Below are 576716 nucleotides of genomic sequence, written 5' to 3' on the forward strand. Positions count from 1 at the left end.
ACTCCTTCCCTAAGTCTGTGTTCCTGTCCAGCACAAGCCTAAGGCTGGCCCAGGGCATTATTTTCAGATGAGTTTCAAATCATGTAAAATTTGAACTTGACTGATATGGGAAGTGGATAAGGAACACTTCTGTTTGGGAGATAACAGAGAAGGCAGAGATGTCCCATTTGACTTTTGCTGTGACTGGAAGATGAAACCATTGCAACTTCTTGCCCTTGGCTCTGATGTGCAGGACAAGCAGAGGGACAGAGGAAGACATCTCCTTTTACAGCTAGATTTGTTATCACTTCTAGATTAATTCATTCAGTAGGATCCTCTTCATCTCCTTCATGTTCCTTCTGCCTTTCTCTCCATTCCTCTGCAACTCTCAAATACCTCGAACATTTAAAAGTCAATTAATATTACCTTGAACAAGTCACTCAAGTTTGAACACTAATTCTTAGACCTAAGAGATATAAATACAGATATACAGATATCTCTATCCCATATAAATGTCTGAAAAGAGTCATGTATTGTGAAGCTATAATTCTATTATTCTGTTTTTTAGCAGCATACAAAATCAATATTAAATGCCTTTCTGCTAGCTTTCCTGACTCACAGGTATCACAGCTCAAGATTTTTTCCCTAGCATCTTAATCCTCCATCCTGCACCATGGATTTAGGAGACAAGATAACCAGGACAGCTGCCTTAAAACTTCATGTGCTTCAGTACAATCACCAAAACAGTACAATCACCAAAACTGTAAAATCAGTGCAAACACACACAGGCAGGCTTGTTCACTTTTTGCCTTCTAAAACTTCATGAGGAAGTTTTGCAAGGTTTCTGCAGAATACACATTATCACACATTCAGTCCAACCTCCCTGCTTTGCTGGTGCTCCTCTAATCAGCTTTGCCAGCTGCATCCATGAAGTAAGAATCCCGATTCCCTTGAACTCACCAACCCCAGTCCCCCAAGCTGGAGATGACAGAGTGGGAGTGTGCCACCTCAGATCGTCTCAGTGGTTAAGATTTGTGGGAAGTAATCGGAATCAAAAGGCACTTGCTTAAATTAGCTTTATTACTATTACATAGAGCCCAAGAAATCTTCACAAGGGAGAAAGTTTTCCTTGAAACTTTGAGCTTTAGGGGTTCAGGCCTTAAAATTTCCAAAATTCTCCTCATAATTGGTTTCAATGTACATATGTCACTAAAAATCATCCCCAGTGTATTTGTCCAAAATTTTATATATACATATATATATATAAATTCCAACTTTTTGCCCTTCCTAACAGAAATCATTATGTTTTGACCACCTGATGGGCCCTTGGCGTTAATTAGAAAATCTCCATCAAGAGCTCAGAGGCCAATATCAGCTGTCAAAATCCCACATTCCCCTCTTTCACCTCTTTCAAGTGCAAAACAACCTGTGTCTGAAGATGTGCCAGAGAATAAAAGGGCACACCACAACCACTGTGGGCTCTGACTTAGACCTATTCATGGCCTCAAGACTATGAATACAGCAAAATCTCAAATGAAAGTTTTAATCTTCCCCACTGCATTCAATCCAAAGAGAAAAGGGCTTCCCTTTTAACAATTTCCCCCCTTAAATCTTTTGTGTTGCCTTGCTCCTGAAAAAGCTGAGATTTTGCTCAGCCCCTGCGAGGGCTTTTGCCACAGAAAGCACTGCACCTAACCCCTTTGTGCTGACATAAGAGTAAAGGTCTACTTAGACCAAAAGTAACTCATGCAAAAGGCCTTCAGAGGGTCTAAATACAAACTGAACAAGATCAGAGTTAAAAGTGCAGGCATCTTATCTCACCCAGTTTGCCTTCCATGCTCCTTTCCCTTGGTCCCAAAGGTATGTAATACAAAGATGAGTGGGGAAAAACAAACATTGGCAAAAATTTTTTTAAAAATAAATTAGATGTTCTAATGCTGGAAGACGAAGACAGAAAAGTCCTGTTATTCCACGTCTTCTGCATCTGTGTCCAGATGAGATGAGATCTCTCTCACATGTTCAGGTGAATACACCACACCAGAAAAGTGCAGGCTTGTTATCCCAGCCATCACCAGCTGCTTTCCTCTCCCTGCAAGCAGACCCGACTTACAGGACATTTTTCACTCAATTTTATGAATGAAGGAAAACAGCAAAGACTATGATTTCATTAATGGCTCAGCCTTGTGCAGGCACATTAATGACCTGAAATGAAAATCACAACAAGCACTGAGGATCTTCAGATGTGCTACTCCATCTTTTGGGATTTGGGGAGCTTTTTTGCCATTTTACCACAAAACACACTTTTCATTCCATTTCACTCAGAGTAGAACACTTCTTGCCCAGTGCCCTCAGCCTCAGAGAGCACCACCCAGCCTCACTGTCTGTGCCCAGCCTCTCTACCCACGCGGGGGCGAGGAGGTTTTCTATCCCTGGAGGGACCGTGCTTGCCCCCCTGCCCAGGACTCCTTCTCCCCCCTTCAAGTGATTCTTGTTTTGTTTTTTTCTCGTCATGAGCAGCAACACCTACATTGTATGGGCAGAGACAGGGAGCATTCATACCCCTCAGAAAGCCATTCACTCCAGGGCAGCTGGAGAGGCTCAGTGCTCGGCTTGCCCTCTTCACTCTTGGATGAGTTTTGTGCAAAGCTCGGGCTTGGGGTCCTTTCCATCCCAGAGCCAAGCAATTAATAAGAGGTGGAAAAAGAAGAGAAATTGTCGCAGGATTTTGTCTTTCTTCACAGTTTGTTCTTTTTATATTTGTTTGTAACTAAATTATGTTATCTGGTTGCACTGGAAGGATATAAAAGCATACTTGGGGAGGAAAAAGGAAATGATGTTTGATTAATTAATATGTACTTGAGCTTTTTGCTTTTATACTAAAGGTTTGAAAATAGCACCTCCTATTCATGGAGCAGTGAGTGGAACTGCTGCTAGAAGAGAGACCATTTGGCCAAGTAAGATTAGGGGTGTTTTAATTTAGTATTGCCCTACTTCAGATAATGGCTCACCTCTTTTCAGAGAATGTTTTTGCAGATCAGAGTTCTAAAGACCCCAACTGGCTGCTAACAACTTTCGTCCCCTGAGATTTTTGCTGTACTGACCAGGATTACATTCTAAAGCAGCACTATGGACCTTTACAGGATAAAACCTATGAAAAAAGTGAGAAGAAAGTTTTTAAAATATTCCCCCCCCCCCTCACAGCTTTACCCATCATCCCATCTCCTTTCTGCTTTATTTGCTGTTGATGCAAAACCCTTGGATTTCCAATTGCATCATGCTTTACATCTATTAGAGATGCACCAAATACCTCCCACTCCCTCAAAATGGGCCACCCTTCACTAGGAAGTTTAAATTTTCATATTCTCTGTAGTGAACGAGATCCTGTAACAATGGAATAAACAGTGTGGTTTGTTTCTGGTGAGCCAAGCACTAAGATCAAAGAATTGGTTTTGTTGGTTTGTTAGTGATATAATTCATCACTTTTTTTTAAGAAAACACTAAAGTAATGTAAAAATATCTATCATTGGTGCAAAATGAAAATGAATACCAGGGATTAATTACATTCTTGGGTTTTCTTTTGGAGTAGCTGACTATGTTAAGCCACTGAATTAGCACAGTGTAATCACATTGTGATGAATCCAATAAGGCAGAATCATTTAATGTGTCATGATGCAGCCATTTCCTACTGGTGCTCAAGGCAATGTGCTTTACACTCAAATACAATCACTGCAAAATAATTTTACTAGAAAATTGATCAATAGAAAATGCTGTTGTGTTCCATATGACAGCAAAATCTTTTTTGTCTTCCTTTTGCCTTTGCTAATACTCAAATAATAAAAATATAATGAAATAATTGTATCTTTAAAACTAAATAAATAATGTGAGAACTAATAGTACAGAAAATAATTTTGTCCGTTGTTTTCCATAGTAACATAGTCTTTTGCTATTCAAACCTAAAAATAAAAGTAAGTAATGGCAGATGTTTCTGGATTATTTAGAAGGCTGTGCAGCCTTGTCCTGGTTGACACTGGACATGAATCAGGAATACCCCTGTCAATTCAGAGTAAGAGTCAAACAGTCAGTAAAATACAAAATTCCAAAGAGTTAAACACTCCCTTCCTTCCCATTGCACAGACAAATGGGGGCAAAGAAGGAAAAAGGAGCCTGGAGGCCTCACTCAGATGGTGGTTCACTGTGTCAGGTGCCAATAAATACAGAGCAAGTGGGAGTCTTTCTTCATAGCTTGTGTAACCAAGCAGTAAGTCTCTCAGTTGAGTTTGAAGGCATGAGTTCATGAGATCATGAGATCCTGAATTTATCAGACACCACTAAAAATCAGCAATTACATTTACAGCTAGCATAAGCAGGCTTTAAGTAGGCTAGATATAAATAAGCCGGTAAATTGTGTTTTGTGATCCTGTTTGTTACATGATTAGAGACCTGATGGTATGGGGCAGCAAATGAAAACAGAGACTCATTGACCTGGATATACAGAAACATCATCAATGTTTATTTTCAAGGGGCATTTTGGGTGCTCATTGGACAATTAAGCTACCAATTAATCGACACGGGCAGCCGCTTGGTGATCCTCCAGCTAGCCCTGACCTCCTGGCCCGTGCCTGGAGTGGCTGCCCCCCTCGGGCCAGTCTGGGTGGCAGTAGAGCAGGGCTGCCCAACTCCCAAAGGCAGCCAAGCTGCTCTGTGTGGCTGCTGATAGGAATCCCGAGTCCAGGAAGCCAGAACAAAGGAGACGAGAGGGGCCACGTGCATAAGTTCTCAAAGGCACTTCATCTCCAACAGAGTCCACAGAAAAGTAACAAAGCTCCAACCGGGTAACAGCAATTTAAGAACAGGGGAGGGTACTAGGGGAGGATACGAATCTTAACCAATAGTAGAACAGCAGGGGAGGAATGTGGGGCACAGATCAGATTCTAGGTCATCAACAGGGGAGAACATGGGAGGGGATCAGGCTGGGCACACCAATGGAACTTCGAGGGAAGGGTGATAGACAAGAAAGGTTCTAGAGAAAGGGGTGGGGTTACATTTGATGAACAAGAATACTTGTTACATGTGATGAACAAGAGTACTTGGGTGGTACTTCCAGGATTGGCAGGGAAGGGTCTGGAAATCAGGGAGGTGCAAGGGAGATTGACATGGGGACTGACAGAAGATTAGTTGGGAACACAGTGGTAAATAGGGCAAAACCATTGGGGAGACCAAACAGGGTACCTGGAATGAACCACTATAAACTCACAATAAGGAACACCTTAAGATTACAACAGAAAAACAATCTACCACAGTTAATGATTTGGGAGATATGACAGAAACACAGTTGTGATCAGTCTCTGGTCACTACAGCAAAGTCAAAATCTATACTTCCATTCAGGTCTTGAGAACCCTGAGAGGAAAGGTATGATGTCAGCAGAGTGGGATTTGTTGGGATAAGCCCTAGCAAAGGAATCACTGTGGCCAAAATTACAACTTGCTTGGCCCTACGGCAGGATTTTAACAGATATCTTACGTTAAAAACAACCCTTTCATCCTGTTCAAGAAAAAAAAACCTCTCAGGACAATTCCAATTTTACCTGATTTCAGTAAATGATTGAGATCTCAGTGAAAGGCACAAACCCATAAAATTTTATTGCACATTTTATCCAATTACTTTTGGCCTGCAAAAAATTTGAATTATTCTTCTAGTATGACACAAAGATTAGATTTGGCAGTAATATTCTAAATATTACTCCTCTAAGTCCTTTTTCCTAAAACTTTTGAGAATCTGTCAGCTCAAAAAAAAAAAAAAAAAAAAAGGTGGATCTCTCAGAGTTGAGTTTGATGAGCTCTGACTATTGTACTGAAGGGAGGCAGAGAATCAAGAGTACCTTTGACTTGGATCCTTTACTGGATCTGTAACTAAGTCATAATCTGTTGCCATGACTTTGGACTTCCATTTAGCCACCATTTGAATATCACTGCCAAAACTTCCTCTCTGGATTTGATCAAAGCAACCCTTCAACTCTTCTGTAGTTTCTACATCCTTGAAGTGGTGAATGGCACGTCGCTATTTTGTGCATGCAAAATGTTTTAGGTAAGGTCATGCCACAGATGTGGCACAAACTCCACTCTCTCCAGGAGAGATTCTCTGTCAAATAAAGACAATTTAGTGAAAGCTCTAAAGCTCTCTGTGTCAGTCACAGGGATGGCCATAGTATAGAAACAATAGATAAGGACAGAGTGAGCAATGCAGCAGAGAATTACCAGGGGATCTGCCTGTTTGCAAAATGTCTCCTGTTTGCACGTGAGCACTGCTGAGCAGCCAGAGCCCTTGCTTAGGGCCGGTTTAATTTATATGCCCTCAGAATGAGGTCATATCCATATCATGCATGATCTTTATTAGCTTTACAGATGCCTTAACCTGAGAAGGTTCAAGCTCTTCAAGAGCTATTCACACTTGGCAGATTGATATACTAACTGACAATTCACTGCCATCCAAGTGTATCTGGGAACACAAAGCTCACATAAATATTGTCGAGAATATCCCATTGTCAGTCATTCACTTCTGCCCTTCAGCTTCCTGCAGCCCTGAGAGGAAGATCATTTTTTCTCTCAGTGTCATATGTCTGACTGACCCAGCCGACACAATGTGGTTTCCTTTTAGCCAGCAATGGACTGTGCTCAGAATGTCAGACACAGGTTTGTTCAACCAATAAACAATGTGAAACATCTGAGGCCAGGTGGACAGAGACTAGTGAGAAAGCCTGGAACAACTCCTAGCGGTGTTCCTACACTAAAAAAGCTCCAGGAGGAAGCATGAAGGTCTAGTTGATGTTTTTTTCTTCTGCAATTTCATAGCTGACCTGCCTGCTTACTCAACCTAAGCCCTTACCAAGGACAACTGTGAGCAGACAACAGGGTTTTCATGCTGTACTCATGGCTTTCCAGCCCAGAAATTCCCACTTGGTCCTTTGCTCTGGATTTACTACTCCCACCTGAGCCCCCATCTCTCTGTGACAGCTTTCAGATAGGAAGGCATAAAAATAATAATAAAGGATGAGAAAAACAGGAGAAATAAGTGTACAGAACTCATGGCTTTCAAACTTAGCCTGGACCAAATTTTCTGACTGATAAGTCTCGTTGAAGAAGGTCAGATGTGCTCCATTCCATATTTGGTGAGTAGTCTTTCTTTTAATTGCCTGACATGCATCTCTCTCACACACTAATTTAGCCTGAAAAGAGTAATCAAATTAAATTGATATATGCTCTTAGCTGCACTAATTCCTTTTATTCAGTCCTAAGCCCCTGTTTTAAAAAAAATTGCTTTCTTTTACCCTTGATGACCTTTCAGTTGAGTTAATGAATGAAACTGGTCCACAAAGAAGGCAAATGAGTGGCAGAACTGCCACAAGTGAAACCACAGACTCATGTGGTCCAAACACGACCTTCCAGCACTGCAAGCTGCTGGCAAAGCTCAGCCTCTTTGTCTAAGCATCACCTTCATCTTCATGTGGGCAACCTGGATGGACTGGTTTATTGGAAGCACACGAAACAACCTGGGCACGCTGGCAGTGCCCATGCAACATTTTATTTTTTCATTCTAATTATTGTCCTATGTACTGTTATTTGACAATTTTGACATGGCAGACAGGAAAAAAAAAAAAAGCCTCTTTTCTGCTGCCCCCCTCTAATGCAATGGGAGTTACTGGAGTTACTGGAAGTAAAATCAGTTAATATCTAAACTGCAAAAATTGTATACTGAGTACAAATGCACAAGGGAGAAACAAGAAATCCAAAACTAAATCTTTCCTTTAAGCTGTAAGCACAAGTAATTTAATGTCTGTTTCTGGTAAAGTATGGAAAAAAGTAAATTCATTACTTCACTGTCAAAAAACCTTCTTGATTTCAGTACTATGAGGACCTATAGCCAGACCTGATAGAAGGAACAAGAGAGGCTGAATGAACTTTATCCATTTGCATCATCTTGTGTTGCAGATGGGACCATGAGAAGAACCCAGGAGCCTTGGTGCCCTGTACTGTCTTCAGTGCATCAGGCACCTCTTCCTTCTATGGCATCAAGGTAGACAGAAGTCCTGGATTTGCCTGAAGTGCCCCTGACTAATCCAGAGGGGTATATTACATCAACCAGGTTGGTTAGACAGGCACAGAGGTTCCATTCCCTTTGCCTTCAACTTCCTACAGATTAAACCATCAGACCCACATCAATCACTGGCTGTAAAAGACATGGGGTAATTGGACAAGGAGGTTGTCAACAGGCTGAGGGCTTCTGTTCAGAAAACAGATTTCTTGGCTTTTCCTTGGTCTTGTTTATTCTTCATAAATACCAAAGCAAGACAGCAGAGTTCTCTCGTAACAGCATTCTGTTAATCAGGCATGTCATTTGCTTGTATGGCCCGACCTTCTGCAGATCCCAGACATTCCCCTTCCACAAGAACTAACCACAAAAATACTGCAGTGTAGCTGCTTTATGACCATGGATAGGATCAATTCGTTTTTGCTTTCAGACACTGATCTTGCAACAGCAAACATACAGACACTGTAGCAGGCTCTTTTTTTGCATAAATAAGGGGTTTTGACCACCACCTTTCCATTTTCAGTGGCACTTTGTCAAGATCTCTTGCCTAATTCCCAGCTTTGTAAAGAGACAGCACTGAACTGAGGAACAGCACATCTTTCCCAAATGGCTCTGAAAAGCAATCAGCAGAGTGAAAGCCAGGTTAAAATAATAATTAAACCAGGAGCATATTATTGGTGGGCTCAAACCAGGAAAGATAATGAAAAAGCAAAAAAGGAGAAAAAATGAGAGAAAGAAAAAAGTCAAAACAAAATTGAGAGTTAAAAGAAGTAACCAAAGAATTCAAGAAATAATTGTGAAGTTACAAACTGCAGCCTGAACTCAAATCATGGCAGAGAGTAACCATGGGCTTATGCAGAAACCAGAAACAAGGACCAAGAAGGGGATGAGGCAGGAAGAACCCCATTTTCCATCTTTGCCCACACTTCCAAGTGATCTACAAATTACAATATTCCTGCCTAGAATGCAAACTCTTCTTACAATGTAATTTGCCTTAGCATAATTATAATCTGTAACACCAACTTGATTCTCCCAAGTGCCTGGATTCAGACGTTTCATCAGGAATAGCCACTGTGAGCTTCCTCAACTCCTAGCTGAAGGGAGTAGTTGACACATCTCCTATCCCCACTGTCTGTGATGGAAATCTTAATATTTTAGCAGGAACAACTGAACTCAAAGTGAAAACCTTGGTATTCTGCAGTGGGGGCAGGTTCACCACAAAACCCTAACATCTTTAATCTCAGTGGATGCTTTAAAACTCAAGTGAATCCAAATAACAGCCCAGCTTTCCTGCAAATACAAAGCTAACTCTGGCAAATACTCAACTACCTCTGGCAAATGTGGACCTGGAGGTTGCCTCCCACTCTTCTTATGGGCTCTGCTCCACTGTAACTCCATCCTGACATCCTTGCTGGAAGTTTTATATTTTGGTTAATTAGGGCATATGTTTTTCTTGCTGACAAAATGTCTACAGACTTCAATAAGAGCAAGATTTGGACTATTTTTTGAAGCTTCTCCCTGGTGTGTCTTGTGAATTTTACACACTTCTGTCCTCAGACGTCACATGATTCAAAACCAGTCTCAGTATCTGTGCAAACATAACATTCTTTGCCAGTCAAGCACTACAGGTGTGTGGATAGTAAAGGAAAACAATAATCAAAACCAAATCTTGCATTGCATTTTATACATGCAATGGAGATACATAGTATTTAGGAAAATTAAGGAAAAGATGGGATGTGATAGAAAAACATTTGTGTGACCACACATGTGTGGGTGCACCTCCCCATACACTGTCCTCTATAGGAGTGTGCCTCAGGTGTCGTCTCCAAAAGTGAAATGGAGAGGTTTGGTAGGAGGGGAAGTAAATAAATTTTAAAAAAAGCTTTTTTTTTTCCTCTTTGGACCTCTGCTTGGTGCCAGCACTGATGTTAGACCCGCTCCTCCCTCAGCACACTGTGAAGTGCATGTGGCCAGCAGGACTGGGATCTTTCATTCCCATGTCTCACAGGATAACCAGGCTTTCACACAAACAGCACTTACATTTCAAGGGCGTTTGTCTCTCCTAGTTTTTTATCTCTCCACAGAGCTCCACACTGCAAGTCCAACATTTACTCCACCTACACATGCTGCAATTTTGTTTAGGCTTCATTTTTATTAAATATCAAGAACTATAAAGGATGCCATTGTTATAATTACAATGAGAGCAACACCAAATACAAAAATGTAAGTGTAGCTAGACATCAGAACACAGGTTTTTTTAGGAGGGTGTCAGACTCCCCAGTGAACAAGTTTAGCTTTCAGTTCTGCACATCAGGGTTGGGGGGAAAATGGCTTGAGGAGCCCTATAGAGGTGCTTTTGCTTCCCTGACTTCTCACACAATATTCTTTCAAATGAATTTAAGGCTTTTCTTGTCCAAATCCCCGCAAAAGTAACCACACTGCAGTTTTTCTACTATTATGCAAATAGATTAATCAGCCAACGCTCCAGTGAGAATTAATTTATATTTGAATCAAATGAGGCCTTAGGTTCTTTATAACGCAGCCCCCAGGCCAAGGCCTGGGCTAGGTAGCAACCTCATATTATTCATTTGACGAAATGTGAACTGACATAAATACCATGGCTAACTTTCAATCCGATTACCCCGTTACCTCACATCAATGCTCTCCCAGCCACCAGCCTCCAGCGTCCCTCCTTTCAGCAGCACAGCCAACAACTGACAACTCCTCCCTGATAAACAAGCACCCACGCTGCCACCTCAGACCCCCACTCTTAACCCATCATTCCTGCTCAATGGCCCTTATTCAACAAGGTACTTTATTTTGTTTGTAGGAATCAGGGCACTAAACACAAAAATACTGTTTTGCTGGGGCTGTGATTCAAAGCTGCCCTTTCAGAGCTGCTGAGCACTTGAGGCACGAACAATAAACATCCAAAAAAAAAAAAAAAAAAAGGGAGCATCGTGTCCAGCCATACATAGATATTTATAACAGTCATGCACACAATTTAATACAGTCACTGACATCTGTTATCTTTCATACTCTTCTTAACCTTAAAAAAAAAAAATTATAACAATGTTTGGGGCTACTATGTCCAGAGGTCAATGGAAAGTGAACCCACATTTTAGACAGCACCCTTATACTAAACTCATGTTGACAACCACTAAATTCTTTCTACTGCCTTGCACAGGAACTTGTTTTTTTTAAAAGGCTTCCCTCCCCCCACACACACTTTAAAACTGTAAGCATTTAAAAAGCTTGGCTAAACAATCCACCAGGTGTGAGAAAAGCCTTTTCTGTGCAAGCAGCTCTGTGTCAGAAACCTACACTTTGTAATTAGATTAGCAAGCAAGGACTGAATAGCTCTGATCAAAACATCCCCCCTCTGCATATTGTTTATAGTGCATAACTGATAATAAAGCTTCTCTAGTCATGGTTAAAATCTACTTAAAAACAGGAGTCCTGTGCACTCTGGAATTTCAATGAAGAGTAAAAGAAAACAAGTGCACATTCTTAAAAAGCTATATGTAATTACTTGCCTTTCTTGCCTAAATGCAGCTTGATTTGAAAATAAACAATAAAACAAACTCTCTGATTTAACAGCAGCTCCTCATGAAAACATTACTTAAAACACAGCTAAGAAAGTTCGAGATGTGGGTTTTTATCTTAAAAACATTCTTCATGGTGAACTCGGGAAGAAAATGAAGAAAAACCTCTTGGCCACATGGCCCCAGCACTGAGGGACATCTCAGATCCATGTCAGCAGAGCCAAAAACTCCTCAGCCCAGGAGAATGACTTGACTTGTCGGTCTTTGTGGATTTTTTCCATGTGGCCAGACAATGTGCTTGTGAACTGGAGTCAGTTTCCCAGTCAGTAAAGAGCAAGTTTGAATGTCCTGACTTCCTGGACACACTAAAAGTGGGATGAAAAAGAGTTGCGGTAGGTTAGAGAGCACATCATCCCTCCTGTTTCTTCAGAGCAGAGGCCTACACTCACCTGGATATGATGCTAAGTGGAAAATAAGATTCTCCCTAAACCTTTCATACCAAGCTTATATATTTTCTTGGAAATAGTGAGACTGTTTAACAGCCCTATTTCATCTGCCCAGAGTGCAAATATCCCAGTTATGAATTTTGAACTCAGCCATTCCAGTCTGACATCAGTCCCCTTTTGCACTGTGGGGCCTGGGACCAGGTGCAAATTCTTGTGTGCACCAGTCTTTCCAAAGAGAGACCTCTGATTACTGATGCTTCCTTCTAAGGTCAGTACACCTCATAAATCCTGCCATTACTTCATTCTTCTTAAAACAATCTTTTAAATATTAGGGCTGGACAACCAGAACTGAGACCAAAAAGCTTCCTTTTCTTTGTCTAGTAGATGCTGTGGAAATAGTAGAAGATAACAAGACCTTCTCTGTTTTTCCTCTCACAGATCTGGAGACAGTTACCGTATACGCAGCAGTGGATGGAAAATTTTCTGTGCTGTCCAGCCTGCTCCTGCTTCTGCTTTAAGTGCAGAAGCAGGGAAGAGGCCCAGATATGAATTGTCCTGGCACAGAAGTCCAGCCTAATTGCTTGAACTGTCCTGTGTGTGAGGGTCTGATCCCCCCTGCTGATGAGGATATAAATTTTTTTGTATAGTACCATTAGGGAAAGTTAGATAAACGTTTATAGGTGAGGGAGTAAATTTCAGTTTAAGACCTAAGACAGAACAATTTAAAAGACACCAGAGAAATTCCCCTTATCTCAGTACATTCATGAATCAGGAAGCTGCAAATGTAGCTTGAAGCTACAATTATTTCCTCTCCCCTGAGCTTTCTGGGTCTGACAAGTTACAGCCAGAGTATGGGTCCTCAAAATGAGCCCTGTCCTGTGCCAGGAAAACACAACCTTACTAGATTTCATCAAGTCAAACTTTAAATCTTCTAAATCTTACCTGATGCCCCTAAAGATCTTACTAGAGACATATAATTCTATGTTCTCCACCCTCTTACGTTTTTAATGGACAAGTTAAAACAGAGAAAAAAAAAAGATAAAAAATCATTACATCATGAGAGCCAAAAATGTGAATGCAACCACTAAAACATAGTTTTTTGTAAAGTAGTTCTCATTGCTACAGGTATGATGAGAAACCTGAGAACAGCTGTTTCATCTTATGAAGATCCCCTTCAAACATCCTGGCTGTCTCATTCTAAACTTCAGTTGTCTTTGATATTTCCCCCTGCAGTACCAAAACACTCCTGACAAAGTCCTGAAAGGAGACAAGTACATTCAAATTCTTCTAGGGCTTAACCCCACAACATTGAAATTACCATGAGTTTTGCCCCTGCCTTCAGCCCTGACAGAACAAGCAACATTCTCAGGCCAAAGGCATGGGGAAAAGCTTTTCTACAACTCTCTTTGCATGCTCACACTCTCCTTAGTCCCAGAGATTTCTATTTGCTTTCAGAGAGCTGAAGGCACAAATGAGCGACACACTTCACTGTGTATCTGTCCAATCTCAGGGCTACTGGAATACAAGTAGGGCGTTTTTCTTCTGTTTGTCAGAAAGAGACATGATTCTCTGAGAACGGATGTACTTTCTGCAGGTTGGGAAAGCTCCCAGGAGAGAGGCCTTGGCTATTTCAAGAAAGATTCTCGAGGTCCAGGACCTCATCATCTTTTCTTGATGATGAAATAGAAGAGCCCTTCATCTCTGGACATCAGGAAGCTGCACTGCTTACAAAGCAAAGCCCAGAAGAAGGGTGGTCCTGTTCTAGTCTCCAGGATGAGCGAAGTGTTTTCTGAAGAGAACAACTCTTTCTCACAAGTGGAGATCCAGTGGAAAATCTCCGGCTCTGCAGGAATCCAGTCATCCTGATTTTAGATACCTACCCTTAAGAATCCTGAAGAGGTGTCCATGATGCCTAAAACTATGAAGCAGTTAATTCCTTGGGCATTACTGCTCCTTGGTTTTCTGTACACGAAGCAGCTCACTCAGTAAAAGCATCCCAAGGGACAACAGAAATACAGCAATTTCATTCATCTCACTTCCCATTTTACACAAAGTAACTGGGAGCAGAGCACATGGACCACATGGACCAGGGCTTGCTAGCTCATTTCTCTGTGGTTCTATGAAGGTGAAACATGAGGGGTAGTTTGTCATTCTTCTGTCAGAGCTGCAAAGGTCAAACACACTCCACATCAACATCTACAAGAGCAGCTTAGTATTTCTGGGCACCAAGCATTCTGTCTTTATTAAAGAGATCCAAACAGTTACTCTCATCATCTATGGATGCAGCACCTTGTAGACATGGACATGGCTGTGGTCAGGGCTTGGTCTGTACTGGAACCATTTAACTGCAAACCCATCACCTTAATGGACAAGTCACAAATGCAATACTTACAAGAAGAAAACACTAAATGCCCAGGGAATATGATGATCAAAAAACCTCAGAAATATTTTTTTTAAAGATATTCCCCCATTTCAGTTGTGAGAGCATTAGAGTATCCCAATGTCCCCCTAAACCAGGACACCCAACAAGGAAATTTTACACTTGTGTTTACTGAATAACTGTTACACAATGTTTGAGTTTCCTTTCCTTCCTTATCCAGCTTTGGGTCCCACCAAATGAATCCCAGGTTAATCCCTGTTAAAGGACCTTTCAGCACCTTCACATAGGACTCAGAGAGAAAAACACTCACCCCACGGCAGCTGTTTTCCCCACTAAATCATGGCGTCTGAAGGTATTTTCACCTAAAAGGAGAAAAGTGGGCCACCCAGCCTATCACCATCCTTCTGGCTACCAGCACATAGCTTGGGGAGGGCTTTCCATGAGGAAGAGTGCTTACAGGTACCTGGGCTCTCATCAGCATCTCTCTTCTGAATCTCCCACTTAAACCTTCCCAAAGAGACTTAAGCCCGAAGGAATTGGAGCATCAGCTGGCTGACAAGGAAGAATTCAAGGGTTTGAGGGTTGATGCTCTTTTAAGAAAAGGTGTACAAACAAGAGAAGGTCCTGGTTTTATCCTATAGGTAGTCAGATAGCAATTCTGATCTTTCTCTGAGAGACAGAGGTCCTTGTGTGATGTTCCATCAGGCAAAGGGGTAGAGAGCAGCCTTTAAATCCATTGTTGTGGCAGACATCAAGGGAGTGTGTGGGCTCAAGGACCCTCAGTTCAAGGTGACAACAAACTCTGAGATTTTGTAAAATACATCCCAGGACATACTCATTCTCCTGCTGAATTGTGCTGGGAGTCCTGTCCTCCAAAGAAAGTTGTCCTTCCTGACATAACCAGGAGAGTGAGGAACAGAGCTGGGTCTTAGAGGAAAGGTTTCAAGTCACAGTACTTTAAAGTGCCCACTGCAAAGAGATTTCAGCTGATCAGTCAGCAGAGAAATTTGCCGGTGCATAAGCAAAATACTTCTGCCTTCTGAGGAGGCAGAAGTACTCTTAAGAAATTATTTGAAAGACAAAAGAATTTTTAATTCTTCTGACCTACTTGAGCAACATAAAAGAAACACGTTTTTGAGAAAATAAATGGGCAGGTTTTTTGTTCTGTCATAGTCCTCCACATTTCATCTGTACAGTTTAATTTGGAAATCCTTGGGGCAGAAACCACAACTGAAACAAGCAGGATCCTGTCCACCAACATCTGAAATCCAAACTGCCTCTGTCCAATTCCCAGAAAGGCTCTACTGGGCCAAGAAGTCATGAAATTGAGGCAGCAAATAAACCATCATGTTGTATTTTGCAAAACTTAGCTCTCCAAAATGTGCCAATCTCAGCTCATGAAAGGAGTTGTTTTTAAGGAAGTTGTGTGGTTGTTTATTAGACAGATCAATGGAGAAGAAAGAAGAGGGATTGTTCAATTCCAGATTATTTTTTAAAAACAAAGGTGGAGGTTGGGGTAAGGATAAAAAGACACAATGGACAAAATTAATCAAATTTGGGAGAAAAGATGCAAATTAAATGGGCTTGGAAGGAGTTAGTAAAGCGCAAGCAAGACACAGAGACTAAACTAAAGTTAATTACTTTTGACATGACCAGATCATCTGGTTGCATTTCAGGCTGTGTGCACTCTGGGCTGGCCAGCATGAATGGCGAGGGAAAAGAAAGTAACTCTCCCCTCGAGGTCCCTTTGCCAAGTCTGGTCTGTGCGCTCTGTCCGAGATCCCTCTTTCTTTGCGCAGAGAGAGAGAGGGGGAGAGGAGAGAGAAACACAGTTAACCACCTGTCAGGGCTGAGGACACAATAAGGCAGACCCCAAAAGAGCTTTTCATGCATGCGTAATATATTTGTTCAGCTATTCACTTAATGAAGCTGATAAATGTGATGCAAAACAATAGTCAAGTTAATCTATTTAGTAAAATGTTTTGAGACTCTCAGGCGATGTTAAGGAGGGTAGTGTGCTCGGGGACATTTTCATTTCAATACACTCATCTATCCCCTCTTAGGGGGGTTTCAAGCAACCTATGTGAATATAATTTCTTATAAATGTGTCTTTAATGGGTTTAATTCACCCTTGCCAGCTGTTTTTTTAGCTATTTTGTAAGAGCAAAACAAACGTGCCAGGCTTGGAAAGCTAGTTAAAATTAGTTTCGGTCACTGGGGCCAAGCTATATTTCCTGCAAACCATCTGCTTGATTGGCACAATAGAAGGATTTTCAAGAAAAGGGGGGATCTAGAAGAGCTTTGAACGAACCATCAGTTACTGTTCCTTGTGCTTGAATTCTAAAGGTGAAGACTTAGGTGTCTTAATACAGCCTCGCCCCCGCAGCCTTCATTCAAGCTGCCGGCGTGGTCGATGAGCATCGATAGCGGGCTGGGACACAGCAGGGAAAGAGCATCCCTCCCCCTCTCCGGCGGAAAAAAAAAAAAAAAAAAAAAAAAAAATTAAAAAAAGAAAAAGGAGTCGGGGAGAAAAATAAGAAAACAACCTAAAAGGCGCACACACACACGTTTGCACTGCAGCTTTCGAGAGGAAGGAGCGGGCACCGTTGGCCCGGGCAGCCCTGGGGGGTGCGGAGTGGGGCTCGGCCGGTCCCTTGTGGAGCGGCTCTCGGCTTGGGGAGGGAGGAGCGGGAAGTTCGGCTTCCACCTGGCTGTGGGAAGCGGCCGGGCAGGGGCAGGGGCTGTCCCGCGGAGGGTGTCCCGCGTGGGGCCGCGCGGTGCCGGTGATTGAGACGTCCGTCTCCCGGGCCTGGGGATGCGGGAGAGCGATGGAGCTCCGAGTGTGTCTCCGAGCCGTCGGGGGGGCGCCGGCCCGGCCCTGCCCAGCCCTTTGGTCTCCGGATTTAAAGTGCTGGCTCTCCCAATTTCATGCGGATTACCGGCCTCGGACCGGGACACACGCAGCTCCAGCCCTTACCTCCCCCTCCCTACCCCACCCGCCGGCAGTTTTGAGTTCGGGCTCTTTTCCTAATTTTTTTTTTTTTTTTCCGTGACAAAGAAAGTGAGTGACTTTTAAGAAATAAATTTGAAGATAACGACATTAAAATGAATGGCAGGAAACACAAAACTGCCCGAGCATAGGTCAAACGGCATTAGTCACAGGTTTTATCCTGAGACATTAGAATTCCCTTTCTCTTAAATGATTACTGCCTTTGAAAAGAAACTTCCAAAGGAGATCTCTTAAAATAAGATCCTTTCGTCTGATTTCTTGGTTTCTTATGGTCTATCTTCCCTTTCAATAGATGTCTAGTCCCTTTTGCCGTGGTGCTTAAGGAATTCTTTATGAGTGTGCTTAGACGCATCACAAGGACCCGGGTCCACGCGTGCCCCAGCATGCGTTTGACCCAACCTTCCAGATAATGTCAGCCCCTCTTTTTTATAACCAGAGAAATTAGCAGCAGTTGGTCTATAGTGAGACAAAATGCCCCCAATGTATATGTAAAGAAAGGAGTAAATCATCTCAAAAGAAATGTATAATGACTGTAAAAAACGAAGTGTTCTCGGAACAGCCCGGGCGGAGCTCATTTGGGAAACGCCGGGATCGGGGAGCGGCTGCGAGAGGGGCAGGGAGCAGGGGACGGAGATGGCACCGGGAGCCCGCGGGGTGCCAGGTAATTATTTTATTGGGAAAGAACCAGCTTGCTTTTTCCATTCACTACCGTCCCGCTCTCTCGCTAAGTAACACCCCGACATCAGTGCTGCGCAAAAACGGGGCTTGTGATAAGCCCGGAGCGCCCTGGCTGGGGGTGAGGGGAGAGCTGAGCCCGGGGCAGGGCGGGGCAGCTCCCGCTCCCCCGGCACCCCCGGCACGGCCGAGCCTGAACGGGACGAGGGGCAGGTGGCGCGACTCGTCCGAGCCCCCTGCGCTCTGCCCACGCCTTCCTTCCCCTTTTTCTTTACCTGCTACGCATCAAGACCAACAAAACTGAGGACCGGGGGGAAAACTCCAGCGAGGTTTTATTTCAAAGTGATGCTTTCAGACGGCGGACCTTCCAAGTCAGGTCTGCAGGTGCTCGTCTGCTAGGGGCCGGCGAACAGCACCGGGAAAGCTTGTCAGGATCATAAGAGTTTCCAGGGCTGATTCCGTCCTCTCTAATAAATAACTTTTTGATTTGAATCAAGGGAGAGGTTTAACAGACTTTTTTTCTTCCCTAATGTGATATAAATCGCAGATGCACTTTTATTGAATGGTTAAAGCATCGACATGGAGATAATCAACACAAAACGTCTGGACAAAAACCATCGAGAGAAATAAAGCTGGTTAATAAGATTTTTGAGAAAGCTTTGTGTTAAAAAGTAAAAAGGGAAAACAGCTGAAGGTGACAGTTAGTTCATGGTTAATAGGATAAAGGCTGCATGGTTGAGCTGCACACTTCTGCTTGCAAAGGTTCAGACACACCAAAGGGCTGAATAGGGTGCTTTTTAAACATAGGACATTTAACACTTCTGTTATAATCTTTAACAGAGAAATCAGGTAAAACCACTCTCAATAGTCACTTTCATCACGCACCTCCAAAGGAAACTAACTACACTTGCGCCTATTTCCGTATTTGCCACCACAAACAAAACCTCTCTGCCAGAAAAATCCCTATTTGCTATTTTCCCGTTAGACGCTGCCATTTGTCCCTCGCACCAAAGTTAGGGGACGCCGGGCTCTGTCGCAGAGACACCTTCCTTCTGAGCAATACACCTTCCAAAATCCCGCACACAGGCGCAAATAAAAAGCGGTATGAGGTGAATTTGGCTGCTTCGTGCCATCGACACCGACACAGCCCAGAGTAGCTCAGACAACTTCAGCCAAATGGATTCAAATGCTACAAAGTTGTCTTCATTTTCACAGCTGGAGGGTAGCGATTCCCGCTATTTTGAACGTAGATAAGCTACAGAGGAGCAATAGACTGAGAACCCCGAAGGGGTTAGTTTGGCCCCACAAAGTGCACAGATCTCTCCTGTGTGCAATACTCAGATTTTGTGGGAGCAGAGTTCTCATCGACCACACCAAGGCTCACATTTCGGTCTGGGCAAACCTCTCGCCTGAGCACAAGTACACAAGACTTTTACGAAGCTCGGATCTTGAAAGGAGAGGTTGACACCTCAAATATGCCTTATTCCGGATCTTTGATGTGCAGATAGAAAATCAACCCATCTACACGCAGTAATTCTGCCTCATACTAATAGCAGCAGCAGAATATGTTCAAACTACGGTGGGATACACTCTCAAAACGTGTTTCTCCCTCAACAGAGCTTAGTTCCACGTTTTCATATTTGTATTTTCAAATCCCCAAAATCCGTGCTTTTCTGAGAGTCCGCAGATAAGTTTCTATGAATATTTATTGATTTATTTCCTAAACTCAGCAGGGGAGCGGCAAATAAATTTAGTGCTTTCTTTAAATAATTCCCTTTCTACGAGGCAAGATGTCATTTGAAACTTTTAAATAGGCATTTAATTAGCCTGTGTGTGTTGCCTCTGAACAAAACCCTGCTGGGAGCCTTTGGAGCGCTGTATTCCAAAGAGGCGGTCAATATGCAAAATTGATGACTACACTTTCTTTGTGGCGGGGCCATTGTGCCCTGGTTGCTTATGAAGTCTAATCCAATCATAAATTGCAGCCCCGGACCAATGGAGAAGCCGGGAGCTCGCCCTGAATGAAGCTCAAGTGGAGAACTTTGTTGAACCCCATTGTTGGGGCTGTCACTTTTGAAAGAGCCTCAGCGGGGCTGACCACTATAAAGCCCATGGTCCATGAGGAAGGGGCAGAGAGAACTCCGCCAGACTCGCTGGCTGGATCTTTACCAACCCAGGTTTGCAAAGCAGAAAACAAAAGCAAACAAACGAACAAGCAGGCGAGCGGCCCCAGCCCGGCTCCGCAGACGGCCCCTGCGATGATGTTCCCCAGCCTCATCGCCCCTCCAGCCGTCTACCCCAGCCTCCTCCGGCCGACCCCCACCCTCACCTTGCCTCAGTCGCTACAGTCGGCTTTTTCTAGCCATTCCAGCTTCCTGGTGGAAGATTTGATCCGGATCAGCAGGCCCACCAGCTACCTGCCCAGGACTGCCCCCCCCCCCAGTATGTCCCCCCCAACCTCGGCGGCCAGAACGGACTCAGGGACGCCGGAGCTCCCCAGCTCCACCACCGCCGGCTCCAGGAGGGTCTGTTCGCCACAGACTTCCAGCAGCGACTCCACTTTCCTGAAGTTTGGAGTCAACGCCATCCTCTCCTCCACGCCCCGAGCCGGTAAGCGGGGACAGCACGAGCCGCCGCCGGCCGCGGCTCCGGGCGCTGGGGACACGCGATCCGCAGAAAGGGGGTGACGGCCGAGGGGCAGCGCAGGGACCCGGGTTAGGAAAGGGAGGCAGGACCCAGTCCCGAGCTGCAGAGCCCTCTGGCATCGCTCGGGTTTCAAGGGCGAGTTTCCCGCTGCCGGCGGCAGGGACGGACGGGAGGAGCAGGCGGAGGGAGGGGTCCCAGAGACGAGGGGTCCCCCGGCCGTGTCTTCTGGCCGACCCTGTCCTCACGGGTGCCTCTTTGATGGCAAAACCAGCAGAAGTGCCTCTGTCCCTCGGCCCTTCCAAGTTCAGTCTGATTCCTTTATTTTTTCTAAAAGTACCACAGCATTGGTCTCCAGACCGAGTGACAGAAACCAGCCTTGCCATCGGTCGAATCCAACTGGCGGTTACCGTCCGATTAATTTGATTTTATTTATTTGCTAGAAACCTCCGCTGCGTTGCTTCAGAGCGTCCCGCCAAAGACTTTCTCCTTTCCGTACTTTGAAGGATCATTCCAGCCCTTTCTCAGATCTTCCTATTTCCCAGGTAGGTGTTTGAAATGTCCCTGTGTGCGGGCGGGTCCCTCTGCCGGGATAGCCTTGTGATTTCTCCCCGTCCCTGCCTTCCCCCCGGCGGGGTTATGCTGCAGTTCAGAGGTTGGAGGGAGTACAACATTCAAGCATCAGTCGCGCCAATTTGCTGCCCGATTTAGCGCGGGCAGTGACTGCCTGACATTCCCTGCCCGCTCCCCACGCTGATCCGCAAATTAGCGGGATTGTCACGGTCCTGAGGCGAGGCGGATCCCCTCTCCCTCCCTCCCTCCCTCCCTCCCTCCCTCCCTCCCTCCCTCCCTCCCTCCCTTCCTCCGTCTCTCCTGCCCGGCCCGGGAATGTTTCAGCACCACGAGGGACGGTCAGCTCCGCCGTCCGCGCTCCGCGCCCGCGCAGGGAAGCCGGGAGGGAGGGCAGAGGAACGGAGCCTGTCGGTGTACCCCAAACCTTTCCGCGTTACGGAAAGGTAACGCTCCCAAGGCTGCGGGAGCGCTGTGACTGCCCTGCTCCACCTCCGCCGCGTCCTTACCCTTTGCTCTATCACCTCCGCCGCCTACTAACCCTTCTGTCCTCCACCTTCCCGGTTACACTGTCAAACAACACGGAAAAGGAGAGAAAGCAGGCCACCAAGCTGTGATTGATACAGCACCGAAATATTATGATGCTGAGAGAACAATTTAAAAAAACCCCACTGAAGTCTAATTACACAAACAAGCTATGAATTTAAAAAGAAAACAGGGTAAGGGAGAGAGAAAAAAAATAACCCAAGCTCTTCTATTCATCCTCTGGATAATGGAATTTGCTTCCTTTCTCCAGCATGTGAATAGCCTAACAAAAACAACTTGAGCTTTATAAATAGCTTTTCATGTCCATTTAATGAAAATGATTTGGGGAAAGAGACGATTGTGCCATCAGTATTCTCCCGAGGAGCCTGGCATGCCGTTGTGTTTAGTTTGAAAGTGTAAATCTCTTTTGTTCCAATAATATATGGCGTTAGCTGCTTGTCCTCAGTCTTTTTCTGTTAGTTCATTACTACACAATTACCATTCACGCTTCATTAGCATCTCTGTCTCTCTTGGGGAGGTTCCCCCTCTCCTTTTTTTTTAAGGCGAAACTCTGCCCTTTTTTATCATACTAATGCCATTGGGAACCAGGCAGTGTGCTAATTAGCTGCAACTTTTCATGTCTTCGAATTGAATTCTCCAACTTTGGAGCAGGGGGCAGGGAGAGAGAAGAGATTATTATAAAAAGATGAATACTGATTGATCAAAACTGCATCTGAAGAGGAGCGGTTTTGTTCGGAATCAGAAAAGTCCTCATTTTCTGATTTTCAGCATAATAAAGCATCTGAAATGATAAAAGCATCTGAAAAAAAAAATCAAATGCTTCTGAGTGGGAGGGAGAGCTTTTTTATTATACCTCTATCTTAGCTGGTACGCCTCGCTTTGCCTTTTCAGGCCGGGGACCTTTGAATCTCCCAACAAAACCGGCCACCATTGACCCATTTTCTACATTTGAGTTGATAGATCTAATCCCGGCGATCACTGCCTGAAAGGGGGACTGTTGGTTAAGCCTAAAGCTCCTTTTCACGGCCCCAGGTCGATAAGTGCCCGCCCGAAGGGCGGGGAGGGATGGCGGGGGCCGGTCCCGCTCCGCTCAGTGCCGTGTGTCCCTCCCACAGCTGCCTCCGCCGTGGTCCCCATCCCTGGCACCTTCTCCTGGCCGCTGGCTGCCCGGGGCAAGCCCCGCCGGGGGATGCTGCGCCGCGCCGTCTTCTCCGACGTGCAGCGCAAGGCGCTGGAGAAGATGTTCCAGAAGCAGAAGTACATCAGCAAACCCGACAGAAAGAAGTTGGCGGCCAAGCTGGGCCTCAAGGACTCACAGGTGAGAGGGGCCCCGGGTGGGGGAGGGCAGAGGGTGTGTGGGGAGCCAAGATCCCCCACTCCCCGGGGGCAGCTTGAGAGAAGCAGAGGAGAAGAGGATGGGAGCAGAGAGAACATCCAAAGCAAGTTACAAGTGGTCAACAGAGCCAAAAATGTCATGATTCCCAGCTGGGTGAATAGAACCAGCCTGATTGCCCCTGAGCTCTCTCCTAGGCTCCTCAAAAGATCAGATTCTGTGACTCCTGTTAGCTTTAGTATGGGAATGTGCAGGGTTTTGAGAGTGCAGCCAAAATCACCTTTTCTGGTCCTGTTTCATTGAACTGTTTCACTTCTTTGTTGCTTTGTCCCCTAGGTGAAGATCTGGTTCCAGAATAGGAGGATGAAATGGAGGAACTCCAAAGAAAGAGAGCTCCTCTCCTCTGGTGGCTGCAGAGAACAGACCCTACCCACCAAGTTCAACCCTCACCCAGACCTCAGTGATGTAGGCAAGAAATGTTCAGGAGAGGAGGAGGAGGAGGAGGAGGAAGTTCCCCCTGTGTGCCCGCCCAGTCCCCAGCATCCCCTAACCTACCACCAGTCCCCAGAACATCTACACCTGAGGGACAGACTGGACTCCCAGATGTCTTCTTCTCCATCCCATTCTAGCAGCCCCAGCAAACCTTCAGACTTCTCAGACTCAGAGGAAGAGGATGATGAAGGGGAAGAAGAAGAGGAGATAACAGTATCTTAGATCACTTGCCTGCTCCTACCATCACATGAGGACACTGCAAAGATGTAAATAAACCAGAGTGCTATAAATTGAAGAGGTGCTGTCCCGCCCCAATGTCCACATGCTTCTTCAGTGCAGGTTCTTTATCACGATAGCTGCAAGACTTCCTTCTCACTGGTATTCCTCATTTGTTGCTCTGTGTAGAGGTTTTCATGTTGATAATACCTGCCCAACTTTTCATAACTCTCTCTGCTTAGCAATCAATAGTTGCTCAATTAGCTACCTTCTTCCAAAAAACAGACAACAGGCAGCTCCTGCCTGTACAGTAGGGACGAAAGGGAAATTTTCCTGTAGGAAAAGAAACTTCTTCCCCCAGATAAAAAAATAATCAAAAATACAATATAGACGGCATGACAATTTCTGTTAGCTTTCAAGTGAATTTCCAGCTACTATATTACTTCAGCTGCTACTGAAGACTTGTCAGATCTAGCAACACTTTCTTCCAAAATAAATAACCTTGAGGGACACAGACCAAGCTCTGCCTCCCTCCTCACCCCAAATGATGCCATGCTTGTGGAACAAATCCATCAAAATCCCTGGAATGATTTTGAAGGTATAATGCAAACATGCCCTGTGTAATGGAGGTCTTATATATTTATGATTTTTGTCTTAATTTATTCATCAATATTGTGTTCAAAGCACTGTCTAGCCCACCTTCTTGCCTACTTTTGTGCTTATTTTCCACTTTGCTTCTCCTATCCATGGTGTGGACAGAGGAAAGTGGATACATCTCTTTGATTTTTAACTGAACTTTGCTGTCTTTGCACAGCTTGTATGAACTGTACACTATTTTGTACACTTACTCTGTATGGGTGTTTTATACCAAGGTTATTGTCAATGATTATAACAATGGCTCAACAATGCTTCTCTCTTTTTTTTTTTAAATTAAATGACAGCTATACTACAGGTGAATGCAGCTGTGTAATTGTGTAACTTATAAAGAAACACTTTTATTTTGTATTTTACCATGTACAGACTCTAAATATGTATATATATTAAAGTGGATGATTGTCAAATAAAAAAGAAAGTAGATTTCCAGATTTGATCATTTGGTAGTACATGGTTCTAGATAACAGGTTGTTGTAGTTTGTGTCTGGGAGAGGAATCTACCTTTTTAGTGATTCAATAAGAATTTATCTGTTTCTAATTAATTGACTTAACAAAAATATCTACCTGCCTTTTAGCCAGGGAGCAGCTCTTCACACATCACTAGGATACTACAGTTTATGGACTGGAAGCAGGTAATTAATTAATTAATTCTTACAGGGTACAGAAACAGAACAAAAGAGATAAACTTACCTCTCCAGCCTCAAGTCCAGCCAAGGATTGTTACTATAACACCAGGCAAATCCATACCCACCCACCTCCTTTTTGTTTTTATATTTCTGCGATACACTACAGAAAATCAATGGGTTTTGCCTTGCATGCAGGTAGCAGAGCTTTTCTGAAACCGAGATTTCATTACAAAATTGCATTTATTTTCTGCTCCATGATCTTAATGTCCACCATTCATAACACACCAAAACAAAAGAAACAAATGCAGCAGAAATCCCCTGTGAGAGGAGAGCTGGCTCCCTCTCCACTTCACTGCCACAGCCACAAGGGAAGGTGTGAAAGAAGAGAGTGATTCCGTTTGGAACGGACCTACAAAAATCATCTAGTCCATCTTCAAGGCTGACCAAAAATGAAAAATGTTATTAAAGGGCATTGTCCAAAAGCCTCCTGAACGCTGCCAGGCACAGGGCATGACTACTCCCTGCTAGAAAGGCTGTTCCAGGTCTTTAACCTCTTTCTAATTGTACACATCAGAGCTGGGACATATTGTCACATTTCTCATCTTCTACCTCTCTGACACCTTGAAGTCATTAGCAATTGATAACACACGCCTGATATAGGTAGAATGGGAAAAGAGATGGAAAAGACACAGACAGTATTCATCCCAAAAAATACAGTGAAACAGCAAAAGGGCTTGTTGGGTTGGGTTTGTTGTGGTGTTGTTTTGTGAAAGCCATGCACAAAAGAAAAGCTAAACAAGGAATTCATTCACTGCTTCCCATAGGCAGGCTGATGTTCAGCCTTCCCCAGAGAGCAGGGTCCCATCATACAGAATGGTTACTTGGGAAGACAAACACCATTACTCCAAACATTCCCCCTCTTCCTTCTTCCCCCCAGTTTATATCCTGAGCCTGATGCCGTGTGGTCTGGAATATTCCTTTGGTCAGTTTGGGTCACCTGTCCTGGATGTGTCTCCTCCCACTCTCCCAGGCACCCCCAACTCCCTCATCAGTGAGACAAAACAGACAGCAGAGGAGGCCTTGGCTCTGTGCAAGCCCGGCTTAGCAATAACAAAAACATCTCTGTGTTATCGACGTTATTATTAATGTCTGTATTATTGTGCATTCAGTACAAATCCAAAGTAGAGCTCCCTACCAGCCACTGAAAGAAAACTTTGCCTCAGCCAAAACCAGCACATCCAGTAAGCATAAGGCTATAGTTAAGCAACCTATAAAGACAGATCTAATTCAAAACACAGTTTGTTTTTAAATCCAGTGGCTACTCCAGAGAGCACAGGTGCCATCACACATACTACAACACTCTAGAAAGGAACAAGTCCAAAATAAGAACAGGTATTGCTTGTACAAAACCCTCCCAATTCATTGCTCAACAGAAACTGCTGATCTTCTTATACCCTCTGTTCTTTGCATTTTCTCTGCAGTAGAAACGCTATCAAAAATAACTTTTTAATACTGCTTCTTTCAGCATGAGGGCTATTGCATCTTAGACTGCTAGACGAATAGCCTTACTAAAGGAAAAATACAATGGAATTGACATTTAACAGGGAAAAATCCTTACCCAAAATGTGACATTTATTAATCCTGTGGGAATCAGAAAAATAGAAACTTCCACAGACACAGATAAGTTTAATTTGGAGCCTTAGGAGAAGCTTAGATTGATATGAAAATACAACACACAGACATTAAGTAGAAAAATCATAAACTTATCTTTCTATAGTTGTAAGTAAGAATATACCTTAAGTAAATAAGAAAATGTTTAAGTAAGATGATGAAAAGTTTATAGTGTAGTAATGTAATAATATGAAATAGGTTAGGAATTTAGAGGTTATAACAAAAGCATATATCTGCATGTGAGACAGAATCCCATTAGGCAAAAGTATCCACAATGCAGCAAAATAAAGTAAAAGTAGTAGGTTAGAAAAGCAGAATAAACCTTGAGGCAACTATATTAATTTAGAAAGTTATGTATTGTCTTATAACAAAGAACTTGTAACTACTCTTGAGCTATAGCTGACAGCTTGCCCCTTTAAAATCTCCCAGCCTCTGAGGCTGATGTTTATCTGAACAATAAATCATTCTTAACCCAAAAATAGTCCCATCCCTTCATTAAAAGCAGCAACAATAATAAATCCTACACTTTATTCTTTTCTCCTTTCAGAGTCTTTTTTTCAATAACAAAAAAACATTGTGTCACTACTAAGCACAAACATTTGAGATTCAGGGATACCTTAATATGAAATTAAAGGGCTTGTTTTTATTTACCAACAGCTATCAGACTGCATGTATGGCTGCAGGAAGGGGACCTCCTTCTCCAACACTTCCCTTGTACACTCTGAATGAAGAATCCAGAGCTGACAGCTACCATGGGATGGCTCACATGGCGCAGCTGCACCAAGGGAAGTACTGCAGAACTAGCTACCCTTTTTCTAATCTAATGTCAAAGGCATAAACTTATTCTCTTTCCTCAAATGTGGAGAGATACTAGTCACATTAGGAGGATCTAGTGGCAGCTGGGTTGTCCTGGTGTGCCTGGCATTGGGAGTTCAGCTTGGGTGTATTTCTGAGAGCAAAATGTTCCATTATTTGATGTTAACAGCCAGAATGTTGGAGGCAACCGCCCTCATTCTCTCTCTCTCTCTCTCTCTCTCTCTCTCTCTCTCTCTCTCTCTCTCTCTATTTTTAACACAGCCATCTGTATGCTTTGGGAGAGGAGGTAAGATGATAAGAAGCCTTTCCTGCCTTGATGGAGATGGAATGGTTTCCATAATGACGAGCAGCATCCAGAGTTTTGGAAACTCTGGTAATCCCATGTGTAATACACTCCCATAACAACCTCTGCTTTAGGATATCAAAGAGCTCTTTTTAGTGACCCAGCAGCCCAGAGGTCTTGTGTGTATTTTCTTCCTTCTCAGAGACAGGAAGGACATCTCCCAGACTGGGGAATGGATAAGGCAGGGAGGGGTGGGTCTTTGATTTGATCAGGGCAGCAAATCCTCAACTATTTTATCCCTTAAGAAACCAGCTGGTCCTACATCAGTGCCTGCCAGCATGGGAGAGTGGCTTTTGGACAGGGGGAGAAAAGGAAATAAATCACTTTCTTGGGGAGTCTGTGCTGTTGCTGCCTGCAGAGCTGTGGGTCACAGACCTGGAGTATGTCCCTCTGGTCCTACACCCTGGTCCAATGGCTTCTTGAGCAATGTCCTGCACAAATGGGGAAGCTGGAAGTGTTTTCACCCAGCCACAGCCAGGCAGACAAGGCTCCTGCACAGCCCTTTACTGGGAGCAGGTTGAGTAAAAAATAAAAATAAAAATTAAAACCAAACCAAACCAAACCAAAACAAAAAACCCCCACCACCATCACAACAACAACAACAACAACAACAACATACCAACAAAAAAGCCCCAAAAAAACCTAATTCGAAGAACACCTGTCATCCAGGAAAGTTTGAACATTACAATAACCTTAAAGAGGTTAAGTAGAGCACATGATCCACGGTCATAGTTTTCAGAAGCAACCAGCAAAGGCTGAGGGTGATGACAGGATAATAACCCCAACCAGTCCTAAACCCCCATCCTACAGGAAACTAGCTTGGTTTGAAGAGACCCAAATTCAGTCCTGGAAAACACTGATGGTATTTAAAACCATTTGCTGGGAAGTTCAAGGTGGGGTTTGACAACAAGCTGTGGGCTCTGTTATTGTGAGGAGCAACTAGGTACTCTCACTGCTGGCTGTGCTCCCTCCCCAGCCCAGCCATGTGCCAGTGCTGGGAGCAGAAGTGATCAGACTGAAGAGCAGAAATGGATCTGTTCCCTGGATTTGCTTTTCTAGCAGCTGGAACTGCCCCACTGCTGTGTCTGAGGAGCACATGGCTCAGCAAGGATGGCAAAGGCCATCCCATCTGCTGGCCCTTATTAAGCGACCGAACTGGACATCTTCAGAGCTCTTGTGTTTTTGAACCAAGATTGAATTGATACAAGTAAATAATGTCCTTCAAGCGCCAAAACCCACATCAGCACCACTTTCCCATATGACAGGTGTGGGGCCTCAGCAGCGTGGGGCCTCACAGGAGTGCCATTACTTGACATGCACAAGTGCCAGGTGTGCTGCTTTACCTGATTTTCCCTCCCATGCAACCAGCGAAGGGCTAAAATACTTCATAAAATCATACAACAGCGAAGGTTGGAAGACATCTGGAAAGATCCTCTGGTCCAGCCTTTTGAGTGAAAGGGAATCTAGGTGAGGAATATTACCCTGATCAACCATATTTTGGAAAACCTCTATCAATGGGGACTCTACCATATCCTTGAGGAGATTGTTCCACAGAATGATTGTTCTTTCTGTAAAAAATATCATTGTGATAGCAAGATAAAACCTCTCCTGGTGCAACTTGTAGCCATTGTTACTTGTCTTCTCCATGTGGTTCCTTGTGAAAAGAGAGCATCCATCCCCTTTTTGGCTGCTCTTGAGGTACTGAAGTCCTGCAATGAGGGCCTCGATTTTCTTCAGGAGGAGACTCAACTGTTTCAGTCTTTCTTCACATGACAGGTTCTCATACCCTTCCTAGGTTTAGCCAAGCTTAGCCTTGCTAAATACAGCTTTGTATACCAAACAAGGTTCTTGTACTCCTTGATGGTATTTGGCCACCTTCCCATGGTCAGTATTTATCTTTTTTTTTTTTTTTTTTTGGTGTGTGTGTGTTTAAACACATCTCAAGGCTCCCTGCTAAGCCAGGGTGGTCTCCTGCTCTGCTTTCTCCCTCTCCCTTTGTAGGGGTTGGACTGTTCCTGAGTAACTCCCAGCCCTTATAAGCTCTCCATGGATGCTTCCCACAGACCCTTACAGCTGGGCTCTGAGTATATGGAAGTTTCAGGAGTGGAAGTTTCAGTGCTTCTGAAATCCAGAGGTTTTGTCCTATCAGCTGTCTTCAGTGTTCTTAGCAGGATCTGAAACTTCACAATGTTATTATCATTATAGCCAAGGCCACCACTGATAGTTATGCAGTAAAGTAAATATAATCAGGTAGGTTGTGAGCACTAAATCCAGCCAGCAATGGGCTGTTCTGAGTCAGCATGTCCAGCATTTGCAGCAGGAAGCATTTCTCAGAATTTTCCAGGATCCTCTTGGATGACGTGGGCACTCCTGTGCAGAAATAGATTAACAGTCAGGACTGATTTGGGACCGGAGGTCAGTGGTCTGGCAGAAAATGTGAAGCTGAAAATTGTGCAATAAGATTGTCAGAAATCCTGTTGTGGATGAGGATTAGCGGCTCACACAGATCTTAGCTCATGAGCTTGTTCCTTCCCCACTGGGCTTGGGCTTTGTGTCCTAACTCCTCTTTTGCACTTGGTGGTGCTGGTTCATCACAATCCAAATAAAAAGGCACTCAGGCCTGGTGAGGGAGGCATCAAATGCTATTTGTTAGAGAGAACACTGCAAGATGGGAGCAGAAACAATCTTCTGTCCCTTAGATGCCGAGAATCCCCAGCAGAACAGCATCCACACACAGCATCCTGGCCACACCCCACCCACCGGTGTGGGCATTCAAGGTATTACAGGAGGGGGTTTTCTCACAGCAAAAGAACTCTATTAACCCTTTCTGCTGTCAAACAGAAAGGATGTACCCATGAGACCTTCTTGCTGCATGGTCAGACAAAGCCAAGGACACACAGATGGCTCAGCCCCATGACCAGCAGGAGCTGCGTGTCTCCCTGTTAGAGTGGCCTGAGCTGGTCCTATGGACAAGGGCTCTGTGCATCACAACCCAGGTCTGGAGGCCAGCCTGTCCTTGAAGCACAGCACAGCCCTGGCCATACTCAGGCTCCCTGACATGCAGATCATCTGATCCTTGATCTACAAAGAGCTTTCAGTCAGGATCTCAGTGGAACCACGACCTCTTCCCATCTGCCTGTGGATCCCATTTCACGTAAGATCCTTCAGACTTCCTAATTGGCTAGCCCCACATGGGTGGAGGAGAAATTACCCATATTTAGCCAGAACATGGTCTGCACTCCCTGTAACATCTCTCAAGCTTCTGAGCAAATCAAAAATACCTGTGACTGAGCAACCTGCTCTCACAGAAAATGTCCCAGGTCATTGAAGGGGGTTGGACTAGATGACCTCTAAAGGTCCTTTCCAGCCCAAACCATCCTATGATTGAGGAAGGAGAGAGGAACATGGATTTCTGTGTGTGGCTAAACCAACCAGATGATGATGGGGAAGGATTTGCCTACAGTCAGCCCCAATGCCAGGGGCGAAGATGGAAGCTGTTCTCAGCTGCTGTGCTCTGCTCTAACCCCCAAAAGCCCAGATTAAACATCCACATTAGAAACCACAGATAACCCTCAGTTACCACAGACCTCAATGTCAGAATCCTGGGCATCAGTTAAGTAGTGAAATGGACAGAAAGTGAGGAATGGAGGATGGGAGCCTGCAGAGTATCAGGAGGAATTTCCTCTCTGGTTCTTGAGAGGAGTATTCCAAAGTACCAGTGGAAAAGATCAGAGGAGTGAGAAAGGTGTAAATACGTCACATGCTGCAGACTGAGTTTATAGAATGACTCCAGAGAATTTCCCATTTCCACTGCAGAAAGGAAGTCAGCACTGATCCTATGGCACTGAGAAATGAGATGGATCCAGGAAGGACATAAAATGAAAGAGGATGTTAGAAACAAAAAAAAAAAAAAAGTGGGAAAATACAGGTTAAAGAGAAGATGAGGTAAAGGAAAGAAAAAGTCAAGACAAATGTAGGTAAGATAAGTAAAGACAGTGTGAATAGAGCAGAGAAAAGAATAATGCAGGAAAGGGACAGGGCAGCCAAAAAAGGAAAGGAAGGGAAGAATTCCTGAGAAATAGTAAGCATTTTGGTAGTCCAGTATGGATTCAAAAGTTGTCCAAGATCATGGCTGAAGCATTTTCCAGGACCAAGTATAGAACATGCAATTCTGTGAATCAAAAGAAGTTTACAGAACACAGAAAAATGTGCTTGAGCATGTCCAAAGCAATTCTGCCTCTGGACAACTGCTGTGGAGGACAGACAATGCCCACATTACAGACCAGCTCTGAGCTACCATTTACACTGCTGTGTCATTAAGAGTATTTTTGGATTGAACAAATGATCATCATTTTTCAGCAGAGCTTCTCTTTCTATTTTCTTTGAAATTTTCTACATGTGAATCTGTCCTACCTACATTATCATTCAAACAGGTGATAAGTGGACAAGGAACTGTCAAAAAAGAAATATGAAGAAGTAAATCTCTAGGAAAAAAACCCCAAACCCCCTTGATTTTAAGTGCAGAGGTCTTTGCATTTATCCTTTTTGAATAAAGAACTTTTACCATTTTTTTTTTAGTCAGAGTATTTATTTGTCATGAAGGATAGTAGTTTCCTACATGTTTTTACTGACTGTGTATTTATTACTGTATAACCACAATGTCTCTATCAAATGGGTGAAGAGAAAATTGGAATACCGTGTGGAATGTGAAGGTTGTCCAGAGGGGTGGAAGATGCCCCTGGACATTCCAGGCTAGATTGGATGGGCAGGTGAGGGCTGTTGGCAGCTCCTCACAAGTACTTAATAAAGCCAACAAAACCAAAGGAGTGAACCCCATGATCTGCAAATGAAAAATCATAAAATGGTGATTAGGAAGGAATAGAAAGTTCTGGGAAGCCACAAATCTGAATAAATAAGCATCAATTTTATTGAATAATGAATAATTTAAGACTGGTACAATCATCAGCTTTATTCTCCATGACACGGGGTGGGGAAGGGGTAGAAAAAGGGAGAGTGAGATAGGGGAGGCATGATCTCAAACAGACCATTCACAAATTCCAATCCTAAATGAGAACTGAAAATTAAATAGGGAGAGGAGCAAATGGAAAACATCATAAACGTACACAAAATACTCAATTCCTAGTTTTCTCTTTAAAAATGGCTAGAAAAAATTCATCAAAATGCAGCACTTTTAATCAAATATTTACATTTCTATGTTACAATGAAAAAATGTACATCTTATAGAACATATTTCATAAACTGTTCCACTGGAAACGACTAGATCAAAACAGCAACCTTCCATTTAATATCAACAAAGATTTTTTTTCTTTGTTTTTGTATATTATTTTTTTCTTGAAAGAAAATTGCCACATTTAGACAAGATTTCATACACATAATATCGAAGTTAAGCATCAACAATGAAGTATCAAGTTTGCTTCTTTCAAAATGTACAAAAAACTAACCAACCCCCTCCCTCCCCTTCCCCAAATAAACCACATGTCATTTATGGCCTGTATATTCTTGGCGATTCTGAAAAAAAGAAAATGGTTTATTCTCTCAATTTATAACTCAACACGAATGTTGCATAGAATCTTGCATTTCTCGTTGATATTTTTTTTTAAACAAGCCAACTTTGTAAGGAGGAGAAAAAAGAAAAAAGAAAAGAAGTGTTTTGAAAAAGCTTTAAATGAGAAGAAAGTCACCTAAAGAAAGACGTAATCTATGAAAAGTCTTGATAAAAACTAAGACGTGTGCACAACAGGTAACCCTGCTTCCCAAAGTTTCAGAAAAGACATGGAATATTGTGATGCTCAGAATGACTAGCCTATTCAAAATTGCCTCTCTCACTTTAAGCCAAGCTAGTGTCAATAAAAAAGAAGAGATAACAGAAATTTCTTCCTGAGCTTAAGCACAGGATTAAACATGAGAAAAAAAAAATACCCCGTTCCCCACAAATAAAGCACTACTTTAAACACGTCTTTTAGTACTCAGTTAAAGGTCAACCAAGACATTTTCTAGGATATCAAGTCCATTTAAAGCCCTAGCACTGCAACTGGATTTTTTTTTTTACAGGCACATGCTCTGTCTGCATGGATTCAGTTGGGTACCAAAATTCACAGTAGTAGCAGGTAAAGTTAGTGCTGGGAAGCAGAATTGTCAAGACTATTGGAAAAATTAACTTCTCTCAAACTCATCATCAGCATGCTAAGGATTTGATTCCATACAGATCTAACCCATTTTTTTACAGTACCAAGAACTGGATTAGGGAAACTGGCTGAGTAACCTCTGTTATTCCATTCAGTGAAATAATGAAATCAGAGTTCATAAGGTGAAAACAGTAACAACACCAAGCTCTTCCCCCCTTCATTAAAATATTTAAATTTTTCCTTTTACAATATTTTTCTTTAAAAAAAAAAAATCATCAGCACTTAAAAGTTGTAACAGGAGCAGATTCAAGACCAGCTTAGTAAGACAAAGTACAGTTATATTACAGAAAGTCATGAGGTATAATAAAACCATCCTCTCAAGCTGAGCCAAAGAAGCATGAACTTGTTTGTTATGTTCCTTTAAACCCACAAGCTCTTTGTAGTAAGATTTCTTTCTGTACATTGAAAACCATCAATTTCTGTAATTTATTAGAGTTGAAAAGCTTCTTTTGTCCCTCCTGCATGGATCAGTGATTTGTTAGCTGGGGATTGATATGAACCTGAAACGTTATCTCATTTCTCTCCTTTTTTTGTCACATTAAACAAATTCTAGTATCTCATACAAACAATATTCACAGCAACTTATGATATTTCAAGAGATGACTTTAGCCCTGTTTCTTTAAATAAAATCCCATAATATACAGCACTAATTTAATCAAACACAATTAGTACAAAATAAGGCATCACTTTTAAAAGTCAGCACCAGAGGAGAGCTGGAAAGGCTCATAAGAATCCCTCCTGAGGAGTGAGGTGTTGGCTGAGGTACAGCTGATGTGCTGGAGGTGATGGTGTCACCAGGAAAGTGCAACTCTTTGGGAGGTATTCTTCTTCCCCAACACAAGTACAAGCCTTAACACTGATCATGTTGGTGTGTGCGTTCACAGAGGAGGAGAAACCAAACCACGTTCACAGCTCTGCCACAACTCCAAAGCATGGCACAGCTAAGCTCAAAAGACACAGTACTCAGTACCTTATCTTTTTTTTATTTCCCAGACCTGAATACTGCTGAAATGCTTTTTTTTTAACTTTGCAATTAAAAAGAAAATTTATGGAAATACTGTCACCAGAGTAGCACTGGAACTGCCACAGAGCTGAATTTTAATTAACCCCATTATGGTTGTGCTGATTGGAATGAAACCTCTGAACAAAACCCAAAGTTTTCTAAAAACAGCTGTCACATTTAATAGCAAGAATCAAAAACTGAAAGTCTGACTCATCCCTTTGCAGGGGTGTAGCTCACTTCTGTGTACAGAGCTCACCATGCCTGTGCACTGCCAAGGGTCCTCTGGAGCTATAGTACTCCATGGGCACAGCCCTGCTACTGACTTCTGTGAAGGAGGGAAGCCCCCTCTCCTCAGAGTGAATTAGTGGGGTGCAAACACCATAGAAGTCAGCCCAGCTGGTGGTGTGGATGTAAGTGGGAAGTGAATTGGGCCCTGACTAGCAAAAGGCTACCTGTTTTTTCATTTGTAGGAGGATTGATTGCTACACAGTGTTTGAAAAAAAACCTGATTTGTTCAGACCATATACATATTTTTATATATTCCTATTTATACATATAATCTTTATAAACACACAATGAAAGAAAACCAAGGTCTCAGACTGGCAAGGAGAGCAGCGCTTTTTGTTTTAGTTTCTTTTTTTCCTTTTCTCTTTTTTTAATATTTATTCAAACTTCCCTGTTTTGCAGCTTTGCCTGCATTGAGTATTATTAGGAGGCAAGCGATATTGTTATAGCACCAGAACTATATGAAGCTGAGTTTAACCCACAAAGCTGATTGGTAAATGTCCAGCCCTCACATAAATGTGTTTGGTCAGAAGCAGCATAGGCAAATACTCCCTCTCCCCTCTCTTTCCAGACAGTACATGGCACAAAGCTGCTCGCTTCACAGCTGTGAAACTGCCCCCACCCCAGTCCCTTCAACTTGGTAATGATGATTATTTTTAACATCTTCAGGATCTTAGGCATGAGAGCTTACAGCAACTAAAAAGAAGGAAATAAAGGGGTAGTGCAGTTCTCATCATTGTCAAAAAAAACCAATAAAAAGGTCACTTGGGTTGCCTGCACCCAGGTTCAAGATTGCTCCAAGTGTCTTGTTCTTGCAGCTCTAAATACTGAGATCCCAGCCCAGGAATGTGTTCTTTTCAGCATTCTGTGATCAGGGCTCTTGCCAAGTGGAAACAACTTCTGTCTGAGGGACATCACAACGTTGACTCCAGAGAGGAATCCAGGATGTCATCGTGATGGCTGTTGCTGTTGGAGTCGCTGTCATAACTCTGGGGACTGGAGTAGTTGGCTGCCTCCTGGAGTCTCATTAGCATGTTCATCTGCAGAGCCAAGGAAGTTCATGATTATTTGTATTTTGAGGTAGGAACAACATTAACTCCACATGACAGCTACAGGGGTATTCACTTTGCCAGTGGGCAAGGAAGGAAAGGGAGAAACAAGCAGGGGCAATAATGTTGAGACTCAGAACAGACATATTGACTGTAAATCAGAGCAGCATTCAAGTTACTGGTAAAACACAGCTTTTCCAGTAAAGGAGAAAATGAGACGACTGAAGGGATTAGTCTACAGCCACAGACCAGTTCCTGTTTCCAATCCCTAGAAACAAGGCAAATGAAAGAGTTCTGCTGTTCAGAAATGAGAGCTTACCAGAGGATCTCCTTCAGCATCACTCACTGGAACTTGTTTGCTGGTGGAGCCTTCCCGGGACACGGAGTAGCCATCAAAGCCCACATCCTCAGGCCGCAGCTGGAGCAGAGGAGGCCACTCGTGGTGCTGGGGACTGGCTGCCCAGGGGTAGGTGTCCATCACCCACTTGGCAGGATCCTCCCAGGGCGCTCTCCTCCCATACAACTGAAAGAGCACAAAACCATGTCAAACATTCCAACCATCTCATCCACTGCCTACCTACTCAAAATGAACGTACCATGGTTCTTGTGCTGCAGGAAACACTTTGCAAGCAGGACTGAATGTGAGAGTTTCCTTACCCTAAACACACACAAAACCCTTTGTCATGGCACTGATTTGGAAGGAGCTGACCACCTTCTCCAAGACTGCAGTGCCCTTCTCTTGTCACCAGCTGAAGGAAGAAATGCCTGAAAATAACATCGCCTAATTAAGTCAACTTAAAAAACATCAGCACACAAAAGAAGCCATCAGTGCTGACATCTGGATTCCACTGGCAGCTGCCTTACAAACTGCCATCCATGGAATGTGGAGGAGGAAATGTGAGATCTGTCATCAGGCAAGAATGATGGATGTCAAGTCATAAAGTTTTCAAGTCAGATTTTTTTCGTGTTCAACCAAGAAAAAGTACCAGCAGCATTTGTCCATGCTCAGGTTCTTAGGAAGCCAAGCTCTGCTTCAAAAGTGTTTTTCTAGATGGAACAGACTACACTACTGAATCCCAATGTATTCTTCTCTATTCTGTTTGTCTTAGCTAGAAAACACATTCATTTGAATGCTTCATTGTCGGGTCTCACCCCCGGAGGGTGACCCCGAAAGATGGAAAAGTCTCTCCTCCAACCCGTGCCTTCGAAGAAAGACTCAGTAGTCTTCTGTTGTCTGGTCTCAAGGTAGTTTATTGTTGGTTATCTAAAAGATTCTCCTCCTGAACTGCTGTGGCCCGTTCAGCAGGTCAGACAAAGGCACACTGCCCTCCCAGGGGGCTGGTGCCATCTTTTATATCATATATTACGTGTTACATGTTTATGCTTTTTCCCCAATGCCTACTATCTATATTGAATGGTGACTTTCTACTCTAAACCAATCTGTGAGTGCCAACATCACCAAAGACATGGAGGCTAGGAAGGAGAAAGAAAGAGGACAGGGCACACCCAAATTCCTCCATCTTAAAACTCCTGACCCCCATGTACAAAACTTGGACCCCTGCGTACAAGGCTTAAAACCCCCCTGTACAGCACTCTAAAATCCTTCCTTTCACTTCGTGACTACTTCTACTACAATACCTAAACTTTTGTGACTTCTTGTTCGTCCTGCAAAGTTGGTAAATTGTTCCATGGGTCGGATTCAAAGCCACAGGGGTTTCTGGCTGCATGCCAGGGTCTCAGATGCTTCTGACCTGGGTCTGGAACATCCGAGAATGTCTGTGGGACATTCTGAGTTCCGACACTTCATGACTTCCAAAAGCATAAATACAACTACAAGTGGCTTTAAAACATTTATTTCCACTTTATGAATATCACCATCAACATCCTTCAGCAACTGGTGCTTGTCTCTGACATTTTGTCACTGTCCCCTTCTTTTATCCCCCTGCACAAGGGTAAAAACAATGGTCTAGCAAAGAAATTCACCAGTTCTCTGATGGATCTAGGACCATCTCACTTTCCTCAATACTATTTCTCCATGGTATGTTTTTTGTGGGTTTAGATTTTGCATGCACAAAGTATTAAAGTGCTATGAACACCAACGCGTGGTGTGCTGTGAAGCAGGAGAGCGCACAGGTGCCAGCAGATGGTGCTAGGCAATCTGAAACAGAGCCTCCTCCACAGCCCGGACCCTTCATCCTTCAGCATACTTTATCTTCCCAGCTTCAAGATGAGGCCAATCAGATTTCCTATTTTAACCTTGTTCTCAAATTTGCAATGATACATGTCATTTGGTAAGCGGTGAGGATTTTCTATTTTTCACATTTTTTCTCCTGCAAAACTCTGAGTGGATCTGAGTTCAGGAGAGATTAAATGACTCACCAACCATGGCAACCAGGTCTGTCCACCCCTCCCTCTGGCACATTTTCCAGGGAGCAAGTCATGGGACAAGGATGGAACAGGTTGCTCCACAAAGCATGAAAGAAAAATCACTGGAGTATGAGTGACAGTGGCAGGAAGTCACAAGGACTCTGGGTCCTCTTTTTGCTGGTGCTTCATTCTGTACTGATAGACCAAGCAGGAAGAACTTGGGTTTTATACAACCTTCTAGTTTTCACATCCCTGTTTTGAAGAACTAAACAAGTCAGCTTCCATTATTGCTTCCAGGGAGCAATTATTGTAAGGATTCATTTGGTTTGTTTGTATTTGACCCAAAATAATTCTCTAAATGAGAAACAGAAATATAAAAATAGATGAGAGCAGATCCACAGAGATCAGAGCGAAATTAGGAGTCCACATTTCCTTTCTGGAAGGCAATTTCAGGAAAGAAGATGTGCTCTCAGATGAGTCTTTGTGGGCATGAGGAAGAGAAAACAGCCCCAGATGAAACCCACCTTTCTAGCATTAGCTTGTTCATTAGCACCACTCGGGCTACTCTTCAAGTACTAAAGTGCATCTTCTTATCCATCAACCAAACAAAAGAGAAATTATTTAAATAGGGATGAATTAATGCAATTTGGGGAAATGGGGCTGAAGGCGATAAAGATTCTAAAGCACAGTGAGAAACTGAAGTCCTTACACCTGCAAAATAAGCCACTCAAATACTCTAAGCAAAGATGGAGATACTGGGCAGAACAAGGAAGCAAAGGGATGGTTTTATCAATTACTCTCTCTCCACTTCCATTACTAATTTTTCAATGCTTTCCACATGTACTGATCAATGATATGAGAGCTCCAAAACCCAGTACAAGGAGCTCATCATTACTGTGAGTATCAGTTTTCTCCATTTTAAGAGCAAGCAAAATCACCCGCTCTCCTTTCTCTTGTTTTAGGTTGGAAAGATTCATGATTCCCATTACCTTGCTTTAAAACAGGTTTCATGTAAAATGATTCTCCTGTTCTATTTCTAGTAAAGTTCCTGAGTGTGTTTTGTACTGCAGGACCTATTGCTTTCCTTACAGCTAAGAGTCTACCACAATTGTCCCAAAAAGAGTAAGGTCTCCAAGTACTGGCAAATTTCAAATGGAGCTGCCCAAATTGTACCCAAAACGTGGAGAATTCATGTATTTCACAATTTTTTAAAAAGCCATTAGTAAAAGATTAGTTCTAAACCATATTTTAAAGGAGATGCTGCTGGGCTTCTTCTGTGAACAAAGAGCTGGTTATTAAAAAAACCTCCTTTCTTCCCCTACCTACATGGCAAGTCCGTAGCAATTCTCTGCTGAACCCCGCTCCTGATTCCAAGAAGCTTCATAGTCATACAGACACCAAAAACTAATCCAAATTGCCAGATTATGAATCAGTTACTAAACACAGACAATCAATGATGATTTCACTTCATCCTCTGAAGGAATCTACTAAAAAGATCATCTTAAATACTGAGAAGTAATCAAAATGTCACTGATACTGCTCCTGTCACTCATGTATATATTCTCTTCATGCAAAGCTTTGTTTCTATGCTGAAAGATTTGATTTCCAAAGGAAAATCCTGTGTAACACAGTTAATGATGACAAGCATATTTCTTTGATGTACAGGATAATTTTAAGGTGTGCTTCTGGAAGTCAGTATTGAAAATTATTTGTACGTCTAACTCCCCCCACTGCAAACATCAGCAGTTTGGCATCTGATCACTTCTTCCACTCTCTACTTCAAAACTGCTTGAAGAGACTAATTCTGCCTGAAATTATTGACAACTCTGGTTACATTTCCACTGACATGCAGATATTCAACAGGCAAGGTTGTATCTACAGAAAATGTTGCCACTACTGAGTTTTGTTGCCTTTTGAACAGATGCCATTCTAGACCTATGATTTTTCCCTTTGCCTGCTCACCTGTAGCCCTTCTCTTACTGCCTCCAGAAGATATGGAATGATGGAGTAGTTCCACAAGTCAGTGAACCAAACTCTAGAACCATCTACATCTATTGGACAGGAAAGGAAGAGCCGTGGACCTGGAGAGGGAAATTCAGATATTACACTCAAATCACAAGCACAATAAGCATCAAAAATAGGGTGATGACATCTAAAAGCAGGGTTTTAAAGAAAACCTTTTTTACGTGACCCAGCACAAGGGAATATACAAAGATACGCCTGATATACAAGGAAATAAAATACATATATTTACATATGCCTGGGCAGAGTACTTACCAATAGTAACATCAGAGGAGCTGTGAGCCTCCAAGAATTTGTTCAGATGTTGCCAGACCTTGGGAATCCAATCAATAATCTTAACCAGCTCTGCATTCCTCATCCTGCCACTGATCTCTGTTTCAATCAGTTTTCTTCTCAGGAAACGGCTGAGGAAGCCTTTGACTGGCTCAGTGTGGTTTGCACATAGCACCCATCTATGGCACAACAGCAGAAATGGACTTTATTTCTCTTCCATGCTACTGAGTGTAACTATTCCTGACTACATTTCTCTTCTTATTTCCAGATTATCAGGATCAAAATGGGCTATTCCAGTCATACATGTTTTTCAGCAAAAGTTACTTGGGAATATTTCACTAGATGAGCCAATTTTTATTGTGCATCGTTTCAGCTCATTTCTCAATAATCTGCTTTGCCTAGATATTGTCTTACTGAAAATCTGGTAGAAAATCAAATATCTTAACAATTCTCTATAAAATAAAAGCTTTATGAACCCAGTTCCTTTAATGACAGCACCATAACCAAGCTGAACATGTCAGGGAGCAACCAGGAGCAAATGGCATTTCTCTCTCCCTTTGCTATTTCAGCTGATAAGAACAATTTCAAATGACTCAGTAGCCTTTACTCCTCTGCCAGCCTACAAGCATAAATGAGAAACATGAATAAACAGTACCTGAAATTATGGTGAAGTTGAAGATTAGGTGTGGAGGAGGTGGCTTGGTTCATTGTTCCAATAATATATGGACTATTGGGAGAAAATGATCAAGCAAATCAAACTTGTGAACTTTGAAAAACAAATTTTAAGAAAATATGAACATTAAAAAAGGTAATTCAAAACTCTTTTGTCAAAGAAGGTTTTGTAGTTATTTATCACCAAATTCTCTACGGAGATTCTGTGAACATTAAATTCTGGAAGCAAACCAGAAGTCCCAAAACAGGACCTTCCACTACAAATGGGGTTTTACTACTAATAATCTACATCATGAAGCAAATACAACTACTTTATGGACAACCCGCTCATTTTCCTCCACATTACTAAATTAATGTAGGCTTTGCTTTTGTGTGATTGGATTTTGCAGGAGCAGTGCTCTGAGTACAGGATTAACATTTGCAATGTTGTGTTATGTGTTGTGTTATGATACTATTTCTTTACCATTTGTGGTACTTGCAGTTTAGGAGTCCATTAAAGATCTCTCCTAGGGAGCTAACATGGTGCAGATTATCCAAAATGATGACAAGAGGCATATCCACGGCATTATTTTCACTGTTGCACTGGTCTGCCAGGTTGGACAGGTACTGGCGGAGCTCCTGCAAAGCAGATATAAAGAAAAGAAACAAAAAAACTTATTTTTCTTCACATTTCTTAAAAAATCAATTAAGATAAATAAGCTTGGTAACAAAATCTAAAGCAAAAGAGTCTGACATCTAAAAAATCACATTTCTCCTTAACAATTTCTCATTTTCTATGAGAAAACACAAGATATGGTTTTCTTTCTCTTTTGTAAGTTATGCTGAAGACTCAGAGACTGTGACAGAAATTCTGTGTGAGATAAGGGCTTAAAGAGGGGTAATATTTTGTAATTTAGTTTGTGTTTTTTATTCATCAGTGTCAGAACTAAGAGGTCTGAAACATACTTCTGTTTCTTTTCAGGAACCGGATCAACTCTCCCCATACCAAACCAAACTGCAATCCAGCTAGATTTGTTGTATCATCTTGCAACTGTGTTTTCATCAAAATACAGATGACAAAATTAACCTGGAACAAACCATCCCTCATCACAGGCCAAATTTGGATGCTTTCAGCAATGCTGGAAAGAAGGATGAGCTTTTGGTGCTGCTGATGTGTGGCTGAAATGCTCTCAGCAGCTTTAAAGCATGTCTGAAATCATACCAGTGGCTTACAACCACAATTTCAACCATCCCTTTCCTCCAGAGGAAAATATGCCTAAGGCCATCAAATACACATTTTTTTTCCTTTCTTTAATCTAGATGATCACTGGAAGTATATTCAGCAAAACCAGCAGCACATAAAAAAGCAAAGACACGCCTTACCTGCCCAGGAATGTGTCTGCACAACAGCCCCTCCAAACCCAGCACATGATTACAACTGCTGATACCTGCAGCTGCAGAAGCTCCTGACAGCCTGGAGATGCATTTGAGGTTTTGGGAAAAGTGCCCACACGCAATAGGGATTGCTTAAATCTCTGGGAATTTTATGCAGGTGTTTAACTTCCTGGGCAATTCTCAGGCTCCTAAACACTTGAAAATCATGACACCTTTAGGTGTTTAAATGCACACCTGGAAACCTGCTGTTCCAGACCCATAAACAAGTGAATCTGAAAACCTTTAAGTATTGTTTCCTTCAGCATAAACATAATGCTTTGAAAATGAAGCTATGTTCAAAATGACAGATTAGGAAAGGTCTCTCATTTTGGACACGTGGCTGTGCGAGGAGGGTTTGTGCATGCTCACCTTGCTGGATTTGTGGTCGACATTGAAGGTGGCGATAATGCCCTCGGCCAGCTCCCTGCCCTCCCTGAGCACCATGTACTCAGACAGGCGGTTGGCCAGGTAGGTTTTGCCCGTGCCACTGGGGCCAGACAGGATGATCCTCCTGTGCTCCATCAGCAAGGACACGTAGCGCTGCAGGATGGGCTTGGGGATCAGCGACTCGAACACCAGCCCGTCCAGGCTGTTCTCGCAGATACCTGCAGCAGGGAAACAGGCCTCTCTTAGGGGGATTTCCAGTTTTTACCCAAATGCACCTGATCAAGCTGCTCTTCACTTCAGAGCTAAACCTCTTGCCCACCCCAGTATCCCTCATGATTGAGAGAGGCACACATAAAGCTGAAAACAAGTGCTGGGATGACCCATGGGCTTAGCCTGGTTGCTCCGTCAGCCTGTTTAAATCCTCAGCTGCATCCCTGAGGCCCTTTGGAAGCTGCCACACCAAAGGATTCCAGGATACACTTTTCATGCACAAGCCGTCCATTTTACAGCATTTCACCACGCATTCACCCTGAATGTACCTGTTTACTTTTGGATCACTAGACAAAAAAACCCTCAGCTATCATCAACTCCCCCTACTTTCCCAAATGCTTGTAATTAAACTCCTCCTCTGTATGCTGATAGTTATCTCCTCTAACAGAAAACTTGTACTGATAAGCATTTATGCCATGTCAGCAATCACTTTAGGCAGAATTGGCTTAGGGAAAATACACAGTGCTTCAAAATAAACAGCAGGAAGGGAAGTTGGCAGAGAAATATTTGCACCTCAGTGGTTACTTGGAATATTAAATATTTATATAGGCAGCTTTATATCTCAAAGGTATATGTAAGTGATTTTCCATAAATTGATTAAATACATTTACATTTTATTGAAAACTGTTATCACTTATGAACCTTCAAGGCACATGTTGAGTCAGTGCAAGTTAAATATAAACTCAAACTGCAGCTTTACAGACACAGTTGGACCTTATGCAATATTTCAGTTAGGATTTATGACTGGACAATGCATTTTATATAAGTAGAATATCCTGGGTTCATGTCAAGCCTCAGTAAGTTGATGTATTTCACAATGAAATATTTATTCACAATAAATTACAATGATGTATTTTATTTTGTCTTCCTGCCCACTGCTTTGCTATACAAGGTAACCTCGTATTTACACCAATATTCAAAAATCTGCTTTCAGTCAAATTTCAAAGATGATCTGAAGAATGTTTGGCACTGCTCCCAAATACCATCTGTCTGCAGATTTCATGCGTGTAACTTTGAGCAAACTGATTTATGTTCAAAATGCAGCAGTTGAGGGTTTTACCCCTGAACTTAGTTTCATAGCATAGTTTTCATTAAAAAGTTCTTCCCTGAGAAACCAAATTCTGAAACAAAATACTGAAATTTTATCAGTCTTACAGAATAAAATCCATGGAAATTCTGAAAACTATACATTTTGAGAAATCCAGATTGTAAGGAGTTTCATGAAATTTGGGCTCCCTCCTTCCTGGTACTTAAGGAGGGACCCTTCAGTAAGACCAATCAAGTAAATGAGTCAAGATCTATTTTTTTTTTAACCCTGCATGAAGGAAATAACAACTATAGCTGTGATAAAGAGCCAATGAAATTTTGAGGCTTGACTCATTTGGAAAGTACTTTGCTGCTCAAACAGCTGTACTGCATCCTTTGTGATGTGAGGTCTCCTCCAGGACAACTGAAGATCTGTGGAGTGTGTATTTTTTCCTAGAGTTATAGGTTGAAAACTTGCTGAAATTACAGACTTAGCACACCCCAAGTGCTGACTTTATCAAATGAAAATAGCAGGAAGTAAACAAATGATAGGAACAGGAAAAAACAGTGCAATAAAAAGGTCTCTACTCCTCTGAGTTTCTTGACACAACAAGCTCTGATAAAACTCAATAGTGAAAACTCCACCAGGCAGGTCAGGTGAAATTACCTTTGATGGTAACTGAGATAGTGTTGTTTTCTCCAACCAGGTACCCACAGGGCAGTAGCTCCGGGGTCTCTGCGCTGTTGGTGCGCCTGATTTCCCCAATGCGGTAGCCCAGAACACTGTCTGAGTTCAGACCCAGCTGGCTTATGGGATCCACGTGGATGATGTACTCCTGGGGTGGGAAAGGGACATGGGAAGTCAGGCAGCCCTGGGGGCTTGTTCTCTGATGTGACAGTGCTTAATGCACCAAGTTAAATACAGCCTGGTTCCATCAGAACCCCCAGGAGAACTTGAGCTCACAGCATTTTGTACCCACTGACCTTAAACAGGCGTCTAACAACCCCATCCAGAACATCCCACTTGGTCTTCCCACTGACTCCAATGCAGCCTATGAGGAAGGTGCGAGGCCTGGAATCCTAAAGGGACAGGAATAACTCAATCAGACAAGTGTGGTTAATGTAATTAAAATGCTGGGTTCCCTGCCCCCTCCCCTTTTACTTCTAAATGATGGTGCATCCTTACTAATCTATATGGTGAACTCTAAATGGCATATGGAATTCTTTTCACATGATAAACATTTTCTACAGTGTTGGAGTCACACATCTAAACAATATTCAGGTGGCTGTGATGTTAAGTTAAAGGTATTTATTAATCAATTCATTAACAATTAAAAAATCTCTGAGAGGATTACAGTTTAGCAAAGAGACAGAAAAACTCTTAGGAATATCCTAGACAGAAAAGTAGATGTCAAGTTCATTCTTCCATGACTTCACAATCAAAGCTGTTACATTTGCTAGGTTTATCCTATTTATATTCAGAAATTCTGCTGTGGGCACAGAAACATATATATATATATATATATATATATATATATGATACATGGCTCTAATGTATACATGGTTCTAGTAATATAGAAAGAGACTTTATATTTATATACTACATTTGATGTATTTTGCATTTTGTAAGTGATTTTTAAGGCAGATAAAAGAAATCAGAATAAATATAATTGTTCTATTTTTCTACAGCTACACTCACTGTGAAACATTAATTGAAGAGAAAACTGATTTCTATCACAAGATTTGAAGTGTTACTAAAACTTGCTGTGATTGCAGTCAATCAGCGGCAGTTTTACTGTTTATTCAGGGTTGCAATAATTAATGCAAAATAGGTATTTAATGGAAAGAGCTGCTGAGTCCATTTTATTTTTGATCATTCAGATTTTTGTCCACCCCTCAGGAAGACATGAAGTTACTTCTTAAACACACCTTTACAGGTGCTCAAAAATGTGAGATAGCAAGGCCATTGCTTGTCAAGGACTGTGTAATACATTCATGCATGTTAAACACACGAGACAGCATGCAACTTTACAGTATTTGCAATTTATTTGGGTATTTAGGATTCTTTCACGTACTTGTGGATGGAGAACATCTGAAAGATGTCATTCTAAACAGGGTACTTGTGCCAGAGAGGACAACTTAAACTGGAATGATATGATAATAGATCTCTCAGTTTGGATTTGTCAGGTTCTTCCATGAGATTGGTGCTTCTGGCATTTCAGTCCCTCTTAGCAGCTCCAAGGAAGCTGGAGGTAGCCAAGTGCCCTCTCTATCACTATCAACACACTAATGAACCGTTTTCCTGAGAAAATCCTTGAAAGTCCTTTGCAAACTTGAGTTGCGTCACACATTCCGAAGTCACCTACATTTCAAAGCTGGAGATGAAACACAACTCACCTCCTTCCATTTCATCTCATCCTGGAAGCTGACGACTATTTTGACGTGCCTGCCTCCTTCTTTCCGGACAGAGCCATCTCCAGTGTCATCCAAGAGCATGTCTGTGGACAGGAAACATCAACAGCTTCACAGCTGGCGCTCAATTACAGTGGAGACTATTCTGGTTTATTGTAGTCAAACACAACACACCTGGGCTTCACATGCCTCGAGGTAAAACACAAGAACCAGGCTGACTGACTTCCCCACCACATATCCCTCTCAAAAAAGGAAGGTGATTGAAAATTATTAGCCAGTTACTCTGTATTTTCCTTCCTATGATATATCCCCTGGCAAATGTGCACCATTAAATGGCTTTAAACAGGACTTTTCAGAGCTGAGGTCATAATTGGACCCCTCTGACAGAGGGTGTAGCAGACCTACAATGATATTTAAAAGAGGGCTCTGTGCCAGCTCGTGACATATTTCCACACCTCAGCTGTTAATAATCCACATGCTTTCATTTTTCCATGGCTAACCAACCAAAGCCTTCCAAGTGCAGGATAAAACCTGCCCCAGCACCCTTCTCATTAAGCTCACCGAGACTGGTCGACTCTGTGAGGTTCAGGCTGTGTTGAGAGAGACCCACTGAGTGTCTGGGAGAGGAGGAGATGGAAACCTGAGACTGAGTCCTGCTACAGCTGCCGTGGTTTTCAGATTTCAGCCGATCGTTCTCTGCTTTTAACTTTTCAATTTCACTCTTGAAGAGACAAGTCAGATGTTAGAAGGCACAGTGAAAACATGATTATAAGACAGCAACATAAGAAACTTAGTAATAAATAGCAGTTTAGCAGAAATGCTGTTTCCATCATGTTTTAATTAAGGATTTTAATTATTAAAATGTCTGTTCTGTGAAACTTTTCAAAGTATCCTAAAATACCTAAATATGTGGGAATTCACTAACATGGAAATGCAACTACCTTAAGGCAGAGAGCATGGAAACATTTTGACAGCCAACAAAAATGCTGTCCCCAAAATGCTGTCCCCCAAAATCCTGTCCTGGGGTTGAAACAGCTGCAGCTGAGGGCAACGATGTCAGGTGTTCAAGCTGACTTTTAATGAAGGTTTAACACTGGCACAAGGCTAAGCACAGCCTTTAGCAAGCACTCAGATATGTACTGTGCGGGTGTGCGGGTGGCTGGCCATACCAGCACAGGCTGCAGGATGTGGGGCAGCTGTTCCTCACCTGCATCCTGTTCATGGCCTCACGCAGCTGGTCCAGCTGGTGGGCAGAGCTGAGGGCCTCCAGGCGGATGTCTGTCAGCTTCATCTCCTTGTCCCGCAGCTCGTTCCGCAGCTGCAGCACCGTCTCAGCCTCGCTGTCTGTGCACTCTGAAATACTGCAGGACACCAACAAACACACACTCCTTCCTCCCCTTCTGCTGCTTCTCCAGGATTTATTAGCAGAAGAGGAATTATTCTTTTTATTCTGCTTGAAGCAGGTAGCAGTTTTGGCTTATTGAATTAGTGATGCCATAAGTCAGATATTAAACAGGCCATGGAAATTTTAGAGTCTGATGAAACAAATATGTCTGAGGGTTAACTTTTTTAATCGGCATCTGAAACAGAATTCTCTGAAATCACCTACTATTAAATAGTCTTCATTTTTTTTACGGTAGTTGCTATAAAGGGAAACTTTAAAGCCAAAATCTAAATAAATTAAAGTGGTGCAGGCATTTAACAGCAGTTGGTTGGAGATTGATGAGTTCACAGACAGATTTAAAGCTCACCAGGTGTGTACAGCTGGGTTTCCCTTAACTGCTCTGGAAGGCTTTGGAACTCTACACCTATTCAAGCATGATAAATTCCTGCTCGCTTTAAAGAACTTAACGCTTCAAAAAAATTTGGTGGCATTTTTCTTCCCTCTGCCCACAAAAAAACAAACAAACAAACAAAAACCCTCAAAAAAAAAAAATCTGAGCAACAACATTTCAGCACATTTATAACTGTATCTGTATAAAGATCAACCACACAGCTGCACGCTTTAAGGGAGATTTACCTAACGTCTTTCCCTAAATCAGTTTCATAAGAGATGTTTTCTCCACCAAAAAGCCAGTAAGCCAAGACACACCAGTTTTACTTGTGCTCTATCCTTTCCCCAGTTCACATATTTACTCTTTGTTCATGTTTATCCTTTTGGCTTCCATAGCAAGGTGAGATGTACCCACACAGCATTTTGGCTGATAATAGATGGGATCATCATCTGACAATTTTCTGGCCTGAGAGTTGTAAAGCGCAACTTGCTGTAGTCACCAGGAACACACTGAGTTAGGCTCGAGACAGAAGAAGCTTTGAAACAAAAATCATGGGGGATTATCTTCTGCTACTGACATTTCATCACTCTTATACAGCTGGAAACTATTGCTATTGTTTTCACTTCTTCATGTGAAAACAAGTGGAGGGGAACTACTCCAATGCATTTGTTCTGAAATGAGGCTGGAAGCTCTGCATGACCTTCCGAGGTCAGGAGGCTGTCTGTCTGCTAATTACAATACTGCCTGTTTCACAATACTGCCTGTTACAACTTTCTGTATTTATTTATCCTGCTCAAGTGACAATGCTACTGATGAAATTAACACAAAAGCTGTTTTACTAAATTTTCCAAGACCATTCTAAAATGTGAGTTCAGACTGAAAACAGCATGGCAAGGGAATTGTTAAACTTGATTTCACAGGTGGCCATGGAAAGGACCAGGCACAGGTGGCTGGGAAGCTACAGAAGGAAAGAGGAGTGGATAATCTCCATCCAGCAGGCACAAGCAGTTAGAGGAGTTCCTCTGTATCACTAAACCACAGTGTTCGATTTCCTTTCCTTTATCTGAATTTGTCAATAGAATTGGGAACTTATCATGGCAGATGAATATAGTATGTCCTGTGTAAGGACAAGATAAACAAAATCCCAGATTTGACCTGGTTTGTTTAATTAACAGCAAGAGATCCAATTAATTTGGCACTTCAAGGTCACCCTGGTTGTAAATATTCTTGATACTCAGTACATTCTGCTGAGAGAGCAACCCAATGAAATATTTACACTTCCGTAGTGACACAATGATTTTTGGCTTCCTAGACACTAATGGAAAGGTACTGGGTTGGGAGTCAGCTCATTTAAATCTCTGAATACATGAATTCAGCATTTCTGTCTTCTGCCTTTCCTCTACCAATGCAGCAAGATGCCTTTCATGCCATTTTCTGTCTAAAAATTACAAAAATCACTTACAGAGAATTGGAATGGGAAGCTCTCAGTAGTGGTGTTGAAACAGTGGTGTTGTGGTGTGGTAGCTTTGGTGAGGAAGGTAAGGAAGAATCAGTCATCTCCTCAATGTCTGAATGAGAAGATGCTGACTTGGGAGATTTCTTTTTCCCAAAAGCTTGCTTGAAGGAGCTGCGTAACTGGAAAAAAAAAAAGACCACAGCAGCAGGTCCATCATTAAGAGTGAAACCAAGCAAAAAAAGCCACCGAGTAAAAAATCTCAACATGCAAATACTCCAGATGCTACAGCCATACTCACATACACAGTAACATAGGTGAAAAATAAAATAGCTTTTTTTTCTTTAACTATTTTATCAGATTAATAAGGTCAATAGAAGTGGCTATGGATGCTTCCTTTTTTTAAGAGCTATATGACAGCAAATTGTTCAGTGCAACAAGCTTTACAGCAGTGTGGTGACATGTTCTAGACAGCTTGCAGCTGTGCTGGCACAGGGCCCAGCCCAGGTTAATGGCGCTGGAAGGGTTAGTGGTGTCAATGGGGGGTTAGCTTTGTACCTCTGAATTTAAGGTAGGTCCTCCTTACCTCATTGACCTGCCGGAAGAAGTGCAAGCAAAAGGAAGTGGGGGAAGGAAAAAAGACATGTTTTAACAGATAAAACCGCTGATAAGGGAAGTTTTGGATTTCTGAGACAAACACGACCAATGATTAACAAACACAAACAGTTACTTTAAAACCAGAACCCTGTATTTTCCAAAACCAGGTGTCTCAAACCATACAGCCTTTGTTTTGCATTACCTGAGGAAGACACCAGATCCAAACTCTTTAACTATTTAAACTACATTTTGTCCTTAGCTCAGGCACAGTGCTTTGGCTAAGAGCCAAGTTAATAATGTATTTTTCCTTGCAGGAACAGGTATTTCACCACATGAAAAGACTGCAACTTCTCTACCTACCTGCAACTAAAATAACCTTTAGTAATGTGACTGCCATTTTCCAACCAAGAATTAATATTCAAGTCATTAAACTGCTGTGACCCCAAAGTTACAATTCAACAGGTAGTGCTCAAGAAGCATTTAGACACTGCTCTTAGATATATAGTTTCACTTTTAGGGAGCTCTAAAAGTTAAACCCCCATGGAATCAAGGTCTGGACTTAATGATCCTCATGGCTCCCCTCCCACTCAGGATACTCCATGTACACCTTTTAATGCCATTGCAAAAATTGCCTATGTACACAGGCTGGCTTAATATGAGCTGAAAACAGTTTTTTTAAGCTAGACAAAGACTCCTACAATGAAAAATGTTGAAACTCTGATGTTTCAGCTCCAAATGGACATCTCCATTGCTTCTACACAGAACACAAAGACCTTGGCTGAGAACTTCCTCAGCACTGGTGGAATAAAGAATGTGTGAATCAGATTCAACTCACATATTCTTCGCTGTAGTGTTTTAATTTCCAATCTTCATTTCACAGCAATGATGCACTCATTTTCAATAACAACATAAAAATACTGTCCTGTTTCTTCTACTTCATGATAACTTTATTTATTTATTTAACTTTATAATAAAAAAAGTGTTCCCTTAATCTTCTTCAAAAATAGTTATCTGATGAATGAGAAATGTGGGCTGATGTAAGACCATATCCACTAGGTTACAGTAACAAAAAATAGAAGCTAAACAAGAATTTTAAAAAGTGTTTATCTTAACCAAGGCTTAATGACTACAAAAGTTTTGTGTCACAAACTAAGGGTTGCTAGAAATTTAAAAGTTACAGCAATTTACTTTGCCTATATACTAACGTACAGTACAAGAAGGATTTGGACAAGATATTGTTTCCATTCCACCAATTATTTAAGGGGCAGAGTGGAAATGCTTCTTTTGTGAAGCAGCTAGCAATACCAAGAGATACCAAAATGACACCTCTGAGATAAGAGAGAAATAAAAACAAGAACTTGTTCAGGAAGCTCTTTCTTACAGTTCAGGAGTTTCATCAACATTTCTGAGAGAATACTGAGCAAATAGCTTTTACCAGCTCTAACCACATTTTGCATCTCTACAGATTTATCTGTACACCCAAGAGATCCAGTGAGATCTAAATTCAGTGGGAAGAAAGGGATGGATTGTTTTACTGACTACAATAAAGGATCTAGGGACTTCAGTCCAAACTACAATCAGACTAGGTCACTAAGGCAGTTATGGTCTAATTGAAAATGGAGTTGAAGATAAAGTACCTTTCCTCCAGTACAGGGTACCTTGTGCATAGTACGGGATGAGCAAAGAGGGAAAAACGGGAAAGGATAGGTAAGTAATGCAAAAACTTCCAAAAGAGATGTCCATCACGAAAAGTTTTTAAAGATCAGTATTTTTTTATATTATTCTTAGCAGTCCAAGTTAATGCTGGACAAAGAGTTCTTAAACTGTTTAATATGTTCACTTATAAGAAAGCCCTACGAGACAAAAACAAAAGAAAACCCACAAGAATGATCTTCTCTTATGAGTTTGTTTTACTTTAATGACAGATGCCACATTTTCCTTAAGGGATTGGACACCCTATTAGCCAGAACTGATCTTTGACAGCTATTTCTAATTTAAGACTGGCCTTTTAGCTGTTAAGCTAAAATTCAATCCTATGCAGAGTCAACACAAGGATATACATCACTTACAACTCAATTAAGCCTTCACAGGAGAGTTTACCCAGGATCTAAGCAGTGCACAGTCCTTGTGCTAACCTGCATGAGGCAGGAAGGAGCAGTGGGGTGGATTTCACTGTACATGTCCTGACAATTTCAAAAAAACCTCACACAGTCTCCTAAAACATACTCACCCAGTTCTTCCTCTTCTTCTTCTTGGAGTCGCTCTCGATGTTGCTGCCCACGCTGGAATGGCTGGTGGCACTGTTAATGCTGGAGACGCTGTCCGAGGAGTGCTGCCTCCGGATCCGCAGGTCCGTGGGCTGAGCAGCTCCAGGACCTGGATATGAATGGAGGCAGTGTCAAAATTATCTAGGAAATTTGATGAACGGCATTAATAATGCAATCCTGAAGATACATTTTGGGAAACCAGCACTCTGACAATCACTTATCCTGATGAATGGATTGCATATTTCAAATCTTTGTTTCTTGTGATGAGATAAAAATCTGAGATGTTTCATACTTTTCCTTCAGCAATTTATCACAGTGTAAATCAGTGGGTTGCTCTGGTCTCTAGGTAACTCTGATGGTTGCATCAGCTTTTACCCAGAGGACTGAGGTCTCACTGGAGAGCCCTGGAGTCTCTGTATGTGGTGCTTGTCTTTTACCTTTGCAGTTGAGCTCAGGGGTGTTGATGACTCCATTGATGGCAGCCTGAGCAGCAGCATTTTGTTTCTTCAGGAGTTCAATTGTCTTCCTTAACTCATTCAGTTCCGAGTCCTTGAATAAGGGAAAAAAACATATAGTACACAGGAGAAGAACACCAAAGAAGCTGCTTTTCCATCTAAGTTTTGATAGTTCATAGTGAATTTATGTAATATATATGTACAAGGAGGTGAAAATGCGGTTTGGGATACCTGGGGAAGCACACCCTCAACAGGGTGCAAAACAGCTTGGGTATTATGATACCAAAAAACCGCATGTATTCTGTAATGCAGAAATAATGTCTATTGAAGTATATTGTCCAAAAACACAATGCTGCCAGTCTTGTAAGTATTCTTCTTGGTGTTTCTTTCAGACATGTCCATGTATGGATGCATCGGGATGACCTATATTACAGAAATACGCAATACTGAAGACCTGTGTCCAAAGCAACAATTGATAGGAATAACCTGATCAGTTGCCACAAAAATCTAGGGCAGAAAATTAGTGTTTTATACAAATTGTTTTTTACATTTTACTCTGTCACCACAAATGAGGGAGCTAAGTCAAACTGACTTATGTTTGTGACTTCTTCCCCCACACAACTACAGAAGGAGCATGGGCAACAATGCTGGAAAGAGAATGAAGACTTCCAATTCCTTTTGAAGCTTGCCTTTTGTTCTGCTGTCATGGTCAGGCTCTGCAGTCGGATTGTCATGTTCCCCAGGCTCTGCTCAAACGCTGCCACCAGGTGAGCCTGAAACCAAACCACACAGGAAGAGTCAGTTCTCTTCCACCGAAAAGGAGTATTTCTGCAGGTATTTAATCAGTCCACCCAGTGCATGGCATTGTTTGTCGTGTAAATGGTGCAGAGAAAACAACACTGCTTAGAAAAGGTCAAATGAGTAGAGCACACATTATGGAGATGCTTGCCAACAATAAAACATAAATCAAGTTTTTGTATAGAGAAAAGTCAGGCAGAAACTTCCCTCCAACTAAATCACTATTTTCCTTTTGTGGATTATTAAGGCAAAAAGATGTTGGCAGTCACAGGGGTGGAGGTTCTCACTGTGTTTATCCCACCAGGAGAACAGATGCTTTGCCAGATGATGCACCTGCATCTAACTCTAAGACTTCTCTAATATTTGAGCACACCTCACTTCCAGCCAAGGTCAGCTTGCTAGATAGCATCCAAAATTCCTGCTGCTTGGCCAATTACCCTTTTCTTTTCCCAAGGAAAGAAAAAAATGTGCTTCCTGGGAAAAAGATTTGACATTCTTCTCCCAAGAAGCACAGAGATCACATTGTTACATGAAAGACATCAGCTAGGAATTGAAAATTACTGAGAAGCAAAAGAAAGGAAAAGTAGATTGGGAAGATGGAAAAGAATGTAAGAAACTGTATTTCTAGAGCCATGATGTGGCACTGTTTTATGGGTATTCATATGTGTACATAACTGATCACTGATATGTATTTGTCTCATTAGCCATAATAATCTACACTAACCATTAAAAAATAGCTTCATTTATCTATTAAAAACAATTCTATATGCACAATGACAAGTAAAATGGTGAGATCTTTCCAAGCAGAAAAAGATATTTTCTCACCTAAAAAATACAGAATAGCAAAACCTTTCACAAAGCTATTCCAGACTCATTCAGCAGCAGCGCACAGTTGACTTATCCTGAATAATGTTCTCACATTCACAATGAAAACAAACATGAGCAGTACAATAACATGGGGATGTGCAGCTCTCATTCCCATCAGCCCCTATGAAAATAAGCAGATCTGAGACTGTGAGAAAATGGCAAAAAGTAATTCAAAACCTAACACTACACACGTAGGAAAATCTAAATATTTGTTTTAAAAACACAGAGTGCACAGGTTCTGTTGGAGAGAATGAACAGGGAACAACAAAGCTGATATTCAGGGATCCTCAGCAATACTTTTCAAAAACAAAAAATAAATGGGCAAGCAGGAGTGCATGGATTAGTAACAGATAGAAACCCTTAATGCTTTGACCTGAGCCTTAAAAACCAGTTGCTCTTTCAAAACCGGATCTTGCAGTTATTCCTATCTTGAAATCATTCAGTGAGCTATGGAAAACAAATGTATCTTCATTTTCTATAGCTGGAGCAAAATGTTTTCAAATTCATGCCCTTGATGGCTTGAGAAGCATCAACAACTGCAGTGTTTATGCAAGGAAATTCAGGAAAAGAACTGTAAATTGAAGAGATTAATTTGAATTGTCGAAGTTTTAATTGCCTTTTTCAAAAGGAATCATGTCTAAAGGAAATGTCCAAGTGTCTTAACTAATAGCATTTATTAGTCTCAATCTTTTTGGGAACAGACCTTGCCTTTTACATGGAAAAAGGATGTTCTCTGGAAAGAGGTGGCTAAAGACTGAAATTTAATACTGGGACAGTTATAGCAACATCTCTGTTGCCAATTTATGGACAGATCACAGGCAGGCTCAAGTCTAAGAAGTTTAAATAGCATGCAGAAAACACTGCAAAATTTTAGCGAAGTGAACTAAGCAAAAATAGAATACTATCAAAATAATAAATTATATGCTTTGGTGTTTTTTTTTTTTTTTTTTTTTTTTTTTTTTAAGAAAAGCCAACAAGAAAAACCCAAATGACCCCAATCGAAACAAAACCATACAGAAGTGTACACTAAAAACCTGTGGTCCACAAAGAGAGTGGTAGTAACCACACAGAAGTTCTTGGGCACATGAAGAGCAGCTGGGCCAGGCAGTGAGCAGCCTGTACTGAGCAGCAGTCCAGTGACCCTGAACTGTGGGAAGGAGAATGCAATAAAGCCAAGGCAGAACCAAATGAGCTGCTCAGCTGACAAGTTCTTTGTTTGAAGGACACAAGCTGAGTTACTTATCAACATCATTAAAAACCTATGCAAGAGAATCTGGTCCTGCTTTCCCCTAAGTAAAAGAATATTCTGGGGGGAAAACCAATTCCTGTACCAGCCCCTTTGTATTTGAAAGGCAAATATAAAATTTAACTTTTGAAAGATGTTTAAACTGTTTTCTTTTCCTCTTGGGACAGTAACTAAGTGGTTTCATTCAGCCAAAGCCCTTTTATTTGACTTTTCCGTAATAACTGTGTTCTTAGTTTTCAGGCCCCATTTTCAAGCTGGATGAAGCACTGTGATGCCTAGAGTGGACAGCACAGATTTCCCCTTGAATCTTTCCTGTGATAGTGGCTCAGGTAAAACCTGTCCTTTCCTGTCCCAAGCTCTGCACTCCCCCGATTCCGAGAGCTGATGGATAAGGGAAGACCCCCTTCAAGCAGCACATGTTCTGATGTTTATTAATTCCCATAAACCAGGATGTCAGTATGATCTGATCTGATCTGCTGACTATTTATCTCCAGCTTATTTACTCTAGAATTGCTTATTTTCCTTGCAAGCTTCTGTGTTGCAGATTCCTGCTATCTGTGACTGCAGCACAGAACACACAAATAAACTTGCTCAGGGTCATACAGTATTGCCTCAACACATCCTGGATTCCAAGTTTTTTTTTTTTCCCCGAGTGTCTTAAATTACTTAGCTCTCAAATTCCTGAAAGGAACAAGCAGAAGTATTGTCTACACTGACAAAAAGTCAGGTATCTCAGTTCTTCAGGCTTAACTTTAAATCAGTTTCCAGAGCCCCTTATGCCAGTATTATTTATCATGCCATTAACCCACATCTTTATGCAACAGAATGCATTTCAGAAAAGTTTCTATTAACTTTTATTCCTACCAATTATAATCTTTATCTGTATCTCATCCCACCCAAATGTCAAAGCAAGACACTGTTTTTAAAAAGAAGGCTCTGTCCTCAATGACCTTCTCAGGACCTTAAGATGGCTTACACAGGTACAAAGCCAAATTAATATTATAACTCAGTTTTTAAAGAAAGGTGTAAGATAATTTAGTAGGGCAGAGGATGCTATTTTTGGACATGTCCCACACATGCATGCAGTTATTTCTTTAAACATATCAGTAATACAAACTGAATGTTATACACATTAAATCTTTTTGTCATTTAAAAAACCTAGGTGGTAACTGTTGCATTAAATGCATCCCAGGTTAATGTTTGCTCTCAGAGTTGTACTCACATTAGCAGTCAGCTGAGTTGTCAGAGCAGACACTTTTTCTTGGGATGCATCCAATTCTCTCCGCAGCTTGCGAATCTGTGGGTTTTAAGAGAGCACTTTAGTGCATCGCAACACGGAGAAATAAAACGGCAAGACATGCAATGCACAGTGGCATTAATGCTTGTCAAAGAGGATGTGCTCTTACCTCTGACTGGCACTTCTCTTCAGGCTGAAAAATTAAAAGGAAGTATGTGAGGATATTACAACATAACCAGCCTGACAAATTTATACAAATTATCTTTTTGTATTTCAAGAACTCTAATATGAATTCCCTATTTTGGATTCCCTCATCCATATTCAGTCTAATTTAATCTCCTAATTTATTTACTCTCAAGGAAAAATAAAATAGGCTGCTGGAGGTACTTCCTTCTGCAGGAAGGAATTTGGGCTCCACCTCAGCCTGCTGAGCAGTGCACCTCTGATCTCAGTCATGGAAGTGTGAAGAAGTCCTGGCTCTGTCCATAAGGGACTGCATGAGGCTCTGAAGAACCAAGACCGCCACAGAACTTGACTGATCCTGGGCAATTCCCTTCATCCCATGCTCAGCTCTCCATGGGAAGGAGGTCACATCTTTGCATTCCAAAGTGATGTGAAAAAAAAAAAAAAAAAATCCTGCCACTTAGGTGCTGCCTAGGCACTGTGGCAATGAAAAAGTGAGGACACACAGCCAGTTGTGAGGATGCCAAGTGGATGTACTGACCATCCACTGTGGTCAGCATGATAGAATTGTGGCTATTATGGCCTGGCTCTAACCACAGTTATCAGCTAATGAGAAGTATGGGGTAGGAAGTCAAACTGTTTCTAAGAAAACATGCCCACACCAGCCACCAGGAAAATTACACCAATCCAAACACACTATTTGGGCCACTTGTGCAGCAAGCACTGGAACCTGAAGCTCTGAGTGCTCCCCTGCTATTTTCAAACTCCAGCAAGCCTTATTTTAGGATCAGATAACCAAAATGAATACATACTTGTGGAGAAAATGTTACTGGCACAGTGACTAAATTACCTTTTTTTAAGAATTATTAATATTTGTGCATTGAAAAGTGAACTTCTTTAGTAGTAAATCATTAATATAAGGATAGGATGAATTTATTCAGCAAATTTTGGGATGCTATAAGTAACAAAGTTCAAATCTCCTTGTATCTACTGAGATGCTTTGTAGCAAAACCTACTTAGCACGGCATAAAATACAGACTCAAAAAATCAATGGCTGCTTTTAGGCCATTGAAGTCTGTGTTTAATGTGTTAAATATCCACAGGCATCTTCAAGAACATAAACATCTTCAAGAACATAAACATTCCTTTCCTAGATAGCATTCAGAACAGAGTCAAATGAAAACTGCTTTTTTCCTGCTCCTTGAATGGCAAAACTAGCAAGACCAGCCAATTCAATAATTTTGATGAATAAATATACACTTCATTTCATTATACTCACTGTGGAATAAATAGATGATGTACTGGACACCAAAGAGAGAGAAGAACCATGCACTAAAAGAAAGAAAATAAACACAATTAATTTAAGTGCACTAACCACAGGATGGAATCATCATAAATCATCCACCGTAAAACATTGATCTGCTGTAGAAATACTTTCACAAATTTCATTATCCATCATAAATTTAATTATATTATTGTAGCAATAATGTATGCTTTGAAGCGCGCATTGCCAGCTGATACAATCCATAACCTTGGATTTGGTAAAGCTGTTTTAAAATTCTCATAATACTTGTTTTTTTGGGAAAATTAGGTGTCGCCAAGAAAGTTTACAGAAGTTTTGATGAACATCTGTTCAGAGGTAAATATTTCTCTGAATAGTTTATATTAAAATTCTTACAAAAGGGCTTACTCAAGACTTAAAAAAAAACCCCAAGAAATGCAGAAGGGATTACAAAATTAAATCTAAGTATTTAATCTTCAGTTTTAGGTGAGACTGAGGTTTTGTTTTTTTTAAGCAACAGACCAAGATGGGAATGTCCTGAGAAAATCACAACACCCAGCTCCAGTGTGTAACCAGATGCTTCAGGAGAAGATGTGGAGGACCCAAGATAAAAAAACATTGTCTAATTTTGCAGCTGTGAATTCTCCTCTAAATGCAGCTGTATCTTCCTTCTGCAGAGGGAGCTGCATCAGTGCATCAATGAGCCAAACGTTCCTTTTCTATGCAGGGTTTCTTGGTCTTTCTTTAAAGCAAGGACATTTTTTTTAACAAGGGAAAGTTTGTTCTCTCATAAAAAAATGAACAGTGAAAACATAGCAACAAAACTTCCTGGAAAAGGATTAGTTTCAAGCAATTTTTGCATTTAAATTCAATAAAGGACATACATATACACTGATGACCTAAATGATCTTCAGAGGTTCCTTCCAACCCTAACTAATCTGGTTGCTACCATACTGATGCCTGTTACTCAGGCATCAGGATTTACATATAAATATAGCATCATCTCATTCTTTATTACACTATTGAAAAAAGTACCTGAAGCTGTTCTTTCTGCTACTGAAACAAGCAAAATTACTTTTCCCTTATTTTTATTTTTAGAAACAAATAGTACTGAACTGAAACTTTCATCCAAAATTCAGGTAACTGAACACAAATCATATGAAATAGCATAAAATCACTTTTTCTTTCTTCTACGTCCTCCAGGGGAAAAAAAAAAAGTTTAGAAAAGCTGCCATTTTGCTTTAATTACCTAGTGCAATTCGACATTCGTAATAAATGGGTTCTGCTTTCCCACTGACATTATATCCTAAGGCAATACTGGAAAGAGAAGTAAACAAGGTCTAAGTTGGCTTCTGAAGGAATTTAGGATAATTTAGAAAACCCACAAGAAAGTAAAAAAAACCTCACACCCAATTGCTTTCTCTAGGTAATCATATTTTCAATTAAAATGATCTTTCTAGTTACACATTAAGGACTATCCTGCACTAAGAACATAAAAAGAAATGGTGTGAGTCAGAGCAAGGCTCTGTCTAATGGTGTGCTCCAACCCTGGCTGCAACCACAGCCCATGTTTACTGAAAAGAATGAAGAGACAGATACACAGTGATTATTCCCCAGGTACATCTCTGCACCTTCTGGGAAAGAGTAGAGATGGAAATTCCAGGGGTGGAAACTGCAATGAGACCATTATTCTGGCTGCTGTGACCTGTCTACCATTAACTCCCTTAACTGCTCCTGAATCCACTGACACATTTTGTCTGTAATGAAAAATTCTCTTGTGTTCAGAAGTGTAATTCTTTGCAGTTGTTCTAGACCTGCTGCTGAATCAGTAAGTTCCTTGTGTGGCTCCATGCCATTGTGCTAAGAGACGGAATGGATGACCAATCTCTTCATAACAAACAAAAATTCAATACACATCCCTTCAGCCATCACTTTCCATGCTGAAGACTTCTATTTGAACTTTATATCACAGATGTTCTGCGCTTAAGATCTCCTTCTCACTTTTCTTTACTTACATTTTCCCCTTTAAGATTTTCAAGATGGAAAGCCCAAGTGAGGCAATATTGCACAAGGCCACAAATGGACTCACACAGGGAATATAATATTATTTTCTGGTCTGCCTCCCTATGTTCTTCCTTGTTTAATTTTTTTCCTAATAGAGATGTAACCAAAAAAGAGCCCTAAAATCTGGCCAGAGAGGAAACAGAAACTTTATCGTAGACTTGATCAGACACAACAAGGAGTTAGCATCAGCTGGAATTTTTAAGATCACATTGGGACTTTAATACAGGAGAGAAGATGCAAAGTAAGGAAAAAAAAAAGGGAAAAACATATAACTCTGGGAATATTACTCTTGCCTTGTGAAACACCACCATCACATAGAATCATAGATTTATTTAGGTTGGAAAAGACTCTTAAGATCTTGCAGTCCAACCATTAACCCAGCACTGCCAAGGCCATCAGTAAATCATGTCCCTAAGTACCACATATACACAGCTCTTCAATTCCTCCATGAATGGTGACTCACGCGCATGATTTGAACGTGTACATAATTTCAGATTTCTCATTTCAAGACAACTAAGGAGTTAATATACTTGTGCAGTTTCTTTTTAAAGGATCTGCAGATGGCTACTTGAAGGCTATTTAATTAGGAGCCTGAATGCAGTTATGCTCTTGATGCAATTCCTGTTTCTTGCAGCCAGCATGCATCTGCATGCAGCCTACAAACCCAAATTGCTCTGGAGCTATTATTTTAAAGCACTGTAAATGCACAGGCAAGCATGTATCATTTTTAATGCTAGAAAAGAAAGGCTCTAGCCATGACCATCTGCTCAGAGAGCAGAAAGAAAAACTGATATTGCAGTCAGCAGCACAAAAAGGAATAACAATTTATCATCCAACGACAAAGAATTTAACATTTTTTCTCTTGGAGACTGAAGTATCAAGATGGAGCCAGTAGCAGCCCAGCTCCTGGGGAAGACTGTTGGCTGGAAGAGTGGGGAAACTGGAGAGCCAAGAGACCACTCCATTTTTATGTTGTGTTTTTTCCTCATGAAGTTCTGGCGAGTTTGGAGGCTGCTCCTGCTGGCACCTCCACAGCCCTGAGCCCTGTCTGTCACTAGAGTTACTGCAAGGCTGACCAACCTCCCCACCTACATGCTGTGCTGTGAAAGAACATGACTGTACTTCACACCCAGAGACAAGAGAAGAAAAGGCTTTAAAGAATAAATCCTGGCCCTGCTTTGAAGTTAATGAGAAACAAATGCCTTGTAATACTATGTGCTAGGAAATAATTAAGAAGTAGGTTGGTAAGCTTTATTTAAGACCTGGATTTATGCTTCATTGACACAGGATGATTGTATAAAATCAATTTGTTCATCACCCACAAATTTAAATTTCTATAATACTTTAAAATCTATTCTCTCAAGGTGAAGGCAAACCTCTGCTATATTCAGAAATGCTTAACCACTTAGACCTTGTGACTCCCTGAGAAATAAGCAGGAGCTAGGAAGCCGGTTAGCTTAGTGGTAAGCCTTCTCTACAGCCAGGGAAGTGATGGAAGACCTTTCTCCTGAAGACAAAAATACAGAGACTACACCTAAACATTCAATCCATATGGTAAAATATTATTATCCTTTTAGGTGTGAAAAATAGAGGAAAATCTGAAATGGATCTTCAGCATGTCCCCTGTAGGGTCAAATTCCTTCCTCAGATACAAAAGTGGTATTTTCCAATCACTTTCAAGTCCATAACTTAGTGGATATTTCTTGGACTTCATTTTTATTACTTTTTTCAAATGAATAAAAAGTGCTTAATAGAACATTTCACCTGAGTCTTTTCAGATTTTCCTTTTCTTCTTTTTTTTAATGGTTTGTCTTCAAACATGCAATACTTATTAAATGTTTATCCAAACCAGGCTCTCTGCTGGACAAGAATTTCTGAACTACAAGAGGGAGTTTAACCTCCAATGTGCCAAAATGGACTTGCTGCAATCTTGAGCACAGTTAAAAGACTAAGGCTACAATTTTCTGGAGGATGTCTTCAATAAAACCCAAGTAAATTTTGCTGCAGTAGTTCTTCTGGTAAATCACTGAAGTGTAACACAGACACAGTGACTCAAATTCCTTCCCAGATTATACTGACTGACTGAGCATCTGGCAGTCTTTGACTGTTTATGATAACTCAGCATTCTGAGAGCAAACAAAGGTTAATGCCTGCAATGTATTACCAGCTGCAATACATGCAATGAATGACCCAGCTTTTAGCCCTACAGCATTATTTGAATAATTTTCAACCCCTAATAAAAATCCTTAGCCACAGACCTCTAAAATACAATAAAATATACTGAAGTTACACTGACTAAATTAAAAAACCAATTAATTAATTAATCTTTCCAGAGACATATCCAATACATATTTTCTACCCTCCCCAATGGCAAAAAACCATGATGGGATAACCAGGATCTCTAGGAAGGCACTTTGTGGCTCTCAAAGGCTTCTGCAAGTACTTCAGTGTGGCTCCCATGCAGGCCTGGTTCTTGGGGAATGGCAACAACCATGGGGCACTGGTATTAACAGTGCTGAGTAAGTGCAGGTCTTCAGAAGCAGAGGAAAGAGCCATCAAAGGCTTGTGTGGCCTGTGAAGTACAATCAAGCTCGTCCCAACCCTTGCCTGAAAGGAGATTTAAGATTCAAAGAGTTAATGCTGAAAATGTTTCCTATGAACCATTCCATGCTTGACTTTTCGAAGTGCAATGCTTGAGGATTTTAATGTGCGCTCACAGCCACCCCTCCTACAACTACAAGGATACCTGATCAGGAACAACCAAACTAAATATTCATTTATAGGTAAATGCTTTTTCTTATTATATTTACATGGGTTCTTTTTATCAGGTGTGGTTACATATTTGAAAAGATGATGAAGCACTAAAAAGACAAGCCTAGATGTTTCAAAGAACTACTCAATTCCCTTTGGAATATCTGTTGTATCAAGCCAAGATATTCAGCTGAAATGAAAAGCAAAGCAAAGACTATTTGAGTACAGTTTTAATGCTGGAAAAATTACTGGGATAGAAATAGTCCAACTGATATCACTTATCTATACTATAAGCAGAAATGTGGAAGTGCAAGTTCAGAATACCCCTATTGAAGAAACTCTGTGCTGACTCTAAGCATGAATTAGTCATTCTGAGAGCACTAAAAAAGAAGCACAGGATATGTTTAAGCTATTTCCTGAACACCCAAGGTCTAGGTACAACACTTATTTCCTGTGTCTGACCAACACAATCACTGAATAAACATCATCATTCTCTCTGGTGACCGGTGACAGGACTTGAGGGAATGTCTTAAAGTTGTGTCAGAGGAGGTTCAGGTTGGATATCAGGAAAAGGCTCTTCACCCAGAGGGTGACTGGGCACTGGAACAGGCTCCACAGGGAAGCAGTCACAGCAGCAAGGCTGGCAGAGTTTAAGGAGCATTTGGACAACGCCCTCGGCACATGGGGTGATTGTTGGGGAACCCTGGGCAGGGCCAAGAGTTGGATTTGATGATCCTTGTGGGTCTCTTCCACCACTCTGATTCTACAATCAGAACAACCATGAATAGGACTACAGTTTTAGCTAACACTGAGAGATCCACACTGAGAAAGCTGTGTTTGAACAGAGAAGTGCCCAGTTCCCATGCAAGGGCCACCCTTTGTGTTGGGAATTCTGGACACTGAGAATTTTAGACTTTATGTGCTGACAGACTCTGACTCCCAGGAGAGCACTGTATTTGACCTGAGGCCATGGAAAAGGCTTCCAAAATTGATTGATAGCACTGGGATTACAGGTGTGTAGTTGATCAGCAGTGTGTAATATCACAGGGTGGGAAAACTTAGAGTTTGGAGTTTTAGAATATAGTAATATATATATATATATATAAAATGAGACGGAAGTTTTAGGGTGGAGGTTGGTCCTTCTTCTTTACCTTCTTACACCTTCCTCTTCCTGGGTTTGGGTGGTATTTTGTAATTGGACAGAAAAGTCCGCATTGCGGACTTCGAGTGATTAGTTATGGGCTTAAAAGTGAAAATAATTTAGGCGTCATTTCTTAATTGGATAGTTTAGCCTTAAAAGACCTTGTATAGAAAGATAGTTAACCATTTTGTACCTTGTTAGTAGAACGCTGTAGAACTCATGACTTGCAACATAGATAAGAAATAATAAACACCTGAGTCTGAACACGAAACACTCTCTCTAGCACTTCAATCCTGACCTTGGCAGAGGCACAAAAAGAAGACAAAAACCAGCACCTTTGAGCACCCCCAGCCCCACGGGATTGTACTGACCCTCCTCGAAGCCGTCGCGGAAGGAGCCGGAGCGGCTCATGGTGCGGCTCTTCTCATCCAGGGACATGGAGCTGTTGCGGAGGCGCGTGTCGCTGTAGGGGTCGTAGGGCCCATCGGCGTTGGACAGGCTGTGCGTGCGCAGCATGCTGGGATTGGACAGGCTCATCTGCGCTGCGCTTGTGGGGCTCGCTGCAAAGCCAGCAACAAACACGCCCTTAGTGCCGCCAACACGGGCTCTCCTGCTCTGCTTTAGTCATCCTCCACCAGCAAAGGTTCTTCCCCCCCCCTCCAATTTAAGACACAAATTTTTGATACCGTCTTCTCCAGGCTTCATTGGTTTTCAAGTAAGGGGTATATAAACTAGGCTACTGAATGTGAAAACTCAAGTCAAATAAGGTCATTTTAAACACTGTCTGTATGTCCCTAATGTCCATGTATCCATAATTCCATAAAACAAGCTCAGTCACCTCACTAACACCTCCCAGGCATGGGAGAATGAAAGAAAATTATATTATCATTAACTAATTCATTAATTAGTTAATTAATAAATGAATTATTTCATTAATTAATTAATTAATTAATCATTTAATTTGGAACTGTTCTTCCACAAAAATTGTAGTATTTTGTCTATACAGAGCAGGGCTTACCTTCTTCAAAGCCTTCAAATTCTAAGAAAATGACATTTTTCTATGTATTTTAGTCACAAATATAAAGAGCTTTAGTTTCCTAATTGCTGTACAGTTCAGAACTTTCTTTCCACTATGAAGTCCTGAGAACTGTAAAATACTAGTTTTGCCTTAAAGGCCAATATTCTTCCAGCCAGTGTGTAGAGTACATAAGTACTGCAATCACATTTCTCAAAAGAACTTTTGTGCTAAAATTATGCCTGCTATTTATTAAGAATTAGTTCATTTGTGGGTAAAAAAAGAGAACAAAATCATTGTTCATCTAGTTCCTCTTGATGTGCTGTCATTGCCTCTTTCTATACCATCAACTGATACAGACTATTGTAGAAGACAGGATAATTCAGTTCACAGGCGCTTGACTTTCGTATCATCATTTGCTCTTAAATTAAATCCAATAACCATTCTTAACTCCAATATCTCTAAGCTCTCATCTGAAGAACATAGGAAAACATACTTTCTATTTTCTTTTTGGTGTTCATTGCAGTTTGTGGCCAAACTGTGCTAAGTGTCAGTTTATTTAAAGCCACTTACAGAATGTGTTTCTTTCCAGAACACTCAAGGAAAGACTCTAGAATGTCATTACTGCAAGTCAAAACTACACTAGAAACAAGTGACTGTGCAATCTGCTCCAAATTCCCACAAGAAGTTCACAAGTGCAAGCTTAACTGTTTTGCACATAATTATTGTATATAAATTAGTTACTATAAACAATGTATTTATTTTAAACAATGATATTATTATGGAGGGGATTTTGAAAGTCATAAACAAGCATCTTCTTTCCAAATGTCCCTTCAAGATGAAATATGCAAACCTGAAGAAACTGCAAAGCAACAAAGTCATATTTAACACACCCAACAGAGACAAGCACCACTGGCACTTTAAATCAGGTTATTTCAACTGCTAATACAGTCAACTAAAACCTGCAATGCTTCATGCATCCTGCCAATCAGCATTTATTGTTACCTTAATTTAAAATATGTTTACCAAAGAAACTAAGTGAAGGAAGGAATGGCAATTTTTCTGACTTGAAACTCCCCTGACTTTTATATATTGCTTAACTGAGCTTTCTGCAATTTTCCAACGAGCCACTTGAAAAAGACAAAGATAAAATACCAAACTGATGAGACTGGCACATACAGTAAGTAAAATGCTTGGATTTTAGAGAATTATACACGTTCCAACATCTGCAGGCAATACCATATGTCCTCTAAGCACCCCAATGTGTGACATCAACTGACAGCTCTTCTGAACATTTTATAAAGCTCACAATTTATGTTAAGGAATCTGATTAGTCCCAGAGTCAGTTTCAAAGTTACTGCAAGAATGGCACCTTTGGGCATACGAGATAATAATGCTAATTAGTCACACTCATTTCAATGAGAGTGTTTCCCCAGGTTCAATGTGGGCCTTGGAGCTGCTGAAAGAAAATTAACTTCTGCAACATGCTGTTTTCAGGACACACAATGCATTGCTGTGATTATTCAAACAGATAATTATTCACCAAGCTGCGAGAAGTTAAATCTAGTTCCAGAGGGTGATGTTATGCTGGATCCAGATGAAAATGGAGAATTGGCAGCAGTATCCTGCAGTCCTCCTGCTGAATGGGACCGGAGCCATTCCTTTGCATCCTCTTGACTACGGAGCTGGGAGGATGGAGTATACCTGCAAAAACAAACAGGTTTTTCACCATGAACTTTGATATTTATTTGACATTTTTGTTTAAAAAAACAAAAAAAACCCCACCAACCATGAAATGTCACAAGCCTTGGGGTGGGAGAGAGAGAGAAAGAAAAAAGGAAGAATCCTCATATGAAATTAAAGGATTAAATAATCTGAACCAAATAGAATTCTGAGTTAAGAGCTGCTCCAAGCTCTTCCAACATGTTCCTAACTCATTTCGCCTCTGTCTGGGGGGAAAAGACGAAACCACAAACTTCTTTCCTATGGCTTCAGGTGTAACCAAACCAGAGTGAACCAGAAGTTACAGGTAGAAATTGTGCTGTGTAGCACTGTAGGATAAAATGTAGTGTGGGCTATATCATATGATTTAAAAATAGAAGTGTAACTTGGAAAACCTTTCCCTAAGTTATGCCAAAATTCTAACACTATTTAAATATACTTTGATACATCAATAACCTTAGCTGACTTTTTGTGATATTATAACCAAATTCAAGTCAACAAAGCCCTTATCAGGACTTTTTTTTTAACAAGCTGTGACCCAATATTTCATATTCCAGAGACATCCATATAAGGCCTGTGGGGGGTGTATCCCATTTAGTTCAAAACGAACAGCATTGAAACATCACAAAGGAGACTATGTTTAGCATTTTCTGAAGGCAATGAAAATAGCAGAAACGTGGTCTATGCCAACATCAGTGGCAAAAAAACCCCCTGGCTTCAGCTTAAGTTTCATTTATTGTGTCTATGTGTGAAAAATAGGTATGTGAGCTACGTGATAGGGTACAGGTACCAACAGCCAGAGCATCACGGAAACATGCGTCTGCTGATTGAATCATTGCCTTTGGACAAATATTTATGAGTTACTAGCTCTCCTTCCAAAAACTTAGAGCCTATTATTTGCTGATATTATCTATTTAATTAATTTGATTCCCTTCAAGTAAATGCCCTACAGTAAGATACCACTTATCAGGACTATTTTAAATCAATGGGAACACTGCAACAATTTAAATAGTCAATCTGCTTTTAAAAAATACATTCATTCTTCTTCCTTATGCCTCAACACTTCAGCAGCAATTCCTGACAATCTGCATCTCTTAAACTTCGTATATAATCAGTTTATTTAGAAAGGGGCTTTAAATAGTCATGTTACCTTAACACACTACAGATTTATTTTTATTGTCAGCATTAATACCTACCTTTTCAAATGTTTTGGTCTTAGAAGAGAGTATTTATTAGAGACATAGTTGAGGACCATAGAAACATTAAAACAAATTGCCATTTTAAGAAAGGCTTTTAGTACTCAGCTTCATGGGACAAGGCTGCTCTGAAGAACAAGATGCACAGCACAGAAAAGACCACAGCTGCAGTTTCAAGGCAGTGATCCCAGATGCTGCATTAAGCAATTCAGAAGCTGAATTTCCCAAATTGTCAGAGATACCTTCTGCAAATTCTCTAACACATAAAGCATTTAATTAACACAGCTAATAGTAATTCTGGCTAGAATTGCTTGTATCAATGGAAAAAAAAGTATGTTATAAAAATCACCACCTCACAGATGTACAAAATATGTGAGAAGACAACAACTGAAAGTTTATTTGATGAATATTTTTATTATTTTCTATGAGAGTAGGGAATAAGTTATAGATTAAATAGATTATAGATTATAAAATATAGATTAAGGTATTATGATGCAATTAAAAAAATTAATATGCCAAATTTCACCCTGAAAGGTTTGGCATGATCTTGTAAATCTTTTCTATTTATATAACAACACCAAGGTTCCCAAGGTTAAAAACCATTTCACGTATTCCATGTAACAGGCACAGAAACAACATTATTGTTTTTAAATCAAGCCCAGGAATGGTTTGAGATGCTTTTCAGCAATTAAGCCAGCAAAAGCCACAGTTCTTGCTCAAGCAGTGAGGCCACTGGATGAAAAAAATTCAGTTGTCAATGGCCTTCTTTGAGGATTGAAAGAAAGGAAGAAAGAAAGGAAGAAAGAAAGGAAGAAAGAAAGGAAGAAAGAAAGGAAGAAAAAGGAAGAAAAAAAAAAAGGAAAGGAAAAAAAGAAAGGAAGAAAAAAAAGGAAGAAAAAAAAAGGAAAAAAAAAAGGAAGAGTACTGTTGCTACCTCTTGCAAACTGCGACCATCACCACCAGCCACAACAGAAACACAAAACAAACTCCAAAGCCACCACAGAAGATGTTAAACCATGTGGAAACACCAATACCTGAGTCCCTTCTTAGGCAAAGTGTTCCTATCAAGATGTGGGTCGCTGCAGAAAAGTTAAAAGAAAAGAACTTCAGAGAAGAACAAAAGGGAAGGAATAAGATCAGGATGAAGGACGTACAAACATCTGCATCACCTTTTCAGAGGAAAAGGTGCTGGGGCCTCCCTACAGAAACATGCACAGACCTCCTCACCCAGGTGGGGTTTGCACAAACATGCAGCAGCTACCATGCCAATGAACCACATCTCTTCACAACCTCACTTCACTGTTTCTCCTACCCACAATGAACAAAAATGGCTCTTAAAACATCATTAAAAATACACTTTTCAGCAGGCTATTGGTAAAATCTGATGGGAATATTCAAGTCCAAACCACCTTCCCATGATTTTTTTCAGCAGACACCCTTTAGGGAATGCACCTAATTACTGTAAAGAGGTATTGATCCCAGACTGTTTAAATTTCCAAATCTTAGCCTAAGTTCCATTAGGAAAGTAAAATGGACTCATCAGTTGCCCAAAACTCAACTATTTCTAGTTTATGTTTTTACAACTGATGAGCAGAACCTGTTAATTTGCTTTTAAAAAAAATACCCCTGTGGTTAAAAAAATTAATTACATGACAACCCTTATAGCTAAGTTACAGTATAAGACTGGGATAAAAATTACATCAGTGGGAAAATGTGAGCTGAAATGTTTAGATTTGTGTCATCTTTTCCTAACTTTAACATTCATTTGTACAAGGATGACTGTAATGTACCTACGTACTTGGAAAACACTCATGAGCCAAGCTGCAGTAAGAGACTGACGACACTGACACAGGGACTTCACAACAAAAGGGACAGGCCAGAAAGGCAGTGGGAAAAGCAGCATGCCAGAGGAATGCTGAAATGCTAGTGAGAGTTTAGATTCATGGGAAGAAAAAAAAAAGGCATGACTTTCTAATTGCCTTTGGCAAAGATATGAAGGGTGGGTTAAAAATAGCTCCCCAAACAAAAGGACATTCCCAGAAATGAGAGCAACACCAAAAACATGCCAACTGTACTGTATGCCACTCTCCAGATTGATTTGGGTGGGCAGATGGGTGTTTGCAGGGACTCTCACTGGCATGTCTTTGTGTCAGTTCACACCTGGATGATGAACACAACAGAGCACTCAACTGAGCACAGTCTGGCACAAAACAATTTGCTTCACTGAGATGGGCAACAAAATCTGCAGCCTTGAGTATACTCCTGTCCTGAGACAGCATTACCTGTCCTGTCTCCTGGGCAAAGTATTTCGGCAGAATTTGGGGCTAGCAGCAGGGGAAGAAAGAGGGCTAGAAAGAGCAGTCCAACAAGACAGAAAACAAGAGAAGGAATATTAGAATGAAAAGATGAGGGAACAAAAAGGAATTATAATAAAACACAAACAGAACCCCAAACTGTCAGAACATGGCATTCAGGTGCAATTTTCTCCATTGAGATGCCGCTACAAAAATCTTGCTACCTGAACTCATCACTACACATCAGGACATAGCTGACTTCCAGTGCTTGGAAGGGTTCTACTTTCATCTACAAGAGGTCCCTCAGAGACCACTGCAAAGTTCACCCCAGTATCATCTCAGTGTGCCACCAATCCAGCTTTGATACTGGAAAAGCCCTGTTCTCTCCCTCCTGCTCAGCCTCCTCCCAGGTCCTACCCTGTGTCCACACAGGTACCAGTGAATCTCATCATATACAGAGCTGGGGAACTGATCAGTCAAATACAATTCAGCTGATTGTTTTTCACTTGGATCCAGCTTCCAATAGGATTCACTAAGCATTCACACAAATGCTTGTACTGAAATATTGTAGTGAACAATTGGAGATAGGACAAGACAGCAGGGAAAGAATGAGAAGGGATAAAGTGACTACAGAGATGGGGACTTGTCTTTTCAGCATCACCTCAAGTTTGAAAGTCATCAAATTCTACAATCAAGAAGTTTAACAGGAAACGGTAGATTTTTCAAATCAAAATTGGAGGGTTTTTAAAAATACCACTATCAGCTCAATTAACAGTAGATCTTTGGAAGGATAACCTACAATGCAAAATTCAAGTATTAGGTACCATCTGGTAGCAAAAAAAAGTTGTCACATTGGCTGCGACAGCAAAATAAAAACCTCTTCTGAACCCATCCTCCTGCTCTGAACTGGGCTCCTTTCCAGGAATAACTTATCTGTATGTTCTAGTCCTGGAGTTATCTGCATTGTCTGGTAAGTGGCATTACTTGATCTATATCTGCAGCATTAGCTACTGCTGCCAGGACTTCATTCCCACTTGAGATACAAACATATGGAAACAAGAGAAAAACCCACTAACCTTTCAGACAATGTAGTCTTAACACTGTTGGTTCGGATGAAGGGAGTCAGAGAATCATCCTTGGAGGCTGGAATCAAGCCACTGGAGGAGTTGTGGCTCAGCCCACCTCCACTGCTCAGGGAGATGTCTATGGATTCACAGCTGGTGTGAAGGCTGCTGACAGACTGGTATCCAATGCCATCCTTGCTAACTGCAGAAGAACTACTGGCGTTGGTACCCCATGTCAAACTGTTGGAAGGAGCCGAGTGTGCAGAACTGGGGCTGGAAGCCAGTGGAGACTGGTTGAGATCTGTGTTTTTACCATAGAGGGGACTGCTGCCCCCACTGCTCAGCACACCACTGCCAGATGGGGAGTCAAGGTTACCCTGCTGGCTCATGGTAGCATGAGGGTTGGAGATGACTACTGAGTTTTTCATATTTTCAGCTGTTGTGATGGGAACTTGTTTACTAGGCTTCCCACCAAAAAGTCTGCAAAAAAGAAGACAGCACGAAAAATACATAAAATGGAACAGTAAACACAAGGATATCTTATATTTCATCTTAGCTTCAGAAAACCAGTATTGAGTACATGATCCTAGATTGTACACATGCAACTATACATTTATTATCTCCTTGTGTTCACTGTCCCTTTCAATAAAGCCCAGAGGCAATTACAACAGCTCCAAATCTATCTCAGGTGTGTGTCACCTTTGAATCATCAACCAATACTTCCACAAAGCTAAAATACAGCTTCACAGGACTAAGATACAACCACATCCTCTTCTGTTCCTGAAGGAAAAAGGACACCAGAGAAACAATCTGATACATGGAATACTAGAGACTGGAAGCTTACTGACCAGGTAAATTCTGCACAAATCGCCAAATGTTCTGCACAGAAGCAGCTTTTGCTGGGATGCAACAATGTACTCATACCAAATGTAGGCTTGTTTCATTCCATGAGCCAAGCTGGCTGGAAAGGGTATTTTTTAGTGGAGAATGTCATGTTACCTGCTTTTTGGCACCTGGAATTGGCTAGTAAAAAAACTAGGTGAGTTCCAGAACTCGGGGAGGGAGGGGATAGAGGATGCTGACCGCAGCATCACTGTTGCCTGTGATGCAGCTCACTGCCAAGGAAGCAAAGACCCCAGCTCCTTCATAAACAGCCAATGGGAAACTTCTCAGAAGTGCCCAAGTGCCTCAGTAGTAAACACGCTTCAGACTAAACTATCAATCATGCCAAAATTGATCTTCAAAATTAGGAAGGAAGGGTTATCTTCCACTCCAGCTTCAAACATCCACCTCAAAACGCTGCTTTTGTTTCTGCCTCTTGGCTCCTGTGACTACTATTGGAACCTTAGTTTTGCTCACACATACCTGTACAGATTTGCTTTTTTATCATTTACTGTGGAGTACTGTGGGTGAAACCTTTCAGAATAGAGAACTACAGCACTTACATACAAGTGTTTCTGAAGACTTAGGGGTACGCATGCACCAGGCAGAACTATCTCTGCTTTGGAGCATGCCCAGGTTTTTGGACACATGGACACTAAGTCACTTTGTCCATCACTTCCCAGAAACACAGTCTGTGTTAGAGCTGGGCACCTGCAGCACCTGGAGCAAGCCCAGTGCTGCGCAGCAGCAGTGTCCAGGCTGCACAGGTGCTTCCTGCAGCTCCAGTGCACGAAACACACCTGAGCTGGGCAGCTGCTGCTACATACTTGCCACAAGGCACCTGGACAACACTTCCAACTGAGAGGGCAGGTTTAGATCAGAAATAAGGAAGCAATTCTTCCCTGTGAGGGTGGTGAGGCCCTAGCATATGCTGCCCAGGAAGCCCCATCCCTGGAAGTGTTCAAGGCCAGGCTGGGTGGGGCTTTGAACAAGCTGGGATAGTGGAAGGTCTCTCTGCCCATGGCAGGGGAATCAGAACAAAATGATTTTCAGGGTCCCTTCTGACCCAAACCAGTCCATGATTCCATGGCACTCAGCAGCTATAGCAGCTTAGTGTATTCCTGAAGGTATTCCTGTGCCAGAGCATACAACCTCTTCAGCTGCACTGGGGAAACCACTCTTAAAGAAAGCATCCCAGAGCTTGAAAAACCCCAAACAGCCACACAACAGTTTTATAAGCTGTTTTTAAGCTACCCCTGTTTATGACAACATGGAAGTTACATATATTCATGAACTTATAGGTAACTCTGTATCATTACAAAGATATGGATTCTAATTCACTGTGTAACACCAAAAAAAAACCTACAGGGCCAAGAGGAAATATGCAAAAAACAAAGTCTGCAACTCAACTACAAAAATTAAGCTCAAAATCTTCTTTACTGTCATCCTAGGAATCAGTAATAAGCACATGAGGCCCAATTCAACTCTGACATGACAACTTTGACAGGCTGGTGAAAATTCAAGTGTGAAATTGTAAATCAAATGAGGGAATAGTTAAATTGAGCCTCAGTGTCTGCTCTTTGAAGTTTCCTGTATTTCTAATGTGCATTTCAATTACACAGCCAGCAACACAGCTTTTTAGTAATAAAAAATTCCCAATCACATTCCTACCAGTGTGCCTGAGGCACACTGAAATCACTGAAAATCTGCATTTCTCATTGTGTATTCTATAGAAGTAAAAGGCCTACTGGAGTTTTTAAGTAGCCATTGATGAAAATTACATGTTCCAAAGTACATGGCTTATCTATTGTTAACCAGGTACAAAATAAAGTATCTTTAATTATCCTCACACATACTCTTCAAATAAAACCACCCATCTAAAAACAGTTTACAGCATCAGCCTAAGCTGCCATCACAGCCATTATGCTTGCACTGGTGCTTCAGATGGAATGTGGCTTTCTCACATCACTGGAAGCAGGATGATGGAGCGTAACTGTATGGGTATTATGGGTGTCACGACAAAATGAAATGCAAAACACTGCAACTTGAAACACACAAACTACTCAAATTCAGTTGAAAAATAATATTAACAGAACTTTTCACCAATATCAAGGCTTTGATATACACTGCATCAACAAATTAGCACCTCACCAACTATTTGTTAATGTTAGTGTGTGGGGTACTCTTGGAGAAACAGAAGACAGATAGGATTTTTGTCCAAAAAATAGTATTAAATAAGAAAATTTAACCCAGCTTAGACAGTAACTTTATTTAGGGTTCTTCTTCACAGGCTAAAATGTTGAGTCTTGCAACATACTGGGCTAATCCACACAAGCTATAATAGTTTGCTTTGGGTGAATCTAAGCCTGGCAGGTCAATGCCACTGTCATCATGAAAATCTGAGATAACCCTCCAGTTGTTGGTTTATTTGATCCATGACTGGAATATTTCCAGGTTTGTTACATATACATCTGTGCAAGAACTCTTCAGTAACCTCCAGGTAAGAAAATTCTTATATCTGTGATATCTGCCTCCAGGTATGATTTCTGCAACAAGCTGACTCAGATTGTAATTGCCAAAGCTTCTGCCAGACAGGTTTGGTTTTTTTTCCTGTATGTTAGACTTCTGCTGCTGTTGCGTGATGTCCTAAGTATCCACAACATTGGCCAAGCTGTTAATGTGAAATTAAATGTAAATACCAAGACCTTGAAGTAGGACACTAAATAGAAAGCGCCACACCAAAGCCAGTCAGGCCTGGCTGGCAGAGTCCTGCTCATTCAGCTCCCACTAACACCACTGCACAACCGAGGAATTTGTTGCCTACCTGCGCAGAGTGGGAGAGGCCACATCAGGATACTTGACTCCTTGCTGGTGGGTACTCTGAGCTCCGCTAGCAGCAGGCTGTGATGCAGGGTTCACTTTAACAGAATTACATGAAGCCACGCTTTCGTTGTCAGACGAAATCCCTTTCTCTTTATCAGTCTGATTGACTAATCCTGGCAGAGAGCTTCCAAGGATTACCTTGGCAGGCTCTCTGATTTTAGGGACAGGCAACCCAGCTGACTTGCTGCTTATGTTGGAGTCTATGCTACTTGTGCTAGATCTATTCCCAGCTCCACTTCTGCTACTGGATTTACTGGGCCGGGGTAAGCTACGGTACTGAAGATTAGTTCGTGCACTAAGTGCTAAGTAGCTATCATCCTGGTTCTGGGAGCCATCAACACTAGTCTTCCGACCAGTGGTCCTACCCATGAGTCCAGATGACTTGGGGATCTTTCCCAAGGTAGCCGATCTACTGGTGAGAGTTGCCCCACTGGCAGTGATTATGGTCATGCCTACGGCTGACCCGCTCTGTTTCTTAAATCCAAATGTATTAGCATTAGCAGCAGTTGTCCTAGAGTTACTTGTGGGAAGCTTTTTGGATTCATCACCACTGCTGCGTCCTGCATCTGATGGGGAACGTTTAACATGTCCAGCTTTAGGAGATAGTCTACCCTTTTCTGATACCTTGGCGTCATCAGTTTTCCCTACAAAAATAGAAAAAGAATTCTAATATTTAATGACTTGAAAACATCAAGCAAATGATGAAACTCAAAGCAGCATGAAAAGCAAAAGCGTGTTAGCCACTGGAGTGCAGTTCAAAGTTATGATCTAGTCTGCACTGAGCTTACATGCCACTCTAGTGAGTTACGCATGCAGACTTGACAAAGATAGTATGTGGTGCCTTTGCCTTTGAGAATATGAAAAACAGAACAGCCTCACATAATAGTGACAGATACGAAAAAAAAGTTTCCCTCTGTAGCTACCACAGATCAATCACTTCTATCATCACGCACTAGTAGCGTTAGGCTGGTAGTATAATTTCCCTAAAAGGCATTGTTAAAGCATTTGTATTGTTCAAAACAGTACATAACTTAAACTTTTTCATATACAATTGTGTACAAGACCTAATAAAAAGAGAGGTATTGAATTATATTGCTTGATTATTCAAATTCAGTCAATTTTCATTCATGCATCTGCAAGTGCTAAAATCATTAATACACTTACAAGAAAAGCCAGAAGTCATGTATAGTATAAACAAACATGCTTGTTTAGTAAGGAGGGAAAAAAAAATCTCCTCACAGCCATATATATTGTATGCTCTTGGTTAACAGTGATCTCAAAAACTAAAATTATATTATTTATTCTTCACACAGCAATACTGTGCCAAATAAATAGTTTGGCTTAAGACCAGAGTTTTTCATGAAAACTGTCAGGGTGCACTAATTCAAAATACACATTTTCAGAGAGAAACGGAAATGTGGATATACAAGATGCTGCTTAGGTTAAAGCAATGCCTAAGAATACAGACAGGATTACCTGAAGTTCAGGTTCTGCCTCTGCAAAGTATTTGAACTGTTTTCACATCGAACACATTTTTGGCTTGTTTACATCTTACGCCTTTTCTCACCTGTTCCAGGTGTCTTTAACGTGCCTGAGGTGGTTGAAGGTTTAGGCCTTGGTGTGGTAATGCCAACCTGAGCTGACATGCCCCGTCGCCAGGAGCCCGTCTGGGAAATAACAGTGTTCTTCCTACCCGAAGTGCTTTTATCAGACTCATCCGACACATCAGAGGGATTCCGCCTCCATTTGGATCCTGGCTCCATTTTTATGCCGCTATCAGATCCACCATCGGATTTCTTGACTTCATCACTGGACCATAAGGAATTCCGCTCCACCTGGGAATGCTTTTCTGCATCGGTCTAGGACAGATAAGGAATTACAAGACAACTTTCACAGCAAGTCTTTCTTTCAAGAAGCTTTGTAAGTAGGAACCATCACCCTGATTAATCAGCTCAGCAGTCATCTCTGAGTACCAACAAACATGACATGCCTTTAATGAAGAAATATCACAGCAAGAAATTAACCCCAGCAATGACATACTTTTTTAATATGCTTTATGAGAGAAATACAAAAAAACACAACAGCCATGCTCCTTGGAATAAATAAAGGGGAAAAAACCCTACTTGATGTATAAAGGAAATATTCAGCTCCATGACATTTATAATCCTCCATCTCAAATTTCTGACAAACCCTTTTACTGCAATGCCAAAAAAGCATTTCAAACCTGTGCAGCCAGCCTTCCTTTGTTCCTGCTGCTTTCTTATCTCTTGTCTGGCAATCTGATCTCCAGAGCATGAGGAGGCAGCTTTTGGAACAGATCTGAATATATGGAATGCTCTTAATTCTAACCTAACATAATAGAAGGACACCCAAGGACTGAAGAAAAACTTTCTAACAATACTCAAGACTGACTTCAATACATAAATTACTTTAGTTTCTCTTGCAGACTGTTTTTTCCCCTACTCTTTGCACAGATTGATTGTGTTACCAGTCTCTTATGGAGAATTTTGCTAAGCTCAATATTAAATAGAAAAATTTCTCATTAGCAAACCTTTGCCAAAAACTCAGAAATGCTTACATTAAATATATTACCCTATATATGTGTATATTTTATACATTCCCCATGCATAAATATTTCCCACTGCTAATGATTACGATTCCAGAATTCTACTCCTGTCAAATGCTGTTGATTAAATTCGGTGAATGTGGTAACACCACAACCAACCATTTTGTGATCAGGCACAAATGACAAATATCCACACATCTGACTCTGATCAGGATAAAAAATTCATAGCTGAAGTGTTCTCCAACCACCACAGCACCATGAAAGAGACTGACAATTCAACACCTGACTACAGTTCCCAAGTACAGGCTGATGGGTTTTGGTGAGGTTTGATGCCACCTTTCTGCCCTGCAGCCTCAGCAGAAGATGAATGTGCTCAGAACTGTGTAGTAGGCAAAAGAAATAATTTATTTAAATGGAAATTATTTTAACTATCCCAAAGCATTATAAAGCTCACAGTCTTTATTCCTTTTGGATAATCAGAAAAACACAGCACAGGAGAAGCTGTAAGATTATTTACCATGTTTTTTAGCTTTAAGTTCCTAAAGAATGTTTTAAGTTTATGACTTTTCTTTACCTACCAGATCACACCATTAATATTAAAGAATTCAGGGGAACTGTAGTTGAATTTCCTTTGCTTTTTACTGTAACTTCTTTTTTTTTTAAAGCCTGAAAAACTAGTTAAGCGATCAGTGTGTGAAAGCTGACACCACATATCACAATGGTCCTTCTTCAGTCAGGAAACAGGGCTTGGGTTATTTATCTACATATTGAGTCATTAGACTAACATGCATTTTGAATTATGGATTTAAGTACTATTATATTCTTGTATTTTCCTTGTGCTATGCAAATGTTGTTTCCCTACCTCTCCATTCGAAGAGAGCAACTCAGTGTAGGCTTGAATGGATCTCTGTTTTCTAACTCCCTTCTTTTCCTGTGCCTGCCAGGTTTGGGGCTGGTGGGTCACCTTGCTATTTCTGATCATCAGTGGGTGTGTAATAAATTCAGTGTGACTGTTCCTATGTCCTGTGCCTCTCCAAAATCAGTATTTCATACAAACAGCTCCTACATTCACAAATCTTGGATGAGCGCACAGGCAAAAAGTACCAAATAATCAACCAACAATGCCACCTCAAAGACACCATTCCTCATGTGGCCACTTCAGTATCTTGCTCCAAGCTCCTTATCTGGAACTGTGTGTAGGCACTGTGAGTGATCAAGAACAAGAAATACACCTACCTGCTAGCAAAGGCCTTATTCTAGTTTTGGTTGACTAGGAAATATTCCTGTACCTTCTATTTCCCCTCCCCTAATCTGTAAGATTAGTACAGTCAGTCTCCACAGAGAGAGAAGTCCTCTACCTTTGCTCTCCTGCCTTTTATTCTACTACTACACCCACGGCCAAAGCTTTCCTGCAGCCTTTGAAATGCTGCACCTCCACCTTTGAAACCCTCTGGCCAGAGATGTTTCTGTTTAATGGTAAACACTGAGAACAGCACAGAAATATGAGTAAGGAATCAAAACCAAAACACAGTGAAACCTGGCTTGGGGATTGCAGCTGAAACTCCACCCACCCAGAAGGGTGAAAGTGGAAATACTCTTGGCTGGAGGTCATGGCAAGACACAGCAAGCACAAGATGAGAGCAAAGCCTGAGGTAGGAGCAAAGCACCATCATTTCTCAACTCACTCATAAAGTTTTTGTAAATCTGAAGCTGTGAACAGATCAAACCCATCTTTCCTGAGAAGATGTCCTAACTGCTTAGGGATGCTGCAGTTTTCTATTTAAAGGAACTTTTCTATTTATCTTCTGATCTTTTTACCGTCACATGATTGAATTTGTTACTTGGTCTCTTTCTCCCATCTTATTTCAGTTAAATAAGTTATTTTCAAATGCCCAGCAGGTTTTAATTTCTCCTAAAAGTATGCATATGATGTGACTTTAAAGGCACACTATATGTAGTACTATGATAAAGGTAACTTACTAATTCTGTGCAATAAAAAGGAAAAATACTAGGGTGCCAAAACTCCTGTAACTACATTAAGTGGTTTGGTACTCGGCATAATCACAGCAGGACATGGGAATGTGGCAAGGCAAATTCTGGCTCCCATCACTAGCTTGTTCAGAAACAACTTGCAAACATCTTCACTGCATTGCTATAAAAAGAGGATACAGCTATGAATGTCTCTAAAGACGGAGTTAATATCATATTTAAGTCCTGTTTCTCAAAGATGGAGAAACTGCAGCTTCTGGAGTACGGGGTACTCATCAGCCCCAAAAATCAGCTCCTCAGCAGAGATTTTTTTCCTACTGCAACTATGCCTTTCTTTGCAGAGATGATTCTGCCCGAGTTACTGATTTTATCAGCAGACACTGACATGTTCAGACTCTCTCCCTTTGATGTTGCTGCATTATTTGCTTGTATTCCCAGCTACACATGCATTAGCTTCAAGCTCCCTCCTTAATTATCTGAAATCCAACTTCTGTATCCTCTCAAAGAGATGTGACAGAATCACAGCAGCTCAAAAACACCTACTGTTTAGGAGAACCAAAGCAAGGGACACCCTCAGAAGAAAAGTCCACATCCTTCTGCAAATGTGTGCTAGTCCTTTGTGACTCACCACCCTGGGGAAGGCAAACCTGGGCACTGGCCATCAGAGAGTCCTTCAGGAAAGACAGAAAAGGTGTCTCTGCAGCATTCACTGCATCATGAGCTCTGAGGTCTACAACTGGCAGCAAAAAATTAACCCTGCAAGCCACGCATTTCAGCACTCCAAGCTCTTTCCATTCCCTTGGCTGACAAAGATTTAGGTAGTTTGTTCCACTGAAAATGAACTATTTTATGGGTCAATAATTTTCAGATAACAGAATACCTGGAATAAGGTATTGCCATTCATGAAAACTGAAGAGAGAAGCAGGTCAGAGACACACATCACACCCAAAAACTGCAAACACCACTTGTACATTCTTAGCTCCCAGCTTCCTCTGCCAATAACTGAGCTCTACTGCCTGAACAAGCTCCAGCTGCTTTTCTTCTGCTGTCTGTCTGCACTCTCTTGGATACCATAATAGCTGTGGAGGAGGAAGAGGAGTTTGTCAACATAGATTTTGATCTCTCAGAGGTGTTTCCAAGAAGCTGATCTATCAGAAGATAGAAGTCACATGAGTTTCTATTTGTTTTCCTTAGGTTAATGTTTAGTCACATCTTCCTAAGTCTCCCTTTCCCCCCCCCCCCAACAGTATTACGATGTTGAGACAGTAACAATTGTCAAAAAATACTTCTAGTTGCCCATCTTACTCTCTGTTAGGTACTGAAAAACATGCTTGACAGATCTTAACTCCTCTCAGCTTGTATGGGACTTGTATTACCAGTTCCAAGTACCTGTGCAGTTGCTGATAGGCAAACAGAGGCTACCTGGAAACCCTTTGTGTAGGCTCAAATTTGCACTGCATGGCAAGGGAACAAAGACTACTCTGTGCTTGCACCACAGCTCTGGAGACAGAGCAATACTTCACAGCAACCACATGTCTCCATCAAAACTGATGTCAAAACCAGATTTAGGACCCACTGATGAAAAGGACTGGGGAAGATTAAAAGAGGGAAGAAACAGAGGAGCAGGTCATAATGACATCCCTCTCCTCTACCTGTGGCGCTGCCAGGTCACCACATCCCAGCACACAGCACCTGATTCCCTCGAGCAGGACCAGAACAAAGCTGAACTTTTCAGTCCTGCACTTTTCCAAACAAAAATCTATGGAATTGGTTAAAAAAATCAGTTTGTATTAGTGCAAATCTCTGTGTTATGCAGTTTGTTTGATCAATGAAAAATTGTTAGATGCCTTCACTTGTTCCACGCTCTTTGGATGTGTGGTGTCTGAGCACAAAATGTACATGTATCCTGCTGACAGAGGCAAAGTTTATCCTCCTACGAAATGCCGGCAAACACAGAAAGCCTTCAATAACACACGGCTCTGGAAATTTAATAAAATCAATTTCATTTGCATAACATGCTTACATTTCTGATAAAAGTGTAAACAACCTTTGAACTTTGATGTTTACTTTATTGTATTCTATTATTTAAGAGAAAAACGTAATACCATTTCAGACCTAAAAAAATATCTATATAAAATCCCATTTACATCTGTTTTCTGTGCCTCTAGGAAGACAAGACCCAATTGTTGTGACATCACCATGGCAGAGATGCCTTGGGTTCCACCCACAAAGGAAATATTTGCAAATGCCATGGATGACAAGGTGGTTATTATTGATACTGTCTATACTGAAGGCTGGCTGTGTGTTCAAGTTCAGCAACCTGAAACAATTACACCTCCTGCACAGAGAAAATAACAAATATCAATGATAGTTGAATAAACCAAAGCTCTTACCTGTGCATCTAAGTTCTTGCGAGAGGAGGCAGGTGTGTTGGCATAGGAGCTGATAGAGGAGCTGGTGTTAATGTCATCAGTACTGAGATTATCTATGGTGTCACTGATCCCACTGCTGACAGAGCTGCTGTCATCCCAGCTGGACAAAAAGCACAACAGAGGGAGAAAGCAAGGGTCAAAAGACAAGACATCAGTCAAAAGGAAAAGTATTATTTCTACAACCCTTAGCCCACTTGTGTTTGCCAGAAAGGCCAGTGCATGCCATCACCAAGCCAAGGGCACCAGTAACACAGCCCTTCCTGACTCAGCTGAAATGTGTGCCTGCAGCCCCAGAGCAGGGGAAAGTAGTGGCATGAAGGAATATTAGCGGGGAATTTTTTCCAGGGGGCGTGGTGAAGCCCTGGCACAGGCTGCCCAGAGAAGCTGTGGCTGCCACATCCCTGGAAAGTGTCCAAGGCCAGGCTGGATGGGGCTCTGAGCAACCTGAGATAGTGGAAGGTGTCCCTGCCCATGGCAGGAGGATGGAACAAGATGATCTTTAAGGTCTCTTCCACCCCAAATCATTCTATGATTGCTTGATCTCCAAGTAGGCACAGCACTGACTTGCTAAGCTGTAACACAGAGATGGAACTTAAATGCAGGGAAAAAAATTCACCCTGAAGCAACCTTTTGTACCTGGGTGTTCCACAGACCTGAGAAACAACCTGGATCTACCATCAACAGTATCACCAGCCTCAAAGAACTTTAGCAACTAAAAGTTCAGTCCTTCAGATGGCAAATAACCCTCCTGAGCTGCACCGCCCTTTTCAAGAAGAGCAACTACTCAGGACCACCTTCTTCCAGCATGTGATAGCTTCAGCATTTTCCAGTAAATGAGAAATGTGTCACTGGAAGTTCAGGACAAACAAAACACCAACAAAACAAAAAAACAAAACAAAACAAAAATACAACCAACCAACCAACCAATTAACCAAAAAAAGACCTTGCCTGAATCAATTTGAGTGCTAGAACAGAAAGAATCAAAATGATCTAAAAATGGAGCCAGATGCTCCAACTTGTAAAACGCCTGTAAAAGTTAGCTGCTCAAGGAAGAGATTTATATACTGCATTACAAGTGCTCCATCTCTTAGAACAATGAAGCTGGGACTGAAATATTATCCTGGAAGGAGCTCTGTGAAGACATTTCAGTTCACTTGATAACTATTGCTGGAAATCTGGAAATGTAAATCTATATCTATATCTATATCTCATAGGTCATTTGCAAAAGGTTAAGAGCTTATCGCCTGGCAGCTCTCTAGCTATTTATAACCTCAGCTTCAGATTTTGGGAGCTCCCGACTCCCCTCCCTGTTGCATTTCTGTTTGCTTTACAAACCTGTAACAAAGAGATTGCAGAGAGATTTCTGACTGGGCAGTGAAAGCTGTATTCACAAATCAATATACTGAGCAGTTAACATTTGCATTTAAACCTGAACTGTCTTAACCTGTGCTAAGAAAACTGTGCAAAGAAAGGCAAACTACCTCTGTTTGCTTTAACTTTATTCATAGCTTCACCACTGATTTACTATAGCCTTTCTACATAAACTTTTTCAGCTTTGAAATGGAAAGCATTTCATTTTTTCCCACTTAGCACTACAAAACACCTTCCTGCATGACTTTTAATGTTGCTTTAATAATTTTAATTGCTTTTTCTTACTTGGGAGTACTATGTTCACCCACACCTGTACAAGGCCTTTTAGGGAACTGAGCACAGGTTGAAGAGCAGCACAACTTGCTGAACCACAAATGAAGTGGCCACGGGGAGATCCTCCTCTGCATGTCATAGGAAGGGTTATAGCTGGCCGCTGCTCCTTGCTGACTGCTCTGTTCCCAGTGAAGGTCCTCATCAATGTGTCAGTACAGTCAGTTGTGCCCATTCTCTGATATCCCTGTGGATAAGCCAGCTGAGAGCCTCAGATCAACAGCTCCAGCAAGCCAGGAAAGGAAATTTGGGGTGCTCAGCCACACTGCTCTGCTGGAACAGGGATGGGGAGGACAGGGACACACCAGAACACACTGCTAACCCCTGCCACAGGCCCTCTTTGATGGAGCCTTGGGGTCACATCTTCATCACCCTTCACATCTTCATCTTTTCTCCAGTTCATGAGAATTCACTACAGCCAGCCCTGACTGACTCTCAGGAGTGTCCCAGTTACACGATTTCCAAGAAGATTTTCCAAAGGCTATTTGATAAACCTGCAGACACTCCAGCTCTTGTGATTGGAAAGGAATGCTGTAGACTACAGTGCTGGTGATGCTACAATCCAAAGGAAAGAGATAATTTTTTCCCAGATTTGCCTTCACCTGGATAAAAAGTGCAATACAAAATAGAAATCCATGTTAAAATAAAATTCACAATGTGAGACCTCCTGAATCTGAGAAAGCCAGGCAGGCAGATCTGACACACCAGTTTTATTTGCTGTTTTGAAAAATCTTTTCCAGTATAACTGAATGAAAGATGTGCTGCCCATGCCAGGAAATGTTAGGGGGGAATTGAAAATCTGGAAAAGGATTGAAAGACTCCTTTGAAGGACTTTTTTATTTAGAGTAGGCAACTAAATATCAGAAGGCAAAATATTGAAAGCCATATTACTTCTAAATTTCAGTTCTGAAAACAGGTCCTATAACTGATATTTATTTCTCTTTCCAAACCTATCACATAAAGGTAAATATACCACATTTACAATTCCTAGGGAAGTCTAGAAATGAGGTACCAAAATAGTTAATAAAATCACTGAATAAAAAAATATGCTTCTTGTTTTCCAAAGTTTTGTGTAGCAACAAACTTATTTTCTATTTCTGAACCTATAATAAAACAACAATCATAACAGTAATAATATCATCAATGCCAATGCCTTCTGTGTTTATTAGTTTCATTTCCTTCTTATGGAGATATGGCACTGGGCAGAAAAAAAAATCAAATACAATAATTTTTCTCTGTGTGACTCCTAGTCCCATCTCCAATGTATAGGAACTGAAACATTTAATTTTTGAGCACTCACAATTCTTAAACTGCCATAGGCCCCAGTTAATCAGCACCTAAAGAATGTGTTTAATGTTAATCATAAGTAGTTTTTCTGGCATCAGCCAGCCCTGTTGGCTTCAGTTGGGCAATCTAAGGCATTATGAAAATATGTGAGTGCCCTTCTGAACTGGGACATGTGCCTGAGGACAAAGGCAGAAACATGCACCTGAATACATTGGTGGTTGTGGCTTCCCCTCCTGTGTATCCTGGGGTTTAGGTCCTTTATGTTCTGGTGGAAACTGAACTATTCCAACTCTGTATTTTCAAGCTTACTAATCTGTTACTAAATTAAAAAAGATTAGCTGTTCTGAGGTCTGAAGACAGATGTCTGGATAGATTTTGGGTGCCACAAGCTAAGCAGCACAGCTCTCGTGGGCATGCTGGTGACACTGGTGCCCAAGCTGTTCTGACAAGGCAGGACATGTAAACCCACATATCTGTCTAAACCCAGATAGGGTTAAAGCTTTAGCTTTATTTATTAAATATCACTTCAGCTCAGTCTCTAGCTAGAAAAAACAACAGCATGTAAGAAAACATGAAAACACCTTAAGAAACTGAAAATAATTTTGTAACCCTACATAAACAATTACTGATGCTGCCCTTTGAAACAGCACTAGAGAGGGCTGGTAGAATTCACTGAACTCTGTAAACTAAATGCCAATGCAAGCCACTTTATGAGCACCCAACATATACAACTACAAAGTAATGCAATGAATTCACACATTCTGGTTAAGGCTGTGGCTCCCCCAGGGACAGGACCAGTCACCAAACTGAGGCATTTGTTTCACACTGCTCTTGAAACCACCCCAATCCCTCCATGTAAATGAGTTCATTTTTACCTGGATCCAGTGCCTTGATGGTTAAAGTCAAAAGTGAGGAAGCAGAATGGGGCATCTAACAGCCCTAATTATGGTGTTCTTGGCTCTCAGAGCCCAGCTTTGTAATTTAGCTGGTGCAATTAAAAATTTCTGATGTCAGCAAAAGTCTACTCAACCATAACCTGAAGCTGAAATGTTTGGGTTTTCCTTTCTTTATTTGATCAATCACCTGAAACTTTACTTTGATTACTGAATATTGCAAATTAAAAAAAAAATCTTAAAAGTGCATTATATATGAAAATTATACAATCACCCACTTGAAACCCACCCCATCACCACTTAAAAACTCCCACAATGCTGCCTCCTGCTCTCCATGAAGCCAAGCACCCCAAGCACCTTCCTCTGCCTTCCCACCTCACTCTGCTCACCCTAACGCAGCACTGCTACTACACATCGCTCACGTGCAGCCCCAGACCAACTGCTCAAAGCTGCTTTTTCAAACAGGTTTGCAAAGCTGTTAGGCTCAGACTTGTATTTTTCCACAGTCTATCAGCACTTTTCCATCTTGCATAATCATCATCCACAGAACTGGCTCTCCTTTGTCAACTTGGAGAGCACGAAAAGGCATTCTGTGATCCTCAGGACAGCCTCTCTCACTGCAGAAATCTTCCCCCTTTGCAAAGGAGTCATCAAAATCCTTCTAAATAAAGCTATTGTTGAAGGCTGAAAATGCACCTTTCTCTATGGATGGGTGTGGATTTTAATTTTGTTGGATCTTCACTCAAAACCAAAATTACAATGAGCTGCTGAAAAATACATTTGTCCAAGAAAGTGCCTTGGGGCTCTACAATATTTCAAATGGAAACATGGCAATTATCCTCTTCTATTTAAAAATTTAACTATTTATGAGTTGATAGGTGAACAACAACAACGAAAAAGATCAAGGTACAAAATGATTGAAACTTCACAGCATCTTCAAAGATTTATAAGGAAAAATTAAATGTGCTATAACATGAGACAGTAAATACCACAGCTTCCACTGTTTTCTCCTGGGATTTCCTACAGTAGTGAGAACGGAGCCAGAAACCCAGAAAGTACACCCAGACCCCTGCACAATTTTCCTTTCAAACTGTTCTGAAACTGAAACATAACCATTTGCAAAAGAATGGATCGAAATCTACCTCAAGTGAAGTTAATTTAATTAATGTGTTTCACACGGCTATTAATCACCCACCTCCCCCATGTCTCCAGTTAGTCTCTTCTTACATCTCACTATAGGTATTTTAACATAAACCACTTTATTTCTTACCAAAAGAGGAGCCCAGGGACAGGACTGTTACCTTGAAACACTTAGTAAAGTCAGACCAAGAAAAGCAAACCAAGAAAAAAGAATACAGAGCCGTTCCAGTTGTTCTTTCTGGAGCAGAATCTAATCCTTTAAAAGACATTCTTTTGGTGCAGAGTTGAAGGGCTGGAAGTGTGCTGTGAGCTACTCAGACATTTTCATGTTTAGTGACTACTGGGGTTACTGCCAGCAAGCTGAACTGCAGCTCTCTGTCAAGCTCTGTTTAGAATTCAACCAAGATAAGGTTTCAGGATTTACATTTAAAATGCCTATTTGTAAAGGGAATAACTCACAGAACATAATTATTCAGTGTTGAAAAATTTGGGTAAGAAAAGATTTGGAGAAGCTAAAAAACTGCAAATGCTCTTTTCCTTTAATCTTCTTAGATCAGTGCTAATAATCTTATAAAAATAACACTGGGTTTTATTTTGTCCCTTAAAATCTAACCAGGAATTTGACCTAGCCATTGACAAGCTTGAACACAGCTGAGCACACACACACACACACACACACACACGCGCGCGCGCGCGCGAAGGACCTCCTAAAAATCCACTTGATCTCAAGGAGTTAGAACACCCTAAATTTTCATGAACTGATTTGACTTTCCACCAAAACTCATCACATCCTGCTCTGAAGCTGAAATTCCAAAGGACCCTTCTTCACCTACACCTTTGCTCCATGCCCCTTCAGCCCAGGGGGGTCACCAGCCAGCACAACTGTATTCAGTTGCAAAATGCCTGACTGGTAGAACTTGTTTTTTTGGCCATTGCTCACAATGGGTTCCTCTGGTACCTCCACAGCCTCGGGGAAGGGGAGAAAAGCATGTGACCCAGGTGCTGGAGGAACTCCCAGCTAAGTCTGCAAAATTCAGTGTACAAAACTACAACCAGCTGCCAGCCTCTTTTTCTTGCATTATCAACCTATAAACAATATTTTCCCAGCTTCTATTCTGTCTGAAGACTTACTGTGTTTATACAGCTGTTTACAGACCAGCTCTACACTGGGTGCAAGAGCACCCCTTGGCCAGCTGCTCTCACCTCCCTGCTTTGGAAGCCATGGGAGTGATGCTCATCCCTGGTCATGTCTGTGTCACTACGATGACTCCAGAGAAAGCTGGAAACAAAATCAGGGTCTTCATATCACAATAAGGCCAGTGTTAAATATCAGTCATCATGTTAAAAAAACGTGCTTTGTTTGTTCTGCCTTTGTTTCCATGACAGTAAGAAGTGCTGAGAAAAGTCTTCTAATCAAAGTCAGAAATCCTTGTTTACGTACAAAGCCTTGGGTGCCTTCCAGAAAAGAAATGCCTGTAAAGTGTCCACGTGACAGCAATGGACTGAACAAATCCAGAGGTCAAGCCCAGACCACTGTGGATTCAGGGACTGACTGCCCCAGCTCCCTGCAGTCCCCCCAGGATGAGGGGATGAGGGAATGGGGAAGAGGCCCGTGGTAAAGATCTAGGTGTAGGTCATCACTGCAACATGCCTCCAGCTCCCTCTCAGCAAGGTCCCAGCCCAAACACCTCACTCCAGGCAGGCAGAGAAGGTGGCCTGCCCAGGGGATAGAGAACTGTGAAAACCAACGACTTGATTGTGCAGGTTTCTTACCCTGCCTTACTGACCAGTACTTTTTTCTTACTACTTACTTACTTCTCCCCCAAACGCTGGATCTGGATCACATCACTTCCTCGGACAAAAACACAATTTAAGACTTAAAAAAGGGGGAAGCATCCACTGAACACAGTGACCTACCTCAACCTCCTCCAACACTGAGCTGAGCTGGTGAGAGCACAGCAGCTCACCAGCAGTTACTGGTGGTGAGGCTCCAAAACATAATAAAAACAGGGTTAAACACCGAGAAGAAAAAGAATAGATTAGCTAAATTATTCTTACAGGAATGATGTAACAAAAATATAGAAGGAAAGGAATGAAGGGCAGTATGGAAACAAAGCCATGCAAGATGCATTTAAATTCCCGGCTGCTGAGTGTGCTTTTGAAAGACTCAAGGGACTGGGCCCACCTGCCCTGTGGCCATCTGCCTCCTGATCAGGGTCTCTCAGCCATCCACAGCCCAAGAACAAGTCGCCAGGTGGGACCACTGGACATCCTCAGCCCGGAAGAGGTGGATACTGAACACCCCAGAGCCAAAGCTGCAGCTGGCAGGTAGAATATGGCTCCTTTTCTTCCTGTCTTCTTCTAATCCATCCTAACACTGTAACTCCCCCACTGACACCAAATCTTTCCGGTCTGCAGACTGTAACCCCAAGCAAGAAACACACAGGCACAAACTGAAGACATACATGCACGAAAACTCAAAGTAATTCTGCTTTTTCCTACCCAGAAGACACTGCAAAGCTTCTACATAAATTGATCAAGGCCAAAACCTGTGCACAGCACAACTGATTTCACACATGAGAACTGCTCCTGTCGCACAGCAGCATCAGCTGTAGCTGAGCACATGCAGACAAAGATCATGCACACGGTTGTCCCATCGGGAATAAAGGAGAAAAACAACAGAAATTGTCTTTTGAATGCATGACAGCCTGCTGAAATACGCCTTAAAATAAAAGTTGAACTTGGCAATAAAAATGTGTTAATTTGATCACAGGGCACAGCACTATCACTCAGGAAGCCAAATCAATGAAAACCAACAGCTGTTATCCCATCAGTGATTTACAGAACAAACAGACATATAATCAAGTAAAATGTTTTATTCTTTGCTGATGGGAAAATGTCAGCTACTAACAACCTTGAAAGCAGTTTTTTGTCCTAGCAGAACTGCATCATTCTAGATAGTAACTCCTGGTTCATGTGAGCCTTTAAAATTAGGCTTATTTGGAAGGAACTACAAAAAGGAAAGGGATCTTACAACCTTACTCAGACAGATCAGGAAGCCACCAGAAATTTTCACAGGAGTGAGAATAAGAACTGGATATTATGTACTAAAAAGCAAGTGCACTCTGGGATGGGATCTGGCCTGAAACAGACTCACACACGCCTTTGTTTCCTAGCAGGGTGAGCTCATTTTCACAGAGGCTCCTCCTTTGCACAGAAACCAGACTTACAGTGCTAAAATATAACAAAGCCCCATAGTTTTCTGAGTCTAAAAGCCTGCAACACTAGTGAAAAGATAGCCGGCTAGATTGCAACCTTTGAATAACAATAAACCTCACAGAATCACAAAATTAAGGCAGAAAAAGCATACACAGCAATAGCTGTCAGTCCTCACATAGGAAATTTTCTACCATGTTTTTCAAATATTTGCAATCTATTAAAAATGTAGATTGATTTCATGCAGCATACAGAGATGGAAAAGAAATAGTGCAGGGAGAAATCTGCTCAGATTTCTCTCTCGTCTAATGTGTTTCTACTGCCACCAGTATTTGCAAAGCTAAACCTCCTTATTCAAAGGTGTAACACAACACACTCCTGTGTTTTCAAAAGTGCAGAAAATCTCTTACCTTGCAATATTCCCCAGCCAAAGCACTTCTCCACCTTGTTGCCCATGAAGAATTCCAGAAAAGGGGCTCAGATTTATTTTGCAGGTTGATACCTTCATTAGGCTACCATCCAATGTCTCCCCCCTTAAACAAACCAGCCTGTAACTTGACTATCTAGGAAGAGACTTGGAAAAAAATGTTGGAGGCAAGGCTGTTTTCCAATAGAGACCTCCACACAGAGTCAGCAGCTCTGAGAGTCACTGGAAAGTGAAATCCAGCTAGAAGGTGATCATCATAAACTTCCCTTGGAAAGAAATCTGATCCCTCAACAAAATTAACCTCTGAAGTGCTGAAAAAGTGAGAGGTCAAGACTTTGTGCTGGGACTAGGTCATCTGTGAAAGCTGTAACCTGATGGCAGTAACCAGGCAGACTGGTGCCTCCAGATCAGGTACCGTATCCCACCAAGTAAAAGCTCATGTCAGCAGCCCCGGACTTGGAGGTACGAAACGGCACTGTTTGATCTCAGCTGAAAGACTACAACCTCTAGAAGCATTTTTCCCCACTCTGCTTCTATAGAGGGGTTCAACAATGTGACTGCTGAAGCAAGTATTGTTTTATGTGAATGTAGCAGGGGACATACCTAAAATGCTTTACTACAAAATATTTTGAATACTGGTAATTTTTGTTTTGTTTTGTTTTGTTTTTGCGATGGGAGTGGTGGTATAGAAAAACATTTTCAATAGGAATGCTAAAGAAAGTAGCAATTTATCCACTGGTATCTCCAGCTAAGAACTTAAGAAACTGAGACAAGATATGTAATATTAATCTGACTCTTCTGTATTTAGCACTGTAGAGCGGGGGAGGGGGGTGGGGGGTGGGCCGGGCTTATTACTTCCCCTTATTTCAAATAGAATAGAGATGGCTATTTAGAAATATAAGGTTGATAAAGAAATCTGGTGGTTAACATTCAAAATCCTTATTTTAGTCTAATATAAATATTTTCAGACAGGATTTTACCAAGACCTCTCCATTCTGATGAACACGTGGGATTTTTTTTTTTCTAATATGGGAAATCACACCAGCTGAGTAGTGCCAGGATACATTTCTGTCGCCAGTGAGATCACCAGCAAGGGACCCTGTTCTGGAAAGGAGGTGGGAAGCCTTTAGGATGGAGAAAATGGACTGGACATGATGCTGTTGTCTTAGCCTCAGCTCAAGAAAATCGTGGATCATTCAGCCCAAAACCAAAAAAGAAAAAGTAGGAAGTGAGAAGTCAACTACACCATTATATATTTATTAACGCAGGATGAGTACCCTTATCTTCAATAAAACATACCTTTTATTGTAGCATTAGTTGAAAGAGTTAAAATGCAAGAATTCAAAGGTTATAAAACAAAGACTTTGTGGAGATATTCCGCTGCCAAAACCTTCAAATAAATGAGTTGCAGTCTGAGCCTGCCTTTTTACACTGAAGCCTGTATTTTAGTGGCTACTGTGTAACTATGGCAACACAGAGGACCAGTAATTTAGAGGCTGGTGGATGTGACAACTTGCAATTTTGAACAATGCTAATAATAAAAGTGGCTTGGGAAAAGCATCATTTAACACAAACATTTGTGGTTCAAAATTAAACAGGCCTGTTCACTTACTTTTAAAAATTTTTAGATTTTTTTTCAGCCGGATGACTACCTGTATTATGTTAGTCTGATGATTAAAAAAAAGGTAGAAACATGACTCTTGTGCTTTTTGGTTCATCTGCACTTTAAAGTGCAGCCAACTCACCCCCTTTGTGATGTACAAATGCAAAGCTGCTGATGTCACTATCTTTGCTGAAGATTAGACAAGAATCACATGGCTTTTTTAAAAGCTAGCCATGTATTATCCATAAAGAGAGAGGAAAAGATTCTCATGGACTGCTACTTCTTCTTTTTTGCCTCTGGTGCATTTTAACCGCTACCCTTTACCAAAGAATCCTGCAAACTGCTTCTCATTCTTTATTTTAATTGCTGAATAGTGAGCAGACATAACACTCAGATATGACAGGTACTTAAAAGAATCACAACTGCAACAGTAAAGCTTTCTTTTAATCCCTAACACCCTTCCTGTCACAAGTGACTTTTCTCAATTATCTGCCCATGCAGTTGTATAGGAAATTAGTGACTGACCCACTGCTAGTGGCAAGTAAGAATAGCCAGAAACACTCGAATTTAAAGAAAATAAAAAAATTTGAAATTGTAATCTAGGAAAAAAACCCCAACGAACCAGGACACTGCATCTGTTGAATCACCAGCTCATCAGCTCCAAATAAAACCATATTCACAATATTAAGGTACAGCACTATACTAACATCCATCTACAGCTTCATTGGCCTTCCCTTCCCTGGCAGTCCTTCCACTGCAAAGGAGGGATTTTGCAATGTAATACCCATAACGCTAAATACAGAGTGATATTTCCAGATGAATTTTACATGGAGTAATAATCACAGTTTTATGGGTCAGGAAGTTCAAAAGATTAATGTGTTATGGCTGCAGTGTACAAAAGTGTTTGTGTTAGAAGTTTCACATAGCAATGGGGTGAGATAAGCTGTGAACAGCTTTATATGAAGTTCTTTTATGGTAGTTAAAGTTGGGGAGAAGTAAAGAGACCCCACAGTATTGATTTACCTAAAGAATAGCTGCTTAGAAAAAGGCTGCAAAGTGTCCTAATACTCAGTGTCATAAAATCACTGCACCTTCAATCCCTTGTTCCTTCCCCCACACCTGTGTGCTATTCCCATTAACCTCAGGCACAACTGTGATCCTGGTCAGAAGTGAACTAAATCTGCTTGCAGCAAAAGAAAAACTTATCAAAGAAATGCCTCATTCCATTTCATTTGTGAAGGCCTAAACCCACAATTATAGGTTTGCATTCTAGGTTAAGGTAGCTCAAATCTTGTTACATTTCAAATACTCCCTTGGAGAGCACCAAAATGCCTGAAAATTGTGGGTTTATTGCAATACATCAAATCCTTTTTATTTTTGTTCTTCAGTAGCTGATATTTGTCAGTTAGAACCTTATAAAATGTCTGCATTTGATAACTGGAATGATTACAAAAATAACACAAGCAGCATAGGCTGTAAAGACATCCCACTTCAGTCTTTGGAACCTGCTAGATAATGTGTGGCATGAGGCATCTGCCACATCTTGCCTGGAAGAGACTCCATTACCACTGGGTAAACCAATGTCTTAATCTCAACAGCAATTTTTTAAGAATTGTTTTTCATTTATTTCCTCCAAAAGGACATTAAGATTATTTAAATAAAAAAACCCCTGACATTTGTAACACCAAAACATATTCTGAACAGACTCAAACATGCTTTCGAACACCTTCTATCCTTTGAAGTAGAGCACATGGAACAAAAAATACACCTTTTTAGAGTATTTCATTGATTGAGTATCTGCATGAGAAAATAAAAGCAGGACTACAGCAGCACTGCTGCACCATTACAACTCTTACACATGATACTACAGGGCTAAAACTCTATGTAACTACCTAAACAAATGACCTTTGCATTAAATTAAATTTTTAAAAAATCAAAAACTACTAAGAAGCCCCAACTTACTGAACTCGTGTGTAATTGCTAATCCTAGGAACGTATTTTTACCTAAAATCAGAGGAACACTGGCAGCAACATAAACTCTCAGGAGGCGGTATAGTAGAAAATAAACCCAAGCTGCTACAACCATGTGCGTTTTAAGTGAGGTTCCAAAGGGAGCTTGGAAGACAGGAAAAGTAGGACTGGAAAATGAAGCTTCATTTTTAATTCCTCTTATTCTTCAGAGGCACTGAGTTTGCAGACTGACCAGGGATATGTGCTCTGAAACATTCCTCACATCCTTAAATCTCAATGGGAAGAACCCTCTGTTGCCTCAGGCTTTCCTGAGAACAGATAATTATATTATGGTGGTGCTGTGGGGATTTATTTATTTTTATAAGTGAACACATGAAGTGTAGTATACTTTGGGGTTTTGTTTAAATCACTCAGATGGTATCACAGAGAAGAAAGTAAGAAGGAACCATCAGTGAGCTACTGCATGGGCATGTATTGTAATGCAGAGGAAAGGGGATTCTGACCCCCAGGAGACTGTGAATTTGACCAGAAAACTCAAATAGAGGGTATATTAATAATCATTGCATAGTATGAGATAGACTTAGCATACTCCTCCAAGGAGCTGCTTTCCACTGAGCAACCATTAAGGAATGCCCCAGATTCCTCCAACAAGGTGAGATGCATGCCTGGTGGAGAAGAAAAGACTATTTGTGTGTGTGTGAGATGTATGATTAAAAATAGCTTTATAACATTTTAACATGTACTTCAAAGATTGTTTAAAAAAATGTCAGTAGCCTCCACAGAGCACTTGTGTTGACACAGTTGTGAGGCACTTTTCACTATGCCCACTTCAAATGAATAAGCACATCAGAGTGAAAAACACAAATGGCCACTTTCTAAAAAGAAAAAAAGGCAGGGAACTGGAGAAAATCCAATAAAAATGGGGGATGCTGAACAGCAATTTAGCTTGCATATTCTTATCTGAGAGGAATTCCAAATGAATGCTGAATCCAGGGCTTATACCTGGATGATCCAAAATGATTCTATATTTAAACACATTACCAACTCTCAAACTCTTGAGTGAGAAATAATATCAATATATTAACTATATACACATTTATTTGTGTATATAGTTTATAAACTATATTTATTTGTATTTGCTTTTGCATCTATGATTTCTATGCTAATATTTCCAAATATAACAAATAAACCCAACTAAAATTATATAAGGCAAATAGCCCATTAGTAAGAACAGTTGATATAAAATGGACAAAAATCTGATCTTAAAGTGCAGTTAATGTGGTGAAACACAAGAATGATGTATCATTACCGTTGTTTTAAAAACAGTTTTCTTCATCTCCTTCTCCAAACTATGAAAATCAGTGCTCTTTCCAAAGAACATAACACTGCCAAGCATGATTTTAACAAACATGCCACTCACTAAGGAAAAAAAAATTCTTCCAATCTAGACTGCTGAATAGAGTAACAGGAAGTGCTACAATGTTCTAACACTTCACTGTCTCCTGCAACCATTAAGATTTTAAGTTCGATCCCTACCAAATGGAATTATAAACATTGAGCAGCTGGCATGAATTCTTTTTCTCAGGACTCTGAAAAAAAATGCTTTCAGGTGAATCTATGACAGATGTCCATATTTCATTTACAGTTTGTTTTCTGAGCTTTCTAACATCACGTCTGTGTAAACAAGCAATAGAGTGGAGAACAGAAACAGATATGAAAGAAGCTATACAAATCATCATCTAGGAGCCGCGAGGTAGAGAACAGCTCAGAAAGAGAGAAATTTTGAATTAAAGGCTCTGCCTTGGCCATCAGGTACAGGGCTCTGCGTCAGAGGATGCATTCAGGCCCAAGAAGGATATGCCAAGTGTGATAGAACAGAATTAGATATTTTTGACAGAACAAGCAGCTCTCCAAGTGGTTGTAGTGTGGTTTTGAGAAGCCCTATAAAACTTGATTTAACCTTCCTACCCACACTCCCCTAATAAAATACTAAAATCATTACTGTTAAATCAATAGCAGTCATTAATCATGTCAGGGCACCCACTGTAAAACCACTGCTGTCATCTGTATGTATCTTGTTCACTTATGATCAATAGAGTTTACCCATCTTAATTGCTTCAGCCTTCCCCTAATTAGAGCTGTCTCTGAATTTACAGTTGTTTATTGTTGCTGTGGATGTTTTTAAGCTTGCACATCCCATCAGAAAAGTAAACTCATTTATTCTAATGAAAATACCACTACTACATCAGGCTAGCATCATTGTAGTGCTTGCAAATCCTCTGTTTCATTGAATCTATAAACATTCAAACCATATAAACACTTCAACTGCATAATCTACAAAGAACAAAGACACAAACTCTGAACTTCAACCAAAAAATATTTTTCTTTAGTTTTGAGAGTCCATTTGTGTTTTTTCTAATAAAACAAAAGCATCTACTCCACCCATCCAACACTAGGATGTTCCAAAGACTGTAACTGAGCCAAAAAGCATCACTCCTTCTCAGGTTACTTTGCAAAGTATTTCCACTCTTTTGGATGAGCTTTTTAATGTGATTTTTAAAAAAATTTTTATTGTTTCTGTCCATCAAATAGACTACCTTGCCATTTCCAAATTCACAGTAGATTCTTAATGAAATACAGAATTTTGGACATTGCTCAAAAATGACTTACATACAGAGAAAACACTCCTCTTACAAACATAAACATAACAATGAAACCTCTTGCACTTACTGATCAGAAGATACACATGTATAGATTGCAATAGGACAGGGGAAAACTGATGGCAGTAATAACTGAATGTTGACATGTCGAGCTACTGCATGCAACAGAAAACAGAGCTGTTTTCTTTTGAAACGGAACTAATTCCAAATGCCTGGGCCTTGTAGGGCCCAAATTATCTGATGGCTGACATCATTATCTGATACCTGAAAAATTAACAAATTAACCGGGTAATGAACTTTTATATTATATTGTTACAGTTTCCTAACAGGTAAGTATTTCTTTCATGTATCTTATGAACAATGTTAAATATTTAGTCTGGAATGCTATATAACCTGATAAGCATTTTTTCCAAGGAGTAACTTTGCCCACATTATCCCACCTCTCTAAAGAGCCAGGTCGTACCTGTTTGACCCGACCCCCCCCCCCCCCCCCCCCAGAATAAAACTACTAAATTCTGTGCTCTAGTAAAAAGTGCAGCAATGTTCACAAGCATGCACCTAGTAATTAACCAACAAGGGGTTAATTATTATCATGCCTCATGGCATTATCAGGCAACCTTTTGATTCATTTTATTTTCTTTACAATCAGGTGCAAGGACAGATGTTATCAGAGCCAGAAGTGACACTAATCCTGGGCTTCTGCTACAATTGCCCCCGGTATTCCTGCTTATCTCAGGCCTGTCTGGCTCTTTATTCTATCAGCTATTTATTTGCACGTGAAAACATTGCAATATTCATTTCCACGCTGCATCATTTTACACATGAAAATGCTGAAGACAAGACCTAAGACGTGCATTACTGGCTATGTGCACAGCGCAATTAACATGCATATGATCTGTAAGCAAATCATGTCATTGGAAATAGTGACTATTAGCATAACAAGCACTTATTATTTACTGAGATGCAACTCGAGCAGGCATCCTGCTGGGGTCTGACTTCCTCCATTGAAACGGCACCATCTTTTCTTTGTTCGTCTACATATTCTTCTCTCCTCCTGCTGATTACCAGCACAGCAAACAGGGAGTCTCCCTCCTGTGCCTTTCTTTAGGGGTGGAAGTCTTGTGTGCTGAATTGCCCTCGAGCATCTGATGCAGTTCAAAGCTCCGCGGAGCGGCGCTCCCCTCCTGCCCCAGCGGCCCAACCGCTGCCCAAACGACCCCTTCACTCACATTATCTAATTCCGAAATGATAACAAGTTTAAAGCAGAACCTAGGCTTCTTTCTCTATCCCTTTTTTCTTTTTTTTTTTTTAAGGAATAAAGTGTGAGAAAACAAAAGCTCAACTGTGCAAAGTCATAAACCTTTCCCAATATCATGCCTACTCCTCCTATCCCACTTCAGAAGAATTTAACTTTTTAATCGTCCCAGCCATGAAATATAACAGGAAAACACAATTTTACTATTTTTCAGCAGCTGAGCAAGGCCTGCTTGCCTGATCATTTCATCAGCCATGCCTGCTGCAAGCTCTAGGTCACTGCTGCTGGCACTGCTTCCCTGCTCCACTCCCTACCCCACTGAAGTCACAGGGTCTCTGCAAGACTCCTTAACATTTCCTAGCATTTCTGTGAGAGCAAAAACTTGCAAACTGTTCCTGGCCCAGTAATCCCTTCCCCAGCCCGGCTGGGCTTCACAGCATATGTTTGTTCTCTCAGAGGCTACACCCACTGCTTCAGAGATGGCTGTGTTACAGAAATGAACTAATTAGCAGGAGGAATGAGTTCAATTATTTATCACTTTGCCAAAACGGAGATGTTTGGCCTGAAATTTTCCAAGCTGCATGCCAACCTAAGGATTAACTTTGGTCTTGGTTAAAAACAGAACAATTCCCGAGAATCATTAGAAAATAAGACATGATTTTCCCATTGAGTTGTACTGGTCTTCCCTGAGAAAACTTGTCCTGCAATACAAAATACTTATTTGGTTCTGGAGGGCCCTGGAGAACAGAGAAGGTAAGGCCTGAAGGGAGGCCAAAAATGTGAAGAGTAACTGGAAAAAAGAAAAGGTAAAGTGAAAACCAATTTTGATGGAAAGTCTGGAGCTGAATGTTGGGCCTGCTGGAGGTGGTGGTTCACTGCTCTACAGTGATAAATGGCTGTAACTCAGGGAACCAGCACAGGATCATACAACACTTTGGGTTCAAAGGGCCCTTAAAGATCATCTTGTTCAAAACACCACTGCCATGGGCAGGGCCACCTTCCAGTAGGCCAGGTTGCTTAGGGCTCCATCCAGCCTGGCCTTGAACACTTTCAGGGATGAACATTCACAGCCTGCGCCAGGGCCTCACCACCTTCACAGTAAAGAATTTCTACCAAATATCCCTTCTAAACCCACTCTGTCAGTGTGAAGCCATTCCCCCTTGTCCTGACACTCCAGGCCCTTCTAAGTCCCTCTCCTGTTGCCCCGTTAGGCACTGAGGGGACTCTCAGTTCTCCCTGGAGCCTCCTTTTCTCCAGGCTGAAAAACCACAACTCTCTCAGTCTGTCTTGATCAGAGACACCTTTACACCACAGTGGTGGCACAATCGCAGCTGAGAAGTGATCAGAAATGTCCAGAAGTGACTGGAATCCTGTCAGAAATTTATTTTGTTAAGAAGAGGCTTTAAGGCACTGTCACACTATCTCTAGTTCGTCAAGCCTTTAGCTAAAACTCTCCAACTGCCAGCTCTGCTACTGCTAGAGCAAACATCTTTGCTTTAGAGAAATTTGGAATTTTTTCATTAAATATCCTGTTGGTTTATGAAAAAAATGTGACTTCACAACACTAAGACAACTCCCTTGGACTCCTGTTAATTTTCATAGTTAAATTAGCTGGGGGAGGTGTGGGAGTTCAAGGACTTCAATCTGAATTCTTTCCATCCCACTTCCTGTTCTGATAGCTCCACAATAGTCAAGAGTCCAATCAACACCTTTCAGTATCTTATGTTGATATTATTTCCAGCAAATAATTTGGCAGGAGAGACAGTGAGAAATATTCTTACAGAAACAACCCTAACACAGGAAGCCAAAACAGAGATCCTTGCTCCAGTCAGGCACAGAAGTGACCTCAACTAAACTTTGTACATTGTGACCTAAATCATTGCATCACTGCTCTGTAAGGAAAAAAACAAGAACAAAACCCAAGCCCTTATTTTCTGTTTTATCCATGTACAATAATGAAATAATTCTAAACCAGCCTCTTGTTTCTCTGTCCTATTTCAACATTGGCAGAGTGCGACCATCTCGTTACGGCTGAGCTGTGAAATGGTGGCTCACTTTGCTATCAGAGACCTAAACTAGGTCTGACAAACACAGCCCTGTTTCAGTGAATTCCTCTAGAATTAAGGAGTGGTCATTGGATATATTTGTTAGAGACTTCAATGAACTGAACCGCACAAGGGAAGACAGGATGAAAGGACAAAAGTCAGTAGGTGTATCCTGCCTTGCCCCCCAGTAAAAAAAACAGATTACTAATTAGATTAATGCACACACTCATATTTAGCATTTTAACAGGCAAACCTAAGAAACTGAAGAAACTCCTTGCATTTGAGATTAATAAAGAAATAAACAAAGACTCATCTGGAAAACCCCTTCTTGGTTATTCCCTCCACTTTCCCTCTAATGTGTGACTGTGCTTGGTTCAAATAGATTTTTAAAGAAACAAGGAACAGAGTTCTCAGAGATTAGTTTATAGAAGTCCACAGAGGCTTTTCTTCTAATCACCCTGCTCTTATTGTCTGCCTTGAATCCATTTTACTAAAGTTATACCTACAGTTCACTACTGTTCCTGAAAATGTCCAAAGAAAGTTTAATTCTCCTCCCATGATCTCACCCAGTCTTGTTTAGCCAAGTCATAAATTACCTTTGGCTCTCATTTTTTAATTTCTAAAATAATGCCTTGTTCCTAAATGATTTGATAACATACACAATGCCGAAATAAAGTCAACCACATCACAATGTATTGCAAACCCCTCATTTTAAGGGTGTTAAAATCAGGAGGTGAAATCAGAGCCCGATGTCAATAAATAAGAGAAGAATGTACCCAAAGTGGGGAGCAACTTAAAGATTCAAACACATTTCATGGGCAAAGCTGGGCTGCAGTAATTTGCTGAGGATAGGGATAGATGTTATGAAAGCCCATCCAACAGCACAAGGCCTTGTTTGGAAAGAGACGGATGGCTGCAAGGGAAAGCAAACTGGTGGCATAGAGAGGATGATGCAGGAAAAGTAAAATAATTCACAGAAAAGTATGACCAGAATTGTGCTGGAGAGAGGGAAACATATGGTATGACTCACAGAAAAGTGATTATTTTATCAGTCACATGTTTAGCTCACTACAGCTGATGTAAAGTCAGCCCATACAACATGGTGTAAGAAATCAGACTGTCACTAAAATCAAGAATTGGTCAGAAGTAAAAGCAGAAAGGGACCAAAACTTTTAAGTCACAGTGTGGAGGACACCTCTGATTTTGCTCTCTGGGTGTTGGTGATCAAGCCACCAGCACACTTAGACCTAAAGGAAAACAAACAACTTCTTGTTGCCATATGGCATTTTGGCTTTTTGTCTCTATTAACAAAGAAACAACTCAATGGTTATAGTTAGAAGCCAACAAAGAATTTCAACAGAAATAAGAGCATGAAACTAACAGACTGACTTCAGTTTGAAATCAGTCTTTTGATTTCAGAAAATTTCTGTCTTTCCTTTGCATGCACATTTAAGACATTATAAATGTGTACGTGCAGATTTCTTTCTACCACCTGATCCCTCCCTCTCATGAATCCTTTGCTTCAGAAATTCTCTCAAAGCAGAAATGAATAAATTCTCTCCCTAGGAGTAGACAGAGGATACACACAGTCCCAAAACACAGGTTAAATGGAATTTAAGGCTTTCCTGGGTGAATGTAACCTCTGTGAACTTGACCTGGTACAGTATACTCATATTTCTTTCCCGTAGGCTCATGTTGGTGATTCTTCCTTCTCCTTTTCCCTGTCATCTTTTTCCATAGAGATACACAGTTGCCTATAAATACATCTCCAGCCATTTCCTGATAATATTCTGTTCATCCCTTCTGCATTCAAAACAGTTTCAGTTCTGCAAATGCAGTATTATGTTTCAGATAGCCCTGAAAACAAAAATTAACTCTTTGCATAAAAATGCAAACGAAACATGAAACTATGCATGTGTATATCAGATGGTATCAAATAACATGAATGGTTTAAAAGAAATGTTTAAGGCATTAAGTCATGTTATGAAGACTATTTCTAACTGCAAGTTTCATAGCAAGAATAAATCAACCTTGACAATGAACATGAAAGAGGGAATGAAACCTTTCTGAATACTCAAGGTGGTTTGCTAATTTCCCCCAAACCAAAACGAATGAATTAGTTGATATATCTGAAAATTAACTTAAACTAACAACATAATCAGGAAAAATAAACTTTAAAGTTGAAATTAGACTAAAAAGATTAAAATATTACTTGGGGCTGATGAGAGCACAGGTAACTCCACAGTAGCTGCTGATCTGAGCCTTTGTACGTTAAGGAACAACAAAAAAATAACATATTGTTAAAAAGAGCTGACTTCAGCCTTTGGACTTTGCTCGTGCACTAATCAGACTTCCAATGTTCAGCATGTATCCCCTGGCTACTTATTGACCATCTATACCTGGACACACATAAACACAGCCTCTAGCAAAGGGGTGGTTACTGAGGCTCCCTGTGCCAACCCTGCACACAGGTTTCATACATTCCAATGCCACTTATGTCCAATTAATAAGCCTCAAACTGCAGCAATCAGTTTTAATAAAATTAGATGTTTTATTTATAATGAGAATATATATTAAAAATCTTTGACTGATTAAAAAAAAATTACACACCTTCTCATAATACTGCTGTAGCAGCACAATGTCACTCCAAGTGTGTCCACAGTGGAGTGTGTAATTATTTATCCTGGCCAAATGTACATTTAACTGCATATACTTAAGCAATATAAGAACATCATGTAGAAGCCTTATTGCCTGTTTATACAATAGCAGAGTGTTTTTAAGCCCCATGGAGCTGTGTAACACTGAGCAGTTTAAGCCTCAGGATGTTGGAACTCAATGCATAAAGATCAGGAGCAAAGTGACTGCTTGTTCTGCAGAGTCTCAACATCACTGTGAATCTTAATAGCTGTCATAAAAAGGTCACAAAGTCACCTTATCATACTGCTGAAAAATCCCTATGTCATGAGGAAGCTGAGGAATTGAGAAAAACAGGACAGGATCTACAGATAAGAAGTGTATGAGCCCCCAGTATGGAATATCTAGTTGGATACCAAGGAAATTATCATGGCACCAAGGAATGATGTGACATAAGCAGCAGCTCCAAGAATCCTGGGGCAGCAAATATATAGTTATAGTCTTTTGTCCCTGTCCCTCCACTCCCCAACTGGTAAAATGCAGCACAGCTGCTCCACAGAGGGGGAATTTCCTTCCATTGGGCACAGACATGCATTCCACATGGTCCATACACTCTGTTGTCTGCAATTCTGTCTGTGGACATACACGGGAAATGAGATATTCCCTGCTCTTTGAAAACCCAGTTATAAGTGACATATAAGGCCTGTAGCAGAAAGGGAAAAGAGAGCACCTCTTTGTGAAGTGCCATGGAAACAGGGAAGGAACCTTAATTTTATCTGAAGACATCTGGCTCCACAAGTGCCAGGTCAGGGATGCTTTTACTTTCTTTGGTATCAATAAACCCAAAAGCACCCCCTGCTTACTTCATTACCTTCTAAAAATATAGGAGTTGCCATTCAGGTCAGCTGAAGGAGATAACTGCAAAATACTGCAAAAAGAATTTCAAATATGAGCAAAGTTGTGGATACCTAAGAGCTTCTTCTACTATGCTGCAGATGTGGATATTTATTGGATATACCAGTGTAGTAGCACCATCCAGCTTCACACATTTAAGTTAACTATCCAATTTAGGAGTCTCATTACCATGTCTATGCAATGGATCAAAGCATCCAGATATTTGAATTCCCTGGAGGGGTCTCACTGATGGAGACCCTTCACCCCACCTGCAGTGTTTGAAGTCTCTTCACTGGAGGGGACAAAAGTGGGAATAAATGACAAAGGAAGGAAGGAAGTGGCAGAAGGAAGTGGCGGAAGGAAGTGGCAGAAGGAAGTGGCGGAAGGAAGTGGCAGAAGGAAGTAAGGAAGTGGCAGAAGGAAGGAAGGAAGGAAGTGGCAGAAGGAAGGAAGTGGCAGAAGGAAGTGGCAGAAGGAAGTGGCAGAAGGAAGGAAGGAAGGAAGGAAGGAAGGAAGGAAGGAAGGAAGGAAGGAAGGAAGGAAGGAAGGAAGGAAGGAAGGAAAGGAAGGAAGGAAGGAAGGAAGGAAGGAAGGAAGGAAGGAAGGAAGGAAGGAAGGAAGGAAGGAAGGAAGGAAGGAAGGAAGGAAGGAAGGAAGGAAGGAAGGAAGGAAGGAAGGAAGGAAGGAAGGAAGGAAGGAAGGAAGGAAGGAAGGAAGGAAGGAAGGAAGGAAGGAGAGAGAAAGAAAGAAAGAAGAAAGAGAGAGAGAGAGAGAGAGAGAGAGAGAGAGAGAGAGAGAAAGAAAAAAGAAAGAAAGAAAGAAAGAAAGAAAGAAAGAAAGAAAGAAAGAAAGAAAGAAAGAAAGAAAGAAAGAAAGAAAGAAAGAAAGAAAGAAAGAAAGAAAGAAAGAAAGAGAAAAGGAAAACTCCAGCAATGCTCAGAAGGAGAATACATACATGCATACAGGAAAACACATGCATCTTCCATTTGGACTCAGAATTCTGATATAATTTTCTAAACAATACCATTACAGGAAACATTAATCTGCTAAAAACAAAGCTTAGATCCTGGCTATTAACATTAATATTTCCATTACCATGGAAGCAAATACTAATAAACTATTGTCACAAAACAATACATAGCTGTATAGCAGGAGGAAAAACAAACAAAATATTGACATTTACAATTATGGACAACAAAGATAGACAAACTAAGATTAAAAGGCAAATGTTTAGGTTTTCCAGTAATGTGATATTTAGTAATAAACACAATATTTGAAAAAAAAATCACCAGTCTAGAAATTTACTTTACAGCCACAATGAGCTTCCAGGCTCTTCAAACAGCCCCAAACTGGGATTCTGCTTTGGGAGGCTGACAGCTGTCTGCTATTAGTTTTGTCTATTCAATCTCCAAATCCCAAAATCAGAGGTTACTGGTGTAGCTCAGCTGTGAGACTCTGTTGACTCTCTTGCCATTTGACATGGAAAACCAAACAACTGCTGCTCTGTGTCAGCAAGCATTTCACATTCTTTGGTTTGTCATGCAAAGCACAAAGACCCTGATACAGTTCAAAATGCTCTTTGTATCTACAATCTAGTTTACCCTTGGAATACAAGCTTAATTTCCCACATGTCCAAAGTGCTTTGAAAGCCACTTCATACAACAAAAAAGACAGTGTTAATCTCTGGCAGTGGAACCAGAAATAGAGGGTTTCAGAAGAGCCTCCAAATCAGCACTGAGATCAACTTTATACTTATATATTTTGAGTGCAGGTGTATGAAAGGAAGCATCTCTTCAGGAAAATCTAGTTCCAGTGGTGTAGGATCGTGGTTTTGCCATCCCTAGATGTAAATTATTCAGCTGCTTAAATCAGGTAGTTTTCCCTGTTTACACAGAAACAGCACCTGGAAAGGCAAGGTTTACAAAAAAATTGTTTACACAGAAGCAATTCTGGAAAAGGCAAGGTCCCTTCACCTGTCCACATGCTCAGTGCAGCCTCCCAGGGAAGAACAACTGGTTTACAAAAAAATTGTTTACACAGAAGCAATTCTGGAAAAGGCAAGGTCCCTTCACCTGTCCACATGCTCAGTGCAGCCTCCCAGGGAAGAACAACTGTTTGTATGGGCAAAAAAGAAAGGCCTCACTTAGTCACCATGAGTTGCTCCCTTGAGGGCACCTCCCACCTTCCTTTAGCTTTGTAGTGAACAGCAGCTGCTGGCCTAAACATTTTACTTAGATGCTACAGGAGACATGTAAATATGCCCTAAAATATAAAGGAACGCAGAATGAGAATCAGAGCTACAAAAGCAAGGGGCATGACGCCAGGGGAAAGGTTTCAACAAGAAATGCAGCTCCTAAAGCCTAGGTCCAGACTATCTCTTACATATGTTTATATCTAATCAAAACAGGCAATTCTGAAGAGGATTGGAACTTGAGTGATAACTAAACGTGACGATTGCCCAATCAAATTACTTTGGAGAGAAGAGCTTGCAGTTGTAGGGTGTTTTGTTTGGTTGGTTTTAGTATTGAGTGGTAGAATTCTGAGAAGTGGCACGTTCTCATTTGAAGAATTCTTGAAAAAGGCAAAGAACTCCTCTCAGTGCCTTGTCAGCCTGTGGAGCTACTAAACAAGGTATTAGAGAATACCTGAATACCTGAGTAAGAGAAGACTAGGATAATTCTTGCCTTCTTGAATGCACAGAGGTCCGTACTGCAGTAAAATCTCCTCCTTTTTTGTGGCCATGACTACACAAAGAAGAAACTGTCCCCAAGGAAAACCAATTCTAATTTTACAAAAAGTCAGTTAACTTACAGGCATAAAACTGCTTCAGCAGCTAGCCCCCACAAGTCAATTATACATCTGCTATTGCTACATGACGAGGTATTTTGGAGCCTGGACAGAATTTTCTACACAAACACAATCTCAGCTGAAAAATTATCTACTTCCTTTTAAGTCATCCCCTCCTCAAAACTCTCTCTAGCCTTCCAACAGCTTCCAACCTCACTAAGTTGGTTGTTGGAATCACACTCTTAGCTGCCATCATGCAATGAGTAAAATTAGACCAAGCCTAAGAAACAAACAAAACTTTCAAACCTATTTCCATTCCATTATGGCTCTCTGAACAGAATTAACACTACCGATTCCTACAGAAGTACTGCCCAGAATACTTCGTCCTGTGTACCACATGTACACTCCTCAAAAAAAAAGTGTAAAAAGAAAAAGGAAAAACATTGTTACTGTGCCTACTGTGTTCACACAAAGCTTGTGTAACGTAATGAAAATATTTGCTTCTGGACCTGAAGAAAATTTTACAAGAAGTTTGTCATCTTTTAGACCACTGAAACAGATCTGTCAAAGACACTGCTTCCCTTGACTAACCTTGGCATGTTTGTATGTAGAATGTCCTTTTCTTCCTTTTGGTAATGCTCATTTCAGCCCCCTGGTACAGCTACTATACTTTTGTTTTGAACTACTATTTTTTGCTTAACTTTGCAATTACTTTATGGAATCTAAAACCACTTTGGATTGCAGCTTGTGAAAAGACTCCTTGGAAAATAAAAGTATATGGTATTTTGATTCTAATCAGCAGATCCCAGGGCCATAAACTTCAAAGAATCTTTGCAATGTGAATTTCACCTGCTTCTGAGAGTCAGTTTTCAAGATAAATGTGGAATCTTCTAAAGACAGAGAGATGGATATCTACAGGTACCAAGGTACGATTTGCATATTTAGAAGCAGTAGCACTTTTTTCTAATTTAGTGATAAAATCCAAACAGATGGTCAAACAGGGCAGATGATCTGCTAGGCATGAATCATTTCACCAGTCCTGTGACTTTGGTGTTAAGCAACTCTAGATGGGCATATATACACAAACTGCAGTGATTCACAGCAGAGACACAGCAAGCAAAAAAACCACTTTTCATCTACATTATCCTAAAAAAAATTAGAGAGTTTAAGTTATTTTTAGAAAATTACGCTTATTTAGTATACAGGATCCTTATACAGGGCTATTTCACTGTCCCAGTAAGGAAAAGAAATGGAAAAAGTGGAGCTTGTAAGTTATCTTAATTGTAGCAACTTAATGCAAGTGCAACTGCCAGGATGTTCTGGAAGTGAAAGAACTGTGAGCTGATGGCATGTAATCTTCCAGGCAGAGTGGAAATAGTGTGGCAGCAACTTCCTCAGCTGAGACCTCCTGAGGTCTGTAGATGACTCCAATGGATGTGGTTACTCGTTCTCCTGACCGAAGGGACATCCTCCCTCTGCAAACTCATTCACACAGAACACCAGAGGAATCTCCCGGCAATTCTTTTACAGGGAAACTCCACAAACACGTCAACACTCCTGAGAGAGCACTGCAGGGCAGGGAGATGCAGCAGGGGAAGGACATGATGGGAATTCCACTGCCATTACAAGTCAGGAATATCTTTTTCTACATATTATAGCAATTGGGTCCACCTGAAGCTTAAGATATAACCCAGTCAAGTTCTAACAATTTAAGATGAAGACTATCCAGGCTACGTGTCTATAGATAACTATTCCAGAACCATTTTCTCTGGTTTGCCCCCTTTCTTATGTATTGTGGTACCACTGCTAGAGCAGTAGAACTCCAGCAATGATGTGATGGGGAGTGATGGAGTAGTTCTGCTACACCTTCACTGTCTCAATTAAGAAGAAAAACTGAAACCACAGTCAGGACTTTGAGCTGTCTTATCCTACCATAAAACTACATAGAGGATATCTTAACAAAAATTTTCTTTTCCTTATATTATAAAATTTCCATTGTCTACAATAAATCAGCACGTGCCAAAAAAAAAAAAAAAAAAAAAAGAAGAAGAAATTTGGTGCGGCTTAAAGGAAATTTGATGCAATTTCTTAAGCAATATCCATCAGCACCATGACTGTAATTCCGCAATCTGCCTTCTCCCAAAAGCAGTGACATCTTCTCTCCCCACTTCTCAAAAAAGGTCCATATTTCCCCCAACCTGATGACTTGCTTCAGCTTGCTTTTCAGCCCTTCTGATGTGTGATCCAAATCCCCTTGGTTATGAAGGCAATTCAACAATCTCCCTCCGCCACCAAGAACTAGCCCATCTTTTAGTAATCTCATCACTATAGCAAGATTCAAGAAATTAAATTGCAATTAGTGAATTTAAACATCCACCAGACAAAGGGGTTTACTCCACAAATGTGAAATACTGTCTACTATACCAACATATATAAATACCAACATATATAAATAACTTTAATCTGCTTTTATAAAATGCAAAATAGCAGCAAAATACTACTCTTCAGCTACTTTTGAAAACCATCATTTTTATCATTTGTACTGCACTTAATGACATTCTTATTAATAGCAAAGTATGTGTGCTCTGCATGGAATGTCCTCTGGCTTTCTGCTTGGTTTCTGCTTCACTTCCACTTCAATTCTTCTTTCCTGTCCATCTCCTGTCCAGGGTCCACAGTCTCCCCTGGGATTATTCAAAGATCTTTCCAAAAGCAGGAAATACTTCTAAAATGCTGACTGCCAGGAAGCAGCTTCAGTCACAAATCTGCCCAAGAGTTAATCTGAATGTGGACTTGTTTTTAACCAAGCTGTATGCATCAGATGTGATCAGGATACAGACACACTCTTGAAGAGCCAGCTCAGCACTGTTTTTACTGTTTTACCTACAGTCCATCAATGCTGTAGCTGCTGGAAGCACCAAGACAACACAATCCACTCTTGACAAGTCATTACAATCAGGAGCTGGGAAGACCCTTCTATGCCTTTATGCAAGGCCAGGTAATGCATGCAACCTCAAATAGAACTGTAAAAGGGAAACAGTCGAAGTTAATCGTGCTTAGCAGCAGGTTTTTAAGCACTTCATCACTGATGATTTTTAAAACATCATATAGACACTTCCCTAATAGCATTAAAGTTACTCTTGACAAGCTCACATTCAGAGTCTCCTGTCCCAGCCACAAATTTGTGACAAATCAGATCTGAATTACCTCCTCTAAATAACAGCTTACACAGGTAAGCAACTACAGATAGATTAATTCAGATCTAATTTACCTACACATATTACAAATGCAAATTATATATATGAAGGCAAGGGCCAGATTTAGTCTCAGATGGAGCAGCTGTGTCTGACAATGTGAAATCCACCTAAATAACCAGATGGTATACACCATGTCCATATATACAGAACAGACAAAACAACAGGATATTTATTTCCATCCTTGAAAAAAAATATCCCATACTAAATTAAAAAGCAATCACAAACTAAATAAAAAGCTATTTTAATGCCTTTTTTGATTTAAAATGCCTTTGTTCTAGGCAAACTGAAATTATCTTGATGTCAGAAAGTAAGCTCAGCTGTCTTATGCAATGATTCCATTAACCTTGCAATCAAGTATTAAATTCAATGCCCTTGTTAGGATTTCCCTGCTGCAGGGGAAAATGTAAGGTCTGTGCTTTATCTTACCAGAGCCAATGAGTAAAAGCCTCATAACTGAACTTCTACAACTAATAGCATAAGAAACTAAAGTAGCTAGCATATTGCAAAAATTTCTCTGATAACTTTTTAATGATTAACCTCATGATCACAGGTTCACAGTCTTTCACACTTGTTCTCCCACACATTCAATTAACATCTGCTTTGAACAAGTTCAATAGAATCTTAATATGTTTTCTGCATGTACCAATAAAGCAACTCAGCAGCCTTGCTCACTGCCTCACAGAATGAAGAAAACAATTAGATACTGCATAGTTTTATCCAAGTCCTTTTCCTTATGCCCATTTTCACCCCAGAAAATACCTCGAACTAAGATTAATTTTTTTGTTTGAACTGCACATCATGGTCACCCAGCAAGCAAAGAGAAGCTATTTTTAAATCACTGCCCTACTGTCAGAAACCCCTCATCTCTGCATAAGGTATTATATTCTAAATAGAAAAGACTAAATCAAAGCAACACATCATAGTATCACCAGCTCTGGGACCAAGGGTAATTTTTCTGGCTTGCAGAGTCTTTATTGTGTGTAAAGTCTGTTCCCCTCCAAGTGAACTGAACGGATGGTTTTTGAAGCTGAAAGAAATGACAACCTAGGGATTGCATTTTAGTGGATCACAGCCCCATTCTAGGTGTAATACATTTAAACACACAAATAATCCCTCTTGTCAAATGTTCCTAATTGGTGCCTGATATATGGCGTCTTCAGAAAAGGAGTTGAGCAAACAAGAAGCATTGCAACCACAGAAAATATTGGATGGAGGAAGGAACCAACGACAGGAATCTATCACTGGCTCTCCAGAAAAGCTGTTACTTAAACAACAATGTACTTAATCTTAGAAAAATGCTGAATTTTAAACAGATGCTTTTGCTACTGTGGCAATATTGGTTCAGAAGCCACAGCAGCAGAAGAGGATGACACTTGATTCGTCTCCAGCTGCATCACAAGGTGGCAACACCATCACCCACAGGACCAGCAGTGAGTGCTGGTTGGGTTTCAAGCTGCAAATTTCAGAAAGAGATATAAGCTCCTGGAAAAATCCAGGCATATTTTACAACCAGCAAGCTTATGTTGATCTGTAATTCAAACTGAGCTGGGTTCTCTGAAACCTCTGGGATTCTCTCTAAAAACCTCTGAGAGGTTTTAGTTCTTTTGTTTACATTTGACATCCTGCTCTTTGCTAATATCACAAGGATGCCAAAGCAGATTTAGTTCTAAATCTTGGCAGATTTAGATTTAGTTTGCTTAGAAAACAAGGCTAGATTCTCCATCACTTGTGTTTCCTTAGTAATATATGCATCACAATGAATAAAGTATCAGTAATATCAAGCTCAGTCATGTCCTGGGAATGACTTATAGAGAGCAAAAAGAAAAAAAACCCTTAATTCAAAAATTGGTTTGAACGCGCACCTCAAAAGTAATTTTTTATACTTAGAGGCCCCTCATGGAAGAAAAAGGATATGGGTCACTTACTGCATCAGCAGTAACACTCATCAGGCTTTGGAAGGGAAAGAAGCAGCCATGTGCTGATCTCATTAAAAGCAACAGTATTTAACCCATTTATATCAACATTAATAGCATATTTCACTGGATTCCTTTGTGACTGCACTTCCATGAATTATGGATTTCCAGTCCAGTAATTCTTGACATTTGGCCTGGACTCTTCACATTGAATCACTGAAATTGGAGGAGAATCAACGGACATGAGAAGAGAACTTGGTCCTTTCTATTTCAAACACTACTAAAGCAGGAGTTCAACACTTTCTTGTGCTGCCTTCCACCCACGAAAACACTGGGGAGATTCCAGCAAAGCACTCAGGAGACACAAAACCAGCATTTCTCCCGACACTTCCATGAACACAAAACCTAAAATACTCTGGTGTAAGAGCCTGAGATGAGAGATGCTTGACTGCAGGCTGCTCTTCAAAATGCTGTTTACAGCATTTTGTACATTGTTTACAAGCATTTTGTACATGTACAAAATGTACATGTACATTTGTACATGTACAAAATGGTTGTAAACAAATGTTTACAGCATTTTGTACATGTACAAAATGCTGTTTACAGCATTCTGTACACAGCAGTCAAGGAATGTGGGTGACAGAGCCACGCCTACAGCTGTCAGCTCCAGCTATAGACAAGCCTGAAGACGCGTTAGTTCTGGTTACAATACATTATATATTTTTCTTTGCTGAGCATCTTAATACATAACAACCAATCAGTATCATATATAACACCTCTGCTATTACCTATAGTCTATCATAACCACATCATTACCATATTATGGTCAATACTATCCAATCACATGAGTTAGTATGTTACAGTTTAAGCTTAAAGTCGTTTTTCAGTTTTCTTGCAGTAGAAAATTCTTAGACCTTTTTTCTGCTTGCCACATCAGCATATCTGTTTGCCTATGGTATCTTTCTGCTTTTCCTAAGACCTATTTCTGCTTGGTAAAAGCATCTTTTTTGTTTGTGGTCAACATATCCTTTGCTCTAGGCATAAAACCTCCTTCCAACTCGACTTAGCCTTTGCTTTCTTAGTTGTCCAGCAACTGTCAATTTAGACACCTATTGTTCTTCTATATCAAAACTTGCTTCCATCTCTATTCCGTTCTCAGGTTCTACATTTAGAGATCTTTCTATCAAGCATACATATCTGTGAATCTTGTCAAACTTTCATCTTTTCTAACACTCTGGAGAAATTTACATCCAGGGCTTGAGTGCCTGGATTGCCAAGGGTTTAGCCCCCTACCTGTCGGCGTCGCCGAGCCTCAGGGCCGTGCTGCGCTGCAGCGTCTCCCGTACCGTGGCCATGCCGTCGGGCAGCCGGTTCAGCCGTCGCGTGTACAGCCCCAGCCCGCCATCAGTCAGGTACCTGACAACAAAATGCCGTGTTCAGTATCACAACAGAAATTCACATATCATAATAGCACCTATATTGCAGTTTCTCCGTTTTTATATTAAGGATGTTACATGAAATGACAAGCAAGCAAAAGGTCATTCTTCATTACATCGGAGGTATCCTCCATTGTATTCTCCATTACACCTTGCACGCTCTCTCATCACCAAGACTTGAATTTCAACATAAATGTGATAAAGGATACTTAAAGAAAACCTAGCTTTCATTAAGGATACCTATATGGAAATAATTTAATATTTGTGAGTGCTATCGTTAATGATCCCTTCTTGCCCAAAATATACATGGTTTGTACCACCCTGAATTCTTATGCATGGGCTAAAACACAATCAAAATTTCAAAACTTTTACAAGTTATGCACAAAAATCACATTGACTTAATCCCTAGATTTTGTCTATGAACAATAAACCTAAAGTATTCCACAACTTATAGAAATCATCATGGATGAAAAGTTTTTCGCAGCCTTCTTAGGCATTAGTATGTGCCAGGTGTACATATGACACTTCAGAAATTGCTAAGATAGCACATTTCTTACCTTCTGGTTTAAACAAATGAAAAATTAATGTTAACTTGAACAGAGATGGCGGGCAATGGCACGGAGTGAGCCCTGTGTTACCACCATCAGTTCATCAGCTTGTGTGAGGTGTACGCAAGCAGCACTGGCAGCTGAGTGAACGCACCATGAAGATTTTCACACACCTGAGGCTGAAACAGCTCCAACAACCCTGGCACTACAGTCGCCATTTCCAGCAGACTGCTGGACAAGCACCATACCCCACAGACACAGGAGCTGACAGGACTCCAATCCCTTAGTCTCAATCCCTTAGCCACTCTAAGCAAATCGACAGCAGACCACAGAATAATATCCAGATACTCAGGACACCTTCCTCTGACTTAAGAAAGCACACAGCTTTCTCTCTGATAGGGAGACAACCCTCACCCACAGCCAGAAAGAAGAGATGCTCCGATGTTCCGAGCTGCAGGCAGCCGTTTCTCTGCTGGCAAGATCTCACTGTGCACACGTGCTTTACCCAACCCAAATTTGATTCCTACATTTATAAAAATGGGATGGTGAGCCATTGGGAAGCCTTACCCAATCTGCTGATCAGCACTGCAGTTCAGTGTATAAATCTGTACAGAGCCATCCCAGAAGCAACCCAGGAGTCTCTGTAGAGTCTAACAAACAGGTTGCCAAGCCCATCAAGTCAGACACAGGACTATCCCCCATTCAGCAAATCTGTGGAGATTCTCCCTACCCGTAAACAAAGACTGTAAAAACCACAAAGAGCAGTTGCACTGTAGCAGGTAGAATTTGCCTTAGGTTTGGCATTCTAACTTGTGTTTGACAGTTTAGAAATATTTTATCATGGAAGAATATGTTTTTTCCTTAAGCTACTGAAATAAGGGGGAAGAGAAAAATGGCTTCAGACCATAGTGCTATACAAACATGCAAAGAGTATTTTGCAAAAACATCTAATGTACACGCACTAATTGGCTTACTGCAGCTACTTGTCTGCACACGAAACACGTTTCTGTATGAATACTCTTTGCACGTGTGCTGGAAAACGCAGCTTCTGGCTTTGTTGTCAGATTCCTGGCATATTGGTCCTTTGATAAAAAAGATCTGTGACAGCTGAAATAGATTGTTCTTCATACCTATCACTCAGAACATGTGGCAATTAATGTAGCACTCTTAAGAGTTAGCCATGCTGAAATCAATGCCTTTTCACCAGAATCAGCGTATTTCATCTTCTACACAGAAGCCCAGCAAGCTTAAATATTAAGAGTAACACTGCAGCAGCTCAAATTGAAACTGGTTTCAAGCACTGATAAATCTCACCTAAGCCAATGGAAGCTAGGCGGCTTTAGCACCTCTGACAACTAGATCATGACACTTTTCTAAACAAGTCCATGTGGAAAAGCACAGCCATAAACAATGACTTTTACCCCCATAGCAATAAGACAAGTTTCTTACATGCCAGAACAACACAGGATAGACTTCTGTTTATTGAAACAGGCTTGTGTAATCCCACTTTGAAAGCTTTATATCTTATTTTTATTTCACACAATATCCTCTACCCAGGAATGTTTAATTCGGAAAAGATGCCAAAACCAATGATGCCTGAAGTCCTGCATGCAACAGCAAGGTGAAGGAAGAAGGAAAGGCACTAGCCTCTGAAGTCTGTGGAGAAAAGCACATTTAAAATAAATACACCTTAAAATAAATGAAAAAAACCCTCGTAATTATCCATTGGTTAGTACAGAGGAGATTCAAAGCTCCTGGTGCCACAAACCTCCAGCGATTACTTTTATTTCCTTCCTCTCCATCCCTGCAAACTTCACCTGTTTTGGCTTTAAGAAACTATCTTGCCCTTATGAATACATTATTATTGCTGCAGATTTTTGCTTTATGGGAAAGAAGAATATAATGAAGACACATTTTCCTTAAAAATCTTCCAATGTTTTACTCAGGGGGAAACAAGACCAAGGAAATATTATCCTGTATATAACTGTAACAGTACTCAAAGTTATTGGAATTTATTGTCCTATTACATCCACACAATGTGGAACCCAAGAATATTGGCCTCTCCTCTACAATGACACATTGCAGTTCAAACAACTGTACTAGGCCAAAGTGTAATTTATCTAACTTTTCATATTAAAAATCATTACAAAATTTACACTAAAAGCCTTGCTAGCTTCATGACTGCTAAGAATTCTGCAAGCTCATTCAGTGAAAAACAAACAGGACTTAGAAGTATTCCTTTACCTGCCCCAAAATAAGAAAAATTTTAAATATATTATCTAGGGAACAGCACAGTATCCAGATTCTGACTTTTACAGAGATAGGTAAATTGTACAAAAAAATTAATCTCACAGATGCTTTATGAATGGTACCGAAAGCCAGGGAGGAATGATTGCCTTTAATGCAGCTCAATATAATAATATTTAATAAATGGACAGTCAAAGAGTGATGACATTTGTTAAGAGATTCCTAATCTTTCCAGGAATTAATATACAAATACCCATCACTATAGCTTCGCTCTTCATCAGCAAGGGAAAAAAACCCAACCAAATTTCTGTCAATATGAAAAGACTCAGGTTAAACAAGAGCAGTACTATGCTTTTCTAACATACAATTAGGACTTCTAACCCATTTTCTAGGTGACAATTTTTTCCTATTAGAAAGTGGCTCCCTGCCCTGCATTACAGGCATAAAGTAATTTACTTTGGACAACCTGGACCTTAAAGCTTCTCTTTTCTTTCGCCAAATACACTGTTTCTGTGCCTCTCAAATTTTGAGTGCCTTAACAAGCCCTTCCAAGTGTAATATTTTTAGGGTATTTCTGACGCTGAAGTGATTTATTCCCCTTTCCTGAAAGGCACACTGAAGAAACAGGAATGGGTCATGCCAAGGATCAGCTAAAACCAGTGGTCTGAATCACTTGACTCCTGTCTGCCCTCCCTACTTACTGACAGATGCAGGCAGCCAACAGCACACTTACTTTTATGGTCCGACAACTCTACCACTTCATATATATTCATTTCACACCTTAATGCATGAATATGAATTTTCCAAGCTTGAAAATAAATAGCCAAGGGAAAAGCATTCTTTATTTAAGGATTAGGAAGAGAAGGAGCAGCAGGCAAATCAGCAACACATAACAGACCAGGCAAGTCTACCCTGACCTGCTCTGGATCCTGTAGCTCCGTAATCCCAATCCCACAAGCAGGAGAACAGCAACATGCCTCAAATGGGACCTGACTCTGGCAGCTCAGGTGCTCCTGCCTTCATCTTGGTGCTTCGGATTATAGGCTGGTGTGGAAAAAGCTGCCCAGGTGTCTGCTGGGCACAGGACTTGCCCAGAAACCCAAGAGCTTGAAAGTTTAGGAAACAAAAAGCTTGAGGGAATTATTTCATATATCAACATCAACTTTGACACGAGGAAATGTTCTCTTATTGATGTAGCAGTAACACTGTTATCCTTAATGCTTTCCTTTAAGTCTCCATTTTCACTAGGCTTCATCTGTCTTGTCATTACAGTCAGTTAAACAAGATCAAGAGGCTTTACAAGCTTTGAGTATCAAAGAACAACTCTGACTTTGCTAGTGCTAAAAATCCACAGCAGAGAATTCCCCAGTGCTGTTTCTGAAATACACTGAATGGGATCAAAACCATCCTGTTATTGCAACTACAAATATGTCCTAAATCTGACTTAAAAAGAAATGCTACCCTAACAGATGGATGATGACAGCTGCAAATTTCTCAGTTTAGTATCAATTTGATCTGCATTTTTCATCGTAACACTGGCATTAAATCATATGGGCTTTCCCCATGCTTATATCCCCCAAACTCCTTCCAATCACTATTCTTGCCTGACTTGGATCAGTACTTGGTAAGTACTTGGTCTCTCTAGCCAAAGGGTTGGACACAGACACTGTCTACAAACCTGTGGTTGGTTTAAATTCCACTATTGATCCCTGTGAATTTCAACAAGAACATTCAAGAACAGGATTAGGTCCTGAGCTTGCAGGTAGGGACTCCAATACAACACCTAAATCCCTAATATTAGACCAAATATTACAGTTCAGATTTGTAGAAAGGCAAACCTATTGCTCATTTAATAAAATTAAATTTTTATTTAAGGTAGCCTACAATTCATAAACTAATAGACTTTTACCCATAATCAGTAACTATTTATAATTAACAAACTAATGAATGAACTATGAATTGTTTTGCAGATGCTTAACCCAAACATGGAGTAAGACCTGAAGAAATTACTTGCAGACTCAAAAATCCTAATCACTGCTGGAAAGGAAAAGATACCTGTTCCACCAACAGGTAAAACAGGGAAAATGAGAATATGCAAAACTTAATAAGTATATATTAGTTTCATAGTTTATTTAGAGAAATCTCTGATGTGTAAATCACTAACAGCATAAATGGTGCTGCTTATTCAGTCTAGAAGCAAAACAAATTCATTTCATTAACTACTTAATGCTCAGACCTTTTTCCATGTGAAAAAAAAAAGAAAAGAGAAATCCGCAGAAATAAGTGGTTTCTGTGAAATCAATACTCTTCTGTCTGATGTACTAAAGCTGCCTGGCACATAAGTCCTTCAGCAGCCATCAGATAACAATTTTTGGGCACCACTGTCCAAGGCTAATTTTTTTTCTATGTCTTCTTAGCTTCACGAAATCTTCAGGCAAGGAATTCCAAGGTCAGTGGAGCCCATAAGGGAGTTGGGTGGCTGCTGCTCCTCCACATCCATCCCCACATCCAGAATAACAGCTTCTGACAGAGAAGAAACCAGTTTCCTGTGGAATGAGCAGTCTTAGATACACATAGCCAAAGAGAAGCTGTCAATACTTAAAAGAATATTAGACTGAAAGGAAGTGTCTCTCATATGGCTGCAGCCATTCCTGTTCCAGAGGAGAGTCTCCAGTGCATGATCCTCTTTCCTACACTCACTCCATCTGTCAGTCAAGGGCACCTTCACCATAAATTCACCTTCACCTCAAGGAGGAGGCCTGCTCCACCATGGCTTTTAAAACTCCTTTTAAAATCTAGTCAGCCCAAACAGACTGGGTTGGAGTATGACTGGAAAACAAGACAAGAGGTCAAATCCTTTCAGGTGTGCAAATACCACTCTGGACCCCAGGGAAACATGGGTAGAAACTCACACCCACCGAGCACCACCACCACCAGGCTGCAAGCAGCTGAAGGCCCCCCAGAATCAGGCAGTTGTTCAATGGGGCTTTGCACCTGCCAATTTTGATTTCAATGCCTAAATTCTTTCTCAGAGTCCATTTCAATGAAAATTATAGAACTAAGTTATAGAATAAGTCGTCCATTTTTCACCACTCTCTTCAATTCTGTTCAGGAGAGGAATGACCTGTGACCGAACAGGATTAATGAGGGGGTGCAGTTTCTCTAGATGTTCTCAGCAGCGTCAACAGCAGAGCAAGAGTAACTCCATGGCAATTTTGGATTATGCCCTCCTGCCCAATCTTTCCCTGCAGATGATCCACATCAACACAGTATGAATGACTGCATCCCCCTCTACTGGCTAGCCCCAGACTGGGTCCCTATTTTGTCCCTTAGAAGCGGTCCTTTCACTCATATTACAACAACCTGCTGGCACTGATGCAGCAGTTCAAACACTGCTGAGGTGTTTCTTACAGAAAAAAGCCCAAAATGAGATAACTGCTATTAAATGGTATTTTGGTAATTGTTAACAGTAGGTCAGTGTGTAGAAGTAAACTAAAATACAAAACACCACAACTATCGCATTCATTTTATTGATTAGCGCTATATATGACCTAACATGGGTATTTTACCATTATACTGAAAAAAAAGCGCTGATGTGTAAGGTTATAACTCATAGGCCTACATTGTCTTCTTATGCTGAATCACACTGCAAGAAAGGTTCTATGAGAGTCTGTCATCTGAAATATAACTTGAGATAAATGATAAACACTGTCTTATTGATGAAGCTGACACAGGAACTACTCCTGAAGTGAGTGCAATATTTAGGAATACTTAAAACACTGTACAAAATTATTAATATTGGATATGCTTGTGCAATATCATACTCATGTCTCCTGCAAAGAACTGCCAAGTACCATTCTTGGAATAAGAATACTATCTTTATTTAAACATCTGCCATAATTTTTTCTTTTCATTTTTACAGCACCAAGTCATCTCTGACTTTAAATCCAAACTCAGTTGCAACCTTGTTTGCTATAAAGTCAGAAGTTAGTGTTTCCTTATTCCTTTTCATGAAAGTCAAACTTTTGAGTTTGCTTGCCCATCCCCTTCATTATTGGTGTTAATTATCCATTTACCATATATAGATACTATTCTGCAATGTTGAAAAGATCACAATGTAGAAGTAGTCAGCCCTAGGAAGATGAAAGGCAGTTTAAATAAACACTCTGCTCAAACACAGACAAAAAAATAACATAAACCTCCTAATGAGCCTTAGTCATGTTGAAGTGCTAGAGCCATAAAAGGAATGCAGTTTCACTCATCCACTGCATTTAGATGAAAGCTTATCACTAAAACTGTATCACTTAAAGAGCAGCGTCTAGTAAATGACTAATACACTGTAACCCAAAGTGTACAGAAAAAATACAGTGGTAATAACTATGGAAAGAAATAGGTCAGAAAAGCCTAGAGACAGAGAATTGAACCAATGCACAGGGGCACCCAAATTCTTACTCACACCAAGATTAGATCAGGCACCCCTGATTTCCAGCCAGCCACGAGTTACCTGGAGCAGGAACCACTCTTGCTGCAGACAGCTTAGAAGGAAAGGGTTTCTCTCACTTGCTGTTACCAACAACAAATTCTCATTAGCAGCAAACTGCAGAGTCCTCCTCCTCCTGTGAAACCTCACCCCTACGGGAGGTCTGTTATACCACCTGTGACTCTGACAGCTAAAGAAAATGCATCACTGTCTGACTTTTAAATACGAAAAAACTACAGAACAGCTGCAAGAATCCTACAAATACCAGCTACACTTCAACATTCAGGGAAATCAGTCCTCAACTTCAGCTCTTTTTTGCCTCCCAACGGATGTAACTCCTAAATGTAAGCCTACTTCAGAACTCTACTTCAATGATCGTTGTGGTCTGTGAAGGGCACAGTGCTTCTGGGTGAGTTTGAGACCTGAGCAGAAGCAGGGGCAAAGTCTGAGTCCTCAGCCCAAAGTGGCCTGTTCTCCCTTTTAGCATCCTGCATCCATGTTCCAAATTCAACTGCTACCAGTGCTTGTAAAACAATCCCCAGAGAGCACAAAGGTTTGAATAAACAAGAAGCAATCATAACCCTATGAGGAATGTGCATGCAAACATATTAAGAGGTTATGGAAACAGAGATGTGGAATGGGAATACATCACCATCAAATCATCAAATATGGGGAGATTAATAAAACAGTAAAATGTATCCCCCCAGCAATAACCACTGCACACACAGAAGGTGGCTGCAAGGAGAATTTTAGCACTGTGGCCTGACCATTGTTAGAATACAGGTGGAACAGCCATGCTTCTGCAAAAAATGATTTTGACAAAGGTGTGTTTGCAGACCCAAAGCCATTTCCTGAGAAAACTTGTGACCAGCACTAATCAGTATATCCACGCTGTTAATTCTGTGTAGAAAGCTGAACATTTCAGGTAATGAAAACAGGGACAGAGGATTAATCAAATGAAAAGAAAATAATTATAAAAGGCTTTTTTTTTTGGATCCAAAGCCCTGTTGTTGCATTCCAATAAGAGATATAAAGGAAATTACCTCTACTTTTCATTAGAGAAAACTGGGGCTAAGGAGACAAAAAAAAAGGTAGGAATATATATGTTAGTAGCCAGAGGGAGACTGAAGTGGACAAAAACCTTCTGAACAAATGCAAAAAATCATGAGAATTAACATCCCCACCTGGGACAATCTTTGGGGTAGAGAGGGGAGGCAATTCTGGGCTCTGAGGTGCCACCTTCCAATGAGGCTCTGAGCCTCCAGCTCAGCCAGCCACCAAAAGGAGTGGGTTGGGGGCTCACTCCCCAGCTCACACAAATCCTGCTCCTGTTGCTTCATCACTGGGTTATGTTTCAGACCCTGCAAAAAGGCAACTTCTCACCTTTGATCCACCCCCTGGAGAACTGCTTAGTTAAGAGTTGTTCTCTGTCTCTTTGGCAAAGATTCTCTTCCTTAACCCTAAGAAAGCAATCCCAGTGTCTGCCAGAGCTCTGCTTAAGCAGACTCATTAAGGGAGGCCAAACGAAGCTTCCCATGACCCAGTACATTTCAGAGAAAGCACCAGGATCACAGGGCTAAAATAGTTTTTCTTGGCTATTGGATTTATTTTGGCTGCAACAAGTATTTTGGCTTCCTTCCCTATCAGGTTGCCAATGAAAACATAGATCCAAGGTTTTCAGACTCCGGGATTGTAGCAATTCTGAAAAATGACAAAGTGAAACACATACCAGCTAATAAAGAGCCATTCATGCTCTAAATACTCTCTTGTGCTGCTCTGCACAGAGTGTAGCTCCGCTTCTGGAAATGTTGAGCCTGTTTGCCCTACCATTGATCCTGGTGATTTGTTCTGCAGCAAGTCACACGGATGCTTTCTTTACAAGCAACCTCTCTGATCTCTAAGCAGTTTATTATTCCTCTCCCACAAAAACACAATGCCATCCTATTTTTTCTTACTATTTGAATTAAATAGACATTGGTGAACATACAGAAAAGGCTACCAAACGTCTGCTCATGCTGGAGATGGCAACCCAGTGTCATTAGGGGTCACCAAAGGTAACAACCTCATTTTTTTATCCTTCTCCATTAATATTGGAATGCTGTTATTGCAATTTCATACTGCAATATTCCCTTCTCAAGGAATCCACTCACATGATTACCCACCACAGACTGCAACCCCAGGCTTGTGGGGCTGCGTGTAGCAACACTCCCTCCAAACGCCCTCGAATGCAGCAGGTAGAGGAACCCCAAACTGCCCATCTCCAAACCCTGTCCACAACCTGGAAATGAAGCTGCATCTTTCCAACAATGGATTTACCCACAATACCAATTGGAAATTAGTATTAGCACTCTAACAGTGCTATATGAATTGACAAATCCAACTCACACTATTTATCAAAACAGACTCCTATAGCTAAAGGCAAAAGATGTGGAAAAGAAAAACTTACTTGTATGCACTTCTTGTACTAAGAACCTTAAATTGAGATCTCATTTATCAGTATGTGGCTACTACATGAGTAAAAAGTGAAAAAGTATCTCACTCCTTTAAAAACTAGTGGGGAAAAAAGACTCAGATACTCAGAGATATCCCAGCACTCAAAGCCAGGAGTGAGTTAGGGCAGAGTATGACTCTTCTGCTATGTTAATCATTCTGGGTATATAACTCACTGCTTTGGTGACAGAGGTACCAACTGGCAAAATAATTTTCTTGCCCAGAATCTAAACACCACTCCTGTACTTTCAGACTATGGAGACTCCCAGTTTTTACCCTTCAGGATGACCAGACACAGAAAAGGAAACAATACACAGAGATGAGCAAAGGTACAGATTTCTCTGGCTAAATCATTTATAAATTTGACAGCTTTTCTATTCCTTCCTTTTCCTCAACCTGGAATCTGATCTTTATACACTAAGTAAAGGTCTGCAAAGACTGGGGCTCCTCTATGAGCAGAAGACAGCTGAGCTGACACAGTTCTGCTAGGGGTAATTCTCAACTACTAATCAAGGTGTTTTATGGAAACCACAGTGCTACTTGGAATTTATTTTTCCTCACTTGCAGACCAAAACCATAGCCGCAAGTTTAAATAAAATTCATAGTCCAGAGGAAAAGCAGTAACTATTCCTACAAAAAACATTGCACAATCCCAGTGTAACTTGATGTATATGAGGAAAACACAAGGAGCTTTATTAATGTAGTAACAGCTACTGGTGTTTTATCTGAAACAGAATTTCACACTGATTTTTGCATCAGCTATTTTACTATATGCTTCCCTAATGAAGCATATAAAGAAGGTGTTTGACTTCTCAAAAAGTGTGAAAATATCCAAATATTCATAATGGGCAGAATTAATGGAGGCTTCCAGATGGTGTAACTGAACTGGATAAGTTAATGACAAATCAGCAGCTGGATTCAAGTAAGAGACATTATGTCTTTCAAAAAAGCCAACAGCAGTAGAAATGCCACTAATAAATAAAAAACTACAAAAAAGCAAAACATGCAAGATGGTCAGACAGGACTGTCACAAAAAAAACCTAAACCAAACCAAAAAACAAACAAATGAAACAAAAACCAAACCCACAGAAACAAAAAACAAACAAAAATCCCCCCACCAAACCAAACAAGAAAAAAAACCCAAAACACCAAACCATTTAAATCTCAAAGATAATTTTTAACATCAATCCAATGCTAATGTACTTAAGCTAAGAAAAAATTACTTTTATAGTAGGAACTCAAAGTAGATTAATTGAAAACTGACTTTGGAGCAAAGAACAAATGTTTTTTCCATTCAAGGCATAGATAAAATGCTGATGTAAGACCTTGTTAATAATTGTCTATCACTTCATTTTTCTGCACTCTGACTTGTTCTTTAAACGTTTTCTTGCACAAACTACTATTTTACCTAACATAGAGATGCAAACTCATTTCCTTCCAGCAAACTAGCCTGTCAAAGTTAAGGCAGTGAAAGAATTCAGCTAAGTACAAAACGTGCCTCACTCCCTCCATCTCGTGGGCACGAATGAATGTTGCAACCACTGCGAGTCTTGACTCTGGAAAACGTTTAATCACATGCCTGAATATCTTCACACCTAGGCATGCTTTCTTAATGTGCACTTAAAAATGTGAATTTTGTTTAAATCCCTCTGTGATAATGGGCTGTCTCTCCTAAGGCCTATTAAAATGAGTAGAATATCTTTGGCGTTGGCTTTTATTTCTCGAAATAATCACGGAAATATGGGGCTATAAACAGAACAGAAGAGTCACACGAAGCGAGGCATTAACTCACCCGCTGGTGATGTCGTCAGCCCTGATGTTCTTGCCCAGCACGTCGCCGTCGCTCATGTAGCCAGTGGCGTCCATGGTGATGCCCTCGAGGTCGATGTCATCGCCGGCCTTGTCAGCGATGTCCACGTGGCAGACGCTGCTGCCGCGCGTGGCCAGCTGCCGCCGCAGCGGCGCAGAGTACAGGTAGCGCGCAGCACCCGGCTCGGTGCTGACGAAGCGGCTGGCGTTGCCCCGCGGCGGGTAGCCGTTGCCTGTGGACGGCGCGTCTCCGGCCTGCAGCCGTGGGCTGGACTGGCCCAGCCGCCAGGACAGTGGTGTCGGCCGCCCCGTCAGGCTGAGGATGGTGCGGCCGCTGATCTCGGTGGTGACGTTGGTGTCAAATGTGGTCTCCAATGTGCTTGAAGGGAGAGATGTGGATAAAATTCCTTAGGGTTTTAGCTTTTATATGTTTCAAATCCTGTACTGCTTTAGTGTATTACTCTAAACTCCATATAAAGTGTTTGTTGACTGTCTTCACATTTGGTCAGACAAAATCCCTCTAGAAATTCAAAGACACCTCAGTGCCTCAGGCCCCAAAAAGTATAAACAAAAGTGAATTGAGGGGGAGCATACTGATGGTATATGACTTCATTACCTGAAGCTGAAATTGGAGAATTAACCACCAATATGTAAATGGACCAAACTTATAACTGTCTGAAAAAGTCGTGGCCATTGTCCCTCTTGGATGTAGGCTCTGGAAGGCTTCTGACTGCCCAAGGGGTGCCTGTTTGAAGGCATTTAATAAATACCCACTTTATTCCCTTAATCTTGTCTAGCCTTTGTTCCAGGTAGCCACCCCAAGGCATCAGGCGCACCGGATCACATGTGGCTCTTACATGGAACGCTGTGTGAGACTTCAGGTGCTTCCAAGGCCCTGAACACTCACCAAGTCACTGACTGTACGTAACAGCACTAAAAACTGACTGCTGCAGCACTTGGGGAGATCCTTTCTTTTCACTTTTCAGGTCCTTCCTCAATGTTCCTAAAGAGACTCTTGTACCCAGGCAACCAGGTGCTCTACATACATGTGAAAAGACCTAAGCAGGACTTTCTAATGGATTATCCATGGTATCAAAGTGTAACTTTTTCATCTTCAAGCACACATAACTCCATTACACTATGGTTTTGCCAGTCTAGGCAAGGCAGTGGGATAATAAGCTGACTACAGGAAAACCTGCTGAAGGTCTATTTTTCTGATATATTTCCTTTTATTGTCTGCATTCATGATAATTTTGACTCTGGAGATGTGTCCAGCACCAAATGGAAGCTATTTCTCCAAGATGAAGAGTAGTAAATGAGAAAAGCAAGGAGAGAGGCTAATTTTCTTTTTTCTTCGGGACATATTTTGTATAGTAACAAATCAATAGTGAACTATGACCTGTTTTGAAGATGTTCAAACCAAACCCAGAGAAAACAATAAATAACTCATATATTCATGAGTTATGTATATTTTTAAAATATTGGTAATATTTATATGTAACCCTAAAAATGGGACTACACCATGAGTTTTCAGGTGATGTGTACAGATTGCAAGACTACACCATAAATACTCATAGCTGAAGTGTAGTGAATTTATTTGAGGCTAATCCATACCTGCAACTTCTCTTACCTACATGAGCTCCTCTTTTCCTTTCCCGCTCAACTAAGTGCTACTTTTTTTTACTTATTGTGGATATTAGTAAAAATAAACAGCATTGTACCATTCCCAGTGTTACATATAAGAAAAAACCTCTGTATTCGCTGGTTAAAGTAATTAAACCATGAAGAGCTGTCACATTAATTGAAATTTGTGAAGAAAAACAGCTTTGGGAGTTCATCTTTGCAAGCTCTACTTCAGTTTCAGATACAAAGCCAAACACAAAGCATTCCCCCAATAAACTTGTGTAGGGCTGGGGTACATAAGGCACCAAGCGTTAGTTAGGACCCCGACCTCATTATGGGCCAAACAGCTTATTCTGCAAAACTTCCTGTTTAACACTGCAAAGATCTAAGTCACATAATGTTTAAATGTAATAGCAATCTTTGTTTATTTACAGCATATTTTAAATATTGCTGAAGATTTCCAAATGCTGCTTTCACAAAAAAAAAAAAAAAATAAAAGCAGTTACATTCAGGGCATGACTAACAATTTTAGAAGAAGTTGTTCATCCAAAGTTTGGTCAGGAATTTAAGTTATGCACTGGATAACATGGGTCAAGCACAGTTCACATCTTTTTTAAATAAAATATTACACATATAGGGGAAGAGAGGTGTAACGCACTGAAGTTTTACTCCACAGAAAAAAAACATTTTAAACTGTAACTTACATTCAAACATCATCTCACACATTTAACAAGAAGTGATTATTCTTGACCTTTGAGTCAATACACATCCCATCCCATCACATCAATTCCTCTTCATACATCTCAATAACCAGCAAACATTATTCAAATTCTGTGCATTAAAGACAAAAATTACAAAATCAGTATCTCCCACTGTCAGTGGTAATAATTTTTCTAATGATGCAGCCCAGGTGTAAGAGATATAAAGCAGGAGCAGAATTCACAGAATGACTAGGCTGGAAAAGACCTCCAAGATCATCAAGTCCAACCCATGCCCTAACACCTCAACTAAACCCTGGCACTAAGTGCCACATCCAGTCTCTCTTTTTAAACACAGCCAGGGATGGTGACTCCACCACCTCCCTGGGCAGACCATTCCTGTACTTTATCTCCCTTTCTGTAAAGCAGTTTTTCCTAATATACAATCTGTATTTCCCTTGATGCATCTTGAGACTGTGTCCTCCAGTTCTGTCAGTTGCTGCTTGGTGAAAGAGACTGACCCTTCATCTGACTACAACTATCCTTCAGGAAGCTGTAGAGAGTGGTTTCCATTCAGTTACGAACCCAGAGGTGCCCTTACCTGTGGGTGATCTGGGTTCCCCGCAAACTGGACATGGTTTCCTCCAGGTTCTGCCGAAGATCAGCGATGTTCTTCACAGTTCGCAGCCGCCGTGTCTCTGGATCCTCTCCTGCAGGGAAAGGAAGCCATGAATAAGGACCAGGCAGGGAACAGCACAGAACTGAGCTGCTGCCTATGCCTGACTCAAATGCACTTTTTTCTGACTTTCTAAGCTGGTTAGGATTGAGATTCCATTCCCCATGGCAGGCACCTGCCATCATCACATCCTGACTGAAATGAGCTCTGCAGGGTTACCTTCATTGCTGCCTTTGAGATGTTGCTGACCCAGTTTAAATTCTGGTTAACCTTCAACCAATTAATTTTCAATTCACTTGCAATTTCAATTCATTAAAATATACACTCCATATATTGACACAATTAACATTAACCTGACACAGGCAATTTCTCCAACACTGTGTTTTCACTAGATCTTCTTTGTCTCACAGTAACAGCTTTCCACAAACTAAACTCTGCTGACTGGGTGGCTGCTCCATGCTGAGTGATGTTTCAGGTAAAAGAACAGAAGTTTTTGCTTGTCAAAATAACACAGTTACAGTTTCTAAAATGTGCTACATGACACAAAGCTGGGAGATGACTTAGTTTTCACAGCATTTAGAAATCCTGTTCTTTAAATACTTTGTTCTAAAACACATTCATGTCCTGCTCCTTAAAAGTAGAGTTATGTACACAAAAAATAAAGTCTTCCTACTGTTTCAGCATAATTTCATTTTATCAAATAAATAATTTAATTAGTGCTTCAGCATAATTTATCTATGTGCTCTCAGCTGTCAATTCAGAAATGCTTTGGTCGCTACCTGAGCTGAGCTTTATAGAGTTAAATCCTCTAAGAGGCTAAAGAGAAGTGAATTTCTAGTAGCACCAGCCTATTCTTTTGAAGCTGAAAGCTGGAACAGTAAACCTCCAAAAAACTGTCACCTCCAAAAAAACCAGTAAACCTCCAAAAAAGCTTCTGTTGGGCACAGAAGGAAATTATTTCGTTCTAAAGGGTTTACAACTCATGACTAAAGAAAATACTATAGTAAATGTAAAACGTATCACATTTTGTATCAGCCTTCTCTGTACGTGTGATGCATTTTTGAGCCGCCAGGATGCTGGGCACCCACTCAATTGCTAGTTTAGATGGATCTCTATATACTACACACATCAGAAGTGTGAAGAACCAATTATAAAAAGCTATTGTTGGAACTTTCTACGTTCTCTGCTTTAAATTTCATGTTTCTAAAAGATGCCACATTGGTGGCACAGAAAAACCCACTCACACACTCTTGCCTACACAGCAGCAGTGCCACAAACTACTGACCAAAGTGCTTAGTGCCCATGTGAGCATTTTTCTTCTAATCAGTCTCTACTCTCTGGGAAATCATCTCCTTGAGTTACAATTCACTTAAGCCAGAGGGTCAAACAATTATTGTCTGGCTGGACTGAAAACATCCACCTAACAAGACTGATTACTTTAGCCAGTGGGTCTCTGGGACAGAAAACATTTTCTATACTCATGGATCTACAAATTTTTGTAGTAAAAAACATAAAATATTTATAGGCCTTTAGCTTAACAAATGTCTCAGTGCTCTTTTACAGATCATATCTCTCACATATGTGAAGGCAAATGGTAGGTAACTTCTTAGGAAAACACACAGGAGACAAACTAAAGCAATTTCTACTGAGATCACTCTTATGCCTAAATTGATACCAAATTTTCACTTAAATGACAATCCACTGCTTAAATTGAAAGTATACTTTAGAGACAGATATTGGACAGTTGGCCCCTAGAGCTTAATTCTGAAATCACTTAGCTCCTCATGAGCAGGCAGCATCCTTAAACAATTCTGCTTCCATTTTTCCCTACCAATGTTCTCTTTTGTTTTATATGTGCTTTTAAATCAACATCATCAATAGCTGCTATGCAGGAAGAGAAGATATCTGTGCCTTATTTCTTTTAATTCATTTGGGCTGAGGGACTGTTTTGTTTCGTTTGCTCTGTTTCCCCCAAGGCCCCTCCAAGGATGCTGCCGTCTGGTCTGGCTGCGCACAGCTGGCGTTTGCATCTCCCTTGTTTGAGTTTTTCAGGAGTCTTCTGCCTCTGGATCCCAAAACTTACATAGTCTAGTTGAGTAATAGTTTGTACTTACAAAACATCTGTCATTAAAGACTGAATACCTTTTGTGATCTAGAAACACTTCTCTGTTTGCAGGCTGCAATATATCCAGCCCAGCCAATATGATGATTAAGAGGTAATGCTGAAAAAGTTTGGGCAGCTGGACATTGTGTTTCTTACTTGCAACTCTAAAATTTAAATATGAACCCAAAAATGTTCTCAAGGATTTTATGCCTTGTGTCTTTTATCTGCCTTTTAAGTACTTAATCCACCTATGTATAAATTGTACACATAGATATGTTCACTTAGGCATTCCTGCAGCCCTTTTCCACACCAGTGACTCTGCCTCTCACCTCTGCCGTCAGCACACAGGTAGTATTGATAAAATATGCGATGCAGTATGAAATGAATCTCATTGTGAAACTTTTACCCACATCACTTTTCCAAGGAGGGCATTTGGTTTCAAACCCCACATTAAACTGGGGGACACCAAGACTAAGTAGATGGAAAAAAACCTGAGAGATTCTACAGATAAGATATCCTGCAATAGCACACAGTAAGCAAAGTCATAGATATTGCTGAAATGGGGATAAGAGGAGATCAGACCGTGACTTTAAAAACACATTTTAGATCACAGTAGAATCTAGTACATTCTAACTAGCATATACTTCTTACAGTAGCAGAAATTCTAGATAAATATACCAGGTACTTTCTAATTTAGACTACTCATATTCTAGCCACAACCAGTTTCAGCTTCTGTATGCAGGACACGATAGAGTGTAGTAGTTGGATTTTGGTGCCCTATTGCTGCAAAGGCTGTTTCTCAAATTGATCAGATTCATATAAGTGATAGTAACACTCCTCCAAACCAAAACATCAAGGAAATGAACACAGTCTGTTCTGTAAGCTCAGAATGAAGTTCTTAAAACTAAACAATGCATACCAAATGCTTGAGAATGCTTAGGATCCTTATAGTAGTTAATCCTACAAAATGCTGCACATCTCATTAAGCAGGCAGAATTCCTGGTGATTTCAATAAATTTGGGGAGCACACTTGTGCTGAACTTAAGCATCTAGAGTTCAAATTATTGACACCTGGTTTACTGCTGAAGAGCTGACAGAAATAGAGTTATTAAGAACAAAAGCAGTAGGAATAAAATCAACTTATTCTAGCCCATTCTTGTTTAACCAGACCACAGTCAGTAATGGGTCATGCTGCAAGACTTACCTGAGAGGTCCTCAAGGGCAGGCTGGACAGTTTTGACATAAAGAGCAGAATCCATGCTGACCCTTCCTGTGCTGGCCTCGGCTGTTACGTTCCCTTCATTGTCTGTCTGAGATCTGGAAAGCATAACAAAACAGGGATGTGCAGCCACTCTCCATCCGAAGCATCACAAGTATAACAACGAGACGAGTGCACCTGCCATCAGCCACTCTGTCCCACTCTCCAGAACACACCAGCACATTGGTTTTACATAATTCATTAGTCCCATGTTGAATTAGGTCCTAGAAATGGAAACAAGCACTCAACTGTAAAAAATAAAAAATTCATAGTCAAAGATAGGCTTCACAGCTCATCAGATGGGGTCTTAAAACACTTGGATTTCCAGATGTATCTTAATTATCAATAACATCAGTTGTTGTGGCTCATCTGATCCTCTCCAATAAAGTCTGTATTGCATGAAGATAAAGCAGGGAGCATGTGATGTCATGTTACACTCCTGCTAGGTTCTCTTCAACATCACTTCCATTTTAAGAGAAATGACTGGGCAAAACTTACTTCAAACTCCAATTTATTGTCTGATATTATGGCTGCCAGGTAATGAAAGGTGATGTAAGGATCAATGGTCAGATTTGAGTAAGATATTGTAACTCACTTCGCTTTACTAATTGTGCTGTGTTTTGCTCATAGAGCCACACCAACAGGCAGCTGGATGTTCTCCTGCCCCAAGGGTAAGTGCTGCTGTAAAAAAGTAAAGACAGTGGGGAATACTATTACAATGCTCTTAATTTCACCTGACTCTTGTAGCAGGATGCTCTGCCTGGAGTGGGGCTAAAACAACTGAACAATGCCCTATTTACAGAGTTGTCTGTGGCAGAAAAAGGGGCCTCTTGCTGCTTTTGGTGTTGAATAACACTGAAACCAGCCAGATTCATCAAACCCAGAGTTCATCCTCCCAACAGGGAGGTGAAGATGTGGCCAGAAGACCTGGTAAAGTACCTGATAAAGGAACCAACAATGACACCACTGATAACTCTAGATGCTGGGCTGACACAGCTGGCCAGGACACACATGACTGACGGTCATTTTGTACTTTGAAAGCTCAATCCCACTCTTTAATGCCAAGGTCTTCTAACATATCCCTCCTTGAAGTGTGTGCAGAGTCCTCTTGGAGTGGGCATATTCTGCAGGGTGAGTAAAAGAGATGTGCCCACAGCCATTGGTATGGGTGAATAAAATCAATCTCTAATGAATAATTGCTTTTAAGATAACTTCAACATAATTCCTTTGATATTGTTTCAAAAATAGTGAATTATACTATAGTAGTAATCATGGCTGCCTGTACTGTGTAGTAAATAATTCTGATTGAGAACTATTAGTCTAATCATCATCAAATCATTTATTCTCATATATCTGGGTTGCCATCCTTAATCCTACAGGACAGTTGAATTATATGAAGTTCAGTTACATCTATATAATCCTTCAGGCATGAACAAAGTTGTCAAAGTCTGGTGCTAAGCCTGGATACAGCTGCATCAAGAACTCCTCTCTGAGAAGGTGTTTAGAAGCAAGGGAGTCCTTTCTGCACCTCCTGACTCAATGGGAGAGCTTCTCTAATAAACTTTGTCTGAAGCTCCCTTTCTGCCAGTGACAGCCCTATACAAAATGCAGGACAATTTCTTTCTTAACTGCATCAAACCCAAACAAAAAGTCTACAGGCAGCTGAAAAGTACAGATTAAAGTAACATAACTGATGTCAGAAAACACCTGAGCCTTCTACTGCAATGCATTAACAAGCGCATTTTGCAGACTGAAATAATGTCTGGATAGTAAATATAATAATGTGTTATGTTTGCCTTGCAAACCAAAATGATCTGGCTTTTCTCTTTCCTTTTAAAGCTAACATGATTACAGAATTTGGCCTTTTTTCCTCCAGTGCTGAAAAGTAAACAGTGTTTTTCAATTTTCCAGCTGCCAAACAGGTAGTTTCATTCCTGGTTTTCGTAAAAGGTCAAATAAATACTGTGTGGAGTTTATCAGTATGTTTAGATTATAGAAAATGTATGGACTGCATCTGCTTTTACACGTTAGATGATGGTATCTGTATTCAGACTAAGATCAATACCAACAATGAGGGGACACTGTGGTGATAAACTTAACAACACATCTCCAAAAATTTCTGCTTCCCAGTTTCCCTGGCATTTAATTTCATACACAAGGAGAATTCTCAAAGGAGCCAGAAAACTAAAGGGTTGCTCTTCCTGTTCTGCATTCCTACACAGGCCTTTGGCATCCCTCTCTTTCAGGTTCATTCCACTGACATTCACTTTTATTCAAAAAATGTGACTGACCTTTTTTTATGCTACATTGGCCAAGAGATCCAAGGCAAAAATATGCACAGTAGAACTGAAAAAACCATGGTAGAGGGCAACAAAAATGACCAAAGATCATGAACAGAATCTCTACAAGTGAGAACAAAAGAAGCTAGGACACCTTAGCCTAGAAAGGACATATCTTAATGAGGGGAAGAGGTGAGAAAGCTCTTTCAGATCATGAGCAGCAAGATGAAGATAGAGCAAACACTTGCATCCTCTTCCTGTGAAAGAGTTAAGCAGTGTCATAAAACCCCAATGAGATGGCTGTCCAAACCAAAAATCCCATCCTCTGACTGAGAAATTTTTTGTGTCCCAGTCATGCTGCGTCCTCAAGAATCCCTGCTACTGATTTCCCTCTTGCTAGTTCCCTACTATCTCTAGGATACTTCCCCATGTATCCTCTACTGCCACTGTCACACAGAAGGTGCTTCAAATAGAAAATGGTCTAGACAGAGCTTAGCTGTGACCTCCTTTGGCTGCTCTTTTCCTTATCTCAGGGTTAACACATACAACAGCACAGACTTCTCATCTGGCCTTACTTAAATGAAAGTATTTTTATTTTAATTTTTTTGGTTTAGTTTCTAAGTCCTGCTTATAGTGAGGCAGCTTCACCACCATCAGCCACAATGAAGACCTCGAGAGTGTCCTGGCATTGTAACAACTTTCAAAGCTATGGTGCACAAAACAAACCTCATACATGTTCTTGTACCCTTCAGAAGAGCAGCACCTGGTCAAGGAGGTGTCCAGATTGCCATCTTTCCTGCTAGTAAGGTTGGACACAACCATTATTCCCCCTTATGTCTATCACAACTTCTCATACAGCCTTCACCATCAGTTTTTGTGAAAATGCATAAATTGCCTACACTCTTGAAGCAAGAGACTTCTCCATGATGTAGCATTTACCTTACTGCTTCACCCCCCTGGAAGTGTCCAGAACGACCCTTCTGGGCACCCCATTCCCACAGCCCCCAGGGGCGTGTCCCATACCTGTACATGAAGGGCGCAACGGTGGCAGTGTTAGGGTGGCTATATTGCTGCTGGGGATGAGGTAGCTGCACGCTCACGGTGTTGCTGCCTGTGGTGTGCGCGGGCCCGTTCACGGCCTGGCTGCTGCTGCTGCTGTGCAGGCCCCCGACACCCTTCCCCTCGGAGGAAGCCAGGCTGGAGGAGGAGCTGGAATGAAGGCTGTCCAGCTGGGACTTCTGATGCGAGAGCCCCGAGCTGGCTTTCCCCCCACGGCTCCTCTCGCCTTCCTTTGCAGGAACAGGGGCACTTGAGGATTTCCCTGTGGTGTTTTTCATTCCTGGTTTTGGTATTCCGCTGTGCGAAGGGGCAGAGGCCTCCTTCTTGGCACTGTTCAGCTTCCCTCCTTTAGGGATAAAACTTGCAATCTTGGAGGACTTTTTTGGCATCTCTGTTGTTGTTGTTAGAGCTGTCTGTTCTTCTTTAGGTTCCTCCTTCAGCTCCAGCTTCTCGGTGATGGATGTTCTCTTTGTAATGTCTTTACTTTTATCTTTTTCCTTCTCTTTTTGTTTCTCTTTCTCCTTCTCATTACCCTTTGGAGAACTTTTCTTATTAGTCAGTGCGCGACTGAAAGTCCTTTGTGCAATTCCCTTGAGTGCAATTTTGGGGCTGCTGGACAACGATCCTAGGTTGTTCACATTCTGGTTGGTGGCATCGATTTCTTCACTCTCCTCAAAGCTGAGAAGTGCCTCCAACTTTTCACAGCTGCTGTCCCAAGAGCCCGGACACTCTGGCGTTGTCCCGGCCACTCCTGCTTTGGAACCCCCTTTGCTGTTGAAGAGTTTTAGTTTTTCCAGCATGGATTTCTGACCGTTGGGAGCTGTTTTGGCGATTTCCGAGGGAGGCTTTGGAGGCTCTGCTGCTGGCTGCTTCACAGATAGCATGGAAGACGTCGCTGTGTGCTTGGCACTGAGGGACTTGCTGCGCCAAGGTTTAATAGCAGAGCTGGGCTGAGGGATGGCTGAGGAGTTATTGCAAGGAACAGCACTGCCACAGATTTGAACTGAGGATGAGACATTTTCATTCATTCCTGTGGGCTGGGAGACCGTGCTGTCTGCAGGCTCTGGGAAAAAAACACGGAAAACAACCCAATAAATCAACACAGTAGTACCTGGTATTAGAGTTACTATGACATTCTTTCTGTAATGAAACATCAAGGATTTCACACTGATAACATTAAAAAAAAAAATCAGTATTTTAAATATGAGTGAAATTCAGAGAAAATAAAAGCCAGCTTTCTTTTCCTACCCAGCAGAGCAGCAATGATGTCCTACTGTATAATTTACATTTACTTGCTGTTTTGAGAAAAAGAAGGAAGAAAAATAATCTCTTCCAATTCCAACCAAAATGTGTTCTGCAATGTGCTCTCCCTTATTAAGTCCATAATACTTTTTCATTAGCGAAAACACAGCACTATTTTGTAACTAAGGGTTCCCTCTGTTTTTGGCAAAATACTTGCTGTCTAAGTTCGATTCTTAGAAAAACCTCAAACATAAAAAAATGCAGGAGTAAGGAAAAAAGTAAAACTAAAGTCCTTTTAGTTATTAGGGGTGGGGATGGTAATATCTTCACAATGTAAAGGTAGAAGAAAACTCCACGTACAAAAATAAAATCAATTGTACCCTTTTGTAAAGAACCTAAATTAAGTACTACCACATATCCTAATACAGCTGTAAGAGAAACTTGTGGCAGAGTAACTGTACAGTCCTCCCCCACAGAGAAAACAAATCTATTATTTAGTTAGTTCCTCCTAATGTTATTTGTTCTTATTAAGAAATTAGTTCTGAGCCTAAAGAGAGCTTGAAAAATCACACTCACCTACCAGTGGCCACTTCTCTCAATCAGTTCCTCTTCGCAGAGTTTCCCTTTTGGAGATGTTACTCTCTCAATTATCACAAATATGTTTTCTGTTAAACTGCTCATGTTTCCAATTAAATTTTGTCATCTGCGTCTGTTTGCCTGCCCAGCAGCCTGCTGGGGATTAACGGCTCTTACCTATATTTCTCTGCCCTCTAGCACGAAAGTAAACTGTGTACAGAGCTGCATTTTTTTAATTCAAAAATCAACAGCAGTGGAGAGCGTGTGTTCTCGGCAGCAGGAGCAACCCTGTAAATCACGAGCTGCTGCAGCCACACAGGGACTGTTTTACTTCACTTTCAGTTGCTCAGTGAAGATATGGCTTGGTTAACTTCCCTCTGATCCAAACCAGATCTACCAAAGATTTAAGTCACATACATCTTCCTGACTTAGCACAGAATTGAGTTTCTAAGAGTATTAGAGACTCCTTAATAATAGACTCAGCCATTTCACATGGTTATGGACAAAGTGGAATAGCAGGAACTAATGATACTTTTAAAACTATTACTGAAGTCAGAAGGTTTCCAGGACTATTAATCAGTAACTATTATACTAGCTGGTTTTGCTAGTCCTTTTCCTATGGCCAAGCACCCACATGGAGCTGGAAGGAATCAGGAGCTGGAATACAGACACAGACAGAAATCACGCTGCTTTTAAACTTGCGCCAGCCCACTGACTTCCAGGGTATTGCTCCTGTTTGACATAGAAGGAAAATCAAGCCACCAAATATCTCAAACAGTGATACCATCTGGCCTCTTGCTGCTCTGCTCAAGCCTGCTGAATTCAATCCAATGTGTTAAGGAGGACCAAAAAGATAATGGCACAGGAATCAGAGAACCATTAAGGCTGGAAAACACAACCAAGATTGAGTCCAACCATTAACACCGGACTGCGAAGCCCACCACCTAGCCACATCCCTAAGCACCACACCTACACTCTTCTTTGAGCTCTTCCAGGGATTCCCCCACTGTGGGAGGAGTCCCAGTGACCTCTAGCATGAGCAGCAGCAGTGACCTGACACATTGCCCTGGCAGACACAGAGAGGAAGGAAGGTGACAACCTCTTCACAAGCTGCCAGCAAAGTTCTTTACTCTGCTTTCAGAAGCTGTACTACTGCTCTTTCCTTCATGCCTCTTACCGTACACTGCTTCTTTGTTTTTGTTTTCATTTCCTGAAGTCCTCCTGCTCATCACAGTCTACTTCCCATCCCCACACTGCACCAGGCTCCTTCTGCATGCTCAGAACAAGCAAGCCTTTGTCTCAGCCTGCCTTCCACAGAAGATGTCCAGCAATGAAGGGAAAGCTTCAAGAAAATCCCAATTGTGCATATTGTACAGTTAATTTGTATAGAATATTTTTAAAATAGTAATAGCCCATCTCAATATTGAGATATTGCTATAGGAACTGGAAATTGACCGTACTTTCAACACTAAGTTCCTAATCCACGTCTTCTGGCCTCATCATGCTAAACAAATCTCAGCACAAAGAACAGCCGTGCCCAGAAATCATCATAGCTGTCTGGGATTCATGAACATGCCTAGGATAGATTTACAGCCAGGTCCCCGGAGGGACCCAATGTACTGATCAATATGGGCAGGGAAGCCCACTTGCTCAGAAAAACAGGACTGGGGCAATAGAAGGGTGACAAAATAAAAATTACCAGTAAGGGTTGTATTTATAAAGTAGAAGAGCTGGTTGTACACCCTGCTAGTACAACATATGCAGGCACAAAAACTCAGCTGGTGGTCTCAGCACACAGACAACTGAGCAGATTTCTTAGGAAAGAAATGTGCCTTCTCAAACAGGTACTCCACAACAGTTTTGAGAACAATACAGGAAACGTGTATATGGGATGGACAAAGCCAGCCTGCATTCCCCAGCACTCAGAGCCTACACAAAGTCACTCACCTGAGACAAGATGGACCAAAGAGCCAGGTCCATAACCTGGCTGAGAAGTCAGACCCTGTCTCAGACACTGAGCTGGCTGTTAGGTCACTGCACAGCAGCAGAGGCCACCACATCAAAACAGGGCTCTGACCAGCTCCACAGCTTTCTTCTGGAAGTGAATGGAAGGGGTTGCTTGATTTGGGACCTCAACTACATTCTAACAGCACAGATGAATGCTCCAGTTCACAGACCTCTGGGAAAAGATGCTTGGCTTGGATAAAGTGAAATGGCTTGTTTTCCAAATCTCAAAGCATTGTTAAAAATTTATTTCCCAGCAAAATCCAGAACTTTTCGATTTATCTTTTTTTTTTTTTATTTTTTAATGTTTTCAGGAAACCTAATTATTTATTTATATTTGGTCACTGACTAAAATATGTTTTTCTCAGTTGATTTGTTTATAAACACAATGCTCTCTTTGTCCCAACGCCTCCACATACTGCCTCCTGTCTGGAAGTGAACTTTGCTTCCATTGCCAGTGGCGTATGAGGAGCACAGTGCAGCTCCATTTACAGACATATCAGAGAAACCAGAATTAGGACAATACTATGACTTTAACATTAAAAAATAGAATATATTGCAACAGCAATGTAATTTTCAGAGTGTCTACTTAACATTTTCCACAAAGTGAATGCTGGGAACACTGGATGCTATGCACCCCAAATGAATAAAAAATATTCACAAAGTCTACAGTTAAGCAGTAACACTTTGGGAAAGGAAAGAAGGTACATTCTTACACAGCTGCGGTGGATTTTGATTTTTACTTCGGTCAAATACAGTGAAACTATAAATTGAACATCCTCAAGTGATTTATTACATTGCACCACACACAGTTACTGCAAGAAATTAAAAGTTCACCCTAAAACACATGAAAAATTGCTCCAGCTTAACAAAACTTCAGTTTTTCAGACTCTCTGTTTCTTCCTTACAAACAAGTGCTGGGTCTTTTACTCCTCTGGCCAAGTTTGGTAAGCAAAACGAGTTCTGCTGCCAGAATGCAGTTTCAAATGCAGGGCTTCCTAATGAAGCAGAAACATCAATTCGTGGAGCACAAATCAGCATGCAAAGGGGAAAGTTTTATTCAGCATAGAATAGACCCTTCTTTCATGAGAAGGGGAGCAGGTTTCATGCATTCAGTTAATAAGCTTATTATTTCCCATGTGTTCCTTTGTGAGGGAGGTATTTTCTTTCTTCAGCAACCTGCATTAACTAAAACTGACTATAAAAGAAATGTTTTCAAACTCAAGCTACAGTCTACAATAAATAATGATCACTTTCCTCTTTTCAAAGTCAAATCTTGGCCTGAAATCTATTTTGTACCTAGTGTTCCTGTTAAAAAAAGATGTTGGTGGTCCAGTTCCAATGCCAATACACACTGTAGCATGGGTAAATCTGATTTCAGCTTCTCCTGCAAAGACTGAACTGCATCTGCAAACCCACCCATGTGTGAAGAAGAAAAAGAAATAATCTGAAAGCTTATGATTTAATTCTTCCACAGAAGTCTTTGAGAAGAAGTCTTTATTATGTTATAATAAGGTCAGGAGAAAATATATGCAATTTCCCATCACTTGTCATGTTCACTTTAAGTAAATGGACTTTGATTTGCTATAACTGAAAACTTTCAAAATCCATCATTGTAAGCATGAAAGGCAGCACACAGACAAAGGATGTTCTCATAGTTACTCTCCTTAGGAGGGTCAAGAACTTAAAAGCATTTTTACCCATTTCTGAATGAACAAATTTTTTTTTTTAATTTCACAACTATGGGAAAAGTTTTTAAGAAGAGAAATATCTTTTAGTCCAGCCTACAGATTAGATAACAGATGTGAAAGCAAATCCACAACCAGATTCTAATTTAGGAAATAAAAGCAGCTCTGCTCTATGATATTATAGTGTCAGAACTGCAGAAACCACTGTGGCAGTTTCATCATTTCCCATCTGGAAGAATAAATGGTGAATCTTGACCCTTCCCATCCATCCACCAGAAGACTCTCCTTTAAAGCACTATACATAAAGTCCTACAGAGAAGATCTTTTTAGCTGAGTTGCTCTTTTCTCCAATGATCATTTATCAAACTTTGTAAGTATGGAAATGTCTGCATTCCTGCCAGGAGCCAACTATAAAAATTCCAATCTTTCCATAACCCAAACCACAAGCAGGTAGAGCAGAGCATTCCCAACAAGAGCAACCTGGCACTCAGTCCCTCCTCAAAATAAGCACAACTCTTGTGGCCCACAGAAATTTCCACTTCAATTTCCATTGTAACACTGGGAGAACTGCAGCTGGCAGGAAGACACTGGCTGAGCTACCATTGAGGGGTGAGCACAGCCTCCACCCACAGGATGGCTGAAGCTTTCTGTTCTCTCTTCTATTCTGGACTACAAAAATCCCAACATAAATGATTTTTTTAAGCAGAGATTGCCAGATAGAGAAATTCTGTATAACCTGAGAAAAGCCTGAATAGGGAACATTTTTGCTTTGCTGAGGATGAAACCTTAGAATCATAGCTGGAACCACAGCTGGAAGAGACCTGAAAGATCATCTCCCTGCCATGTGCAGGAGCACCTTCCACTAGACCAGGTTGCTCAGGACCCTTTCTAACTGAGCAGAGTTGTTTCCTTCAACTTCTGCCCACTGATTTTCCCTTTAATGGTGATTAAATTCACTGTAACACTATAGAAAAATTACCTTTACTCCACGACATTTTCCTTCCCTTCCATCATATTTACTTTTTCAATCCCAGTGCTGTAAACTGTGTAACTTCAACAGCAGTTCCACGCATTCACAGAAATGTGTTCTGTCTCTGAAAACCCTCACCAAAGCCCAGGGATATGTCAGAAACTCAACTTCCATGTTTCTGTCAAGCTGCCTCCATTCACACAGAGCTCCAGCACATGGAACAATGGTTCTGCTGTTGGCTAGCTCACTTAGCCAAGACTCAGCATTTTTGCTGAGGTGAGGGGAAATAAAACTGGAGCACAGGCAGCCCCTTTTCTCATTGTCTCGCCATAACCAACTAAGACATTTGAATTCCTTGTTGTTTTTGTTTAGCTACTGTAAAATTCAAAATGCTGTTGACATGAATGCCTAAGGACCTCTGTTGACCACATACCAGTTAGATGATCATAAAAATAATGAAACCAATTTTTCTGTGCCATTCAAAACAAGTTGCACTCTCCATTTTTATACTACACAAATACCATTCTTTTTCATTCTTCTCATTTCCTTCTGACTATTTGTATAATTTAATCCTCCAAGACTTCTTGTAACAGCCTTATTCAAAAGCATTCATGAATTCCAGGCAGGAAGCTGTTAAGGAGTGTTTCATTAGACTTTATACTTAGCTGGAGTGGACAATATGTACAGTTAGCAGCCTTGCTCTGACACAACTCTCCTGCAGGTTGTATGAAATAGGGACTATGAAAATCAGTAGCCTGAGAATCGCAGTCAGGAAATATTGCCTATTTGTATCAAAACCAAATGACAGACACATACCACAATTTGTGGTGGGGTCTTCTTCCTTTCAGTTCTCTGCTGCCAGTCAGAGATTCTTCAGGAATATTTGGTTATGGATGAGGAATAGGCAAAAGGCTCAGCAGAGAAGCCACAAATGGAAGGGCCCAGGGAGGCTGAAAGTGCTCCTACTCAAGAAGAAGGGGCTTCTACAGATGTGGTAGAAATATGCTGGCATTTGGGGAAGTCTGGGATGTAGCACCACTGGTCTTTGCTTGCCCACGATTTAATAGTGAACCTTTGTTTCCACAGCTGTTTTTCTGGCACGCTGCACCCAACAATAAATTTATGAGAAATTGTAAATATTTATTTTAAAAGGAAACATGTAGGGACTGCAAAGGCCATGAAATGCTGAACCAGCTCTTCAGCTGGTATAAATTAATGTGGTTCCACCACCTCCAATGCAGCTATGCAGATATACACTGGGCAAGAAGCTGCTTCTCAAGGTTAAATTTTACTTCAAAGCTCAGGATCTTTATCCTCATGAACTGTACTGTTAAGAACTGTCACTGGCTAATATTTTTAGGGTATTTTTCCCCTGAAACTTTGTTTAAATACATTTTTGCCTCATTTCATGTATTTCTAAAGCTTATACCAACTATGTTCTAAGTCCTGTGGTCTTATAAAGCTCCACTTCAGCCATGATTAAGCCTTCAGCTAGGCTTTGTCTAGGTAGAGGACATATTTTTAAATGCCAGACTCAGCCAGCTGAACAGTTGAAAAATTAAGCACAAATATGATTCAATGCAGACTCATATCTTGCCCTATAAACATGCCATGCTGCTTGGTATTTCCTGGCTGTCTTTAAGCTGTTTGATGGGCATACACCCAACATAAATATGTCACTGAGGATTTGCTAAGATGAGCCAATCTTCCAAAAGCATATTTGATTAGAAAAGTGAAAGAGTGCAAACAATACCCCAGGATACACATATATCTCAGCTGGCCAAAGATGAGTATTTTGTTTGACACTAATGACTCTTATAAGGGTCACCTTCTGACACAAGGCAGGAGCCTTATGTCTGGGGAATTCCTCAGCATTAATACATTTGGTACATTGGAGAAACAAACTTGAGTCAGTAAGACTTCATTCACCGAGGCTGACTGAAGACATGTGTGCTGAGAAAGAAGAAAATGAATGCCTAAATTTAAAAGGTCAAACTATCAGCTGTGCAACTTCACTGCAGCAAAAGGAGTCCCAGCAGAATGCAGCTGCACACTTCATAATGTGGCACTAAAGGAATACAAATGTCACTCAGAAATGCTTTAGGAGTATCACATATGGAATTAGAGGTTTGGAGAATCATAGAAGACAAATAACTTAACTACACCATGCTGTTCAGCAGAAAAAAGAGGCATCAGGTGGAGGAGTGCTGTGTCCAGCTCCAGCACCCCTCTAAAAGAGACTAACAGATTGGAAAGGGGCCAGTAGAGACCATCAAGACATAAAAGAGATTTATCACATGAAAGGGATTTATCACAAGGAACCCATAAGAAAAAGGATGGAGTAGTAAAGATTGCTTAGTCCAGAAGAGAAAAGGCTTAAGGAGACATTTTAAGCCTTCAAATACATGAAGATTCTTATAAACAGGACAGAGATCAAGGAAGAGCAAAAATATGCCTTATTTTTAGCCACACAGAATGGTTTTATGTGTATGTTTTTAATAGCTACTTTTAAGACCAAATGGACACTGGAAGGGATACAGTTTAAGAGATGGTCACGTCCCTGTCATGAGACATTTCAGAACAGACTTGTGAACACCTGTCAGCTGGCTGAATCTGGCATTTAGAAATATGTCCTCTTCTACCTAAACAAAGCCTAGCTGAATGCTTAATCATGGCTGAAGTGGAGCTTTACAAGACCATAGGACTTTGAACATAGTTGGTATAAGGTTTAGAAATTCACAAAACAATGTAGAAATTTTTTCTGCATGGATACAGTTGATTTTCCTTCAGAGCTGGAGCACAGACTCCCCATGTTCTTAACAGATGCAATTCTGCAAATATTTAGTGTGAGCTGCAAACTTATGAAAATTATAAGCAGAGCTCTTTAAACAGAGTTAAAGCCAGGAGCTATATCTGTACTTCAAAGTTATAACTCAACAAAAGAAAGTACCAGGTTCCTCAGCATATTGTTCAGATAACCTCATAGTCCTTCCCTTCTCTCTGTTTTTGATTTTACTCTTGCATCATCAAATTCATGATCACTGTACTATATTCAAGGCAAAATAAATCACCCTGAGCATTTGGTAAATACCTTCAATGTATATTGTATTTATAAAACTGGATAGAGTTACTGCAGCATCTGCTTTCGGTAATGCACACAGCAGAACAACAGCAATCACCCACTACTCTGGTAATGGATTTATTAAGACAAATCCTGTAAATTTATTTTACATGTCAGACTTACAGGGAAAACCCTTGGTCAATAAAACCAGAGCATCTCTTGAATGCCAGCACAGAGGAGCACAGAGGCAGCACCCTAAACACTAAGCAGAATATGATGTTTGTTTCATGTCTGACCTAAATGAAGCACTGGGACATTTTTACAGGGTGGGATCACTGAAATTTAAGTAATTATCACATTTGCACAGTGTTGAGACAATCACACTTACTGTTATTTGTGACAAGCCAACTGTTTCATTCTGTAAAATCACTTCCCATCTTTCTGATATCCATATACTATTCATTCATAAGCACAGGGATCTTTCAATCTCAGGAACTCTATCTCTTTTTGCTAGTCTCAAGTGAATTGTTAAGATTTTTCTGCTGCTCCTGGTTTCCAAAGCTTTCCTCACTCCACCTGTTCCCAAGCCTTCCCAGCAGCCTCACAGAGCTGGGCCCAGTACCAATCCAGTGGCACAGCTAAAACCAGGTTCAGTGATGAGTTGGCAGTTGGTACCGAAAGGGTCAATGCCTTTTCAGTATCCACTTTAGTGCAAGAGAGTCCTCAGCTGGAAATCCTCAGCCTACAGACGACATGGGTTGAAACACCTGGCTTAAAATGTCACATTTATTTCCTATCTGTGTGGCATTGGATCCTGCAGTGACTCACTCATCAGGGAGCACTGGATAAACTAACTTTGGGGGTGTGTATGGACTCTCCCTTCTATAAGATACCAAGCACCTGAACACTTCAGGACTAGCCAGTCATTGATTAGTAAAAGATGTAATTCAAAATATTATTGTAACAATGGTTATGTAATAACAGAATCACAGGACAGTGGCTGGGTTGGAAGGGACCTGAACGATCATCCAGGTCCACCTCCTGCCATGGGCAGGGACACCTTCCACTATCCCATTTTGCTCCAGACCCCATTCAGCCTGGCCTTGAACACTTCCAGGGATGTGGCAGCCACAGCAAAACCCATGCCAGTGCCTCACCACCGTCGCAGTAAAACATTTCTTCCTAGTACCTAATCTAAACCCACCCTCTGTCAGTTCCAAGTCACTCCCCCATGTCCTGTCACAAGCTGCCCTTGTCAAACAGACCATTGTAAAAACAGTCTGTTCAGCCATCCCAGTGACCTTTTCGAAGCACTAAGTCAGCTGGCTCTGTGCCACAGGAATTGCATCCAACATCCCAGCTTCCTGCACCAACTATCCTGATAACTATCCCTGCACCTGAAGTCATAAAAAGCCTTCTCTTTCCCATTCAGGCTGAATGCTTCTATAAATGGGTAGAAAAAAATTTAACATGCCCTAAGACAAATTTCTATCGTGCTCAGAGCACTTTTTTTCATCACTTCTGGGTTTTGTAGTTCTTATACTGTTACTGGGCACAAAGGCAAAAGCCTGGGTTTTGTCTCTCTTTATAATTATTAATATATTTGGAGTGGAAAAACTGCATGAGGTTAAACAGAGCATTTCCAGCAAAGAAGTTTGTGCAATGTCACTTGATTATCCTTTACTTGGTATAGAAGCCAAATCAAATCATTCAGAACATCAAATATTTCATCTCATTTTACATAAAGCTACAAAAGAAGACTTGTCCTCCATTTTAATGTGCTTGAATGAAAGATCTTTCTTTCAGGTAAACTTTCCAGATCATCTATGTTGATCCTAAAGACAAAAGGGCTCAGTAATTTCTGAGCCAAAATTGGAACCTCTGTCTGAACACCAGCTCTGGGCAAATATTAAATTTTGACTCATTATGTCTGATTTAATCTCTTCCAATGGCTAAACATCCTCACTCTTAAAATTTCTATCCAATTTGTGATCTTAATTGGGCTAATATCAAATTCCTGAGAAATGGATACCCACACACTATCTGCTGAGATAAGGAAGAATTGTTATTACTATAAATGTCACCGCAGGTATCTTGTAGGTAGTAAGGGAACCTTGTAACCTTTCTTTTAGACAAAGAACATAAATTAACCCTCTAAGTACCAAACAGCAAAAGAGATTTTCCAAAGCTCTATTTACGCAGAACTCTTTCTGTTTTATCAGCATCCCTCTGTTTCAAAGCCCATTTCGATACTACTGAATATCTCAGCCTTCAAGACATTTCCCACAAGAACTCTGAGTTTTGATCTCCTTATACACATTTCTTGCCTTGCTTTACATAAAGATGAGAGTTTATCCTCTCAGTTGCTAAAGTAGCCTTTTAAATTGAATCTGAGGGTTTGACATAATCCAAATCTGCTATTTTAAATGACCTTAAGCAAGGCTGAGTTCAGGACAAGCTTAGTACCTCACAGAACCAAGTCATGGGAGTGTATTGTCATGCATTTTTATATCAATACAGGATTGAATATGAAACATTATCATCAGGAGTAGAAATTCCAATGTCTCATTTCCAGATTTAGGACTTTCTATTCTTTCACAAGAGGGCATTTAGAGAAATAAATATGGATTTCCTAGTACGGTTGACATGAAGATACTGATTTAACTCTGAAGAGCCTTTTCTGCTAAAGCTCTGACAAGATCTGCCATGGCCTTGAACCTGGTGCCCTGCCCTCTTGAACCTGATAAATATAACTACCTACATACAGAGTGCACACATTTTTAGCACACATGTGGCATGTGTAACCATACACCAGTTTGCTCACTGGAGTGGGGGTGACATTTCCTTGCTAACATTTTACTGATGGTAGTCAGTCCTATTTTGATAACACAAAGTTAAAAAGAAAAAAATAAATTTATTAACTGTCCTTCAAAATGCCTTAGTAACTCTTCCTATTTAAGTAGTTTACACTTAAGAAAACATTTAAAAGGAAATAATATTCATAGGTATCAAAATGTGGTAACCAGTCTAGGTCACAAGAACTCTCTGGAGATATTCCTTCCAACTTTCGTCTGAAAGCAGGAGATGGGGATGGCCTGGGTAACCTGAGATGAGGTTATCCAGGGCCCTGTCAAGACAAGTCCTAAATACTTCCAAACAAGTGAAATCCGACCCCTTCTCTGGACAAACTTCTCCAATGTTTTATTCTTCTCATAGTAAAGAATTTTATTCCTATTTCCAGACTTTGTGATTTCCCCTAAAGGAATGTGTGCCCCTTGAACTGTCATCACGCATCCTTGTGAACATAGTGACTACCCTTTACATATTAAAAGACAGTTATTAAATATACACAGTGTTCCAAGTTAAAAAGGTTTACGCAAAATATGAAATAAAATAAAATAAAATAAAACAAAACAAAATAAAATAAAATAATAAAATAAAATAAAATAAAATAAAATAAAATAAAATAAAATAAAATAAAATAAAATAAAATAAAATGAGAGCAACACACACTTTTCTTATCTCCTGCCCATATGGACACTGCTATGAAAACACTGCTATGGACACTGCTATGGAAGTTATTTATTTCACCTCACTGTCTGAATCTGTAGGCATGTATTCTTGGGTTTTTTCATTTTTCTGATACTATCTAAGAGAAACCTGACATCAACCTACCTTCTTTATAAACCTGAGTAATAAACATTTCCTTTGATCTCAAGCAGAAATGGGCAAAGTCTGGTAATATGTTTTTTTTTTCCTACTGATATTTTACTTAACATTCAATCCACAGGAATACTGTAATTTTTCCCACAGATGTCTACTGCCCTCTGTAGGATTATTTTAAATAAAATATTAGGAACAAAGTAGAAGAAAAAAATAAAAAGAAGGCACATAAGCCTGTCACAGTACTGTATCACATCATCAGCATAGTGGAAGTGGCTTATTAAGTTGATGTCTCTCACAGCTTCATAATTTCATTGATTTTATAGACTTGACACAAGTAATGCGGAGCCTCAAAGTAACTACTAACTGCACACAGGCATGGAAATGCAGTGTTCATTTGCTTCTCTACATTCATCAGAAAAGTTTTTGATGACTTGGATGAGTTCAGTAGTGACAGGGGAAGTGTCTGATGCCTTCCATGCCATAGGAGACCTGTGGTATTCAAGGACAAGGAAGTAAACCAAAGCTATTCCTACATAAGCGTGGGCTAAGTAATTCAGACAATTCAGAAGAGAATTGGCTCCAGTTGTATGAAGGGATTAGGATGACATAAACAACTCCAAAACCCAAAAGCCTAAGTGCTCAATTCCCCACAAAACAAAAATGCAATCAAGACTTCAATGGCATTTTTCTTTAAAAAAAAAGCCTGCAACACCAATTACACATATAAAAATACCCTGTCTGGAATGTAACTGCAATTATAAATGGGTAATCACTGTGACAATAAATAAAAAACCATACTACAGCACATTATCATTTTATGATGTGAGGAATGAGGGTCCTGAAATTCAGGTAAATTCCCTACAAAGAGGAATTCTGCCTATAAACTGAGGCTCTAACTCCAAAAAGCAAGTTAAAGCTATCAGATCCTAATCTCAAAAAAGATGCCCATAGGACTGAACTAGGTGTCTGAGTGATCCTTACTAGAGAACACTTTTCTCTATATATTGAAAGTGGTGTCAGACAGCATGTTGGGACTGAGGAAAAAAAATACAGAGGACACAAGGTCAGCTGTGGGGAAGATTTGTGGAGAAGATTTGCATCTCTTTACACGTTCCTTTGCTAAGAGCACGTGTGCACCTCATGTCAAACACGTGCATCTATCCAAGAACCTCATATCTTTCTGCAGTGTTGCAATAATTTTTGATATTAGACAAATCCCTTCCCCAAGTTTTCTAGAAAATCAGTGGTCTCATCAGTAACTCATTTACAGACTCTTTTGAAAAATCTGGGTTATTTATTTCCCAGTAGTTGACTGTTCTTCCATGCTCCATTGGCTTTTCTTTTCTGATGCATTCTGTTTCAATTAATGCACTTTAATCGCCACAAGACACAGATCATTGACTAACAAGACAATTTGCATTCAGAGGGAAAGGCCACAGATTAATAAAAGCTAAAAATTACAGCCTACTTTTTATAAGAAATGATTCAAACATTCAAACACTGAAGGCCACCTTCTATCACAAAGTGACCAATCATGCCAAAAGAGGCTGATTTTTATTTCTCCCATTTCCTTCCTCAAAAACACAACGGAGCAGGTACTGGGTAAAGAGATGAAAACTTACCAAGCCTGGCACACAGCACAGTCGTGTAAGTCTCATTTTCTTAGGCAAAACACAGGATATGGGTCAGAAAACCTGAATTGTCTTAGCACTTTGACAATAAACTTTGCCTGGCAATGTTACAATTAACTTTATAATAAGCCAAAAATTTGTCAAACCAATTGCTTTTGTTTCTCATGGATGCAGACCAACTTTGTGTCATGATTATACTTTAAAGAAAAGTTCAAGTTCAACTTTACATAAGCCTTTTTTTTTTTTTTTTAAGACCATAATTTATGACTGGAAATTTTGACCAGACCAAAATTCTGAGTAGTTAATGCAACTTACATAGCTTGTCAGCCTAAAAGCCAGCCTTGCTTCCTTTAGTCATTTGCAATATTTGTAGGAAGCAGATCATCACATGTGCTTCTTCAGCAACCAGTTTATCTTTCTCAGGAGAATAATTACAGTGAGGAATGAGGGTTCCCAGAACTGACTGTCTAAAAGCAGTTGACATTTAAGTTAGTTGACAAATTATCGTTATTTCTCTGTATGCATGAAGAATTCTTTCTTTCTTTTTCTTTTCTGAAGACTAAAACCAGTACTTTACCTTCCTTATTTAGTAATCTTGGTTAACTGAGAAAACAGCTAAAATAGATGGAAGTCCTCTCTTCCATGCAGCATAACATCACACATCCCATGTGGAGTAGGGATCATCTAGCCAACCAACCCATGTTGCAGGACAAAACAAATCCCACTCCCCTCTTCCCAGCCCAGTGCTGATGGGACATGAGCAGAAGAATATTCACAAGAAGGACAAAGAAAGAGACTGGGAAGATATTACACAAGAAAACAAGATTTCTACTGCTCACACTAAAACCTGTTAGCTTGTTCTTTGAACTGAAAGCCAGAGCTTATTCAGATTTAGAGACTATTACATGCTGATGTTACAGTTTAATCATTACTGTTTACACTGTACCACTCTAAAAGAGTACACATTGATTTACCAAGGTAGAATATTGCCAAATTACTAGCTTATTATGCTAATACATTAATCTGTAATATAATTATATTAGACAGAGGTGAATTTTTCTGTGGTAGAAAATTTGGTCAGGGTGTTTCAGAATGTCCCTGGAGAATGCTGAGGGTCCTCCATTGCCACCATAGCTTTTTTTGGGTAACATTCCAAAACCTACTGAAACACAGTCCTTGGATAACAATTTCCAGAGAAGGAAGAGCAGAGTTTCCTGGAAAGAACCAAGCATGAGAACTACAGAGAAGCTGACCCAGACCAGTGTTTTTCCCTGGAGCAAAATGCTCATTACAGTCATCAGAACCTCTGCACAGCCAGCAAGGAGACTCGAGCCTGAAGGCTGCCACTGTCAAGTGAGTGCAAGGAGCCTGTGCTGAGGCCCAGTACTGGCCCCTCTTTGTCAGCAGAATTACTTTGGGAATGTGGGATTTGCTGCTAGCCCATGCCGACAATCTGACCGTGCCAGGCTGGAGAGATGCACTCAGTTCTCACCAGCCACAGCCCCCCAAGCCCCACTCTGAGCTACAAGCTGAGGCTAATGAATGCTGGCAGATCGCTAAATTAGTGAATGGACACAAAGTCAGTAAATGTCATTCAAAAAAGCTCTGCTTCACACACAGCATGGCTCTGAGTGTTCCTGATGTGCTGCCACAGACATCACTTCACTGCAATGTTTATAAAACATAACATGTTCCTGCCTTCACACACAGCACTAGATGATTCCTGAAACTAGATTGAAATTGTGTAATTTTGTCTCCTACAGGATAGTCCACAATAGTGATGGAAATGAAAGCAAATTGTGCTATTTACATATAAAAACTTTGCAGAAATCTTTAGTGGTCATTTTTCATTCTTGTCAAACTACTCATGAGAATGCCTTGTTTTATGATTAATTCGTTCCCCCTCATCTGTGCTTGAAGCAAAATGAAAAAAAAACATGGTTCACCAGTGCCAGGACATTTTAAAGTTATTTTTTGGATGTACCTTCAGGCCAGCAAGTCACAACTTCAGATATATTAAAGGAGGACTATACTTTTTTCAAGAAGAGACAGCTGGCTTTTCTTTTGTAGATGTCATGTTTACAACACACAATTTCAAGACAGTCTTACAACTTCTGGAGATTAACAGAAAATCCAATTTCCTCTGAATTGAAGCATTATTAAGAAAAATCCAAATTATTAATTGCTTACCTTTGTCATTGCTGTTTGTTGGGGTTGGAGGGAGAAGCCCAGGCTTAGATTTGTCATAGTTGTTAAAGCTCTGGCTGCGTCGGTTGTTGGCACTGATGGAACCACGAGCTTTGGCCTCACTGCCTGCAGCAGACACCCTCATGGTGGGACCTGGAAGTCTGGTGGAAGAATTTACAGCATATTTAAACATAGGTAAAAAGCACTCTGGGCAAGAAACTATGGGACACCATGCATAAGCTGAAAATAAAAGTATCAACAGCACAAGTATAGGCTCATAAGGGCCTTTCTACTTCCATAAGAACAAATCAAAGGATCATGTTAGATGAAAAGTGTATGTCAAACAAGCTGCAGTCTGAATTGTTTTACACCAGAAAAAAAGCCCTGAGACAAAATTAACAGTCACCTGCCATAAGTCTGGTGAATCAGAAATAGTTGCAGGTGAATTCAGGGGAGCAATACCACTGGCAAAAGGTTAAGACTAAGTGAGGCATTACTGTTCTTAAACCAGATTGCCGGACACTTCATCACATGCTGGCCACATAAAGGCTACCCTTATTTCAGAAATAACAATGAGATGGAACTTGGCAGCCTTTTCCCTTCTAGAGAAGCACATCGCATCTCTGCCCTGACAGCTACAAAGCTCAGCAGCCAAGCCCAGCTAGACTATAACCTGATTTAATTATTTGAGCATATATAAATCACACATAGCTTCAGTACCCTCTCCTAGAGTAACCACATTATCAGTGAGCTGGTATTAGCCTCTGGTTTAAACTGGGCGTCTGTCTCTTCCAGCATTTTCTTACCATAGCCTGTACTGACCAGATTAAGCTGATTAACTAGGAAAAAATGTAGCTATTCTGGAGTAAGTAAACAAACTTTTATGCTTTTCAGGCAAAAAGGAAAGTGGAAGACTTCTCTAAAAAGCCCAACAGAATCAGGAAAGCCACTGGCATCACATCTCAGAACACTTCAAAGCCAACATTCACACACAGAATCTTTTTACAACTTCTTCATATGAAATACAAAAATCTGTTCAAATAACTTGTGTCAACAATAAAAGTAAAAGGAAGAACTCCCAGTTGTCAGAGAGAGTGGGGATGCAACTGGCCAAATCACCACTGTACCTCTGAGAGAAGGAAGAGAAGCCAGGAAGGAACCTGGCAGGGCTTCCTAAAAAACTGATTTATCCAGGACCAGTGAAGAAATAGAAAATATGAAAAGAAACACGGAGAAAAAGCCAAAATGTCAGCAGCTGCATGCACATGCTTTCAAAGCTCAAAAGAGTCTAAGACATGAGGGCATCATTCAAATACAAACCCAAAAATTAATTTACAAGCTCAAACCACCACAGATACAGCACAGCACATCATGGTTCTGAGGTTGACTTTTAGACCAATCTCTCAAATTATCCAGCTTTTTCCAGCACTGGGGGGTGCTACAAAGTTGTTCATACTCATCATTGCAGCAAAGGGTCCATGAAAAAACCCCAGAGGGGCTTCATTCACTGCAGAGGAGATTGCACGGGAAAAAGCTGAGGGCAACCAGTGACAAAACTTTTTGAGAAAGTCACCAAGACAAGGAAGTTCATGAAAAGTTCATTTTGTTTGACAGGAAACTAGCTAGGTTTTCTACAAGGTACCTTAGCCAAAAGCTGCCACCCAGTTCTGAAACACTGAGTATGGGGCACCTACCCCAGGATGGCTACAAGGGCCCCAGTATGGGAGGGGAGCTTTCCAGCAGCAGGGAAGGGACAATCTTCCTGTAGTGATGGATAAGAAAAGGCTCCCCACATATATCCATACAGGTTTTGAAAAGCTGTCACATTTTAAAGAAACAAAACTCCTCAAACCATGTGACCACTTAAGAAGTGACAAGTTTTCCATTTGAGTCAGTATTGTCACTGCCAATAAAAACACATCAAGAATAAAAAACCTACATGCCAAAAGCACTCTTGAAGATATTCCTTTCTCTTAGACTTTTTTTTTTCCCCACTATAGTTTAACTAACTGGTTTTAAGCCCCTGCTTTTGGTATTAGGTCTAGATACTTCACAGCAGTGTCTGTGAAATCTAAGGAAAAAATCAGGTTCAGGGAGACACTTCTGAGAGAAGGTACTGAGCTTGGAGAACACACTCTTTTACTACTCTTCAGCACCTCTGTTAAGCAAATATGAGCTGTCAAGCCATAATTAAGATCAAAGAAGAACATGAAAAGGAAATGCATAACTTTTTAACAGGGATTATTCTGCAGAGATTCACTGTTAGCATATAAGAAATAAGATGTAGGAAATAAATCTAAATTTTACAGCAGAAAAAACAATCTATACAAACCAAATAAATATCATAAGCTATAGCTCACAAGCTTAGCAAAAATGGTATGGTATAATTTACCAATGTAAAACTATATTCTAGTCAAACATTTACATATAATAGTAAAATAACAAGATTATTACCCAGATTAATAACCACAGCAACCCTTAGGATCACTGAGATGAGATGGGGAGATGAACTAGCATGCAAATCATGCTGGGATCCACGGAGAAAAGGGAAGTGCCTCTGATTCACTTCCAGGGAGGTCACAGGTGCTGGGTGTGAGAGCACTGGGGACAGCAGGGTCTCTGATCACCAAGAGCCACACAGTGCTGTTTGGGCTCACAGCATGCAGGTGACAGTGTCCTCACTAGCTGAGCCACTGGCCTGATGCAGCTCAGATGGGGGATGGAACTGGATGATCTTTAAGGTCATTTCCAATCCAAAACATTCTATGATTCTATGATTTCAATAATGCAGGTCAAAATACAATTGATACAGTGGGGCGAGAACTCCCAGAACCATGTTTTGTTCTCAAAAGCAAAGCTCCTAAGAACAAAAAATCAAATTACTTCCTTGAGAGCCAAAATGCATTCCACACCTCAAAAAAAAAAAAAAAAAAAATTACATCCATCTAAAACTTTCCCATTTCAGCCGTTTGTAAAAGCCTAGTTACAAACTGGTTTTGACAGGAACCCTAAACATGCACCCAGAAATATTGCAAAAGGATTGTTCATGCTTTGCAGAAGATGAAGAAATGCTAACCTAGAAGACCTTTTCTGACCAAGAGTGAATCGGATGATTTTGCTTTGAGATGAGTCCCTGGGAGATGCACTGTGACAGGAAAGAAAAAGCGGAAGAGAACATTGAACAAAGAAACTTTTTTTTTTTTTTTTTTTTTAAAGCCACTGAACTTAGTAACTGGTTTTAGGGAAAAAAATGGGGTTTTTTTATGAATTTCACAAGAATATAAAGCTTCTTGCCCAAGTATGACTTCAGGTCAAAACCACTACAGTCTGAAATTAATTTTTACAGAGCAATGAACATGCAAATCTGCATGCAACCCCCAACTCTGTTCCTCTTTTCTTTCTCATTCCTTTATTATATATATTTTCTGTAGAATCTGAGCAATTCGACTTTAGTACATATTAAGAAAACACGACATTGAAGATCTTCAGGATATACATATTTTTCAATTATTTGAAACCGAGCCCAGTCTACACAATGGCCTGAAAACAGCTAAACAGTGTTCAGTATCTCTGCATGCTTGACAGAAAACTTGCAGAGATCTCTTCAAACACATATTTATTTTACACTAATTATTTCCTGTCTATACATGCTGTAGGAACACTATGTTTTTCAACTATAAAAAACTATTGTTTACACCCAAATGAGCATAATTTGTGAAGAAAGACATAAAAGCCAAACCCAAATAACCTCTGAGCGGTCCCACTTGGAAGGCTTCAGTTAAACTGTTTATATCCCTCATAAGGCAGCACTTCAGCCAGTGTTCACCTCAAGGTGTGTTAACACAAGCAAGCCTCAATGTGAGATTTGTAAGAACAAGAACCTTCATACTTTAGTAATTGTGCAAATATGATTTCTGCTTTTAATTCTCCTTCTTATCCCCACTAAACCCTTCCTGTTTTAGCAGTGCAAGCGTCAGACCAGTAGAAGGCTGCACATGCATTTACTGTGGTACTGCCTCAGAAGACTGCTTTTATTCCAACCTGGGCAGAGCATTCCTAGTATTAAAGACATTCAAGGAACAAAACCCCTTTCTATTCATCTGTACTCTGATCTAGAAGTGCAAACATACACCAACGATGGAAATTATTTTTCATGTAAAGCCAACAGCATATTATTTTTGACCAAAAAGTCTAGATTTGATTTTGATTGCCACCAGGTGTTATGAGCTCTGTTTCTTTTAGCACTGTCAGAGTAACCCTTCCCCACAGTGGAAGGTAACCCTTCCATTTCTTAGTGAGAACTGAAACTCTTGTAATCGGAGAACTGAAGTTGGTTTTCACACGCCTAAAATGTATCTTTTCTAAAGGAAACAATGTGCATGCTTTGTGAGTAGAAAGAAGCAAAAGGAATAGTGAGAAAAATATCCTTCTACAATCCTGTGGTTACTTGGTCCAGTAGGGATGTTCCAACCATTGGGCTGCAGATTTCCAGCACTGAGAACATATTTAAACACACGTGTTTTGATTTCCAAAGGCTTAAAGTAAATTGTTACCCAGCATTCCATTCCCAACACACTTTATTCTAGAGCAGAACTAAAGAAAGGAGTTTTTGGCTTTTTAAGACCTGCAATAAGAAGAAGAAAAAAAAAAGAGATAAATAATGAAAAAAACCCAAATTGAAGGAGATTTCCCCACCTGGACTGCATTTCTGGTTGTGCTTTTAACTGATGCTGCACAGCTTGTGGGGGCTGTTGGCATGGAGTGTGGAGCAGAGCTGGCACCTGCTGCTGAGGGACCCCCACCTGGCACTGGGATGGAGGCCCTGCTTGCTGGGATGGATGGTGCTGGGGCTGCTGCTGCTGCTGCTGCTTGTACCGAGACAGGCTGAAGAACAGGCCCAGGATGGCCTTTAGATTCCCATTCCTGATTTCTGTAAGGCAAAGTGGAGAAGTCACTCGTCAGCCATCAATGGGTGTTTTCTCTCTGACAGCACAGCGGGCCAGCCATTGCATCCCCAGAATACTGTCTGAACTCAGCTCCTTTGGGATATCCTTTAGGATAGGTTTCTTTCAGCACGTTTAATTGGCATTACAGTTGACTGCCAGTGAGCACCAATGACAAATAAATAACTAATCTCTCCCCGCGGTGACTGAGCAATAGCTCACATTTCCACTGCAGTCTGTGTTAATGCCAGTGTCCTTAAAAAGCAAGTCCCTTTAAATCTTTCCTTTGAACTAACAGTACCCAAAACAGAACCCCCACAACAACAATTGTATTAAGGACAGCATGCTGTAAATTATTTCTCAGTCCTAAACTTGCACAAGGAGGAAACTACTCCGTTCTCACATGTATTTCTGGAATATCAGAATAAGCGTTTCCACTAAGAAAATTTGATGCAAGTTCTGCACTAGAAAATATGGCTATTGGGTGACATAGCTGTATTCAAACATAATTACCAGCTTTGATACTACCACAAGCTGATAAGGGGTGGGCACCCAATGTACCTAAAGACAGCTTGATAGTCAAGGTATAAACTTCTCAATCCCTGAATATCATCCTGCTCTTCTATGCAATATCAAATGCAAAAATGTAAAAGCAAACAGAAATACAAAGATGAAGAGGTGTATCAGACCAAGCACTTAACCACTGTATCATAATTAATACACCAGAGGGCAAATTCTTCCTTGCAGACAACCTTAATGTGCTGTGACTTAATTATTTATCATGTTTAATTTCCTAAATTAAAAAAGTGAATTAAAAAAGCTACATCAAACCGCTGAACTTCTGCCTGTGTTGTACAGATCACTTGAACTAAAAGCTGACTGTTGCCCTGTGAGAAAGAAGAAAAGGACATGTGTTAAGACAGTGGCCAAGCACAAAGGTAAGAACCAGAATTTTCATTTGTTTCCAGTTCCGGCTGAAAGGTTGCTCTGAGTTTGTGATGGGCCCCACTCCATCCTTTACTCCCTCTCCTAGCCACATTTCTGCTCACATTGCTCATCTTTGCTGTATAAACAAGCTTCTGCTCCTAATCCTAAGCACTTTACCCAGCAGATCTAAGGCTCAAGGTTTAAAACTGTTCTTTACTTGTTCTGTACCAGCTTCCAGCTTTGGTCTCCTTGTCTACCTGCACCTCAGTCTACTTTCCCATCCCAGCCACTAATATAATTTACTTTCTTTCTGAAATTTGTCTCAACCCATGCCCACATCTTCAGAGAGTATTAGCCCTTCTCTAAGTGGCCCTGGTCATCACCCAGACCCAGGATATTCCTTTCCTCTCATACTTGCTGACTCAGTTTCCCTAGCAATTTTTTCTTCCCTGCAGCCTTGTCGCTCCATCAATGCTCCGTCCCACCACTGACCCCCCCCCCCCCCCCCAGTCCCTTGTTTAAAGGATTAACATTCCCAGGGCCCTTCAGCAGCCATTTTCAATCTTCCTTTGTTTTCTTGGCTAATTTTAGTCTCTTCCTGAACAGTGGGGTCCCAGTTAATCCTGCCTGTTTCCCCTTTTCCCAGCCCACTCCTGCTCCAATGCAGTGCCATGCACAAACCCAACCTTCTCTCATTGCACCAGGCAGGTTCCTTCTCTAATCTGCAGGTTCCCTTCAATAATCTGTGTTTAGCTTAGGAGGACAGGGATGGAAGTAGAACAGACACAAAATACAGCAGAACACAGTAAAAAGGATTTCCTTATCTCCCACAAAGAACTCAAATTACTCATGGGAATTGTAAGGAAAGTAGCATCCAATCACAGGTCGAAGCATAACTAAACTGATCCAGAGGCACTGGGAAGCTTAACTGCACAAATACAGGTCAGATATAAAAGAAATTACCAGGGACCTGCTTATTTAAATTTAGCAAAGCTATACGCAACTGTAAACTGATTTCTATGTGAAGTGAAAGGCAATTATAACAATAACCCACCTATGACGTGTCGCTACCTGTTTTCTACTGCATTTATCAGAAGGGCAGCCTGCTTTTGACCAAATAATCAAAAGAAGAACACTTTTAATGAGTTAAAGCAGTCTCTTCCCCTCTGGATTTGAAAAAAAAAAAAAACATTTTAAGTTGGGCTTTCAGTGGTACCTCTGTTTCTTTTATCTTAAAAACTGAGGTAATTCTGGCAGTTCCACCTCGTATTGCGTACAGAAGGAGTATTTCAAAGACTACTTCATCCTCACTGCACTCTGCACATCAGTAGAGTCAAATGTTTCCTGCTTCAAGTCCTCTCCAGCCCATGGTCAGCTCCAGTATCATATTGACTTAGATAAGGACAAGGATGTCACCCAGCCATTCTAAATGGGGAGCCAAAAATTACTGTCCTGGATACTGGAAACAAACACTCCAGACACTTGAAACTTTCATAGGAAGCCCCACAAATCCACTCTTCAGAGATTTCCATCCTGAAATATCCCTGCTGGTGCTTGCTTCCCCTACATCACTGCTCCAGGATGTATTCAGCTGATCATTATCCAGCTCATCTGTAATCCAAAAGATGTGCAGCTGCTTATCTGTGATTTCAGTTTGAGTTTCTAATGCACATTTATGTCCTCCAATATCCTCAATATCTTGAGAGCAAGGAGATATTGTGTGAAGGAGAGCAAGCTTCTCTGGGCGGTTGCAATTCCAGCAGTCTAAAATAGGGTATAAGGGCAAGTGTATAGAGAGACAGTTCAAAGAATGAACAATAAAAATTTGCAGCAAGAAGTGAAAAGAGATCTCCAGCTCTTGATAGTTTTCTTCAGTAACTAGAAATGGAGATTTTAGATTTTTAAGAATCTTTGATAAGGGGATGGCTTTTTGCCTTCACGTTTCTGGGGAAGGGGAGCCTCTAGCACAGCATGGTCATCATCAGTGATTGCAGATCCTCAGCATCTCCACTGCATAAATCCATCAAAATAGACTCTGTGTCAGTGGCATGCACATATCAAAGCAAGATTTTTCAACGCTGGAAGGATATACATGTGCAGTCCCAAATTCTTTCAACATTTAGGAATCATCCAAATTCCAGTTTTGAGTCATTAACTTCCCTCCATACTGAAGCTGCACTGTTGAAAAATACGTGCTCTTAACAAACCCAAGGGACTTCAGTGATTATTCCCATTTGGAAGCAATCACAAACTTTTCCTTCCTCCTAGATGAAGATCTGCCAGTGAAGTAAATAAAGCTATTTGCAGTTGACCTAGCAGGTCTTGGCAACTTGCACAGAAACACTGGCTTGTTTGGTAACAACATTCCTCACTTTAAATGGTTCTGTGTTCCTAAACACAGTGCCAGAGAAACTTGAAAGAGAAATTCACTTTACTGTTGCATTCCAGTCTTTGAACTTATTTTATATAAAAATATTTTAAATCCCTCCCCTTCTCTAGTTGTCACTTTCTTCCTTCAATGTTAGCGGTGGAGCCAGTAAATGCTCTCATTTATACATTGGCAGCAAACATTACTGGTCCCGTCCTAGCTTCCATGTGATTTAATACACTAATTCCTAGATAGCGTAAAAGAAAGGCAGAAATCCCGAATCAGCAAAGCCATGGGATAACATGTGTTATCCCGCTGGGCCTGACTTGTGACTTGGCAGGAGAGCCATGAGCATTAATCATGCTGTCCCTTCCCCAGCGTGAGCAACACCACGCTGCCAGCTCTGTACACTTAGACAGTTTTCTCAACACTGATCTGCCATTTCACTTAGATTTTACCTTCTAGTGAGACAGGTAAATAATGTGAATGTATTTTACATGCTAAGGTCAAAATTGGCCTTTACAACTGACTCAGCCGCATTTTCTTTTTAATCATTTCCTGGCAAACAAATTTTCTGCTGTTTGAAGTTTTAGCTCATGCTTTCTTTTCTTGACATGAGAATCCTTCTGATTATAACTGAGCAACTGAGGCATGTAATGCTGGCAGTACTCAGATGGACCATAGTAAAGCTTCACTTTGGAGGAAAATTTCTGTTATTGCTGTTCTTATCAGCCTAAGAATACACCTAACATTCAGCCTCATCTTCTGCTACCTGTGGTGCACTCAGGTTAGAACACTAAATATCTGCTATTTTGCTGCAGCCTCTTCCTCCAAACTAAGTTTATGAAGAGACTCAGACATGAAATGTAACTTTGAAGTCTCACCTGATGCCACACATTCAATTATGTGTTCTGCAAAGCACTGATGGAGATGTCATATCATATATTCAGCTACTGAACCCAACAGCTTCTCCAGCGTATTTAAATGGAAATACAAGTGAAAGTTGGTGCTGAGGATGACAGAAATTTGTTTGATCTCTTAATAAGATAATAGCTAAACAGCTTCTGAGCCAACAGGTACCACACATCCTGGCATAAAGGAACAGAGTTAACCTAGTTTGGTTTCAGAAAATTCTGATGCTCTTCAAAAGCAGAGTGATTAATTAGAGGTCAAAATGTCTTGTTTTGTTTTGGCTCAAAACATTTGGATTTGATTGTTTTGTGCACTTGGAAACAGGAAGCAGGATGGTTGTTCAGATAAGAGAATAATTGAAGAATAAGGAAATAAATTTTTTCTCTGAAAAGACAAACAACTGACAGCAGTTCACTTGTATCTGTAAAATATACACTGATCAATGTGCAAATTATAGGACTGAGATAAGAAATTTTCTGGTTTTAAACAGAAAGTAGTAAAGAAGTGACTGAATTCTGATTTGGTCTCGATCACTTTTACAAGTCAGCTGGGCAGAAACGAGATACATATTTTATCTACCTTTCACACGGAGATGGGGAAAAAAAGAAATAAAGATTGTCAGAAGTTTAAATTGACCTTATTAATCTTCCACTACATTCCATGTTCTAGTTGCATTCACAGGTAGTAATTCAGGTTCCTCATTTAACATGAAATCTTAAACAACCAATGGACTCACCTTCTGCTGACAGCCCCTGGATGTTAATCCCCTTAGCAGCCAAGAAACTCAGGCATGCATCTATGTTTTCAATCTGTTCAAGAACAAACAAAACAAACAGAAGAAAAGGAGACACAAAAAGAAAATGCATTGTAATAATTATTTACTTCCATCTACTGCCACCCTTGACTGCACTCAGTCTTTGCATCTCATAGTAGGAAACCCTCTCAGTTACTGAGGTCCGAAATGGATTATTCCATTGATAATAAACTGACTGTTCCATGGGTCAGGGCTTTCTGTTATTTGCATTTGCACGAAGCAGGTTAGCTCAAGCCCCAGTCACAACAGGTGATCACTGCATTTCTTACTAGAGGGTCAAGGATACTCTGCACCAGGATTCATAACTTACAACAAGTGTAACGAACATGAAACTGAAAATAAACATGGAAGCCATTTGCTTTAGAAAGCAGATTGCCACTTGCTCTAAAGCTGACAGCTGGCAGAAGTTTCCAGCGACACCAGGAGCTGAATAGAAAAGTTGCAACTGGAAACCCCAGCCAGAATCCAGAACGCGTTCCCTGGTGGCATTCCCCGCAAGTCAGAAAGACCAGGCTACTCTGGGCACTTGCTGAGCGGCAAGTCCTGCCCCTCACAGAGATGGGACAATGGGAACAACCTTCATGGGATAAAATCAGCTTTCACCAGGGAAGGACTTGTGCACAACAGGTCTGGCTGTCAGTTGCTCTACACAACTCTGTTGCTATACACAGCTAAGAAAGTGAACTCCAGAGGGGCTGAATGAGTCGGGAATGTTTTCCACTCTATCTCAACATTACAGTAAGAATCTTGCAGTAGCCTCACACCTCATTTCCCACCAAGCTTCCACTGAAGCTCTGCTGTCATAACCAGAAGATGCAGGGAGATGCCAGCCCCCACTCCAGAACAAAGAACTTCCATGCAAAAGCCTAAGCTTGGACACCTCGAGGGGCTGCAAGGAACATTTGAGGAAATACCATGTTTTGTGTGTGGTTACACAAAAAACTCTTGGATGATACTGTTGAGCAATTCTTTTATTTAACCATGTTAATCAGCAAGTGATAAAATAGTCTTTGTGTTTGAACATCTCTCAAACATTAATTTATTAATTCCTGACACATTGCAATCAAACACTGCATCCACCATATGGATAAGGAAGGAGACAGACACCAAGCCCCACACTTGGTCTCACATAACTACCTTTAATCTGTGAAGCATGGAAACATCAAAAGGAAACATGAAAAATCCAGCTGCCCTGGCAGCTCCTGCCTGCCCTCAAAAAAATACACAACTGAGGGCTAAGGCAGCAGTTTAGAACTTGAGCTTCCAGCACCTGACCTGAGCTACTTGTCCTTCTCAAAGTAATAAAAAAGTATCAGGGAAGCTGCCAGGGAACCTCCCACATGGACTTCTTTCAGGGTACATTAATTTATCGTCTATAACTATAACAATAAAAACATTTTCTTCTATCGGGGGTGGAGGTTAAGTTATTGGCATTGCTGAACTGTGATTTCAACAATTAGAAACATTTGTATCAACCTCATTATACTTTGAGATATAATATAAAGTACACCAAGTATATAGTACCCTTTGAGTAAATTATATACTCCAAAACCCAGAGAGGTATCAAAGAATACATTTCCTGTACGGCTCAGACTTTAAGGCTTGGAGCAGGGTGAAGTTCAAAGGTTCATTTATCCACAGTTCAGTATGATCCAACAGTCAATTGACCCATTTCCTTCTTCAGTACTCAACAACCCTTTCAAGTTTCCAACACAGCTCTTTTATTGAGGTGATTGGGGATTTGGCTGGAAAACCAAAGCTCACCTTTCAAGAATAAACACCACATAAAAGGATCAATCCACTCCTTCTACCTGCACTTAACAAGGTGCATCATTCCAAGAACACTTCCAGACTTCCACAACTGTGGGTAGATGCCTCCTCTCCAAATAAGCAGGTTAATTACTAAAGATAAGCAATATCTCACCCTCACTCCAGATCTGATGTAGCTCTCTCAGTCCTGCTCTGCTTGCTTCTCTTCCCAGGCCCCTCAGCTATGCATAAACTTTTTTTAGGACAGAGTGAGCACAAGATGAAGATTTACATCTGAGTAGTGAGTTCCTCATCCACATCCTCATTCTTGGTGCTATATAGTAATCTTTGGTGACGTCCTAATCTCATCCTCTTCAGATTCAGGGAGTCCCCTTTAAAGTAATTCCATTTCTCCTATGGCATAACCCCCCAGTTTTTCTGAGCATTGTAGCCATTGCATTAAAATAAATCATTCCCATCCTCAGACTGATGGATGACTCTCCATCACAGGTCTGTACCTGAACCACAGGTTGAGCAACCTGGAACCTCACTGCCATACAAAAGGTCAGATGGACTGCCTTGCCACACCAGTGGTAATGTCTGGCTAAAAGCTGTGAGAAACAGGGGCTCTTGGTGCTCTACTGGTATGGAAAACACCCTAATTTCATCATGCATGACATAACAAAGTGGGAGTAACAGGGATGTTCTACGGTACACCCTTTACATTCAGAAACTAAATAACTAGGATAAGGTCCTGTGGAGATGTACAGCACTGTACATATGAGAAATTCACTAAAACTGAAAAATACAAAGGTGTCAGTGACTAAGATTTACACAGTATCTGTGATATTAACAACATTATATGGCAGCATGGCAAGAATGAGAGGAACTGGTTGATTTTGAAGGAAAAATGGAGCTCGAAAATGAAAACAGAAGGAAATTAGAGAAAATCCAAGAAGAAAGTGCAACACTGAATGCAGGACTGTAGCTGAAATTATTAACATTTACTGCTGTAAAAATTCAAGGTCCTTCCCACACAACAATGGCTGGCCTGAGTCAAGAACCCTGACTTGGCTGAATCAGTCTAATGCATCAGAAAGCATGTTGCTGTTTGAAGAGATGACTTCCCAGCAATGCAACACGTAATGAATTTCACTCATAAAAGCTCCAAGGAAGAATTCCTGCCCTGGCCCCTGCTGTATTAACTACTAATAATACAAAAATACTGTTTTATGGAGAAAGATTACCCCAGTGCAGACAGGGCTGGAGATAACAAGCAATGATAATTAGACCATTTAGATGTGTGTAGGACAGAAGTGAAGTTTCTAGATAGATCTCAGCTAGATGGGAGGAAAAAATTCCTCCCTGAGAGGGTGGTGAGGCCTTGGCACAGAACTGTGGCTGCTCCATCCCTGGAATTCTTCAAGGCCAGACTGGACAGGGCTTGGAGCAACCTGGGATAGTAAAAGGTGTCCTTGCCCATGACAGGGAATTGGAACAAGATGGTCTTTAAAGTCCCTTCCAACCCAAACAATTTTATGATTCTAAGCAAAGACTTAGACTTTGTGTCATCAATGTCCCCAGCGACTCTGTGTCCTGGTGACTTCCAACACGAAGTACCATTGCCTCCTTGTAATTACAGCATTCAGCAGCAAATCATCACCCAGACTGTATAGGCCCCTTTTCTGCCAAGTTCACATATTGCTTAAACCCTTTAATCAGATGTGAAAGGACCGAATTTGCCAAAGGGGAGTGGATATTTTCTGTTTAACTGTGAGCTACAATTGGTTTTTTGGCTGACAATTCTGATTTCTCATTTGCTTTGTCAGCAACATTTAACACAGCAGAAGCAAAGCAGGAAAGATGGCAGCTGGATGCTTTCATTTCTGACCTACCCAAAACAGGGGAAAGCTGTGCAAAAAGAAGGAAAACCAAGCCACCCACAGTGATTATCTCACTCAGAAACATTACTGGGGTATCCAAAACTGAGCCTTATTAAACATCCCAGACAAAATATTCAAATGAACTTGCAATTTTAGACCACCACATTTAAACTAGTTCAGGTGTAATCTACTATCAACATGTGCTATCAGTCCCACATCCTTTTATGATGGGTATTTATTCTGAAATGTCCCTAAATGCCAACCAAGGACAGCTGAGCCCACACCAGAGGGGCTAGCAGCCTCTGGGGCTTCTCCACCTGCTTTCTTTTAATTATGAGATTATGAGAAAAAAACTCCAACAACAACGCTGTAAAATTAAATTTCTGCTCAGACATAACGTATCAAGTGTCATCATTCCCATTCTCATACTCAGGGAAGTAAAAGCTACCTGAAAACTTTCTCTTAATATGAATAACCTGACAAGGTGGGAACAGAAGGCATCATGGCTAAGTGTTGCCCAAGGAGAACTGTCCAAGACCAGATAACCACACAAGACTTTGTGCTTGTCATATAGCACCAATTTCAATTTCTATTCTTGCCAGTGCTAGAGAGAAAACATGCCCTAGTCTCTATGAGCAGAACAGGATATGCCAGAAACAAAAAAAAAAAAAAAAAAGACCCAAGCCAAAATATCCCCATCCAGTAGCCTCTAAATGGAGACCCACAGGTGGGCACTGACATGTTGAGTATTGACTATATCACACAAAAAGCTGAGTATGGACACAGCCTCCAGCCAAAGCTGTCTGTCCAACTCTGCCAAGTCAAATACACAAGGTAAAGGATAACTAGTGCTGCCCCTGGCACAGACACAGATGTTTTTCTAAACAAAAAACAGAATTAAACTTGTTGTAGGTTCCTTCACTCACAAACCAGGGGAAGTTTCTCACATTGTGATGCAAGACTTCCGCTCCCAACTTTTACAGTGATAAATGGGGAGTTTTGATGAGCTTATCCAGAAAACCCACTTCTTATACTGAAACCAGAGCTTATGTTGCCTGTGGCTCAATTTTATGTGTAGTACATTAATTTTCAAAAGAAAAAAGAATGAATTCATATCGAAGTTTTTATGGCCTCACAAACCTTTATGCAATATTCCAGCAGACTTCACATACAGTGCAGAAACAAGGGAATAGCCTAAGAAACACAAGTTGTTCCTTAGGACAAAATTTATTCCTTGTCTGTATTTTTGAATAAGGTGTTTACCCTCATATTTTTATACCCTAAAGTTCAGAAAGAGCCTTAAAATCTCAAGCCATTACATTGACAATCCTCAGAATCCTGGAGTTTCGGGGGAGGAGAGGCTCTCCATTCCAATAATATCTCATTTGTTCTATTTCCTAAACATAATTATATATTAAAAATACCAAAGCAGAACTGAAAATTCCATTTGTCCCAGAAGGATAAAAATACTAACTCTTATTGCTCTGTTTAAAATAAATCTTTATTAGCAGTTATCCCATTCAAAATATACCTTTTTAAAAAGAAAATAGTACATTGCTCCCAGTGTTCATCTGCTGCTCCTGACTACCTGGATAAAAATGTCTCCCAAAAGTAAGTTTCAGGATTTTGACAGAACTTGGTGGGCACCTTAGAAATAAAATAAAAGACCTAATGGAAGGGCAAATGAAGCTAATCAGTATTCTGAAGCCAGGTTGTGTCAGATATACCCACAGAAACAAAAATTGCTCAAATATACATGAAGAGTTAAGTCTTCTCTTAAAATTGCCTTACTTTGCATTTTTTAAGACAAGGAGAGTTTGGGCAGTAGTCTAAGGCTGGAGAACCAGCCTAAGCCTCATCTCATGCATCCTCTTCTCTTTGACCCTGGTAAAAACTTTGCTATCCTGTGTTTGCAGTTCTTCTACAGAAATAATGGGACAAATAGTCAACATTCACTCCCCAACATGCCCAGTGTGAATAGAAATGAATGCAGTTAACCCCACAGAGAAAACTGTGCTTCATATTGGCCAAAATTCCTAATGACAACAAAGAGCATCCAAGGGGCACCCTTGTATTGTGAATGGATTCAGGCCATTTAGGGCAACTCCCAATGTTTGCCAAAGCTGATCTGCTCAGGGAGAGACACATAGAAGGTTGTAGAAATGTTCCTGCTTTATTCAGCTTTCTTTCAGGTTTGTTTTTTCAGGTTTATTTATTGAAAACTGAAATTTTCCCATGGGGAAAAACAAAAGTAAAGAGTATTTTCTTTGAAAAATATTCCTGGAAATACTATTTTTTGATTAGCTCTTCAGAATCAGACCTTTGAAAAGTTAAAGTGGATAATTTGTGAATAATGTAAAATCTTGAGATGCTCTAAATTATGATTAAGCAACAACAAGCTCAACTTTGCAAAACAAGTATCAACAAAGAATCCTGCCTCTGGAGAATCATTAACTTAAGACATATACGAAACTCTCTTGACAATATTTTAGCACATACCACAATAACTGTATTTCTTGGCACTGAGGAAAAGGTGGGGAGAAGCCATGGCTGTGCTCAATAAACCCATAATTAGGACAGCAGTGACTCTCATGGACGCATCATTTCCACCTTCCCTGGCTGCTCATGGAAGACCCTTTTCTATCTAGGGCTCCCAGGCTACAAGTTATGTTCTGTGCAACTGGGAAAAAGAGCAATGGCTTTAAACTGAGAGAGAGCAGGTTTAGATTGAACATTAGGAAGAAATCCTTCCCTGTGAGGGTGGTGAGGCCCTGGCACAGGTTGCCCAGAGAAGCTGTGGATGCCCCATCCCTCGGAGCGTCCAAGGCCAGGTTGGATGGGGTTTGGAGCCACGTGGGACAATGGAAGGTGTCCGTGCCCATGGCAGGGGGGGTTGGAACCAGGTGGTCTTCACAATCCCTTCCAACCCAAATAATTTCATCATTCTATGATTCCATCTAAAATGACACCAATATCCAGCAAAGGTGGACTTCTTCCTAAAACATCCTTGAAATTTACATAAACCAATATTTTCCAGAGTGCACAAATGCTCAAAAGGAAGGACTGACACCAACACCACTCAGTGCACCAAGCGCTGGCTGCTCTCTGTCCTCAAATACCAGCTCAGATGTTGAAGGCTCTGTGTATCAGTAACTTGAACTTGCAGCAGGAATCCAGAATTTAATGAAACATGTTTAGAAAGAACCTCCTGCAATGCAGTCACTGACAGTTGTTCATTTCTAAAAAAGGTCCCTGGGCAGGGAGCTGTGGCCAGAGCCCGTTCCCAGGCACTGCACTCCCTCCCCACTGGCAATTCCTGTGTCTGCAGGCCTGGGGCTCTCAGCCTCACCTGTTCCCAAGGGATTTGTTCAGTGCTACCAACACATGTGCCCCCTCTTTCCTTGCACCTGGATAACATCTCCTACTGAAATTCCCCTGAATAAATGCTCAGAACAAGTGCAATAATACCACTTGAGTATGTAAAAATAGCTCTGCACAAAACCGAGAAGAATAAAATGCTCTAGATATGCGCTACCATCAAGGAATAGCTAATTAAAATAACTATTATCACCCAGTTACAGTGTATAAGCAATGGCTGCAAATGAAAGATCTGTGACACAACACAGAGACAAAAAGTTTATTTCTCTGCACTGTTTAATTCTTTTAACAGCTATGGTCTGTTTACACAGATATTCCACAGTGAAGAGCTTATCACTGCATCTCTTGGAAAAGAAACACCCAGGCATGAGAAGTACTTTCTATACAAACAATCTTAATCCTTATAGCACCAAGCTCAAGGAGAATAATAAATTATTTATATAATAAATTACCTGTCCTCAAATCAACCAAACTTTTTCTTCTTAGTTAGAAAAAGTTCTCATCCATGATTTCACAGTTTTCCCCATTCATGCCAAGCATAATAAGAAGCTGTGTGTTTGCAAAGTATTTCATAAAAGGTATATTAATGTAATAATTTTATATCAGCAATGGTCATGGCAGAAAATTATGTTAGTGGTGCTTCTAGACTTTGGTGTAGGTGTAAATACCTAAGTGGAAGCTACAGACACCTCCATATACACATGTGGAATGACCCTGGCCCCTCAATCCATTTGCTGTTTCATGAATCACAGGGTGGGCAAAACCATAGGTCTTCAAAATGCAGTAACTCCATTTAACTGTGACATAAATGATCAAATAGAATCTAATTCTGTCTTTATACTGAAGCTCATATATTGAATTTTTTCGATAAAAATTACTTTATTGCTCTTTATTGAACCTCACACTGTTTCAGAGACAGATGATGAACAAATTCTTGCATCACTGTAAAGGGTGAAGAATTGAGAGCAGCCCACTGGGGCCCACGAAGGTGATCCTTTATGGGACTGAAATGAGAGTGTCAGCAGCAATGTCTCCAAAGGCACCCCACACACCCATCCAGTGCAGGAGGCACACACTGCCTTATCATCCATTGCCACAAGCAGAAAGAGCTCTGGAAGCCATCCCTTCCAGAAATGAAACAAATCTCTGGAGACACTGCCATGCCTCATGGCAGGGAGATGTACATAATGGTCTTTCCTGATCTGGTCCAGCTCCATTTATCCTGTTATTTTCTATGTAGGATGATGGGGGCCCCAGTGGGGGCTTGTGGTTTTATTTGGACTGCAAGCTCTGCAGCACAGAAACCTTTGATCCAACCATGCCTGTCTCACTGACTACCATGCACAAATGGGAAGCATGGCAGCATAAGAACAGTCTGGGTATCTGGGAAAAAAAAAGACAGTAAAATCAATCTTATCTTGGAGAAAGAGTCATATAAACTGAAGCTGAAGGACAGCTAAGTACAAGCAACCTGGCAGATCTTCTCTGTAGTAAATCATTCTTGTCTACATCACAACATGGGTTCATACATGACCAACAGAAACCCTGAGAGCTTAAAGAAAATTCTTTTAACATTCCGGGACTTGCTGTTTGGCCATGTCCCTGCACAGGCAGTCACAGCAGGTAAGCTGGTGTCTGTCACTGGCCAGGCTGGCACAGCACTGGGGATGTCTTCCTCAGATGACCTTCAGCTGTGTGGAACTGCACCACAGGTTAGGGCCAGAAGACACCAATCTGTTACCATGGTAGCATCAAACTAAATTAAATTTCCAAACATATTATCCTGGTAAGTTACAAGCTCCCCAGGCAAAGTGGGGGAAGGCTCAGATGATGGGAAAGTTCCCTTTACCACATTTGCTCAGCCTTGGAGTTGGATTACTTGAAAATACACAGCTATATTTAACCCCTGGGATACAGTTCCAAAAATCCTATGCTAGGAATTCACAGAGAAAAAACATGCTTGTGATGCTTTTGATCTTCCAGCAGGGCTGCTCCCCTGAATTAGCAGCACATGCCCCAGCAGCAGAGCCCTCCTTGGCTTTGGGCCTCAGGCTGGAGCAACAGCCTGGCAGATTTATTGCATCTTCCTATGGCAATGTTTGGACAACATTGGCTGTATAAAACTGCTCAAAACTTTTAGAGGAGCACATTAAAGTGGGTGCCTGCTCTCGAAGAGCAGAGACAGAATTATTTTCCATGAGAAAACAAGCAACAAAAAAAATATATTTTTTAAATACAGCAGCCATTTTTAGTTATTTGTACATAACACAATAGCTCCCTTCCTTAGTGGATATTACACACACACAGAGAGCTGCTTGGGTCATGCAGATGGCTTCAGCTCGTATTATTCCTTCTAACCATGAATGTGTGAGCCCAGCTATCTCTGTAAGTATGAACCACATCATGGCACCCATTACATCAATTCATTAAAGTGCTCTTGAGAAAAAGAACACAGAAATATGGATGACACATGCCATACAAACAAATTAGTAATGGGGATTTCAACATCTATGCTCTTTCAACAATGAAAAAAATAATGTATGGAGCTGGCAAGGATCACACTGAGGAGGGGAGTGGATACCTTTCTCCAACAGCTGGATTAATGTTCTCAGTACTGTTGAAGTCAAAACCAAGGTCCTCACCATGTTGGAAGATTTCCATACAAACTGCTCTTTAGATGTCACACACATTACAAAACAGCTCATTATCAGAGCACAAGAAATCAGTCAAATATTAAAATAATAGTCAAATTCCCATCAGTGGAAGTAAGGTTTCCTTGAAAATGCAGTTATTGTACTAAAAACACGACCGTCATCCCAACTTTGGTACAGTTCTTGGGAAGAAATGCTGGCTCTGATCCACACTGCAGTCAGTATAAGATCCTTTGTTTGCAAGACAAACAGCAGTAGGAAGACTGAGTGACATCAGTTTACCACTACAGCTTGGTACCTGCACCAGAAAGAGATGATTTCTAAAAACTTCCTGTCAACGCATTAAAAAAATAAATACCTCCTTTTTGCTGTTTGAGAACACATACTTATAGACACAAAGTGATCCTGAAAAATATTAAAGCCCAAGCACCAACCCACCGGCAAACCACAGTAATTTCCTCCCCTATTTATAGGAGGTGCTGTGGTGTTTGTTAAGCCTATGTGCCTTTCTGTTGCTCCAAATTCTTGTCCTGGGTGTCCCACAACTTCCCCAGACATGGGAAGATGAAAGTCTGGTGTATCCACCCACAGGTTCCCAACTCTCTTCCTTTCAGCACATTTCAGCTTTGCTATATTCATACATATATAATGTAGCATAGACAACCCATACACTTTGGGTTTTGTTTATTATTTTACTAATGTAAGTGGTATGAGCCCTTTTACAAGAGGTAACATTCAGCACTTGCAAAGGCCCACATGAATAAAAATAGTCTGTAATACCTAGGAGGGCAGGTACTAACTTCCCATAATCTGCAAGATGCTACATGTTGAAGTCTAAAATCATGCCCAAAACAAGAAGCAAATAAGAAACAAAAAAAAGGAAAAATATCTCTGTTTTTCTATAAATATAGCCCTACTCAGGTTTATTTACCTAAGTCTTCTTTTCAGAAGTGTGCAGGAGAGGAAACTAGCCTTAATTTATTGACCTTTACCCAGTTATCAAGGACTATGCCAACATTTTCTGTTTGGTTTTTTTTTGTTTTTTTTTTTAAACCCAAATGCTGTGATGCTCTCCAAATGATCTTGGTCCCAGAGCCTGTGCTCCATATAAGCACGTCCTCTCTCACCCACAGTATTTTCTGCATGCAGCTGGAACTAATCACCAGAATTACAGGCTTTTGTTTAGACAAATATCTACAGTACAAAAATATAGAGGTTTAGGGGGAAAAAAATCCCCGAAACAGATTTTATGCAGAGGACGAGCTATAGAATAGTGTATAATAGATTATATAAAAGCCAGCCAACTCTTATCTGAGCAAAGGAAGACAGAGCTACTCCCCTCAGCAGAACAACCCGGACAGGATGATGATGGGAGGACAGATTGTCACCTAAGTAATTTTTCACGGAGCCAGTGGGGTCCTTGTCATGTCATTTTTGGTGCTGGGACAAGGATGATAAGCACTGATGGTCCCACATGGTTCTGCAGTACTAAACTTCACTTGACAAGGCTTATTAGCACTGGCTTGGAGCCTGACAGACCCAAGCTGTCTCTAATGTTCAGTTTGGGCCAATTTGCCTGATGCTCTCCAACATAGGGAACAAGGCAGAGAGGCCAGATCTGGCTCTGCAGAGAGCTCCCTCAAGTTTGGCACCACCAGCTTGGGACTGTGCCACATGGAAGCGAAGACACTTCCCCATGTCCTTTGATGGATTTGGGAAGACACAGATTTCTAAGCTGATACACCTGGCTGGGAGTGAGCTGATTCTTCACAGCTCAGCTTGCATGTGTGTGCTCACGGCATTGGGACTCTGCAAAGGGAAAAGAGGATGGTAGAAGGATTCCTTCCCTCTGAGATCTGCTGTATTTCTATACAATGAGCAAAGTTAAATCTCCATTTATTGGTGCTATTTTTTTTTTACATCCCCCCAAATCTCCTCATCTATGCTGCTCACCTTTCAAGCACTCTAATATGGATATGGACACTTTGAACTGAAAGATTCATTTGAAAAAAAGAGTGGATATTACCTAAGTGTCTGGATGGCCTTGCCTCTGCCACCTCTCTGAGCCAGTTACCAGACACAAACACCAGCTTCCACATTCTGCAGGACCCTGTGAGCTGTATTAATAGAGTGTACTGAAATGCTGTATTAATAGAGTGTACTGAAAGGGTGAAGACTGCTGTACCTATAACAAGCACTGCAGCATGTCTGTCCTGTCTCCCTAAACACAGCAAGTGACTCCTGGACAAACACCACCCCTACGAAGATTCCTGTGTTCTGCCTTAGAAGAATCATGGAATGATTTGGGTTGGAAGCATCCTTAAAGATCTTCTGGTTACATCTTTCACTACCCTAGGTTGCTCCAAGCTCCCTCCAACCTGGCCTTGAACACTTCCAGGGATGGGGCAGCCACAGCTTCTCTTGGAAACAACACTATGTTTATAGTCAGACAACAAAGAGCTCTGTAACCATGGGCACTTCATACAAGCAAGCCATAAGCATAATTCTCATTTTTCTCACATGAGGAAAACTGCTGGGGATGCCCAGCTGTGACTGCAGGTCTGATGAGTGGGGGGGGGTCAGTCCCACCCACTGCAGCCTCCTGAATAAGCAAGTGGAGTAACATCAGAGGAGGCAGCACAGACCAAATGTGTCCTTCCAACCCTGCCCAGCATTCCTGATACAGCACATGCCCCCTGCATGCCTCTGGTTATAACTTGATCCAGCTTTCATAAGCAACATGCATCCCACTACCCAAGAGAGCAAAACTTTCTCTTCATTGAGAATAATGACTTGAAGTGACTTTTTTAAGCTGCAACATCCTGGAACTGGTTACAGACTCTGGTCCTGAATGAAATTCAGTTCTTAAGACACACTTGTGGAACATTAAGTTATAGTAATTGTCAAAATTTCCTCATTATTTATACTCCAGACAGCTGCTGTGGCTACAGCAAGGAGAGCAACCACCCTCTTCAAAGCAGCAAAAAGGAGCAATGATAAATCTTCCGGATGGCTTGCTTCTTACAGAGCGCTTGCTCCATGGTTTCAACAACATTGAGAACTTCCAAGACATAACAATAAGCCAAGAGAGAAGAGCAGAACAGAGAGTGAGTTTTGACTTAAGATGTCAAGCTCTCCTTGAATCTTTATTTCATTTTACTACACGAGTAGCTGTGCTCGTGTTGAAGTCATGAAGGTAGGGGCAGACAGGAATACTCATAAAAATAAAAAGCATTAAAAAAGCTTCCCACAGAGAACAGATACCCAGGTGTCCCAAAGCAAGCATTTGCAATGACGAAAGAAGACAACAGAATTTATGTTGCAAAATGACTTTTGCTCAAGATATGGAAGGAAGTAACCTTGTTTGAAGTGTCATAGATTTTAAAAGCTCTTAATGTAAATGCATTTTAAAAACAAGTTTTTTATTATTTGTGTTCTTCATAAAATTCTGCTACACCTTTAGCTTTAGCAATACTCACAGCAAATATACTCCTGAGGTATTATTACACTTTTAATTATCCTGGGCTGATTTTTGGTTCTCCAGGTATGACTATTAAATACAAGCAAGATACAAACCAACTTCTTATCTGTTAACAAATTGCATCTTGAATTTTATGACATTTTTTCATTTCATTCAAACTGCTCATTTACTTTGTTTCATTTCAAAAGATATAGAAACTCTTAATCATACTTCCAAGTATCTAATTCTTTATTTCTATATATTTCTGTTTAATTATGTGATATTTCAGAAATATAAAGTAGCAATGTAAAAATAATCTCAATTGTAAATATGTGATATATTATAAGGCCTGATCCAACTACTGTGGAGTGCAACAGGGCAAGAACTGTAATATTAATGTTCTGAACATTATACTTCCAGTCCACTACTGTGAAAACTTAATTAAAAATTGTTACTAAAAGTCTCAGACATTGAAGTCTGAGACTGTCACTCAGCCACTCACACACAAACAACAGACCACTTTACTACTTACCATTTGAGATCTATTTTTTGGGCAGCCATTGATGTCTTCAATCTTTTCATTTGCTGAAAGGCAAAAAACAAAGAGGTAATAAAGCAAAAAATCTAAACCAAGGGCATTTATTCCAATGATTTCTTGAGCACCTGCTGACAGCTCAGTAAAGGGGTTTTGGATTGTAGCTGTCCAGTCCAAGTGAATGTGTGAAACACTGAGAGCCACAAAAAGAAAAAAAGCAGCTGGAGTTCTCTACTGTGTCGTGCCTCCAGAGACAGCTGGGGCAGAAGCCAACTGCTCTGACAACTTCTTGTACAGTGACAGGGAATTCCTTTAAACTACAAGAAAGATGTGAGCTCTGGAAGCTGAATCACTGCTGGGTGGAAAAGTGAGCACAGCATATATAGAGATGTTAGCATGGCAGGTGGTTTGCTTGCAGAGTGAATACAGGTTTTAAATCCAAATGGCAAATTTATGATCAATACTAATAATTTTTTCTTTTTTAAAGCACAAATCATGAAAAAGCTTTTCAAGATTCTTGACCATGGCTCACACACTACCCCAACCTGCAGAAGAACAGTTTCCACCTTTAAGGTCAGAGGTAAAACCATTAAATCCCTGAGGTGGATAACGTTTGCCTCAGAATCTGAGTTTGCTCTGTTTCACCTTTCAGCCTCGGATGCTGAAATGACTTTGTGTTTGAGTCTGAAGAACCAGTTACAACAAGTTCAATTTTCCCACAGCTTTTTTACTATAAGAATTGCAGGCACTCACATCCCATCTAATTCATGCATTAAAAGCTGTATTTTGTAGCAGGTCCATGTATTCTCAGGACACCAGCAAGAACTCCATCCACTTCACGGATTCCCTCTGTTAGGAGGATCACGTTTGGCATGATATTCCAGTAGCAGTCATAGCCATGAGAAAGAGAGCAGTAACACAGCTTCACTCATGCCTGATAGATCCCATTTTACATACCCACGACACAGTACACAATGCAATGAGAAATTGATGCTAATCTGAAAGAGACTGCAGCTGAATTCACAGTGTGCTCCCCAGAGTGATCCATCAGCCTCTACATATGAAAAGCACACTGCTTCCAGGAATGCCATCTCAGATTTGGCCATACAGAAACAAAGATTAATTCGTTAAATCCCATTTTCCAAGTCCTGCGCACCCATCTCATAATATTAAATTTATAACACTTTAAAAAATTGATAGCTGTATTCCTATAAATTGGCACCATTCATAACTACTTGAAAGCAGACTAATGAACTTGTGAAGGAGGTGTCTCTTGTTTGGGACACATGTACAGAGATACCTCCAAGAACCCAGGTCACACCCAGTGTGTCTGCATTCATAGATTTAAACACAGCTACTATGTTTATATGGCATTACCAAGGCATATAGGACTAACATATTCTTTTACAGGCTCCTTCATTTTGAACTGCAATGAACCAGAATGATGTGAATGCATTTTAATTGACTTGCAAATAGCTGCTGTTGCACATAGCACACCACAACATAAAAAAACCCTCTCTTGCACTACATATCAAAGCTTTCTTACTATGTAGTTAGGAAAAAAGTTGGATTTTGCAGGCTACAGAAAAAGCTGCTTCTTCGTGTGAAAGCCCTCCTCATCTTTGTGACAATGAGATGCAGCTGCCTAAAGCCATACACAGCAGAAACAAATTACTGTTCTGCACTATTAATTTGCTGGATTAAACTCAGAATGTTTAAATATGACCTTTCTTTCACATGAAAAAGGTTCCTTGAAAAAGAAATCCTTCCCCTCATACTTCAACTTTTGAAACCTTGCAGACCTTATCTTAAATATTAGCCAGAAGGCAGCTATAAAAATGACCAAAAAAAACCCCTGCAAAGGTGATCAAAGCAATAACTGGTTATGTATTTTAGAAGGAATAATTTGAATTTCATAAGGGTTTTCACAAGTCAATACTCAAAGAGCTAGATTTAAATATTTGGTAGAAGGAACCATGTCCACATTTTGATGGTGGTATTCTTGCACACATGTTGTCATGCAGAAGTTTCCTACAACTGTGATAAGGCAGGGTAGCCAGACCGGCATGAAAGGAACCAACACCTAACTGCTCCTGGGTTTCCAAAACCCCTTCCAATTAAAGGAAAGGGATATAGGAAGGAGCATTATTCAAAGTGAATACCTGTCAACACACAGTCATCAATTAATTCATGGCCTCTGTAACTACACGGGCAGGTCTACAACACTAGTGACATATAGTGTTGCTCTACAGCAGAGAGACAAAATCTTTTTTAACATACCCCAGTAGAATCACTGGAAGATGTTTCACAGTGTCATCCCAGAACAGGGCTTGCAGATCCCTACCTCAAAACCCAGAAGTAGCTCCCTTACAGCATCTCAAACACACATAATAAATATGCGTGCACTGATGTCCTGTTCCTTCATTGCCAGCTTCTTAATTTGCATCTCAAATCTGTCAGCTTGCTCCTAACAATGGTTGTCCTAATTCCCATTAGCAGGCTTTCCCATTCCATCCATCTTCATTGGCCCATGCATGTGTTTTGTGGCATCCCCAGCACCAGATGGATGAGCCTCTGAAGGAACTAATGAAGGATCCAGGCCCAAGGGAAGAGGGACAATATGCAGCCCTACATGGAGAAAAGTGTTCAGAATTTTCATTATCCACGAGCATTAATGCATTAATTTAAGAGAACTAAAGGCTTTGGATAAAATAACTGAGCCTGCACTTGAGATTTGTCCTAATGGTAAGTGATTTTCCTCATCTGAAAACTCATTATGAAACATTTCTTTTTCTGCCACACAAAAATTACACCCTTTCTCCTTTCCCAGCTGTATATATGGATCTCCTAAATCCATCTGGAGGCAGGAGGTTCAACACATGAGGGAATATCACCGTGAATTATATTCAGACCAGTACCCAAGAGGTATTAGAAATAGTGAGGGCTAACAGCATCCTAGCAGAAAAAAAAATTCTCATGAGTTGTTTTTTCTAACATTCAGCCATGTGGACTAATACTGTTGTATCAGGAGATCTTATCAGCAACATCCAATATTTTTTCACTATAAGACAAGGCTTTTTCAAATTAATTACCAAAGCATCTGAAGGAAAATGATCTACATAATTCCATGCAGTTTGACGGATAGCCTCCCATGCACTCTGTGTTAGTGTAGAAGATAAAAACAGGGATTGTCTGACTGACCTGGTGGATACTTGGCACAAACACAGAAAGTCACTCACCTACAACTTGGATTATCTCAGCTAGCAGGACTCCATCAGTCACATCCTGCTGTAGATCTTTTATCAATCTCTTGTGACCAGATTTTGCTAGATAGTGATTAGCCCAATCCGTATAAATCTGTTAGGAGACAGATGAACAAAAACAAACAGTTACTCAACCTGAAAAATGAGAAGCCTTTGTTTCTCCCAGTATCCAAAAGACTGGTTTCAGATCACTGTATTTTTCTTTCCCCTCTTCGAAACAAGTCAACAGCATTACAATTCAAGGCTTTGTGCATATCAAGTGTTCAGCTTACTGCAGTATGGATTTTTCTATTCAACAGCCTGACATCAAAGCCCAAGGCAGATGACAGCGAGCTCCTGGACATGTTACAGCTTGAATGGACCATCAGGAGGTCAATGGAATATTCTACAGCAGCAGTGAGTGTGCACAAGAGATTTCAATTTCCACCCAAGCTTTTTTTTTTTTTTGCATTTTCCCTTTGACTTTTTTTTTCATAGCTGTTATTGAGAAAGTTTTAAAGGTTCTTTTCCCAAAAATGCTTCTGGTAGATATTAGCCATACAGCAGTTTCACTGTGAGGAAACTCCTTCATTGTATTGCCAAAGAAACCTTTAAAGGTCCTAAATATCCACCAATTTTAATAAATTCCATCTCACAGGTTAAACAGGCCCATTAAATCACTTTTAATCTATTAAGCAAACTTCCAGCTGTTGGAATTTATTTCAAAATGTATTACCTGAAAACTAAGCCCACCAAGCAGCCAAAATCTCTCTTTAATTTGCATTAGGTACTGCTCATCATACGCCAGCACAACTTATTCAACATCTCCAGAAAACCTATAAAAACTTTTCACGCCAGGTTATGAAAAAGAAGCTAAATTACTTCATTATGAATTTCTGCTTATGCTTATGAATTTAATAACACTATTCTTTGCATAGGACAATATTCTGAATTAAGATTTTGTAAAATTACCTATTATGTTCCCAAAAAATAGGGTCAAAACAATTAAATATAAGGATTTTACCTTTTAAATATATAAATATTAATGTTCATCCCTACTCTGAAGAGTGTCTAGAATATTGGAAATACATTCATCCCAACCCAGTCTATCAGTAAGCAGATGTAGATTCCATGTCCTTCCTGGAGCAGGAGCTATCCCAACCCTCACAGACCCAACAAAGCCCTGTGGGGATGACAAATGCCTCAACACCAGGCTGTGAGTCACTGACCCAGAGGGAACAACATTATTGAGTCCCCAAAAACCCAGGGAAAGCCCTCTCTGTGCACTGCCCGAGAAATGCTGGTTTCCTTCACAGCTACTGATAGATGCAAAGAAAAGAGCACAAGGAGAGGTGTGGCTCTCCAGGCTGAGCAACTCCAGCTTCAGGAGAGGTGCTGCAGCCCTCTGATCATCTCCATGGACCTCCTTTGTACTCCATAGCTCCACACCCTTCTTATCCCATGGGCTCCAGGGCTGAGCAGTGCAGATCCTCTCAGTTACTGACCCACAGCTCCTCATTTCAGAAGCATCTCCAGTCTTGCATTTCCAGTGTGGTGATGATGTCCTCCCTCACAGGAATCAAAAGCTAGCTACCAAGTCTAGGTGGCAAGTATTTGCCACAAGACAGAGCAACCTGGATGTAATACAAGGATTGTAATTTCATACTCCTCTTGCACTTGCTGATTCAATGTCAATGTGATAAAATGAAGAACAGATGTTTTTGTTATAGTATTCATAGACAATAGTCTAGTTTTTGTTATAAAGTCTTCATTTGTGTTTTTTTTAAACCCGTAAAACACAACTGGTAGCAGCCATGAACAAATCACTAAATATCTGAAAGATATGCCCCTATATTCCACCATTTATCCTTTAGTTTCCCCTTCAGAGCAGCAGGATGTGCATTCCCTGTGCCAAAAGCATCATGGCTTGAACAGAAAAAAACACTGGAACACCCCTATGAAAAAAAAAGCTCCAGAGCTGAAAAACATCTTAATGAAATAAAGGCTGAGTACACATGAGTGATTTCCCCAGCTGAACAAGAAAAGGGGCAAAAAACCCACACAGCACAAACGAGACATTGTGTTCCTTAGCTCTTTTTACAAGAAAACATTTTCCATAACAGGAAAATATTTAAAAAGATTCAACAACTTCAAGGAACTGGGGTTGACTTAACCTACTTTCCTGCCACACGGTTTTAGCTTTCTTATCTAGGAGCGAAGACATATGAGGAAACAGGTTATAAACCATTTACTTTGCAAGTGCAAGGGTCCACATCCCCCCCCCCCCCCCCCTTCAATTCAGCTGACAAGGAACTTATCAAACACAATAACCATGTTACCTTTAATGGGAGGGCTGCAATGAATGTCCTAATTTATCACTGAAGGACTTTCAGAAAAGTTAAGATTATACTTCAATGCATCAGTTCCTTCCTGGATCATTTCCATGATGCAGATCATCATGCAGTCAGACAAATCCTTGGATAAGCCCTACAGTCAAAACAGGAGCAGACCCCTCATGGCAGAGGCTAAAATCACAGCAAGACCTTGAGAGCTAGCTAGGATTGATTTTTAAGTCAAATAACAGGATAAGAATGCTTGGCTGGCATTGCAAAACTGCTATCCTGTACCTGCTTCCTACTGCCCTAATTCCTGTTGCACCCAGGAACACGAGATCTTGTATTCATTATATTCTTATATTCATATATTCAAACAGAACTGCATCAAAGAAATCCCTGAACTCCCTGAATTCCTCCTGGTAAAGGAGACAACTTGAAAAACCTTGAATACCTGCTGCCTGATTCACTGCCTATGATAACACATAAAGAAATTCCCTCTGATAGCAAATTATTCTTGTAAACCCCACTTCGGGTACTTAAGTTATCCTACTATAAGCAGAGCTTTTATACTTATTATGAAATGCACACCAGTATGGAGGAAGTATTTGTTTCTGGGGTATTTAAGGGTGTGGAATATTATTTCATTCCACTAGTTGACTAGGAGAGCATTTCACAGGAAAATACAGATATAATAAACCTGTGTTTCTCTTAAAAATGTTACCACACAACATTATTTTGCAATGTGTGTAACATGCAAATTATTATTTTTTAACTGCCTGGACTATATATTTACAATCTCTGAAGCATTCCTAGGCATACAGTATTACCCAGGCTTATTGTAGTAGCTCTTTGTGGTCACCACTGATTTTTATGGCATATATTATGCTAATAATTGAAACTTTCCAGGATGTTTTTGAAACCTGTTTGTTACAAGTCTTTGTAACATACTACACAAATAGATTTCTAATGTTTCTTTTCCTTTTCCATACAAACAAGTGAAAAAAAACCACAACAACCTGCACAATGGCTGCTATTTCTAGACACATGAAATACATTTCAAAGCACACAGTGTTTTCAAATGTTCCAAACCAGGCAAATAATTGGAAAAACAACAATAAAAGAAGTAAGAAAACACTGCTGAGAAACTCTCTATTTCCCTATCTCTGCACATCATTTATGAGTGTTCCTTAAGTATTTTCAGCAAATAGTTATGAAGTCACATGTTTGAATATTCATGTGAAAATTACCTGAACAGCTGTCTAATTAAACATATACAAATCTTGTGATATGAAATATTCAACCCACTACAACCCAGGAGATATTGCTTTATTATACACACCAGTATGGGCTTTTAAAACTTTTCAGTGATTTCACACAGTATGAAAATCACTGGAGGCAGCTTCTTTACTTTGGTTACAAAAATCAAGTGAACATGGTGATTTGGGCATTATCACCATTAGCAGGTGTTTGTGTCCAAGGCAGGTTAATGTTCAACTTGGGTCTAAGTCCTAGCTTTTGTTGAAGGTGGACTCAGCTGTTTGGTAGCTTTCTGTAGTGTATGATCTTAGGAATCCAATTTTCTGGGAACAAATTAAAAACTTATGTGAAAGATCTTTTTCTTATCGCTTTTTCTCTGCCCCTTTGATCCACTGGTTTGAAATAAGAGCATTATAGTTAAGTATCAATTTTGGAAATATTCAGTACATAATGAGTCATAAAACACTAAAATCAAGGCTTGGGAGAAAAAATAATCAAAATTCCAAAGATTTTGAAATCTATCTGTAAAGAAAAAGGCCTGAACACTTCCATCAACAGGATTGAAGAATTTTGAAATTTAGTGGGGTTTCTCCTCACTGCCCTTTCCTTAGCCTCGCACCTGCTTCCTTGAAGTACATTTCAGATGAGAGAAGAATCTTGCCTTCCAGCCAGGAGACCCGTGAAATTCTCTGGCACTCCGAGGCTCCTGCAGCATTTTTGACTGTGCTGAGAGAGCACACCTGAGCCCGCCTGCCCTGTATCTGAACACTGAATCAGTACAAAAGGCACCTTCTGCGGAAGTGCTTGGTTGTTCAAACCCACACAGCCACCCCCCAGCACCTGAAGAAGGCTGGGGAGCAGAAGTGACCAGCAAAGCCAGGATACAAAGCATGAATAAAGTCAAGGGAGCAATAAATCCAGGAAGATCCTTTAGGATCCAGTATATCCCTGGGACTGCAATTAGGTTAACGTGCCAGGTATTATCAGTACTCCAGGGTCTCCTTTAAATGGAAACTACCTGATGTTTTTGCCTGTGAATCAGTATGCTGAAATACACTCATGAAAAGCAAAGGACTCACACAAAACTGCTTGAAAAGAAGGTCTCTCTTCCAAGTAAGTAGAAAACATGCCGGTATCTCTTCCTTGTTTCTCATTTCCACACACATACACAAATCTAATTATAATGAATGCCCAAGTAAATTTTCAAATCTTTCTCTCCTTCCCTTACCATGTCAGTTCTGAACTAATCAGATTTTGATTGTTTTCTCCCAATAATTATCATGAATCAGGCTCTCATGAATCTGGTAACAGCTGAAGAATATCTTTTTGACATCATGCAGCATAATTACAGCAGAGCATGATTTTTTTCATGATTGAATAGCAGGATTAGTCACACCAATGAGCTCCCATTCCAGAAGAGCCATCACAATGCAGTGCCTGTGCTGCTGCTAACCAAACCACACTGCCTGTTGACCTTCACAGAGAAAACAAAAACCCCTCCAAAACCTAAAAATAGCCACAACACATTGAGATGACATGAAGGGGAATGCCTGCAGTCCTTACAACACTGTGGCATTTTGGAAAAGCCCATGAGATACTGCTGCCCAGTGTCATGGGGCTTGCACGTGTGGAGTCATAAAATCCCAGTTTTTGACTGGCAACACTAATTGCAGTCTCATGCTGATCCATGCTAAAGTCCAACAGAGTGATCTCCTAAACAGATATCAAACTGCAAAGCCCAGAGCTGAACAGCTAAAGCCAAAGGTTTAGCTGAAAAATTCATCTCTCTGAAGCACCTCTGGCTCCAAGGAAGTACAGGAAGGATAACGGCTATTTTGAAAATGCTTAGAGATTATGGCCCTGACAGTATTTTGCTGAGTTCTTGGCAAAAGGACAATAAGGAAGCAAATGGTAAAAAAAAAAAAATTAAAAAAAAAAAAATCAAGTTTAACAGCATTTGTCACAGATCTTTTTTCAAAGTTTTCTTACAATTTGTTGTGTTAGTTGCCCCTAAATGGTTCTTAAACCCTGTAGAAGTCTCTATCTGTACATCTGTACAAAGACACAAATCCCACTAAAAGGGTAATGCTGACTCCTTCAGAATGAATTAAACTTTGCACTGCCATCCCAAAATACTGTGTCGTGTTTTTTTCCCCAATACAAGTTCTTGCAAAACAAAACAAAACAAATGCTTAAAAAGCCAGACACAGGATAAATAACATGTGACCCCAATTCTCTGCGATAACTTTAAGGTGTTAGTGGGCTTTGACAGAGTTCTGTCAGCTCCTTTTCTTTTAGGATGCAGCTGAGGGTACAAGGACAGCGGGACTCAAAGCAAACGCACATTGTCCTTAGGGGTGCCCCTGAGTCTCCAGTGACTCCAAACCCAGAAGGAAAGGACACAAGCGGCAAGGACTGAATGACTTCTCCTCCCTGGTCCAAGATACTGGAAACTTCTGGAAAGCCAGGATGGAGGGCTGGAGCTTTGTTTACTCAATCCTACCAAGCACCTTGGCACCAAAGCCAGCTAATAAAGGGAGGAAACCATCAGAAACTCCAAGTCTGAGCCAGTGATGGGCTGAATTGCAGGTGGATTCCTTTCAGCAGGCAGGTGAGACAGCAGAATTACCTTCCTGGAATGTCACCTATGGAAAACAGGCTGGATGGGGCTTTGAGTGACCTGGTCTAGTGGAAAGTGTCCTGGCCCACGGCAGAGGGGTGGAATGAGATAATCTTAAACGTCCCTTCCAACCCAAACCACTCTCTGGTTCTATGATTTGCAATCCCCTAAACATAGCTGTCACACATATATGCACATACATAATTAGTATCTAACATGATGCCAGTACTCTCAATTACCTAAAGTGCTGGAATTTTGGAGTTATCATCAACTATTGAGAATTGAGCTAAAACCATCTGCAATTCCCACTCGATTCCCACATTTCTGAGGAAACAGAGATAACGCTACTTCTTTTTTTTTTAAATTTCTTAAGGCAACCCAACTAAATTATTCATTCCACTCAGATGTGCAAGTGTTTGTGGCAACTGCTTTGAATTATTACCCAGTTGGTGGGGATAGTCTTCTGAATATTATATCTTACTGGACACTTGTGTACATTAATTAGCCTTTGGAAGTTAAATAGATAAGTAGATAATTTAAACACCACTGGGACTACTTATTTCTCTCTCTTTAAAGTCTTATTCCCAACTGAGGAGGGCTTTTCTCATGCATATGACTACTATTCAAAAGCAATGAGCTGACTCACAGCACACAGAGCCAAGCATATGTGTCAATTTTAGTAGGCCTGCAACCTTTCCAGGAATAGAGCCTTGGATGGTCCACACTTCAGAGCAGGCACTGAGTGTGTTTAGAGCAAATCTTTGGTGGATACTTAACAAGCATCGTGCTTTCAATTGCCCAGTGGGCACCTTTCCTACTCTTTCCCCACTGAATATTTTATTACATTTAATATAAAACAGGAGCAAAGAGAGAATTCCTTTTTTTCACCCCAGTTGTAAAGTTTCTGAACCCTGTCACTGACAGGTGTTGCCTACATAGAGGGCTCGATATTTCTCACCAGTGCAGCATATTCCTCTGGAGCAGTCTCCAAAGTGAAGCAAGGACAGTGATTATGCTGGCATCCAGCATGCTGCACCCTCAATGCTCCCATTATCCATCCACCTTTGCCACACACAAATCCCTGTCAAGATGGAGCCACACACACCACTCCAAGCAGGTGGCCACTCTCTGATCCCCCCTTGCAAAAAGCCCCATGAAGTCCCGAATAAAATGAGATTGCATTCACACCTGCAGCGATTCCTTCGCAGATCCCAAAGCGAAATAGAGTTCAGTTTGCTGAGCTGATCGGCAAAACCCACTCCAAGTCACATTTGGCCACAGTGAAACAACTGAACTGATCTCACACCAACAAATTATCATCTACCTCAGAGAACAAAAGTAGAAAATGCACTATTTTTTTTCAGTGTTTTCTAAAAAGTCACCTGAAGCGCACAGCAAGTTATTTTCAAATATCACAGTTCTCATACACAAAATATACCCATTTACATCTACTACCACACACAAACAGCAACAAAAGAGGGCTTATCTGGAATGGTGATACATATCTACTCTGAAGAGAAACCACAGAAAATCCTAAGAAGCTGCAGAAGAAAAGGAAAAAAATCCAACAAAATAACACTTCTAAGGCTGAAGTTAGTTACTGTTCAGCAGCACCACTGCCATGATCCAGGAGTCAAGAGCTGCTTACTGTTTTATAATGGTCACAGGAAAATTTACTTCTCCCACGAACAGGGACCTGGAAGGTCATACTACTTATTGGCATATTTAACGTGAATATATCTGCTGGAGTCCAGCTTGCTCTTCCTTCTCAAGGGGTCCACAGTTAAATGATTATATATATGCTGGCATGTGAAGCTTCGGTGGTTAATTTTAGCCGAAGACACACATGCACAGTGCTCAGATTTCTGACACAGTCAAACTTTACCAATCCCACCCCTCCTGCAGCTCTTCCCTTACACCCCCACTGCTCTCTTCTCTCTGTGTCTAACACAGAGTTCTAATGTTTGGCATCAATTTCAAACAGGATCAGTATATTTTATCATATCAAAGCTATTTACAGCAAGAATAAAGTTTGGCAGGTCTTCTGTGTTGGACACTGCAGGCATTAAAAGAATGATAAAGAAATTGTTGGGGTTTTGTTTTGACTATCTTGTTTTGTTGTTGTTTTGGGTTGTTCGGGGTTTTTTACACCATCAGGAGGCTTTCTACCTACTATAGAGACAACCCCCTTTCTGTAAATGCTCCAAAAATCTATGGATATTTATACTCTGAAAGGAAACCCGAGATTTTGCATGACAAAAACAGCCAGGTACACCTCTTTTTAGAATTTCAGAGCATATTTGAAGGTTTTATCCATCACAAATGCAAGCTAAAAAGCATCAGGCTGAATGAGATCTGGAGTGGACACACACGACCTGGTGCAGTAAGGGCTGCCTGCCCTTTGGCAAGACCCCACCATGTGCAAGTCAGCCCTAATTCCATGGTCTGACCACTGTTGCTGGCATTCCTTAAAAATACAGAGAATTGGCACTTGTAAGATGCTTGGCTGGAATTCTTTATATTAAAAAAAATAACACAGCCGATGTTGCCAAGGTGAGAAGTGACGGCTGCTTCACCTCCCCTCCTGCCAAGCTGAAGGACAGATGTCTGACATTTCCACAGCTGATTTTTCAAAAGGTACACTCCTGTACCTGCCAGAGTCAGATCCATCAACTGCTCCATGAAAAGCAAACAGCCTGGGAGCCACATTGTCTCCACATCAGCTCTCCCCCCAGCAAAGCCCCCTCACCGTGGCAGAGGTGGGTGTTTGTTTTGGGGAGGTGGGGGACGAGAGGGGCTTTGATGGAGTTTGAGGAGAACATGATGTACTGTGACATGAAGTAGCTGCTTTACCCAAACAGCGCTGAGGGCTGAGGCTCTGACGTGCTCAGGACTGTGCTGTGAGCAACAGCTCTGCTAATGCAGACAGGCTGAGTGGGAGAAGGGGGGAAGTTTGCACTTGTTACTCTCAAAACCCTGACCACTGAAGGTGGGAGAAGGATCTAACTCCAGCATGCTTCAGCCTTACAGCTTCTGCTGTAAGCACCCAACACTCCATGTGATCAGTTCCCAAAAAACCATGTTCTCTTGGCTTGTGACGCTAAATAAGTCTTCTAAACTTTTCTAATAATGACATACTCATTTTCTCTATTTGGAAAAGATATGAGAGACTGTTCCAAGCAGCTGCTGTAATTTCATAGTTTTTTTTCACCTGGGGTCACAAATCTGTGTGTTTGCAGTATCATCTCCTCTGGGCAGAAAGCCATGGCCGCACGAGGGATCGGAACAGGTGAACCATCAATGCTGGATTGGACTCTGAGAAACAAATGGCAAGGACAAGATTCCAGGAGATAATAATCTGAAGAGGGCTGGAAATGGAACCTGATTTGCCATGCAGCATTTGAAGAACAAACTCACTCCTCTATTCCATTTTCTCTTGATTGCTTAGAGGATTAATTCGTCAAAACAACTTTCACAGATGTGAAGCCACTCCAAGTAAAAGTAAAATTGGTTTCTAAGGCACGTGATACTAAACCCTTTCAACTCCTTCATCAGCTTATGAAGATGAAAGCTATCTGATCCAAACACTGAGGCCAGGAAACATTGCAAAAGCTTTTCTTAAATTTTAACAAAATCAGTTTGCTGAGGGGATTAGGGAATTACAGAAATTGGCCTTGGTCTTGCAGCAAATCCTAGCCCTCTTTTATTCAAGAAGGACCAGCCAACATTCCCTTTTGGGTCTGCTTAGTGCTTGATGGACAAAAATGAGACTTCAAAACCAGGGCCTGGGTAGGCTCAGTTCTTATCAACACTGCAGTCACCAGCCAAATATTCTCCTCTCCCACACGCAGAGCGTCTAATGCCACTCAAAAAAAAGTAAGTCAGCTGCACTTCCTTCCTCACTCCGTAAAATGTAATTTAGTTCAGCATCCAAGGTTTTTCACAAGAGGCAATGCCTCTGGGGCTGCCAGAAGCTGGCAAGAGGCAATGCCTTCTGACACCTGGAACGACATAAAGCAACAGGCACCCAACACATGGACGAAAAATCACTGCAGCTGAGTTAGGAAGGCCAACAACCTATTCATCACTTTATCTGCCAAGCAAGATCAATGCAAAATCTGGAGATGGAAAAGGAGGAAACAAGACCCAAACTTGAGCAAGGACTTGGCCACATGATTGCTTCAAGCATTTACTCAGGTCTCAGTTACTGAGTGCACATTTAACTCTTCTGAACAGGACTGCTGAAGCACTGAACAGTACTGAAGTTGGTAGTTAAAGAATTACATAATAATTCCATTATTTCTAAAGCTTATTGATGGTAAGAGTAAGAACAAGAAGGAGCAAATTACCTTTCCAAATACTTTTTTTATATTCTGCCCATATTTCTAACATACCTCCAGCTTCTGGGCACTGTCAGAAATGGGACAGTTGGCTAGACAAGTCCTAGGTGCGACCTACTTTTGACCTACTTTAAGCTGCATTTTTAAGATAGTGAAAAATATTTTGTGACAGCTGAGCATTAATTTGCGTGGCAGAGACTTCACCCCAAAGAAACACAAAAAGACCAAGAATCTCAGAAGGACCCAGCCTTTCCCATTAGAGCCACATTATTCCAAAAGCTCATCTTCCTCCTAGCCATCAAAATAAACAACCAATCTCTCAGAAAACTTCAGATAGTTTTAGAAAAACTAAACAAGTGCCAGATCTCCAGCATTCTTAAAATCTGGCAATCACTTTTCAGTAGAGAAAAAGGAAATATTCATAAATATTTGTATCAACATACAGATGAGAGGATGCAGCCCACACAGGTGTCTGGCCCTAAAAGTTTTGTTAATGAGATCTTGAGGTAAAATTCTTGCATTTGAATATACTAACAACCATCTATACACAGGTGGAAGCATTTTTGGTTTTGTTATGTCATTCACTATATTGCCACACACCCCAAAAATCGGGCTACAGAAAAAAGCTGCCTGCATACCTGGGATCACAAAGGGTTCGCCATATTTTACAGGAAATCAAGTCATCTTTATAAATTGTTCCTGCTTAGCACTTACATGTTGTTTCTTTTTTCCTTCCCCAAAGAAAAAAATAAAGTGCTGAATTAATTTCCACAAACATAACAAACCTAATCTAATGGTCTTGCAGTTGGCCATCTGTTTCACGGATACAAATCTAACTGAATCTCCCACAGGCTGATAACTTTCTAAATTACATTAAATTGTCAATGCTGACCCTGCTTCCAGCTTAGTTCCTCCTGCTTCCATTTAGGAGGCTGGGAGTCATTTCTGTATCATGATCTATATGCCAATTAGACAGAAGAAAATTGGCAATAGATAAAGCGACACATTTGGCACTAGATCAGATTTAAAGGGGCAGAGAAAGGCAATGTCCCCAGCTATGATGCAGACTAAGGGAATATAGGAAAAAAGCTCTAGAGTGCAGATGTTACAGAAAAAAATTTAGTTCCCCCTTCTCCACTACAGTCTGTGTCACAAAGACTTTTTCAATCAAATGTACTTCTTTATTTATAAATAATTAAGAAATACCCCTCCTAATGGGAAGGAGCAAACCTCTGTACCTAAGTTTAGCTGAGCACTGTATAAACAATTAGTAATTTTAACCCTGAATGCCACTTACAGGCAGTATGGCCAAGACCCCGGTTACCAATTCACTGTCTTTGGGATGAAGAATGATTCCCTTCACAATACGAGAGAAAAATTCTGCTTTTTCATTTCCCACTGACCATACCTCTTGTTGGGGAAGGAGGGAGGGGGGATGCTACTTCCATCAGAGCCAGCTGGTGGGCACTGCTGCAGGCAGGATGCTCATAGACTCAGAAAACCACTGGCCTGATCTGTGATGGCAAATCCTATGCTCCTAATTAGAGAGGTTCACTAAAGTGACACCAGCCTGTGCTTTCATTGATCTGGCAATTAAAATCAATGCTGTAGAGTTTTGTTAAAAATTCTGACACTGAACTTTTAACACCTCATTTTACATTTAAAAAAAAAAATCCGGTAAAATAAAACTTACAGCAGGCCAGAATTAATAATTTAAAAATATACTTTATGGTTGATGAGGAAGTGACAGTACAGGCACAATTCCCACAGGTACAGGAGATTCAGGCATCTCTGTCTGGGAGTCTCCTCACACAGCTACCAGTCACTTAAAGGCCTCCTGTACCTTCCTGAAAAAAATCATTCAACCAAACGGAATAATTCTTGCACTGCTCCTGAAGCTTTCTACAGAAATATATATTTATAGCACAGTCCTTTAATAGAACTGTCATGAGGCAGATCAACTGTAGGCTTCCATTTCCAGCAGAAAGAGTTTTAACATAAAGATATTTAATGGGAATTTCCATTAAACAGCATGACCCACACCAGGCTAAGACTATTATCAGTTCCTTATGATTTTTCTTCATACATCCCCTTTTAAAATGCTGATGGTTGAAATACTTCTATTATTATTAATAGTCCTTCAAGAATTATATGGCAGCAAGGAGGCTAATCAAAAGACCTGCAAGCTCTGGAAAATTTAGAAAGCACAAGGCAATGACAGCAGCCTATCCTCACTGGGGCCTCCATCACTCAAATTCAAATGTAGTTTTACACACACCTACACAGTCCCTTTCTCTGTTTGATATCCTGCATTTAGTGCTGCTTTTGCCTGAACACCTGCATCTAGGAAAGTGTTACTCCAGCAAACTTAGGTTGCTAAAATTAGCTGAGTAAAAGGTTTAGTGAGAAGAAAAATTATAAGGAATTTACAGGTAATAAACTCCTGCAACTAATCCTTGTGGTCATTTTACTGGGATCCATAGAAAACAAACATTTGACCTTTAAAAAAAACAAACCAACAACTTGATAAATGTTCAGTTTTCCTTCGGATGAGAACATTCATTTTGATCCATGCTATAGATGTGGTCAAATGTTCCCACAGGATACAGATGAAAGCCTACCTATGTATGAAAGTAAGCATGGTTTAAAGTAACATCAGATAAGAGTAGTGGCTTAGCTGCAGATAAAACTAGAGCAATTTACTGGCAATCATTCAAAGCACAGATCCTACACACAAGGCTTAGGGGCATCAGCTATTCTTTTCTGCCTGGAGCAAGGGTTGGTGGAATGCAGAACAAGGGCCATGCTGCCAGTTTGAAAGAGAAGAAGAAAAAAAAAGTGAATTATGCACTCATATAAAATGTTGATTCAGAAGTTAACCACAGAGATACTAATACTAGGAGGGGGAAAAAAGAGCTATCAGGACTGGCTGCCTGTTATTCTGATTGAACAACTATTATTTACAGTAATACAGTTACTTACCTGGTTCTTTGTTTAACTACAGTTTAAGCTCTGTAATCTTAAAACTTCAGAAATAAGCCAAAAAAAAAATTAAAAAGAAAAAAAAGAAAGCTGCAGCAGCTATTGTAGCACTACACTGAGATTTTAGGTTACATGTCACTTTTTGCAAAAGGCAAGCTAAGAGCATCATCTAAAAGCTAAATTGCAACAAATTAATTAAGCTGTGGGCAAATGGTTGAGTTGTGAATGAAAATTAGAACTACTATTGAAACAACCTGAAAAAGCAGCTCACCACTTGGATTTGAGGTTTGTTGTTTGTTTGAGGTTTTTCTGGTTTTGCGAGTGGGATTTTTGTCTAGTTTTGTTGATGTTTTTTGAACAAAACAATTCTATTGCTGAATTTCCTAGAGTTGTCATTTTGCAGTGTTTGTTTTATACCTTTGGCAACACTTCTGTTGAAAATTTTGTTTATGCAATCCCACAACAATTATGAGGTTACAAACTCATTTTTATCTCCACAAATAACCTTCCCAGATACCTCTTGCAGGTTTTCTCCTGAGCCATGACTGCTGGACTCTCAAGGAGCAAGACTGCTAGGCATCAGCCTTTCACCTGTGGCTGCATCTGGAACTAGAACACACACAGCAGCCTCAGCAAAATGACAAATCCTTCCATGGAATACAGGCTGTGACACCCTGGGAACATCAGGAGGACAGAGCCAGGCAGATGACAATTAGTGGTTCTGGGCCATCAAACATGGACATCATTTTAAGGAGGTCAGTGACACTTCCAGGCACAAATCAAGTGAATGCAGGCTTGTCCCCATCAGAGTGACTCTGACACAAAGGCCAATAAAGAGAAAACATCTTACTGAACTATATTGGAGCTGACAAAGGCAGCAGCTGCTCTGCTCCACAGAGCAAATAAATTTATATCTACAGGACGTGTTGGGAAGAATGGATCCTTAGGGGAATTACTGTCAGCTCATCCTTTCTCGCCACAATGCTATCTAAGAGATCCCAAAGAAGAAACCAAGCAAATCCGAGAACAATTTAGTTTTCAAAACATGAGAAGTTCACAGATTCAGTCAGTCACACACAGAGGTACTTCAGAAGAGCATACAGAAACACCAGGAAATAACATTTCCCAGCACACACTGTAAAGAATATTAGTAAGTTGGAACAGTAGTGCTTTCAAAAGATACAGATCTCTTTATTATGATTCAGAAGCTCTGAGAGGATTTGGATGATGCATGTTTTGGCATGAGGTCCTCAACATTGTTTTATTAGTGCATATGGGAAAAATTTACTACTACTACTACTACTACAACAACACAGTTGGACAAAGAAATAATTATTGAGTATGAAGTAGCTTAAGCAATAACTGGTAAAAATCAGGATTACTTGAAAAATGGGCAATCTTACATACTGAGATATTGAGATTGCACAAAATCAAACAAGTGAAAAAAGCCCCAATAGTCCATGTGGTATAAAACACGGCATGGAATACTGCTGCTGTTTGGTACACTAAATCAGGCTTCTCCATGGACTAAGGGACTAAGTCTGTGCAGTTTTGTATGCTGACATTTGTCCAGTGTTTTGCAAATCAATAATGCAGAAAGTAAGCTCTCAGCAACACATTCTGAACATTTACAGACAATATAACTGTATTTAGTACATCTGTTCCTGTATTTCTACACTATCCATTTTTCCTTTTTTTAGTATAGCTAGTAGTAAATAGCACATTCAAGTATTCTGATGGTCTAAATGAGTTTTTGTAGTGCTTTAAACACTTGTGTCTATTTAGTGTGACTCTTTATATAAACTTGGATGTGACAAAGCTTGGATAAGGGATAAAGGGTTAGGGGAGGGCTTTGGACATTCTTAATGGACACCTGCTTTGCACTGACAACATTTTGTTCTCCCAGCTCTCTGCAGATAATTGTATCAAAAAGCAAATAACCCAAAGATCACATTAGCAGCTTAATATTTCCATGAGGGCAGCTAAGACTGGCAGACCTGTACAAGTACTGAGTAGCCCTGAGACCAGCCTCCACCCCCAAGTAGGATTAAATACAATTAGCATCAGGAAAGCAGATGTCTAACAAACCATAACTTTTACACAAGGTTAAAAATTTCCCTCTCCTTTCCTCTGTTCAGCATAAGATCCATGGCTCCCAAATGTATCCCTTTACTGCTTTACCCCACCTCGAGACTCCCTTTTTCTCCCATCACTCAATTCGTTGGCAATCACTTGTCAGCGAAAAAGAAAAAAAGCATAACAACAAAAAAGCTTGTTGAGCTAATGTCAGGGAACATTAAATTAACCAGTCAAAGATCAGCAATGAACAGCTGACACCAAATTGAACCCAACACATGGCCCCATTCACATTATTGTTAAACACACATAGCCAGTTGCTCTGCCTTCAAAATTACATTAAAGGATCTTTATTTTATCAAACAAAAATATTTGCTTGTGGATGAATAGTCAGCCTAACATTAAGTACATCATAAAAAGTAAGCTATTGCTTCCACGCAGTTTGGATTAAAGGTACTGTTTTACCTTGAGTACACACTAAATTATTAAGCATTATTATTAAGCATTTTCTCTTTAGCTCAAAGAGACCTGAAGTATATTTCTGTGTACTTCTATTTGTGTACAAAGTGTATAATCTTAGAGGAAGGCCTAACAAGCACCCACTCAAGACAGTATGAAATTTGTTGCCTGCTTGGTGGAATCACCTTACACCCTCAGTACATCAAGGGAGGATGCGATCTCCAGTGCAGGGCAGCAAAGTCTCCCAAGGCTCACAGCTCATCACCTGGCCTTAGCAGAACAGGTCCCAAAATGACCCAACAATCAGCAGCACCTTTATGCTTGTTTCTCCCAAAACAATGATTTCAGCTTCTCCCATCAACACCCATCACACACCTTCCCCCAAGAGCACACACATCTTCTTCAGCCTTGCTGAGTAGAAATGGCATTTGGCACGGTTATTGCCGACTCCAGAATGGAAAAACCAAGTACCACACAATACAGATGCATTAAAGGAAGTGAGAAACCTGATGGCTTTCTCCCCTGTGAACAAGGGCCATTCTGTGCTGGAACTGTTAATCAGTTAAGGACAGGTTATATGGGGACAGAGATAGAACTGCATGTGGATGTGAGGGCAAGGAACCTAATTAAATACACCCATTCTCTCTCAACATAGGAAAAAGCCAACCAGGCAATATTTGCAATATTTTAAACACAGGGTGTATCTGTATTTAGTCATAAAAATGTTTCCAAAGAAGGCCAGAACAGATTACTTGCTCCCCACAGACATCTCATCCTCATCAATCCCAGTATTCTGTATTGTCGACCCTCTCCTACTGTAGATGTTCCACTGCAATGCCTTAAACCAAAATCAAACAACAAATATTTCTACCTTCTGAATACTAGGGCATGTGTCACAAGAGAGCAAAGTAGCATCTGCGTGGACTTGGAAGTCTCTGCCAAAACCAAGCCACAGTCAGGTAAGCCTTTGGAAGTGCTAGCCTTTTCACATGCCCTGTACTGAATCAACTGGTGTAGAATTCTGATCTCAAATTATTTACCTGCATTGTGGTCATTAAAAAAACAAACAAACAAAAAACACCAAACAAACAAAACAAAACAACCTCCAAAGATTTCTTAAAAAAATGAAACAGCCCGTAAGGCAAATCTCTGAATGCAGAGCACAGAGGAGAAAATCCACTGCCCTACAATGCCCAACTGTTTCACAGGTGACCATTATCACATTCCAGTGTGGGCACAAGGGTGAGATGCCAGAACACTGACACCACTTCACCACTTGAAACCAGATACTCAGGAGTGCTCTAAAAGCTCTCCAGTGCTTCATTGTAAAAGATATTGATAAAAAAGAGATATACAACTATTGCTTAGTTCAGAGGCCTCGTTAAACCCTTCCCCACCAACATCATCCTCTCTCCTTCACTTTAACAGTACTCACCCTGATAAAAGTTCTGTAGGGTCGTGATTCTTAGACAAGAAGGTTAGGATGGCTATAATAAAATTAGCAGCTGCACAGATAATCTATAAGGAATTTATGTTTGTCATTTCAAAATAAAAAAGCAAATCCACTATGACAATAAACAAGTGTATTTTAAGTAAGACTTTTCAGACAGAAAGGTAACAGAAAACATCTGAGCAGTCACAGCCTCACCATGATGGCCCTAATCATGAACTATCTGCTTATAAAAGAAGAAAAGTACTGGTCACATGAGAGACTTAATCCTTACTCACATACACAATTTTTCAATTAAAGATATATTAAAACCCTTATGCAATGTGTAATGCCCTGGGAAGACTTCACCTGAAACATCTCATCTCATTCTTGCCACCTGTATTCAAGAAGGAAGAATTCAGACCAGAGATGGTACAGAAAATGACCTTGGAAATTAGGAGAAAGTCTTGTGAAAGAAAACTCTTAGAATTATGTTTATTTGAACTTCATAGTTAGAGGTTCTTTGCCCAGAAAACTGAGGAGGAGGAACAGAGCAGCCAGCAGACGTGCTGGCAACATCCCCCTGAAAGCATACAAACAGGCTGTGAGAGTCAGAGCACATGAGGCTGGAGGAGAATCAGGGGCATCTTTCCACCAAGAATGAGCACCATTGCAAGCCAAGTGGTTTTCAGATTTTATAGCCATGCAAACAATGAAATTGTTACACTAATCAGAACATTGTAACAGTAAAGTCTGACATTGATTAAAACAATAAACCCTCATTCTCACATGCTATTAAATACCATTTGCATCTATCCCTACGTGGGATGACTGCAGAGCAAGACTTTGCACAAAACCACATACAACAGGGAGTAAAAGAAATAGTAAGGCTTTTAGAAAAGTGTAGGGAATTTTTAATCATTACTCAGTGTCCTATGAGGGAAAGAAGTAAACAAACCAAAATCAAGCTGCAATCCCAAAATGCATCCTATACCAGAACAGGGATGCTTTTCTGAAGGATCACCTACCTCAAATCCCTTTCCAGTCTGTTTACTGCCATAATCCCAGAACAGAATTAAATGAGGCTCAAACCTCTACACCTGAATTCTAAATTAAGACAAACATATTAATCTGGAATATTTCAGAAAGCTTAAACCAAGCAACATACAGCATCTACGTATATTTTTAGATTGCATTTCTGAAACTCCTTAGTTAAGGATTTTTTAAATTGAAATGTGACATGCATAGGTTGTAACAAAGCGGTTATAATACGACATTTACTTATCTTGAGATATAAACATCTGAATATGCACATTAAGTCATTTTCATGTGTTTGTTTTCAACTTACTTTGATTTCTGTAATGACACCAACTCCTTAAATAACTAATACAATTTAGGATATTTAGATTTTTATAATATTTAAATATCTATGTATTGTACAGAAAAAAAATACACACTGTGCTGGGTTGTTCCTGGCATGTGTATGCACACACACAGTACTTGTATCTGGGAATTTAATTGTGTGATACAAGTGCTGTCATAAATGATCCAAGTCACTCCTAGAAGGTGTGTGGAGGCTTCCCTCTTTGAAAGAAAGCCTGTTTCAGTCCCTGCTGTGGTGATTAGAAGCACCCTGCTGTATTTTGATGTCTTTACAGAGAATACTCATATGCCCACATTGTCCTTTATTTTTTTTTCTGGTTAGGAGTGCCAAGAAAACAGATTTTTCTCTATCATGGTCAACCCAACAGCCCTTTTTTCTTTTCCGCTGATCTTTTGTAAATGATACCACAACTGTGTATAAGATTCTGGGTGAGGTTTCACCTGCCTCCTGATAGTTTCACTGCTTTCACACCTCCTTATCTCTACTGACACATGACAGGAACAGGTCTGCCTTTTGCACAGCCTTATGATGCTGCAGGTCATAGTTCTGTTGTCCTCTCCTGACTCTTTCCTGACTGATCCTCGGAAAAAGAGGTGTGCGCTCTTGCAACAACACACTATCTGCTAACGGGCTTCTGTGTCAAAAGAACATTTCCTTAGCTGTGCAATTAAACACAAGTGCAGGGAATGTATGATTACATGCAACAGCCTTTTTCAGACATATCCTAACCTATGAAACACTGATTATACTTTATTTATTTTAATCTCTGTAGAGTGCCAGCAACTAAGCCTTCGATCTAGACATCTAACAACTGGCTGAAGTTCCACACTTTCTGGCTTGGATAAGTTGGGTAACAGGCTATGATCCGATTCTGACACCAAGTCAATAGTCAGCTGCAAGATAATGCTATGGTCATTCCAATAAACTGCTTATAAGCACTAACAGAGATGGCAAAAGCTTAGGGAAGTGCAGATATTTTTTTCCTTACTTAATGAAAAGTATTGCTAAGTCAGCTAGCAAAAATAGGTCTATCAAATCATAACTTTGCAAATCTCTTTATCAGCCCAGTCAATTCTTCTCTCAGTTAAGCACTTGAAAATCTCTTCCAGAATGAAGTGTTTCTTCCAAATAAGTACGTCCCCTTTGCTGTATGCTCCACATCAGCCCAGAAGGCATATAGAGATAAGAGAATTAAAGGGAAATGTTAAATAGAAGGAGAAGTCATATATAAACAGGACTGAAATTCTACACATAAACTTTTTAACATTCTCTTCACAGAGAAAATTTTGACTTAGTTCATATTTTACAAGAATAACTTTTTCCCTCCATTTTTTTTTGCATGAACATGTTTTAAAAATCCAGAGGTTTACCCAGCTTAGGGCCTATTAACTTGTGCAAACCTCAGGTGCTGACCCAGCTGGCACCACTCACCCTGGCACATGTTCGGGGTGGTGCAGAGCAGGATTCATTACTTTTTCCCCAGCCCATATGGACATGGTCCATATCCTCCTGTACCTCCCGACCTTCAGCAGGAGCGATTTTCCCGCTCCTTGGATCTCAGGGCCTCCTATGGAGCAAGGGCAAGAATAGGAACACTAAGGGGCATCCACACCCAGAGCCTGTCTGCTGCTGTGAAAAGGAGAATTTGGTCCTGCTCAAAGGTTACAGCACAAATATAAAGTGCTCATGCAAACACACGCATCTTTCTTTTTCTCTCATGTTATTCAACATTTTCTAATCGAAGCAGAAAGTAACTATGGGGAAAGATAAGTCATGAAAAAATTATATCTGCTTAATAGTAAGTACCATTCAAATTTTTTAAACTGAAAACAGAAACAAAGCCTTCAGTTTACTCCAGCTCTGTATAATCCATAAGTTTGATCTCAAATGAGAAAAGACAAAAGCTGCAAAAGTTACAAATAAAAACCTAAAAAACCCAAAATTTTGTGCATCCATCTAAAACCTGGTTTTGAAACACTATTTTCAAAATAAAATGCTACAGTGTCTGTTGACATTACTGTGGCTCTTCAGTCAAGTTTCTTTTACTCCATTCAAAGAAACAAATCTTTTAATACAGGCTTATCCCAGGGTCATTTATTACACCATGTCAGACACAGAATGTTTCATCTTGAGAACACATACATAGGGTTTTCATTCATTAGTTTCTTACGAGCTCAAAAAAACAAATGAACAAACACACACACACATAAAAAACAAAACAAAAAACAACACAAAAACCCAACAACAAAATAAAACAAAAAACCCAAACACCAAAAAAAACCCCAATCTAACACAAACCAACCAAACCACAAAGGAAAATCCACCCTGGAAAGGTTATCTACTGCCAGTAACATAATGACAGGTTAGTTAATATGTTTTTACTGATACAACAGCAGGAAAAACCTCCCAAAAGGCTGCAACATTCTCATATTTCTATACGTTGTATACACACATTACAAGGCTGGGGGCTTGCAGGATAGGTACAGGACAATTTGAACTTGGCAGAAAGAAACAGCATCACATGCTTTTTACAACCCCTTGTGAATTCTCAAAGCCATAAAACAGTGAGTGGGAACGATCCTTGTTTTGCTTACATTAGAAAAAGGTGCTTGCATTAAGGTGTGAAGCTGACTCAGAACAGTTAAACAAAAAGGAGTGAGTCTACCCTGATATATTGTTAGTCTCAAATGTAAAATGGAAATAAAATCAAAATTAAACATTTGTTTTTAGAAACCCAGGAATAAGGAACTCTGAGGTCAAAATAATTTTGTTTATCAGCTGTGCACAAGTCACTCGGCACAAACAGGAGCAAGCTACACAATTCATTCTTTTCTCCCATAAGTTGGCAATACCTTAGCAAGTGGACATAATCTATTCAGCAAGAAAATTCTCTTGGTTACTGTCTGGCCACTCCTCTGAATGTCCAGTAATAACATCAATATGCTCCAGAGAGACTGGCAAGAAACCTGACATGATTGCCTAGGAAACATACCAACAACGAAAGCAACCTTGTATTTTGCAGCTAATTCAAGATGACAAGATGGCAGCTGAATGGATTGTATAGTGTGTGACAAAAATTAGGCCACCACCCCCCAAAATTATTCAAGGATAATGTCATGAAAAAGGAGTTACCAACACAAAGTTTCAGCAGAGTTAAGTACTTATTCCACATTGCACCCTTATGGCAACATCACAATTTTTATTTATTACAGAACTTATCTGAGTAAGTCTTGCAGGATCTGGTATTTGGAGATTCTGTGATAACAGCAGGCAGATAGATTTATCCCTGGCTGCCTGAAAAGCCCTTTATTACAAATCTGAAAAAACACTCTAAGTTCCCCTACTCTGAATCTTACAACCACCAAGTGATTTCTGCCATCACCACCCAAACCTCTCAGCAGAACGTATCTGACTTTTGTCGGCATAGTAGCCATAATCAGCTCACCCTAAGCAATGACTGACAAGCATTTTCTCATTCTTTTTTCCACAGAAACCTCAGTGGACCAAAGGAATGAGAAGGAGGAGAAGAGAAAGCAGAAAGGCAAGGTCTGAGGTATTCACTTTGACACTCACTTAGCTGAGGATTTTTTATATATATATATATATATATATATGAGAGATATATTATTACATAATTAATATTTAATAACCCTTAAATACCTAATATATATTATTTATATCTATATAATATATATATATAAATAATCCTAAGTTAAATGAGTGTCAAAGTATACCAATATCTATAATAAATATAAATGTAATATATAAATAAACTATACATATACACACACAGATATATATTAAAGCTATCTTTCCTTGATCCACTTTGTCAAGACAGATCAACCAAGGCCTCTGGAACAGTTCTGCACAAAGCTGAGCCAGAACCATACCAGGCCCCCCAAGACAGCATCCAGCAAACCACGCCAGGCAGGAGGCGGTCCCACAAGGCAAACCTCTGTAATTCCCGAATTACAGGGGCAACAAATATCAGCTGCTTGACAGGGAATGTGGGTCCAGCAGGGGTATGGGATGAAGGATTGTATCTTTTCTCTTCCTGCCCATGGAGCGGTAAATCCAACACTTTTCTTCCACTCTGAGCATCAGTTGGATTTTGTTGGACACCACCAAGTATTTGATTTCTCACATCTTCTTTTCTCTGCTTAAATTCATAGTTCAGTTCTCACAGGTGCCGGTGCTGCTTGCACAGCCCACTGGGGGCGGGTCTAAAGGCCAATGTATATGCAAAGACTTTACAATACACCTGTGGACATAAGCTCTTTCTGCTTCCTAAAGGGCTCTTTGCATATGAAAAGCGAGAGAAAGGACTCACTTTAACCTTCCTCCCAAAATACTTGGCTTCAGCTGGAACCAGGCTTGGGCAACCCCCACACAAATCTGCCAACTTCCACCGCCAGCTCACAAATTCTTTATTCCAGGGACTACTCATGCGTGAAATATCCGAAACTATCTGATCCCACGTGAAGGGCTGCTGCTGTATCCAGAGCTGAATACTCCTTCACTAACACGTGTTTATCACCTAATTCCTTGCAAGGAAAGCATGTAAAAACAGAGATTGTTACCTTACCAGTCGCGCTATAAATTTCTTTGATTGCAGAGCCTGATAGAAGAGGTGCTGGGAACCTTTAACTCCCACATGGACTTCAAAAGAGTTTTCACACATAAAGGCTAAAGGATTAGACCTGTAGCAAATCCTGCGGCTTTATTATAAATTTCTCAGGAAAATAAATCTTTCCTCTAAAAACTGTATAGAAATGTAGTTTTCTTAGTTTAAATAATCTGCCAGAGAAACAGAGAAAACACATTTAAAGCTACCATAGACAGCAACTGTCTTGAGATTCTTTACATCATATAGTTAAAAAAAAAAAAAAGCTGCTGATGAGAAGTCTAAGTTTTGATCAGAATTTATATCTTGGTATGGACAGTAATTCAAGCAGACAGGTAGATATGTGGGTTTTCTAAGCTGATTTATGCTGCAGGAATGAAGCAGCCACACACTTAAAATGTGCAGTGGGTTTTTTTACTTTTCGGGAAAGGAGAAGAAAGAAAAGGGGATGGGGGAAAGGGGAGGGGGAATTTAAAAACAAAAACTATTGAGCAAACAAAACTCCAAATGCTCCCAGGTGACAAAATTATTCCAGCAAAACTGAAAGAGAGAAAATTGCTTCCAGGAAGAAGAAAACAAGAAGAAAAACAGTAAATAAATGAAGATGAGAGGAGAGGGCTACACACATAACTGATGCTTCGGTTCTTAGTTTTAAACGAGTTTAACTACAGAGATGAAACAACAAGCAGACCTAAACAAGGCCAAGATATGACTTAATAAATAACAAAGCCGGCTGCGACTCCATAGCAAAAGAGCATCCACTTGGAGAGCACATCGGTCCAAGCACCAGCCCTGCCACCCTAGGTAGCCCTGCTCGCTAATGAGAACCGTGCAAGGGTAATTTTCCGTCCATCAGCGGCAGTCCCGGCACGTTCCCGAGGTCCTTACCAGCTTCATGGTGCTGTTGTTCTGCTCCCAGCGCCACAGCATCAAGCTCATGGTCCGGCCGGCACCTGCCGCGCCCGGGGGCTGCCCGCGAGTGTCCCCGGACGCGGCTGGCGGGGTCGGGCCCGGCCATGCCGGGGACACGCGGGGCCGGGCGGTCCCTCCGCGCCGGGGGAGGATCCTCACACCCCTCGGGGCGGGGGTGACCCCCGGCCGGCCCGGCCCGGGGAGGGGTTTAGCACAGAGGCGGGGAACTCGGGGGAATCTGAGCCCAGAAACGTTGGAAAACAGATTAAGCGAGCGCCAAGAGGCGTTTTAGCGAGATGCTTAAGGGTACCGGGCGCATTTTAAAGTAAAACTGAGTATTATAGGGGTTTCTTCCCATTTGAACAGCCTGGCTCTGTTAAAAGCACAGGTTCTGGAGCTGTCGTGTTTTATCCTCATTTGGCCCGAGCTGCTTCCACTCAAAACTGGGTTTACACTTAAGTCTGCTAGGGTGGGAAAGGACCAAGCTTGCCCTGAGTGAAAGGAAGAATATTCTGCCTTAAAAATTATTTAACAGGTGGAGCATCGCAGATCGGCTTCAGGAACATAAATAAGAGAATAGGGAGCGTGTTGAGAATAATTAGTATATCAGAGTTTGCCACATCGTATTTGAGATACAGCTCTTAAAGATCTTGGTAAATGCCAGGCTATTCCATAGGTGCTGTCTTGCACCCCTCTGAAACAGCTCCCCTGTTCTCCTGAATTACCTTGCCCGGCAAGCAGCCCAGAAAAGATACTCAGCAGTGGGAGGATTCATGCCTGCTCTTGCCCAAGATCCTGTGAAATCACCATGAAATCAGTGGGAACCACACTCCTCACCCTTCTGCTCTGCACAAGGAGCTACACCTGATAAAGGCCAGGGAAATATGGGGAATTAAAACACCTTTGAAGTAATTCCCCAGGCCACCCTCTTCGCACTCTCTCTCCAAATACAAGTTTCGATTCGCATAAAGAGAACTTTGCTGGCTGCAGGAGAGGAGGCAAGAAATTAGCACAGGCATAACCCATAGCCAATGGAACCAGAGCCCACAATATAGTTTTCTAATTGTTAAATCATTTAATAATCCAGTAAAAAGATATTAAAACTTTAAAAAAAATTAAATGGTAATTAAATGGTAATTACAATTTGGTAATTGTACTCAAAGTGATCACATTCCTATCTGAAAATTCCCCTTTTGTATGATTTTACTGGCAAGGCTGCTTCATGTATCCACTCAGTATGTTGCTGAAGAAATACAATAAATCAGTAAATTGGCATTTGAAATTCTGTAAATACCCTTCTCCATAAGAAAAAAACACACATGTCCTCTTACTGAAGTAGTTTCCCTAACAGTTATGCTTCCACAACTTGAAGATTTAATTTTTTCAGTCTGTAATTGTTCTCTTGTTCTAGTTCATTATTTTAAGTGATAACAAAGAAGGAATAATTATTGAAACAAACAATTATATATTCCTGCACTGTAAAAATAATTGCCCTACCAAGTCTGGTAGCTTGAATAGCTATGTACAGAGAAAGAGCTGCATGTTGAAAGCACTCAAAGACTTTATGCATACAGGTTACCTTTGAACCATAGAAGTAAAATCTGAATCCTCTTCTGAGTATAAAGAACACTTGTTCTTTTCCTTCAGGCCAACGTGGACCAAAGCCCTAGCACAGCCAAATCTTCCCAGCCAGCCCTCTACGTAAGCAAGTACCCTGCTGAAAGGTCATTCCTACAACACTCAGAAGAGGGGAAGGTCACAGCCCATTCCAGGGCTTGAACATAAGATGTATAGTCTTCAGGAGGGTCACAGGCTGAGACAAAAACCTGCTGACAGACTCATGAATGAGGGAATGAATGTGTGCAGTGGGAGGGAGAAGCCTGGGTGTGATGCCAGAAGGATTTTCTAAGAGCATCTCACAGCACCTTGGAGGAGCTGCCAGTGCCTCTGGCACGCTCCTTGCGGAGCTTCAGTTTGTCCCCTCCCTGCTGCTGGCCCAGAGGGAGCATTGCCAGGGCTCCCCATCGACCTGCTGGCATCTGCCTGAATATCATGACATGATGGTGTTCTGCTTCCAAAAAACACACCAGCTTCAGGCAAAAAAACCAAGGGAACTGAGACAAGCAAAGCTTTACACTTGCAGGATTACAGCCTGTACAAAGGGCCAAGACAACCCACAGAACAAGTCAGCGTTGCCTCAGACATTTCCTAAGCCTCTTAAAAGGTTGTTGATGATCTGCTCTGCTAGTTTGAACGGCCACATACTTTCATTCAACACTCAGCCTGGTGCCAAAATCAGGAATTGTAAGAAACAAAGGAGAGGCCTCAGAAAATGGCAGGTTTTTGTCTACCATCACAGGGAAAAATTCCATTTCTGGGACCCAGGGAACAGAGATAAGAGCCAAACTACCCCAGCTGCAAAAAGCAGATTAAAAGACCAGATATGGATGGAAGGACTCTCCAGCCAGCTAGTCTTGTTTCTTTGAACAGAGTTTGCTGTCTGTTTTTACATTAACTGAAGCGCGGCTCATGCTTGCGTATTTTCTCATTTTATCCCTGTTTGAGCCAGCTGAGCACACTGAATGTGGACAAAGACACATGTAATCAGCCTAAAATACTAATAAAGCAAAGCTCCTGAGGTTAAAGCGTAAGCTCTGTGCCTCCCAATCACTTTTTAAGCTAATTAATATCCTTAACTAAAATCTGTGTTGCTTTCGGATACTTTTATTCAATGGATTTTCCCAAGCCAGCCTTGATTTGGGATGAAGATCCCTTGCTGATAGTGTTGCCAGGTGTAACCAGAATTTATTTCTTCCATTAAACAGTAAGACTCTGGAGCTGCCTTTCATCTTCCTATCTCCCTTTCAGGCTCCCACAACACAGTGAAAGAGATAAGGTTAGGACTGAAGCTGGTAAAATCCATGCATGACCTCTTGCCCCCTGGCAGAATCACGGCAGGAGTTCCTCCCCCGTTGCAGTGCCCAGCTTTGCTAATGGATCCTGGAGGTGCCTTTCCCATACAATGCCCAATTTCAAAAGAGAACAAGGACCAGATATTTGCTTGTATTTGAATCCTTTAAAACCATAAAGCATTCAAGCTCTCCAAGCCTTTAATATGATCTTCAGCAACACATACATGATGACATGGGGTCAATATTAAGTTGAACCTTCAGGAAAGGACATTATTTATGGCGCTAATAGGCATCTAAACTTCCCTATTAAAGTGCTGAACAACACACTTGTTATTCACCAGCAAGGCTTCAATGACACAGAAACACGTGTCCGTAGCAAACCCCCTGCTCTAATGAGACATGATTCCAGATTCCAATGCTTTCCAAATAAAACTGCTGGAAAAACAGGAGGAAACAGGTGTTGGAAACATTATGAATGAACCCAGTGCACACAGTCCTTGTCCGTGCAACGTTTACTATTAAGAAAGCTTGGGTAAATCTGTTCAGTAATAATTCATTGTTTGCCTATGAAAAATATGTGTGCTAACAACTTGCTCTGCCGTCATTAAACAAAGCCACACTCCTGTGCTTACCCATTACTTTTGCTTTTTAAACACATCAACATTTTGCTGGGTTTTTTTTTTGTTTGGTTTTATTTGGTTTTTTGGTTGTGGTTTGTTTTGTTTTGTTTTGTTTTAATCTGGAAAAAAAGCATATTAGAGAGTTTTATTACTGCATTTCAATTCATTTTGGTCAAAAAGACTACAATCTTCTGTTCACTGAAAGCTGGAGTTTGTTGGGGTTTTTTTTTACTATATAACATATGTCTTCCTTTCATGCATTACAGAATGGAAATATCTACAAATTATAATCTTGAAAGCATCCTAGAAATCTTGAAGCTGTCAATAATGGTATTTTTGCTAAGCATGACGTGGGAGAGAACAGGAGCCTAGCTCATGGAATCATAACAGATGCTCAACCATTTTCATTCCAAAAAAGCCCTCAAAATGGTGTTGAGCAGGAGCCTCTGAATTCAACATTTTCTAAACCAGCAGAAGAGATGCCTTGCACTGAGTAACACCATTAGAGGACCCAATGAAGGAGCTGCCCACATGGTCGCTCTTGATTTTCAGCAGTTGTTGGGAGGTTCTGGAGGACACAGAGACAGCTGGTGCTGGATACCAGATCAAAGAGAATGAGATGGCCTTGATAGTCACAACCTCCCACCAGTCCCAGACAGAAGTACAAAAAGAGACAGAAACTCAATTAATCAACAGCTGAAGCAGACAGTATTATTACTGGCAAATGAGCATCCTTTCTCTGGAAAACATGTCTTGTTAAACTGGTATTTTCTGCTGAGTTCACAGGAGCTTATGAAAGTGATATCACAGATGTGATTCTGTGAGGAGGCTCTTGCCTCATTTTCACCTGGCATGAAATAATAATAACAGAATAATAACAAATCAACCCAGCAAACATCTGGTGGACTGAAAAGGAGTTAACAGGTTTAAAAATATGATATGTGAGAGATTATCCTTACAAAAATAAGCAGCTTGACTGTGTTTCACAGGAATAATTTTCAGCCCTGCTTTTCAGAGCAAGCCCTAGAAGGGGCTACAAAATTTGTTGTTGGAACATCAGTAATGGGAGACGTACATGGTAAAAAAAAGAGGAAGAAAAGAACAAGAGAAGCTCATCTATAATGACTAGAACCATGAAAAGGTGTTAACACAGCAAATGCAATCTTGTAAGAAGGAGAACCTAAGAATGTCATAGAGCAAATGACTCTCCATGGGTTCAGTGCACCAGGAGAGAGCACCACAGCCGTGATGTGCCATCAGGATGACAGGTCTGTGCTCTGGTGTAGGGGTGATGCAATACTTGCACATAAGAACGGGGGGGTTATCAAACAAGAACAGGCTTTATCACATGCTGGGTTTAATGCTGGTGGTGTAAAACAGTTCCATAGGTTGAACCTTTGGAGAGGCTCCAGAGAGGAGCTGTGAGAATGACTTAAGGACTGAAAAATGCAGATCACAAGATCCAAACAGCTCCTTTTCATTTGTCAGAGAAGAGTGAGGGCAAATATTATATCATAACATGAACTAATTAAAAAAGAATGAAAGCAAGTCAGCAGAAGTCATGTGGACTGTTTTATGGAGGAAGTCAGAGTGAATTATCACATTTATTGCTGTCTTATTTATCATCAAAAGTTATTTTTAAGTTCCCCATTAAAGTGTATCAGTCTGCCACAGATGTGTTCCGGATGACCTCGAATCTTTACTACCACCTGACTCCTGCCAGCAACCCAATGTAACATACAGCAGCTGTCAAGGATTCTAAGAAATATACAAGTAAAGGAAACATTCCTGTGTTCTATCCCAAATCCCAGTCTGCTGGTACTCAACAGCTCACCATTGCACCAAGAAATAGCTGGGTGGCCTAGGGTGACTTCATGATGCTTGTATCCCCAATCGTGTGTTCTGTTAATGCTGGATATTATATTCTCTGCCTTCAAGACTGGTTCTGAGAGCAAAGGCAGGGAGAAGAAGAAGCACAGAGTTTGTTATCAGAGACTGCACTCCTCTAAAAGCAACACTCCTCCACATTCTGCGCTGGACAGTGTTGTCTGGGCACTGACGGAGCAGAACAGAGCCTTCCTTTGCTTTTTACTTAGTTTAGCTACCTGAGGCAGAGTTTTCCCTGGACTGTTTTTTCTTCTTTCCCTTTTCTTGGAACCATTTGAACCTGCTCTGGACTGGGACCTGGGGAGCACCGAGAGCTTGCACTTTGTGGCCTACCAGGGCCTACTCTGGGCAGCAGCCTTTCCCAGCGCCGGAGGGACTGATAACAGAGCGACCACCCACAGGAGAGACCTTCTGAATTTGTCATCTCTTCAGAGTGGCCAATGAGTTTTGTCATCTGGTATTGTTCATTTTTTGTGCTGGGGAGTGCTTTGCCTGTTAAATAAACAGGTTTTTTCCACTTCTCCCCCAGGAAATTTTTCCCAAACCGGCTGGGGAGAGGGGGTGGTTGTGGGTTGGCTGGGTGTGGGTTGGCTTTCTGGGGGGGCCCCTTCTGGAGGTTTTCTCGCACATTTGCCCTAAACCAGGTCTGAGGGATTTAAAAAGAAAAATAAAAAATTCTTGATTCAGAACACAATGTGTTGGGGAAAAAAGCTGCTAAATAAAGTAACAAAATACCAGTACACTGAATATGGACTGGTTAAGCAATGCTGACAATATTAACAAGGCCACCCAGATGACGGAGAGCACTAAATTCTCACTGTGGTCCGAGGGACACAAGTGCTCAAATCGTCACTTCCACCCACCCTGGCCCCACAGTCAAAAGGTCTGAAAAGAACAGTAATCCAGGGATTATCCTTGCCGAGGAAACCTATGGGTCCTCCTCCAAAAGTCGTAGGGCAGCGTTGTCTTTGGATTGGAGCATAATCCCAGCCCACACTTCCAGCTCTATGACCTGACATGCCCTTCCCCAGTTTCCCAATATGTAAAAAATAATAGTATTGATATCAAACAAAAATAGATTGACTTATTATATTTGAGACTAATTTTTGAGTCATATTATTTTAATAGGCAGACTAAAATACAAACAGAAAAATGTTATTTGCTGTTTCTGCTGATTCTTTGCCAACTACCCTGAACAGCAAGAATTTAAAATGAACTAAGTAATTCTACTTAAGCAGATGCAGAATAGTATGAAAAAAGTGATTCAATTAGTTTGTAGACAAAGCTGCTCAGTGCTAACAAAGGGTTTCTCATTGTAACTTCTGAAACCTGTCCCACAAAAGAATTCAAAAATTAAAATTAATTAAAATTTAATTATTAATTAAAAACCAGCTGTTACTCATAGCCTTGATCAGCCACCTGGAACACTTGATAACAACTGGTATCCACCAGGTCCATTTGCCAAACTCTTTATACTTCACTTTTAATTGAAGTGGTTGCTAATTCAATAGCACAAAATTCTGTGACCCAAAGAGCCTATGTGGCAGTTTTGAGTTGAAATTTATATTATGAAATTACTTATGCATACAAATACAGAAGTACTGAAATATATAGGGACTTTATTAGGGGTGCATTTATTGGGGTGGCTTTCCAGTACCTGAAGTGAGGCTAAAAGACTGATGGAAAGAGACTTTTTGACATGGGGAAATGACTTCAAACTGAGAGTAGGTTTAGAATGGATATTAAGGAAGAAATTATTTACTGTGAGGGTGGTGAGACCCTAGCAGAGGTTGCCCAGACAAGCTGTGGCTGCCCCATCCCTGGAGGTATCCAAGGCCAGGTTGGATGGGGCCCTGAGCAATCTGGTCAGGTGAAAGGTGTCCCTGTCTGTGAGACTCTGTCCAAAATTTCTCTCATCTGCCTCATGATTCTCAGACCACAAAAAAGGATCCTTTTCGACATCCTAGTTTGGTGGGAGCTTGCCAGGGCCCCAAGACTGGAACTTGAGTTATTGTTCGCAGGTGTGTTCGTCCACCCCATGGTACACTGAACCCAGTGAAAGGAGAAAGGGCACTTTGCCCTCCTTCGCTTGCATCACTTTGCTGCAATGGCCCTGGGATTTCTCCACCTCCTAACCTGGCTGAACTCTTTCTGGAATGACCTTTTGGTGGTCTCCACAGAAGACCCTTCATCTACTGTACAACCACGGGGACAGATGGACTGAGATGGGAGAAGTTTTTTCTCCGAGGACTGAGACATGAGACCCCCTATATAGAAAAACTCCCTTTCCTCCCAAAGACTGAGACTGAAACCTCTAACCCAGGGCAGGGGTGTGTGGGGGAGGCAAGTTGCTGCAGGCGTGACCACTAGACGAAGAAGACAATGGCTCTTGCCCACTGCTGATTGTATTTGTCTCCTCCCCTTCACAATTTCCAATAGAGTTATCATAATAAAAACCCCCAGGTTAGCTTGATTTCGAGATCTCCCCAACGTGAAAGCGACTCCTCGACTGGACCTCGACTGGACCCCAAAGAACTTTGTTGTCTCTCCGTTTGGTAGCTATAACCTCCCTTTTTCTTTACCCTTTTCTTTCCATAGGCTTTCCCTCTCTTTTTCCCCAATTCCCTCCAACGCATTTTGCTGTGATTATTCAATAAAGTACACCGATTTTGATTATTATTGCAAACCCCTTGCCGCGTTGGTGTTTTGTACCCTGAGATCGATTACCGAACCATCACAAGTCCTGTTCGTAAGGACGGATTGTGACACTGTCCAGGGCAGAGGGGTTGGAAGAATCTGATCTTTAAGGTCCCTTCCAACCCAGGCCATCCTACGGCTCTCTTTTGTTGCCTTTCTGATTGCAAAGGAGTGCAACCTGGTTCCGATGAAACAGCACGGCGACCTAATCCTCACGGTCGCTCGGGCCAGTAACAAGACGCTGACACCAATGTGGTGGACGGTTAAAGGCATTTATTGCTTCATCTCGTGGGGTTATATACTCTAGGGTACTTCACTACATCAGGAGGGGGTCTTGCAACACTTCCTGGGTTAGTAGAGTGGAAAGTTACTAGCCATGTTAGTGGGGGCTACACATTCCAAGGGTGATGGCTTATCTTAGGGGATTAGGGAAGAGACATTCCTGTAACTTTCCGTAACAGCCCGAAATCTTCCGAGCGCCTTTCCCTACCTACTACACTCTTTAGAGTTGAATCCATTGAGCAGTTTGCCTGTAAAAGCTGCAGTTATTAACCTATTACTGGTGGAAGTGCCATAATCAGGTCTTCCCAAGTAATTTGATTTCAAAGATGTATTTCCAGTGTCCACAGAAGGTTCTGGATGCTGCTGTTCTCCTCACACTTAGGTTTCCAGCACTGCCTTCTGAACCTGCATCTTCATTTCTAAACAAGTAAATAAAATGCCCAGGCTTATTTTGAGTTTGTTGACTGTTGTGGTGTGTTTTGTCCTATTAGTATGATAATTGTTTGATTTGTAATGTTCTTGTGTTCTTTGGTCTCTGCCCTTTTCCCAGAACTTCCTTTACTCCCCCTTTCAGGAAATGCCAATCTCTCCCTAAAAACTGCCTTCGCTCAAGAAACTTCCTTGTCAGTTTTGTACTTCTTTAAACTTCCTAAGTTCACTGAAACTGTTCTTTTCCCTAGGGATTCTTCATTGGTTGATATTTGAATGCCTGCCTTGTTTGTTATCTCAAGTCCTCCGGATTAGTTGAATTCTGTATCCTCCCCTGTGACCCTCCCTCAGTATATAAGCTATTGTCTGCCCCGAGATCCGGGTCCTGGAGAAGCCAAAAGGAGAACTATAACATCAAATAAACTTATCCCAGGATCCGTGACTGCTGGCTTTTGTTTTTGCGCTGTGCCTTCCCTGGCAGCTGGGGATCAGCGGAGCAGAGAGAGGACTGTAGCCTGTTACCATCTAGCCAGGACAACCTACAGCTGACAATGGCATGGAACATGCTAATGGATTATTAAGGGTCATGCCATTAGTTTTTTGTTGTTTATTAGAACACCAGCTTTGAAAGCTTCCATGCTTTGCTCATGGCATGGCTCTGGGTCAGAGGCTGATTTCACGAACATGGGCAGCCCTGCACAGCTCCCCTTGCTGTTCCTCCTGAACCCAGAGGTGGGAGGGAGCTGCTGCCAGCCCCACAGAACCACCTTCTGTGTGCCCCCCTGAAGGCACAGATGACTTCAGGGATGGACCATTTCCCCTTCCGTCATCAGCCATAATCAGCTCCCTGAAGGCAGCAATCTGGAGATATAAACATAGGTTATGAAATGCAGTCCAGTATTTTCATGATAAATGCTTCTTACTCTGGAAGAGCTGGTCAAAGACCAACACCACTGGGGACAGCAGAGCTGAGGTAGATCTCACCTCTTACCCAAAATGGCTGGGGACATGGAGAAGAAAAGCTCTTAGAGCAGGCTTGTAACTAGAGCAAGGCACATTGCCAGAGGCTGCACAGGAAGAGCTGGTTTTGAAAGCCCACACATTATAAATTAATGCACACGTGAAAACAGAGGAAAATCCCTGCTAGGGATGCCTAAGTACCCAAGTTGGATGACCAACAAGACTCTCCTCTCTCTCCTCAATAAATTCACATTTCATTCAGCAGCCCAACCAAAATTGATTTTTAGTCTCCATAAGAGTTCCGTTGCCTCAGTGAGCTTTCTACTTGAGCTGAGAAATTAAACTATAGTGAGAAACTGAGAAACACTTGTTTGTTGTCTTTTGACATTTCCTAAATGACATTCTTTTGACATTTTCCTAAAATTTGCCTCCTTTTTTTTTTTTTTTAGTTATTATTTCAAATATTATCCTTTCTGCTTGCTTTCAATTTTTCTTTCAGTTTTCATCCTGCCACATCATCAACGTTGTCAGTTAGGGGGAAAAAAAATCGAGATGCATTCAAGCTCAAAAGAGTTTGCAGCAGTCTAAAAGTCAACTAAAGATATTACTTAGCTAGTTTTTATCTACTCTTTCCCTGTACTCTGAAATTAAGGACAGAAACAGAAATAGTAATAACAAAAAATAAATGAAGATGCTGATATTCATCATGAAAGACTGCTCTAGGCTGTATTAAATATAAATGCAAATTCTTATTCACAATGCTGGATACAGACAGCCAAAACTTAACATATTTGTGCTATTTTAAAAGAAAGAGCTTCCACTAAAGGGTAAACAAATTATGAGCTGCCTCAGATGGGGGTTCTGAAAACAGGTTTATCTAAGAAAAGCTTTTCTAGTCCCTGGAGTTGATATCCAATTAATGCCTCTGGTATTCTAAAAGCATTATCACTCTCTTAAAAATAAACATAAAAATTCTGCTAACAAAACTTGGTTTGTGTTTTTGATGGATTAGTAAAATAGCACAGAGCTATGAATATAGGTTTTTACTTTAATATTATTTTCCCACATATTATCTTCATCAAGGATTACTCCCATGGCTTACTGGCACTGTTATTCTTCTGTACCTCAAAATATGAGACAAACAGAAAAATATATATCAATAAAAAGAAACTACAGCATGCCCCACTGTAAACAACCAGAAGCATTTTGCTGAGTTCACCTTATATTGCACTAATGAACAGAGCACATCCTCACCCCATAAATGTCAAAAAGAGTTTTATTACCATTCAAATCACTCTAAGAATTGGACTGTATTCCCATGATGGGGCAAAAGATTGGCCCAATCTAGACTATGACCTACAGCCCAATCTGACTTGAACTAAATAATTAGCATTTACTAAGATAACTCAGTTATCAGCCTCAGTTTGAGATGCCTGCCTAAGAGTATACCATCAGCATTTTGACTGGGATTCACTTAAACTGTTAATAGGTTTTCAGCTACAAAGTTATATTAGAATACCAGGCATATTTCCCCCTACTTGGACTATTTCCTATCACTTTTGTGTCTAGCTTATATCTCAGTACTAAAAATTATTGCTGGCCTGTTCTCAATGTACCTTAATATCATAACTAAAGGAAAAAAAAAGAAAAATCCAATTAAGATTTATGGGATCTGACTCTTCTTTGCCTTTTAATCTTTAATACTCAACTAGTGTAACTAGCAATTACATAAGCTGCAAGGTATAAAAGAATCAGACCTGTTTGATTACATGAAATTAAATATTTCTCATTTTTATTAAGCATTCTTTCACGGGTGTCAGGCCATGCCCCAAAGAGGAGATTCTAATACTGCTTTAAAGCTATTTAGAGATTTTAAAATAGTGTCAAACTATGCTCTGAATGTCCTAAAATGTGGTAGTTGTGAGCCCAAAGTTATTTTCAGAGGCAAGGAGCCTCTGAAAACAAGGTTGGTTTCTAACCTCTAGTCTGGTTACACAGAGTTCAAATCACAGACCAAGGGAAATAAAAAAAAAAAAAAAAAAAGAAGACTCACTGCTACTGTTACAGCACTTCACTAGGTACTAGGGTGAATAGGAAAAATAAAATTAACTTGAGAACAAGCTATTATTAGTTTTCTTCTGCAGATAAATATTATTAATGCTGCTTGGTTTACTCTCCAAGCACTTGGCCCCAAAGAAGCAGCACTGCACTGATCTGTGCCTTGGAAACTTTGAAGTTTGGTTCATCCAAGTCCCAAGAACAAGAAAGAGAAGAAGGAGGGAAGAGAGCGATGTAAAAAGAGACATCTGCCTGAGGATGTTTTCCAAAAACTGCATGTCCTGTTCATATGGTTTGGGAATACATTGTCCTTTTGTCACAGACACAGAGCATTCCTGGACAATAAAAAGTTGGGGACCTCTTTGTGTGAATTGAACAGGGCAGGTCAGACTGTCTGAGCTGGGGATGGCAGGCTTTGTCTCCACCCAAAACATTCAGTCAGATATTGTTCCCTTATGTTAAGTGTGTTTAAATCTAAAGGGCGAGCCCAACAAAAGTGTCCTTAAGTTCATTTCAGTCCACTTTTACCTGTCACTAAGAGCCAACTCAGCTAAACCCCTCACCTTGTAGCATCCTCTGAGCACAGCCCAACAGCACCAGGGTGACTCTTATTTGTGCCAGGGGGTGCCTGCACTCTACTTACTGCCTACCTGAGAAGCTCCACACTCACCAGGGCAGTAAAACACACCTAAAACCCATCCTGAACCAGCTCCAGCAACCACCTTCATGTCACCACCTTTTACCTGCTGCTTCCGGGGGAGCAGAACCTTGGATGAAGGACACCAAGGAGTCCACCAGAGGACTGGGAAGAACAATGATCTTTAAAGACCTTTTGGTGTGCTGGCAGAACCACAGAAAAGACTGAAAATGTTCAATTACAAAGTCCTTGCAAAAAAAAAAAAAAAATCCAAAAAACTACACCTCAAATTCAATATATTTCCTTTCATCCCTTTTCACTGCACATTACAACTAGGGATCAGTGTAAGCAATATTTGTGCCACTGTGATCCAATTCATTTTCCAAATACTGTGAGGATTAAGCACATATGAACCAGAAAGAAAGAAAAAACAAACCAACCATCACACATGAGAAATAAGGTCTGGATTCCATTTAAAGGAATATTAATAACTGAAATTCTTAACAAGTGACTGACAAAAATTGTTCCGCTTCCTGCTGGTTTAACTGCTTCTAGGCAAAATTATGATTACTGCTAATAAGCCTAGAAATCTAATAAGCCTTAATAACAATACAGAACAGCAAGTCACAAAACAACTATACTTTGCAGTCAGAATGGTTCTGCTGCAGCCAAAAATACAATGTGAATGTGGCTTGAAAGAGCCAAGTGAAATTAGCGCTTGATATTCATGGGGGAAGGGACTTCACACACAAGGGCACCATTTAGTCATATTTCAGATCCTGTTCAATTGGCTCACACTACCATATTAACTGGAAATCCAAAGATGATAGCTATTAGGACAGTGTAGCTGCTCTGGAAATATTTTTCCTCCATTAAAATTATTTTTCTTTCATTATGAAGGATCGTGGTTTGGATTGGAAGGGACCTTAAAGACCATCAAGTTCCAACACCTCTGCCATGGGTAGTGACAATTTCCACTAGGCCAGCTTGCTTAAAGCCTCACCAACCTGGCCTTCAACACTTCCAGGGAAAACTTCCAGACCTGACAACACAATGGAGATTTTTTTCAGCCATAATTCCAAGAAAATGCTTGTGAATTTAATGGATTTACATCTTCCCCCCAAAATTAGAGAGAGTTTTGTGGCACAGTTCATGGCAGCTACAAGAGAGGGAAAGAGACTTTTAGGTCAGACCCCTACCACAGGTCAGATCAAATTTCCATGTGTGACAAAGCTGATCTTAGCTCCAAAGTGCTGCCTGCAAGGTTCACAGCAAATAACCTACGCCAGTTCTCCTCTGAAAAACATTATAAAGCTCTGAAATGCTGCAGCAGATGCATATGCTTTCTAGAGACAGAGAATCTACAGATTAAGCTACAGAATGTGGCTTTGTCACTGAACAGGAGGGGCTGAACAGTGATCTGCTTTTTTACTTGGTAACTACAACTTAATCTGTAGTCCCCTGCTAAAGGGATTGCAATAAAACTCTTTGTAATGAAAGGACAATTAAGTCATACTATGTACAAAAAGTCATCATTTGATAATGATCCATTAATTTCAGCAAGATAGGACACTAATCACTTATGGTAATCAAATTTGCCCTGGTAATGCAGTGACTGAACTCTGCTGCAGCAATTCAGAGATGTTCATTAGTTGTGCACCCAGATGCCACCAGATCACAGCCTGTCCCTGACGAAAACACTCTTGAGGCTGGGAGGACATCACATTACCTCCTGTTCCATTTTTGGACCAGAAAAGGCAGATTCTGGATTCATCAGTCATTGCATGAGTTTCCAGCCACACAAGTACTGATGTCTGGCAATTCAGAATATGATGATGCTCAAAGAAAGGCTCAATTACATATTTTTTTACAACATCATCTATTCCTGAAATAAATGACAGTCATAAAATACTGCGGGTTTTTCCGACATTGAAGGAATTATCTTTAATAAAAGCATATCCATAATAAATCTAATCCATATCCAGTGGCTACTTAATCCCATGCAACTCATCCGGGAAAGCAAAGGAAAATTAGGTGTACTTTGGTTCTGTCCAGCACCACCAGGTGGCAATAGCAGCCCAGCTAACCCATCCCACAGCACATCAGCAGCACCAAATGCTCTATTCCCCTTTTCCCTTTCACTCAGCCCTACTCTGAGCTTTTTATAACTTAAACTCAGCGTCAGACTAAACATTTATAATAAAAAGGACACCTACTCCTGTTTCATGAGCTAGTCCAAAGACTGGGTCCAACCTAAGCAGCTCCCAGGAACCCATGACTGACACTTCCAATCTGGCAAATCCTGCTGTCCTTGAGCTAAAGGCGCAGCTGTCTCATTCAGATATCCATCACATTCACTTGATTTCTGCAAAATGACGCCCCTCCGATGTATTTCGGCTCAAAGAGGGAACAGCATGCAAGACTCCACTCATTCCCTATGGAAACACTGCATATATGCCCCAAACCACATGATATACGGAAAAGCAGGAGAAAGAAAAACACTTTTTAATAACCTGGAAATGACAGAAGTACATCAGGCCTGGATTTGAACAGAAAGTTAGATCCAAAAAGTGGTTTATATTTTTCAGACTTCAGCAAGTTCTTCATATAAGTGAGTTAGGACTGTATGGTCTTGCTTTACCAGTCATCTTAAGTTCAAGCAAGAGGCAGAGGTGGCTTGGTGCATGGAAATCAATTGCCATTGTAAACACAAGTTGCAGACATCAACCACACTGAATGATGATGCTGTAATTCAAAGAGCAATCTGGCTTAATCCAGTATTCCAGGACTACAGTTTCTAAACTTCTCAACAGTCTAGTACTAAACAGATTAGTGGGGTTTTTTTGTTTGTTTGTTTTTTTAATGGAGCTGTATGAAAAACATAATCCTAGGTAAATTCATATATAAAGTTACATCTCTGATCTGACCTCACCAGTATCCTTTCTGGAATTACAATATGGTAAGCAAAAATGAGTAACTGATCTATACCTCCTTTTCAGACTTACAGTTTTAAGTGCTCAATTACCTCAGACCACCAGGAACTTCCAGCTCTAGCCCTAGAGATCAGCATTCCCTCCCTAACTGCCATACTTCTGGCCTGCAAGGATTCACCCACTGACCTAAGTCAAAAACTATTTTATATGACCCTAAAGGAAAACCTGGAATAATTTCCATTGTAACCACTGTTCTCTACTACAATTTTCTGTTAAAAGAGCTTTTTAATCAAAAGGCTCATCCCTGCACTGGAAAAGGAAATGTGACTGAAGGTGGTAGAAAAAAAAAGAGGAAGGGGAATTACGTTCTCTTGGCTTCCACCCATCACTGTAGACTTCTAAAACTGAGTGTGTTCATGCTTAGGATGGATTTGTATTCTGATAGTCAAAACCCACAGCATCTTCTTCTCAGAGGAACACCTGCTCAAATGTAAGTTACACACTAAGACTTTTTGTCCCAAATTGCTTTGATCTTTAATTGCAGTTCCAGTATTGTCTGTATGTCTATTCATAAAGCTAAATTATGACTTGAACTGCAAAATTCATTCTAGCTCCTTCAGAATTTGAAACACTAAATCAGAATGTGAAATTGGCTCCTGCCTCCAGCTGCAGTATATTTCTTATTTCTCATTTTCACCCATACTCATTGGAAACATAGTTCAAATGACAACCTGAAAATTGGTTTTAATCTCAACTAGTACATGGAGGTTCCTCCTCCCTGCCTTTTCGTTCTTTACATCCCATAAGCACCCAAAACAATGACACGTAGAGTGGCAGGAGATGAGACAAATACCCCTCCAAAGTACCACATATCTGAGCAACAGGTGTCAAGCACTGCACCACTCCAGAGAGCATGGCAAGAGCTTCCCAAGGGAGAGTTCTGCTCATCAAACCTGACTTCCTTTTATGACAGGGTAACCCACCTGGTTGATCAAGGGAAGCCAGTTGAAGTAATCTTTTGGGATTTCAGTAAAGCTTTCAATAGGTCCTCTCAGAGTGACCTTCTGGACAAAAGCATCATGAGGTGGGTGAGCAACTGGCTCACAGGTTAGCTGCAAAGGGTGGCAACAAATGGGGTGGCATCAGACTTTCGCTAATCTTAGGCCCTGTGCTCCTCAACATCTTCACTAATGACTTGGATGTAGGACTCAAAGGAATACTAAGCAAGTTTGCAATGATACAAAACTGGAAGGAGCCTGCAGGGAGGCCCTGTAGAGAGATCTGGACAGATGAGAGGACTGGGCGATCACCAACCACATGGAGCTCAGCAAAGTAAAGCGCCAGATTCTGCACTTGGGATGGGGCAGCCCTGAATGTACAGAGAGACTGGGGAATGAGACACTGGAAAGCAGTGCCACAGAAAGGGACCTGGAGGTCCTGGTTAATGGCAAGCTGAGTATGGGTCAGCAGTGCCCTGCAGCCTGGAGGGCCAGCCCTGTCCTGGGGTACATCAGGCACAGCCTCGCCAGCCAGGCAAGGAAGGGATTGTTCCCCTCTGCTCTGAGCTGGAGGAGTCTCCCCTCGAGTGCTGGGGCAGTTTTGGGCACCACAATGCAAAAAAGACATGAAGCTGTTAGTGAGTGTCCAGAGGAGGCCACGAGGATTGTGAAAGGCCTTGAGGGGAAGCCATATGAGCAGTGGCTGAGGGCACTGGGTCTGTTCAACCTGGAGAAGAGGAGACTGAGGGGAAACCTCATCACAGTCTTCAACTTCCCTCTGAGGGGAAGAGGAGGGGCAGGCATTGATCTCTGCTCTGCCACAGGTGACAGGACCTGAGGGAATGGCCTGAAGTTGTGTCAGGGCAGGTTTAGGTTAGGTGTTAGAAAAGGCTCTTCACCCAGAGGGTGGTTGGGCACTGGAACAGGCTCCCCAGAGAAGTGGTCAGAGCACCAAGCCTGGCACAGCTCAAGAAGCACTCTCAGGAACCTGGTGTGATTCTTGGGGTCCTGTGCAGGGTTGGGAGTTGGAACTTGATGATCCTTTTGGGTCCCTTCCAACTCAGCATATTCTGTTATTCTGTGAAACAGGCTGACCAGAGAGGTCATGGACTGTTCCCCTCCAGAAGTATTCAAAACCCACCTGGACACGTTCAGGTGTAATCTGCTCTCTGCCTTGGCAGAGAAGGTGGACTGGATGATCTTCCTTCCAATCTTAACTATTCTGTGATTCTGTGATAAAAAGACCACATAAGTCAGGCTTTGTTCTGTGTTCAAATTTACAGAGCTAAATGCAAAGCCAACCTGCAGTAGCTCTAGATCTCTGGAAAAGAAGCTATTTTTAAAGAGCAGTAGCAATGCAGACTGCATAAATTAGCATAATCTCAGCCTTCACAGATAGTTCTCAGCTGTTTTACATACTACAAATCAACACCCTGCAGATTCTTCACTTTATACTAACATGGTCAGTCATGCATTTCACGAGGCTTAAAATCTCCTTTTTTCATCCTACAAAATCTCAACGGCCTTTTTTTTACATTCTTCTTTTCCTTTTCAGAGCAGTACTATCAAAGCCTCAGGTTCCATTACAAATCTCACAAGGTTTCATGTATAACTGGTGGTTCTGTGGATGCCTAAATGCAGGACATCCTCTTATTTTCTCAGCTGATGATTTTTTCCTCATGGGCAGATGGCATAGAAGTGGAGTGCAGATGGAAACCCACAGTCCACAAATTCCTCATTATAATTTGAAATAGTGCTAGCAGCTCTTCGATTCTCATCTTCTCTTCAAATTATTTTCAGCAATAAAGGACGAACTGCTGTTTTCAGAAGGCACAGCCAAAAGTAATGATATCTATTTATAGCTGAGAACCTTCTAACAATGTGACTTCTCTTCTCACGGGTTTTATTAAAATCTATAAATCGTCACTGAAAAGGACTTCAAATCGAGTTTCTCTTGCTTTGATTCAAGTATTACCTTAAGAAGAAAGGTCAATAAGAAAATAACAGATCATACATGCACGAAGGTTTAGAAGTCCCCACAGTTAGCTATTTAAGGTAATCCACGACTCCAGGTATCACTTTACCTGAGCTGCTTGGAATTATAATGGATTTATCTCTGCAGAACAGCTGTGAGATAAGGGAGCTGCCGGTGATAAACTGCAGCAGGCAGCAAGGAGGCGACAACGATGCTGATGGCCTGTGGCTCACAGACTGACCCTGCATCCTCCATGCCCTTTAGGACTGAATCCCCTCCTGGCAGAAAGGCGGCTCAAAATGAGAGTGCAATAGAAACTAGTCTTATCATTTCTTCAAGCTGTTTCACAGCATGTCCTGTCTGCTGGAAATGACCTTCCTAACATTCCGATCAGTTGGAAAAGTCCTAAGAACAGCAAAATAAAAATATCTATGGTGGAAAATAGCAAGGAATGAAAAATAATAAGAATTAGAGGTCAAGCTTGGATCTCTGAAAAGTTTGTATTGACCAATGGAAAAGCATTAAAATAACTAAACTTATCCCTTAGCTATAAAAAGAAAACAAACAATACTTGAGACTCCCAAGTGACATGGTTGGTGAGGATTTACAAACTCACAGACAGCTCTCTCACACAGCATAAATGAAAAGCTAGCTAATTTGTTCCTGTTCCAGAAACCTGGAGTCAGACTTGATAAACACAAATAGCCTCTTTTGTTCCAAGTTTTGACCTGATGCCTGACAACCAATTATTAAACCACACTGCTCTACCTCAGCTAGAAAGAAACCTTCTAAGCTGTCTCACAAAATAGTTTCTGTCTATTTAAAAGATGGAAACATGTTGCTTAACTGTATTTCTCAGATGGCTGAATTTATTTGCATGTTATATATCAAAAACATTCAGATGTTCAACCTAGGTGAGATATACATACTCTACAACCTAAATAATTTGCCTGTATAATGCAGGGCTACAATCTTCCTCAGCATGCAGGCATGCTAATGATCTTACACAGGGACAACAGAAGATGAAAAAATAAAATATTTCATCACCAAAGACAATTTATCTTTCCTGCATTCATGGAAGAACATTATGGGAGGTCATCTTCTTAGAGGTTTCCCTTTCACAACAAAAAAAGGCAATAATCAGTTTTCGTTAGGGAAGTCTTGTCCTTTCTCCTGCACCCCATGACTTTCCTGTCCTATCCACCAAACATAGCACTGATATCAACCAAATTATTGTCTACCACAAAGGTTTATAAAGGGTAATAGAAACGCTCAAATTTGAGATGCAGCCCTTAAGGACTTACTAGTGTCAAAAGAACCAGCTTAATGGCTTGCACTTGAAACTGATCAGGGTCTTCAAAAGTGACCATTTGAAACTGTTGTTTCAATAGAAAACTCAGCTCAAGTTCGACAGAATAAAGAATTTCCAGAAAAGGAGAACGCTCCACTGTAAGTGCCTTGAGGAAGCCCTGATTCTGTGAAATCCATCAATATCTCACAACTCATCCAAAGGCACGTTTAGAATCTTTGGCATAAGAGGCTGATCACCCAGGGAAAGGCAAAGAGAATTTTGGCAGAGGATGAGATACTGTGCCAGCATCTCTGATGCAGTAAAAGTGATTCTACTACACATCTGTCTCTCTGTGAGAGGCTGAATGCCTGTGACAAGGTCAATTTTGAGAAAGGTTGGTATTAAAAGATTATGCTCCCTCCATCCTCTCATTGCAGTTATGCTAATTATTTCAGGGGAGCAAAGGAATTCTTTGATCCTCCAAGTCCTCCTTCCCTCACAAGTTGACTCTGGCTGCTGGCACAGCACCCAGAGGAACAGCACAGCATATCCTAATTCAATAATTGTGGAATTAGCCATTTCCAACCTTGAAACTTAACCCTAAGAAATTGAGGATGCAGTAATCCACATAATCCAGGCCTCCACACCTGTCCCTCTTCCAACTAATCTCACCACCCTTCACCATGACACATCTTAATTTAGAGTCCTGCCTGCTAAGGTCAGTGTGTAAGCGGATGCTCAGGAGTTGCAACAAGTATTTGTCATACGGTGAGACCAATTGCTTTGAGAACTCTGAGAGACACAGAAATATCAGCAGTGAGCAGAGCCTTCTGCCAGCCATGCACAAACGATCTTTACAAAGGTTCTAGGAGGCAGCAAGGAGAAGGGATAGGTAAAGAAATAAATGTGTGTAGCATAGCCCAGGATAATGCGATCTGCTGGTATTACGTTTTCTCCTGAAAGAGTCAGGTATATACCAGCTGCTCGACATTAAACCGAGCTGGCATATTAAATAATGCAAATTAGCTGAGCTCCCATCCATTTTAGCCCAGCATTTAGCAGCATTGCTGCAAATGATGCGAAGTGCAGGCCAAAGCAAGCCCAGCCATTTCAGCTGCTGCCAGGAAGGAGAGGAGGACGCAGGGCAGGCAGTGGCTCTGAGTGATGCTGGAGCTATTCACAAAATGGTTTGCAAGAGCCTCCTTCCACCACAGGTATTGTCTGTGTGACCAAAATGTGCCCATGTCCACGGAAAGCCTAGGGCTTTTAGTTGTTGAAAATTCATTTATATACACTACTAAGAACCACTGAAAAATTATTTAAAATTCAACTATTTGCCAGTGGAACACTGAAATTTCAAATTTCTCTTTGCCTAATGCTGCACAATAAACACTGAGTGGATCTAACAGGTCATTGGCTCAGAAATGCTGACACAGCAGCCAAGGGTGGCATCAGTCCCCTCCATCATGTCCAACACCAGTGGATGTTTCTCAGACTGTGAAGGGAAGAGATGAAAATCTGTGTTTATCCAACACAAACCCCTCTTCTGCTGAATCTGAGAGCACTCAGGAGGCAGTAAAGAGGGCTAAATCCTCCTTAGTTCACACTATTGCGGCCAAGAGATTAGGTTTCAGCACAAAGCTGAAACGGTGAAAGGAGAGTGAAGAATCCGCTATTAAGAAGTTTAGGAGCTCCACAGACTTTTTAAAAACTATTATTTCAGGTTCCTTGTCTACCTGCTCAACAAGGGAAAGGTAGAATTAATTTTTGTGTTAAAAATAAGGTAAACTGCCTTGCTATGCAACGTGATAAACCAACCCACCAGTGGTGGTGACCCACAGGCATGACATCCCACCACACCATACTGCATCTTGGTGGTTGTACCACCCACCAGTCCACATGGTCCAAACCCTACCAAGGGAAGGCCAAAAGGCATCTTACAGGCAGGAAAGGAAAATCTACATTGCTGCAGTGTGGAAAGTTGCTATCTGACTGCTTGGAAACAGGATCCTAGGCAACCACTGCTCTTCCTCGTGAAAAGCAGAAAGAGGTTTGGTTCAGTGAAATAAAGCAAATTCATTACAATTCCCTTGGAGATGCTCCATAGGGATGAACAGGATGCTGCTGCCTTCCCTTTCCAGCTCCACATTAGAGGACCTGGCCCCTTTTTTGCCAGCTTTCTTTGGCAGTGCCCATCTGACATGTTATCGTGGAGGACCAGACCTCTGTGTGCTCCAGAGCCCATCCCAGAGGAGTAAGACTCAGTGATGCCAAAAATACTCCTTCCCAAAATAATCCATCCCAGTTAAGCCTCAGACAAGTCTGGAATACATGTGGCTGTCCTGAGAAGCAGACTGACCTCTGGTCATTGAGCGAGAAAAGCTTAATTTCTAAGCTATTGCATCAAATGGTCAATGCACATTAGATCTTGACACAATGTGTGACATGTTTCAATTAGTTTTGAAGACTTAAATATCCATACATCTCTGGCAAATGGAGAATAATTTAAAACTGAATCAAATTTGTCTTGCCAGACTGATCCATTAATTATTGTCTCCACCAGTTGCAATCAAAGTTGCACATTGATCACTGTGGATCAAAATGCCAGTACTATAACTACCTGTAGTTTCCAACAACGGACACAGCTCAAGTGGTGATGGCTAAATAAAAAGTAATCTGCTTCTAAATATTTGTATCAAGATATGCAAGTATAACAAAGTCTTAGCACCCATATTCACCATAAAATATCACACAAGCTAGATCAGCAACATGAAATCCCACCAGGGTATTCATTTTGTTTTACCAATAGGCAAGTATATAGAACTAACAGATGGCAGAAAAAGACAATACAATAATTTTTGGTCAGCATTTCCAGAAGATAAGCAATCCTCTCAGGGAAGATCCCCTCATTGTGTGAAACAAAAAGGTATTACTACAATAGCCGTCACGACTGAGAATGTCACTCCATGAGACAAAAAATACATAAAATTACAATTCCAGCCTGTCACACACCTCTCCCACTTCTCCCAAGAGCAAAGCATGGATGTCCTCAGAAAGCTGTTCCAGAAGACGTTCTTCCTAAACAACTCAGAGAACTCTAGTTCCTTTGGCTAGAAGGCCTTGTCAGACCCTACAAGGTTATTTGGGAGATGAAGGAGAACATGCAAATAATCAGGGAAGTTGAGTGAGTCCTTTTCTTTGGAGAAAGTGTAACCAAGCCAACAAGACCCCAGCACTGAGAAGAGCTACTGCTGCAGCCAGAGAGCAAGTCAGCCTGTCAAGGGCTGGTTTAGGGTTTCTATTTATTTATGGATTATATACTTCATGAGAAAGCCTGGATATGCATGACTAGCTTGCTTTCTTCAGCAGGTGAGACAAACATCTCCGGGTTTCTCCAAGAGGGCTTCACAGCCTTCACAGTAAAGCCAAGGCACTTTTAGATTATACCACGGCTGTCATTACACAAACAACAAGACAGAAGAAATGGACCAAGATTAGTGACAGGACAGGTACAATAAAGACACTTAGGGAGACTCCTTCCCACTGTGAGAGAGGATATGGCAGCTTATAGCCACTGCTGTAGTGACAAAAACATCCATGCAAGGAAAAGGACTTAAGGAAACATCCAAGACAAGGGATGAACACAAGCTGAAAAATGCAAGTAAACAAGACACTGTCAAAATATGATGACAGTCCAAAACTCAACATGCACAGGGGAAAACGTCCTGGTCATAGGGCATTTTCAAATACAGAAGTTGAACACTTTTCCCTTTCAGGCATTGTTTTCCCACACATTGCTTCAAATTCTGAAATAACCCAAAATTAAAATGAAAAATAATCCAAGGATAACACAAATAAAAATACTTTCAACAGGCAAAAAAAAAAAAGGTGGAATCAGAATAAAACTTCAGATCTCAGCCTGTTTTAAAATAAGAAGTGACCTGTTTTCTCATTTATTTTACTAGGTGGTTTATTTAAGTTTTAGCAGTTATTTCCATGCCTTTGCAAAACTGAAGAAACTGAGACTTTCCACAAACTATTTCAGAAAAAACAATTTACAGATAAAATTAGAGGCATACAACTAAGTGCCAAGTGTTTGACTGAATTCCAGTTCTTGGTGAATGGAAAACCAGCAGCTTCCTGTTACAAAATGTACCAACAGTTCATGTCTAATAATACACATAATAGCTAATCATTTATATATTTCAAATATAGATGTTTCTAAAAATAATATAAAAGCAGGGTATTTTTAGCCAGGTGAATTTCTCAGGAGAATGAGATTCTACAGTTTGCTGCAAAGAAAAAAATAGATTAATGGGTTAAAATTTTCAGAGCATCTCTTGATTTATACCAAAATAAAAAGTAGAAGATCTAGCTCCAAAGCTTCCAGAAGCAAAAAAATAAATGGGAAAAGAGATCAAGAGCAGAACACACACCTTTTCATTAAGGGCCCAGCTATTGCTTAATTCAAAATGTATCTTCTTAAACAGCACTTACAGTATTTATCCTGTTGCAAACTTGGAAAGTTCAAGCAAAATAATTGTTGATTTAAGCACCTGCTTAATTTCTTCCACTTTTGTAAGAAGAGGGAACTTGTAGGCTAGAAGCATTAAAATACACTACAGATTGTTCAGAGATTTAAATCTAGTGGTGAGACAATCTGGAAAGTAAAATTACAGAGTAGATAATGTTTCTTAAATCACTCTTAAAAGCAAATTAAAACCGGCCAATACCAATCCTAATTTCCAAAACCCAGAACTTAATCCACACTATCTTAGTAAATAAAGGCTTTCTTTTCTGATACCCTCTGGACAGGCAAAAAGAGCACAAGTAGTGTTGGTTTGGGGTTTTTTGGTTGTTTTGTTTTTGGTTGTTTTGTTTTTGTTTCTTGTTTTTTGGTTTTGTTGTTGTTGTTGGTTTTGTTGTAATTGGGGTTTTTTGCCTTTTTTTTTTTCCTTTACTTCCTAGATACTTGAAACTTGGGAAAGGTTAATTATTTGTTTATCAGACTTCTTCATAATGAGATTTTTTTTTTCTTTTTGAGAACTAAAGCTCAGGTTCAGCACCAGCAGATTTCAAAAGCAGTATCTGTTCTCCACTAATATGCTTGTACCTCTTTTTGCTTGGGGTCACTGTACATCAAGTGTCACAGCAGAAGGTGATAAAAATCACTTGCTAAAGCAGGGACAAAAAACTGAGAGTGTTCACTTAAGAAATTCAACTTAAAGGAGTAAACTAACATTTTCAAGGACAGAAGGAGAACACATGGACACCACATGCATGAGCATTTTGAGCTGTTAACAAGTAGCAGCAAAGGAGAAAGATAATCTAGTATCAAGGGACTGGCTAGTAATTTTCTATAGAGCTGCAGACTTTCTGACCTTGGCTACATTTCTTTGTGCCTTAGCCATCCACTTCACAAATGTTCTCCAAAAAATAAGAACAATATCCCTACCTCTAAGGTGCTTTAGGTTAAGCATATTCAAATTTTCAAGCCAGATAGACAGACTGTCACAAGTAAGAGGGGAAAAAACCATTTTGCAATATGATAAAAAACCAAATGGAACTTTGAACAAAGTTACTTTATGCAAAGTAACCCTTTGCATATTCTAAATGAAAACTCAATGATTAAAGAACCTCCTGAACTTATAGTGCAATGTTACACCTGTTGTTCAAATGCAAGACTTCAGAAAAGGTAGCTCTTTATATGAAAAGATAAATCACTGAAAAATCCATGTTAATAACCACAGTAAAACAACTTTGGAATTGTTATCTTGTTTTCTATCTGAGAACATTTCATCTAGAGCACACCCTCCCCCACCCCCCAACAATTAAATATTTTTCAGTATGTATCTACAAAAATATCAAACCCACAGCAGTCATAAATAGAAGAAGAATTTGGCTGCTTAGTAGCCTCAAATTGCTTACAATGTGTAAAAAAAAAATCCATCATAAAGATCCAGCACAGGCTTTTTTTGTAAGAATGTATTTAGGTACATAACTGTAATCATATCAACAAGCTCATTAGCACCAATTTAAAATTTATTTTGTGCTTATGTATTTTGATAGTCTGAATCTATAGCTTTCCCTAGCTTCTCCCAACTTCAGTAAAATCATAAAATCTTTGTTCATATCCTAAATGTGACTCCATTTGGTGTCTTCCAGCTGCAAAAAGTAATCTTTTGTGTGAAAATTATCACTATGATTTACCATATTTCTCATAATTTTATTTATAATTAGCTCAGCAGTCATACTGAGACCAAATTTCACATGACTGAGGCAGCTCATGCAATGGCACTGAAACCAGCTGATGTGCATGTGACTTTAAATTGGATCCAGACAAAGATTTGCTTGATCCCTATCCCTCCTGCAAGCTGATTCAGTATGAGAACTGTGAAACCCAGTATCACACACAAAAATGGCTAATGCACGTGAGAAGGGAAGGCATCATTTCTCTGCAATATGCGCCATTAATCTTTCTGTCTATGAAGCTTCACGTTGGCAAGACAGTGATACGGAGGTTTAAACAGCTCCAGTTAAAGTTAACTAAAATATAAAATAATTTAATGAAAATGAAATGAAAAATGAAAAATAATTACTAATATCTGAACTATGTGGCTTCATTTGGATTGCTAACGGCATGGGCACAAGGGGAGTGAGGGCAGAGAAAAGAAACCAAGAGCGCACAGATCATGGGTCATGTGTAGCTCATCAAACATATGATGTGAGCCTAAATTTGAAGCGTGGAAAAATACTGGAGGAACCTGTTAAGTTAATCAGTTTGAGAGCAGTGCACAGTTGACTGAACTCCCTGGAATGTGCCAGCAGTGTGCCACCAACCTTGGAAGGGCTGTCCACTCCACTTGTATCAGGGAGTTGTAACGCAGCTTCCATACCCTTGTCATTGCTTGGACTACAGAATGGGCAATGAGGCAAAAAAACAGAGATGTTTTTAACTTCAATAGGTGTGGCAAATGCTTTTGGAGCACACCCCAGGCATAGATGGTCTTGAAAAACTAGGAAAGAATCACTAGGTAAAAAATCTAGTGTAAGACTAGAAAATAGGGACATCTGGAACACTCCAGAACTAAACCACCTCAGATCCAGGCTGCCAAACTCAACAAGATCTTCGCAAACTGGGAAAGCAATATGAAGAAAAATCTAGCTGAGCAAGGTAGCTTGATTTCAGACAATATCTAACAATATCTAATATCTAACAATATCAATTGTCTTGTTTTCAGACAATATCTAACAATATCAGTTTTAAACTGAATTATTTTTAAAAAGGGTCTAGGGAAACTAAAAAGAGTTCTGTAGACAGTACAAGGAGTTGCAAGAGTTGTAGAAATCCTAGGCTATGCCTAGTGTAGTAAAAGAGAAAAGTGAGGGAGAAAATCACACTCTGTGAGCACCTGCTTGCCATATCCACCAGGAGAGTTTTCAGCAAATGAATATTGCAAAGAAATTTACAAAGAAATACCAATTCCTAGCTCCTCCCCTCCCAGCCAAACAAAGCACAATTACAGGTAATTGCTGAACATACATACTTTAAATCCAGGTTAAACAGATGTCTCTTAACTTGGAAGTGTTTTAGTGGAAGGGTGGGACCAACCATTTGGCAAGGTCCTGGTGCCTCTAGTGCTGCTTCAGTTACTGAAGGTACAAACAGTGATTATTTTTAGGTTCTCTGGAGAAAGAAAATCAAGAATTTGGAGACTACAACATAGCAGCGATAAACACAGTAATTAAATCTGTGATCTCCTTCAGTGACATTCACAATGACATGGCAGCAGACTGCCTGCAATGGCATCTTCCTTCTTGCAACTGCATGAACAATTACACCACAACCACGGACTCCTAATTGGCAATGATTTCTTTCTTAAATAACTAATGCAAATTTAGTAGCTAAATGCATACGACTTTTTCAGAATCACTGAGAAATACCATTTTGTAGATGAGAGATGAGAATTTTGCTGTGACAGAAGTTTCTCTGGTAACAAAGTTAAATATTTCCAAAACAATTCCCTCTAAATATGGGTAGTACAATTTATTGGCGGTGTTTTCAAATTAGACAAAATAAGCACCAGTGCAACAGTCAGATACTATTGTGCACAGCACAGGGAATTTAATATGGAAAAATAGAGTGTGTATATCAGTAACAGTAAAATAGGAATGATACTGCCATGATTCATCAACCTAAGATTTCTGACTAGCATTTACAATGGGCTTGATGCTAAAATTCTCAGACCTTTCTTTGGAAAGTGCCCCTGAAATACTCTGAAGTGTGCTTTTTATAAATTGCACAGCATTTTAAAAAACATACTGCCCTTATAAAGCCTTAAGGCACAAAACTTCCAGTTATATAAAATCCAGGTAACACATAAAACCATATCAAGAGGAACAAAATCAGCAAAACATTTAAAAGTTTTCACTGATACCACATTCGTGAGTGGGACATCTTTAATTTCAGCAGGTTTTTTTTTTAGTTGGTGCTTTAATGAATACCACCTGCAGTGCTCATGTTCTCTGAAGAATCAGGTTCTAGAAAGGTGCCACCTGGCACCAAAAAAGCTCATGAAGCTTTGCAATGGTGTGTAAGTGGCTTGAAACATGCTAACCCAGCTTGAGAACATGGTATCTTCACATGCTGGCTTCTGGACTATGCTCTAGACACAGCCTCTTTTACAGAATAATAAGTCAAATAAGCCACTAAATTTTGTATTATGTAGTGCAAAAAGGACCCACTTCAATGGGAATAAGAACAACTCCCTGAAATACTCCCAGAACCAAGAGAATTAGTCCAAGTGACACAATCTCTCTCTCATTTTCCCTCCACCCACACAGAAGGATGTCCTTTCTTGTGGGCTGAAAATTCTGCAGAGCGACCAAGATCTACAGAGGATAGGAACCAAAACACTGGGCAATGGTCCAGCTTGTGGATCTAAACTAAAAATTCTACTGTAAGAATATAATTTGCATTCCTCACAGGTGATGCCAGGTGCCTGCCCAATAAAATGGTGAGGGTCACATTGGTGCTTCAGATAAACCACCCTGAGAAGCAAAGTGATCACCCTCAGATTCTCAAGCTATTCAGACCTGGTGCAGTGTTCAAGTCTAAACCTTACAAGGGTCATTATCAGAAAGCACTTTTGTACCTGAATGTAGCCGAAGGTCTTCCAAGATAAAAGCTTCAGCTGCTGACCTAGCAGCTGGCAGCTCTCCATCCATCCTGTTCCTCCTCCCTTGGCAGGGAGGAACAGTAGGAAAAGGAACAAACAGTGTCCTTGATACAAAACATCTGGAAAAATTTCCCTCTAGATATAGACCACCATTCCAAATGACCACCTTGAATGGCAAAACCCCGCATGCTTTTGTGGGCAGAAGGATCAAAGCTCAAAGGATCAACAAAACTGCTGAACAGCAAAAAAATGACTGTTTATTCAACATAATAGATAGTGAAAAAAGCCTCACTGGTTCACACCTTAAAAAGTGCTGGTCATCTGCTCAGACTGCCAGCCAGAGGAGATTGCTGAGAATGCAAAGCTTAACATTTCTCCTGGTGCTAAAGAAATTTAAAATGTAAAATTACCTGACATTTGCTTAGCCAAAATCTTTCCCTGTTCAAACATAACAAGTTAGCATCAAGACCCTTTCGTTATCAGGCTACAAAAAATGGGGTTTGTTCCGCATCCTTGTAAGGGTTAAAACCACCACAGTGTTGCCCTTAGTGCTGCAAACGGCTCCCACGGGCAGATCTCTGTTAGCATAATCTGTTACAAGATGAGAAAGTATTTCTGAATAACAACCATTTTTTTCAGCAATGTAGATTTCCATGCAGAAACCACGGCACATGTGAGAGAAAGGGCAGCAGATAATGAGATTTTGCTGACGTTTCATAATCACAAGGGCAGACTCAGGCACAAGTGAGAGAGAGCACTTGATTATCTTGTAAGGGCAAGACGTGATGCACAGGTTGGTCTGTCTGCTGCCACCATCCTGCATCCATGCTTGGCTGTCTCCTTTTCCTGCTCTCAGTCCCTCAGGAACTGCTCCAGTCATATCTGTCTGGTCTGAGCAGCCCAATATGTCACCCTGTCTACCAGCAAGGAAAGTGCAGCACATCCTGAAATCAGGACATGCGGTCAAACATGCCCAATCAGTAGGCACACTTGTCTGAAGGGAATAGGGTTACCAGGCCACAGATTTCAGAATCTAGGTGGTAGGGATGATCCATTATTCCTCAAAGAAGGGGAAAAAACAGGTGAGTCTCTGTCATCATTTCCCTCTCAGCATAATGGTATCACCAGGCTCAGATATTGGCAGAAGCAGTGTGTAACGTATATGGCTGTTACCAAAATACATCCCAGGGCTGTACAGCCATCTCTGGAGCACAGCAATCAATTGTGCTTGCTGCAGCAGCCCATCTGCTCTGCACCCTCTGTAGCACAGTTACACACATGCTGTGCCCATGCTGCTACGAAGCTCACCAGGGCATGGCAGCACAGGGCAGCCCCAGCCACACTGACAACCTCACCCTGCCCACAGAAATTAAACCAGTTGAGCAACGGGCATCTCTCCTCCCTATACAGCAAGCAGCACATATAAAAATACATTAGAAGGCTGACACAGATTAAAGGAAACCTAAAATGTGTATATTGATGATGTGCTGCATCTATGATGTCATGCATGTATAGCATTATACAGGCAATTCCACTCAAGTGTTCATTTCCTACATAATCTGTTTAATTTAGCTGCACTGAATGACACGCATACTGTAATCTAGCATCAAGCACTGCCTCCCATTTACTCCCCACACAGCTACAAACACGGAATGTTCACAGAACTAGTGCTCTGGTACAGAACATGACTGAACACAAAACACATTCATGACGACCAGCAGGCACAGGAGCCAGCCCTTACACTTAGCACCTACAGAAAGCACACAAAGAACACATCCCACAAACAACATCTCTACCATCTCCCTCCTGTAAATCCCCCCCACCAGTTCAAGCAGAGGTGATGGAGAAGGCAGCAGCACAGGCAAGCAGCACACACAGCCCCATCCCTCAGCACCCCACCATCAGCTCCATCATGCTGACAGAATTACACATGCCACTGTGTGGAATATAAAACATCCCAGCACTGCAGATAGATGTTGGCACACACACACACACACACCCATATCCCTTCCCTGCAATTCCATGCTATTTACCCCAGAAAACCTGCTGCACACTCAACACAGAAATAAATTCTTGCATACACCTCCCCAGCATTTGGTGCCTGCTAACCTGTGTGTCAAATCCATTTTCTACCGAGCTACTCTTCCTTGCTGGGAGGCCATCTCCTGCGCTTTCTTGTCCGTTGGAAGATTTCAGAGGAATCTGGCTGGAGTACAATGGCTTCGTCACCTCCACCTTGTTCCCAAACTTCAGGTAACAGGGCTGTGGGATGGTCCTGGCTGTTGGGACATGCAGGATTGGAGCAGCGCTGTGTACGGGTTTAGGTAGTCCCGATTTCATTTTGGAGGCTACCAGGATGGCTGGCATTTTCTCCTTCTGCTTTCCTAACACGTTTCTGTCAGCAGCAGCAGCAGCAACAGCAGAGACAACAGGCAGGGAGAGAGAAAATGACACGTTGGGGAAGCTGTTCTGCTCTAAAGCAGCCTGGTTACTGGAGAGATCTCCAAAATCAGCTTAGAATTTAAAATCAGCAATAAAACCAATTTTAAAAAAACTTTAAAAAAAGAGAAAAGAAAAAAGGAAAAAAAAAAAAAGAAGCAAAACCTCACCACTTTCAGTCTAAAATATCTCCCAGCTTTATGCCAGCCTTCCACCTGTTTCCTCTAATTTTATTTTCAGTTCCTTACCACTGTCCTCTTTCCTATTTCTGCTATGTAACTTGCTTCTTCCTTTCTCTATCTGACTCCTGCAATTCCTTGCCTGGAAATGAGAGACTTTCACTCCATTATCTTGTCACTGCATCTCCAAAGTCAGGCAGCCTTTGGCAAAAAAAAAAAAAAAAAAAAAAAAAAAAAAAAAAAAGGAACCTGCTGCTGCATATGCTTCCCCTTCCGTAAGCACTAGAGAGTGAGCGAGCAGGATTTCTAGCTTAAGATGTCCTTCTTCAGTCTTAGCCAAGAAGCAGATGTAGCTCAGTGTGTTAATGACTGATGCCCTTGGATACAAGCCTTAGAGAATCAAGCTTCTTAAGCCTAAAAAAAAAAATAGCTGTGAACAGGACAACGACGCCGGAGCAGGAGAAACGTCCACTGACAGCGATTTTTAAATCAAAATATGTCAGTGGCCACAAAATTTCCCGGCTCTCCCAGTGCTGAGCATAAAAACCTGGAGGAGGGGAATGGGGGAAAAAATGAGATTAAAAATGAAAGCGATTCAGCAGCGAGAGGGAAGGGAAAGCAGCCGGCAGCTCATGTTCCCTCCCGGAGTGGAGCGGGCTCCCGCCCGGCGCTGCTCGGTGCATCCCGGGGGGGCCAGGACCAGCCGGGCCGGAGGCGGCGGCTGCCCCGCACCGAGCGGGCAGGGCCAATGCGGGGCCCGCCCTGCCCGCGCCGAGCAGGAGCGGGGAAAAAAAAAAAAAAAAAAAAAAAAAAAAAAATCGCACCCTCTCTCCGCAGGGGGAGAGGGGGAGGAGCGGCCTCGGCTCTCGCGGGGGGCAGGGAGACCTGCGGGGCGGAGGGGCCTGAAGGGATGAATGGATGGATGTTCCGGGGGCGCGGCACGGAGCGAGCCGAGGACCGGTTTCTTTTTGAAATTAGAAAAAAAAAAAAAAAATTCAAATCAAAGCACCTGGAGGTGACTTATTGTTTGTGGCTCTTCGGGAAAAACTCCCGCTGCCAGCATCAACAGGAATTTGAATAAGTACAGTGAGTAATCGGGCCCTCTTATAGCAACTCTTGGCTTTGGGGAGGCTTTCAGTGTCGCAGGTTCCTGCTCACGCCGCTCGCTGGATGCCAGAATCCGTTACCAGCCCCGGGTCCCGCCTTCCTGCTCATCCTGACACATTTCAGAGCTGCACATTCCCCTTCCTGTTTCATTCCCCTTCCTGCGCACACCTGCACCATCCCGGACAGTGGGATATTGATTATACCTGTCCACCAAGCGATGCCTTTCCTCCAAGGGGGTCTCAGCACCAGGACATACAGTGCCACAGGGTTAAGTTAAGGCTTTGACTTATCCCTCACTACAAGAAAGACATTGAGGGGCTAGAGTGAGTAAAGAGAAGGGAATGAAGCTGGGAATGGAGCACAAGAAGCGGCTGAGGGAGCTGGGAGGGCTCAGCCTGGAGAAAAGGACACTCAGGTGGGACCCTCTGGCTCTCTACAACTCAATGGGAGGAGATTGTAGTCAGGTGGGAGTCGGACTCTGCTCCCAAGCCACAAGTGACAGGAAGAGAGGAAATGGCCTCAAATTGTGCCAGGGTAGGTTCAGATTGGATGTTAGCAAAAATTTCTTCACTGAAAGGATTGTCAGGCACTGGTACGGGCTGTTCATGGAAACATTCACAAAACTCATGGAGATGGCACTTGGGGACATGGTTTAGTGGTAATATGGCAGTGCTGGGTTAACAGTTGGATTAGATGATCTTGGAGGTCTTTTCCAACCTTAACAATTCTATGATTATAGGAGGGTGTCTCAGAATAATATTCACAAAACCAACATGAGACATGGAAGCAAAAGGTGCATTTCAATCAAATCTTCTTCACAGTTCCAGTTAATTGCTTTATTTCCCTAGTAGGGCTTGTTCCTTCAGTTCCTAATTCCCACCTCATCCACTCCCCAAGTACTGAACTCCTAAGCCACTGCCTGGGTGGCAAGGACAAGAGTGATCCCAGCAAGAAAAGAGTGGTTTGGGTTGGAAGGGATCTTAAAGATTAGAAATTCCAACCCCCTGTCATGGGCAAGGTCACCATCCACTAGTCCAGGTTGCTCAAAGCCCCTTCCAACCCAGCCTCAAACACTTCCAGGGATGGGGCATCCAGAGAAGCAATGAACCTACACTAGAAATGTTTGAAATACACACTGGGTGAAGCGACTCAGCAGGACAGAGGAAGCCCAGCCCCACTGCCCCTGCCCCATCCATGCTGCGAGCAGTGTTTGGGAAAGGAAGGCTCAATCATGCTCAGTCATTCATGGCAAGGGGAGCTGGGACCTGTCTATTTAACACTATCTTTTCAGGAAGATTTAAATGTGGAAATCTCAGGTTTTTAGATCTGAGACTCTTTCAAACAGAAAAGAGAGACATTTCTTGGATTGTATTGTAGGTGTCTCCAGGATGAAAGACAGCATTGCTGGATCCTTCTGCAGATGTCATCTTCAATGACTTACCCAAGGTTACACAGTGACCAAGTGGCAGAATTAAAAACTAAAGTCAGAAATTGTGTTCTACTTCCTATCAAGTACTATTCTTCTCAACATCGCAATGTAAAATGTAATTCAAGTTTCCACATAAAGCTCACATGTACAGTCTTGGCTGTTGTTGTGATTTTTCAGCACATCTGCTTTCACGTGTACCACTTCTGCAGGCTGTTTTGTAGTAACTACAAAAGGGTAAATTTTATGGTAGCTGTTTTTTTTTTTTAAGTAACTGCTTCCACCTCAATCTCTTTATCCACCAATTTCAGATGGGAAAGCACACATCCCTCATCATCCGTCTCACTGAGATCCCACCAAGACAAATCTTCTAATGTGCTGCCATAACTGTCCACAATGTCAACTTAAACACAGCTATATAGAACAGTTCAAAACCCTACAATTCAATAAAGAATGTAAATTTACCATCTGAGAAGACTGGTAGTCCTTGGAGCAGAAATGTGTCGTGTCAAATGCTCCAACACCATTTCCATCATTCCATGCTGAGAACTCAGCCCTGCTGCCTTAGAGAAGGTTGGACTCCAGTATGAACACCTTGAAAAAGATCCAGGCCTGAAAACCAGGCTAATTTTATATCTGTAATAAAATACAGTAAGGTTTAAAAGCTATTAGAAGATCTAACTGACAGCTTTATGTTCTGTTCTTCACTTTCACATTTTATGAGGTTCAGGCCACCAATCCCTGCTGCACCAACTTGCCAGTTTTTGTTGTTCTGTTTTTATCTTGGAAAACTGGCTAGGGTACGGGATACCAAACCAGCCACAAAGTTAATTTGACCAAAAGAAAAGGATTCATTTCATTGCTCCCTTAACAATTATGGAATTTGATCACCATTTGATGATGGTGGATTAAATACTCCACAGTTCCTTTGGACACTCAAAAGAGTTTTACTGATTTTTCAACCTGCAGTCCAACCTACTGAATATGATTTCTTCTGAATACACTCGGTCTATGATCCTGACAGATATTTTGCCAAATCAGTGGACATATTCTTCATCAAAGCTTAATGTGAATTCCTGATAACACATTTGAAGAGTGACCTAGAATTACTGCTTCTCTCATGGATTCAGTTTGCATCTAATAATCCTTTGTCATCTTAAACTGGGGGAGTTTTTATGTTATACATATTTGGCTTTATATACCTAAACATCACAGCATAATAGCACTGAAATGCAAGCTGCTGCATCCAGTGGCAATGTAGTCACATGAGATCATAAATTATATCACATTACAGGCTCTGTCTGCAAAGACTGGCAACATCAATTTTGGTCTTTGTCTTTGGGTTGTCTGCGTTTTTGGTTTTGCTTTGGTTTGGGGTTGTTTTTGTTGTTGTTATTGCTTAATCAATTAATTTTTATCTAGTTTTAAGGCTAGGATTTTTAAAAGAAACTACTTCTCTTAGACAGTCAAAGGGATGTGGGAACCTGTCTCTTATCTTCTTTGAAAAGCCCAGTCAGTTTTCCCTTCCCTGTTTTGAATCACCCGAATTTCTGTATCTAAGGTAGGAGCAAGTAACCTTAAAAAAAGGACGCAAATTATCTAAACAAAAAGCAAGAGCCTCATTCCTTCCCAGAAATGTTGGATAAGCCTCTGACTAGGAGAAATTCCCTTGCAGCTTTAAGTCTTTGCCTGAATAACCACAACATCCCCTCCTTATCTGCCTGCAGTTGAGGGAACACCCACCCACTCCCCAAATGGGGAAATATGGAAGGAAAAATGCTAGAAACAAGCACTTTATTTCCCTGTTAGAAAAAAAAAAAAAAAAAACCAAACAAAAAAACAACCAATACAATGAAACCACAACAAACCCTACTGATTTGGCTTACACAGCTGATTTTGAAGCTCAGAAAGTATCACTGCTTTGGACTCAAGCTGCAACTGCTCAGCACCATGGAGTGAGTCAGTTCCAGTGCCAAGACTCTGGTGTTGAGAACTGGCTTAATACTCTCAAAATTTCAGTGAGCAGGCTCATGCAAACTCAAGAACTTAACACACCAGAGGAAACTATTTGAACGCCCTGTAGTTCAAGAGCTTGTAGGCAAGTCAGCATATTGCCCAAAATGAAGCCAGTAAGGAGAACAAAAGCCCAGAGTTGACTGCTCTTGAACAGATGATCTTCATGAATGAGATGAACGTTTCTGGAACAGTAAAACCATTGAAGCTGCCTCCACAGCTCACACATTATCAATTAACAACAAAACAGGGTCTCTATACCCAAGTGGAAAGAAAATGTCTGTATGAATTGCATGTGGGTATTGCAAACAAAATTAAAAGCTTGATGAAATATTGCAAAAGACCAGAGAATCAGACCTTCCTTTCAACTTGGGGTTAATATTCGTCCTCAACAAAGCCAAATGTTACATTAGCCTAAATGGAAAAACCATGTACAATTATGCTATCAATTAGAACACCACATTAGCTGGTCTGGTGATTCAGAACTGCTGATGGAACTGAACTCAAGGCTTGAAAATACCTTGATCAACTCTATCCTCAGGTTTTAGGCATTAAGGATGGATCTGCAATGTCCCAGAAAAATAATTTCAAGCCAAGGTGAATATCCCTAAAATATCACCACACCACCACACAACGTCAGAATCAGAGGGTTTAATTGTTCCCTTAAACCCATTCTCATCAAGCTTTACTGCTGCCAGGTGGCTGTCATATAGACTGTGGGCATGTTCAGCCTTGGCACAGCTCCATCAACTTAAGTGAAGTTATGACAGGAATAAATACGCATCTATTTTTGGTACTGCAGGCATTTTGCACATTCACATCCATCTTTTGTTCCTGATCAGTATCAAATATGGAAAAGGCTAGTCCCATCTGTACATTCACATTACCATTCTAGCAAAGAACCCATAAGGGTGTAGAGGAGTAAAGGTGTAAACCCCCTAATTTTTTGTTGTGTTTCCCAATGCAGAACAATATAGATTAGAAAGAGGAATGTAGATAGAAGCATTATATAATTTGGCATCCTCTCACCACAGTAATTATAATCTGTACATGTGAGTCCTTTATATAGAGCAGTGAAAAGAGGAGGAAACCTTGGTTCTGTTCCCAGTTCTTTTGACAGAAATCTTGTCTGCATTACACTAATTCTGATCTAAAATTCCATTTGTAATCCCCTGACATGCTTCTAATTCACACCGGGTTTAATTCCACTTCATTTTATAATGGTGTAAAATTTTAAAAAATATACAAGCCAAATTCCACCTGGACAAGAACATCTGTTCCACTGATTTTCAGAAAATACACAGGAAATTTCACTGGCCAGACTAGTGATACAAGCTAATGCTCTTGCATGGTGACAGAAAATGGCACCATTTAAAAGTAGCATCTTCTGAACAATGCTCACATTTAATACCATTTCTGTACCAGAGTGCTGCATGGTTTCGTAACGTAAGCCTGTAGTCCCACTGCACTCAATAGCTTCCTAAGTTTCTATTGTCACAGCAAATGCAAACTCACAGCTTTGAATTCATTATGCTCCCATTGCTTTTGGATTTGTAGCCATATCAGTTTCCCACTATCAAATAAAAACTGGGCCCTGCTGTCTTAAGACACTCACTGATAGGGGTTCTGTGATGGGCTTTGAAAAGGTCCATCTCTCTGACTTTGCCTGTAAAGTTCTTTCTTTAGACTTAAACTCATCAGGAACAGGATTGAAAGGGATGAGGAATGCAAGAGCTTATTTGAATTAATGCTTTCTGTGGTGGTGTAAGATGTAGATGCTTACTGTTTGTCTGTGCCATGGTCACAGCAGTGACCACAGTCTAAAGCATATACACATGAATAATCTTTATGATCCTAACAGAGGAGCTCTGTCAGGCCAGCCCATAGTTCACTTTGACTTGCACATCTCTGTGTCTGTGACTGTAACAATGGGCATTATCTCTCCACACCACTAACAGCACCTGGAATAAATATTGCAGTACTATTTTGGAAAGAGACTTGCAGATCACGTCTTCCCAACAGAGATGTGCATCTGGGTATTCTTAATCTATTCATGTGTCCTTTGTTTCCACAAGGTTAATGGTACTAGCTCCTATATTATTTTATGCCTGACTTGACATTGCCAATCGCTTGGTGTGTTTGGAAAAGCAAAGAAAATATCTGTGACTAATGAGCATATCACAGAAGAAAGGTGATGACGATGATGATGATGTAAATACCACAAGCTACTCCTGACTTTAAGAACCATCACGTTAAGATGAAATATGAAGGAGAGAACCTAAAAAAATGCTCTCTTCCCTCTGCTACTGTTCTCTCTTACCCTCTTGAGAAATGTTAAAAATGAATGTTAAAAATAGCCACCACTTACAAGCTAACAACCTCACATCATCAGGTAGTCACCTTCTGTAACCTTGCTGGCACATTTCAAATGAACCTGCTCCATCATCTGGAAGAGTTGTCAGAGCCTAAAGGCAGAAACCATCTGAGAAGCAGATTGGAAGAAAAGGCTGTATTTCAAAGCTGTTTTACAACTGGATCTGCTTAAGCATTCCAACCCACCCTCAGCTGTCATAGTCTCTCCCACATCAGCAGCTCTGAACAAACACAAATTGGCCAGATTATCCTTAAGCAACTTCAGCTATTTTATAAAGAGCAAAGTTTCACTACTCAAATTAAGTGGCTAGGACCAGATTTTCATTTGCCCTAAATCAATGTAGTTTCTCTACAGCCAACATCAGAATTTGCCTTCCAAATTCGAAGTATTTATCAAAATCTTCTTTACAGAGCGACCCAATCCTATCATATGCTCACATTATCTCCATTCCCCTCAGTATGCATTTCCTATCAATTTCTATTAAAAAAATCCTCTTGCCTACTTAGCTCAAGCATCCAGTTCAGCTGGTGCTGCACCGTGCAGCTCTGGAGCCATGGAATAAGTGCTTGTGGTGCTCACCTACTACCAGCTGATATCAGGGAATGATGATTATCATCCTACACTTCCAGCTTTTGCTAAGTACACTTCACAACCCAAGCCTGCAGGCAGCCACTCTTCCCTAGAATCCAAAAAAAAAGGGAACATTTCCACAGGGTAACCGTTCAGCAGCAGTTCTGCACTGGAAGTCACCTGCAATGCACCACAGAATGGCACTAATTGCAATAATATGAACACCAGCTATTTCTGAACATGTCACCAGAAAAAAATAATATACAAACCTAGATTATTCACAGTGGTATCAAAGGAAACACAGAAAGTGCCTAACATAATGCCCTGAAATGAACACTGCCTACCTCCACAGCTCCTTTAAAGAAAGATTTATCCTGAGTTGATGTTTATGGAAAATAAAAGCACACCCTAGTCAGCTAAATTTTGGGGTATTGGTTCTACTAAATTCTTAAATCCAAAAGTTCAGGGAAATTTCTTCAGATTTACACAGACATAAGTCAACCATCAACTCAACAGCCATGACCATTCTTGAGAGTCAACATCCCCAAAAACAACCTCCATTCCCACTGTGATGATCTAGCAAGGGAATTTGATGAGGATTATCCAACCCATAAACTGGGAAGTTGGGGGCGGGGGGGGGGGGGGGGGGGGGGGGGGGGGGGGGGCAGGGGGGGAGGAAGAAAGCAAAAAGTAATATTTCATTTTACTTTTGAAAACCACATGTCCATTTGAGGGAGAAGTTTACTTGCATCTGCTGAATATCACACTCAGTTTTAAACCAGAATGTTTAAATAATCACTTTGCAAGGAAATGTGCAGGAAACAGTTATTCTTTAATCTCTCTATTAACCTAGCACAAAATAATCAAATTTAAAGTGCTGCAGGGCCACTGTGCAGCCTCATGCATGGCAGGATCAAGCTTCCCTTCTCAAATTTCCTTGTATTTCCTTTGTTCTCCCCTTAGCAAACTGATAACTAACCATCCTGTGCTGTTCTAACACTGATTTTTTTCAAGCATTTTTAATATCCATCACCCAAAACTGACATAAAAACCTACTCACGAATGCTGTCCTAATATTTTGTTTCCTACCAAATCAAGAGAGGTTCCTGCTGTAATGATTAGTGACACATTTGTTGCCTTAAACAGCTTTGATATTTCAACATTTAATCAATTTTAATTTTTTTTTAAGGTGACAGGCTTCCTGCCACCCTGAGTTTTACCCATGATGCTGTACTGAACTCAATGGTTTACAGCTACAGTATGAAGACCTGACAGCCTTGCATTTATTTTGCACACCTCATCAATAAGATTTTTAATAACACTGCTCTCACTGTCAGGAATATTTTGGGAAGGCATCAGTGTCAAAACAACCCATGGCCATCTTGGAGATCTGGCTGATGTTTATCACTTGACAACAAACAACACACTGAAAACATAACACTGAGAGAAAAAAATTCTGAATTTCACATTTCCTCTTGAAATTTTAGTAGCAAGGACACTGTAACACACAACCTTTTTCCAAATAAATGGCACGCAGATGATGGAATGATTTTCTGTGTTTTGAGACATAATCACTTCCTGTATGAGAATTAACATGAGCTTCATTTATTCCAGCTGTAGAACAACCTGTATTCAAGCTTGCCCAGCTGTCTAGAAACTCAACTGATTCCACAGTAAAAGCAGGTGTAGTCAATCATTCCTGTCTCAACATTAGTACATTACTGGCTGTTGGCAAGTGGGCGAAGCACTTCTCAGCTGCTGTTTCCTTCCATCCTGGTTGGCACATGAAACAACGCTGCTACAGCTGCTGATTTCAAAAAGGCATCCATCTGTTTAACTTCCTAAAATGACTTTAAAGAGTGGGATATAACAAACACATCTGCTACCCTCAGCATGTTAAAAAAGATCATCTGGAAATTAACTGGGAAATTATAAATCCTTTTAGATGGCGATTCACAGTGAAGTTCCAATACACGTGTAACATCTGTTCTACCTTCAATTATACCTCAAAGCTTTGCATCTCTGAAGAATCAAGGCAAACTTTAGTTGTAACCAGCTCTGTATCTCCTTATCTCACTGCTGGAGTTTGTTCAGGGCAACTGGGTATCCATCTATTCAATTTTGTCACTCCTGAAAGGCTCAACTGGATAAAGCCTTGAGCGCTGTGGTCTGATCTCATAGTTGACCCTGCTATGAATAGGTTAGACTGAAGACCTCCTGAAGGCCCTTTCAATCTGAATTAACCCAACTATTTCCAAATACAATAAAAGAGAAAAAAAATTAAAATTCCATTAGGACCTACTGGAAGAACTCAAAGTAGAAACCAGCTATGAACAGTAACCCGGTCCATCACAAGAAAATGCTTAGGCAGGAAGGCCAGCAGAAGACACCAGCAGATCAGATTTCAGCAGGAAAATGTTAGCACATGTTAAAGTGTGATCTTCCTTTCGGTTCTTCTCTGACATCTCTCGCAAACACAAATGTGTAATCACTGAATTATGCGAACAGATACTTACATCTAGGATTTGCAATTTACATTAATCTAGCCTGCATTAACAGCCATTTTGACACCAAATGCAAACCACAGTGCATGTTTTCACCCTAAGGTACAACATATGTGTACCCTGCAGCACCAGGACATCTCAGTAAGTTCCTTGGCTACCTGCTGCATTCTCAGCAGACTCTTCAGGCATCCCAATTTCATCTACAAAGCGCAGGCAGAGCTGCTGGAACACACGCCAGGATAGACATGCATCTTCCAGAAGTCTGTGGGCACCAGAAAGGATGGCAGGAACATAGTAAGCCACGAGAGACCCTTCACGAGGAGCTGCCACATCCATTGAGGAGGTGAGAGGAATTTACAAGGACACAGAAGAAAAGCAGCCCTGGGGAATATGTTACCACCAAACTGGGAACCAGGTGAGGTATGCTGGCTAAGAGCTTGTGAACTACAGGCCAAGGCAGACCTTCAGTAACAACAATTAATATTTGATACGCAGTTTTAGAGCAAAACCTCTGAAGTGCAGCACTTAGCAGCAGTGCCAACACTGTTGTGCATGTATACAAATGAGAAACAATTTTTTCTGTACTGTAAATAGCTTGTGCAATTAACAGCAGTTAGATTTTCCTGTCTTTTTCCAATTACAGACTCAGAAAAAAAGGGCACATTAAGTTACCTCATGCAATCCTGGACCACCTACTGTTAGAAGTCCAATTTGAGAATGAGCTGCTACTGATAATTATCAAAATTAAAACCTGAAATAGCAATGTTCAGTTTTAAAAGTGAGATGATTTCCTATTGCAGGCATAATTTTCCACTGCTCTCCCCTGCCAACAGTTATCACTTTTGTATGAGATTTCTGGACTGAAACTTTGAACACAGAAATGCCATCATCCAGAAAACCTTTCAAAACATTTCAGGTCATCATTTTGGGTCTTTAAAAATAAAGCCATTTATTTACCCTTGGCTAATTACCTTTTAGTCTCTCTGCACAGACACAAAATATTTGTGTTTCTATTTTGTCTTTTCTTTTACATTTTCAGACAGCTGCAGCCATTTCCAAAATCATCATAATGTTTCCAGCATGATGTTGGGAAAAAAATTTCTCCTGGACAGTACCACTGTTAGTACAACAATAAAAAAATTACAGCTGTGTATGCATATGCATGTACACACACACACATGTAGTGTGAGCTGAATAAAAATGTGGTGATGTCTAATTTGACCTGAGAAAATCAGAACAACACAGTGACATAAACAGGAAAAGTTTGACAATATTTGCAGCGCAGCATCACCAATTCCAATCTCTCTTATCCTGTGCTGAACAAGTATTTCCAATTCAAAGGAATAATTAGCATGCTGAAAAAAAATCAGAGCACTAGCAAATACCAAAGCTTTAACTTAGCATTAGCAAAGATCAATGAGAATTCATCACTGTAAGCCCATCACAAGCACTTGCTACCCAAACACGCTGGGACAGGCAGGACTGTGCCTATACCACCCATATGTTGATCACAGGAAGTCAAAAATTCATTAGGAAATAATTAAATAGCACATATCATTCTTCTAAACATCGTTATCAACTTTTTAAAACCCACTGAGAGACTCCTCACTCCAATACCTCATTTTCAGCTGCTGACCATTTTATCCAATCTTAACACTCTCTTATGAGCACACAGTGCCAGTGCCCACCCCAGGCTGAAAATTTTGGAATGCTTTAGCCAAAATGCCAGAACCAAGGTAGAACCATATGTCATCACTCAGCCACATCCAAAAAAGCACCAGTGACCTTTGCTTCAACAGCTCAGGCACTCCAGAGCTTTGAACAAGGAACTCGTGGTTGGGCAAGGTAGCTATGTTTGTGCCAGAATAAAGTTTAATGTGTTTTTTTTCTGAAAACACACACAACACAGCTGATTTTAAAATCACTTCACTTTACACATGCTCCATAAGAATGCTTAAATTCAGCAGTTGAGGTCTGCTGAGTCTGTGCTCCTGAGCACTACACTGCTCCCACGAGTGAGGGACCAGGCCCACAGCTGAACTGAGCACTCCTCAATCCAGGGGGACCAGAAGAAACAAAAGGAGGATTCTAAGCAGCAGGGAGCATAACAAGGCTCAAAGAGAAAACCTGTATGTGGGGCTGAGAGCATGGATTATGGAAGGTCATGGAGATGGAAACTGGTTCTAAAGAGGAAGGTGTGAAGAGCAGAGCCAATGATGGGAACAGGACTGCGATGAACACCCAGCTATAAAGAGAGAGACCACTAGGACATGGAAGCTCTGAACCTGTAAAACACCACACAGTGTATGCTCCAAAATCAGGTTTACATTTCATGAGTGAAGCTAGTAAAATACTAATTTTAACTTTCCCAGTGTTTTGGGCCCATATTTATGTAACAGAGATTACAGCATTCCTATAACCCACCAAACCTCATCCACAGATCAGGTGAAGGCACATTACTGCCAGTACAGCATTTAGATATTAAACTGATCAGCACTATGCACTGGGAAGCACACACCAGGAAAAATCCATGAGGGTGTCAGGAGGGAAGAAAAATACGAATTTTGCCATTAGGGAGGAATTTAGTTAAGTACAGTAAATAAAGCTGAGAGTCTCACATACCACATACTGTTCTTTCTTAATTAAACATACCATTAAATAACTAGTTGCTAACTCACTGCTCTTTAAGGCCAGCATTGGAAAAAAACAGTGTATGATCATGCCCTTAAAATTGAATCATCATGACAAATAAGTTTTATGTCACAAAATGTAAAAAGTAAGTATCTGGGATTTTGTATTTGGCAGTTCCTCAACTTTGGGTTCTTAACCTTCGTATTTCAGCAACCCTAATATTCTGTTAACACTTCATCTGTTCAACAAGTTTGATATTGTTTCCCAGTGTATATTGGATGGTATATCAAAGAATTTCAGACTCTTGCACAGAAGATTTACAGTGACTATTTGCATCCTGGAAAATCAGCAGATCTGCACACAGCCCACACACCCCATCCCAGTGCTCCACACAAACACCCCTGTATCCTGTCCCAACCCCTTCCACACAGATGGGATCACAAAATATCCTGAGTTGGAATGGACCCACAGGGACCACAGAAGTCCAGATCCCACTACAGGCACAGCAGCAACTGCAAGGTCATCTCTGCACAGCAATGCTGGGATGAGTCCCACACAGCTCTCTCTCCAGGGAAGGAGCAGGCACAAGGCCAGCTCTGCCTGCCATCATCTGAAGAGAGTGAGAGCACATTACCAGCACAGCCAGGATCACTCAGCCCTCGGAGCTGTGGAGGCAGCAGCTGCGCCAGGCGCCCTTCTGCGCAGCTTCTGTCCCTCCACCACAGCCTGGCATGCAATGACACCTGCAAATGGGTCACCAAGCCTCTGACCCAGTCCCCATGACAGCCAGGCCAGTTCCGCGAGACAGCCTGGCACCCCATCAGCCAGGTTTGGCTGGCACAGGCTCCCTGGACAGTGAGCAGGCGGGGGGACAAACAGCAGATGGCTTTTCCTATCTGCACAACAATTTAATCACAGTGGTCGTGACGCCACTGACGTGCTGCACGCCACCTCCAGTGCCCTCCTGCAAGGTGAGCAAGCTGCTGTCTCCCAAGGGCAGCCCTTGTGACTGGCCAGGAAGTGTTTGAAGTGTAGCCAGAACACAAGCCACGCTCACTCAACTCAAACTTTGTAACAGGAACAGAGCACAACAGATCTGACCAGCTCAGGCAAAAAGGAAAAGGGCTTGTACTGCAGGACAGTTGTGACCCTGGAAGTCAAGGATATGGGATGAGCCCAGTGCCACTGTCGAGCTCCCCTGTAAATGCAGGCGAGCTGGCCTGACAGCATGACAAATGCCTCAAATCAGGCTGCCCAAAACAGAAACAAGCAAAATTAGTTGCTGCTTTGAAAATGTATTTCTTTGTTTTCTCTTTATGAACTGTAAAACCAGATTAAAATGTCTGCACACTGTCCAGGGCAATGTGACAGCTCTGTTAACAGAAGCACCTCAGATATTGAGATGTCACCAGATACAGATTTCATTTAAGCATGGGAGCATTCTCCACCTATGTAATTAATGCTGATCTACATTTGTGTGACCCAAAGCCAGGTTCCTCTGCACTAAAGTGGATGTGGGGATGCCATAGCTGATATGCGGGCAAATCCAAAAGGAAGGCAAAGGCAGCAACTATACTCCTAGTAAAGAACAAAGTGTGTTGTCTTTTCCCAGCCTTGACTGGAATTAGGAAACAAAAAAAGTTTAAATTGGTTGTGTTTTGCTAAGTTGGTCAGAGCATGGTGTTGATAACACCAAGGTTGTGGCTTCAATCCCTGTATGGGCCATTCACTTAAGAATTGGACTCAATGATCCTTGTGCGTCCCTTCCAACTCAGAACATTCTGAGAATCTGTGTTTTCAGCTCCTTAGCAAGACAAAACTAAAAACCCCAATGCACAATAGTTGATTTTATATTTCCTAAAGGGTATAGCTAACATCAGTTCCCAGGCTAGTCTACAAACTTGGGCTCTTTGACATATCCTGGGGACTTACACACATGGATGCAGCAGCAGCAGCTAAAGAAAACAGCTGTAATTATTCCCAAACCTCTATAAATCACAACAGGGAAGTGGTTGGAAGCATAGATAGAGAGCCAAAGTTTGACAAATGGAAAAGACAAAACCACTGGAAAAAAACCTTTTGGGATGTGTAAGCAAGCTAATGAAGAGTAGAAATAAATAAAATACAATAGATAGGTTATATATAAAAATATCTGTAAAGCAATCTAAAATAACAGCTTTCCCTTTTGATGTTACTATCTGTTTTGGGTTCATGTTTATGACACTACCAAGCCCCAAACAAATGAGATATAAAGTGGGGAAGGTTATGCAGATAACATTGTTAGGGAAGGAAGAAATAAAGGAAGGTTCTGTTTATCTTTCCTTTTACTCTCAATATTTTGATTCCCTGTCCCATAAACAGGAGGGGGGGAACAGGAGGGAACTCAAAAGCTGTTAGTGAGTTCAAAAACTTAGTTCTGTTCCCTTGATCCAAAAATTCCACAAAATGTTCCTCTTCTTCTCCATATTATGCTTTACCACCTAGAGCCAGAGCACAAAGGGCAGCAGTTCCCAACGTGTGTGTGCACAGGCACAAACCTTTGTGTGGCAGAGCTGTGCTGGGGGCAGATACTTACAACAAATAAAAGGCAGCTCTGCATATAACAATGTGGAAGGAAATCAAATTGCTAAGGACCTTGGCTGAAAACAGCCCTCAGAAACAAAGAACCAGTCACATTAGAGCAATCTTTCGTACTTGTATAAAATAAGTAATTGAGTCATGGACAGGGTAAATCCTGGGAGCACAAAGAAAGATCACAAGTTGAAGCTGGAAACTGTCCCAAAGGTCCCATATTTCAGCTCCCTCTCTGTTTGCTATTCTTCCCACTCCGGGTTTAAGCACAGCATCAAAGCTCATTATTAGTCTGTAATCAAGGCCATTAGAGCTCTCAAATTCAACCTGAAGACTCACTGGGCAAAATCTGGCAAGGCAGCAATAACGATCCCCTCTGAGGAATCAGAGTATTGCTCCACACCATGCTGATAAAAAACGGTCCCTTTGTGCCCAGGGGTCTGCCAGAGGGCTCACTTGAGAGAAAAAAATGTTATCTTACACACTATAAATACGTGAAAATAAGATTAGAGGCAGCTGTTGTGACAGCAATTTGCCCTGTCAATATACCACTCACACTCAGCTCAGGTTTTTAGCTCATTAGTGACTCAGAAGCAAGAGTGACATTGCCAAACCCCACCATGTCCCCGAATTTCCCATCCACTTGTAGTATCCAAGGACTGCCCTCAACCTAACCTGACTTCACTTTGGCTATCAGAGAGGGAGTCAAGCATCCCACAACTATTTAGGAACTATGCAGAACAGGACAGCTTCTTTATTGTCCTAGTTTGGCCCTGTAACATCACAGCAAATGTTAATCAGAAGCAATGTTAACATTACAAAAGTCTCTTACAAAAGTAGACATTTGAAGTATTTCCACTTAAAACTAAGTACAGTCACTTATCAATTTTAACTCCTGCCATATTATTATATATTACTAAAAATCCTCCGCATTCTCTCAGATAATTGTCTGCATTCATTATTTCCAGTAAGAAAGAACTTACTGAGTGGGAGAAAAAAACCCATTTTGTTCTTACATTACTGCAGATCGCATGCTTAATAGAGTTTTTTCCCAGAAAACCCAGTGGTTATTTCTATTTATACTGTGTGTAGTTGTCTTTGCTATAAATGAAGATCCAAAACAGGTGGCAACTATCATGTAGCTGCTACAGCATGCAAGAGGTGCATAAGGACACACTGCAAAATGTGACTACTGGCCATAAAGCTACTATTGATGGGTAAGTATGGCCTACTGATTTCCTAAAGAAAACCAGAAAACATTGACACATTAGCTCACCTCACAGTCAAAATTTCACTGGACACTCTCAAGAGCTATGGGTAACGTATTTCCCCCGGGATACAGTATTTTAAAAAACAGGTAATGGGAGACAATTTCCTTCAGTAGTAAGTTCCAGATTTGAATAATGATGCACAGAAAACCTAAATTAAGATTTTTAAGCTTTTTTAAGTTTTCAGTTTCTGGAAGCAACTTCCCAAGGATGACTCAATATCTTTAAAGTAATTATTCTTCCCTGAGATAACCTTCGGGAGATACAGCAAGCACTGAGTTATGGTGTGACAGAAGGTTTACCTCCTTTGTACCTGCTATGGAAGGGTTGACTTCTGCTGCAATTCCTGAATTACAGGGTCTAGAGAGGTCTGGCTGCTGCCAGCCTGAAGCAGCACCAATCAGCCAGAGGTGATGGTAGGAGGGAAGGAGGCAGCAATGCCTCAAGCAGACTGCAGTGCCTGTGTCCCTGCCACCTGTGCAGAGCAGGGGGGAAGCCTGCACCCTTCCAGGGAACAGCCCTGGCACTATGCAGTACACTCCCACGCATACTCCCACTCCCAGATGGCCTTCACGAAACCCTTCCAATAAAAATGACTTTAGGATTTTAGCAATTCAGCCACTGAGCCCAGATTTTTGTCTCGCAGTCAGGAGTACAGCTCTCTTTTTAAAAAAAAACAGGGAAAAAACCTTGAACAGACAAACGTCCCTGCCAAACCAAAAATAATCATAGTAAAATATTCCTATTTCTACAGCAAGTCACCTAAAGCATTCAAAATACCGCCAATGAATTTGTTCTGCCGACAGCTCTGTCTTTACACCTGCTGTTTTTCTTTGTCCTGAGTCTGGCAGGAAACAAAAGCAGGAAAGGAAATCATCTCTGTGCAGGCAAGTAGGGGAAATTAAGAGAAACAAGAGAAGGAATAGTGTAACAAAAGGCACATGCGATGTCACCCCAATTTTTATTGTTGCTTACGATGTAGAAGATGGCACTGGCACTCCAGTAATTCAGTGGAGTGGAAAAGGCAGCTACAGACCTTCAGCCCAGTTTAGTGATGAGTTCCCTTAAGCTCAAGAACCTATAATTCAGGAAACTTTTTTTTCAAGACATTGATATTAGAGCATATCACCACATTTACCCTGCAAATCTATGTATTGAGGAGCTGGTTTTGCTTTAAACCTACTGAAGTGAGGCAAGAAACACAGTGAGCTGCAGGAGAGAATTTTCTCAATTTCCGTCCTTCCTGGAAAGAGCAGACTGGGCTAAAAGATTATTCAGATAAATTGAACTGCGTTAGAGACAGGGATCAGACCTTAGTGAGCCCTCAGGTAACCACTTGCATTTAAATGCCCGCAGCAGTAAGCTCCTGGCAACATAAACACTAAACAGACATTTCTGAAGCCTAGAACAGAAAGACAAGGGCTTTTATGCTTGCCTGCTTGCTTTTAATAGTGGATATACAATCCTTATATTATATAATTTGCAATTTTCTCATTGAAGTCTTGAAAACTGTGCTTGAAACTTCAGTACCAATCCACACTGTCCATCCCATCCCATGACACTGACTCAGAGACAGGACTGAAAAAGTCACCAGGATCAGATGTGTGCCCCATTCCCAATGCACACCTGATTCCAGCTTCCCGTAAGCCAGGCCTTGAGCTGCTGCAGTTCAGAGAGAGCCATGCACAGGCAAAGGAAACATCTGTGCTGCCCTAAACCAAAACAGCCCCTCTGAACTGCAGTGGCCCGGCCTCTCCCCATTCACCTCAACCACCCCACCCCAAATCAGGCCTGGAATCATGACCCTGTACTATCCCAGCATCAGTCACCCTGTGACTCACAGCTCTCTGTGAGCTGATGCATCCTTCCATCTGCCCAAATGTGCCCTGCTGTCTGACAAGGCTGCCGGCTTCAGTGAGCAGTCACTGAACAGCTGAATCACCCTTTCCCAGCACTGGCTGCTGTCATTGTCCCAGCTCTGACTCTGTCCTTGCCCTGGTGTCTCACCACATTGGCCTGTGTGGAGCTGCTGTCGAAGCTCCTGGAACCCATTAAGGCTGCATTACTAAGGGAAGGCTGTGGGAGAAAGGATGTGAGCAGAGCTTTATGGGCAAAGGCTCTGCCTGCAAAACAAACAGTCCACCAGAACAGTCAACAAAAAGCCATACTTTACCATGAGCACAGATGCCCCTCCAAGCATGTTAAAAGCAAATCCTTTCTACTGGCTCTGTTAACTTTAATAATTAAACCCCTAGGTCAGGCTTTTGAGAAGGAGGCAGGTCCCAGTTCTCATGCTATCCCAGCAGACCCATGGTGGAGAGACAAGGAGCAAAAATAAATGTGAGTGAGTGACAGATTCACATCTGAGGCTGACATCTAGCTATAACATCAGGTAAGTGCAGGATCAACATGACTGAGAGGCATCAAAGGAAAGGAGATTCTGTGCAGGACCAATTCTTCTCTCCCTCAAAGGCAAAAAGTATTTTTAAAAAGGCTCAAGAACCAAAGGACAGAAAATGCCAGGATATAACCCTTTTTCAGAAAAAGACTATGCTCTTACACTGGATGTTATGATAAGGAGTAGCCTTGTGACACTGAAAGGACTAAAAATGGCACAACTGATAAAACACAGAACTCTTTTCTATACTCAGCTCAGCCCCACAGTTCTGTATACCAGATCACTCAGGTTTTTGTTCTCCTACCTCCAGGCCCTTTGCTCTTGCTCCTTAAACTCCAGATAAATCTCTGATCCTCATGCCATGCTGTCAGGAACAAGTGGCACAAGGCTGGGCTAACATTTCTTTTCCTTTCTGGCCTTCAATTACACAAATCACACCTTCACAGCTTTTCCATCACTGCTTGCCCATTTATTTTTCAACGCACTTTACCCAGGCTTGCCCGAATTTTCACTTCCTGGCAGACATGAATAGTGAAGTAAATCAAGTATCAGGCTGAGAATATCACAAAGAAATCTTTCAATACCAGTAATTTTTGTGAATAGTGAAGTAAATCAAACATTCGGCTGTGAATACAGCAAGGAAATCTTTCAATACCAGTAATTTTTGCATGCGAGCTGAAAAAAAACAGATGGAAAACACTTATTGCCCGAGTTTTGCAAAAAAGTGCGGCTTCTCTCTACCACTCTCAGTGTAAACCATGTATTTTGAGAACAGTCAGCTATTCCAATTGCTCTCAGCTGGCATGTTCCATGCCATAACTCAGCCTCTGCTGAGAAGTTTGCTGACCTGGCATCCTGTTTAAAGCTGTTGCTCTGTCAGTCAGTTACTGTCACCAACATGGTGACAGTAAAAAACCATCACTTTCTGCAAGCCTTCTCCTTACTCCCTGACAGCCACGAGAGCCAAGCCCAGAGCACTCCCACCCCTTCCAGGGGAAGAACAATGTGCTGGCTCCTGAAACTCAGCACAGGACGATTTCCGAACTTTAAAAAAAAATACTATGCCATTACAAATGGCCATTTTGGGGCATAAGTTGGAGTTGGGCACATCTTATCTTAACATGAGCAACACAGACATTCTGGAGAATATCCATAAGAGAGATGGGAGTCTGGCCAAACACAGGCAGGGCCTTTGCTAAGATGACAAGATGAGGCGCTTAAGCGTATGTATTTGAAGATGAGAAGGCTACAGGGGGGATCTTCTTGTGCTCGGTAAGTACCTTAAGGGGGATCACAAGGATCTGGTGGATGGATAAATTTGAACTAAGCAGCAACAGAACAACATGTGGACAATCCCAGGCTTTAAAATAGAAGCAATTTATATTAAACAAAACCGTGGTGGTTTAGCTAAAGTGAACTGCTATCTAGCCATGTAGGATTTTTTTTTTTTTTTTTTTTTTGTCCAGGAGACTTCTGCAGCATAAAAATAATGCAGTAGTCAAGAAAATAAAAACAGATTGCTTGAATAGCAGTGATATCTATGGATATGTATGGGATTAGATGCTCAAACACCATAGTTTTACTCATGCGTACAGGGTTTATGTTTAGCATAAGTAAGGAATCTCCTTTTCTCAGGTTGCTACATGGAGTTGGAAAGATAGCAGCTTGTGGTAGGAAAAAATGAATATAGCCTTAAGAAACAGATTATGTGGAATATTTTTTAGCACCCAATTGCACAGAATAATTTCTAACATACAGACAGAAGTACCAAAGACACACTAATTGTATCATCCTGAAATGACAGAAGAGCAAGAAGTGTCTCTCCCCTGCCTGTCAAAGTCTAAACCTCAATACCCTGATCTTTCTTTGCCTGCACCTCGCAGATGCTCTTAACACACTTTTACTGAATGCTCAATGTCCAGCCTGTGTTGTGAAGTAAAAGCAGAAAAAAAATCTTTAAGCCCATCGTAAGGGATAACAGTTTTAAACTAAAAGGGGCCTGGTTTAGATTAGATATGAAGAAGATTTTTGTGATTAAATACTGGTACAGGCTTCCCAGAGAGATGGTGGATGCCCCATCCCAGGAATTATTCAAGGCCAAGTTGGATGAGGTTATGTCACCCCAGGACAGGCTCTGAGCAACCTGGTCTAGTTGAAGATGTCCCTTCTCATTGCAGGTGTTGGACTAGATTACCTCTAAAAGTCCCTTCCAACCCAAACCTGTTATTTTTCCCTCTCAAAAAACAAAACAGTGCCATGTGCCAAATGACTTACTGGAATCCCTTCCGAGGAGAAAGTCTTGCCAGTGGCCAAAAGCTGGTGTTTTATTTATATTGGACTGGGAGTTTTATGTCAGCTCCCTGCACCCATTGAGATGAAATTTGAATCTGCTGCTGCCGTTTCACCTCAGGTGCCTTGACTTTCTTGTACTAAACAGGAAGCCCTTGTCAATACAAAACTATTTGCACTGGCCTCCCTAGCTTGTGCTGTGTATAGATAATTCATCCTAATGAGGGATTATTTTCCGTGTTCGTGGCTGACAACACCCAAAGACATTCTGGGATTGTGTGGTGATAAAAACTGAACTATATTAAGCTGATAGCACGGAGCTATTAATTTAAAGTAGAGAATAGAAGAGGGAATGGATACTGCTCCATGCCATCTAAAAGTCACTGAGATTTGTGCTTGAGCTAAGAAATTAAAACAAAAACATGCTTTCTGTTTTAGGACTGACATCTCCACTAAACCCACTGAGCTCCATAAGCTTACCTATGTGCTAAAATGCAGAGGGGTAGCAGAAGCAATATGTGTGTGTGATTACAGACTAATGAGAGCATGAGTTTTGTCCTCACTGGATGCAGCTGGACTAAAACTAACTCTATTCCTAATACGCAACAGTAAAGGTCAGTCCAAACAAAAGGTAAGGGTCAGATCTCCAGCAAAACTAACCATAGCTTCTTGGCAGTTTCACCCCAGGGAGCTGCTGGAAGAAGCAGGTATGTCACAGGAGTGACACAGCCTCTCTCACAGGCACCTGGTGAGTGTGAAGTAATGCCCAGCCTTTCCTTGCTCCACCAAAGGCAGTCGAGTCCAGACCTAAGCCAGAGGGTTTAATAACAATTATCACATATTATATACATAATACACATATATTATACATAATACATATACATATTAATATCATAATTTAATTTCTTTCTCCTTTTCAGAATATGGGCCAGTTTTCCAGAGTCTCATGTGGATATTATGGATGACTAACTTGCTCACCAGCAACTAAATCAGGGTTTGAGCCAATATGCTGCAGAGTGTAACATATTTATAGCCTTTGGGATGTAACAGTGAGCCATCCCTCCATGGAGCAGAAATATCCACTGTACTTGAAGAAGAAAGATGGCCCTGTATAAACAAATCTATGCATGTTCCAGATGAAGGAAATGAAGAGTGGCAATACAGCACCTCCCATAATTTGAGCCAGCTGTCAGTCCAGCTAGGAAAACAACAGGATCAAAAGCAAGCCATTTTTTCCTTGTGCATTCCTGCACAGAAGATATTTTCTTATCATAATTAGTTCCATTGTACAGCATCATCATTAAGATATGCAGATTATTAAAGCCAAAACAAATACTTTGGTTATTCTTCATCCACATATCCTCTTCACTGGTCTTTATAGGGCAGATTTTGAAGGCTACCTAGCATTTCTAGCTGCACTGTTGTTCACTCCTACAAAAAAAAAACAAAACAGAGAGCTGCATGAGACACGGATTAAAAAAACCCCAAACCCTAAATTTTGTAATAGATTTGTTGGGCCACCTTCTTGGACCAAGTACAGAGCTTCAGACTCTCTTAGGAGCATCTTCAGGGCTATTTAGAAAAGAATGGGAGAATGATGGCCCAGCCTCCAGGCAAGCAGCTGGGCAGCTCTATTAAAAATACACCGATACCTTGAGGAGAAGCTGACAGGTTAATGAAACAGGAAAAGTGCAACAGGCCGGGGAACACAGGACTTCATCCCACCTCCCATCAGCTGTTACTATGCAAAACTGGCACTAAAGCTAAAAAAGCAGCACATAAGCTTAATTACTTCCCATATTTTTGATCGATGGGACTATTTCTTTCAGCCACACAAGACATTTTCTCTACTTTTCTTCTGCAGTTTCTACACATCAATTCTGTAGTTGCTGTCTCCAAGGCAATCCCACACTAGAATTTCAATGGTTTGAAGGAACTCACAGGGTTCAGTCATACAAGGCAGGCTGAGTTGGTCTCTAATCACACTGCTGAAGGAATTATGAGTGTGAAAGTAGAAAAGTGAAAGTATCAAATAAAAAAATAGCATGAGTCTTATTGTACCTTCAAAGCACAAAACCAGATGCTGAGGATGCTTGTAGGGTGTATTAGTTGAGAAGTTAGCTTGAGAAAAGATCGCCTTGGATGTAACACAAATCTATCTAGGACACAGAGTGGACACAGAAGGAATGATTACTTGAAGAACATATGATTATACTGAAAGCCAGGACCAGCTAAAACTCCCTTTGCCATCAAGGCAAGAAACAGCACTGCTACAGCACACTGAGATCATCCAGTGGTGTGTACCTAAAATAGTTCAGGTGAATCACATCCTAAAAATGCTTATTCCTGTTCTTTAACTGTAAAAGGAGCCCTAAGGCAGTCAGTTCAACTGCATATGTCTATGCTGCAAAGGTTTAAAGAAAGATGAATTCATTTCTCACTAAAAGCAGTTCCATCCACAATCACAGAAAGCTCCCTAAGTTATGCAGCATTGAGATATCTGAGGAAATTACTACTCTGAAACTGGAAATGGGGGTCTGCTTTCTTAATAATAAAAGTAGCTATCAGACCTCTTTGACCATGTTTAAAAAAATTAAATTATCACAGTGTTGCTATACCAAAAAGGCAATTACCAATATATAAGTGCCCTAGGTAACAATATAAAGGTGTATTCCATCCCCATCTTCAAGAGCTGCTGAAACCAGAAGGGACATTGTTTTTTTCCTTACCTCCTGTTAATGGGCCCATCAATGTCTTACCTCATGACACAGAGATAACTCCCTCCAGGAGCCATTTCTGTTTAATGGACCCACCACATGACTCAGAGAATGATAACAGCCTGTGGTGAGATGCTCCGCCCAGGAGGGAGGAGCTAAGCATCCCCACCTGGATATTGTCTGGGTTTTGGGACAGAGCTGTCAGTCTTTCCACTGCATTCCTAGAGGAACAGCCACCTTTACCCACTGGTTTTCCAGAGGACAAGAGCTACCAGATAATTTCTACATGATCACCACTTCAACAAGAACATATCATACAGACTGCTACCACCACCCTAACTAGCAGGGTGTCAAGTTGTATTCTGACTCTGTCAGTGGTTTTTCTTTTGTATTATTGCATGTATTTTGGGGTTTTTTTCCTTTCTTTTTTTTTCCTTCCCTTTTCTTAATAAATTGTATTTCTGACTTGGAGTCTCTCGCTAGTTTTGCTTTCAAACCAGAACAGTAAGAAACAAGATGACTTGATTCTACTGAAGAAAAATACCCACAGTGAAGTTACAACTTCCACTCTCACCAAATAAATGGCAGGAGTTTTAAAGGAGAAAACAGAACAATATTCTATACAGCTAGTGACCATTTATTCAAGATAAACTCACTTCTTAATGCAAAACTGTGCACTTCACAATAAACACAGATAAAAGGGTAAGAAGTGAAGAGCACCCAGCTATAATTCCTAGGCTCTACAGCAAGGTCAGTGAATGTGAAGAGAACACTGCTGCTGATAACGCCGCATGTTTCGATCCAGTCTCCAGATTCCAAGCCTGGTAGCTCTCACAAGCATTAAATTTCCCAAGTAATAGCATAATTAAAAAATGCTACTAGGAAGGAAAATACACTTGACTGCACATGCTTGGTTAATTCCCAGAAACACTGTTTCTTTCTATTACTTTTTTGGATGCTGGAGCCTGTTCCTGTAATTCAAAAGTAAACACTTACTCAAGGAAGGCTATTCAGGCAGAAAGAAACTGGAACCCTGCGAGGAGCACGCACTGGCCCGTGGGTTCCCCAGCAAGCCCCGTGACTCATCGGGGCAGCCTGTGGGCCAGCAAGGCAGTGCACGCTTTCGTTTTTGCACAATGCACAGACCCTGCAGGCTGCTCCTGGGAAAAGCATCCAGCCCCTGCATAACAAAGCAAGAACCCTGGAATCATGAACAGCCACCAGCAGCCTGCTGACAGGGCAGTCAGCCTACAGATACCAAGTCAAGCTTACTATGCCAGCTCAGCTCAACCCAGGGATCTGCTCAAACCCCTGCCATCAGCAAGGACCTTTGCCTTCTAAGGACCTGGCTCACCTCAAGCAGTTTCTTTGATGCTTTTCCTAACTCGCAGGAGGAAGGAAAGGGTGGAAGAGGCTTTCATCCCCTCAAAACAATAGACTGTGACCCAACCATAATATCTTTTATTTTACCAGAGTTAAAAATGATGTTCCACACAGACAAACAGAAAGTGCAGCATTCTCGTTTCAGAGTCTGACACAGCAGAGAAAGGACAGTGAGGATTTGAGGAGCCTATGCCAAGTTCAGTTCCATCACACAAAGTCCTTACTCCCAGGAATTGCTAGGCAGCTGGCAAGAGAGCACACTGACATTAGGCAAGGAAACAGAGGTGAGATTTCCCTGACATTGCCTGCATAGGTTAAAAGCAATCAGCTCCAATTTCTATTTTGAGCTCTTCCAATCCCAGCTTGTTGTGGGCTGCTTGTAGAATCACTGCCAACAGCCCAAAACTGTGTGAGCCTGTCATGATAGATCACAATTTGGGACAAGCTGTGATAATGGTCGCTCTGCAAAGGGCCACAGGGGAAGCCCCGACTGCAACCCAGGATTGAGGGGCAGCACCCAGCACCTGCGACGTTGCATTTTTAAGTACCAATGAACTTCCATCTCGAGGTGGACCTGCCCATTCACTTAAAGCTGCTTTCTGTTTCCCTGGGTACAAGGAAAAACCAGACCTTGCCAGCTTTATCTCTGCTCATGAATCTCATCCCAGTCTTTCCAGTCTCCTTGACTACAGCTAAATAAAACAGGGGCAGGAATCGTTTGCTGGCCGTTAAGTGCCTGACATAAGGCAACGACTGCATTGCGACTGGAAAGTTTTATGGCAGGAAATATTGGGATGTGTGTTTTGTGCCCTGGGTTGTGGCATAAAGAGCATCAAGGGGTGCCCAAGGCTTCAGGACATGTTGAGGTAGTGCTAAAGGATAGAGCAGGATAAAGGGAGCCAAGGAAAACTGGTCCTTGGTGGATGCTGCTGCAGCACAGCAGAGGGATGAACTGCCCGAAGACCTAGTGAACGGGGGGGGGGGGGATGGACAATTGGCTAGGTTCACTTATTTATCAGCACAAACATTGCCTGCACCAGCACAAATCAATGATTCTTGTAGGTCCCTTCCAACTCAGAATATTCTGTGAGTCTGTCACCAAAATACCAAGACCATGTCACAGAAGCTGGACTCGATCTTTATGCGTCCCTTCCAATCAGGATACTCCACGTTTCTAAATCTGGAGATTAGACTGATGGACATGGGGACCTGAACTCCCACAAGTGATGATGAGCAAGGAAAACCTGGCTTCTGAATTAACATCTCATCCCCTAAATCCCAAAGTAATTTTTGCTTAGTGGATTAAGTAGCTCCCATTGCAGACACTGCCCCATGCAATGCTTCAGTTTCGTTTCAGGTGCAGGGTCTCATCAGCCACTTCAACACACATCAAGAACAGCCTACAAAGTCTGAGGTGACAACCACCCCTTCTCCCAAGTAACAATCATCTGAATAAGTTTTCATACTATTGAAGGGGCAAAATACTGGCTATGTTTCCTCTTGTTCTGAAGCTGAGTAGTTTATTCCTATTTTAAATAAATCCAAAAGGGCAAACCATGTTTTTCCTGAACTCCTAGGTCTCAATGAACTGAAAGAAAGATAAAACCTACTGATGTATTCTCTTAACCATCCACATCAATAAGTCTTTGTACACAAACTAAATGGAGTATGTAAAGCCTCAGAGCAGGAAAACAGGATTATAAAGGGATTTTGGAGGAAAACTAATTCCTAAGAGCAAGTTGCACACCAACTTTCCTACACTGCCCTTGCATAATTAAATCTGTATCCACGGAAAACTAGCACTGCATGAATGAAGCAACCTCTTGAGAAACAACCATATGAAGACTAATAAAAGAGGACATGTCAAAATTATTGCCAGGAGACCTCTAAATCTTTGCCATATATTTTACAACATTTACCTATGGTTGACCCCAGTGTAATATTTATAAAATACAACTGCCAGAGAGCTACAGCATTTCCTTTCAGCAATCCCAAGGTGGTATGCAAGCTGGGGTTTTTCAGATCAGTGTTGAATCCTGGAACTTTGGAGGATGGAGTTGACCCACACGCAGTAGAGATATATCAAAAAAAGCCTTCAGCAATAACAATTTCTTCCCCAGGAACATTTGCAAGTTTTCAAACTCAGACCTATGGCTATCAAGGCTGTGCTTTCATCTTCTAAATCTGGAAGTAAACAGTAAACAGACTGATACAACAATTTTGAATATTAACTGATTCCTGTAATTTCTCAATATAGTTTAAATCCACATGCTCTAAAAGAAACAGATCCCCAAGGCAGCATATTTAGTTATTTGCTCTCAGCCTAGAATCTAACTATAAAGGACAACAATCCTGCTTTAAAGTCAAAGGGAGCTATTTGTCACTAGAGCTCATTGCGAATGCACAGAAACATGGAAGTTAATTTTATCCTGAAAACTATCCTGGAATGTGTGGAGCCTGACAGCCACTTTTGGCACCTGAGATGCTCAAAGGAAATGCCCTGCCTTTATAAACCAAGTGTTGCTCCTGGATCATGGTGCTTTTTTTTTTTTTTTTTTTTTTTTTTTTTTTTTTTTTTTTTTGGCAAGTGAAAGCATTATGCATTTAGCAGAAGCAGCTCACTTTTATAGCTGCTGTGAACTAAATTAACAAAGATCTCTCATGTAAACATAGGCACCATCAAATAAATACTCCCAAACTGTTGCAGTACAAGTATTATCTTCAATGAAAGTTAAAGTCTTTTCTTGAAATAGTAAAAGATAAAATGTTCTGGGATGTCATCCAGAGGGTTTGGAGGGATTGTGTATCCAGGTTACATGGATCTAAGTAAGGTTATTTTGGTTTAAAAAAAATAAAGATGATCCAAAAGAAATACAAATTATATTAGGTTGGAACTCCCATGTTCCTGCAAAAAATGTTGAAAACTAGATACTGCCTCAGCCATGCATAATTCTTATACTTCTTGAAGTATAGCACTGACTCTTGCAGATGCACAGGGTTTTTTCTAGAGAAGTGAGCATAATTTTGCCAACTGTAAAAGACCAGCCACATAACCCAGCTCAAGACTCTGTACTGCACTAAGAGCTCTGTCACTGAGCAGCTTGCATCTACTGTTCAGCTGTTTAAGCACTGTGACAGTGAGAGTGCCTCCCACAGTAATTCTCTCCAATGTTGGTTCATTCCTGACCAGGTAAGCAACTTTTAATTTCTCAGGCAAGCCATCCAGTGTCAACACTTTACCTGCAAACTATCTTCAAGTCTTATTCCAAAGATCAAAATATTTGGAATCAAAATCTGATTAAAATGATATTTTTTAAAATCCATTTTATGTTCTAAACTCATTTTCCACATTGTACTGCGTGTTTCTGGTGTTTTTTTAGAGAACATAAATGCAACAGCTATAGCTGTAATAACAGCCATGTAGTAGCTATATAGACCTAGTTAAAAAGACACAGTCTGAGGGACTGCATTCTCTCCAAAGCACCCTAACCAAGTCCACAGTGCTGAATTTTTTCAGAAATAATTATCTGAGTTATCAGACTTTTTCTTTTCCTCGTGGATTTGATTATCAGTGTCACAGTATATGAAGAAATCATCATCCATCCTGTAAGTGAGAGAAATACCCGGCAAACAGACACTAATCCCCTTCTCCTTTGGGGGTTCACAATACCATCCCTTCCTCTCCTCCTGTGCAGCTCACATATGCAGGTTGAAGTGTCCTCCTGCACCTTTTAGCCAGCACATGCAACAGCTGAATTCAGTATCTTCACCAAGTCCTTCAGATTGCCTGAATGGCAGTAGTTGTATTACACTGAGCCAGTTTTGACCAGCACCAAGTGTGAAATTTTGTCACCCGATAAATACGTTCCTTTGCCACAGGAATGAACAGTAGAGCTATTGGAAATGTTTCCTCGAGAGCAGAGATGTTGTGTCAGCTGCAAACTTCCCTCTCTCCATTCCCAGAGTCAGAGGCTGGAAGTGTTATCACATGGAGCAACAGGGACTCCTAAACACATGGTGAGCCAGGTCATCCGAGGGCAAGTCTGTTTCAATTACTTTTTCTTTTAAAACCCCAAAGCCTTTTGCTGTGCAGTGCTGTACTTTCTGACTTTGTCACAGGAGAGCTGCTGCAATTTCTAGGTCAGTAGGACTCCAGCACTGCCCTTGGGCTGTATTTTCACAAGGCTCAATGCAGTTAAGTGTCAGACCACCACAGTAAATAGCTCCTATTGTCTGCTGCTTTAGGGAGCCATCGGTTTCACATAAAAAAATCACTACTTTCACTAACAGATATTGATAGAGGTCTAGAAATGGTCATTCACAATCTGAAATGCATCTGCCTTGCTCAGATAATGAGAAAGTAAGGAATTAGTGACCCATGCTATGGCATCTGCTTGACACAGTCCTCACACACACGAGCCAGACTGACAGACTACTGCAGGAGCAGAGCTGGGGTGTAACAAGGTGGGAGCTCCAGTTCCTCAGCACTGCCTCCAACACACACTGCATTCAGCCTCAGGGCTAAGTTTACAGCAGGAGATATGAAAAATACTGCATTTATGACACTGACTTCTTTTTTTCCCCCCCTTCCCTTTAAATCAGATTAAACTAATGGGCAAAAGCCCTCATTATAGGTGTCATGTCTAATACAATTCCCAGAGTAGCACTGCACTCTGCCTCCCTAAAGAGGAGAAAAACACACATTGTGCAGCTCTTAGGGATGATTCCTTTGTTCACTCTTAGTACATTTCCAAAACTGGACTTCCCCTTTAGCTGCTTTGGGAATTTATCACTACCAATTCAGTCATTTTAGATTATCTATCAAAATCCTCACAAAGCGCAAATTCCCAAATCCCAGAGAAGAAAATTAACATTCCATGTCTGTTGCTGAGACACCTGGAAATATTAAGAGATTGTTTCTCAAAAGCTGGGACAATTTTCAAGCATTTCCCCTTAATTTATTTATGTCCCTTGTTACTTCCCATCTGTAAAAATCCAAAGATTTGAAAATGCTGAAGAACATCTTCCTTAAAAATATGGAAATACTTGGAGATTAGGATCATTATGATCATCCAAATCATCAGGGACAACCTTGTCAGAGCTAGGTTTCAAGGACAGCTCATCTCTTGATAGGCAGAGTCCAGGCAATAATTTGTGTCAGGGCTGATTTTAGTCAGGCTTCTGTTCGAAAACATCCAAATTATTAATTAGCTCATGTACAAAGAGTGACAAAAAAACTCACTAATACATTAGCTGTGTCAGAGACCTTTCAGTAGGAGACTAAGTTACATCCCACCAGGGAGGAAATTATCATGTTTTTAACATTTATTTTACCTTCTGATTAGAAAGAATAGGCAAAGACATTCTACTGGTACCTTAGTCCTATAGAACTGATACATCAGATTTTGGAGAAGGAATTCTAGCAATTGTTTGGTTTCCTTTCCCTTTTCTTAGATCTCCCTTTCCTATTGAAAATTCCCAGAGTGATACAGGACTATTTCCAGAATGAAGTTCAACAGCTGTGTAACAATCCATGTCTTTCTTGAGGATTTCGCGACATGGAACACAAAGTAGTAGAAATCAAACCTGATGCTGCAGGAAGGCAAAATATCACCATCCCTATTCCAAGCTGTGATACTGTTCCTCCTTTTAGATCTTAGGGAGAACAGGTAACAACTTGCTCCACTTTCAGCAGCCTCTGAAATCTCTGGGCTTTCATCCTGTTCAGCTTGCTGAAGGCAACACATTGAAAAGCCAGAGTGACATCTTTTCAGGTATGAAGCTGAGTAATTAAACAGCTAAAATTCTTTAGCTCATTTTAAGTTAGTCCCTTCAGAGAATGTAATTTTTACTTTGAAACTGAAGAGCACTGTATACTGTGTAATTTACTAAATCACCTCTGGTTCAGATGTAGGAGGCTTTCTGGTTCATAAAGTCATAGTTTTAAATCATAATACCACCCTGATGTGCTGAACTGCTGATCTGTGATGCACAGTTAGGTGGGAAGATCTGCCATCGGTGGAAATCCCCAGCTGACAGCCTTCCACACATACTGGAGCAGAAGGGATAAATTCCTGATGCAAACCCATCAAATATGTATGTGTTTTGCTAGGGGAGAAATGGAGCAGAGAGTCTGGAGATGCAAAATGAGCCATAAGGAGCCACCACCACCACTGCTACCCCTGCACCGACAGCAGGCTGTGTGTGGTGGGTTTGCTTTTTATAAGACATCTCCACCTATGTTTCAGGGAAATGTCTACAGATTGGTAAAATAAAAGACAATGAAGAAATAATCTGGTTTGTTACAGCAGCTATACATAAAAGAGTCAGACTGTGTCAGCAGTCTGCACACACACACACCCCACATATTCTTCCTCCACTCACATAATGTATATGACATTTATAATTACTTACGGAAAGACAGATTTATTATATATATTTTAAAAGGGGGAAATGTGCCTCTCATGCTGTGTCAGTTGACTTGGCTAAACCTGTTGAAGGCTGCAGTTGCTATTTAATGATTGAAGGAGATTTTGGTAGTGAAGTCTTTGGATGAGGAAGCAGTGGTATTCATGAGACTAAAAAATACTTGGGCTTATCCAGCTTTGAAATTACTATAATAGGACAAAATAGAGGAGTCAAATGGGCAACTGACAGCAACAACAAGCAGAAGCTTTCACAATTCAAGCCTTAATTATGTGGAATGCACTGACTAGAGAAGATGACCCACAATTTCACTTAATATTCTACCACATGGAATATTTGCACTGCCTACTCCATATCAAAAAGGTTATTTCTGCTCCTCAAAATATAGTAACAGTAGTTATTTTCTGATTACTTCAAGAAAGAAATTTCCTGAATCTAATTTGATATTCAGCTTTTCAGGTTTTTTTCCCCCTCCAGGATGTTTCTTGTTTACTTTACTTATTCATTAGTAGTTTCCTTACAAACTGCCTAGATTATAAAGCAGAGAATGGCAAAGCAAATAAATAGAGATTAAATAAAGTTGCAGCAAAGTTAGGTCTTTAAGAATTAAATCCAACCTCTAAACTGCAGAGGCAACTCTTCAAAAGTCACGCTAAGCAGAGTATGTACATTTGCAGTCCAACTTCCATTTAAAGTGGATGACAAGTTTAGCAAGGATAATACCTTTCAAATACTGGCTGACTGGAGAGGCAAGGACATTTGCTCAATTTGCCCATAGTATTATCTTCCTGGCTTGCTGGGAGTTGATGTCCCACTGTGAGCTTACAGTAAGTTTTCCTTCTGAAGTCCCTGATGTGGGAGCATTTTTCTTTAAGATCATGGGAAAGTTTGGAGATTTTTATTTTAAATCACTGCAGCAAAAAAGTAAAGAAGATTAATTGGGTTAGCTACACAATTCATCTCACTGCTTTTGGCTAATTCACATCAGTCAGTGTATCCTAGAAGACAGTCTTTAAATCTCACATACGTCCTTGTTAATTACTATACCACATGATAAAAGGCAAATATTTCTGAGTGCTGAGAAAAAACGGTACAGCATTTTAACCCATACACATTTTTTTCCCCAAATTATTAATCTGGTGTTAATCTACCTTCAAATTTATACCTAAAGATAAAATATCCTGCTACTTTTCCTTCTGATTTCCAAGAACTTAACAATCAGGATGCACAGCAATGTATTGATCTGATCTTGCACTGTTTCCAGTGCTTTGCAGCAGCAGGTTCCAAGCAGATGGTGCCTGGATAGAGCCAACTGATGCCCAAGTAAACCAGGGCATCCTGATGGCTCCAGACAACAGGCTGCACAATAACTCCCAGAGAGCTTAGGAGGCAAAGCCCTGTCTTAGGGAAAGGCTAACGCTTTCCAGGGAACTTGCTAGGACTGCTAGGATTGACATGCTCATGGTAATCAAAGCCCACTTGCACTGTGACTTGGAAAAATACCAAAGAATTTTTGAATGTGGCCCATCACACAATATTCCTATTAATAATAATTAGGCAGCTTATTACTTGGCAGTGAGAGAGATCAGATATTTGATTTTCCTGACTGGTCATAAAACAGGTTAATAATTAAAGAAAATTCCTAGTGCTACACAGGAATACATTATTACTAATACATCTATTTTTTCTATGCATAGTATTTACTCTTTTATAACTCTACATCTCATATTACAAAGATTATTTTCTCCCTTTTATAGATTAACTAACTACATGCTGGTTTGCAGCAGAACATGATTCTTTGCTATAAAAGCAGACGGTAAGAGACAGCCAGGGACAGCTCCAGGCAGGGTGACCCCCGGAGCATTCCGACCATGCCAGCTCCGCCCTGGGAAAGCTATATTAACCCCTTCTGTCAGGCTGCTCTTCCTCCCACACCTCCCCAGCAAGGCCATGCAGCCCCTGTGCTGCAGCTCCAGGCAGGGCAGGTCACCAGGGGCCACTGCCCCGCAGGGATGGGAATGACATTTATTGCTCTGAGCTGCTTTTTCTGCTGGGAAAAGGAAAAGAGCATTACTGGAACCAGGATGGGAGCAGGGATTGCTCTTTACACACAGGAGCAAGGAGATGGCCCACAGTCAGAGCCCAGCTTGGATTCCTGCCCCACAGATGCCAGGACAGGACCAGCCTGGCACCCGGCTCCTCCCGACGTCCTCAGCAGGCAGGTAAACCAAAAAATGGGCAGCAGGTTCACTGCATTCATCTGAACAATCTGCACTCCACAGCACACTTGCTAAATATTTTATCACTTCTGATTAATTGATGGATTTTAAATTTTTAAATATACTCATGTTTAGTTCTAAATTCTTGGCAAGAAACAAAGGACTGACATAGTTTAGTAACCTGCACTCCGTGAACGCTGTACCCACCTCTCCTTATAATCAAGGCCATGACCTTCCAAACCACAGGAGCAGTTTCAATTAGTTGAATTTTTTGTTGAAATATTCTAAGATAATTGGCATTTCCGAGCCACAATTTGCCCAAGATTTCTATGTGTGTTACTAACATGAAGGAATGTCTGCAATATCTACTATATATATATAGCTGCAATATAGACATATATATATGTCTGCAATATCTACTATATAAAGTTTGGGGCTCCTTCACAGCACAGGGAAGGTAAGATACAAAAAAACACTGCTTGTACATGCTTAGCCTGCACAATTAATGAGCTGAGACTAAAGCTCCTCTTAATCCCCGGTCTCGTATCTGATCGAAGTACACTGAGGATAACTATTTTTTTCTTTTTTACACTTGTTGGTACATACAGCTAGAATGTATCTTTTTTTGTATAAAAGAACAAAACCAGCCAAACAAAATCCCATAAAGTAGCAAATGGGATACAGTTTCCTTCTGTTCACCACCTTATTGTGTTGCAGAAGGACTGAAAGAGACCTAATTTATTCTATGGTTTGGGGGGAATTGGAGTTGGCTGTTGGTCAATGACCATATTTATGTCGACAGCTTTTGGGAACTCAATTCATTCTTGAACATCATCTTTTTGCAGGGGTTTGTCTGCCTGTCTTTGCTAAGACAGTTTCTTCATAGAAAACCGACTCTCACAGTATAATCCACGTGATCACAGCCTCATCTGTATATACAGAGATGGCTTTGATTCGTCCTTTTTTCCGTATTCCTGGAGATCAGGTAGGATTTGTACACCTGGTAAGAGATACCATCAGCCACAATCAGCATACAATATGGGCAGACACAAGCAAAAAGGGATGGAAAAGCAAGGCACATGTCCCTGTTTTATAGACAAGGAATGGAGACATTGAGGAACAGTGACTCAGGATGTGCAGAACAGCCCCATGAAACACCTTGGAACCAACCACTGCTGCTGGTGTTTGCCACAAAGCAAGCATGACCCAAAGCATCATCCACAAGAACTCACATTTTCTATATCCTGCATTGTAACTTTCAGGTATTTACACATTTTTCCTGCGTCTTTAATGAGAGGTTCCCCCACGAGAGTGGGGGAGTGGCTGGCACCATACCACATTGGCTGCTGAGCCAGTGCATTCCTGCACAGCCCTCCCTCCCACTGCCATGAATAGCCAGGCTAGTGTGGAGTGGCCCCCCGGGTGGCAGCCACTCTGATCCACATTACATGAATAGAGAAACATCCTTTGACTGAGAAATTAAAGCTGACAGTCAGTCGGATTCCTCCTGTACTCATCTGCACAAGCTTTCACATCCAATACTACTTCAAATGCAGAAATTTAACTACAGGGCTCTTCACTTTCATTTGGAAAACAAAGCTGCAGCTCTGTATCCCTGCTCTGTATTTTGAGGCTGGGTTTGGCAGAGGGGTTTCTGTTGTTGTTCTGCCTTACTCAGGACCTCAGCAGCGCACTCCTGATTAACTGCTCCAGATCCAGCAGCACAGTCTAGGCAGGTGATTTCCTTACTGCAGAACATGATGCAGGGAATGGAGAACAGTGATTCAATCTCTCTGAGTTTAGGGCTGAAGCATTTTGGAGACAATTCCTCATGTCGCTGAGGGCAGATGAAAATTAAACCCCCTTCATTGGGTGAAGGTGCTGTTTTCCCACTACTACCACCATGCTTGTATTTCACTACTAATTGATGCTTGGAGCAGTGATAATGAACTTGGAAATTAGCTGTTCACCTATCCCTTGGCCATGACAAGCTGGAGAAAGGTCACTAAATGGGAAGATGCATGAGGGGCACAAGGACCAAGGAACAAGCAATGTATCCAAGGAAAAACATCTCTGCAGTCTCCTCCCCTGATGTAGGAACACTCAGATACTCAGAAGAGTGCTCACACCAAAGTAAACCACACAGAGCTAACAAGTTCCCATCAAGTGATATAATGATCCCTGGGCAGGCTGCCCTGCTGAGATACCAAGGATAGAGATCCAGCTGCTAGGAAACCAGCTTGATTTGCTGCACACTTCAGCTAAAGGAAATAGGAAGCAGAAGCATATGCTCCATCAAAACCAGAGTCACAGAAGGACTCAGAAGTAACCATATGGTAACTGCTTTTAAATATAAAGTGAAGGGCATTCTATTAATGGTGATGTAATGCTATAATCTCTAGTTTATACCCTTGTTGATCTCAGATGTGTGCAAAAATAATTGAAGCAACACTGAATATATTTCCAGTTTTATTGCTCATACAGTTCTGTTTCATGGTTCTTTGTAGGCAGCTACAATTTCTATGCATATATTTCTTATTAGATGTATGCTATTCCCACTTGCTCATCAATTACGTGCATTAACTCCTTAATGACTTGCCGTTTGAAATCTTCAAGCCCTGTTTGCCCTATTTTAGTTTTGACTGGCACAGTCAGAGAAAGAAGTTGCAAAGTAATAGTGTTAATAAAGATTTATGAAACCTGCACATTACATTATTTAAGTCTTCACCAAATAAAGCTTTTTTTACTGCACCGTGAAACATATGTAAAGTTTTAGCACATTCTAGAAATACATACAGCAGCACAATTATTCTGTAGATATTAATTGACTGAGCAGAGCCACCTTGACTTTGATCACAGAATTACAGAATGGTTTGGGTTGGAAGGCACCTTAATACAGATTCTCTGGCAGCTCATATTTATATCAAAATGATTGAATCAATATTTAGCAGCTAAACAGCCACTGTCACGAAAACATGTAAAAATGGATTTGTACAACCTGCAAGGATGATGTAGTACCTGAAATAATTCCAGGGGGGAAAAAAATCTTATATCCTAACACCAGCTTAGGGCAACAACTTTTTTCCTCTGTGGCAGCAAAGAGGGAGAAGTGATTTCTTGATTTGCCAACATAATGTTCCTGTAGGACTGAAGCTGCAAGCTGACCTAAAGGGAAAAGTCAGCACAAGTTCATGCACCATTGTTTGAAGAGCAGACGGACTTGCACAGCAAAACTGCTGCTTTGAATCCACAAATGGCAGCCAGACACATGCTAACACAGCAGTTTTATGACACAGGAATACATTAACATTTATCAAACCAAACCACAATTAACTGGGTGCCATCAAAAAAAAAAAAAGTTTTCCTTCCTGCAGTGGAACAAAAAAAGATCTCCTGAGGATTTGTGCCCTACATCCATACACACACACCTCCATCCATCATTATCAGTCCTTCTCAGGGACATTCCCAGTAATCACTCCCACCACCTCAGTCCCCATTTCCCACAAACCCCTGAAGACTTAAACCACTTCTCTACTACCTTACTACTCCTGCTGAGACCCCTCTCCTTGGCTGTATCTTCATTTCCCTTAAACTATCCAGCATTTCTTACACATGTTCTTGAACAGCCTCCAGGGTGCTCATCACAGCCTGAGGTTGCATTTCCCTCATGGAGAAGATAATTTTGAACACCTTCCCTCTAGACAGCCAGCAACCTTCATTAGCCTCACTGAGCCATTTCTAGAGATTGGATACATCTGCTCCGCCTTCACGTGGATTTAAAACTGGTAAACGGGTTCTAAAGGTACTGGAAGAAGGTAGAGGAGAAAAGATGAACTAGCAGAAAAAAGGAGAAACAGAATTACCCTAAACAAATCTAAGTTCCTTATGAAAGTAGCTTAAATACACAAAAGAAGGTGAGGTGCAGGTGAATCAGTAACACAGCACTTCCCGGTAAAACAAAAGCACATCAGGAAAAGGGAGTCTCCCTGAGCACAAGGCTCGAAAGAACTGAGAAGGTCCCAGAAACAAGATTTACAGACATTTCACATCCATTGCCCTAAAGCGTATGACTCCTACCCAGTTCCACTGGATTTAGCTATGTGTTGCAGTACCTCATGCATGCGAGAGCCAGAGTATTTGCAATGACTAACCTTGCAGGTTTTGTCTGCTTTTATTCTAAAATATTCAGCTTGTTCAGCAACTTTTTTTGTCATTCAGGCTTATCTGCTCTGAAGCAATGTGCCTATCTTGAAGATTTTTATCATCTTTCAGTTCAGCTCCTCATCAGGAGGATTTTTACTGGAGGAGATAGCTTATGACATCCCACAAACTGGCAATCCCATACATATATCTGTCAACGTGCAGCTTGACAAAGTCCAGCTCTTGATCCTGTTTCATCTCACAAAATGGAATGATGATAAGAGAAGGGCAAGAGGAGGTTTCTACATTTTGGCTACTGGCAACTAAAATCCAAAGGCTTATCTGGGACTTACTAGTCTCTGTGACTCTGCACTGGCCACTGCTTCTGTGCACAATCCAAAGGCACTGCTGGAGTCACCCCCAGAAACAATTCAGCCTCTGCTGGCACTGAAAACCCAAACCCAGGACAACAATGGGGACAGTTTTGGGTGTTCACAGCAGTACAGGAAAGGGAAGTGAAATCCAAAAATTAAATGGAGTTTCTACTGGAGTGAAACCACTTTCCCTGACCATTTGACAGCAGAGCACAGACCTTCATGCTTTGAACTCCAACACAGAAAACCACAGCAGGAATTCTTCCCTGTAAATGGCAGAAAGCCATTGCTGGTGGTTGTCTGGGATTAGAGGTGGGGTCTTGCATATCTCTCTTAAAACTACCTACTTATGGTCTAGAGATTTACATCTAACAGTCTTCAGCAGCAAACTTTTCTATAAGGTTCAAAAACCATGCATTAAAACACAATAAACTTACTACTTTAAATGTATTCCAAATTGCATCAACCGACTGTTTAGTTTTCCCTGTCTTAGTTCCCCAGAATGGGCTTAAAATAAGAAGGATCTACCCAGGTTAAAAAGTTTCCACCTTATTGATATGGGGCCCCCAGCATAAGAAGCCACAGACCTCTTGGAGCGAGTCCAGAGGAGGCCACTAAGATGATCAGAGGGCTGGAGCCCCTCTGCTGCAGAGACAGGCTGAGAGAGCTGGGGCTGTTTAATTTGAGGAAGGGTCTGGGGAGACTTTAGAGACCTTTCCAGTACTTAGAGGGATTACCAGAGAGCCAGAGAGGGGCTTTGGACAAGGGCATGCACAGAACAAGGGGGAATGGCTTTAAACTAACAGAAGGCCAGTTTAGACTAGATATTAAGAAGAAATTCTTCCCTACGAGGTAGGTGAGGCCCTGGCAGTCCCTTGCCCAGACAGCTGAAAGTGTTCAAGGCCAGGCTGGACATGACTTGGAGCAACCTGGTCTAAGGAAGGAGTCCCTGCTCATGGCAGGGAGCGTGGAACCAGATGATCTTTAAGGTACCTTTCAACCCAAACCATTCTGGGATTCTGGGATTCCATGTAATTCAAGAATTTGCGTGACATGCTCTACCTGTAGGATGCACTGAACTTGGCTGTGAGCCTGTAGACCACGTGCACCCCTTCTGCATCACCCTGAATTCTGCAGCAGCAGCAGCAGCAGATTTTATAGGCTGACTGTATTAAGCTGTGTTTTCTCTGATCACTGAGCAGTCATCAGCCAGAAGAGATGGGAGACTCCTGTGAGCTCCTGGGTATCACGAGCTGTGAGACTTCTGGCTTCAACTGGGAGTTACCACCAGCTTAACATGACAGCCTAAAGGAAAGAATATATTTTTTTTCTGTAGGAAGAGTTTCTAAAACACTCATTTATGAAAATCCAGAAGGCTACTGATGTGTTTGAGGTTGTGGGAGAGAGAGAAGTGTCAACAGCAACTGTCCAAGCTGTACCTGCATTCCATGTGGATGCACCCTTCACACGCTGTCCGTGGAGGTGGCTTCCTCTGCTCCACTGGCAGCTGCTCAGAACAGCCCTGGAAGCAGCCACAGGATGAAACACTTCCCTGGAAACACATTTCTGTCAGCCTGGGGCTCAGCCTCAGCAGAAACACCCCAGCTATCACTTCTTGTTCTCGCTACTGCAGCACTGTTAAATTGATTCTTAGTGCTATTAGCTCAATACTTCCATAGGTTCATATGATAGGGGGGGAGGGCAAGATAGGAATTATGGAGAAAGAAGAGAAAGGCTTTCCATTTATTGGATTGTTAACTTACTGTGAAGATAAAATATGCACATTCTGTATTAGGCCTTTGTTGGCCATGCATGGAGCACAAAGAACTAAAAAAGCACTCATTACTAGGAGCTAAGATTAGTCTCTCCTGGCCTGTGGTAAATACGAAGATGAGTTTTAATAGCAGAGCAAGGAGATTAAGCAACATGAATTCTGACATCTTGCTTCTAAAAACTGCCATGGATGACAAAGTTCAGCAGTTTTGAAGAGTCTGAGCTGTGCTAACCTACAAACAGATGGAAGCAGAACTGGAAGCAGGCTCAGCAGGGTAGGAGAGAGGAAGAAGCAATGAGGCAGGTTGCAGAAGGAGAATATTCTAATTTTCAAGCAGCAGAAACATTTTTTAGCATCTTCACAGATGCTGGCCAATTTACACAGCTCAGGAGAAATACTAGAAAACAATGTGGAGCATTTGGAACAATATTCAGCTCTTGCATATGGTGCTCATTTCCCTTTGAGTCTGTTCAGTAAACTTAACTAAGCACTAACAAAGCTGGTTTCCTTTGGCTTTTTGTTTATTGTAGGAATTGCTGGAGTTCAGTAAAATGTGAGCTCCTTTAACTTATATTTTGCTTGTTTTATGTGGTAGATGCACGGGCAGGTTTAAGAGAGAATGGGCTCCTACAGCAAAATTTTTTTTTGGCAAAAATAACTAATCATAGAGCTCACCAGGGACATAATGTCCAAAGTAGGCAAAAATATTTAATAAAATAAAATAGATTCAGAACATGTGAGGAGGACCTGGGCAAGGATGCCGGACAGGGCAGGCAGGCAGGAGAAAAGACCAAGTCCCACTTCCCTAGATTAGAATGGATGACTTTGGAAGGGATGCAACGTTATAATGAGGAAAGCTAAAGGAGATACACCTAACCCACACATAACTGATGACTACAACTCAAGGTGAGTACAGACAAATATGTTCTAATTCATGTTTATTAATAGGCTAAAGTAATTTGTCTCAAAAAATTTTGTCAACTGGACAGCTGTTATTTTAACATAGGCCATCATTAACAGAGAAGCATATTCAGTATTATTCTCCAAGCTTTCAGTGCTCAAGATTTCTTTCATGTGGCTACAAGAAATGAAGGGGATTCAAAATTTTTTCAATCTTTCTGTGGCTTTGCTACCAACTTATAGTATAAGGCAACAGAAGTTAAATCTTTTCACTTCAGAGCTCCCAAAGCACTTTTCTTGTCTAAGTCAAATCAACCTCATTTAAAAATCCTGCTGGCTTTGCTTCATTTTCATTCCCACCAACATGATGTTCCTTCAAGACAGAAAAGCAAAATGCAGCTATTCAAGGCAGAACATTGAGCAACAAGGGAAGATTCAGGCTGAACCTCACCAAAATGTCCATGCCCTCACTAACATTTAAAGCATACATAGAAGGCAGTAAACACCAAGTTCAAAAATACCAAATAACCCAAAATATCAGTCAGCTTAACACAGCCAGCCGGCCAAAACACAAACTGGCATGGAATGGAAGAAAATCAGTTTGGGATAAAACTGTGTCTTTATCATAGGAAATATAATTTTTTTAAAAAATTAATCAACCAAAACAACTTTTCTTTTTTTCAAATATATACTAATGATGCTTTCCTACATTTTTCCTCCTTAAATGGCATGTCCTTTGCATGCACTCACTTTATTGATTTCCTGTAAGCAACCTCCTTTTACAGTACATTCCTGCTTTCACTTCTCTCCCCCACATGAAATCTCTGTAAAAACTCATCACCTGGATGATTCTGAACCTCACAGACTAGAAACAAAACTACTTCAGCACAGTTGTCCACTCTGCCTACCAGACAAGAAGATGCCAATCAGGAATTTGCCACGTTCACCCCTTTCTTCAGCTGCCTTGCAGGTATTTCCAATTAGAATAAAATCATTGAGTTCAAAGCCCTGTTAAGTGGCTTTCTTGGTTCACTGAGATGCTTTTGACATTCACAGGTAACAGTGTGACCTGATTCAATTTCTGCAGCTCTTCCCAGCCACAACTTTCCAAAGCACATGAAGTGCAGTCATTTCCATACATTAACCAGCATCCTCTGGCCAGTATTCTGCCTCCATGAAATTGATTTATTGAAGCTCACTACCAGCCCTTTAGTAAAAGGAAGATGTATTTGGGGCACAAAGAGGAGAAGCAAATAAGAGCAGAATAATTGTTCTGCCTCTTCATCACACCTTTCAAAAAAACCCCAGAGCATTCATCATACAAAGGACGTGTCCTCCCAGTAACAGCATATTCTTCATACTTATGCACACTTATCCCAGTAAAATTATTTCTGTGCAAATTTAAATAACGTTCATAGCTTAGTGAAATGAAACGCATGCATGAATAACTGTACTCCCAGACAACCAGACCAGATGCTAATATTTCTCATTTGTTATAAGAAAAATGGAAAGTATATTGCAAAAAAAATAGAGAAAAATGACAGCATTTCTAGATCTCCAAGCCTGAGTTCAGGAAGCCCTGAAACACACAACTGGGGGGTATCAGACCACTTTCTTATGACGTATTGAAGGTGATGCCTACATTGCAGTTCATAAAAACAAATTAAACCCAACCCATAAACATAAACTCCTCACTCCTGGAAGTCCCACTGCAAATGTAAATCTGGACAAAGTAGAAAGGAAGCACTTTGTGTGAATCTCAAATTATGTTAAACATTTTTTTTTACAAGTCTCCTTTATACAGGTGCTCACCATTTCACTGCAGTAAGCACAGCCCACACTAGAAAGCAGTGATGATGGTTGCTTAAATACATGTTCTTCCAGCAACTGCAATAAGGGGATTAATCACAGAATTCTTTAAGTGATTTGTGATTCATTTCTGCGTCTCAATCTAAGTACTGAAAAGCTTCAGCCCTCATTTTTCTCAACAAATGTGCAATTTGATGCATAAATGAATATTCAGCTGATGAAGTGAACAAAAGCATCTTAGATAACACCAGACTGCAAATAGAGCTCCGTTTTGGGAGCCAGGGAGTGGCAGATAATTACTTTCTCATTCTGTCATCACTGGGGAACATGGGCAAGGGTGGAGATGACACAACACCCACGCCAGGGCCAGCCCAGGGCATAGATAACACCCCACAGACTCAAATTCCACTGCATTAAAAATTGCATTAAATCCCCCTGCATGAGGCACACACAGACTGTGATTAACCTAGGACTTCTGATGAAAATGTGCATTTTTAGTTAAGATCCCAGTGACCTGGCAGAAGTAACAACCATCCTGATTTACCCCTGCAAAGCAGGGAGCACTAATGCCACCTCACACATGCTGATGGCAAAATTACAACTTTAAGCAGGAAAATCTGGACAAGTATGTCCAAATACAACTCCATATATACCTTCCAATTACTCCTGGGTGCACAAAATGGTTTTTAAACAAAAGCCTGACCAGAGACACTGAAATTCTGCACAATGCACAGTTCTACATAATATTTACACCCAAGAAGCACATGGCAGACATGCAGTGTAGTGAAGGAAAAGGTAGGAAGTGATCTTTAACTAAAAGGTTTGAGATAAAATGACTCCAGCTGTTGAAACAAGGTTTAATTTTATTTCTGTCATGCTGCACTGGATTAAATAGCTTGGAAGTGTTCACATGACAAGGTTAAAATGCAAACAGCTTGGTCAGGACAGTTTGAGTCTTTGAAGGTGTCAGCTACAAAACTGGGAACAATTTTGTCCCATCAACTCTTCTCAATGTTGTGTCCTGGAGGAATCCCCCAGAACAACACACACCAATGAGCAAAGCAGGATCACTTTGCTTCATGTTGAAAACCAACAGACTTTTGAATTCTAAGAGCATCACATGTACCTTAGGAGACAACATAATTAATGGGGTTTGCCTGCCCTTCAACTTGAAAAACCTTGAGAATGCAGGTCCAGGTCACACAAAGGGCACACTTTCTATCATTAGAACTTTTAAAAGCACCACAGATTAGACACAGATAAAAAATCACCCAATACTATTAGACATTGCAGGAATGTTTATAGATATGTGTGCATGTACTGCATCCTTAAACATCTCCCATTGGCCAAAATGGAGAGTTTGAGATTGAGAAAACAGGATTAGATTTTATTAGGCTGGTCCAATACACGGGGGCTGGTATGACAACCTGTATCACTGTAATGTGGATCTTGATCTTTTAACAGTTTTGGAATGACCCAGGAATTATTAACAACATTCTTTAATTCGTTATTAACATTCTCCAGATGGCCTAAAAGCCTATTTTTAGAAGCATGAAGGCAGATTTTTTTAATTTGAATTCACTGCTTCTAGATCTACCTTATTCATTCACCACAAATGAAGAAATCTTTGCTAAGTGATGATATGGGCATTTAAAAAAAAAAAGGAAATAAATCAAGCTTGCTCTAAATCCTTGTAGTTATTTAGCTGCCTCACTCACCATGAGTTTCTTAAATGCTGTAATTGCCATTGACCTTCCCTGTCATTTAAGGCTCTTAAACATGCAGAGAAGGTCAGAGCCAGTAAATTGCAGCACCCTTGACTGAAGCACATCGATCAAGGCCAGTTTAGTGCTTGCTTAGTTTAGCAGATAAAGTGTGGCAGTCAGCATTTCTAAATAATTTATACGATTTCCAGATAGTTATGTATGATTTTCATAAACATGATGACTCAGCATCTGAAAGAGAGGAAAACAAAAGAAAATCTCAGGAGCTTTATGGAGTATTATGCCAAAGCATAATTTAGCCTGTCTTTTTATTAGATTAAAAATTCCCTAAAGAATTGGGTAAAAAACGCCTTGAAGCAGCACCAGTAACAATCAGAATGGTTTCGCACAGAACAAAGATACAAGTTGCATGAAAACACAAGAGACTGAAGTTTGAAGCACTGCTGTGGAAACACAAATGCTCTGTTCAAGTATTTGACGTGATGCTATGTTTAGAAACTATTAAAATATGAAGATCTGAAAAAGACATTTGAAGACTCACGTTATTTATAAGTAGCAATTTGATTTTCTTTTGAATAGATGAGCTTTAAGATCAGGTAAATTATGAAAAAAAATATTGTGGTTTGCAGTTTTATTAGGTATGTTTTTGTTAGTGTTTTCAGTAAATGTATCTCCTGTTACGTGTCACTGTGTGATAGCACACTCTGTTCTTTGTTATGACAGCCTAACCCCAAGGGATGTCTACCTAAAATTCAACCTTTTAAAAAAAATTACAGTAAAAAAACAAAACTTGCTGTAACTTTTGAAAACAGCCATGATAGCACTGACAACCATTCCTGGCTGGGACCAATTTTCCCTACACAGTTTAACAGCTCCTGCCGGGACCAATTTTTCCTACACAGTTTAACAGCTCCTGCCTGGAATTTTTGCTTGAACCAAAGACAACAAGAGAAGGTTTACCGGTCAGGTTTAGCTGCTGTGTTAGCAAAGCCCCAAATATCCAAGTCCAGCAGGGTTCATAAACGGGATTAAATTCCCACCAAAGACATGGCTGTAGTTAAAGCCACCCATACCAGGCACCAGAATTTAGTTGTGAAGGCTTCAAAAACAGCCAAGAAGAAACCGTTGCCTCATTTGGCACCAGAAAATCCAAAGATGAGGTGAATCCAGAGAGAACTGGGCTTGTATTGCTCTGCTGCTCACATGAGGGCTTGTTTTAATGGGTATTCCCACTATTCCTGTATCCCCTCAGAACTTCCTATCTCACCAGCCACAAATCAGAGGATGTTGGGGACACGACGTCCCAGCATCCCTTCATTGAGGGAAGATGCTGTGGTTGGCATGGCACACTCATAAGATTTGACTGATTGCCCCATCAGAGGCACCAATTATAGCATTAGGCACCACAGTCTAACAGGAAGAACAGAAATCAGCTAAGGAAATTAGATGAGAATTTATTTGTTGAGAATTTAATCTGATAAAAGTCAAAATACTTTACTTCTTTGTGTCAAACTGCCAAAGTTATAGATGAGAAATGTTACTTAAGAACATGGTATACACAGGTGCCTAGCCGTGACTGTATGCTACTCATACATAGATAAATTTAACAGAAATTGTTTCTTGATTGCTCCTTAAAACCTTAATATCTCTTGATTTTTGTGGCAACTACTGCCATTCACTCTGCAAATTCCTGTCCCTTTCTGCTTGTTTGACTTGATAATACAAAAGAAACTGCAACTTTTATACTCAGTATAGGGGCAATAATGCAGATAGAGAATTTAATTATTTAATGTGTTTCATATCGAACTGGGGACATTCACACTGATCCTCCTATGCCTAGTGCTGTATTTATTCCTTCCCACCTGTAAACCATTTATCAAAATTTCCAAAGCTTACTGCACTTGCAGTAATACATGACCAATAACAGAAGGTTAACTTCAGGAAAAGAATAAGAAAAAGTACATCTCGCCTAGGGCCAGATGAATTTTGCACCAACACTTTGCAACGCCACCAAGTCTGAAGAAGAGCGTGTCCCACTGATGGCTCAGGTTTTAGCTTTTATATTTTTCAGATTCTGTGCTGCTTTAGTGTGTGGGTCTGGGCTTCATATAAGGGGGTGGTAAGCTCTCTTCACAGAGTAGGGAGACAAAACAATTCCTTCTCTAGCTGGAAACCAAGGACAACTGATCCAGATCTCAGGCCCAAGAGCATAAACAACAGCAAAATGAAGAGAGAAAAAAAAAAAGAAGGATGGGAACTCATGGGCTGGAGCTGTAATTGGACAATTAGCTCCAATATGTAAATGGACCAGAACTTATAAAAGTGAGAGACCCCATGACCAGTGGTCCATTTTTCTGTGACCATTTTGGGTTCACCTAGGGTGGACTCTTGCGCTGCCCAAGGTAGACATATTGAGCCTCCTAATAAATCCCAACTTTATTCTTTAGCTCTGTCTAGCCTCTGTTCTAGGTTAGCCTTCACAAGGCATCACCATGGTCTCTGGTCCTCACTTCATCCACTCTTCTCAAAAACAGACGCTTCAAAAAATACTGTCAGGATTTACCGGTGTGCCAGACAGGAGGGCAAACACTGCCCCTGCAGAGTCAGGTGGGGCATTCCTGTGATGGTCAGAAAGGTCCATAGGGAAGAAGGGAGCACTGTCCTCTTTCTGAGGAAGAGAGGAGACCACAATTCAGGAACACACTTGAGCACAGGCTCACTTTTAAATAAATCCTCAAATACCAATTCAGTCAAGAGGAAGCAAAAGGTGCAGACGCTTCACCAAGCCTGGGTAATATTTCCTTTCCAAAGGTCAAGTCTGGACCTTTTCATGCTTTTTAGCTCCACTGATACCAAATGTTTTTTCAGGCAATTGCACTTAATAATTTCGTACAGTGAAGGGCTGGAATACAAACTTGGCATATCTGCTAACTTCTGCAAGGTGCCCTTGCTCTTGTAACTGCAGATACCACATTTCAGATACAGCAAAGAAGAAAAAATAGTGTTAATAATTAAGAATAATATCATTAAACCATTACATTTGAAGATTCACTATCATTTGACAGGACATTCTTCAGCAGATTATTAAAATCTAAGGGATTCACCAGACACTTGAGGTGAAGACTTTTTCTCACACCAAGTCTTGGGAATGGGAACAAACCTAAAAATCACATCCAGAAATTTACAAAACTGGGAATTTTTGGTTGAAGTATTTGATGGAGAGGTTTGCTCTTATAAAAATCCATTTAATTCAAATCTAGAGGCCTGGGGTTTTTTAGATACAAGTTTTGATCACTGTCTTTTGTCAGACATGGAACTTACACTCTGAAAGATGACATTTTTCAAGAAAATCTGACCACATATTAAGCACTCTAAGTGAATTTTGCCTACAAGTCAACAAGTCATAATTTAGAAAAAATAGATCAAATATTACAAACAGTAAAAACTGGGTTTTAAACTATTCAGATTTCTTCAACTCATAGAGAGAAACACAATGTAGTTTTCCACTTGGAGAGGTCAAAGCTTCACTTATCCTAATGACTGTCACTGTTCTGCCTCCTGTTCTGAAGAATATAAGAACTGCTACAGCTTTCCACCTAGCAAGTGATAGGCTTCAGATAATCTCAACCCCTTAAAAAAAAGTTATGATTTACCAAAAAACAGAAAACAGTCTCATTCAGAGACAAAAATGCTCAACACCCACATGAGACCCTCAAATCTGCAGCAGCCTATCCCTTCATACAGATGACTAAGCATCAAGGAGTCAGCAGTGCAGACCTGGTGGAGCTGCCAGCTCTCTCCTTATCAACACCCAGTATATGGATGCCCCAGGATTCCAGATAAGCCTCAGGGAAAATCAAGATAAGAAAACAGCACTCTTCCTCCCTAGAAAACCTTCTGTCATCTTGACCACAGAAAGCACAATGTTCTCCATGGACGCCTGAATATAAAACTTTAAACCGGGTAGAGAACTGAAAACTCAACAAACAATTCTGAGTATTTACATCGGTATATATACACTGAGTGTATATGTATCTTGGAACAGATTTGTAAATGTCTCCACTGTGTACTGCTTGTAAAATTTCAGGGTTTGGAAAAGTGCCCCGGCTCCTACATCACTGCCTCTGCTGCCAGGGTAAGAAGGGGGCTAATAAAATAAGCATTAGCAGGAGAGCACAGTGTGAAAAGCAAGCTTGGTAGAAAGAGGCTACCCTCAGGTTTAATGCTTTTCAGTATCAACCTCAAAAGGAAACAAGTGGGGAGGAGGAGAGAAGAGAAAAGGAACAGCAGGTGGCTCGGAAAATGATGCATTCAGACTGATGACAACTTTTCACAATGAAGACATCACAACTAGAAACAGATGCTGAAAGACCAACTTACATTTTACTCAACAACTGCTGTGAAAGATGTTCTTCCAGCACAATTAAGACAAAATTTTAGAAGTCAATTTTTAATTAAAAGACCATAAAACTCACAAGGTCTAAAACTTGAGTAAGGCTTATTCCATGTTTGGATTTTTGTTGTATTTATCCTCGTGTTTTCAAAAATGTACTGTGTAAGTAGCTGTGCAGATGCAGGAGGCAGCACTGGAGGTTACCTCCATTTCAGGGAGGATTATGGCTGTGAAGAGGCCATCAGCCATCAGCATCTCCTTAGCACCCCCCCCCCCCCCCCCCCCCCCCCCCAACGGCATTATCTTTTCCCAAAAACATTAGAAACCACAGTTTCTAAGCTTCCAAACTCTCCAAGTTTCCACATTGTGTGGAGCACTGCAAAGTGCTCTGCTTGTGCTGGGTGTAAGTTATAGCAGCCCCTGATTCTCACCTGGGCAATGAAGTTTAAAAAGGCTTTAAGAAATGACTGGCAGTGACTTATTCCTGCAAATAAGAGAAAACTCCAGTTCCTGTCATAAGGACAGAAAAGCTTCATCTTCCATTCATCCCAAATGTGATAAAAAACATTTTTTGTACTCAGCTACACAAGCAAACTGCGACACAGTGTATTGAAGACCAGACAGTTATTATGAAAAGTATCCTTAATTTAAATGGACAACAGATAGAAAAGAGTCTTTAAAGCTTCTAAATTGTTTATGATAAATAACTATGTGCCTGTACAAGCTCATTTCATTTTAAAAAAATATTGGATGAATGAGTAGAGTTGCACAAGGAAGCAAACATCATCCAACACACATACAGAGGCCTACCAGAAAATTTTCCTTTGCTTTTCTACACCCATTCTTGTGCAATTAACTTTGTTTTCTTTTTAAGCGAGGAGAAAACAGCTACAGAGATAGCATTAATCTTTGCTTGACTAATTCCAGATCCACAGATGACCTCTGTACACACCTGCAGTAATAACTACTATACCAATTCCACTGGAGAAGCATTAACACAGTAATTTTACAGAGATTTATACACCAAAATAAAACCAGAGGAAAACCATTGGAAAAAGGACTCCTGTAAAACAAAGCTTCTTCACTGTGTCTGCAGTATGAGCGGATGTGCACCACCAACACAGAAATGGGACATTAAAAGCCTATTTCATCCAGTGATAATGTGCATTTGTGGACCATTATAAAGTCAGAGAGCTGATGGCTCAAATCTGAAAAAACAGTAATACTTGCACCACAGCAGTTTGCACATGGGTCACTACCAGCCTTCACTGTCCTGCAGGACATGAGACTTCAAAGGTCCCATGTTAAACCAGCAACTACACCTTTAATTCTTTATTCTCCCATCACCTGGGCCAGCACAAGCATCACCTACAGAACAGATCCTGCTTTCTCAGCCCCTTGCTCCTGCCCTGTGTCATTCCCCCCTTCACACCAGCACATAGAGAGCCAGGTAGCAAATGAGAGTGGCTAACTCAGCTGAGGAAAAGACCAAAACACAAAAACCCAGCAATTTCTCTTGGATTACTGTTACCTTGTGTCAGTTCCTCATCCCATGTCAATGCTCAGCTGCAGATACCCTCATGCTGGCAAAGTGGAGGAGGCAACAGGAATGTAAACAGGCTGCCAGGGAAGGTGGGACTGTTTCTCTTGGCAATACCAGCTTAAGCCAGTTAAGAGCAACTATTATTTAAGGCCATAATAATTGCAAGATAAAGTATCTTTTGAGATGTGTTTGTTTGGTTTCCTACTTTCATTTTAGCCAAAAAGAATAGAAAAGTCAAATTTTAGTAAAAAAAATAACCCACTGGAATCGTTCGAGTTACTTTAAAATCAAATGTTGTTCTTTCAGTCATCACCATCAGTGTCCCATGCAGATTCCTTGGTAGGATACCTTCAGGAAGAACAGCCAATCTTCCCAGCTGCTTTTCAAGCTGCAGAAGTTACTCCAATACTGAAAGGGACCCTTCATATCACAGGAAGCACGAAAGCCACGTCTCAGGGCTGTTAACTGTTACTGGAGGAAAGGATTCTTCTGGCATCAGAGCAGTGGCAGGAACCAATGCCAGCCTTATCCTGGATGGTATTACAAAACAGATTAACAAGGTTCTTTATGTTCTCTTCATAAAGAGAACATAAAGTGTCTCATGCACTTTTATTCTGGGTGTTGCAATACCACATCCCTGCAACCACTGACAGCTACCTACCTCCAGCTGAAGCAGTTCCCTTTGGAAATAAAGAAATTAATGTTTTCACAGGCCAAAAATTCCTACAATTCTCCTCAGGAACACAATTCTTTACAGAGTCACTTTTAAAGGCATGTATCAGTCTGAGAAAGGATTTACTCAGCTTTCTGACACTAATATTTCCTATGCAGGCATGTATGCAAGAGCCATTCCCCTGCAGCCACACAGGCACCAGGACCTAAGGTTGTCATGATGTAACCAGCTGCCCACAGAAACAGGCACGTGGGCTGACCTGCCACAGCAGTGAACAAACCTTGTGCTGAGCAGCAAAGACAGGTATTTTGCTTCCTCACATTGATGGAGGCTTTTTGAGATGGCAGTAACTGGGAGGTGAAGTCATCATCTAGTCTCAATCACAATCAAGAGTGACATTAGTGACTTCAAAAAAAAACCCAAATTCCAGTGGACATGTATCAAATACAGGGCGCACCCGATGCAGGGAATGATTGGCATCTGACTCCATTGATTCAGAAGGCTGAACAGACATGAACAAGAACAGTATCCACCAAACTTTTCCCACTTCCAGTTGCTTTTCTTGCCAAAGTTTTCCAAGGATTCTAGTTATCAGAGGTGACAAGTTATTTGTGCAGAGTAACAAACGTTTCTCACTAATAAAGACGCAAATACTCATCTCTCGCAGTGACAATATTGCATACCAGTGAGCCATAGTCACAAAAAACAAAGAAGCATTTAAGTTTGGCAGACCTTGGATCTTCTGTGACCTAATCAAACTCTACCATCAGCAAATCTTTGAGAAGAACAAGGGTCTGCCACAAGTGTACCAGTCTAAGGCAAAGAATTCAGTGGGTTTTTAGCCTGAGTAAAAGACTTGTGAATAACAAGGCATCTGCTCTCACATGAAATACACACCCCTGTCCCTCTCAGAAGGACAGTGGGGACTCCAATAACCTGAAAAATATAGAAGCAAAAAGAATGATAAAAAATCCGGGAAGAAATTACTGAATCCTTCAAGAAATTGTCTGCCTTCACAAATGCTACTTCCTGCAGAGCAAACATATTTTCCATGTTTTTGTGATCCCAGTGCCTCACTCTAACATTCTGCGACTAATGGGCATCTGGAAAATCATGTTCTGTGTATCCACAATACACAGATACAACACAGCATGTGGAGAGGTCCAATAACTGCAGCAACTGCAGTGTTCACCTTTTAGCTTGCTTTTAAAAACCATTTCAGTCTTCCACTAGATAATTACAGGTTTCATATTCTCACTTTCAAGGTTTATTTTCAAAACACTTCTGTCACTAAAGCAATTTCTAAGTTATCTACTTGCCAAAAGCAATTTAGGGACTTTCACATGACAGCAGTGAAAGATAGGAAGTATTCCCTTCTTGCATACAAAATAGTGGTATTTAACTACTTTTTCTTCTCAATATTGTAAAAATAAGCATGTAAATCAATCTGCTATTTTAGAACTAGTGAGAAAGTGCCTTACTACTGTAATGATGTTCACCTAAAGTACACTCAAGGTAAATGAGAGATTTTGAACATTCACTACAAGGGTTCATGAAAACATGTCTGATGCTGACAAAAGTAGATAACAAGACACAGAGCTATTAGAAACAATGTTTATATTGAAAAAATGCATCAGAGACACAGGACAAATGCTGCAATTTTATTCTTTTTGTCAAGATGTTTAAGGAGCAACACTGAGATACTTGGTTAGTTTTTTTCCCCCCTCTCATCCTTTATCATAAAATACCAGAAATTTTAAGTCAATATACTCTTTTTTTCCTAGAAACCTTCTTAAAAGAAACCTTCCCCAAAAAGCCTTGAGAGAATTGATTGCATTCAAACTGAGCTGCCTCTATACTCATCCAACCTTTCAGTAAATTGTTCTTCAGATGCTAATATTAAATAGGAGAAAATCCCTCAATTAAAACAAATATGCAAATAAAGACCCTATCAACTCTTAGATAACATTTTGGTTTTTTTTTAAATAGAAGATGAATGTTACCTTAGGATTCAGGTATTAAAAACCAGAAAACTTGTTAAAACCCATTTGCAGATAAGGATAAGGCTGATCGTTTCTTGTTAAAAGGACAGGAATATTCCAGATCAACAACTGGTTTTAAAAATAAACCCCAGGGTATTTCTAAAGACATGTTTAGGTTGATCAGTTCTGTCTAACCCACGATAAATCAAATGCAGACCCATTGGGGTTTGTGTGTTCACAGTAGGTGCATATATGAGTTCAGAATCATCAGGCTGACATCTGCTTCATCAGGGAAACACAAAAATGGCCAGCTCATGGCCTTGATGGGGGACTCAGAGCCAGGGGGCTTGTATGAATGTCTGAGAGGTCACCCCAAGAGGATCACGTTAGACAAGTTCAACAACCATCAGTTAAAATCCCCAGTCTGGCAGAGCAGGACAGCTCTACCTTGGAACTATTATACTTCAAAAATTGCACTTTTTTGACCTCATTTGCATTTCTAATCTGGAAAGCAATTCTTCTACCAAGTTTAATCCAGGTACTGACTGTCTCTTGGGTGGGATGAAGACCAAGTACTTAGGAAGAGTGTCTGATAGACAACTGAGAAGTCATCCCCTGCTCCACCTCCAAATCTGAAGGAAAAGCTACTTCTGGGGAGACAATGGCAGCATGAGCCAAGAGGCAGTGGCAGTGGAGGAGGGATGGAAGCTGCTCCCAACACAGACATGACCAGGAAAGGAGCAGAAAGCCTGAGCAGGGTCTTCTTGAGCTCTGGTTGATCGCACTCCAGACAGGCTCTCTGTGCACAAGTCACAGGGCAGCTGAGCATCCCGTGAAAAGCAGGGAAGGTGGGAAAGCTGCGGGAACTTCTATCAGCTGGGATGCCCTGGCAGCCCCCTCTCACAGCCCAGCTTGGGTAGCAATGGCAACAGTGCAAACCCTACCTAAACCTGAGCACCACAGGGATGGGGGTGGCACAGATCTCGGAGGAAGATGGAAGGAAACCTTTAGTCAGTACAGTGGTGAGGACCAAGGACCACAGATGTAGGTGAACACTGCCATTTCCCCCCCCCCCAAAGCCCAAGGTATCAACTGCACCTGCAGCAGGAACCTGGTCTGCAACAAACAACTCCAGCTGAGAGGAAATGGTGAACCACATTTTCTGTATTTTTAGCTGATATTTGTTTCTTTTTGTTCAATTATTTATTTGCAGCTGTTCTTCAGTCTAAACTTTTCCACATACTACACTAAAAACAAAATCCCGATTGTTGTTCTTTTTATAATGGGCATCAAACTTCTTTTTGCTGTCTTGGTTTTAAAAAGTCATGAAGTTATTAGTTTTTGAGGTGATGCAAAACTAAACATGCTGAAAAAGCCTGTAATTAAGCAAGCTGTAATAATTTTTCACTATCTGGCTCCTTTTCAAAACGCACGTCATTCTTTTGTTCTTCCTGCAGTACATTCTCATGGCAGCAGCAGCCATGCTGATCCTAGGCATTGATTACTGTTTAGGAGAATGGAAAGGAGGAGGGCAAAGAGAATGGAGAGAGCAAAGAAAACAACACTACACATTTCCACAAAAAACGTCATGGTGATATTTGAAAAAGCAGCTTACAAATACCTACCTACACAGTGCTTGCTGGAGCTATTTTTAGTTACCAAAAAAAAAAATCACAGCTAAATCAATATACAAATATACATATATTTACAGAACCCATTTGCCTGGGTTATTTTTAAAATGCCCCAGAGAGGTCTGCTATTAATCTAAATTAAGATCTATTTCCACACGAGAGAGAAGAACTAGAATTAGCCTGGGTATTAAAGAGCTTCCAATGTGGCCTCTCCAGGTGCAAGTGGCAATTTTCACACATGTAATGACAAGGTACTTAATTCACACGACAAGGGGAGCCACAGACTCCTACCATGATCTTGTAACCATGAGCTACATGCTAGACGTTTTCACATGAAGAAGCTGGAATCAGTGGAGCTGTCTTTTTTAAAGTGTATTAATAGTTCAGTAATTATTAGTGCAGAACAGTAATTACGCAATCACTCACTAAGTCCGTTTCAAAAGATCCCCACAGCAGCCAATGTTTCCTACTCTATTCCACTCTCAGAAATGCTGTTTAACTTGTATTGAACAATATTCCCTTTGAGGTGAAGTTTGGAATCAGGCCTGGGAAAAAATCATTATTTGAAGAACATAAAAATTTGATGTGTTTGGCACTCAAAAGAGTACAGAATGATCCTAGGCCCCACAGGGTGGGATTTATGCTATCACTGTTTGTGTTCCATATTCAGCTGATGCTCAGAGCCACAGCTGCCTGAGCCAGCGGAAGTTCAAAGCTGAGAGCCTTGGATTACAATCTCAGGTACAATAATGTGCTAATACCTCTATATATGTGTTCCAAATTGGATCTGCCTCACGCTTAACCGGCTCAGAGAAGGTGCAAAACAAGCCAAAGGTTATCTCTGAAAAATCAATACAGAACTAAGTTATTTATACAGATGGTTATAAAGAAGATTTGGTGACCCTTTTCAGTGGAGGAGAACTGAAATTTTAGTGACCATATTTAATTACCACAGGCTGTTTGAGCACAGCCTTTAGGTTTCCAAACTATACAAAAGTATACATGCAGTTACTTTATATATGTCTCCATGCTATGGTTATGTAACTTGACTGTAATGAGAGAAACCACTGGCACAAGAAGAAACTGAGGAATCCAGAGTATCCAGGAGAAAAATCTGAAGGAAATATCATCCAAAATTCTTTCACATCTCCAACTACTTTTCAAGGGACACTGTAGCCCAGAATCTGGATTGGAAAAGAAACACAGATGTTTCATAATGTCTGTGTATAAATACTTCAGAATTTGTTCCTGCATGTAGTATCCTAAATAGCATCCCAAGTCCCAGATACTATATGCACATATGTATAAAAGCATATATGTGCATATATGTATAAAAGCACATCATATGTGTATGATCACAGGCAGCCTTTAAATTGAGTCAAATAGAAGCTTTGTACTCCGTTGTACAGCCTGGCTTGTTCCTGTCTCGACTTTCACCCATCCTGGGGTTTAGCAGAAGGTTGTGTGAGCTGTTGGTCACTCTTGAACTCTGACACGCCTTGATCTTGCCAGACTTCTTCATTTCATCTTCAGGAAATTTAATCAAGGTTATGGATAACACCAGAGTAACACAGCTTGCAAGGCAGATGACAAGGGCTGTGAATTTACACCACAAGACAGCAGTAGGATATTCTGCATTTCCCTAGGGTTTTTACATCTATATATCGCAGTACTTTTCATCTAAAATAGATTCTAACACAACATCACCACAGCATAAAGCAGCACTTGAAGCTGTATTCCTGTGATGTGACACCCATCAAGGAAAAAAAAAAAGACATATTTTCTAGGATCAACAGAACAGTTAATAAGAGCATAAATTATAAAAACATTCATCTAAGCAAGCTAATCTATCATGCTAATCTTGAAGCATTAAGTGTAAAATACAACACTTAAGAGGCCAAGAATGTCAAACATGCACACTGATAATAGTTTGAACCAGTCTTGCTATGCCAGATCCAACTCTGCCAGTTTTCATCAACCATAAAACACAAATAGAAACTTAAATAATTATGGCATGCAGCAAATATCATATTATTTGTGTGTTGATAGATTATATATTAGCATAGGAATAGGTTTGAGGGATAAAAATTTTTGATGAAAAGAATTCAAATTCAGAACAATTTGCATCTGCTCCAGACTTCTAAATCACTTGCAGCTGGTAAACACTATTTCCAGCAGTACAAAGATACCATAAGGCTTTGTGCTGAGGTACTAAAACCTACTATTGTGAGAGAACACATAACCAAGTTGATCCAAGCAAACGGACTTTGGAAAACAAAGAAAAAGTCAGCATTTTCCTTCACAAGGTACAAAACCCTAGAAAAGATATGATGTAGCCCAATACTGTGAAAGAAACCGATTTTTTGTAAATGGTATATGCTTTCCCGTCTTCCTCTACAAAGGATACAACTTATCAAACAACTTGTATTTCTCTTCCCCCTTGATTGGGATGGAAAATTCTCTTCTTGCTTGAGGAAACTCTAGGCCAGGGTAGTGCTTCTCAGTCAGTCACAGCTCCCAGCAGTTTGCTGGCCATTTATTCTGTGAATCATACCCAGACTCTTAACAAATATGGGTATGAATCAGCAGCTTAAAGAAAGACAGAAGGAACATAATTTTAATGATTATTTACTGAAAATTAGACTTTCTTATAGATAAAACGGCATGACAAAAGCCAAACAACCTCCAACAAAATGCTATTACTGGAATATCTCTGAAGTCACTGTTGATGAGAAAAAGGTTGCTATTCCCCTAAAAGTGGAGTCACTGTCTTAGTCACCAACCTTGGGCCAGACCCAAGGGGCCAGATAACTGCATTCAGGTTAAAGACCAATCCAAACCCCCCCCTTTGTTAAGATTAGATCCTGTGAGTCAACATTTCATTTGCATTTCTTGCAGTGCAAGTTATTAACACTGGAACAGCTTATCATAAACCTGGTAATTACTCCTCAATGCAGCTGAAAGAAGCCTCCAAGGGCTCAGTGTGATGATTTTTTTTTTTCATGCAGAAGGAACAATGAAAGAAGGGCAAGGCTGCTATACTGGGGGAGCTACAAGCAAGAAAGCTCCGTGTTTCAGTGATTGACTGGGTTTTTCCATTTTTTGAGGAAGAAAATATAGAGGGGAATGAAAGTTCATAAGATGCAATAACTTATTTTTAACGACATTTCTACCTAAAACAATACTGGAGACTTGTGAAACAGCACTGGAGTATCCAACTCATCTGTGGTCCTGTGCCTCTACATCCCTTTTCACATACATGGTATATCAGAATGCTGCCCCTTAACATTTTAGCCATATACTCTGTTAAAACAGTCAAACGCACACACACACACACACCCTCCCCAGATAAGCAACAACCACATGATATTAATTCTTGTTTCTGTGATTGCTTCCTTGGTAGAATAGGTTCAACTCCAAGAGATGTCCAGAAGCTACACACATTTAAAGCACCACAGCTCCTCTCAGTGAAGCGGTGAACAGACTGAAGGTGTCCTTTACAATTTAGAATCACAGAATGGTTTGGATTGAAAGGCACCCCCAAAGATCATCCCCTTCCGACCCCCCTGCTATGGGCAGGGACACCTTCCACTATTCCAAGCTGCCCAGAGCCCCATCCAAACTGGCCTTGAATACTTCCAGGGATGGGGCATCCACAGTTTCTCTGGGCAACCTGTGCCAGGACCTCACCACCCTCATAGGGAGGAATTTCTTCCAAATCTCTAGTCTAACACTGCCCTCTGTCAGTTTGAAGCCATTCCCCCTTGTCCTGTCACTCCATGCCCTTGTCCCAAGCCCCTCTCCAGCTCTCTTGTAGCTCCTTTAGGTACTGAAAGGCTGCTTGATATTGTTCCTCTAGGTGAGTTTTATGGGTACATTTCAGACAAGAATAGGTCAAACACCTCTTGGTTGCTCACCAAAGGAAATGATATAAAGAGGGAAGCACAGTTTCCAGGGATTATTTCAAAGGACTCTGTGAGCTGAAGTTCCTCACAGAGCTCCTAAGTACAAGCCACTCAGACAGACATAAAACTTTCACCAACAGAGCCACCCTTCCATTCCAGATAAATTGAGTCAAAGGATTGTGTGTGCATTAGAAGTGGCTGCTGAATCACAGCATCAGGAGGGTAATTGCTCCATCAGGAAAAGTCATAATACAGACTTAATAAAATGAGATCTACTACCAGTCAATAGTTTGGAAATTATTCAAATTGTTGGTGCAGAGGAAATTTAAAGCCTTTGTGGTCTTCTGATTGAAACATTTTACTACTTTGGGTACATGCAAGTATAACACAAAGAGGAATGAGAATGAAAATGGAAGCTTCATTTTATAACTCCAGCCATTACAATAGCAAATTGAACTGTATTCCCCTCAGGTTTATTTCACCATAATTTGATTTTTAAGGGGAAGACACTAAGTATTGCTCATGGATAGAAACACTCCTATCACAACTGAATGTTTACTCTGAATGTACTATGCAAATAAAACACTTTCTTGGCAGACTTTGTTCTTCAACTCTTATACATCACTACTAACCTTCACCAGTAAACAAAAAATAATTAAATATTACAATATTTATATTATAATTATTTTCAGAGAGCAAAATTAACTTCACCTCCAAGTTTCCAGAAGACCTTGCATTTTGTATATTGCGTACAGAGAAAGCCAAATGAAATTGAATCACCTTTGCACATTCTTTGAAGATGACTTAAATTGAAAGGATCATAACACAAGTGTTATTTTACAACTTTAAGTATTACAGATACTCTTGATTCAAAAAAAATATAAAATTTGGTTTTATTTGGGCTTTTTCCCTCCTTAAATATACACAAGAATATACGTACCTGCCTAGTCAAACAGGAATACTTCATACAACAAGGACTGCTGGAGGATGGATGTGGTTTTAGTGGTAGACCTATTACTGCTGGGTTCATGGGTGGACATTCCGACCTGAGTGACTCTATGACCCATGAATTTACTTGTCTGTAAGGAATGCTTACATATTTATATTTAGATTCATAAAGAAATAGTGATGGATAGCTACAGCTATGCTAATTGAAGTTTAATTCCCTCTTTCTGTCATTTCTGACTTTAAAAGCAGAGAGTAGAAGATTCTTTATAAAATCCCTTATGTGTTATCATAAAACACATTTTTTAAGGTCTTGAAAAGCTCAGAAATTCATGCATTTTCATGTCTGAAGAAAAAACAAGGGGAAAGTGTAGTAAGGAATCAAGACATGTAAGTGAATTATCTCAAAGGTCACTGTATTTATGGTGCTCATTAAACATTAATAAAATATGCTTAATGAACATCCTTCCAATTATGACTGCATCATGTCCCACAGCAAAAGCAGCAATCACAAATGTGTGAACAGGATTAGGCCGCCCCATAACTTCCTAAATTAAGCTTGAGTGTGAATATTGTATCAGAGCCAGATCAGGGCATTTAATACTGCACAAGTACACTTAATTCAACATTACAAAATACTAAATGAGTTGATAGTATCTATGGGCCTTAACTTAGACTTATCCTTTCTGAAATCATTAGTAAAATGTGGCATTAATAAATGTCTCAGTGCCTTTGCAAACAATAAATGACTCATGATGCTTGCTATCAATTATAACAATGAAGAATACTCTGAATGTGTAATTTTCTTTTAACTTAACATCTGCAAAATTGATTTAGAAATCTATGTGGCCCATTAGGCAAGACAAATAAATAAAACTGGAAAAAAGATGTTTTTATCCTTTCTTCCCTCGCTCCACCACCAGGAAGCACGGAAAAGCCGAATCTAAGAATTTGCTAATTCAGATTGTGCAGGATTTCCTCAGTCTTTAACAGGTATTTATCACGTGTGATATTTCTATTCAAGTCATTCATGCATAGATTAAGGGAGGTTCATGCTAAAACAATGCAAGTGAAACAAGCACAAGTGCTTGCTTAATGGGAAAGGATCTAAAGTCCAGAGGAAGTTTCAGCTTAACACAAATACAAAAGAACTGCACAGGAAATCTTTCCCTTACTTGAGACTGGAGTTAAATAATTTAACTAAGAAAAGACTTTTATTCCTCAGGTCACTTGACTTAATTATTAAAATTTCACAGTGAAGAGAAATAAATTAATAAATTTTTACCTCATTTAAATAGAAAATAGCTGTTTCTTTATAGAAAACCCACTATACTTGCTATAACTTTTTAAAATTGGATGTCATATAGTAAAAATATCTGGTCTAATCCCATAGTTTTCTTCCCCAAGACAAGTATTAGATACAACAACTCCAGAAAAAAGTCTTCAATACACACGAAATTTGTTCAGCATCACATTTTCTTGAACAAAAAAAAAGTTAGCTTCAAATAATTTTAAAAATAGTCATACTCTTTATCACTAGGTCTGTTACCTCTTTGAAAGAATACTTAATAAAACAAAACACTTGGTCATAAATAAAATTACACAGACTTGTTTGAATGCTGCACTAACAATTGCAAAAAAAAGAGACAACATTCACTGCCTGAACACCAACTCATTCTTCTTTTGTTCCCCAACAAAGCTGAGCAACCAACTATAACTTAGGTTAAGAAAACTGCACACAAGCTTTGTCAGGGATGTCCATTAATGAATCAAATCTAAAGGAAACAGGCTGAACTCTGAGAGAGCTAAAAGGCAATTTAATTGCATATACAAATCCTCTAATCCCAAGGACATGTAATTAGCTACTTCCAAGCCTGCACCTCGATGCTGTCAAAGAAACTCTGGAATGCCTGCTAATTCAAACCATATCTAAGGCAGTCTCTCAGCTGAAAGAAAATAGCAGATAATTACATGTCTGGAAAAATAACCCACTGTATGCAAGACATCACAGCACTTGCACAAGCCCCTCTGCACGGGGCTGGTTCTCTACCACAGCTCTCTGTCATGGCCCAGGGCTGGGATGTCCAGAGGAGGCCACCAGGATGGTAAAGGGGCACGACGGGAAGCTGTATAAGTAGTGTCTGAGGGCACTGGGTTTGTTCAGACTGGAGAACAGGGGACTGAGGGGAAACCTCATCACAGTCAACAACTTCCCTCTGAGGGGAAGAGGAGGGGCAGGCATTGATCTCTGCTCTGCCACAGGTGACAGGACCTGAGGGAATGGCCTGAAGTTGTGTCAGGTTTAGGTTGGATATCAAGAAAATGTTCTTCACCTAGAGGGTGGTTGGGCACTGCAACAGGCTCCCCAGAGAAGTGCACCAAGCACTGGCACAGCTCAAGAAATGTTTGGACAATACTCTCAAGCACACGGTGTTACTCTTGGGAATATCCTTTGCAAGGGCCAGGAGCTGGACTCGGTGGTTCCTGTGGGTCCTTTCCAGCTTGTTCTGTGATTCTGACATGCACTCATCATCCTGCTGAGCTCTAAGCAAGCCCATCCCATCTTCTGGCCTCCATGTGTCATGCTTGGCACAGTAAAGCATGTGCCAAGCATCTATGGTTGACTCATACTTTTTTTCTTTTTACTTTTTAAGAGTAGAATGACACATTTATCTATTATTTAGCTCAACCCATCAGCCCTTTACTCCATCAACAAGGAAGCAGACTAGGGCAGACAGCCACATACAATGGGCTTGTGATGCAGCTGCTGCAGAGGTGGTGGCTATATCAGTGCCCCTGTCATCTACCCACAACCCACATCCCAGAGTAACACAAGAAAAGCACAACTGTCACGGCTACTCATCTGAAACTCTCCAGCTAAGCTGAGACAGCCTCAGAAGTTGAAAGACCAAGCAAGTAAAAAATCTGACAGATAAGGTTCCTTCAGCCTTGAGCATCACTTACAGACAGACACTGCTCTGCTAGTCTGTGTGCCACAGCCTTTCAACAATGACAGATCCACATAACTATCAGGTAGCATTACCAGCTACTTACAGATCTCCTTACATTTTAATTAGAGATATGCAAATACACCAGACCTGACCACTGCTACATGAAAAGCAGAAAGTGCTGTTTGAACTATGGAGTGCTGCAGAAAACCTCCAGGTGGGATGTGCTGAAAACGTGGATATGGTATCAATACAATGATCAATAAATGAAACAAGATAGAATGCTTTTTAAATTACTTACTCTTTTATCTTCTTCCCATCCATATATATTGTAAGTAGTACCCACTTCCATTATCTGGCAAAACACTCAACTGGAAAACAAGTGTACATTTTATGACCCTCTAACCTGGCTCTACCCCAAAAGGCAACCAGACTAATCCAAGATGAGACCTGCCTGGGATATTACCAAGCAGCAAATACCCCAAAGCACTTCCTCCTGTTCCATGTGCTGCCTTCACATGCACAGTCCTGCCCTCCTCGCACACTCAGTGCTCCCATTAATGGTAAAAGCATTTGTTATTTGGTGTTGATTGATTAACTCTAATGGAAATACTTATACATTTTGTGAGAAAAACACATACCAAAGCTTTAAAAAAAAGATAGAGCAAGGTCCTCTCAGGACACTATGATGGGAAACAGACTGAGACCTAGTTTGGAAACAAATACACTGATGGCAACCAGGAACTTTTAACAAGTTGTTTGCCCAGACTCTCTAGTTGACATCTTTCTTGTTAAAATGCACGTGGGATTAAACACTGCTAAATATATTGCCAAATCAAATCAATTAAAAGTGCTGAAAACATAATTTGTAATTTTGTATTACAGTACATTAGTATTAGTCCTCTGTTGCTCACTTTGGTCTGGTGAGAAACCTTAGGAATCTCTACCTCATAACTTTAATGCTTCCTTTACATGGATTTTGCTTGGAATTCACAAGGCGAGTTGAAGTAATTCATAACAACTTGACCCAAGTTACTATTCTATACCTATTTACTTCTACTTGCTTCAAAATTAACATACTATCCAGAAGCAGAATTGTTGCTAATTTGATTTTCCACAACTCACTGCTAATAAACAAAGGCAAAGAATCCTGTCAGCATTCATGCTGTAGCTTAATAACAAAATCACTGTCTGGTAGAAAGGCAGCAAACAGGATGCACAGACAACTTTTGCTTACAAATCAGAAATTTGGTCTTGAACTACAAAACTTTGGGTCTTAGCAATGTTAAATAGTAAATCTACCATTTTAGTTACTGGTAGACATTTTTCTACTAAACACTGATATTATTTTCTGTAGTGTTTCCTACAGTGCTAAAAAGTCAATAACACCTGATGTACCCTTTACAAAAGGATTTTCTATTTATCCATGACAAGTTTTAAATAGCGAGAGACAAGTTGCAAAGCTCATCCACAGAGCTGCTCTTTCACCCCACTGCTGTGACATGCACTGATTTTCTAATAACTGATAAAACTCAGTGCCAGAAAGACAAACTGGATCATTCAGTAACTGCACAGACCTTCCTATTGACACAAACATGTTACCTAATGATCACTGGAAAACTCCAATTATCAAAGCAGCACAATCTCTTCAGCAAATACATTATCCATTCCAACTTAATTTTGGTTAAACTATCCCTGGTGATGACTTTGAATTGAACATACTAACACAGCATAAATTTAAGAACATGCTTTTTCACAGGCAAATCCAGAAAACAAAAAATATGGCAGTGGTGGTTTTGGACTCCCCAGTAGCACCATGGCTCAAACTCTCTGCTGGCCCCATCCCAAGCTGGTACTGGAATTAATCCTTGCACAAGCTTGCCGAGTGTTGCAATCCCTGGATCTCAGGGCAAGCCAAAGTAGCTCTTCTCCTGTTGTCAGGTTTTCATTTGACTCCAGTGTCTGCTGGCTGTAGCACTAACCTGGAAGCAAGGCAGGAAGTTCTCACACCAGGTAAAACCCCAGATTTTGGTTTTTTTCCAAGGCTTGGAAAAGAAGAGGCTAATGAAACTCTATCCTGAATACTGCATCCAAATGCTCTTGGACCACGCAAGCAGGTGTGTGTTCACACCTCACCTTTTGAGGATGGGAGTCCAAAAGAGGTACTCTGGCACTGAGAATAAACATCTAAACCACTAGAATAGTGACTGGAAATCTCCAAACTCTCATTTTTCATGGGAAACGGTGATTGCACCATCATTTGTTCAGATTTCCAAACGGCAATTAAGGCAATTTATTTATTAAAGAGAAAGATAAATCTTGCTTTCTCTTTCTTTCACCCCTTGCCCTTCCCGACTTGACAGAGCAGATTTTTAAAAGCCTCCTTTAATGGACAACCCATGGCAGAAATTATGTCAGCTTTCTTCCAAACAAGTATCATTTGTTTTTCATTCTCTAGATGAGAGATACATGCTAGTGCAAAATGGTGATAAAGCTGGTAAGTCAGCCTCCATAAGTTACAAGTACTGGCACAGACCTTTAGAGTGAGATTAATGCTGAAATAGAAAGAAATGCTCAGATTCCCCACGGTTTCATTAATTAATTTGATTCTTACCACCTTTTAGCTGGCCTAAAGTTTCATGATATGACAAGGGGAGCAACCACTGTGAATCGTAGGATGCATGTGGGAAGTAGATTTGTAAGTTTAATAGCTCCCCTTAGTAACACTTTCAGGTCAAATATTAGATACAGAGAATCCTTTGTGGTATGAAACACACACTAGTCTAGATGACAAAGCACCCGGTTATCAGTAAAAAGATAAAAACACAAGCAAAGCTTTTAGTTGCTTGACAACTGAAATCCCACTGATATCCCAAGGTTAGTCAAACTGAACAAGGGGCAGATCTTCAGCTGCAGCTTAAACAACAGCACTACAAAATCAGCCTTGATTTCTCCCTCGGGTAGGATGTAGGTGCAATTTGGTGTTCAATGCAATGAGAAGACCCAAAATTCTTGGTACAGACAGAAGCTCACTCAGGGGCTGGTCCAAGTTTCTCTGAAACTGCTGTGTCCTGCTTAGAAGAGAGAACTTTCCCCTGACACTCACATAAATTATAGCAAATGCCAATTACAGGAGTGTTAATTTTACAAGTATTAATCCTTCAAAGCCATAATCCTATTGCAATCAAAAATATCCAAGGACAATGTCAACGCCTTGTTTTCTTACACATTAATGCCATGTAACAAAAAAAAAAAAAAAAAAAAAAGCACCAAATGCTACTGACCCCAAAGATAGAAAATGATACCTTGACATTTCCAGTGAAGAGTTACTTTCAGGTAACCATCTTTAGTTCATTAAATCAAGTCAGATACTGTAAACTATTATATCTAGAAGAATAGAAGATAAAATTAGTAAGTGAAACCCATTGTTAGAGATTACATTTTTAAAAAGGCACAAAATGCCTATGACAATGCTGTGATCCAAGATAAAGGTGAGTAGTAAGAGCATGGCATAACTCAAAGACGTTAATCTAGCAGAAGAAATGAAAACCAGCGACAGAATTCTTTGTAGGAATAGATCAGGCTGAACACTGAGAACAGAGGAACTACAGTAACATCACACCAGCTCCTTTGGTTAATGATGTTATATTTCCGAAGTTAACATTCAGTTATAAATTAAGGTAGCAATGTAATGGAAGTTGCAATTTAACTTTGGTTTTAGAGAGATTATCCTCACAGCATCATCACTACACTACCAATTGAACAACGTTTTGCTGAATAATAAGATTCTCAGTAAGGTTAACATATTTTAGACATCTAATTTGTAATTTTCCTCAAGAACAAATTAATCTGGATCCAAATTATTTCAAATGACCTTCAAATACAACCACAGTCAAATTAACTTCTGTCAGATTCCCAACTCCAACTCCATTCCCAGCTCCTGTGATCTTCCTTGGACTCATGCCTTCAAGTTTGGAAATCCATTTTTCACAGTTAGCCGAAATACCAAATACGATGCATCTTACAGTTTCAAGGAAGTTATCCGGAAAGTTCTGACAAGCATTGGCCTCAAAACCAAGACTAGCTAAAAACATAACAGAAGTTGGGTTTTTAACTCAACAATTTTAGGACTTAAATTACATACACTTCTTTATTCACTCCAAGGCAATCTTTTTCGACAACAGAGCGCCCAAAAAATTTGCTTCTGTCTTAAGAAAGCTTATCAGTTAGCATTTCCTTGGGTCGACTTCTATGTGTTTAAGGAAGTCAGGATATTTTTAATATGTTACATTTAATTTTTTAATACAATGTGTAAAACAAATGACCCAGTAACAGAGATAAAGAGTAAAACATCCTTACTCCAATTTAATGCTAAGAAGTCCTACAGCCAATGCATGTCAATGTTGTGCATGTCAATGTTGAGCCCTAACAGAGTGTTTAAGAGATTAAAAAGTGCTTATATATTTTTCTTCCCTTTACAAAATAGTTTGACATAAGATAAACATTCTTTTAAATCAGTATCTGCTCTGCTACTACTTAATGTATTGAGTTTACGTAAAATCTGGGGAAAAGGATGGCATTTTCTGGAAAAAGCTTTCAAGATTCAGACAAGTGCTCACTGCAGCAATATGCAGACACCTGTGTAACTTCCTCCTCCATATCCCTATTAAATTTCTAGCTATTATGAATTCAGAAAACCTCAGTAAAAAAAGAACAAAAGCTCCCTGGGAATCTTGACCAAAAAAAACCCAAAAAGGTATGAAGCAAAAAAATCACCTTTGTAATTGATGGAGCAGCATGCAAAACCCTGCAAAATGATTGAAAATATTAAGCTATATATAATAGACCATAACAAAGTGCATATAAAGAAGCACGTATTGCCTCAGAGCATGGTGCTGGTAACACCAAGGTCATGGACTTGATGCCAGTATGGATCATCAACTGAAGAGCTGGACTTGATGACCCTTGGGGGTCCTTTCTATCCTGGAATATCCTGTGATACCAGGATCACATGTTTGCTAGAACAACAGGAACCCTGGTTTCCATGCTCCTGTGTAGACTGGAGATTTTTCAGCCCCCACTTGTTTACAGAGATTTTTTTTTTTTTTTTTTTACAAAATATCCAAATCTTTAAACACAGTAATGACAGGTCCCATGCCACACCTTCCACTCTTGCGCTGCAACCTTCTCCACCAGGTATTTAGTAAGTGGCACTGTCACTCTAAAACAACTAGGGGGGAATATATCTGAAAATCAACAATGAGCATACAGGTGATTGCACAGCCAGCCAAACTGGGAAAAAACAAAACAAAACAGTGCCTCTGCTTTTTGACTCCTGGAATATATTTTACATTCATAAAATTTAATGGTTTTTCTGGGGTGGTTTATTTTTTCCTTTTCTCCCCCCCCCACCCCCCCTCCCCGCCTTTTTCCTTCCACGACCCTGCTGACATGGGAGCTGTTTAATTGGAAGCAGGCGAGAATAGAAAAGGTTTCTGCAGCCCTGCCTCTCACCTCTCACGCAGCCCGCACGTACCGCACCCCAGCACGCTTTCCAACTCCCAGCAGCGCGCTCCGCCAGCAGCGCCACCAGAACTATTTAGCCAAGGAAATAGCTGTGATAAGGGGACAAAAATAGCCCGAAATGATGGAAAGCATTTTGTTGATAGACGCGCTGAAAAGAGAGGAAATGAAGCTGTTAGGAAGACGGAGCGCGGAGCGGGCGGCTACAGCGGGAGGCGCGGCGCGTTCCTTCCTCCGCCACAGCCACACCACCGGCTGGGCCGGCTCCAAGGCAGGAAAGCTGCCCTCCACACACACAAGGGCGGCTGCGAGGACATTGCCTTACATAGCTCTCCCATCCCTTCCACTCCCAGAACTCGGAGGTCAAAATCAGCTGCACCTACAGCTACCTCTGGGATGCAGGTAAAGCCCCTGTCCACACCCCGGCCTCCGGGGCAGCCCAAGAGGTTCATTAGGGAGCCCTGTGCATTTCAAATAAAACATATTTGTGGATCTGACAGCTTATGAGGAAGGACATTAATGCCGTTTTAAACTGTTTTTGTTGGCATTCACGGCTTCTGTGCAGGGGAAGGGACAAAACAAAAACAAAGCCATCCAAGTCCCCACAGTACACAAAGAAAGAAACAGGTGCTTGCCCCATCTGAAACTAAATCCCTTATTTTGCCTATTAAATAGTATCCATGCCCATATCGGGCAATCAAAACATGATTTTTGTCTTTTGTTTCTTTGAATATTGACTTTTTCAAGGTTCAGTACCTTCAGGAGCAACAGCAAGTACCATTTATTGCTGCAGAACAGAAATAGCAGAGTGCCTTCATATTCCAAGGGAAAACAGCACAAAATATAGCAACTACTGACTGTAAAAGAGGGCAGGTTTAGATTGGGTATTAGGAAGGAATTCTTCCCTGTCAGGGTGGTGGGGCCCCGGCACAGGTTGCCCAGAGAAGCTGTGGCTGCCCCTGGATCCCTGGAAGCGTCCAAGGCCAAGCTGGACGTTGGGGTTTGGAGCAACCTGGGATAGTGGAAGATGTCCCTGTCCATGGCCGGGGGGTTGGACTGGATGATCTTTGGGGTGCCTTCCAATCCAAACCATTCCATGATAAGATATGGAGATATCGCTGCTCCATAATTAACTTTTATTGTTTGGGAAAAGTGTTTCTGTTTGAGGGAAAGCCTTAAGCAGATACCAATTCCAGTCAAAGGCAGTGATACTTTGGCACTTATTCATTTCAAATAACTTCACTGTGGTTTTTTCATCCATACCTGAGCTGCAGGAGCTGGTCCAACTGCTCAAGTCAATGTACACTGCACTGAATTGATGAAGGCTTGCATGATATCTGTAGTAGCTGGGTCCATCAGTGATATGAAGTGCAGAAAGGCAGTGACTAGGAAATGGAGAGCTGGATACTTGACATTTTAATAAAGAGAAGCCACATTTAGACAGTGCATGTGGTAGGTAAGAGGATATGCTGCTACCATTTCTCCTTCAAAGTTAGAAGAAAATATTAGAATATAATCTAAATTATTTACATCACAATTTTAAGTATGACAGAAAGAGGATTCTGTTGTGCTGCCGTTGCCTTCCTTTAATCCTTAAAAGCAACTGTACAACAGATAGTTTTAGAATAGATTTTTTAAGCACACATGTGTAAGTACAAACAGCAAAAATGTTTGCAATTTTTATTTGCAGTCATTTGAAGTAGTAAAAATTATTTTGGGAAACACTGTGTCTCTTCTGCTACACAGAGACCATGCAAAAGTTTAGACATTAGATGAATATCATCTTCAGGAATTTATGAATAGTAGCTGTATTTTAAACAGCTACTACACATGCTATTATAATTTCAAAGTGACTTCCCAATAATTTTTGCAAGATGTGGCATAATTTTAATTACAACTTCGAAGAGATTGATTTGTCAATCACAACATGTAGGTAATTTGTCTCCCTCCCATTTCAGAAAAATGAGCTCTGAGGCATTCAAGTATGGGAGCTCCACATCCTACTGAGGGTAGATAGCTCTGTCATACAATCTCCCCTTAAAAGGCAGGAAATGAAAGGACATTTCACAGGCGGTTAAATATATATAAATATATCTTTTTAATATGTATATACATACACACACACACTGTTTACCACCATTAAAACACTTCATCTATTGTCTGGCATGATGCATTGTATGGAGAGACTGTCCAGATGAAAAAGAGTTGCTTTCCTAAGCAGAAGTTTATATTGTATAAACATTTCCATATAAAGAACGTACATGGAATTTCCAATGTCTTATTCTAAATGAAGACTGCCTTTAGCCATTGCCTTAACAATGCCCTAATAATTCTGCTGGGCTCAGCTTAAAACAAAGAAGTCCATGTTCTGACTGTATATCAGATGTGCTGGGAAATTCAAGTCCAGCATAAAGAGAGAGAAAATCCAAGATTCTGGACAATGGAGCACTATGTTACCTGTAAGCTGTCACAGCTCTGATACCTGCCAATATCTTCCACAGGTGATTGTTCATACATATATGAATATGAAACTCAGGCCAGGAGCACTGGATCCACAGCAAAGAACTGATAATTCTAGAAAAAGCCTTCAACACGTGCAGTTAGTCTGTCACAGAAGCAACGTGTTACCTTTTCAGATAATTATGAATATTTGAGAAATATTACGAGTACACCCTCAAATCTATGCTTTACCCCTTCAAATAAACTAAAGCAAAAATTACAAAGACCATTTCAGATGCTTTAATACATTTCTTTAAGTGCAATAGAAACCAGGCTGCCACTTCATCAGCATCAAAGTCCAAACTAGATCAAGGAGTGTGGAGGTAATAACAGCAGCAACAGATGCCCTTCCTACTCCTTTCATGGTTAAGTGAAGTTTGTTCCTTTTTTATTTTCTAAGTATGGTTAGGCGCCTCAAGCATGCCTGTTAGGATGGAAAAAGCGTGCAAATCCCAGACCTAGGACCCTGCCAAAAGTCTCTTTAGACAGTCAAGGCAGCCAGAAGTATGCTGAGAGCTTGCCAGAGCCATATTGGGTGGCTAAAATTAAATAAACAGTTAATAAAAAGATTTTGAATCAACCTAAATAAATACAAACTTAAAGCTTAACTGCCTTATCTGCCTTATAAAAAAGGGTCCAAGACAGCAACCAAGCCTTTGAAATGCTTTGACAGCCACAAGTTCTGGACAGCAGATTTAAACAGAGGAGTACTTGCTATTATCTCTTTCAGAAAACAAGGCTTACATTTGGAATAAAAAAAATAACCACTGACTGCTCTGACAGGGATTTCTCTTCTTTAAAACACATACTCGCTCTGCCCCCTGTTGTCAGCAAATTACAACCTCAGTCCTAGCAGCAAGAGATCAACAGCAGGTCCTCTGTGCCAGAAACACTCAGAATTAGCTAAAACAAAAGCAGCATGCCCCAGAAGTGTTTTAGGAATATATTTCTGCATAGTGAAAAATGTCCCTAAATCATTATTTGCGTGCTTGAGGCAGCTTGTTTTCTCTGCTCAGTATTTTATTATTTTTGGAAAAATATTACCATGAACACCAAGTGTACACAACTGGCTGGTGTTTTTTGGATATTAAAAAATATTAGCTCTAGGAAGGAAAAAATATGCTCTAGGAAGAAAAAAAATGTTTAAGGAAATAAAAGGTGAGTTTTATGAAGGTTCAGAAACCTTTTTTTTTACTTTACCTCTGAGTCCTTATACTGAATAAAGATCAGTGCTCTGAGTTCAGCCATTTAGCTGCAATTGCTCTTCTTGGCTGCAATGTGAGTTTACAGACCAGTTTTCATAGGCAAAATGAGAGCACTGATTGGTCACTGATGTTTTTCTATATCACAAAATCATGCAAACTCACTGTGGCCAACCGGCAGTGAGGAAATCAAAACCAGATCTGCACCCACCAGGATCACTCTGGGAGCTCCCCAGACTTCTCTTGCCTGGAGAGCTTCTGAGCTACTTAGACATTCCCTGGTACCTGGGAAAATGAGGATAAGTAAGGGGGAAAGAACTTTTGGGTGACCAAACATGATCCAACAGAAAAGGAATAACCAAAATTTTAGATTATGGCATTCCTAATGAACATGTTGCTATCCCTTCAAAAATAAAAGGCTGATAAAACAAACTCACCAGCAACAGAAATACACATTTCCTACCTCCAAGTACAGTTAACAATAATATTTGCACTCCTGTGTCCTTCTTGGAATATAATTGTTTAAATAGGCAGAAGGAATGGCTTAGTGGGCTAATCTCAAGTGAAATACTCCTTAAATCCACAGGTTTAAATGCCAGTGGGGTCACTCACTTTTCTCCTTTCCAGGACATAACAGATGAATGTAGCTCAGGGATAGCTGCGGCTTCCAGGTGGTGGAAATGGAAAGAGAGACTTTTCATAGCCCACCAGAGCAACTAGAAATCAGTTACATCTATCCTAAAAGTCAACATTTGTCTGTTGACCCAGAATTTATTTTCCGGTTGTGGTCCTTTTTCCCCTCACGTACCATTTAGAAAGCAAGTTATTTACCTTCAGTACTCAGATTTCATTTTCTACAAACACTTCTAAATTTTTGCTGACCTATTATTTTAACTTGAGTTGCTCACTTGAAATCCAGACCAAGACTAGTATCTTCATATATTTATTTACAAGCACCCTCACTAGCTGCACTTTGGCAGTGATTTTGATCAACCCTATTTTGTGAAACTGTACCTAGCAAAAAAGAATAAATAACACAATATAGAAATAATGGAAAAAGCCAAAAATGAAATCACATTGGAGAAGTTAGTGATACCTGCTTTCTATTCATTTACAGTTATCTGCTTTTAAACACCTTTTCGTGCATCTCAATGTTTCCTCATGGGAAAACAGGAGAATTCTAAAGTATCATCAAGATACAACAGGCAAAAGCATGATGTAAAGTGTCCATAAATATCAAAACTATAGATCCAATAGCAGTTTTGGTATTTATTTCTCCATCCCTCAGGAGACTGTGGCCATTGGCACCTTCTAGTTCCCTGACCAGAAAGCAGAGTGGAGATGGATATATAAATTAATGTGTGAGTTTGAATAAAAGCTAAGGATTTTCTGTCCTTTTTACATTTTTAGCTAATACACTCTTTCGAAGTGCATATTTATAAAACATCCACAGCATAACAGGCAAGAGCTCTTCTATAATCCTGCTCTGTCATGCAGTCAATTTGTCTGGTTTAAAGCAAACGTAGAGCAAACTCTGCTTAATAAATCAGTCTTCCTATATAAACCTAATTTTTGGAAGCTACTGCAGAAAATGAGGAGGGTTCATGCAGGAGGATGATTTAGCAGATATTCCTGATTACATGCAATCCTTTACTTTCATTTCAAAATGTCTGAATTAACTTAAAGTCTGCATTATGGATCTGGCAAAAAAAGCATTGCATGGGTCTTTGTCTGGCTTTTCCTCGTTTGGACACTTGGACTACAAACTCAAATTACACCCCCAAGCAGGGAATCAGAAAGGGACACCTCTAATTCTGTTGCTGTAAACCAATTAGTTGGCCACATTTGTAGAAGAAAAATTAAGTTTTAAAACTAGGTGGCTGGTTGCTATATGGCTTCTCATACTTTTGTCTCATACACACTTGTATTGAGACTACCACTACCACTTCTTTAACTTAGTTTAACACAACACTGCTAAAATACACAAATCAGGACTTTAACTTCTGCAGCAGCTAAGGCCAAAAGAAAATGTGTTTTTTTAACACCTGAGAAGCACTTTTCCAACGTAACTAAGTCCATTTAACAGTTTCTAGAAGCAGGACTGGCACAGTAGCTGCTCCCACAGTACTTCACAGTTCCTTTTCTGCGGTTTTAACCTATTGTGCAGGCTTGGACAACAAAACCATCACAACATGGAGCGTCCAGAGCTCCTGTTTCCTTCAAGGGAAGCAATGAGGGTGGCTCCATTCCCCTCAAAAGGGAAACTCTAGAGCTGTAATGGATGCATACACCTGGTTTTATTAGCAGTTCACCAGCTCACCACACAATCCTAGAATGGTCTGGATGGAAGGAACCTCAAAGTTCATCTCATTCTGACCCCCTGCCATGGGCAGAGACACCTTTCACAATTCCTTTCACAAGGTTACTCAGAGCCTTGTCCAGCCTGATCTTGGACACTTCCAGTGATCCAGGGGCAGCCACAGCTTCTCTGGGCACCCTGGGCCAGGACCTCAGCACCCTGACAGGGAAGAATTTCTTCCTAATATCTGACACAAACCTGCCCTCTAGGGAGAGGGCTTCACTCCAATTCACCAGAGGAAAGCAAAGCACACCTTCCGGCTTGCAGGACAGGGAACACACAGGAACCATAATGCAAAATATTGGAAAAGTTTTTGAGAAAGAAATAAACTAAACTAAAATAAAAACTGACTTTAATGCTGGTTCAAAACTACCTGCTATCACATTTTGTGACTTAAGGGTACCACAAGTCCAGGACACATTACAATAATTTCAGAAGCCTAAAATTCATGTATTTCCTGTCTCAAACTTTTTTTTTATGATTAGAAGCATTTTAACCCAATATATGTATGCATTTACTTGTTTAAAATCTTTCCTCAATGTTTCATCTATATTTTGATACTCTTATTTAAATTTTCTAGCATTAGCTAGCCTGGTGGGCCCTTCAACCTCATTTCTGATCCACTTCAATATGTGAAACTGGGCTCAGGGTGTGTTTTTGTTCCAGTAGCTGCCAAAGGCAGAGTCAGAGTCAAACCCAGCTCGCCATTGTTGCAGAGCCTTTCAGCACACTGTAATTTCCCAACTGCAATTTTCTAAAGTATTTACCAAATTAACTCAACAGAATAGCTTTATATGGGATTCCCAACAGATATACACAGCCAGGACTTCTACATTCCCTTTCCCCTGCCATGCTATTTGCTTGTCATTAACTCCTGTCCTGGGAATAACACAGAAGGCAGAGGAGGAAATGATGCCTCGTTATTATGCCTCCCCACAGTGAGGGGCCAGAAACATTTGTGCTGCTCTTAGCAAATGCTGTCTCAGTCCTGCAGAGACAAGGGTTCATCCCAAAGAGGCATCACCAGCCCACGTCTGCATGGACAACTGCAAAGACTGAGACAACCCTACAGACATGGGGCCAGATGTACAAAAACAGTACACAGCAGTTTGGAGAAATTATCATGGTGTTCTAAAGAGACACTGATTTAATGAGCTGGTTAAAAGATCCTCTTCAGAGACCAACTAAAACTAAACACAAACAACACCCTTCAGAGAGCAGAAAAAAAAAAGTTCAATGCAGGAAAGTCCTGAATCCTTCCATTCTTCTACGTAAAACCAAGTTTTAAGATGTAACACCATAAATCAGCTGGCTAGCCACAGGCATCAGTTTTGTACTGCTTGCTAGGCTGCTTTCCCTCCAGTAATTTAGGAGGGGGGGAAAGAAAAAATAACCAAAACCAAACCCAAAGTTCAATAGCAATCCTTAAATATCAAACCAGGCTTGGATTTAGCTACCAAGATCTGTTCGTTGGGTTTGACTTTGAAAGGTGATTTTGGGTTACAAGTCAAGTGAGCAATGTGATTCAGCCACCTCTGGAAAAGAGGCACCCGCAAGAGATGAGGGCACCATCCACCACAGGTTTTCCTGAAGGAAAAACCTCTTTCCCCATGAAGAACAGCTGTTCTTCAAGCCTTTGGCTATTCTTCCCCCTTTAACTTCTTTTCAGCTTTAAATGGCCTCTGTTGCCCCCGGCAATGAGTTTAACCCAACTTTTCACATTAAAAAACCCGAAGTCTGCTCACACAAAGGACTTACCAGACAGGTAAGACCTCAGGATGGGACAGTCACAGAATTACAGGATGGTTTGGGTTGGAAGAAATTTTAGAGGTCATCCCAGCAGCAGTGATGTCTTCAGCTAGATCAGGTTGCTCAGTGTTTCCAAGGATGGGGAATCCACCACCACTCTGAGCAACCTGTGCCAGTGCTTTACCACCCCCAGTGTATGACCATGACCACTGTAAGATAATGGCAGCCCAGAGCCATTTCCAACCAGCTTTTTGCTCCTAACACTTAATTGGCAAGTCAGGCTCTGCACAGCCACTCCTCTGAGCTGGTTTGGGTATGTATAAATTTTTACAAGACTTTTAACTCCAGCATTACACAACACCTTTCAATCCAAAGCCACATTGAAAACTCACCTCTGATTGCTGTTCCAAGTCAACATCTACACATTCTAGTCAAAACGCAAATATCCAGGTTTAACCTGCAATTTTTAACTTGGAAGTCATCTCTAAGACACCAACAGTGCTCTTTTCTGCCTGCTCCTTTTCAGCGAGTTAGTTTAATGTATTTTTAAAAAATCAGCATACTTAAATACAGAAGAATAACTTGGCTAATTTGGGACAGACTAGTAAAAGTGGATTATAGCAAAACACACGTTTTATTAGTGTTAATGTGAAGTTCTGCAAATTATCAGTGTCTCAGTACTTGCAGAACCCAGCAGAGGGCAGGTTCTGCCCTTCTAAACAGCAACAAAAGCCTATCGAGGATGTCTGCTGCCATTCAGATGGAAAATTCCCTCACCTGGCAGACCCACCTCAACAGGCACTGGGGAAAGAATTACAATATAAGATTTCCTTGTACAGCTGGATTTCCTCCCCACCTGGAGCTACATTGCAGCTGATTTACAGGACAAACTGCTTAACTCAGACCAGCTTCAATGGGCTTGTGAGTCAAACCAAGCAGAGTTTGCTATTTGCACAAACAAAGTTACCTGATTCAGCTCTGATCTACAGGCAAATTATACATCCAAATGTTAATCATAAGTACATTCACCACATATCCTTTCCACTGAGAATTCTGGGGCCAGGATGAAGGATAAACATAACGTCGCTGCTCTGTAACCTTTAGCAAGAAAGGATCATTTTTGCCCAGTGCCATCACAGTTAAAGCATTTTTATTAGGTAACTGATGTATTTTATAAGGAAAGGCATTCTCCAATTAGAGACTCATAAGATGTGCATGGGTGAGGGCAAAGAGCATTAACACTTGAAGAGTATCCACCTCTCCTCACAGTCATCTTTAAGGGTCTCTCTAAGGAGGTATTTTCAATATTTAGCAATGCTTTGTAGTGCTATTACTTATACCACAACATGAGGAAAGCATCTACACCAACAAGGCAACTCTATCCAGATTGTTCAAGTCACCTGTGTCACACCTTCCCTGTGAAACACAGAGTTCATCAGGCTTTGCCTTTATCAACCAATTTGCAAATTGAACATCCCAAGAACAGTGCTATTGAGAAAAAGTATCCTGTTGAAAATGCAAAGATGTTTTACAAATCCACTGGATGAAAACTGCCAGTCTAGATGTTTCTTCTTTGGGTTCCTGGGTTAGCATTTCTTCTATAATTCAAAACAGATTCATAATTACTTGGGGAAAAAAAAATTTGTTAACATGCTTTAGTATTAGGACACAAATTCCATAAGTAAATTCCATTTGAAATAAATTAAAAGTGTTAAGTGTCTGCAAATACCTGCAGAATTACTGAAACACAGCCATGACCAGGGCCAGGGGAGAAAGTAACAGACTGTGCTCCAGCAGACAAGTCAGAACAGCCTGAGTTCTGCATGGAGAAGCCTTGTGAAGCACGCCAGGACAGTCACAAGAATTATTTTGAGCTAAGAAACCTCTTAGTTTCAATACTGAGAATATAAACCTATGGAGGTGGGATAGCCTCTGGGGTATGCTGCATTGGAAGAAGAAAGAGGTGAGTCAACCTTCCTGGGCACATTTTCTCCTGAATCAGAGTATTTTGGAAAAAGCAGCATCTCTAATCTGAGATTATGCCTTTTAGCTGGGATGCACTGCTGACTCCTTTACTCCCCTACCCTTGTCTCAGCCAAAGTGACAGAGATTCTGTGTGAGCACCTACAAGAGTGACAAGGGAGGGGAAAAAAGCCTCCCTCCCCTTTCTTAGAGATTAACCAGTAAACTATGATACTTTTAAACTAAAACCAGCCTTCATATGCATTATCAAGTGTTAACAGCTACCAAGAAAGTCTATAAATTTTTAAGAACCCAACAGCATGAAATAATTCAGTTAGCACTGTCACGGTTTCCCTGTAAAAAAAGAAAATGTATATACGCAGTGAACGCTGCTGTTGGCTGCAGCTGTGTCTCATACACATGAGAGATTTCTCAAGGGTTTTATGGCAAATGGGCAGGCTGAGGATTCTGCCAAAGGTTGTATTTATCACTTTTGGGTGGCTGGAGAGAGACCTGTCTCCAGATTACCTCATCGTTCCTCATGAATCACAGAGAGCATTGTGTGTCAGTAAAAGCATCTAAACTAGCCAGCAAGTGTTAAACAGTAAGTGTCCTTCCCCCACTGCACTTCTGTTAATTTTGAAAGGGGAGACGCCAGACAACATTTCAATCAATTTTCAGAGGTTTAAGTAAGAACAAAAAGATTAAGAATGCTAAGCTATCAACAGCTATAAAGTACTAATTCTCACTGCCACAAGCTCTTCTCACACATTCCATCCATCTGTTTGCTTTCCAGCGTTGCTGCTGGAAAGCACCCTTTTGTCCTGCCCTCTGGCAAAAAAAAAACCGAACCAACAACATGGGGAAACCTGGCGGTCACTGATCTATGCCTCTGCCATCTGCACCCCCTTCAGCTGCCCAGGGTTCTCCAAGTTCCCCCTGTCCTGCTCCCCTCCCAGCATCCCCATCCCGCTCCCCTTCAGCAGCGTCATTAATAATTTATCAGCTGCAATAGACAAAGAAAACACTCTGGTGACACCACCTTGGGGCTGCTAAGATTTCACCAGGATTGTGAAGCTGAAGGAAATACCCTAAACACAGAGCTTATGAATTTGGTACACAGCAAAGAGTGGAAATTCAAAATTAGGCATAGACACAACCTTTTAATCGGCAGTATGGATCAGAAGAAAAGAAATGAGCAGCCAGACCTGAAACAAATACACACTTAGGAGTGCAGCCTGCCACAGCTGTCAGGATAAAATAAATTTACAGGTTATACTTCTTTGAAGCAAATTGCTGTAATATAATTTACTACTTTGAACCGCCTTAGTGCTGGGAATTTAAAATAATTTCAACAATCACATTGCCTTGTGGTTGTTATTTTGACAGAAAGTCTGTTATATTATTATTTATAACCAATTAGAGCACTAATTACTGTTTTTACTGCTTTGCTAAGTTCTGGAAAATACTGGGTAAAGGAAAGAGAACAAGCTATGGAGATTGAAGCAGTAGTTTTGATAATTTAATTAGGCTGGCTATGAGGGTCTTGGAAACTACCAGAGATGACAGACCTGGGAAAGGGAAAATGTGATAATGCAACTGGAAACTACAGACAACACAAATGTTTAGTTTTTAATTACACAGGTTTGGGAGATTGCTACAGGCTACAACCTGTAGATTCCATTAGATCTGCTGTACTAAGTAGAGTTGGACTCAACTACTTGTGTGCACGAGAGGCCGTCAAGAAAACCTGGAGGAACTGGTTTTGCTTCAGCAGATGGCCCCATTTCCCTCAGAGCAGTGAGCAGATGTCCACACATGGTGTTAGCATGTCTGGCATCCTTGAGCCTGGTACCTTTAAGACACAATTATGAAGAACTCTAAGGAACCTCTTACATCTCTATACTCACTTAGACATATCAGCAAGTCCTACAAGAAAATTAAATTATCCTCTAGCCTTTCAAGCAGTCAGACCATCCAGCTCTTGCAGATGAAAAGTATTTTGTCAATAAGCAGTTTTCCATGGATTGCTGCAAAAGAGCAGTGTTGTGTGAAACTGGCAGACAACCAAGTTATAGATTCAGCATGATTTTATTTGGTAACACCAAAATCAGTCCCCAGCATGTGAGAATGTAATACCCTGTAAATTGCCTGTTCATTGGTGGCATGAATGGAAACAGATATCCCTTCAGACTCCTTCCTGACAAGGTCTTGCAAGAGGTTAGTCAGCTTTCTGAAACAGCCCATTGTGGGAGACAGAGTCAGTACAGGACTGCATTGAGATCTTCCTCAGAACATTCTCAAAGCAGTAAATACCTGCCCTTTAGGATTTTAATGGATTTAGTACTTAAAAACTGTCCTGCAATAAAACATTCAGTGGAGTGCTTAAATCGGAACTGTCCTCGGTAGAAACACCAAACTCTTCTCCAGCCAAGTGACTCCTGCCAGACACACATCATGCTCAGTCCTTGGTCACTCAGCTTCTTATACAAGGGTTGGTGTTGGAAGGGGCCTTTAAAGATCATCTTGTCCAACCCCTAAGGAGTTAAGGGACTAAGATCAGGCTGCTCAGGGCCCTGACCAGCCTAACCTTGAATGTTTCCAGGGGTGGAGCATCTACCACCTCTTTGGCTGATTTCACCATCTTCAATGCAAAAGAACATTCTTTTATCTTGTCTGACCTACCCTCTTTCAGTTTAAAACAATATTACCTCTTGTTCTATCCCCCATTCAAAAGTCTGTCCTCATCTTTCTTATAAGCCCCCTTAAAGTACTCAAAGGCTGCAATAAGTTCTCCTGGAGCCTCTCCTGCAGGTGATCAACCCCAATTTCTCAATCTGTCCTCATACAAGAGATCATCCCTCTGATCATTTTTTGTTCCTGAAGAGTGGCTGTAAGGAACCAGATAAGGATCTCTCTAGGAGGTTTTAAACAGGTTATTCCTCTCCTGGCTAGCAGAGCACTGGGCCAAAAGAATGGTCTTGGCATTGAATATTTGAGGTCATTAAACTGTAATTTTTAAAATGATGCACTGTACTTTTAATTGAGTCTGTCTTCAACAGTTTCCAGGTAACTTGAAAAATTGATGCTACCAATATAAATTAGTCTGGCAGCATCAGCAGCCTGGTTTTGTTCTTTATACACAATGGATCTATGTATATTGTTCTACAGGTAATTACTATCAGAATGGTTATTAATAGACAGGTAACCTCTACAAAATTAGTCAGTGATTGTTTCTGTGTGCATCTGTTCTTCCACAAGATGTATTGGTTTTGCATTAAACTAGCTCAAGAGAAGTTAAATGGAATAAAAACTGCACAGGGAACTCCTTGGCAGGAGCCAAGCACAGGAGCTAATATTGATTGCATCAGTTTTCCAAAGCACATTAGCATCAAATTAATGCAGCTGACCTTGAGAGCCTGCAGGAGTCACAGGAAGGAGTCACTTTAGGCATGAGACTGGGAAGTGCTGTGTTTCAGCTCAGCAAAAGGTGTGGACAATTTTACAATTATATTTCTTTTACCCTGTAGCACACCGTAAGTGGCAAAGCTTTTGGTCTGTGCTAACAGTTTGACTCTGTGACCTTAGAGGTATTTTCAAGCCTAAAGGACTCTGTGATTCTATGATTTAAGACAAAAGCAATAATTCCTCTTAGTTTTACTCACAGGGGTTTCTATTTCAATGGCTGAATGCTGCTTCATGCTATTAAGAGTACATTAAGAGAGAATACCTGTAAAGGGATATATTCCTGTTTACTGCCTTTTGAAGGTTATTTCTTTGCATTTCCTGAAATTATTGCAAGAGGGGAAATAATAATAATTTTAAAAAGTCTTCTAATCCCAGTGCACATTTAGATCATCTCCTCTCACCTCCATCTTTTACACCCCTAAATAAGGACATAAAACACAAAGAGAAAGAGGTGTTTGCTGCTGCATGGAATGAAGGCAAGGAAACTGGTTTAGCTCATTTCTGGAAGTTCATTTCACAGCTGAATTCCTTTTTATTATTAACTTTTCATTTGGCCATATCTAAAATTACTTAGATCCACATAAATCTGGGGACTTGATTGCCACTGCAGCTCTCTAACTACCTAGCTGCGTGAGAGACCAGTGGCTGGCTGTAACTTCAGCCTACAGACAGTAATGGTATTCTCCATCTACTAAAGAGATGTTAAAAAAAAAAAAGAAATGTATCTTGCTGTTTTTCATCAGAAGCAGCATGAAGCCAATCTTTTGGTGACATACTGCGTCTTTCTGTGATTAATAAGTATTATGGCTTGTTAATTAGTTGGCTAATCACTTTCCACATCTATTGTCATCATTTCAAAGAACAAGTCATTTACTGGACTACAGACAAAATCAAGTAAGAAAATGTTCATTTGATGTCAAAACAAGGTCCACTGATTTCAGCATTTTTTAAAACATTGATTTCTGCCCTTTTTCAAAAAAATGAATACTTTGCAAGGACAAACTAAAGAGGTTTGAAGTCAGTATTCAATCAAGGTAACATATTTTACATGGAGCTTCAACATTAGGATAAAGTTTATAGTTTTAAAATTATATTAGAGCAAGAGTAGCATTTCTATATAGAGGGACATTTTGCAAATTACTAATGCCATAAAATTTATATAAAGACAATTTTCTTAGAAGAACACTATGTTGCACAGGCATTTTATATAAAGCAGTGCTTTCTCCTCTAAGCCCCCCAGATGAATTTCAGGAGTCAGCCCAAATGGGAAAAATTGTGTCATCTTAGACAGTAAACATCGGCCTTAAGTAAGATACCAGGTGTCATGGAGCTCAAATCCATGATAGCATCCTATTATTACAAAATAAAATGACCCTCTGAAGAAAATGGCTCCCATGGGCACCACAAATCAGAGGGACATGTTTTCTTCCAGCATGTTCTGCATTTTAAGTCCCTACAAATGTTACTAATAACCTGTCATCGTGCATGAAAATAGATGATACCTGCTGAAGGCACCCACTGAATTCATGACTAAGCATATTATGTGTATTCTCTGTGATATCTCTTCGCCATCTCCAAACAGATGACCAAATGGCAGCTTTAATAAATTACTTTCAGTATTACAGCACATCTGCTTTTTTGTTTCAATTGACAAACATGAGAAAGGCTGACAATTTCCCCACATTTCTTTGTACCAATTGAAGTTCTCGGAGTTACAATCTATACATTGTGTGCTTAAATTGTCAGGGTACCTGAATGGTACAGGCACGTTTTAGTTTGTCTCTAGTTTCCAGGAAAGCAGATGATCCTTTAATAATGTGGTTCTCTCCTCCTTCTGTGGCTGTGAAATCCCTCTTTGCTGTTGCAGTTTTGTAAGTCTGTGCTCTACAAAGTTGCTCAAATAGCCTGTAAAGTTTCATGCTTATCTACAAGTACATGAAATCATGCCAAGGTACAACACAAATTAAATGGAGAGGGCCTTAAAACTTTGGCAGGAATTTTAAGGTTTGACAGAGGCTGACTGTGAATCAGGCAAGTTAAAAAAATACCACAGGCCACAATTTGAGTTTGTTGCAATATCCACAGCTAAGGATTGGGATATCACATCTGTTCTGTGAGTCAACTCAGCTTGCCACTGGTGTAGCTAACAGCTGGCTGGCACTAGGAGGATTTTCCTGATTCAGACTGGAAAGAACAGGTTTAGAATGTAATATGAAGAGGAGGGGAAAAAAAGAGTTCACCACTCCTCAAGTTAGTACAATTATTAGAACAGTACAGGAGGAGGTTACTCTTGCCACATAGTACAGCAGCAAAGTCTGGTTTGTAACAAATTTCAGCATCTTAGCTTTACCAATTCTATTCTTACTGTGTCCAAAGGGGAAAATTAATTCCTTAAGGAGTCCCACTGGCTGAGCAAAGAGACAACCTGAATTGACTGCTATTAAAAAGATATTTCTTTTAAAAATATTATTTAGAGATTACTCATGCTTGTTAGTACCTTAATACTTTTATTCCTTGACAATAAATGAATCCATTAAATGGCTAACAGAAGTTCTGTGAACCAGCTCCTGTTTAGAAAGCAATGTTGCAATTACACTGATATACTGTCTCAGTATGCAAAATCAAGCTAATCTTTTTTGACTCAAGAAAACATCAGCTCTTACTGCACTTTATGGCAACAAACACCAGCAGTTCAATGATACAAACAAGTCTTATCTCAGCACCATTGCCACTGCCACTGGGAATGAATTAATTGCAAGAGCAAATTAAACTTTAACCGCTTAAGTGACTTGAGTTGTGAATACTGTTCCATTGCTCATTTTAGCACTAACACATGAAGCTGCTCAAAGCATTAAAATACATGCAGTAATAAGACAGAGGAAGATTAAAACAAGGCTGGGCTCTTCCTGCTCAGATACAAGGACTGGTTTGGGTCTGTTTCTTTTACCAAGCCACTAATGTACAAAACTTGCATACACTTCCCTGAATTTTTAATTTCCTCCTGCCCATCCAGTTACAGCAATGGTTGGGTAATGGGGATGCAGAGGTTAAGATGGACAGGAAGCACAACTGCCTACATTTTACTACAGAACTCCCTGTCCAACTGTATGGGAGACATCACAGACCATTCTCCTGGCTTTCAAGTTATTCAATTTGCACACATATCAGGCATCAGAGATGCAGGATAAGGAAGTCTGGCTTCATGACTGTTTACTGCCATAATCTCCTGATAAACCTTCACTCAAAATGTGAAATGTACCCCCTGCATTATAAGAATATTTGAACCCAGAGTTTCAGGAACCCAGATACAGTCACTGTGTTTGTAGCCTTGTATGCAGGAAATAGGTGTAACAAAGAGCATGTAGGGAGAAAGGCATGACCCTTGTGTCCATACATCCCTCCCTTGTTTCAGCTCTTTTCTTTGATCTCTTTCTCTAAATAATTGTCTCTTTCAGAATTATTATTATTATTATTTCAAACTCTATCCAAAAAATATCTACTTCCAACTCATTTTTACACCATTGAATCATAATGAGCCCACACATTCTTGTTCAGCTATTATATTTAGACTCAACCTTTTGGATATAGTATATCATAATACAATGTATATGCAACTTTCCTCCTACTTCATGTATGCAATATATAAGTGACTAGCAGCTTGCAGTTCTGCTGTTTTCCCTCCAGGGATCCAAAATGTTTTATAATGGGGAATTTAACTTCAAAGTGCTTCTGTGAATGAGATGCAGGTCTTGATATTTTCCCCCATTCCATATACAATGAAGCTATAGCAGAGAAGCATTACATCAAAGGTCAGGCAGAAGTTCATTGATGTAGATGAAAGAGTCCTTCCTACGTGTCCCTCTTGCCTCAAGTGCAGAAGTTTATGAAGCAATTCTTATTAAGCATGGAGTATATTCAGGTAAATGAACCTGATCCCTGAAGGATTTACAGGCCTTAAACTATTTCAAGCTGCAGAGACCTTTTGGCTGGACTGATTTCTTGCACTCAAAGCAGTGGTATTTGAATTTATGGAAAAGAGCAGAATTCATTTCTACTTCTGTTGTCATGGAACACGTGCAGAGAAGATGAGCCCCTCAGCCTACAGCAAAAGGGAGGATGTTTCAACCATGTACCCTGGCAGCTCTGCAGCACCAAAAGCGACAGAAAAGAAACTGCAGCAGCAGTATAAAGCACCCTATTTCCACTGCAAACAATTTTCTTCAGATGAGGCTTCAGGCTTAAGTACTGCAGGAGATGAGAAGGAAGCCCCTTAGGTCAGCTAGCCTTAGGGAAAAGAGTTGGGTCCAAAAGAAGAGCCTGAAATTTCAGCTCTCTTATACACAGCTACCTCGAACAAGTCAAAGCATATGTCAAAGTATTCCACAACCATCATTATTTCTCATTAAGTTCTTTGATTCCCATGAATTCCCTGTTTATTTGTTGGTGGTTTTTTCCCTGTCATTATCCCTCTTTAGAGGAATATTTCCCAAACTGCAGTTTCCTAGAAGCAAAATTTTTGCTCGCTTTTCCCTCGGTTGAAACACATTTTCTGGACTTTAGTAAATAAATAAATAAATGAATGAATAAAAATTGATGGTAACAGTGCCATAAAGCACTGATATCCCACTGCCAGAGTTCCAGCACCAGGTCATGCCCCCAGGGATTCACCCACAGATGACCTCACCTCACTTGCTTAATGAACAAACCACATACGAACAGGAGAGTCATTCATGAGGATGTTACCATGTCACAAATTCCTCCAGCTGTGCCCAGGCATGTTTCCCTGCACTGCCACAGCACTGCATTTCAAATGCCAACAGGAAACAAAACTCTCTGTGTATCACCAGACCCTGTGATCAAAGCAGTCGGCTCAATCTGAACCATGATTTATTAATGAGGAATAAAGAGAATGCAAATAAACTAATTATAAAGTGGGGTTTACAAGAGCCAAATTCCCAAAGTAAAATTTTAAGCAATGTTCAAGCGATTATCCATCTAATTAGGAACATATAGTCAACACCAGCAGCCTGATAGCCAACTTCAGTGCAGTCAACATTTTAAATACAGACCCCCTGCACATGTGGTATGGCAGCAGTGCAGGAGTCAGGTGCCATGTGCTCAACCTAAAAATAAAAAGCATCTGAACCAATTTACACAATTCCATCCTATCCACAGAGAACACTAACACAGCCCAGGACACTCTGGACACTCTGCCCTTGCACTCTCCAGTGTGCCCTCCATGGATCCCACAGGATGGGGCATAAAGTCCATTTTCAGTTCATATCCTTTTGGATGGATCGGATGACATACTCTGTACTCACATATTTTACTTGCACTCAAAAATTCATAAAGTAATGAAAGAATCTGCTTCCAAAAACAGCAAAGTCATTTAAAATAATTATGTTTTATCGTTACAGACAATGGAAACACGACTCAGAAGCTGATGCAGCTGTACTCAGAGGAGATGCCAGCTGTACTATATGGTCAGAAGACCATCTAGCTGTGCTGTCCATGTGCAGAACAAAGTTTTAGCTACAAGAGCAATACAGAGGTGATTTACATTAGAGATTTCAACAACTCTTAATTTTTCCATCTGTAAGTTGAAAGGTTCACTAAGCCAGCTCTTTAAATGCTGCAAACCTGCTAAGACTTCAGAAGTCTTTTCTTAATTTTGATGGCATCCAGAGTGCTCATTCAGTAAACAGGATTTATTAATAATATTTAATAAACAATAATAATTCAGTACCTAATAATAAAATATTTAGTAAGCAACAACATTTCAGTAAATAACAATTTTTTAAAATAAAAAGTGTCAATCCCTCCAATTTCAACAGCATTCATCAGCAGTTAGCCAGGCATGACATGCATTTAGAACGTCAGTAGATCACTCTCAATATTCACCAAAGCACAGTATTCTGAGGGAAAATAAGTCCAACTATTTGGCTGCCTAATTGATTTGAACTCCACCAACCAGCTGTTGACCAAATGAGATATTAATGCCTGCATTTTCATTTTAAATTCTGCTATTTCAGAAAGACAATGGTTCATCCAGTCAGGCTTAGGAACATCTACAGGAACATACATTGAAAACCCTACAGCTTAGATAAATTATACTGTTTCATAGTTTAGAGGCACAGAATCATTTGCCAGATTGCAAATGTTATAAAATATACCAAGGATACATGCAAAAAAAAAAAATCTTTAAACAGATTAATTTAAGGGAAAACACAAACAGTATTTATCATCTTTTAAAACTGTTCGCTGAATTCTTATTTACTAAGACACGATGGGAATCTTCAGGGTTACAGCACACAACAGCTGTCTCTATAGAAAGTGCCAGCCTTGATGTTAACAAGATGATAAATTGACTGATCAGTGTTTAAGTAGTATTAAAATTGAACTGAATTATACTAAGATCCAGACTTAGAGAATAGATAAAAGCTCCGACAATTGAGTACAGCTATTGGGCTGGAGGGAGAGGAAAGGACAAACAGTAGTGAGGATGTGCAGGACACAGGCCAGCAAAGGCACCCTACTGAGAGCCAAAATAAAGGACATCCAATGCTTCATAGATGGCAAATGTTCTTGTACATACTTGATATAGATCCAACTGGCTACTGGGAAATAGAGTTGAGACTATGAGCTTCCTGTGAAATGCAGCTGAAAAAGACCTGCACTCTGATCCCTGCTGATGGCCAAGATCTCATGGCAGCTGAAGGTTCTGAAGCAATGGAAATCAAGACATTTTTTAAAGCAGGAAAAAGCCCAGACTGGAGATCCCGTACCCAGTTACTATTTACAACTGCATTGATGCCACATCCCATGTCCATGTCTACAAGTTCTGCCTTGCAGAGAAAAGCTACTCTGAGGCAGGACCACACATTCCCTTCCACAGGCACCAGCATCCCTCTGGACTCCACCACAACTGCAGACATCAAAAAGTGATCAGTGGAAACAACCTGCTTTATTAAAATTGGACAAGCTATAGAACATTAACATTTATGCTTCACTTTCTAAATGCCTGCAATATCATCATTGGCATTATATTTGACATTTGTGACTGACTACAGTCACATTTACATTAACGGCAATGCTGTTGAGCCTGTAGCAGAGGTAAACACAGATTTTTGTACCTATTTAATGCTTCAATGACACAGAAATAATAAGGGCACCAACACATGATAAAATGGTTCAGCTGCCTTATTTTTAATTAAAATACAGTGCAGCTGACTTCTGTGGAACAATATCCATCTTCCACAACTGCACAAACTTTCTTATTTTACTAGCAAAACGTCACATTAATTTAAGGCCCCTTACTCAAACAGATTCATCTCAGGTAGTGTAATTGCAATAGATTCCTTCTGCAGCACCCTTCAGCACCATTCTCTTTCTTTCTAAAAAGACAGCACATAAAACTACACTCCATCAAGTAAATCATTAAAACAAGGAGCATAAACTGAGATTAGAAAAAATGCTGTATGTAAAATTCTGCTGTGCCCTAACATTTGCAGCTTCCTACAGCAGAGGCATAACTCCTGCACAAACAGCTAAACTGGGCTTCCAAACCTTGACTAAAATCTTTAGCCTTGCTGAGAAGTGACGGAACGAAAAGTATTTGCATAAGCTTGTAACTTGAGCAAGCATAATGCAGATGAAGCATGGGAATACAAAGTAGTTTTCACCAAGACATAGCTATTCTGAAACACAAAGCTACTTATTAATTTTAAAAAGAAGACACATGACCTGAGAAGTCATTTAAGACAATAGAGTTTAGAAAAAATACAAACACCTCCTACATGTTTCAGAATAATTGTCCTTGCCTTCCAAAAGCAACAGTCCCACAAGGCAATCCTAGTACAGTTTGTGTGAGAATGGAATGCTAATCCTGAAAGCACAGCATCTGCATATGCATGAGGCCCTCTTTGGGTCCCTAACATTTAATAATTTTTGATAAATGCCATAAACAGGAGCATTTTATCCAACACTGCTGAAACATTTCCTCCCATCTTGGCAGTTTATACAAAGGAATATTATTTGTCTCCCTCTTTACAGGGTGGAAATTTGAAAGTGTGTTTTAAGCTAATGGTGGGTCCTAGTATTTTCTGTATCAAAGAAAGAAATCCATTTTGCAACTCTTCACATCACCAGTTTGTGCAAGAATTAGGTTGCTTCTGTCTGACCACAAAGTAAAATCAATCAGCAACACCGAAGTTCCTTCCTATATATTTCAGATCATCACCAAAAAAAACCCCAAATCCTGCAGTATCTTTTGCCTACTTTCCACTGCAATCCACTCCATCATCCAGGCTGCTCATATGTAGTAATCTGTTCTTGAGAACGGTAATTGCACAGTGGGAAACTCAATAAGCCTGTATCTTATCTGAAAGAGAGGCTGGTAATTTCCAGAAAGAAATGGATCTTTTTGTGGAAGGATATAAGACAGTGTCAGATGTACTGTTAGCCACTATGTTTAAAAAAAAAAAAAAATTAAGAAAAAGAAAGAAAGAAAGAAAGAAAGAAAGAAAGAAAGAAAGAAAGAAAGAAAGAAAGAAAGAAAGAAAGAAAGAAAGAAAGAAAGAAAGAAAGAAAGAAAGAAAGAAAGAAAGAAAGAAAGAAAGAAAGAAAGAAAGAAAGAAAGAAAGAAAGAGCATGTTACTTTTGTGGGGTTTGGGGAGCCGTTGGGTGGACTGGTTGGTTTAGGGGTTTTTTTAGATTAACATTTAGCAAAGACTGACAAAAAGCCTGTAACTTTTCTAAAAAAATGCCAGCCAACTCATTTTTTGGTCAAAATAGAAACCTGTTTTTAAAGTTATTACGTATTTTGGAAGCTCAACACTGCAAAAAGAATGCTGGCAGATCAATACATACTCTCACTATCAAACTAATCTTCACTGGCTTCTGAATAATTCAGGCTCATTAGACTTTCAAGCTGTCTGGCCTAAAGGTTACATGAGACATGCATCAATCTTTTAGAAAGGTAGCAAACATAATTTCATCCCTCTTCCATCCACACACTCATATTTGTATAGTAATAATGATAATTTCAAAGCCTTTAGTTAAATCATAATTAGCCTGCAATCCTCTGTCTGAAATGTACTGAATATATTTGCTAAAACAAAAAAACAAAACATAAAACAATTAAAATCCCACAACACACATATGGGGAGCAAGGGGAATACAAGCAAAAGACTCTTAAATGTTATTTTGTACAGGGCTACAGTGGGGGGTTTTAATTAGGAGAAGTAATGATATGTTTAAAGAAACATTAAGAGAACAGAAACTCTGAAGTAACCATATTTGATTTACCAACTGTATTACTTAAATCTTGCATTTATCAGTGGGCTCTAGATATTCCTGCCTTTTGTTTCATTGCCATTCTACCAACACTGGCAAAGACTCCATTGTCACCTGACAAGCACAGGACAACACTGTTTTGGCTCCTCAGACTAATAGCAATGATGACTGTTGCCACAATTCTGTTCACAGAGAAATGCAAGGCACAACTTCCCAAGGATATTCTGGGATTCATATTCTCTGAACCTCACAGAGAGGAAAAACAATTCTTATCTCATTTGCTGTGCCTGTGTTGTTCACAAGTGGAATGCATTGTGGAAGATTGTTTACCTGAAGGGAGTTGATAATTGGATTCTGGTGTGAGTGTTTTGATTGAATCCAGGTGTGTGTGTGTGTGTCGGGACTGTCAACTGACAGTCACAAGCTGTTGTGCAGTGGAGTGCAGTGGAGTGCTTGTCAGGTTCAGTTTAGATGTAATGTAATATAATATAATATAGAATAATATAGTGTAATAAAGTAGTTAATTAGCCTTCGGATAAGATGGAGTCCTCCTCATCATTCCTTCTTTTGTCGGAAGGAATGTTGTCCTGCATTTCCGATAGATGACTCTCAGGTACACACCCCTCTGCTATCGTTAGGAAGTCCTAAATCACATCCCCATAACCTTTTCTTCTGCAGTATAAAGACACATCACTAAATTAATAATGGATGTGGTCCAGGTATTTTTATTTTTGGAAACATTGCCACACCACAGCCAAAAAATAATTCACAGATGATGTTTGAGCTATGGCTGTGGCTCAGTGGCAGGAGTTGCAGTCTTGATTGCCCCCAAAGCCTGGTTATACACTATATTCAGGTGCCCACTCCTGATAAGAAATTGTCTCTAACTTCTCATTGCATATGTAAATGCAATTTTCCAGTAAGTATTTCCCAAAGAATGAGCTTCCCCATGCAAAACACAAAACAAAGCAGAGAATGGTGAGAACACTGCAGCAGCTGGTGTCCAACGGACAGTGCCACTGCTCATTCTCTCATAAAATACTCTCTAAGGGACATTTATAAAAGTTCAAAGATTGTAAAATGGTAAACTGACCTGAAATTTTAAACAACAAATCCCACCTATAGTACTGGTCTCCATAGCGGGTCACAGAAATGAAGGACTTGATATGCAGTGCTAAATTTTATCACCCCGCAGGCTAGATTCAGTTGATTTACCTCTTGAAGGAAAAAAAAAGGAAGAAAACAGATAAGCATTTATGGTCAATAAGCAATTGGCTGGCTTGAGCCAGCAGAAGTTATATGACAAAATTCCTTGAACTATGCTTAGCTGGACATTTATCACTGAATATTAGGAATGTCAATTATTTTGGATTATCAAAAGTTCTGGAAACATGGATATAAGGAAGCACCTAAGTAAGAGAAACACAAGTTTTCAGAGACTGGTCCTGCAGTAATCTCTGTGCCTGTTCATCAGTTTCTTTGCAGGGGGTTAACGTGGTTACCACCGTCTCCAAATAAAAAAGAAGATGAGCACCTTACCTATTCTAGTGTGAAGTCCTATTTGATATAAAAAAATTTAAAAAAAGAAGAAAAAAATCTGGAACAATTTGTAAAAGAGCAGCACTAACCTTGGAAAGCGGAGATCTTGTCTCCAGTGGACAAATCACGCATCATTTCAAGCTATGATTCTAGCTGAATGCAATAAATGACTTGAAAAATTGACCCTCACTTTGTTGGTTGCCAAAAAGTGAACTGACAGTGACAGTTTCCTTCAAAATCAAGCATGCACTTCCCTGAATGAGGATACCTGTGGTGTTTTGGTATCTATTAAGCTCACAGTGCAGACCAGCAAGGATACTAGCCAATTACAAACTTAGTTGATCCAGGATAAATGCTGGTCTGAGGAAGAAAACAGAAAGGAAAGAGCAAAGTTAACAGCTGTTAAGGGCAATAAGGCTTGTACCACATATCTGCTAAATGTTGACATTTTCAATAGACTCTGTGGCCTCAAACAGCTAAAAGTATTCAAATATTTTCCCTCCTACTGGCCATAAAACTGAGCACAGGCCAGAAGACATCAATTTCCATTTGTAAGGTCTCTCCCACACTGTAGCTTCACATCTTTCTTCTGGTCAACAAGTCTCACCTTACACATATTTGAACCATGTAACTGATGCTGCTAAGTTCCAGGCACAATTAAACTGCCTAAATCCAGGCAATCAAAAAATCCATCCCTTCTTCCACATCCCACCATTTGGGCCATGTTTGGAAAGCATGAACTCTTAAATTTCTTAAGGTGCTTGAGAACCTACTCCTACAACACTTTCTTCCTCTTCTCTTAAAACCCTATCTTGTCAAACACATTTGGAATTACTGCAAGTACAGGGGAAGATTAAAGGGTCTAACCTCCAAGTTTCAAGGATATTTCTGCTCCACACAAACATTTTCAAAGAGCACATTGTACACATGTATATTCCAGTGGTTAATTATTTTTCTGTTAACTGCTTTTAGTTATGGTCTAGGGGTAGGAACAAGTTTTATTACTCCTTTTATTACTACAAGTCTTTGACAATGATATAGGTGAAAGTGGGGTAACATCTCACTAAAACAAATCTTCTTCAACATGCTACTGTAGGACATTTAACATTTTCGCCCTTGATCAGAAAGCAAAATTTCATGGGGCAGACTTTTTTTTTTTTTGTAGGCATTTATATCAGTTTCTGTTAAAGTCTCCATAACTCCCTGGATGAAGGGCTCAGGCTCTGCATTTCTACTTCTCAGGCTTTCCAAGCATTGAGCTTCCTGCCTTTATCCAGCCCCCAAACTCTGGGCAAGGCTATGACCCCAAGGCTGAACTGACTCAACCCTATAAACCTTTCTTTCAAAATCCTCTACAGCTGTCTCTTCATTCAAGAAGTACTTTTCAATCCCATTACTACTTAAACCCTTCATAATCCAATCAACCTCGGCAGCATCATGTCCGATCCCTCTGTCAACACGGTAACCCTGTAACATTTCATGTGGGGAAAGCTTGGCACTACTTTCCATTTCCAGAAAAACCGTAACTGACCCAGCTTTGTTCTGAATTCATCTTCATTTAGCACAACCCCATTAGAAACACTGACTGGATCTTCCAGATATCTTTATTTTACATAGGGCAAAAAGCAAAAATTAAACTTCTTCAGCTATTTCTAAGGAAACAAAACATAATTCAGATGAGTAGATTGGCTTGCTTTACACACTATTTTTGTAGTAGTGTTTAGAAGCCAGTGTAAGATATATAAAGGAAGTAAACCAAAGCTTTACAATATTTTTATCAAGATTCCATCATTTCTTCTATTGATTTTTTTTCTTATTTTGACTTAACTGCAAACTAAAGAGAATCATAGAGTCATTTAGGCTGGAAAAGAGTTTTAAGATTGAGTACAATTGTAAAATTGCCTCTACTTCTTTAATTTAGTCACTAGAAATACGACCCTTTAAGAAAGAATACATTTGTTAGCTTTTATTATTTATGAGCTTTTTCCTTAGGTATTAATATTTGGTATGGCAAGGTCCTACTTTAGGGTAGTCCAAGATTAGCAGAGAGGTCTAAAGGTGCTCCCAGGTCCAAGACACCAAGGATTTTGGAAACCTGTGACATGTTCCTGCTTCCCCTTAGGTTTAGTACAGGATGATCGTATCCATTTATCATCCTTACAGTCCAAAAGAGAACACAATCCTGTAACCATAGAAACATGGATGATCCTGTGGACATTTTCTGCCTATTGTATTTTAAAAAAAGAGAACAGAGCCTTATTTGCTCTCTCCACAACCCTGTCACAACCCCAGCTGAAATGAAAAATCCCGTGTTCATTTTAAACCAGTGCAGCAGCTCACAGCCCCTTTCCTTCCCTCTCTTCAGAGATAGATACAACATGGCTTGGCCTGTGATCTATAAAATTGTCATTTGCCACAATTAATAGCTAAGCAATCAAACAGAAACTTGACAGCCACTGCCATGTCAGCCACCCACCCCTGTGCAGAGCAGCCCAACAGTCCATGATGGACCAGGAACAGTTCCCATCCAGGGCAATTTTTTTCACCCTCTTAAAGAATTGCCTTATTAAAATAAGCAGAGTGCAGCTGCATAATATTAGTCTTGGTAGAACTAAACCCTATGAGAAACAATAGGCATGCTTACAATATATTACAAATCTTAAAAAAATTAAATCATTATTTACTATTTGAAGATATGTGTTTCTCATTTAACGATGAAAAAAATAGCACATTTTCAAAAAAATATTTTCATACTATCCATGGCCAAGCAGTGAAAGCCAAAGCATGCTGACAGAGCCTTCAGTTAGGAGTGATGTGGAAGGAGGTTTAGGGGCTATTAAAAGAAAAATAACACATCAAATTAGATCTGAGGACATTAGCAGCAACAGCTGTTTTGTGTGTTGCCAGAAAATGCTTTCACTCACATCCTGAAATATTCAACAACCTAAATACTACACAGTCCCTTTAAATGTCTAAAAAGTCAAGGTATTGCCTGGGAAAAGAAAGTGCTTTGCTCCCTACACAATTATGCATTTACTAAAGTCAGATGCTTGGAAGAATAATAATCTACCCATCCCCCCACCACCACCCTCTGGCAATATAATTTAATAACTGTAAATCAGTAAAGCATTATAAATAACCCCAAGATATACAACACAGGCTTTACTGAGCACAATACTTCATGGTAATTAAAGACAACAATTGATACAAACCTACAGTCACAGACAATTATCAAAAATGGACACTAGTCAATATTAACATGGAAAAATTAGGGAAATTAGGTACAGAAAAGTTAAAATATTAGAATTATGCAGCTCCTGAGGACCTTTAATGATGTCTATTTTCATAAAAGTCCTAGCCCTGTCTCATGCAATACATCTCACAACATAGAATATTTCCATAAGTTCCTGAATGCGTGTGCAACATTGCAATGATAAAGTTGCTACCCTTGGATCTCCATAGATCTGCAGTTCTTCATATTTTCTTGTTAAGCTTTTTCACTACTGCACATTATAAAACATACAAACCCTGTTTTTCTTTTTTCACTGAGAAACCATTTAGTCCTTAGAACAAAAGCTGTTCTCTGTAATTTAGGCTTTTTCAACACTGCAAGAAAATTATGTACATATTCATTCCCAAAGTGCCTAATCAGTCAGTATTAAAAATAAAAAATCACAAAGGCTTTTTGAAATTAAAATATGAACTATTTATCCACACTCTGTGAAAGAAACTTTCTTATGTTTCCACTGACCAGTTCCGGACATTGATAAAAGGACGAAATTTTATTTTTATTTTATATTTTCGCTCTGCCCATTAGATGCAAACCCTTTGGGACAAAACCAAACCAAATTTTATGTAGTTAGTCTAAATTGCTCAATAAAGTTGAATTGTTTTGTGAGCATTTTATGCTCTATATGAAATTGCCACCTACAGACTTCAGGGGAGCTACTCACAGGCAGCCAACGCTTAACAAGCAAAATTTACATGTTTAAAAAGGTTTTTGGCTGCCTGTGAAAACCATCTCCCAGCAGAGAAACAGGTGTCCTTGGTTAACTGAAAAGCAACAGGAACAACATCTAATTACAATCACAGTGGAGCTGCAAATGCTGCGAAGGGACAAATATTCTTCCAAGTCAAATGGCAATAATTCATGGAACCAAACCTTAACACACACAGGGACCCAAAGAGAAGCAGTTCTGCTTAAGAACTATTATGTCCATATTTTATTTCTTTCAACAGGCCAAATAATTGAATTTTTACTGTTTGGTTTGATACCGGTCATAGTTCTTTTTAGTACCATGAATAAACTGTTTTACAGAGGTGCTGGTAAATAGCTAAGCAGTACATTTGGCAACTTCTTGTTGAGAAATTAATAATAATTAATTTAATAATTAATTATTAATAATAATTGTTAATAATTTAATATTGTTTAATTTTAATATTTAATATTAGATTTAATATTAATATTAATATTAGCATTTAATATTAGAACTTGTTGAGCAGTCCCAACAAATATCAATTAAACTAACAGCAATAAACCCCAACCCTATCATTTCAGCTTCTCATCACCTTACCAAAATCAAGTTCTGCATTACAGCATGTGTCTCAAACATGCTTCTTGAACAGCTGTGTTACCTCAAAATTCCTTTATTGCCATAACAGATATCAAGAAGCTACAACCAAACAAATGTACTTGAAGGCAAAAACTCTCTCCAGCCTAATAAACACAAGTCAGGATGCAAATATATCATCAAGAGCTTCACTAACTGCAAGCAGTTTCACCCCATGAGACAGCAGTAACTTCTCCCATTGGATTTTGGCCTAAGTGTTTGTAGCATGATTATTTTGACAGGCTTAAATACAGGGTCTGGGGGTTTGGTTTTTCATTTGCTTGCCTGTTTTTAAATAACAGAAAGTAATTCTGTTTCATAGGGACACAGTGAAGGCACTCTTCACATTTCATTTGAGCAACAGCCTCCCCTGAGTAGCTCCTCCCCTTTCTGAATGGAGCCAATTTCAGCACAGAGGTTCTCTCCATTGTTTGGAAACTGGATGCCAGAGGATGTAGAAAACACTAATTTCTTACAGAAAGCACGTACACAGCACTGAGCTCAAAAACACACCATGACTCTTAGGATGGAGCACAAAATCCAAGTCAGGAGTGGAAGCTGCACAGAGAAGGGCAGAAGGGATGCCTGTCCCATCAGTTTTCCCTCACAAACTCTGGCCATTAAGTTTCAAGCTGAGCCAAATAACTTGTTATGGATTAAATCTAATGCTCTCACCACCATGCAAGTATTGAATTAAAAGCACCCTGGGAGGTACTCCAATTTGTGATAAGACTTTTTCAATGTTAACACCTACCCTTCTGAAAATATCCTTGATTTCATACTTAGATTATCTGACTTAATTTTCCAGGGGTTGATTTCTGTTATAGCTTTTCTGCCATTCAGTATTGTCTCACACTGAAGTTAGTAATACACTATAATCAAGCCACCTTCATTTATTCCTTTTGATAGGCAGAACACAAAATATCTATGTCAAAACAATCCACAACCATCACTTCATTGCCAGCATTGACTGAAAACTAGATAGGTTAGATAAAGAAGAACAGACTTTTATCTCTTTATGTCACCCAATAGAGATAACCCCCATGTCAGATGCACACCTCAAATCTGAAGGTCTACATGTTTTGCCTAAAATGAGCATTTCTTTCTTCCTTTTTCTTTTTTTCTTTTTTTTTGTGATCACAGAGAAGCTTTTTACCACCTCCTTTGTAAACCTTGACATTTATATAAAATATTTAACAACACTCATAATTGGGTAAACTGATTATGACCATATAAGTGTACATTCACATCTTGAAACACAAAGGAATACAAGCTGTGTGTGACAAGTACTAGAAACAGCAATATATTATTACACTTGTAAGCTTCCCAGCTCCAATTAGGATACATATAAATCTAGAACTTGGCCTTTTTATTGCCCATTTATACAGGGTGACATAAAAATGTCTCAGACTCCAAGGAATAAGATGGAGCTATGAGGACCACCTTTGTGGAAACACTGCTGAGTCCCAGGTGAGGCACAACTGGGAGAGCTCTGGAAATGCTGGTGGTGGGATCACAGCAATACAGGAAATACTTTCATTCACACAACAGGGTGGGAGACTAAAATTGCACCAAGTCTCCTATCATCAGGAAGAGGAGCAAAGGCAATGAGATCAGCACAAGACAGATAAAGACTTGCTGGACTGAGTCCAGAGCAGGCCGCAGAACTGACCACAGGACTGGAGCACCTCTGCTGTGGGGACAGGCTGAGAGAGATGGGGCTGTTCAGAACAGAAGGCTCCAGGGAGAAAGCATACCAGAGAGCCAGGGAAGGACTCTGGTCAGGAGTATGCAGTGGTAAGACAAGGGATAATGGCTTTAAACTGAAAGAAGGGAGGTACAGATTAGATATTAGAAAGAAATCCTTCCCTGTGAGGGTGCTGAGGCCCTGGCACAGGTTGCCCAGAGAAGTTGTGGCTGCCCCATGCCTGGAAGTGTTCAAGGCCAGGTTGGATGGGGCTTGGAGCAACCTGGGATAGAGGAAAGTGTCCCTGCCCATGGCAGGGAGCATGGAACTAGATGATCTTTAAAGTCCCTTCCACCACAAATCACTCTGTGGCTCGATGAAAGTGTATTTTCAGCTTCTACACAACTTTCCCCTACATCCCCTCCCTGAGCAAAACAGTGACCACCACCAGGGTAGCATCCAGGAGTACCTTCTGCTAGAGAAGTGAAGAAGGGACAACCTCTCTTGTCAGGACCACGCAGCAAGAAAGAAGTTAAAATCTGCAGGGAAGGCTGTAGCTGGATACAGCCCTAGAATGAAGGCAGAGCCAACAAACCAGGCACTTCTGTGTGTTTGGGCTACCTGGGGGCTGCAGCAGTAGGACAAGGCAGGACAACTCTGTGTTTTTCACCATCCACCTGGTGATATTTGGGGGTTTCTACAGTTAAACACCAGTTTTGGCAATATTCAAAGAGTAAGGAAAGTTTGCAAGTGTGTGTATGTGCATTTATGGGTCAAAAATGGTAGGTCTATATTTTATTTTATTTATAAATCTTTCTATCAACTTCATGTGAAAGCAGGACAGTGGGGTTTTCTGAATGCCTCAGGATTCGGCCCAAGGAGAAACATTTCCTAGGCTGGGACTGGGCAGTGAAGTGTAAGCAGAAAACTACCATAATGAAACATGAAGGGTTTTGCATCCTCCTTGCAGGAAACACAATGCCCCTTTACATTCATGCAGCACAAGATATTTCCATCTAAAATTGGCTTTTTCCCCCATTAGAATCCTACAGGGCTTGATTAATTACTGCTAATGAGAATGAATTTCTTTTCTTAATTTACATGCTACCTGTTCATTTACTTTCAGATTTATTTTTGATATCAAACCATTCCCCTCAAGAAAATGACCATCATTATCACAGAGTCCTCCCAGGAGCACAAAATAACAGCTGTCACTTTGGGTCACCATAGCAACACTACTGTAACTACATCAGACTTGGTTCAACAGGAGAGGAAAAATAAATATATATACACACATGTACATGCAGAGTGATGATAACAAGACATTCATAACAAAGTTCGGAAAATTCTCATTTCAATGACCATGTGCTTCTCCCACCTTTGGCCAAAATAACTCATTGAAGGCCAGTTCATCCCTTGCCACCAGGAATGCAGTTGTCCTGTGGTGCATTCATTTAAAAAAAAAGAACCCTGCCAAATACTGTCAGAAATGCCATCATATCACAGGAGAGCAAATAGGTGATCTAGTCACACACTGGAACCTGGGGTTCCCAAGAGATTCGCCCATTTAAGTCCCATTAATGTTAATGGGGAATTATGTGCAGAGTATGAAGACATTTGAGTGAGAAAAAAATCTCGTAAGAGCAAATCTACCATTATAAGCAAAAATTAAAAGTTTGACATTATTTTCAGTGGGAGAAAGTTTGGATCACAACTCAGATAAGGCAGTTAATCAATATTTATAGAAACAAAAGCCCAAAAGGTGAATTCTAAAAATCAAATATCTGGCTTTTTTAGTCTTTACTTTTCAACACAAAACACTGCCTTTATTTCTTCTCACTTTTTTCTCCTAGGATATATTTTTCATCTGGAAGAGGGCAAAGTGTTTTACGAATACTGCATAATGGTTCATGGTTTTCTTACATTTCTTCCTGACAGTTTCTGGCCTGATGCCTTGTCTTTGGTTAAGAAGAGAATAGAACAGCTTTGGGAGCGGAAGTCTCTGCAAAGATGAAGATGGCTATGAAAAGCTGTCTTTCCTCAGTCCCAGCTGGATGAAGATGAATTCTCCAAAGGCTGCAGGGTGTGCTGGCAGCACCAGGAACCAAACAGCTCTCAAATGACAGATTTCTCTTACTCTCTTTCTAAGAGAGAAACCCAAACATCCACAGTCATGTGGACCAGACCTGGGGTTTGATACACCGTAGCTTTGCCCTGGGATCAGAGGTTCTATGTCCTGTCCAGCCACATACATAGGGAAAGATGTACATGAATTGCTTAAAAAATCCAAATCCCACAACTGTTTTCAGTTCACACTCAGCAGACAGCAACAGATCAGAGTGAAACATCACCAGGATTTGGTGTTGGGACTGCAAAGTCTTCACTATCAATTCTCTGTACCACTATGTACAAGACACAGCTGGATAAGCTTCAGAGTCAATTAAGAAAGCCCCAATTAGAGTTTATTAGCCAAATCACAGCCAGGAACTAAGTTTATATGTACTTATTTAAGACAGAGTTACAACAAAAGTTGCATTGATGAACCTTCAGCCAGGGTGAGAAATTTCAGTCGTCTCCGTGCTTTCATTGACATGCAATAATTATGGTTAATAGTTGCTAAAAGGCTTCTAACAAACCCCTCACAGTAATTTATCATAATTAACATAACCTTAGGCATGTTTCAAGCTTTTGGTCCTCAGCTCATTATTTATGGGTCTTTCAAAATTGTTCTAGTACATTAATTTTTCTATTTTTAAGCAAATCTATACGCAAAGCCTATCAAGTGCTGAAAGAATTACAGTTCCCAGTTTATAAGTGTGGGTAATATACGTGTACATTCACAGCTTAGACTTCTTTTTGAAGCAGTATTAAGTCATTAATTCATTATCTACTCAAGTTATTAGTCAGGTAGGGCCTGCTTTGCATGAAGGGTGTAACAATGCATACCTAAAATGGAGTAGAATTGGTAGAGAGTGAAAAAACTGAAAAAATGTAATAAACATTTTAAATTATTTTGCATATAGGTTCATGTTAATAGTACTTTCACATTATTACAGAGAAGAATAACTATGAATGTTGCTCTGTAATACTTCTGAATACTTCTCCAACACCTTCATCCCCCTTTAAGCTCAAAAATCAGCTACAACACAGAAAAATACATGTAAAGTAGGGTCAATTTCATTTGGAAAAACAGAAATCAATGTAAGGATGTTCAAATAAAAATTAGCAAGATACAGAGATGACAAATTCAGAGGACTGTAAGTATGAATTTCTGTGGGATTTTCCACCCCTTTCTTCAATTTAACCAGGTTTATCATTCTAGCATACAGTACTACATGAAGACACCCAAACTAGGAATGACCAAAAATTATGAGTCCAAGAATACCCAGAAACTACCAAATCAGCAAATGATTCTGTGATTAATCTGAACAAAGACAATCCTGAAAATACATTTTAACTGAGTACCTAAAAACCCTGGGTAAACCTTCAGCTGTATTTAAAAGTTATGAATTAGGTTTGTTCACTCAGGACAACGAAGTCTCTGTAAGGAGGCAGCCAACTTAGAGGAAAGCTGCTCCCCATTACAGCAGTACCCAAATACTCACTGGAGTCAGTCCAGAATAGATCAGATCCATCCCAAAGCCTGCAGCCTAGGTGACCTCTTAGTTCCTTTTCAAATTAAAAATATCTAGAAATACTTTGATACTAGCAGATGAAGATAAATTAGTGCCCAAAAAGAAGAGCAGTCAGTCATAACCTTTGTTAACAGGACTGGAATTGGAGGTCCTGTCTCAGTGAGACTTCCTGCAGCTCCTATTCCAGCAGCCACATGGCCCCTGGAGGCATCTGAGCCCCAGAGCGGTAAATCAGACAATCCAGTTTATCAGCACATAACAAAACAGAATTAAACTCTCTGTTTTTTCCCGATTACAAAGCACAGTTCTGTGAAGGAAAGGCCTTAACTGCTTTGTAAGGCAGACATTTCACCAGGAGATGGCTATTAGCCAGCATATATCTCTGTCACTTTTTAAAGACAATCTGGTTAAACAGCTACATCCTCTTATGTTTTTGTTTCCACTATATACATGAAAATTAGCTTAGAGACTAAGCGGGCTAATTTACATTTTTAGGGATATGTTTTATCATTGTGTGCAGATAGGATTTGCAGTCTCTGTGCTGAATGCATTGCGTCACTAACCCACTCGCTGTTCTCTGCCCAAAGAAAGAAAAGGACATTTGCATCATGAGAGCAGAGAATATAGCCCTGCTTTTTGCTGAAAAAAGAAAAGCCTTGAATTATCACCCACCCACCTAGTAAAGCCCGGGAAAACTGAGGAATAATAGATGCTGAAAACAAAATTTCCCCAACACTAATAAAATGGCAGGAGAAAGTAGAACCTTTCATTTTTTGGTCACTGCCTTTGAGACTGCACTCTTGTGAAAGTGACATGAGTCCCACAAGAAATACAGCATAATTTTTTCCCCACAATGGCAGGTAGTTGTAGGTGAAAATAAAAAGGAGTGATTTGCTGAAGGCTTGTTGCCAATCTTGTCACTAGCAGTAAGAAGAATATGAGAATTGTACTTGGTGCTTACCTTCAGGCCAAGCTTTGAAAAGTGGATTTGAGATCTGAAACAGCAAAGCACCAATGTACATTTATCACAACTGAAGAAAAAAAAAACAAACTTAAGGAAGGGGATAAAATACAAAAACCCTGTCTCAGTTTTATTCCATTCTCTTAATTTTAAAAAAGGGAAGAATAAGGAAATTACCTCCAATTTACTTAATACCTATGACCAAGGAATGTGAAAAGGTTCAAATAGAACATACAAATGGATGCAGGTGCCCTCACCAGTTCTCCAGCACTGTTCATCAGAGGTTCACCTTCTTTGACCTTCCTTTTCTGATTAACAAACCTGTAGAAGCCCTTTCTGTTATTCTTGGCATCATTTGCCAGGTTCAGTTCAAGCTCCACCTTGGCCATCTCACCCCCTCCTTACCCAAATATACTTTTTCTCTGTGCTCTCCCCTTGTCACCTGTCCTGGTTTCCACTGTGATTTTGCTTCTTTCCCTTTAGTTTGACCAGCAGGCCCCTACTCAGCCATGCACATACACACATGTGTAAAGGATCAAGCAAAATGCCTATGCATTCCCACACATCAGAAACAGCACAGTCAGTAGCCTGATTTATACTGAATTTACACAACAAAAAACAAGTACTGGGAGAGCTGCATCTTTTGCAGAGGAAAGAAACTGAAAGAATAAGCAGTTTTAGCCATGATTATACATGTGTATTAGACTGGCATAAAATTACAATTCTATTTCATAGACATTTTGTAGCACAACTGCTCGATCTTGTTTAACTTGCAAAAGTGGAAAACTCCTGAAGGAGTCAAGCCAGCAACCAAGAAGACATGAGTATTGGGAAGAAGAGAAGCCAGCTGGTTCAGGTGCTGACTGGAAGCTGAAACCTTTCCAGCCTTCAGCTGGGTGTCACCAGATCACAGAATCACAGACTGGTTTGGCTTGGAAGGGACCTTAAAGACCATCTAGTTTCAACTACCTCGTGCCACGAGACCAGGTTTAGCCAAGTCCCATTTAACCTGGCTTTGAACACTTCCAGGGATGGAGCTTCTCTGGGCAACCTGTGTCAGGGCCTCACCACCTTTGCAGTAAAGAATTTCTTCCTAATTTCCAATCTAAACCTGCTCTCCTTCATTTTGTAGATCTTTGCTGCAAACAAACAGCATCAACGAGAACACTGCAATGCCAAGAAATCAATAATTTGTGCCACGGAGTTATGGATGCATATTTTTTAATCCGCCTTTCCACATATCTGCTACAAACCCCAGCAGTTTGCCTTTTTCTGCAAACTTTGCATTCATTGGAGGATCTTGGGCTGACATCCACCCCATAACTCACGACACAAGCCATTAGGGCTATTTATTAAGTTTCACATCTCAATTAGTCACACTTCATGGGATCTTACTGTAGGATTAATAAAATAATATTGGAAGGCAAGAGTTCCATCATCATAATGATTTAGCACGCACACCAGAGATGGAAGTATAAATAGTTATATCTACCAATCTAGAAGACAAATCTGACAAATCACTTCAATTGCCACCAAAAAGACAATTTTGAGTTAATTTAACATCTAATACCAAAAACACTGACAACAATATAACACTGTATCAAAATACAAGAAAAAATATTTTTTCATGGAGTCTGATCTTGCACATTTTAAATATCATTGAGCTTTCTCAAACTGGCTCCCCCTGCATTGCTTTTTTCCATTTTTGCAGTGAAATGGCACAACTTATCCGCAAAACTTGTAAGTAAAAAGAAATTCCCACATGTAGCATTTAACTGACCAATTTTGTCTACTAGCCCTTCTACACAATCCCGTTCCTAACTCAATTTGCTTTCCTGCTGTGAAAATTCAAATAGACTAATAGGCTTCTCTGTCTCTGCTAACAAGAGAATGTTGTATTCAAGATCTTATTTAAATACAATTACTGTATCAGATTCAGTGCTTTTCACTGGGTTATTCAATGTGTCCTTTGCACAAAAGGACACATTGTAGGCATTTCAAGTTTAAATAAAGGTTAGGGGCCAAGGCTGAAACAAGAAAATATTTTTTAAACATAATCACAATGAAATATTTACTGATAGAGGGGGGAAAGGCTTTGTTTAGATTCAAAAAATATGATACAGTTTGATATAGTTCACATTAAAGTCAAGAAAGAACATCAACAAACAACTTTTCTAACAGAGCTTATGCTCCTGGAAATGTTTTGCCAATTAAATTGGCAACACAGCATTAAACACAAATACATGAGGACACACACAAAAAGATAGCTGACCTAATTCTAGAAGGTGCAATAGTGAAAACACCTGTCAATAAAATTTCAATTACTCAAGAATGTCAGCCACAATTCCTGTGACTGCGGGTGCAAGACTGTTTAATACTATTTCCAGCTATTTGTGTCTTGCTTCTCACAGTGCCAAAAATGAATTTAAACCATATATTTCAGGCAGCATCCAAAACACAGTTGTCTAATTAGAGGGAAGTACTTCCAGTCCAGGGAAATAAACCCACTATCAATAGGAGCACTAGCAAAGGGAGGCAGGACCTGCAGAGGGGGGCTGGAGGAGGACCTCAGAAGAGTGATGAATACTGGGACACAGCTACTATTTGTGGTAACATTTAAGCCTCTGCCCTCAATTTAGGCTCTCTAAGACATTAAATGAATAGCAATATGTCAATAAAGCAGGACAAACACAAGCCCAGAGAGAACAACAAAACCCCTGCCCCTAACAGCATCTATCCCTCTTTGTCTTCCAGATTACAGAAGTCACAGAATCAGAAGTTTTTAATCCACCAGCGAGAGCTGCTGGGGAAGAGTGAAAGCAGCAGAGCCACCTGCACCTGCGGCAGCAGCAGCTCATCTGCTCTCCCCATGCAACAGCCCTGCAGGTCACTGCACTTCCAGAAAAATCAAAAAAACTAAAAAGAAAAATCTGTCTGCTAGCCAGTATCTGTCACCACTGCAGCTGTATTACACAGCAGTTGGCACAGAGAAAATAACTCCTTGTTAAGGAAGGATTCATAAAATATGCAGGACATTAACTGAACATACACAGCTACTACTTGAGATTATAAATTCATTAACCTAGTCACAATCTCTGTGTAGAAGGCAGGCAAGAGAACCAGTCTGGTTTCCCTTCACTTTGTGCAGAATTTGCACTATTTGAGACAAGTACAGAGACCGTGGTATCTGTATGAATGAAATTCTCAGGTTAATGCAAACTGGGGGGTGCAGTATCAATACAGAACAGAGTCCAACACAGTAAAAAACTTCAGTTAAGTGTTGAACTGCCTTAACATCCCCAAGAGTACAATTGCTAACACCTCCAACATCCATTACTGCTACCATTTGGCCTGCAAAACTCCCTAAGGAAGAGACAGTGCCAAATCCCATCTTCCAAACATGACTATTTGAAGCTGCTTAAACATCTATCATGCCTCTGCCCAAATGCTGCTGTAAGATGTCCAGGTCTTCTCAAGAGGTTCTTTCATGCTGCCATAATCAAGTCTTAGTTTGATTTGTGATGCCGTGGCAGGCCATGTCTTAGCATCTACTGCATGGGTGGATAAGAAATGAGGGAGCACCAGCAGCTGGCCACTGGGCTTCAGGGACAGGGAGGAAAGCCACCTTTGTTTGATCCAGGGACCAGCTGAGAAGAGCCCAGCTAGAAAAAAATCCCTCTCTTCCAACCTGCCTTGGACACTTGGACTACGACAGGACAGCCCTTCTCAGTCAGGCTGAATGTGGCTCCTGCTTGCAGTCACCAGTCCTGCAGATACCTCTTATCACTCCTTAATTAACAGCAGCAAATTGCTCACTTCACTCCCAGACCTGTGCTGGCTTGGTTTTATTTTTCGTCAGTTTGGGGATTTTTTTCCTTATTTTTTCTTAAGAGCTGACTTGCCGTGACATTGAAGGGCTACATTTTATTCTTCAGCTCCAATTAAAGGCTGCCGTAATTCGTCATGGTCTCGCCTCCCTGCATGAGGAGTCAGCTCTTATCTCTCAGTAGGGGAAAGTGAAAATAGGCTCAGTTGCCTAGAAACCTGAATGAGCATCTTCTAAGTGAAAAGCAACTTCTGGACTGTTAATTCAGGAATGGAGATTCCAGGCAAGAGCAAGGTGCCAGTCAGTTAGCTTTCAACACCCACAGGGTGACCCTTTCCTGAGAAGAATGAAGGGGAAATAAACACTGATCTAAGACTGACAACAGTCCAGGTTTTTTTAAACCAAATGGTTGCAGATGCTGCAAGCAGGGCATCCATCAGTCTCTCCAGGTCAAGGCCACTCCTTGCTGCTGGGCCACGGGGGTTTTTGCACAGCCCACACCCACAAAGATTTGCTCATTCATTCAGTCTGGGTGTGGCACCACATGTACCTATTTGCTGGGAGAGAATCCAAAAATGAGCCAAATGAGTCATTTATCTGAAAGTGGATACACAATAATAACCCATTACATACAGTATTATCCATTTTGAAACATGCTTGTGTTTGTCTGCCTTCAGTGAGAATTAATTATGTTATACTTTATGCAGAGATCCAACTTATTTTTAATACAAGAAAAAATATTCTCCTCTTATCTGTATTACAGCTTTTATAATGCAGGTACTGAATATGTTTTCTCTTAACATAGAAAGCCATGATTAAGAGCCTTTCAGGAAAACTTTCTACGAAATTTACTATTAGATCTCAAATGTGTTCCCATCTGAAAAGTTTTCATTTGTGAAATCAAAATCTTCAAGAAACTCCTTTAAAGTTAATCCAAACTTATATACTGGCCATGCTGACAGCTATGCAATAGAAGTGAATAATGTCAAAAATATTGTTTTGAATTTTAGCTGAATGTTGAGGTTACAAATATTAAGGGCTAAAAACAAGTAATGCAAGACAGTGAAGTAACAAGGCAGGGACTGTGTTGATGAAGAGCATTCAAGGTCAGGCTCTAATTAATCAAGTAGCTATTGCCAAAATTTGTGGCATGAGGCACCAGCAGAGTAAGTACCACGTCTGGCTGCAGTCCCCCCATCAAATTTGAGCCAGTGCACTGCCACAGTAATCCCAGTTCACCTGGGAAGCAGAAGGAGAGACACAAGAAGGGAAGCAAAGGCCTACTTCCAGCTCCTGCACCTAGCAACTGCAGGTGAAGTGGATTATTAAATAAATATATGTAAGTCTAGAATCACTACAGACCTACAATATTTGAATTTCTTTTAGAGAAAAGCAAATAATTGGCCTCAGTTCACATAACTCTTGTGCCCCTCTACTGTTTGGGACTTTTTTAAAATATCTTTCCCTATCTTGTGGAAGGACTAAAGATAAATACACAAAGGGTTCTGCAGTATTCAGATATTAGAGAACAAAACACAGCTAAGGCAAAAATCTCCCATCAGCACAAGAAATTCCATCCTGCCTGCTCAAATACTTGTTGGGGATTTTTTTCTTTAAAAATTTCTTTTTTTCCCTCCTTCTTTCTTCAAGTTATTTCATTCTAACATTTTTCTTGATACAACAGACTCAATAACATGCATGTAACTAAAGAAACCCACCTGGTTTTGCTCCCTTCCCTGACCTCTAGCACTGGAAACAAGATCTAATATCACATGCCACTAAATCACTGACCTCTGGCTTTTGGAGCTGATGAAAGCTCTGATCATGGCAAACTCAGTCTGTGGTGATAACTGCTGCCAGGCCAAATATTTTATCTATTTATCCTCAAAACCAGCAGGCACAATGCAAAACCCCTCATATTAACTACTGCCATCAGCACTCTGAAAAAGCAGACAAAATACAATAAAGCTTGAAGGCACAGACCCCATTCTGATACTTATTCTGCATTCTGCTATCCCTGTCCTAAATTGGACTCAGAGTGGTTCGGGTTGGAAGGGACCTTGGAGATCCTCCCGTTCCAACCCCCTGCTATGGGCAGGGACACCTTCCACCAGACCAGGCTGCTCCAAGCCCCTGGAGTGGCCTTGAACAGTTCCAGGGATGGAGCATCCACAACTACAATTTATATCTGATTTAAAACAACCCTCTTGCCATGCCAGGTCATACAGGGAAGACAGCAAGCTCTTCCCCATGCCGTCACGGGGGAGAGACATTGGGCAGAGACAAAACAAAACCCACTGCTCACTGCCTGCACTGCATATCTTCTACACACACCTGCAGAGGGAAAAAATTCATATTTCCCCTTCCCTTCTTCCCTCAAACTTCTGAGGGCCATGAGGAAGATCTGCTTGAAAAGAGCGGCAGATCCCAGGCTCGCTCCTAGGCTGCAGTCCCAGCTGCAGGCAAGCAATTCCCAGCCTGCTCCCCGGAGACGGCATTATCAGCCTCGGCAGCCAAGGTGGGAGCACAAGGCACGGGGACTGGGAAGGCAAGGAAGGAGAAATCAAATGAAAAATATCGCAGCAGCTGGTCAGTGAGACTCGATTTTCAAGTCTAATCTGTTTGTGCAGTCAATGGGGGAGAAATGGCACAATTTGCATAACAACAGCCAGGGGAACTGAATAGTGGCAAATCAATTCTGTGAAAGCAGATAAAACAGAATATAGCTAATATATTAGCAGCAATGTAGAATTCAATTCCCATCATGTCTGACGATATTGATTAAAACTGACACTTTTTTATTATTATTATTCCTCTTTCACTTAGGACATGAAAACAACTGAGCCATATAACAATGCAGTTGTTTTACACAAATGAAAACACACTTGGCCACTGAAGAAAATAATGTGAAGTCCACATCCATTAGGAGTAACAGCCCTAAAAAATATTAGGGCTGGCTATTTTAGCACGTTACAAAGACACAATCTCGCGTAGGTTCAAGGAGGGATTTGGTGACTTTAATTTATACCCCACAGGAGAGATGGAAATAGCATGAATAGCTGAAAGGAAGTATTAAGTTTTATTTATGGATGAGTTTAAAATAATCAGCAAGCACAATATCTCTGACTTCCTTCCAACTTATTTAGATATTTGACTATCAGTGCTGACTTGCTTTTGAATTTAAAATAACATTCATGATCACTACTGGGTTGAGTACAAAAATTTCCTGACAGTGTATATTTGTCTATAGTTAAAGCAAATTATTTTGAACTCAAACAAAATCCTCCTTCTCCCTTTCTCTGTCACCAGTGTTATTATCTCAGTTAATAATCTCATTTTTAAAGATACTATTACAGCTGAATGAGAATTGCTGGTCTGACAAGAGAAGCACATTCAGTATGTGAAAAAAAAAAAAAAGGAAGTAGCTCCTAGTGATGCTGCTGCTAGCATCTAAGCCAAAGGAAAAAAAAAAAAAACACAAGCTTGGATGCTGAAAAGTCCACATTACTTTTGACTGAAGAATCTGCTACAAAATTTATTTTCAGATTTAGAAAAATGAAGTACTCTGTGTGTGTGTGTGTGTGTGTGTAGTTTTGACAGCAGTGCATGTCATCATAGAGCATAGACACAAAGACTGATGAAAATCTCAGCCAGTACTGCTGAAGTCACTGATCTGTTCTGCATAGCACTTGAAAAGGACAGTAAACACAGCTGAATCTCGTCAATACCAAAACTTTTGACTTTATTACCATCGAAAAGAGATACCCACTCAGTCCCACTTTCCCCACTGCAGATGGGGAAGAAGCGTTTCTCTGAATTACAGAAAAGAGACAGAAGCTTCACTTAGTGCCTCCTTGAATACTAAACACTTCATTGGTCTACACCAGATCTTGTCCTTGGACTCCAAGAGAGTGATCAGCCACAGAGATGTCCCAGAAAAGGCAGATTGCTGCAGCTCCTGGGACTGAGGTGTCCTAAGGGGGTGCTGCAAGGAAACTGGAGAAGATGGGGGGCTCTCGGGTGTGTTTGCAGAGGAGCAGGGTCCCACCCTTGCCCTACAGTCACCAGTGGAACAGACAGGCACCAGCCTGCCCTTGCACATCCTTTTGTGTGCACTAAGGATTCCAGACACATACATGTTCAAACCTGCCCTATAATAACATTTCTTTCAACAAGCAGCAGACTTATATTAATATATATTAGTTTCTGTAACTAACTCCAGTAGAGATGTAAGTGACATTTGCTCCCTGAAGTGAAATTACACATTTATATACATCCTATCTGTTCTTCAATCTCATTTTTTCACAACAGTTCAGCTGTCACATTCTCTCTTTCACTCCAGAATGAAAGAAACTAGATCTTCTGGGTTTAACAATGAGAAGGCTAAAATAAAAAATACCCAAGAACAAGCCAATGTCAGTAGCAGGGCACTGAGCTCAGTTTATGGATCAAAAAGTCCAGGCACAAGATTGTTTTGCACAAAATGGATTGTGCTTTTCCAGTTTGCTTTTGATAGCTCCTCAATCCTTCACTAAGTTACCCTGCAGGAAAGTGGCTGGTAGTATACAAAGATCTTACCTTTTTTGTTTGTTTTACATTGAAAAATAGAAGGCCTATATTTTGGGCAATATTCTAATGTAATTCCGTCACCTCATACCTACACAGATTCAAAAGCAGCTTGGAATCTAGACTTCATAAAGTCTGGTATTTCTGCTCTTTTGGTCTTGGTTGTTGACGTTTTCTTTTTTAAATAAAAGTCCAGCACTATGCTGTACAGGACAGAAGCATCCCACTGTATCTCCACTGAACAACTACAAATCCATAAGAGGAAACACAAAATACTCCCAATTTTCTTTGCACTTATATCAGTTATAATAAATGAAAACCATGAAAAAAACAACACTTCTAATGTCATTAAAATATGGCGATGAGTAAACCAACCTGAACAAAGGGAATTAATTATCTAGATGACTTTTTGTGTTCACACAATCTAGGTGAATAATTTATAGGGAAAATTTCTAAGTTACCAAGAATAGATTTTAGTTCATCCACAGTTTGGAGATAACACCAACACAGTTACTCTCAGAACTATTAGGAGTTCCTAAATTAAAAGTGTTGATTATTATGAGAGAAAAAAATGTAACCAAATTTCTTAATTCAATTGGAACACCACATGGGGTTCTTTCCCCACTACGATGGATGACCTCAACTTTTAGAGAATCACAGAATATTTGGAGTTGGATGGGACCCAGCAGGATCATGGAGTCCAACTCTTGAACGAGTGACACATCCAAGGGTCAAACTCACATCCCTGGTGTTACTTAGTACCATGCTCTGACCAACTGAGGCAATCTCAGAATCTCTTCATCATCTGCAGAATTCAACCACACTTCCCTCTCACACCCATCCTAAATCCCACCTAGTCAGTCCCTTTACAAAATCTGCAGCTTGTGCCCACCAACAGAGAGAATAACACCAGTTATTTTCTCTTCCTTTTCTTCACTGGGGCAGCAAGGAAGGGGATTTAACTTGCAGAAGTTGCGAAGAGTATAAGACAACATAATACTGTGCTAACACCACTTTTGCCTTTACTTTTGCCTTTCCTCAAAGTTGTCTACATCACGACCACTCCCTCTGTAAGGATCACATGCACCCCAGTCCCTGAGTCAAATCACCTTTCTCACCCAACTAATGAAAAACTGGAAATTAAGTGGAGAAAACTATATAATACAGTAACATAATCAATCTGACTTACTTTAAAGTCACTAAAGATCAAAGATGGAAAGGTAAAACTCTGATCAGGTTTGCAAAAGGGGCGGGACTGTGCTGGCAGACAGCAAGGCATGGCTTTAGAAACTCACTCTGGCGAGGAAACCGCACAGCTAGGTCTTATCAGAGCTTTGCTTTCCTCTGATCCCCCTGCAGCTTTTTTTACTCTGCATCTAGCATGGTATGAACACAGTGTAAAATAACCTCAAGCAATATGTACAATTTCATATGGTACAGATCCAAACAGGAGTGATGAAATTTCCTCAAACCCTACTCCTGAAAAATATTCATGCCCTTAAAATCCTTCATTCTTACCAAAGGCATAAGCATGTGATTGATTAAAATACAATGATTTCTGGATGAGTAATTAAGAAGGCACATAACAAAGGTGCAAATAAAGGAAAATTTCTAATAAAGATCCAATTTTTAAAAATCTATATTATTTTAATGGTTGTTCAAATATATGCTTCCATTCTTGACATTTGAACTGGTGACTCAAGACTGGCTATGAAGGTACATTCCAGGTTATTTCTGCAGCACCCTACCTACTCTGAATTAGCAGGACTTTAAATTATTTTAGGTTTAAATAAGTGGAGGCACCGCAACACAAATCCCATGGCTTGCAGGATGCTTTGTTTTGTCTCGACTCATTTTATTACTGGTCTGTTAGCAGCAAACTATACTTTCAAGAAATCAACTTTGTGATTTCAAAAAGTGGTACTATATGTAGGAACTCGATTAAATGAGAATAATTCCTTTCTATTGTGATCAACCAACCAAGATACTAATAGCAAGAACCATAAGGGACTGGAAAATTTCTTCACGTATAGAATTTCAAAATATATGCATATAACATATTAACACACACGTGTCAACCTCTCATGAAGTATATCAAAAAGAATAGTTCAGATGAACATGAAGCTACAGTTTCAAGTAATATATTACAGCTCATTTTAAAAAGTGTTTGTTGAAAATTTGAGATAATTTTCAACAATAATTTTGTTTGTTGAAGATTGGAGATTTTGTTGAAAATTTGGAGATAATTAACTAGTTCAATCAGTTCTGCTTTTGGGTCTTAAATATAACAGTGGTAGTAATATATTGCCCCAAAGAGTTAAATTCTCACCAGATTAAAAACAGTGCAGTTAAATCTCTTTCTGACTGAAGAGGGAAGAAAGAGTCAATTCTCTTTTAGCTAATGGAGTAGCTAACTGGGGTAAATGAAAAAAAAATGAAGCCCATTTTCTTGTGTTTGTGCAGGTATAACAAAGTCTTCATCACCTTAACACTAGCAGAAAATGTTCAAGTGCCTTGATCCTGGGAAAATTAGATGGTTTCAGGAAAGTCAGGGAAATTTCCTTTAAATCAGTCTCCAAAGATGAAGATTACAGCCATTAAATGGATGGAGAAACAAGGAAAGAAAACCAATGCCGAATAATTCCAGACCACCATGACTCCTTTCACACCTTTGATTTGTAAAATTAAAATATTTTTAGCAGGCAGGTGGGAAGGAGGGACCAAAACCTGACTGACAGTTAGTCTCCTCACACCATGGTGCACTGAGAGGCAGGGGCTGTGATGGCTTAGGGCATTTAAAGAGGGCCCAGGACCCTACTCTCATCCACGGCTCAGCACATTAAGGAGAACATCATCTTGTTCAACAACTCCAGAGTGCTTCAAATAGCATAATCAATGATAGTACAGCAAAGGTTGGACTTTGGAGAATATGGAGTTATGCACCTGCTTCTTCTACTGCCTAGGTGACTTCATCAGATTTTCATAAAAACCTGCTCCAGATTCCTTCCACTCTAGCCAGGGGAAATGCAACATATTCTGGAGAAATTATTCTGACCTGGTTAAAAAATCCATTTACATCATTTAGTGACACTGGAATAGCTGACAAAGGGAGGTGGACAAGTGGATGTTTTACTGCAGCTGCAGTGAGCAGCAGGCTGGGGCTGTCTGCAAGGAAGAAAATACTGAGAAACAACATGGCAAATCAGAGCAATAGACAGGAAGGAAAAAATAATAGCTAACCTTTATAGCTATCCTTCAGCATCAGTCAGGGACTTACCTAGAAATTCTCCTGCCAGATTAGTTACGGCAACACCTTCAGCCACCAACTTCCAAAATGGTTGGTTCACTGAATACATTTACAATGAATAATAATCAACTTTTCAGCTTCTTATGACTTGATTTTTCATTCCTAAATCATGTACCACATTAATTCAAACACATTTTTACTGTTAAAGTGGCTTAAAAGTGAGGATCAGATGCAAACACAAAACAATGCAGATATAAGAAGTGATCCTGATGGTCGGTTTAAGTAGGTGAAATATTAGTAAGCAATACTACTGACAAGCGCAAAAGTATTCTGTTCTATTACTGGGCTCCTTCTTTCCCACTGGAAACTCTAATGAAAACTGATTTTTTGGCTTTGTTTTAGTTTTAAGACTCACAATACAAGAAAACACACTTCCAAAGTCTTCACTCAATTCAGATGCATTATACTAGTTCCTCTTTTAAATTCTAAGTGTCTTTATGGTTCTGGCTGAGCTTATTTTACTGAAGGATTTTTGAGCAACAAACCATCCAGACAAGTAAAAGCAGAAAGTTAAAAGAATCAAAGCTTTAGAGGAGTCAAAGAGCAGTCCTGGTGAATCTGCAATTTTCTGGTGCATCATTCTGCATCAGATGAGTAATCCGTCGTTTGGGATGGCTTCCAAGAATGGACCATCTGCTCCCAGCATGACCACGCTCCTGGAAGCTGCACAGAATCTTTAACCTTCTCCTCGACAGCTCTGGAGAGATATAATAATAAGGTTTCTAGAAAGAACAAAGCAAATAAATTGTAAGCTGCTTTGCCTGAAATACCATCTCTTCACAGGTTCAGTGCATCTAACTTGCATTAGTAGCCTTCTGCCACACATAAGTGGCATTTGGCACAGAGAAAACAAATTATACTGACTGGAGAGAATGGGATTTTTAGCCATGAGATCACAAGGCTAAAACAATAAAATCACACATAAGTGATGGAGGGAATTTGCATATGTACAGTTTCTGAATTCTTCCCAATTTCATGCACATACCCTGTCACAAATGCCTCAAAGAACAGCAAGGCAACCTCAGAATGAAAAATCGCCACATCTATCCCCCTGCCCTGAGTGCAAGGAAGGCTACAGGACAAAAGCCCCTAACCTTAATGCTTCTGCAAGGCATCTCCATGGAAGGGGCCAGATCTCAAAGAGGAAAACAAACAATCCAGTCACTTCTTATAAGCTGTCCTGCACTGTCAAATTCAGGCAGCTGGCTAAAGACACAGGAAATAAAATTCCCATATCAACAAACAGAGGAGGTGATGCTGTTCCCATAACCCTGGCCACAGCTCCACATCCTCCCCTCTGCCAGCATGGGCATTCCCTTGACATCAAAGTAGCCAAGCTTAAGAAACTAAACGAGGATTCAGGTTTTCACTCAAGAGGAAAAAAATCCTCATGGAGGAGTTTCTAGCCAGGGGAAAAAAGATCAATTTCAACATTTTTGTTAGCAGCTGCCAGCAGGTCACCTCAGCTGTATTTTAAAAATACACCTAAGAGTTGACTCTTAGACAGCTGAACATTGCACACAAGGATTTTAACAGCCTGTGGCTTCTAGCTGCAGGGCAAGGAAAACCATGGGACCAAGTAGCTGAAAAAGAGAAGGCTCAAATGCCCTCTTTGGTATTAAGAGTATACCTAGTATCTTTACTCCCCCTGCATAGGTGGATCTCACATCACCAGAGCAGCACACTCCATACAAAGCTCACAAAGCCAAGTGGAAGTGGGATACAAGAAAGCATCTAACTAAGCTACTCATAGAGGGTTTTTTAGAAGAGGCCAAACTATTTTCTGAACTAGAAGAAATGGCTTTGGGCGTCAGCATTCCAATCCATATCTGTTAAGTGTGCCCTTAAGCATGCAGTTAGAAAGCCAAAGGCAATGCCCATGTTTTGCTCACATTTTGCAATTTCCAAGTGGAACACAAGATTACTGGAACAAAACATGCAAGATCAGTAGCCTTTCATCAAGTCAGACAAAGCACATACAAGGTGTCCTTAACTATTTCGGCTACAACTGTAAAGACTGAGGTTGAAAGAAGCAATTGCAGCATCACACTTCTCTTGCTAAAGATAACAGTACTCACACTTCAGGGCTGGAGGACCCAAGACAGGTGATGTTGCCAGACAGGGCTCCATCTAGCCTCTGGTCTGCTCCTGGCCATGGACACAAACCTTCCACCATGCAGCTCCAGGCAAAACAATTGGAAATGGTTTCTTCCATAGCTGAAATGGATGTTTGCATCCTCTTGACTACAATACAATTAGGACAAAATTTCCAGAACAGCCTTCTCATAATTTTCCTGAAGTTACAGGGGTAGGAGATGCCACTTCTGCCAAAGGGAGAAGGGAAACAGGAGAGCACAACCCAGGGGGTGTAAGGACATGTGTGGGAAAAAGAGCTCTAACTGCAGGAATCTGGGGTGTAAGGATGAGAAGACAAGGGCAGTGATGGAGTAAGGGCAAGATGTGCTCAGGACACACATCAAGCTACTGTATAAATGGAGTGGAAGAGAAGAGAGAAAGCACCAAATTATCCATGTATGAAATCAGGTGCTGAAGCAGCAGGAATATGTGCACAGGTGGCATTTAGAGATGGAGTTAGAGAGAAGATGGAGAAAAAACATAGCCATTATTTTTAGGGTGTTTAATAGAATCCTAGAGAGTATTTCTTCTTTAGCTCTTGTGTCACAAACAGAAAAGAGGAGCTGGTCCCCCTTGTGCCTTCACAGTGTTTCAGTCAGGGCAGCACTTCTCCTGACCAGCCACAGTAGCGTCACTCAGAGTCCAGCTCCAAGGATCCTAAAGTCTCAGCCCTTGCTACCAGTCCTTGTTCCAAATCATCAGTTATTGTACATCTCAAGTATGGCTCAGTACTCTTGCAAAATCCAGTATTTCAGGTGTTAAAGGAAAAAAAAAGGAATTATTTGATATGAGAGAGAAAAAATTCAACATAGACTTTCGAAAACATACCTAGCCTGCTCATCACTTTCCTTTCCCTCTTTCACAGTCATTTCTAACAAGTAGCTTTGGAGCTGCCAGATAAATTTCTCCTCTGGCAGGAGAAAGGCTACCAGACTCCCCGAGATCCCAGCTGCTCCTCCCTTATTGCTATCAGGGCTCCCATTAGAGGCAACACATCCTGCTCTGATTAAAACGTTGCCTACACAAGTCTTATACCAGCCTCAGACTGCCAAATGCAAAAGACCTGCTCTTGATTTGTAGCAAAGAAAATGAGAGGAGGAGGGAGTTAAGAGCTGAAGAAAAAAAAGCAAAATAATGAGGGGATGGAGAAATAACAGAACTACTCAGTTCTTGAGCTGCAGGACTATCTTTCATACCTATAAGCATTGATCCTAAAAGATAATTCATTACCTTAGGAATCTAAAAGCCTATTTTCCATTTTAAAAAATGCTTTGGTGTCTTAAAAACAAACGTTCTCCATTCTTAGATTAATCTCAAGGTACAAGGATTAGCTTATCACAGAGCTGCATCCTTTCCAAAGCTCAGCAGAAGGCAAAAAGGACACGATGAATATGCAGAAACCCTGTTTACTGTTATGAGCAATCATCTTATTTGCCCTTTGTTTTGTTATATGTAATATTAACACTCATTCTTTGTGCTCTTCTACACTGCTGAGTCTTGTAAAAATCAATCTTGTAAAAACTTGTCTTCAGTGACCCATCATCTGCTTCTACCTTTTGAACTCTACTGAAAGCATCCTGATCACAAAACAAAACAATTCAGTACAGAATATATTCTGCCTCCAAACTGGGAGATAAAAACCCAAAACAAACCCATTTTGCATCACTGCAGCTCCAAGGTCTACATCATTCATATGTGGCAGTGAGCAACTACCCCCTCACAGGCAAGGGCTGAAAATTGTTAGTGTAAGTACCAGCAGTAATTGTTAAATGGGATGCTTTGGATTATTGCACAGCAGCTTTACAGGACATTAGTTACTACTGCTACACAGTTGGTGGTTTATTTCCTTTACTCTTTTCCTCTTAATAGATAAACCATCAGAAAGTAATAATAAATTGCATTTTACCAGCGTAAGTTGTCAGGTAATAAATTCCCTACAAATATTAATGGAAACTACCAGCCTTAAAACAACGCTCATACTGAAAGCAACACTGAAATACAACAGATTACTGGGGTTTTGAAGGTTTTTTTCAAGACCCCAAATATTTTGCATCTGTTTGTCTTCAAGTGCTACAGACTCTACTGCATCCAAGGATATCCCTACCAAAGGTAACACCTCCTAATCAATACATTCTCTCACTCCCTTCTCCTTGCAGCTGAACGACAGCATACAGTACACGAGGATATTGATATTCTGCTCCCAACACCACTTCTGCTCCAGCCCTTGTAGCTGCCCTCAACTGGTAAATTGGCTTTTGCCAGCCACAGTAGCGCTGCTCTCCTGGCAGCATTTCCTGTGGCAGGGGAACAAACGTGCTCCTGCTCCATGTGATCCCAAGCCAGGATGCCAATCTTTGGACACCAGCCTTTGGCACCAGGGCAGATGGATGGTTTTTGCTGTTCCTCAGCTTTATGGGCTTGAATAGCAAGACTATGAACTGCAAAACCACAATGCTGTTATTGACTGAAGTAAAAAACACTGTTCCACCTCACAGCAGTGAAATAACCTCAGTTTTAGAAAAGACCTTAGAGAGAAGAACATGAGAGGGAGGAAAAAGGAAATCAGAATATAAAACTAGAGAAATAAATGTAACTTAGCACCCAAATCACACACTTGAAGTAAATGGAGACACACACTGCTGCACCATCTTAAAGAATACATAACTTACATCCCACATTTGTGGAACAGAGTGAGGGCCTTGCAAGTTTAGCATCTCTTCAGAGCTGGGAAATAACTACCCAAAACCCCCTAAAAGAGCTCTGACATCTGTCTTCTCAGCAGTTCCTAAGGAGATCCCCACAAGCAGGTGTTATTTTCTGAACAGAAAAGTCTCCCACTTCTTCCCACGATCCAGTATTTATGCCCACACTCCAAGCTTAAACAATTCCCCCAGATCTACTTCACCCATCTACAGCTACAGTTTGTCACCTGAATTTAAAGGATATTAATTTACAGAAATGCACATAATTCAGGCTGGATTTGTTACCCTTCCTAGTGCATCCAGGCACATACACAAAGGGAAGAGTAACCTTTCTTGGGCAAGCAGCACATCAGCAGTCACGGAGCCTGCTACACCCTGATACGATCCTGTGCACAAATAACAACAGTCTGTGCCTGTCTGGCACATTTACCCACAGAAATCTGGCATATGTTTTACTGTGAATAATTAGGAGAAACAGAACTCTCTTATTGCAAGGTAGCTTTTGTTACAGCTCCATTCCTGCAGACTTTTAAATGAGGGTAAGATGACAAGATATGAGACTATCAAAATGTAATTGAGCGAGAGACTGAAACAGATGAGTGGATAGGAATTGGAGTAAATATAGCCTCCACACAAGCTAAAGAAAATCAAACAAAGCAGATACCAAACTGTACTTTGGAAATCTCTTCAGCTGTACAGGCATGGATGGCTATTTCACAGTTTCTCCCTGCTTTCTTCCTGAAGTGGTTTAGATCCTGAAGCTTTATAACATAACCTGAATCTGGATTAGGTATTATATATGTAAATCTTGATATAAATAAAGAGGAGCTGGTCCCCCTGCCAGTTTTTGAAACATATATTGGTTTTCCTTTTTATCAAAGGATTTTTAGGCAAAGAAACTTTTCCAAGGTCAGGAAAAGAATCCACTCAAAACCTTAAGGAATATGCCTGATTTCCTATTTGGTTACTTTAGTGTTGAGTCTCTTCATTATAGATGCAGCTTCTGCCATATTTAGAATCTTGACAATTTTTAATTTATTTTTTTTAATAAACCTTGAGAACACACCAGATTTCACCCCAGGGTAGAACTAGGAGCCTGCTGTTACCAAGCTCATACCCTGAATATGCACACAGGACTGCTGTGATTCACAATTTTGAAATGCTAATAGAAAGACCTCCAGATGCTCCATTGGTGCGCGAGTTGAGGTCTTTTTGTTTGGTTGTTGTTGGCTTTGTTGCCTTTTTTAAAAAATAATATTACAGTCTCATGTGGTAGCCTTGGAAATAGTGAAATACTGAGATGCACACATGGTATGAAACATTGTTTTCAAAACCTGGCATCAGCAACGCTTTTTCTGGCACAAAGTAACTAAGGGTGCTGGAAAAACCCTCAGCTGTTCATTCCTGCTCCTCCCATCCTTTGAACATCAGCGTTCAGGCAGACAGTCTGAGAACAAAGACCAGCTCTCTGTATGTCCCCAAAGGGTGGCTTGTGCCCACACCAAGGGGTGGCAGCCAGCTGCAGAGCAGCAGTCCTGCACCAGTGCCAGTAACAAGAGCAGCACGTGCCCTGCCATGCTTTGGACACTTCACCTTGGAAATTCAGGGATTTGTTTTCAAGACTCTTCACTTACACTGAAAAAGACTTCCATGCATAGGCTGGGGGAAAAAAAAAATTAAAGTCTTGTTTGCCCAAATGGGCTTGTGTGTGTCATTCTTGCAGAGGGATTCAAAACTAGCACAGAGACAGAAACATCAACATCTGACCAGGACCAACCACCATAACCACAGCCCAGTAGGAAGAAAGCAATTTGATTAGGCTGGTTTAACTGAGAGAAGTTGTGATAGGAGATACACAACTTGGACAAGAAATACATGAGGCTTATGCATATCACACTTTTTGTCACCGTATTTTTTATTCCAGGCAATTTTTAACAGGATAGCCACTGGTGCTGCAAGATCTGAATTTGGAAAGGGTTTAATCATCCCATTCTGAATATCTGTGATGGTAGTGATGAGTTACATGAATCAGGGTTGGTGTCTAATCAGCATAATTAATCTCATTCAGTGATTAACTCAAAGAGGAAAGAGCTCCTCAGGTAAAACAGCACATGAGTCATTACTTGGCAGTGACAGTAGAGAGTTTAAAAATGCAAGCTGTGCTTTGTTGGAAGGTTCACACTCAGTCTAAAGAGGAAACACACAGATTATTAAGTGCTAGGACAGAAACTAGAAGCAGTCTTTCCCCAACCACCAGAAACCAAGACACCACTGCCACTAAAAGCTCTGCTAATTTGTGAAATACTAGAAAGTGTTCTGGGGACACAACAACCAAACACTGCACTGACACAAGCCAGTTCTGTTCCAAGTACTACAGGCAAGGACTCTGCAGGTGGTTTTACACATCATGCTACAGTTCAAGCCTTTTTTGTCACTGGTCCCTCACCTGGAATTACTATAAAAATCTCTCATTATTATCCACACAAAAAATTATGTCTTTCACAGTGCCAGGACCCATTTCAGAAGTGTCTGAATTATCCTAAGCAGTGCTCCTGGTTTCTTCATACAGAAATTTCAGGAATCCCTCATGCAACGTCAAAGCTGTATGTCCTAGAATACAGTCCAGTTTCAGCACAACACCACCAACAACACTGCCATCTATTGCTATAAATTTAAGGTAGCAAAAGCTGGCACAGCTACCAGAGGAAGCAGACTGCCCTTACAAACACAGCAGTGTATTTGTTGCTACCCTCACATCTTTCTGTTTTCTGCATCATGTGGCTGAAAAATCAAATTGGATGAATTGACCCAGGGAAAAAAAACATTTTGAGGGTAAGGAAGGTTACCTTAAAGTTTATGTGCACTTAGAGTATATATGAAATTTCACAGTTCGTTCCAGAAAAATGAGAAATTGTTGGAAGGAAAAAAAAAAAAGGTAAGACAGGTCACATCTGACACCTGAGAGTTGTCCAGCCCCAGATTTCAAGTGGCTGCTTGCCAAGTGAGGCAATAGCTGTGGCATTTGGAAACACACATTAGCAGGGAAAGCTTCCCAGTGCTTCCTCACAGCATCACATCCACAGCCTTAGCAGTCTGCCTGTACACCTAACAGCCATAGAAATAATTGACTCAGAAGTAGCGATTTATCCCCTTTGACCTGATAAGGAGTCAATGGAGCTCAGCAGCAGCAACCAGCAAACTTTGGATAAAAGTATTTACACCTATCACTGGCTCATTGCTTTCATGGTGGCAATAAGACATCTTCTGTTTCGTCTTCAGAGTGCTAATATCCATCACATCTCAATTTTATTTCTTAACTTCCTTTAGGACAGACACAAACATTGAAACTCTTACATAAGCCACTATTACACAGCATGCAGCTGAAGAGAGAACTCTCCCCATTTTATTCAGATCAATACCAATTACTACTCCTGTTACAATTAAATCACATCTTGATCAACCCTTCATTCAGGAATGTGCTCACCACATTCCTCAGACTTCTCTGCTGAGGAGCATAAACACTACCAGACAAAGCAGTTAAAGAGGGAAGGGAGGAACAAAATCTGTTGAAAGTTCATGCTGGCCATTATCAGGGGGCACGGCAGCTGCAGAGACCCCCATTAGGTAACACCCCATGTGTTGTTGGATGTTGCACATGAAAATGTGAAGAGAAAATGTCCAGATTTCCTACATAACTCCAAATGAGAGATGTTCAAGTTTTTAACATGCACCTGAAGTCTCAGCCCTCAATTTCTTTTTTTCCTCACAGCTGTGAAATTACTATTGAAAACTTTAAATGTTTTGGGAAATAGCACAAAAACATTAAAAAGGACAGTTCAGGGAAGGTAAAGGGTCTGTAATAGCTAAAAGTTCTGAGTGTGTATGACTCAGAGGCGCCCACATTGAGAGCACCTCTGCTCTATGGGGTGTTTTGGAAGCATTTTCCTTATAACAGAGCATGCAGCTCCGTCTGCCCCTTCCAGGGAAACAGCCAGAGCTGGACCAGAACTGATCTGGGCACTTTATGAATAAACACAAGAGTATAGGGCCTTGTACTCACACAAAAGAAGGAGGGGAGTGTGAACAGGAGCCCATGGCAGGCATGAGGATAAAGCCAGGGCATCAGGACTGCCACTGATAAACAGCAACCCAAAGGGCTCACAGCAAGACAGGCTGCAGTCAGGGTGCAGAGACCACAGCACGTACCCCAAAAAAACTGTGTAGTACCTCTAAACATGATCCTCTGTCCCTGAAGATAATCCTGATCGGCAGTTTCACTACAGCTGGTGCAGTATCGCTGGAAAATCTCTAGATAAAGACATGAACAAACCCATTCTGGACACCCCCACCCCCTGCAGCTCTCATGTTTCTCATTTAGGTATTTGACATTTTACAGCTCTCCAGACAGGGATTTTTAAAATCATTATTTATGTTTTGCATTTTCTTGTTTTATTGATGGGAGATGAGGGGAAAGATGATAGCAGTAATGAAAGTTTAAAAATCCCCACACCAGTTCCTGAGAATCCAGGAAAATTGGAGCCTCTGCATTTTTATCATCGTTATCCTCTCAGTAGGTGAGAGAATTCACTCTTCAAGGAGGACTGTGAAAAGATACAGCTCCCAACTGGTTGTACAGTCTTGAAACCCTAAAGAGGATTTTAAAAACAACAGCCAAGGGACATGGAGAAGCAAAGCAGCAGGACCTGCTGCAGGGGACAAGTATGAAGAAAGATGAAGATCACTGATCTGATCTTGCCTGCACAAGGTTGTAATTTGTGCTGTTTGTCTTCTGGGTATTACCTACTCTCAGCACAGAACAACTTCCGGTTTAAAATTACTAGCCTCATTTAGTCTCTAGGCTGTGAATGTAGACAGGCTAGTTATATCACAGTACAACAGCAGTAATAATAGTTGTAATGGCTATCATGCATTTAATTTTAGATTAAAGCAAGACATGACAAATATAAGTGAAAAAATTCCTGCCCTACTGAGAGCATTTGCACACCAGCATTGCTTGTGGTTGTTATTGTACATGCACAGTTTTGTCTCAAATACAACTAGAGATGAAGGTGTTGGGTTTCTGCCACTGACTGTTTCCAAGTCAAGTAATTTACCTTTTGTAGTGGAGCACATTAATTAATCAATCACGGATTATGCACACACCTTCCTTTTAGAACCAAATTGCTGCAATCCTTAAACAATTTTTTCTTTGTCATATGGCTCCCTATCCCTATATAAATCCCCCCCAAGTTGTGAGTCCCACTAATTACTGTTACCTTATGGATTTGTGTAGAACATTAATGAATCCTGTCATCAAAACCACAACCAAACAGCTGGGGCAATGACAACAATAGCTTAAATCCCTTATTGTCAATTTTCCACTTCATTGGATTTGATAGCACAAGGCAGTGGCAACCCTCTGAAACCAAGCAGGGTCATGCAGGTGCAAGTCCACACTGAATACAACATATGCAGAGGTCATACAACTTAGCTTATCCCATTCCTTCCCAATTTGACACAAGCTGTTGTACTGTTTTGTTACCCTCATTTTAAAAAAGAAATTATGACCTTCAATTTCTGCAGCACCTTGAATAATTGTGACTCAACAGACATTGTGTATCTAAATAGATGTTTTTAAGTGTGCATTCAGAGGTATTAAAACAGAACAATATGAGTTTAGAGATAGCATATGCATCACAGGTTATTCATAGACCTAAGGATAGCATGCACTATTTTTCACATGTACTTCACAAAAAAGTTAATTGTGCAATATATTTTCAACATCCAACTCCATGGTTCAGCCTATTTGCTACCTCCACCAAATCAAGTAAAACAAAGTAACACATAGGAAAATTACCATTCATTCCCTTTCAAGTTGCATTGAGTTCATTACCCTTAAGGTGAAACAGGTGTATCTAGTTCAGGATGTTTTTTTTGCTGAATGTGTTCAAAGTTCAACCAACCTTTGCAACTCTGCAACATAAAATTCTTCAGATATCCACATGGGTTTTTTTTTAAAAGCCATTTTATAAAGAAAAAAATCCCTACTCACACTTACTGCAGAATATCACAGGTTCAGCAGTTCAACTAATTTCTTCCGCGTCTACTTGTCTTTAAGATTTTAACACACACATGCACATCATGTAATTGTAGGTACAATACTTCCCCTTATTATTTAATCCCCTGAAGGTATAACTGAAAAATGCTAATATTACCTTGCATGCTTGAAGCAGCTTGTTAAAGAAAGGCAATTTTCTCATGTGTCAAAAGATTCCAGTCCCATGAGATCCTCTGGTTAATTCATAAAGTAATTTAATCATAATTAAAGCAAAATTGCATCTTACCCAACCATCACGTTTTGCAAGACAGATTTAGAAAAAAAAAAAAAAAAAGTTTACACTGCCAGCAGGAATAAGGAAAAGGCACATTACAGGAGATGGGGGGGGTATTAAAGGTGAGAGGCTGTCAGCTCTTCTAGAAGAGATACAGAACCTCAGAGGGTCCAGGCTCTCCCAGCAAGCTCATGGCTAGATGGGCCACTCTCATCTGTACAAGACAGATGACTTATCTGGCATGAAATGAAAATTAAAAATTATTTACTTGGGAAACTCGCTCACCCTCAATTAATCACAGCGAGACCAAAGCACAGCTTCTGCTGTTCACCCCCACAGAGCAGCCAGAAACAAGGTGGGGGTTTTGTTTTCTGATGGGTTATATTCAGCCACAGAAGTAACCACATCCCCAAGGATGACATTAAAATCTAGATAACCGTATTTGGTCCCAGTACCTAATGCCAGTTTCCTGGATGGGGTGAATTAAAAATAAATACAGCATGCAAGCCTCTGCATTAAACCACAACATCTCATGAAGGAAAACAGAATAAGCTTTTTGTGATTAAATGTTGTGTTCTCTTGTTGTCATTTTGGGATTTTTTTAAATTACTGAAAACTGACATGTATTTCAAATAAAATAACTAGCTACAATCTTGTTTATAGAAAGTATTAGGAGTCAGAAAATCTATATTTAAACCACCACATTACTGAAAATTATGGTATTTCCCTGACTAGTAGCTAAAGAAGACTGAAACCTCAAGACTACATTAGAATCCAATGAAAGCAGATTCAAATAGAGCACCCAGAAAGACACAGGCGAGATAGGGAAATTCTGCCCAATTGTAATGCACATACTGCAGGTGGGTGGGGGGAAAAAAAACCACAAAAAGCCCCAAATAAATACAGAAAAAAATAAGAACCAATAGAAAACTGCTGTCTTACCTCACTTACACAAAAGAACAGCAGCTACGCCCAAACCAAACTTTATACTCACTAATAGCAGGTCCTTTCCAGAGAAGCAGCAGCACAGGCGAAACTATATTATATTCCAAGATTCAACATTTGTTAAAGCTCAATTTTACCAATTTTTTTTTTGCAAGAACCCAAGCCTCAAACCACAAAGCTCCCCCTGGGAAAAGTCAAAGCCATGCTTTCCCTATGGCTGCACCCGAGTCAGATGAACAAAGCTTTCAGAGAGCACTGATGAGACAAAAAATCTGAACGAGAAACCCATCAGCCTCTTGGGACCATCTCCTCAGGGATGCTCATGACAGAGGTCTCCCACAATTTAATATTTTTAAAGCCCTCCCACAGACTTAGTTTATGCACCCAAACCTCCTATTTAGAGATACTCATTTTCCTAAACCCACAGCCCTCACCTTGCTAGAAACACCTACAGCACTACAACAAAGACTTAAATTCACTAATAAGACTCACATCCAGTTTTGGATATCCATTTTTTTAGTTCATCTGCCCCTTGCTCCTCACTCATACAAGATGCAGGAGTGGTGGAGGCTTAGAAGGGGTTGTGTTCTTTCCAAACAGGTGCTTTTAGATTCCCAAGCCACTCTCTACAGAAGGAACACCAATTCAAGATACTAGGGCTTCAAATTCAGAAGGGCCTTCCAGATATCAAGAAAAGCTTGTGATTTGGATATCTCACTGTTTCATCAAGAATAGGATGTATTTCTGACTTTCCTTCTGACAACTCAATGCTGCATTCCATGAACACCGAGAACTTGAAAGGTGTAGTCCTCAAAGAACTAACAACCATGGAAAAATAATACAAGATATTCTCACACTGCACAGACTGTGACACTTATGTAATGGACCAACATGAAAACACCTTTCACATCTTCCATTATTTTTAAATAGAAAATATCCATATAAATTTATTTTTGAGAATCATTCTTATGATTCAGAAACATTATTTACTCAGAGGTCTTGTTCTTCTTGAAGATTTCAATGTAAATCATTACTTTCAACTGTAACTCTATTCAGCTATTTCAACTGTAATTTTAAAAGTCTTGAATAGAAAACCAGTGAGCATTAAAATAACTGGGTTTAATGCTGAGTTATTCAAGTCACACCTAATTTTTATTGCAAGGTTCAGAGAGCCTGTTTCAGAGATACTTTAGATGTCTTTTCAAGAAACCAACTAAGTACTGTAGATACCTTAGATACCTGATACCTGTGCTATCTTCTACTTCCAGGTTGATGACAACATTTATGAAAAAATATTTTAAATATGTATTATATATTATTGTTATTACCCTGTTTAGAGTGGAGATGATATTTAGAGTTCAGGAATGGTGGCAAGCAGACAAAAGGGACACGAGGTCTCCAACACATTTGCTGACACTGTCACTGACCCACCTGTAAATGTTCTAGAGGGGGATCACTCCACCATCCCCTGGGAGATTATTAGCAGTCCACTACACTGAAGGCCTAATAAATCACTGTCAGGGTATGCCTACAGTTATTCATCTTGGTTTTGTTGGCGTTTGTTCCATATTACCTAATAATCTGAATCCATCTTGAGTAACTGCTCTAATCAGTCTTTATGCTCAGCTGCTGCTAGCAAGTTAAACACTGCATTCATCCCAGGTCCTTTGAAGACATTTCAGCCTGACATGTACATTTTCTGTATCACTGAATGAGGGCAGGAACAAGCTCTGTCTACCTTAAGAAAGGAAAAGCACAGCCTCCATCTAGCTGAGACACGAGTGATTTGTTCTATTTTAACCCAAATGTTCCCTTTCAGATCAAGGTCACTAATCAAAAGTTAAAGATCCTGATTTGCCTGACTGGTAGATTTATTAAATCAATTGGTAATTAATTAACATTGATTTTTGGACCCAGGGCACTGAGCCTCTCTTACTTCTCACAATGCATCTAAAATATGCCAGGAATGAAGCTGACATACACAACAGCCCTACCATGCCAAGTGCTTGCACAAGGGAAATTTGACACAGAAACTATGGAATATAGAAGAATTATCTTAGCAACTTAAAGCCTGAAAAGGCAAGGGGCCAGTCCTGTCTTTGACATATTGTTTAGTCAACACATATAGGATTGTTATTTCCAAGTCTTAAAAGGCAAGCCTAATTAATCTACATTGGGAAGGAGTTACAAGTTTTCACATCCTTCCAGACTACAGCACAGTTGCCCCCTTCCTCTCAGGAGAGAACATTTTAAGCCCAAGCCTAACTTTGTAACACTGTGTTAATATGGCAGTCCTCTTCACATAAAGAACTAATCCCACAATGTTCAGCGGCAAAACCACCAGGATATTTTTGCTGCAATAACAGGCTGCAGTAATAAGCTGATGTACCCTAGCTATCATCAGGTACAGTAAGTGAACTCTGTAAATAAAATTATGGCTCAGCAGTAGCCTTGTCACCAACTTGGGCACTGGGAGGGCTGAGCTACTAAGGAACAAAGCCACGTTCAGTAACTTCATTCTTCCATCTGCAGGTGCACTGTTTCAAAAGCTGAGAAATTGTTCTGCCTTTACATAAGATGAACTTTAATTTCAAGCTTCTGTTTCCCTAGCAGGGAGACTCTTCCACACCTGACTGAACCCACCTGAAGTTATTTCTCTTGGGTGGCATGACGAAACGCCAAAACCTTTAGACCATTATGCTTCAGCAGTAGATGACAGATGACCTAGATGGGCTTTCAAATGAAGGGCTGTTCAATGTGTTCATCTGGAAATGTACCAGCAAATGATTACCACATCTTTATTACCAACAAGATACTGTGAAAAAGAGATATTTAACAGACTGGTTTACACAGTGAACCAGAATTGTGTCCAAACACAACAAAAGGGTGCATCAGCAACATCACAAAAAGAAAAAAAGCAACGTACTTAGCCAAGAATATGGCACGTAAGCATCGGGAATAGCCAATGTCCACCTAGACTGTCCTAAATGCAAGTGAAGATTCCAAGCTTGTGTTGTTCATGCTTGTTTCCTACTGCTGGCTGTACTGAAATCCAAGGGAGTCTCAGATTGGGGCCAGAAGGGATCAGGCTCTGATAATCAAACAGCCAAACATCTCACGGCATATACAAGCATGGCGTTACAGGATGTCATTTGCTAACTGGGAACCAATGTGCAGAAGGATAAAGCAGTTTACTCATCACACAAGAAATCTGTGACAGAAACAAGAAATTAACCCAGTTTACTGGCCTAAACCTAACCCTGAGAAAGCATGTTGGGACAGATGCAGGGATTTCCAGGTTCTTATACTAAACTGAAACAACAGGCAATGAAAGCTTTGAGAAGGAAAAATTAGATATTTTCATTTAAAGCAAACACCCATACCGTCTAGGTAACTAAAGTGGATTCAGCAATTGAGGGATTAATCAAAGGATTTATTGACCAAAAGATTAATTAATGGAACGGTCCAAATGTTTATATAAACTAGTTTAGAGAGCATGACTAATGTCCATTTTTCATCCTTATGGAATATCATTAATACAGCTGTCATCCAGAGTTTGAGGCTACATAATGTTTCCAAACCAAGTTTATTTTTAGGTGTAATACCTGCTCCAGGTTTTGGTCCCAAACTAAGTGCCCAAAGCACTTGACACCAGACAGGGGGATCATGAGTGTTTACAGAAACCAGTTCAGCCAAACTGAAAACAAAGGCTCAGAAAACAGTAAAAACCCGCATCACTTCATGTTCTGTAATTTACTCTCACATGAAAGTACCATTACATCCTAAACCCATATTTTTCCTATGCAAAAAACAAATTGACAAAGTACACCTAAAAAGAAACTAAGAAACCCGAAAAACAAATCCACAAGTGCCTGAGACTTTGTAATGGTCCCTTATGCACCAGGGTCAGCCAGTGGGGACTCAAGAGACAACCTTTATAATTTGCAAACCCATCCTTTCTCATTAAAAAAAAATACAGAGAAAGGACGGTGTCCAAATACATCATGCAAGCCCGGGTGGCAGCAACCTGGCCATCATCTCTCAACTCAAACCCAGCACCACAGGCTGCTTCAGCTGAACTGGGAGAACCCACACCGCTATAACCCTCACTGCAAACACATCTGGCACCACACAAAACTTTTAAGATGTATGTAATAACATGCCTTGTTTGTCAGCATAAATGCTGGGCTGAACTGGATGATGAGCAACAGCTGCCAAATCTGCGCCAAAATAGTGGCACAAAATAAATATTTAGTGATTAGCCCTGTTCCCCATAAGAAAAAAAAAAACAAAAAACGTATTTGTGTGAGCAGGAAGCTTTCCAGGGCTGACTTCTATCTTAAAAATACCAACCATTTCTATAAAACAACATTTTGAGTCTTTAAAGGTCTTGCCTTTACTGCTAGCAGTGTAGTACAAAACAGTTTGTAAGAGAATAAAATTATCTCTAAGAAATGTTGCTGTACCAGCTGGGACTTTCCCAAGTTGTTCTGCAATTATCCCTGTACTGAACCTTGTTGAAATCTTATTTTCTGTAGGTTGGTTTGCACTGGGGCTGCTGCTGACAATAGAAATTGAGGTTTCAGAGTAAAACAGTATCTAATTTAGGCCCAAAGACTTTACTACTTATTGTGATGTGCAAAAATGAGAAAACACAGCTTGACTTTAAGAACATATTGCAGCTTTGCTCAGTTGGCAGTATCTGATACATTTTTCTTTTTTCATACTTTGAAACCACAAATGTCTTCTTTAACAGAATTGCAGTGGTTATTTAAACTAAAATAATTTCCAACTATCACTCAAAAAACTGTCCTCTCCAATGAATGTTCTTAAAAAATACTCTGATGATCAGTCTTTCCCTGGTCTCCATGCAAGATGAAGACACAAGTTACACAGAACAGAGGTTACTGAAATCAGTTCCAAATTTTCCAAGGTCTCCACATGATAAAAATCACTAAACAATGCTAGAGTAAGTAGATCGTGAAAAACACTTTTTTTTTTTTTTCTTCTCTTTTGATCAAAAGATAAAGTTTGGTTTGAGCTTTTAAAAATAAAAATAAGCTGGACTTCTACAACTTTTCCATACAATTAGTCTTGTACACACAGCCTAGATAGCTCATCAAAGGACATCTACATTCCTGCTGGGATACAAGACAAAGCACAGCCACCCTCCTTTGCTCTCAGGGCTTTGAAGGAATTTGGGAAGGCCTGATCCTCCTCAGTTACTGATTTCCTTACACAGCAGTGCTCTGAGCATCTCCTGCCACTGGGCTAACTGCATCCAGAAGCAATGCTGACAGCTGGTGAAGAACTCCCCATTCCCAAGAAAAGATTCTTAAGCAAATGCAGGAGCTGGCTCTTTTTCCAGCTGACATTTTCCAGCCTTGCCCAATGTAGATGCCCACCAGGGTGAGTGGCTGCAGCCTGAGTTCCAGCAGAGCCACTGCAGACATGTACCTGCCAGTGCTCAGGTAATGCTTTCCCCTTGGAAAGGCTTGTGTGAGGATGCTGAATATTAGAAGCCTTTCCTTGCTGTCTGGATGAAAGCCCTTTGCAGGGGATAGGTGCTGAAATGATCCTTTTTAGTATGCTGTTGAGTATTTTGTTACGGATCACACCATCTGTCCAAGCTAGTGAATGCAAATTACTCCATCAATTTTTCAAGTATAAGCTTAAAAAAAAAAAGCATGTGATAGTAAAAAATCCCATACAAGCACTTTCCACTGCACAGCTATTATTTGAAATCTACCACTGATTATTTCAATAGCATGTTCCAAATTCCTAAAAAAAGATCCCCATTATTTCTAACCTCATCAGTCTTTGTATGAAAACAATACTCTTGGCTTTTTCATCTAAATATTAGCAGATACAGTACAAAGTACTTTGTTGATATTAATGTGCTTACAGCTTATTACACTGAGTTAATTAAAACCTGAATAAAATAAAATCTGGAAATGCCGCATGTCTAATTTGTCCACTAAAGCAGCTTGGGTAATAACACTCAGCTCTAAGAGCATTAGGCTATCACAATGCAGCATATGATTCTGTTCCAGCTCTATTCGTTTCCCAAGTAAATGGGAAAAGCTGCATGGCTTTATGGACACACCATTAGCTCATGATCTCTAGGGAAATAGTTCATCAAAGCATTTTGGCTCCAGGCAGATTAGATCTCAGTCTGCTTCTCCTTCAGCAGAATGCAGCAGCACAGAGACCACAGAAGGGATGTCCCATTTGGGGCCGCCAGAGCCTGAATTTTTTGGGAGTCAAAAGCCAGCAGCAGCTTATAACAGCCACAAGTAAAAAGGTGCTGTCAGAGGGCTGGCATATCCAGCAATTCAGTTCCTGTAGCATTGAGCCCAAAATGTGGGCTTCAGGTAGCACTACAGCACCAGACTATCCTTCCAAAGGGAAAGACAGGGAAGGGAAGTGTACCAGCCATACTGGAACTTCAAATAGGCATGCAGAAGTACCAAACACGTCAGCCTGGAAGGGATTCCAACTGGATGTAGCATCTTTTCTGCTCTGTCTTAATGCCCCACTCAGAGAAATCCTTGGAATGCCCTTCTGTGGTGACACAGTCGTGTCAAGTCTGAAATTCCTGTGTTTAATGCATTAAATACATTTTAATACATTAAACAATTGTGTGCACACATGAACAGGCAGATAAACACTGAACCATGCTGTCCACCCAAGGTTTTACAGCCACAAGGCTGGAGCATCAGCTGGGTCCAGCCTGACATCACTCACTTGCATTGATGAAGCTGTGATAATTCACACCAGCTGAGGATTGATCCCTGGAGAACCTTGATTGCCATAAGTTATGTTAGCTGCCTGCACCCTCTCCTACACTGCTCTTATCCAGCATGATCTCTCACTACTGCCATGCCAGCCCCACCTTGCTCCTAAGACAGAATTTTGCTCCAAAAAACTATAAATACTCAAAAAAAAGGTTCAAATTAGCATCTGGATGATATTCAATTGCACCTGTATTGTAACCACCTAAAAATGACTTCATGAAATTTAGTCCACATAGAACCCCCCAAAATTCCACTTTTGTTTAAGAAAGCATTTGTCTTTTCTCCGAAAATCCCTGTCTCAAAGCTCTTGTGACTATAAGAGGAATTAAATATTTCCCTTAGAGTGGAACAAAGCAAAATAAGGAAGATTCTCCTGCTGACTGTATCACAATCAGAAGAAAAAAATATTTAACCAAAGTTCAAATACCTAAAATTTAATAAGCCCAAGTCTAAAAGCCTTGGACCATTTAATGAGTTATACTCCTGACTAACTGAACTTTACTCCTTCAAATTTTCAGAAATTAGAAGGAGAAAAAGGCAAGAGCAACTGTGATTAAACAACATTTAAACTGATGCACACTTAGTGCTTTTAATGAATTTTATTTCTCCCTAAATTCCATTCCCAAGTACTCCTTCAGCACGCACTGTGGAGATAAAGTGAAAATCCTGATGTGTTGCTTTGGAAAAGCTTGGTTAGAACATTTCAGGGATATGAGGGTTCAAATAGTGTGCACACCAACAGAAGATCTCTGCAGTCAGAAAGGAGCTGAAAACCCAACTCTGATCTCCACCAACAGCTAACAATTCCTGCCAACACTACTTCCTACTCTCCAGAACATAAAAAACCCCACACTGTTTGTAAGCAATGATTAATTCCAAAAGATAGAAAAGGAATACTTGCGGTAAGGATCTACAAGACATGAGCAGATATACTCTCATACCTAGTTCCCTACCTCTCATACTTCCTGCATCAGCTTACCCAGGACACCAAGGTCATGTGGCAGCTTCTACAGAGTTAAAGTCCCTGTGTTTTTTCAAATTCATATCCCACTAACCACAAAAATGATCAGAAAAAGCTAAAAGTGTGTACATCACAGCAAGACAAGAACTTCAGGCATTGCTCCTCTATACAGGGTAGTACAAAGAACTCTGACAAGCTGATGATTATAAATATTCTCTGCAGCTACATCTCTCTTCTTCCCCAGAGATGCAGGAAGAGCACCCAAAGAGAAACAGAGACAGACACTGCAAGTTGCCAAGATCCTTTCAAAAGTTGCCAGTTGCCATCAGCTTCTCAGCCTCAGGCCTTGCTCTTGCTGTTGGCAATTAAGTTTCAACCCAGAATAAAAAGACGCAAACTTGGATTTTTGAATTGCTTTTGATATAAATGCTGCAGTGAAATCCATAAGAGCCTCCTACTGGTCTGCTGAGATCATTCTGCTGCTCTGAATCAGGTTGTCTCTTCTTTATAGCCTTCAGATTAAGTTTTCTGACAGGTAATTTATTCTTTAATTTCTCCTCTAAGAGAATCAAAACTTGCCACAGTCTTTCCAATGTAACCTCACGGGAAGGCCTTCAGCACACAGAGATTCAGCCATGAGAACTGGAATACTTGGGAAGCTGTGGTTCAACAATGGCCTCTCCCACCAGCTGGAGATCAGCACCAGCCCAGCAAGTTCTCCCTACAGGAAGGGACTGGATGAAGATAGGGGAAGACAGGACCACAAGAAGGAGTGAAACTGAAATTGGACCACAGAACTGAGCGAAACTGAAGCAAGGACAGAAAGCCGTGAAGAGAGCTAAATCCTGGGCATACCAAGGTTTACAAAGCAAAATGTCACCTGATGGCAAATAAAGAAACATCCACAACTTTCACCTTGTGGAAGAAGACTCAAGACAGTATGTTCCATCCCCAAATTCTGAGCTCTTCAGCTGCAACTACAGTTCACTTGCATTTTGGAGCCAATCGCTTTGCACTTCTACAGTAGATAAGGTACTACTTAGCTACTGTAGAAGCATCTGCATATCTGATCGACCAAGAGAACGTTAGCTATTGATTACATGTAGATTATTATTTTACCACTTATCATTATAATGTTCTATTACATTATCATCATGATCATCCTCTCTCTCCCTCCTCCCACTCAATAAAATATTGTAACCTAATCATGCCATAGAGTAAAAACTGTGCAGGGAAAGGAACAAAACACCCTGCTCCCTCTGAGTGCAGTCTGCCATGTCTATCCTGAGCATTGATAAAGGTGCTGATCCCTGATTATTAGAAGATAATGTCTGGTCCTAGTGACTTTTTTTTTTTCAAGTCAGCAGAATAATGGCTCATGATGTGAGCAAAGAGTCCCCTGTGGCACCCTGGGGACCTGCTGGCTGTCCCAAACAAGTCCCTTTCTCCAGCACAAAGTAACACCAGCCTAGGTTTTCTAGACTATTCCAAAGCCAGACTTGAACAGGAATGAGCTGGACCTCAAACTGCTTGGCTCAACAAACACTATTTAAAAGAAGGCCAAAAAATGTCAGTCTCAATTTTTTGGGGTTAATGCCCATTTTTTAGCTCAAGCCATTTCAACCAGCCAGTAGAGAGGAAGCTTTCCAGGGGTCTAGGAGAGGTAGGGATTAATGTGCAGTGATAGTGAGCTCACTGGTAAAATTAGAAGCTATGAGCAGGACTCTGGAGGGACAAGCAGAGCTGTCTGGGTGGCACATAGCACCAAAAAGATCCTCAGTCACAGCCTTCTCCACCACTGATGTAAGGACAGCTCGTGTAGGACAAGGACCAGCTACAAGCTCTCTGTCACAGCACACAGGAGGGATACTTGCTCTTGCTGCAGATAAGTCTCCACACATGTGTCTTAGTGCCTCTGTCTCACTTTGCTTCAGAGCAACCAAGACAAACCTGATTTCCGTATTTTTTAATTTGGAGTGGGGGGTTGGGGACATATAAATTATGTCCAAGATGCATTACAGGTTTATTTCACAACCAAGCAGCTCATGGCATCTCTCTATTCAGTTAAGAATATCTGAATTTTATTTTTTTTTAATCCAAGACATAAAAATTACACAATTAAAGATCCTGCAGTTCATTATTGCCTACTAACTCTTTGTATGCACATCTTTTTTTCTCCCCTACTGGTACTATAGCAGTTCTTATGTTTTGTGGTCAAGGTGACTTTTAAAATTGAATAAACTGTATTACTTATCTTAACATCAAATCCACAGGATAGGAAAAAAAAAAGGCAACATATTACAAATGCATAGGTGCAAACAACAAAACCAAGGCAGAACCATCTCACATACATTTTCCAGAATTAGCTTTGTTTGCCATTAGCATGGTTGATTTATAGTCAATGTCTTCTCTGTGCTGTTTTGATTTAAGCATCATTGTAACTTAACTACTTTTTTTTTTCTGTGGGGATTTCTTGTTAAAATTCCATTCACAACACAGCAATTTCTCTAAATTACACTGATGTAGGGATGAACTGATCTTATCAGCATCATTGAACTGGCAGAGTTCTTAATACAGGGGATTTCATTATTTTTCTGTGACATGACTTGCATCAAGCCTATTTACAAACACTAAACTGGTCTGAAGAAGATCAGCAGCCATACAGATTGGCAGACAGACTTGACAGCAGAGGCTCAAGATAATGTCTCTGCATTAGAAAACACAAGGAACACAGAAGAAGCAAAATACACAGCATTACCAAGAAACGCTCAAGCAGTAAACCAGAAACTACAGAATGGGGGATGTGCAGTTACCCAGATAAACCAAACAGTTTACAAATAAAAACATTCAATAAGACAAACATAAGCCTTTTGCATAGACCCTCCTAAAAGAACAGAGGATTTTCTCAGCAGAAATAAGAACTAAGGCCTCCACCAAGTGTTATTTAATATTCCCTTACAAATTCAGATAGACAAACCACAGCAACAGCCAGGAAGGAAGGGACCTCCTTTGATATCATAAAATGGGAAAACAGGGGAATTTATATCTTGCAACTTGTACAAACTTATCTTGGACATCAGCAGAACAGACTGCAGTGCTTACTCCTGTGCTCCAAATATGATGCTTTCTCTGCTCGTCAGTCAGGAATGAGATAACACAGAAAAAAAGACATTTGATAGGGGCTTTGTTCAATCCACTGCTGTTTCACACATACAGGTTTTTCTTCTACTTTTTTTTTTCTTTCTACACTAAGAGAGTCAATCATCTTTTTTTTTTTTCTTTCAAAGCAAAAGGAAAGCCAAATCTTAGGTAGATAAGCAGAATACTCACTCAACCTCTCTCCTCCAATATTTCATGGTTCACAGTTGTCCTAGGGTGACGTTATGATGCTTGTATCCCCAATCGTGTGTTCTGTTAATGCTGGATATTATATTCTCTGCCTTCAAGACTGGTTCTGAGAGCAAAGGCAGGGAGAAGAAGAAGCACAGAGTTTGTTATCAGAGACTGCACTCCTCTAAAAGCAACACTCCTCCACATTCTGCGCTGGACAGTGTTGTCTGGGCACTGACGGAGCAGAACAGAGCCTTCCTTTGCTTTTTACTTAGTTTAGCTACCTGAGGCAGAGTTTTCCCTGGACTGTTTTTTCTTCTTTCCCTTTTCTTGGAACCATTTGAACCTGCTCTGGACTGGGACCTGGGGAGCACCGAGAGCTTGCACTTTGTGGCCTACCAGGGCCTACTCTGGGCAGCAGCCTTTCCCAGCGCCGGAGGGACTGATAACAGAGCGACCACCCACAGGAGAGACCTTCTGAATTTGTCATCTCTTCAGAGTGGCCAATGAGTTTTGTCATCTGGTATTGTTCATTTTTTGTGCTGGGGAGTGCTTTGCCTGTTAAATAAACAGGTTTTTTCCACTTCTCCCCCAGGAAATTTTTCCCAAACCGGCTGGGGAGAGGGGGTGGTTGTGGGTTGGCTGGGTGTGGGTTGGCTTTCTGGGGGGGCCCCTTCTGGAGGTTTTCTCGCACATTCGCCCTAAACCAGGACAACAGTTTATAGTCATAAGAGGATTTTGAATCTCAACAGCAGCCAGCATCATGCTGGTACTATTTAAAACCTCCCTAATGGCACGGCCAGCAGGAGGGAGCTAACAAGAACTCAGGTGTTTACAACCCAGAGCAGCAAGGGAAGCACTGGAGCGGAGAGCTATTCAGCTGCCAGACTCACCACCTTTACTGCCTTATAAAGAGGAGAGAGGAAAGATTAAACAAAAATTGACAGGTGGCCTAAAGTTTCCTAGAAACAGCTCTTCAGAAGCAATTGCAATGATGTTTCAAAAACTTGCCCTTGGAAGATAGATAGAACAGCAATGTTTTAAAACCATGCCCTTGGAAGATGGACAGGACAGTCTCTCAGCCTCTCTCTCCTCCCATAAGTGCAATTCAAGATAAATAATACCACACAATTGCTTAAGAGGAAAGAAAAGGCAAAGCTTAAAAGGTCTATCAGTTTCCAATACAAATCTGCCACTAGAAAAAAAAAAAAGTCTTTCATCTTGTATGCAGGTGACATTTGAGAGACAGGTACACACTAGGTATGCAGGTTAAAGCTCGCCTCATTAAATTTCAATTTTTGGCCGCTACTGACTGACAGTATCCAACTGTTTCTATGCTTAAACTCAAGACACCCAAATCAGCAGCAATTTCATAACATATGCTTCAAGTAAAGGTCTACAAGTACTCCCACAGTCAAGCCAAGTGTGGCAGGAATTGTGAAATTGTGAATTTTCTTTTTTTTTTTTTTTTTTTGCACCCCCAGTTTCACCTTGAAAGCAGCTGAATATCAATGAAATAAAAATATCATAAACCCTTCTACTTTCTGTACACATCATGAAGATTGAGAGGCCATTAAATAAAAATTGCCAATATGACTAAAATAGCTGTGTTAAGTAATGCAGAAAACTGACCAGATATAAACAGCTTGCAATTTTGATCAATAGCAATTTCCCCTTGTATGTTTATCCATCAATGTTTTTATTGAAAAAGACCTTTCTTTAAAATGTTCAGTCTCCAGTAGAGAAAATTGTGTATTTAATTTTAGTAAAGTGTAAACAAATCTCATTCACTAGACATAGGAGGCTAAAAGGGAATTTGAAGGTTGGTTGCAGCAAGACCTAAGATGAGCAGTCGTGTTAACTCTGAAAGACAATTAGGCTGAGACTCATTCTTATCTTCCAAATTCCACTACAAATTACCATTCCTCTTGAAATGCTTGATAGCTACAACAGATTATTAATTCTGAGTTGCTGTGGGATTTTAGAAGTGCACCCTGAGATCTATCAACCTGCACCCTACTCAGCACTTCTCTTCCTACTTTGTTTGCGGTGCCTGAACCAGTTATAGGCATTAACCACACACCTTAATTATGCCCCCAGATTAAACAGAATTGGGCTGAACAGATATTTACTATTTACTTAGAGGAAAGCATGTTAAAGGATTTCTCTTGTCTGAGAAATATTCTGAAATTTCAAATACGAGGATCGCAGAAAAAATGATGTTTTTTAAGAGTACCTTGCCATCCTGCAGTAAAACAAGTCTGTCAGCAAATCAAACTCAACACTGAACTTCAAAGTAACTGTGTACTTCAACAGAATAGAAATAGCATTTACTTACATTGATACATAAAACAAGCATCTCAGGCTTGTTGGAGGCATTTTAACATCATTTAATAGAGAGATGCACTTTGCAATCATAGCCTTTTGCAATGTGTTAACAGTGCTTAGTAGATTCTTAAAAAGACAAATATAAACTATTAATATTTCATGTGCCAAGATCTTTAGAAGTCTTTGGGACTATTGATTACTTAAACCCATTTAGTGCTATTTTGATCTTAAATAGCTGGAGATATCTCAAAGAGATTCAAGCTAAGTGGTAATGGCTATTTTGAGAACAGGCAGTTTTTTGGCAGTTATCATTACTTATAATGAAATTTTCACTTTAGAAGCCACTAATCAGTAAACAATAACTGTTAGGACAGTTTTGTCCAGTTTTGTCTTTTTTTTTTTTCTCCTGATTCAAACATGTGTGAGTCTAGTTCTTAACCAGGAGCACAGATCAAAAGACAACCATAAAATTTATGGCATGAGTTTTCTAACTGTGTCATTTCTGCTTACACTTCTAGAAATGGCTGAAGAAAAGAGTTTAAGTTTGCTTTCAACAGCAAAAACAGATTACACCACAACAGGGATGAAGAAAGAGGGAGTGAGGGAGTAGCTTACTTAACTTATATTATATATATATAAGTTATATATATACTTTTACATATATGTATAGTTATATTTTGTCTACCAATTCTTCAATATTTACTTTTAAAAGAAAAAAAAAACCAATGAATGCATTTCCACCGGGTGACCAAAGAATCATCATCTAAAAAATTGAAATAGCATTAATTCAAAGAATACACTGAATATCTGTAATTTACATCTTCACTTTCATATTCATGCCAATGGTCATTTCAGAAGGAAATACGGTACATGCAGGGAACTGAATGAAAAATACTCCTATTCCTTTGAGAAAATGAAGGCAGCAATTGCTGCCCATGCTTTGACTTGATAAATATTTAGTCCTGCAGTTAATATATGAAAAAAAATTCTTTTCACATTCGCAAAATGAAGTGCCTAAAGATTTAAGAGAGAATTGCACAGATTTGGTGTTTTGTGCTTGTGGGTTTCTGATTGTTGGGGGGTTATGTGGTTTGTTTCTTTTTAAAAAACCAGGAGTGCAAACCAAATTTCATTGGAAGAACAGAAAGTTTGCCACCTGCCTTATTGGGAGCCATATGAAATCACTAGTTAATCTCCCTCCAGCCTTCAGTGAAGTCAAGGTAAGCACTTGAATCTCAGGAGCCGGATTTTTTCTATATACATCTTTTTCTGTTATCCACAGAAGATTGTATATTGTACATGGAATTATTTCACCAAAATTGTCTTTTGAAAGGAAAAAAACAATCTGAGTGAAAATATATTGAAGCTAAAAAACTACACAACAAACAAACCCAGACCTTTCTTCTATAGACAAGAATTATTCTGACAGTAAAGGATCACTACAAAGAAACTAGGAAAAAAATGAAAACTTACATTATTTTGAGCAGTACAGCCTTATTTTTCTGTATCTGATCCACAACTGATTCCTGGTTGCTACACAAGACAATCTGAAATCTCACATATAATTTTACCAGCACAAGAAATGGAAATAAGTAATTTCCCTACCAAAAAAAACCAAAAAAAACCAAAAAAAAACACCAAACCATCGCCTAAAAAAATACATTAATAGTAGAGATCAGCTTAGGAAAAACTGTGTTATAGAAACTTTAATGTAAAGTATCTCCTCTGAAGTTGGCTCAATTTGTCCCACTGAAATGCAGAGGAGAACACTCTGCAATGTGGTACAAGGAGAGGCAGTAACCCCACACCACCTTAAAAAAAAACCAACAATCTAAAAAACCAAACCAAAACGAGAGAGAAAGTTGCTTACTCCTGATTATTGATTCTGCCACAACTGGATTTGTTTTGTTTTATGCAACACAGTGAACTGATGTAGTAGGCACTATATATCTTAGTAAGATATATCAGTATTCAAAAGGTACAAAAAAAGGTCACTTCATAGTCACCATTTATCAGAGTAAAGCAAAAAAGCAGTGTATTACTACAGCAAAATAACACCACCTATTTCTATACCAGGTTACAAAAAGATCTTGATTTTCTGTAGGTGATGTATTTTAGTAGCAATGCTGAGGATTGTGTCTTTCTTCCAGTAGAGGATTGGTTTAATCACAGCACAACATGTATTTCAAACACCTTCAGAAAGTGACTGATGATATGAAATTCAAAACCTTAACCCTCAAAAAACAGATAATATGCTTACTTGGCTTAAAAAAAACCACAGCAGCCCAGAAGCTGCCTCCATGACAAGGAGCAACTGCTTTTTCTTTTTTCCTCACCCAGCTCTGAGGTGCCTCAGATTCTTCTGGGAATATTAACAAAGCAGTATTTACAGGTGCTCCACCTGTACACACAAAAGTATCTCAATTTTTGTTTTACGATTACCTTTCAGAACAACTGTTTGCCTGTGTCCTGCTCACAGCTGATTCATCTCATTGGTCACACCGCACTGTGACACTGACAATGACTCAGTCCCATTTTGCTTCAGACTTCTCATTAAAAAATTGAGTTAATTAATGCAAAACAAGCTACTCAGGAAGCCTCTGGTTCATAAGGTTAGAAACAAGGACTTGAAAAGGCTTTTCTTCTGGATGGGCTCAAGGTGGAATAAAGGTGTAGTGTTGACACCAACTATGTTTACTGAAGTCTTAAACACAGAACATGTTGAAAATGTTACCCCACTACATCTTAACTGCAGGCACTCAACACACAAGATTTGTATTTGGTGTTCTCCTATGATGTACAATCCTTTCTGCAAGTCCCTGAAGGCATTTGACTTCAGCGCCTAGTACCAATCTCTTTTAGAGTTCTGACTAATAAGAAAATCTTCACCTGAGAAAAAGGCAGCCCTGATTTCCCAGCCCTCGTCTCCCTTTCCCAGGTTTCCCTCCCTCAGTGCCCTTAACAGGACCAGCTGGCTCAGAAGAAATCACAACACAAGCCAATCTGCTCCAAGTTAGGAGCGTTTGACAGCAAAACAAAAAAGAATAAATTGAGCTATTAGTCTCTATAAAAATCCTGAAAAAAAGCCATCACTTGAAATCACTTGTAAACAGTGATTTTAAAGGGCATTTCATGGATGCCAAGTAACAAACTCAAAGCACTGTTTCTTGCAAGGTGTTTCTCCGCGGAGATTGTGTCCCCACCTCGTGCCACAGTACAGACACCCAACCATCAGAGCACACTTCCATCTGCAGGAAGATCTCAGAGCAGGACTGAGCTTCACCGCAAGCAGTGCCAGGGCTTAAAAATCACAGGTCTGTTGTTGCAACCTTTACTGCTCAAACCAAGAAGTTCACATGCCCTCCCAAGGAGCTCACTGAGTTATCCAAGCTGGCAGCAGAACACAAAAGGAGGGTGCGGACAGATGCTCCAGCAAAGCTGCTCAGGTCAGGTTTTTCTTCCATGCAGGAACAGTGCGGAGAGGGGGGATAGCACAAAACAGGGCAGGAAAGGTCAGGGACAAGAGAGCTCTGAGACAAATTGGCTTCAGGCTCCTTGAAAAGAGAGAAGCCACCTACAAGCACTCCTGCGAAGAAAGAGGAGGCTGGTTTTTAAAAGCACTTTTAATCCTTGTTAATGATAATTGAGTTATTATATGCATATATAAAATTAAACAAATCAGGGTTCACAAAGCAAAGACAAACTGGTCTAACCTCCATCCCCACGTAACCTTAGGTATAATTAGTACCATGGGACTTTCCTAGCTCTCAATCAATTTCTTTCCCCCAGAAGGGCAGGGTGCTGCTCTTTTTAAAATAGTGTATAACCAGAACATTTGAAATATGTTCTGACTAAAGACATGACCAAAGAAAACACCTTTAAGTGCTCTGAAAGTGCTAAGCATTATTTTCTAAAATAAATTCCTAAAGGAGGGGAAAAAAACGCAAATTTTCATCAAAAAAGATTAGGAAGACCCACACAATTTCCACCAAATCAGTAAGCACTGAGACAGCAATAAGAGAAAGGAAATTGAGAGTAATTTCTTTTACAGGATTGCTGTTTTGCTTGACACACAGGAAGCAAGGAAATGCTATTTATGACACCAACAGGAAAGCAGAGAGTCATTTTTGATGCCAGGTACTATTGCTATTTTCATTTCTATTAATATAATGGACATAAATTTGAGACATTTAATGATTCACTAAATCCTACAAAAGGAGACAGCCTACTGCTCCCAGCAGCAGTGCTTCCCTAGAGCTTGTGCCAAGTTGTTAAGAGAGGAACAAATTCAAGTGCTTTATAAACATTTCTGCAGGACCGTAAATACCCAGTTCCAGTGGGGAATACCTGTGTTCACACAGGAAATACCAAAGCTAATGCAACATAAATAGGAGAAAAAAAAACAAACCTGTGCTACCCAGAACTGCTCTGTCTCAAATGCTCTCTCAGGTGTCCACTGTGCATCTACTCTGCACAACTCCATGTTAGATCCAGGTAACTTAATTTGGAGTATCCCCAATGCTGAGTCCAGCTTCTGACCACATATCCTCATCATCTCAGCTCCAGCCTCCAAACACCTGAGGTTTTTTCATGCTGAGATGTTCTAAGATTCCTCTTGTGTCAAGAATTGAGGGCCAGGACTATGGTAAAGGCCAAGGGGAAGCACCAGCATTTGGAGAACTTGCAGCCATTCATTTGCCTGCCTCATCACAGCCCAGGCAGAAACAAAGTATGAAATAGCTTTGAGAAATGTGTTTCCCAAAACAATGCTAATTTACATTGACTGCTTGAAGATTATTTGGGAATCGTGGTGAGGGTGTAGAAAAAAGAGTCAGAGAAGCTGTTCTGTGTTGGGAAAGGGGTCCCTTCATTCAGATTTTTGCAGTATCAACACCATGGCCCCTTGACCATCATCTCACAGCAGGGACTACACAACAGAATGCAGCAGGACTGTGTATTTCCACTATTACAGCCCTTGTTTCCAGATCCTTCTTACCTTAATCTCTAGCTCCAAAACCACTAATTATTTACAGTCCTTCCCTGACACCTATAGTGTTAACATTTTTATTCACAAGCTACTGCTAACATTTTCCAACTTATCTTCTCTTTATCAGTCATTCTATATTTTAGATGTAATTCACTACATGGAAATAGCTGTTCCAAGTGGTATAATTTTATCTATTTGTGTTTACACAAAGGACAGTTCATTTCACATTCAGGATCTAAGACACAGATAAGACTCACTGCAGAGGCATAGCTGGGAAAACTCACCAAATAAAGGACCTTGGGATGCCTGTGCTGGTTTTCTCTGGAGTAGAGTTAATTTTCTTCACAGCAGCTGATACAGAGGTATGGTTTGGATTTGTGCTGAGAACAGTACTGATAATACAGGGATGTTTGAGTCGCTGCTGAGCAGTACTTGCACAGAGTCAAGTTCTTCCTGCTCTTCCTGCTACTCCACCAGCAAAGCAGGCTGGGGGTACACAAAAAGTTGGGATGGGAAACAGGTGGGACAGCTGACCCAACAGACCATATGATGTAATGCTCAGCATATTAAGCTGGAGGGCACATCTGGAGTGACACCAGACAGAAGCAAAACTTTTCTTAAGAAGGAAAACACTAAAGTAGAACACCTACCCCACTTTAAATCATTGCTGTACAAAGAGAAATGCTAAACGTTTCCCAAAGTCATCATTCAGCCCATACCGGCAAGAATATTAAGCACGCAACAGATGCACCAGCCTAGTTCAGACTTGGACGTTCACTCACAGAAGATACACTGTAGAAAAAACTTGGACTTTTCCATTACCTACAAGGTTAATCCCTGTTCCACAACCCCATTTATAGGGTTAGCTATCTGAAAAGTAGCAGTCTCATCTAAAAGAGACATCCAGGAAGGAATTGGTTTCTTATTTTCCCCTGAAAACAGGAAATTCTTCACAGAAGGGCAAGACAAAGTGTTAGTCCTTGCTGGGGGCCGAAGTAAGTGCAGAGCTACTAGAGGTACTGTAAGTAAGGAACACTGCAAACACATGCACCCAAAACTGCAGTGGTAATCAAATAAATGACTCATGCACACAAAACAAAATTTAAAAAAAAAATCAGAACAGCCTCTGGACCTCCACTTAAACACCAGACAGATCCCCGCATAAGCAGTGAGTCCATATTATAGACACAAGCTTCACAAGAAAATGTGTGCCAGAACAAGTCACCCTTACTGTGATTGTTGCCATTTCCTTCCAGGTTTCCCCATCTTTTCAAATGGGAATCTACATCTTTTTTTTTTTTATTTACAAGAAGAGCAAACACACCCCATTAGCAAAACTATCAATGACAACATTAGTTTGTTTCTACAGCCCGTAATTATGCGTACAACAGACCACAGGCTAGCACCAAAAGCAGGAGGCCATGGATTCCAGCTTTTATGCTTTTGGCACCACAAGCAAGGAAAATACTGCAGAAAAGACCTATCCAGCAAACCCTGAACAACCTCAACACAAAAAAACTCAAACCAGTATCAGCAGGGAGAGACAAGTAACTGCCTGAAAATAGGAAAAAAGTTACTGAAATAATATTCTTAACTTTGTCTATAGCAAGAAAGACCCACTCCAAAGACACTACTCCACCTTAGTCACAGTAAGTGCATTTATATAAATAAACTCAACAATTTGATTGGTCATCTGTGACCACTATAATAAGACTTGTTTTAACCTTTTAAACTTTGGGTTTACTCTTCATCACTGAGAACATGTCTGAGCTTAATCTGAAGTGAATATTAACCCTAAGCCTCCAATTACACTGTCACGCTTTCAGTAAACACTAATACAGCTGGTGTTAAAAAATAAGAGGCTAATTTTGTATGGAAGGAAGTTTCAAAAAGGCACAAACCTTTGGAAGTCACAACCCAAATAGCCCACAGTACTATCTAAATTATGAGTACAACTCAATAAGTTGCACATCACCCACTGTGATTCTTCACAAAGGTGGGCTCTATTCCACAGAACCAATCCTTATATCTTACACAAAATTAATGGAAAAATAGAGCCTCATGAAACCATCTGCACAGAAGAAATATGAAAACTATCATTAAGGATACTAGAGTTTCTTAAATTTTGGACAGGAGTGGGAGCAAATTTAGCACTTTTCTATTTTTAAGACATAGCACTTGTCACTTCATTGTACTTGTGTCCTACATGACTATAAATGACTGTCTTCCCTCAAAAAAGATTTTCAAATACAAATTTAATGGCAAAAAATGTTACTTTCATTGCAACCACAACCTTTAAAATAAGTAGATACTTAACGACAGAGCAACTGTCCGAATCTTCTAGCAACACTGGAATGAGGAAGCAGCAAGCTACAATTTGTTGGGTTTTTTTTTAAAGCTCATTATTTTTTCCAGTATTTGGAACAGCTGGTAAAAGTAATCATTTGGCAAGGTCTGTCAAGGGATTTTTTTTAAAGTGTATTTGGTATGCTAGATTACATACTTTAAACCAAAATGAAAGGCTGAAACTTACAAATATTTATGAAAGAACAGGGGGTTTCAGACTTTCAAATTGTGCAATAAATATGCATGCACACACGTTAGTTCAGATGAACACATGCCTTCCATTTTATACTCCACTATTTAACTCTTTTTACAGATCCATCTTCACAACCTTGGAGAATCACTGAAATGCTGGAGACATGCAACACAGTATATCAGAATAATAATAATGTGTTAGTTTATTATTAATACTTATTATAAATAATAATATCAATACTATTAATAATGATATAAATACTATTAATAATATTAATAATCAGTAAACCACTCACCACCCACTGCCCTGAAGATCTCAGGAACAAACATGCTGGTGGCTCTACACTGATGTGAGAAAGCCCTGACGTCCATATCACACATACCACCCAAGGTGACTGCTATGTTCCCATGTCCACACGGATAAGGACAGCTTTCAAGACTTGCTGGCATTGTTTGAAATGCTTTCTTAAGTCATGTCGTGAAAACTCAGCATTTTCTTTTTTTTCTGGAGAGCTACTATTTCATCTGGGATATCGATTTGCACAGACCAAACAATTTTTGGCACATAGAGATTATGCACCTCCTTGTGATAAGAGGGAAAGGAAGACACTAGATTCACCAGAAGTCATTAACCACTTTAGAAGACATACAGGAGGAAAAACTGCAACCCCTGGATGAGCTTGGAATCCAACTGCAATAGGAGACACAGACAACATGGGATAAGTGGAGCTGTGTATCATTAACCTCATTGACAGAGACTCAGTTTAAAAACAAACACCAAGGCTGGTAAGCAGCTGCTTGGCAAGACAGTGTTTGAGTCCCAGCCCAAAAGATGCAGACCCATTTCTACTGAGCTTTTCTTTTTTTTGCACTACTGCAAATTTATCAAAATTTTCAAAAACCAAAATTTTAAGCTTCTACTTGTACTTAAGAGAATATCACTACAGAGTTTGCACCAACTTCCTCTCCAGCAGAAGGCTACAAATAAGATGTTTTCCTGCTCTCCGAAATCCATTGAAACAAAATACTTCTACAGCAACATCCTAGTCACACCATTTGAGGAAAACACATCCTTCCTAAGGACACAATGACACTCACAGTCTTATCCCATCAGTTCAGACAAGCATTTTGACTAACTTGGATGCACCACTGAACAAAATCTAATCTTAAATAAAGAGATAAAGAAAGAGGAGTGCTAAATAAGTTCTCACTCTGGTTCATTCCTTGCCATTACAGAGCCATGGAATTACAGATATCAGCTGACCCGCGGAATTCAGAGGTACCTCAAAAAGCCTTTTTTCAGACTACTTAAACATTCAAACATTGCAGTAATGGCTACACTGGGAACTTGAGTGGCAATAACCACAGATTAAGTGCTTCTAGATATGGACCTCTTATCTTTCCATACATCACCCTTGTATTTTCAATGCTACTTAGCAAAATATTCATAATCTTTCAAAGGCCTAGAATGACAATCCAATAAAACCAGAATACAATTCGGAAAGAAACAAAAGTGCAAAGGCTTTAGTCTAATGTCAATATATTCAGTATTTACTTGAACCAGTGTAATAGATGGGCCAGAAAATACTTTTTATGGCTTTCTCCTAGTAGCCCACAACTCCTGGATCTGTGCCTTCACCAGACCTCACCACTAAACAAAGGACTGTATGTTAAAGCAGGAGAGAAGAGCTACAAGAATCTGATGGGGAATCTGCTGACAGTACATGATCAAAATTGCACAAATTGATAAAACTTCTGGGCTAACTTTCAAAATGCATGTTCAAGGACAAGTCATACACGTTGTTCTTGCCTAAGAGAGGTATTTCAGCTACCAAACACACAGGTTAAGCAAGAAGGAAACACTTCTTTATCTACTGGCTTTTTTATTACTCACTCACTTGTGTATATTTTAAATCAACTCATATTACTAAAATGGACTCCTTTATGTGGTGAAATAATATGAACAATAACACACAGGTTTCTCTCTGCTAGAATAGCTGCCTCTAGTGCAGCCATTAGAGTGCTCAAATTGGCAATAGACACAGTGCTTATTTTCCAGTGGCATCCCACTCACGCCTTGAATTCACTAAGAAAAAATGTATTTCTTTAGGGAAAAAAAAGACCCTGTCAGAATCAATATCACAAGTTAGCAATTCCCTATCCAATGGGGAATCTTTTCAACTGAATATGAGGATTTCAGACTAAGCCATTAACTTGCGACGGCTCAGAACAGAGAGCTTCCCAGTCCAACATTCTAAGCGATGTGACCATCATGCAATTTATAAATGCAGGGCAATAGGCCAGTTCTGCTTTCCAAACCACTGCCAGACTTGTTCCCATGCACAGCAGCACTCATCCCCAAGCATTTTAATGAAAAATCAACTATTTCCGATGGAAAAGATATGCACTGTTTTGTGGCTGACATTCATAGGACTTCTCATGTTATTCTGTGCTTCACTCCTTGCCTCTAAGCCATTAATTGCAAATGACTCTGCTGCTGGGAAAAGTGTACTTTGGAAATGCAAGACTGGAAAACCCTGGAGTTTCATGGAAAGTATTTTTCTATTTGCATAGTAGCAGGGCTCCAGCAAGCATGACCACTGGGCATCACCTTTCTTAGGCCTCTCTAGATGTATTTTAGCTTATCCTGGTCAAAAATGGCCAGGATACTTCAAGGACAAGTTCAAAAAGAACAAGAGCAAAATAAAGCCCCTTATGCAAGGGCTCAAATGAGAAAATCCATTTTTCACTGGAGCATATTAGCATAATCACAAGACCTTACTTTTGTTAGACAGAAAATTCTTCTGTTGATCACAGAGTGAAACTCATGGCAGACTCAGAAGACTCTAACTCAGACTTATAAATTCCAAGACCCTGGGAAATAACACAGACTTTAATATCACCACTGCCTGTCTCCAGCAAAATGCAAATTAGGTTGTGAAAAAGAATACAAACTGTCACCGACATATTTTATGAAAAATTCTTTTGGAAGAATTTTTTCTCCTGAGAAGGATTTTTTCTCCTGAGAAGCTGAGAGGCCTCAGGAAAGAAAGAAAAACAATTATTATCTGCTGCTGTGGAATGCAACAGGTGCATCTTTGATTGGTCCATGTTAAGTGTTTCTACTTAATAACCAATCAAATATGCAGCTAGTCTCAGACTCTCTGGGAGTCACAAGATTTTGTTATTCATTCCATTCTATTCTTGTCTAGCCTTTGGATGATTCCTTTCTCTCTATTCTTTTAGTATAATTTTAGTTTAGCATTTTTAATATAATATATTATGATAATATAATAAATCAGCCTTCTGAAAAATGGAGTGAAGATTCTTGTCTCTTCCCTCGTCCTGGCTGTCCTGCAAAAACCACATACAAACCCCTTCCCTCCTCTGAAAACCAACAAGATGGACAATTTCTCAGCTTTTTTGTGTCTCTTTCTCTAATTTACTGTGATCTGTTGTTGAGGCTTGGATGAACCACTGGGGTCATGGAGTAGAAACACAACTGATGTATGTCAGCCAAAAACTGCAAAGATTATACCTAAAACACCTAGTAGAATATATGCTGAAACACAGTAAGCCATCACAAAGCTGTTCTGTGCCAAGCTTCTTGGTTCTCCATTTTCCTTGCTTCAAGTGGACAAGGAAGGAACTGAGGCAATTATTGTTCCAAAAACATTAGTGCATCTTTATAGACAGAAAGACCCAGGCAAAACAAGCACCTTTTATTTCTGGTTTCAGTTTGGTGTGCACCTTTCCACAAAGAAACAATGGAGTCCCTATCCCAGAGCTCTCATCATGTATTTAGACAAACGTAAAGGTGGAGTTTGCAAAGACACAAACTTCCCACAATTTAACACGGTTTTTCATTTGCCTTGTGTGTATACTTTTGAAATGCAGGTCACAGCCAAATAGTAAAGGTAAAGGGGAATAACAATTTGAGCTTTTTTAGTGAGAGCACTGTATTGTTTCTCTGCTGTTCTTGTATATCTGCAAAACTCGTTCCAACTGTGTTTTTCCTCCATGGAGCACAAGATTTGCTACTCAACAACCTTCCCCTTCCAAGACTGCAGAGAGAAAGGAGTAAATTTGTATCATTCTTCCTTTGTATGAGGATTTCCACAGCGGTATGAATTTTGTTTAAATTCATTTTCAAAAATATTTTTCCCTGTTCCTGTAGCCCTGTGTAAGCTCATATCCCAGCACCCAGCAGGTTTAGAAAAAACTTCTAGAATATATCACCTTTCATACAATATTCATAGAAGGCTCAAAATACTTAAGAGGAAGGAACAAATTAAAGGCTTTTACATAGTCACAATACTGTTCCATTGAACTTGCATCCCTCCCATCATCATCTCATAGCTCAGTTTTACTGAAAGATTCCTGTCTTCTCTGTTGGCCTCTGCTTTTATCCAGAGCTTTTCTGGATAAAAATCTTCTCTGTTTCTGGGGGAAGAGATATCCCCGTCCTGCCTAAACATTTACATCACTGAGGAAATCATCCCCTTGACTGCCTTAACAGTAAACTGCTTTTAACAGTAGTTAAATATATATATATATTCTACTACTTAGGTGAGTGCCTGAAAGAGCAGATGATGCCCACTTAAGCAGCTTTCCTACACTCAGATTCCCCCATTAATTTCAATGCAAATTCCCCACTGAGAATGACTACAAAGACTGGGCTCCTGCAAATATTTATAGCGTAATTCAACACGGTTAATGAAGTAACCATGACACAAACCAGAAAGAATACCAGTTTAATATGCCAGTCCTTAGCCATATGAATAGAAATTAATATATACACATAGGTATCATCTAAATCATGAAACAACTACAGGCTCTGCATTGCTAAACAGTGCAGCTGTAACAACACAAAAAAACCCCCTTGAATCTTGAAAGGTAAAGATGTTCAACAGTAGAAAAACAGCTTAAAAAAACAGCAGAATTTCACTTTGGGAAAAAAAAATGTGGAAAATCAGCATAGGTGACCTAATCTATGGTTCAGTTTTTCTTGAGTAGATAGAGTGATACGCAAACTACTTCAATACTAGCAGAAATGAAAAAAAAAAGTGCTTCATGTTAAATGCCATTGACCAAAAAAAAAAATAAATACAGCAATTGAAGGACGTATACTCACATGAAGGGTATCCAAGTATGATAATAGTACCCACCTCTTAATTTCCAATAATCAGTTTTACACTTTTTACACACTGCCTGAGAGATAAGTGCCTAGTACTGAGTGCTTATCAGTGCACACATTAGCAATTTCAAGCAGTTTTGCTCAGAAAAAACAAGATTTCTAAGCTGCAGTCATTTCATTTTTACAAGCATCACCTATCTTTATTGCTTTAGGAGTTAACATTCAAAGGGGTATATACAGCATCTAGTGATTTAAAAGATTTTCTTCCTCACAGGAAAATCCTTAAAAAAATATGCTTCTGTGCTCATATGCTTGCATTTCAGTTGTATTATGGAAACTGACAGAAATTAACCTAAAACCTTATATTCTACTCTCATGACTTCATAAAAGTCATACTTCAATCTACTACTCCTACCCCTGATTTTCAAGAAAAAAAAAAACAACAACAAAAGAAAAAAAAAACACCAAAAAACAAAACAAACAACAAAAAAACCAAAACAAAAAAAAGAAAAAAAAACCAAAAAAACCCTTGAATTATATACAATGTGTGAAGTCAATGATATTAATTCCCTAATTAAATATTCTTTTCCCATTACCCAAAAAATTACTACTTGATGCAATGGAAGTGTGCACAACACATTATTAATCGCTGTCAACAATGTGAAAGGTTGCAAAGACAACTACTCATCAGTATAGAATGTGGGCACAAAGCCAAAAAGAAAAAACAAACCCACACACATGGATATTAAGTTATCATCAATGGTTACAAATGGCTTCCAAAGTTCAGCACTCAAACATGACAGGCTGCCTGGATCTGCCTCACAAAAGGCCTTGATTTCAGAGGGGTTTAACTGCATGATGTTCTCTGGGAACATGCAGTGGACTGCCATATATGCTGACTGACAACGTGCTCGGACTGCAGACACTCAAGATATTAGAGCCTAAGACTCAATTTTGAACCATTTGCTGAAGTGCACAGTCACATTTTCCACTCAGACATTAAGGATGAAATGAAGCTATTAAACAGTCACCACATTGTTTTATGGTATTTTTGACATTATCTGCAAAGGAGACAACACTACATTACAAATAAAAACAAACAATCCTTATCCAGCCATTAAACACAAATTAAGACTGAACGCTTTCATTATTTAGAGGCTGTAAAAAAATTCTAAATTGAAATCCACTTTCTAGTTTAATAGGAATGGATATAGGAATGGAAAATAACTCATAAGATTAGTAATCTAGAGTACATTTTAATTGGCAACAAAAGATTATCACTGAAGTTCATCATAGCAATTGACTTGCAGTAGAATCATTTCAGAAGAAAATTAGCCATTCCAAACTCCCAGATGCATTTGGTCACAATAACTGGACACCCCTTAAGTCGGCTAAAAACACGTGCAAGCTTTAAGGAAACAATTAGCGCCCGTTGTATCCTCCGAGGACCACACTAACAGACTTTACATCACCTCTCTTCAAAATGCCCAATCCCAGCTGGGGCAGCAGCTACAACACACTCTGGGGCACTTCTGGCAGTGTGGGGTTATTGGTGTCCATGTGGGGTTTGTCAGGGATGGGAGTTGTCCTGTCCCCAGGAACAGTTGCACCTGAGAAACTGCCGTGTGAATGAAGCACATCTACCAGCACAGACTGTGGGGCACACAGCACCTGCCAGGGCTGAGACAGGACAGACTCTGTCCTCCTCTCTCCATTCCCTGGCTTAGACTCCCACACCCCAGACAAGATTTACTGAAAAATAAGAAAACCCACTTTTCTCTTCCTGAATATTTGAAATACACCTGCTGAAAAGGCTTACTGTAGAAGTTGCTATCAGAACCACTACTGTAACCCAAAGAAGCAGGATATGAGAGACCTTTATACTATGCTCTCATCCAAAATCATGAGATCTATTAAATAAATTAGTGGTTTACTTGGAAGATACCTAGCAAGATAAACTAATCAGCATGTATGATTTGTTTGTATACACACCCCTCTTAAGACATTCAAAGCATCCTGGAACAATCTTAATCCTAAATCTTTCTGCATTTGATAGTGACCAGCTTTTACTGCAGAAGAAGTGTTATCAATCATGATCCATCACCCTTTGGCAGAGGAAATGACAAGGAGGAGACGACAGCAGTTACTGCTACATCATCTTCAAAAACATATACACTTGATGTAGATTAGACAAAGTTCTTGAGCTGTCCTTGCTCTCCAGGAGGACAAGGCAGCACCAGAGAGGGATCACCTCCATTTCCACACACACCTCTGGCTCTGTGGGACATTTCTCTCAGCCCAGTTTCTCTTTTCAGAGCACACCAAAACTCTGTACAGACAGGAGTTGTCTGCACCTCAATGCAAACATGAAAAGCACTATGGAACAGTAAAAAAAAAAGAAGCTACTATGTATGGAGCAGTACAGTCATTTACAGGCAGCAGAGTATTGGGGTTTTGTTGTGGTTTGTACGAAGTATTTTTTGTTTGTTTAGGGGGTTTTTGCTATTGTTTAGAAATAAGGACATTTCAATTTTGAAGAAAATTTCCTCATATGAGGTGAATGCTTGCATCATACTTGCTTTCCATGTGTCTTCTGTTCTTTCCTGCAAGACTCAAAGAAGTATTTCTCATAATTCATCAAGATTATCCATTTCCAACTTCTGTTTTATTAACAGCATCAAAAACCCCAAATAAAGAACAAAACCAGCACTGCAATCAAAAGCTAGTTCTCCTCCAGCTCCCCATTCTTCATCACTCTTCTATTCTCCCAAAGATCAGCCAAAGACCTTGGAGCTACACTACCTAAAAACCACACAAACCCATGCTGACAGCTGGATTAATTTGAAAATTATGCCCAACTCCAAAAGGAAAAAAAAAAAAAAAAAAAGAACAACAACAAAAAAAAACCTTAATCCAAGAGGAATCCAATAGTGGGAGCTGTGTGTCTCAGATATTCTCATCTATGTAGGGCAGCACTGAAGGGGTCACCCAAACAAGTTAGACCGTGAAATGTGAAGCTGCAGCAGCAGGACAGTGGCAGACAGTCCAACCCATGTGACACACTCATAGATTGTGAAGGGTTCTTTTGGCTGAACTTTTTAGTACAGCTCCAGAGATGCTTCTTGCTATTGGAACATACCCAGGCTGGGCCAATTATCACCACCCAGCTGCAGCACTTCCCAACCCAGATTACGCCAAAACAACCTAGAGAACCAGAGGGAGGATTTTCTTTCATACCTCAGCACTTCACACGCTCCCCTCCTGAACGACGGAGCTCCACCTTTCTGACTATTATTTACAATTGGCAATTGGAAACTAACATTCTCCTCTGTACGACTGAGGGCCTTTTTGGGGTCCGTTTGGCTAGCTCTGGACCCCCAGCTCCAATCGACAAGGACAAAAGCAAAAGACGGAAGGCGCTCTCCTTCTTGGGATGATCATCCCACAGCTTTATTGTGGAACACCTCCAGCGAAAAGAGAGAGTCTGGGAGGGAGGTAATGGCGTCCAGAAGGAAAAGAGACCATCGGCCTCGTGGCGGGAGATTTTAAAGCCAGGGAGGGGGGTGGAGGAGAGGGGCCACAGCCAATGGGATACAACTGATAGAAGGGGCAAGGGGAGGGAGTAACCCAGGGCAAGACCACCGCCACCACGGGGACTTTGGGGGGGTGAGGGGAGAATGGAACAAACCATGTGATATAAACAAACTATTCACTGCAATATAAAAACTACTCAGTGCAAAAATCTCAATCACCCAGTGCAAAGCAATAGCTAAAGAAACAACTTGGTGCAATACAACACTCCGCTATAAAGAGATATGCTTATATGCATGGAAAAACCCAACAGCTACATCTACAAGCCAAAAATATACTACCTACAGATAAAGACAGGTGAATACAGAAGACTTAAAACATTGTGTTTATGCCATTATTGATCACAATGTATGTTACAAAATCTGGATTTCCTGCTAATGCCACTTGGTACGTGTCTTCTTTCTCATTGTGATTCTGTCAATGCATTAGACACACTGACTTCACATTCAGCCACTGTAAATACAATGCATGACATTAGACCACCCACCATCAATTCCAAGTTCCAGGCTCTTAGGAAAGCAACCACCTGCCTATCTATCCAGAAAGGCCCTTGCCTGTACATGCTTCTATCTATTTTGGCACTTCGATGTGCTGCGCTGCACTTCAGGTTACTCCACAGTTTACACAAGGTGAAAAATCACCCCCACACTCACCTTTCATCCTCTACCAGCTGGTCTATTATGCCATGTCATCTGAGTTTTAAAAGGATGCACCCATGTATTTTCCCCACCTGATAAATATTTATGAATATTTTATTCCAGCCCTGACACATACACACTATAACTAATCTTCCTTTTATTTAGTCAAGCATCTTAAAGGAAAAGGAGTTTGAAGACAGGCTACTCCTATTGCCAAGCCTGAGCTCCAGCATTCAGCATATTAATCAAAATTATGCTAGTTTGGAAGGCAAATTAAGGAGACAACAATAACAACAACAACCCAGCATGTAAAATTAATATGAGTTTCACATCAATAGAGTGCAGTATTTAAAACCTGCAAAAATTAAATGTTTGAAATAAAGATCTCTTCTGGTGTTTTGTGGTGGTCTTTTAATTCACAGAATGTGAGCTATCAGCCTAAATAACATTAAAGCTCAAACATTATGCAATTAAGAGATAGCTGATGCAACTTTCATTCATTTCTAATATCTTATGTTGATTTTGATCAAGGCTGATATGGGAAGGGCAAATTAGCACCATCTAGTTTTAGTTTGATCAGTTTAACATTCATGTTATGAACCAATGGAGCAATAATAAAACAACTGAGGTCCAGTTCATGCTCCCATCACAAAAAAATTTTACCACAATCCAGCTTTCCTTACCCTAAGCCTTACAATTCTGTGATTCCTCCAGTTTCTAACCACTATCATTCCTACTGTGTTCACAGGTTTTACTTTAAAAATTTGAGTATCATAGTACTAAATTGACGCCCTTTTAAAAATTCATTACCTTGTTTGACACGATGCAGCAAACATCAATGAAGAAAACAAGGCATCTGAATTAGGAGACTTCAGAGAGAGACAGTGAAATAATAACACAGGCAATTCCATCTGCCTTGTTACATTTTTGGAGTAGTCATATCGGATGGTGCTTATCCAAAACAAATCCTCCAAGTTACTGAGGATCTGATAGTCACTGCTGTCATCACAATGAAGAATTGAAAGACTTTAAAAAATAAACTGCAAGCTAAATGCTTGCAGCACATAGAATTCTCATTTTCCACCTATAAGTGATGTTTTTCATAACAAGCCTACCTTGTCTCTATCGATTTCTCAACTGTTATCAGATGTCAGAAGCTACTCTCTTGCCCCTCAGCTCCCTTGAATACAACTCCTTTTTTTAGTGCAGAATACTTGAAAAATAGCTATGCAAGTCTGAGTACATATTTATTACCATCAAAGTGCAATAGCCTCAAGAGACATCCACACATCATTATCTGTTAGCAAGAAAAGGAATCAGAGTCTTCAATACCATGCTATTTTTTCCTTAATGCTGCAAGGACAAGCTAATTTGTAAGCCAGATCATTTCTTTCTAAAGGATGAATTACAGTCTTCTGCAAAGAAGGGATTTTTATAATTCTACCACAAAAAAGGCAAGATTTTTTTCTCACTCTACCACAAAATCATGTCCACCTTTTTGTTGCCCTTTACTTCCATGGGAATGTTGCAGGAGTCTCTCAGTCTCCCAGAAATGGGTCTGGTTCCCATGAGAAGCTGCAGTAGACACTTGAGCAGTTGGAGAAAGGTTGAGGTATCTGCACTGGCTCCATCTCCCCATAATGCTGTGCACAGAGACCATGAGTCACTGTCACATCCTTCCTCTGAGTTACCCTGCCCTGCCAGATAAAGGGCAAAAACAGAGTGCACTGACTGGCAAAAGGGTTTGTGCAAGAAGAGGAAAGAAACTCAGATGTATTATCCCTTCCAGTCTTCCTCTGCACAGGAAAATTGCAACTAGATCTAGAAAACAATAATAAGGTTCTGCATTACAAAGGGAATTCAGCTTGGAGAATAAGTTCACTTAGTCCAGCAGCCTCCTACCAGTTATTTTAGAGTTAAACCAATATGACCTTAAACAATTTTAGAAGAAAATATCCATTTTCATCCATAACATACCCATTTTCCTGACAGGTTCTGTTACATTTTAAGTATTCCTCTTAACAATCCTTTGAAACAATGGAGTCCCTACATGAACATGAATAGAAAGACAGACATATGATGCTTTTCAAGCAGGAATACCTAAGAAATACACATTTGCAACACTCACCAAGAATTTCTTCATCTGCACTGCACCAGTAAATATGCTTATAAAGTTATATGCTTAATGTTGTCTGTTGTACTGGATCTTACACCTTAACAGAGAAACCTAATGTCTTTGTCAAAGAATATACAAGAGCTTTGCTGCTACTGGAAGATGTCACTAATATTTGCTTCTTAAAGTTATGAATTGCTGCAGTGTGCAAGCATAAATAATGCTATACTACATCTGTCAAACTAGACTATAATCAACCAGAAAAACCCCCAACACTAAGTGCCTAAAAATAAATACTGACAAATGCATGTCTATCTCTCCCTAATGCCCCCCTTTCTGGAAGATCCTTGAGTTTGTAAGACTTCAAGATTTGTAATATACCCTAAAATTAGTAAAGAAGTCTGAATTATTACAGAGACTATTTCCTGTACACTCCTTCCTCCTTTCCCCCATTCCCTTTCCTACCACTCCCTTCACCAGGAATATCACAAAAGATAGCAGACCTCAGGGATATCAAATTTGCTTCCAGGCACAGACATAACGAGAGGCAATGTCTGACTGTTCAATCTGAACTTCTCAGCTATTTAGGTTTTGAAGTATTTTATACCATGGCCCACACATTATTCCAAGTGACAATTACTTCAAAGCCAGAGGGTAGCTATTTGCATAATAAAACATTTTTCTAAGGAGGTGTGCAGGAAACTACACGCTAATGAGTTAGAATGTATATTATCTGAAAGTCACACTTGCTTTACAAAAATAATCAAAAACCCAACCTCTAATGTTTACCTTCTTGTACCTTTTATGTAACAGACAGAGACACCTGTCCTATTAAATGCACAGGACATAGAACTAATTTTTCCAACACTTATTGCCAGACAGGGGTCTATGTACAAATCACGAATGGGACAGGACTACTGAGGAATGCATCTTGGTTTCCTAAAACCCTCTAATTTTAATGATTCCTACAACAGTAAGTCATGTGACACAACAGTAATTTCCATTGGACTTTTCCCATGTGTAAGGGCTGGCAAGTGGGCTGGCTCCTGAAGCAGTGCATCAGGTGAAATGCATCCTATGGCACAGAAAACTTGGTTTGCTACATCTTAATCACAGAAAGAATGATGGAAATGCAGCAACTTCTGCTAAACCACTGTAAAAGAAGGGAATGAGAGACAAAGTGCATTTCACAGCTGCAGAAGCATCTCCAGGAACACACTTTTATTCCGGATAAATTTTCTTACAATCCAACTAGTAGCCTAATAATTTTTTTACTAAGCAGAGAGTTCTCTTTAGCATCATACAACCCTTTTTAATATCAGAAGTTAAATTTATTTTGAAACAAGTTATGCTCCAAAGAATACAGCCTATACTACATAGCACTTATCTGTATTTACTGCTTAAGCCTTTTGTTTTCATTATCTTTGAAATTAGATTGATGAAGCCATTAGGATCTTAGCTACAAAAATCTTCCTTCATACCACAGGATGTGGAAAACTGGAGTAAGAGACTCATTAATGCACTGAGCCACAGCTACAGCACCATGTCCAGCTTCCACTCTTTAGCCCCCACTCACAAGGGCCCCAGACAAGGCACCCCAAAGCCAGCTAGAGGAGACAGATTATATAATCCAGCCCAGACTGGAGATTTTCCACAGAATCAAGACATCTGGCTAAATTTTGAAATATCCCAGCTAATTTATGACCATTAATACTCATAGTCATCGAAGGTAAGAACAATAATCATACACCATGCCTTAGGGTTTTAAAGCCTGTTGTCAGCAGCAGCAGCTGGAATAAGGGCTGGATTTCTTCCCTACACAAAAGGTAAGCAGCTGATGCATCATCATATTGCTGAGTTTCTGTCCAGCTCTGAAAGATCAGCTATTGATCAGTGCCACTGGCAGTACAGCAGTGCTGTAGGATTTGAATGAGCAGATCACACCAGCATAGTCTTAATCTACCATCAGAGTAGAGGGGGAAAAAAACCAGTTTAAAACTACATGCTGTGTGGATACACACAAATGCAAGCAGGGAAGTTCTTCCAGGCATGAGCAGAGTCAGGGGTGCCATTTAAACTCCCTATCAGCACTGATCTTCACTTCTTTCAGACTGGAAATAACCAACTGTTCCATATTGTTCATGACAATTTCAGCTAACAGAAATAATTTGTCTGATTTTGTACTGTTCTGTTAACAGTATCTGCACTTATCTGCTGTGTAATCTGTCTACCATGCAAGCATTTTCAGAGGCATGCATGCCAGAACTTTGGAATAAACCCTCAAGAATAATTGTTCTGCTTTTTGTTCATGTGGGGGAAGGTGGATATCAGGCTCCCCCAAGCATATTGTAAATCACTCCCATCCTCTATTTTTGGTTAAGACAGAGATCCAAAACTCTGCGTCCTGCTCAAAGAGTGCCATCAGCAAATTTGCAAAAGGTGTCACATATGTTTTCCACAGAGATTTTCAGAGTCCTATCCTTGTAGAATAATGCTTCATTCACATTTCTCCCATCACTTCAGAGCCACAGCATCAGCAGGAGTTGTTTAGGCATCTCATCAGCTCCTTGGTTTCACCTCCTGATCAACTTCATTCCCTCCCTCACAAAGAGGCTTTAAGCCACAGTTCACGTGGAAAGCCATGATTGTCCTGCATGCCCTAAGCCACCTGCTTGCCCATGGGTAATTCTTCCACATTCTTGGAACTTCAGCTGAAACTCCTCAGTCAGGTTATTTTCAAGATAATGAACTTCACTTGGTCTGAGGAAGAGAAATAGCATATGTACCTGTGCCACATATAGTTTACTCACTTTACAAAACAGAGGTAAAGCTCAAATATGTGGCCAAGCCTAAGACCCCAAGAAATCACACAGGAGCTTTTTTCACTGTACAGTAACACACACATGGGGACAGGTCAGGGCAAAGAGATGAAAGACTGACAGAATTACACAAGTCCATTCTAGTGGAGACCATGCCAGAGTCCTCAGGCACATGAAATCCAACATTTGCAGTCTAATCTTTGATTGGTTGACATCACCACAGATCCTTTGTATCACATCCTAACATAAACTTATACAAGTTGGAGAAAAATCACCCTTGAATCTTAAAAAGTTCACGAATTCTTTTAACTAGACAAACATTACAAGAGACATCAGCTGAATAAGCAAGATCCTTTGTTTATATTATACAAACATTTTTGACAATATGGAAAAATTCTTCATGACCAGGGTCTGACTGGGAGAGGGCTGACAATACCAAATCACACTCCTATGACTCTCTCATTAAAACCATTGTAGAAAGAAGTTCCAGATAAAACAGAATAACAAAATATCTTGTAGCAACCACTAAGGTGAAAATCTGCCTCACTAAAACAAACACAACTACCTGTTTCTTTGAGCCAATTTCTCAGTGAAGAATGGTTTAAAATTGTCACAGACAACACACCTACAAAAAGGGCTACAGAAGCATCTTTAAGAGCAGGAAACTCATGACCTAAAAGCAGAAGCCAAGCCCTGGACACACCACCAAGGCACATCCATGTAACTAAAATCTCCCAAATCTGATTCTATGATTATAAGGTTTAAAGTAAATTTATTAACCATCTTAATTACTGTAATAAAAATATAAAATCCTGTCACAACTAAAATTCTACAGAGATTGTTATGTTTACAGAATCTGAAAAATGAAGGAGAAGCTGACATTTTCTCAGTTCTCCCGCTCAGTGGATTTTAATTGCATGTGTATTTCCATAAAAACCCAGTTAGTTAAATTATCAAAACACCACAACACAGCTTGCTGTAATTTCATAAGCTAAGTCCTCCTGCAATTTATAAGTGGTTACACTTGAGTGCTTCCACACTGGCTCAGCAGCACAGCACCCAACTGCATTAATGTTTCCGCACAAAATTCTGCTAATAAACACAGTACTCAGCCACCAATACACTGCTTTAAAGAACACAAGCCCTCAGTATAAGCAGGTCAATACATGTGAGACTACTTATGTCTTTAAACCAACTTTGATGTAAAGGTAGCAGCAGAGCATCCTCAAACAAATGGGAAGTTTATCAATAATAAGGCATGAAAAACACAAACCTAGGAGAAAGCTAAAGCATATGGCTTCAGTCACGGGTATCACAAGGAGTGCTCCAACAAAAACAAATCAAGAGAAAAAGATGCCCCCTGGAAACAGTGTTAGTCTACTTGTAACACTGTAAAACTGCAGCTCACACATTCTTCATTCAAAATAAAAGCGCTGAGGATATTTACTATCAAGTAGCAAAAGGGGAAAAAATACTAGAAGTTTGGCTTTACAAGTCCAGCACCAGATGCACTCTGCCTCTGTGGCAGCATGCCCAGAGAGCTTGAACTGATATTTCGAAGTGCAGGGCGACAATTTTTTTTACAGTCAAAACCAAAAATGCCCCTTAGCCCACACACAAAAGCAATCATATAAACCTGTGAGGTGCACTAATCTATAAGCCTGAGAGGTGCGCTACCACCATGCTACTTTCTGTGCTGCTGACAACAAAACACAGTCCTTCCTGCAACAGACCAGCCCAGTACACCAGGTAAGAGCAAATAAATCTCTAATAAAAAATTTAAATTACAAGTCAAGCAGAGAGAATTGTTTAGTTAGACAAGAGAGCATATCTAAGCATAAAATACACATTTACAGAGATCCTTCCAGAGTCTGAATGCATTTCACAATTCCATTTTACTCATCATTCAGTCAAAGAGGGTTCAGACAGGCAGAGCAGAAGACACTTCTGTCAATATTGCACATACACATTTCTTTAGGATGTCCCACTAATTTAGAGCTATGGACCTGAATGAAAAGTCACAAAGAAGGAGGAATGAAGGATGGAAATCAACTGAAGAAATATTTCATTTCAATCATCAGTAGAAAATGCATTTAATCAGAATACAGGGCAGTACCAAATTTTTCATAACACAGGACATGAAAATGTACCTAACTAGATTATTTTAGTAGCAGTTTTTACCTTAAATCTCTTCTTCAAAGAAAAAAAAAGTAAATATCTGAATTCACTGCTCATGAGCGATCATCCATTTTATACCAAAACAATACTCTCCATACAAAGTTTACTGACAAAAGGTCTGTAGCATCACCTGTATTACTCTTGTATTTAAAGACTCTGTTGCCAAGGTCATATCCTGGCATAAAGCCTGCTCACTATTCACATTAGTATTCATATTGGTAATCCTGCTACCTTCAGATGGTCAGCTTACACGGTTGTTAAACCTGATCAAATTCTCCACTTGTACATTACCAGTTACATGGAATTTAGCTATGTAATTCCCACCAGAGCCAACTTAAGATATGTAGATGGCTGAATTGCTTTCCCAAAGATTAATACGAGTCCTCCTAAAGTCAGCCTGGGAAGCTGTGATGACTGAAAAGAACCTGCTTTGGCTGATTTCAGCAAAGTCAGAGGCAGCCCAGTTTTGAGTTCTTGAAGATCAGCCAACACACAAAAAGAAAAACCCCATCCCTCTAAAAAACAAGCACAAATACTAAATCTTGTCTTTGTTTAATCAATATAGCTACTAAGTTGATACTTAAAAATACACTTTAAAAAACCCCAAACAAACAGGAAACTAAGCTGTATTTCTACACCACAAACGCAGGCATAGCATTCTACTTGGGAAAGACAAGCCAGATCCATCATCGAGGGGTGTACATACACAGACAGATTCTTACTGCTTCAGAAACACTAAACAATGGTTGACTTTATGTCCATAAAATATATTGTGATAAAAAGGATAATGCACTCACCTGATTAAAAATGAGCTTGGTCTTTTTTCTTCCAGCAAAAGCCTCATTTTCAATAACAAAAAAGTGTCTATTGATAATTAATTTTAAAGGCCTTTGATCACACATACACCTTTCCCTATCAGAAATCTAAGAAGTTTAAGCTTAGTAACACTAAGGTTTACATCACTATTAAACTCCATAGTAACAACAACTAAGTTGCATCAACATTATCATTATTCCAAACTGATTTTTCCCAGTAAGCAGAAGTCTAAGCAAAGCTCTCATCAGTAACCTTTCCCTGAAAAATCCTATAGGAAATGAAATGTAATACTCTATTAAGACTTGTTTTGCAAACAAATGAGAGAGATCACCCAAGCATGCAGAGTCATTAAAATGGATCTTACATATATCATTATAAATTTAACAATTTCCATGACGGCTAGAGTTCAAGTTAAAATGAATGTCAGCAAAGCATGACCAATTGATGTTATCCCAGCTGCCACTGAGCCTCACTTGGGGTTATATTATATATTCAGAGGCCCTGTGTTACATGTGCACCAAACACTCAGAGCCAAGAGCAGATGGGAGATGTAGGCTCGCATACCTATCAGCAAGGCGAGACAGACATCATTGCATATTAATTTTGGTGCATCAAAACAATTACAGCATACTTCGGTGTCACAGGTCACAAATGTTTTCCCCATCACACCCCAAATGCAGGATAATGTACACTTCAGAAGGAGGAGGAAAAGTGTTCTAGCAGCCTCCAGAAATTAAGTCAATAGACAGATTTTGTTTCAACCTTTATTGATTTACTTCAGTCACAAAATGCTTCCTTGAAAAAAGTAGAAGGAAGACCTTGGCAGCTTGTCAGTTAATAGATCATGCTTGGTGCAATTAAGATACATTCAGGAGTATTATTTTGTTCCCCAAATGCCATTTCTCTCCAAGCAAGCAGCTGTATTTTATCCAATTTCTGAAAGTTTTCCAGGCTGCTTAGATTTCTAATGGGGTGACAGAGAAACCACTTTTATTCTTCAGCAGACCTGATGAAACTGTGACACAAACCTGCCTCTCCCTGAAATTAGACAGTGCTGTTGAACAGCAAAATAACAGCTGATGGGGTTTTTTCTAATTCAGTTTTCAGCTGAAATAAAAATCATACAGGGGAAAGGAGCTTTCCACACAGAGCTGAACACAGCATTTTCTATTCCACATCAACTCTGTGTGGAGGATGACATCAATGATTTATACAGCAGAAACATGTCAAGTTGTAGTGTGCTTGACTGGTGCCAACAAAACAACTTTGGAGTCCCAGCTGTTCACCAGCTACAGTTTTGTCTGAGACAAAGACTTCTCTTAGGTCAATTCACTGCACCAACCCATTAGGATGGGATAACTCAACACCACCCTGACACACAGAGCTGCCACAAAGCACTTGTGCAAAATAAGGGCCGACATCTGACATTCAGCACGTTCCACTGTACATTTTGATTAAAGCCAAAATTACATCTGGCAACTACAGCAAAATGCAAACAGTTCCACCAGGACAATGAGGACACTGACAAGTGCACAACATTCTCAGCAAATGAAAACACCAAACACCAAGAAAGCACTTTTCTAACCACTCCACTAATGATATCAACAGGAAAAAAGCTAAACTCACAACAAATCAATAATCTGACTAGACTCAGTAAGAGTCAGTATACTTCATTTGCACTGTATGGCTCTTCATCAACAAACAGCCAGAATTCTAGAGATTTTTCCCTTCTTTCACTCATATCACAATTTCCCCTTCCCTCAGCTCTTTGCTCCATACATTGGAAGATGAGAAAGATAAACGTTTTCTATAACATATAATCAAGAGATCTACAGCTGGCTGAGCATAGCGAGCAGCAAGTGCAAGTGATAAAAGCATTATGTAGAGCTATTCTGCCACTTGCAACTCCTTCAGTAATTTAAGCAGAAAGTGTTCCCACCTTTTGTCACTTACCCTTTTTTGATCTTCCAGTCCATGTGTCACAATCTTTCTTTTCTGATGTTGGCTGGATTCAGAGCCAGATTCCATTTCCCTGCTACAAAGACTCTTCCAGCCTCTTTAAGCCTTCTCTAAAAATCCACAGTACAAACAATAAAAATCTAAAAATAATTTTTAAAAAGGCGAGACAATTCCTTCAAACCTCGTCCATTGTCTTTTATCATTCTTCTAAATTCCCGTTTGCCGTCACTGCTCATTATTCCAACAAGCAGCCATTCTGTGAGCCTCTATATCCTATAGTAGCTCAGATGAAGGTTTCCATGTAAGTGCCTTACAGAAGGATGACAGAGCTGAATCCAAACCCACTAGTTTGTGCCACATTACTGCTCCATCAGCAGCCTTTTCAGGGCATTCCTGGCACTGATAATTTATATGTCAATAAAGGTGTAAATGTGCATTTAATCCACTGTGTTGATATTATCAGCATCCCTCTCATGGGCCGCCTTCCTCCCATAAATCAATATAAACACTTTGCAGTGATAATTGCCTTTTGCAAATCTAGCAGGTGTTAATTACGTAAAATCATCCATGCACACTTGTCATCTTCTTCTATGTACTCAAACAAATACCTAGAAGAGGGGGGGAAAAAAAAGCAGTTTTTACCAGCTTGAAAGAAAACATAGCTATTGATGTTCTCTGTCCACCACCAGGAGCCACAATTCAGAACTGATACAATAATTACATGTTTTGAACATACTACACTCCTCATCCAAGCTACTCAAAATGCTTTGATGCCTGTTTAGAGTGTTACCTTGCCTTTGGGGCTTCTCACATAAAACCAGCCCAGAATCACAATACTGTACATCAGAGCTGAACCTACTACAATAACACTGATTGAAGCCTGCAAGGATCAACTCAAAACTCAGCTTTCCAGGGTTCAGAGTCCCCTGAATTATTATTCTGGGGTCCCCTACCCAAGGATCTTTCTCCACAGTCTGTAAAGTTAATGAGTGCCACCTCCCAAAATCCTGAGCACAATAATGCAGGAACAAACAGGTTCTATTATTACTTGGGAAGGAAAGCTGAGCAGAGCCTGAAATCACATCTTAACAGGTCAACCAGCTTAAAATGCTGTTCTTTTTGTACTGAGAAGCACAAGTTTACTACAAGAGACAAAAAGTCTCCTGCATTAATTTATAAGGTGGGATCAATATCAGCAGGCTTCAATATGTAGGCACCAGGAAAAACACATTTACTACACTGAATTCCATACTAAAAAGGCTAAACACTAAATCAATTTCAGCCACCTTAGCTGAGCATGGTATAAGAGCACATATTCAGCGGCATGTTGTTATAAGCCCGGTGAGCACCAAAAAATCCAAATCTATGTCCTATGTAACAAAGGAACTAATAAATAAGAACATCATCAGACACTCTCCCACCATTGAAGGATAAACAGCATAAAAAATAGATTTCTCACAACACAGTGGAAATGCTTGTTCTACATGCTGACATCCCTTGTTATGCCAAGGCAAAGATCTTGACAAGACAACAGGTAGAAATACTGCTTTTGCCTCTCACTTCAAATGCTCTCTCACTGCTCCTCACCATAAAGCCAGTTCTCTTTCTTCTAAAGAGCACAGAAAAGAACACAGCTGATTGCAGCAATGCTTTGCCATTTGAAAGTAATCTAAAAACACATCTAACCCATTTTACATAGAAACATGAGGTTTCCAATTCTATTTTGAACCAGAATCTCCTCGTGATCTGTGGTTTCAAACCTGCCAATAGCCACAGAAATCAGACAGATACCTTGAAGGCAATTCATGGCCTCCGACCTTAGCACCAAATATCACAAGCAAAAAAAACACCCAAATTTTATAAATATCCTTAAGCCCCACCGAGGAAAACTTTTCCCCTCCAGTAAATTCACTGTGATGTGACACATGAGACTGCATCAGTCACATCGTGTAATGCCATGCTGGAATAGCATGACATAACCAGTGCAACTGAGGACAACATGAAAGTCCCCTCAACTAGGGAAAAAAAGAAAAAAAAAAAAAATAAAAAGTAAAAAATAAAAAAAGTGCAGTCTCTGGAAGTTCCTGTGCATTCAATGTTCCAGCTTTAACCATCATGGAAACAGCCTCTCTAGGGAAACACATGAGGATCTATTTGTATGAAGTAACTACTTAGTACATGCCTGCAACCTAAGACCATGTGTTATAGATATTTAGTGTCACTGCCTAAGTTAGCTACATTAAGCTTCATATATTAAAAATATATATATTAACAGGAGGAAAAAATGCATCCTGAGGCTTAAAGAACTATTTCAAGTCAGCCACAAACCAAAACATTTTTGTATATCTAAATTTAATTTTATTTTTACTACCTCCAGTAAAAATAAGTTTCACTTTTTAATCTCTGTTTGTATCTGACCGTGGAAATTGATTTATTAACAAATTTAATTTAATCCAAATTAATTGGCATAAAATGCAAAACAAAAACTTCAATAAGAAAAAAATGTAAGGTTTGCTGGGGCAATCACTGCATAACCAGAGACACTGAAACCAACAAAAAACCCAAGTGACCCAAAGTCGGTGTTAACCCATTCTCCCATCACAGCAACATCCAAAGCCCCCAGTCAGGCTCTAGACCTGGCTGGGCTGCAACTGAACATCCTCCCTCAATAAACAGCTCTAAGAGCTCAGAGCCTACACCTGGCCATGGCTTAAACACATTTACAGTCTCAATGAACCACAGATGAGTTGATATTCTTAAATTTAAGCCATAAGGGCTCCACCTGGGTATGTCCTACCTACGTCCTCAACACACAGTCCCAAAAAGATCCCCACCTGCACAGAACGTCGTTCAGATTTACCTCGCTGGATACCCAGATCCTCAAGGACGCCGCCTGGCCGCCAATCTTCCGTTCCAAGTAACGCAAATTAACACAACATTAGGGGGTTTTCTCGTTAAAATGTAAGTAATCTCGCAATACCAGGAATTTTTAATTCCCGCAACTGCCCGTGTTTCGGGAACAAGAAAGCAAGCAAATCCACAAGTTCTTTTTTTCACACGGGAAACAGAAGCCTGGCAGTCTGTGAGTCCCGTGGCTGTGTGAGGGGCCAGACAAAACCCCGCGGGTATGGGGACACGACAGCCGCGTCCGCCCGGGGTGGGCTGCGGGGCGGGCGCAACTCTGCCCGGCACACAGCGACAGATAAAATAGTAGCAGTGCTGTGCAAATAATCACAGAGAGCAGCAGCAGCACAACCCGCCCGGTAGCCAGCCCTGCCCGCGCCCACCCCGCCAGACCGCGCCGAGGGAGCGACCCCGACGCCGAGCCCGCACCGCCGAACCCCGCACAAGTTGCGGCCCACCCCGCCGCAGGGAGCGCGGAGGAGCCGCTCCCGCGCAGCGCGGTGAGGCGGCCGGTGCCGGCCCCGCCGTGGATGGGGTAGAGCCCCCCGAGAACCCCTCCCGCCCCGAGCCGCTCCCCGGTGGGCAGGGCTCGCTGCCGGCGGGGCACGGGGATCCGCCCGCCCGGGGCCGCGTCCCTCCCGCCGCCGGAGCAGGCGCGCCGGGACAAACTTTCGCATCCCTTCTGCGCGCTGGGCCGGGCTCCCCGCGCCCGCCGCGTCCCGCCGGTACCTGCCGGGGCTGCCGCGGCGTGGGAGGCGGCTCTGGGCGCTGCTCCCGCGGGCCGGCGGCCCATGCGCCCGGGCCAGGGGAAGGGGCCGCCCGGCGCACCCGGCTCCGGCTCCAACGCCGCCGCTCCGCGCCGCCGCCACAACTCACTCTGGCGTCGCCAGGACAACAAGCTCCCGCCCATCGCCGAGCCCCCTCCCTCCTTCCCTCCCATCCTCCCCGCGGCGCCGCCCAGCGCGGGGGCTCCCACGTGGGGCCGCCACGCCAATGGAAGGCGCGTTGCGGCCGGCGGAGGCGGTGGAGTGTTGCTCTCCAGGCGGAAAGCAGCGGACACCGCCCCCCGCCACCCTTCGGCCGCCTGCCCCTTCGGCTCTTCCGCCTCACCTGCCCAAAGAAACCCCTCGAGGCCGCAGTGTCGTCAGCAGAGCGCTGCGGGCAGGCTTTTGGACAGAGCGTGTCGTGTCCCTCGTCTGCCCAGCCAGCCCAGCCCGCTGTCCTGTATCCCGTCCCCGTGCCTTGGGATCCTGCATTGCTGCAGGACTGCGGGTACACAGGTCCGGGGAATGCCGCCCGAGAGATACCACATGGCTGCGTTGGTCGCACAGCACTATTAATGCAATATATTGGTGGTATCAAATGTGTCTCGATGAGGTGTGTATTCAAAAAACTAATGTAAACATAGTATCACCCTCTCGTTAGTGCAGATCCTTGCATAGCTTGGAGCTGGGCCAGCTGCTCCGGAGCCTCCCAGGCTTTAACAAGCTAGTGCTAATAAGCCAGTCTGGGTTTAAGTTCACTCCTCGCAGAGCCACATAGGAAGCTCAACACCAGTTCTGGAAATTACAAGTAGCTGCACTCCAGAAGGTTCAACAGAAGCTGTCTTTGGTCCAACTTGATTCTCTGGCCCAGCAGCCTTGGTCACCCTGCCTGGCCCACACATCTTCTGTGGGGGAGCAAGAGGAGTGCTAGCAAATATTATCACTGATGCAAAATAAAGGGGGGTTTATATTGAAAGATTTGGCCCCAAAATGAAATGCACTTTTTGCAGTGGGAGTGCTGTAACACACTGTGTTCTGAGCAGAATGTTACTGTCCAAGTCTGGGCTGGCTGGAGGCCACAGAAGTAGGATAATGTTGAGGGACTGTTGATTTCTGAGGGCAATGAGCTGGTCATGCTTCATCACCTGCTCTGACTACAGCCCAAGGAACCAAGAGTGGCTTCTGCCATCCACCTTCCACCAGAGACCAACAAGAAGAGGAGTGATTCCTGTTCCATGGGAGTATAGATTCAGAATCAGCTTTCACCCTTCCTATCCCAGATAGGAATATCACCAGTGCAGCTTTTCAAGGCATTTTCCTCATTTTCTGTCTACACTTGCTAGTTCATCCTGTGTGTGACTCCTTCTGTAGCACCTCATTCCTGAGCAGAGAAAATTCAATTCAACCCCAAATAAAATTATGGCTACAGTCTTGCGCTGCTTTTAGCTTTATCCTCAAAGCTTGATTCATCAAAGCTTTCAGGCCAGTATTTGGTACATCTACCAGTAAATAAAATTTACATCTTATTTAGACCATTTCTTTAGTTCTGTACTTTAAATGTCAAAGTATGTGGCCTCTGTAAAAAGTAACCTATGAACTTAGGTTGCCTGAGGTTTTCTTTAAGCTTACCTGGAAAAACAAGATGTCACAAATGCCTGGGCTGCTGTGGCTCTTGGGACCTTTGGGGACAATGTGTCTTGCAGAAAGCTTCTTTACTGTGACTCTCTGTCTGGCCCATGTTCCAAGGCCTTTTCTAGTCCCTTTTAAGGGACTTGCTGACTGCCAGCTCCCGTGGAAGATGAAGTTTCTGTCAATGTGTGACACAACTGTCATTTTTTATGGTTTATACTACATTACTAAGAACCTCTGCCTCTACTGTAGCATTTATAAGTTTAGAAAAATTATCTTTTAAAATATGTGAGTAGAGGTAGAAAAGAAGATTAGAACAGTCTTGTCTGTGATAAAGGAAAATTTCAATTCAATGGGACTGCTGTAAAGGCCCTTATTTCTTTTTCTCAGCAGTTGCATTCACTCGCTTGCCTGCAGTTTTAGTTGATGTGGAGGTTTTCTTCTGTAAATTCTTCAAAGTGATGGGTTTTCTGTTTGAAAGAATGCTTGACTGTAGAAAACTACAGAAGTGTAACCTTTTTTTTTTTCTCCTGTGCACACATGATGCTTTGAACTTTGAAAAGACATGTGTACTGCCACCTCTTTTGTTAATTTGCATGCCAGGAGCCTCAAAATTTGCATTACTGGCTTCATGCTCCGCAACTGAAAGCAAGGACAGTGATCTCCCACTCTTTCCAGTTAAAGGTCATCTGAAATATATGTTCCTCTCTGGCTCAGATTACTGAGACATTCAGCATTTTATTAATCGAAGAAGCACAAGGCTTATTTTTATTGATTAAATGTTATGGTTGTAACAAGAAGCACTAGTGTACAAGGTGTTGCACATATGCACCCTCCCCAGTGCTTACAATTTAGACAAAAAGGCAAGAGAAAAAAAGCAGGATTTAATCTCTGTTTTAGAAGCAGAAAGCTATGGCACAGAGCTGATGAGGAGAATTTGCCAAGATCACATCTCCCAACTGAATCAGCATCTTAACCACACCTGCTCTTGTTGGTTCTTATCCTTTTGATGTATTCCAGGTTCTTAGATAGCTAAAAGTAATCATGTGTAAGGTTACAGCCTTGGACTCTAAAAAGATAATTATCAAAGTCCAAGTTCTCATTAGATATTAGCACAGAAATAATTCTCTTATTTAAGAGTCCATACATAACCAAAGGGAACAGTCATTGTCCTGTAAAAATCAGCAACAAAGCACTTTAAATGCACACCTTTAGTCCAGGGATAATGTCTATCAAATCCCAGTGCAATTCCTATGAAAAAGCCATTTGGTATTTTCACAGAAAGGAAAAGATCATGGGGTGGGAGCAGCAGCCTGGGACCCATGACTCCTGAATTTGCCAGCTTTGTGTCATCTAAGCTCACCCTGGGTTCTGTGGAAGCACACCAGGTTCCCAAAGGATAAAGTCTAAATGCCAGCCATGCATTGTAAACGTGTTAAATCAAAGATTGCCTTTTACCACCAATTCTCTAGAAGTTGTGCTAAACAAGCCCTTCTTGGCTGGAGCTCAGAGGCAGCAAGTCTTCAGTGCCTGAGTGCACACTGACACTGGCCATGCTTTGGAGCTGTGATCTCAGCTTGGACAGCAAGATCTGGCCTGATGCATTTTAAACACCATTGTATTACAAGGTTTCTTCAGTGCTGTGGAAGTCGTGATGCCATAAACCCATGCTTTGCCATGAGCATTTAGAAATATGAGGCTTCCTCTGCAAGGGCCTTTTTCCCGATGCTGCTAAATGTCAGAGAAAGTTCAGTTCTAACACATTAAAAGATGCCTTAAAATACTGAATATTATTCATACTCTCAAAGAACTAGTTTTTATTTCAAGTGAAAAATGTTTCATAATTAGAAAACAAAACATTCATTAAGAGCTACATGCAATTCATCATCTGAAGAATTTAAATAATTTAGCTTCAGATAATTCAGCTTTGATCCATAGACTGTAAGAGCCAACATTTCCTGAGGTGTTTTCACAGACTTTTGAGGACAGCGTTGAGTTCATTTGTCTGTGTGTCGGCTGCAGGGTTTGGTAAAATATTCTGTTAAAAAACTGATGGCTGCAGTGGTAGGAGTGTTTAGATAGCAAAAAAACAGGGATGTTAAACTAAAATACCAACGCCCTTACTAATTTTTTCAGGGTCCGTTATGTACTTTTGGCTGTAGCTAATAAATTTGAATGTTCATATAAGTTCTGACTTTAGGCAATGGATTCTTGAAAATGTCTTATTTTGCATTTTTAAGATGTTATTGTGTAATGCATGTACATTAAGAAAAGTTTTTGCTTTTGCAGATAGAATGCATCTTTAGAATCTATTTTGCCTCTCTGAAACCCAATATAACCTTTGAAAGATTAACTCTTGAGATAGCTAATAGATTTCCTTTAGGCAGCCAGATCCTGTCACTCTTCATTGTATTCTTTGGCATGAGGAGGATTGGTTTTCCTTTTTAAATATGAAAGATTTCTTTGAATAACATTTAGGTTTGGAAGATGAAATCAAGTGCTGATCAATTGAATGCAACAGGTATATCCCAGAAGCTGTTTCACCCATTTACCTCTCCTGCGATCTGGAAACCATTTAGACTAAAGAGAAAATTCAAACACTAAATTTAAATGACAGCTTTGAAAGAAAAAAAAAGCTGCTCTTTATGAATTATGGCTCCTATACTTGTTAAAAGGTGGGCATCTGGACCTCTTTGGTAAGAAATATTTGGTAAGAAATATTTCTTTGGTAAGAAATATCCTCACTCATGGCTCATAAACACTAAGAATTTGTTTCACCGTGCCTTATATTTCAGTGTAAATATTCTAGGACAACCCTCTGTCCGCTGTTCTTATTGTTAGCTCACATCTCTGTCATCCTCAGAGTTGTCAATGTGTATTTTCGTGGTTAGAATGTTTATTTCTTTAAAGTAACTGGCTCCCTCCATGGCCTGTGTTCATGGTCAGCCAGCACCTTCCATGGTCACTCATGATTGTAATGAAACACCTTTGCAAACATTAAGTTAGGATTGTGCTGAGCTGTATTTTGGATTTTGCTGAACACGCAATAATATAGATATTAATAGTAATATTGATAATATAGAGATATTTTTGTTATGCCTGAGCAGGGCTTACACAGAGACAAGGCCTTTTCTGCTTTTTTGTATGGCCATGCTGGTGAGGAAGTTGGGGAGTTGGGAAGAGACACAGCCAGAACAGGTGACCCCAACTGACCAAAGGGATATTCCAGACCATGTGAAATTGAGCTCAGGATATAAAGTGGGGAGAAGAAGGAGGAAGGGAGATGTTTGGGGTGATGGGGTTTGTCTTCCCAAGTAACCGTTGCACATGATGAGGCCCTGCTCTCCTGGAGATGACTGAACACCTGCCTGCCCATGGGAAGCAGGGAATTAATTCTTGTTTTGCTTTGCTTGTGTGCATAGTTTTGCTTTCCCTGAAAAACTGTCTTTATCTCAACCCATGAGTTTTTACTCTTCTGATTCTCTCCCTGATCCCACAGCTGGGGCAGTGAGCGAGTGGCTGTGAGGGGCTTGGCTGCTGATTGATGTTAAACCACAACAGTCCTTTTTCTCCTCACAGTTTTCAATATTTGAGCTCTCTGTTTTGCTTGAACAGGACACCTCCAGAGTGCCTTGGGAGAGCCGCACTCAAACGAGTTCTCCAGAACACATTTTCTGTGTTTTCTTTTATCTGAATGAAATGTGCCTCACAAGGTAGTCATGTATGCTGCAAAAGGCCGTGGACTGTGTACAAACGTGTTTAATGAAGCTGAGTACTGCAAGCATAAGCAGCAAAAATATTTTGTTTACTTAACATTTATACATACTCAAGTAAAATCTTGTTACGTTTGGTTGGCTAAGCTTTTTTTCAAAAGGGACCTAGAAGGCTGAAAAAGTTAAATAAATCAACATATGCATAACAACACATTCATATTAACATTCTAGTTAAGTCAATGATTAATTCTTCTTTGAGGACAAAGTGGTGGTAAAACAACCCTAGCCTAATATCTAGTAGCAATATTACAGTCAACTCAAAATTCCAGATTATATCAACATATGCCTATGTAATACAGGAGAAACTTTTGGACCTGAAGTTTAAAGAGAAATCTTAATAACCATATGCTTATTTGAGTATTTAAATATAGGTTGAAACCCCCTGCTCTCCAACACTGGCTTGTAGATATCTGCTCTGTCTGCAATTAAAGAGGTCACTAAACTTTCCTACTGACTTTAAATGGCTGAACAGGAAGAGCAGGATAATGTCACAGCAGCAGCAGAAAGGGGAATTTCTGAAATACATTGGCTCTTGTCAGAAATTAATATGAACTCCAATGGGAAGACGAGAGACACTACAACGGTATCTTTTTGAAAGCATGACTAGTTGCTCTGTCTTGGACAATCTGGGTATCTGAAATGTCGTAACTGAACATTGAATGGTGAGGTTTTTCCCTGCTGATGAAGAGTTCTCCATCCTATTTGTCAGTAAAGACTGCAATACCATGGAGCATTGCCCAGCTGGGGACTGTAAGATCAGCACTGGAGAGAAAACTGAAACCTTCTGCAGCAGGTCAGTCTTTTCATGCTGACACAGAAAACAGGAAACTGAGCCTTTCCTCTTGGAGACAGTAAAAGATGGTATGGGATACCTCATGTGGATCAAGAGGGTAATCACAAATGCCTGGAAAAAGCAGCTTTCCACAGATTTTAGTTAGTGATTACAGCCAAGAGGGATTTTCTTCTTTTAGCAGGCCTGGAGAATGGGACTTCCAATATCCAAACCAATAAGTCGAGGTGGCAACCCTTATTTCCTTGCTCTGACTCTGTCCTTAAATATGTGTACTCCAAGGTTTCCAAAAGGCTTACTTTACACTTCCCTGAGGCTTATTAACAGTTCTTACTCTGCTCTCCCCTCTGTCCAATCTTCTTTCTAGGGAAAAAGTTACTGAGAATGACCATGGACAGTCTTACAGCTTCAGAGATGGAAACAGAGGCAGCCGAGTTAATGGATAACCTAGTGGCTCCATATAGAAGGTGGTAGCAAATGTATTCTTTGCCTGGATAAATCACTGAGAAACCTGATCTAATGTCGTTGCTTGGAGCAAAAACTTGGACTAGAGATCTTCTGAGGGAATTCTAACCTGAATTATCTGATCATTCTATGAAAATGAGGAATCTGCTTTACAGAAATCAGTGCAGCTCTTAGGACAGAGAAGATGGTTCCTATTTAGAAAAAAAATTATGCATTTTGAAAAGATCATATTAGGCCAATTGTTTTACGGTCTGAAGTGATATAAACCTGATGGAGGAACTTCTGTTTAGGAAAACAGAATGTGAGCCTATAGAGAGAGCAGTGTAAATCTTTCAGCATTGATGCAGTCCTACAAAATTCAGTTGGATATAACCAGGACCACATTTTTAATTGGGGAAGCACAGAATAGAAGATTAAAAACATTGCTAAGAAGTTTTTACATTAACTTTGTTAATATGAAAAATATTCTTTAAAAAATTTGCAACCTCATGTTATCTGTACATCAAAGGAAAATATATTTGCCTTGATTATAAGGTAAGTTGATATGATTATAAAGATCGTCATGAACAGGTGAGGTAAAAAAGGGAGAGGTTGTGAGTTCACATTTTTGCTTTAATATTTTCCACTTCTATACTCTCTTTTATCTAAGGATTTCAAAGCACTCTATGGACATTAATGAATTAAGCCTCACAGCAGCCCTGAGAGAAAAGGTAATGATTTAAAGATTGAAATTCAAAGAGATGAATGGATATAAATGGGAAATAGCCTTCTTAAAATATCATATACTATTCAGACCATATGGAAAATCCCCTGTTTTCCTCTTTCTGTCTATCTCATGTCCCTTCATGGTAATTCACAGTACTGGAAAAATTGGTAAGAAGTGTTTACAACTGTTTATATATGGACAGATTGGATGCAATGACAATATGATAGCAGAAATAAACAGGGAATAGATCAGACTGAAAAAAAATGTTGTTTTGAACATGTTAAACTTAATTTTGGCCTTTAGAGAGAACAGATTTTACAGAACACTTTTGTACTGAAATGGATTTGCTTTACAAATTACCACATTTAGTACTGTATGAAGTCACTTAGCCAAGGCAGTAGAGTTGGAGAAATGCTCTCCTGCTCAGAATCAAATTCAGTCTCTGAACACAGAGGGCACAGCAAGGAAAGGAGTCCTGGTTCTCACTGGAATGCACAATATACAGTATATTTAAATGCACTTACCTCTTTAATGACCAACTGCATTCCTGTGCCTTTGCTAACCTGACAAGTTTTGTATATAAATAATTCTATTGATAGCTGGCAGAATTCTTCCCAAAGGGTGTGGTATCACGTGCAGTGATAAAAACAGCATCTTTCAGAAAGGAGGCAAAGCCTTTGAAGCACTGGGACATGGAATTTCAGGAGGTCTGTGAAGTCTTGCAACTTTTCTTCCCTTTTTATGTTTCCATTGGTCACAGATACACTTTACTCTCAAGCCCATTTGCAGTTCTCCAAGCTGTAAAAATTCATAAGCAGGACCCAAAGGGGTAGTGCCTTGTATCTTTCAAGGAGAATATGTGCTGTAATCATGTAATGAGAGATCCCTCTCGATGTACATCTTTCATTCAATGCAAGAGTCAACAGTCATGTTATGGGCATGTAATTTTCCAGCTCAGAACTTCTTGCTATCCTGAGGCACAAGGAAGGAAATTACCTCTTCGCAATTCGATTTTTTTCCATATTGTTTTTTTTTTTTTAATTCATACTTTGAACAAAGCTAGAAACTGAGAAATATCTGCTTACAGAGAAAACAGCTTCACATCAATCAAGAAAACTTGCAATTACCAATGAAAGCTCATTTCACACTCTATAAAAAGCAAACAAGACCTAAGTTATAATACATGCATATTTGCCTTTATTTACAATTATAATAATCAAGCTTCAAGATAAACATCTAGAAACAATTTTTCTTTCCTGTAGGAGGGCATCTATCCCTCTGAAACTTCTCTGAAGTCTTAGAAAATAAAAGCAGATGTACCATGCCAAAATGAAGTTTTGTTCAAAGTCATATCCCTAGCAGAACTCAGTAACCAAAGTCTGTGAGGAGATATAGGAGCAAACCAAGCACAGTTATATTTATGTACTGTGTAGTGCCAGTTTCCAGCAATTTGTGGCTCATAGCCTGAGCCAGGCAATGCCTCTTGTTCTTGTATCAGGAAAGAGAGTAAATGAATACTCCCAAGGCTTCTTCTGGAAGTAAACAGCTGGGCATCACAGGCACCCAGGCATCCCACAGCATTTCCTCATCTCTTTCCATTGAAATAGGTAAAACAGTGTTTGAATTCCCATAGGGATGCAGGGACAACACAAAGCAAAACTCTTCTCATTGCTGCCCAGGGACAGGACAAGAAGAAAAGGGCCTGAGCTGAAATACAGGAAATTCTGTTTCAATCTTTTTAAAGTCTTGGTTTGGTTTTCTGGGGGTTTTTTTTTGGTGTGTTTGTTGGGTTAGTTTTGCCTTTTTTTTTTTTTTTTGGTTGTTTGTTTTGGTTTTTTTTTTTTTTTTTTTACTTTAAGTGTGATCAAATGCAGGAACAGGTTGCTGATGTGGCTGACTCTGTCTGAGCAGGGGGCTAAACTAGATGAACTCCAGAGATGCCTTCCACCCTCAGCTACTCTGAGTTATATATACTCAGTGAAATACCCTTGGAGAGTAAATAGTTGTGGGTTGCAAAAGGTCCAGACACAAAGAATTTATATTCTTTCTGGCTTGAACCAGAACTTGAAACTTCAACTTCTGCAGCCCAAGCTCTTGTACCCCTACAGGGTTGACTGCTGTTAGGCCAGAAAGTCACATAACCTGAATCATTCTCCACAGCTTCACAATTAAGACATTCCCCCAATATGTGGATAAGACAGTTCAATTAGCTGATATGTTTATCTTTGGTTGTCTTGTATGAGCAAGACAACCATCTTTGAAATAGGAGCTGTTCCAGCAAAAACGTCTCTTTTTTTTCCCAAAACCTTTTGTGTAGCAGATGCTTGTACACCAGCAGTTTGTCATCAACAGAACCTGAAATTTTCAGCTACAAAAGTACAAGCAAAAACTTGAACTAGAAGTTTTAAGGACTGGTAATGAATATAAGATCAAAACAATCTCTTTGCTCCTGCAGTATATAGATTATAAGTAGGCAAAATAATACATAGAGAATAAAAGGAAACTTTTGAGAGACCTGCAAAATTCAAGCACCCAAACTGGGCTTCACCACAAAAATCTTGGCTGCTGGATAACTCTGAGAGCCTACAGTAGCACACACAGATAACAACTAAAATGCGCATCAAAGACAATTTTAATCAGATTTTGAAGAATAAAGGAATAAAGGTAACATGTTTGGTCCCTAGACAGGTTAGCTGGATATTGAGTTGTCTTCTTCACTCCTGCTGCTGTCAAATCCACCTGCTATGGTCTTCGCTTTTTTTTGTAAACTGTAAAACTATCAATGGTTGCTAGTTATCACACCTTGTCCTACTTAAACACCATATAATCAAATTTTCATTTTAGTTAACAGGACCTGTCTTTCTTTGTTTGTGAGTACCTGCTCCCATGCTGGTTGAATCAGTTCAAGCAGTTACAGAAAATTCAAGCCCCTCTGAATATTAACCAGAATTTACTGGAGTGCCAAACAAACCTAACACATTTATTTTATACTGGCAGTCCTAATCTGTGACACCTTTAAATGCAGAAGATATGCAGGGGGGAGGGAAGAACAGTTGCAGGTGAACCCCAGCTGGGAAATGTGCACTGTGTATGAACCAGTTGTTACCACAAGAGCTGAATGAACCAGGAGCGTGAGAAAGAGCAGGAGCTGGGCCTGCCCTCTGCAGTGCTCATCATCCTGTGCCTCAGGGGAACATCTTTCTGCCCTTTTACACACTGTTAAAGCTGAAGAAGAGTAGGAAAAAAACCTAGAGAACCTCAAGGTCCAAGGTAACCACAACTGGATGATGTTTATTTTGGCTAAGTTCTTCTTCACAGTCAATGTTTCCTAGGCTTTTTGAAGGAAGGAATCTTTTTTTTTTTTTCTTGAAGATTGAAATAAAATTAATACAAATAAAAAGTCCCTATATTTCTTTGGTAATTTCACTTGAAATCTAACTGCTACTGCATATGCCTTGTAGGAGAAATTTCTCTATGGGAATTGCATGCAGAGACCAGGTTCTTGAACACAAAAAGAATCCATACCCTAAATTGCTGGATCAATCCCGTAAATACAAACATGCTTGCCTTTCCCACTTCCCAACTTAATTTGTTAATTTATTCTTGTTTAATTTTATTATTTTTCTGTCTGGGTGGGGGAGAGGGGGAGTGGAGCAAAGAATGTTATGACTATTGACCTGTGACAGTCTCCTGGAAATAATCTAACAGCAGGGAACAGTGAGTCCTTTTCAAAACCAATGAAGCAAAAAAATGGTGTTGACCAAGCTATTGTGAGAGATTTGAGGAAGGGGAGGGGGGGAAAATTATGAATAAGAAGGAAGAGAAGGAATAAAACTGTGCCTTAGACTCATACTTACTATTTCCTTTAGGAGAAGCCCACATATTTTTGAGGCCATCACTTTTATGGTATCTCTGTCGTAACTACCCCTTGTTCCAAAGAGATGCTGTTTTTAGCAGCAGTCAGATGTCATGCTTAAGTTTTTAAGTGCAGGAGTTTTGCTCACAGCATGCAGTGCTCCACAGCCTTGGATTTTCCTTGATCTGTCTCTCCTCACAATGCCCCATGGTGAGCTTGGAAAGACAAGACAGTATTTCTGTAGAGCTAAATATCTGTTTATGTCCTTCTTCAGGGAAGGTCCATGGATTCTCACTGCCTGAGACATGACAATTCTGAAGTCTTCACATGTTTATTTAAATGCATTTCAATTGAGCATAGCTAATAGGAACAAACAAGCAAGCAAACAACAAACCATATTCCCAGTCCTAATGAGATCAGCAGCATTGCCAGGACCATGTTCCCTGTGAAATTATGGCCTTGGAGAAGCCCTGAGGGTGAGGAGGACCTTGCTCAATATGTTTTGTTACTTTAAGATGCTACTGCCAGTCCCAGCTGGGTCAAGCACTACAGCAAAGTTGGTCCTAGGAACACACGTAGTACAGATATTAACAATTTACTTTCTACAGATGCTTTTTTCTCTACAAAAACACTTTTGTTTTAGAATTATAATGGACAATACTTGAATATTGTTGAATCTGTACCTAACAGTAGTTAAAAACATAACAAAGTACCTATAAAAGTTCTCAAATAAACAACACTCACATTCTTAAAGAACTTTAGAAAGACTGTAAATGATGGTTGTATGAGAGAAACTTCCCACTCAGACTGGGGTTTTGTTTGTGTTTAATGATCTTTGGTTCTTTTTGCTGATCCTTCATTCTTTTTGTGCATGTGCACAGGCACATGGAATGTCTTCTCACTCAAATACAAAACCCTTGATGTTAATTCATCTTTTGAGTTAATCCATTTCCACTGAAAGCCAAGAGACTGAAATTATTATTGTTGGGGATGACAGTTGGGGCCTTCTTCAGGAATCCATAGCAGTGGGTTTGACTTTCCTGATTCTTCATCATTTTCCCCAGATCAGGCCCACTCATCTAAACTGTACATAAACAAAGGGAGGTTATTGTTTGTGAGCATTAGAAAATTCAAAAATGAAGCTGTGTATGAAGTCTGGCTTTTATTTATGGTATTTGTTGGTGAAACAGATGCTGTTTTACCACCAGTTCATGAAGGAGAGTGAAGTCCTGCTCTAAACCGTCAGAAGTCATCTATTCTTTTTACTCAGATACCTGTAGCCACTACTCACACAGAGAAACTTTGTGAATAAGTTAGCACATATTTACATTTTTAACTATGATATCACACTTCAGGATTCTTTTTCTAAGGACAAATTCCGTGCTTATTTCAAGAAGTAAAAACCAAAACAGAAGAGGTAGGTTTTAAAAACTTTATATAATTATCTATAAACTATCTATAGTTATCTATATTAATTTCCTCTACTGTATCAAAGGCAGATGTTCTGCAGAAACACCAGCATCAATGTGCGGGGAAAAAAACCTGAACTATTGATGAAATAGTGAGGATACTTTTCCCCATGTTTAGATATCAAATAAATAGCCAAGAAAATGTAATAAAAAAAGAAAGAAAAGAAAAAGACTAAACATAAAAAGCCACAAACCGCCTTTTGGAAGGAAAGCAAGCATGTGTCATGGAAGCCCAAAGGGTAATATATTCAGAAGCTGTAAGTGCTGAAAATGAAGGCTTCATCAGTCATAACTCTACTGTCACTAACATAAAGCTATAATCTTTTTTTCCTATGTTCTCATTATTATCCAAGCACTAAGTGTCAGTCAAGAAGATGTAAGAGAGCAGAAATTTTCAGTGGGGTGGAAATCTTTCGTCACCTGTTTTCTTATGTATAGGAATGTTACAATTTTGTCATGGCTTTTAACTAATCTTGAGTTTACTGCAGCTGTGACAACCTTTTAAGGAGGTAGAATGTGAAATGAAATGATACTGTTACACTCTAATAGACTGGAAGGACTTTTTAAACCCAAAATAGCAGTTTCAATATTAACACTGGAAGGGTTGAAGCCCATATCTGTGATGAAATTGTGAAAGCAGAAGAAGCAAATATGCTAGCAACCAGGAAGAGACACCACTTCAAGATTCTGATACCTTTTTATTTAATTTTGAGAGTGGGCAGGTAAAATGCAACTGCCTGGAGTCAAATAATTAATTTATTTACAGATTTTCTCATTAGTACCAGAATGAATATTATATTTTTACCTATTTTACAGAAGATAAAATAGAAGCATTGCAAAGGGAAATGATTTATGAAAAAAGTTCTCCTCATCCACCATCTGTCATTCTTTCCTAATTCAGCTCCTGTAACAATAGTCTCAGAGGTGTTCAAAACACTGTTTGGGAATAAAATATTAATCAGAGCAAGAAAGGAAACAAAATTTATCCATGAGTTAGCAGTCAATTTCAACCTATTGTTTCTTTCACTTCATAACCAGAAGTTTACAAGGTTTCAGAGTTAAGGCGGATTATGGATTTTCGTAGGATATCTGAAATTTTGAACTGACCAGAGAAGAAATTTGGATTCACTGTTTGGGTTAATTTACTTCCTCTTGGAGTGAAAAGACTGTTTGGCTGCAATTTCTATGATGTGTGCAACATTTTATTCTTTTTCAAAAGGATGCAGGAAATGATAAATATGTATATTGAGGTACTTTAATTTAAATAGCATTTGTTCACTGTTTCCATGAGACATAAATGTACTTGACCAGAAGGGAATAAAATGGCTTTCCCTGTCCTAGAAGAATACAAAGTTGAGTTCACACAAAAATTTGTAGCTCAAAATAAACCATGTCCTGCTTGCTGAAACAGACGAAAATAGAAATTGTCTTTGGGGGTAACTTCTTACCAAGTTTCTATATTCAGGGTCTTCTACCTTGATTAGTTAGACCTAACACAGAACAATCTATTATATGTTACTGCAGGTACTAGATTTTTCATCCACTATTTAGGACCCTAGCACACAAGAACTAATACCTCATTGACAAAAACTCTGTTTACTGAGCAAACTTATTTGGTGCTCTTTTACATGGATTTTAAAGAGACAAGGGCCTCTTTCTTCTCCATCCCTCTCCCTGCAACTGGAGAATTCATGAATACAGCAGAAAATCTTCAAAAAAAAGTTCTTCTGTATGGGGAGAGCTCTTTGCAAAGCATGAGCGGGAGAATGAAACAACCCAGTCCTTATTTAACCACAAACATTTTCTTAAGAAATAGCCCAGATCATCGTGTTCAAGTTTTCAATCCATGTACGTCATCACTCACACAAGAAAAATTACATTACACCTCTTTGAGAGAAAGTGATTTAAAAGTATCAACAGTAGAGTCTCAACTATGTTAAGAGCAAGACTTAACTGCTTATTATACATTAATCAGTCTTACACAGGGCTTTGGGTTGGGTTTTTTTTTTTTAGTTAACAGTAAAATTAAGAAGTAAAATTTAGCACTCAAAGTATTCTCATGCCTAAGATCTTTGCACTGTCCTCTGCAGGTAACCAGGCAATAAAATCCTTCAGTCATTCACAAGGAAAGCACTCAAGGCTGCAGTCATGCATCCGTGCGTTTGGGTATTGTGAGTTCCATATATTGCTCCTCGATTTCACACTTTTGCTAGAAGCACGCAGTGACAGCAAGTTTCAATTACTCACATCTGAATCAATATTAATGAGCTTGAACTGCAGCATTGGGATCTGCACTTCTGATACGGAGACAGTATCCTTTTGAATGTTCTAATGCTGTCTGGTTATCCTTATTTTGAACACAGCTTTTTGCATCCTACAGAGACACATTAAAGCAGAAACACGGCAACGGACACATTGCTTACTACAAATCATGTAAGTGTGGTAGCTTTTCTTAGCAAAGAAAAAGCATTTCTTCCCTTAACCTTAAGAGAAATTAAATGCATCCCCTGCTGCCATAAGTAATGACAGAAAGCAATGTTTTAAGATACTAAGTGGTTGCTCTATTTATTCACAACCATGGAAATTACATGTTAGCTTGCTATGTGCACAAATGGATTCACATCCATAAATTACAAGTAATTCAGTAAAGTTTACTGCAGTACAGTTAACTCATTTTGGGGGCTTGCCAGTTCTGCTAGCATCATCCCCATTGCCTCATGAGAATATGGGAATCAGTCCAAAGGATCATCCAAGGAAGCACAGTCATGTAGCATATTACTACAGCAGCTCTTCAGTTGATACAGCAGCAGCTAACTAGCATAGACTTCCAGCCTGGAGCCATTTCTACGTGAATACGGGTCTGAGTTAATACAGCCTGAGCTAAACTCACTCTTATCTCACCCAGAAATAGCTGAGTGGCCAGGAAGTCCTAGGTCCAGGACTAGCTTTTTTGTTACGTTAAGATCAGGAAAAGTAACAGCCATAGTCAGTATTTAATGGTCATCTATTCTCTCCCATATTCCCCTTGCTCTAGGAAAACAAAGAAACATTGAAACATGTCTGCTGCTGGAGTTCACTCAGCATTTCTAAAATTATCCCTGCTGAGAAACTCATTTTAGAGAGGGTTGGGGTTTTTTTCCACAGAGAAGGGAAAACAGATTAATTCCTTAGCAACGAAATTATAATTAATCAAAAATGTGGCTCTATTCATATTTAGCTTTTTCAGTACAATAAAATATCAGATGTTTACTGCTGAAATTATAGTCTTGATTCAATGCAGAATCAGGTGGCTCTCAAGATTTAATTATAAAAATAAAAATTAGGTTTATTGATTCCGTACGAGTGTTTATCTTGATCTGTGATTCACTGATTACAGAGAGAAATTATTCAACATGAGGCAGGACTGTCTGCAAACAACTGGAGAAACATGCTTATCTCCAACCCAACAGCCTGTCACTCACTCTGGCAAACCATCCCCATGGACTGGCTTTTGACCCGCTCAGCCTCATTCCAGCAATTAAGTGAAGGAAAACAAAATTTGGAAGAGCAATCTGGCCTGAGTGTAAAGGCCACTTAAGGCACTACTAGCACTGCCACCAAGGTTATTGGTGTGATTTTTTGTACACAAAACTTCCATCGTGCCTTTTCCAATACAGAAATAGCTTTCCATGCCAATACCAGTCCATAGTCAGACTGTTTTTCCTTTGGGAGCACATCTCTGGTCTCTGAAGCTCACAGAACTGGGATCTTTTGTCTTTTCGTAACTGAATGAACCTGATCCTGCGTCCACCCAAATCTCCTGCTCTAATCAGGACATTGATTCAAGTATTTAATTGCTTGAAACTTATCTGTCAATGCTTGTTTGTGCATACTGTAAATTCTAAAGGAAAAATATTGCGCTTTGCTTACCTGATAGTGTCTCTCTTTGACCATGTGCTCAGATGAAATCCAGCTGTTGAGATGTAAACTAAAAACCAGCAGTGGTGCTGACTTCCACAGATTTGTTGAATCTGTTCTTCCACAGATTTATTGAATGTGGGGAAACAGAGAACAGAGAGATGTGTCTGAACCTTGCAATTTCCTCCCACTCCCCAAGATAAAAAGCACTTCAAAATTTACCTTTTCTTAATGTAAAGATAGTAATTTAAATAGATTAAGAAAGCAATGGGTATCTAGGCTATCTAGGCTAAATGAATAAAGAGGACATGTTCTTGCTACTACAAGCTCAAGAGATGGTAAAAAGCTGAGCTCTTAACATACTCGGTAAACTGAACCCTCACCCTCCCAGGCCTCTGTAATTCTGATAAGCAGCACCTTCTTTCCCTCAGGATTTTTTAGTCTACGCCATCTTCTAGAATAAAGTACCACCATCCCCATTCTTCTAGAATAAAGTACCACCATCCCACAAAATTCATCTAGAGAAGTCCTCCCTAGTAAGACAGTTGAAGTTCTTCTCTACACAGGGACATTTGAACTTCTCTGTCCTGTTTCCTTACGACAGCCTTAAGCACAGGAGGACATTCTTCTGTTGAAGCTCTGTCACTTGTAGAGCATAACTGACTTTTTATTGGATAGACAAAGAAAAACATTTCAGTAAAAAAATGAGGGAATCCACATGCCATTCTTCTCTATGCTAAACAGGTGTTTTGTGTGAAGTAATCACTGAAAGCACCAGGAGTACTTTCTCACAGATTAAGGTGCTGTGACACGTTCTAATTATTTTTCACTCTTTGGCCCAATAAATATTTGCTTATCTATAATGCAGAAAGTTTAAAATAATCCCAGGCACAGCCAGAGGCAGCTGTTTGGGGAGGCTGGAATGGGCTTGGCTAGGGGGAAGGGATTCAGTACCTAAAGTCCACAATCAACTGAAGAGAGCAAGGATTCTAGAAGATCTAAGGCCATCTTTCCAATAAGCACCTGATTGCTGGAAAATCCATCCTTGTGTATTTTGTGGTCATGAGCATCATATGAAAACAGACTTTTTATTTCAGCTGATGCTCCTGGATGCTGCTGTAACTCGGACAAGAAACAGTAGGAGGAAATAAGTGTAAAACTAGCTGGTTGCTGTCCCAGCCTGGTGACAAACCACACATTGCAGAGCATCATTTCATGCCACAAAGTTCTTTCAAGAGGAGCTTCCCTTCATTAAACTAACACGAAGGCATTCCTGGCTGGTGAGGATGCTCAGCAAGCTTCCCTCAGGATAGATAGTCCTTGGAAAAGGTAACTGCTTGCCTCATAACAGCCCATTGTGCATCATCTTAGAGCTCAGCCTGCTGAGTCGATTTCCAGGCCCCTGTCGTTTTAATGGACAACTCTCCATTGTGGCTAAACACTGTACCAGTCCCTTCAGGGGGAAAAAGAGCCAACGCTGCACACCGCCCCTACCTGTCTGACGGGCCACATTCTGGAGTAGAGCCAGCAGGGAATTCGCAGTGAAAACCCCAGTTCATCATAATCGTCACTGGCTGCAGATTTTCCCCGTGTCAGATTATTCAGAAGGAAAAAAAAGGCTCTTTGTTAGAGTACCACACATTTTCCTGCGTTCTCTGAGGGAGAAGAAACAAAACAGAACAAGATAGCTAAAAATTAATATTCAAATGCATTTGCATTTGCATTTGAAATGCAAAGGCTCTTGTTTTTTCCTTTTTTTCCTTTATGTCTTCCCAAGAAAATATCCTCAGATATTTATCATTTCTGTGAAGAACCGGAGAGGCTGCTAAGCAGAGCAAACAGGATTTTATTTTGATGGGCACACCACAATGTGTATTTGTCATCCTCTATGCCTTCCTGGAGCACAAGTATTTTACTGCATTGTACTGCCTATGCCAAAAAGCTTATCTGGAATATTGTAATGCCCAGAGAGAACTCTAAATATATTTGTCTAGTTATTAGCTTTAATTCCTAGCCTTTCAGCAGGAATATAGTGCAAACATAATAAACACAAGTTTCCTTTAATGACAGAGGTCTGTAGTTATCTTTTCATGCAGTTTTAGGTTAATGTATATTTGATGATGCACTTTTTTTCCAGTACAAGTATTTCAAAAGAGTGAAACACGGCCTTTATATTAAAAAAGCACCACTCTTTAAAACTTGATATTAACAAAATTTTTTATTTTGCTTTGCTTCTGTGATATTTTTTTATAAAAACCTTTATTTCAAGGTGTTGGTAAATGATATTTTACAGTCATTTTACATAATTAAACTTGTTAATTAATCATGACATAAAGTTAAACTGATTTTAACAGCAAGAATTGCTAATAGGTTTTGAAAAATAGCACTTGAAATATTTGGTCTACAAAATATTATTCAGTCATTGTATAAACTGAAGCCCTCAGGGACCCACTGCTTGGGGGTCATGTACCTTTAAAAAATCCATGAAATTTAAGTATCAAGTTAGTAATTCTTCTTGCTTGCTCTCTTGTCCTCACTCACCTCTGCCAGTTCTTCTAGTTAAAAGTAAAGCTTAACTGACATTAGAATTTAAAGCACTAAGTATTTAATATTAATAACACAAAGCTCTGCAAAAATTCTCAGTCCTCTCGTAGGTTAGAATCGCTTTCCAGCAGCCTAACAGACTTCCAAGCAGAGTGTAAGCTCCACTGGGATTTTAACTAGAACAACACAGACTAGATTTATGAGTAAAACCCTCCTGACCATCTTCTGTTTGCAAGAGTGGATGCATGTGTCAGCACTTGCTATGCCAGCAAGTGATACCTTGGTTGATTTATGCAGCAAGAGATTCAGTGAGAAAGTTATAATGAACTTCTGAGTATATTTAAGGAAAGCAACTGCCAGAGATTAAGGCAAAGATAATTACTGTTGACATGTTTAATCCCTTCATGGCAGACGAAATAATTCAGCTTGGTTGAGCTGCTACATACAGAATATAGAGGAGTGTTTCAATAGAGATGGCATTTGGAATAGAAGATAGCAGGTGCAAGTAAAGTTTATTTCGGGTATTATGGACTTTGTGTTGGATTTATTGCACTCAAGCAACATTCTCATAGGGGAAAAAAAGAAAAAGGTTATGTGTGCAGTGCTGAACAACTCTCTTTACATGCAAAAGACATGGAAAACTAGCTAATGGAGAGAAAAGTCTATGTTCAACTCATAACAGAATTTTGCTCTTAATTGCACACAGAAGAAGCTTGGAATCCCCTATTCCCTTTATGCCATTGCAATGCATGCCATTTCCAAGAAGCCAGGAATTTTTATTACCCATTCCACAACGTGGAATCCCCAGCACAGACAAGCTAAGAATCTGCCTTTCATATCTACTTTTACAAGGAAGTCTGGGTACAGGGCATATGGTGCTGAATAACTTTGGAAAAGCAGAAGGTCATTATGTAGGCAGTCCTCTCAGCTGGGAAGATGCCAGAAGGAAGGAATAAGGAATGCTGAGTCCTTGTCCAGTGTGTTCAGCCATACATCACAAACTTAGAGATGATTACTATGCACACTCATGTCCCTGGGTGGTTGCCTGCCGTGTACTTGTTGTAGGCAGCCTGAAAGAACACACCCCTTGTGGGTGGGACTACCCAAGAGCAGGCCTAAAAGAGGGTCAGCGTGGAACTATGAGCCATCAGAAGTTAGAGCAAGAGAACCTTCAGAGCAAGAAGATGAAAAGGCGGCCCAAGTTAGAAAGGCAGAGCTGGACAGAAGGTTTAAGTGAGACATGTAAAGAGCAAACTCAAAGAAACAGCTTTCAAATGTGATATGGTACAAAAACTCAGGAAAAGGAAAATTACACTGACATGGAGAAAAGTCTTCAAATAAAAAATACTATTAACATTCTCAAATGAAATTCCTTCCTGATGCAAATCCTCTGAAACCAGTCATTTTGCAGTAGAGGAAAATGTCTTGATGTGAATGTAACATTATTCCGACTCAATGAGTTATGGCAAACAATTCAGCATGAGAATATTGAGAACCTATTCAGTTGAACCAGAGGAGTGAAGAGTGTCTGTGCAATGTCAGTGTAGTCTGTTTTGTTAATCCCACAGTACAAAGTATTCTGCTACTGACGTGCCATTGAAAATTACATGTGTCATTTCTCAGCTAAAGAACTGAGCGGGGAAGGAATTTGTGTAAGAATTTGCATTTTAAACAAACATTAACTTTTGGATGTGTCTGTGCAGTAGGAATCCTCTTAAATAAGAACTTAGATGCTGCTTGTTGACAAGAACAAATTGAGATCCGGTCTTAAGAAAAATGCTTCATAGGCTGCTTTAAGAATCCATGATGGATTCCACTGCAAATACATGACAGAACAAATACAAAATAAATGAAGCATTTTTAGTAGCACATAAGCTCTTCCAAAGGCTCCCATAAATAAAAATATAATAGCAACCTTCTTTTTTTTCCTACACATAAAAGACATAGGTGTATAATAATTTTTTTAAATGTAATCTTCTACTTCAAGGACATGAAGCAAGCAGACCTTTGCTCCAACTTACCCTTTCTGGAAATAACTCTTATGAAAGACTTGTGTGTATATTTCCCTTTGGTAAGCAGAATTCTTCTAAATTTCTCAAAAAATATTGACTCATTTAAATGGCCATTTAAAGTCTCAACTCCTAGTGGAGATAACTTACCTCTAAAATGTTGAAACAACAAAATCTAAAGTACACTAAAATAATTTAGATGGTGTCGGGTCTCCTGCCCACGCAGGGACGCCAGATGTGGGGTTTCACCCCCGGATTGGGGTGACCCCAAAAGATAGAAAAGTCCTTCCTCCAACCCGTGCCTTCGAAGAAAGACTCAGTAGTCTTCTGTTGTCTGTTCTCAAGGTTGTTTATTGTTGTTTATCTAAAAGATTCTTCTCCTGAACTGCTGTGGCCCGTTCAGCAGCTCAGACAAAGGCACACTGCCCTCCCAGGGGGCTGGTGCCATCTTTTATATCATATATTACGTGTTACATGTTTATACCTTTTCCCCAATACCTACTATCTATATTGAATGGTGACTTTCTACTCTAAACCAATCTGTGAGTGCCAACATCACCAAAGACATGGAGGCTAGGAAGGAGAAAGAAAGAGGACAGGGCACACCCAAATTCCTCCATCTTAAAACTCCTGACCCCCATGTACAAAACTTGGACCCCTGCGTACAAGGCTTAAAACCCCCCTGTACAGCACTCAGAAATCCTTCCTTTCACTTTGTGACTACTTCTACTATGCTATCTAAACTTTTGTGTGTGGCTTGTAATTCTTCATACAGAGTTAGTAATTTGTTCCATGGGCTAAGATCAAAACCCCACGTGTGTCTTTGGCTGCATGCCAGGGTCTCAGAGCCCCCTGCCAGCAGCTCTGGCCATCCAGGGCACCCAGAGGGATGTTCTGGATTCCAACAAGATGGTATTACCTGTGAAATGTTTGACTACAAAAAGTAAAATGCATTTGAAGTACAAACATGCTCTTTACTGAGTACTTTAAACTCTTAGTTCTTGATGTTCCAGAGCTAAGAAAGTGCCCTGTGTTTGATCTTAAATAAACACACATTTCTGAGCTGTTATCTTCCTTTCGTAAGAATTCATGCAGGAAAAATATACCTACAGAAGTGAAACACTAAAACACTGTATCTCTATTTTTCTTCATACCATGCTATTAATATTCTTGCAGTGTAGTTTCTGGTGCATGCATTAAGTTTTAATTAGCATTCTCTGAAATCAGCATGACTGAAAAATGCATTTGTTTGTTTAGGAATCCAGGTTTTCATAATGTTTTGGGTTTGTTTCCTTCTCAGCCTTCACCTCAGAGTTTGACCAGCTGATTTAATTTGCCTGATTTTAAAAGATAATGTAACAACTGAAAGCAAATAAACTCCAGTTAAATTCAATCAGCTTGTTCAATAATATGCCTTAATATGATTTAATTTTATGCAGACTAATGAATACAGAATTAGGTAGGGCTGGTGTAGAGCGCTCCATAGGGACCTGTGGGGCAGGCACTGCCACCTCCTGACCTGGTGCTGTGCCCTGCACTGAGAGTTGCTCCCGCACCCAGATTTGGGGCTGCCAATTATTCCTCCCCCGTCACTTTTCCCTGCCACCACACCAGTTCCCAGGCTGGCACGTGGCAGCAGTGATTCCTCTGGGTGCCTGCATGCAGCTACAGCTGTGTCTGTCTTCTGTGGGGCTAATCTTACAGACCGCCTGGGATATGCAGTTGCCTGGAGAAGCTCTCCACGAAACTGCTCCAGGCCAAGTTGGATGGGGCATTGAGAAACTGGAAAGTGTCCCTGCCCATGGCAGGAGTGTGGAACTGGATGAGCTTTAAGGTCTTTTCCAAACCAGGGACTGTGGAGATACTGTCTGACAAAAATCCAGATTGCTTTTAGACATTGTATTTTCAGTCTGCCACATGTCATTTATTTGCCATAATTTCTCAGTTTAATCTTTAAAAGGTTTGGGGTTTTTTTTGTTTGTTTGATTGTTTTGTTATTGTTGTTGTTGGTTGTTGTTTGGGTTTTTTAAAATCATTTTAAAGCCACTTAGTGCTGCTATACCCTCTACAGAATTACAAATGTCATTTTGCTGGGTAAATAACATGATGGGAGCACAGCCCACCAGCATACCTCTGTGAGGAGCAGCAGTCTCTTGCGGACAGGGAGGAGTAAAAGAAGTGTGACGTGTAGTGAACCCAAGTGCTTATACCACTCCTGCAAGAAGCACAGCTTGAAGTTATCTGCACGCTCTGCAAAACTTAATTCATAGCTCAGAAATGAAGACATTTTTTTTTTTACATCACACTCCAGAATGAAGACAAGGAGAAGAAAAGGATAAATGTTATAATCCAGATTTCATCACAATTTTGAAGTGAGAGATTAACATTACAGCAGCATGTGAATAAGGAAACACTATGGCTTCTGACTACTACCTTGTACTCCTGAAGATACTCTGCCTTCTTTTCATTTTTATTGAAGGCAATAATTTCATTATTTATACTTAAAATATATCAAATATTTAACCCAATCTACTGAGAGATTTATGAGGTGTTTGGGGGTCTGCTTACATAAGTGACTTCTTGCCCAGAAGTACATACCTACAGAAGGCTGCAGTTTCTCCTTGAAACCCATCAGACATTAAAATTAAAGTATAATAAAGGAAAGGTATCAACTGCCTTTTAAAATTAACTTGAATAAAAGAAACATTACCAGAAAACATGACATTTGAAAGAGACATATGCAACGAACAGCATCACTTGCCAGGGTTCCCACAAGCAGTGTTTCAACAGTGGAACTGCATGCTGAACTCGCGACACTTCCCTGCAAATTTCCTGCTGGCAGCTACAATGTTCAAATTCACAATTCCAGCCCTAGAAAGAGAAATAACAAAGTAGCTCCTTGAGGAAAGCAGCCTAAAATAGCCTGATTACTCTGACGGCAGTGCATAAAGCCACAGAAAGTTCAGCTTTCTGAAGGTTGTAGAGATCACAAAATATTTTCAAGTCACATTACTATCAGTAATTTTTTTTTAAATTATTATTAACTGGAACTTTACAACAGAGTATTCTTAGAAATGTGGTCACTAAAGCCACTTGCTCAGGACCATATCCAGAGAGCTTTTGAGCAGCCCCAAGGATGAAGATTCCACCTGGGCATTCTGTAAGTGGTCTTATAAATGGAATTACCTAATAATAATGACTCCAGTAAAATTCAGTGTGTATTTACTCTTTATATGAGCCATGAATTACAACTCCTCTTGACAGAGGTGCAGCATTACATCTAGGAAGCACACCAGCACAAGATGCTGAACTTTGCTGCCTTGTGATCACACTGAAACAAATCCATTATTGACAACATGTGTTCATACAAGAAATACAACTTGAGCATTGCGTGCAGAGCAAACCAGATTAGTGCTTTCTTTAGCACAATGCATTGCTAAAGCTCTTTCTGGGAGAGGAAAATTTCTACAGGCAGATGAGGAGGGATGCTTAACTAGAAGAGAAGCTCTGGAAGCACTTAATTTCACAAATTCCTTGCTTATTTAACACTTTATCAGTGATTTGATTTGGCCAAACCACTAGGATATGTCAAACATTCTCTTTAATCCACATGGCAATGTTACCACTAGCTCTTTAGCTGAACCAGCATAGATAAAATCACCTATCACTCTCCAACTCTGATTTCTGGCATCAGGTGGTGTCTTGATTCAGCACAATACCTGAAAACAGCAAACATCCCTGACAAAGATCATCACACAAAAGGCTTCAAGGTTATACATTAAAGGGCCCATTATTAACTAGCTACGGGTGCTTTTGGTTGCCATGTCAGGGACACTAAAATTTTTAATCTTTGTTCTTTTTGCTTTAAGCGGTATCTGGCAGAGACTGTAATTGCAGTTTCTTATGCAAGTCAAGCAAGAGCAGAGGGAAATACGAACAGTTTCAATTGATGTCTGCAAGTGAGAATGCCCTTTATTGCTCCATGTAATTCCATAATCTCAGAAATGCAAAGGCACTTTCATGGTAAGGAGCATGGTAAAAGAGGCACAGAAGTTACTAACAGAATAATTATTTCAGTAGATGTAATATCCTTGGAAATTCCTTAAACCATTACTTTAAAATGTCTGATACTGTTTTAATGGGCAGCTTGTAAAGCTAACTTGAAGGAAAGAAGTCCCCTGAGCAAAGGTCACAAGAGTGTGTTGTTTGAACAGAGATAATAGCTTCTTGATTAGGTGATAAAGGTAATTTTCAAAGCTCAACAGAAATTAAATAAATATTCAAATGACAGCTTGGATGTTAAAGCCTGATTCCCCCCCCCCCCCCAGCTTGATTTTCGAAACACATTAGTGCTCCTCATTTAGGTAACTCAAATTCCATACCCTCAGGTCTGGCGTTCTGAGGATAAAGAAAAAATATACCATACTTTTTTAGTATTTACTTTTGTACTTCTTGTGAGTCAGACAGCAGCTCTGGGTTACAACAATCACACATTCTAGTGCACATTTGATAGAAAGAAACCAATACACAGTAATTGCATAAATAAATGTCCACCCAAATCTCACTTTTTAAGGTGTGGCACATGGGTACTGCAAGAGAATAACCCTTGGCTGCTACATGGCTGGTGACACCAAGGAGTGAAGGTCCCTTTGGGGTCAATTTTTTCATTTGAGTTTACAAGCTTTCAGACTTCCCTTTCAGAAGAAATTGCAGAGTTACATCGAAAGGTTTGGAAATCCTGGCTCTAGTATAAAAACCAGCCAAGACAAGGTGGGTTTAAATCCCAGACTCCTGCCTAGTGTAGCCTCTGCAATAAGGTCAGGGGCACCCTTACCACTCTCGACAACCTGCTGACAGGAGGGTGCAGCCTCGTGGGTGTTGGGCTCTGCTCCCAGGGAACAAGGGACAGGACAAGATGTCTTATGATGCGACAGAGATTTTTGGTTGGGCATTAGGAGGAATTTCTTCACAGGAAGGGTGATCAGACACTAGAATGGGATGCCCAGGGAGGTGCTGGAGTCACTCACTGTCCCTGAAGGTGTTTGAAGAAAGAGTGGATGTGGCACTAACTGCCATAGCCACGGTCACTGCCTTATGCTGGTCATAAATTGGACTTGCTGATCTCAGAGGTCTTTTTCAGCCTAGTTGGTTCTGAGATTTTGCGATAAGCGGCACCAGACGGCTAGGACCTTATCTGGGAGGCAATAACACCCCTTGGCCAGGGGCGATCGAAGCGCTCCCACGCAGCTGCGAGCCCCTCGCCGGCTCAGCCATTCACCTTTATCCCCTCTTTTTGCTGAGCGGGGGAGTCTCTCCAGCCAGTGTCCAGCCCCGGCCCCGGCTGCGGACTCAGCCTGGAGCTCCCGGTCCAAGGCACGGACACGAAGTGCGGTATGTTTTAAATACAACGTGCGCAGTGGGTTCCGAGGAGCGCGGCAGCCGCGGGGACCTCGCAAAAGGGTGCCGGAGCGACGGACGGGACCCCGTGAGGAGCGCGAGGGGCGCGCGGAGCCCGCGCGGCCCCTGACGGACGGGACGGGACGAGGCCGGCGGCAGCGGCGGGTAAATGGGCTCCGCTAAACCGCCCGGCGCCCCCCGCCCGCTCCGCCCCGCGACCCCGCGGCCGTTGGGGCGGGAGGGAGGCCGGGAGGGAACCCGCCAAAGCCCCGGCCCGAGCCCCGCCGGCGCTCGCCCGGCAGCGGGAGGCGGGAGGAGGAGGGAGAGGCCGCGCAGAGCCGCGCTCCCATTGGCCGCGGGGGGAGCGGCGCCGGGAGCTGATTGGCTGCCCGCGTCGGCTCCGCGCGTTGAATTCAAATCGGCACAGGGAGCGGCCCCGCGCTTCGGCCGGGCCGGTGCGGGCGGCGGCGACAGCGCTGCTCCGGGGGGCAGCCGGCGCTTCCGGACCGTAGGGTGCACAGCGAGAGCAGGAGGGCGCAGGGGTAGCGTCTTCCCTGTGTTTAAACGCGCCGCCGGCAGTGCCAATGGGCGGTGCTAGGCCGCGGCGGGCGGGGCGGGGCGGGGCCGGGCCGGGCTGGGGCCGAGGCCGTTGGGCGCGCGCGGGCTGGGCCGGGCGGCGGCGGCGGGACGAGCCCGGCGGCCGCGAAGGGCAGCGGGAACCGGCCCGTCACGGGGCCACCATCCAGTGCTTCCCTCCCTCCTCCCGCCCTGCAGAGCCGGCCGGACCTGCGATGCGGATTGGTGCGGCGGGTGTCGCCTCCTGAGGCGGCGGGAGAATGCGGCCGGCGGGCGGGGAGATGGGGGCCGGCGACAAGGTAATTCCTCCGGTGAGCGAGAGCAGCCGACCTCCGGGGCTTCTGCTTCCCGCGGGGCGGTGACAGTGCCCAGCGCTCAGCCCGGCTGGGGGTGAAACCGCTTCGGTCGGAACGATCGCGCGTAGAAACCGCGGGATGGCAGAAACCGAGCGTGTTTTACCTTCGCTTTAAGTTCTGTCCTCAAGAAGAGTTCCTGAAACTTCATCTCTCACGACCTTTATCCGCGGTGTCCGTGAAGAAGGCTTCTTCCTCCTGGCTCTCCTCTCCTCTTTGTTTTTCCCTTAACGGAAGGAGTGTGGAGGAGCAGGGATAATGATGTTCAGAGCGTGGTTATCTCGGACATTCTGTGGTGCCGTGACAGAGAGGTTGCGATTGGAAGAGGGTCCCGCGGAGGTGGGGCGGCGCTGTGCCGAGCCCACTTCCCTCACAATTCCAGGCTGGCCAGCCTGCCCGGAGCCCCGGGCACCTCCCCGAAAGAGGCTCCGGGACCACCACAGACCCCAGACCCATTTCTTTAAGGGCTTTGCGCGGCCGGCCGCGCATGCGCGGAGACACGGCGCGAAAAGTAAAGGAGGCATTACGTGGGAAACTACAGGGAAGTGGATCGGTCCCTGATCCAGCCGCCCGGGCACCCCTTTCCTTCGCTTTCCCATCTTTATCCTCTCCTTTCATGTTCTATCTCGGCAAGCCCCGCGATCACATTCCACCTCTTACTCCGCTCCGAAGTTTGTTGAGAGAGCTGGGAGCTTGTTAAAGTTCGCTGTAAGAGTTAAGAGCTTGTTAGCCAGCACTTCCATGACTATTAAATACCAGGCTGGTCGCCGGAGTTGAGGCGATTGTATTATAAAGGATAAGAGTTCCCTGACATGCAGGGTGGTGTCTTTTTAGCTCAACAAGAACTTATAAGCAACATCACACCTGCTCCCAGGTAATTACATGTTTCAGCTATTATTTATAGCTCTCTGCTATGTATTAACGTGTGTTCTGATTGTATTTGCCTCAGAGGAAGGAAAAGGAAAATTATCCGAGGAATAAATGCCAGGGGACCTGAGCCTTAGGTTACAGGCACAGAAATGGTTTCAGGGAAGGGACTCGTTGGTTCAGAGTAGTACTGGAGCCCTTGACTCGGAGCTACCCAAAAAATGCGATGGATCTCTATCCCTCTTTGACTATTATTGATAAATGGATCATTGTGCACCTAGGTTTTAATATCACCGTTGTTCTTTTCATTGATATGTAGGAAAATGAGCATTCTGAGCCATGCAAAAATGTACTGAAAACCCCTTTGAAACAAGCGTCTACCTCACAGTTGGTACTTACAGAGAGACAGCCTGACTGTCAGCCTCTAACCACACCCCCAAAACCGAAGGAAACCCCTCCAGCAGATCCATGGACACCTACTTCCAACCTGAAAATGCTGATTAGTGCAGCCAGTCCTGAGATTAGGAGCAGAGAACAGAGAAGGCAACTGTCAGACAGTTCAAGTGAGGTCCTACAGACAAAACACTGTTTGCAGGTATGTTGTAAAGTTGTCTGTATTTATTTTCTCTCTCTCTTTTTTTTTTTTTTTTTGTTAAGTTAACTGAAGGCTGTTTATTCACTATAAAAATTATACATTGACACAGCACATCTTTTTTTATATTTTTGGTTTTGGAGCATTTACCAAATATAAGTAATGATATTGACTAGCTGCATTCAACAGGTAATGTTCTGGTTTTATTTCACAGCTGCTGAGGACAAAGGGAGAACACTGGCCCTTTGACAGTGCTCACTGTGAAGCTGTTAAATATCTGTGCTTACATATTGTCAAAAACTTCACAATCTCTTTTCCTCATTCCAATGTAGGAGCACTTATTGGGGGATGAATATGAAAAATCTCAGCCAAGTCGCAAAGAGAAAAGTCTCGGTTTACTGTGTCATAAATTCTTAGCTCGGTATCCTGATTACCCCAGCCCTTCACAGAAAAGTTACATTTGCCTTGATGAAGTCACTGAAGAGCTACGTAAGTTGGTGTTCATCCTATTAAATATTTCTTCATGCAAATTTGCCAATAACCTGCCATTTTTGTTAGTATATTTTTGCTCCATACAATTTTGGATGCTTACTCTGTTCTCAAATTTATTTAAACCCAGTTTTAAACTGCTAATTCCCAGAGCAATTCTTTTAGAATACTAATGTTTCTTCAGTGAATTGAACTGAGAAACTCTGAATTCTGTTTCATATTGAACATCTAAATTATTGCTTATACCACAAATAACCAGTTGCAGTTTTTTAAATTCAGAGATGATATCTAAGATTAGTGGTAAGATTTTTGCAGGAGGAACTAGCATTTCTCAAACTGAGCCCACAGCTTCCTATCCGATCATGACATCAAAGCAAGAATCTTCTTTCTGTTCTTGATGGTATATTAGCTTTCTCATTCTATATCACTATTTCTTATGTTGCACCAATAATTTCTGCAGAGTCCACATTTCTAACATCAAGCTGAAGCTTTTTTAAATTAAAAAAAATTATGGAGTTACAGTATTCTACAGCTTATATATGGATAATAGTTTTAAAATTTTAAAGCTGTATGATTTATATTTTTGTATACTTTTTACAAAAGGACATGTATTTTAGGAAATGTCTGGTCAAAACCCAGAGTTTATCAGAAACCAAGAGTTTATCAGATAAATGAGAAGAGTGTGCTAATAAAATTACATGTAAAAAGAAGTTATAAAACAGTTTCCTACCATGAGTTTCTAAGGTTATTTAAGGACACAAACTAGAATCAATGCAGTGAATAATTAAAAATGCTCTGTTTTTTTCTAAAGCTGGATTGAAACCTATGTAATGGCTCTTCTGGCAACAATAAGTTTTATTTCTTAAGGAATGCTAAAAGCCAAGTAAAACTCTGGAACAGCAAGTCCTTGCATATACAAAGCAAGATTTGTTTTCCTTGCTGGCAAGACCTGGGAGGGCTATTTTCAGTTTGTGCTGTGGAATTGGCAAAAATTATTTGGAAGTATACTAAGAGGAAGGACAGGACTCTGCCTTTGCAGGTAATGCATGAGTGCACATGTGTTACATAGCAGAGCTGTCAGGTTCACCTTTCCCTCTGCAGATGTGGAGCGCAGGCGCATCTATGACATTGTGAACGTGCTGGAGAGCCTGCACATGGTGAGCCGCCTTGCCAGGAACAGATACGTCTGGCACGGGCGCCACAACCTCCCCCAGACCCTGCAGGCCCTGAAAAAGGTCGGGGAAGAGAACAAATACATACAGCAAATCCAGATGATCAAGAGAAGAGAGTATGAGCATGAATTTGATCCTGATGGTGAAAGGAATGAAGAAATGGCAAGTTCTTTTGGCTCAAGTGAGCAGTCAGAAATGTCTTTTGTCGAGCTCCCAGGAGTGGAATTTCGTGCTGGTAATAATTCTCTATAGTGACAAGAATAATATGTATTTAAAATGATACATTTCTATGAACATGGAAAAAAAATATTAGCCTTCCTTTTTTTTTCTGAGGTGGTGCTGCCCCAAAGGCACCACAACTGTTTGTAGTGAGAAAAAGTGCTCTTCACTCTTTCACTTGTCTTATTCATTCAGTTCTTGTAATTTGTTTCTACATCAGGTGAAACTATCAAATACACCAACATATAATTCAATTGCCATTACCACTGAATTGTTATAGAAATCAGAAGTTCCTACTGAATGTTACAGAAACTTGAAGCATAAATTACTCAATTTGTTAATTTAGCTTTGATTCATGAAAGAAATTTTAATTAAGGGTTAACCATCTTTAAGAGTACAAGTTGTCAGACAATGGGAAATTGTGGGATTCATCACTGTCTCTTCTTTGTAGTTAGACTTGGTATCCACCCAATCATCTGTTTCTTGTCATGTGATTCTGGTGTTAGCATTGACCCTAGTCTCTGTGTAATTCTTACAATTATTATTACTGACAAATTTCTTCAGTGTTTTATGTTTGTAGCTGGTGTGTCGCTGAATACTTTAATCCCTTTTCCTGTCTGCTGTAGCATCAGTGAATGGCAGGAAATACAAGTCCTTACGGGTGATGAGTCAGAAATTTGTGATGCTGTTTCTTGTATCAACACCTCAAATAGTGAGCCTTGAAGTTGCTGCTAAAATCCTGATTGGAGAAGATCAGTTAGAAGACTTAGATAAAAGCAAGTTTAAAAGTAAGTACAACAAGTGTAAGCTAAATAAATTATCCCAGTACTACTTCATATAAGGAAAAATACTGTCTTATTTTTCCTGCCATAAATGTTTATTTGAGCCTCCAAAAACTCACTAAACACCTTCTGCAGTTTATAATTTTTGTATGGCTATTGATGCATAATGCCCACCTGAGAGGAAAAGTCCATTAAATCTTCCTTCCTGAAGTATTGTCACAAGGCTCCATATTAGTAACAATTTCTCTTTCCTCAAGCAGCCTGTCAAAGTTTTCAGCATAATTTCGCCAAAGATGCCCCAGAATCATGCAAAGTCTGTATTCTGGTCCCATAATCAACTTGGTAGAAATCTAAAGAAATTCTGTAAAAGTCTTGTGACCAACTTGCATGTCAGAGGAAGTGAAACCCTTTGCTCTAACTGCCAATTATTTCTTCATTCTTTTACCCTTCTCTCAGTTCCCTGCACACTTCCTCCCCTTCCTCTCCATTCAAATAAAATGGTATTTCTAGGTCTAGGTCAGTAGACATATAATAATTAAAAATGTGCTGCTTTTGAGGGATAGTTGTGGGTTTGATTGAAAATTAGACTCTTCCTTAATTCTCAGATTCCTTTTCTTGTTTGGGTTATTTTTTATTTTGGTTTTGAGGTTTTTTTGGTGGAATTGCGTCTATGCAAATACTGATCCTTGCTGGCTTCAGTTCATTATTTCCTTTCCACTGCCTCACAGCAACATATAGAGAGGGTGGGTGGCTGCTCAGTAGGGTTTTTTGCTTGCCTTTATTCTTCCATAGGAAGAGCCTGTCTCACAATAAGAGCATTTTCAGGGTGCTCCATCTGTCTACCTGTGTTTCAAGTATCAATCCCATGTTTTACCACGTTCTTGGTTATGAAGCCAAAAATTCCATGGCCCAAGCACATTCACTTTGCTCTAGAACTCATTTGTAGTTTGACTTCTACCTGAAACGTTTCCCTAATAGCTTAACCTAGGGACAGGGAAGATATGCAGGATGATTATCCTGTTGAATTTTAGTGTGTCTCTTCCCTCCAGTTCCCACGTTTGCCATTGCATATGTGTACCTGCCTTTTAATCTACTTATATTTACTACAGGATTTGTGTAGGTTTGATCATTGCACAGAAATTAAATTGTTTTGAAAACATTCTTTTTTCCATATTTAGCATAATAAACTTTGCAGTGTCTTCTAGATCTGTATCTGTGTCTTCTATTTTACACGCAGACTTTGTATCACAATTTTATTTCATTGTATAAATACCTGTTCCACAAAAATGTTCTTTTGATTTTTTTAAAAGCTTTTTCCTTTCAGGTGCTTAAAGGATGTTACAACATTTCTTTATCTGATACATGCTACTTGTTAATGGCAGTTGCTATACTTTCCATTTATTTCTTTCATTTCAGCCAAAATTAGAAGACTTTATGACATAGCAAATGTTCTCAGCAGCCTTAAGCTTATCAAAAAAGTTCATGTTACAGAGGAGAGAGGTAGAAAACCAGCATTCAAGTGGACAGGACCTGAGGTCTTGCCAAATACTCAGGGTAGGTGTATGTGTCATTTCCTTTTGTTCTGTTGATGATATTGATTGTTTTTTTCATTTTCTCTACTAGAAATTTTTGACCAAAAGACAGAATAACTAAGCAGAAAATCTTTTACTAGTCATATCACTGTCCTTATCAGCACAGCAACCAGTATCTATTTGCACACAGTGGATGTTCAGCTATTTGAGATTCTTGAATTTCCATGTTTGCTGCTGTTGTTACTTCAAGAATTATAAGCCAGGCTCAAATAATTGCTTTTAGTTACTGAATCTGCATATGATACATATTTTCTTCTTTTTTTCTGTTTTTCAGATATAAAACTTGAAGTAATTTCTACAACCTGTTCCCCACCTATTTCAGAATCCATCACTTCCAAAGAGCAGTGCTCAAAAGCCCTTTTTTCTTCAAAAGGAAAGCAAAACTTCACTCGGCATTCATCTCTAATAAAATTAGTTAAGAGTATAGAGAATGACAGGAGGAAGATCCAGTCTGCTCCAACCAGCCCAGTTAAAATAAGTGCAAGTACGTATCTTTTCATAATTTTTCTTTTAGAAACTTCTTTTTCTTTGTTTTTAAGTCAGATGTAGTCTTGCATTAAATATTTGGGCTTGCCCTCTTCTCACAGGACTAGTAGATGTGTGCCTCCTTTCAAAAAATACATCTTAAGAGCTGTCAAAAAAGCAGAAATGGCTACAAACCTTCTGTTTGTCTAGAATCACTGAATATTGGATCTTCTCTGAACCTGCTTTGTTGTAGAAACTCTGCTTTGAGTCATACCATCTAAGCAGTTCTGTGTTCCAAAACATGGCCAGAAAACTACCTGGCTGTGTTCATGTTCTTGCTAGGGATCCTCTCTGGGGCCTTTAAAATTTGTTTGATGTAAGCTGATGTCCAGTTGATCAAATCAAATCTGGGCTGAGTTTGAGTATAAGTTATCTCATTAAATGTTACATTACATAATGCAGTCTCCTCAAGTTAATTTTTTACTTTGAATTGATGAAGTCACTGTTTTGATTTGTTGTTGTTTTCCTCCAACCAGGTACTTATCAAAGTTTACCAGTTTTCCCAAATACAATAGCTCAGTTTCCAGCAATCACTAAACATCAGCTGGAAGGACAATCCAAGTAAGTTTGCATAAGTTTAAAGGTGAGAACAAGTTAAAGTTATGCTCAGTTTGAGTGGGGCAATAGCCTGCAAAAACTAGTAACCTTGACTACTGCAGGCTAGTTTTTCATTTATTTTCTTTTTAGTGGATTGAGAAGTACAGGTTCATGTTAAGTCTTTGTATTACAGAAGATAATATCATATATTACAGAAGATAATTTGTCAGAACATTCATTTCTGCATGAAGGAATTAAAACACATCTGGGATTTTTTTTGTTTGTTTTTTGCTGAAGGACAGCAGAAGAGATGCAAATGAAATGTGCCCTGTCCTCGCCTGAGGCTGTCCCCAAGCCTGAGCCCTCTCAGCAGCCAGCTCTAAGCCAGCCCCTCGGAGTGTGTCCTGTGAGCCACAGCTCCGTGTCACCAGTCATCCCACCTCATCCTCAGTCTGGGATTTCATATGCAATCTATGTGCACCCTTCCCAAGCCCACACGGTGACAACCTACAGCCCAGGCTTCATGTTGCAGCCTCTGCCATGTGCTAACGTAACTGGAATTAAGAGTAATAATTCAAAAATATTAAATAAAATAACCATTGAGGAAGGGGACACTCAGAGAGGTCTGGATGAGCCTACAAAATCCTTGGCAGCTGAAGAAAGACCTGAAACAAAATCAGAAACTTCATCTCAGCGGTTCCTTAAAAGATCACAAGCACTACCGGAGAGTAATTTAATTAAAAGGCGTAAAAGTGATGAGGAAAGCCTTGATACTTTGGTAAGTTAAATTAGTTTTAAAATGCCATTTTATGGCTTAGTGATGTTGCCACCTACTCATTTTCAAAGTGATGTAGGAATCTGCCAGTGAGTGCGGTGTTTTAAATAACATAAGGCTTGAAGAGATGGTGTTTCATTTGCTATGCCTGCTGATGTTTAAGGGTTGGGGTTTGTATCTAAGACAAAGTGTACAGGTGTAGTGAAAATAAAGCAGCTCACAAAACACTATGTCAAAACTTACCTATTTATACATGATTTTGGAGTAAGTCAGGTTGAGAGCAAGGCTGGAAGCAAGAGATCTTCAAGGTCCCTTGAATTCTAGGATTCTGTAAACTTACTGGCATCCATTCTTGGCTTTAGAGGTGTTGGAAGGAAAGTGGATGTATAAAAGTTACTGGACAGGGAATGTCCCAAAGTCCTGATGCCTTCTAAATATTTCTACCCAGTGTTGATTTGTTGTAGGCATAATAGAACAGCACATGAAAAGATTAAGAGGTTCAGATAAACTTGATGTATATGGAGAGATTGGGGCTGGATTGCTTTCTACTCCTCAGTTGCTGATTGTTTTAGCATCTCTGTAAATTATAAATATGCTGTAAATTTGGCTTGCTGAAACAGTCATCCTATGTTATGGGTGTGTTAGGACAGCACATGCTATCCAACATCCACTAGCTGGGAAGAAACAAGATGTGATAACATGGACCTGGCTGTCCTAGTGACCAGAAATTTTAATAGTACAAACTTGGGAATGAGGAGGAAGTAAAAATCTTTCTTTCCAGTTTTTAAGAATGTATAACTATCATTGTAGGGCTCTAATTGAGATTGTTAAGCCTTACAACACCTGCCTTTCTTTTTGTATGTGTTTTTTTCAAAGGGAGAATCCACTAAGAATGAAAAACCACTTTCCAATAGCTCACAAACGAATCATGAAATGGACAATGTCCAGAAAGAGAGACAGAATGAAACCAACACAGTAGAGCAAAACATGGCAAGTTGCTGTGACCAATGTAAAAAAGAAAATATTCCAGAAGATGAAGATAAAATCAAAACAAAACAAGACATACCTGTGGCATTTGCCATTCCTGCTCCTGAGGTAAGATTTGTCTTGCCATTCCCTGGGTAAACACTACTTGGAGTCTGCAAAAGAAACAAAACTACAGTGAACTATACCTACATAGGTTATCTTTGGCTGAATTCATTTTAGTGTGCTTTTAAGACCATATTTTGTAGGAATGTAGGATTTCTGTTTCTGCATTGAGTACACAAAAAAGAGGATATAAAGAGGCTTTCAGGCTTCCATTGGAATGAAGGTCACACTAAGGAGCTGAGGGCAATATTGAGATCCCTTACTTCCCCCATCCTTTCTTTGCATATACTTACTCTCAAATGCTTTGAAACAGAATCACATGAAAATCTTTTCATCAGTAAAGTTCAGTATTCTGCAGTTAAGACTGATTGCTGTAGAGAACCTGAATAAAGAACAGTTCTTCTGTTGACAAAAACAGAATATGTAAATGCAAAAGTTTTGTCATTCAATATTTGCTTTATGAAAAATACAATCCAAGAATGAGGTGATGTGATGATTTACTGGGTCCAGAATGTTTCTTCTGGAAAAATAGTATTTAGTGTCAGGGTTTCTTTTCCATCTGGTCAAATTGCACTGTGTTAATCCCAGGTGGATTTCTAGTTCCCCACCAAGAGTATCAGCTGGAAATGGAGCCAGCTGACTTCTGTGTGGTTTTAATTGAAAGAGCATGTCCTTGAGTCTGTTGTGTCTCATTTCAGACAGAAAGTAGTGCAGGCATGGGATATGGCATCCTGGGGACATGGAGGATAAAGAATAAGAACAAGGCAAGGGAGGGTTGCAGTTTTGGAGAAAACTTTTGGGGTTTGTTTATTACATGTTTGGGCTAAAGGTGTGCTGTCTCTTTCTTTCTCAGACTTTTTTTCCCTCTGGTTATCTTATTCCTCTGACTCACTGCACCCCTGGCAACAAGGTGGAGTGCTCCACTAATGAGAAGGCTGGGGTGTGTTCTCTGCAGCACACAGCCTACAGCTCTCCCATCACTGGTGAGTGTCCAGGGAAACAGCCATGGGGGGCCAGCTCAAATGGCCAGGGCCAGCTTGTCCTAATTCCTTTCAACACTTGATGTTTCTGTTCCAGGTGTCATTCCAATGCCAGCCTCAGAACTGAAGACATTCAATATTCCTGCTTTTCATATAACACCCTTGAACATAATGCTGTCACCAAATTCCATAGCTGCTGCACCTGTACTGAGCAACTCCTGCCTCAGTTCGAGCAGTACCAGTTCTGCCCCAAATCCAAGCTCTTCAGCTCTGAACTTTATGCTGCAACACATAGGACTAATACCTGCTGGTGTGCAAGTTCCTGCAAATCCCATTCTACAGCACGTGCCAGTCTCTTCCCAATCAGAAAATATCAGCCATAGCTCAGGGAGCACAAACGTGCAAGAAGGGAAGGTGAGTTAAAAAATATTGCAACTCCACCATGGTGGGTTGAATGGGAAGTGCAGTGCAGTAATTCCCTTACAGCAGGTAAAATTTATAAATAAACATTTCTTTTTGATCTTTAGAAACCAGCACTGCCCAAAAAGAGCTAGCAGTGAAGGCCAGCCTAAGTACAGTAGAAATGAGAGGTTAGCAAGGAAGATAAGTGACTTATTTGTGGTGGAAGTGGAGCCAGCTGGAAGATGACAAGATGTGGAGAAACAACTGTTTTAGAGGGAGGATTTTACATATCTGAGAGATATTTTAATAATCATAAACTAAGATTGTGCTTACTAAAAAATTGCTCCTTTTTATTTTCTTTCCTTCTTGTTACTTCCCTAATCTACCCTCAAGTTCTTGTGTTTAATAATGACTGTTCTTTTAATAGGATAGGACTGTACGGGACTTTAAATAATTTTCCCCCCACAGGAAGTTTCTCTGTATATTTTATGTAATCCTGTATTGCCTAATATCTGTTTGTGTTAAAAAAGAAGGGGATTAGAAAAACCATATTTTTATATGTGTGTGTATATATATATATATATATATATATATATATATATAGGAATGCAGATATATCCTTCTCAGTAAAAAGTTCAGTTTTTAAATCTCAGGGGGAAAAAATGCTTGCTAACATCCTGCAGAAACTCAGAGGTAGAATTTACTTTTTATTTCCCCATAAATGAAAGTAACTTTCTCTTTTCTCTTTAGTTCCTTCAGCCAAAGGAACCTCAGGAGCCTCAGGCAGTTACAGAGAACTTTTTCCGCACACCAGGAGGGCCAAACACAGAACCTGCACTATTTGCAAACTCAGATGGTACCCAGAGAACCTCTCAAGGAATTCTATATATTCCTCAACGAAAACTTGAAGTTTCAGAAGACTAATTTTGGGATAGGGAATTTCTGATTGTGTTAGCAGGCAAAGTTGCTGGTAACACACTGCACACATCTGGCATTGTATGACGGGCGATGGTTTGGACATGTATTGCCAAGACCTCAATGCTGGAATAGCCTTAATTGATGCTTTAGAAAATAAAACTGACTCTTAAGGAGAAAGTTAACGCCTAATGAATTTTTCCAAAAGGCTTACCTGAAGTATTTTAACAGCAACGTTATGTATCTAGTGGGTTTTTTGTGAGTGTGTGTTGATTTCTTCTATGCAAAGTAAGCTGAAATTGTCTTTGTACAGAAAGGTACAGTCTATCAGTCAGTACATATTTTGCACCAAAAAAAAAAAAGTACTGTGAGTGTGTAAATATTTTATGTCTTAGCAAAAAGGCCACAGGTAAAGTGTTTTGCTTCTGTGTTTAATAATGCTCTTTTGTGAAGTTAATAAGAAGCACAAAAAAACCTCCCAAATTTTATTAATCAATTTTTATATAAGTTAAGAATTATTTATACTGTATTTTTAATTGATTTGTTCAGATTAAACTTACATAAAACTCTACAGTGACTTTTTCTGTTTAATCAGATTAGATTACCTAAGTTACACATTGCATATGCATATATTGCATCTTCACTGGCATCTCTTTAACTCTTTTTTTGTCAGGCAGGGGTTGCTGTGTTCTGAAAGAAGGGGGAAAAATGGTGTTTTGTGAAAAAGTGAATTACGTAACTCAATGTAACTTCTGAACTCTTATCAGTAGATATTACAACTCCTAAAAACAAGTCAGAACAAGAAAGGTAATAAGGTATCACTCTGAAGCATTCAGGAACGTGTGTCCAAATGTCACAGAAGTTTCAAACAGGTTCAATCAAACCACTTGAATTTAAATATGGGCAGCAGTGTCTCATATACACTTGAAGGAAGAAAGATGAAGATTCTTCATACAGTTCACACTCAGATAACAAGAAATAGCTGACAAATTGAATAAAAATACATTGTATCTGCCTTCCCAGGTGAAATGTGCCTGGTAGTCCAACCTGGGATAGATGAAATGGTAGCAAAGCCCAAGATTCAGGCTTGGACTGCACAAAAAAGATAATTAAAACAGCTATCACAGTAGAGCAAACTCATCTGCTCTTTAATAGTGCAAAATTCTAATACAGAATATTTTGCTATTGAAATACTCCTAAATGAGGGGAAAAAAAGAATAAAAGCTGGAAGAGGGAATATTTCTCACTAGAGCACTGAGTAGATTTTTCTTTTCCAACGAGATAACTGATCTTTCTTACACCTGCTATCAACTTCATTCTGGAAATATAAAGGCAAAGGTTTTAGAAACTTGCATTACTCAGTGGAAACAAATTTCACCCCATTCATTTTTGAGCACCACAGCTGACAGACTAAGAAACTACAGTAATTAGGCTTGGTGAAATGGTCTTGTCACACATGGTGCTGAGAAAGCTGAGCATATTTTGGAAAGCTGAGCATGTTTTCTGACTTTCTGTCCAGTGTGCCTTGGCTCCTGATACACTGCAGTTGCTTTTTCAGGAGCACTTTTCATCCTGTGTGCTGGTTTTACAGGCTGAAAAGCTGCTGCTTTCACAGCTCCAAGGGTCTCCTCCCCCAGCAGCCCTGCATTTGTCTCTGGCAGCCCAGCTCACTGTTCTTCCCACCTTGCCTCACCTCCCCTGGAACGTGCCCTGAGTGCCTGATGTGCTCTGATTCCCAGGCTGGCTTTGCTTTGGAGTTGCTGTGTCCCAGCTCTCGGGGCAGGGCTTTTTAATCCCTTTCACTGATTTATCCAAAACTACTTTCTCACTCCAGTTTATGCATATGCAATTCCAGTTGCATATCTTGAGTCTTTTTTTCCAATCCCCGGTCCTGCCAACCACAGTTGACCTGGAATGATAGGTAATTCCAAGTAACCTGTATAGATCCAGCTGTTCCTTGGAGCCTTTCAACAACCCTTACACGGGCACACAGCAGCCCAGAAAGTAGGCAGCACCCAGCTCCAGAAAAACTAAAAGTTCATCACCTGCATTTTTCCCTTAACCCTTTCCCTCTACCAAAACCAAAGGGAAAATACTTAGATTTTGGGGCAAATGCTTTCTTCACAGAGTTCCCTGCAGTTGGTTATGGTGCAAATCCATCCAAGTACATGATCCATAAAATATGAACATTACAGGAGGTTCATCCCTCTCAAATGTCATGGGTCCTAATGTAAGTCACCAAGGGCGCAAACACAAAGATTTAAAAAGCTTCTCAGTGCTTCCCATGTATTCCAAAAGGGAGTTCAGGCCTGCCCCAACCCCCCCTTGCTGCCCTCTTACAAGGTACCCTCATACCACACACTACACTGTCCCCTCTGCATTTGGCTTTATCTGATATAGAATAGTTCCATTAACTATCAGGAGACAACAACCCAGAAGAGATGGAGTCCAGCTCCTCTGCTCAGGAAAGAGACAGTCCTTCAATTCTCCACCAAGGACCTGTCTCTGCATTATAAAATCTGTGCCAGACTCAACAGCAAACAGATTTATAGGTTTCCTGAGTTTTCTTAGCAGCCTCAGCTAACAGACTCCTAAATCCTGAAGTCTGACCTGGATTTGGCATCTTATTTTCTTATGCTTCCATGAAAGTCCCCAGGTTGAGACTTAAAGCTTGAGAGTTCTGCTGTTTAACCCCTGGGATGGGCCCTTTCATACACATGATCCTGAACAAAGTTGCCAATTTCAGGCATCTGCTCAGACAAATGAGAATTAGCTTCTAAACCTTTAAAGCCCTTAAAATAAAGCCCTGTAAATAAGTTCATACTTTACTGCCCACGTCTCTAACACATCTGCAGCCTCATCCCTTTCCAAGGGTCTCAGTCAGGTATGGCAAAGATAACTGCAATAATAACACAGGCTAAATATTGTACATATTATCTACCCACCTTAATGCTTAAAAACAGTAAAAAATGAAAGATTTGAGGTAAAAGCATAATCCTTTGTATCCTAGAAGCCAAACCATTTGTATCTCTCAAATCGTGAACTGCCGAATGAAATGCTATTTAGTTTAAAACTGTTGTTTTCTTGGAGGTGCTACAAACAAGTTTTGATTATTATTTTTATTATTTTATTATTATTTTTAACAATTATTTCAGTAAACTACTTTTGGCAATGTGACCATTAACAACAAGATCGTCATTTCAAGAACTGTTATTTTATGATTCACATTTAAGCAATGCAGTAGAGCAACTATAAAATTTTAATCTTTATTTCTGATTTGTTGGGCTGCAGTCAGGAATATCCTTTAGATGTAATCCGAGGGGCTGCATTGTTGTCCACAAGCAGACATAAGGGAACAAAATGCCAGGCTTTTGTCAGAGGTTATTTTCAGCTTGGTGATAGCAACGGCATTGCTCAGATCCCTGAAACTCTCACTCCCCTCCCCTCCCAGTTTATAGGGCTGGCAGAAGTGGTCACTGAATTTAAAGAGAGCAGGAATCCCTACTGTTCAAACCCTTTGAGACTTGAGAAAAGAAGGAGAAAATTCAAGCAACACTGGTGAGTAGAGTCCCATGGGTTCTGCCAAAAGGAGTTTGGGTTTTTTTTTATTCCTAACAGATGACAGAAGCAATTTGTTACCTGACAAAGGAAACCATGTAGGTATAGTACAGAAATATGAGTCTTACAGAGAAGTGTTTTAGGTCTGGAGTAGCCAGTAGAAAGAGAGATTCTTCTGGCTCAGCCAGGTAAGCAGCTATGGGTGTTGCAAGAGCAGGGCTGGGTGGGGGATCCTCATCAGAGACACTCGTTTGGACTAGGCAAGACTGGATAACAGAAGTTTCAGAATGTTTAAAAATTTTGTTACAAAGCTACAGAATTATTTGCCTACAAACAGTCAGTCTTTAGAAAGTGCGCATACACAGCATACAAATTTATGTGCTGTCATAATGGTATCCTAGAAGTAAGAAACCAAAACAAATCCCCCAAAATCTTCAAAATATTTAATGTTGGTGATCAATTGGTTTCATATCAAATAAGAAGAAAACTTCTGTGCAGACTTGACAAGAAATGGATAGCTAAGAATGCAGGATGAAAGAAATATTCCCAACTCCATCATTCAAGCATTCTAAGAGAGCATGATTGGTCAATTATTCAAAAAAAAAAAAATTCAAATAAATAAATAAATACATAAATACATATATGTTTTTACTATGAAAAGTGTTCTGCCTAAAGGTAAAAGTATTTCAGAGAAAAAGCCATGCATGTAGATAAAATAATTCTGTGTCTTATCTCAGTCATCACAGCGCTGTTTCAACGTCTGTAACAGTTTTGCATTAGAGAAGCATTAGAGAAGAATCTTGTGGAAGGAATAGTGAAAGCTGATAGCCCAGGATTAGGCCTGGAAAAATGAGCGGGTCATTTGTACAGCAGGATGCAACTTTCCACAGCCACATGGATCAGACTGAACCATGAATGTGAAGGTACAAGCATGTGAATGTGGGGTGTGGTTGGTTTCTAAGTCAGAATGAAGTACCCTGTTCTAGTGTCAGATACTGTATTTTTTGGAGATGCAATCCTAAATTTGTGCAAAAGCGTGCATCAAGGAAGTTTCAAAGGAAATGTGGCATCACTAAGCTAGAAAATAATAGAAAAAGTAGAAAAACAGAGATGAAAGCAAGGGAATGGGGCACTATCAGCTCTCAGCAATGCACATGTGCTTCACATCAAGTCAGTTAAAATCTTTGTGTTTCAAAGTGCCACGTGTAACCTAGTGTGACCAGTGTCAATGAAAAATCAATATTTACTTTCCAATGTTGGAATTCCCATACCTTGACCTGTGTTGCTTCACTGCAGATGTAAGGGGAAAATGCTGGCTATTATGAGATCATGGTGGAAGCTCAATGTATGACACGGACTAATAAAATCTACCTGTAGCCACAGCCCGCTGAATGCACTGGAATATCAGAAATAAGATTACAAATACATAATAAAATCACATCTCCATGAATGAGCTCAGTCTTCAAACACAAGCCTTCCCTCTGTTGTGAATCTCTCCTGCTGAGGGAGAAGCATGTTCCACAAAGGGCTTGATTTTTGACAGAAACACCTCCAGGCTGTTCGAGATGCAGTGGCATCTCAAATACTCATCAAAAGAAAACCTCATCATGAATGTCAGTTGCAGAGAAAAACGACACCAGCATTTTATTGCTATTATATAAAGGAAGACATATCTTCTTATCCCCATGGTGCTGGTGGTGTGAGTATCACTAGGGACAGTCAAATGAGTCATGATGGTCACAGGACAGGTCACAGCAGAGTTGTGATTAGATACTAGAGTGAAGTTCTGGCTGCACTGGCATTCCCACAGACTTCAACTGGGAAATTAATTTCAAATGTGGCCTTGATATTTTGCATTTCAATGTAGACAGCGATGTGTGAGTTTTGTATTATTATTGCTTGTGTGTTAGGTAAGGAATCAAGGAATCAGTTTTCTCTGAGTCTAAACCAAGTAGCTTAGCTGGGACTAAAATGCAGAGAGATACAAGCACACCCTGCCCACCACTCCCCACTCAGCACTTCTATGGCCAGTAATCACAAAGACCAATATTCCCCATTCTGTTTATCCCCTTCAAAGCCATCCTGCAGCACATGTGGCAAAGAGATAACCCTAAGCCAGCCACACAATACACAACTCTGCAGTCCATTCAGATAAGACATGAGCTCTAGACTGTCAAACGTATGAGCACATAGAAGGGTGTTTAGCAAGGAAGCACCAGAATTAATTCCAATTAATCCATTAATTAATTACATTTTTCACCTGCAGTACAGTCAGGCATTAGCACTGCCTTTTACTCCTCCACATTTCATCAGGCCCGCACTGCGTCCAACACCCATTTAGATCAATGGATAAAATACATTTTGGGATTCTATCCTTATCAAAGGCACTTTGATTAGAGAGACACCCTGCAGCAGTGATGTGACACCAAGATTTGGACAGTATGACTAACAGCCCAAAAGAAGACAGCTCACAACTGTGCAGAGCACACCAACACTTCAAAGGCTTCCTTGCTACAAGCTCAACCTATAAAGTAGTGATAAAATCTCTAAATAATTGGAGGCATGAATCCTTGGCTGCTCATCTGATGTACAAATTCTGCTCCATGCAGAAGTTACATTCTGAAGAATGACACAAGCTGCTGAACAGCATTTGAGCAAGCCCAAGAACACTCCTCCAGCTTAACAGCACCCTGAGTGCCCACACATTGCAACTAACACTCAGAAGTTTCTGTGTCACACATTTCTTACCTTTAGGATCAGTCTGCTCTACTTCCCACCTGAACAGCAGAATATAACAAGAACCATGTGATGAGCAGATATGAAAAGTTAACCAGATTAAAACAACAAAGTTCAGGGAATTTCATGGGGATCTAGACACTGACAACCAAAGAAATTATGGGAAGTGGAGACTTTGGATCTATTTTTTTTCTGTTGACAAATGGAGACCAAGTTCTATTTCTATTGAAAGGATGGCACTTTATCCACTGTATAATTTAGATGAGTACAAAACTATGAGTGCCACACCCCCTATGGAGATTACCTTTTCATGGTAACCCTGCTGCGCAGGCAGCATCCCCAGGGATGGCCAGTCAGCTCCAGAGGGATGAACAAAGCCCAGACAGGAAGAGCACAGATGTGCCCTGGTACCTCACCCAGCTGTTCCTCTAGCCAGCACAGACATCATGGCATGCACTGCTGTTCTTACACGAGTATCCTTACAGAAATCTTTCTGCCATGCCTTTCTTCTTTCTCCTACAGCTTACCATCAGGTGATGCCAAAAAACATGGAAAATGTGTATGCATGCCCAGTCATGTTACTATAATTAGCCTCAGTAACAATGATCCTTCTAAGAGCTTTAACCAAAGCCCTTGGCAGCACAAGGTTCACTATCACACTTTATCAGACTTTTTCAGAGATTATTTTTTCCCCTTCAGCTGATGATGTAATTGTAGTTACTTTCCAACAACCATCCTTGCTGCCACAGTTTTGGAGGCTTGGTGTGCCTTTGAGGAGACCTAAGAGAGAGGAAGCAGCTTTACAGAGACCAGAGGTACAAACCACTCTCCTCCCAATCAGCTGTCAGTGCTGCCTCAGCTAGGAAGGGATTCCACAGGAAACCTGATTTGAAAGGGAACACTGTAAACAAAAAAATCTCATTTTCAAGGAAGTGTCACAAAATTGATTTTTATCCACAGTTGCCCTTCCTTCTTTTAAAATGTTTGAAGTGTCACTTGAATTGTTTTCATAAGAGAAAGAAAAAAATGGCACCAATACAAAAGTACTTTAAAAATAGAAGAAAATACAGAATGGCAGAGTGAGAATAAGATTTTACCTACATGAAAGATTTCTTTCTGTTCCTTTATCTCACATTTAAAAGAAATTGAAAAACCAATTCAACAGTGCTGTTCAGTGAAGGCTTCGCTACATGAGATATCAAATTCATCACCTGTTCATTGTGCCCAGTTAGTTTTGTTTCTTATTTCAGCTACATCAGTTTTTTGGTTTTTGGTTGTTTTTTTTTTTTTTTTTGCTTCTCACACGTTACATTACAGATAAACAGAGTTAGAAGAAAGCTGAGTTTTCATTTCCTTTCTGCACCATTATGGTTTTGGAACTGCTAGAGCAGTTCTGCACCTGAGCAGCCTCCCAAGAGAGCTGGGAGGGTCTGGAAGAGATTAATGATGCTGCTGCTGTGTGACAGCAGAAGGCTAAGGCTGGGCTGGCTGAGCTGGGGAGGGTGTTCAGCTGAGCAGAAATCAGCCTCTCAAAGAGGAGGAGAGATTGGACCTTGCATGAGGATGACAGGTACGCTGTCTAGTGAAGGTAGCACTGTTGTGACTATTTAATTACACAGGGTTAAGGATATGCTAATAACTGCTGTGATAAGGCAGAGATGTTTGGATATGCTGGTATCTGCACAGTTATCAAACACAGTCTGCAAAACCTGCCCCCGTTGCCATGTCTCCAGTGCTATTGTCTCAGCGTGTGTCCCTTCCTTTTGCTGGACAGACAACTCTTTCATACCACTGCAGGATTTTTGGTCTTAGCTGTCAGAAAGGATTCCCCTCAGGGTGCAGAGCTGGCATAGAAACATTGTTCATTTTATTCTGAAATTCAGAAGATTAAAGTGCAGAAGTCACTGAGATGATAATAAGCACAGGACATTAGTCAAATGTAAACATATAGTAAAATGTTAGTCTAAAATGCAACTAATTGAAAATACCAGCTCTGTTACATTACTGCTGTGATAAATTCCTCTCTCTCTATCACCTGACCTGAGAAGAAATTCTCAGGTAGCAGGCCTGATTCAGCCTTCAAAATCCTTCTCTTAGTTAAAAGTACCTTTTGGTGAATTTAATCAAACACAAATAGCACAAGCAGGCTTCAAAATAACTATAATAAGAAGGTGACTGGTTTTCCAAGAAGGAGGAGGAAGGCCGGTGCCAGGAGCTTGGAATAACCTGATAATTTGGTGTGCAGATGACAAGATGACGTCCCAGTCTTTCCAGAAACGATGACTCAAACAAGAAAACATAAGGGCAGACTGGGGGCTGGGGTTGTTCCAGCTGTGTGACAGCACAGTCACAGGGAAAAGCACTCAGCCTGACATCAGGAGACCTGGGCTGGGCTCCGGTCCTCCTGTGTGACCTTGAGCAAGGCACTCCAGTGCTGACTGGAATAGCAAGAACTGGAACAGAAACCATGGCTAGCTTTTTTTCTCTGATGTTTAGATTTTAAATGCAATTGACAAAGAAAAAAACCTACACCTTAAGTACCTCAGGAACCTGTCCGTTATTACTTTACAATGGCTGTGCAGCTCAGAGATCTTGTGGCTGTTTCATGAGGAACTCATAAAAGGTTATTTTGGAGTACAGGAAAGGGCAGTGTTGAAAGAAAATGACAATTTGATGGAAAACAAACCCTAGATCCTCTTTTCCAGAAGAGGGAGTTAAGTGATCCTAGTACTTTTTCACTGAAACAACTCTCAATCATTTCACATATTTATCATCACAATATACCAAGCTAAGGAATATCCTTTTTTTATGAGAGAATCACAGGGATTTAGACTGTCCCTGTCCCCAAGGTAGCACCCTCACTTCTGCTACCACACAGGTATGAAGTATGTTGCAAGTATGCAGTAGCAGTTGAGTGGACAGGGAGGAAAATTTTTTTTAAGTTAAGCTGTTCCATTTAAAAGAATTCACATTTGCTGTTGAATTTTTTATGTAATTTGATTTCCTAGGTTAACCCTTCAGATAAGGATGCCGAACTGGGGAGGAGGAGCCAAGTGTGGGGCCTGTGAAAAGACGGTGTACCATGCTGAGGAAATCCAGTGCAATGGAAGGAGTTTCCACAAGTCATGCTTCCTCTGCAGTAAGCTGGGCTGAATGGTTTAACATCACAGCACCCCCATAGTTCTGTAGAACTCTTCCATTAAAGCCAGAACATTTATTTTTGTTTTACTTAGCAGGCAGTTTTGCTGCCTTTTACCTGGAGCAATCTGCCTCTTGGGCTCCTGGCTTTTCTTTGTCCAAACATGAGATGGATTTTGTCAGAGACATGAGGGTGTTGCAGAATCACAGTATCTAAATCCATCTCCAGGACACCCTCCTTCTCACAATGTGGCACACCACAGGTTTGCTTCAGGTTAAAAAGCCCAGCAGAATCAAACAAACAGCACTCATAAGACAGAAGGATGATTACTTATAGGAGATGATTACTTTCACTGTGAATCCTGACATTAATTTGTTTCACACCGAAAAGCTGAAAGACCCTGATGTCATCAAAACCTCCCACTAACACTCTGCACGTACCTCAGCCTCCTTCGCATATTTCACATAGTCCCATTTCACTTACTCTTTCCCTTCACACTCCTCTGTGATGTTTGGCTTCCAGCAATTTTTCTTTCTCTGCAGAAGAGGCAGAAATTTGTAAAAAAAAAATCATTTCAGAGAGAAGGTACCAATTCAGCTCTGTTTGCCCTTTGTGGAGAGGGAGAGAGCAAACAATTTACCAAGAACTAAAGATAGCTGAAGAGTTTATCTTGCAGACAATACTTGGGACTGGTACCTTTGCAGTACGACTTCCAGCATGACAGTTTAGGAGCCACTGAATCCAATTTTGTCCCTCCCTTTCTGGAGGAATAGAGACTTCTTATTGGAGGCACCAGACTAATTTTACATGCTTATCTGATACAGAGCAGCTCTTTGCAGAATGAGACCAAATGACACACCTGAGCTGTCTTTGCCTTTCTCCAGGTGCCCTAAAAGTGATGCTTAAAAGTCCAAATGATGCCTTTAGGGATGCCTAAAAGGCCAAGTAAGAAAGGACTCCCTCAAAAAAATTTCAACTAACTGACAACCTTCAACCAATTTTCACAGAATGGTAAAAGGAATATCTCAGTCTCAACTAAAACTTTCTTAATGCTTCCATGTTCTGCCTATAACAATAAATAGTAAATAAAAAATAAAGATCTGCCCTAATAGAGCATAGTTATGAATATTTCTCAAGTATAGTCTTTGTTCTTAGCACAACTGAATTATTTTCTTTTAGTGATTCATGATAAACAACTTACATTCATTAGCTCTATCAAATATTTGGTTTGTTGTGAGGCTTTTCTTGGTTGCTTGGTGGTGTATTTTGTTGTGGGGTTTTTTTGGTTGGTTGGTTGTTTTTTTCTAATATTCCTTTATTTGCCCCTTGTTTTAAGTCTGAATGAATTATTAATAGGTTAGATACTAAAAATAATATTCCCATCAGAAATACGTTTAAGGTCAAAACATAAAGATGCATCTAAGTTGCCCAGCTGGCATATGAAAGGTATGTTAACTGGCTTTACTTTTCCCCATGACTCACATATGCTATTCAGCAGCTCTGGATACCTCAGGATCATGTATCACATTCATGGGCTTTTCTATGAACCATTTATAGGATTTCATCTCTCAACAGAAGGAAACCAATTTTCCCCAGCCTAAACTCAGGCATGGAAACAGTTAGTTTAGATGCACTTTTGTATATTCCTAAATAAAACTATTTCAAATATACCCTCTAATTCATATTATCTTTGACCACATACACAAAGCACATCAGTATTTTCTGACCAAAGAGTTCAATTTCAGCAGAATTATAAGCAAGTCAAAGCAACCTGTTAACACAGGAAGAATCAGACAAGCTAAATTATTTATAACACTCTCTCCCCGCTCCATAGTTTTTCTCTACAAGTATTGCAAGAGAGAAATTTGTTTCCAGCAATCCCTCCTTCGCATGCAGATTCCTGTTTACCTGCAGACTGATGTTTCACTGACAGCTTTTACCCAAAGTGCAGCTGTGATGGACATTTGGCAGGATCTCATGCCATAAACCTGGATCTCCTCAGTGCCGGCAGGAGAACAGGATCTGTTGGCAGATGACAGGTCTCAAAGTTATTTCAACAATAGCACTTCAAGGGCTTTTGCTCCATCTGTTGTGGTGAATTGATACCCTATCCCTAAGGTACCAGAAATAGAAACATTATCTACTGTTAGAGTTTCCATCATCCCTTAACTCCCTTAGCAAATACAATTATCATCTCAAAGCAAGCGTGTAGTACAGAAGTGCCTCATTTTACTTCTGTTAACTATAAAGGTCTTTGCAAATTATTTCTCCCTCCATGCAATACAGGGAGGAGGAAAGCCACAAAGATAACCACAGAGCTGGGGATGTTTAACTAGTTATACTGCCCCTTAACAGCAACCTGGTCTGGGGGTTGGAACTGAGTGATCTTTTAAGTCTCTTCCAACCCAAACCATTCTAGGAGTCTATAATTAAAGCTGCAGAGATTCCAGGGTGTAAATTGCCTGTGGTGGATAAATTGAATTCAGAGGAGGACATTTAAAGTAAACATGGGGGAAAGGGCTAATCAAACCCTCCGGCCACTTTCAATACTTCTGTATTTCACAGCTTTCTGTTGCATATGTAAACTCAGCAACTTTGTTTTCCAAGCTATCAATAGCTCATGAGTGGAATGCCCTCTGCAGGGTAAGCATTTGTTCTAAGGATCCTGGAGAGAAAGTTTTTGCCTATTTTTTCCCCCCTTCTAATCAACCACTGTTGAACAGTGAACAGTTTGTAAGAAGTACTGAAATAGTAATTTTTTAGCATACTGAAAAATCCTGGTCTTCAAGAGAGACTCTGAATTGAAACATTTTCCTCTCTATCTCTGTGGGCTGAAGGCTGTCTCACACTGAGTTCCCCAAGAGATGCAGCACACAAAGGCATACACTACCCCTCACTAAGTAGTGAGGAGTGTAGCTACTATATTTTTCCCCATTCATTATTAGTAGTGCTGTAGAGGACATAATTTGTAATTTGTATTTGTATTCCCTGATGAAAGCTGGGCATTCCTATTGCACCTTCTGTCCAAAAGTCTGCCAGACCTTTCTTAGTGAGCTAAGCTAAGCTGCTGTTCTCTGTACCACAGATGATTTGTAAGAGCACTGTTTGGGAATGGCTACAGCCACACTCCTGTCATCCTGGAGGAAGTCTGACAGAGCTGACACTTGCTTTGCCTTGGTGCCACAGCTCCAACAAACAAATAATGATAAAAAAAACCCCAACATGTCTGACTCCAGAGAGGAGTCGATGTTAAACCCTCTCACAGAAACATACCACGTCAAAACCTGGGCTGGGCTGAGAAAGCCACCACAGACTCAGAGCAACTATTCTGTAAAGTCCAGATCAATGTCCCTGCAACCTTCTTTTCCACTTTTTTAAGGTCGGGGAGTTCAGGATGCCCAATTTCAATCTCAAGCCCATTTTAAGCTTCACAGATCTAGATTTCCCTGGGGTTACAGGATAACTTCAGAGCAGCAATAGAAGAACAGGTTATGTGCACACACATATACCTCCCCCTTATTTAAGCAACAGCTCTGTCAAGTTTTATACTGACAAGTTTTATACTGATTGGCTCCTTTCCCCACATTTTTAAAGCTAAACAAAAAGAAATACTAATTGCAATTATTTTAAACCACATAAATTCAAATTTGAAAAGGCAAATGCTGATATGTGCCTTTCTCTCCCTGTTTTAAGTGGCTTGCAGGAAGGCTCTGGACAGCACCACAATAGCAGCTCATGAATCTGAAATCTACTGCAAAACCTGTTATGGGAGAAAATATGGCCCCAAAGGGGTTGGCTTTGGACAAGGGGCTGGATGCCTCAGCACTGACACCGGAGACCACCTGGGCTTGAACCTGCAGCAGTGAGTCAAACCCCAGTGACAGATCCTTTTTCTTATCCTACTCGTCTCTTACCAGGGTGTTTTATATATTTCATTCTGTTTCCATAACAACATTTAGCATAAGGAGCAGAGCAGACTTTCCTACACCCTTTCCTACCATAGACGTTCTAATTAACAGTCTTTAATGATGCTCAGTCTCTTTAAACCTCCTTTGCAAATTATACTCTCCTTCAATAGTAATTATTCTGCAGAAGCAGCCTTTATATGCCAGCACACATGTAAATATTGACTGCAATTGTAATCTGCCATTTGTAGCACAGTGGTAAAGTCACACTGACCATAGAAAAAAGATTTTTTTTTTCTTGTTAGGGGCTAAAATACAGTTAATATTTTACTCTTACAGAAATAATCACACTACCCCATGCTGTTAGTGCTCCTCTCAATGGGGGAAATAACATTTCTAAATCCTCCCTGTGGTTCTAATAACACTTACAAACACACTGAGAATGTGTTTGAACAAAAAGAATTCTAATGGGATACCATCTTCCAAAAGCACATAATTAGATCTGACAGTTCATTTTTATAGGATTTTCCTGCAATTCTCAAAGTTGCACATTGCTAAATCAACGATGCTTCTTCTTCCCTCTGGTGGTCTACTATAAAGAAACCAATTAACCAATATGCTGTGCAGGAAATAAAAGCTTAAACAATGTATTTAACTGTAGCTCCTTGTACCATACAAATCCATTATGGGCAGAGTTCTGCACCCAAAACTGTTGCATCCTGTGGATAAAATGACCTGTTTCAGTCCAACTATCTGATAATTCAGAAATCATTCTGTAAAAGGCTTTATGCACAAAGAATAAAAGCACAAAGTCAAGAAATAAAAAAAACAAAGCTACTTTTCTGATGTCCTTTTGACCCTAGGCCAGGTAAGAACCCCAATTCCCTGTCCAAATGTTTCACTGCCTAATGAAACTACGGCATGCAAAACCTGAATTTTTATTTTCAGTTTGATGAGTACCAGCAGATAACCAGTTACAAAGACTAGAGGCATCTTTTCCTTGTATTTTCCCTGTTGCCTCTCAATGAGAGAAAATTGGTTTTTACTTCAATTTTCATTAAATATAATCTTTTGTGCATGTGGCTGCTGCCAGCTCCATGTATTTAGCCCAGAACAGGTAATATCAGAGCTTACAGTACCAGCTTCTCAATCATACAACACAGAATTCAATAGAATACTTCAATTTTCTTATTTTTTATCCCCTTTTGCATGTCAGAGATGAGCAATTTAGTATTTTATGCCTTACCAAAAAATAACTAAATCCTTTTTCTAAAGAAGATAACATTTTTAAGCAGCTTTAAAAACTTCTGTTTTAGGGGGTCACCAAAGCCTGCTTGCCCCTCAACACCAACTAATGCTTCAAAGTTTGCCAAAAAGATGATAGATGTGGATAAATGTCCCCGTTGTGGCAAATCAGTGTATGCTGCAGAAAAGATCATGGGAGGAGGAAAAGTAAGTAGTGACTTCAGCACTAGGAAAAAAACCCCACCATTTTATAATGGTGAGAAACTATAGCTAAAGGTCCTCAATAATTTAAATTTTCATTCATAAAGAAAACACAAGGATGAATTTGCAAATTGCTACAACAGGTTTAAAATCTTGTACTTTACGTAAATATTTTTCCATGTTTTCTTATTACTGATGTCTGAGGACCAAGCACACATTACTGTATAAGCTGGCTCTTCTTCCATCTCTGGGTATATTTATAAACATTTATGTGTAGTGGCAATTGAAGATATATTAGACAACGTAACTGAAAAAAGGCCAACCCAGAATGACTAAAAATGGAAGCCACAAGATTTACAAATGAATTTTAACCTTTCCATACCACAAAAAGCAGTACTTCTTTGTTTCTTGTACCTGCTTGGCTGTGCACTTTCTGTGCCACACAATGAATTGTCTCCCCTTGCCCAGCCTTGGCACAAGACCTGCTTCCGCTGCGCCATTTGTGGGAAGAGTTTAGAATCCACGAACGTTACCGACAAGGATGGAGAGCTCTACTGTAAAGGTGAGAGTTGCAGGGAGCTGAACTGGGCTACAGAGTCAATCTGAAGTTAGTCTCTTTACACCTAGGATTTCCATTGTGATTTACCTTGCTGTACGGTTAACACCCCCAGGAAGTTTCATTTTTGTCTTTTTTAACAACCTTCTGAAAGCAAAGAGCTATGGTAACATTGCAGTTGCAGCTTCTACTATTAACATTTAAATTTTAATGCTACAATTTTTCTACAGATGGGACAACCTCTCAAATCTGTCCGACCTTCTAACAGAGCACTGGCCATATCTGCTGGGCAGGCTCTTGTATCTGCACAGTCTCATTCACTAAAACAAAAAAATCCACAAAGATACAGATTTTTGGTCCTCCAAATAATAATTCTTGCCAGTAAAGTTTTAAAGATATTTCCACTGCATTGGTAGCACAGAAGATAATGCAAAAAATGGTAAATACACATCTAGATGTTCTTCTCAGATTCACAAAGTTCACAGAATTCACTTGACTCCTAGAAATAGCTTAAGGGGAAAAAAAGTACGTGAAGCTTTTATATAAAAAGCTAAACTTTATAGAGAACCCTAAAGAAGAATATTGGAGTATTCGAGTTCTGTGACTGGCAACAGTCTGTCAACTACAAATGGATCAAATTGGCATATTTGGTGAAATATGCTCACTATTACCCCTTTGCAGAGTTGTGATAAACAACTATGCACACACTAACCAATGCAGAATTCAAATGGAATTACTTAAATGCTCATCAACAGTTTCTGGATGATGCTCCAGTTCTTAAAAATCTCTGGCTTACTCTGTATTACTCATCAGACCAAGTTTTACTGAGCATTTTCAGATAGGAAAGTAGCTTTAATGAAGGTATTACTTAGATCTAAAAAAATAGGTAATTTCTTAACTTTCTTTGAGATCACCAGATGCAACTTCTGTGTAATTTAAATATGTAATACCAGTTTCACTATTAAGACCTGGATAAACTAATGGGAAATACACGATTTCAGATTTCTTTTCTTTTTATCAACTTAAATTTGATAGTAATTTAAAAATGAAAACCAAAAGACATTTACCTCTGAGAGCCTTCAGAGTACCATTTACCTCCCACTCCTCCTTTTGCAGTTTGCTATGCAAAAAACTTCGGTCCCAAAGGAATTGGGTTTGGTGGCCTCACTCAAGTGGAGAAGAAAGAGTGTGAATGAGAAAAAATGGATGCAACAGACTCAAACTGCTGTTGATGACACCAAGTGATAGCTGTCAAGTAAAACATTAAACAACACATATTGCTAAGTACCTAGGGCATTTGATTAAGATTTTCCTCCTTGCAGGAAAAAATCGTGAGTTGTATCTTAAGAAATTCTTAGAGGAGATTAAAAAGGTACTATGATAACATTAGACTCATGTTTTTGTTTAGTATATAAAGACAAGGAACCTCATGGAACATTATTGCTTCTTAAACTACTACTTGTCACATTTTAGACTGGAATGTTAGACTCATAGTGCCCCATTATGATAGGGATCCCTTCTGGAAGGAAGGGTCCAGGTGTTCCCAGTTACACTGTATTCTCTTTTTTTCACAATGTTAACATGTCTGTATTTCTACCAGTTTCCTAGTTGAGTTTTGATTATGCTGGCAATTGTGTTAGAATAAGTAGATGTTATTTGCTTTGACACAATTAAAAAGGATTTGAAATTCTTTCTCTGAGGGAGATATTTCTAAAAAAAAAAAAACCAAAATGTTCTCAGGATACAATGTTATAAGTTTTATCTGTTTTCAAGCTACAATAAAGTACTTACTGCTTCTCATTATTTTTATCTGTATTTGCTTGTGCTTACACATTCTACAATGTTTCAGATAAATGGATTTCACCAAGATGAATGAAACCCCTCACAAGAATTGCATTTCACTACAGTACTTCTGATGTCCATTCTAGATGGTATCTGGCTTTAATTTCCTGATCTTGAACTTTTTCCCTGCTGGTTTTCATTGTTATCTACTTTGACTTACATTCATATCACACTGTACAGCTGGCCCCTCCTTTTCTTGGGAATGTGGCTGACATTAGCTTTTACAGATGCAGTGGGGAACAATTCCTTCTTTTTATGTGCTTTGCTATCTTCCATCATAAACTTACCCATCTTCACACCCTAACAGGGCATATATAAGTGAAAACCATAAGGCAAAGAGTCAGGCTCCTTCTTATGGTTTTGTACCCACCCTAAATACCTCACTGGTCACATATCCCTAGACTCTATTTCAATCTGCAAAAATACACTTACAAGTATGAAAGATCTATTTTATTACATGTAAACTCTTCAAATACAAAGACTTAATAGAGATTTTCACAGCATAAGCAAGAAAATTACAATGTAATTGTAATATTGTTTTTAAACATGAGCATTCACCTTAATTTTCAAATTTAATTGTCTTTTGTTACCAGAAAAGTAAAGCAAATGTTACCAACGTAATTTTGAAATTCTGCCCCAAAAACTTACCTTTAAAAAAATATATATTTGTATCATCTCCTCACATAAAATTTTAAATAGTTTCAGCTCAAACTATACATACACAGACACACAGTGACTGTTCCATATACAAATCTGCTGTATTTTATGTAAGGTAAGTTTAATATTTGAAACAGTAATAAAAAATAAAAACTAGCAACTTCAGAAAAATTTGTAGAAATTAACAAAATATCTAGTTTTATTTAGCTTTCAGCTCAATTGTCTTAGAAATTAAGCTATATTTTACACAGAATGAACATTTTTCTCCTTTGCCAGATGAAAAAGTTTGTATTGCTTGGTCCAGTCAATTAAGTTGGGTTTGAACATACCAAAGCAACTGCACTGAAAAAAGTCTGAAAGATTCTGGAAGCATCCAAGGCTGAAAAAAAGAGAAGAATATTCATAAACCTAAGAAAAGAAATACTGCAAGCATGAAAAATACTACTTCACCATGAGACAGTACTTAAGATATTAGCCTTAAGATATTAAAGCAGACAGCTCAGGGAGAAGAAACAGAAGAGCTCTCAATTGAGCATTATTCCTTTGCTGAACTTTTACAACATGATTTACATTAGCACATAAGAGTAGATTAGGTTGAACACAAATAATGCCCCACAGTTACTAAGATCTCATCTGTTAATATACCTGAGGAAACAGGGAAACCTTGGTACCAATTTCTCTATTAATAGAGCTAAATACTGCATGAGAAGTCAGAAAGAGAACAGTTCATACCTTAATTCTCTTTCTGATCCCACACAACAGACACAGAGGTTGATGAACAAGTTTTTGGACAGCACTCCCTCACCCCAAAAACAGTGGTTGTGCATTTATGAAGCAGTGAAGCAAATCAGCACTGAAGAGATAACACGTTTTAATCACTCTATTCATTAATACCCACTTGTATGGAGTCCTCCTGAGTGAAACAGGATGCTTAGAGGATTTTCTCTGTACCAGGAGATTCATTCTTTCATGTGAGGTCAACCCCAGGAACACAACCTGATTGGAAAAAAAACCATAAGTAATGGTTACAACATGAACATCACAAATTAAAATCCTAGTGAGCAAAAGATACTAATGAGAAGGAAGTAGGGGGGAAGAGCCTGGACATATCTAACAAATAAGTAACACTGCTATAACTGATGACTGAAAAGTGTCTTTAAATGTCACTTGGACTAAAACAGAACCTGGCAAGAACCAGCTTCCAGAGAAGGCAAACTTAATTGGGATGCCTGTGAAGACTGTACTTTCACAGATGTCTGCAGAAGTATAAGATCTATCACAGTTAAGCACCAATCTCCTCAGATTTTGGTCTATGTTCTACCACACAAAATGGTAGAAAAAGATACCTTGATCCACAGTGACACTAAATGCCATAAAGCAGTACGTTTTCAAATCACTGTGTAGGAAACACAGTAGTTAAACTGTAAATATCCTCCCTATCTTTTTCCAGCATGATATCCCACTGTCTTGGACATTGCAAAAATCTAGCAGTACACGTCTAAGATTGTGGGGCTTTTTGCTTTTGGGGTTTTTTTTACTGAACAAGATGTGCTTAGCTTAGCTGTCCTTAGCTCAGTGTGCTTAATACATATTTCCTAAGAGCTGCTAAACAAGCTGCTTCACAGATGTTTTAAGACAGCTCTTCTCAATTTTGTTTGCATAGCCAAGCTTTTCTCTGAGAAAAACATAAACAAGAAATTTGACAGTCCTCAACAAGATAAAATCCAGGTCATATATTTTTACAGTAGCAGTGGGATTTAATACAGTCTGATGACACATGGCTGAGCTCTGCCACAGAATTTTCAACTCAGGAATAATTGTGTTACTGAGCTTTCATGCAGTTTTGGGGGCATTAATATCAGTTCTATTAGTCAAATAAATTTCTTGTCTTAAAATACAATTTTTTATAGGCTTGGAATTTTGAGTAGTAAACCCAGAGGTCAGTTACAGGAATGATTTGCAGACTGCGATTCTACTTCCAACAGAAAAATGCTGACTGCACAAGCTGAACCTGTGAAACTTCAAGGTCTGCCCTGAGATTTAAGAGAAGCACCTTGCTGTGACAGTTATCAGGAAGAGCAGGAACAGAGTTTTTATGGGAGCAAATCACCCAGGGAAGAGCTTTAACTTGACAAGAAGCATAAACTGAAGGATAATATTACCTGATAAAGCTGAACAGTGAGCCACCCAGAGGCCCACAGGGTGTGGAAACAAGCTGCTGAGGAGATGTAGGAAACCCAGGGAGAGCAGGACACTGTCTGGGTGAAGTAAATCCATGCTCCATCTTGATGGAAACTTGCTGCACAGTGGTTGGACCAATCTGACAAGACACACAATCAGTTAATTGTGGTTTTAAGCCCTTAAGAGCTGAGAAAAGATTATTTGCATGAAATTAAAACTACATAGCAACACCCTCTAGAAATACCATGTTTCATCTACCCCATTGCCACCTAAAAGCACCCACACAGATGTGTGAGTGCTTGCTATTCTGTCTGCATAATCTTTACATTCTGTGTTCATGATCCACAGAAAAACATCCTTGTTTTCAAAGATTAGTGCTATAGTAATTAATCCTCAGCAACTAAATTATAATGGTTTTCCTCTCCTTTCCAATATTTTTTTAAATTTTACAAAGTAACAGTCCAGGTTCATTGACAAGATACTATACTTCTTTTTCTCTTCAGAATTAAACTACTTCAAAACAAAAAAGAAATGTCTGCATTTAGTATGAATATTTCCAAATTTAAAAAAAAAAAATCAATCAAGCTTTTGCAATAATGTATTTACAAACTTATTTTCTCTTACAGCAAAGGGGATCCAGATTAGAACCTGTCACCTGACCTTCTGCCACATGGCTTCCCTATTTCCTCTCTAACAAAAATGCTTCCTGCTATTTCGTTTTCCAATGGGTATCCCACTACAGCAGCATCTTTGTTCTTGCTCAACAGAAATGGAATCAGGTGTTTGACCAAGGACTCAGATAGGATGCATTTTCACTTAAGCTACACAGTAACATCACTGCTGAAGTAAGGTATCACTTGCGCAGGTTACACTTGCTGAAAATGAAATGCTGAAAAATAAAGACCACACAGAGATGGATTTGAAAGCTAAATAAAACTAAATTCATGGATACATACACTGAAGAGTTCCATAAAGCAGCCAGACACCAGTCATTGTCAGGAAAAACAGGAACAACAGGTAGTAATAATGGTTCCCAATGCCTGAAATTGAGGGGAAAAAAATGAAAAAAATAATTTAAAGTTGGATGTTTTAAAATTCAGCAGTACTTGCATTTCTACTACAGTTAGCAGGAATAAAGAGTCAAAACCATTTCTTATTTTAACCTCTGCCATCCACAAGAGAGTTTGGCAAGGCTGATCGCTCTCTCAACTTTGTCCTGTAAGCCATCCCAATTTATATAATAGAATTAGCTCTGATAAAGTCAACCAGGATTTGTCTCTCCTTCAGAGCACGCCTTCAGCTGTTTTAGTCTGATGAGACCTAATTAAACAACTACAACTCCCTCCCATGCACAATAAAATTGTCTCATATACTGAGAAGTCTAAGGTATTCAATTTGATGGACCTTGTGTGCTTCAGAACTGCAAACATACATGTAGAAACCCTAGACCTCTGTCAGAAAAATTGTTACATGAAGATATTTTTTTTAATTACAATGATACTGCTCAAAGCTTCAAGACAACACATCAGAAGGATGTCTCAGCACCTTGTAAATAGCAAACATTGCAAAAATAGCATTTAACACTAGGGAAAAAGCTGTTGGCAAAAAAAAGGTGAAAAATATATTGTTACAAATGTGAAGCTCTCACCTTCCTATCTTGAGCATCACCAGTAATAAGCCAGAAAGGAAGAGAGAGGGTGAGAGGGAAGAACACAAGAAGATGGAAATGCCCTGCAGGGTTATCTCAGTGGTACAGTTGCTCCACTCAGAACTGTCCCTAACAGTGACAAGGGGCAATGGAAGTTCAGGAGGACACATGAGTCCAGCCACTTCCTGCAGTTCATTCTCCTCATCCACAGCTACTGCATTAAAATGTCAAAATGTGCACACTTGTCTGGTTCTTTTGGTATCTACTCCTGGACAGATTGTCCAAAAAAAGTTTGCGTAATCCCTTCTTGAACCTGCTGACGTTGCCTGTGTCTGCAAATCCTTACAGCAGCAAGCTCCAAAATTTCCCTGCCTGCCATGTGGAGACATTTTTCCTTTTACCAATTTTAGATCCCAAGTTCTGCTATGACATGCTTGGCTAATAATTCTGCATTCACTTTAGCCACCATCTTATTAATTTTTTTCTTCCCTTTTTTAAAGTCTCAATCATATCCCTTTTGCTTCTCTCTCCAAAGAAAGAGTTACAGAGTGTGTGGTATGTGTTCTTAGGGTGACCACTAACAACCCCTAAATAATCTTATTTGCTTTTCTCTCTTCCATCTAATTTCCCTCTGGCACCTATCAGAGTCCTTCACTATCAACAGGATATTCTTGCATCATGTGTGCTCTCTCTTTAAGGGGATAAATGTTATCTCTGCAATTTTTAAAATATGTGGCATTTTCAAATTTGATAAAACAACACATACACACCTATGCACTGTCCAGTCCACAGAGAATGCTGATCATATCTGGCTACACATGCTTGGCAAGCAAGGCAATGCACAGATCTCAAAGGCTTCCTTACCTAGGTGAGGATGAACGGAAAGAACACACTCATATAGCAGAAGCATCTACTTTGCTCAAAATTTAAGGCATCACCTTACAGTTACCACCACATTTTGCATAATTACTGTGTCATAGACCTCACAACACAGAACACAGATGTGAACCATACACGTTAATTAAAAAAAATAAATTAATATTTAAAAATTAAGATTAGAGTCCAAGGATCTCAAAGCATCTCTTATCACCATAAAAGAAATAAAGAAATCTGAACAATATATAACAAACTACTTGTGTAACACTTTAATGACAAGCAGTGAGGAAAAAGGATTTTTATGGCAGTATTGAGTAAAAGGTAGGTTCACAAAAAAATAAGTACAAAAGCCCTACTTACAAGACATAAAGTGCAAAATGTCCTGAAGTCCAAGCAACCAGCTTCTGCAAGAGCTATAATGTTCTGAAAGACAAAGTATTTTGTGCTTGCATTTGGATAACATTCACATAGGTGCTATGAAGATTTCTACATTAGGACTTTTGCAGTTTGTAAGTATTTTAAGTGCCAAGCATGAACAGGAATAGAACTCGCTATTTAATGAGGTGCACAAGAAAAAACAAACCAGTAATGACTAATGCAGCTTCACTCACACAAGGTTACTCAGAAAAGTATTTCTGTGTTGCCAAAATTATTCAATGATGTGAATTAAATATTCCTTAAAATGAGATGGCACCTCTCAGTCTCAGTCAGACTTCAGGGAGATGAAGCCTGATCCTTTACAAGGACACAAAGTGTATGAGTCCTGTGGCAATATGTTAAAACTGCAGTTTATTCTCCCTGGCAATTGGAAGAAACATAACCTCAACGAGAGCCATGAGACCACAAAGAAAATGCTTTCCTTAACCCACAGGCTGGAGAGACCAGACACTAAATTCTCTACTGACTGGCTGCCCATGATTTCTTTTGGCTACTATAAAACAGTAAGGAAATAGCATGTGAGTTGCACGATGTTCAAGCACAAAAACCAAACCATTATATACATCCTCAAAGCACATGATAAAATTTAAATCATTACTAGCATATGATATATAGGAAAGCACTGTGACTATTTCTTTCTAACCATAGACAACTGAAGCAGAAACTATGCAAAACTTGTATTTTTTGTAAGTGATGTTCTATGTGAATTCATATCACAGATAAGACCAGTGGGTCTGTACAACCTCTGGCCAAAGCTCACATTTCAATGAGAAGATAGAGGCAAGGAAATTACAGCAGGACAAGGAAGATATGGAAACAAGCAGTAGAAGAAGAAATTCTCCAAGATCTGTGTTGCAAAACAACATTGCTAAAACCTCTTTGAGGAAGACTATTTCACTGCTTTCCAGTTTAACAAATCTGCACATGATGACAAGCAACCATCAGAAGTGGCTGACACATGTTGCACTGCACCAGCCCTTCCATTTGATTTTACAAAATCACCTACCTCTTTTCTTTCTTCTTCTGAAGTCTTTATATATCCAGGATCAGTACTCCAGGTTTTATAGAAATAATAGAGAAGACCCATCATGCTGAACACAACAGTGATTTTAAGAATTATATTTGTGGTATGTGATAGTCAGGTTAAGGACTATATTCTTATAACTCATAACACCACTATTTGTCAAACAAGCAAAATATTCTAAAATTAGTTAATACTACTTTACAAGCAAGATACAAGAAGGAAAAAATTACTTTCACTTTTACAGTGGGATCCTCTCTGTCCTTCCAAGGCCATCTGATCAGAAAAAATGGAATATTCTGTCCAGTTTGAGTGCTGAAGAAGATTTTTACAACAGTATAAACCTGCATGACAATATGGCTGCATGTCATCCTCCTTAAAAGTCCTCCAGACTTCTGCCTTTGAATATTTCAGAGGTATGAAACAAATTTGATTTCTTTTTTCCCCTCTGAATATTTTGTACTTTATTTAAACAGTATCAATCAGACATGCAGAGCTATAAAGCTTCTGGCAGCTGTGAGATTCATTTGGCTGCTGCACCTACCCCTAACTCAAACAGGCTCTTACTCAGTCTTACCTTGTCCCACTCATTTCAGCCAAAAGCAACTAAATATATTCATTCATAAAAATGTAACTGAAAGTCATCCTGAAATTATTTTTGTCACAAAAAAAAAATAAAAATAAAAAGCCCAAGCACACACTGCTAAACACTTCTGAAGTAATGGGACATTAGGAACATAATTTTTACAGTATGAACTAAAACCATCTGTGTATCAGATGACTGGGGAAGAAAAACATGTCAAGATTAACTGTCTCTACACAGCAACAGAGGAATATGGAGTGGGACTAGTTTCATATAAATTTAAGTCATGCATCAAACTTGAGAGCTCAGGCTGCTAAAGAACAGTCCCTGCTGCCACCAAGGACCAGACAGAGAGCTCAAGTCTGGACTGCATCTCCAGTGACTCCTCAGTCACTTCATGAACTCCAGTGAAAATAATTTCTAAAAATCCAGGATGGCAACCTCAAAGTTGTTTTGGCTTATGAAATAACAACACTGCACACAGTTTTAATTAAAATCAAGGGGACAACTTATGAAATACTGGCACAAACACCAGTTGTGTTAGTTACAATGCAGTTGCAGGGTGCAACTATAGAAGTCAAAATGATGGTGTGTTTCTTGTGGATGCTTCTGGTCTATTTGCACAGGTATTGGTTTTTCGGAGCTCAGAGAAATCTTTAGTTAGAATGGCTGGATTTTCATTCAGTCCAGAGGAAGTCTGACAGACAAATACAGCCAACTAAAATCCTGAAAACTTTTAAAACACCCAGATCTGTGACCAGCTCCAGAAGGAAAACACACTCATGAGAAAAAGGGTGGGACAGTGAAATGGAAACCTATCCACTGGCCCATCTCATCAAGCTATGGTTAGTACTTCAAGAATATTGCTATGCTCACTATCTTCAGCAAAGTGTTCAACTCAAATCCCTACCAGTGGAATTTTTTTTCCTTTTAACTTAGATGACACCAATAAAACAAAACTTAAACCTTCACAACAATTGAATAACACCATTTACATTTATACAAGTATGTGTGTGAATCCCCAGCAGGAATACACTTGATCAGTTCAAAGTTAATCCTGATATTTCCATTGAGGACATCTTAATTGGGAACAGTACAAGAGAAAATGTAATTTAAAGGCTGAATTAAAAATTAATTAAAACTGTGTAGCAATACATTATAGCTGCTTTAGTACAAAATTATTTGCAGTTCTAAATATCTTCCTAAAGGCTTTTTCACCCAACTTTATTGATAAACAAATGCCCACTGTGTAACAAAAGAGCAGGACACTGTAAAGAGAGCAGAAACTACTAAAATGTTTTTGTACTTGTCACTGAGAAGCCTCTTCAAAGCAAGTAAATGTCAGATAGAAATTAATTCACTGTATACTAAAGATTCAATGTCACCTGTGAATAAAGACAGGAGACTGAACAGTCTACTTTGGCAGGAACACAAAGAAATTTCTTCCTTTTTTTTACAGAGGTGGTGGTAAAGGATGCAGTTTTTAAAGGCAGGAGCATGAATACCACCAACTGTCAAATGTTTATCATTTTAGAAAGAAGAGATGCTTTTGGTATTATTATTAAGATATGTGTTACCCAGTTATACCACATGACAAAATACATCACTGTACAAAAGTCTCAGTGAGGAAGATTAAAGAGTGACGTGTAGATGCTAACAGAAATAATTAGTTTTATAACACCTTCATTCTGATACTCCAGTAACATATGAAATAGGTCAGGTTATAAAGAAGACAAAAATCTATAGACAAGAGAAGGTACAGGATTTTAGTCTGTGTATAACTTTAAAGTCACTTTGCCCCTTCCCAATGGGATTAAACCAATGTTACCAGACATTAACAGTCACATGGAATTATCTGGAACTTCTCATCACAGTTGCACAACCAGGTTTAGATTTACAAGAAACTCCAAGCAGAATTTCATTTCTTGTGTATAAAGGATATCAGGCAGGAACCAGAAAAACCAGGTTATGGACATCAAAAAAATCGAACTTAGCAGAAATGCTGTGGGAAGATATCTTAGATTCTTGAGCCCCACGAGTTGCCTGAAAGAACATTAAAAGAAATAAATATTTTTCAAAATATATTTGAAACATAAATCCATAGAATATGAATAATCTGGTTTGTAACTGTAAAAACTTCATATACACGGTTTATTTCAAGTTGCTCAAAGCAATTAAGAACTGTCACTCAAAAGCATTCTTTATCCATCCATATAGGGGGTTAACAATGCAAAAATAGAACTGAAGAGTGCTCTGCTCCAGCACAATATTCTATATCTGAGAAGTGCTGTAGGACTGGTTGAAAAGTCCCATCTCTGTCTATTGCACACAGATAGCATTGCTATATCAGCAACCACTGACCTTGGCAGGAGAAGTGAGAAACAGCTCAGTATGACACTGGGAGGTCTGGGGAGCAGGAGAGGGGCTGGCTCATTAAAACTCATTTTGTGACAGAATATAGCAGGAAAAAGTTGTGATAAAGGACATTTTTGAGCAGATATCTCAATGTGTACCAGATACAGACCATCAGTAACACTCTGACAATAAAATTAGCTAACAGACTGGGTTTGGGGTTTTTTTTCAAATCCTTCAGTGACAAGAAACTATTATTGTGTGCACCTAAATACATTCAATTATTATGGTCATTCATTCTAAAAAGTACATGCATTTAAATTCTTCACACACCATGTAACCATTTCTCAGGAGGTATCTTTTATATTAACTGAAACTAAACTCTGAAAAGAATTACGCAACAGATGCTTTTTAAAGTGTCTTTGACTAGTAAGTACATAAACAGAGAGAAAAAGCCACAAACCTCACAAACAGAGACATCACAAATAACAGGCTGAGAAGCAAACCTCCTTTTAAAAGCCAAGAATCAGAATTTAAGTCCATGACGTATCCAATGGCCGACATGAATGTCAAGGAAGACACTAACATCAGGAAGAGCTGTCAAAATTATTATTGTTAAAATATGACAAAGTACTCGAGCAGGTCTTACTTAGAAGTATTCAGTTCATATAATGACAAATGCTGAAAGACTCACAATAAGATAGGACAAGGTGACACACCAATACATCAAAAGCAGCGGTGAGGTATGACATAAAACTCTCACCCAAACCACTGTGCTTTTAAAGAATTCTATTTTGTGCACCCAATTTCAGATATTACTCTTGTTAGAGTTAATCTGAATGTCACTCAAAACACAGCATGCTCTGATTTTATTTCTATTAGTTATTACTCAGGAAATTACCTGATATTTCTCTACTATTTTCAGTAACCTGTTATTTCTCCTGTTTCTCATTTTTTCTTCCTCTTGTATCATGTAAACCATGAAGTGATTCTGATTTTGATAAGCAATGTCAAGCGGTCTCTCTCCCTTTAACAACAAATAGGGTTATTTATTTATTTATTACTTTACACATAAATACTCTCACTTTTAACAAAAGCAAGAAATTGATACAGTTAAAACAAGACTAACCGGGCAGTTACTTCCCAGCCCCACCTCCCCCTCCACTATTTTTTTAAGGTAAAGGTAAGCTAAATTCAGAGTGTTAACGTGCTTAAATCAGAGCTTTGTAGCTCTGAAAACTGATACTTGCAGATAGATTGCATCTGTTGGACTGCTTCCAATAACTTATCTATATAGTCATGGGAATCTATACTTTCAACATTTATGCTATTAATTTCTACAAATATTAAGTTGAAGCCTTTCGTATATGATAACCTTTTGAATGTACAAACAAGCATTGCCAAACACCAGCTTTCACAGGAGGACATTCACTTAATTTGAAGTCTTTACGAGTCTGACTGGACACCAACAAACGTATTTTTTAAAATCTTTCCAAGTCCTCATAAGAACATCTTTAAGTAGAAAACAGCCAAATGAAGAAATGAAAAAGAAATTAAACAAGGCTCCAAGAAAATTAAACTAATTAAATACCCAAGAAAATGAAACAAAAAAGGGTGAGGGAGCAGAATCTGCCAAGGACACAATTACTGTTCAGTGAACACAAGGTTTGGCTGTTCATTACACAAAGGTTGCAAAGAACCCCTGCATTCATACTTTGAGCCACACCTCAAGAAAGGTACTAACTCCCTTTTGGGAAAGACTAAGAACACCTACTCTTAGCCAAACCCTGCTGCAATTTACATCCAACATGGAGAAGGTTGAGATTTTTCTTTACATTCATTTTATACATTCATGCTACATGAGATAAAATATCCCAAAGGAAATCCTACCTTAACATTTTTTATATCCAGGCTGGCACCAGCTTCCAGCAACAGATCCACTGCACTAGTATTTCCTGAGGCTACTGCCCAGTGCAGTGCAGTATTCTTTTGAACATTGTCTACAGCATTGAGAGAAGGGTTAAACTTTAAGAGAAACTTCATGGGTTCTGGTCTAGATGAAAATAAAGTATAAGAGTTAGCAAACAGAAGATAATCTATACTGGAAACGAAACTTTTGAACACTTCACAAAACAACAGTTCTAATTGTGAAAAAACAGCAGATATATAATGCCTTCTCACAACCAGCTCATCAATGGTAGATCCATGTTTAGAATTCCCCTACCTGCCCTAGAAGTTTTTCTCCAGATGATGTTACCTTACCATTTTAACAAATATGATGTACATAACACAGATTATATCTTCTATAACACCGTAGCTTGTATCTCCCCATTTTATTAGTTCTAAATGCACTTCACTGCATCCACACCCATTTGCTTTCATTTTGCAGAAAATACAATAAGGCTGCAGATGATTCAGCCACAAACCTAAACTTATTTTAGAAATTCTTTTCACTTTCTTTGCTATATCCAATGAGCTATTCCCAACTCTGGATCTCTGAAACACCTCATATTTTTGTACAAATGGAAGGGAAAGGAATGTCACTTAAAAAAAAAAAAGAAGAGTAAGGAAAAATTCACCTCACTGCTTCTTGAGTACAATACAATAGACTCTTCCTCAGTTATTCTCTACTCACCCAATGGCTTTTTGTGCTGTTAACATTAAAGGTGTTTGTCCATTGAAGTCTGTTGTGTCTATATTCTAAGGATAAGAAAAATGTAACAAGTGATTACCAGTGATTTCAGGAAACAGTGGAATTTGGGGCTTACCTTCACTAATGAACAGAAAAAAGACAAATCAGCCAAGAAGCCAACACTCATTTAAAAATTTTTCCTCCTTCTATAAGTCTTGCATGTCATTCCTCCCAGAATATTCTGAGTTTCCATTTAAGGAAATTTTTAAGGGAGAGACTCCACTAAGGATATTTTTAAGTGAATCATGTCACATGACAACTGTATTTCCTGTCCTCTTTGCAAAGAAGTACTATCAATATGAAGGACCTTGTAAAGCAATGCTAACCATATTCCTTGTGTAAATAGATGTACATAAAAGATGTACAAAAATACATAAAACAGGTTTATTAAAACAACAAAGAAGGATTACCTAGCTCAAGACATAGGTAAATATCTAACCTAAATTTTCTTCCTTCTTCACAACAAAGGTTTCCTTGCTTTCTGCCTCCATCCATCATTACATTAGCACAGATTTACTTAAAAGAATTATTCACGTGGCTATTTTTAGTAGAAGATAGGTGGGCCAACAACTTTATTAAGCCTGTTTATTAAGTATATACGCCACTACACCCATATTCCTGAAGTCAGTTACTCTCCCTAAAGAGAACTTCATGAGAAAGAAAATAAACTTGGCAAACTTTTAAATCCTAATGCTAGATTGTTTCTCAGAATCAGTCTAGATCATATAAGAACCCTCTTGTCATTTTTATTAGCATGTTGTTACACTTGGCATCAATTCTGCTCATTTTGCATAAAAGCTAAGAGACATTAACTACCATGGATACAACACAGAAATTTCTAATGAAAATTCAGACCTAGTCTGACCCTTTTTTCTGCATTCTTCAATTTATGGAAAATTGCATGGATTATTAGCTACAAAGCTGTAATCAAATAATAAATACTTCATGATGTCTACACATCATATACTGCTTTTTGTTCCGATGTTTAAAAGCAATTGGTTACTTCACAGCACCACAAGTCCACACAGCCTTAACAATGCTCCTAAACACGCTGAAATATAGGTGAATCTGGATGTGGGGGATGACAGGAATAGGGAAGAGCATTAAAAAAAAATTATATATACAAATATAAAAAATATCTAAGTTTGTCTGTGCTTCAAGCACCTAAAAATAGGTGTAAAATCACTGTTTTTCATCTAGGGAAAAAAACCCAGTTAATTCTGAAATGTCTCCTATACACAGGCAGCTACTAATAAGCAGAAAAGAACATTTGGGGCATCAACAACATACCTGGCCTTTTGCTATGAGGTAGGCTATGATGGACATGTGTTGGAACAGCACTGCTAAATGAATGCTACTGAATCCTTCCCCATCAATAAGACTGGGATCCGCTCCACATTTCAACAATAACATGACCATCGGAAGGTGTCCTTGTCTACAACAATATGTAAAATGAAACTATAGAGATGATTTTAAAAATGGCTATTTTAATGAAAGCATTGCCTTAATAATTCTCACAGGCAACCCACAAAATATTTCAGCTTCTCATGGCTTTATTCAGGAAATCATATTAAATACATACAGCCTAATAAATGAGCCTAATTTATTAGGGTGAAGCATTAATTTAGACTACAGTGGTCATTCTACAGTAACTTCTCCGTGAGCAGTCATCCAAGCCTCTGACTCTCTGACTCTGGCAAAAGACTGACAGTCCAGAAGACAGCACTCATCTTCCAATGGCAGACTTCACACTCGGAGAAGTTTTCTCAGAATAATTATTTCAGGTTATGTTTTCTCCAGACAAGCAGTGCTTTGTTCTTTGGATCTCAGAAAACGCTACCACAGCTTTACACACCGACAGATTTGCAGTTCTGGGTTGCAAACAGCACTACCTGGTGGCCCAGTGCAGGGGTGTAGAATTCAAATCTCCACCAAGCTGATCCACTACCGCACCTTTGGAAATGTAATATCTGTGTAATAACAGCACAATAAGGTCAGGAACAGACACAATAAAATAGCAAAACATCATACTAAAGATAACACAGCTAAAGGAGTAAATGACTTATAATAAAAAATTCACTGGAGAAGCAAATGGACAAAAGTGGTTTAGCAGTAAATAATGCTGTTTTGAGAAAATGTTGAAGAAAAAATAGAGTCATTAGCAAGGAACTTCTAAAATCAGCTTTCATCTTTGTTACAGAAACAAACCTAGGAAAATCTAATGATTTCATGTACTACATAATTTCACATATAAAGAAACGGGCTACCTTTGCATTTCAGTGACATTTTCACTAAGGTAAGTGCATTAAAATTTGAATTCTACCCTTCTCTTCTCAAAGTGATCATAGGTAACAGTGGCAGAATGCACTGTGTTACTGCCACAGGGACTCCCAGCTTACTTTACCAACTCCTGTCTGTTGTTTATTGCTGCCCAGTGAAGAAGAGTCACATTTTCTTTGTCTGGTTGTCGAACATCATATCCTGCTTCTACCAGTTCTTTGCATCGCTCTAGCATTCCATACCTTAAATGAGAAAGAAAAAAATAAATTTATGTATCATTTTTCAGTATTCTCCAATCTGGAGACAGCTGCATCCTAAAGAAAAAAATACATCTCAGTAAGCATCACCCAGCAGATCCTACTGGAGCAAATTCCACATTGCATTTAATGGAAGTCTTGTAAAAAGAGTGGGGCTGTGGCTTGATGAGTAGAATTTTCCATTTAAACAAAGCTACCCGAAATGTTTTTATTTACAATAGCAACAGTAAGTTATTTTTCTTCTTCCACTACAGGGAGAAAATGAAACTGAAAATGTTTCCTTTGTAAAAATATCCAGCCTGGCTCACATTTGAGGACACTCCTGTATATTTCAACACTCTGCACACTCAGAACATGTACTTACTGCGTAGCCTTGACAATATCACAGGTGCTGGGGTCTTCAGCAATGGGATATGGGCCTGGGAGACCTTTATCTTCATGGACACTGTGGCTTCTGTGCATATGAGGTCGATGAGGCCCATGGCAATGGCTTTTACACTGATGGTTAACAAAACAATTATTAACCATTGTTATTCATCGGCTGCACACCACACACACCACCCCTTTTACCAGAAGCACTCACTGTGGTAGGTTCTGTTAAGACAAACGAAGATGTTAATTCAAAGCACAGTTAAAGCGTCCTGGCAAGAGACCAATCCTTTCATTTGCGGAGGACAGCAGGGATAGGGTTAAGGTGCATCAGGACAAATTACAGAGGCGTTCAGCACCCTGCAGAGCTGGTTCCCGACACAGCAGCCTCATCCACAACAGCGCTACACCCCAGAAACCACAACCTGCGGCCTTCGGGAGGGTTTGAAACGCACTTGGCAGCCACGGTGCCACCCGTGCAGCCAGCAACCCGACGCGAGGGAACAGATAAGGCACACACAGGGCACGACACGGACGGCTCTTGCCCGGGAGCCCCCGCCAGACCCCAGCCCCGCCTCGCCACCTGCCAGGGGCCCGCGGCCGCGCTCCGCACCCCCGGCCCAGGCAACGCCGGCTCCCAGCCCTGCTCCCGCTCCAGCCCCAGCTCCAGCTCCAGCTCCAGCTCCAGCCCCAGCCCCAGCTCCAGCTCCAGCCCCAGCCCCAGCCCCAGCTCCAGCTCCAGCTCCAGCTCCAGCTCCAGCCCCAGCCCCAGCCCCAGCCCCAGCCCCAGCCCCAGCCCCAGCGCTGCCCGCGGACTCCCCGCTCACCACCGGGCCGCTCCCCGCCATGCCCGCAGCCCCGCAGCTTCCGGCTCCCGCTTCCCGGGCGCGGCTGAGGGGCGGAGCCGGACAAACACGGTCCGGGCGGGGCGGCTCCGGGGCGAGAGCGTGGGGAGGCTCTGGGGAGCCTTCCATGAGAGCCTTCCCGGCGGCTGTCCCTGCAGATGCAGAGCCGCTTGGGCGAGCAGATCGGCGGCTCCCAGGTTTGTTCAGGTGCCTGAAATGGCTCCTTCCCTTTTACCCAGCCAACCACACCGAAAAACTCTTTCTTTTCGCACAGGATCCCCCCGGGTGGCGGACAAGGCGAACTTTCTGCTGGCGAATTTTACGGGGCTTGTGCCTCAGCACCTGGAAGTGATCCTTTGGTGAAGGCTCTAGAGCACGTCTGATGAGGAGAAGCTGAAGGAGCTGGGGGAACTCAGTCTAGAGAAAAGGAGGCTCAGCGGGGACCTTCTGACTCTCCACAATTCCCTGAAAGAAGTAATGTCACCTCCTTGTTGGCTCGGTTCCCACAGGAGTTCAAGGCCATTTGGGACCACTTCCACCCCCAGCTGAGCCCCAATGTCCCCTCATAATGACCACCAGGGTGAGGGAAGACCCGCTATTTTAGGGCAATCTGTGAGGGGCAAGTGGTCACCCCGTGAAGAAATGGGGATAAACTGTGAAAACACCCAAGCGTGTCAAACATCCACAAGCTTCCCAGGTGAGGTGGGAAGCTGGCAGCCCTCAGAGTGATGCCATGTCCTCTGGCCTGAGGAGAAACACCACACCAGTAGTTTATGTCCAAAAAGGAGACAGAGAAGTCCTTTTTGGCTTTATTCGAATAAAGGGAGAGGCCATGGGGCATTCCCCTGGGATCTCTCAAATTTTTGGAGGATGCAGCTTCTTTTTTATTCTAATTTCCTGGCTGCATTTCCCTTCTCTCTTTCCCCATTGGCTGAGGTACTTGAGAGGTACAGATTCCCCAATACCCCTGACACCGAAGATTTCCCTCTAATGTATAACCCTCCCTTTTAATTTTTAATTCTTACGGAATTTAGGGGTTTTTCTTCCCCATTGTTTCTTTCATCTTTCAATGTCTAATTTCGTTTATCAGCAAACCTAAAGTTTATTTGTAAAAGCAAATATCTTTTTCCATTCATCAATCAGTGGAATCCTTCCCATCATTTCTTTTATCTCCCAGTGCTAGTTTTATCTACCAGCAGACCCACAGCTTGTTTGTAAAGACAAATCCGCTATCCCTCTTAGGAGAAACCCCAGCATGGGGTGACTGGAGACCTCCAGCTCTCAAACATTCTGGGGCTGTGGGGACATGGGAACCTCCTGCTCCTGGAGGAAATGTGTCTTGACCCTTGGACAAATGGAAGTCACCACTCACAGGTCATCGGAAAATGGATAATTATCACTCCCAGCTCAGCCTCCAGACCAGGGCTGACACTCAGAGCTCTTGCCATCCTGTCACAGTGGGGTCCTGGCTGGAAGGATCACAGCTCAGGTCAGGTCTTCAGGGAGAGCCATTCAGGGCACAAGAGCATCAGCAGCCCTCACAAAAGGGAAGAAAACTGAAAGAGCAGGCACATTAATGAAAAAAAACCCCACAATTATTTCCAAAACCCTGCTTTGGTAAGTCAGAGCAGTAGGTGTTATAAATAAAAAGCTTGACTAGGCCAATATTCAAGCAGCAATCAATTTATTAATTAATATGGGAAAGTATGAGCAAAACAGCACTGGGCACAGTGGGGGAAGTTTTCCCTCCAGCTGCACAATGATCGTTGAGGCTTACAGGTATTTATAGGTATTTATATATAAGCTTTCTCAGCAGTTTCTATTCCAAATTTTTACGTCACAATTCTATACACTATTGTGAGTTAGTTTTTCTCAGGATGTACCCCAGAAAGGAGTATCCCCAGATGGTGGGGTCTGGCTTCCGAAAGAAGAAAGAAGTCTCCCAGCTGGTGCGGTTCAGACTCCAGATGTGGGTCCACCTTTTAATTGCAAAGACTCATAACAGTGATGTCCAGCTTCCCTTGGTCGAAGCTATCAATCGTTGAGTTGATGTTCACCTTCCTTTCTCAAGCTGCTTTTTACTGTTTTGCTAAGGTGTTGTGATAAGCAACACTGGTTACTGGTTACTGCACTTTCCATCACCATCGGTTGTTTTTAAGGCAGAGGAAGATATTTTGTGGGGGGTACAGTGATCCTAGCACCATGGGAGTGACTCCAGCATCTCAACATGTCCCGTGGGCTCCATGCGCATGACTTAGGATGCTGCGGACCCAGTTGGTCAAAGGCTCAACCCTGCCTCCCATTACAGGGGAAGAAACAGAAAGAGTTCATCATGGCTCAACCTGAAAGGACATTTTGTCGCTTCCGGTTCTTCTCACAGCTTTGGTAAGAGAGCAACGTCTCTGTCCCTGACCCACACAAGCCATTCCAATGCACAAACGGACCCATGTGTCACTTCAGGAGACACACCAAGAAGCCCTTGTCACTTTGAAAGGGCAACTGTTGTTCCACGGTTGCATTTCTTGGCTCAGTAAAGCCCCTCCTACCTGCACTACAGCCTGTGCTTGAAGACACAAAAGTACTATCCGGGAGGAAAAGCATGGAAAGTTTGCAAAGGCTGCAGGGAGCACTCTGATTTCCCCTTTTCCCAACAGGTTTCTTTAGCTGAAGTTGCTGACAAGGACCAGACTTGACACACCACAATGGGTTTGTGGCTGTTTTATTTTTCATGTCCTCAGTCCTGCGTGGGATCCGGTAAGTGGGTGCTGCAGAGGTTCCGGCAAGGCATCAAAAATGCCTGCCCCACACCCAAGGGTGGTGCAAGATCTCCTCCAGCTCTGGTCTGTCCACGGGGTGTTTGGCCAAACACCATCAGATCAGATGCTGGCATTCTGGGGAGAGAAGCCAGAAAGGGCTGGTCACTGGCAGAAGGCTCCTGCCCAGCTGCACCCAGCGCCCATGGTGCCTGGGCCACGTTGCGTGTGCTCAGGGCTGTGCCGGCCTCCCAGCCAACTCTGCCCCGCACGGGATAGTGGCATGGCAGGACACGGCCGCCTCCTTCGGCCATGCTTGCCATGCTGACCCTGTCGGCATGGGCCACCTCCTGTGGCCGGCCCTTGGGGGCAGATCGACGTCTGCGGAGCCGCGTGAGGGCCATATCGGGCTGCGCACCACCATTTGCCAAAGCCCACCTTCTTGAGGCCAACCTGAAGAGACCTGCTGCCAGCAGAAGAGCTGCCCCAGCACAGTGTCATGGTTGTCCCAAGACCATGATGTACAGCAGCACGCCCAGGGACAAGATGGTCACCACATGGCTATGGTAGCAGCCAAGACATATCAACTTGGGCGGGCTGTACACGTGCATTCCTAGGGAACACAGGCGGCATTGTCCAGATGAAGGCAAACTAAGGCCTGCACTCTGCTGCCAGAGGATTGGAGAAAAATGCCTTTGTGATACCAATAGTGTCATACCACTTCACTGCCTTGGACTCCAGCTCCTACTGGAGCTCCAGAATGTCCAGCACAGCACTGTTCAAGTGTGGAGTCACTTTGATCAAGGCACAGTAGTCCACAGTCAATCTCCATTCCCCTTCAGATTTGCTCCCAGGCCAGATCGGGCTGTTGAAGGATGAGTGGGCCTTGCTGACCAACCCTTGGCTCTCCAGCTCCTGGATCATGTTATGGATTCCTGGATCATCTTATGGATGGGAATCACAGCATTTCCATTTGTTCAGTACTGCCAGTGGTGCACTGTCGAGGTTGTAATTGGCACTTGTTGCTCTTCCCCCTTCAGAAGTCCTACTGCAGATGGGTTCTCTGATAGTCCAGGCAAGATGTTCAATTGCTTAATGCCCTCTGTCTCTACAGCAGCTATCCAAATGCCCTCCTGAGTTCCTCTGGGTCTTTGAAATACCCACTTGGGAGGAAGTCTATGCCTAGCACGGGTCCTCTGGGCCAGTCACAATGGGATGTTTCTTCTACTCTTTTCCAGTCAGGCTCACCTCAGCTTCCAAGAGGGTCAACTGCTGTGATCCTGCTGTCACCCCACCAACAGAAACAGGTTCTGCCCCCACATGTCTTGATGGGATTAGCACTGCACACCAGTTTTGACCAAAGCCTCATATTTTTGTGGTTCTGATGTGCCAGGCCAATGAATCCACAGTGTCCAAAATATGTGATTTTCCATGGCCTCTACCTAGGCAGAAGCAGGTCCCCCCTAGTCCTGGTTTTCCTTACCTCCCTGGGCATACATTCTAGAGGTTTCTTCAAGGGGATTGGACATGTCATCTTATTTTCCTATGAGAAATGGATTTGTAAAGGATTCTCAAAACCTGACAGAAAGCTCACACAGTCTTGTACATCTGTATGCAAGCACTGAGATAAAGTGTGCTGACTTAGAAAGGCTATGGTGTTGGGAAGGATGAAAGTTTCATAAGAAAATCTCACAGATATGTATGCTTAGCAGAAAGATTTTTGAATGCAGATTCTGAAGAGGGAATAAAGATGGAAGCAAGTTTTGATATAGAAGAAAAGAATTGCTGAGCCAGTCTTACTGGATAACCAAGAAGGCAAAGAGTATGTTAGTTAGATGGGGTTTTTATGACTTAGAGCAAAGGATAAACCCACCTCAAACAAGAAGATGTTTTTACCAAGCAGAAAGATAGCACAGGCAAACAAGTCAGCAAATGTTTTAAGTAGAAAAAAGGTCTCAAGAAAACTGAAAAACAACTTCTAGCTTAAACTTTAATGTACTAACTTTTAGTGGTTGGAGAATAGTAACATGAATATGGTAATTATAGTAGTTATGATAGGCTATAGATAAAAGTTAAGGTATAGATTGGTTCTACTGTTTTAGGATGCTCAGCAAAGTATATAATGCATTGTAACCAAAACCAAAGGGTCTCCAGGCCTGCCTGCAGCTGAAGCTGACAGCTGTAGGCACAGGCTCTGGCCCATGACCCTGGACTGCAGTAACGTCTTGCGTACAATAAACTGCATTTGAAGAGCCGCCTGGAGTCCCACATCTCTCATTCAGACTCTTACACTATGGAATAGAGATGACATTGTTGAGAGAGAGATTGAACCAGAAACAAGTTCCAAACTATGGCCTTGCAAAAAGACCAGATATTTTTAAGAATTAGAACTGCAAAAGATGCATTGTAGCAAAACCACATGTGGTTAAATAATAGGTGATTTGTGTTAGAAGTATAAGTAGCATATATATGCTACTTATATAGCATATATAAAAAAAAGCTAATAGGCTGAAAAACATTTATAAGGTATTGCAACCAGGAAATGGGTTGGCTTCTGATAGAATGGTGTTGAGTATTACATCTTTCATGTCTCACCCTTCTATGAGACTGATAATGGAATAAAATCTTTTAAAATGCCTCTCAGTTGCCCTGTCTCTGTAAAAGCTGGGAATAATCCAACATTTTCCATTATGTCTGGCAGCTTGGCTATAGGCAACAGGAGATGCTTCCTTTCTGGTGGAACTTCCTCTCTGAGTCTTGGCCTCTTTCACTTCATGCACCCATGCTACCAGAGCAGCATGTTTTTCCCACTGTCACACTGTCATACCCAAAATAGTCACAAAATGGACAACCAGTCACATGGTCACTCACTTTTATAAGTTCTGGTCTATTAGCGTATTGGAGTTAATTGTCCAATTACAACTTTAGGTTATGAAGTCTCATCCTTTTTGTTTTTCCCTCTTCAGTTAGGAAAGGAACTTTTTTGTCTAGCTGCTCTGCGAAGAGAGCTTACCATCCCTTAATAAGAAGCTCAGAACTACACATTAAAGCAGTACAGAATCTGAAAAATATAAAATATTTTTATAATTTAAATTTTTATAAAATATAAAAATATAAAAACTAAAACGTAAGGCATCAGTGTCCATGTTATTGTAGATTGGCAGGAGAAAAGTGCACTCAATATAAGTGATCAGCAAGTCCCAAACTTTATTGATTGGCACACATATTTATATTGGTGTTAATGAGACTAATACATATTGCAAAAAGCGAGCTCATTATTGGTTAGTTGCTTATCAGCCAGCTACACCTACTTTTGCATTCTTGTGGGTATACTGTTACAGCTTTTCTGTGTTTCTTCATATTTCTAACCAATGATCATTCTCATTATCCTGCTGTTGTACCAAGGGCACAGCATCCCTGCCTTACACTAATTGCTAATTCCCATGCTTATCTCCTTCTTGTTTAACCAACGGTATTATGTCACCGTGACCTTTCTCAGCTAGCCAGCTGTCCACAAAATCCTCCACATGTCCTCAATCCTATCTTCCATCTTCTGTATGCACTCTGACAGACTTGATATTACTGCTGAGATTCTTCCATGTGTTGGGCCATGCACCCAGCCATCTGCATATACCCGGAGCTTTTTCACTATAGCAATCACAGTCTCATCCCCCTCATTCTACTTCATCATTGCTAAGGCAGAGGCATATTCTTGTGACCCAAGTCGTACGAGTTCTAGCCATATCACTGGTGTACATCTTACCATGTCTGGACTTTAATTTTTTGGTCATCTGAAAAAATGATCTCTACCACCTCCAGTTCTCTCAAGCATTGAACCCTTCGTTCTATGGTCTTCCACAGGGTTTGCTGCACCTAGAGATCTTCTGGGCAAAGATAACTTTCCTTCACACTTCTAAAGAGCCGTGTCCAGACACTAAGAGCTTTGGGCCTCCTTGCTATCCCTTGGTCAATACCTGCATCACATGACAGGGATCCCAAATGCCTCACTTCATTACCGTCCAGAATTGTATTATTGCCTGTGATGTCCCAGATGTGGAACAACCAACTCTATATGGATTTGTCAGACCATCAGGTGTAATCCTTTAGGATTACACTTAGACTGCAAAGGTTTTCTAGGGACAGAGACTCAATAATGATTTCTGGTTCTGAGTTCTCTGCTGGTTGTGAGGATCATGGCTCCCCATCATTACCTACTGGGGGAACGGATTTTACTTTGTGTTTCCTTCTCTGGACAGCAGCAATTGCCATTGCCTTAGGCTCCCTGTCTAGTTTAGCTGCAGCCCAAGTGACTGGTGTGTTTGCTGATTTATCTTCCTACTCCTCTGGCTGTATCTTTTGCCCTACATTATCTAGCAGCATCTGATAAGCATATGCCAAGACCCAGCATATTTCAATGAGCTTTTTCTTCTCATTGGAGTTGTCACTGCACTTCTCTTTCAGATGTTTCCCCATCTCAGCTGGGTTCTGAATTTATTCAGGGGGGAAGTTTCAAGTTATTGGGGCAGACAATTCCTTCAGGGTTTGGCCTATGTCCTCCCATACCCCACACTACTCAGGATTTTCCACACCTGGGGCAGGTGTCTGGTCAGCCCCTCTGGAAATCTCAGCCCTCATTCTAGAGACAGTATAGAGGAAACGTACCAGATAAAACACCAGGAAGGTGGTATCTTAAACATCCAGGGGAAATTAAACTTTCTCAAAAGGTGACATACCACATTTGAAGGGGAAGAAGGAGATGAAGGGCTGGGAAACATCATCCTCCATGTTTCCCCTAACAGACTGGGTGTAATTATTAATAAACCTCCAAAGCTGGCTACCGAGACTAGGATGGAGAAACAACAGACTATACACATTTTCAACAGCTCCCAGTACCTCTGTTAACCTTCTATAAATTATTACCACCAAGCACATCAATTTGGCAATCCAGACTTGTATCCTTGCTCTGTAAAAGTTACATGCGAAGGACAAAATTGCCCCTAGCTGCGGAAAGGCAAACAGGCTTAGAGACCAGAGAGACATTATCACATCAAACAGCATGATGACTACTGCCTGCTATACCCCGATACAAAGTATTTGAAACCAGAATGTAATTATTACTGTGGTTTTCACTTTCTCCAGGCCCACACTGGGTGCCAGATTTTGTCTTGGTTTGAGACAAATTGGGAGGAAATGTCCTGAAAGAGGCGTCGCCTCTAAAGAAAGGTAGGTTTTGGCACACCCTCCTCCCACCAAATGAAAGGAGTTTCTTGGAGGAAAATGAAAGACGACTATTTGTTTAAAACTGTTTATTTAACAAGCAAGCACAGGGAAAATAATAACTGTTAATATTTGAATCTTCTCTCTGCAGAGAAAGCTGGTGGATTTTAGAGTCCTGCTTGGCTTCTCCCGAGGTCCAGAGCCAGGATGCAGCATCCCTGCAGCATCCCTCACTGGGTCTTATGGCAAAGGTCTGATGTTTCGGACTGGAGCTAAGCTGAACAGTTCCAGAACAAGCCACAGTCCTGGTGTTATGAGTAAAAAAGTTGTCCACTTTTTTTTTGCTGCTAAGTTGGAGTTTTAACTATTTGTTGTTAATAATTTCATGTTGTAATCACCTGTTGTTAATAGTTTTTCTTTAATTGCCTGTTGTTGATGGTTAGAAATCCCTCTCCCATTGAGTATCCCCCCCTGCTGCTTCCTGGGAGATGGCACCTGGGACTGAAAAGGTGAAATCAGGGCTGGCATGCAAATATGAGGAGCTGGTATCCAAATGTGTAAACAACACACCAAATCCAGAAAAAAAACCCTAAAACAACAAGCCACCACGGAATTAAGGAATCTAAGTGATGTCTAGAGGTGAGGAACTGAATCTAGTGTCTGTTAAGAGCATTTTTACCCTTCACTCTAATCTAAAAGGATGTCAGCTAGAAAGAGGACCTCAAATGTTGAACCAAAAAACTGGGATCTCCTGATGCTCTTGTGAGAAATGAGGCCCCACTCTGCCTGCATACCAGTGGACAAAACTGCGATCTTCCTCCTCCTCTGTGCCACTCCTGGGAGCAGCGGCGGTGTGTGCGCGACCCGTCAGTTCTCCCCACCCAAGCTGATTTGGTTTTAATAAAGGCATTAAAAAGGAGAAAGATCTCCTGCCCTATTTATTTTAGCTGGGGGCTCATCTGAGATAGCCACACCTGAAGAGGACACCGGGACTGGGACAGCCGCCCACCCTGGACCTCCAGGACAGCTGGATATCAGGACCAGAGATCAGCTTGGGACCAATGACGTGGAGGAGCGTCGGACTGGTGAGAGTATCCAGCGGCGGGAGCAGGGGGCAAGTGATTGGAGTGTGAGTGAGATGAGGGCCTGGCCCTTGGAGCGAATGAGGACTCCTTAGTACCAGGGTTTCAGACTCCCAGGAGGGGGCCGGTCAGGAACAGGGGGAAGTGAGTGGGATTGGTGGTTGAGATGCCTCCTAAGGGAGAGAGATGACCCCCGTCCAGGTGTAAGGAGGAAATAGTGTGAGTGGCACGCAACCCAAAAGTCCGGATACACAAGTCCTAACGAGGGAAGTTAGGCAATTTAGAAAATCAGGCAGTTTTTGTTTTAAGTCCTGACGAGGGAGGTCAGGCAAACTAAAAATCAGGCCATTATTTTTGTTTTAAGTCCTGATAAGGAGGTCAGGCAAATCACAAGTCCCGAGAAGGATTCGGGCAAGTCCACTTGTCCTGCAGGCAAATTAAGTCCTGACAAAGGAAGTCAGGCACGAATCTCGGCGAAGGAGGCTGAGGTCTCAACACATGAAGTCCTGATACGTAAGTCCTGACGGGGGAAGTTAGGCAATTTAAGAAATCAGGCAGTTTTGTTTTAAGTCCTGACGAGGGAGGTCAGGCACGAGTCTCGGTGAAGGAGGCCAGGGTCTTGAGTTTTTAAAAGTCCTGATAGGCAAGTCCTGATGAGGGAGGCCAGGCAAGCAAGAAATCAGGCAGTTCTTTTCTTTTAAACTCCTGAAAAGAGGGGTCAGGCAAATTTGAGTTTTGGTGGAGGAGGCTGGGACTACTCAAATAGGATTTCTTTTAAATTGACCGTTAGTACCTTTGGGATTTTTGCTGAGGCCCAAAAAAATGGGAGGATGTAATAGTAAGAAAAAAGGCAAGAGACTGAGGAATATACCCCCCATAATCCCTTAGGTGAACTGCTAGAGAGATGGGATTCTATAGAGGCCACGGAGGGATTAGATAAGGTTAAGATGATTCACTACTGTTTAGAAGTCTGACCAGAGTTAGATGTGCAAGGAGGATGTGGTGTGGGACAAAAGACAAGTGGGTGTGTCAACAACTGAGTCACTATCTATTTGACAGCTCAAGAGGATACCAATCCAGAGCAACTACTATATGTAGCTTGTTGGTTGAACAGTGCTATCGGGGATGAAAGTGTGCGAATTTGTAAGGTGCAGAGGAAGAAAGAGGGGATTGAAGGAGAGAATGCTGGAGTTGAAGACACTAGTAAAAGGTGGCACCCCCTGAACTACTTGCCTCCTTATGGATGCCACTCCAATTTATCATTCTCCCATTACCGCCTCCCCTAAATCCTTCTTCTACCTCTTTAGCTTCCTCTATGGTAGACCCGGTATCTCCCCTGGTGGCCACTCCCTCACCACCCTCTTTGGCTCCTCCAGTTGCTTCTGCACCACAACAAGTGCCCACTCCACCTATTGCACTCTCCACCCCTTCTCCAGCTCCATTTAACATGCACTCAGGCTCTTCTCCCCCTCCTACTGCTGTCCCTTTACCTCCTCCTAATTGGGACACAACTGCCTCCTTACCTGGTAACCTCTTATCACGGGATACAGCTGTTGACCAGGTTAATGCTAATACCCCTCAAATGAGTAATTTTGTCTGAGGATGGGCACCTGTGGTACCCATTCCAGGACCTCCAAGGTAGAGAGACTTTTTCCCCTCAGAGAAGTTCCTATGGGAGCAGTAGCGGGAGGTGTTTGCCACCACAACATTTTTATGAAAATCCTTTTGTTAGGATTTTCTTCTGAGAAGCTGAGGGCCTCAGTTTCAAGATGTAAACAATTATTGTCTGCTAGTGTGGAATGCAACAGGTGCATCCTTGATTGGTTGTTGTTGGATGTTTCTACTTAATAACCAATCAAGGAGGCAGCTGGTTCGGACTCTTTGGGAGTCACAAGCCTTTGTTATACATTCCTTTCTATTCCTGTCTCACCTTTTGATGCATCTTTGTCTCTGTTCTTTTAGTATAGTTTTAGTGTGGTTTTTAAAATATAATATATATCATAATATAATAAACCAGCCTTCTGAAACATGGAGTCAAGAGATCTCCTGTCTCTCTTCCCTCGTCCTGGCTGCCCTGAAGACCACAGGTGTTGGCTTTGTGAACATTCCTCTAACCGCTTCTGAGGTGAGAGGATTCAAGAAGGAGTTAGGGAATTTAGTTGAGGACCCTGTGGGCATTGCCAGCCAAGTGGATCAATTTTTAGGTCCAAATATCTACACTTGGGGGGAGATGAATTCCATTTTAAATATATTATTTTCTCCAGAAGAGGTCCGGATGATTAGAGCTGCTAGGATAAGAATTTGGGAAAAAGATAACCATCCAGGACCCCAAGTGCCATCAGATGAACAGAAATTGCCACTAGCAGATCCCAATTGGAACTCTAGTCAGGAGGAAGGGAGGAAGGCCATGATAGAATACAGGTCTTTGATAATTCGGGGGATCAGAGAATCAGTTCCCAAAGGAACTAATACAAAATTGGCATTCGAGGGTGCACAAGAGAAGGATGAAACTCCTGCTATTTGGCTTAACTGCCAAAAATGGAACTTCCAATTGTACTCCAAAATAGACCCAGACACCACAAAAGGTGAAGTGCTACTAAAGGTCCAATTTGTTATGACATCTTGGCCCAATATACGGAGAAAACTGGAAAAGATTGAAGATTGGCAAGAGAAGGACATTAATGAGTTATTGAGAGAAGCATTGAAGGTGTATTTAAGGAGAGAAGAAGAAAGAGCAAAGGCCAAGGCTAGGATCATAGTTGCTATAGCTAGAGAAAGTGTGGGGGCAAGCAACTCTATCCCACAATCTAAGGTAACAAAAGAGTGGGCAGATCCACCACCAGGAGCAGGCAAGGATAGGCCAGTACCATCAGGTACAATAGGAATGGGGAGACCTCAAGTCCCTTTGAGCGAAAAGTGCCTGCTATTATTGTGGAGAGATTGGACATGTTAGGAGATTTTGTAAAAAGCTCAGTATCGATGAGGCAAGGAACAAGAAAACTTAGAGAAGATTCTTAGAGGTGATATTTAGGGGTGTCAAGGGCTTTACACTTTAGGGGACCTGATGCAACATCTAGAGGAGCCCTTGGTAAACTTTAAGGCAGGACCCCTAAATGAGGAATTTGAATTTTTGGTTGATACAGGAGCAGATAAGTCCTGTCTCAACAAAGTACCAGAAGGTATGGTAATAGGTAGAAAATTTTGTGAGGTATTAGGGGCTGAAGGGAAACTGTTTAGAGCCTCAGTGATTGAAGATGTAAAAATAATCGGAAACTCAAGACAGTGTAAAGCTAATTTTATTTACCTGCCTAAACTAGAAAATAGTTTGTTACGAAGAGATCTACAGGTTCATTTTGGGGGTTGGGATTGTCCCAAGAGAAGGGAAGATAGTGGTACAAATAATGAAGTTATCCCAAGAGGATGTCGTGGAGATAAACCCCGAAGTATGGGCTGAAGGGGGAAAGCGGGGCCTATTGGACATCCCGCCGATAACAATAAAAATGCAAGATGGTACTTCACCCATACGGGTTAAACAGTCTCCAATTTCCCTAGAAGGAAAGAAGGGGCTTGCCATAGTTATTGGACAACTGTTGCAAGAGGGAATTTTGGAACCTTGTATGTCACCATACAATACCCCTATACTGGCAGTTAAGAAAGCTGAAGGGAAATATAGGCTGGTACAAGACCTGAGGGAGGTCAACAAAAGGACCATTGCTAGACATCCAGTTGTGCCCAACACGTATAGTTTTCTAAGCTGAATTCCAAGAGAACGTGCTTGGTTCACTATTATAGATTTGAAGGACACTTTCTGGACGTGTCCTCTAGCAAAGGAATGTAGAGATTGGTTTGCCTTTGAATGGGAGGACCCAAGTACAAAAAGGAAACAATAGCTAAGATGCACCCAATTACTGCAAGGGTTACTGAATCCCCTAACCTCCTTGGACAAGCCCTGGAGGGTTTGTTAAAACAGTTTCTTCCTGAAGAGGAAACACAGATCCTGCAGTATGTTGATGACCTGATGGTGTCAGGAAAGGGAAAAGATCAAGTCAGAACAACTAGCATTAAGCTTTTGAATTTTCTGGGGGAGAAAGGACTAGAGGTTTCCCAAGAGAAGCTACAGTTCATGCAATCAGAAGTAACATACCCTGGGCACATAATAGGTGAGGGATATAAGAAGTTAAGCCCTGATAGAATCTCAGGTATTTTATCTCTCCCAGCTCCAAAGACAAAAAGAGATGTGAGAAAGCTCCTGGGCTTGTTCGGATATTGCGAGTTATGGTTGGATCAATACACGCAAAGTATAAAATTCTTATACAATAAGTTAGTAGCTTCAGATCCCATAATTTGGACAGCAGAAGATGATCAACAACTGGAGAGCCTAAAAGACAAGTTGTCTTCTGCCCTGGTCCTAAGCTTACCAGACCTCAGGAAGGGCTTGATCTTTTTGTGAGTGCTGAAGAGGGTATAGTCTATGGTGTACTAACTCAAGAGTGGGGAGGCTGCAGGAAACCTGTGGCTTACATTTCCAAATTTTTAGATCCGGTGACTAAAGGATGGCCAGTTTGTATACAAGCAGTAGCAGCTACTGCTGTCCTGATAGAGGAGACCCAAAAATTGACCTTACAAGGAAAAATTAAAGTACATACTCCTCATGATCTTAAAACAGTGCTGAGCCAAAGGGCACAGCAGTGGCTAACCAATTCAAGAATATTAAAGTATGAAATAATACTAATGAACACAGATGATTTAGAATCCTTCACATCAAATGCCCTCAATCCAGCACAACTCCTTATGGGAGAGCCTATAGAGAATTTAGAACATGATTGCCTTGAATTAATTAACCTTCAAACAAAAGTAAGAGAGGATTTAGAAGATCAGTCTCTAGAAACTGGATGAATCTTGTTCATAGATGGCTCTTCAAGAGTAGTAGATGGAAAAAGAACTTCAGGTTATGCCATCATAGATGGAGAAACTTTACAAATTAGTGAAAAAGAGAAACTACCCCCAAACTGGTCAGCCCAAAGTTGTGAAATATATGCCCTGAAAAGAGGATTAGACTTACTGGAGGGAGACCGGGGAACCATTTATACAGATTCCCAATATGCATTTGGGATAGTTCACACATTTGGAAAAGTATGGGAGGAGCGTGGATATCTAAGCTCAAAAGGAAAAAGCTCATGAGAACCTGGTCAGGTCCGTATTAGAATCTCTACAGAAACCAACAGAAATAGCGGTAGTCCATATAAAAGGGCACCCAAAAGGAGACAACCTTGAAGTTAGAATAAACCGAATGGCTGATGAGATAGCAAAGGAAGCAGCTTTAGAACCAGGGGATCCAGTGAAAGTTTTTAAAGCAGAAACCACACCTGAGGAGGGAGAAAGAAGAGAGTAACTCATATTTAGTGAAAAAGAATTAAAGGCTATAAAAGATTTTAAGTTACACCAAGGGCAACAAGGGGAGTGGTTAACCTCAGATGGATGCGTATTTTTAAACAAAGTATTTGTTCGGACACTGCTAACAGAATTACATAAATTAACTGACTAGGGAGTCCAAGGACTATGTGATCATTTCTTAAGAAATAACCTGTGCATACATGTATATGACCTAGCAAAAGAAATTACAAAAGGGTGTCTAATTTGCCAAAAAGTCAACCAGAAGGTTATGAGAAAGGTAACACCCAGAGGGAGGGAATTAGCTCTAAGACCTTCCCAGGGCATACAGATAGATTTCACTGAGATGTCCCCAGTGCAGGGATACAAATATCTACTGATTATAGTAGATCATCTCACCCACTGGGTGGAAGCCTTCCCAACTAAAAGGGAAACAGCCCAAGTCCTGGCAAGAATAATCTTGGAGAACATTATCCCCAGATACGGAACGGTGAACACCATAGACTCAGACAGAGGTCCACATTTTGTGGCCCGAACGTTGCAAAATATAATTGAAGTTTTAAGAATAAAATGGAGATTACATACTCCGTGGCACCCCCAGAGTTCTGGGAGGGTGGAGCGGATGAACAAAACTCTCAAAAATGTATTGACTAAATTGATTGAAGAAACAAAAATGAATTGGCTAAAGTGTTTGCCCCTAGTGCTTTTGCACATCAGAACAAGACCCCGGTCTGACATAGGGATTTCACCCTATGAAATGATGTTTGGACTGTCATTCTTGTTAACACCCTATAGCACAGGAGACTATTTGGAAGGAGAAGAAGCTACCAGAAAATATCTAGAAGTTATTGGAAGAACCCTGGAAGGACTAAGAAAAAGAGGATACCTTCCCCAGAGCTCCCCTCTTGACACGGAAGTACATAACATTAACCCAGGAGATTGGGTTTTGTTAAAATCCTGGAATAGTGGATCATTAATACCTAAATTTGAAGTGTTTCCAGAAAACTGATTTTCAATCTGAGTGTTTGGAAAACCAACTGCTTTCAGGTGTCTGCTGTGGCTTTTAAGAAATGTCCTATTCCCATTCCAACACCAGCTTCATTGGTGTTTAGGCTTCTAGAGTCTTTGAAAACCTGTTAGGTACCTTTGAACACCTGTGTATATTCATAGTCATTCATGGCAACTGTTGCTGTAACTCAGTGCTTGCTGAAGCTGAGGGCACATTTCCTATTCTCTTTCATAAAATTAGGCCAGTGTTTTAAGCATTCTGGAAAGATCAGAGTTTTGCTTTCTTCCAATATACCTCTCAGCTTGGCTAATGCCAAAAAATACATTGACACATAACAACACCTGAATTCGGCTGTTACTTGAGAATACAAATACATGCACCAAGACAGAGCTATATGGTTTTACTGACTTTTCCAAGAAAGCACAGATTTTTTTTTTTTTTTTTTTGGGGGGGGGGGGGGGAGGTAGGGAAATAATCTGTTTCATTTCTTAAATTTTTAGAAAATCTAGAAAATTTAACTTTTCAACTTGCAACCCCTTCACATAGCAGTGATCTACCAGATGAACAGAGATGAAATGACACTTGCAAATAAATGCAAATAAAAAATGTGGGTTAAACAAATGTTTAGTAGAAACAGTAAAATGTTAAAGAAAAAGACAAATAATCATAAAGCTCAACTGATACAAAAAGCTAGAGGCACAATAATGCTCCTTTTTCAAAGGCACAAAAGGTGGTTTCATGCTATATGAAGAAGGAATAGAAAATTCTTTTGAGGTATCAGCAATCATGGATCAAATTCCTAGGATCAATTCCTTCAAATGTTGTTCAGAGTTTTATCTAAGTGCTATGTGTTTGAGAAATTGGTATCTGTTGGCTCATTTTGACTGAGGGGTGATCTCCAAGGTGATATTTAATTAGGACACCAGCTATGACCACGGCATTCCAAAGTTGGCTGAGCCTTTCTCAGCCCGTTGTGAGATGCTCTGCCCAGGGCGGAGGAGCTAAGCATCCCCACCTGGATATAATCTGGGTTTTGGGACAGAGCTGTCAGTCTTTCCACTGGATTCCTAGAGGAACGGCCACCCTTACCCACTGGTTTCCGGAAGACAAGAGCTACCAGATCGTTTCTACAGAATCACCTCTTCAACAAGACCATTGTCAAGCTGTATTCTGACTCTGTCAGTGGTTTTTCTTTTGTATTATTGCATGTATTTGGGTTTTTTTCCTTTTTCCTAATAAATTGTATTTCTGACTTGGAGTCTCTCACTGGTTTTGCTTTCACGCCAGAACACTCTGTTACAAAGTAACTATACTTTCTCCACAGCTACAGCTTTTGCATAGCTCAAGCATTATCTTGTTGCCTTGGCATGAGCAACAGGAACTCAGTGTCCATTGTGACACAGCACAGCCTCATGGAGCTCAGCAGACCATTTTGACAACTTGAAATCTCATGGATCCAAGCATTTACTTAGGCAGAATAGGGGCTCCTAGGACACAGATGCTACTGGGACATTGCCAGCTATTGTAGAATCCAGTGTCCATTGTGACACAGCACAGACTCAGGGAAACATGGGGGACCATTGTGACACAATGGAATCTGATGGAACCAAGTATCAGTTATGAACACAACGTGGCCTCGTGGGACCCAGGGGCAACTGGGACCATGCCATGGCTCATGGAAGCAAGGAGCCATTGTGACAGGGCCTCTTGGAACCCAGGAGAAAATTGTGGGACACTGGAATCCCATGGAACCAAGTGTCAATTGTCAAAACAACAGGACCTCATGGAACCTGAGTAACCATTGTGACTCCATGGCACTGCTCATGGACGCAAATATCCATTATGACACAGCCAAGCCTAATGGAAGTCAGGAGACCTTTGTGATGCAATGGAATGTCAGGATATCAAGGCTCCATTGTGACACAGAGAGGCCTCATGGAACCAAGGAGACTGTTGTTAGGCAATGTAATCTCATGGAACAAGAGTTTACGAAGAGTAACTTTACGAAGAGTAAATTGTTAACACAACAGGGCCTCATGGAGGCCAGGTGCCAATGGGACGATGAAAGGTGTAAAAACCTTGTGCCTAAGCATATTTGGGCAAGACTGATACATTGTAACCAATATGGAACCTGGCAAATACTAGCTGTAAGCTAGAAACACCAGATGAAAGTAGGCAAGAAATATGGAACAAAACTTGCAAAAAATGAAGTACAAAGCTTGCAAAAACCAGTGAGAAAATTTCTGAAACAGCTAACAAGAGAGTATGCATGCCTAGAGGTGAAAAGGGCATGGTGATGAAGACTTCATCTGAGGACCACCACAGAAGATGTAGAGCCTTCCCCAGTGAGACCTGGAGGCACTACTGCGCCTGCATTTCACATATGCTAATGATAATGATGAGTTTAAGAAATACTTTGCATAACCACATCTTTTCTAAGGAAAACAATAAATATCCATGAAGTTGTGGTAATCACATATCCTCTGAACAGAGAGAGACATAGCTGACCCAGGATTTTCCTGGGAAGCTGCGAGAAGCTGTGAGAAAGCTCAGAGAAAAGAATGAGAAAAAATTCTTATCTCCACTTGCTGCAACTGTTGTTGTGGAATGTGTTATGATTTGTTTACCAAAGGGTGATTTCTTAATTGGACTCTGGTGATGGTGTTTTGGATTCATTGACCAATTGGATCCATGTGTGTCGTGACTGTCTGGCAAGGGCGATGGGTTTTTCTTAATAGTATAGTATAGTATATAAAGCGATTGATCAGCCTTCTGCTGACTTCATTGACTCATAGAGTCAATGCTCTTTATTCCCTGGTGGCGACCACTGCTATGATATGAAATATAACTATGTATTGTAATCTGCTGTGTACCTGGGGTGTGCACTGTTAGGAGGAATAATCCCTGTGTATGTGGCATGCTGCAAAAAGCAAATATTCACTTTATGGACTTTGTCTTGGAAGTATCTCTTGGCCTGGTTTGGGGTGATTCACCATTTCAAACACTCATGCAAGCAAGTGTCCATTGTGAAACATCTGAGCCTAATGGAACACAGTAGAACATTGTTATACATTGAAATCTCACAGAAGTAAATGTCAAAACTTTTACAGCAGGGCCTCATGGAACCCTGGAGACTACTGTGATGCAAGGAGTCTTAGGGGAAAAAGTTTCCATTTTGAACAACACGGGGCCTCATGGAACACAGGTGCCACTTGAATAATACCAGGGCATGTGGAACTCAGTGTCCATTGTGACAAAGATCAGCCTCATGGAACTCAGCAGACCATGGTAACACAATGGAATCTCATATATCCAAGGCCAAGACAATGGAATCTCATATATCCATTGACCAAGGTAACTCTGGGACATTGCCAGGCCTAGTAGTAACAAGGCTCCACTATCACACAGCAAGGCCTCATGGCACCTGGTAAGCCCCTGTGTCACAAAGGAATCTGATGAAAGCAAATTTCCATTGTGACACCGCAGGGCCTCTTGAAACTCAGGAGACCACCATGATGCAATGCAATCTTGGGGAACCTGGTGTCAACTGCAAACACAACAGGGCTTTATGGAACACATATGCCACTTGGATATTGCCAGGACAGGTGGAACTCAGTGTCCACTGTGACACAGCACACCCTGGTGTAACTCAGGGTGTGCAATGTGGTGCAATGAAATTTCTAGGCTCCAAGGCTTTACTATGTTAAAACAGGGCCCCATAGGATACAGTTGCCCCTGGTACATTGCCATTTCTTGCAAAATCCAATGTCCATTGTACCTCATGGAAATATTTGGATAATTGGGTTGCTATGCAATCTCATGGAACCAAGTGTCAGTTGTGAACACACTGTGGCGACATGGAACTCAGGAGTAACTGGGACTGTGCCATGGCTTGTGCAAGCAAGGGGCCATTGTGACCCAGCAGGGCCTCTTGGAACACAGGAGACCATCGTGACACAGGGGAATCTCAAGACACTAAGGCTCTATTGTGACACAGAGGGCCATCATGGAACCAAGGATATAATTTAGAAGTAGCGGAATCTCATGGAACAAAGAGGAAATTGTCAACACAGCAGGGCCTCATGGAACCCAGGTGCCAGTGGGACATTTCCAAGGCTTGTGCAAGCAAGTGTCCATTGTGACACAGCTGGGCCTAAGGGAACACAGTACAACATTGTTAGACAATGGAATCTCATAAAACCAAGTGTGAACTCTTTTGCAGTGGGGCCTCGTAGAACCAAGGAGATCACTCTGATGACAGGAATATTGAGGATAAAGGTTCCATTTTGAGCAACACAGAGCTTCATGGAGCATGGGTGCTACTTGTGTACTGCCAGGGCACATGGAACTCAGTGTCTATTGTGACAATGAGCAGCCTCATGGAATTCAGCAAACCATTGTGGCACAATATGGAATCTCATGGATCCTATGCTCTATTTTCACCATGTTAGGCATCATGGGACACAGTTGCCACTGGGAAATGGCCAGGCCTAGTAGAAACAAGGCTCCATTACTGCACAGCAAGGTCTCATGGCACCTTGGGGACAACTGTGTTGCAAAGGATTCTGATGGAAGCAAGTTCTGAAATAAATTTTAAGTTTTGTGTCTCTACATTGTTGATGGGAAAGAAGAGTGCTGGGGGGTAGGAAGAAGAGTGTTTTATAGGTTTTATTATATTTTTTTTCTTTTAGTCCTATTAATAAAGTTTTCTTTATACCCTTTAAAAGTTGTTGAGCCTGCTTTGCCTTCCTCCCAATCCTATCTCAGTGCAGAAAATGAATAAATATATTTTAGTAAGTCCACTAGCGTTTAGCCAGTGCTAAACCCATCACATTAATTGGTGCATTGGCCGGGAACCTTCAAATTAGTAAACCAAAACCACTACACAATTTAGACGTTCTGCATGGTTTTGAGCTGAAACTGCCAAATTTTTTAATGAAAGCTGTGAGGTAAAGATTTATTAGGACAAATAAAGAGCAAAGCATGTATTAGGTCATAAGGTTAAATAGAATGATAGTTAAAAGGTTGTATTGAAATTATGGTAAATGTCTAGAGGTGGAGGCTAGTGTAAGAAATTTCTCCTTCTGTTTTATTAAGTAGTTTCATTGTTCTAGGTAAAAGTTGTATGTTGAATGTAATTTTAATAATAGTTTTGGACATGTTTATTCACAGAGGCAAGGGATGGAATGTACTGATTTTACATTAGAGCCACCCACAGAAGTAATTTTCAAAGAGAAGTTGCTAGCAGTTTCCTCCGTGTCTAACAAAAAACCAATCAGGAACCGTGTTGTGCGGCTTCCTTCTTCACCTCTGGGAGATGGAGAGCGTAGCGGCTTCCAGGAGGTGAAGAAGGAAGCCGCACAACACTGCCATTGTGTGTGCAGCTTTCTAACTACTGGAGGATGGCAGTTTGCCACTCACATGCCTTTCAAATTCACATCCGCATTCAAATAGAGGAAATTCTTAGACAACTTTGCTGTGCATCTTACTAGTGCTTCTGCAGCACTCTGTGGAAAATCTTACGCTTATCTTTTTGCTTCGGGATGCAAAGAATTGGGTGAATTTGAAAAACAAGATGGGGAGACGTTTGCTGTGCTGGCCCACTTTCTCTTTGCGAGAAGTAGTGCAAGAGCTTTTCACTGAGATGCAAGTGACGAGGGATGCAGAAGACGAAGATACGGGGCTGTCTGGAGGTAAGTACCGCACCTGGGAGCCTTTCGGCCGAAGCAGCGCTCCGGAGTGCTCTGTGACCAGCACAAGGATTTGTGCGCGAAGAAGCCGCTTCTTTGCCTCCAGGAGACGGAGAACGCAGCAGCTTCCATGAGGTGAAGAAGCAAGCTGCACAATACACATTGTGTGCCACTCCCAGGCGCCTTACAGCCAAAGCAGGGCTCTGGAGCGCACCACAACCGGCACTAGGATCTGTGCATGAAGAAGCCTCTTCTTTGCCTCTGTGAGTCAGGGTGCGCAGCAGCTTGCAGGAGGTGAAGTGTTACATTTACCAGGGTTTTTGAGCCTGATCTAATAAGCTCTCAACACCCAAACATAATACACCCAAGATAGCTCAGCTTCCTTTGGGAAGTATGAATGGGTAGGAGGCTTCTGCTGCAGTGTTTGAAACAAAAAATGTTTAATAAAAACAAAATAACAAACAGAAAAACCGAGCCATGTGCACAGGTCTGTGCTCCTGGTAAAAACACCTCACAAAAGCAATTAGCTTCTTTGTTCTCTTCTTTTTCTACTAAAGGCCCAGGCGGGACTTTTTGGCTCCAGTCCAATTAGGTATTCTTAAACTTGAGGTGAAGTTCCCAAGGTCCTACGAGGTGGCTTTCCACCTAATCGATGAGAGAAGGTTCTGGGCTCTTTCCTTTTTGGGGGACAGAGGATAGTTCTGTCACTCTGTCCAAAGGGGCACATTCCTACACTGCAGCAACCTCAGAAGCCAGAGTTATCTTCACCCTTTGCAATGTCATCTTCTGTTTGGTTTAGGAAAAGAAGGGAAAAAAAATTAAATTTGGGCTTCCTCTATTATTTAACCTAAGCAGCTATCAATAGTCATCAGGAGCTCTACTTTGCAGATAGTTACAGAAATACTCTCTTTTTCTAGTATGACTAAACTATTAGGCAAAATAATTCAGAATTAAAATCTCTGATATAGATAGTAGCTGGATTCTAGAAGTTGAGCAGAGGGTTTTCAGGCACAAGCATAAGTCTGGATTTGCATTCAGTTTGTGTGGGTAGTCTGACCCTCTTCCAGTTTAACTGGATATTGTGTTATAGAGGTATTACAGGAATTTTAGTTTTTCTCTTGTGCAGGACTTCATGTTTCCACTGATCAACAGTTTTTACCATTATTTGTACTCCATTCTGTTCAAAGCGATGGGTTTAGCTATATTTAAACTGTATGTTACGTATACAGGACAAATGTAAATGGATACAGGTCTAATAATATTTACAAATATTTGTAACTAACAATAATGACTTCATATGTGTGTGCAAGATGTTATGTGTGAGATTAGATACAAGCCCAAACCAGCAATCAGTTCCATAAAAGCTTTTAATAAAAAGAAATTTGAATTAAAGTGTGCAAAAAAGTATAGAATACAAGTGGAAAATATCTCTTTCCTATTAACGACTGGTACAAATCATAAGATGTCTTAACAGTTATAAATTGCAACATTCACTCAATTTTTATATGGAAAATATCACAGTTAATACAGAGCATTATGAATGTAGGTATTAATCTTTCCTCAGCTTTTCCCTCTTTTATTGTAAAGACAAAAAAAAATTTCCTCATGTTTCCAGAATTAATTATTAAAGAAGGCACTGAGAGATTTAATTATCCCTAAACCCCAATTTTGTTAAACTATTTAATGAGGTCATACCTTTGACAATAACATGTCACTATTTAATAAAGAGGACTACATTCAAACTGCCCTATGACAAAAAGGCCTAATAGAGTTTTATCTGATTATTTAGCTGATACGTGTTGTTACATGATGAGCAGGAGCTATGGAAGTATTTGCAAACTGATTTTAGGTCATTGAATCATAGAATGGACTGGGTTGGAAGGGACCTTAAAGACCATTCAGTTCCAGTCTGCCTGCCATGGGCAGGGACACCATCCACTAAATCAGGTTGCTCAAAGCTCCATCTAACCTGGCCTTATTTTAATTCTACGGTTATTTAATTCTGTAGTTGTAGTTCTGTTGTGTTACCCTTCCAAGAAGAGACTAGGATTTATTTGACTTGGAAGGGACAGTTTGAAAATAGAGAGTTGAACAGAAGGATTTGAGGGTGGAAGAGTGGCTATTTTGCCCAGCTCGCAGCATGGTGAGAGGCATCCTGTTAACTCTGCAGCTGTAAGCACAGTGAAAAATGAACTCAGTGGACATGTTGATGAGTATGAAAACAAGTACTTAAAAATTCTTTCTTTTTTCATTTGGTATCTGAATGTAGGGAAAGAACTCCACTACTTTGGCTGCAGTCATTTCTACATAGTGATTTTTATTCAGAATCCAGAGTAGAGGAAAACATCCTAAAGACATATTGGAGGTGTAACAAAAATGGATTTGGGTTCATGTGATGTTACATTTTAGTTAAATGGTATGCTCTGTCTCAGCCCTTGAAAATGTACGGTTTATTCCAAGCTGTGAGCCTCCCCTGCAGTATCATGTATCTGTAATCCCATTGGCCCAAGTCTGATTCCGCACCCACTTTGAATCTCCTGTTAAGCTGTGCGAGGGAGACCAGCCTTGCTCTTGGCCCCTTTTCTCCCTGGGCTCTCCCTCTCTCCCCCTCCCCTCTTCTTCTCCCCTTCTCCCTCAGACACCATGCTGCTCCCGGGGTGGGACCCCCAATAAACCCTCATCTGATTAACACCCTCAGAAGCTGTGTGGTGTCTCCTTGCCTGTCTGCTGCTACCAGTGAATACAAAGCTTAGGAGGCCCCCCAGGGACTCCCCGGGGACCAGAAATGAACAGCAACAGGTTCAGTTGCCACATTTCTGTCATATGCGAAGCCAATAGCCACTTCTGCTTCTGCTTTGTAGTTTCTAGCCACCAAGCATCATCAGCATTCCTCCTTTTGACTTAACTCAAAAATCTGCTGTACAGACCTTAGGTCTGTACATGGCCTCTGACAGGATTTCTGATCCTGTTCTACACTGAGAGTGATTTATCTTCCTAATGCAGAAGAACATTAATATGATGCATTCTTTAGTAGGTTTATAATTTCTGACGTTATGAACTTGGAAATGTAAGAAAAATTATTCATGGCTGTGATAATCAAAACATGTACAGTGGGATATAGAGAATACAACCTCTGTTCAATGACATCATGTATTACAGCAGAGTCTTACCTAGAAAGGTGAGTATTTAAAAATAACATCATGGCGGTGAGTTTTTTTTAAATTTTGATAGTGAATTTTAGTTATGATCTATGCAATAAAGAACTCATGTCTGAAAATAAAGAAAGGTGCCATTCATAGCAAAATTTAGTTAATGATACTTTTTTCCTTTTACCTTTCAAGCCTTCTAGGGAGGGCAGGTAGATCTGTAGAGGCAAAGGAAGGCATTGTGATCCACAGTCAGTCCAGTGAAGTGATAATCTTTCAAGCCACTTTGCACACTGCTTTCATAAAAGCTCATAAACTTACAGACATAGCAATATATTTCCTAGATTCAAAGACCAGGGCACAGATAAATCTTCAATTGTTATAAACAAAATGTTTCTTAGCTTATAGAAACAAAAAATATATTTATGACAAACTCATAGAATGGTTTGGGTTGAAAGGGACCTTAAAGACCACCTCATTCCATCCCCTCTGCAATAAGCAAGGATACTTTTCACTATCCCGGGTTGCTGCAAGCCCCACCCAGCCTGGCCTTGAACACTTCCAGGGACTGGGCAGCCATAGTTTCTCTGAGCAACCTGCTGCAGTACCTCAGCACCCTCACAGTAAAGAATGTCTTCCTCATATCTAATAAAAACCTACCCTCTGTCAGTTCAAAGCCTTTACCCTGGTTCTATGACAAGCCCTTGTCAAAAGTGATGTCAGTTTCTGAAAAGAAGACTAATTTATTTAATATTGCTGTTGTGATTGAGGTTAGATAATCTATGTTTTGCTCATTCTAGTTAGAAGACAGCTCAATCCCTCTTTAGGACCCTTTTCCTAAGGAGCTGGAGCCTTGACATGACTACATCCCAGTCTGCATAGGCACCTTCCAGGTGACGTGTCACTTCTGAACAGGATGGGTAGCTTTGGCGACCATGAAGCACACGCCAGTTATCAAATGTCAGTACGTCTCCTGTAAAGAGATTGCACAAAGGTCAGTAGTTGAGTAGTTAGAGTTGACTCCTTCAAAAAAACACAGAGGTAGATTCATATCAACAGTTAGTGAGCAATAATTTTAAGTAGCCCACCTGGAGATATATAGCAACAACACAGTAATTTTAACTTTCTCAACCAGAGAGGCCAGTTCCCTTTTGACACCTCTTTCATTTCTTATATAATGAGGAGTTAAAAAGCAGGGTGGTAGAGGAGTCCATACTGAGAAAATCAAGACTTGAGGAGAATGCAAATCCATAGAGGTGAAATAAATAAAATGTGTGAAAACCACTAGCATACATTTTACTTGACCAGTCTAGTGCTATTTGTACTATACACATATATACTATCCCTGTTAAGAGAATTTTATGAGAACAAAGTCAAAACACTGAAAGTTAGGAAATCGCATAATTAATGCTAGAATACCAATTTAATTTTTTCTCCCTTGTGTGTCACCATAACAGTAAATCTTGAATTAAATAAACTCACAGTCTTTCTTATCTTCTCCTCATTCCCCCTACCACCATTTGTGTTAATCAACAAAATGGATGCCACTAATGTAATGTAAGGCACTTTGTTTTTCAATTAATGTGATCTTACACACTATTTTATTGTGTGTTTCCAATGGAGAGAGGTTAATTTCCTCACAGACATTTTAGACACAAGTACCATAGTATATGAGGCAGTCAGATACAAAGATGAATTTACTTTTGTAATGTCTTTTGACAGATTCATTTTAATGCTGAGGAATGAAAGAACAGAGATTAAGGCCACACATGATGTCACACATAGGATTGCAAATCTATGGTGCTATTGATACATCAATTTCCAATATGCTATGTAGCATAAAATGCTGTTTTGTATTTAGAGATACAGTCGACTAATCTATAGGTAGACTATTCCCCTCTGCCACTTTTTTCTTCTTTATAGTGTAACAATGGCAAAAGAAATCTACGAGATGAATGCAAGAAAGCAGTATGAAATAAAATAGATGATTGAAAGACTTGAAGCTCCTCTCAGTACTAGTGCTAGCAGTGTTCAAGTATTTTGACTGTCAGGAAAAACATGTGAAAAATTGTTGTGAGGAAAATCAACTTACTGACCTGGATTCATCTTGAAAGTAAACTTGTGTTCTGTGCTGTTCAATAAATCATTAAATTCCTTTAGAGCTGCATAAAATGGCCTCACTTTTTCAGCTGGTATATCAAACACTGTGTCTCTTGTTGCATTATTATAATTGATGCGAATTGCTTGGCCTCTGGAATCCATGCTATTAAACAAAGAAAAGGGGGAAAAAAAGGAACGGAAAAAAGAAAAAGTAATGTATTCTGTTGTTGCTGAAACAGTTCAACAATAATTAAACAATGATTATACAATAACTGAATTCTCCTGCTGGAATATCAGTATGTTTCTATAGTAAAATTCAGATTGATATTGGATTGGATTTTGCTAGTTAAGACTAACTAGGAAAAGGGATAACCAGGAAAAAGTGTAGACACCTAATTTGCTCAAAGATCAATATTATACACTCTTTAATTGTAAACTTTTTTTAATAAATCATAAACTTTTTTTTTAAATTTAGGAAAGAATATGAACATTTGCATTTCATCTTCTGATAGTATATAATTCTTAATCTAAATGTTTCAAATTATGACCTCTCCTTGGCATGATATATACGCGTACATTGGCTGGCATTTGGCTGTTTGCTAACCTGTGCCTGTGCCTAGGAGTTACTCTATTTTCCAACACTTCTTGTTTGTGAGTGGCAAAACCAAGTAAGTGGCACAATGCACAGAACAAGTCACACATTTCCCCCAAAAAAACCAGACTAAAGATCCCAACCAACCAACCAACTCCACCCAAACCTAGAACTACAGACCATGTTAAACCAGTGTTTTCCCACAAGGTGGCAGGAGCAGACCTTGTTCTACCAACACATCATCCACCAGATGACAGGGATTTTCTTTTAGGTGTTGTTGAAACGACTTACTCTATAATCCTTTGTTTACAGTGCACAGCAAAATCACAGTAATCCACCCCAACATCAGCATAGTCTACAGCAGTAGAGGACAGGATCTGATATGCCTCAGGATTTTGTTTCTTCAGCTTGTTGGATACATGAAATCCATCTACAACTTCACTTTCACCTCCTGCAGCTGTTTGCTTTATACAGTGAAGAAACTGAACCTGGAAAAAATTAACAGCTCTTTAAAAAATAATTAGCTTGCATATTTAACAGTTTATTAGTATCAGTTCTCTCACAGCTGTGGTTCTTTTATTCTGGTTGGTTTTTTTCCCAGTGACAGACTGAGCTCTCATTTACTGCAGCTTCACTCTGCCACCAGTATCACAAAGGCAGAAAATTAAAATAGTGTGTTCATAAATCCATCCCACTGGGATATCTTCTAATGCTTGCAACCTGTGAGTCAGTGGCAAAGAGGTCTTGCTTCTTTCCTTTGAGTCCCTCTTTCTCTTCCTGCTATTTTCCAGTTCTCTGGAATGATGTGAGTTATGTGGATTACACTTTGATATGACAGGAACTGGTTGAAAACATCTTTTCTGTGGTTGCCCAGTTTTACAGAATGGCCCTGATATTTTGTCTGTTATGAAAGGACAAACAAGTATTTATCTTGTACCGATTCACAGAAAACAGAAGATACCATCTTAATCGTATTTCTTTCTCTGTTTCCCTCCCGAGCTGAAGAGATGAGTCCTAAAATGTCACAACCTGACTACAGCATTTAGACACCTAACTTTTATGAAATAATGAGAACAGTACTCACAGCATATAAAGGACCCCAAAGTTTTCTCATATGGCAGTATTTTCAATACTTTGTGAATTTAATTTTAAAATTATGGAAAATATGGGAGACATGCTGAATTAATATCATACCGTATAAATTGCATGCCATTTGTATATAGATCAGCATATGCAGATTAATATATCAATATTTTTACATTGCTCTTTTATGACAAAATTCAGAGCCACTGATCACCAATCATATTTCACACTACAGGAACATTTCCCTTTCCCCTTTTGTGGAGTGAAAAAGTCAGTAAATTCAACTTACCCCAGGTGGATGCTGCAGAGCAGGGTAATCAGTGTGGAAACAGAGTCTCTCAGTTGTGTATGCTACATTGTTAGCATCTGCTTTGTCTTGCACTTGCCAAGTCAGTCTTTATAATGAAAGGGAAAAGAGAAAACATGTAAGAACATCCAGCCCGCATGCCAGACAGTACACATTGAGACTGAAATCACAGTACAACAGTCACTTTATCTTTGGACATGAAAATATTGTAACATTATAAGGAAATAAGGATTTAGCAGTGTCCCTCCACCCCAACAGAGGCTTGTTTCAGCAGTCCTAGATAAAACTTCAGTGTGTCAAGGGACATCTGGCATCAGGGCAGTACCTAGAAGAAGGATGGCTTTCCAGTGGTGGCAAAGGCCAGCTGAAGACACTAACCAAGAGGCTTCTGCCAGTAGAAATCATCCTAGTAATGATGCTTCAGAAATAAGTGAGTAGAAGCTGGCCCATTTCTTTTTATCAACCTTTCACTTTCCCTCTGCCACATGGAGTACATTATCAATGAAATGCAGAACTTGTAAAAGCCATGTAATTTTCCCCAGAAGTTATCTTTAAGGCTTCATAATCTTAGAAAATATAGATTATCCTTTACAGGGGGATCTTTCCTGTAAGTTGAAAATTTGCTTCTGGAGAAAAATGTCTTGATGAAAGACTTTAAAACTTCTTCCCTTTCTATGACATTCTGTTTGAGAACCAGCTCTGTTTATTTTATTACATAGTTTCTCTCTTGGATTTTGGCACAATTAAGTAAAAAGTTTTCTGACAACATGAAAAAAAGTAAGTCACAGCTATATGACAATGACATGAATACCTCATGTTGCCACACAGACAAAATGTGTTTTGAGTGACACACCATGCAGGAGAATTTGAGACCTAGAACCACAGGTTTTGTTTACACAAAGTTCACATGATTGAAGACAATCCTCAGCAGATGCATGTTATAGATCCAGATGCTTGTCTGGAAAAGTGTAATTTACTATAGAGAGACGATATAATTGCACGAACATAAGTAACCAAAAAGAAATTATGAAACTCATTTTCCCTTGTGGGATACTATAGATAAAATATGTTCCAGAACGTGTGTGCCTAGTTTTACTTCTTCATAACAGTTTAAAAAGAAAATAGGCTAAAGAACATGTGTAGGAATGTGCCTGCTATGGACAGAGTGACAGAATTATCCTCTGTTCCCCAAAAGGAAAAAAGCCTAGAATTTTCTCCCAGTGATCAGGTAAAAAGTCACTGACAGGACCTTCCGAACTTCACCTCAAGTTTGAGGACAGCTAATTGGCCACAAGCCAAAAGGTCCCGCCTGGGCCATTTAATAGAAAAAGACAGAACAAAGAAGCCAAATCGCTTTTGTGAGGTGTTTTTACCAAGTGCATGCAGCTGTGTACATGGCTCGATTTTTTTTGTTTGTTATTTTGCTTTTTATTAAACCTTTTTTGTTCCTGACGCTGCCACATAAGCCTCCTGCTCATTTATGCCTGCCAATTGATGCTGAGCTATTCTGGGGTATAATGTTTGGGTGTTGAGAGCTTATCAGATGGGCTCAAAACCCCGGGCAAAAACATTATAAACATGCAGATAAAATTATTTATATATTGAATATAAATACTTTTGTTCTAGGTGTGGTATTTAGTATAGAAATTATGCAAAATGCTAAAATTAGATTTCTGCAATTTCCAGAAGGAAAACCCTCTTGAGTATTTGCAAATGTGTTTAACTGCCTAGGAGAAATAGTTTTTATTATTTGGTATGGCACATATTCATCAGTACATTACTTGAGTAACAGCACATATTCACCATCACATGACCTCAGTACTCAAGCATGACAATTTCAACCACACTTCCACAGTTTGACAGCCAAAAAATAGACTCTTTTTATAATTCCTGTAATGAGTGCTGAAGGCAGCTAAATTTCCTCCATCTTTAATTTAACAGGCTATGGTGTCACTTGATGGTTCTAAAACAATTTAACACATTTAAATTGTCTTATTTATATGAAATACATAAAATTGCTGGAGTGATAGCACTTTATAGAATCACCAGAAGCTTTTGTAAAAGCAGTCATTGCTGTTGTATTGTCAGGATTTACAAGGGAGGCTGTCCCCCAGGAGCTTTCCTTCTACACAGTGAGCTTTGGTCAAAGCCCAAGCTACTGACTTGAAAGTCAATGAGGCTAATGGGGAGCTCAGCACTGAATATGGAAAAATCAACCTTACTTTGTTTAAGTCTCAATTGAGCTGAAGCATCAACTTGGCCATCACCAACTTGGCACCTTTTGGTGCACAGGTAGTAACGGTATGTCACAGGACACTGCGACCTTAAGGAGAGCAAAGTGGGTTGGAATGGATTGTGGTTTAATAATTAGGGTCAGATTTCAAAGTCCATTGTTCAGGCTGTTTGATAGAGTAGGAAAATTGGCACCAAGCAGGTGTAGCAATTTTTTTGCATTAGATAGCAACATGGGCTCAGTCTTCATCAGTAGAAAACCAGGCTGTCCATTACCTCCTAAGTCCTGCCAAAGTGCAGCACTAAGAACTGAAGCCACATTTGAATCATTTGGTCTTACACATCATTAGAAGTCTATGTCTTAACACATATGAGATTTAGGACATGCGTCCTTCTCTCGCTGCTGAAGCCCTCCAGGTGACACTGTTGGATTGGCTGTTTTCATGGCAGTGCTGGAGCCCCGAAGGAAGGCCTTCACACCAGACTAAGCACTGGACAAGGCTTCAGAACAGAGGAGGAACACAAGGTCTAGGGCGTGAGAAGTTGGAGAAACGAATCACAGTATGACTGAAGACTTCATGAATGCAGTTGGGTCTCCATAATGGAAAGAAAAAGGTTAATTTAAAAACATGGAAACTCTTGATGTCATTACATGGCTGATATAGAGAATGTTTCCACTTTTTACAGTAATGACATTTTAGGGACGTCACACCAAGCAGACATCTAGACAAGAAGAAAGGTTTTTTCTTTCATGTGTTAGAATTGTATTCATTGCTGTTACATTTCAGTTTAAAATTCAGGGTTCTGTTGAGGTAATGTTTAATTTGGCAAGTTTGCCAATTCCAAGTTTATCCTTTTATTTATCATATTTTGTAGGCCGTGTATTTGGCTCCCAGTAAAACACCAGGGAAATAATAACCCACAGTTATTATTTTATTACAGTTGTAAAAGCCACACCAAAATTAGATGACAGTAAGAACTGAACTTCTGTTTCAGAAATGAAAATTATGGTAAGTACTAGCTACAAACATTTCTTCTTAGTTAGATGAAGGTCACTGATTCAGCTCAGCAAGATGTGAGCTGCCACCATGGTTTGTCTGCTCATTTAGTAGGTGTTTGCAGAGGTAGAGCTACAGTTTGCCAGTTCGTGGCATCAAAAGGATCATTTACAAGTGCCTGCTTGTGCTCCTTTAAGCTGAACTCTACTTGTCGGGATTGGTTATGGCTTTCCAGAGCACACTCTGTTGACAGCAGGAAAATGGATACTCAGCCCATCTTCTTGGTGATGTGGGCCACAATACCATCATCTAAGTCTTACCTATATCCGTGACTCAAAATCACACTAAGAAAAGGTTTCAGCACAGTTCAGAATGGGACTGGATTAGGGATTTTTGGTTTTGTTTCATGGCATAGAAGAGTAAGTCTATCTCACTGTTACCCTATATTCAACAACATTTGTTTTCAGGCATTTTTCCTTCTCTCAGCAGTTAGTGTTATTTCTGCTCTTCTCTACATACCTTACCTGTAACAGCAAAGCAATTCTCTTTTACAGTATATGAACTTGATGCCAAATTTTCGAATATATAGAGAAAAAAACCACACACCTTGCTTTAATATATAAATCCTCAAAAGAGATATAACAAGCTTAGATGAAGAACATTAGAAGTGATTACAACACTGGCAAAACAAAGATTTTATAAAACAAACTCACCCATAAAATGTGAGACGCAGGAACCCAATCCTGTGGCCAAGTCTAATCAATTCTCCCTGCCTTGTAGCAGCTCCTGTCAGTAGAACAATTCCCACTTTCTTTAGGTTGCACAACCACCTGTATGCACTTTCATCATTGTACATGATTTCTTCAAAAGGTATTTTGGGAAGTTGAAGGTCTGAGCCCCAGTACTGATGTTCTGAAAGGGAAGAAATAGAGAAATAATCTCTTAGCTGTTTTAGCACCAAAACTCTTCCATTTACTGGCTTGTATGCACAAACATACACACACGTTCAAAGATAGTGCACAGTAATGGGTAAAAAGGACAAAGATGCTTATTCTTACTTTTTTTTGTTTTGTGTAAAGTTAGCATTGGTTCTAGTTTTTTGCAAAGCTTGAAACAGTACTGGTTTAAGTCAAGCATTCTCTTAAATATTGAATCAGGGCTTTTATTCTTACAGTAAAGACATATTTGTTTTTCCTTGCTATTATATTTTTAATCTGAAGCTGCTATTCTTAGAAGAGTGTACTACAAAGCAAGAAAAGATTTTATCTAGAATAATTGTTTTGTTTAAATCACAACTACCTAACTTGGTGTTTTAGCTAATATTCAGATAACTTGCCCAATCATCAATCACAGAGATCACACACTAGAAATGAGACCACATAAACATTTGTAAAACTATGCATGTGGCATCACTTATAAAACACCTGTATCTCTATTTATTCCAACATCTCTTCAATGGACAGGAAAAGTAAAACTACAAATTTCAAGGAGATTTCAGAATTGAGAACTCTGGGTAATTTTACCTGGTGGCTGAAGGACATACTATAGTTCAAACAAATGTGAAGGCCAGGTTTGGGCTTCTTTTTTACCTCTTTCTAGATATAGGCAGGAAGCATAAAATACAATGTGCTCTTTAAAAAAATTTAACTCAGACACTACAGAGTTAAAATATGTTTCAACTTGTAGTGTGTTCTTCTTTCATCTGGCTAACGCTACTTAGAGATGGTCCAAGAATCAGAACACACATGCCCAGATATGAGCTATCCACAAAGACCATCTTTTATGGTCTACCTGTGTTTCAAAGAAGCAGCAGTATGATTCAACAAGCTGTTGAATTTTGTAACATGTTCACAAAATAAAAAAGTGCAAATCTTGAGGAGACATATAATCTCACATCACTAAATTCCTTTTTGATAGCACTCCATGGTCAGTTACTGCTCCACGGTGTTTAACTTAATATAAATCTTTTCACATGTTTGAAAGATGGTGAAAAAATATAATATGAATGTTTTCCCTTTACCCTATTAGAAGTTAAGAAATTAAAATAGACTTAAGTATGTTGTATGTTGTATAAGTATGCTAAGAATATCCTTTGAAAGACAGAGCAGGTGAATAACCATGTGAAAACTAACAGAACATTTTAAGTTTCATCTTTTCCATCCTAGTTTTCTTACTGACTTGCTAATAAATATTTTCCTAATTTTTCAGAAACAATAAGTAGAATTTCAAGGAATATATCAACAGATTTTTCTTCACTTTGGAAAATAAATACATGCACCTGGAATTGAACTGCAGCTCCAGGAGTCCCAGGCTTCCAAGGGTACATAGACTGTAGTGTCCCCTTGTTCAAGTTCTCAATGCCTATTGCTCTTGCTAGAAGTTTCAGCCTGATATGGGATGCCACTTGTACAGCAGGGCATGGCCTGTGATGTTGGATTTTCCAGTGGGTTTGGCTTTTGTTACAGACCTGTGCTTTGTCACAGCACTGCAGAACAGCACATGCTCAGCATAGCAGGCTGGGACTGTCCTGGATTTTGGCATAACAAACCTGTCAACCCCTACCACTGGCCTGTGGAAGCACCACCCACCACCCAAGCAGACCTGCAGCACTGGCGACTGTTCTCTGGCCTCACATCCAAACAGATATGGAGGCAAAGGGAGGCAAAAACTAAATTCAAAATGTTTCTCATATCACTTAACTTGAAGAGAAATACTTTTTTTCTGGGAATTTAGCCTTTGCCAGACTCTGAAATGTATCTGGGAATAATATTATTACATTGCCTGCTGACTGAAGAGATATTTAACCTCTACAGTACTGCTACAAGGTGGAAATTGCAAAGTGTCAAGGAAATTGCAAAGTGTCATGGAACTCCACACCGATGCTCTCAAAACAGCTACTAAAACTGAAGAGCTTTTTTTTTCTTTAATGTTTCACCACTTTGCATTTTAAAAACACCAACAAACAAAAATAGTTGCCCAACACCAACAAAACAAAAAAAGCTAGAGAGTAAATACAGTTCAGTCCTGCTGTTCAAGGCCATAAACTCTTTTCCTCAAAGCTTCACTTTTCTCATATAAATTCCCTTTCAGTGACAAGTGTAGCCAGCATCCTTAAAGATTTATATTTGTCTCTCTTTTTAAAGGTGCAAGCTGGTACACAAATGCATATAAATCCTACCTCAAATTTCAGAGAAGAAAGGCTACAAGTTTCCAGCCCTTCAGTGACATGCTGATGCAGTCAAGAGCTTGGCCTTTGAGCTAGTGCAGGAGCAACCTTTCCCCCTTCACATTTGCCAGTGTACTCTGTAATGACACCATGGTAAATACACCAGAAGTTGAAACCTTGCATATAGCTCCAAGTGGTAATATGAATGTGATCACACCATTTAATACTAAATATCCCAAAGAAAATGATTAATTTTAGCAAAGAATTTCCTGCAGACTTATTACGCTTTACATATTAGTAATTGTGGACTTTTTTCAGAGAGCTCTTAGAGCTTAATTTAAATACACAAGTGCCAATTTTGATCGCTCTAGTAGCTGCAATAGTTCTGAGGTCTAATTTCTAACACTTATGTCTGAGATACACACGAACTGCTTTTAAACAATTCATATTTGTATGAAAAATAGTGAAGGAATTCTCCTGACTGGTCCCAGAAAGCTTCACAGCCAGGTGAGCACAACAGCAATAGGTGAGAGACAAGTCAAAGGTCTGTGCTAAAAGAAGCAGCATTTACACCTTGGCTCTGAATGAAAATGCTCTATGTTGTCCAATATTTACAATTTGACAGATTACCAGGTCCATAATTAATTGGAAAAGAGACAGGAAAGCAAAACTTAGAGAATGGAAAAAGGATGTTGTGGTATGCAGATAGTTACATTCTTCCATTTAAAAGTGTTTTTTAAACAGACTGCCTGAAAGTCTTAGAAAACGGTATGCTCCCCATGGCGTGTTATTCTTCCACATACCAAACAACAGGAACTTTCTATCCATTTTTATTCACAAAACCTCTTCAGCCTGAAAATCTATCAAGGAGCTGCACTGAACTGCACAGGGACTGTACTCTTTGGCAGTATTTCCTGGTGGTAACTGCAACTCCCACTCAAGCACTTCATTGTTTTATTGCGTCATTATAGAACAATTTCTTCCCACTGCTAAGGCAGTAAATGCAGTTTCCATTGTACTGTAGTAGAAGTACTAGAACATATGCTCTGAAAGCTGAAGGGGTAAGAAAGATAGGAATGAGTCATTAATGTCTGGACAGCCTTAGGTCTCACTTGCACAGCACAGCTGCAGTTGGCAAATTAAAAATCTTTATGTTTGCAAATCGCAGAATCAGCTAGGTTGGGAAAGACTTTTGTGATCATCAAGTCCACCCCATGACCTAGCACCACCTTGTCAATAAACCATGGCACGGAGTGCCACGTCCAGCCTTTCTTAAACATCTCCAGCACGGTGACTCCACCACCTCCCTGGGCCACCCATTCCAATGCCCAATCTCACTTTCTGTGAAGAAATTCTTCCTGTTGTTCAACCTGAACCTTCCTGGTCCATCTTTAGTCTGTGTCCTCTTGCTCTGTCGCTGGTTGTCTGGGAGCAGTGCCCAACCCTCACTGAGCTACAACCTCCTTTTAGGGAGCTGTGGAGAGTGATGAGGTTACCCCTGAGCCCCCTTTTCTCCAGGGTCCACACCTGAGTCCTTCAGAGGACTTGTGTTCCAAGCCCTTCACCAGCCTTTTTGCCCTTCTCTGGACATGCTCCAACATCTCAATGTCCTTCCTAAAGTGAGGGCCCAGAACTGGACACAGCACTCCAGGTGCTGCCCAACCAGTGTTGAGCACAGGGGAACAATGACCTCCCTGGTCCTGCTGGCCACACTATTCCTGATACAGGCCAGGAGCCATTGGCCTTCTTAGCCACCTGGCTGTACTGCTGGCTCACATTCAGTCTGCCACCAGTCAGTACCCCCAGGAGCCTTTCTGCCTGACTGTTTCCTGTCACTCTCTCCCAGCCTGTAGTGCTGCAGGGGTTATTGTGGTGCAGGACCCGGCAACTGGTTTTGATGAACCTCACCTTGCTGGATCAGCCCATCTATCCAACCTGTCCAGGTCCCTCTGCAAATGTAACTGAACAACTCATACGGGATAAAAACAACTCTTACAGAATTATTTTGTATCTTTATGGATAATTTATATTATGACTACTACAACCCCAGATCTATGTGCTTTTCAAAATGGGAAGAATGAAACTCTTTTGAAAGAATTAATGCCTCTTTCAATAATTTCAGAACAATAATTTGGGGTGGGGAAGAAAGGAAAAATGAAAATCCCATTTCTTGATCATACCAGGTTAGTCCTAACTACATTAGAGTTTGCATAAAATGAGAAGATGCCCTTTGTTCAGTACCTGCAGATGGTGCGCATGCATCAACACCTGGAATTATCCAACATTTACTACACAACTTGGGACAATGCTGATCAAATCTTCTGGAGCAATATAAGAAAGTCTAGACACCACTAGAGTAAATTACTTAATCTAAAATGATTTTGCCTATAGCATGTATTTTAATGTTTGTTGAAAGCCAAGTGTATTTTTGCTGTATTGTGAGTTATGTATATGGCAGCCTAACTTGTCATTAAGCCCTTATTAGTTATTACTGCAGGATAAATTCAAATGACCAAACTTTTAAAATAAAAAACTACTTTTTCATTCTTCTAGAAGAAGAATGAAAAAACTTTTTTTTTCATTCTTCTAAAATTATCATCTCTCAGGACCTAGCAGAGAAACTGAAAATAGCATTGATGCTGTTAACATCCTGATTCAAACTTTTACAGAACTGGTTATAAACATTCAGTATTATATTATCACATTTTAAAGAATTATCATCATTTGAAACCTTTAAACTGCTGTTTAAACCTTAACCTAACCTAAGGTTAAAAATATTAGGCACCACTACAGACTAGCTCTGCAGAATCTTCTCTTTCACCCAACAGGAAAATACGATTGTGATGTTATCTGATTTCCACCCCCACCCCCCAAACCCCCCAGCGCCATCCTATTGTTGGAATGCCAGCATGTTGCAAAATGAGCCTCAGCAAACACAACGGAGTTGGATGCTGGATACTGGCTTACTCAGTGTCTCTCACAAGCACCCTCTACTACTCCGAGCACCTGAATTACAGACATGGTAAATCATTCATGTGACATCTGCTGCATAGAACTCAAGTAAACAGAAAGAAAAAAGAGTATCTTTGAGACACCACAGCTGTAGAAGTAGAATATGGCTCTTTGACTGCTCTTTTGGGAGCATCTTGTAAGCTTGGGCTGAAATGAGCCTTGATATACACAAGTAGCAGATTTTGATTTTGCATATTGCATGGATAGGATCTGGCAATGTTTTAAAAGACATACTGACAATGTTTTAAAAGACAATCTTGACATACTGTCATAGAGCTATTTATAGTTGCTTCATCATGCACTGAAAATCTGACCTACTCTTCTTTTTGGGCTTGACACAATGTCTGACATCTACGTTTTTTGAATAAGAAACTATGATGGAAAAACATTTTTTAAAAAAGCAGTACTAAAAGCAAATAACCACTTGCAAAAGAAAAAAAAAAAACCAGCCACAGCTGTGAATGTCAGCAGTGAAGGTTAACCTTTAACTACAGCAGTCTGGTGAGCTTGCATTTCTCTTTGTTGAATCAGCATGCAGGGCTGGCATTTCATACCATTGTCTGTAACATTATACTGCTGGGGTATGGTTAGCTACTTGAGGGCATGTAATTTACAGGGTGCATCGCCACTCACCACAAGGAAGTGTGTTCTAAACTTACCAAAATATACAACAAAAAACAGATCTTAAACAGCCAGCAAGCAAACTCACAGCCTTTTTTGCAACTGAAACCTGGGAAAAACTCTAAAAAGATGTCAATCATCATGAGCCAGGGCTCATCTGAGAGCAAGACGAAGAGATGTATGACACCACTAAAAAAAAGCCAGTTAATTGGTGTAACGTTTATACACAATATCCTCAGATCCACCATGTGAAACAAAATTTGAAAAAGCATTGCTCAAAGAATGAAACAGATCTTTGGTGTATATTTTTACCTGGATGGCTCCAATGGAGAAGAGCAGTGGCAGAGCAGAGGACTGGCTTCCAAAACATGCATTGTATTTAGGTGCCAAAGGTAACCACTGTGCAAATGCATGCATGTGAAGGCAAATCACAGCCAGTTAAGACTTCAAAATAGGTGAAAAAAGTAGCATTACATCTGACATATTGAAATCTCAGTAATTAATGCCTTTGCCAATAAACACAACCTGAGATCCAGATTATTTTGTCTAGGTATTAATTAAAGCAATTTACGTTGATCCCTTTGAAGACTAAAAAACACCCTGCTAGCTTTCATAGGATATTCATTTTCACAAATAAAAGTTCTTGCCATCTGAAAAATCAAGTCTAGTTTCCCTGAATGAGATCTGTATCTTCACCATATTCACTCTGGAAGCATGCCAAACTCTTCAAAATAGTAAAAACAACCGTTCATTTTTGCCAAAAGTAAAGTAGATAGAAACTTTTATATTACCAAGGGAAAATAGATCCTTTCTGAATTATGAAGTGTCTATTACAGCATCCACTGAAATGAATGGAGATATTTCTTGTCTTTTAAACCAGTAATGTCCTATTTTAACAGATACTGTCTTAACACTGAACACAGATGCACAGCTTTCTGCAACAGCAGATCTCACAGGAACACTATCAGGAGCAATTGCAGGCATCTTGCAAGCTTTCACACTTTCACACTCAGTCTGAAATGCTGTCAAAGTTACGCATCATGCCAAACCTCATGGGTTTATAATTATTCACTTTAAAGGGTAAGTGATTTGTACAGGGTAAATTTTACAAAGACAGTTGTACAAAATGCTTTGCTATCAAAAGACAGTCTATGACTAAAAATATGCACGGGAAGCAAAGCAAACACAACCTGAACTTCAGCACTACACACTGCTATGCTACACAGTTACTTTTTAACAAGAAGGCTATGAAAAAGGGGAAAAAATATTTCAGTTGTAACTCCCTTGCAATTCCAAATAATCTTTCTTTTTAGAAAAAATTTAAAAAATTTAAATAGTTTAAACAGCGCTCACACACTTGCATAGTCACAGACTATGCAACCTACTAACACTTTCTGGAAAGAAAAGGCTTTTAGGAAAGTAAGTGCAGCCCGATTAGTTGTACTTTTCTCAGGTATAGAAGGTAGAAGAGGGAAAAGATAACCACAGGTCCCTGTCACACATGCACAGCCTGGCACTGGACACCAAGGGCTGTTACCACAGCTTCAAGCTGGGTAGACCTGGTCTTCACACAGGCACTTCTAACCAGGACTGTCAGTGTCAAACCCCTTGCATATGTCACAAGCATGGATTTAATTCCTACCTGGTAAAAATAAATCTGCTCGCATTACAGCTCTGGCTTCTTCAGAGAAGCATCGTTTTTTCAACCACTCAGCTTCATATTCGCTTGTGTGTTCATCAGGCCATGTAATAGAGATCTTCTCGACACAAAGGAAAAGGTGAGTTTAGAAAAAAAATACTTGAAAAACATCATCTAGAACAACATAATCCCTTAGAAATTGCAGAAATTGTAATACTTAGATCAATAATATCAGAGCTAAACTTTCCCTGAAGCATGATAGCAAACAAGCAATGAAAACCCAACTGAAACGCCATTCACATTCTGACACTTTATAAATGTTCATTTTCATTTCAACCCATGACCCAATTTGCTGGTTTGTGTAGACTGTTTCCACTGTGGGAGCTGCACTTAACAGGAAGAAAGGAATTGTAAAAACTGGCACGTATCACTGGGGAGAGCACTTCACCCAGCTCAGAACAGAGAAAATTTCTTGCAAAACACTGACAGGTTGTGAGAAAAGAAAAAGAACAAGACAGACAATGACCTTTTGCTAGGAGAGAAATCCATCTCCTACTTTTGAAGTCCTCCCTCTATCAAATAAATTTTTAAAAGGTGTTGGGTTTTTCAATTCCTGAAAAAAACATGGATAGAAAGCATATGGCTTTGCTTGTCATGAACTGAAAGAGCTCTGTCCAGCACAGACCCTCAGCTGAATTTTTAAGGTGGATGAATAAGTATCAATTCCCAATTCACATGACTCTGCTCATTTATATGTTGGTAAAACACTATCAGTATCATTTTAGTATTAGTGCTGTGCTTTTATCAGTTTCTGAATATAAGTGCAAGCAGACAATTCCTAATTTGCCTGATCAAATAATGAATTTACATTGCATTAATTTTGTCTACAATCAACTTGGGAGCCCAGAATTCCTCACCAGAGACTCTTATCCTGTAGCTGAGGATACAGGACACATGTAGTCAGACTCTGCAAACTGCCCCTGCAGCGAGGCTGCCCCATCTGACCCAGGGGTGACTGCTGCATATTCAATATGCTTAAAACATCTTTAAGTATAAAATCAAGGAAATTAGTTTGCCAAAGGAGCCACATACTGCTTTTAATGAAAGATTAAAAAAATCTAAATAATATACTAGGATTTTATATATTAGGAAAAATTGACATTCATAAGGAGGGCAGCTCCTATCTTCTTTTGCTTGATAACCTTCCATTTTGCAGGAAAAAATGTTAATGTAGATATGTAGACAGGGATATGGACATTAGTCCAATTCTGATTATCGGATTTAACTTTGGTTTGAGTGTTCACTCAAGACAATGGTTATTTTACATTGAAAGTTTGCTAATAAAGCTGATATTTTTGTTATAAAGTCATCATCGTCTTGCCATTTCATATTTTCAAGCCATTTACTTAAAGAATAAAGAGAGGAAAAAGTGTAAGTGTGATTAAATGTGCAAGAAATGTCTGTATTTTCAACAACTAGGGATGAAGAAGCACATGGCAGAATCTTTAAAAGCATTATTATATGATTATAATAATCATATTATAAGCTGAAGCTTGAGTTTTCACAGCCTCTGCATAACATCCATACAGTGAAGATTCACATGAAGGTGGAAAGATCTGAATTCCCCAAATCGCGATTCTTCCTGGAAGCTTTGCAAGTATCTGGTAAGGTTTGCAAACAAGCAAACTGTAATTAGAGAGTAACTTGGAATTGTCTGGAATTTAGATTAATAAGTATTTTAGACAAGTTTCACGAGAAGGTGAACGATGGTTTGCTTCAAATACCTTTTTGCTATCTGCCAGAGCAACCTGCTTCACCACGATGTCGACATCCAGATCCTCGAGGAGCAGCCTGCGCGCTCCGGCGGAGGGCAGGAAGCAGAGGGGACACTGGCAGCTGTCCCGCAGCCAGACGGAGGGGTAGCTGCTCTCGCTTCCGTCCTCCCACTGCACGCAGACGAAGCGGCCCTCGCCCGCAGCCTTCACCTTCCGCACGGCCGGGCTCATGCTGAGCGCTCCTAGAGAGCGGCGCCAGCCCGGGAGCGCACGCAGACTCCGCTCCGCAGCACTGCGCGGCCGCCGCCCTCAGCATTCTGGGTTCCGTGGCCAAAACGTCACAGGGAGACATCACAGGGAGACGTCATAGGGAACTCCGTCATGGAGCTCCTAAAACCATTTGCCATTTGTATTTCAGATTTTCAAGCGATTTACTTATAGAATAAAGAGAGGAAAAAGTTTAAGTGCAATTAAATGTGCAAGAAATGTCTCTATTTTCAACAACTGGTGATGAAGAAGCATATGGCAGAGTTTTAAAAAGCTTTATTATATTACATATTGGGTTCTACCTTTTGGGTTCTACAGCAAAACCACCAGAGGGAACTCCGTCACGGAGCTCCTAAAACACCACCAAGAGCAGCTTTATTACTGAAAAAGCAAGTACAGCACAAGGACAATGTTACAATGATTCTCCCCTCCCTTCCAACTACCTAGACTTCAGGAATATTCATTATATGTTGCTGACAGAGGGTATACTGAGACCCATCTATTCAAAAATCCCTTCAATTTGATTCATCTTGGCTGTCTTGCGTTGCTATGCCCTCTGACCAGCAATGATGCAACAGCCCTGAAACCTCCTCTCCCCATGGTCGGGGTAGGGGCATGTGCAAACCTGGCCTCAGAAGATGAGTCTGTGGGCTATGGCCTCCCCCACCCTGAACACAGCCAGAGTGCATTTTCAGGACAGATGCTGGGTCTGGCTTTCTTGTGGATACCTTCTTCTTCCGCAGCCTTGTTTACTTCTCCCTAGCTCTGAGGTAACTGGACAAAACTGTCACTGTTATCTTATTTCGTGTTTCTTTAGGCAGCTTAATTCCCAGTCCGAAGTTCCAGTCAGGAGGCATATTCAGGAAGGAGTGGGCTTTGGTGGTCACAGCTTCATTATGCAGTTTTGCCATAAAGGGCAACAATTCCTTCATAACAATGTTGAAGCCAGTAGCCATAACATTTCAGTCTTTCACAGAAAGACACCTCAAAACAAATTCCACAAACCAAAAGCCAGAGCTATGACTAACCATGTTCAGAACCTAAAGTATGAAAGTACATACACCCTAACCCCTGCTGTGGATACTATGGAATAGAGAACACGGAATTCTCTTCCCTGCAAGGAAAAGCTTTGTAGACATGACTTCAGCAACAGAGTTCTGTGAGAGTTACTGTCTCCTTTCACGGCCAGATCACTTTCTATACTCTTTTATTTAAAGCCAGCTGCATACTGTACTGCAGAACAATGGTGCAGATCCTAGAATTAGAAAAACTCTGGTCTAATGTTTTTTCTTATTCAGAAAAATTCAGGGGATGCTCCCTGAATAAGTCATTATATACGTATTTTAATGTCTTTATCAATGTCGAATATTGCATATTTATTAAGTATCTTCTCTTTGTTCTTAAGTTCACAGGGCAACATATTGGTGCTACCAGGACTAAAGTCTTGCCAGCTGCATTTGTGCACAAAAAAATGTCCTGGGCTTCACTATTTTGACTCACAAAGGCCTACTGGATTTATCAGATGGTTTTTCAATATTTTTCCTTTGCTGCAGTTTAGAACTAGGCTACACATGACCCTTGGGTCTCCATTTGTTTTTATTTCATTTGATTGACTACAGCAAAGCAGAATACTGTGTTTTTTCCTTTCTTGTGTTTGTTATAGATGGATAATGAGATGATTTGCTCTCGCAATTAAAAGATAACTATTGTGTGAATATTAAGAAAAGCTTTAGTGATGCATAGTGATGTTATTGTAGTTTAGATGTCCTCTGTTCTCCCCATAGTTCCCTTCCCCCCCCTGTATTGTTACCATCAGACAGCCGGGGTTGTCTAGGACGGGTAGAAGAAGGCGTGCACGTCTCCCTTGCATGGGGCAGTTGGGAATGAAAAAGCTTGTTGCTTAGAAGGTGTGGCATGGCAACACCTCATCTCCAATCAATTTACAAGAAAGCAGTTTCCACTGAAAAATGGCAAAGAAGAGCTGACTGACAGACTTTGGGAGGGGCCAGGGTTGGCTGATGCAACCCCCAGGGGTATAAAAGACTGAGCATCCAACTTGAAGAAAAACTGGTCATGTGGTATGCACAAGGGGCAGTTCCCAGCGCTGCAGCTTTTTCCTTATGTAGTCCTTTGTTGTATTTTTGTTAAGGTTTAATAAACCTTTTTAAATTTTCAAAGTGAGCAGTTGTTTCTCACAGTGTTTATGGATAGCAGTCCCAGTCCCATTAGAACCCAGCAATTACTAATCCTCACCTGCAATGCAGTACAGCTAGTTTTGTGCATACAGACTTAAACACCTTTTATCCAAAACTGTGTTTATATTCAGATTGAATAGATTTTCTTTTATACAAATGTGTATATAAATATAGGTATGTCTATATATATATGTGTATTTCTATCATACTGCAATTTTCCTTTGGACTGTAAAAATATTTCTATTGCAAGACTGGCTGCAGTGTCCTTGTGAGACTTTTTGGATGAAGTTTTATTATGTATGGCTGAAAAGTTGTGTTATGCTTTAGGGTTAAAAAATGAAAAGATTATTTCAACATGCCATAAACTTTTGCTACATCATTTTTGGATAGTTCTCTGTTCAAGGTTAGCAGTTTACTTGATGTTAATGAGTCCCATTGCTTGACCCCTGGAGAATGCTGAATTGTCCAGCACAAGGCATGGTACTCATATCCACATGAACTGAGGCACCTGAGCAACAGAAATGGTTGGATCAAATTATTCCACACTTCTTTCAATGTATAAGAAATTCTAGAACAAAGCACTCTTCCCAAAACCAACCACCCAGTTCCTTTGGGGATAGGGATGCTTTTCTCTGTGTACTAAATCTAGTAGGCACTCCTGTAGCTATCTGCTTAAGAAAAGACCATAAGAGCCAGGATTTGCTTTAGATGTTTAAGGCCACCAGGAAGCTCCTCCAGCTTACTAAATGGGGGAAGCAGGAAAAATCCAAAGGTCTGGATATAAATATTAAACCCCTAAGTATTTAATTTCAAAGTTTCTCTATAATGTATTTCATATATTCATTACATTCATCTATCCAGTAGTCCACACACTGGTTTTGTACACAAATTTCTCATCTTATGTAGTAAGATTAATTAAATAATTAATTTAACAATAAGATTTATTAATAATTAATAATTAAAATTAAATAATTTTAGTATCATCCACATGCTTAGTGCTTAACCTAAGCAAAGGCTCTTCTTTAACTTTAGCAAGGCAGTTTTAATTACCTGGATTTTGTATACAGATATTCTATAAGTAATTTTCTTGAAAATGTCAAAACTAGGGACTGGAAAATATATTAAACCTTTACTTTCTGAATGTCTCAAAGGGAAGATTCTTCACTAAATCTGAAGGCCTATGTGAAGCTTGCCAGATTTAAAGGGCTTCCAGACATCTCCTATTTTACCATTCAATTAAGAAATCTAAACTTGCTTCTAAGAGACTCCACATATACTAGTGGTAATAGAAAATCACTTTTTTTTTTTTTTTTTTTTTTTTTAATGGCAGGACACTGAGGTGTGTTATTGTCTTGCTATCACGAATGTCACTTAACTGGTATTTGTTCATCTGGTCATAGGTAACTGGTCATGCAAAAGGCATGTGGAGGAAGGGTCGCACATGTGCCACTTGCAGGAGGCTACTAAGATAATACGGGAGAAAGCAAGTCTAATTTTTCTTCCCTACACATAGCACCAGACCAGAAGCTTCTCCTTTCAGGAGGATTTTTTCTGGTTTGTATGAGTGGAATGGTTAGAGTATACTGGGTTAAGTTCTGCACAGACGCCACCCAGCATGTCTTCACCGGTCTGTTTCAATAAAGCATTTCACAACAACTAAATTTGTCACTACTCATACTACAGTGCTCAAGTTTCCTAGGTGGGACCTGTGTGCCAAATAATAGTCAGGCACATAGTCCTCTCTTTCTCAGCTGCACCATGCAAGACACAAAATCTAGTCTCTGACTGCCCCTGGCCTAATGGCAATGAGGACACAAATGAATCAGGCATAGAAGCCCTAACTCCATCAGTAGCACAGTAGTGGAAAATAGGAAATCAGATGTTTAGTACTGGGAGTGGCATCTATTGTCTATGCAGAAACAATGCCTATAAATGGCTTCTTAAAGGATGGTTTGGTTCCTGTTTCCAAGCAATATTAATTCCTCTCCTTAGGGTACTTCAGCAAAATCTGCAATAAGAGTTAGGGCCAAGAGAACATTTTCCATCCAGGGACTGCAGGATGATCTGCAAAACACCCCTTTGATTTCAGAAAGCAAAAGATTATGGTTCATGCTGTGTTCCATGTGCACTACCTTGTCCTGTGAGTTTACATAAACAAGCTAAATAGATTATTAGAAATGGCAAATGATACTATTTAAGTATTAAAGAGCACATCCTTTGAGCTCCAACAAACACAAATGGTGGCTCTAGAACTGCATGGCCAGATTATCTGCTTGCCAGCCAAGGAGGAACATGTATTATTATAGGACAGGAGTGTCACACTAACATCAACGATGCGTTTGAAGTCTAACAGTCAGGAATCACCTCAACAGAAAAAGCAGTAAAAGAGTGGCATAAAGAGAAAAATTCTTCTTGGTGAGATTGGCTTACTTCATGGTTACCAAGTTTGAGACTGCTACAAAATGCATTTATGGCAGTCATTGTAATCACTGCAGTGTGTGCACCTGCCTGTATTATGATTTAGTGTTATAACTGTTGCAACACTTTGTGCTGGAAAATGAAGCATTGAGACTTGCCTAAAAGAGACATAGTCTCAAGAAGAGGGGGACTCAACAGCTTGACAGACAATAGACATTTTCAGTTCCCCTTGAAGTTGCTAAATAGAGCTTAAAGACTAACTAGCAGAATAGATACAAAAAAAGTAAAAGTAGATACAAAGGATGCTAAACATAGCTGGAACCAATAGATAAGCAGATAATGAGGAACATAGTGGCTTTTGTGGCAAAGCCATGCAGTAAGAAACAGCGTATGCCCTTGGAGAAGTTCAAGGTGAGGTCATCTGCAACACTGGGGACACTCAGTGAGTATGACCACCAGATCCCCTTAGACAACCTTGTAGGACCACAAAAGGACTCCCAGTAAGAGGCAGCTGCATGCAAATTAGTTCTGGGAAAAGTGGTGTTTGTTAGCTAGGAAGTCCATTGTAATGAAGAAGTATGATCATGATGGAATAACTAACTTCTTGTAAAGTTTCATGACACACCTGATTAGGGAGATACCCTCTGAGTGTGTTCAGCATGCTGAGAATAAAGAATGCCTGCTTTCTAATGCTTCAAATTGTGTTAGAAAGTTTGTTTTCTGGCTGAAATCACCCCTGGTATCACCCTTGCCTAAATACAACACGTCTAGTGCCATTGGTTGCAAGGCTAGACTACATCATCTTGTATTCTGGCATTGCAACATACATCACAGCACATGTCGCAGTCCAGATGGCCATGATACACAAAGTATCACCATACCATATCAGAAAGCTTTAAGCATCACCCACAGTAACACCATATCCCTTCAGAAGGCTGCAGATGTCTGCCCATCTTGTTCTTTAATCCAGCTTTTTATACTCTTCATTTTACAAGCACTGCACCTGTGTGCCCTCTGTTACCTGTGTGGTTGGTCAGCACACCTGGGCACTCCATGGCTCATTGCTGTCAGTGCTGCTCACCTGTCCTGCACAGCTGAACCCATGGGGGATGAGGCTCAGCCACAGCCCCACTCCCGAGCACCACAAACTGTGTGCCCACATGTGCCAGTGTCTGCAGAAAAACACTTATTTGATGCTGTTACCTCACAAGCCAACAGCAAATATGCCCCGTAAACGCACAGAGCCCCATGTACCCACCTTCCTTCATGGCTGCACAGCACTGCAGGGGAGACACTGCCTGAAAACTACTTCAGGCTCCTGGGAGGGAGAGGTAGTGGTGGTGGTGTGTGGAAAGAAAAAGAGAACCTGGGCTTTTAAATACCAGATGTAATCTACATCTGGGTAGATTAGATGAAGATGGCCTCTTGTTCATTCACTCTTTTTTCTAGGGTTACTTTTCTGAAATTAGAGAGTATGTGAGATATTATTTAAAGTCACAATTTTAATAGCATCCTAATTTATATGCAGATCCACTTATGAATTATGAATTAGCTTGCATTTTGTTGTACCTCTGTTTGAATCCTGAGTAAAAAGTGCATTACTTTAATACAGATCTCAGATAAATTACATTAAGTTAGAAACAAAAGAATATTAATTAAAAAAGGACAAAACCTGCTACTAAGAAAAATTAACTGCTCTTTATTAACCAAAAAGCTGTCCACACAGAAAGTGTAAAGGAAATAATTCTCAATCATTACCCCAAAAAAGGCATAACAAGGTCTTACATAAATCCAGCTGAGAAACTAAAACTGTAAGTCCACTGAATTGATTTTCATGGATTAAAACCTAACACAAAACTAAAAATCATAGTCATAGGATTTTTGAGAGGAGATAACAAGTAGGCAGAAAAAAAAACATCTTGCAGTTTGGAGTATGTCCAAATTTTTAGTGTAAATAATAGTGTTTACACTATATACCAAATATATAATACTAAACTACTAGTATTAATAATAGTAAGTTTCTATGATAACACTAAATCTACTCTATGTTTTCCCGGTCATAGGGAAAAATTTGCAGAGAAGGAAATGTATGGAAAATATGATGCAAATATAACCTTTTTTGGTCATCACGCTCTTCACAATATTCACATTATCCACTTCACTGGATAATGAATCTCTTGCCTAAGCCAACCTTCTCCAATGACTTTCCTCCCTGACCCTCCAAGAGAGTTTAGACACTAACAATGACTACTAAACAGACAGTTTCTGAGCACCTACAAGGAGTGTACACAGTCTAAGGAAGGTTGTTACCTGAGAAAACACCATACTCTTGGCATTGTCTTTCTTACGAAAGAATGTTAATGGCATGCTGGAGACTGCCAGCAGTATCTCCCCAAGGTAAGGTAGTTTTCAAGGAGGAATGGCTCTGTCCAAGCCACATCATTAAAACTGTAACGGTTATGGAGACCATATGTTTTCCTTGTTACAGACGTAGTCATTAAATTCTGCCTTTTCCAGTTATAAATTGATCTTGTAGGCAGGATGACAACTCAATGAAGAAAATAAACCAGGCAGTTTTAGTCTTTTTTTTTTTTCACATATGTTCTAATAACAGCTTTTTAAAGAAGCATGTAGCACAGTCAGGGATTTTTTGCCAGTTTCACGTATTATAGGAATGAAATGCAAACCCACAAATTGAACAAAGTTTTGCTAATGGCTCACAAAAAAAAATCTAGATAAAAAAACCAAACAATTTCCCCAATGAACTGCAAATAAAAATACATTTTAAAAGACAGAAAAATTGCAGACTTTGAATCCACAGGCTTACTTCAGGAATAGTGGCTGTGAAATGCACTTCACTCACAACATTTCAGTGTTAACCGAAAATTTCTTTAATAGTCACAAAATTGATATTCAAGAAGCATGAGCAAGAAACTGGTAAAGCAATATGAAGACCATCTAAACAAACAGCCACACCAACAGTAATAGACACATCCAATAGAATTTCTCCACAAAATACACGTTTTCTAGACAGGATTATAACCAGAGCTCTGTAGCTCACAAGGTTGTTTCTAGTGACAAAGTGACTAAGGTATATTTTTTGCTTATGAGGTTTACGTCTTGCCGATCTGCATCTGAGTACATGACAACCTATAGGAGCAACAATTTAGCTTCAGACAATTCATACAATCCAGCTTGGCACACATAAGGTTTTTTAAAGGTTTACCAAGGTTTTGAAAGCTTTGCTTGACTTCTCTTTGTGATGATGGTCCTGAGTGAGTCAGCCTGCGAAACTGAACATTGCAGTTTTGAAATCCAGTTTGCACACTCCCCTCTGAATTCCTACCCATTCACGTGGCACAAGGCAAGTGCACTTTTCTTTCTCGAGCTTTTGTTAATGGTTTTGTGCATGCTCTGAGCTTTTTCTGTTCTGTTTGTATCAGTGGATGTGAGTATGTCCACATCAGAGCACTGCCTTCAAAAGTAAGCTACCTGGAGAGAAGTGCAGGTGAGTCACTTAGTGCCTTGCTTTGACTCTAATCATAGAACGCTTTGAGTTGGAAGGGACCTTAAAGATCACCTCATTCCAATCCATCTGCCATGGGTAGAGACACCCTCCACTGGACCAGGTTGCTCAGAACTCCATCTAGCCTGGCCTTGAAAACTTTCAAGGATGGAGCATCCACACCGTCTCTGGGCAGCCTGTTCCCCTTGATGAAAAACTTAAGTATTAAGTGAGCTCTCTATGAATGTTCCAGCTGCAGCATTTTTTTTCCAGAAAATAGTCTTTTGCTCTTCAGCACCATCAACTCTTAATAAATTCAGAAATAATACATGTTTTGAAAGTCATCAGAAAACTACAAAAAAGCCCCACTGTCAGCTCAATTTTAGCTTGAACTTCTGCATTCTGAAAATGAAAAAAAGAATCTAGTACCAATATAATATTTTAACATAACAGAAGAACATAGTGGGTATTACTGCTGCTACAATCATCCTTTTAAAGCTCTCTGCTTAAAAGAAATTACCAAATTTTCAATGATAAAAGGGCCTTTACTATTTAAAACAGGCTGTATGAAGATCCAGATCCAGGGGATCTTCATACCTCCCAAACAAATAAGTTTTATCAGATAAAAAGCAAAAGCAAGACATTTATAAGATTGCAAAGAGTATTGCAATATAGTTTCATAGTTTTTAAAGAAAAAAAAAAAAAATAAAACTTTAAACTGCTGAATATCACTAAGCACTCAGTTCTTGCAGGTAGCTCTATAAAATCATTAAATGTATTAGCCCTGACCCAAAAAAATGATATATTTAACATATACATTTGCTTAGGTCAGCCAAAATTATGTAAATCAAACTCTAGTAGATTTAAATTTCCTAAAAGATTTTTGTATTGGCTTCATCAAATCCACATAAGATTGACCATTTGTATTAAATCTGTGAACTTATACATAGACCAGACTCAGAGATCTTAATTTTCTCCTAGAAAGGACCATTTAAAGCCTTCCAAAATCAATGCTACTGAAACAAAATCAGAGTTCTGCCATATTTAAAATAGAAAAATGTTTATATTTTACTGAAACATAAAGAAGTGTCAAGAATTCATATATTATATGAAACACTAGTGTGGACTGTAAAGTACCACAGTCTTGTTTCATTAGAGGACAATTTATAGGGCATTGAGTGGAATGAGTTATACTTATTCTGTATATGAGTTATAATACATAATACAGAATGAGTTATACTCATTCTGTATTATACTGTAAATACCCACACATCTCCTACTTTGAAAAGTAAGCATTCTGCAAATATTTACTCTTCTGGTATGCGGCATGCATTGGAAGTTTCACCTTGACCAAACATTTGCTACTGCAAATTGAATAGTCAAGCTGCTTAAAGGATATTCAAGAACCTGTGTTTTATGCTACTACTGCTTTTTATTAGGATTTGAATACTGCTCTCATATGCCTAAAAATAGCATGGTCATGCCATTTTTGTTAATTTACTGATGCTATAACAAACACTGATTTACTTCATGCTATAACAAATGACTCAAAGTGGGGAAAGCAGACTTAAACTTCCTTTAAGAAGCCTCTGGGCACAAATGGAACTGCATGACATCTTTGGGGGAGACTGGTCTCAGGCACTTCTGGAGCTTGGTCCAGCCCAGAAATGCTATTATGTTTTGCTAAGATAGTGAGCACACAAGACTCAGTGAGTCAGCTCACTCTTCTGTTGTGCCATCTGTCTCTAGTGGCAAGGAAAGTATCACAAATAAATTAATTTTTAAGAGCTAGAACTTGTCATATAGATTTTAACTTGAGAACAGAAAAATAACACTGTGTGGTTCCACCAGAGTCAACCAATAAAATGTTTTCTTTTTTTCTTTTTTTCCCCCAGCAGATCTTTAAAGATATTGAGGACTTAAAAATGCAAAATGACATCTAAAGTATCTTGCCAGTAGGCTACATGTCACTGCCTTTAGCAAAATGAGCTGTCTGGTTCTGTAAGCAACTACCTTCATGAGACTTTCCAGATGACTTCAGCCCTCTAGTCCAAGCTGACTTATGTTGATCCACTGCACTGCTGAGTAACGTACCCACTGAACGGCTGGCAGACTGAAGTATAACTAAATGGGAGCAGGGTTAACAAGAACAGACCTCAGAAGTACATCAGCTTCTCCTCCATGGGTGCTTAAAAAGGCTTAAAAACTAAAAAAAGTCTGCCCCACAAGCCCTTTTGTATTGTTGCTTTTAATGAAACTTGATTACCTCATGAGTCTGTAAATTTTTATTTGTTTTTCCTAAAAAAAGCAAGTTATTTCACTTGGCAGGAGCTACAAACTTTCAATGTTTTGCTGAAAAGGCATATTTCAACAGAATGTTTCAAAATCAAGAGCATCTTGGAAGCTAATAACAAAAAGGTATTTTAACATTGTTTTCAAATATTTATTACAACAACCTATAAACTCTTTTCATCCCAACAGGTATTCTGCCTGCAGTATCTGTAACCTAATAGCCACATTACCCAAAATTGTCAGTTAAACAGACAGAGTCTAAAAACCCCACCCTCCTTCCCACCAGGCACATTTGCTATTGTCTTGGACCAAAAAATTATATTAATAACTTAGCTAGCAAAAGTACAAAGTCACCAACAAGAAAAGTCAATGTGCTTGCACAGACAAAACCTTTTCGTCTGCTTTAGAAACACGCTCCTGGCTCTCAAATCTGGGATCCAAAACTCTAATCAGTGCTAGGGCTCATTCTTTTTGCTATAAAAATCTCTACCAGCATTCTCAGGATCTGACATAAGCCTTTTTGGCTGCTTCTTAGGGTTATGATAGCTTAGAGTCACAGATAAGCCTGGAAGTACAAGTCCTGCCAGAATAGTTCCCATCTTTCCGAACACAAATGAAAATCACAGCTTTATGTAGTGGAACAACATTTAGGGAGCATATAATACATATCATTAGAAAGGAAGTTAAGAGAGGGCCAGAGATGTCACCCTGAAGGACTAACAACAAAAGCAATTTGCTACACAGAAGTCTGGAAGGAGCTGGCCAGCACCTCACTTCAGCTACACTTAGGGCAGGTGAGCCACAGCAGAGCAGGTGATACAAAAACAAACAACAGGGAGTCAGACAGGAGAAAGCTTACTTCACTTTGCAACCAAAGATGAATGAAATAACAGGGGATAGCTTTTTAATATGGGATATTAACTTAAACATACCTAAAACCTCCTGGTTTATACAATTGTGCTATTTGTTTAAAAGGTAAAATAAATAAGGTTTTTTCCATGAAGAAGAATGTATTTTGGTTGAGTTACTATCCCTGGAGGCGTTCAAAAATGAGCAAATGTGGCACTTCTCATTATGATTTAGTGGGCGTGGTGGTATTCAATCAAAGGTTGGACTTGATGATCTCGGAGGTCTTTTCTGAGCTTCATAATTCTAGGGTTTGTCCAAGGAGGTTTCTTTCCTTCCAGGCGGACGCCAGGGCTGTGCCTTCCGGGGGAACCGGCGGTAGGGCTGGGGGTGTCTCCAGAAGCCGACGGGGGTCCGGGCTCGGCCGCTGCGGGCTCAGGCGCGGAGATAGTCGTTCTTGAGGCGGCTGAGGCGGGCGCCGTGGCTGCGCACCGTCAGGGCCAGCAGGTCGTACTTGTCGCGCAGCCCGCTGGAGACGTGGCGGGTCTCGCGGAGCAGGGCGCGGGCATGCAGCAGCAGCCCCAGGAAGCTGTCCCCCAGGCGGGACTCCTCCCGGCCGCCCTGCTCCTGGCCCTGCCGGAATTTGCCCTCCAGCTCGCTCAGCGAGCGGTCCGAGCTGGAGTAGGCGTCGCTGATCTGGGCGGACTCGCGGCGCAGGTAGGCACCGTAGCTCTCCTCCCCGTCCAGGTCGTAAGAGATGCTCCTGCCGATGCCCTCCAGCACCCGGCCCGCGTCCTCCACCTGCCGCCCCAGCACCGTCAGCTCCTCGCGCAAGCTGAGCCCGCCGCCCGCCGCCGCCGTGCCGCACCGCCGCTGCTCGCTCACCCGGAACAGAAGCTGGCACCGCTCGGGGTCGTCGTTCTCCTCGTAGTCCCCATCGGGGACGAAGTAATGGTGCAGGCTCCCGTTGGACATCTCGGGGTACAGCGGCCCCTCGAAGTACCCGCGGCAGAGGCTGCAAAGCCCCAGCAGCCACGCTAGGCGCAGAGGGAGCGGCATGCTGCGGCCGACTTGCAGCCTAGGGCCGCCCGTGCCGCATAGGGCTCCCCGCTGCCGCGGCTGCCGGCCTCGGCTGCGCTGCAGGCCGCCCGGGCCGAGCACGGCAGTGCGGCCGGAGAGCTGGCGGCACTCCGGGGCCAGCCCCGCCGCACCGCCCTTAAGAGCCGCAGCCCCGCCGAAGGGGAAGCGACCCCGCGCCGTGGCAGGCAGGAGCGAGCCGCCCCCGCCCCAGGCACCGGCCGCAGGGCCTGCGAGCACCGCCCCCGCGGGGCTGTCACACGGGCAGGCAGGGAGACACGTTCACCTCTCTCCTCTCAACAGAAAACCCCTCAAACCTGAGCTGCTCAGCTCCGCTCTTCTTCCCATTAGAAATGACTGCTTTGCTAACAGCCTGATCTGTACAGCGCCTCAAACACACGGCTTGGGACAGAGGAACTTCTCCAAGTTTCTCAGGCTACATAATTTGTCATCGATAAAAAACTTGGATGGGAAAAAGATGCAGAATCAAGTATAAACTGTAAAACAATAAACCTTGATAGGGTAAGATGGGAAAATGAAACACAAAATTTGCTCTTAAACAAGATGTCTGATGTGTTCAAGGAAAACCCCATTACAGCGCATACTATGGGGCTGACTTTGTAGGAAGCATTTCTTTTTCATGAAACAATATTTTGGGTGAATGTAGTAGCAGAATTGTGGCACAGCTGAACTGTGCACATAACTTTTAGAAATGTCTTTACCATTTTTGAGTTGTTAAATCAAGGTGGGATCACAAAAAGAAAAGGTCTGTAAAGTTACCAACTCCTTTCATATAATTTTTCCTCTTTCATGGAAAAAATCACCACCTAGCAAAGATTATACCAAATCCTGCAGTCATCCAGAATTAAAACTCCTGCTGCTGTTTGTGGGAGATTTACATGCAACAATATTTATGTTGCCTCTATAAAGTAAGTAAGTACTTTAACTATCATCTTGACACTTTCTGCGTGTTGTAAATAACTATGGTGCTTACAGTAAATTTAGTTGGGAAAATAAGCCAGACCAGCTTTTTTTCACTATTATTCTGGGCATTGTAGACTAAAGGCTTATGGGGCTCAGGGGCCTTTGGGTTTACAATTTCTTATGCTGCCATCATTTTAGACACCTATGATTCAAACGCAGTCTTGAGCCCCTTCCCTCGCGTCAGCTTCTTTCTGTAATCACAAGTTATCCTGTCTCTGGGCACATGTGAAGCAAATAACTGCTGTAGAGACCAGCTCCTCATCTCAATTTCAAGTGTACTGAACTCCACAAGCTGCTCGCTTCTTTGCTGACCGTTCCTTGAGGGAAGGCACCCATCCCCATGTGTCTGGTAGGTTCCTGGGAGCTCAGTGATGGACTTAACTACAAGGCCAGGCCCTTTAATGTAAGACACATAGTTACTGAATGCAAGCTGTCACTTCCGTGTGGCCTTTAATACTCCATGGTAAGCTGTGATATCAGTGTGCCTGGGTATTGACTTCAGAGCCTATTGCAGCACTTCACATAAGCTAAGATGGTCATAAGACTAACACCAAGAGACAAAAGCAAAAAATAAACCAACCAGTCAGACAACCAACAAAAAACTAACCAGAGACAGCAAGAGCAACAACTGAAGCCTTCACTTACTGAATTGATTTAAAGTAGTCTCTGCAAGTTCTGGAGTCCTTTGAGATCACAAACACCTCAAGATGAGAAATGTTTTCAGCGTCTAGGCAGCTGGTGAGAAGCCGGGCTAGACAAGCTATTGTAACAGAAGCACTCCACTCATTTGGAAACATTTTAAATTTGTAATTAAGTTCACAAAACACTCATATAACTACGTTGGATTAGGCTAAGTGCTTCAGCTTTCTATAAAATATTTAAAGCTTATTCAACTGTTTGGTATTTGTCCTTTGTCTCTGTTAGCCAACAGGGGCTCCTTGAAACAACTCTATTCCCAGGGTGCTCTTGTTTCACCTAATGTTTTGTTTGGATTCCTGTTCTTTGCCAATCATAGTACATTGTCTCCATCCATTTCCACCTAGGCTGGTATTACTAACAGTCAGCTGATTTGGCTGGTACTTGGGTTCTAGTGGACTCCCCTTTTGATGTCTCCTCATGGAAGTACGGCACTGTAAATCACCCAGCTATAGCTTTGTCAGCATGGTTATGCTTTCAACAGTACCACAGAGAGTAAAAAAACCCCTAGACTTAGTAAATATGTCGTCTCTTTGTACATTTAGAGACTAAGAGTATATGCTGTTGCCTGCTACAGCTGCTGTCTGCCACTGCTGTTTTCAACTGGGCACACATTATCCAGGTTTAATTTAAATTTTATATCCAAATAGTCTCACCCCAATGTGGAAAGCAGACTTGGAATGTCTATTTGTTAAGGAAGTCTGCAATTCAGGATCTGCAGTCTTAGTGACTCAGTGAGCATAGGTTTGGTAAAAACTGGAACTTGATGAAAGATACACAACAACTTGATACAAGGCAATACCTATTATGGGTCAGGATTACAAAGCAACAGAATTCTAAGTTTTAACTGAAAAGCATCAAATGGTGGAAAAGATGAAGGCTCACACTGACAGAACAAGACTGTGAATGAGTAGCCACTACTCATTCCAAAATCCTACCTAAAAGACAAAAGTCTCAAGACTGCAATGAAACCATGTGCATACAAATGAAAATCAGTTTGGTTTTTTTCTGAACAACATTCACTGAAAGTAACAATTACCTTTCTCTATCAAGACTTGAGTTGAAGGGTCTGAAATCTTCATCACAGTTAACAGCAGCAGGCACACCACAGCAAAGGCTGAAGGAAAAACATAAAAATCAGTAAGTGTAGAATTTTGTAAAGTAATTTCTGGCAATAGCTGGAAGTTCAGAGGACAATAAAACTGAAGGAAGACAGAAAGGAATTTATCAGGAATACTGGAAACCTGGGGTGCAGAGAACCAGGGAAATGAGCAAGGCGCTTTCCTGCTGAATGTTGCATTTTCTGCTGGGAGTCCACAGGGATTGCTGCATGACATCAGATATCTGGGGGCTTTGGGGATGCATCCAAGAAACAGATCTTCCTTGTGGCACACTCCCACGAAGGCCCTCATTTAAATCCTGGCATTGTCAAAAGCCTGCTTGATTTCAGTATTTTATCCTCCCCGCCTGCTCAAGCATTTAAAAGTTCCTTCTGTATAAATGAGGAAAAAGTACAGGAAGCATAAAATAAAGCAGAATACTGGTACTGTTGTCTTACAAATACTTGGCATTATATACTCTGCTGTGGTAAAGCCAGTGTTTTTCCACTGAACAACATTTTAAACAAAGTTTAGAGTAACATAAAGAACTGTAGAATTTACTCTGCATAACCTGCTTATGCGCCACCAAAATCAGCCTCCAGCCCAGAAATTGCCTATAAACTGATGGCAAATGCACAGCTCAGCACTGGATTTCAGGTGATTTCAGTTGTATACATTTTCTTCTGCAAGTTATGCTTCATCTTTGGTTTTTGGCTCACATGTAGTCGCTATTTCTGTTGCAGATCATGGTAAACTTTGCAACATCAGAATATTTCAGATGTAAATGGCTGTTTATTCGGAGAACAGAAATATGTTATATGGTCCTAAAGGCCCCACAGGCTTCAGAGTATAAATGTTTTCTGACTACTGGCTTCTGTTCTCCTGCTATGAACAGTACTATGCCTTTACATAAAGAAACCTTGTTTTAAAACAAGACTAAAAAGTATGTGCATGTAATTTCTAATTGTAGGGTGCAGTGCTAAATGCTCAAATGGCATCAAGTGAGGGGGAAGCATGAAACAGTCCATGAAGGAGTAATGCCAGGAGGTTTTGTTGTAAAATTGCCATAAGAACATACGAGAAGTTCTGTAAAGTGAAAAAAAGGTTTGGGAAATGAAGCTTTTATAACACATTTAGTATTCATTCAGTATAACTTTGCAATGCAGCAAAGTCTGAAATTCAGAATCAGTATGCTGAAGCACAAACCATACTGAATATTCCAGGACCAGAAGAATGTCTGGGGTTTCACTGAAATTTGAATTTGAAAACATTATGAATTTCTCAAAAAGGCATATTTAATTCAGAATTGGAACAGATGACCAACAGATATCTCAAAAACAAACAGAAAACCCACCAACTTTAATGGTAGCTTATTTAAGCTAACTGATTATGATAACCCTTTTCTCCTTCACAAACTTCAGGCTGAAACCACATCTGTATCTGGGCACAGAATCCTCTGTGTCCATTAGCACTGGCCTGTCTTGGATAAGCATTACAGAAAACCAAATTAAAAAAACACAAGTAGCTACAGAAAAATTGAGTATGAAGCTGAATGTGAATACAACTAATGGAAAAGGTCTGTCAGGCTTTTTGTCTCAGAAGAGTTTGCAATTAATACTGAACCTAACTTCGGTTTTAGCCAACACCAAAATGACCTTGGCCTTGGCAAAAAAATATGAGAAAGATTTTACCACAGTCCATCTCTGTGGTGGGTGCTAGTTTACTTTATGGAAATATAATTTCCTTAAAGTAGAAAACTAAGGCTATGCTGAGTTTGCTTTTATGAAGTGAAGTGAGGCATCTGGATGCTTCCTAAGAAGGGAAAAGGTTAAAAGAGAGTTGAACCAGTACTTTAGTAGTGCAGTTTCTGCCTGTTGATGAAAAACCCTGAACCTCAAAAGGGATATTGCTAGCATCTCCTCGGCAAGGTTCCTGAAGTGGAAATAATAACACTTCCTCATTGGAAATGAAAACACTTAAAAAACATCATTGCTGGCTAGCACATGGAGAAATTTTCCAATTACTGTAAATGTGGTTTGTTACAGAGACAGTATATCATGCTTTTAACATGACGATTTGATTTTCAGTCCTGTGTTATTTTTAATGTTCTCTGTAAGCATGAAAGCACATATGGAAACACATACTTTGCCGTTGTTACAGAAACATAGTTCACTAATTATTCATAAAAAATGCTTTCTCCTTCCATCTAACCTGTTAGGAGTAAAAAGATTTTAAAACCCCCAAAGTTTCTTTTTCCTTCTCTCCCTGCCACACAAAGTAGAGAAAACTTACAATCTGACATGTCCTTCTCAGGCAGAGGTAGCAAAAAATTTAAATAAAAGCCTTGGAAGAAATCTAGAAGAGTCTGGTGAGGAAATGCTGATGTCATCTCCAATGGGATTAATTAATTTATACAATTTCTCAGGTTTTGTAGACCTGTGATCTAATGTATTCATTTGAGGCAGGATCTTGAGAACATAAATTTTCTGGAAGCTGGATTTTACCAGGTCTGTTCTTCAGGTCAATTCCCCAACAATTTAAACACACTAAAGAATTTCCAGTCTTACCACCTTTTTTACTATCCTAAATAAGGATAGTATTTTCTGATTTATACGTAATCTTAAAATATTAAGATCAGGCATGAATTCCTGAACAAAAGCTAGATCCTGACACGTTTATACTCGTTATTCATCAAATTTCCTCTCCTCACTAATCTTTTAAAGTCTTTGGTTGTGAATTTAAAGGGGGAGCCTACCTGTTTAGGTTAACCAAATGTATGTAGTTTTATTAAACACGTCTCCACAGAGGATTAGCCTTCCTGTCTGAGGTAAAAGTCAAATATATGTAATAGTATTCTCTGTGCAGATAAAAAATGAGATGGAAAATGTAAAAAAAATAATATGATTTAACTAGCTTAATCTCCTCTCAGCCATATCTTTCCAATAGTAATGTAAAAATAATAACCCCCACCCCATGCTTCTATAGTAAAATTCACTTGTTTTCACAGATCTATTTTTTAGGAGTTGAAAAATGTCCTTTTTGTATCCTAACACATTCACTCAGATTTTTATTTAGTTGTTTTTAACAGCGTATTAAACTTAAAACTAGTCAGACGTTGTATATGAGCAGCACAAACCCAGACATATGGTTTCAATTCAAATATACCAAAATCTCTGTGTTAAAAAAGAAAAAAAAACCCACAAAAAACCAACATTCCCTTTAACAAACATTTTCATAAAATTCTACTTGAAAAAGCAGGTGAAGGAATTACTTACAGTCAGCTGTGTATTTATTTTTGTGCAGCCATGGTTGACTATTCCACAGGTTTTTAATGACTCAGTGCACACAGAGCGCTCATTCAGCAGCCTGAACAGTGTGTTATTCTCCCATGCTTAAGGCTGGAGCAGAATGACAATATGGAATTCATACCTCCTACTACAATTTATGACTTTTATTTGGAATGGCATGGCTTAGGAATTGGCATTCAAGGTTATTTCCTTGTGACTTTGCAGATCCTTCAATGGATGCTCCTTCAATTTACCTCTGCAGCTCGACCTGGAGCCACAGCATGGTTGTTTGCCCCGACTCTGAACCACAGTATGGGATGCTTCTCAAAGCTGCAGGAACCTGACCTGCCTGCTTCCACATTTATGGTCAAGAAGCAAAGACCTATGGTTGGCTTTAAAGTTTGGGGGCTAGTTCAGGCTTAGGAAATATTACAGCTCCTCCAGCTTGGTTGCCTTGGATGAGAAAGCCCCACTGGGTGTCACTCACAGCCTCTGAACGTCATGTTTGGTCTCACATATCAGTTTGTTCAGGTTCTTTAATCCCACTGTGGTTTATGCTCCCCAAGATTGTGCCAGCTGTGCAAGCTTTCCCTAGGCAGTGTCTTTTCTGGGTGCTGAAAAGTCTGAGGCAGCAGTGCTGTAGTACCTTGACAAATTTGGAAGGGTTTCCCACAAGACTAGATAGGTGATGCCTGAGTGTCAGTATGCAAAATGGTCTGAAGAATCAGAAGAACACAGAAAAGTAGATTCCCTCTAGTAACAGAATGCTTCTGTTTCACAGTAAGCAGCTTTGGAGGCATTTAAACAATTCCCTATTCAGAGGCCTAAGAAGGTTCAGCAAAATCAAAGTGATGCTGTTACAACTGTTTGAAATTAAAATTAAGAGGGTATATTCAAAAAGAAGAAGTATCTGGAAGGCAGGACAGGACACCCCATCCTCTCCACAAGAATTGCCCGGAGTAAACCTCTGTGGGTCAAATGCTGTCTATCACACTGTAGTTTGGGTTGGAGGGGACCTTTAAAGGTCATTTTGCCCAGCCTCCCTGCATGGAATAGTGTCCCACATTGCAGCAGTTTGTGGAGAACTGTTGCCTGTGGCATGGACTCATATTGAAGAAGTTGTGGATGACTGTTTCCTGTGGGAGACAACACCATAAAGCATTTTCTACCATCCACGGTTCAGCACAGAGGTAAAGTGCTGACCATTTCTTTTGTTCAGTAATATCCAAAACCAGCTGTACAGCTTTCAGATCTGCAACCTGACTTGATTCACCTTGTCCCTCAAAAGCTTCTGGCAATCACCATGTAGATCTCCATATAGAAGTTTTCTATTTTTTATATATTCCTACAGTATGTCAGCACCCACCAGTGAAGAGAGTGCATCACTATTCGTATTCTGGTAGCTGCTTACGTGGTGGGGCCTCCCCAGCACATATCACCTTTTCTTCTTCCTCTGATGACAGCAGTCCGAAATTTTCACCTTCAGGCCAGCTTGTGATGAATTCCAAGATCCCTGGGCAATTCGGGTTTCCAATTCAAACTTGCTGTGTGATTAGCATGACTCACTTACTCCACATAGCATCAGCGGTACAATGTGTGGAAGGGATTTTCTTGGATTTTTTCCAGTACACTTGGGTTTGATTATTTTGTTTTGTTTACTTGCTTTGGGCTTTTTTTTTTCCCCAGGAAACTACTACTTACTCTATCTTGTTTAAACTTTAGTTTAAACTATTGTATTTCCTCAAATGATTATTTTTTACATTTCTTACCTCCAATCAATGTTTTGAATTACTGTACCACAGTTTCAGGCTCATGTAACCACATGTGGAGGATCAGGCATAAGCATGTAAGAACATTTTTTCTCAAACATTCTGACTGACAGTTGCAACTGGAAAGTTGTGATTGGATAAGAGGTCCCCCCCCGAGTAATCCAAATTTTTTTCTGCCTTCAGGCTTATGCTCATTGCATCTGCATCAACTCTCCTCATGCCAACTCAGTTCCTGGAGGGCTTGAAATGGCTGGTGTGGACCAAATGGCATGAAAAATCCAGTTTGCATGAGAAGCATGCAGCAGGTTAACTATAAAAGGAAGTAGATCAGTCCCCCTCTGTTTTTCCTCCCTTTCTCTTTGTCTCACTACCCCAGATCTGGACCACCCATGCAGCAGGACCAACACAGGATCTAAGACCTAGTGATCTTTTTGTCTTCTCTTTCTCTGTCTTCTGCATTTATTTCTCTCCTGTCTTGCTTCGTCTTGGAAAAGTGTGGCTATCATATTATACCCATGATTTTATACAGAAGGTTGTTTGTGGGAGTTGGGATCTTGTTGAAATGTGTGGTAAAAATTAAGGGCTTGTGAGCCAAGGCTTTTGAGACCCAGTAGTGCACTAGTTGCCAGAGTAAAAACAATTCTACAGTAAAGCAGAAGATTCCCTGACACATGGACTAGTGTGTTTGTTCAACCGGACAAGAATTTATAATGAACACCATGCCCCCTATCAAGTGGGTCATGACACCAGGAAATAAAGCTGCAGCACTCCAGCTGCATAATAAAATTCTCTACAGACATACAAGGTAGTGGTAACAGTAGTATTTCCTTTCCTTTTTTTTTTTTTTTTGACCAGCTCTAGTAGATGCTGGCAGTTTCACTGTGCCAGTGCTGCTGGGATATGAAGCAGGGATAAACAGAAGAGATAAAGACTAGACTACTTGCCATACTTTTCATATCAGGGAAAAAAAAAAACAAACCAACCTCTAGGCAATGTAATCCCGTGTTTAAATCCTCAACTACAAAGGACAGAACTACAGTAAACATTCGGCACAAACCAAATGAACAAAAAGTATCAGGTTGAGGTCATATCATTCTTCTAAAAGCACTGAAGAATGCTCATGTTCAGTTTTCCCATCCTGTCTCTCAGTGGTGGCAGCTTCCACTAGCCAGGAACTGCAGAGCATTTTTGCTTCTAAGGTCAGCTGTTTCAGGGACATAAACTCAGTTTTGCCCCAAGATTTGGTATGCAGTGTTTGGAATGCTGAGGACAGTGTGAGTCTGCCAAATATCAGAAGGCTCAGGGAGCCTTCAAATATATAAATCCCCAAACTCTTATTTATTCTTAGGCTTAACAAATTCTAGCAATTTTGGTGTTTGCAGATCCCTTGATCTTATTCAGGCCACCAAAGAGCACCCCCATCTCCTACAGTACTTTGGCTCTCTGGGCAGGGCAGTGCAGGTCAGCATCACAGCCACTCATATTCACAAAGGAGGTTTGTAGCTGTGAGTCTCAGTGCAAAAAAATGGCATTATGTAGTCTAGCTGGGAAGACGGGGGTCAAAAAAAACTGCTTCAGTAGTTTGCACCTGAATACCTTTCATCTTTATACAGCACAACTCAAAACTGGCTCCAGACAAATACCCTGACACAAAACTTCTTACCTCAGTGAAATTTTGTGCTTTGACACCGCAGACATACAAAAAATTATGGTTTTTTTTATCAGCAAGATAACCCTGCTAGTGCTACTTTGTGCTCACTGCCATATTTTACAGGAAATGTTTAGTCTGTTTGTATCTGTTTATGGAAAGAGAACAGGAATTTCCACAGAAAGAGAAAAAACAGCAAAGTGGGAAAAGGCTTTCTTTGTCAGCCCTACAATATTAATAATGCTTGCCATTTCACTCAGCAATAAATAACAACCCATTTGTTTCTTAAAAAAACAAAAGGCAGCAAGAACACACCCTTAGCCAAAACCATTCCAGGCAGAAAGGCCAAATTTCTTAAAGTGCAAGACCACATTAATTCTACGTCTAAACAGTCCTCAGAATTTGCAGAAAGCAACCGATCTTGTTCAGAGCTTTCTCAGTTACTTTTAGGTAAATGACAGTCATTATACTACAAAAGTTAGGGCAGGCAAAACTTATGATTTTTGCCATCAAAATGCCCAAGCACTGGCAAAACAATTCGATTTAACTTTGCCACAAGCACGAGATGTAGTGAATAGCTGCTCACAATGTTAGCAGACTCCTTCTTTGCCAGAAATATTAGGTACAAACCCACAAGGGTTGAAACCTAATGACATTTGGCAAACAGATGTACCACACATATCGAGCTTTGGGACTTATAAATATGTGCATGTTTCTATTGATACCTTTTCAGGATTCATAGTAGCAACAGCACATAAGGGTGAGAAATCAAGAGATGCCACCCGACACCGGCTCCATGCCTTCAGCGCGATGGGTGTCCTTCAAACAGGCCCACATATACATCTCTTAAAACACAAGAAATCTTCCACATTTGGGGTATCAAACACATCACAGGTATTGCCCATTCCCCAACAGGGCAAGCAATAGTCTAAAGGACACATTTCACAAAAAGAAACATGCTACAAAAACAAAAGAGAGGGAATCTGATAGGCATGCTCCCTCAAGAGCAGCCTGACAAAGCAACCTATGTTTTAAATTTTTTGAATCTCTCCAGTAGAGAGGACTTAACTGCACATAAAAGGCTTCTGGGTCAGACCGCTGATGGAGAAAGAGTTCACCCAGAAGTTAAATACAAGGATGTCACAATGATCAATGGAAAGGTCCAGTTCTACTGTGAGCTTGGGGAAGAGGCTATGGGTGTGCTTCTTTACCTTCAGGACTGTACTGGCTTCCAGTGAGATACATCAAACCTAGCCAAGGACCACAACAATGAATTCTTCGTCTTTCTACTGCTGTGCTGCCATCAAATGGCAGAAGGGAGAATCTGCTGGGCCTACATCATTTAACCTCTGCTGTTTCAGCCTCTGACGTGGTGGGATCCAGAGCCTCCCATCAGCACCAATGGAACAGAATGGGCAGGAGGAACTTGGCTTCCTCCTCTGAGTCAGGATACTGTAGATACATAGAGTATTAACACTGCTTTTGTTACTGATTTACCTCCTATCTGCTTAACATGGAATCAAACAAATGCCTCTTTACCTTCTGCTAACTCTTCTGAGCACTTGTATTTAATATATGCACCCTCAGACAATGCAAGAAAATTGACTGCTACTACATTGCCAGCCATTCTGTCTGCCTCCAACTAACCTGTGGATGCCCTCCACCTCATTTCCCCAAATGTCATTTTACACCCATCTCCAATATAAGGCATTTGGAATGGACTTCATGTACAGGACAGCAGCCGCAACAGCAGTTCTTATAGTACGGGAAGGTAATTGATGGGGGACCACATGGTATCTTAAAAGAAAGTGGGACCAATACAACCATTCTTCTGTCCCAAAAGGCAAACCACAGTATTGTTTGATGTGATGGTGGGATGGCCAGATCATTAATTCAATATTATTGAGGTAATAATGAGTCCTGTGTACACAAACAGTTGTGGGAAATGTTGTTATCTGCTTTTGGCAATAGGATATCCTAAGTAAAATTAGATAAGAATGCTTCAATTGCTACTTCAACACTGCAAGAGGAACTTGCAAGAGGAACAAATGACTTGTGCTGCACACCCATATATTTTTGCTTTAGCTAATTATTTCTCGATAGAATATAGAAATGGTTTGGTTTTTTTATCTGCTGATTCTTTTGTTTTCAACTCGTGCATAACCTGTGGAGATATGTGTAACTATTCTGTCCTTCTTCCATTGAAGAGTTGAAATTTGGGTACCTGTAAATCTGTCTTGATCTTGGGAAGGACGGGATTATCTCTTGCAATTGGCACGACTCGTACAAGAGAAAATCCAAATGAGTTTGCAAATTTCTGGGTTGGTTAATCTTTGCTATTGTTTCTGCTGCAATAATATTAACCACAGCCTCTGTGGCTGTCACTGCCTTAACTCATACCATTCAAACTGCTCATACCGTGGGACGAATTAACTAATATCACAAAACAGTTACAAAAACGAGAAAACATTGATAAAGAAATCATGGCCAGATTAGATGCCTTGGAAAGTGCTCTTATATGGGTAGGCAAGAGAATTGAGGCCCAAAAAACTCATCTATCCCTGCACTGTGATTGGGAACATATCCATAATTCCTAATGTGTCCCTCCCCTTCCATGGAATGACACAGAACACAACTGGGAGACAGTTAAAAACCACCTCCAAGGGGCCCTTTGATAAGGCCTTATAACAGCATATACAGTCACTTCACACTCAAATAAAAGATGAACTCAGAACTTTACAAACTCTGCAGGAACAAAAGGTGTTGACAGATCTGAAAAATTATCTCTCTTGGCTAAATCCGAAAAATTGGTTTTCTGGGATAAATTTACACGTTTGAGTTTTCATTGGACTGAATTGTCTAGAAATAATACTCTTTTTAATCTTCTGTCTTGTACTTTTTAACATAATCAGAGCTGTTAAAAGCACGCAAAACCAAGTAATGGTTACCTTAGCCTTAACTATGACTCCTTTAAAAAGAAAAGGGGGAGGTGAAAGGAAACAGCAAAGCCTGGCACTGCAGAAAATTCCTTGGAAGCATGAAAGTAGATTACGCACTATCTGAGAGCAGGAAAGGCATCCTCTTTCTTGGAAGCCTGCAAACCTTGAGGAAACTAACAAACTGTTAGGCCAATGGGTTTATTACAGGCCTGTAGCCAGTTGTGTGCAAAGGAGTCAACAAAGTTTCTTACACTGTGTGTAAGTACTGTCTTAACTCTGCAATAAACTGGATCATTTTGCTCTCAGCTTGTGAGGCTCGTTTTCATACACTACAACCTATAGATGTTCTTTCCAACCTAAGCCATTCTATGATGTAACTGGAATTCAAGTAAAGAATAACATTGTGCTATAGTACATTCAGAATTCAAACACAAATGTAACACAGGAACAGAATCAGACAAAAATATAGAAAAGAAATTGGACCTGAAATGCTTCATTGGAGTACCTTATCTTCAACATGTTTTCACTGAACCCAAGACAGGGATTTGTGGCTCCCCAGAAGAGCAGTTTCCCAATGCTATGGCAATTATTCCTAGGTGAGGTCCAGACACTGCAAACAAACATTACTCATTAGCAGCAGGTTTAAGAATGACCATCTGAAAAAGCCACTTTGTTAAAAAGAGAGTTGAGTTTAGTTTGATTTAACTCAAAGTAGACTTTGAGGAAAATATAATTTCCTGGAAGCTTGAAACCTGGCTTCTCAGGGATCTTAAAAAGGGAATTTTGCATCCCTGAGGATAGTCCTTGGCTGATGTGTGTAATCCTTTCCATTACCTGACTGCATGCCTGCTTTTGCAGGATAAAGCTGTCAAAGAATGACCCTTCAAAATGTTTTATGAAGAATTTCACAGAAAATAATATTTTATTAAATCCTCAATCATAGTAGGAAATTGTCTAAGTTTACTAATAGATCACCCTTCAAAAGTAAACTGGTTTTTATTCAGTTCCCAGAATTAATGGAACATTCTTATCCCTAGTTTAGGTCTACTGTGATATTCCATGAAATACCTGGAACATTCTACTTATGAATTTCTGATATTTCCAATTTCTGATTGGGCCATTTTTCCTTTGTTAATTTTCTTAATGCAAGCAGTGGAGGCTAAAAGTAAAGAGTCCTTTATCTTAAAACATGTAAAAATTGAAGTGTCACCTTAAACTAACGAGTACAGCGGCCAGATCAATTCACTCAACTATCAAGTATTTTTGCATCTCTACAATAAGACTGCTACACTGTATTTCATTCTTTGATTAATGCTGTTCTAATAACATTTGGAACACTACAAATCTTAGAACCACAGAATGGTTTGGTTTGGAAGGGACCATAAAAGATCATCTAGTTCCAACTGCCCTGCCATGGGCACGACACCTTACACTAGACCAGAGCCCCATCCAACCTGGCCTTGAACGCTTCCAGGGATGTGGTAGCCACAGCTTCTCTGGGCAACTTGTTCCAGTGGGTCACCATCCTCACAGTAAAAAATTTTCTCCTAATATCTACCAAGTTAGAGAAAATGTAATACAAAGATGTTGTGGATTACAAAGATACCTTTTGGTGCCAGTAATGACTATTTGACAATCCCAAATATGTTACAGTAACAGTTGTTAGTTGCCATCAAAGCAATGTACAGAGCAGGGGTAAAATTAAAGAAAAAAAGGTTACAAAAATGGCAGTCAGCATTGCTGAGGGAGGATGAAAATGAAGGATGGAGCAGGGTGGTAAGTTACAAACATAGTTATAACAATATTTAAAATTCCAAGGAGAAGTTGCTGTTGCTGCTCCCAGGATGAAATGTGGTCAGCAGGCTCAACTGCCCACACACAGTACATGCTGAGGGGGCCTAAATGGAAGGTGGAGTGAAGTGGAAACACCAAGGCCAGGCTCTGCCAAAATTCTTGCATAAGGGGATACTAGGTGATACCTGGTACCTCACTGGCCACATAGCACCTGTCAAATAAGGGAGGAGAAAGATTTCTTGCCTTTGAGCCAGGAGCCATGGTGAGATCACAGACACCCATCCCCATTCCCAAAGGCTACCTCAGATGCAACACAGATGTTACCCACCTCCAAGGCACAACCGCCCTGCATGGAACATTATATACGAGTGGTAACTCAAGCTGTACTGAAACACAAAAATTAGTATCAAAGTAAGTTTAAAATGTGGAGAAGATAGGGAAGACTCAATTGATGCTTCTGGCGTCAGCTGACAGGCAGAACATATCTCCTCCACCACACGGGATGTCTGTGGGGTAAGAAAGCAGTTTATGTGCAGATCACTTAGCTCAGGCTAGGTTTTTTAGTTATTAGACCTTGTTAGTATATTGGTTTGCATAGATTTATTTTTCAGCCAGATACCATCACCTTCAATCTTCAAGCCTTAACCTTAACAGTTTTCTGTTATATTAATAAAGAGTGTTCCATGAATTGCTATGTGTGAGTCCTTCAAGGGGGCTACCAGTTGCCAGCAGTAGATAACATACTTGACTGTGGAGACCTGGGACAGGGGTGTCTCTTACCCTGAATCTTCCCTGAGGCACCACAAACCAATTAAAGGTGTGAAGACTTGGGAGGAGGTCCTGGTGACCCTGAACTGCCCTCCAACCCACCAGAATTTTTAGTGAAGGGCCCCCAAAACTGGACTCTAACAGACTTGGTTGTGCACAAGGGTCTCAGCTGACCCAAGGCACTGACAGACTAATCAAACCCTTTGTGTTTGAGAAAATCTCTTCTTTCACATGACAAGATCTTTGAATTTACATAACACAGTTCATACAAACATTACTATAATGTCCCAGAAAACAAAATAACAGTCAACATTTAAATAGTGAATTGGAACAAAAAAGATTGCTGAGAAGAGCTCATCCTTCAGAAATAGCCAAAATATGTAGCTCACATATTACTGTTTTCTTCAAAGGTAGGCATAATAATTCAGTTTTGAGCTAGGTCTTTATTGAATCAATTAGCTAGACTGACATGTGTCTTTAATACTTTAAAGTATATTGATGGTTTTCTGATATAAACTAAAGAACCCCTTATTTTCTTGTGATTTATTAATTGTCTATAAAGACAAAATATACATCACTGATGTGCATCATCCACTCCCCCTCTCTAGTAAGATGATGCAGTTCAGTTATTGCAAAATCTATTTATGTGACAGCTAATAAGTTAGGTGACTACTAATTTAAAACTGTGTGAAGAAAGACATGTTAAAACTGTTTCCTTTTACTGTGCATTTTAGTTCAGTATGAAAAGGGGAGAAAGAACACATTTTCATTGTCCATAAGGAAGATTAAATTCTCATTAATTCCTCCTCCTTATATTTTAAGCTAAGTTAAACATTTCAACTGACCTAAATCCTGAAATTCAAACCAAATGAAATTATCAAGAGTGAATTTTTAATGATTGTGACAAGCCCCTTGCATGCAGTAAACAGAGATGGAAAAATGCAGGATCTAAACTAACTTACAAGGATGGCAGATTTCCACTACAAATAATGTTTTTCTTAATGACTGATGTCAACCTTGTTTTAGGATTACAGCAGAGTCAAATTGCTCAAACGCCCCACATTGTGATTTTGTAATTTTTTATGGTAAGAAAATACTTATTAATGATTTTAAGGGAAAATTCTTACCTCTAAAGTAATCAGCAAGCATTATATAATCCAAGACATGTCCTCTCCTTCCAGAAGTACTAAAGTGTTGCTAAGGTGGAACACCAGGTGCTTCTATTGTAATAAAATACAAATATCCATCTTCAATAAGATAACTTATTGAGTTCTTACAGAGCTGTTCTTGGAACCAACATAATTTAACATTTTCCTTAGTGATTTTGCTATGATGGTGCCCTAAAACAAGAAGACATAATTAATATAAGGAGGATAAAGAAGAATTTACAACTTGCAAACAGAATTACGATAAAATTAGGCAAAAATATGTTCCATGGAACTAAGAGCATGAATTTCTGTCTTGAGCTTGGAACTAGCAAATTAAAGCAGAAGAGGAGAAAAATCTTTGGATGTTAATTGATCACAGGATAAATAAACCACTCCATTACAGCTGTGGAAGAATCTGAATGGAGTCCATAATATTTCAACCAAGATATTTGGGACAGAAATAAGTATTAGTGTGATTGTATTAGTTGGACCAACGCACTTTGTAGTGTGTCAGCAGAAATTTCATGTTAGAGCAAGATAATTTCAAATTAAAATAAAAAAAGCGCCACCATAAAACCAGATATCTGTCTTATGACACAGACTGGAAGACATTGCTTTAAGGCTACTAAAATAAAGCCTGAGAAGCAATATAGTTACTTTCTATAAATACACTATGAGCTCATAAGAACATATGAGAACGATTTAAGCTAAATGACTATATATGTGCACATACATACAGCAAATAGACATAAACTGGAGGGAAATGAGCCATCAAAGAAAAAGAGTTCTTGAATATCCTCCCAGTAAATCACTGCAGGCCAAGGGCTGATAGAACTCAGAAATCAAGCTTGAGCAAATCGTGGAAGTAATTGTGTGCGGTGGCTGACCCTCAGAACATGGTGATGCTTTCTGTGAGCAAAAGGGCTCAAGGATGGATACCAAGGCCAGGTGTTTGCTGAGCTCATTTTGATGAAGGGAGAAAAAGTCCAGGAATTTACCAGCACAATTCAACAACTCTGGAACACGCACAGTGGGTGCTCATCAGGGAAGCAGCTGTACCAGAGCATGTGGAAATAACCAGTGCCAAGCAGGGGATGAATGGCAGTGGTTAAAATTGCTGAAAGCTGTGATACTGCTGGGCAGGATAGTGCCAGACGGACTGGCACATGCAGGAGGGGGAGGAGGAGACTGGAGGGGGAGGTGAGTTACAGCTGGCTGGAAAACCAACCAGAAAAGGGTATCTGCCTAACGTTGCGCCCCAATCGCGGGAGTCAATCAGCACACACGCCAGGAGTGGCCGCGTCCTACCTCTGCCACTGGCAGGCAGGATCACAGTTTGGCCACTGGCTGGGATCTGGACCGCCAGGAGCGGCCGATAAATGTGGACCCATGCCGAAGGATCAGGACAAAGGAAAAGGAAGGGCTCTATGCTTGTTTCTCTGAGCTGCCTTTATTCCTTTCCCACACAGAAGTGGTGCCAAGGCAGCGCCGTGTAGAATCGGTGGTGCTGCCGGTATGGGTGTTATTCTTTCCCGTGGCAGGAGCGGCGCCAAAGTGAGACAGGTGACACAACACTCGTGGGCAGCGGCAGAGGCAGCGCAGACGGCAGCTACAGCGTGGGCAGGAGCAGCCGTGCTGGATCTTTACTGCGGCAGGAGCTGTGGCAGCGCGGGCAGGAGCGACAGTGCGGGTGGTGGCAGGGCTTTCCCGTTGCCAGAGTGGGACAGCTGATGTTGCACCACGCGGGTGTTCTTCTCTCTCACGGTGGAGGGGCATGCTGAGGCTGCTGACTTCTGTGCTGCTCCGGGCGGGACGTGGGAACGGCATGACTCAAAAGGTGGACAGCGGCAAAAAGACAGGGGAAACGGAAAAACAGCGGCTTTTATGGAGGTGAGATAAATAAAAAGGGCAAGGAGACCTGCTCCTTTTGGATGCCTTTATTGAGTGATCAGCTCTGAGTAGAGGCCCGAGGGGTCGCGCACACCACCGCTGCTCCCTTTGGAGATGCAGAGGAGGAGAGAGACAGTTTTGCTGCACAGCAGAACTGGGGCTTCCATTCTCACGGGCGTGCCTAGGAAAACAACTTTGGCTCATCATCTAGGGTTCTCATTCTGACCCAGTTCTGGTCAGGTCATGGTGACATCTAAAACCTTGCTGGTGGAGTAGGAGAACTTCTCGCTAGTAAGACCTGTTGCTTTGTTCTTTACATCTTTGGCTAGTTCATAGTTTTTAAGGTCTTTGGTTGGATTTTCTTAAATGTCTTTTAATTTGCATATTTTCCAGGGATGTTACCTGGCACCATTTTGGGGAGCAGTGGAGGCAGTACCCGACGGATGCAGCAAGGGTATTGGTAAGGTAAGGGGATTAACAGTGGGGTAACTTAAAGGTTTAACATTTAACAACTATTTAATTAACACAATTAACTTATTAAAATTAACATTAACATCTCTAATTGTATTAGCTTATGAACTTGTTCATAACAGAGGAGGGGGGTGGAATCCTGGGAGGGGACTGTCTGGCTAGCTAAGAGGGGTCTAGGTTGACAAATGCAAATATAACTTGGAGCGGGAAAGATGCAGAGCAATGGCAGAATGGAAAAATCATAACTGTCAGGGAATTCTCTAGATAAAGGGGTGTAACAAGTCATGACAGACAATCTACAGGGGCAGGATTTTTGAGGATAGACAGGGAAAAATCTGGAATTATTTTAACTGCCACAGCGAGACAGGGGATAAACAACTTTAGACACAGACTAAACATGTTCTTCAAACCCCCACTGCTACAGGCAGGGAGAGACCAAATGTCTTCAAACCCCCACTGTCACATCTGCCAGTTGTGCTCTTTTTATTTTCCAGCTGCTTGACTTGGAGACCTGGACTTAATCTTGAAAATTCATGCATATAAAAACCAATTTTAAGATTTCTTGCACTGAGCACTTCAAAATACTGTGTAAGTTAGGTTCTCAGACCTCAACTGCCTTCAACTGAAAAACTCAGTATCTTCTATAAAAAAAAATCTTCACATAAATGTTCAATTTCCAGTTGAATAAACATTTCATTTAAGGATGCTACACTAAAGACTAAACATTCACACTATTTTAGGCATTTCCCTAGTAAAACACTATCTGTATTCCATAAGTCTACTTTGTTTCTTGGCCAGCTTTTCAGGAAAACCTCAGCCTCAGCATACATTATCACAACTGAGGTATCTATACCACATATATATACACTGTCTAATTTAACTGATGCCAGTTCTTACTTTCAGTATCAGTATAGGGAGATAAGTCACTTCTTTTCAGAAAAATCCTGTTGTAGGTGGGGGGTTTTGGTTTTTAAATATAGAGAAATACTGAAGGAATCTTCTTCTCTGCTGCCTTCTGAAAGACTATGCCAAGCCTTATATATACATACCTACTTCCATCTTTTTTTCCCCTTGCAAATTAATTGTCCACTCAAAACAGGCATTACTGTAGTTCTTTGCAAACTTTAGATCAAAATCTATTTGGTACACCCATTATGGTGGTTAGTAAAACCTCTCAATTAAAATGTCATGTACCCAGGCAATCATGTATATTTCTATTTGTGGAGGGCAGCTTAGTTGGAAAATGGTCAAAAAGAAAACACCTGCTCCACTGTATTTTATAGTGAAAGAAGTAATTTTTCAGAGATCATGCTGTTTTTTTGAAAGGTGGATGCATACCTGTGAGAGACTCTGTGTTTGCAGTGCGGTCGGAGTGGAGTCCAGGGCTGGTCATGGTCTGCATCCACCTAATCCAAGGCACATCCAGAGCCACAGAATCAGTGTGCTCAGTGACATCTGCCAGCACTGGGGGAAAGCTTTTGAAAGGCATGAGGAGTGTGATTACTAAGATATCACAGAAGATGTTTTATGTATTTAGAAGATGCTGCAGCTGAGTAGTTGGCTGTGAATCCCTTGCTGGGTGCCAGGTCCCAGAGCAGAAAGGGCTTGCCGGGGCAGCTTGCGGGGCTCAGCTGGGGAGGGCACACAATGGCTGTCGAAATAATTGAACTGACATACAAGAAGTGCTGCCTGGAAAAGGAGGAAGTGACAAGGGAGGCTTCAAGAAGAGGAGATGCAGCAGTGAGCAGCATCAACACTGATGGCAAGAGGGGAGACCCTGAAGAAATGTCTGAGTGTCACACACATATTCTTTGTCATGCCTGCATGCTGAGGGCAGGGGGAGATGGCTTGGCCTAGAAGGAGACACACAGATGGAACCTAAAAAAGTTGTAAACCTCCTAAATAGCTATCTTGTAATGCAGCTAAAAGCTGGCACAACTCCCATCTACAGCAGTTTCACACTGGCAGCTGACCAAGCTGTTTCAGCCTCACTGTCCATAAAAAGTTCTCTGACACTATTCAAACACCAGGCAGCTTCTGACTGTCCAGGTAAGTGTTTTTCTGGGTGAACACAGACCATGCAAAGACCTTGAAGAGTTTTGAGAAGATTTAGTAGTGCTCACTCTCTTGTCCATGTCGTCACCTGAGCAGTTTTTAACTTGGCAATATCTTTAGACCTTTGAAATCTGTATTCTGCTGGGGACTGAGCATGTAGATCCAAAAAGCACTTGTGCCCTGACTATCTGCAGTGGCCAGACTCTATCCACAATCACCAAAAGGGATATGGCCAGGGAAGTTAAACCCAAATCTCAGAAATATAGTGATAATATATTATGAATTTATAAGTACTATAGCATAATATGGTATTATATATTACATAAACCCATCTCAATATCAGTTTCCCAGTTTCTTGTGCCTTCCAAAAATAACAGTAGCTCTAGACAGAGTTCCTTATCTTTCCCAAGAATGACTGAACAATCCTGCATTACTCCTTTTCTACTCTGACTTTTTCTTCTCAGGAAAAAAAACCCCTGTCATTGGTTAAAATTATCAAATAAATTACATTGTTTTGATTTGGCCTTGTGCGCTAATAATTAAGAATTTCAATTCTCTTTTGATAAAGTTTGTTTGCAGCAATGAAAACATATGACTGCAACAATTACCCTTGGCAGCAAGTTACTTTCTGTAATAAAATGTGGACTGATTTTGCCTCTCTGGTAGGCTTAATTAATTGCTTGTTTAAAAAACTATGTTACTGTAACTAAAATTGTATGAAAGCTTTACCAATGAATCCAGCTGGCTGAGTTTCTTTGGTTGTTCCACTTGAACATCTAGTTAACACAGCTGGTTAGAAACTTCTCTATGTGTACTTGTTCAAATGTGGTTTTAGCTAATTTCTAGTTTGCACAGTTTTAGTTGAAGCAAGGTAATCTATGACGTCTAGACCTTCTTTTCCACATAACTCCAGTATGGATGGTTTTGACCAGCACTATCCCAGCCTGTGTAATTTATACATATGTAGTGTATTTTCTCTGCATGCAGGCCAAGTTTCTGTGTAGATGGATCTCTCTCTGCCAAAGAATTTTTCCAGTCCTTGTTTGATCACTTAAGCCATGATTCCAATACCAATAAGTTCACTTCTTACTACAAACCAACAGGAACCAATCACAAATTTGTTAAAAACTATCCACTAAAAGTATAACAAAATCATCTTTCTTTTTATTGTTCTGGTTTTATGCTTTTGTTGGTATTTTAAATTTACAATGAAATGTAATTTGTCAAGCCATTTCTCAGGGCTAGAAGAAGAAATCTTTTCAATTTCTTAGCTTCCTTTGATTTCTTGCAAAGCCTGTTGAAACAATTTAATCGAGCCTGAATATATGGAATGTGAGATAGCAATTTGTTTCAGGCAGTTCTGCACAGACAGTTTTAAATGTATTGCCAAAAACAAACAGATTTAAAAGATTCTTTAAAAATTGATTTTAAAATAAAATATGAATGATAATGCAAGTCTAAACTCTAATGTCATGTCACCTGTAGATTTTGCCCATTTTGGAGAAAAAGTATTAAACCGATTGACTTTTTGAAAAGCAACAGAACTACTACTACTGGATTTGCTTTAGCCTGAGCCTTTTGTGCTTTGATTTCACCTTGGGCTCACTTAAACAGTGTGGAGACAATGTTTAATGACCAAAATACACAAAGAATTTTATCAAAAATATGGTTGAAAAGGACATCAAATTACTTCAGCCTTAGGGCTTGGTCTTAACATGTTTTTCAGTAGTTCATTCAGAGGGACATATTACATTTAATTGGCTGAGTTGTGACCCTTGGAAACAGGATTTAAGTCCTGTTGGTGCCTACCTTTTTAGGATCCTCCTGTAACTCCCATAGTACCGGAATCAGTAGCTCACATTAAAGCTCATTTTCATGGGCTGCAACACTTGTTGTTAACAGAGCAATAGAACCACTTACAACTTGATGTTTCACCCACAAGAAAAGGAGAAAGGCAACTTACATGATGCTGAAATCACGTTCCACTTCCTGAGTAGTGACTGCTTGAATCATTAGACAAAGAGAGAGAGGTGATGTGTGTCTGAAGATATATATTTACTGTGACTCCTTTCCCCATCTCCAGAGCCAAGCACTGCATTCCAATCCTAATGTGCCTTGCTGCATTTTATCAACACTTTTTGCCAAATCTCTGAAGCTCCTCTGGATTTTCTTGAGTGGTTCAGGATGCTGAGATACAGCAGATATCTTTCCTGCAAGATTTCTGCTGTCTTTTGACAGGCTCAGAAGCTCTGAGCCCTATTAACCCTTTTTTGCTCACCATGTCCTACCATCCTTTCAGCCTCCATGAACGACCAGAAACAAACATGCTTTGTCTAAAACGTTCTGTTAGGACAGAAAAGGTGTGATTGGAAAAGAGGGTCCCAGGGAGGGGGGCAGACCTGTTCTGAATCAACATCCTGCTCCACCTTGGGACTCCTGCTCAGTCCAACTGTCCCTCTACTTGCTTCCTGGAGAAAGGTTCAAAGGGGCTGTCTGCACACAGGCAAACAAAACAGCAGGAAAAATCTAGTTTGCATCAGAGGTATGCACCAAGGTAACTGTAAAATGAAGTGGATCAGGCCCCCTTGCTCTCTTTTTCTTTCCTTTCTCTTTCACTCTTACCCCAGGCTCTGGACCATCCATGTGGCAGGACCAATGCAGTATCTAAGGACTGATGATATTCTTTGTTCTCTCTCTCTTCTGTCTTTATTTCTGTCCCTCTTTGCTTTGCCTGTGGAAAGAACAGCTATCATATTCTACCCCAGACTCCATCCTGAAGTTTGTTGCTAGAGTGAGGAGCTTGTGGAAGTGTGTTGCAGTTTGTTCCAGTACCTTTGAAAAGCTTTGTGGCTTATGCCAGCACATTTGTGAAGTGCTGTAGTGTGGCCTCATAGCCAGCAACTTTGAATTGTGGGATTTGAGAGCTTATTAAAGTGTCCCATATAAAGTAAGGGTATATTAGCCTCTATTTTTAAGAAGTGTTAAAATTTAAGGGCTTGCTAACCAATGCCTTATGTGTCTAAATAGTGATCTGGTTGCTGAAGCTAAGGCAGCTATATAATAGAAGCATAAGAGTTCTTTGACATATAATATCTGTTCAGCATGAGAGGACCTAGAACAAACATCATGCCCCATTCCAGTGGGTTGTGACAGCCTCCAAAGCAGCCCTTCTGCAGCATGTGAGACTTCATTAGGCTCTCAAACAGCTATTTCCCATTTCATGATCTTCCTGACACCAGAATCGGTAGCATCGAGTGCTTCTGGAACAGGCCTTTCCAGGAAAACAGGATTAGTTTTATTAGCTGTCCTCATTTGAGCTTCAGGGTGGCATGTGGAAAATCCACATCACTAAGAAGGCTACAGAGGTGCTGCCATGTTTTAAACAACTTGTTTCTTATGGATATTTCTTTTCCAACCTATTGTACTACTGGTGCAGTTTTCCAGCCTTACAAACCCTAGGTACCAATTATCTCCTCCTCAAATCTGCTTTTCAAGACACACATTCTGCTCTTGGGATTCAGAAAGAGCCACCTGCATCTTGATGTCTTGATGTCTCAGAATGCTATGTACTTATATACATGTATATGTATACAGTTATACATATACATATATATACATATATATAATGTAAAACATCATCCTGTAGCCATCCCTAAATGGAAAATATTCTGATAGCTCACAATTCCTTCATTAAAAATCACAAATTATATTATTTGTGTTTATAGTCACAAACATATTGCTTCACAGGAGAATTACAAGCCATATTTTTCATGATATGGCACATGAAGGATGAGCCATATGTCCGCAAAACAAGGCATATAAGTTGCTATGTAGAAGCAGAATCTTTGATTTTAAATATAACTCACAAGAACTCTTGTGTACTTAGTAATTCCTAGCCTTTCCTACTTGGAAAGGCTAAACACATTGGGGTCAGATTCAGTCACAGCTCAAGATAACAACTCAGATTAGTTCACTGTGGTTACATTAGTGTGGATACTTTTTGAAATCTCAAGACAAAAGCTTGTAGCACAGATTAATTCAAGTGATAAACCCCACTGTACTGCTGTGTGGCATGCAGGAACAGAGCTCTTTCTTTGCTGCAGCTACCCACCCTCCAGCAACTTCTCCCTTGCTAGAGAGATCCATGCACTTTCCCCATTCAGGTGAAAGTTTACCCCTCTTGGCAAGCCATGAAACCTTCCTCCTCTAGGGCAGTGAAGGTAGTTTGAAACAAGAGGATCCTTTATTTTCCTTTGTTTCAATGATAATATATTCCTTTGGCACAAGAGGAAGGCAGTCTCCCTGTGGCCCCACAGCTTGTCCCACTGGCTGCACTCAGAGACAGAAGGAGATTTCTTCCCTCTTGGTGCAGCACCAGCTAAACAGAAGGGCTGCACTATTAGCAAATTTCTCTTTTCCACAGATACTCTTTTACTGTTAAGTCCTCCCTGGTGTATCATGGTACCAAGGTACCATTCTGGACTTACCAGTTTTTTGATAGAAAATATAAAAATTGCATTTACAGAGACAACAGATACTCATATAAACACAGACTTCCAGATATCTTCGGATGTCATAGAAAATGGAATTCCTTCCTTTCTTGACCTGCCTCCAAACTTGAAAATAGTTTCCAGAAATAAGGAAGTTTTTGGTTATTCTACAAACTTGTAAGATACAACCACCAAAATAAAATGAACAAAGACTCTACTTCAGAAAATGTGAGATCGTATTTTTGTGTGTGGCCCACAGAGCCTTGAATCTGTGTTAGCCTTTAGAAAGGATTTATCACTCATGCCAATGGAACAGCCTCAGAGCCTGGATGCACAGAAATCTCAATGCCCATTGCAAATGTACTTTCTATTAAAATTAGTTTCACTTGGGAATTCTTGTTCTCAAACAAGTTAATTGCACACAGACTGTGAAAACTTGCAGCTCAAGATAAAACTGAGTCTCAAGCACCAAAGTGGTTAAATTGCACTGAGAGTGCCAGTGATCCAATCAGCCAGAAGCAAAGGAATGAGGTTTTAATCCTGGTCTCAACCTGCTGTCCTTCAGTGGACAGACCAGTGCCAGAAGAGGCAGGAGCATCTGTAAGAAAACAGTGACAGCCTCAGAGCTGTCACACAAGAGAAGTCAGCCCTGGCCTCGGGGACAAGACTGTCCCCTCTCCAGCTCTTTCCAAGGGAGGTGAGAACCACTCCTCCTCAACAGCCTACCTCCTCAAATCTGCCCCTCCTTTCTCTCAAGACAGAAGGACACAAAAAGCGAGAACCACTGGGGTACTTCTGTTGTATTCCATACAATAATCTAGGGGGGATGCCACCTAATGTTAGAAAAAGTTGTATCATATTAAGCCTCATTGCAAGCTACTAGCCATCCATCAGGATGGTACAGCTTCACAGCAGATCAAAGCATATTAGTGGTTTGCAATTTAAGCCTCAGGTTTATAATAGCCTTACCACAGGCTGAAATCCCAGGAATGTCAACTCTTCCTTCTGGAAAGAGAAGATTAGTATTTTGCAGGTGGTTTTCATGGTCATTTCAAACAGGATAAAGCTTTAAAAATAAAAGGTGTCTTTATGTGTGTGATTCCAAAGTACTTTCTTTAAGAGGGAAGGAGATTGGTTTTATTTTCACCTTCTGCTTGCTTTGAAAGCTGAGATGAACAAATAATTGGGAAACCTTAGGCAATCCCCCAAATTCCATATGCATGCACATAATTATAACATATATGTGCGTGCATGATATTGTATTAACACTCCTTAAGAATAAGTTATTGTTCCTTATATTGAGTAGAATAGGCAGGACTTCCAATACAATACTTCCAGGCTTCAAAACAATACTTCAAGGCTTCAATACTCTTGCAGATTAGACAGCAATTTGTTTGGGATCAAGTCCCCAAGAATACAGAAGGCCTAGCAGATACTGCATGAACCATGTCGCAATCCAGTGCAGGAGTCCAAGTGGACATTCAGACACAGCATGCTTCTCCCCGAGTACCAGTTACACTCCCCATGTTCCTTTCCCCATTAATGGATCCCCTGACAAGGTCCCAGGCACAGCTCTTGGATATGTGAAAGCAGAAGTGGGAGACGTCAGAAAGTCTGCGCTCAGTTTGTAGGGGCTTATCCATTTGGCAGTCAGCCTCACCCTAATGGTAAATGGTCTCACATTTGGCCAGCAACCTCGGGGGAAAGATGCCAAAGCACAGAGGATATTTCCCCAGCAGCAGATAAGCTGATGACTGATCATAGTCCTTCCACTGCCAGCTCTTCAGTTGTTTCATGTCTTATGAGAAGAGCTCCCACAGCTGCCTTGCCCTCCTATTAGCTAGGTGGCTGACTGACACTGCATTATGTTGCAGGAGAATTTATTACAGTTTCCTGCCACAGAGGCTTTTATCACTGAAAAGTGGAATGTGCTTATGTGTCCTCCTTTCTTTTCATCTTCAAATTTCAAGGCAAAGTTGTACTGCCTGGTCAGCCCTACAAATCTCTTTTTTTTTTTGAATCTACCTTTCTTCATACTCATCTTGCACAAACAGCACTTTGAACACTGTTGTTGAATTGCTGCTCAAATAAAGGAGTTACAGAATGGAGTTCTAGTTCCCCACAAACATACAAAACATAACTGCAACATGTAAGTGAAGGAATTTCCAGTCTCTCATTTATTCTTACATATAAACTTCACTTCTTGAAGTTGCAGGTCAGAATTTAAAGGGCTGAAACTAATATAAAATCACTATTTTCCCTTGATACTGAAATGTATTGAACACGTCACAACATGAAATTTGTGCTGCCATACATTATTCATTGGGCTGCCATACATTATTCATTAAGGGCTGAATACGTTTCTAATAACGTATCTGCACTGCGGTCATCTTTTCTAATGACACTAATTGTCTGAAGGCAGTAGGCCAACTTTGTGGGGTAAAATTTCATATATCTTTGCAGTTTAAAGGCCTAATTAATTATACAAATTTCTAAGTCCAGAAATACAAAGAACTGGAACTTCCAATGACTTTTTACAGCAACCACAGAACATGATCAAGATCTGCTGGTGTTACTTGACTAGATTCATCCCAGCTCCCCTGTGCTGAGAGATCCCTGAGTACACCTCTGATGGAGGTCTCCATGACCTTGTACAGGATGGGACACACAGCTGCTGGAAGAGTTTGTATTCTACAAGAATAGAATTCCGTGGGGCAAACTGAACCTCTCATCAAATACCAGCAACTTCCCACCACCCCCTGTCCAAATTGCTATGACTGTGTGGGTTAAGTTGCTCTCTATAGAGTTTGGGTAATTTTGTTGTACACAAACATATCCTAAAGAGTAAAGATGGTGACAGTAATTAATTTCCCATTGCCTAATATACTCTTTGGGAATCACAACATAATAAAAATACATTAAAATATTCCAAACCCTTTAAAATACTAATATTGACTTTCTGCAAACACATTCTGTTTCTCAGTCTTGGTTATTAACCATTTTCATGACTTCCTTCATTGTTTCATAAAAGGTTATGTCTCAATCTATCTCTCACTTGTCAGGAAACTCCTATAAATTAAAATAGGAAAGCAGTGAAAATTTCACAGAAAATAGCTATCTCACTACTCATGCAGGACTGCATTAGTTACAAGTTGCAAATAATTGATAAACTGTACCAGCATCCCTAAACCAGTTCACCAACACTAATCAAACAAAACTCTCAATACATAAGCATGTACTGTTGATAGGTGTAATTCTTAGAATAGATTCAGAAAAAATCATTAACGTGCCAGGTATCTACAAATAGCTCCATTCAACAGCAGAGAAGAGTGTTTGACTCTGATTCCAGGTTCCAGAGCAAGTAACAAATGCCGGTTTTAGTTAAAATATAGCAACTTCATTACATTCCACTACCTCAGTACATTTATAATTATTTTAGGGATTATAAAAAGTATTCCCAGAATTTAAATTTCCATACAAATTTGCATTCAAGGATTTTGAGCATGACAGATACCACACTGTATTCAGTTTTACACGTTGTTTATTAATCTTTCTATTTATAATTGCTATTGCAGGGGTGAGCCAGACCCAGACCATATAAGTGCTGTCCAAGAGCAGGCCAAAAGAAGTCCCCTGCCCAGAAGGCCATGCTACCAGCAGATCTATCTAAAAAAGACAAGAGAGGCAGGAGCTCAGCCACCATCTTGCAAGGGAAAAGCAATTTGCTCAAAGCTCAGAGCACACTGTGGATCTTCTCCCTCTGCCTTGAGCTATAGGATTACATTTTGTGTGGTGACAGAATGAACTCTGACAGCCTAAATCTGAATAACCCTGGCCCCAAGAATCACTTACGTAATTGAGAACAATTGAGAGTAGAGGATCATGGTTTTTTTTGGTTTTATTCCATGAGCTGTTTTGTGGTTAAGCAAAATGTTTGCCCTGCTCCAGCAGTAAAGAGCACACACAAGTTGCTGCCATGATATCTCATCTAGGCAGCTGCGATGCTTTGGGAAAACACCTGTGATGCAAGTACATGTTGTGCTTGTGAGCTTTGCCAAAGCAAACCTTCAATCCATGTGAACACTGCACTGCCCAGTCTTTCTTCCTTCCCATCTTTTATTACCAGATCCCTTTTCCGTAAATTACAGAATAAAAAGTAAAAATATGCACTTAACCTCAATGCAGTCCTATAGGCAGGACTTGCTCAAAAAAAAAAAAAAAAACAAACCAAAACCAAAACAGCCAAAACAAACAAACAAAAACCCAACAACAACAACAACAAAAAAAACCACAACCAAGAGGAATAAACATCCTGTTATTCTTTTGCTGGTTAGCAAAAATGGAAACAGCTTGAGCACAGGCTGGTGGCAATGAGCCAGGACTGTGATATTCTGCAACTGGAATCACTCACTTCTGATGTTCTGAACTTTAATAACTCTCATTACTGCTGTGTGGTGGCAGCTTCTTGGGCAACTGCTGGGTTTTACAGAGAATATTCCTCCTCTTGTCTGAGGCTGTCATGGGAAAAAAGTACTTTTAAGTGAAGGCTTCAAAAGAAGACAAAGGACTGTCCTTTCCCTACCATGGAAGACTCTAAGGATGGTAAACTAAAAATAATAAAAATAGAACATGCTCTGTTTTCAGGGACTACAGTACCACTCTCTACAACACTGATATGAGGAGGTAATGATGCCAAATTTTGCCAACCCTTTGGAACTAATCTGCCATAAAACAGCATCTTAAACTCTTCTGCATGCCAAACAAACACTTACATCCAAACCTAACTGCTATAGCCCCAAAAAAAAACGGAAGTCAAGAGCTGGCTTGGGTATTTATATTATACTTAAGGTAATGACAAAACCTAGAAATGTACAGAAGGTCTTGAGGTCAGAATCCAGTCATATTAAGCTGTCAGGAGAAAAAGAAGTTTAAATTTACATATTAGTAACGGAACAGTTTGCACATGCAGGGAGCCTAGTGTGTGTAGCAAGAAGGGAGATGTAATTTGTGGTAATTTTTAACAGATTGAAGCAAAGAAGGAAAAAAATTGTCAGTGGGGAGGCAAATACTATCTACATAAAAGTATCGGTATCAGAGATTTTAAGAAGAAGTGTGAATGTGAGAGTAAGCATGAAGAACTGGAGAGTAATAAAGGTTTTCAATTAGTCTTCAAAAAATCCTGGTTTGCTTTTTCTGTTGCCTTTGTTCCAAGTAAAAGGGGGCTGGGGGCAAATTGATATATATAAGTTCTGCGGACATTTCCTCTCTCATTACCAATACTTTTTGTTGTAAGGACAGTTTCATGTAGGGCTCAAGGAAAATTGGAGACTTTAATCCTAAAAGAAATTTTATTTCAGCTTCCAGATTCTCAGTTTCTTTGTAAATAACAAAACATTAATATAAATTTACTTGGCACCTTTTATTGTGAAGAGTGCTCTACCAAATAAAAAATTGACAATGTGGGGGCTTCTGAAATAAATAAATCAACACTTGTTTCATTTGTTTGTAAAGGGGATCCATAGGATTCTGTCATGGTTGTACCCATTGCATTTCAGGTTGCATTTTAGTGATGATGTAGGTCTAGAGGCTTTTGCTCTGGCCACCTCAGTCTGTTCATCTGTTGCACCATATTACATGCTAATGTAGACACAGCAAATTTTATATAAACTTCAGACTTTTAGAAAAATACCCAACATATAGATCTGAAAATTGATCAAATTATCTCAACCAAGTTTTAGACTAAATTGGAGTCTGCAACTTTTTTATCAAACAGTGTCTCAAAAGATGTGCTGCTATCTGTATTTGGACTACCACAGGACCTAATTCAAAGCTCATTAAATCACTAAAGGAATTCATTCACTGGTCTGCAGTGTCCTTCCTTTCAGCTCAAATAATTATTTGTATGCTTGGGTAGGAAGCACCTAACCAACAAATTTTTTTTGTTGTTGTTTTTGTTTTTTTTGTTTAGGAGCAAATAATCAAGTTTTTATGTTTGTGAACAAATGAGTATCTGCTCTGACGCTAGTTAGGTAGCTTTCAAATGATAGAAGAATTCACCAAAAAAGCAAGTTTTTGTTCCACATACACCCAAGGCTGAAAAGCTCTGATCACCCTCAATGCCTGATTGAAGCTGGAAAACAGTTATCATGGTACACGTGATGAAGTCCTACGTTTGTCATTCCATTAAAAATAACTTGTGTATGTACATGACCTCATGAAAAAGTAAGAGAAGACAATTTACCAAAGAAAAATGAAATGGATTTTTATTTATTTTAGTTATTATTCACAAACTTTGCATCACTATATCAAAAACCTCAGCCTGTAAAGCCATTTCAGTATGAAGAAGCAAGTAGAGTTTTATGCCTGAGGAATGGTTGTAATTATGAACAAGGACCAATTTTCAAATTTATAAGCAAATTTATATGTGCTATTATCTTTCTGTTATGCAATTGTATTTTTTCTAATGATACAAACAGCCTCAGTCTTGGCAAAGCATGATCCCAGATCTTTGCATGAATAGTCCAAGACATTACCCTTGATTTCAGTATAGTTGGTGCTGAAAATTTTACCACTGAAAATTTTATTTATTACAGTAAAAATAACTAAAAAATGTCATTTCAAAATAACACAAGACTTTTAGCCAGCATGCCTTTCTTCCTTCCATGGAAGATCTTGCAGGTTTGTGTTATAGCCACAGTCACTGACATGCTTCAAAGGCTACCAATATTAATTTGGCAGAAACAGCCAACCATCATACCAAAGCTGACTACAAATCCTTGTATTTACGATGTATTTTTTAAAGAAATGTAACTGAAGGGTGAAAAAGAGGGATTTTAAATTGGAGCCACATATCTGCAGCTACTGCCAAATAACTTTCAGGCAGCCCCTCCCATGGGGGCACAGAACGTTTATCATTACCCTTGCAAGAAAAGCATGAGCTTGCAAAATGCCAGCAAAAACCTAAACAAAGGAAGAATGAAAAATTAGCATTAAATGCAGCAGGTTTAAGTTGTGGAAATGGTTTTTTTTTTTTGATTATGATGATGATAAAATGTGTGTTTAAGAGGCTGCTCTTGCAAATAATAACAACAATGAACAAATGAAGCACCAAGCGTAAGTGCCAAAGAAAGAAAACAGTAATATTCAACAGAGGCAAATGGTTCAGGAGGAAAGAATTCTGCTCAAAAGAAGATTAGATGTAATGGCTTCAATTGCATATGGGCAAAAAAAGTCTTTCTGCCTAACTTTTCAGGTATACCCCTCTGTTAAAACTTTAAACACATCACAAAGACAGATGCAGGTTTAGTTTCACAAAGGAGAGCACTACCTCTGACACTGAGATGCCCCCATGCTGCTAGCAATGTTTTCTTTGCTCCTCCTTCATGCTGTGGATGTAAAAATTAGCATTCAGCTCAGTGTTATCTTAAGTGGGGAATACTCCCTTATGGTGAGGGAGAGTCAGGAGAAAATGGGTCAAGAATATGAATGACTCCATGGTGCTTAAGTACAATGACTGCATGAAGAACATATGGGGTCCAAGTGAAACAGTGGTTAAAATGGTGTTAAAAATAGACATGGGCATGTGTTGAAACACTTAGCTGAATTTGCATTTATACATAGCATTTGGAGGAAGTTTAGCAAAATTCCAAAAGCAACATTGATGACTTAAATTAAAAAAAAAAAAAAAACCACCAAAAGGTAATACTTCAAATAAGTTCTGGAAACAGCCTGGAGAAGTTAATAAAAAATATCTCTTCTTGATGTCCTGTTCAAGACATTTCCAGATATAGAGTTTATCTTATAAATGGTTAAAATTGCCTACAGCAACATACCACTGTCTACCACAACTCAGGTTTTTTAGTAATTGTACACATATACACACACATTTAACACCAGACTCTGGAGGTGAGATCACAAGTGCATGGTACAGTAGTTTATATCCACTACTCCAGCACTGTGTGGCTGACACACCTGAAGGACAGGAAGCTGTCCAGAGGAACCTGGACAATCTTCAGAAGTGGTGCCGTGAGAATCTTAACAAATGCACCAAAAAAATCAAAAGCCAGTACATATCCAAAGCTGAGTATCTGAGCCATTTTCACCCCACTATGAGGACAGATAGAGATATTTTGCAGATACTGGCTTGTACAAATTAACAATATCTAAAACAGAGACTGAGCTGCTTGTATCAAATTTAAATGATCATGTCCTTCATTGCTGTATAGACAAGAAAGTGTGTGAATAAAAAAAGCCTCAGAAAGAAGATGGAGTATATACATGGAAAAATGTCAAAGTTCAGATTAAAAATATTATAGTAGGCAATCCTCTTGGATACCCCATCTGAGGAAGCATTTGTGGCTACAAAACTACGTTTCTTTTGAACAAACTATGTGTGGAAGGAGCTAATGGTTCCACTTTAGGACTGCATTTTCAGAGAAACACAAGGTGACAAAGCTCAGACTTGTGCTCTGACCTCATTTCACACTGAGAAATTTTTGATATAAAGCATGGAGAGAGCTTCCCCCTCTGGTCTTCTCTCAAAAGTATTTATAAACAAGGGATGCAACAGCTCCTTCTAGATCATGGCTGCTACTGCTGTGGCTGTGCTTTTAGTGCCTGCCAACTTCATGTTCATTTAAAAAGGCCTGGCAGCCATCAAGATTTGAATCATACCAGTCCAGAATAAATAAAAACTTGGAAGGTTTCAGAAAAAAAACTCCAGATAACAAAAACAACCAACCAAAAAGAACCAAACCAAAACCAACCAAAAAACTCCACCCTGAAATTTCATATTCTTTCAAGTGGATTTTTCTTTCCCCCAGACTGGAGCTATTTTTAAATCCTATTTCCTTAGTGTTCTTTCCAAAGCAGAGCAAACTCTCTCCTTCATACCTACAAGTTAAAGTTGCTTTCTCTTTATTTGCACAGGCCACTAAACCATTCCTATGCTCCTTATGCTTCAAAAATTTCAGCTTATAGAAGAAACTATTATATCTGGGTTACATCAAGTAATGTTCACTCTGGTTCACAGACAGCCATTTCCTTGCCAAGTTTTATATTATTAATCCCCTGGTAAGCAGAAGGGAAAAATATCTGGTTCTAAACTCCTCATAAAGGGAAGATGGGAAATCCACCCTTTTGGAAGCAGGGAGGAGGGAATAAAAATCTAATCGTCGGAATTTTAACCACATTTATGAACAATGCTGTTAAAAGTAAAAGAATAAGAAAGGTTGAAGTAAACGTCAGATCCTAAGAAGTACAATTAATTAAAATATTTACAAGATGGATGTTTTTAACTTAACTGCTAGGCCATTTTTAATAAGAAAACACTAAGGTAACTCCAGGCTCACATCTCTTAAAACATTAATTTTTTTCCAGACATGATAGGTTATTACCTTTCCCCTACATATTATAAAATTTATTAACTAAACTTCTCTGGCTGAATCAGCATAAACCTGATGTAGATGTACATGGAAACAATTTGCCTTAGGTGAAGACATTCCAATGCAGGTGTGGAAAAATGTGGAAAAGTGCTTAATGTGCACCCTTGCACTTTATGACAGGAGGTAACTCTTGCTATGTCAGCCCCCTCACTGCTGATCTTCTGCATACAGCATCCTCACAGGCAGTCACAAAGGACACTTGCTGCCTGGATTACTCAAAATGAGATTACTCAGTAGAGCGTATATAGAATATTTTACATTCTTTATATGTTGCTTAAATCCTTCTGAAAATGTTTGTAAGAGTAACCCACAGGGCAAACACGTTCTCAATAGTGACTTTATGAACATTTTTATGTACACATTAGGAAACAGCTAACACTTCAATAAAATTATGTCTCGTTGCTTACTGCCATCAGAATCCGAGGTAATCCATGCTGGTGGGGGTAATTGCTGCAGTGGCAAACTGCACCCACTATCCCAGCATGCTGGTGAGTGCAAGTACAGCAAAGCACAGCCCAAGGCAAAACCTGTTCCACTTACCATCAACCAATAGGGCAGGCTGGATGCTTGAGCTGCACACAAGCCAAAGACAAACCACCTATTCAGCTGCCTGGCTAGTTAGCTCCAGTGGGCTGTGAAAATTCAGGTTTACATACTGGAATACAGCACTCCAAAGCATAGCATTTCAAGAAGAGTTAATTTCTCCTGGCATTTACTTTTCTTCCATGTTATTTCACTCCCTCAAGAAATCTCTCAAATATCCTTTAGTGTGAGCAATCTGGCTACCAAAGTATTAGCAAGAAAATAGCTTTGCATGAAATGATATGCCAGAATATTTTGACAATCCCTTCAGGATTTTCTTGCATGGTACTTCATAACAACAGTTAGATCAGCTATATTGAAAAAATGTCCAGATGCACAAGATTGCATTTCACGCATGTTCCCATTGTTATGATGCCCCTCCAAGCCCCCTGTGTAAATACATTACCTTACCTCTTTGAAAAAAATCAGTAAACCATTTCAACATGCTAAGCTCTTTGAAGAAAAAACACCATCAAATTTTTAATGGAAAAGTAAAATAAGCTCAGACAGTACTCAGGTAGCCAAATCCCTAAGACTGATCCATGATTTGAAACCTTATTCCACATTACCTGCACACACACAATATATTATATTCATTTTCACAAAAGACTGCTAAAGCATACATTTAAATAAAAGATGAATTTTCCAGATTTCAAAACTCTCTGCAAACCACTAAAGAGACATAGGCATATGGCAGCATCCCTGTGGGGCAGACAATTAAACCTTCACATTGAGGTGAAAGCTATGAAAATTCAAAATATCAGGGAGGTGTGGCGTAACTTGAGAAGGTCCTCAAGTGCTCTGAATTCCACATCGTAACTTCCTAATCATAAACAAAAGGTAATAAAGTACTATGAAGATATTAGCCACATGTTCCCCTTCAGGCAGCCCTTCCACTGAGCATGTCTTTTCCTTCATTCAAATAGTCTGAGCAGAATATGTCCTTAATGAATATGAGAGCAAATTTTAAGATCCTAATAAGAGAAAAGTTCTTTCAGAGGCCTGAAGCATATAGGGTACAAAAAACAAGGTGCAACAATGAGAGAAAAAAAAGCATAAAAGGGGAAAAAGATAAGATAGTTGTTATGCAGCTAACTTGAGCTGATCATCAATTTTTTTTAAAGTAGCTTTACTAAGACACGTGAGTCAAGCCTGTTTAACCTGGTTATGGTAATAAGTTTTGCATAGTATAATATTTTGTGTTTGGATAATCCTGTATCTTCTGCTTCTGCTATCTTTTACATATTGCATTGAGATGATTCACTCCATAAGAAATACCCTTTTTCCTCTCCTGACTAGATCTAAAGCAGAGGTATTCTTGTAGATTTTGTTTTATACCACATTTATAAGGAATTATCTTTATGTATGAACTCAAATGAAATATTCTAACCTAGTTCATTCAAGTTTGCAGAGCAAATTTGTAGGGCTATTACAGAAAAGAAGGCAACAGCAACCCCATATACAGTGCTACATGGCAAAGGTGAGAGGTTATCATGCCCAGTGTGCTTCAGAAATCACTGGATTTCTACATGAAAAAAAATATTAGAACAAAAAAAAAACCCTTCTCCAGCTCTGACACAGCACTTACACCACCTGGCAACCATTTAAGTTTCTTGGAGTTGGAATAGGCTTCACTTTGCTCACAATGCATGCCATGGCACAAGATTAAGAAACAAAGCTCTTTGCCTCTACTGGGAATCTCCCAATAACCAGTACAGTTATTGTTTTGTTTGCCTCACAAGCTATGGTTCCTTAATGAGAAGAAAACAGAAAAGAAAAAGAATGATGCTGTATGGTGTGACAGAGACTGGAAAGGTTAACTGGAAAGACATTTTGGGACCATGTGGTGGGTAGGGGGGTGTTGCCACTGGTGTGCCTGTGATTGGCAGCACTGCCAGGCAGGGACAGAAGCTCCAGGGCTGGGGGCAATGCTCCACTCTGCCCCAACCCAGATCCCGAGTGGCCAAATGACCTCAAGTCCCACCCAGAGGAAAGGCATAGGAAGGCCAAGGGGTATTCAAGGCCCAACACAAGGCAAAGCATTTGTCTTGACCCTACCTTCATCTTGGAGTTTCTATCTGAATATCACTATATACATGCTTTTCTCTATCTTTTCTGTCTTCTCCCCTTGTGACAGCCTATATCACAGCATAAGTCGTAGTGGAGACATACAGTATCAGAAAGCTTCAACCCATAAAAATAACACCTTACCTCTTCAGAAGGCTTCAGGCACCTGCCCATACAGAGGAACACCTTACCTCTTCAGAAAGCTTCTAGTGCCTGTCAATTCAGAGTAACATCATGTCACTTCAGAAAGCTTCAAGCATCTGCTCATCTTTGTCCCTCAGCCCAACCTTTTATACCCCTCATGTTGATGCCCTGCACCTGTGTGCCCTCTGTTCCCTGTGTGATTGCTCAGCACTCCTGGGCACTCCATGGCTCCTTACCTTCAACAGCATTCACCTGTCCTGCACAGCTGTACCCAGTGGGGATGAGGCTCAGACACAGCCCCATTCCCAATCACCACAAATTGTGTGCCTACACCATCTTTCTTTTTCTTCTAATTCCCTCTTCTTGGAACTCTTTGAGTAAAATAACACTGAGTTTGATATTTGCTAAGTCAAATTGGCCAAGTTGTTGCTCTGGGAAGTGTTTTACGTTGACTGAATGTTGTACTAAATCTTTTACTAAAGCTTCCTGATTTTCTTAAGTTTGCCAGTAAAGGTGTTTTGACCTCTTGAGAATATCTGGTTGGTATTTCTCCCATGTGTCCTACCCAGAGTTACAAGAACTATTGTAACCCCAAATTAAGATCAAAAGGTCTCCTCGACCAAGTTGATTGAGGCCTTACAATGGATATTATTATTTGTTCATTTCAGTACCATCCATTTAACAGCAAACCCACCCTTTTCTTTTTGGTCTCTATCTTCCACATGCTAAGCCCTGCCCTGGCATATCCAAAAATAAGCTGCTTAGGGTGCAAAATTTGAAGCCATATAAAATCTAACTTTCTCAGTTAGGAGTTTAAAAATGCCTATCTGATTAAGTTGTGGTCTTAAAACAGTTGTTAATGTACCAAAAAAAGAAAACCCAAACAAAACAAAACCCAACAACAACAGAAACCCCAAACAAATTCCAAAACTATAAAATACAAATACATGTACAGGTCTGTGCTTAGAGAGGTGATATGCATCTTATACATAATATGTACATCCATATTTTTCAAACATGTAAACTCACAGGATGGGTCTGAAAGAAAAGTTCTTGGAAGAGCTCTGCAAGGGATGCAGAGATCCACCCACAGCCCATGAGGATCCACAGGGGATGCAAAGATCCAGGGGCGATGCAGAGATCCATAGGGGATGCAAAGATCCAGGGGGGATGCAGAGATCCACCCACAGCCCCTGGGGATCCACAGGGGATGCAGAGATCCAGGGGAGATGCAGAGATCCATTCACAGCCCATGGCATCCATGGGGGATGCAGAGATCCAGGGAAGATGCACAGATCCACCCACAGCCTGTGGGATCCATGGGGATGCAGAGATCCATCCCAAGCCTGTGACAGAGGTGCACACACCAAAACAGGTGGGTACTGGAGCAGGCTATGATCCAGTGGGAGACCCAGTGGAGAAGGGGCCCTGCTGCCAGGCTGGAGCAGCCTGTCCTTGGAGGAATGCACCCCATGGACCAGTGACCCACACCACAGCAGTTTTGGGAGGGCTGTGTATCCCTGTGGGGAATTCAAATCACACCAGTTTTCGCAGCAGTTTTGGGAGGACTGCTGCTGCTGAGATTGGAACCATGTCAGTGAGGTTTGTGGAGAACTGTCTCTCTTGGGAGAGACCCCATGGTCTCACAGGTAAACAACTTCTCTCCTTGAGCCAAGCAGAAGAAAACCTTGGGTGATGAACTGACCAGAACCTCACCCCCCTGTCTCCCTGTGCTGTTGGTGGGAAGGAAGGAAGGGTTGGGGAAAAATGTTTGGAAGGGCTTATTTTACTTCTCATTATCCTGCTCTGATTTTGTTAGTAATAAATTCACTTTGTATGTCTACGAGGAGGCTGTTTTGCCCCTGGAGCGTTTTCTTTGGGTCCTTATCTCAACTCATGGACCCTTTGTTCAATTTTCTCTCCTCTACCCAGCTGTGGCAGGGGTGGGTAAGTAAGCGGTTTCCGTGGTGCCTGGTGTTTGGCCAGTGTCAAACCACGACAGCTTCTAATCTGCAATACTAATTTTGATTAAATCTGTGCTGCAAAGACCCAGATGGCATTTCCAATCCCTCTTGAGAAAACAGAGTAGTTTGCTTCATCTTCTCCTCTAAAAGAAAACAGAGGCTTCTCCCAGGCTTTGTTAATGTGACAGCCATAAAGAGGGGCTGTTCAACCACCTTTTGAACAAACAAGAATTGAAGTTTACTACTAAAAAGAAATTCACATTTGTACATAAGAAAAATAAAATAATTAAATAATCTCTTTAGTCATCCTTGCCTATGAAGTCTGATTTTCAACCCTTCTTTAAGCCCTTGTAACAAACGGAAACCCAAATCTCCCTCCACAAAAAGACATCAATAAATCTCCATCTATCTAACTGGGATTTGCTTATCTACTACAGCAGGAGAATCAAAGCCCCAGTGTGCAGAAGGAAACTCTATTTCCAGCTCCCATCCATGAGACTCAGGCAGACTGAGAATAGTAACACAAGAAGCTGGAGTACTGAAAAAGTGATCTGCTTCTAACCTAAGGAAAATATTCATTTCATCATCAACACACACACTCAAAGATTCCATGTAATTGAAAAACCAGGTTATATGATCCCCACACTAAGATCATCCAGCTCTGTGTCAGTAGTTTTTCCTGTTTCTTTTGATTTTTTGTTTTCCAGATGAGAAGTGGGATGATGTGAGCTAAAAATAATAAATTTCTCATTCTGAAGTTGCATCTAACTAAGTTAACATAACTTCATTTTTCTAAGTCCCCATGGCTCCTGATTTACTGTTTTTCTTTCTACCTTATTTATTTTCCAGATTGAAAACTGTAGAAGGCAGAAAAATTTTCAGCATGGTGTCTTATTTCCTGCTGAGTTATTTTGTCTGTCCAAGGAGCTCTTATGAAAAAAGAAGAGAAAAATGGATTTATGTTGCTGTACCTGATAAAGGTACATATAGCCACACATGAACATTTTTTTCAAAAGTTTTCACTGAAGATTTCACAGGCAACTACATTAATAACAGGCATTGCCTGCAGCAAAGTATAACAAAGTACCTCTAACATTCTCCTTCTGTCCTCCACTCCCTCATCTCCCCCATTTTGCAACCTGCCTGGCAGGGCATCTTACACACACATACACACACTTCACACCTTTATTTATTTATGATGACTCTGACACCACCATCTGTAATACCAGTTTTAAAGCAGCAGCAATGATGTAAAATAAGCCCAGTGAAAGGTATAGAAAATAGTTTCATAAAGTGTAGGTCATATCCACTCATTTTTTATTGAAATTGCTCTAAAACTTAGCAACTTTCCAAAATTAAAAACCAAAACCACATAGATCAAGACCCAGTAATATCTAAATTCCTTAAGCACCTGGTCAGCCTATTTTTCACCATACCCTACCTTGTATTTATTGTACCTCTCAGATACCTGCTCTTATCTTGATCCACCTTCTTTTTTTGCCTTACAAATGGCTTCACACAGAGTATTCCTATTGACAAAAATGCATGCTCTAACGTGGAAATACTTTGGCCCAGAGAAGTTGTGGGTGCCCTGTCCCTGGAAGTGTCCAAGGCCAGGCTGGCTGGGCCTGTGAGAAACCTCCTGTAATGAGAGGTGTCCCTGCCCACAGCAGGTGATCTTTGCAGTTCCTTCCAATCCAAACCATCCTATGATTCTCAGATTGCACTTGAATGTGACTGTACAGTTATAGCCAGGAGTGAAGGCTTTTTTCTGTGAGAAAGAGCACTACTCCTCTTTCCCAGAGCATTTACAACTTTTACAAAGGCAAAGAAAAGAGTGGAGATATGCAGAAGAAGCAGGAGATGAAGGAGTAGGAGAATAAAGACAATGTTATAAGATGGAGAACCTTCTTCATTTTCCCCAAGGACTTCCATCAGGGTTTGATTTTCTTCATTAATACAGGATTTAATCCCAGGAGTTTTCATCCACTGAAAAATTAAACATACCACATTAGTCTATGATAAATACCAAGAATTAATATATAGCAGATGTGCTATATTTGAGCATGAGAAAAGTATGCATTTGGGTGAATGTATTTCAGCAAAATCTTCTTCAAAGCATGGTGATACCAATGTTAATTTGCTCTTGTGGGTAACGCCACAGGCTTTTTGGCTATTCATTCAGCAAAAAGTGATGGAAATTCTCAATTTTTAAGTTACTTATATAGAGAAGACCATGTAATTAACTAAAATACCATTGTTTATGAATCAAAGCAAGGTATCAGGACAGGTATTGTGGCACTGAGTAGAATTACACACTAGTCCACACAATTACAAAGCAATTGTTTCCCAAATGTTTCCTACTGACTTACACAGGATTTCAATTAAAACAGAATTTGAACTACAACTGTGAGGAATTGATGAGATTGGGTGACATTTCATGTGAAGAGGTTTATGAGATTAGGCAGCAGTATCTAATTTTTATCTAATTATTGAGTTATTTTGAGGATAACATGTTCCCCATTTTTTCAAAGTGTGATGCTATAGAAAATTAATATATACAGGTTTTTATTTCCTCTGAACATTATCTAAGGTTGTCTTTGGAAATAATTTTTCTTTCATTTCACATCATTACAGGGTAAATCTAGACAGCTGATTCCCTGGAAGGAAAGCAATCTGTTGGCATATTCTGATTTCTGTCCAACAGAGTGCATGAAGAGGTAGGAGCAGCACCTGCCCTCTTCCAGGAAACTTTATACACAACAGCAACAAGCACATAAAATCTTTCACTAAGCATCCAAAGCATGTTTTACTTGACATGTTATCCTATAATTTACTTTAATATTTAAATATTAATTACTATTATATATTTTTATAATAATTATTAATAATTTAATATTAGGACAGCTTTGTTCACTCCGTTCTTCAAAAAAATCCAAGCCCCATCTTTTTCAGTTTTCTTGGTGCAGAACTGTCCTACTGAGATATTTACCACACCTGGATAAGCAAGATTAGAGAGTTAAAAACATGGAGGGCAAGAATTATATTGGACATCTGGCATGGAAATAAGTATAATTATATAAATTCTTTAATAATACAAATATAGTATAATTTAATATATGATAATATATGTCATAATTTAATATAGAATAATATATCATACCATATAAATAAAAAATAACATAAAAACAAATATATAATATCCATCAGTAAAATTATACTATGTGTCAAACAGATTGTGAACGTTTAAAAATAACAAAGAGGTATTTTTTTAATGCTGATTCATTCTCCTTAATAATGCGGGAAGTTGCTAAATTTGGCATAAGTTGCCATTCAACTTATGCCTACCTTGAATTATTCCAAAAAACAGAGGAACCAATATCAAAGCTTGATGTGGTTTTGAGTTCAGTATTTTCTATTTAGATATTATTTTCACACCATCTAAACCCACACAAAGCCCAGAAATAATATTCACTTGAACACAAACAACTAAATTGTGTTGGTCTAGGAGTTTTACCCCAATTATAAAGGTGTTTACTCAATAAATTATGTACAGTCCTTATGTATTTTTTCTAAATCAGTCAACTCCTAAGAAAGTAAAGTCAACTCCATAGAAAGTAAAGGGTTACTTTCTATGGGTTACTCCTCCTATGATTTTTACTACTATTCATTTGTAAGCAAGATGTTTAATCACACTGCCTATGCCTTCATCAATATAAAAGCAGATCAAACCCTGTACTACAAATTTCACTCATAGTTCCAAAGAGAAAAAACTGACTCCTTTCAAACCACTTGTTTTCAAAACAGTATTAGTCCAAACCTTATATACAGTTGTGTTCCAAATTCTTTATTACTATTTCCAGTTTATTTCTATCTCATTTCTTCTCCAGACTTGACAGTTCTCAGCTGTTTCTGTGTCATGGAGCTGTGGCTAGTCATCATGTCTTAGGAAGAAAAATGATCAATGCATATTGCAAAATGAATTCACAAATATTTAATGTACACGTCAGTAGTCAGGAGAAGGAGCCCAGTGAGGGGTCCGTCATGTTAGCATAATTAAATTACCAGGTTAGATAACATTTTGAAAGCAAAGCACCCTACAGCTTGTCCTAGTTATAAATCAAAGATTACAGCCTGTAAAGAGCATTTAGGTCAGAACTACAAACACCTGTCAAATTATACTAATGGAGCTGAGGAAAGGCAACTCGAGTATTTCTGCATTTGTGAGGGGGATCCTAAAGGTTTTTCCCTGTGAAGCAACCTTTGGCTACCTCTTAAAAAGCTAATTAGCCATGTCATTTTCAACAGCTCCAGTTCAGCATTATCTTTTTTTATTTTTCTTTCCTATGGAAAAAGAAAATGAGAACTTGAATTACTAACCCAGAGCTTTGCAGCCAGCTGGCAGGAGCTAGGCATCCCATCAGAGGTCCCATTTCCAAGTCTTCACCCGCAGACAAAGCCTGCTCAAAAATTAAATCTAAAAAAAGACTGCTACTTTTCAGTTTTCCATTCTCTCCTCTAACCAGAAAGCAAAAGTTAGTGTTCCACAGATGTTACAGGGCAAAACAACACCAAGGATAAAACTACAAATATGCTAATTCAAAAACATCCAGCAAAGCCAAAGCAGAAAATTCCCTAACCAAAAAAACCCCCAGATCTAATGCAAATGAGGGAAACACCATACAGTAGTAAAAACATTATCAAAAAATTCAGCAAGCTACTACTCTGCACTGGGTG

The 576716-nt window shown here is 40.4% G+C and overlaps 7 protein-coding genes and 1 long non-coding RNA gene across 24 annotated transcripts; 3 read left to right on the top strand and 5 right to left on the bottom strand.

Moving 5' to 3' along the window:
* The first annotated feature begins 19736 nt into the window (after positions 1-19736).
* DBX1 (developing brain homeobox 1) lies at positions 19737-23927 on the top strand. The gene is made up of 4 exons (XM_038138860.1): positions 19737-20731; positions 21208-21309; positions 22996-23198; positions 23550-23927. Exons 1-4 carry the CDS (start codon positions 20143-20145, stop codon positions 23925-23927), a joined length of 1272 nt encoding a protein of 423 aa, XP_037994788.1. The 5' UTR covers positions 19737-20142.
* A 9007-nt stretch (positions 23928-32934) lies between these two features.
* Positions 32935-406647, bottom strand: NAV2 (neuron navigator 2). Of its 15 annotated transcripts, none has more exons than XM_038137689.1 (41): positions 406512-406647; positions 402873-403486; positions 179850-179967; positions 176608-176660; positions 162877-162949; positions 157686-157920; positions 156067-156135; positions 152994-153151; positions 135930-137028; positions 132574-132686; positions 129191-129299; positions 126252-126647; positions 114552-114674; positions 83537-83675; positions 78156-78447; positions 76530-77232; positions 72836-73303; positions 71748-71813; positions 70500-70544; positions 68091-68251; positions 65904-66092; positions 59574-59626; positions 58281-58304; positions 58097-58171; positions 54653-54736; positions 53946-54057; positions 53472-53617; positions 51231-51239; positions 50654-50826; positions 48624-48777; positions 47978-48137; positions 47402-47502; positions 45989-46084; positions 45672-45840; positions 43691-43926; positions 42372-42526; positions 41892-41963; positions 41219-41415; positions 40904-41022; positions 36894-37097; positions 32935-36565 (listed from the first exon to the last, which is right to left on the bottom strand). In XM_038137689.1, exons 2-41 carry the CDS (start codon positions 402945-402947, stop codon positions 36440-36442), a joined length of 7149 nt encoding a protein of 2382 aa, XP_037993617.1. In that variant the 5' UTR covers positions 402948-403486; positions 406512-406647; the 3' UTR covers positions 32935-36439. The 15 variants fall into 15 exon arrangements, with proteins under 15 accessions (XP_037993617.1, XP_037993612.1, XP_037993623.1 ...); XM_038137684.1 differs by lacking the exons at positions 402873-403486; positions 406512-406647 and adding exons at positions 235239-235524; positions 236757-236779; XM_038137695.1 differs by lacking the exons at positions 402873-403486; positions 406512-406647 and adding exons at positions 177364-179238; positions 187714-190156.
* Positions 406648-433728: 27081 nt separating this feature from the next.
* Positions 433729-444923, top strand: E2F8 (E2F transcription factor 8). Its single transcript, XM_038138312.1, has 12 exons — positions 433729-433968; positions 435197-435472; positions 435802-435958; positions 437060-437365; positions 437976-438137; positions 439548-439685; positions 439998-440207; positions 440725-440809; positions 441083-441563; positions 442437-442655; positions 443503-443632; positions 443727-444923. Exons 1-12 carry the CDS (start codon positions 433918-433920, stop codon positions 444050-444052), a joined length of 2541 nt encoding a protein of 846 aa, XP_037994240.1. The 5' UTR covers positions 433729-433917; the 3' UTR covers positions 444053-444923.
* LOC119701544 lies at positions 441321-443642 on the bottom strand. Of its 2 annotated transcripts, none has more exons than XR_005257090.1 (3): positions 442627-443642; positions 441804-441916; positions 441321-441450 (listed from the first exon to the last, which is right to left on the bottom strand). It is a non-coding gene; the product is annotated as an uncharacterized LOC119701544 (long non-coding RNA). The 2 variants fall into 2 exon arrangements; XR_005257091.1 differs by lacking the exon at positions 441321-441450 and having other exon boundaries at positions 441574-441916; positions 442627-442699; positions 442943-443642.
* Positions 444924-448349: 3426 nt separating the features above from the next.
* CSRP3 (cysteine and glycine rich protein 3) lies at positions 448350-462089 on the top strand. Of its 2 annotated transcripts, XM_038138315.1 has the most exons (7): positions 448407-448504; positions 449242-449427; positions 454249-454379; positions 458073-458241; positions 459601-459736; positions 460199-460292; positions 461403-462089. In XM_038138315.1, exons 3-7 carry the CDS (start codon positions 454268-454270, stop codon positions 461480-461482), a joined length of 591 nt encoding a protein of 196 aa, XP_037994243.1. In that variant the 5' UTR covers positions 448407-448504; positions 449242-449427; positions 454249-454267; the 3' UTR covers positions 461483-462089. The 2 variants fall into 2 exon arrangements, with proteins under 2 accessions (XP_037994242.1, XP_037994243.1); XM_038138314.1 differs by lacking the exon at positions 449242-449427 and having other exon boundaries at positions 448350-448504.
* Positions 462090-462563: 474 nt separating this feature from the next.
* ZDHHC13 (zinc finger DHHC-type palmitoyltransferase 13) lies at positions 462564-478415 on the bottom strand. The gene is made up of 17 exons (XM_038138313.1): positions 478310-478415; positions 477478-477611; positions 476976-477098; positions 476469-476546; positions 475867-476011; positions 474520-474584; positions 473775-473937; positions 472786-472911; positions 472348-472481; positions 471475-471575; positions 468935-469059; positions 467851-467913; positions 467385-467478; positions 465923-466006; positions 464948-465105; positions 463684-463781; positions 462564-463164 (listed from the first exon to the last, which is right to left on the bottom strand). Exons 1-17 carry the CDS (start codon positions 478328-478330, stop codon positions 463029-463031), a joined length of 1848 nt encoding a protein of 615 aa, XP_037994241.1. The 5' UTR covers positions 478331-478415; the 3' UTR covers positions 462564-463028.
* Positions 478416-501249: 22834 nt separating this feature from the next.
* BBOX1 (gamma-butyrobetaine hydroxylase 1) lies at positions 501250-520468 on the bottom strand. The gene is made up of 7 exons (XM_038139234.1): positions 520150-520468; positions 518369-518483; positions 510641-510839; positions 506680-506785; positions 505599-505795; positions 504712-504878; positions 501250-503588 (listed from the first exon to the last, which is right to left on the bottom strand). Exons 1-7 carry the CDS (start codon positions 520369-520371, stop codon positions 503428-503430), a joined length of 1167 nt encoding a protein of 388 aa, XP_037995162.1. The 5' UTR covers positions 520372-520468; the 3' UTR covers positions 501250-503427.
* A 7126-nt stretch (positions 520469-527594) lies between these two features.
* FIBIN (fin bud initiation factor homolog) lies at positions 527595-535492 on the bottom strand. The gene has a single exon (XM_038137810.1). The coding sequence runs from the start codon at positions 532720-532722 to the stop codon at positions 532099-532101; it is 624 nt and encodes a 207-aa protein (XP_037993738.1). The 5' UTR covers positions 532723-535492; the 3' UTR covers positions 527595-532098.
* Between the last annotated feature and the right edge of the window lie 41224 nt (positions 535493-576716).

Source organism: Motacilla alba, chromosome 5 (genome assembly GCF_015832195.1).
Source record: "Motacilla alba alba isolate MOTALB_02 chromosome 5, Motacilla_alba_V1.0_pri, whole genome shotgun sequence".
NCBI classification, from domain to species: domain Eukaryota; kingdom Metazoa; phylum Chordata; class Aves; order Passeriformes; family Motacillidae; genus Motacilla; species Motacilla alba.

What these genes read in the sequence shown, in the direction of transcription:
- DBX1 (XM_038138860.1), top strand. Translation starts at nt 20,143, where the DNA reads ATGAAGCTCAAGTGGAGAACTTTGTTGAACCCCATTGTTGGGGCTGTC. An exon ending in CTCCTCCACGCCCCGAGCCG is followed by an intron (nt 20,732 to 21,207) that starts GTAAGCGGGGAC and finishes TTTATTTGCTAG; the next exon opens with AAACCTCCGCTGCGTTGCTT. An exon ending in CAGATCTTCCTATTTCCCAG is followed by an intron (nt 21,310 to 22,995) that starts GTAGGTGTTTGA and finishes TCCCTCCCACAG; the next exon opens with CTGCCTCCGCCGTGGTCCCC.
- NAV2 (XM_038137684.1), bottom strand. Translation starts at nt 235,496, where the DNA reads ATGCCAGCCATCCTGGTAGCCTCCAAAATGAAATCGGGACTACCTAAA. An exon ending in CTCCTCTGATGTTACTATTG is followed by an intron (nt 41,023 to 41,218) that starts GTAAGTACTCTG and finishes TTCCCTCTCCAG; the next exon opens with GTCCACGGCTCTTCCTTTCC. An exon ending in CAGTAAGAGAAGGGCTACAG is followed by an intron (nt 37,098 to 40,903) that starts GTGAGCAGGCAA and finishes GTGCTCTTTCAG; the next exon opens with TTGTATGGGAGGAGAGCGCC.
- E2F8 (XM_038138312.1), top strand. Translation starts at nt 433,918, where the DNA reads ATGCGGCCGGCGGGCGGGGAGATGGGGGCCGGCGACAAGGTAATTCCT. An exon ending in AGGAGTGGAATTTCGTGCTG is followed by an intron (nt 437,366 to 437,975) that starts GTAATAATTCTC and finishes TGTCTGCTGTAG; the next exon opens with CATCAGTGAATGGCAGGAAA. An exon ending in CAGCTGGAAGGACAATCCAA is followed by an intron (nt 440,810 to 441,082) that starts GTAAGTTTGCAT and finishes TTTTTGCTGAAG; the next exon opens with GACAGCAGAAGAGATGCAAA.
- CSRP3 (XM_038138314.1), top strand. Translation starts at nt 454,268, where the DNA reads ATGCCGAACTGGGGAGGAGGAGCCAAGTGTGGGGCCTGTGAAAAGACG. An exon ending in CAAGTCATGCTTCCTCTGCA is followed by an intron (nt 454,380 to 458,072) that starts GTAAGCTGGGCT and finishes CCCTGTTTTAAG; the next exon opens with TGGCTTGCAGGAAGGCTCTG. An exon ending in TGGAGAGCTCTACTGTAAAG is followed by an intron (nt 460,293 to 461,402) that starts GTGAGAGTTGCA and finishes CTCCTTTTGCAG; the next exon opens with TTTGCTATGCAAAAAACTTC.
- ZDHHC13 (XM_038138313.1), bottom strand. Translation starts at nt 478,330, where the DNA reads ATGGCGGGGAGCGGCCCGGTG. An exon ending in CCCCTGCACTGGGCCACCAG is followed by an intron (nt 476,012 to 476,468) that starts GTAGTGCTGTTT and finishes ATATTGTTGTAG; the next exon opens with ACAAGGACACCTTCCGATGG. An exon ending in TCACTGTTCAGCTTTATCAG is followed by an intron (nt 463,782 to 464,947) that starts GTAATATTATCC and finishes TTTTCCAATCAG; the next exon opens with GTTGTGTTCCTGGGGTTGAC.
- BBOX1 (XM_038139234.1), bottom strand. Translation starts at nt 520,371, where the DNA reads ATGAGCCCGGCCGTGCGGAAGGTGAAGGCTGCGGGCGAGGGCCGCTTC. An exon ending in CTGCGTCTCACATTTTATGG is followed by an intron (nt 506,786 to 510,640) that starts GTGAGTTTGTTT and finishes TTCATTATAAAG; the next exon opens with ACTGACTTGGCAAGTGCAAG. An exon ending in CTCTGCAGCATCCACCTGGG is followed by an intron (nt 505,796 to 506,679) that starts GTAAGTTGAATT and finishes AATTTTTTCCAG; the next exon opens with GTTCAGTTTCTTCACTGTAT.
- FIBIN (XM_038137810.1), bottom strand. Translation starts at nt 532,722, where the DNA reads ATGCCGCTCCCTCTGCGCCTAGCGTGGCTGCTGGGGCTTTGCAGCCTC.